The sequence below is a fragment of the Nymphalis io genome, chromosome 16, assembly GCF_905147045.1.
Source record: "Nymphalis io chromosome 16, ilAglIoxx1.1, whole genome shotgun sequence".
Lineage (NCBI taxonomy): Eukaryota > Metazoa > Arthropoda > Insecta > Lepidoptera > Nymphalidae > Nymphalis > Nymphalis io.
In genome coordinates this window covers 7,283,997-7,752,001 of record NC_065903.1, presented here as the reverse complement: position 1 = coordinate 7,752,001, position 468,005 = coordinate 7,283,997, and the positions used below count along the sequence as shown (strand labels likewise).

Sequence of the window (468,005 nt, the reverse complement as noted above, 5' to 3'; positions counted from 1 at the left end):
AATAATTATTTAGACTTTAATAGTACATGCAAATTTGATAAAAAAATATAATTTTATATGTTAATGAACTAAATATTCAATTTTATTTTATTTTGTTACAATTTCTCTACCTTGCAGTCATTTTGAAATATATGCGATAAAGCCTAATTTGAGTTTAAGTTGGAGGTGATTTTGTCGTCAAATCAAATTTGGTATTTGGGATCGAGAATGTAAATGAGCTGCCCGTGAGCTGCAGACGCAGCATGTGGAAATAACGTGTTCAAACGAATGTGAACGACACGTAAGGATCGATATTTATGACGGTACGTCGACACTGATAATGACATAAATGGTATTTACTGCAATATCAATGAAGGAATTCCTCAGTAAAGGTATACCGGTGGAGCAACATTGTAAGGTTGGCTTAGAGCAGCTTGTTGATCGCGGGGCGGGCGGAGGCCGAAGAGGCGCGTGCGCGTGGCAGGTGCGCCCGCGCAGCCGGCCACCTTGTTATCGTCGCAAGAATTCCCCGCCACTTGAAATTGCTGCTTATGTAGGGTTGTGCGGGTGTTGCTCTGAATACATGCTGTAATTTCTCTCAAACCGATGGCTCGATTACATTAATTTTATTCCATTTTGAAGTAATTACTGATTCTGGGCATAAATTGTGAAGACAGGTGCGGTGTTTCGAACTAATCATGGTTGCTTAAAAAAGTTCAAAATATACACATTCAGTGACTTCTTTATTTTAATGACGTATTTATTTTTAATTGTTCGTTTAATTTGTTATACGTAAGGTATTACGGTACCAATATTCTACATGTTGGACTTTATATCGAAGGTATTTATTGACCACATGTAACTAAAACAGTATTGTTGTTGGTACTTGTAGGTATTTTAAATTAAATATATTTGTCTATTCGCTTCCGCAATACAAAATTTGTCTCAAATAGTTTTTTATTTTTATTTATTGTCTATCACAGCCAAGGTAATTCTGAAAAAGCATGTTATTTGTTTAGCGAACCATCATACTTTAATAATATGTTTAGTTGTATTGCATTTGAAAATTAATAAAAGGCTGTATTGCTCGAAGTAGAGTTAAATTGTTTGTTGACTTGTATTAATATCTAATACCTACAATTTTACATTTCTATGTAATGTAATAATGAACTAAGATATAAAATCTTATTTTTATATATAAAATACCTTCTCTACTTTAAAATAATATGAGAAAAGTAAGAAATACGCTAAAAGTGACAAAAATCCCCATAGATATATTTCTATAACTAATACAGTAAAGAGTGCAGAAAATACTTTATTTTTGGCAACCAAACAGTAAATGACTTCAAACAACTCATCATCCATCATATTTATTTAAAATCGGCGCAATGTTTAAAGGTTTGTTCAAGGAAAAGGTCTGGCAAACTTTGACGGCGGTATCTTGTCTGAAGATGTACTGACCTCCTTAGGAATATAAAGAAAAGTAATCCCACAGCTGAGTAAAGACCTCCACACTACGCAAGGAGAAGATTTAGAGCTAATTTCACTACACTGCGATTGGTTGATACACGTGTGGTAGAATGTTATCGAAATTCCAGTAACAGCCTGGAGTCTAGAAGTTGAAAGTGTGTACACTCCCGTGCCTCGCCAAGCACGTAAGGCCGTTGGTCCTGAGCTTGAACTCATTCCGGTCATGTCGGATTGCCGTCCCATCGGATTATGAGAGTTAGGGAATCGAGAGTACACCTGCGTTTGTGCACACACTTGTGCACTATAATATGTCCTGCGCAGTTGGCTAATCTCTCTTGAGATTGGCCGCCGTGGCCGAAATCGGTCAGGAAGTTATTATTATTGTTAGTTGTTACATATTTTTCTTAGATATACATAATGAATCCTTTAACTTTAGTTTTTATTATATCTTTCAAATCTTAAGGAATATTAATATTATAAGCAACCAATATTTTTATGACGTTAAATACAAATAAAAAAACGAAAAAAAAATCAGAACAGCGCCAAGAAAATCATAAAATCTTTAAATCCCATTGGATTATTCGCAGATTTGATTACCAATAAGTGAGTGTAATGCTTCTATGTTGAATAAAGTATTTTGATTTGATTTCATCTTGTAGGTACTATTGGTGATGTCGGCCAATGTTTGGTAATGTAATAGTGGGCCAAAACATGTATTTTTCTGCCATTCCTTTCGGTCACTCGTCATCTTAGTAGTTACAACTTTCATACACATATCCTTTCTTATGCAACCCATCCACACTTTCTTCGGCTCCCGTCTCCTATGTCCATCAACATTCATATATAAGTATATAGAAGTCGTACGTTAGATATTTATTGGTGGAAAGAAGCAAAGTCCATGTTTTTTTTAAAAATATTTGCTGTAGTCTTACCGATGATTGATGAACCGTGTCAAACTCCTACATGAAAATGAAGTTGTTCCATTAGAAACAAATTTGACATTCATTCTCGCCCAACGGTCCTAGGTAATGTTATATTACAATTGACGTGAAATTGTGTGAAAATCTTACAAATATTGAATACGTCACGTAATTTATTATTAACCGTTGGAGAATGAAATATACAAGTTTATTTAGTTTAGCGAATAAGTTCGTCGAGTCTGTTTTTAAGGCTATTTCGATTACGTTACAAAATTCTGACCATAATTTAACATCATATCTAAAAATATCATTTTGACGGTCGACTTTATTGTGTTTTATTTGTTTGTCTGCCTTGTCGTTTAATTTAATGTATTTTGTATAACCCCTGTTTGTCCATTTTTGATAAACGATTTGGTGATACGTTTTTTACGCCTAGTGATACATTTTTTGGTGCGTGCTCATAGGCAATATAATATTTGCAGTTATTACGCAAATGTCGCATATCAATTTTCTGAAATACCACGATCGATTTATACGTTGACTTTCTAATTTTTTCTTTCAGAATAAACTGTTATATGCAATATAGCTTACAGAGAATTAAAGCTTACAGAGCCTAAAGAGTTGAATATTATATGATTGACAAATAATATTTTTGCATATATATAAAAAACAATGAGTAAAATATATATAAAAAATTAAAAACACTGTTTTATTTATCTTAAAAAATCTATTTAATTTAAAGTTAGGTTAGGTTAGATCGTCACGGTAACATGCGAAAGCGATCCCGTGGCGCTGGTTTTTTAGTGGTTATTCCGATATTCGGGGCGCACTCGGCGCCTTGAACACCGGCGAGCCCCACATACCCCCCTTCTGTTCCCGTGGGGGAAACACGTAACGGGTTTTTTTAGCGAAAAAAAAGCTTAAGTTAGATAAAAATATGTGTAAACTTACCTTAAAGCGTAAACGCCAGTTACCGTACATTTGAAAATGTCTTTATACATTTAGGGTTCCGTGGTCGTGGTCTTTATTATTTCCTTTCATAAACGAACGTTGAGATGGAGATTTCTATAATTACAAAGTATTTTCTTTTTCGACTTCAAGTTTTTGTTGTGTCATAGAAGCCTAAGATAATTTATAGAACTATTTGTTATTTAATAGTATCTTATACATACTTTTTCAATTTGAATATTAAATGAGAACGCGTAATCAGAATTATTTTGATAAATTTTATCAATAAGTTTGTTAAACCATAAATTCATTTGAACAGGTTTGCCAATTTAAATTGTTATGCAGTTCTAAGTATTGAGTATAGGTATATAGGTTATAGGAATATAAGTTTTAGCCTAATGTGGAATGTTCAATAAACAAACGGCTTACGAAATTATTCGGCCTATCCCTATGCGATCGCATCAATAACTTTGTTTCTGACCATTTTGACTACGAAATCATCCACCACCCCAAGTAAGAATCAATAGGAGTATTCTAATGATGAAAGTTCAATCACTTTTTCACCCTATTAATTTATTAATTATTTATAATATTTTGTTGTATTTATTGTTTAAATATTTTAAATAATAATGTACGCTGTTAACTACCTGTAAGTAAAATGCAATAAGCTTAATTATTATAAATGTAATATATTAATTAATAAATGAAGTTCTATTAGCAATTAAATTCTAAATTCTAATAATTTAATTGCTAATAGAACATTGAACTTAAGCCACAGGATGTAAAAGTCCAGATGATGATGAGATTAAAACTATTACTATAGGAAATGTAATAGATAAATGAGATTCCGACATACACGTATTAAATTATAAATAAAATTATAGGCCACTTAAAGTATGCTATGATATGCTAAAATTAAAATAATTCAAATGATGATTTATTATCTACAGGAACGTACAATATTTGTTTTAACTTTTAATTTTGGTTGTAACTGCATATAGGTATATTTTGATTCTATTTATAGTTTTATATTTATTTAACTTCCAAATAAACAAAATTAGTATATAGTTGTAATTATTCAATGTTCATTCAGCGAATGAACATTGAATAATTACAACTATACGCATACTGAACGCAGGATATCCAATCAATAATTGCCATGCGAAATCTTTACAAATGAACTGTCACACATACAAGTACATCTTTATCGGAACTTTAAAAATATTTTGATAAAGATCTATTCATAGGTAGTTAGTTATATGATTAGCTGCTCTTGTAGTTTAACGTCTGAAATAACGATTTAACTATTAATTTAAATTTAATGGATTAATTGAATAGGTAATTGGTTATTTGAATAATACGAGCATGTAATAAAAAGGCGAGTGGTAATTTCTAATGAGAGCAGTATTAACCTTTTATTAGGATTCAATATTTATAAATACAATGATATTCACGCTTCTCAGTTACTCTCTGCTCGAGCTTTAATATTTTAAAAATTTAAAATCTAGACAACCATGGATGTGACGCACTCTTGACAAGGCAACCTAATACTGTTGAATAATTAAATAACCGATGAGGATGTATTAACTACGCCTGTTGACCTGTTTGTACCTTTCAACTTCATAGTTGTGCTAAAGAGTAAATAGACAACCTATATTTTTACAATTTCTTGCGTAAAATTCTCTTGACCGTTGTTCGATTTTCATCAATAACAAATCGGGGAAGTTGATAAAAAAAGTGAATTAAAGTTTATATTAAATAACAGTGTTGGCCTGTGATTTAGCAAGACCCATACGTTTGCGATTTATTAATGTACATACATACTATCTAATATATCTCATAAGCTTTGTTATCATCAAATAACAGTAGAGGGTATATATTTCTAATAACGTTTCTGACACTAAAACCATCGAACTATTTAATGCCTTAAGACTTTTTTGACTTATGTCTACGAAACGACGTTATCATCTTTAAAAGTATGTATGTATTCGTATAAGTTGACGTTTTCTGATATAATTAGGGTAGGGCGGAAACTTACGTCTTAATTAAATGAATATTTAGTTTTTTAATAGATAAGACAATTCTTATAATAAATATTTTATATCTAGTTCATATTCTCACATTAAACAGTTAGATAATATATGAACGGATAAATTTTGTCTGAATTTGACATGTTTGACTACGAAGTAAACTCTTATCTTCATTCGAATTTTTAATTTCCAACCATTTGACCGAAAAAAACAATATCAGGCGTTTTTGTTTGTTTTGCCATTAATATGACATTTCATATTTAGTTTGTGGTTTTAATGGAATGTAATACAAGACAAAATCTAAGATAAATCTTTTAGTACAACAACGATGCGTTATTACAGAGTAAATAAGCCTATCGTCATATGATATATTATTTACATTGTTAATACATCGTGTATATGCAGTGCTGGTCGAGTTGTTTAAATGTGTGTTATGAATGAAGGATTGCAGGATTGGATCTGCGTGATATATTTAATAAATTGGAAGTTTTAGCTCTCGAGGTGTGATACAAGGTTGCGGTAGAAGTACTTACTGTCATACTCGTGTACAAGTGTGTTCGAGTATTTGGTGTGTTCGAGAAAAATAGTTAAAATAACGATAATAAAACAAAAACAAGTAATTGCATAATTTACGCTTAAAGATTGAATTCAATATATTTGGTGGAATTATTTTGTCATGATAGGACGATCAATACGGAGGGTACAAATTGAGAATTGAATGAATATCAATTGATAAAACTAAGTCGGTTTGGACGAAACGAAAGTGGAACAGGGTTTGTCAACAGGGACTGTCAGCTGGCCCCGGCGATAGCGCTTATCGCCTGCGGGACATAGTCCGCTCATTCACAAGCCGCTCCATTCATGCTCCCGCTCCTATAGAGGCAAGTTTGCTAACATCGTCTTTAAGAGGTTGAACACAAGGTTCAGATTACAACACCGGCTCGTAGTTTACTTGTAGCGGGGGCAGGAGGGCGGGGGTAATGTAGATCGAGGATATCGCGGGGTCAGCGCGGATTGCAGGCGCCCGATAAACGGCGATGGCGTTCGAACAAACGACCCACCAATAAGTAATACACAATTGAAATAGACGTGTACTATTAACTTTACTCCCTTTCGGCCGAATCTTCAACGTCCAAACAAAACGACTCTCCTATTTCCTATCTTTCTTGGTTCATTGTACTTTCATGAAACTATTAACAAAGAGTTGTGTGAACCCATGTCCCATTCACTTATTGCGTGCTGGTAGTAAACATGATAAGAACTTGTACATGTTGAAAGAAACTACTGATATTATATCATTTTTATTTATTAATTTCTGATCGTTAATGTGTTTATGCATTGATATAAAGGTCCGTATTGACCGTTTGATACGTCAATCTATAATTATTCGTACTCTCTAACTAGTTTGTTGACGAACTACGAAGTTACACTTTTTTGCTTTCTCGACATTTTGAAATAATGGCTCAACGTATAAAAACGGTTAATCAGCAGCTCAATATTTTCTTAAAGTCTTCAAATTAATCATTATATTGATATATTAACATGTATTTTATATTCTCAGATTAATGTACGTACATATTTATCACAGTTAGTTAGTCATCCCGTTAATTTATTTGTTACAGATAAATTGAATCATCGTTGTGAAATCATGACACATGTGGCGATTTCCGGGTCCACTTTTTAAGTTCACGGGTTTCGTCCTTGAGGATCTCACAGCGCCATGAGCTATGTCCGCCATGCGGTCGTTAATACCTTCAGGGGCATGGCTTCCGAGAAATCAATAAATATCAATAAGATGAGTAATTTCTCATTTTAGGTAAATTTTTAGTGCAGAATTGTCTCACTTATTGAATATTACTATTACTAGCATTAGCTACTCATAGCATCAGTGCAATAGATTCTACCGGCAGAATCGGCCGCGTGTGAGGGGCGAGGGGTGAATAGTCAAGTACCTAATGTCTTTTTCTCCCCCATATCTCTGCAACGTTTATGCAAAGTTTCATGATTATCGGTTGAGAAGTTAAGACGTGAAAGCGTAAACAAATGGATAAACTCACTTTCACATTTATAATATTATTAAATAGGATGTATGATTCAAAGAAATAAATACGTAAGATCTTAATCTTATTCATCGTTTTAACGTTTGTCAAGAGTTTACATTCCTACATCCATATTTCATTCATATACATTGTTTTGCCGTGATGGCCCAGTGATAAGAACGCGTGAATCTTAACCGATGATCCTGGGTTCAAACCCGGGCAAGCACCACTGAATATTCATGTGCTTAATTTGTGTTTATAATTCATCTCGTGCTTAACGGTGAAGGAAAACATCGCGAGGAAACCTGCATGTGTCTAATTTCATTGAAATTTTGCCACATGTGTATTCTACCAACCCGCGTTGGAGCAGCGTGGTGGAATAAGCTCCAAACCTTCTCCTCAAAAGGGAGAGGAGGCCTTAGCCCAGCAGTGGGACATTAACAGGCTGTTACTGTTACTGTACATTGTTTTGACCGATGCGCATAAGCTTTCCTATGTGCGTAATTCTATTATCTAATCGAATGGGTTTAAAGCGCAAATTCAAGGATCAGATTTCCACCTGAACGGACCAGGACAAAAACACATGTGATTCGGCGTTTTTATTCCTAAAAAGCGTTCGTTTAAACGCGTTTCTAGGGTGGGCTTATCTAGAAGTTAAACAAGACACCAATAGCGTGCAGGACGTCATAGGCGCCATCATCGCAGAAATGGAGTTATCATTATAAACGATTTGATTACACAGTTTACCGTAATCTTATCCGGTGACCTCTTTTAGAGTCTCCCGTTTCGAAATGGTATCGTAAGCGCCTGCCAATGACGCCAGCAACTGCGCGCTTAAGCCGCGACACTCGTTGGTAGCGGTAGCGATAATGGGGTTCCCGAAACATTGTCCTAATTTTAGGATTGATACCGAGAATCGTTAAATAGACGCTTTATTTTTAACGTTTACTTCGGTTCACTGAGCTAATTACGATATCCTGTAGTTTAGGTTGTTAGTTTAAAATTACAAATATTAATTTGTTACCATGAATTGCATCGATTAACAATTCACTAATTCGTTCTAAGTTTTTTTTTATTTTAATTCCGTTAAATTAAACTTTAAATGATTGTAAGTTATATAGAGCAAATGAACGAAAGGAAACCAGTTCGCTAACAAATATATACATAAAAATACAAAAAAAAAAAAATGATATCAGAATTTAATTCAGCGGTAAGATTGAAATGTTGTGGTGTGCAGGCTTCTTATCGGTGTCCTTATTACAAGACGGCGGAAGCGACTCCGACCCGTTCATTCATGTTGTACGTATTTGTTTAACTCAACTAACTACACGCGCAGATAATACTGTTCTAGGGATCCGTACGATATTGACACTTACCTAAATCTTCAAAATTAGCAATTTAAATTTAATTTTTGAATCAATTAAATCGAATAAGCAGAATAAAAATCTTTAAATATATGGGAGTTTACGAATGACTAACTAAGCGTCGTTTAGGAATGATCTCATGGGTGGGTCTATAGGTATGGGTGGATGTTCGACAAACGTACAGCTAAAGATAAGGTGTTTGTAGTGTAACCGTCGATGTTTGCTTCCAACCGTCTTAAGTCGAAGAACGGAAGTGGCGGACGGGTGGAAGGGTGTCTAATTGCCGGGTTTCGGGAGGTCGCCCGATAACCCGTGCCGGAAGCCGATAGCACTTTGATATGGTGATGGCGTCCTACTCCCTATGCTGTGTGCGCCCTCACCTCTACAAACGACGCCTTATTGCTTACAAAATAAGAGCGTTTTTGCGATAGAACATATCGATACGTTAGCTCGCCGTACTTAACGGTGCGTCAGAGCTCTTGATGCTTGTTTTATTACCCAGTCGATGGAATTTTTTTTCGATATTTGAATCTCTTGAATTCAAACTACGAAAATATTTTTAAGATAAATGCTAGTTCATTCAAGTTGCGAAATAAACGGTATTTGGAATTTTAGAACAGAATTTAAAATGATCACAAACGCTGTTGTTTCTAGAAATTAGATTTTATTTAATAAATAGAGTCATGTGATAACGATCAAGAAAAAATAATAAATGCACGCAGGATTTGCATCTGTTATTGTTATTAGGTTAGGTACGGACGCGTAGTAATTTTTCACATGATTTTATGTCAAGAGACCTAATCAAATGTATATATGTATAATATGTACATATATTTATACAAAATAAAAATAATAATATAAAAAATAAGTATCTATATATAAAAAATGTAGTCATATATGTTGTACAGCAATGCCTTAGTATGAGCATTAATCATGAAAATATATAATGGACCATTGCTCTGATAGTCTAAAACTTAGATTAAGTAAAGTCGCGGGCGCCTGTTGTATCTACACTATCGCATATACAGGATGTAAATATATATTTTCCGTAATAAGTACAAGAATATATAATCATGGGAAAAAACCTGTCAATGGCAATACCTAACGAAATACATAATTAAAACGGAAAATTTGCTACTTTAAAATTAATTAAGTTTTAAACGTCACATCGATTACTGGATCGGTTTTTGGAAATGACAACGAACTAATTTAAATAGTACTAGGTAATGAGTACTCCTTCTTTGATAAAGCATCTTCTTATTTGCAAAGGTTTTTTTAAAATATAGAATAGGTAGGCAGACGAGCATATGGGCCACATGCTGGTAAGTGGTCACCACATCCATAAACATAGGCATTGTAAGAAATGTTAACAATCGTTTACATCGCCAATGCACCACAAACCTCGGAACTAAGACGTTATGTCCCTTGTGCCTATAATTACACTGGCTCACTCACTCACCCTTTAAACCGGAACACAACAATACCAAGTACTGCTGTTTTCGGTAGAATATCTGATGAGTGGGTGATACCTATCCAAACGAGCTTGCATAAAGCCCTACCCACTAGTAGGAAAGGTGAAGATCAGTTGTTAGAACAAGTAAATTTTAACTGAATGCCGCGGTTCAAGTCCAGGCTGGACTAAGGTAAGCATATTAAAGAAACCTGCATGTATCAAAAGAAATTCTGAGATTTGTATTTCATTTTGCAGTTAAGTTTCCACGGGAGGAGACCTTAACCTGGCTATATGATATTTACGGACATTGTAGGCTAGCCTACTCTTTTAAATTTAGAACCAATAACACTTTTGATTTGAATGGGGTTGTGTACAGCTTACTATAACATACAGAGTACTCACAAACGACTAAACAGTTTAACACTGTTCATTGAAAATCATCAAATGTTTTCGTTTAAATCCTACAATTTTACGAATACTTAATACTTACTTTGAAGGATAATTGCATACAGTTTTTACAATGCATTTCGCTTGTTACACAACCAATAAAGATATATATAAAAGGAAGGCAGACAAGCAATTGGACCACCTGATACAAATTGGTCACCTCCGCTGATACACATTGGCGCTGTAAAAATGGCCTCTCATGTTATATTAGTGGTGGTTGATAATACACAGGATTGCTATTAAGCTGTAGAATAACTAATAAGTGGGTAGTATATTGTGGTGGTTTGTGCAAAACCGTTTCGTTTTTCACGCAGTGGAAACGGTACCCAGCTCCCATGCGGTTATGTGGGATTCTTACCCGCCAAAACCACTGCGATGGCCGTCATCGGCACGGATCGGAGAGGCTAAGGGCTCGTGTTTATATAACGCATCCGCGGCCTCTCTCGTGCTGTGCCCCGCTCTTGTGGTTCGGCTGAGCTCTCCTCAGGGGGCGAAGGTAATTTCGCTCCCCCGCACTTCTCGCTAGTTTGTGCAAAGTCCTACAACGAATGGACACTACTAATCTAAAAAATCTGTAAAAAAACTGCCGTGTTGCATAAATAAATAAATCTAAATAGTTTCGATGCTCATATTTTGTTATATAAATCGTAGGGATCTGAATGGTGTTTTTATAAACATTGCCTACCCTTGTAGAAACCCCGTAGGATCAATATTGTATATAATGTAAATTAACTTCAATACTATGTACTTTTTCCGTTAATGATCTAGCTTTAAAGTTAAATTAGTTATTTACTTTGCATTCGGTGCTAGTGTGTTTCATTTAGTTTTAGCGTTGTTTGTCATAATGATGTCCAAATCGAATGTTTGGTAATTTCATCAATGGATTTCTAGTTAATAGAACAATACGGTATTTAAACATTAAATCAATTAATTTTAACAATCGATATAATTATCTTCATATTCCAAAGCATTTCTAAAGTAAACAGAAAATAAGAAGGCCACATATTATAAAAAACAAAGGAGATTATTATTAGTGGCGTCATAAATCCGCTGGAATTCGAGAGGCGATTAAAAATTGAGTTCATCTCTCTATTTACCCAGTATTGACGTTATTCAGCAGATAAGTGAATGAATTGATTGCTTTGTCGCAAATAAAAAAAAATCAATTTGTGTCAACGAAAGTCAGGGGGACAAAGGTTGAACGTTTTGTTATCGGGGCCCGTTACAGTTTTGTTTTATTACTCAGCACCTCAATAAATTCGCTCTCAAACATCCGGCGGCCAGTCGGGACACCGATAGGGATAGGGAACTTGGTCACGTACATTACACCATGCTTATACGATTATACGTTTCACTTGTTTCATACATGGTTCTCTTAATTACTGCTTACTCATGTATATTATTTTATATATATATTATGATTTCATTATTGAGTAATTTGTCTGTAAACTGTTTATTCATAACTAGTTCGTTAATTATTATCGACCTTAATATCATAAATACTGGCTGGATCAGAATGCATTATGCAGTAGTATGCAGATATTACAGAAAACAATCGTTGATTCTTATGCGGTGCTAAACTATTTATTCGATTGTGATGAGAATTTGGCAAGTTGTACTTCGTACGCCCGCGAAGGTTTCTGGTCCACAAGAAATGAGATATTTTCTTTATATGTTTGTCCTTCAGTATAACTTAGGTACACATAATAGGTATAAGTTTGAAGTTATTTTTTTAATTTAATTTTATAGAATTATGGGTGATTAGTAACTTATAATGCGTTAATGTAAAGTTAATCTCAGGAACTACTGGGGATTTTCAAAAATCTATTAAATCATTTTAATAGATTGTTTTGTGTGATAAATTCAATTCTATAGGTTTGACGCACATGTCTATCTATTTAGTGCTATACGGATACTAGTGTACTGTACCCAATCAATCATTGTTATTGTTGGCCATCTGTTACTTATATATTGAAAATTACATAACTGTCATTGGTGTTTATATATGTATGCATATATGTATAATATTTTTTGTTATTCGTGTAGTGGACTTTATATATATATAGCGAACGTACTAATTTTTTTTTTATTTGATGTCATCTTGAAAATTCCTGTGACCGAAACTTAAACATAACTGACCATGATTTTTATTTGTGGTCAATACTTTTTAAATAAATAAAAATAGTAAAATAATTTAAAATAATGTCTTTCTTAATATTATGCAACAACTGAGCTAAAAACGTCAGGAAGCCGGACAATCAGTGACGTCATTGAGTCAGTATTGTTTTTATGACTAAGTGACGATAATAAATGAACCAATTTAGAATGAAATAATTATTAAAATATTTCAATAAAAAAATAAGTCGTTTCATAGTAATTAAAGTACTTACCTATTTAGTACGTAATTATTTTAAGCTATTATAGCTATATATAAATACATGTTGTTATTATATTTAATATGATATTATAACCGATTTAACAATAACAATTTGCCTTTTCTAAGAGATTCAAGCAAAATATACGATAATTGAATAAAATATGCATGAGTGCTAGAAACATGATGCTAACGCCTAGCTTATGTACTTACATGAGACAAAGAAACAACATATATAGATTATATTACACTTAATGCGTATTCTTGTATATATATATATATATAAGTATTATTTGTCACTGGCGTTTATTAAATAATATATCATGAATTTTACATATTATAAGCCGAGATGGCCCAGTGGTAAGAATGCGTGAATCTTAACCGATGATCGTGGGTTCAAACCCGGGCATGCACCACTGAATTTTCATGTGCTTAATTTGTGATTATAATTCATCTCGTGCTTTACGGTGAAGGAAAACATCGTGAGGAAACCTGCATGTGTCTAATTTCAATTTAATGTAAATATATTATAACTAGCTACCCGTTTTGGCTTCGCACGGGTAGAATAAAGTTCTGTATATACGTTTATATGGTAATTTATATAACTTTATTGGCTTATGCAAAGAACGCTAGTGATACTCCCTGTCGGCATATTTTTTTCCGAAATCTTCGATAATCATCTTCATATTTCAGCCGATTTACCCAAAAGCTTCATGAATTATACACCTAAACCTTCCTCATGAATTACACCTTCCATTGGTGAAAATCGTATCAGAATCCGTTCAATAGTTTTTGAGTTTATCTCGTTCAAACAGACACTTTGTTTTATAATATGCAGTGATGTATGAATTATTTATACGCCCTCCAATTACATTTACTTCAACACTATCATGTATGTCTTGTCAAATATATATATTTTTTAAATTTGATATTCGTGTCCAAGATTTTGATGCAATTATTTAACAAATAAATAAACATTTTTTTAAATAATAAATATATATAGTGTGATGTTTTAACATCAATACAATAATAATGCACTGACAACTTCTGGTCACCTATGTGATTACTTCGTGAGGGTAACATATGCGCCGAACAATTTTTAATACTACATGGCGACCACAACCGCTCTGACAAGAGTGTCACGACGAAGAAGAAGAATGTGATCACCAATGTTAGTTAGTTTTACTTGGTAGTTATTTGTACAAGCCCGACTAAATAGGTTCCTTCCACTCATCAAATACGGTCATATATAGCGGTAATCTACCGCAAAACAGCAAAACTTAGTATTTTTGTATCCCGGTTTGAAAGCTTCAGTCGGTATATGCACAAGGGACATATCACAAAGGTCATCTTAGTTCCGAAGGTTTTCCGCGCATTGTCGATGTAAAGAATGGTTAATATTTCTTACAACATAAATATTTACGGGTGGTGGTGGCAACTTACCATCAGGTGGTTTATTTGCTAGTTCAACTAGGTGCCTATTTTATGTAAAAAAAGTTACGAATGCGTAAGAAAGGTGTGGAAATTTCACTATATAATATATACGGAGTTCAGTAGAATACTTTTTAACTGTATATTCATCTCTAACATATATTGAATTAAAACTATTTTGAATGGAAAACACAATATACTCAACAACATCGTCTACCTTGTTGGTCTAGTGGCTTGATGTAAGCTCGCAGAAGAGGACCTCCGGGAGGTCCTGGGTTCAATTCCCAGGTCGGGCCAGTAAAAAGTTATTGGGTTTTTCTGTCAGAAAATTCTCAGTAGCAGCTCGGAGTCTGGAAGTTGGAAGTATGTACACTCCCGTGCCTCGGAAAGCACATAAAGCCTGAACTCTTTCCGGTCGTATCGGATTGCCGTCCCATCGAATTATGAGAGTTAGGGAATAGAGAGTGCACCTGTGTTTGCGCACACACTTGTGCACTATAATATCTTCTGCGTAGTTGGCTAACTCTCTCGAGATTGGCCGCCGTGGCCGAAATCGGTCTGGAACACATTATTATTATTATACTCAACAACAATAAAATTTCAGATCATTCACAGAAATAAAGTCAACAGAATATTTTTTTTATGGACAAAGTTTGTTGTTTTAAGTGCAGGTATGTATGACGATTAGGGACGGCGATTGTTATTTACCCAAAACAATCCTCATCTTTAATTTTTAATACTGTTTTATTTATTTTCTAAAAAACTATTGTGATGTTCGGTTTAGTAACAAACAAATTAATGAACACTATGGCATTTATAATATTAGTGACGATATTGTAAGCATATATGATTACAACAAGCTAATTAAACTTTAAATTACATTTAGTTTGTAAAACAACGAAATTAGAAAGTTTATAAATTAGGTTAAGTGGATGTAGCATTGATAACGCCGATATATGTCATAATTGCTCATTAATAACCCTTATATTTGGGTGTGTAATAATTGCTTGGTTATTCAAATAATTTCGAATTTAAATGAACTAATATTTTAATGTTTTATGTGAATCCCTTACAAGAGTTAGTACTTTTGAATATACTTCTTCAAAAATATAAAATAGTAGACGTTAGTTTTAAGACTGCGGTACTAAGTTTCTATAAAACATGGCAATAACTTGTTAATATTTCTAACGCCACACATTAAAAAGGGTTACACCTAAATACATTTTTAGTCCTGTCAATTTACCACTGGCTCTCATAAGCTGATAAAACATTAATATTAATAAAAATAACGCCAATAAACAAACTATTAAGTGAACTGCACCGCGCGGTTTTACCCGCTTTAAGCGTTCCTGCTCCGCCTACGTGGATCATAGCACGATATTTAACAGCCCATATCTTGTTCAAGAATTGAGATATCAAATGTAAAAAGATTTCTTCAAATCCGACATGTGGTTCCAGAGATTAGCGCGATCAAACAAAAAATACTCTTGAGCATTGGTCCAGGCATATAAATCACTCCTTTACCTAATATATATTAACTAATACAAAAGTAAGGCAAACAAATCTCAGTTCATATCTATTGAGCAAGATGAATATAATATACGTATTAGCTATTTCCCGTGGTTTTACCTGCGTTAAACGTAAAACCGAGCTCCTGTAGATCATAGCCTGATATTATGCAGTCTAACCTTTCTCAATATTATAAATATTTTCAAACCGCAATGAGCAAAGCGTGATCAAACAAACATACAAGATCATATGCTTTATATAACAGTATAGATTTGAAACGAATTGCTTTCAAAGGACATAATTTTTTTTTACACTGTATCAAGTTTCGGCGATCACATAAAGCGAGCTAAGAAGTGGTTGCTTCAAGTGGTTCTAGTAATGTTCTTTTGTGTAGTTTTCATTGTCCGCTCTCTCCCTATATCTCCTCTCGTGTATACCCTAATAAAATAATTTCCTATGACGTTTAAAACCACAACATTTTATTAAAGCGAGAATAAGCGAAATAATATTATCGTCTGGAGAATATCAAAGTATTGTTTATTAGGATAATAATAAATAAAAAAATAAATAACGTAGATTTATTAGAATAATAAATTGCATTTAATAATTCAATTTAACAAAAAAAATCGCCTATTCTATGTGGGTCGCTTAGAATATTATTATTATTTATTTAATATCCATCGAGTTACATGTAGGCAAGAGTGAGAGAAATATTTTGTTTGAACTTTATATATACATACTAATGTTCGCACGTAGCTTTGTTTGGCAGGTGTTAGGTGTAAAAAAATAGCCTTTATCCTCCCTTGAAGTTCAAGCTTATTTTATAAACATCGGTCCAGTGGTTTTGCCTTGAAAGTGAAACAGACAGACAGTTACTTTCGCATTAAAAATAATAGTATAAATATTTTAATACATTTCACACGAATTTAGATATTAAACATTCTTCATATCACAGTTTTTGTTCAGCTCAGATTTTGAGCAAACAGTTTTTATATTATAGAATTAGGTAACTTTTTTTTACATTTTTTTTAATTAAATGATATCAAAAATAATTTATAAATGTTCCTATGTTGACTTTTTGGACTTGACGGATATCTGAACATATACAGTACAGATAATATAAAAAAAAGGGTTTATTTGATCTCTGTCCTAGTTGTCATGATGATTTGCAATTAATTGATTACAATAATTGGATAACGTGATGACGTAGGGACAGCTGCGCAAGCGCCGTCCTTTGTATATACGCAGGTGTTCTGCGCTGTTCGTCAAAATCAAAAGAACACAACGCGTGCGCGGGAAACACAATTTGCAAAAATATTGATATTTATCACCTGCAATTTAAATTATGATTTCGATTTTTAATTTATGGATTAAATTATAAGCTCCATAATAAAATAATTATTCATCTGTATATAGCCGATAAGAAAGTTAGTAGTTGACATTAAATTAAGCAATACAACCTGAAGGTAAAAAATTCATAAATTATTACAATGCGTAATAATTTATGAATTTTTTTAAAGCTCATAAATATATATATATATATATACTTATATATTATATATATTATAGTGTTTATTTACTAATTAAATCAGATAGGAAATGATAAATAAAACGTGTTTTTAATATTTATCAGTTGTCGCCGACCAGAATCACAGAATTACAATTTTTATGACAATAAAAAGGACCGTGGTGAATATAAATATATACATTTAGTGCATAGTTAGCTGGTTAGTATACTTTGCATTTACAAACATTGTAATCTATATACATAAAAGGATAACTAAGGAATAATTATTGAAAATTTAACATCTAAGGTGATAAATGAGAAGAAAGAGCTGTGGAAATTATATTTATAGTATATTTAGCAATTCTGAATTAGAGCGGTAGTATATAATATACAAACAATAGAAAAAAATTAAAAAAATTGAAGTATGTTTAATAAGGGCACAGGCGCTTAGTCTGTGAAGATAAAATTAAAACTAAGAGAGGTGAATTTCGCCTCAAGCAGAAGTCCTTAAGGGAATGTTTGTTTGACGATAAAAGTTTAATATATTGTAAACTAATTTGTTCTTGTAAATCGGCTTAGATAATTTTAATAAGTAGAGCTACATCAATGTTAAATTTCGGAAATAACATATTGTGAAATTCCCCTTATCTTGGATGTAAGCTTATGTAAAATGGCTACTAGAGTTTCTCTGCGAATTTCTTTAAACTTCTTCAAACGAATTGAATGTATCGTTGTATCTTTTTGCTTTTGGCCGTTCAAGTGTTCAACAATAAAAGATGTCGTGACATTTAAGAGACATTTCGTTTTCTTTTTAAAAAAAATTATAGTCCATATTTAATAACTTATCAAACATTAAACATATTGCTTAATTCATAGTAAGAAAATCAGTTGTTTAGTTACGTCACCTTAAATAAGAGCCCGCTCAGATTCTGGAGAATCTTACTATGTTTACAAGAACACTAAACGTTTCGTATGACACCGCATGTGCCTGAAGTGAGTATTCAGATACTGCAGATAAAGTTTGTCCAGATTGCTTTTAAAGATTGGTAGAGTTGGTTCAGTCGTTGTAGGGACTGCTGCTACCTCATCCGGGTACCAACGACTAATTAGTTATCCTACCGCAAACAACAATACAATGTATTGTTGTGTTCCGGTTTGAAGTGATTTGTGGCGCAAGAGACATGACGACTTAGTTCCCGTGGGTGGTGGCGCATTTTGGCGTATTAAAAAGTTAATTTTCTTACTTCGTATGTATAAATATAAAAATAGTATACTACTTACTTTTGACGCTAACAGTCAAAATATCATAATAAATACTGATTATTCATGTGATTATTTTAATACTAACTTATAAGTTGTTGAAGCGCTTTCCTAAAATAATTGCTTATCTACAAATCTTGCCAAAGCTTGCCCTCGTGAAAGGGGTGGGATTCGACACCTGCTTTACGCTCCACTGAACCAAATGTACGTTTTTCCGTCCTACAGATACCTAGTTCTATTTCAACTACCGAACATTATAAACGGTATAAGAATAAAAATACACGTCAAAATAATGTGTGACAAATATAAAGAGAGATCAAAGGAACATGATTTATGAAAATAAACAAAGGAAGAACTCGTCTTGTATGTAAGTGTTTATGATATTACTTGACCAATTTAAGAATGTTTTAATTATAACGTTTTGGTTTTAATTGCATTGATTTATAAAAGTTTCTATTTAACTTCGTCTGTTGTTCAAGTCTTCGCTTGCAACTGAGTTTTAAACGTACAACCTTAATGCACAAACTTTCGGTGCTATATAAACTAGTACACACATACCTGCATATATATTCATAGACAATTTTAATATTAAATAGAAATAGAATAGAATTGTTAATTTATGCGGTTGAGAGACAATAGAGTTATCTACATATTCACGTGGTGTAAATGCAAAAAGGTGCTTCTAGATAATTTTGATTAAAATAAAATCTTAGAATATTTAATGTGGCTGTTAAATAAATAATCTTTATTAAAATTAGGGAAATTACATATTTAAAATTTTATAATTTTTATTTTTTATTATTTTTTACTGTAAAAAAAATTGCTCTACGTACCTAGTACTTACACTCAGTTAGTTTCTGTCAGAGAGGTTAGGCCTTTTGTAAGCAATTACGAGACTTACCATATTTTTAACATGCTGTTTTTAATTCCGCATTATGTACATCATTAATAAATATAAAACGAATTAGTAAATAAAGAACTGAAAGAAATAAATATAATAACAAGCTTATTTAGTGGATAAAGCTGATGTTATTGCTTCATAGCTTTAAGAAAAGAGTGATCTCTGATATAGGTAGAATGCCTAGGTCCTTTTTTACATACACCCTTAGGTCCGCGATACTTTTTTATGAAAGCAGCGGTAGAAATGATTACATGAAATATATAAGTGCGCTTTTAATTATTTTACGTTCAAGAAATATTATTACTTTGTCTACTTATTAGAAAAATGTAATACTTATGTGTGGTATATGGGTATAGGTACATGCATGCCAGAGGACAAAATAGTTTGCTTTGTATATGTTGATTACATATAATAAAATACATAATGCTACAAGTAGATACCTAAACTGTCTTCAGTAATATGTATAGAATAGCGTCAGATTTAAGGGTAAATAATATAGGTATAACTGTACCTAAAAAATAGGCAGTTTAGGTACCTAGGTAGTAGTTTTAATAACTAGATATATTAACATATGTAACAAAATCATAACTAGAAATGTCTTAAGAATAATAATAAAAATTAGCTGTTTCAGTAAAGAAAATATTTTAAATTAGCTTTCAAAATCAATTAATTACTATTCAATAAATTTAATCTTATTAGCTAGGTACCTACATATTTAATAAAAAAATTTATTTTACCTGGTAGGCTGCCGTGCTAGCATCTTAAACTAGGCAGGTAGGAAGGCAGGTACCATTATCCATTTATTAAAATTAATTTAGTTATTTTTACGTTTTTTTTTTTTTGCTAATTTTAATATGCATATTTTTTTTAAATAAAACAAAAATTTAAAAAAAATAAAAAAATTAAAAAGTAATTTTATATTTTCCTTTCGGTTACCTTTTGCAAAAACATATTTGATATATTTACGAAAACTTATAAACTAGATAGTAATAAGTGTCGAAGTGATAAGCGAAGGTAAGGTCTGCGGGGCGCGGCGGGCGCGGCTCGAACGCCGGCCAATGGGCGCGCTCCGCCCGCGCCGCGCCGCGCGCTCAGCCGCGGTACACATGCGTCCCTGCGACCAAGCACGAGCTTTCTGTGCAAATTTAGGGTGCGAGCGCCCCCGCGCATGACTCCAGCCCTCGCCTAAACCAAAGCGCAGCGCCTTGGGTACTCCGAACTACTCCGAAAAAATTGTTGAAACTGCACGTCCGCCATGACGCCCTCCAATCTTTGACCAATTTTCCCGACGTTGTCATTAAAAAAAAAAGATCTAATTACCCCTATTCGTTATCTACTCGATAGGCGCAATCCGATCGAGTCTTTGCCGGCGACGGGGTTATTATAAAATACTCGAGGGTCACCTTTAAATTTAGGGACACAATGCCTTCTATGGCGCCTAACTTCAAATAAAAATTTGACTTTTTATGATTTGTTTTTATAGATTTCCTTTTTGTAAATATAATATGAAAGAAAAAGTTGCAATAAATTTATCTTTTGTAGGTATAAGAGGCTCCGCGCGGGGCCCGCCCAGGCGGCGCGGTCGGGCGCGGGTGCGGCGGCTTCGAAGCGCCCCTCGCTCGACTGTACTAAGTAAAAAAAAAAATCTCGCACCCTAAATATTTTACTTCCATCGGCGAGGCGCAAGCATGGGCATCATGTTGATAGTTCAAAAACTATAAAATATTGGTCGATAAGCAAAGGAAAATTGTTAAAAATTTTCCGACCGCGCTGCAACTCTGACGTCAAGAGAGTAGCTCCGGCGGCAGCTGAGTGCACATACGCTGGATGAAATTATTACAGAAAATTGTCGCTTCCTTCCCCATATCATATTTTAATGGAAAGGGCGACGTTTATAGTAAAAAAATATTTTTTTCGTAGAGCGATAGAGGCGGCGGCCGCGCCCCGGGGTAGGTAGAGATCTTCCGAGAATGATGCCTTTATTCGGAGAATTGTTAAAATCGACACTCCAAATGCATTTCGTAGATAACGTTTGAACGGTAAAAATACGTAAATTCGTGCGGGACTGCACGCGTCCCGCGATGGTGCCGCGTCGGTACGAATCCTAATGAATAATTGAATGTATTGACACATCTACTGCATTAAAATCATACTCGACAGGTATACGTTTTTTATAGGAAAAAGCGAATTAAGAAGATATAATAGATTGCTATTAAATTGGCTTTAAAACTAAGATCACTCTCATAAGTAATAATTATTAATCATTGAAATAAAAAATATTGCAACTAATTTTCATCAATCAATTCTTGATTTATTTTTATTGATAATATTAATAATTCCAAGACAAGGTTCGACAAATAATTAGGTAATGGTAATCTAATCGTATCATTATTACATTTGTTTTAATAATTGAAAAAAATATTATTTGTTAAAAAAAGTCTTTTGTTTTTTTTTTTTTAAATTTAACAGTAATAAGTCGTTCAGGCAAGGCAATTGCACATTTTATTATGATCATGATATCTTAATTAACTAAATAATTATAATTATATGTAGGAATCAAATTATGAAATGTATAAAAATAGGGATTTGCTTTGATTCTTTTATCTGAAATTTTATTTTATTTTTTTGTTTATTTATGCAAGAGTACTTATATTAAACTTTTATCATAATTTAATTACAAAATTATATCTAAAAGTAATATAAATCTACGTTTGTTAATTTTTTTATATAACACAACTAAATAATTGTAAAAAATTATTTGATATGTATATCGTTATAAATACATTTATATGTAATAAAGGAGTATCACTTTTGATACAATATCTGCTTATATGTAACCAATTATATTTAAAACCGACATATATTCAATAGTTTTGGGAAAGTAGCACTTGCATCTATTAGGACGAAAATTAAATAATCAGCTTAGTATCGATGATGAAAGAAATCTTTTAGAATTAATATTTTATAATAATTTTGTTCATACGTAGGCTGACAGGTAGTCACAAAGGCTGAAATGAAAAAAAAATGTTTTCATCGTTAGGTACTAAGTTCGTTAATTACAAATATGGTAATTAAGTAAGAGTTTTATTACTGTCCTTGGCTTCCCCTAGGGAAGCGAAGGGCGGAAATAGAGTGAGCCACACGTGTGCCGCATGCGCCGATAACGATGGTACTCCACCAGCGTCGACGTTTGACACCACGCGGGCGAACCCTCGACTCTATCACCGACGCATAGGAAATATATTCCGCAAGCAAGCGCTTCCTTGACAATTAGAGCGCAAGTCGGCATAGTTTAGTGGCATAGGAAAAATATAAATTCGTTGTAACCGGGTAAGTACAGGAAAATGACACCGTTAGTTGCACGTGGAAGGGAGTTCCGAGTACCGCGCGTAGTACTCGCCCGCTCGCTATCGCTTGAAATATTACCCACTTAGTTAACAATACTAAACTGGATCATATTTTCCTCCTTACTTATTAATTTTATGTGGCAAATAATGTCATATTTATGCGCACTTTCGAACGAATCGATAGCCATATTTATTTTGATTTTAATTAACAATACTAGGTAAATCTTATCATGTACGTATTACCAATTAGAGTGTTTTCCTTAAAGAAATATAGTTTTTGTGTCCCTTTACGCGTGTATTGTCCGTGTACAATATACTATTAGCTAGTATAGTATTAAACTTTTACATATCCGAGAATTAATTTATTTTATCATCTTCTCTGTGATGATGTTAATACATTACATTGAGCCCTAGCTAATATTATTCAGAAGCGTTTAAACAAACAAAATTCGATTTATTATGTCCAATGACATTTGTCGTATTTACTATTTGTCTATTCTTTAATTATCACTTACAATATATTTTTTTTATTTTCTGGCGTGTATCTACGCTATTTGAGCGCAAAATAATCTGCCAATGTCACGTATAAAATAGATGACACATATTGCATGAGATTATTCGGTTTCAAATTTTGAATCGTTTAATGATGATGAGTGAAAACTATGTTATTCTACAGTAGATATTTAGAAAATTATTAAAATAAAATAATTATTTAAACACAACAAATAATATGTTGGCAATGCCAATGTCTATGGGCGTTGGTGGTCACTTACCATCAGGTGGCCCATTTGCTTGTCCGCCTACCTATTCTATAAAACAAAAGTTAATTACTTGTATTCGTACGTTCATGCATTTATATACATGTTATATGATACCTATACGTCACACGTTTGTCATGTACTTGTGGTTAGGCTTTGTGCCTGTCCGGCCACCAGCGTGTAATGGTTACCATGCACTTACCAATAACTGTCCAAACAGCAATATTTTGAACAGTTGTTTTCTGGTTTGAATGGTAACTGAGCTAATGTAATTACAGGCGCAAGGAACATCACTTAGGTCTGGTTGTTCGCGACGTATTGCCGGTGCCTTCACAAAATGAATTAAAAAAAATACAAATATATACATAAAAAAAAAATTCAAACAATTGCAGATTTTGTATGTTTGCTAACTTTACAAGATTTCCAACGATCAGATCCATTACAGTAATGTGTTTTTTGAGTTTATATATTGATAAGTATTTAAAATTCATAAGTGTATAATCCGTTTTTATCGATTACTAAATAATATAAGCATAGCAACGAATATTTGCGATATTAAAATTTAAATATTTTAATGGTATACTTACTTATCATGTTGTAATTATAAATACTTAAAATCAAAAGTGAAATTAACTTGTTTAATCATCTATGGTAATCTATCTCTAAGTATGTAATCTTTGTTGGTAGTTCTATAAAAGCCTATACTAATAATAAATATTATTCTTACACATACACGTACATAGGTATATAAACAACATATTAAAGAAAACTATGTGTATTTAATAAATGGCAGAACTAGACATGGTCGGTGAACGATCATGTTCATTGAAAAAATCAAATAAAACGTTAATATATTTTTATTTACATTTTATTTAATTAATAAACATCATCTCATGCGTATTTCATTTTCAAACGAGTGTGGATAATGTCGGCCGGTTTTATGGAAGTGTCTATTTTATATTAATTCGTCCACATTCCTTACAAACTACTCGAGATTACGAATAGTTTATTTTTAATGATAACACTTAACTTTTGTATGCCTACTGCCTACTTGGGAGTTTCGAAATATTACATCTTTATTGGACTCAAATTCCTTAGACATTGGACTATAATAGTAACTTAATGAATGGCGTTTGTAAGGACGAGACACAACTACGGTTCATTGAAAAATGAATCTGTGATTGAGAAATAAGTAAATATAGAGATTGAGATGTAATAAATGCCTTATTTCATTGGATTTTCGATTCATTAATTTCTAAATATCGTTTAGTAAAAAATAATTTTATAAATAGTATATGAATGAACGTGTGCCGTTTAGTCGTACAAAAGGGTATAAAAAGTGTTTCTTAAGAAGTTCCAGTGAATTACATTGTCCTACCCATTTCGCGCCGGTTCTGGCGCCGACAAGAAAGGTGGCGCTAACTTACAAACCACTAAGAAAAAATGCAGTTTGGGTGTTAAGAATAGAATAGCGAGGTAAGACTAATTTTTTGTCACGTGTTTTTAATCCAGTTCACAAAAAGAACTATCCCTACTTCCCTATACGTATGTATGTTTGATTGTTTTACATTTATTAAGTAACAAACTTATCTTTACTTTATTCTATACAAAAATGGGAATTGCTATGCACGGACTTATAGATATAAGAATGTGTTAATTAATTGATGAAGTCGATTATTATTTTTTTATAAAAAGAACGTATTTTTACTATGGTCACTCATCAGATATTCTACCGCAAAACAGCAGTGCTTTATTGTTGTGTTCCGGTTTGAAGGGTGAGTGAGCCAGTGTAATAAGAGGCACAAGGGACATAAAATCTTAGGTCCCAAGGTTGGTGGCGCATTGGCGATGTAAGCGATGGTCAACATTTCTAACAATGCCAATGTCTATGGGCGTTGGTGACCACTTACCATCAGGTGGCCCATATGCTCGTCCGCCCTCCTATTCTATAATAAAAAAAAGTCTTACGTCTTAATGTAAGTAACTAAGACATGTCTCTCTGTGAGGCAAAGGAATCACTTAAACTTCTCAAGCTGAAACTTTATATACATTGTTTATGTAGATAAATTTATTCTGTAAATGAATCATTATTTGATTCTTATATATACAATGGCACCCAAAATCTCGGGCAGGTAGGCAGGTATCTCCGGTTCAGTTAACTTTTGTAGTTTATTCCACCATAAAACCATAGCATTATATTTAAATTAAACATTTTCATGTTTATCGTAATGAAGTGAAGCGAGTAAGTTCTATTACAAATACTAAGTAATCATCAAGTTTCTGTGAATGATTGCTTAAACTACATCTAATGTATTTACTATTATTCTAATTAATGAGAATGATTTAATTAAATAAATTATGTTTTATCAAATCTATCTTCCTTACCATGCATGAGAGAAAAAAAAACTATATGCAAGTAGACTTATCAGTACTTTCAAGTCGTCATCGTCGAAGAGTCATTTAACAAGATTCAATTAAATGTTGGGACACCGGTTCGTTACATTACTAAGAAGAACCGGCAACAAACTCAGTAGTTACTCTTTTACTGATCAAATTGTATATTTACATATAACAATTACATACAATTAAGTCATACTTTTTATTATTTCACGTGTTTTATATGTTATAATATCGTTACTCTTATTGCATGTTCTGAATAAATAAATAAGTAAATATATCATGCATGAAATTCTACATGTACTTTTTTATAATAATTAATAATTGACTATTCATGTTTTCTTTTTAATTTTAATAAAATATATATCATTGGTCAAACGTTAACGTATCTGTGGGGTTTTTAAAACTTACTAGAAGATCATTATAACAAAATGGTAAGAGAAAATTTAATTCGCTAAAAACAGCATAATACATTAACACTGAAAAAATGTCGCATATCTTTTTTCCATTTCTTTTAAAAGTAGAAGAACGGTACTTAAATAAATTATTTGAAAGCACATATATGTACCTATGTGTATATGTCGAAAGATGTCCGAATTCCACACCACGCCATACCCTTGATTATTATTATTGTAACACAATGGTATAATAATTATTTATATAGTGAAAATTAAATTCGCTACGTTTTTATTTATCAATTGATAAAAATTACAATACCTACAAACGTTATCGAATTATGTAGTTTTTAGGTAGCTACATTAAATCTCTATATCGCCGTATCTATGCTATAAATGTTCCGACTGGATATGATAAAAGATACCAATCATGTCTAAGAAAATAGATTCGAAAAAAAGTACTCCGATATTGCTAGTTGCCGCCTACTAAAATAAGATAAAATAGAAAACCGATTTAAACCCAATCCAAATACATATATCTACGTATCTAGAATATTGTTTAAGATTTTATAGATTTTTTTTAAATTTATTTAATGCTCAACGCATCGCATCAACGATCACTTTGTTCTTGTTCGTAAAACCAAATTTATTTTATAATAATTCACGCTGAAAATGTTTTAAACGATGTGCAGCATTCATTAAATATATATTTTAATTCATAATATTTTAAGAGAATCCATTCTAAATTATCTTTTTTTCAAGCGTTCGCGAAGAAAATTGTAAGATAATGTCGGGTTATGTGTATAATTACGAATTTAAAGAATACTTTTTGTTCAATATGAAGTTATACCGTCTTTATAAATAAGTAGGTATAAGCGTTTATAAGATTTTTTAATTTTATTAGTGTTAATTTAGTTCTATTTTTCTTTATAGTTTATGTTTTCCAGCGTTTTTATTGTCAATAGTAATAAAGACTAGATGACATTCCTAGCGGTTTTATAAATTATTTGGGCCAAATTCACAGGTACATTGAACAGTTAGTTTTTTCTAATCGTTTGGCAATTGGTACAAAAGCACGCGCACGCCGACTGCCTACTTGGGGCCGCTGGGGTACAACGTAACCGACGGACACGCCTCCGCCGACCGACGCGTCCTTAGCCACCTTTTACAAACACATCATTATAAACTTCCACAATCATATTATTATATTAACATGCAACTTTTAAACATACTCCCAATTTAAAGCAGAAATTCGTCTTTCCTTCATAACCTCACGCACACAGGAGCGCCGGTTTCGCGCGTTGCACACATGCAAAATCGTGTTGCGTGTGATGGATATAATAATGGATGGCCAGGAATATACATTGCGTTGTGAGAAACGAAACTGTGGGTTAACGTACCGAGCAGTGGATTCGAGAATGTAGATAATGGCGTATCGCACGCCGATGGTGTGCGGTGCTTGCGCATGTGCGCGTTTGGTTCGCCTGTGTGTATGAGTGCTCATAAGTGTGTGTAACTGTGTACAGTGCCAGCGAGGTGTGCGTGCGGCCCACCAACGAGGTTATCAATCTTTAATGAGACGCTTATTATTACTATTTTAAAAAATACACGTTTGCCCACCTCGTTCATGAATTTATAGTGATTAGGTAAATTGTAGAATGAAGTTACTGTACACTAGCACACCGGTAATATAATTATTCCATTACATATCCCCCCCCGCTTCTAGCGAGTATCTAAAGTTAGTCGGCACGGCACTACGTTCATTATTCTCGTAATCACTTGAAGTTTATTCGTATTAATTAGCAAGTATATTTAATTGTATGTAAGTGGTTAACATTTATAAAATGACTTCTCGTATTAAAAATGAACACGGCACGGAGTTGATTTGTTACGGTTGCTTTACTTGAACTAAATAACGGCAGTTGGAACAGTCACGTGGATACGGGCTCGGGGACCGATAGCTCCGTTAATAGCCGTTTGGTTAATATTGTACAGGAGCGAACGTACGCTTCGACATTGCCTTTATTCGTATAAAAACCTATTGTAATCGAAACTTCTTGACATGTGAACTGACGGCGACGGACCAATATGATGCAATGCTTTACTAAATTGCGAATATTCTAATGAGAAATGTCATACTTTTATATTTGATATTTAATGACAAAATATACTGTGTATTCGTTTTGTATATTTGAAATACTTGCAGTCAAACATCTCGAATATACAACTAGCGGTTGTTCGAAATATTCTCATTAACCTCAGCAGAATAGTCTCTAGGTAATAAAATCTATCAGTTCAAGTTCAATTACATCTGTCCCGTGTTACATTCCATTCCATTTCACTCAGTGGAAGCGGACATATAGTCAGATCCTACTAAGTAAGCGTTCCCATATTTGTTAGAGATCAACTTATACTGGTCTTTTAAACGTTTAACTATATTCGTTTTTTAGACAACGTTTTTGGAATTTTGTTTTCTATTTGAAAAAGGTGAATGAATTTATGGATGAAATAATAAAAAAAAATAACTTCTTACTTTCGATGAAATTATTAAAAAAAAACATAATTTAAAAACGATCTTTAACTTAATAGGTTAATATAGCCGTGCTCCTAACTTGAATTAACATTCGTCTATCAGATTAATACATACTCGAGCAAGTTGGATGACAATGCTGCGTTATATTGTTCGGCGCAGCGCGCTCAGTGCGCTGCCGGGAGCGTAGAGCGGTGCGGCGCGGTACGGTGCGGTGCGGAGCGGTGGCAGGGCTCGGCGGCCGGCGGAGGAATGCAACAGGTAACCGATTCCAGGAAGGCCGCGGCCCGTTACCGTGCCGAATATCTCCAGCAGTCAAACGCGCCGACAAGTGCGGCGGCCACTTGCGACAACACCGTGCGATGCACCGGACCCCCCGCGCCCCGCCCTCACCGCCGCTGCATTCCAAACGACATTGAGTTAGAAACCAGTCGAGCGATCCCGCCGCATTCTATCTGCACCATCCGGACCTTCTTCACCTAAAATTCATCGCTTGTACATTCGATATGAATTCCACGAAGGCGTCTACAACGATTTTTTGGGTTCACAATTTTGGTAACTCATGACCGGCGACGTAGAAGCATGCAGTTTGCAATATGAAAACCGAATCATGTTCTTATCTCAGAAATGCGCATTGAAGGAGATAATGGAAGGCTTAGCGACCGAGAGATATTTATTCTATTTGCAGAGACACTTGAAACTACCCCCTTTAAAACAACAACAAATTGTGATCATAGCAGCCCTTTTTTATGCTATTTTAATCATATTGTTAAATTCTGTGCCCCTATGTCGACGTTGACAGCACAATTGCTAGATTCTCATGTGAAGTTAACTGTTTAAGTATGGGGCACACCCTCACCCTCAACTGCGCACGCGCACGCCACTGCGTCTATAAATAAATAGCTTCATTCAAGCGCTATGATATTATGCATCTGGAGTGCAACTTATCTTTCTACTATTTCCTGTAATGTTGTATCCTTACAATGCATATCTATCTATTGAAAGAAGATATTTTTCATTTTCAATCCATAAGCCGAAGAACCTAACAGGTTAGGTAAACGATAAAATTATGTAATAGTTATCATTTTAGATTTCTGAACATTTTCTCATATATCTTGGATTGATAGTTGCGTTTAGTTTTGTTAGTATTTTTGTAATACTTTTCATAAGAAGTCATGCATGACTTCAAACAATATGACTTTATTATGTTCTACGGTTCTAAAAGGGTATTTTATTCTAATACACCTTCCGTGTTAACTTAAAATAATCATTTACCCATTTATAAAAAGTATGAAACAAAAGTATAATCATTCATAGCGAACGACGGAACGGGTTCATTCATAAATAGGTCCTCATTGGTTCGAAGGGGCAAAAAATCGAGTCAGGCTTGGACTCAAATGTGTCTCCTAATAGTCGTGAGTGGGAGTCGATAGAAACACGCACTGACAGATGAGTCCGCTAAGTTCCGACTTGCCAGATGTGGATGTACGGACAGAAAAACAAACAGTATTATTCAATTAAGAGGGCGCATCCGTTTCTATAACGATATAATTATTTTAAGATACCTAGATACCATTATTGAAGTCTACCCGTATTATTGAAACTTTTAATTTACTTTCTATTCTTAACACTACTTGTCGAAATGAATCTTATTATCTTAAAATTTCATAGTATCATTTTTTTTTCGTTTTCATTCAATTAATCTCGATTGTAGGTTTCGACCGTTGTGATAAAAACTCCTTGTTTTAAAACCCCTTACACACTTTTTACTCACTCTGTATAAATAAAGATAATATGTTTGTATTTTTAATTAATATTTAGCAATTAAAAACAAGTATATTAAAATTAAAATCCGTCAACATAGAGAAGGATCAGAATATTTTATATTCTAGATGATTGTCAAATTCGCTATGAATTTTTGCCGACAGTACACAGCAATCGTGTGATAGGGTTGTCTCCGGGCGTCTCTAGGCCAGTGGTTTTACACATGGTTAGCTGTTTACAGGAAACAGTATTTTTTGAATATTTTTTTAGTCTGTGTCTTTTATTTAGTTGTTCAAATCACATTTGTGTAAACATTATTTTGTCGTTTGCTGTAATAATATAGTTTTGTACTTGTTCGAACAATGGTTGTTAAACAACCATTTACACGCAAAAGCATATTCATAACTTTAAAAGAAAGCAACAACATAACAAAATCCATTTACAAGATAAAGCTTTAGCTTTTTTTAAAAGTAGCTCTGAAAAACAAAACATGTCGATATGCATACCCCATCGTGCTCACATCTGCGTCACGTGACAGCGGATGTCACCTCTCCGGAAATATCGCGGCGATATATTTCAGTCGAGCGCCCCCTGCGACGCATCTCAATCATCCTCTAATAAGCAGGAAAGTAATCTAGACAAAAGTTTAAAATTAGACGGCTAGGAATAGATCGAAAGGTGAGCTTGGAGCGCGGCGGCCTCACGAGTTAAAAATACGTGCGTGGCGTCGTCACCCGCCCGCCGCCGGGCAGCGCGCCCGCACCCAAACATCGGTCTGTAATCCCCAAGCCGACACAATCCCTTATTTTAGATGCATTACAATATTGTACCGCCTTTAGTCTAGTCTAGTAGTCTAGTAGATTATAATGCAAGGGGATGTTACTAACTGTCATGTTACTGATAATATCTTACAGTCACTCCTACCGGAGCTCAGTGTGAAGATTCTAGGTTCTACCAAACCACCAAACTACCACACAACAATGTCATGTATTGTCCTTCGATAAGGTAACTGATCTATTGTGCTTAGAGTTTTTCTCCGGGCTTATTGCGAGAAATCGTAAAATTCCCTGACGTATTGTCAGTAAAGTAAAGTTCCATATACTTTAGTATTGTCAGGTATCATAAGATTTATAGAATGTATAGAATAATAATTCATACTTACGCCTCATGCCTTATTTTCATGTCAGATTTATGTATAACAGAATTGAGTTTATGTAAAAGGCAAGCATAGACTATTTATTGAAGATTTGATGTTATTCACGCCACAAATGATTGTGGTTGAAAATGTTAATGTTTTTATTTTTATGAAACCCTTCTTACACATTTCAGGCAAGAAGTGACGTATTAGCAGTTATATAGAAAATTAACAATAATGCGATTCACATCTAAACGGGCAAATCCAATGGTATTATTCAACAGTGTTTTCTAGGTAAGCTGTCTTAGAGGATAACCAGATATAATAAAGACGTTTAAGGCGTAAAACGTTTTAGTTTGCTAAAAGTTTACGACAAAATCAATGCGTTTTAATCAAAGTTTCATTCATATATAGAGTACATATTATTATATAGATTGTATAGAGTACATATTTATCATATAGAAACTCAATATGGTTATAGTTTATGCCTGGATATGGTACATGATTACTGGTGGTAGGGCTTTGTGCAAGCTCGTCTGGGTAGGTACCACCCACTCATCAGATATTCTACCGCAAAACAGCAATACTTGATATTGTTGTGTTCCGGTTTGAAGGGTGAGTGAGCCAGTGTAATTACAGGCACAAGGGACATAAAATCTTAGTTCCCAAGGTTGGTGGCGCATTGGATATGTAAGCGATGGTTGACATTTCTTACAATGCTAATGTCTAAGAGCGTTGGTGACCACTTACCATCAGGTGGCCCATATGCTCGTCCGCCTTCCTATTCTATAAAAAAAAAAATGATATTTTTTTAATCATGGAAATAAATATTTCATAGAGATGAATTTGGAGTTCAATTTATTTTAGACTTCAGAATTCAGAAATTATTATTAGTTACGGTAGAGCCAACCACTACAGAATGTAGAGAAAATGGATAAATTGCACTTCGAAAAGTGGAAGATTATGTTCTTAGAACTAAAGGGAACCAGTTCAATGTAATAAAGTGTTATGGATATTTGAAGTGATAAATTCACCGTTGGCTGTCGATGTCCTATTCGGAGACAGCCTGATATGTACAGAATAGTATAGTAATAGTAATAAAAATAAAGCGCTTGTAGCGCTTTTAGGACCGGATCTCTGGTTTCATATATAAGGAAAAAAAAGTTGTCGATATATTTGATATTTATTTGATGTTAGTGATAAGACCCAACAAAGATAATTATATCGATGCAGAATTGATTAAGTGAATCTTATACATATAGTGCTAAGAAGGGCGCAGGGGATTCCGATTTCCTCCGAAATTCAAGGCTTGTCTAACAATTCACATTAGTAACCTAGGTTGGACCCTGTCAGGGTTACCTAGATTCGGAATTGTAACACTTGGAAAGAATATATTTTATTGGTTGTATGCCCAATCTTTCTTCGGTCGTATCAGATTGTCCACCGATCGGAAGAAATTATCGCTCCTAAATGCCCTAAATATAACTATTCCTTTTAGTTTTCTCATTATAATTCTATGTTTGAAAACTCGAAGAATAAAATGAAACATTATTAGAATAGCAGTTGTATTGACTTAATCATGCATTAATTACTTCTCAGACGAAAACGTTTTATGTTTTACATCAAAACAATAAATATAGATGGTTCTCATAAAAACGAGATAAAATAAAACTACATCGGTGAATCAAACAGATTTTATACAAAAATAATAAAACCTCATTGTAATTCAGCTTTCCCAAAGAGACGAATTTTGAATAACTTTATGTTTGGAAAACTCATGAATTATTTATTTCAATTGAACAAATATAACGTACCGTTCATTTAATAAAGGCATGTTTTTCGATCATTAGGCGGACGTCCGGTTCCGACGTCAGATTACAGATACGCGTGTTTGTTTGCGGATTTCCATCGGATATCCATGCGTCGTGCGTAACGCAAGACTTTCAATACTTTCTTGCATTTAGAACGATTTCATGGAAACCATTAATATCTAGAATAAACATGAATAAGGAATCGCAGGATACTATTGACGCTATCTGATTGGAAGGATGTACTCGTTGGACGATTTGCAATAAAGAACGAATAAAATATTTTTTTATTTACAGAATATAGGAAAGAATATATTCATTGGAGTTTCTTTTAAAATTTTAAAACAGAGCTGGATCAAAATGCGTTTTACTATAAATATAATGTTTCCAATTTTCCAAATGAATGAATGACAAACAAAAAAGTTACTTAAAAAAAATAACGATAGGCAGTAACAGTACACAGTAACAGCCTGTTAATGTCCCACTGCTGGGCTAAGGCCTCCTCTCCCTTTTGAGGAGAAGGTTTGGAGCTTATTCCACCACGCTGCTCCAATGCGGGTTGGTAGAATACACATGTGGCAGAATTTCAATGAAATTAGACACATGCAGGTTTCCTCACGATGTTTTCCTTCACCGTTAAGCACGAGATGAATTATAAACACAAATTAAGCACATGAAAATTCAGTGGTGCTTGCCCGGGTTTGAACCCACGATCATCGGTTAAGATTCACGCGTTCTTACCACTAGGCCATCTCGGCTTTAACGATAGGCAACCGAGTTTATTTCATTAAAGTAATAATTAAGTGAAGCAGAACCCTGTACTTTTACTTTTAGTTTTGCTTTAAATTATATTTTATATATATGTTCGTAATACATTTTTAGCAACAATTCATTTGCTTTTTTATATGCGAAAGGCAGACTTTACTTGATAAAAAAATGCAAGGAACATTGAACGACTTATAATCTAGGAAAGATGTGAGTGCGGTGGTTCAATAAAAAATCTTACTATTAATCGGAATGTATTCGGGGATGCCCCTGAAAGTAAATCCGAATTACCGTTTGGACATGACTGCGGACCTGAACTGTTTAACAAAATTCTTCCCGTATGTACGCTTGCCGAATATTTTTTTCTGTATGTAGCTTTTTAACGATTATTAATGTTTCCTTTATGTGTTATATCTTAAGAAAGTAAAAGCTTGTAAATGGCCCACGGAGGGAAAAGGCTCAATTCTCATTCTAATGAGTCCATTACACAGTAAAAGTCCAATTCCAGCAGTCCAATGCAGGTTTGTGGATACACATGTGACAGAATTTCATTTGACAAATGCAAGTTTCTTTACAATGTTTTTCTTCAACGCCGAGCACGAGATATAAAATTAAATGGAAAAAGGACACGAACGCTTAATCTACATTAACATGCGAAAGTAACTCTGTATATCTGTCTGTCAGTCAGCCATGAAAGCGTAATAAGCATTACGCTTTCATGGCTGAACTACGGAAGTGATTTTGATAAAATTTGGTATGAAACAAGTTTGAAACCCAAGAAAGGACATAAGCTTCCATTTACAACTAACTAACCTAACCTAACCATTTCCCCTCTCCGCTAACACGTGGGCAAAGCCGCGAGCGGAAACTAGTACTCTATAAAGAAGAACTTTTATTTAGTGTTGCCATAAAATGTTAAAAGACAACGTTTCTCGTTTGAGTATAAGAAATGGTAAGTTACGACAAGGCATAAAAGTAGATTGATAGACAATTAATTATCAAATATCACTTATTATATATATTAAAGCCAAAAATAAATACAAATATAAATTAAAAATAGTTACTGTACAAATCGCGATCGCATGGAATGGTGGTAAGAATGCTAGTAGCATTTCCTCTTTGAATCGAAATTCCGATTCTCAGGGCGAAAAATTAACCAGCCCTCCTGTCACCAGTAGAGGCTTATAATGTTATAACAGAATCCAACATAACGAATCAAAGATCTAACTATCTTCAAACCCTATTTTCATTTGCTCGATCGTTATCAAAGCTCTGGAAAAAACGCAGGTACAACTAATGTTATTTAATTATAAACAAAGTTCTATCTAAAACATCAAGTATTTATTCATATCGAATAAGACAACATCACTTCTGCCGTTTTCGCAAAAGTCACTATATTTTCATAGATATTCATGAAATTGTTTCGTTCAGCATAAACATAAGCTTCAGAGAGCAAAGGCCTCGAAATTCCTCCCGAGAATTGGTCTTCGCTAACCTGTTCCTGCTAGTTGTCGAGTCAAGATGTTTTAGAATGTCTTTTCAATGTGCAACGTTTCCCACGATTTATTCCCACACCGTAGAAGGAAATAATTGAAAAGCTTACGGATCCCTGTATGGTACTTGCGACATCTTTAAAGTTTTGCCATCATGATATGGTATATTTATTCTTGTATTATTATCTGAATTTATAAAGGGTAATTTAGATCGGAATTGTTTACCTATTGTTAAAGAGACTACATTTTTGACATCATTTTCCTGATTGTATGCTTGCTTGTACAAATGCTAGTTCTAAAAGTATGCTTTTAATTGATTTACTTATGGAATTCAATGCATTTGGTAAAGATATTATTTGAATATAACTCAAGGGATGCAAATTACAATAATAGATTTTGATCATCCCAATAACTATATTCCTGTAAGTTAAATATTATAATTCAAGAGGTCCAGATTGCCCGGAAAAATGAATTTAGTAGCTTTGTCAACATTCCAATAATATATTTAATACTCGCGATTCATCGGTGGAGAGTGAGCGAACTAGACAAATTGCAACGCCATGCAACTCAGGGTCCGGGTGTCGCGTGTCGAGTCATTTCGCAGAAGTGTCGGTGTCGCCTTCTAACGATCGTGTCTTTTTTTAATATACGACATGTAACCACACAAATTAACTCATCCAATAAACTTAATAAAATTATAAGTTAATTTATTTTATTTGCAACTAACAATAACTTATGAAGTCATGCTAAAATAAACTTTAAATACAATATAATACTTGCACTTCGAAGTTTAAAAGGTTATAAATGTGTATCGGGCAGAAATATATCTTATACTGTTTAAAATAGAGAACATTTTCACACGGGTGGCATAGTTTAGTCAGTAAAGCGTGCAGACGGAGTGTGACCATATTTATATTTTTACGTAACAAAGTCTGTCTCGAGCTAAGTTGATTAGTGCTTGCAATTTATAGAGGTGGTTTTTGGATTTCTTGTTACAGTTTATTTTATAAATCTGTCTCTACCGTTAAAGTAAAACATGCCATAGTTAATTTAGAACTTTCGCAACAATGAAACTATCCGATTCCCGTTCTTTTAGCGAAAAATAGAAAAAATAGGATTTATAAATTGTAGCAAATTAAAAAAAAAAAAAAACAGAATAATGAGTTAAAAAAACGCTGCGTAAGTTTAATTATTGCATTTAAATTTAGCGTAAAACAGTTATTCTTTGTTCTAGTGGCAATATTAATCTATTCCGAGTGGCGCATGAAATTTAAACTATTCAGTTCTCACGGAAACCGATTCCCGCACAAAAGGTACGATGTTGGAAATGTAAGTCAAGGATGAATTGTGTGGATGTCTGCTCTATACCGTGGGAGTCCTCCTTGGCACCGTGTGACGCGACATGAATGGTTCTGAAATAGAAAAATGTTCGCCCACTGAAGTGAACAATATCGTAAAGACGTGATTAATGGCTTAAAGAAAGAGTTCAGTGATCACAGGGGCCGCGGATGGCGCCGCCGACCGTTCGCCGATAGCCCGGATGAAACGGAATTTATTATCACACACTATACATTTCCATTCATCTCCGCTGCATCTATGACATTCATATTGTTAAGCTGACTACAACTTGTGTTACTTTTTTTTTGTTTGATTATTATTATTAAAATTTTTTGCACATTTGATATAAAAATTAAGTTATGTAGTTTATATGTAGCATTTCAATTTTTAAAATCGATAAATCTGTGTGATATAATGAGTCTATACTTATATTTTATTTGACAAAGATTTTGAACCATATTCAATTATGATGAGCATGAGGGTAAGGAAGGACAGCGGCGCGGATGTAAACATTCTTAGTGAGGTTCATTCAATTATAGGGATAGTCGGAGTGGGAGTCAGGGGACGTCATTGAAGGGCCGATAGTAGCGCAGCACAAGGCGGCGGAGGGGGTGCGCGGTGCGGGCAGCGGGGCGAGGGTCGCGGGGAACAGCCGGGAGCAGGAATATTCAAAGCGTGAGAACGCCGCGCGACCCGCATGCCGCGACTCCACATATCTCACGCGCAACCTCTATTGTGTTTGCACTACGAAACTCGATTCTAGCTGTTGGACATAGAGCCGATTTTAGCTCCTGGCGTCGTTCTGGTTATCGCTCAGAACATTCGAGGACAATACTTTTCTAGTTTAGGTACGACTGGCATTGGCCCGGATACTATCGATGAACGCGCACGTCCACTCGCTACATACACACATGACAATTTACAGTCGTATATTACTCATCTAGGTACAGGAATGTATTTAAAGGCATTCTTTATCGCGGATAAGCGATCTGAGCCCCCCTCTATTCTTTTTATTTAAAATACGCCTGTAGTTACTCATTGCGTGTGATAATATTTATAGTAATAATTTACGAAATAAATGTAATAATAATTATGTTAATTAGTTAAAAGTATGGAAATTCTTATGTCAAGCTATTAAAGTTTCTCGGTGCCTGATCTACCGCAAATATCAAATTCAGAGATCATGTGAACGTGGGTGAAGATCGACGTCAAAAACGGAGTCGACATTAATGGTCCTTTTATTGCCGGGCCGAACGAAGTTTGTACGATCACGTTGTGGGCGTGTCGTAAAATATTTTCTTTCTGGGCTGTATAACTACGACCTGATCTTATTTTTGCGGCATACTCAGAGTTCTCAGAAATACATTTATGTTGGAGGACGGGAGCGATTAGCCCACGGGGTTGAATTGTGTTTGTGCCGTTGCATCCACGGTACGATCGCCTTACCTTGAGCGTCGGGCGACGCATCCTAAATATAGACATCGGATTACGTTCTCGAGGTGACAATGCCACACCGATTACGGAACAGGCGATAAGACTAGTCTTGGTCGTTTTCTCAGCGTGCCGGTAAAATTGGGGAAAATTTCGTAGAGGGGTCAGGGGTAGGGTGAGTGCGCGGGGGCCGGGGTCGGTTTCGGCGGGGCCCCGGCGGGCGTCGACCTCGTGAAAGGCGCGCGGCGGCGGCGGCGGATCCGCGCCCGCGCCGGCCGCTCGCCTTTTTACGCGCTCTTTCCCGCGCCGCCGCCAACCCCGCGGGCCCCCGGCGGTCGCCGCCCGCAGATAGCAAGCCAGCTGCTACCAACCAACGCTACGTCTGCGCCGTAACATATTATTTACATTTATTTTTTTGTGTAATTCCAAACGATTTAAGTTTTTATTTTAAGTACATTCATCTATGTAGATTATTTTATGTATATACATAGTATTTAATAGTAAGGGTTTTTTCTGTTGAATTTTATTTAACGTGATACGTGTTAACGGTGGTAGGTAGCCTTTTATAGTATTTTAAGAGCCTTTAATATTCGTAGTATGTAGAACGATACGTTTAAAAAATAAACGAACTCGTGTGATGTATCTATGCGAGTATTTTTTAATGTACACAAGAGTTTTACATTTACTTCTTAGAGGAAAAGCGGACCGTGGGTTGACGTCCCCTGGCCGCCGCTCCGCCGCCGCTTCGCCCTAATTAAACAATAATCGAAAAACTACAATGAACGGGCGCGCGGCTCCGTCCTCGGTGTCCCGCGCCCCTCCCCCTCCCGCGGGCCGCACCGCCCGCTAGCCTCACCCCCGCGCCCACCCGCGCGCCTCCTGACGTCACCATTGCACTCCTCATTATCGCCTCTCGACTGCTAGAGCGCTCTCACACTGCGCTACAATTATACCAGACATGTGGCACACTTAAATTCTTTAAACATACATATATGGCGCGCGGAGTTAGCACCGTCATCACTAATCCTTATGTACTGAGAATTCATTGGTAGCGGGCGGATAATGGATCAGCCGAAACAAAGAGCTAATGGAACTATGCGAAATATTCGCACAGTTCAGCGTCAGAACCACGCTCGTTGGTACCGTCTCCCTATATTCTCTTGCGACTAATATGTCGACGGGTCTAAGAATCAAGGGGTCTCTGATTTGTGATTCGACCCAGACTCGGTTAAATTTGTTTTATATGCATCCATTGACGTTTGCTATTCGATTTATCACAATTAAGAAACACGATAAATTTAATACCCTTAATGGAGAGGCATATGTATTGTTAGTCAATTTAAATTTAAACTACGAGGGTAAATGACTGTGTGTTCTGTTACAGTACCTAATATTAGTTTAAAATGTATACACAACTTTAATACCTCCTATAATTCATAATATATATATATATATTATGAATTTGCGTATATTTAAACGTGCAAAAATGGAACGAGCGAGTTTTTTTATTGTAAAATGGTTGTAGGTTTTAAAGGACAAAAGACGGTGAAAGATTTAGTAAGTGGCTGGGTCGAGTTACCGTGACGCGAGCGCCGTCAGCGTCGCGTCACTGAAGCACCTGTGTCGACGTCACTGACGGTACTACTCACCGGCTATTTTTGACCGTTCTAATTAGACATAGGTCACGAGCTTTTTGATACGTTAAGGCGGTTTCAACACGAAGGTACTTTAAATCTAGCTCCACAGTGTTACTCAAAACTGATACGCTTTGTCATATGAAAACTTGTAATTTTAAAACATATTTGTTACTTACTATTATATATACATTTATTAAAACTAGACTTTAATACTCTTAATACGTACAACCGATATCAATCAAAGATGTAGGTACCAAGGTAATATTCATATTTTTTAAGGACTTATGCACAACTTTATTAATACACACAAATTTTTGACAGTTTGTAAATAAATAAAATAATGTTAATTTTAGTTTAATGTATGCGTATATATTACGAATTGATTAGGGTAGTGGGCGTATTTTTTGTAAAATGATCCTGGCCACTATATTTTGGTCTTTAATAATTATGGAAGCGCATATGAATGAGGTGTCAATTGAAATATTTTTTGTTTTCTGTAGAAAGGAAAATACTCATTTTATATTATAATAAAATATAATTATATAAAAGAACTTTTAGTTAGCACTATTAAGCGAAGGAATAACTGTCGGAATTTTAAAAATAATTTGTGACAAATTATTTTATAAAAATTGTGGTATTATTTTTAAAACTATTCGGTGTTTGACGCAACATTTTCCACATTGGATTTGCTTTGAACTCGTCTAAGAATGTTAGGCTACCTCGTTTTGATACGATAGATCTGGCGCATACGCTTTTACTGAGACAGCAATATAGGCAATGCACACATAACATTAAACTTTATTACAATTCAAATATGGTTGATTCTCTATTGTATTCGAATGTATAAAGACGAACATACCTTCAACTGTCTTGGGGTCTGGCTTAAATTGAACTAATTGGGTAGGAGAATAGTGATAAAAATTAAATAAAAATTTATAAAAAAAAGGTTTTCATATTTCTTCATCATTTTGTGTATTGCAAATTAAAGAATCGTTGTAAAAAATTTTGATGTGTAAAAAACCATATAAAGCGCTTTCCACACTGATATCACGAACGTCTAGAAAAATTATAGACAGATAATGGGAATTTGTAAGATAACTTATCCTTTTCAACTTAAAAGGAGTTTTATTATTTTGACTCAAACGGACGTTAACATTGATATACTGTAACGAATACGTTCAATTCTTATGCGAAATATCACAATTATTTAAATCTACAAAACCTTAATTAATTGAAAATTCTCTTCCATCTACGAAAGTTAATTTACCAACAGTACACACTCATAATTTTTGCTTATGTTTGCTTACAAAATACATATACTAGTCAGAATTGTTGTGTTTCGGTGGTATTATCAAGTGTTTCTATCAAGGAGTTCTAAGAGGTAACCCGGAGTTAGGAATCTTACAGTGTTACACTACCGTGCCTCAAAAAACTCTCTCCGCTTGTGTAGGATTGCCACCCCATTGTACTTTGTGTTAAAAAAGGGAACGTCTTTGTGTTTTCGCACAAACTGGTGCACTATAAACTCTTCTGCGCAGATAGAGATTTTCCGCCGTGACCGGAATTCAGTCAAGAGTATAGAGGCGTTACGCTTGCTCATTGATTGTCAACAAACAAATCAATTACAAGTACAAATATATGCGTCTATAATGAAATAAACATGTCTCATATATAAATTAGCTTATCTTTGTAGCACAGCTTATTAAACTTTAAATTATAACATAGGGACAACGTTTTTAAACCTATTTTTTTTCAAGTATCTTCTTAATTACTGAAGAAAGCATAATGCTAAAATACATATAGATTTGTTTGACATTTCATACAATTAAATTGAAACAACTGCGCAACAAGTTGAGCTTAAGGATCATTCATGTCTAGTTAGTTATCTTAAAGAGAAAGTCACTTTGGTCAATACATAATTTTGTAAATATTAAGTGAAAATGTAATGTATGACGTTTTTGTGATATCTTCTTGGCCGATTTTGGCAGTCAATCTCTGCCAAGGCCAACTGTAAAGCCACATATATTATAGTGCATAAGTGCGCAAACATAGATGCATTTTCTATTCCCTCATACTCATAATCCGATGAGACGGCAATCCGACACGACTGAAGAGAGTTCGGGCGCAAGATCTTTACATGTATTCCGAGTCACGGTACACACTTCTACCTTTCGGACTGGTGGGCTGCTAGTCAGAATCTTCGACAGACAAAACCCAATAACTTTTTATTGGCTCGATCTGTGGTTTATATCTAAAGCCACGGTAACTGCGGTCTTATATACTACTAGATCAACGAGCCAGTCAAAAAAAAGAAGTAGGTGCATTTAAATATTATTTAACTAAACATGACCCTACCAAGAAGCCTTTAAAAATTAATAATCTTTTGTTTAGCAGTACAATACCTGTATTCAAAATACTGTAGGTATAAATTATTATAAAGTATATATTAATTGATGTTGGTGGATATATGAGATTAATAGACTATTGAAGTCTAAGAAGCTCTTTGACTGATTATTATGAAAGATGACACATATTTTTTCAAGATATTAATACTTTGTTGTTACTCGCCACTCGGTACCACGGCAGCAAATTAACTTCTATACCATGAACGCCATAACAATACGTATACACAGGTTGCTTTGCGAGTTTGCGTTTGAGAACAGATTCGCTAGTACTATTCCGTAACAGCCTGTGAATGTCCCACTGCTGGGCTAAAGGCCTCCGCACCTCTTTTTGAGGAGAAGGTTTGGAGCTTATTCCACCACGCTGCTCCAATGCGGGTTGGTGGAATACACATGTGGCAGAATTTCAGTGAAATTAGACACATGCAGGTTTCCTCACGATGTTTTCCTTCACCGTCAAGCACGAGATGAATTATAATCACAAATTAAGCACATGAAAATTCAGTGGTGCTTGCCCGGGTTTGAACCCACGATCATCGGTTAAGATTCACGCGTTCAGACCACTAGGCCATCTCGGCTAGTACTATACATTGTCAGTTTTGATGTACGCAATCTAAAGTTTGTTGTTCACGTAAACAAGAAGAAGCTTTGAAGAAATCATTCAAAAATGTTTGCTTTGTTTACTAGAGGAATGTAAGTAACTATTTCGCATTGTCTACGTAATAATGTGTTGCTTGGACTTGGCAACATGAATAGTCTTAAATCGCTAGATTATGGTTTCAATATAAGATCCCTAGCAATGTAATTTATAGAAAGCGCTATTTTTTCTAAGAAGTTACAATATTTCGTTGACATTTTACCGCCAACCGCCAATCATTGTCTCGAATTTCTGTTCTGATGGTCAATGCGACGAAAAGCTTTAGTGATACTAGTTGGGGTCCCAAGAAATGGCAGAATTTTCACAATGACAGGAGAGGTGGGTGATTTAACGGGGAAATTAAACCCACCATTCCACGAGGTCATTATTTGTGATAATAGCTACTATTTTTAAGTTTAATTTGTATATACTTAAGGTGTTAATGGAGATTATACTTATGTAAATAATTAAAAAAAAAGAATACAAGGCATGAATACATTTTAAATATTGCTACAAAGGTGATCTCGTAATCAAATCAATTGGTCGCATTGCACATGTGATTCACCTGTTTTACCTACATACATATTCATTAAAAGTTGTTTAGCAATAACAAATATCACCTTTAAATTATAAAAATATTTATAACAATTTTTCTCAGGCTACAACGGTGACTAGCCAATTGAACAAGGTACGTTTGCACAAACACAGATGCACTCTATATTACCTAACTTTCATTATCCAACGAGTCAGCAATGCGAGATGACAATATATAGTTCAGACGTAGAGCCAAAGGTTTACCTGTGTTTCGAAACACGGTTTGTAAACACAACCAACAAGAAAACTGTGGGCTACTACTATAAATTTATTGTCAGAAAAAAAAACAAATGATTTATTTGGTTTATTGGCATAACCCGGATTGCAACTTAAACCTCAGGACCAACCATGTAAGTTACTGGAACAACGAGACAGTCAAAATGATAAAGTGTACTTAAGGAAATAATGGAATGACACGACTTGGCCCAATGGAAATCACACGAAGTTTTTATCCGAGAAGAAGAAGAAGAATGCACTGAGTTTTTCATCTTATTTTCAGGGCCAAAAAAAATCATAATGTATCCTGCCAGTGATGAATGAATGAAATTAAAACGCATGTGTACCTATTTAGTAAGTTGTTTAACAAAAGCTAAAGTAAAATAGTATAAGTTGTTTCCCTTCAGGCACCTTTTAGATATAATAAGATATAAACAGAGGTTTGGAGATGTATCTGTATACATACGTGTTGTTATCGAAACAAAAATTACTTATTAGTTACTTGGTATATTGTTTTTAAGCTCATTTTGTAAAAAATAGCCAAACTTAATTGACTAATATTATATATGTTTTACTCTTTTGTTAATTGTGCACAACTATTGACGAAAAAAAGTAAAAATGAACGTAAATTGCAAGTAGTGACTATAAGTACAAATATTGGATTTAATATAATAATAATATCCTGGGATATTGTTTACACACGTCCATCTGATCCCAAGCTAAGCAGAGGTAGTACTAAGAAAACCAGACAACTGATATACTACATATATTACTTTTCTTTTGTAAATACACACTCATATAGATAATTACACCCAGACTCAGGACAAACAGACAAGTTCATGCACACAAATGTCTGTCCTGGGTGGGAATCGAAGCCACAACCTTCGGCGTGAAAGGCAAATATCTACCGACTACGCCAATCGGCCCGTCAAACTAACTTTACCTTACTTAACATATTGATTACTGAACACATAGCTCTGTGGACAATAATCCTTAAGTTGATACGAAATATAAACTTTTTTTTCTATTGATATAAAGTTCTAAATAGTAAAATTTACTTACTAAAGTTTAAATTTGTATTATTTTGTAATTCATCTCAAGTACAGATGGTCGATGTCTGTGTTGAAATCGACATTTTTCGGAAAAATACTAGGATACTTACCGCTAAACATTTACATTTTAAATTACGGTGGAAAGAAAAAAAAACAGTAGTGAAAGTTATAGTCAATTTATTTGAACTCTCATAAAAATACGGATTGATTTCGCATCAATTAAACGTTATATTTTAAAAATATAATAACCATATAAAATAATCGTATTGTAATAGTAAAATCGTAAGAACAATTATATTATTATATATAACTGGGTATCTGTTTTTATATACTTAAAACAGGGAACGGACGAATTGCGTAGTTGTAAATCCACGTCTCGCAAGGATCCTTATTGGTTACTAACGTCAGTAAAGTGACATCGGGTCGACAGGAATGTATTACCATACCTACATATTCTTTTGCGCGCCTTATTATCACCTTCGAGAGTTTTTAGCGCGGACCCCGCTCGGGCCCCGGTCGTCGCTTAGCTACTCGTATTTGACGTCAAGACGCAGACGCTTCAAAAATTACATGATGTCTCTGGTTTTTCCTCGATATTCATTTATTCACAATCAGAAAACTTTTGAATTCATAAAGCAAGGCGATTTGTTTGACAACGTTAGATTCATTTTCTGGTGGATGAATGAAGTTAAATAAAATGTTAGATGAAATATTTTGAAATACATTTGTTTGGAAATAGAGTTTGTAGTAAACAATGATGCTACTTATAGTTAGTTTGTTTGATCGTTCCGTCTGAGAGACATCTAGGCGGAGTGTGCTTGCTTTCATAATGTTTACATAACATTGTCTGGCTTGCATTCGCGAGCAGTTTCGCGACTTTTTTAGGTATTTAGACAACTTAATATGGTTGTAGAGAACCGTATAATTTTGAATCCAATATTAACATAGCATATGATGTTTGTCTTTAGCTCGAATAAAAGTATGATTGCATAATTTTATATTTTTCTTACCAAAATCACTTACACAACATTTAATACGTAACATGTAGATAATCAAATTACCACAAAATCGTTGCAATATATTATCATTGTAGTTTGTTTGGTAAATACCCACAAATATAAATGCTTCTTATTCAATCGTGTAATAGCTGAACGGATTTGAATAAAAAATTGATGTTAGATTTTCTTAGAATGGAATCACTTAGAGTAGGCGCCTTTCATAGTCTAGTGTTCATTTATTACAAAAAAAAAAATCTTATTTCATTACAATCTATTTATATTATATTTTGAATAATGTCATTTTTGTCACTGTTGAATTCCCTTTTCTTGAATGGGTGCTACGTACGTAGCCTAATTGGTAGATGATCGTGCCAGTTCAAAAATTTGCATTGCAATATTTTTGTTCCATTATTATGAATTAATAAAATAAGTTTCGTTTATATTTTTCCTAAAAATTTACTGTCAACGATACAAACGTGAACTGGCAATTTAATTGTCTTTGTTTAATAATAAACGAAAATAACTCCACAGTGATTGAATTTTGCTAAAAAGTATGTATGTATAAAATTAATCACGGTAAAACTGATAATTTCTATTTTAAGGACAAGAAGTACTTATAAGGATATAAGGAATATACAGAAATACTGTAGCAACCGAGATGATATGATCGTTCAAGCATCAGCTCACCATCATCATCCGTTATGCTTGCCAGCGCAGCGTTCTCTTCTACCTGACCAAAAAGATATATCTTTCTGAAATTTCACGACTATGTTTTGCGATGACTTTTGGGTTAGTTCTTACAGATTAGATTTCTTTCTTTTCGTTCTATATGAATGCTTTCTTATAAATTTGTGAATATTCGAGTGGAATAATATTAGCTCTGCGTATTAAATCTATCGCGAGTGAGGCAAGAGCATCTGCAATAACTATTGCGGAGAGCGGCGCGCATTTCTTCACTCTTTACTAATATCATCTATTGCGCAAACTTTGTTTCTGATGTTTATTTGTTTTATAGATATGTTACGTACCAAGTGCTAAATAGGTCGTTGTTTTGAATTCGTGGCTTTTAATAAATCGTTCCATTCATACTGAGTACTAAATAATTTTGGTTTATTTCAGTAAGTAGGTAAGGTATATGAAGTAGTTGTTAGGCTGGTTTTGTTGATTTATCAATATCATTTGTCAGCGTTTTATTCATTTTTAGGACACAAAAATAATAAAATATATATATGTATATTATAATATTTTTTTATATAAAAAGACCGAAATGCCTAGAATGCTAGAATAGGCTGTATTAACGTTACAATATATATTTTATTTTACAGAATCTTCGAAATTCAAATGCATAAATGATATTTTCGACATCTTTTATTCAAGTTTTATGGGTTAATAGTTTAAAGATCTTTATAACGTAATTATAGATAATTTATTTATATCTTTTTGAAGCAATAGTATAATTATTACATAAAATCTTATATATTAATTTATATGCTTCTAAATTGTATATAGTTTTTTATTAAAATTTTATAGCTCAATTCGTAAACAAACGGAGTATAAAAATATATTAATAACAAATTAAGTGGTTTAAAGCTCCAATAAATAATTTATACATTTTTTGTTAATTCCTATGTGGATGAAATATTTCTCCCTATATAAACAATAAATTATCAGGAGACAATTGGCGTTTTATTGACATAATTCGTACCTCATTCCATTGGTATAGTATGCGCCGTCTACCACCACATGGTGGACGGTGAATAAAATGATTGAGATGATACTTACTAATTCTTTTTTACTAATTTTTAATTTTTTACTTAAATTTAATTACTTAGGGAAGTATTTTTTATTCTTGTTCCTTGTGAATAAGTTATGCGATGGGTAAATATTTAAAAAACTCGTAACAGGTGACGATAAAAGCTCATACGTTAATTTCTATTATGATACTCTTTAAACTATAAGATTAATCTGTGGGGAAATTCATATTGTATTGTTACATAAATTGTTATCGACAATCTCCGATCGTGCAAGTGTGGAATAATATTTAATAATAGGGGCCAATTGTAATAAAAACTTAATTTGATTATGAAATGTTCTAGCGTTGATGTCTGTCTTACTCCGTTACATATGAAATAATAATACTTTTTATTTAAATAACAAAGCAATAATTTTGTATTAACTGATCCCATTAAAAATATCTTTGAAATATAAATATTAAAACATAGCGAAATGAAATTGAATGCGAGTGGCGAGCGCGCCGTGACGGGCAGGTGTGCGCGGCCCTGCCGGCCGTTGCGCTCCCACTTCCGACCGCGTCTGGACACCACAAATTGCAATTCACTCCAATTATTACGATACAGGACAATAACAACTCTCTATCTTTGACACAAAGCTCAAAGTTTTTCAATTACGAAATATGCATTATCCCCTACTCCGCATACGATTCCATATTTTGCGACAAAACGAATTCCACGCACGGATTGACGTTATTGATTATATTATAGTAAATGTAAAGGTTTGTTTGTCGTTTTATTAATTCCTTTGATATTCACTGTGAAGTTCGAATGAGATATTATACAATCGATGTCACGAACAGATCGCGGGGTGAGGAAAATAAACAAAGATGTTGCATATGAAATCGGGCGCATTGTGAAATGCATACAGGACATGCATAACTTACTGGTATGCGCAGGCGGTGGCGTCGTAAACAAAGATGCAATTGGTCCATCCACGTTGTGATAGTGACAGATGGTGGTGTGCACGTGTGCGGTGGTGGGTGCGGGTGCGGCACGAGGGCGCGCAGCGGTGCAGCGTGCAGCGTGCGCGGGGCGCGGGCGCACGCGGCTGACTGCAGCCGAGAGGGGCACCCCGCCGCGCCCTCTGACCGCGCCACCGCCCGATAGATTGTCAACAAACACCGAATGAATGGAAATGAGGCCGACGGTGCTTCACATTACTCGGTACACCATCTATCGAATGCATCGCCGCGGTCTCGATACTAATTGACGATACATCGCCTCTGTCAATCACTATTAATTTCGTACGTTGTTCAAATTCTTTTTATTTATTCAAGAGACTTAACATCTATGGTACTAGGAACTTATTACAGATTCGTTATTTATAATGTTTGATGATTTTACTTTTTTTTTCAAATTAATGAGATAAAAAGTTTAAGCGAGGTACACGGAAATTTTAAAAATATTCTTTAATCTAGTCTATATAATATATTTAAGATAGGACATTAAAAGAGTACGAGGTACAACGCCGGTACGGGCGGCAGACGTTCCGGAGATGCCATTGAGAGGGTTTTATCGCACGTCGAACGAGCGTACAACTGCGTACGTCTAAAAATTCGTGTGTTTGGGTGCGCGGGCGCAGCGCCCTCGGGGTCAATGGCCGCATAGCGCCGCGCGCCCTTCCTTATACTTTTCTAGTGCAATTCCCTGTCGTTTGTCACGTCATCCGCTGCATTATATAATCGCTCTGGCTTCGAAGGGGACGCCAGATTGTCAATAGAGGTACGGGCTGGCATAAAATTACAGTTGCGGTTGTGCTACACAGCTCGTATTAAACTTTTAGATTTATGATTTTTAATGTCTTCTTAACGGAATTCGTGATGGAAATCCTTGTGTAATTTATCTTTATAATACAAAACATTTTTTACTTTACTTCATATTCAATTTTAAAGTTACAATAAAATGTTTTAAACAAATATTAATTACTAAGAATTTAAAAAGTAAACAAAGTTATTCCATCTAGTGATAAGATTTGAAGAAGGTGGATGTGATATACGAAACCATAATCACAGGCTTAAGTTTCAAACGAATACTCCTTAGAATTGTTAGAAGATAGACTGAAGACGCCGAAATCCTTTAGGCTAGGTCTTTACTACATTATTTATCACATTTATATTAAACAAAACTAATTACATTCGATCGTACAACACTTTTTTTCCTTCAATATAAAGTCAATGAGAAAATATAAATCAAAAAGTTTTTTAAAATACATAAGGTCTGTATGTTACTTATATGTATGCGGATCTCTTTAGTCTGAAATAAATTGATTATTATTCTAATATCATAAACTATTTTCATAGTATGCATTGTGCCGTTGGCTTCCTAATAAAAATAAGGCTTTTTTTGTTTAAATAAAACTGCAATAATTTTATTATAATACATTGTATTTAATTACAAAATTAAGTAATTCGTATTATTTATTTAATTTACATTTAAGCCGAATCGTAGGCGTCATTCATAGTAATATCAACATCTTTTTACATATTTCATTAAAAACAATAACATTTTGAATTAATAATTGTTTGAATCAATGCTGGCTTTGTAAAAGCATATTCCGTTTTAGGGTCAATAAACAGGACAGGATAATGTTTCGTAATACTATATTAGTTAAAAACAATAATTGATATTTTTTTTTTATAATAATTGACTTACAAAATATATTATGTTCATTACTTATAATCTAGTCAACTCAAATATTGTATTTTAATAATTTACTAAATAAAATTACTTCAATGTGTTATAAGTTTTAAATGATTCCACTGTAAAAAAATATTAATGTATGCTAATATTGAATCAATTATTTGAGCATGAATTTGGAATTTCCTCTTATAATATTTTTTTCTTAATCGAACTAAATAGAATACATTAGACAATTCATATATAATAATTTGTAACTATGAAAGTATAATACTTTATGTTAAACTAATATTAAATATAAATTATAATATTTACTTAATATGTTTTAAATTATTTTAATAAAATAAAATTACACTATTGCTACCACTTTGCAGAGCCAGAGTCGGATTTGTTCAAATCATTTTGCCTTCGAATCAAATTCACTCACAGAAACATCAAACTCTTTGTGCAAGATACTTTGCTTAAGACTTGAGCTACGTATCCTCGGCTAATGTCTATCTTTACAGTCATATTTACAGGTTGACATAATTAGAGTAATTCCTATTTAATTTACGGTTCAAAGCGAATTCGTACAAACATCTGCTAAAGGTAATCTTACTACACATTGGAGGTTATAATTTTTGATCAAAATACTGCAACATCACCGTATAAATAATTATTTAAAGCATCCATTAAGGCATAATGATTCTTACCTTGTGCGATGCTTCAGCCAGCAAAATCGATGAAAAAATTACCTGAAGCAGTTGTTCGAACATACATGGTGTGCGGAAATGTTCAAAGCATTAATATTTAGAACGGTGTTGCATAAATTTGGCAATTTTCTACACTATAATTTTGGTCGATGCGACAGGGAACTAAATGATAGTAGGTGCACAAGTAATATGAAGGCACGATGCGGGAACGGGTCGCGGTTACCCGAGTCCTACGTCCAGGCACATCATGACCATGAAGCCGATGATGCAGCCCCACGTCGCCAGCTTTCCGTTTCCACTGCACACATAAATTAATGTTAGGTTCAATTTAGTCCTCTGGTGACGTAAAGACGAGTTAGTAATGGCAGGTAGTAAGGACTAGACCGTTTGCTATACAATAGGAATACGAATGACATTCGTATTTGTTGGTCACAATCGAACATGCAGAAAATAACTGGAATCATAATGCTATATATCAAGACCACCTATGGAAATGAATGTGAATTTATCGGCTGAATTGCAACTGCTTATTTTCAAAAAAGATTATCATTGAATAACGCTACTGCAATAATGCAACGACATCATTTATTTACTGCAGTTATAAGTAGATAATTACTCAATTATTTGAATTACAGTTGTAAACGCGGCACAAAGACAATGTATTCCAAATTTCTTATTCAATCCGTATAACGAAAAATAAAAACAGAACACGTAACACTAAATTTATTAATCGTGCAAGCAAATATCCTAGGCAGATTTAATGCTTCCGCGATTAAAGTGATATATGTACGGTGGTACTCAATAGGACAGGGCGTGCACGTTGTAAAGTTATTGTAAACGCCGTGATAGTATAGGCAATCTCGCTAGTAAATTTACAATTGCCCGGAATATCGAGGATAGGTTCAGTCACATTATAAATGATCCAAGGTAAATGATCACTAGCAACACTAGCATGCGTTGGGAAGCCACGTGAATTTTTTTCGGTCGATTCTTTGACAGTGACAGCTTGTTCTGTAATTTCAATGTAGTGCTATTTTTTTATTTTTTCTGTAATATCTTTAGATTGTCAAAATACATTAATTCATTATATAAAATAAAATTAGTCGTGATATTTTGACAAAATCCAATTTGTCTTTGATGATAACCCCGCGATATACTATATCGTCCAATAGTTCGAAGCGATACATCGTGGTAATTGTCGAGATCGGTCCGTTATAATACGCCGTCGTCATACGATGTGAGCCATTGAGGAGTAACGAGCGGACGATATTTGAATATCAAGAAGGTAGCAAAATTACGATATCGGAAAGGCCGACGACGATGACGCTTGCGACTCACGCACTCGGATTTAGAGAAACAATAGTCATTGACGACCGGACGGGATTCGCTAACTGGAATTATATAATAAAACAATTCCCCGTACTTACTTGCATATCGCTCGATTATGAATCGGGTTCTATTGTCGAACTAAACGACCATTATACGGCTACACGCAATTTATAGCATATTTGAACTCATTATTGTTATTGACGCGAATGATTGGTGATTTATGTATAGTACGAGTACATCGGAGATTTTAATTCATTACATACAATTGTTTGATATTAACGGCAAGTCGTTCGTATTCTTCAATAATATCAAAAGTTATTTAGAATACTATCGAGTATAGTACAGTCAATGTCTGTGTCATTACAATTTGATGTTTGTAAATAAGATTATTGTTATTAAAATAATATGTTATCGGAATCGATACAATTAAAATATGTCAGAAAACAAAAATGTCAGAATATTAAAAATAATTAATTAATGTAAAATTGTATCACTACTTAAAGAAAATTGTTGTTTAGTTTTAATATCGAGTATAAATACAACTAGAATGAACTCGGATGAGGAATCAGATGTATAGTATATATGTGTATTCTGTTCTTGGTGTTAGTAGTCTTTATAAAACTATAAATGACAACATTATTCCACCGAAACCCAGAAATATTCCACGCGAACAAATTCAGTATATAAAACTTGTAAGCATTCTTGTTACTTTGCTACATAAAAGAATATACGGTCTGAGCAATCAAAATACAATCATCATGAATATAATAAAATTAATCTAATCTCTTTTGTTAATAAAAAATACTTATTTCTTTAAAAAAATCCTAATGATATACTACCATTGCATTTAATCCTATTATTTATCAATATAGATAAAACACAGATAAACGTATTAAAGATATTACATTTTTTTTTTTTTATATTCGCCGGGAGGGCAAATGACTCTACTCCACCTGATGGTAAGTGGTAGTAGAGTCCAAACGCGACGACGGCCAGTACAGACGTTCTGCACTAGCCGCCTTCGCCTTGCCGGCCCGCAAGATGCCTCTTCACGCCTCGTTTGAAGGAACCCGGGTTGTAAGAGGAGGGGAACACGTGAGCTGGTAAGGAATTCCATATATTCCATTATATAAATATTAATTTATATAAGGAGATTAATCTGTTGTGATAGTATTTCATACATATTATTTAGTCAGATTACATTGTTTAGTCGGTTAAAGTCTCCCAATAAAAAATATAAGGAAATTAGGAACCCATTATTAATATTTCAAATCTCTATTAGATATTCTAAAACATTTATACTTATTGCCGAGATATATATTAAAGCCGAGATGGCCTAGTGGTAAGAACGCGTGAATCTTAACCGATGATCGTGGGTTCAAACCCGGGCAAGCACCACTGAATTTTCATGTGCTTAATTTGTGTTTATAATTCATCTCGTGCTTGACGGTGAAGGAAAACACCGTGAGGAAACCTGCATGTGTCTAATTTCATTGAAATTCTGTCACATGTGTTTTCTACCAACCCGCATTGGAGCAGCGTGGTGGAATAAGCTCCAAACCTTCTCCTCAAAAGGGAGAGGAGGCCTTAGCCCAGCAGTGGGACATTAACAGGCTGTTACTGTATTTATACTTATTTGTTGAATTCCGTAGCCAACGTATATTATACACACAAAATTATGAAACAATAACATTTATTATAAAAAAATAAACAGCTACTGTATGTAATATTCAAATAAAAACTTACCAATGTCTAATAAAAATGAAATTGAGATGAGACAATCTTGGGGCTAAACTGAGTCCGTGCATAGAAGAATCAAAGGTTCATAAACATAAAAAATAAATAAAAACACATAAAATTACATATAAAAAGACGATAGAAATACAGCTCAACATTCTATTTTTTGAAATCGGTTAAATTGCGAATATGTGTTTCGAATAACCTAATATATTTGATTTATTGTGTCCTAAAATAGTTAACCTGTTTCATAATCAAGGTATTACTATGGAACACAAAACAACCGTTTGGAATTTCACCGAGAACAGTAATGGTTTTAACTACAACATTATTTAAAAATGTAGTCTGAACAAATTAACAAAGCCGAGATGGCCCAATGGTTAGAACGCGTGAATCTTAACCGATGCTCGTGGGTTCAAACCCAGGCAAGCACCACTGAGTTTTCATGTGTGTTAGTACGAGATAAATTTTAACACAAATTAATTTGTGCTTGGCGGTAAGAAAAACATCGTGAGGAAACCAGCATGTGTTTAATTTCACTAAAATTCTGCCACATGGGAATCTACCTACCGGCATTGGAGCAGCATGGTGAAGTAAGCTCCAAACCTTCTTCACAAAAAAGGAGAGGCCTTAGCCCAGCAGTGGGTCATTCACAAGCTGTTACCGTACTATACTATAGTGTAGGCTGAACGAGTGTAAGAATCAACCACAGGAATCCAATTAAATTCAACTACAAGTAGAAAATCAGATTGAAGCACACACTCTCTACTGGTAAATCAAAATGACACTGAGGTACGTTTTTATAGGCAATTATCAAAATTTTGCTGTGATGAAAAGTAAGTTGGTAGGTAGGTTCTATAAAAACGATTAGCAGTAAATAATATTTTTGTGTTGTGCCGTGCCGTACTCTGCCGACAATATTAGGTCCTTACATATGAAATTAGCGTTTTGTCGTACTGACCACTTTGATCTGAAATATCTCCTCTTTGGTTAAGAATTCCAAATTCAAATTTATAAATTCATTGAGCTGGTACATTTGAGTTTTGAAAACAGTCATTCATTTGTTTTTTCCTCATTATTTTTTTCTTTGGCGTCGCTTATTAACGCACAATGGAAAACATGAAATATCGGTATATTTACGAGTACGAGTTCTACCGTGGCACCAGTGCTGCAGAAACAGCTCGAAGGATTTATGATGTGTACGGCGCTGGTGTTGCAAAAGAAAGCACGGTACGTTTTTGGTTTCAACGTTTTCGTTCTGGAAATTTCGACCTTCAGGACCAATCCCGTGGACGGCCGGAGACCAAAGTGGGAAATGAAGAATTAAAGGCTATTGTGGATCCGGATCCATCACAAAGCACTTCAGAGATAGCTGCAGGCTTCAGGGTAAGTGATAAAACTATATTAATCCACTTGAAGCAAATCGGGAAAGTAAAAAAAACTTGAACAATGGGTACCTCATGAATTGAGTGAATCGAACTTGCAAACACGCGACTGTTGTGTTACTTTGCTCAACCGACACAGTAATGAAGGGATTTTAAATCGTTACTTGTTATGAAAAGTGGATACTGTACGATAATCGGAAGCGCTCGTCGCAATAGCTGAACCTTGGAGACCCAGTCAAATCCTGCCCTAAACGAAAATTGACTCAGAAAAAGTTACTTGTGAGTGTTTGGTGGACTAGCGCCGGTGTCGTTCACTACAGCTTTCTAAAATCTGGCCAAACGATTACGGCAGATAACAATTGTCAGCAACTCCAAACCATGAAGGAAGAACTAGCTGCTAAACAACCGAGATTGGTCAATCGTTCTAGGCCACTGCTGCTTCAAGACAACGCAACCACACACTGCACAACAAACAACCACTAAGTTAGATGAGCTACAATTGGAATGTCTGCGACATCCACCGTACTCCCCGGACCCTGGTCCAACAGATTACCATTTTTTTCGGAATTTGGAGAACTTCTTACAAGGAAAAAAATTCAACTCCGATGCGGACGTCCAAACCGCCTTCAAAGAGTTTATTGATTCTCGCCCCCATGGTTTTTTTAGTAAAGGAATCAATGAACTACCTATGATATGGCAAAAGTGCAGTGATTAATTAAATATATTTTACAAAAAAAAAATGACTTTATATTCCTCCTGTTCAAAAAGGAAATCATATGTAAGAACCTAATAGTTGCAGTCCAGCTATTGGTTGGTAACGTAACGGATACCTTATATTTATATTATTTGAATATATAATATAAATATAATGTACTAAAATACTTAGTATTAATATTTTATTGTACTTGTATTTAGGTACAAAAAGTTTATGCAGTTTTTATATAATATAATAAAAACCTATTAAAAGGCAATTAAAAATTTAATAGTGATGGGTTCGTTATGTATATAAAATTTAGTCAATAAAAGTTTAATAGTAAGTTCCGATTAAATTTTCAAACAATAATTTACTCTTTAGAATTTTAACCCCTGCAGCGTGGCGTGACGCTTGGAATGAAAAGAAACAAATAAACACGTTAAGAACATACTCAACCCCATTTTACGATGGCCACGAACAGGGGGACACATTTATCAGTTGGAATTTTTATAACATATCAAATTCATCATTTTAAAACAGACATGATGATTAAAGCTGTAAAGTTCATATAGCGTAAGAAATAACTAATATTATACCAAGTTAAGGAGAATTTGTATATTATTTTGTATGTGTGTCAGATCATTACACCTAAACGGCTGGATTATATTGAAATTTACGATTGAGGTGGATTATGTCATAGAATAAAACATTAAAAGAAACACATTTAAGATTTATTCTCAGCGAAGCCGGCATGATAAATAATAATAGCTTATGTTAAAACTTTATATTGTATTTGCATGTGGTCCGGTGCAGACATGGTAACGAGTAGGACATTCGACAGTTTCTTGGTTTAACCAATTTACGTACCACACGTGGTACACAAAACGAGCCCTAAGTATTTAGTAGCCCATTAGCATAATTTCCAAGTTTTAAGTTCCTCTTTTTCCTTGTGGCGCTCCCCATTTAGCCTCGGAGAACACGTTAAGCTGTCGGTCCGATTGTTGTCACGACCACTTGATGATAATCTTTAGTTCTTAGTAGTAAAATCGTTTTAATTCAATGTGTTCCTATTTCGTCCGAAAGGTTTGCCAAGGTCAGATGACAGAGGTTTTCAAAGTATTGTCCAATCACTATGTTAAAAATTATACATATATCATATACATCTTGCGACTCCTATAAATTTTGTCAGAGAACTGAATTGGAGGCAAATTTTGTCAAGTGTCACATCTATTTGGAGTTAATGACGTAGTCTTTGACGATATATTTCATGCGAATCACGTATACGATGGGGAACACCAACTAAACACACGACACGCAACTAAATTTCAACTGACATCATCATTAATTTTAAGGAATATTATTGATAAAGTGTGATAACAATACAAACGTTTTAATTCTAATTGATGATAAATCATAATTGTTACCACACGTGAGCTAAAGTTTCTTCAAGTTTTCAGTTTTCAAAGCAGACGGTGCGTTCGAGGAAGTACTTGTAGGTAAATTTAGTGCGTACTCCTGATGCGTATTGCGATTTCTGGAGGTAGGTCAGGGAGTGTCGGCCAGCGCGCCGAATTCCCAGACAGTGACGTCAACATTTAGACAAACTAGAGCGGTGTCACCGACTTTGCTCTGATAACAAATGCGTTATTTCGCGTTATTTATTATTATTGACAGTGGCGAGACGGTGACAAACCCACGCACGCACCGAATTTACTTGTTAAAGCGACACCGTGAGTGCGCGCCGCCCGCCCTCCGCGCCACTGCAAATAGACGCGCCGCATCCGCACGCGCGAACTCCAACGAGAAATGCCCGAATAATGTAAGAACTATTTACCAGCCAATATAAAAGTAAACGTCGAAATTCAGTTATAAATCTTACTGTTTTGTTAGACGCAAATTTAATTGTAAGGCACAGGTAGAGCGAGCCCAAAAGTGGCGTTTTTGTATTAAATAAAGTAAGATAAGTCGAATTTAGAGCTGTGGAATAAAATGCTATTATAAATAGGCACGTGAGCACGACATCGTCTGGTGCCAAGTCATCGCTTTTATTCGTTTTGTCGTTCACTGCGTAATGATGAAATGCAATGTCTCTCTAATGGTTTTCTCAGTTAAGATTATGCATTAAGACATTTGCTGTAACTTGATTTTTTTACCACTACATTCTAACTGCCTTGTCTTTTATTTTAATTTTCAAGGATTTTTTTCCGATAACAAGGTATAATAAACCATTATTAAGCATCTTCTAATTCTATTATCCATATATCTCATGTCAATGCTTACGATACTTGTACAAAGTTCAATTTCTAAATAACGAAAAGAAAGGTAACAGAATCGTACAGTACAGTACATAGAAAAAAGAAGATTTCGGTTTTAAATTCCGTGATTTAGATATAGAGGTAACCTTTATTGCCAAACAGACCTACATATCTGACCAGGTCTGTCTACTGGTTTATGTAATCTTAGTAATATTTAAAATAGGTAAGTTGTAAAAATAGCATCCACATTATTTACGAAATCAACCTTTAAGACCAAGAACACATGGCAAATTCTGAATATCGTATGGAACCTTAAACAAACGAACTCGGAAAGCAATCGAAACTTTTTAATTGGTAGAATGAATTTAAATAAACTAGCTAATACATTGGGTGGAATTAGACATTGCAGAGAGGGCAGTATATAGTGATCGGGTCCGGGGTGTCAGACGGCGCACCGCTATTTCTGGCCAAGTATTTGCGTCGCGACACGTCGTCTCCCTGCGCCCACACTACATGTGCCGCTTGCACTATGAAAACATAAAATTTCTTTTGACATTTGAAAAGGGTGAGTCTGCATCTACTATGGGTGTGTTAATTGATCACATCGCCGTGCAAAACATTGCAATGCAGCAATCATAAGTGATACCGACCAGTACTCGTGCCGTAAATAATCTGATTCCTCTCGATGCGACCACGTGGAATGTCCGTTCTGGTATTTTTTACGTATAAATTTCGATACGCAGCAATAAACGCGATCCGGACTATTCAATTATAATAGTTTACACCGACATGAGTGAATCCGTTACATAATAAAAACGTAATGTTATACGTACTTCTGAACGAATTTTAACACCAACTTTCAGTATTATGTAACGGCTATAACTAACGAGTGAAACCGTGGGAAAATATGCGAGAAATGCCAATGAGATCAATAAATCGACAATATGGACAAAACGAACCGCTCCAACAATAACTTAAAAATTCTATTTAATATCCATAAATGGATTTATACTAAGATGAACAATTTGACAAATTACATTTCCGAAGGACAAGTCTGTTTGAAACGGAACCAGGACCGGTTTTAGACAATATCAGAGATGAGCAAAGGTAATGTCGCTAAGGGGAAATGTCTGTACATTACAATAGACTTCGGCACCCTAAAGAGATCCCCGGATATTTGTGTCACTAACAAGCGAATTTCAAATCTCAGTACTCGTTGGGCCAATATGAATTGGAATAATCAAACTACATTTGGACCCTCGTCACTCCAATTATGACAGAAGCTTGTATTTTGTGCTTCGAGATTCACGCCGTAGATAACCGTTCCGAAATGAGTTTTACCACTTATTTATTGAAGAAGGAAGTTTCGATATGTATCTAAGAGAACACATTATCATATATTCATTACGAGCGTTTGAAATGAATATGGCTCTGGTTTTATGACCGGAATAAAGCATGTTATCTGGTCTGTATTGACATTGAAAGCCGACTCGAGGGCCTCGTCTCGCAAGGGTCAGAACAAAGACCCGCGCTTCGCGTATTTTTAGGTCAATCTCAAGGTCAGCTCAAGTTGATCTTTTATTATGCAAAAAGAAAAATGAGATTTAAAAAAAACTCGTAAACATTACAAGGACCCTTATTTACAAAATGTTATCATCGTAAATTGTACTTACTAATATACGTATTTATAATGGCTATAAATATTTCACAATTGAGTATGTCTTTCACATTTTACTTTGTCAAAGCATTAAATTCCCTTTAAGATTTGTTGATTTATTATAATTATGACTTACGATGCGTTTGCCTCCGGAATTATGTCATCGGCGACGACATAGATCATAGCGCCAGCCGCGAAGGCCAGAGCGTACGGCAGTGCGGGTTGAGCGGCTGCTACAGCTACCGCGCCCAGCACACCGAAAACGGGCTCTACCATGCCCGATAGTTGTCCATACCTAAATAAAAAAGCTTTTTAATTATTTTAATATTATTATGATATTTCAATTGACAAGGTTCAATTAAAAATTAAGACACTAGGAACTTATCGATGATAAAATTAGAACAAAATCAACCATGAATGGTATCGTAAAGATAGAAAAGATACAAATATAACTTTTAAAAATAAGTTTTTATTTAACTAATGGAGAAAATTCTTTCGTAGCATTTTGTACCCTCAATAAAGGTAGTATAAGCAGAAAACTAGGAATTGAAATGAAATAAAACTATTTTTAAATTTAATTTCAAAATTATATATTATAATAGTTTCAATTTCGTAAAACGACATTTGTATCTATTACCGTAACAGCCTATGAATGTCCCACTGCTGGGCTAAAGGCCACCTCTCCTCTTTTTGAGGAGAAGGTTTGGAGCTTTTCCACCACGCTGCTCCAATGCGGGTTGGTAGAATTCACATGTGGCAGAACTTCAGTGAAATTAGACACATGCAGGTTTCCTCACGATGTTTTCCTTCACCGTAAAGCACGAGATGAATTATAACCACAAATTAAGCACATGAAAATTCAGTGGTGCTTGCCCGGGTTTGAACCCACGATCATCGGTTAAGATTCACGCGTTCTTACCACAGGGCCATCTCGGCTTTTTATCTATTGTGACCGATGAAAATATTATTATAAAGGTATGTTCCAAATTTTCACTATAAACAAAGTAGTTATCGGATTTATAACTTATATTTACCAATTTAAAAACAATTTATACATATTTAGTAGTATTAAAATATAGCATACAATTTCTATATATTTAAAAAAAAGAATGTACATAAGAGAGGACCGTTCAGTTCCCCAATGACTGGGCTCAATTGCGGCTACGCTAGAGCATAGTGATGTGATTTAATCGAGCACACCTTTAGGCCTTATCACACTTTAAATTGTTATCAAACCACAAGTTTTTTTGGGCGATTTATAAATTGGGAGTTTACATACATACAAAACATTACAAATGTTACAGAAAAGCAAAAAAAAAATATTTTTATTATTATTTTTACAATGCGGATTATAGGCTAATCACTGCGCCTATCTGACTGCGACGCTGGACGACGAGTTTGACTTAATCCAACAAGTAAATTATGCAGTAATTCTTAATAAAATTTATCTTATCGGTATACATTATTTGATCAATATCAAACATTTCTCAGACAAAGTGAAACTCAACAGTTAAAAAAATGCCCGTTTACAATAGTCTTTTTAGATGTGATTGATTAGTTTCGTTTTGATTTTTAGCTCGAACAGCTTATAATAAAGCAATATCATATTTTGGTTGATATCAATTTTAGCTAAACTTGTTCGTAACTTACATAATAATAATTAATAAGTAATTAAATCAATTTATTAAAAGTTATATGGGTAATGAGTATAGGGTAATGAGTGTGGGAATGATTTTAATTAAATGAAGAAAATTCTATCAAGCGCGATAGTGTAAGAATATTACAAACTAAACGAGTAGGAATAACGTTAGCGCTTTCCGATTTTACATTTATCGTGTATTTTCATTTAACCGCAACCAAAAAGTTATTTTCGTAAAAATAAATTATTTTATATTAATTATTTTACAGCCAGACCGAAAGACCTAAGAAACTATTTGATTATTGTATATACTCATGATTTTACTACGATCACTTTACAGATTTAGATACTGTTAGATAAACTATACTAGTACATATATATAACCAACTTCGAAGACTAGTTAAGTGTTAGGTATAAATAAGACTATGTTCTTCCTTGAGGTTGCACCTTTTGCTTCTTTCTTCTGCTTGTTTCATACTAAATTTCATCAAAATCTGTTCAGTGGTTTAGCTGTGAAAGCAACAAACAAACAATCAGACAGAGTTACTTTCGAATTTATAATATTGGTATTTGTTGATAGCCGGTCAATTATAAGGTTGAGAAAAGCGAATTTGTATAATGAAAGCATCCAATTAGGAAATCTTCAAACAATATAGTGTTTATGAATTAACAATAGTAGTGAACTGTCGAGGTTTCCTATCAAAAAATTAGAAGGCACTCTGAGGAGCTAACGTAGCTTACGTTGACAATACTGTAAGAAATAGATACTGAATCGTATGTCTTGAACACAATACTGTAACGTCTGCGCAAGCTTGTACATACCTATATTTGATTTAAAGGTTAAGGCAAACATAGTAACCAAACGAAATAGACTAAAGTTATTATAAGACATAATACTTACAGTAAATGCTGGCAATGTACGTTTCATTGTAACTTCTTTAGTCATTATTTTATTATGGCATAAACCTTTTTTCTTTAACTATTTTATATATACATGTATAAACTTAGGATATAGATGCTGATGATAATTAATTTTCTTTGTTTATTAATTAGAATGCTTTTTTTTTTTTAATTTTTACAGTTTATAAAAGGCGTATACTTAAACTTTTGTTTTGTTTTATTTATATTTCCTTTTTTAATTCGATTTACAGCACTATGTACATAATAATCTTTAAAGCATTGTGAGCATGTGTACCTTGTTAATGTAACTGTATCAAAAACTCGAAACCGGATACGGGTAGCGACACTTCCGATGTACCAGAGGGTATGTATTTACAGAATGTTGACTAAAATGCATACATGTATACTTAATAAATAAATATTTTAAAAATTAATGTAATTATTAAAAGTAGTGTTTGTAAAGAGGTAAAAGTCAATCACAGTAAATCCTAATTATTATTAAAAATTTAAGCAAACATGTGACTTTGCTTGTTGCGAATATTAGTTTTTCTACTCTTATTTCCATTTTTTTTTATTGATACACTAAAGCTCGGCAAAGGCTACCAAACAAAAAAAATAAAAGAGAGTCAGTAGACAAACATAGGAAAAAAGGTTGTCTGTTTTGTTTATGTCTATTTATATGAGATATAGGCGCGAAAAATTTTTTATCGGATATAGTTCCACTATTTAATGAGGTTGTTCAATTTTTTGAATAAAATAATAATAATAAACATCTTGTAAAAAATAATTTCAAAACATTTCTGATAAAGTCCTAAATTAATTGCGTACGAGGAAGTAGAAAAATAAAATATGTATCAAATTGAGAGCTTTCGAAAGGGAGTTGGAATGACTATACCAAGTATTCCAGAGCTGTAAATATGCGAATGCAAAGTTACCTATTCTGATCACAATGATCACGCTCGTTGGTCAGACGAGCGGTGGCAGTGGGACATTACCAAGGCTTAGTTTCGATATACAAAAAAACAGTGCCGCTGTCATACCTACCTTACGTAGGCAGGTTACTATGTAATATGTCCCTACTTTCATGATTTATACGATATGATGATGAAGGATTATAATTAGTATGTACGAAACAACTAATGGCAAATCTGCTAAAGGTATAGACAAGCATTACGGAAGACTTTACCGTAGATATAAATGCAATTGTAATGGATACATCGCCTCGCTTGATATAAATGTTGATATTTTGTAACTTTCCTTATGTTGACTGTTAATTTCAATTACTTTATATTAGTTATCTACACGTTAATGGAACTAAACGTGGATTGTAAGAAATGATAAAGCCCGTGATATCCGGTGCGACCGTGTGTAGTTAATAATGATATTGTTGGCTGTATATCAGGCACCTATCGTATCAACATGGCGAGTATGTAGATCATATCGTCGGCATTTGTAAAATATAGATATTGGAAAGTGCTGTATGCTGTTAATTTTCACGTGTTTGGGTAGAGAGGTTGGTTAGTGCGGGTGGTGCGGGGTGGCGCGGCACGCGGTGCGGTGGCGAAAGAGGCCGCTAACGAATTGTTTTGGTGAAAGTGCGGGCCGGTGCCGCGACCACATTCCGACGAACTGGTCGACGAGTCGGCGTTGTGGGAAACGCCGCCATCACCGAGCCATGCCAATCCCAGCCCATTCCGACTACTGCTGACAGCTCATCATCAACCAAAAACATTAAGAGTTCTCGCTTGCGGTTCATACTTTGATGGAGCTGTTACACTAATCGTATGTGGCAGGACTGATCGAGATCGCAATCGTACGGAGTGGACTTGATAAGGACCGAGCGAATTGGAAAGTTTCGGCGATATTGTATAAGGGTAATATGATAACGAGCACTTAGACCAGTTACAACTTTCGTTAGTGACTATTAAATCCGCGAGCTAGGCGGAATGTCGGGTAAACGGGTTTAGAGGCAAGCGTCGAGCGAGGCGGGCGACGTCGCGGGCTCGAGGCGGGTGCGCGACGTGATGTTATGTTATCGCATGCATTATTCAGCGGGTGGCGAAAGCGGCAATTTGCGACAATATCCACTGATTCGCAGAATCGTCTGACTGTTGAGTCGCCGACAACCCATAAAACAGGATGCCCGTCACTCAATAACTATGTTGAATTTAAATAAAACTCGTAAGTTGTTTGTTTATTAAGTTTCGAATAATATAACGTTCTCCAGATACCTTAGTCTTTTATTATATTTATGATTGAGTATAATCATTAATTACGATTTTTTTTTTATTATTGCTGTAACTGAGATTTTAAGATAATTAATTATGCATGTTATCGTAATTATGAAATTTATTTAAAATAAACATGACAAATAACATCAACAAAAAGGTTGCTTATAAGTACAAAAATAAATATATTTTTATATCGGAAATAAATTTATGTCGCAAGCTCCAATTGAATTACAAATACTCACGTAGAAAGTATGTACTGCGACAGATGGTCTCAGTATCAAGCGATCATAAATAAAATGAATTACGTTTTCAAACATATGACAGCGATACTAAGAAATATATTTTTTATTAATACGTATACATGGACTATTTGTATAATAACTAAAGTTATGCTATTATTAATTAAGTTATCATAGACAAACATTTTTTTAACATACGAAACCTGATATAGTACATTGTATTAGTTTTTTATAATTAAACGTTTCGTAGTCAGAAAATTGGTAATAAGTTATGTTTAACTGCGATACAGCTATTTCCCACGCAATAAGGAGGTTGTTTGAACGTCATCGATCAAAAAACAAGGCAATCGAGCAGTCTAGAACGACATTCGAGAAGATTAGGCGCGGCTACAACGCAATATGCGCACCAAAAACCGGCCGTGATTGCGCAGATCAGCGCCATCAAGGCTGGTAAAGCCTTCCGCAACCGCGTCTTCGGGGCCCACTGGCAAAACACGGGCCGTAGCGAGCTCGGCGGCCGCTGCGGTCGCCGCGTCGCTCTCTCGATTTAATTACTTAACTTTGAAGGCCGATCGCCCGAGGCGGGCAGCGGGCGGTGCGCTGCGACTGGTCCGACGGGTGCGGTCCGGAAGAACGCGCAGACAGCGCGCCGCCGCATGCTTGCCGCACTGCGCCAGACTCGGAGGCACCTCAGCGACACATCGCACAGCAGACTCACGCAACACTCAAATGTCGACATAGATAACTTCCGAAACTGCCTGATTAGATGAGAACGACCTATCCACAGCTGCAGTGCGCTCACCGACTTCTTTACAACACCACGACATCGACAATGCTCTAAAACTCATAAGGATTAATCTCAATTTTTGCAACACGCTCCAGGAAAACGGGATATTTACTTGAAAAATGTTATACAAATATTAAGTTATAGAAAGAGCTGGGATGGCATGAATCGGAAAGTTGCCTTATATGGTGCGTAAGCGTGACGTTTCTATGTCACTGTGAGTCATGCGCCTGCGGTGAGAAACTTTGACTAGACGCATTGTCTACAACAATGGATCACCGCACAGCTTAATTTGATTATGTCATAATCAAATGAAAAATCAACTGAGTTATGCACTACTAAAATAACATTCGACTTATTGGCACTGCCACCTACAGCAATAATAAAAAAAACACTTAACACTTGTCGACTTTTTTGTTGCCTTTGCATTTGGTTAGCTTGAATGCAAAAAAATAAATTAAACATCGCACATTATCATATACAGGTATAAACGTCGAGTTACATTGTCTGTGCGTTGAAAACAGTGACACGGAGATTTATATAATGTACATACACTCGATAGATCTGCATGTAACAAACAATTATATAACTGATACAATTTGTTTTCATTGATTGATCTTTATCTTATTAAACATTTTTTCCATCTAAGTTTGAGATGACACTCGCTCAGTTCAATGACTAAGTCTTATTAGTGTTGTATATATTTGAAAATACATTAAGAATTCTCCGTACTGTATCTTCGTAATATTTTATAAGGACATACGTGAAATAATTTTGTAAAGCAAAGTCGCAGAAACAGTTTAGTTAAGCAAAATTAAGCTAATCTACACCAAGAGTTCAGTGGAAGTTAAAAACTAATTTAATATAGGATTGTATGAAGAAAAACTGGTTCGCACCAACTATGATCAATATCTTGCATAATTGAATTCCAAATTGTCGATTTTATAAATAAAATATTTTATTAAGATAAAACTGAGTTAAAAAAGTTTTATTAAAAACATGTACGATTACAAAAACGAACAAACTCTAGTTGATCCGGTTCGATTGAATTTTCCTCAATGATTAATTTGATATATTTATCAAACTACACAAACGTTTATTTCAGAATTCTCCATTAATTAAATCTATATATTGATTTAAAATCGGTCAGAATATTGTTCGTATTATTATTTGTAATAAATTAAGTAAATATTTATAGTTTAGGTATCATAAATAAGCCAATAGTAAGTAATTATTACAAATAATAAATAAAAGATTAAATAATATAACATACATATACCAAATGTGTTAGACCCCAACTCGCACAATATTGTTAAACTTAAACTTATAAGCGCAATATTTCTGCTTAAATCTTAGTATGAAGTCAGTGCTCTCGTACCTCGCAGATCGCCAGGTATTGGGTTTTTCTGACGAAGAATCTCAGTATCAGCCCGAAATCTGGCAGTTGGAAGTGTTCACTCTCGTGCCTCAGAAAGCAAGTAAAGCCATCCTTGAGTCTGAGCTCGGAGTTTCGTCCCATCGGATTATGAGTGTGAGTGAACAAACTGCGCACACATTTATGCAAAATAAAATCGTCTGCGTTTGCTTGCTAGTTCGCTTGGTTTCTGTGGAAATTAATCAAGGTGACCGAAATAATAATTAATAGCGAATTAGAAATTAATAGTAATTGCCTATAAGATATTATACGAAAATATGCAATCTGTGAAGAAGTGCCCGGGTAAACATACTAGCCTCAAGCCCTGTATTCGTAATGACTTAGGACTTTCAGGAAGTGCAACACTTGTGCTCAGTGTTAAAGATGTAAATTGCCGTACTTAACAATAACAGATATTGTAATGGAGAGTGTCTCTTGGTATTTGATTATGTGGCATGATAGCCATATTTTTATATGAATTGGAATATTCACTCAATAGAATCTTGTGAAATATCGCTATATCTACTTGATTTATAAGTGTCATAGACAGTTACAATTATGAAACATTTTAAAGATTGTAGAATAAATAAATTCACGTATTATTTTGCGCAAATATACGCTCCATTCAAGGCAATAAACTACACCCTGGCCCTTATATTTAAAACTCTCCATTACTACTAGTATTATAATAGCCTTGGGCTATATAGTGGAGATATCGAAAACTACGTAGCTAGTAGTGTAGGTATTAAGACAACTATTAGTCCTTTATTTATTTGTTAACTATGCTATCTATTTTGAAAGCTGAATTTACTGGTGGCAGAGCTTTGTGCAAGCTCGTCTGGGTAGGTAGCACCCACTCATCAGATATTCTACCGCAAAACAGCAGTGCTTGGTATTGTTGTGTTCACCGGAACACAACCGTTGAAGGGTGAGTGAGCCACTACAGGCACAAAGGGACATAACATCTTAGTTCCCAAGGTTGGTGGCGCATTGGTGATGTAAGCGATGGTTAACATTTCTTACAATGTCAATGTCTATGGGCGTTGGTGACCACTTACCATCAGGTGGCCCATATGCTCGTCCGCCTTCCTATTCTATAAAAAAAAATTGCTCCTTAATCTGATTTGTTGAGTCAAAACAGATAGACAGCTAATACAATAAGCTGTCGTCGATGGCAAATTTGTTCTTCGAAACCTACATACATAGACCAGTAGGCTTACAAGTACCAGGTGGGAAATTTGAATAAAAAAACACAATTATTGAACAATTAAGAGCATAATCTGTTACCTTGGGTAATCACCACTAACGCTATTAGAAAAAAACATTACTATTGAGCTGACTTTTACCTTTGCTAATATAAATACAGATGCAATTTTCATTCATCAAATGAATTTATACGATTAAAAAAACATTTAACCCGTGTGTGGTAAAATTGCAAAGGGGAAGGATTTCGGAATTTTTTTCATCCATTATGAGAACAGGGTTTTAAGATTTATTGTTTATAAAAAAGAGATATTTTTATGTTATATAGTAGAACACAGGTAACAAAAAAGTATCAAATAGAGTTTGGGGTTTGGCAGGGCTTTGATGATATTGGCAGCATAAAGGGTCAAGTAAACTAATGGACAAAGTTTGGTAGTGTTGTAATCAAATCGCCAAAGCGACGAGTACAACAATAAGGGAAACCCACACTTAATGAGGTACCTGAGACACCAAAAAAAATTAATTGTGTTGACGTTAGCCGCCCTGGATCTGTTAGGGTTCTGAGTGAAATTAAGTTTCAAAGGAAATCCAATGCTGCTTGATGATGATGGTTAAGGAATAGCCATATATATACTGTGTACTTGAGCTACTCAAATTTAACTGGTGGTTGTAAAAAGGAGAACAATGGAACGATCTATTTTCTTGTGATACGATTTATTTTGTGGAGATACTTGAAAGTGTAAGGTACTAATAATATGTCCTTACACATAAAAGGTGATCCTACACTATTACGAACCCACCCAATTATTACACACAAGATTTCATTTCTAGTAGAGTTTAACAGGAAAATGCTTTTTCCTGTTAAATTATAATAAAGAATTACATAAGGCGCTATTCAATAAGATTACTTTTATATATATTATCATTAAAAGATTAATTACATTATTTTTTAATAGAATGTTAGTACTTATTGTTACATATTCATTGTTATATGAAAAAAACGATCACCTTAAGTTACGCTAGTAAATTAACATTATAAAATTGTCGTAACAAATTGGTCTTTTGTTATTTAATAACAATAAAAGTGTTCTATTTAAGGGTATAATGGGGCGCGTCGAAGCAATTAATAGTAATAAAAATGGGATTTCATGTGGGGTAAGGTAATGTGGTGAGGTCATCGCTCGAACTTCCTATCTCAAGCGGGATTCCTTCTTACGCTTACCTGTCGCAATAGCAATGGTATGTATCAAACATCTATCTTAAGAAAAACCTTACCCTACAAAAATACATACAAATTTTATGCATTTATGTTATTGAACGATATCCCCGCATACATGTTATATAACGCCACTGTGTGATATATAAGTGTATGTGTGCGATGGCGCTGCACACTATTTAACTTTTAATAGATATTATAATATACATACACGATTATACAAAATGTATATATGTAAAAACTATAATGTAAGAACAAATGAAACAGGAAAAATATTAAAATTCTTACGATAATAGTGTATTTTTGCATGGAATCCCCCATAGCAGACGACACAGTTATTGCAATATTAAAACATTTTAGGTATGGAATTTAATTAAATTCGATTCAAATTCATAATTCAAATTCAATGTATTATAGCTAAAATATACATACACGGAGTACTTACGATTTCAACGAAAAAAGAATAAAAATAATAAAAAGTAGCGACATTTGTAAAAATAGATACGACTTGTACCGTATCCAGTTCCGAAGGATCGCTTTGTAGGTTCGTTCCCTCGCACCGGTCGTTTACCAGGCGGCGCCAGCGCTTCCGAGAAAACGTCGGAATGCGACTATTTACAACTTTTACCTATTTGGTAACATTCACAATGCGTGCACGTAGCACATACGCTGGCAGATGTAACCTTTTGCTCCGACAATTTGAATATTATTTCTTAGAGTTACGTTTTTACTTCGAACAGGCGGACTGGACGTTGAATTTTAATGAAACGGATTAAATCAAGACATGTCAAAAATGCCAAAAAAGCCGTGATGGTCTAGTCGTTAGATCACCTGCTTTTTAACCGAAGATTGTGGGTTCAACGCGGGCAAGAACCACTAAATTTTCATGTTTTTAATTTATCCCGTGCTCAGCGGTGAAGGAAAACATCGTGAAGAAACCTGCATGTGTTGGATGAAAATCTGTCACATGTGTATCAACTTGGTCTGCAGAGGAGGCCTTAGCCCAGTCAAAAATATTTTATTTATTTTCTTAAATAAATAATTTTGTACAAATTTAAGATTAAGGGAAAATGCTTTTATATAAAGTATGGTAATAACTATGCAGTGTCAAGCTAATGTACCTATTTTATAAAAGCTATATAGATATCTACGTAATATAATCAAATTGACGGTAATGAAACATATAATAAAGAAGATTAGCAGTGCAGGACAGCATTTTAGCTCGCTAAATGATTTAGCCTGAGCAGGAATGGGGTCGGCCAGTCTGGCTGTGTTGGCATCCGGCCTAACGACGCGGGCACATTCTCTGTCACTCTACATCTAGCGACTAAGCGATTCGCGCTAAGCTCATCCGATGTAACCAATGTACGGAAACGTACATATATCAAGTATAATTAATCGCTAGTTAAATATATTAGTTATATATTTGAAAATAGGATTTAAGCAACATTAACTAAAAATACTAAGATAATAAATAACAACCATTTGAGTATATTTGCATGTTACAGGAATAAATACTTGTATATTTGTTTCCGAAAACATTTAAACATTACTTACATTTAGTGTCTTAATTTAATGTTATTCAATATGTATATTTGATATTGTTCTAAATTTGAATTAATCAATAAATTTGATGGTGGTCAGAATAACTTACCAGAAGGCTCTCCAGACGGAAAAGCCAGCAGACTGCAACGGCAAGCTGACAGCGAGGCCCTCAGGGAAGTTCTGAATGCCAATACCAAGCGCCAAATTTCTGCACAAAAGAAATATTTTTAGGTAATCGAGGTTCTAGTATAATCGATGCTATAAATATAGTTTTCAGAACACGTGTGTGTATTTTTCGCTGAATATTATGAAAATGTTGTTTTTAAATGTTATCTCATGTTAAATCATGAATATATTTAATAAAAAGTATTTAAATTTTAAGTTCTAAATTGTAATATCGTATATTGATTTACAATAAAATTTTAGTTCAGATGAATACATTTTTAAGTTTACTAGATTATTCCATTGCAAAGTCTGACTACAAAAAACTGCATTTATTAATTAAAGGCAATTTTTTGTAGTCAGACTTTGCACTCAATAGTCACAGTCAACAGTATCAGGTTAACTTCATGGTTAGTGGCAGATTGGCACTATACCAAAGTAATAGTTTATGTTTCTTAATTATAAAATCTACACATAGATGTGGTAGATGATGATGTACATATTTATTAACAAAGGGAACAAGCATCAACTTTGTTTTAGTTTAATAGTGTAATACGTTTTTACAAGAGAATTTAAGGAAACGTTAAAAAAATTCAATTGTAAATGTTTATGCGCTTAAGATTATATCTATACTTATCACTAAACTAACGACTTTTCAAATGATAATATCTTGGAAATGCGACGATTGCCATTCAAGGCATTTCAACAAATACAACTATAATGATATGAATTCTATTGTTAACCTTAAAATAATCAGCTAAATTTCTTATACCGGTGCTTCGTTCTTCAAGCTTCAATAGTGCAATGGTTTGCGGGCTGCCTAGCGATGTAAAAGTCGCAAGTTCGATCCTAACCCCTTGGGCTATTGATGTCCTTACTCCTAACACAAATTGTACGCTTAATCGGAGAGTTAAATAAGAATATCAGTAATTCCTTAAAAAAGGGCATTACAATTCTTTTTTTTTTCTCTTGTCTCGTGGTGTTTATCAGTTAATCAGTGGTGGATTTTTAACAATTAATAAGCTAGTGTAAAGCCACTTACCGTTAGGTAAGTTTCCATTTGCTTATCCGTCTTCCTACAATGAACAATAAATAAACAAAATGGTGATAGTAATAATAAATGCGGATAACCCTACAAGTCACAAAAAACACAAACTATTTTTTTGTTGTTGTCATATAACTTTATAAGGCATTGCGAAAACAAATCCACTTCCATTTGTTTGTATTATTATAAAACACAATCATAACCCATTATGCTATTGACATTTAAGATTACAATGTAACTAACATACATACATACATATATAAGAGATTTCACCCACGCAGGAACGAAGCTCACTTATGGCATTTGCGACACCATCTCATATTTTTGATACGAGTGCTCGATAATATCTGCCTAGGTAATTGAATTGAATCACACGATGACTAAGTCGAACGCAATGCCTTGGTTCATTTTGCATATTGTTCGTCGTTTAATATCATAGAACAACTTCTCATGTTTAGTTCATTGATGTGCCGCGTTTTATAAATTTACTAAACAAGATTGTTTATCGCCGCATTCATCGTCATTCAAAACAAGTGATCGACGGAGGTTTTGCTACGAGGTTGCTTAGTGATTAAGTGGGAGGAAGATACCAACATTCCAGCGGAGGACGTTTCCCTCCCCGCTGCACCTGCCATCCCCGGTCGACTCTAGGAATGCGGCTAACTGTACAGCCTCCGTCACCGTTAAACTCAACTGTTCCTACAGCTAAAGGTCATCGCCAGTACAATTACGTAATGCCATAGTAGAGTACATTATTTGCATAATTCAATGTTTCTCTTTTATTTTCGACCAAAATTATTTTAGGTTTTTAGTTTTTCGTTATATACCTTTTTTATCTCTATAGTTTTCCATAATTAATAGTTATTTATTAAAACTATAACTATATTACGATTGATACACAGCCACATATTATTGATATGTCAAATCGGACAAGACGTGACAATGACGACAGCGAAGATGACAACGGAAAACATGAATGTAAGTGGGCAATAATAGCGACATAAACGAAAACCTCAGGAATTCCTGTTAAAAGGGTTAACTTAATAAACATGTGCGTCGGTGCGGAGCCTTTGAGCATGGTGAAAGCTGTACGCTACGGGTGGCACATGCGCACCGCTACCGATCAACGCTGAAGGTACTCGCGCACAACTGGCATTCCTTATATTTAGTTCATAAAAAAGTACAATTCAACCGTAGTACGCTAGAGAATGTTCTGATGTTAAATAGGAGTCTGATAACGTTACTTTATAATTTATGTCTTGAAGTTGGACGTTACATGAGATACCATTTTTTTACGATTATCTGTATACTATTGTTTTCCAGAATAAAATTATAGCCTATCAATGTTTGTAAACAAACAATGTTAATACATTATTAGGGTATAGTAATCCTTTAAAAGGAAATTTTATCTTAAATATTAGGTTACTTCTATTATAATATTGCGTTGGCTCTTCTGTCATTCGACTTCAGAGAGAAAACGATTTTCATTCAACATATATAAATAATGACCTAAACGTATTATCTCAAAGGATATTATCATTCTTTTGAAGATTTCTATTATATGCTAATGTTTTATCAGACAAATCGTCTGCGTGGATACAATAGTTGAAACATATCTAGACATAAAATTACTGATAATCTAAAAGTACTATGTTGTTAATTCGAGCAAAAAACGAGTAAATTCCTCAATCGAGTCAATGACACATTTGTAATAGTCAGTTACGAATTCCGATAGTTTTTATAGCATCTTCACGGTTTTATTAAAAATATGCATAAAAGTATTTTCAATGGACCATTAAATTTATTTTGCACCGATGGTCATCGAGCGCGAGATCTTTTATACAATTTACCGTTTAACAGAATCGACAGAGCGCTATTATCTCAACAGTTTCATATAGAAATTTTATAAGTGAACGGAGTAATGCTGACTCCGGATACATCCGAATTCCAATTACATCACAGACGTGACCATTTCACTTTCCGACCTACCCGGAAGTGAATTCCTAAGCACGATCATACGGCGCGGCCGATATTTCAGTTGTATACGAAACACAACCTTATTTAGTGAATGATAGAGCTCTTCTTGCCGTTTGGCTCGGAAAGCGTCGGAGGTGATCACAAAACACTAAAGCGGATGTGAATGTTCCGTTGCGTTTCTCAAAAAGTAACTTAATTTTCATGGGTTAGAGTATACATTGTAGTAAAAGAGTGGAGTGCGAACGTCGAAAGTAGTGGCAACTTTCACGACACGTTAGGATGGGGGCGCTTGAGGCGGCGGCGCGGGGCCTCGTCGACGCGACGGCCCATTGACGACACCGTGACCTACATACCGCAGATCCATTCATGCCGCGGCCTCGCGCGCCGCTGCAGCACGCGCAGGACTCGCGAGCCCGCTAAGCGAACACTTGACGCTAATGCTGCGCCACTGGAATTTCCATCGAATGCTTGCATGGCCTCGTGGCAGCCGTTGTCGCAATCGAACTCAAGAACAGCGGGCCGAGGTCGCGTCACCATCACTACACTTGTTCAATGAGAGCCTTCTAATAATATGCGCATTTGACTAAAATAGATATATTTCATGTCATTTGTTAAATTTATAATCTTAAAACTTAAAGCTTAAGTTTTGCCATAAATAATCTTGGATTTGCTATATAAAAAGCAATTCGAATAGCTTCGGTAGTAGTAGGCGTCTCTTTAAAGAACCTTTAATAGTTCCTTATTTTGAACTGACATTTATAATATAAATACAACGTACTTAGGTACATTAATTACGTACACATTTTTTGAATTTTATCTTTGAAACGTAAATAAGACACAAACAGGATATTGTTGGAATTTTTACGATATTTTCACATACAACACGTTTTATACTTATTAATTTAGCAAAAGAAATCTTCTATTAATTAACATTTAGCCATAGCAGATATACATAACAGCTGTTCGTACGAAAGTATACTTTAAATTTATATGTACTTGTTTCCTAAGCCAAAACGTAAATAATACGTACTATAAAACATTGAACGGATGACATAAATTGAAAACATATACAAGTAAAAGTGAATCACAGATAGTAAAATCAATTAGAAAAATTAGTAGACCCAATTAGAATACTGTAAGATTTAGAATAATATTTCGATTGACAACTAAAAAACGTGTATACAAGGTTACATAGCTTCAAAAGAAAAATCTGAAGAATCAGGAGGTCGATCAAAATTACAATCAATGTTTAGTGGAAACAATATAATATCGTTTTATTGTTCTTTAAATATGTATATAGAGATGAGATTTTCTTTATTTATTTTTTTTACTTTAAGGTACTTGGCTTCTGTCATTTTTTTTTTTTTTTTATAGAATAGGAAGGTGGACGAGCATATGGGCCACCTGATGGTAAGTGGTCACCAAACGCCCTTAGACATTGGCATTGTAAGAAATGTCAACCATTGCTTATAGCTAATGCGCCACCAACCTTGGGAACTAAGATTTTATGTCCCTTGTGCCTGTAATTACACTGGTTCACTCACCCTTCAAACCGGAACACAACAATATCAAGTATTGCTGTTTTGCGGTAGAATATCTGATGAGTGGGTGGTACCTACCCAGACGGGCTTGCACAAAGCCCTACCACCAGTGATTGATCGACAATAATCAATTGAGACGCTTAGTAACATCTAGATAGACACCTATGTATACATAGTACAAGTACAATGACTGCTAGTTTTAATGTATAACTTTAAGCGTCGATAAATAGATCATATGATGAAGTCTTTAATATACACAATTATTACACTTTTAATCCATTCGCCAGTTAACATTCAGCTGATTGTTCGTTATTGTAATTTAAAAAAAACAATTATGTTTTAGCAAATAAACAATACATAAAACAATTTCAATCTTAAAATATCAAAATTATGTATTAATGAGTCTTTTCTATTTCTGACTTTATTTCAGAATAGATAATATACTTAGATAAGAATCAAGTCGTTACATTAAATTGATCTTGCATACATATGTACGTAAATAGCTCATTGCTTGCTTCTCATAGAGAACATTAATTATTTGTAATCTAATTATTTCTCAGTATTACAAATCAAGCGATCCATTATATATTGAATCAATATGAGATAGTGCCAATTTTTAATTCGAGGTAATTGCGCTAGGTATAAGCGGGGAGTGCAAGCGGCTAGCGATCGGAGCGGACTGAGGGAGGGGAGAGGGGGGAGCCGGCTGCCAGACAGCGGGGCTCCGCATGGGAGGCTAACAGCAGCCTCTTGCCACTTGCAATGCCGTGATAGCTCGATCCCCGCGAAAGCTGCTCTACTTTGATCAAAACTGTACATTGACTCGAGTTATACCAATAATTTACACATAAATATCTTCACCGAGCGTTGTCTCCCACACGTTTACTGGTCAAAGTTTGAGAAGTCTCTTTAAATGTATTCGATGACAAATGTTTTTTTTTTTTATTATTTAGCAAGATTTTGGCAAGATAAATAAATGCAAATGAACGAGGAACACATTCTTTGAAACTTTTATTATTTCTATCTAGGGACGGACAAATATCCATGTTTAGAAATGAGGTCGACACGATCTGGGATTTTACAATTCTATATTTTTATACAAAATATATAAGACAAATAAAAAGAAATAGAGCTCACATTAAATCGAGCAAGATGTGAGAGACAAGAGACCGTTACTTGTGCAAATGATGTTTGAGGCACGGCGGCGGCTCCAATCGCGGTATATGTAATTAATAGTAGCGTTTAATACATGCGCGTCTCTCGCAGACGGAACGGGGCGAGGACGGGAGGGGGTACATTAAATCTCAGTCTTTAAGTCCGCAACAAGTGGCATACAATTCGTGATACATTTTACTGTCAATACGACAAATTATAGCTAAAACTAAAGCATTAACTCCAGCCTGTATAATAAATACGTCATAATATTTGCGGCATAGGAGATGTGTTGCAATAAAATTTTCGCCAAACTATTTATACTATGCGTATGCATGAGCCAATATAGCCCAGTGGTTGCAACATGTGAATCTTAGCCGAACATTGTGGGTTTAAAACCGCGAACCACCTCTGAATTTTCACGTGTTTAATTTGTGTTTATAAAACATCACGTGCTCAGCGGTGAAGGAAAACACAAACAAAACCTGCATGTCTCGGATGAAAATCTGTCACATGTGTATCCAGCACCGCAACAATGGAGCAGCTTGGTCGAATAAGCTCCGAGTCCATACACTTCATTCCGAGGTTGTCGTATATCACATCTTCCCAGAATTGAATTCTTATTGATGACAACACCTAAACATACACTTATGTAACACAGGTTGTGTTTTTATACAAATCTAATGTTACTGGTTTAGTTGACATAAAAATCAGCCGCAAGACTTTTCTGATCATATTTCGATCTCGCCCACTAGAAGCATTCATCCTGTGTAGCTAGACGCGATAGTACATATAATAGCTTTTTAGAGAACATCATCATATTAGATTAGTATGTATGATACTTTTGAATTATTATTGTAGAACTTTGTACAACTTTAGTAATATTATTAGTAAAAAAAAAAAAAAAAACTTTATTAACAAATGTACAATGTCTCGTCCATTAAAATTAAACATAACTGTACTTACTTACTTTATAAGATTGCGTATTATAAAGTATTGTAAGTATAATACAATAATATACTACTAAGTAACTATATATAATAATGTCCTCCAGACCGATTTCGGCCACGGCGGCCAATCTCAAGAGAGATTAGCCAACTACGCAGGAGATATTATAGTGCACAAGTGTGTGCGCAAACACAGGTGCACTCTCTATTCCCTAATTCTCATAATCCGATGGGACGGCAATCCGACACGACCGGAAAGAGTTCAGGCACAGGACCAACGGCTTTACGTGCTTTCCGAGGCACGGGAGTGTACACACTTCCAACTTCCAGACTCCGAGCTGCTACTGAGAATTTTCTGACAGAAAAACCCAATAACTTTTTTATTGGCCCGACCTGGGAATTTAACCCAGGACCTCCGGGTCTGCGGCCTTATATCAAGCCACTAGACCAACGAGGCAGTCATAGTTAGTCATATATATATATATATATATATATATGACTAACTATATATATATATATATATAAAGATATCTGAAATTAAAATTAGGATGACTATCCTTGTTCTAACTTCTAATATTTAACATTCTCATTTAATTTTTCATCGCTTACACTACAACTAGACAATTGACTAGTTGTAGTAAAGAATTTTATTATGATAATAACAGAAATATTTACTCCACAATATGAGAATATCTGGTGTGTTAACGAAGGTTCGCGAGATGGTTTTAGGGCGATAATACTTAAGCTAGTTATTGCAATAGTCTCATATAGAGTATGCACCAGCATTTATAGCTCGAACATGAACGATGGGATTGAACTGTCCTTGTATGATGGTATTATATCATTTAATGATAAGCGAAGTAAGATATAGATGGAATTGAAAAAATAGTCTGTAAATAATATTTCATATGATGTACTGGTGGTAGAGCTTTGTGCAAACTCGTCTGGGTAGGTACCACCCACTCCTCAGATATTCTACCGCAAAACAGCAGTACTTGGTATTGTTGTGTTCCGGTTTCAATGGTGAGTGAGCCAGTGTAACTACAGGAACAAGGGACATAACATCTTAGTTCCCAAGGTTGGTGGCCCATTGGTGATGTAAGCGATGGTTAACATTTATTACAATGCCTATGTCTATTGGCGTTGGTGACCACTTACCATCAGGTAATATATGTTCGTCCGCTTTCCTATTCTATAAAAAAAAATCATATATGTACGTATTATTATGATTAATGAGCAATTCATTTTTTTATTTGTAAAAGGTAAGTTTAATACAGCCACATTGGCGCTTTAAGGAATATAACCATTTGTTGTATCACTCATGCGCCACCAACCGTGAGAACTAAGAAGTTATGTCATTCAGCAATAGCGGAACACAACAATACTAAGTAGTGCTGATTGACAGTAGAATTAGTGATAATCAGACGAATTTGGATAGAGCCTCACCACCAACAAAAAATTGAAATATTAACGTCGATTAGATATAGTAGAGTAAAATTTTTGGGGAGCAGATCACTATAACAATAAAAGTATCTCCCACTTGGATACGGTAAGCAGAAAATATGAGTCAATAAAAAATAGGTGCACAACAAATTATTACGTCTTTATTAAGAATAAACTGGTTTGCTTCTACGGGATGCAAGCCACTGATTAATGTACCTACCTACTGGCACTACGTCGCGGCTTCGCTTGTGACAATTTAAGATTGTGTATTTTAAAAGTATCACGTTAATAAAATTCCCGAAGCGAATATATATAGGTATTTGTTTTGTTTCTAAAAAATGTATCTTTAAATGAGTCAATAAAATGATGCTGTTAACCCCTTCCAGGTTGGGGATTAGTAGCTTTTAGATCTCGATCGATCTGATGCAATCATTCTGAGGTAATGCATGTAAGTAGGTATAACTGTGACATTTTAAGTGACAATATTTTATTGCACTTTATATATAAGGTATATAAAATAGTAAATATTTATTTTTTACTAATAATAATTGTTTCCAATAAGCCCTATAAGATTACAAGAAGAAGGGAACGTTGCAAAATTTATAAATATTTATACATTGGATGCAAATTTGATTGAAAATAGAATGTTGATTATATTAAAACGGTAACAATTTTTATAAGCAAAATCATCTATTAATAACTCCTCAATGAAAAAATAAATAAATGACCAGAAGAATTTACTTTCTGTTTCTTTATTAAAAACTTTAGTATGGATTGATGACATAAACTTTTTATTGAAAACAATTTTTAAAGGTATGTTTAGGTATTCAGTTTCGAAACATGTTAACACGATTCTACAAATATTATGAATGCTTTTGATGTGATTCAGAGTCAATTCTTAAACGTTTTAGGTAGTAGGAATTAAATACTGCCTGTTTGTATTTTGAATGACCATAAATTGTCAAAGTAATTTATTATTAGAACCTTCACAAAGGTAAAACTAGCCTATGTTAAAGTGCATCGAGATCGGCGTCGGCGCCGCACACGTCACGCGACCGCATTCCATGGCGCCTCCATTCATGTTGCGCGAGTGAGAGGTCGCCATAAGGCCTTTGGTAGGAACGAGAAAGGAAAACGAGCGCCGTTACCCTGTATGGGAATGCAATTCGTAAGCGCAAGCGCACGGATTTGATACCGGACTTTCTGCGTTCCATCTCACGTCCGTCACTCGACATACGGGCGTCCTGCTCTCTCGCGATGAAGCGTTCCTTTCGGCACTAGCGAAGCATATCTGCCGATACGTATGTATGTTTGCATACTGGCTATGTGATTTGATCGATCGCCGGTTTCCTGTGAGAAACGCAGGTTGTTTGTCGAGTCAGTCACCTGACTTGGTGCATTACCGTTAACTCTTTGTACATCCGGACCGCACGCACTATCGCTATCCTTATTAACAATTTTTTAATTAAACAATTGCCCCTCGGCTAAAAACAAAAATACCTACTTTGTGTTGTAACGAACTATTGGAATCGAAAGAAATATTACGAAATGCAAGAAACTACCAACAGAGCGTAAATCATTAATTAATTTTATAATATTTGAAATTTTGAACGTGTTATTCTATAAGCAATTAAATTTGAAACAAGAACAACAACCGTCAATAAACAAAGCACACCGCTTCATCAGCTAAATACAAAGTTCTGTTACAAACTGAGCGGAATGTGGTTAGGTACGACGCCCGACTCATGGCTAGCTTTAAACAGGTTAATATTATTCAACCTCTTGCTTAAGTACTAACGATAATACATCAGCGTCGTTAACATATTTTGTACATAAATGTCCCTACTCACAAGCCTCTACTAAAAATTGTTATTTAGACATTTACTCAAGATGTAATTCTACTTTGGCGAACTAGAATGTTCCATTGTCGTCGATTCCTATACCTTCACGCCTTGTCATCAATCCCCTGTGACCATATAGACACCGACAATAAAACTAATGATAAGTTAAGCGAACAATAAACTTTCACCGAATGCTACAGTCAGTTATATCTCAATTAGTTTGAATGTCCTAAAGATTCGCGTGACATCTATTTCAATATATTTTGTGTTCGTATTGTCTATGTATCAGACACTCATCTTATAATTTCCCAATATACTTACATCTTAACTTCGATGTTACAATAAGTACAAATGTGATTTTATTGAAACAAAAGATGACAAATTGATGTCATAAGATATTTTTAATGTATTTTTTTACACTTTCAAGTAAGATAATATCTCACGATGATATTTAACTAATTTGACTTAACAACGACAATTAATTTGTTAACATATGACGCGAGACTTAAAATATTTATTACAATGTAATATTGATAGCGCCAGTCAAAAGTAAATATTTTAAATTGTCAGTCACACTGCAACCACAAAATTATATGATGGGCTATTTTCTAAATGTCACAATCTGGAGTCTAGCCAAAAATGTCACAATAAAGAGAAAGATGTAAACACGGCCGCATTCTAATTAAAAAAATAAGGTCGAATCTTTAAGGTCGTCTCGTCTGCTCGCAAGATGTCTCGCCAAAAAATGAGTCATTAGATAGTCTGCGACTTTATATTTGTGAAAATTAAGTGTGAAACACAATTTCAGCTCAGAATTTTCGATCTACGACGAGAATTGTAAACGAGCACTTTGGCCGACCGTGTGCAAAAACAAAACTAAAGGATAAAATAATGACAAGCAAAAATCCTTACTGAAGTAAGGAATTACCTAAAAGTAATCGGAACGATAATTTGTGAAACGACTACTTGGGAAATCTTAAGTACTAGCCTAGCTTTTTCTGTACTGAGTAATAGCAAGAGAAAAAAAGATGCACACAATCAAATTCTGAGAAAATCACCCGAACTCTCTTCGCTTTTTAAGATAGTATAATTTACGAAGGAGGAAAAATAACGTCTATATATTTGTCCAAAGAGTAATAGTAATTGCTTCATCCTATATAGAACTGAATTATTTTTCAAATTCTAAAGTTCAAATAAAAATGGTTAACAAATAACACGTGACCCATAGATTAAAATACGTGTATGAAGCGGCTCCGACATTGCTCGGAGCTTAACACAAAGTTGTCAATAATATTACAAATGTAAATGAGAATGATATCATATCTGGTCAAAGTACAGTTTCTGAGTAAGGCATACACAACGCATTCTAGGCGCCATGGCGGATTTCCTTCGACAAATGCAACATTCCTTGCGGTCCGTAGCGATTACTCAGCCTTCGCATCGATTATCACACTAAGGTACCTGTCTTACAATGAAAAGGTACGTGCTTTGAATGGGTCACATTACGCCCACGTGTTACTAAAATTACTCACTGAACACATAATATTGACAGCCTTAGTTATTTCGTTGCGCGAGGATGAATGTGAAAAAAAAACATAAAAGACCAGAACTGTTCAAAACGTTTAAATAGGTTTTTATAACAAAACAGAAACCATAATAAAATGAAATATTGAAGGTAATATCCTTTTAAAGTTAGTCGCCTTGTGCAATTATAAATTATAATCATAATAATGCAAGAACACTAAACAAACGCTTGTCACGTCAATAATCTAAATTTAAAGCGGATGAAGCTGCGAAGCGCAGCTACTTATATAATAATGTTACATCCTAAACGGTTCTCCGAAACGCACTACACCTTGTGATATGAGTCTTATATATGTAGGTTAAATCGTTTTTTGAGTGAGCCATTACAAAAAAAAACGTCTCCTCATCTAGTAATAAAGATACAGATACATTTACTTGTGACCTTGTCCGACAATACATAACACTACCACATTACGTTGACAAAATAAAGCATAGTTATCCAATTATATAACGAATACGTAACTATGATTTTCCCACAAGAAGCTTAGGTCACCTGTAAGTCTCATACAATATGCAAGTCTCAATTGCCTTCATGTAATTCACTTGGCATTACTCACCCATTCGAATAACTACTAAACATGTCAAGGGCGGTACCGACATCTAGCAGTTGAGATTACACCGACTCACCATCATTGAATATTCATACAATTTACTCATTCAATACTCGGAAAGACTCTGCATATTACAAGAACTAGTTCGAATTAACCGTAATGACTCATAAGCTCAGGCAATATTACGAATTTTCTTGTTATCGCCAATACTACGAAATGTAATCCATAAAACAAACTTTAATTTCCGTTTCGAGGTTGTTATACTGTTTAAACTTTAGACGGATAAAAATATTGTTGCCAAAATGTATGTACCTAACTACACATTGAATACAAACAGAATCCTTAATTCGAATCACCTGACGAAAAGTTTTTTCTTATAACTAATGTAATATAGTGAATATATAACATATATTATATGTAGATGTTACTGTATATCTGGAAATGCCTTAAACAATATGCACTAAGTTCTCATTAATTTGTTAACGGGCGACGCTCGAGACTGCTTTGAGTCCGTTTTTGACTTTTTAATTATATTTCGTAATTAAACCATGCTATAAAATTAAAGCCAAGGTGACCAGACAGGTGTTACACAGTGGCCCCATGGCAACATAGACTTGTCGTATTGCAGGCCTCGCTTAGCAGGCAATACAAATGCTGGGAAACGAAATATTAAAGCTGGTCAGTAAACACTGTTAAAGACAGACACAACACAGGGTCTAGACAAGCTAAATATCGATTGACGAATTACTTTGTAGGAAACACTAAAATTGAATATAATTCAGGTGTCTTAAATTTAAAGTGACGATAGAAATCACTTCTACTCGAATCGAATGCATTTGTCTATACCACCTTTTTATATATTTATGTATACCATTTAATTTTTTTGTTACTGAGATGAGAAATCACTTGGTTTTGGTCAACCGATAATCATTAAAAATCAGTAGTAATTTTATGTGTTATTTATTGTGATTAGTATTAAGATGAATTGTTTTATTTGTAAGAATATATTTTTTACTTAATATGATAATTATATATAAGATTTCCTATTAATTGTTTGAATTTATTTTGTGGTAAGGCTTTGTACAAGCCCGTTTCGATAGGTACCAATCATCATTTATTATACAACTAAATAAAAAGTAGTGTTATGTTCCGGTATAAAGGGTAAGTTAAACAGTATAATTTTAACTACAAGAGACATATTTTCTTAGTTCCCAAATTAGTTCCCAAATTGGTAGTAATGGTTCATGTTTCTTACAGCATCAATATCTATTGGCGATGGTGAACACTTACCAGTTCGTGTATCTATTAATTAAAAAAATGCTTCCGTTTCCAGGAAAAATGCGTACTACTATGGAAGTAACCTTATTAACTAAAGTTCGCAACAATGTATACTATGAAGCGATTTCCGCAATTATTTCTGTAGCTTGCGCTCATAGCGCCAGAGATCCAATAGATTTAGTGACGAGATCTTATTGTCTGCGTATATGATTTTTTTTTTTTTTTTTATATGCCCCGGGATGGCAAATGACTCTACTCCACCTGATGGTAAGTGGTAGTAGAGTCCAAACGCGACGACGGCCAGTACAGTCGGGAAGAATGTTCTGTACTAGCCATCACCGCCCTGCCGGCCCGCAAGATGCCTCTTCACGCCTCGTTTGAAGGAACCCGGGTTGTAAGAGGAGGGGAACACGTGAGCTGGTAAGGAATTCCATTTTTTGGTAGTGCGACAAAGAAAGGAGTTGCCAAATTTCTTTGTGCGCGATGGAATTGATGTCACAGTTAGGCGGTGACATCGAGAACCAGCTCGCGTGGACTTAAGAAGGAAGAGGGAAGCAGGAATTAGAGAGAATAATTCCTCAGAGCACTCGCCGTGATACAGACGATAGAAAGCGCTCAGTGCTGCTATCTCGCGACGCAATTGTAAAGGTTCAAGGGTGTTTGTGACCTTTACGTCGCCAATAATGCGTACTGCACGTCGCTGCAACCGGTCCAAGGCCTCCATTAGGTACTTAGCGGAGCCATCCCAAAGGTGCGAGCAATATTCAACGCAAGACCGTACCTGTGTTTTGTATAACAGGCACAGTTGTTGTGGCGTGAAAAAACGCCGCACCTTGTTCAGAACTCCGAGTTTTCGTGAAGCTGTTTTTATAATAGCCTCGATGTAATCCCTTGGACTAAGGTCGCAGCGAACGTCCATCCCCAGCATGGCGATTTTGCTTTGTATCATCAGCGGTGTGCCACAGAGGGAGGGATGAGGGTAAAATGGTGACTTTTTCGCTGTGAGAGCGCACACCTGTGTTTTTTTGGCATTAAACTCAACAAGATTATCAGAACCCCATTTGGCGATGAGCTCTAATGTCCTATCGAGTTCAATAACAAGATTCTCCCGCCTCTCCTCAGTTTCCGCCCGCCCAGCCACTGCGCGTCCGTGGTATCCACCATGCACTGTACTATCATCTGCATAGCAATGTATGTTCCCAAGAGAGAGCATATCATTGATATGCAAAAGAAAGAGTGTGGGAGATAGCACAGATCCCTGGGGGACGCCAGCATTCACTACAAAGAATTGTGAAGCGCAACCATCTACTAAAACACGAAGGCTACGCTTGTGTAGGAAGCTGGCAATCCAGGTGCATAGCTGAGCAGGCAGACCATATGCCGGTAGCTTGGAGAGAAGACTTCTGTGCCAGACCCTGTCGAAAGCCTTGGAGATATCGAGGCTGACAGCCAACGATTCTCCATGCTTGTCGATAGCTTCACCCCAGAGGTGCGTTACGTACGCTAGAAGATCACCTGTGGACCGTTTTGGTCGAAACCCGTACTGACGATCATTAATTAGACAGTAATCTTCTAGGTAATGGATCAGTTGGTTGTTTAGAATCCGTTCCATCACCTTACAAAGTACTGAGGTGATAGCTATTGGCCGATAATTTGCCGGGTCAGACCGATCCCCTTTTTGGGAACCGCTTGCACATTAGCTCTTCTCCAAGCCTCCGGCACACATCCCGAAGAGAGAGAAAGTTGGAACAGGTGCGTTAACACAGGAGACAGCTCCGCCGCGCACTTCTTCAGCACAATGGCTGGTATTCCATCGGGACCGCTAGCTTTCCGTATATCATCGGGACCGCTAGCTTTCCGTATATCAATGAATGATTGCATTATTCAGTTAATTATTTAATTTGGGAATGTTAAAAGGTTCGAAGCGTTGTTAGTTGTAAGTAGTTTAAATGTATCGTCGTTTGAGGTATAGAACTTTCTATGCATAAACGTCAGAAGCATTTTTTATCATCTAGTTTATCATGATCTAAATATGCTTTGAAGTATATCGTATATGATATTATATAGTTAAAATATTAAGTTAAGCTAAGTTCCATGTTTTTCCTATCAATAAAGTAAAGCTGAATATATTACTAGCCATTAAGTTTACGCAATCTATCATTTATCCTTAAACGATAAGATTCAACAGTTATTGCACGTGTAATAGCCAATTAGTAAATGACGCAGGAGTTGACGTTCAAACAGGCACCACTGACGTATAATGCTTTGATTATAAGTTACAAATAGTTTTCTAAATACTAATTGTTAACAACATATATGACAACCTAAATTATTGAGTATTGATCGATTATGTTAAATAAAATACTTTGTCAAATTATCGCATTGAATACAATCGGATATAATGTGAACGTAATTCGTAACTTTCTATAAAGTTTTGTCTAATAAAGAAAGGATAGTTTTCATATTCATGTAACAAAACCATAAATATTTTTTTATGAAAAACAAATGAACCCAAAAAAAGACATCACGTCAAAGGTTGTTTCATGAAGGGAATAACTAAAAAACCAAAACCTTTTCGTATTAAGTCATTTTTCACAAAGTCAAAATCTTTATTCAATATAAAAGCATAACACTTATTGTCATAAATTAACAGAATTTATTATTTATTTCAGAAAGCAATACTTTAGCCTAAGAAAAACCGGCAAAAGAAACTCAGCATTTGTACAAATATCGCAAAAATAATTGGCAAAATTTGATTGCTTCTATTATTTGATGACAGTGGCTTTGACACTAATCGTTGATTCTATCGCCAAAACAGCAATATTTAATATTGTTGTGTTCCGGTTACATAGTAACCCCGTTAGGTTACTAACCCTGTACGCGAGTATAACTACAGGCAAAGGGACATAACATCTTAGTCTTCAAGTTTGGTGGTAGTGTTTGTGAGGAATGGATAATATTTATAAGTGCCAATACCCATAAACGGTGGTGACCACCTCCACCATCGGGTGGCCTATTTGCCAGTCTGGCAACCTTTTATCAATAAATAAATAATCATCTTTTTATTCTAAAATCAAATTCATATAAAACAGTGACTCAAAACTATCTCAAGAAATCTTACGTATACATACAGTCAGTGGATGATGCATAGGGGGAAATATTGAGTGAAAATAATCAGACAGCAATGAGTCATTAGTGGACGAGTGTCCGGCGTGCGCCGGCGCACAGGAAATCGTAAAAGCGCATCTAGAGCGCGCATCTTCCGGTACGCTTTCCGGCACCGTGCCTGGCTTTCGCCAAATATCCTTTGCTTTATGAGTTCTAGTTTACTGAACCCTCTATTTCGGGAGTCGAAGAAGCGCGTCAAGTAAGCCTATAGACATGAGAGAGGCATGACTCTGTCTTCACAGACAATGCGTTTTTGGTACAATTGATATATATTTATATATCATTTTAAAATAAAATAAGCATAATAATTACTAGAGTTTTAGACATAATAAATTATAAAAAAAAATATGATATGATCATAGTATATATTATGCATAAAACTGAACGGCTTTATAAAATAAAGATATCGCAAGTGAGAAAAGTACAATCGTTACAAAATAAAAAATGTCAATACACGAGCCAGATTAGAAAGTACGGGCATAAAGAATTCGTTATGAAATAGCATGAAAAGGTATTGTTTGTGGTGGAAGGAGGGAAAAAATGAAAAAGTAAACAGTTGCGCATTCCATCGGCTAGTGCACGTGGTACATTCCATTGGGGTCATGCACCACACGGTGCGCGCGTGCGTAAAAACAAGTGCAACGCTCGTGAATCCGGCCCGTGGCCCGCCACCCGCGCCCTCCCTGTTTAGTAGCGTTTAGCTTACATGTACATACATGCAGTTATTTATTTTTTGCGACAAGCGAAACATCTGCTAAATATTCCGTAAATGTTAATTGGGGCTAAGGAAAATACGATTGCGTGAAGCGTTCGGTGAACGCGCGCCCTTTCCAATAATAATAACTACGTACGATAAGCAGCTATAGTCAATTAATACTTATAAGAGAAAACTTATTCGGTTTCAACTACATACTTACCAGAAAGGTAATAATTGTTTCAAGCTACTGAAAGTTCCTTTTTAGACTTATTTAGAATCGAATCGAATCGAATCAAATATATATTCAATTGGAAAATAATCTTTAATTTTTTAAGCATTTTTTTATTTATGTCAAATATTAAGATTTAAGTTAACTAAACTATACTGTACTACTACTTAAACTATACTTTAAAATATTTTTTTAAATATAGTAAGTTATCTTTTCCAAATTCAAATATTTAACAATGATATATATATATATATATATATATATATATATAGATATTGTGTTATTTTTACAATATCTATATAACATATAAAATAACAGTTTCTTTTTAATAAGTATAACAATTAGTAATTTAGTAGTTCTAACAATTCGTTTTAAAAAATAACTCATAGGTACTATTTATCGAAACAAAAATTTAACTTTAAATTTCGAGTTGCATTGAGTCCTTAGAAATATTCTACAAAAAAAAAAGAAAAAACAAAATCTAATATATGTGTTTGTTGTAAGTCATACGTATGTAATTATGCAAAGAAATTATATCATTGGTATAAGCAACTGCTAATCACTGCTATCTTCACTACATTAGTTATGCTTTTGTTAGAAGTCAGGCTCGCGGCGCAAGTTAATTGGGACTACAATTTTAACAGCCGAGCGATAATATAACTTATATACAATGATATGAGGACTCTTTTCGAATAAGTGATTTAAAATTAATACAAGTACACACACATTGTACCCTTAGTATAATTAAGAATTATACAATTGATTTCTGGCTTCTAATTCTTAGATTAGAATAAATATACTTAGTATTCATTTCGAATATATATCAAATATTTTTTCTTTTAATTAAATTTGTAAGGTTATATTTAAAGCTTTTTTTTTTGTAATTCCGAAATAAACAGAAATAGTCTATCGTATATAAATAAAATTATTCTAGAATATACAACAATAAAAACATAATTTACATTTATCTACATCGCACATAAAACAAAAGCTGTAGATAATTTAAATGTTAGAAATGTATGTGTAACATTAGGCAGGCTGGCATTCCATCCTGGGAAAGCGGCAGAAAGTTCGGCATGCGAGGGTCGGAGGCTTCGGAGGAATGCGGCCGGACCTCCTCTCCCCTCCGCCACTACTCCCAACCATTTATTTCACTTTGCTGCTTAACTCATGTCTAAATGTGCGCGGAATTTCAGACGCCATGCTTTATTAAGCTTTCAAACAATTGGTTCTATAGTTTCTGTCTCACCCTGCATATACGTTATATTATAAAAATATAGTCAATTATAAATGATTTAGTGACGGTCATATTATTTATTATGCTTCCGTGGCGATTTAAATAATTAACTTAACAGATCAGTTGTAGTTCACTATAATCGCATGCCAAGTAAGTAATTGTTTCTGTCTTAAATAAACAATAGTATTAAAAAAACTATTTACTTTTTATTATATATTATTAATATGTAATACTAGACGAAAAAATTGATAAAACTCGACGATAACAAATATACGTAGGTTGGGTTATTTTTCTGAAAACGTGATTGTAGCTGTACGTTTCGAGATTCAACGTGAACATTAGGCGACGAACAAAACGAAATAAACTAATTACACCCCGAAATCTTCAACAGCCGTCTCGGGCAGGAGGCGTAATATAAAATGGACAAAACGGCTCCAAATTCCGTAGAAGGAGCGAACGCCGACACATTCCCGAGGCTCGAATCGTAAATTACAACAGCGCGATCGGCGCCGGCGCCGGGAGGAGCGCTCGTTACGATATTTGAACAAATTCCCGGCGGTGTTAATCTGCATAATAACAGCGACGGACACAAAGCGGTTGCCGACTCCCATTATACTCGGGCGCCACCCTCCGCTCCTCAGGGCCATCCGACCACCTCGGGCTCGCCGGTACACCGCTAGCTCGCCACTTATCTACATGAGTACGAGACACGGTTAACTGCTAACAGTTACTGGTTCCTACATCGGTCTTCTTGGAATATGACAAATAAATTGCTGCAGTGAGTGTTCTTGTGATCGTTTGAGAACATCACTCGTGTATTAACATATTTTTATCTTCTATACTCATTCATAAATTAAGAAAAGGTAAACATTTTTGTATATTTTATCGTCAAAGAACTTCCCATGTTAATTTGTTTATTAATTCTATAGTTAAAAATACAAGCAACTAATAGCAATAATAGATTGAGATGTTAGTTTTCATTAATACTTCTTTGTGGTAAAGGTACCAGATATAGTGAGAATTATCCGTAGAGTGAGATATAGGTCGATTTGCATAATAAGCAGGAAACAACGAAATTGTTAACAGTAGTATAGTTATCTCATTTCCCGCCATCATCCAGAGCAAACGATCAGCTTTTTGTACCCAGACCTGAATTACCACTGTCTGATAATATTTTGTAACTCATATCTGGATGATATATTATTGTTGTTCTTCGCAAAATGAAGTTTATACATTCGTAATTACGTATACTTTAGAAAAGTTCGTATGAAGAGAAGATTCTTGGAAAAAAAAAACCAATTTATTATAGTTTTGGAATGACATACAGTCTATTATAGAATTCCAAGGGAAAACCACGGGGGTCTTTTAGGCATCTCCAGCCCAAGTTCCAGGAAAACGTTGTTCGACGACGAGGTGTTTTATTGTCTACATTTTATTTAAATTGCAATTAAAATAAAACGAGAATGATTAAAGTAGACGAACAGTTTATTTGGTTCTTTTTTTACACGAATAACTAAATATTTTAAATAGCATTACCGTCATAAGCTTACATAACTAGATGGATGAGATATTTATGAGAATATCTAAAAAAAATTAAAGGCAAAACGTAGGGCTCTTTTTATAGAATAGGCGGACGAGCATATGGGGCACCTGATTGTAAGTGGTCACCAAAGCCCATAGACATTGGCATTGTATGGAATGTTAACCATCGCTTAGATCACCAATGCACCACCAACCTTCGGAACTAAGATGTTATGTCCGCTGTGCCTGTAATTACACTGTCTCACTCACCCTTCAAACCGGAACACAACAATACCAAGTACTGCTATTTTGTGATAGAATATATGACGAGCTTGCACATAGTTTAACTGATATGAAAATTTTCCATATACATACGTATTGCTCTTGAGGTAGACAACTGTTTGCATCTCTATTTAACAACAGTAATCTCAAACATACGGAATGTACTCTCGTAAAAATAGCTCTTAATGAATAATTGATATATTTTATATTACTTTGATAACAAGTTATTGTGTGTTATGGTTTTTAGTCAAAAGTTAATAATTTTTGTTTTTAATCTTGCCCGGTGCAACGCTTGATGTCAACAATTAATGCGTAGTGTTAAAATAGATAGGGAAATCATGTTCACTCTAGTATTCTTATTTACTTATTTTTTTTTTGTTCTCGGCAAAATCTAGTTATTGTTTAACTCAAGTTGTAAGTGTTAGTTCAAAGAGCAACCGCCTATTTTTTTTTTTTTTTTTATAGAATAGGAAGGCGGACGAGCATATGGGCCACCTGATGGTAAGTGGTCACCAACGCTCTTAGACATTGGCATTGTAAGAAATGTCAACCATCGCTTACATATCCAATGCGCGACCAACCTTGGGAACTAAGATTTTATGTCCCTTGTGCCTGTAATTACACTGGCTCACTCACCCTTCAAACCGGAACACAACAATATCAAGTATTGCTGTTTTGCGGTAGAATATCTGATGAGTGGGTGGTACCTACCCAGACGAGCTTGCACAAAGCCCTACCACCAGTGAATGTGAGTGTATTTACAAATATAATACCACTTTAATAGCGGGAATAATTTTAAGTGCTTATAGTCAACGATAAATATATATGTGATATTAAAATAAGACCGGCCGAAGGATTCAGGGCGCAATTGATACCTCTAGTGGGGCTTAGTTGTTAAATTTAAAATATTTTTTCAAGAGTAGCTTTTTTTGAAACACTAAAATATACACTAACTAACTTATGCATTCACTAAATAACCATCAGTAATATATAAATAAGATATGTCACTTGTGTCTGTATACTGGCTCACTCAGTCTCATTCTTCGAACCGAAACACTTGTTGTGTGCTTTGTTGTTGATCATTATACAAAGTGTAACAAATAACACATTGTAACGGTTCATAAAAATGAGCATGAATACGAAATACCATTTTCCTGTACCTCTTATACAATAACAAAAAATTTAAAAAATTGCGACAGAATAAAATTTCGTAACTTTCAACGGCTTTAATTACTTTAAACATAGTTTCATTCGCTTTCTTAAGGTATAATATAGTAATTGTGAAAACAATGCCCGTATACACTTTTATAATAATTTTTTCCTTGTTGGATACTTATCGATGCGGTGAATACGCGAAATTTGTAATTATATTTGATTCAAGATGTCGGAAGTGGTGCACTTTTTTTATAAAGTTTTTTTAATGTATTCTAGCAGTTCTGTGGTCGCTTCGATTTAACTTTCATCTTGATATAAATGTATATTAAGGAAAAAAACAAAACTTACATCAAAATTTTAAAATTATGCTTTGATATTTTTAGTTAATTTGTGTGTGTGTGTGTGTGTGTGTGTGTGTGTGTGTGTGTGTGTGTATGTGTGTGTGTGTGTGTGTGTATGTGTGTGTGTGCGTGTGTGAATTCATTGTTAAGTTACAATCGTAGACAGTTAATTTAAATTACATTAAAACAAAAATTTAAGGTAAAATATAACACACGTTTTAATAAGCGGTTAAGTTTCTGCACTGTTTTAGTGGGTACCATCTACTCAGGATATATTCTACTGGTTACTGTTTACCTTACTTTATGTTCTGAAGGATGAATAGCTACGTCAGTGTAGTTACAGGCACAATAGATAAATAGATATGGCTGTGCATAGTGTAGAAGTGGTTTATTCTAAGGGTACTAGTGTGCGAAGGTTTTTATTTGTCAAACGGGTAAATCATTGCCTTCCTTTATTACTTGTAAGTAATTATTAGCAACGTGTTCTTAAAAACTTGTAATTTTAAATTAAAAGGCTGAATCCGACTTGGTTAACTTAATTGCGCCTAAGCCGTTTACAAGAGCAAAGTCGCGCGCTAAAGTTGGTGCCACAAATGATATCCTCATAAATTTTGTGTACTTTTGTGAAGTACATTTGTTCCATGGTTGGTATTTTTTTTACAATAAATATAATAACTGAGTAGGCTGCTTAAAATTACTAGTTTTCGTCCAGTGGTCGAAATTCGACCATAATCATTATTAAAATTTGAGGTAAGCATATATGAATTTGAAAGTTCGAAAATTGTTTTGCCTTCTCTTATTTCCAATAGCAACTAAATAAAAACTACTGAGCTGTATTCTATGCCTATTTATATATATACTCTGTTAAGAATGTTTCACGCCATACAAATATCAAGTAAATTGCATAAAGCAGTTATGTATGCGTTCATCGACTATGCATTTAGATAGTAACTAAGTAACGAGTTTGTATTGGACTACAACTGAATTTTTGATAATAGTTGATAATTATTATTTAATTTATACACCTTCTGTTATGCATACATAGGCTACAATGAAATAGAACATTTTATTTATTTAGAATTTTAGAAGAATATCGTTCTAAAGATATAAAAAATCAATTTAATTCAATCACATTTTAATAATACAACGACGTTTAAGTCATATTATTTATAAGTAAATATTTTGTCAATCTCAAAAACAGGCCTTTTTGAAATTGTATAAGCCCTTGATGCTAGTTACAGATAACTTTGTTTTTCTTAATTAATATATTTAAAAAGATAACATATCCACCTATTTTTAATCAAGCCACAGAGTTATACTTGCAGTTGTGACATATAGCTTCTAAAAATAACAATCAGTTACAAATAGTGACACACGGACGGCTTGCGGATCTCTTTTCGTATGTAACAGAAATAGATGCATTGTCTTGAGGGAATGCCAATTATACTGATCATAATTATAAATGAACAAGATAAGTCAGAATCAGAATTTACTCTGAAATTGATTTTATAACCTTTTTATAGCCTTTTTTTTTAAATATCTTTGAGGCTGAAAGAGGTGAATTGGCAATATTTAACGGTTATGAATAGGTGCTCCGGGGGCACCCACGCGGCGGTATAGACGACGCGACAAATTGTCAAGGTTGACTTCAATGATACGATGTGCCGGCGGATTTTTCAGTGAAATAGTTTCACCAAACGGCGTCGGCGGCGGTGACGGCAACGTCTGCGCCGGCGCGGGTCGATGCCCTCGCCCGCCACGCGAATTGGCTCCACTCGCCGCATCTACAAATGAACCGTCTTCGCCAATTCTAGTACCGCATCTCCTCTCATTATCATCAAACGAAAACATATAATCTTATTTAGTACAGACGAATCTCGATAACATGGTTTTAAAAAAGAAATATCAGTGTCATACATGCACTAAGAAAGATTTTCTATTTATTTAATATAAATATAAGCACTAAATGAGACTACGTACTATATTTTTTCAGAAAGCATTTAATTTACATTCTAGTAAATAAATGTTTCAAAAGTGCGTTATTTTTTTTCAGATAATATAATTTATCACTACTAATAAAAAGTTAATATCGCTCCCAAAAATTGGTGAAGCAGCAGTTCATCGCTTCCCTAAACATTGAATTGTCACATTCGACGATCCACCAGTAATATACGTCAGCTTTAATCAGCACTGAAACAGCGCGTTAAACGTTTCATAATAACTTATTGACAAAATTAACTCTAGCAGTAGGCGTCGCCATCACCATGCAAACACAGTAAGTAGGCGTCTGACGGCTCCTCCATGCCAAACGATCGATGAGACGAGACGATACAATTTCCCAGTTTTTTTCTTTGACAAAATATAGATTATTTATAGCTTACGAAATGGTCCGAACCGTGACAGTTATGACCGTTCGTCTACATTATAAAAGTGAAATCTACAAAAACGCGATGATATTACAATTTGACAACGTTCCGATAGTATTTCAAAACAGTAACTTGTTTAGTCACACAGACTATGTTATTTTACATTTCTATTGACAAAAATAATTATGTTAATTAACATTAAGCTATTGAAAACAACATTTAATTGATTTCAAAGTACTTACACCGTGTAACCTCTTATCAGTGCAAATAGAACTATTTAGATACTACGAACATGAAGGTTTATGTGGCAAAAATTTTTATGATATTTTGTAACCAGGAGAAGCGCTAGAAACATTTTCTTTTAATACTGGTTATCTACCTACTAAGGATATAAAATACGTGACGCTTTGGAATTCGTTCATGAAAATAAATAAAATATAGAGCCTAATCTAATTGGAATATAGTCAGTGATGAGTTCATAGCACAACTAGTTTTATTCTGCTCACGCTAAGTTATCAATGAAATTCCTGCAACGGCGCCCTCCGGTGCCTCGCGTTCCTTCTGACGTAACAAAATGGCGACGCATTATACGTCGAATCATGCGCACAATAGACTTTACCATAATTGGTAATTATTGAAAAACCTTTTTCATTTAAATAATATTTAGTTCATTTATTGTTATTGTAATACAGTTTCTTTTCGTTATGTTTCTTATGTTTATTCTTACATGAAAACACCCATTTCTATAACAATCATGTACCCATTATTACCGATTATAATAGAATAAAAATTAAATACTAATATGGTTAATTGTTTTTAAAAATTTATTGTCGAAGTATAGGAAAAACTACTTTGTTGCATAACAAGTAGCGCCATCTATTTTATGAAACAAGGGACTTACGTTCGAAATTACGAAACTTAGCAACTAAAACAAATGCAAAGCTTTTACGTTCAACCGTTAGATGGCAGTATTAGTGCGCTGTTGTAGTATTAGTGACAGAAAAGAGATTGCGCTGTTCGTTCGTATAAAGTTTAATTTTCAAATTAATGGCGTTTTGCCGACAATCCAAAGTACTTTTTTATCGGTGGTTTATCTTTTTATTGACGTTATCGTTTCTATTACAATAATAAAATTGAAAATGGGTTTTCAAACAACTTAATGTGTACTGTTTATTATTTCTATAACTTAACATGACATTTCTTTTTGTGCCAAACTTTGTTAACTTTGTTAGGTGAAACACGTATACGTGTCATTTGTTAAGATTTTCAGTAAATCAACAATGAAAATTAAATAATTAACGCATCTTATCTTATGGGAGTTTGTCGTCTGAATCGAACCATTGAAATTTCTTTTTGTAAAAACCATGAAATCCTTCGGAATCCAAAATCCGGAAAACGCATAAGGGATTAAACTTTAGCTGTCGCTTTGATACAAATACTTTAATATAAAATATAATTCTACAAAACGATATCAATACATTTTATTCTATTTTTAATTATTTTAATTAATGAAAAGTAGAAGAAAGAAATATTCATACATAGTACCGTAACCGTAACAGCCTGTGAATGTCCCACTGCTGGGCTAAAGGCCTCCTCTCCTCTTTTTGAGGAGAAGGTTTGGAGCTTATTCCACCACGCTGCTCCAATGCGGGTTGGTGGAATACACATGTGGCAGAATTTCAGTGAAATTAGACACATGCAGGTTTCCTCACGATGTTTTCCTTCACCGTAAAGCACGAGATGAATTATAATCACAAATTAAGCACATGAAAATTCAGTGGTGCTTGCCCGGGTTTGAACCCACGATCATCGGTTAAGATTCACGCGTTCTTACCACAGGGCCATCTCGGCTAGTTATTCATACATAGTAGCCTACATACAAACTATAGTTTAAATAATTACGTATTTAAATTTAAAACTTAAATTATTGTAGGCCATTTATTTAGTTCCGGTACACATATTATGAATTATTAAAACAAACTAAACTAGCATTTAGAAGGAACGAAAATGATCAGTACAGTACAGTAACAGCCTGTGAATGTCCCACTGCTGGGCTAAGGCCTCTTCTCCCTTTTTGAGGAGAAGATTTAGCGCTTATTCCACCACGCTGCTCCAATGCGGTTTGGTGGAATACACATGTGGCAGAATTTCAGTGAAATTCGACACACTTAAGTGATCAATCTAATTTAAACTTTTGTTTTTCAACGAGACCAATTTTCTGACACATAGTTGAATTAGCTGGAGGCTATATAGTATACCTGAATGCCTTTTATTTGAACGACTTTATGGAATCAATAGTGATACTTAAACAATAAATAGTGGTAGTATACCTATGTGCACCATTTTTTTCTAGGCGCCATTGAAGTCAAGTCTTTATGTATTTTTTTAAAATAAGCATAATATTGACCTAAACATTTTATTAATAAGAAATAAAAAAATCAATTTAATTATATATATTATGATTGATATACAAAACAATTAATCATTGTTTCATAGGTCATAATTTTTCCAAAAAAACAATTTACATCAAATTTTGAATTTTATTTTTAATATTATATTTTATGTGTATTTAAAAAAATGGTTTAGGAATAAAGTGTATTTTACACATATAACCACATTATTATTGATTTCATTAATAAATTTTGTTAAATCTTTATTTTGAATGTAGTAATAGTAGATGAAACTTGCCTAAAAGTTTCATCTGATTTTATTGTAAACAATATTTATGTATACCTACCCAGACGGAATTTTCCAATAGGCTACCAACAACTAACATTAAATTAAATGGTATTTATGGAACAATAATACATTTTGTGATAAAGTAAAACAGTATACAATATATTGAACTCATTAGCTAATTGCATAATGATTGCTAATATCGCGTCAATCAATTGATTATCCATACATTTCAAACACAGAAAGACACGGTTCTATTGAAAACCTCTTAATAAATGCCTTGGAAAGACGATTGTTGTTTAAAAAAACAAAGCCCGCGCTACAATGAAGTGTGGTTGTACGTTTATAACTCTTACATTAATACGTAAGTAACAGTAACAGCCCGTGAATGTTCCACTGCGGGGCTAAGGCCTCCTTTCCCTTTTTGAGGAGGTTTTGGAGCTTTGTAAATTCAGTGGTGTTTGCCTGGGTTTAAACCCACGATCATCAGTTAAGATTCACGCACTCTTACAACTGGGCCATCTCGGCTTTTTTTAATACGTGCAAAATTAATTTAAAAATCATAAAACGTGACCTCGGTGTCATTGTTAACGACGATTGAAAAGACATAAAACGTGACATTGGTGTCATTGTTAACGACGTCAACGAATCGGTTTTTTTTGTATCTATAATGTTTATAGTTCATTGAATCTACAACCTGTGGTTTAAACACCACTGTACTACTATTCCTATAATGTTTTAATGGTAAATGTGGCAGCTCATGTTATTTTGCCCGTCCTAATCGTATTTTTTATAGTCAAAAATCTTAGTCTAAAATCTTTATTCAATATAGAAGCGTTGCACTTACTTATTGATTGTCATAAATCTACCACCGATTCGGAAATAAATACCTCAGACCTGAGAAGAACCGGCGAAAGAAACTCAGCGGGATTTTTTTTTCTATCTCATTCATTACAATTACATGTAATATACAACAATAGCAGAATAATATACCTATAACCTGGAGGTGATCGTTTCATTCCCAAGGTGTGCAATCATTTAAAAAGTCATTGGTTGTGTAATATCCTTTAGCACACAAGCGTTCCTTATCGATTCTTTTAAATTTCACAATTGAATATTTTTGATATTATTATTATAAATACAGCATATATAGTTTAATAAGATTATATTATAGTTTAACACTGACCTGGCGCTTTGGAAAGAGGCTTGAGAGGAAGAAGCTGCAGCGCCGAAGCCGACGCCCACCGCCAGTCCCTCGGGTATATTGTGGACGGTGATGGCGACTACGAGAAGCATTATTCTCTTCCACTGCGACTGACGCGCTTCTAAGGCACGCGCCACACTGTCGCGACGGTCACCTTCACCTCCGTCTGTTTTCTGAAAATTTACCAAATTGTTTTATAAATAATTGTTGCTGACAAATTTAAATAATATGTATATAATAAGTTTTATTTTTAAGGTGATTCGAGGTGGCTCCTCCCTGGAGATGACCACATCGTTACATATATCATAAATTAAGATCGTTGCTTTGATCTAATCTAAGTTTTCGTGCTGCCGGTGAACAATTCGGATAACAAAGTTAGGAAAACCTCTAAATCTTCTTAAGAACACAGCAGACTTTTGCCTAACAGTGAGGTATTTACCATTAGATGTAATAAATCATTTGCCATTAGATGTAATAAATCGTAGATCAAAAAGGAAAAGGTATTTTCGTGGATGGTGGTGGATTACAATATACGAACCAATGAATTCTGTGAGTGATGGTGACCACGCCGCCTTTGAGCTGTGTGCTGATTCGTTATACAGTCCGCGAACTCTGCCGGCTGTGTCTCCATAGTCACCAGTGTAGGGTTCGATGACCGCCTATTTAGAGCTGTCATCATTTCCAGATCTTCGACCTTCTCTTTTGAATCCTTGGTTTTTGTTATCGCTGAGAATTGAATAATTGTTCCATGAGAGTTTGAATGTTGAAATGGATTTTGTCCGATATGGTGTAAAATAAACTCTGAGATAAATATTAAAAAAAATATTATATTGTTTTTATGTATTATTATAAAATAGTTTATGCCCGCGGCCTAGCCCGGGTATTAGGGGGAGGCAAGACTTCGATATAAAACTACCCTATGTTCATTTCTTTTCATTATTCATTCATCAAATTTGGTTCAGAGGTTCAGACGTGAAAATATACCAGACAGACAAAGTTAATTTCTCATTAATAATATTAGAACATATAGATGCATTTTACAGTCTACATTTTCTCAAAATTATCTGTAACTTTATAAATAAATTAACCTCGTGATAGTGTTACATTAAAACATTATTAGAAAACCTAACTGCCAGTTTCGATGAATAAAACCTTCATAGTTTAAAAAATTGGATAGACGCCATGTATGTTGCATGTTTCATTTGCCCGCATAGAAATCAAAATGAAATATCTGCATATTAATGCATTCATTAAAAAATTAAGATTTAAGCAAACTGTTTAACAAAAGCTACTTAGATTATTTTTGGTTTATATATTATTCCAGAATTAAAAGAGAAATAAAAAGAGAAAACACATTAGATGCAGATTATACTGATATTAAATTCAAATGAATATTTAATCATTTAGAATAATGAAATCACTATAATAAATAAGTTTAAATATGTATAAATGGTAAGTAATATAAATGTAAAGATGTCGAAGGCTGATATACACACAGCCGACCAAAGAAAAAACTATGTACAGGGAACGATTTTAACGGGAAATATCCGTACGCAGTTATTTTTTAGCAAATGCTGATTTTTATTTAGATGACATTCCAAAACATGTTTGCATATTGATTTATATTTGACAAAAATCAAAATCGATGTAATTAAAAAAAATATATGTTAAAGATTTATTTTATAAGAGTAATTAAACTGAAACCAAGGATACACAGGAGTAATAAAACGCCAGATTATTATATACGCATATATACGTACGATAACGTTATACGTATTTCATCTACACATATTACAACTATAGTATAAAGAGCTATTCATTGTCAATAAAAGATAACATGGTCTTGAATAAACCAGCAGTCAGGAGCACGTGTTACAAGCTCCTCTCTTCCCTGATAAGATAGAAGAAATCTTAACGTGCATAAATCTCGTTATTATTTAAACTAATTGTCCGCGTACAGTTGTACATTGATCAAAAATTTATTTTACTTCATAATAAAATACTCCTTTATACATCAATTTAACTTTACATAACATTTTATTATCATTTAATTGTTCCATTAATCTAATAAAATTAATTACACATTAAAAACATTACTGTGAAAATTAATTATTAAAGGGAGAATGGCTTTTCTGTATATTAGGATTTCGGTGGCTACAATAAATTGATTTGATTTGATTTAAAAATTGCTATAACAGCACCAGTTAGCAGACAGGAATACACCAAACCATTTTTTTTATTTTGTCAATGTTTTTTTTTATAGAATAGGAAGGCGGACGAGCGAGATACCAATGGGCACCTGTTGGTAAGTGGTCACAAACGACCATAGACATTGGCATTGTAAGAAATGTTAACCATCGCTTACATCGCCAATGCGCCATCAACATTGGGAACTAAGATATTATGTTCCTTATGCCTGTAATTACACTGGTTCACTCACATCCTTCAAACCGGAACACAACAATACCGAGTATTGTTGTTTTGTGGTAGAATATCTGTTGAGTAGTTGGTACCTACCCAGACGAGCTTGCACAAAGCCCTACCAGTAAATGTTTTGCATATCATTCAAAAAGTTTGCAGCGGTGTTTTTGCCGAATAAATTTTATACACGAAATTAAAAAGTTTGCGGTAATCATTAAAGATTAAAACCATTTAAAAACAAGTAAAGTAAGTAGTAGGTATTACATGGGATAAGAATCGTAGCTTGAGTCTATTGACAGAGTTATCGCAGTAATACGAATTATTATGTTATATTAAATTTTCGAGTAAGGCACAAAATATAATATATTTTCGCTAATAATCCTTAAAAATCTGTATACTTATTTTATTTGAAGACCTTGCTTTTTAAATATAACGAATTGGAACATTACTCAATTTTAAGCAAATTTTAGCATAATTATGAAAGCCGATGATTGGTCAGACTTAACTTAATAAATTATGAGATTAACTAACGAACAGAATTTTGACGGATTCTACATTTTACTGACGAACCGTAAATGAAGACAAATATCGTTGCTTAATTAAATACGACGATAACATCCTCATTTACGAAGTATGAAAACACAAATAATTATTAATCACTCACATAATATTAAACAATTAACTGACAAATCTATATACCGGAGGTAAAATTTAAAGGAAACCAAGTCTATTACTAATGGAGATTTATTTTATTCAGAAAAATAATAAAAACGCTTCAGAGACTGGATGTGTTTATACTAAAATGGGCGCATTTAAAATTGTTTCGCCTATGAATACAGAACATGTTTCTCCCTAGAAACCAACAATGAAAAATATATGTTTAATGTTGCTCATGCATTATTGTATTCTACTTTTATAGACCGTGCCTCGCTATATACCTTGATTCTGCGCCTGAACTCTTTTCGCCCGTGTTGTGTGCTTGTGAAACATTGCAGTCCCATCAGATTATGAGAAAAGTAAATAGAGAGTGCACTTGTATTATGCACTTATGCACTGTACTATTATACCACTAATAATATCACCATATCTGGTTAAATTAATATCAAATGTAAATAATATTAATTGAAAAACTGTATAACCTTAAAGCAAATTAATGAAATCTTAAATCACAATTAAGTAATCTTAAAGTAATCAGAGCAAAGTTTTGATGATATGTTAAATAATTTGTATATCATAAAAAAGGTGATAACAAAAGGATTACATTTATATGTAGGATTGCTTGTAAAACTTCAAACTCTCCATTTCAACATTTGACATTTAAAGTTAATACTGCAAACTATTTTATCCTAATTTTACTAACTGAATTATGAAATTACAGTTTTATAATAATACAGAATAAAAATGTCTTTTTATTAAAATGTGAATGTAAACAAATTTGTTGTCAATGTTGAAAATTTTATAAAGATATATTATAAAAGGAAGGGAAAAATTGGACAAATTTCGACTGCATCAATACTTATATTATTTGCCTTAACTATCAAATCAAACTGATGAATTTAAATAACAAAAAATTACCAAGCTCATTTTTTTGTGATATTAGAAAGCTTAAGAGCAAAACTTTACCTAAATACAAAATTTGAGCTACATTGTTAAGGATTTCAAAATAAATTTACACATTTACAAGAATTGCTCACTTAACTCACCACAATATGCTCAGACAAACTTAAATAGACGATAATAGCAATTCTTGAATAAAAGATTTATGAAAATTATACCTAACCACATAATGATTACACAAAATTATTATTGTACTAATAATGCTATCTGGTTAGCTTCTTGTAGCAAATTAATACTCTAGTTGTAAAACAAAATAAATAACCGGTTATTTTTAGACAAAGCCTATTTTTGTCCCATAAATTTATTGTTTATTTTAATGATGTGTCAGTAAAATCAAAACTTGAATTGATGACATTATCATATATTTATTATCCTAGTACTGTTATTGAGGTGTTATAATCTATTAAGAAATAAAAAATATGTATAATATTTATATTATTAATTATAATATTTTGGAATGTAAATTTGAAGCAGGAAATAATTTGAAAAAAATGTAATGTGTACTATAAGGTCTTCAAGGCAATTTATATATTAATGTACTGTATAATTTGAAGGAATTAATTATTCATATATTTAACAGTTTTTTATGTGTTTATAAGTATATAATATATTTGAAGGTTTCTTGATGTTCATGGTCATGGTTCAAGATATTAAATGAAAGTTTGAAATGATCACCTTTTTTTCAAAATGAAAATATGATTTTATCCCAGGATTAAAGATATATAAAAGTCCACTTACTCATCATCATATTAGTTGAATTGATTCCCAAATAATCTAAAAATTTGTCAGTTCCATATACAAATACAGCTCCAAATAGAAATCCCACTGCTACCGGGGCAAATGCGTATTGCCCCTTATCTCCATATAAGCCAGATGCTTCGCACATTTCAATAGCTGGCTCTAACAACGACCAATATGAAGCAGCTGTCATAACACCAGCCGCAAAACCCAGTGACACATCAAGGAGTTTTCTCTAAAATCAAAAAGTCAAGTTAGAAAAATTGAAGATAACAATAAATAAACTATAGTTAAAAAGAGTACGTACGTGTTTTCCACGTATAAAAAACACACAACCGGCTCCTGCAGCAGTAAGTCCCCACGTGAAAAGTGTTCCTAGGAGAGCCTGCGTCACTGCACCATAACCCGGAATCATTTTTGTATAATTATTTAAGTAACCAATTTCCAAATTAAGTACTATTTATAACACATATTTCAAGTTATATGTTCAATGTAAGTCAATGTTATCTTTCACGATCTTTTTATACCTACACTCCACATGTTTACCGTCCTGACACGACTGACACATCCATATTATGACATTAGTGACGTTACAAATGTCTAATTCCGTAGACAGAGAAACAAGTTAGTTTCTCTGTCAACGTCTAATTCAGAGTTGCAGCTTATTATCAATTAGGAAGATGTAAATTTAAAAATTTGTCTTTTTTTTAACTTACGCCCCAAATACGTTCTTTCACTTATAATAATATTAGAACGATTATTAACATATTATTTTATACTAAAATAAGAGCATTTGCGGATTCTTTCACTAATCAAAATGCAAAATATATTAGTGAGCTTATTATTCTTGTTTATTTTAATTTTTTAATGCAGATTGTTCATAACTGTGATCGACAATAAGTACGTACCCTTTATGTAGAGATACTAGTGCTTTCCGCTTTCGATAGAAGGTAATATCGATATAGAATATAATATACATTTCCTATATTTTAATTTTACGTACACCATTCGGGGCGCCATAGTTACGGTACAGAGTCACGGCATATTATCGTAAATTTTTTTGTGATGAAAGTGCAAATAAAATTAACAATCTCGAATGTGAGGAGCCTACTTGTAATGAAATAAACTGTTACTTTTTTATGTAAAAGGGGGGCAAACAAGCAGGAGGCTCACCTGATGGAAAGTGATTACCACTGTCCAAGGACACCTACAACACCGGAGTGTTTGCAGGTGCATTTTCGGCCTTTAAGAAATGAGTAGGCTTAGGCTTTTCTTGAAGGTTTCTATGTCATAATGGTTCGGAAAAGTCGCCGGATAATATGGTTTCACAGAGTGGTTGTGGCGAGTCAGGCAATGCTTTAAAAATAGCGTTGTACTAGTGGATTTTAAGATATCGACATGGTATGGATGGAATTTAGAATTTAGACGTGATGTCCGGTGGTGATATTCAGCGCCTGGGATTAATGTAAACAGTTGGTCAGAACATAAAAGATGCGATAGAAGATGCAAAGTGCTATCTCTCCCGCCCAGAGAAGAAAGTAGTATCCCATGTGGGGCTGAGTTTTTGCCTTGTAGAATTTTAGGCAAGGAGCTGATGTGAAGTACTGTCTTACCCTCTTGAGCCTTAGAGAACAAAACTTCTAGAGGCTAATTTGGCTTCACCTTCCAATAGACCGCGGAACCTAACGTCCCGATACTGGATTTGGCAGTGAGGTGGTATTCATAAAATATGACATTTTAGAAGTCATAGCGTACACTTGTATCGTATTGGGGTTGAGTTGTAGCAAATTTGGTTGGCCCCTATCTCAGACTTTGGTTAATAAGCACTTGTGATTTCAGACACAAGTTTATACTCATCGACGTGTTCCCGACAAATATTAACGCAGCGGGTGTATAAGAGGTCTACAGAGCTGTCGTCTGCCAACATTGAATATTGCTAATTTGCACATGTCATTAATATGCAGAAGAAGCAGAGTAGATGATAACACACAGCCTTGTGGAACACAAGAATTGATGAATTTTATGTAAGAACATGCACCGTCAACAATTATCTTGTTGGTCCGATCTGGCAAAATTGGTAATTCATTTGCATTATTCCCTGGAAGGCCCAATCAAAGGCTTTTTCTATATCCAGACTAACTGCTAATTTTATTGTTCTTCTGCTGAACTGAACTGCTTCAGCCCATCAGGTCAGGTAAACTAGAAGATTACTGGTGGAAGCTTTACATTTAATTTAATACTGTAACATGGTTATTCAAAAGTGCCCGTATAAGCCTATTTGAATAAATAATTATTTGATTTCATTTGTATCATACGTACTATATTAGACTACATACTATATTAGACTACATATTTGACTTTCAAAGAAAGATTATATGGTAAAAATCTATTTCAATAGGTAACAGTCATTAAGGATTTTTTTCAACGTATACCATTGGCGATACGGCGTTGTTCCTAAATTATCTTCAAGATTAACAATAAACTTAAGATGAACGTTGAATTGCGTTTTTCATCGATACAAACTATTAAGACAACACTATCGGTATTCAACGTATCAAGGCCGTATTACGAACATTCAAATTATGTTTATATTAAACGAATACCTATTACTAGCCTGTAAAAATTAATTGTTTGATCCTTAAACTAAAAATTTATAAATACGACAAATTCTACTACTAAACTTGTTTTTGTTGATAATATATATGTATATGGAAAAAGTATTTTTCCCGAGTTCTATTTGTTGAATTAGAATGATTTGGTTTTCTATAATAAATGTATAAAAGTTTTTTTTATACTAACCGAAATATAAATAAAATCAAGAATAACACGAAAATACAGAAGAAATTGTGTGGGCGAGTAAGCGACGTTGGGCGATGTGACGTCACGCGTCGATCGGTCGCTCCAGAAAAAAATTAAGAACTCGTACCTTAAAAAAATTGTAAAAAAAAACATTTATGCAGATATCGTAAAAATTCTTTCACCAGTATATCATAGTTATAACATATTGTTATGCATCAATAAATATTTACAACGCTATTTAGATGAATACAATAAATAAAAAAACGTGAAAAAAGGGTGAAGTTAACAAAAAAAAAAAACTTATGCTTAGCATTAAGTAACGTAAACGTAACTAGGCTCGGACGCTCTTTACTCTCCAGGATATTATTATATATTTATTTTCTCAGGCTCTTTACTTTTTGTTATTACGAAACATAATGTTTTGTTGCATTACTTCGAACTGCAAGGCTGTAACATTATTTAACCAAAACAGGAATGCACATTCACTAGGGATAAAATGATGAATGAAGATATATTTATGTATCATTTACAATTTCATATGAAAATAATATATGTAATTTCAATTGCAGAATATTTTATCAATTGTCATGTTCTTTTGTTTCCTGTGTTTATGTGAGTGTGACCTTTTTTAATTTTAATTGTTGTGATTAATATTTTTTAAAAATTGTTTGTTTTGCACTGAGTGCACTAATTATTATCATTATTATATTATGATCACTAATTATTAGCGATCGAAGCTATATGGTCTGGTAAAAGGATGGAATGATACCATAATTTTCAGCAAGATTTCCATTCGATGATTTCGAAATTATATTACTACTACTAATTGTTATGTTTTCAAATGTAAGAAATAGACCACAATTTATTTGTAGGAAACAATAAAAATACAAGGAGACAAAAAGATATTATAAAAATCATGGCTCTCATCACTAAGATTAAGGTAACAATTACTAGTAACATAATAAATATATAACGACTCCTTAAGTCGTCCATAATTCTCACGTAAAAAAATAAGCCAACCACTTGTTTTCCAATTTAGATTTGCATACATGAGTTTCGAGGTAATCACACACCACTTTTTATTAAATTCCCCGTCTGTTTTTGCCCTCCTATGATAAAAGAATAAAAACAGATTTATTGTTTTCAGATAACAGATAATTGTTATTGTCTTCCTAATTTAATTAACTTTATTAATAAACACTGAATGTTACAAGGTTCAAGGATAACCACCACTAAACCAGTCAGATTTGTATTAATGTTTTTAATAAGTATTTTTAAAATAATTTAAATGGATATCGATATATTATAACAAAAATATGCTAACATCATTATTTCATTTTCTATGTTGGTAATCTTGACACTTGACTTTCTTGCGGTTGGAAATGAATTGTTAGCTCTGTTTTGACTTATGTTTTACTCATTGGCGTTTATGTTCGTCCGTAGACAGAGAAACAAAGTTATACAAACAAAGTTTAGTTTCTCTGTCTACGTGTTCGTACCTTTTCTTAAAACAATAATATAGTGGTTCTCTCGCTCTAAAGTCTAGACACTTTTGACTGCAGCTCTGGGTATTCTCAGACTGATTTCATAACCAAGTCTGTCACCGCTGTAAGCTTCCATTAACTTTTCTTTACTCCCTATGAAATTCATACTTTTTGTCGTCGCGTAATGTACATACATATATATTTATAACATTAGAAGGAAAAACAATATTTGAAGTGATGCTTAAATTTTAAATATTAAATTAGAATGATCGACGACATGTCCACTAAATTATTGGTAACTTGATTTAATTTTTATGACATTCTATAAAATAAACTAGCTCAAATACATAAAATATTGTTGAGTTGCTTATTTATATTTGCTTTACATTAAACGTTCGGTCCAAATTTGTCTTCAAAAAGCCGTACCGAGCAGACCTTTCAGATCAGATTCAACTAAATGTTTAGTCATATAATTTCTTAGCTTAAATCATTAAAATCTAACGTACTTATCTGATCATTAGTCAGTAATTTAAAATAAATGACTGGCAATACTGGTACTAGAATTATTATAATATAATTTATAAACGGTAACAGAAATACTTTATACATACCAAACAATTTGTTTATCAATATTTTAGGTACCCATGTAAGAAGGCTCTTATATTTCGTATTTAATGCTCTATATTTATATAGTCTATTAAATACGAAATTATAAGTTTCATTTCCATGCAGGTCGCTAACAGGACGTATGTAAATAAATACGGGGCGTCGATTTGAACATATGTACTTATAAATAAGGTTTAGATTCGAAACTTTTAAATACCTATATGTAAATCGAATTACAATACAAAATTTTTGTTCTATTTAGCAGATTTGATGACGGAACCGTGAAATGTGGTGGATAGATAGGAAACAGTCCCACTCTTAAATGACAATAAACGTTTTAAGCTTAGACCCGGGTTCCTTCAAACGAGGCGTGAAGAGGTATCTTGCGGGCCGGCAAGGCGTAGGCGGCTAGTGCAGAACATTCTTCCCGACTGTACTGGCCGTCGTCGCGTTTGGACTCTATTACCACTTACCAGCAGGTGGAGTAGAGTCAGTCCTCCCGGCGCATATAAAAAAAAGACACATTTGGTACATTTTGATGAGTTACTTGCGCTGAAAATTAAATAGTTTTTCGTTTTTTTTTTACGTTTTGCATTCCAAATGAATTATTATTTTATTCAAATAATAAGATAAAAAACAATAAGAAAAAAAATCAAGACTAATTATGTACGTAATTTCGATAAACTTTGATTCAAAATTATTTTTTTAATTGTCATTAATTAAAATAAGATTGAAGAAAATTTGCTACTTAATAATATATTGTAATTTTTATCGATTCTTCTTTACTATTATTTCGTATCTAACCAAATGTTATCGTTTTAAACATATTATTTTATCGTGAAAAGAACATATCCTTGTAGTCCTTTTTCTTGTGCGTGAGCCTTACGTACGTAATCGACTGTGTACGTAGATGACGTATCGATTGTGTTCTGCTTTTCACCGACACTCAATATCAGTATCGTACACTACCTACACATTTTCATTTTTTCTTTTATGTAAAATAAAACTAAATAACGTTATCTTAATAAGGTTAATTCATGTAATTAATTTAAGTACTTCGCGCAATTTACATGTATAATAAAAACGGTATTTATAATAAACACTTAACTCAGTAGCATAATGACTACGTGACTGATATCTTACAGAGATAAAACAGTTTGTCTTACTTATAGAGACGGTAGTGGTATTTTAGAAACACCTATATTTGAGGTTTGACTTATATTTACAAGGCCACAGGCGGCTTCTACTGTAGCCAAATAATTAAACATATGAAAAATTTAAATGGCGGTCAAATGACGAACGAGGATAAGGCATTTTTTTTGAGGGGAAGGCTTGGAGCGTTTTCCACAACACTCCCTCCAATGAGCACGAGATGAATTATATTTAAACAATTATTCTTTACATAAATTTCACCCTCAATCTTCTGTTAAGATTAATGTGTTGTAACCACTGAGCCACCTTGGCTACAGATTAAATGTAAAATTGATTACGTACATATTATTCATTCTTCTAATTAATCAAAATCTCATCAAATTTAATTTAGTTTCTAGTACGATAACAAAATATTTATGTCGGTCAAACTGGAGTTGTTGAATGATGTGGATTCAAGTCTGTGTTAAGGCTTTCTAGCGTGACTAGAGTTATACGATGGAAAGGCGATTATGTCCGATAAAAGAAAATATACAAATCAAATCATATCCAAATGTAAATTAACGAAACCTTTAGGTACTTCAAATAATAACTCTTATTATATCTATCGATAACTTATCCGACTAACTAGCTTATTGTTAATGAAACAAAAAGTCACTACAAATGAAATAAGTTTTAAAATAAAGCAAACGTTATCTGCTTTAATCATAATCATGTAATATGTTTACGATTTAAGTGTATTATATTTCGTAAATATAAGTATTTAATACACCAAAAAAGTATTCGACTACGAAACCTTAATAAGTATGTATGAGTGATATCTTTGCAAAAGATGATGATGACAGATGAGAAGTATATGAATAGCTCGAAAGTACTTAAATATATAATTAAACAGCTTTTATTTCTTTAATAATAACTAAATGTTCAAATAATAGAGCGATTTTCAACTCCCTACTGGTGGTAGGGCTTTGTGCAAGCTCGTCTGGGTAGGTACCACCCACTCATCAGATATTCTACCGCAAAACAGCAATACTTGGTATTGTTGTGTTCCGGTTTGAAGGGTGAGTGAGCCAGTGTAATTACAGGCACAAGGGACATAAAATCTTAGTTCCCAAGGTTGGTGGCGCATTGGATATGTAAGCGATGGTTGACATTTCTTACAATGCTAATGTCTAAGAGCGTTGGTGACCACTTACCATCAGGTGGCCCATATGCTCGTCCGCCTTCCTATTCTATAAAAAAAAAAAAAAATATTAACAAGCGGCGGAAATTTTTATCGACACTATAATTATTATTGTATTCGAATCTTACTAAAATGTAACCATTTAATTGTGACCTCTTTCGTTTCTTTGTACTACAAAAATAGCAAAAGTGTATTACCGTTATGTATATTTTACGTTAAAAATAAGCGATACCGTAAGTTACGAAATTATTTAATAGGCGCAATTCATTATATTTTATTTATTTATTTTTGGAAGGCAGAAGAGTAGATCGGCCACCTTATGGCTTGTAGTCACCATTGTCATTGACACTAGCACAGTAAGAAATATACACACCTTATTATACCATTAATGTAACGTTACAGTGGAAGCTAATGTTTCCTTGAAATATTGTTAAGGACAGCAGCTTTTAAAGTTTATATAAGTAACGTTAGATCTGCCAATGATATTATATTTTAATCATTCTATTGTTTTCACCAGACTCCTGTCAACAATTTCTGTAGTATGTAGGTGATGACTGTGTAGTGGGCGTCAGGAAACTAGCCATAGTTATTACGTTAACTACCGAGTCAGTCGTTAAGAGTTAGACATTAGATCCCGCATGCTCCACTTGCAACACAATCAGCGGACTTGGCATTTGTGACAAATAGTGCAAAGATGTTATGAGTATCGCTATCTTACTTATTATTGTAAAATATATGTATTAACAATTTTGTTAAAGGCCTTATAGGAACTCGAAGCCACGCTACTTTGTATTTAAGTATAAGTATAGGTCGTAGCCGTACTATTTAATCGTAAAATTATAAACTTGTTGTGGTGGCGAACAGAACACAAAAAGGGCCGAATTTTAAATGAACAAACGAACATTGCCACTTGCCTCTTAAGTTTTACTTATACATAATTATATGTAATATTGTTATTGTTGCCTTTTTAAAACCATGTTAGCACTTTATATAATAATCATACAAATATATTCTAGTAGATCAACCGAATAAAGTTTGTGAAACTTGTTTTCGCTTCGCCTTTATCACCGCTGGACGACAAGAATGGAGTAAAAATTTTCACATTAAGTAAATCATCTCTTGTTATTTTAAGCTGGATCGTTATTTAAGATATGTTTCACGCAACTGTCACTAGTTTTTCTCATAGCCGACGTCAGTGGAGACGCAGCCACCGTATCGTTAAAAGAACAAAATCCGCTAGATCGTCATTATTTAAATTTTCGCTGTACTAGTTTGTTCCGGTCTCCGCTTTTTGTCCCATTTCCATGTAGTTTGAAATTACGATTAGTTCGGTCAAAATTAGAGGCGTTCGTCCGTAGTGAATAACCGTGTGAACAGCCCGTTAAATAAACAGATCGAAACAAGCGGTGTCCAGGCGAGCAAATATAATTATTTTAAATCGAAAATTATCTAGTACAATGAAAGAAAACCTTATTTAAATTTAAGCGCAATTTAATCTCAATCATTTTGTATTATTTAATAACAATAAGCCCTACATATTTTATTTAGGCGTTGATTAGTTAATTTTAAACTTATTTTTTCGAATAAATTAGGAACTACTTAATAAACAAAAACAAAAAAATATTGTCTATGGGATTTTATTAGTATCTAAAATAAAATGGTGCAATTATAGATTCAAATTTACTCAATTGGGCATCTCATACATCACGTATAAGAACGTTTAAACTTTCAGCTAGGAGCAAACTACTTGATATGGTATTCTTACATAATAAAGGGAACGATGGACAACTGAGAACTATTGAGCTAAGAACTACAGAGAATTCACAAATAAAAATAAATCGATGTGTTCGCTGATAAATTAGAAATATTTAAAAATAAATTAATAAAAACGCTTGACTCTTCGTGTGCTGTCAGGGGGTAAGTATGATGTCATTTGGTTTTGATTGTTTAATTATAGTTTTGTATTAGTTAAGTATCTGTTGTATAAGATAAACGTGAGGTTACTTTAATTTTTTATTTTTTTCTTTCAATTTGAATTTAAGTATGTGAGTCATATTTTATAATCATATGATTAAGCTACATTGTACGATTTTGCATTAAATGCATGCTGTCTGTCAAACTGCCTTTAAATTGTATTGTATATGAATTATCACCGATATGTAACATAATTGTGCATCATAATACATATCAATCTGTTGGTAGTCAATAAAATAAAAATTAAATAAATAGCTAAGTACGGCTTTCTGTGAATAGGATCTATGCAAAATGCCCTTATAATCTATATATATACATATATAAAGAAAATGTAACTGATCGCTGTCTGTACATAGAAGATATTTGAGTAAAACTATTATCGGGGGTCTTTATCAACGCAATGAAACCCGAAACAAATATTGTTAGAATTTTTGTCTGTTTATCATTTTGTCTCTGTGTTTGTGCACGCTAATCTTAGAAACGGCTTACCTAATGGAATTCATTGTGGTTAACTTTACTTAAAATTTAATGTTTGTTTTATTTCAATCGGTTGATATATAATAAAGTTATGTCAATTTAAAGAATCACGTCGAAAATTTCGATGGCAGCAAAGTAGATATGGAAAAAAATACAGATTGTATTTTTGTGAAAATGTTTTTTTACGAAAATAAGCTTATATTTTAACCTTATCTACAAGTCTGTATTAAAGTTTTTTAATTTTTCTAAGTAATTACAATTTTCTGGTACGTAAATGAATATATCTACAGTCGAATTTTAAAAAACGCCGCAGTAGAAACGAACATTTGAATTTGTCCGCCTTTACTTCGGAGTATCCACAGATGATTGGACCGAAACCAAAGACATCAGTCACTTATCACACTCTTGCGCATACGGGGTTACGCAGGTACGCGATTAATTTATCGCACTTTTTGTTAAAATTATATTGTATATAGCACTCTACATTTATGTATCCTTAAAGTATTAGTTTCTATCAAGATACCTACTATGATTTTTACAAAAATATGTTTACACAAAAATATGTACTTTTTTTTTTTCTCTCTACCCTCTCGAGAAGAAACAGTGTTGAAAATCGCGTCCAATATTTTGTCTTGTATAAAATATAAATCATACGAAAAGTGACCTATACTTAGTTCTAACGTGTCTATTTAATATAAATACAAGTACCTAAATAATAAACATCGCTAAAAAACCACGATAGTGAAGTGCAGTGAAAGTCAAAATACCATAACGGTTTTTCGTGTCGGATTTGATACCCCGTGTTATAAAATTCAGCAAAATGAAGTGCTTTCAATGTGAAAATGATCACACGGATGAAAATGCGGTGCAGTGTGATGGTTGCAAAAGAAACATATGCTTACAATGCAGTAATTTAACGAGCAGTGAGGCGCGCGTAATGGGATTAAAAGGCAAACGTACACTCCTATATTTGTGCCCGCCGTGCCGTGAAGCTTTGTTCCAGGTGCCAAAACTTATCAAATCCTATGATGGACTGCGGGATGAAGTGAACGACATAAAGAAACAGCTATCTGAGTCGAAAACAGCACCATCATCCGCGCCGGTACCGTCGATTACTTCGCTTCCTGATACCAACGCATTGCTCGAGGAACTAGCAGAACGTGAACGAAGAGCTAACAACGTCATTATGGTTGGCATTAAGGAGAGTGAATCTGACAATAACAGTGATAGAATTTCATATGATGAGTTATGTGTAAAGAAAATCCTATCTGATATTAATACGGAAAGTGACCATTCTCTAAGTGTAGTGAGGGTGCTGCGCCTGGGTCGCCGCGAGCCTGGCTGTGGAAAGCCTCGTCCAATCAAGGTGGTGTTCGGATCCCGCCAAGATTCTCTTTGGGTGCTTAAGAACAAAAGTAAGCTCAAAAAGGAGGTAAGAGTATATGATGATAAAACACCTAAACAGCGTGAGGAATTGAACAAACTCCGTGAGAATCTGAAAGTTAGGATCGAAAAAGGAGAAAAGGACCTTACTATAAAATATATAAGAGGCACCCCTAAGATTATTCACCAAAAAAACTAGCAAACGAACATAAGAATCCTTATTCGAATCTCACTTTCATGTACACTAATTTATTTTCTCTACCCCCAAAATTTGATCTTTTCCTACTTTATGTGAACATAAACAATCCTTGTATTGTGATTCTTACAGAAACATGGCTTAATTACAAGGACCGCAATAGTACTTACAACATACCGGGCTATACTTTGTTCAGAGCTGACCGAAAGCATAAAAAGAAAAAGTCTGAAGGTAAAACTAGAGGAGGCGGTGTGGCAATGTATGTGAAAGACTGTGTGAATGGTGTGCCAATTGTGGCCAGACTGAACAACAAATATATGAGTGACGATATAGAAGCACTCTTTATTGACATTCAGTGTGACACACACCATTTTCTCGTTGTAGGTGCATACAGACCAGATGATAAAGATGAAAATATATGGAGGCCTCGGGATATAAAACTGCTCTCCAGAATTTCTGAAGCCTCTGAAAATAACACAGTAATTGTGGCTGGTGACTTCAATTACCCATCTTTAAAATGGCCTTTACATACCGATCAATGTCTATCAGGACCAGAGGAGCTCTTTGTCAACATGTATTTAAATAGTAACCTCGTCCAATTGGTTCACAGCCCTACAAGGTTTCGACAATGTCAGGAGTCATCTCTACTCGACCGAATATTGGTCAACGAGGATACACTCATAAATGAAATAAATCATAAACCTCCGATTGGGAAAAGCGATCACTGTGTACTGGAATTTAATCTACAACTTCTACTTAAAAAAAAGGATATAAACCCAAAAATAACACGATACTACCAATTTGTTGAGTTTGAAAAATACAATTCCGACTTGGAGAAATATCTTAAGGAAATAAATTTCTCAGCTGATACTGCACAACTGTGGTTGAGTATTTCAGATGCTATCAATAAAGCCTCTAACATACACGCCCCGGAGAAGAAAGTAAAAAATAAAACCAAAAATAAACCATGGATAAATAAGGATATATTAAAACTAGTTACGGAAAAGAAGACACAATGGGACATATACAAACTTAATAGGACTAATGAAAACTACATGAAGTATAGAGAGGTTAATAACAATTGTGTATCCCTATCAAGGAAGCAAAGAAACATCTACGAAGAAAAAATACTTGAGCTTGGAGACAAAAGTTTTTACTCATATATCCGTCGATGTGCCACCGATAAAGTGACTATTCCACCAGCATTGCGTAATCACCAAGGTGACTTGGTAACAGAACCAAGTGATATTGCTGATGTCTTTGCGGAAGAATTCCAGAAAGCCTACTGTAAGGAGCCAGACACGAACCAATGTACTGATATTACTACAATAAATAAGGTAAAAAATAGCTTATGTGACATAACATTTTCAGTTGATGATGTGGAAAAAACCATCCGAAATCTAAACACCCAATCCTCACCTGGACCTGATCAAATACCGAGTTGTATTCTTAAACCATGTGTCAAAACGATAGCTCCAGCTTTGACTATTCTTATGAATACATCTTTTCAGAGTGAATATCTTCCACAAGACTGGAAACACGCAATAGTAACACCTATATACAAAAAAGGTGATAAAACTCAACCTGAGAATTTCCGACCCATCAGCCTCACTAGTATTATCATAAAGATCATGGAAAAAATTATTAGCAATCAACTGATGCAGTTCTTAAGCCGTGAATGTATTATATCACCTAGGCAGCATGGATTTGTGCAGAAAAGATCAACCATAACCAATCTTCTTTCATGTGTTCACCCATGGACAAAAGACCTTGATAAAAATATACCGGTTGACGTTGTTTACCTGGACTTCGAACGTGCCTTTGACAGAGTTCCCCACAAACGGCTTCTAAAGAAACTGGAACATATTGGTGTGAGGGGTGCGCTACTAAATTGGATAGAAAACTATCTTTCAGATAGAACATTCCAAGTACGGGTTGGTAACTCCTTATCACAACGGAAACAAGTGCTTAGCGGCGTCCCCCAGGGATCAGTACTCTCTGCCTATCTATTTGGCATTTACATAACAGACTTGGTAGAACTTATAAAATCTCAAGCAGCATTCTTTGCTGACGATGGAAAATTCTTTGCTAACCCTCTAATAAGCTCAGGGCAACTACAAGATGACCTTAACAGAATCCAGGAGTGGACCAAGGATTGGATCATTAGTCTCAACACATCCAAATGCAGTGTTCTTCATCTTGGCCGAACTAACCCTAAAATGGTGTACAGTTTGAAGGAGAAGATCATTGAATCTGTTAATGTCCAGAGAGACCTTGGTGTACTTATAACATCTGATTTGAAGTGGGAAAAGCACATAATTACAATAGTTAAGAAAGCAAACTCATTTATTTATGTAATTAGGAGGTCCTTTCAAATGATGACAATTGGAGTATTTCTAAAAATTTATAAAACGTACATAAGACCATTATTGGAATATGCCTTTCAAATTTGGAATCCCTACTACCAAAAAGACATAAATTTACTGGAAAATGTACAAAGAAAAGCTACCAAGATACCACATGTTCTACGCCGTAAATCATACCAAGAGAGACTCCATGCTTTACAATTTACAACCCTTGAAGAAAGACGCCTACGCGGTGACCTAATCGAAACATACAAAATCCTTAACCACCACTATGACTTACCAGATATACAGAATATCTACAACCCTAAAAACAACGATAGAACATATAGAGGGCACCAAACAAAGTTAAACAGAACTCCAACCTGTAAACAAACTGCACATAACTTCCTAAGTAACAGAGTGGTTTCTAATTGGAACAAGTTACCCGAAGAAATTGTTTTGGCCACTTCAGTTAATGCTTTCAAAAACCGACTTGATACCTGGTTAAAGTCGCAGAAGCTGTCACTTCTGCAAAAATGATTTTTCAACACAATTTACATAGACATATCAGCTTATCAGCTGCTCGTCTATAACTAAATAATAATAATAATAATTTAGGAGTCATCTCTACTCGACCTAATATTGGTCAACGAGGATACACTCATAAATGAAATAAATCATAAACCTCCGATTGGGAAAAGCGATCACTGTGTACTGGAATTTAATCTACAACTTCTACTTAAAAAAAAGGATATAAGCCCAAAAATAAAACGATACTACCAATTTGTTGATTTTGAAAAATACAATTCCGACTTGGAGAAATATCTTAAGGAAATAAATTTCTCAGCTGATACTGCACAACTGTGGTTGAGTATTTCAGATGCTATCAATAAAGCCTCTAACATACACGCCCCGGAGAAGAAAGTAAGAAATAAAACCAAAAATAAACCATGGATAAATAAGGATATATTAAAACTAGTTACGGAAAAGAAGACACAATGGGACATATACAAACTTAATAGGACTAATGAAAACTACATGAAGTATAGAGAGGTTAATAACAATTGTGTATCCCTATCCAGGAAGCAAAGAAACATCTACGAAGAAAAAATACTTGAGCTTGGAGACAAAAGTTTTTACTCATATATCCGTCGATGTGCCACCGATAAAGTCACTATTCCACCAGCATTGCGTAATCACCAAGGTGACTTGGTAACAGAACCAAGTGATATTGCCGATGTCTTTGCGGAAGAATTCCAGAAAGCCTACTGTAAGGAGCCAGACACGAACCAATGTACTGATATTACTACAATAAATAAGGTAAAAAATAGCTTATGTGACATAACATTTTCAGTTGATGATGTGGAAAAAACCATCCGAAATCTAAACACCCAATCCTCACCTGGACCTGATCAAATACCGAGTTGTATTCTTAAACCATGTGTCAAAACGATAGCTCCAGCTTTGACTATTCTTATGAATACATCTTTTCAGAGTGAATATCTTCCACAAGACTGGAAACACGCAATAGTAACACCTATATACAAAAAAGGTGATAAAACTCAACCTGAGAATTTCCGACCCATCAGCCTCACTAGTATTATCATAAAGATCATGGAAAAAATTATTAGCAATCAACTGATGCAGTTCTTAAGCCGTGAATGTATTATATCACCTAGACAGCATGGATTTGTGCAGAAAAGATCAACCATAACCAATCTTCTTTCATGTGTTCACCCATGGACAAAAGACCTTGATAAAAATATACCGGTTGACGTTGTTTACCTGGACTTCGAACGTGCCTTTGACAGAGTTCCCCACAAACGGCTTCTAAAGAAACTGGAACATATTGGTGTGAGGGGTGCGCTACTAAATTGGATAGAAAACTATCTTTCAGATAGAACATTCCAAGTACGGGTTGGTAACTCCTTATCACAACGGAAACAAGTGCTTAGCGGCGTCCCCCAGGGATCAGTACTCTCTGCCTATCTATTTGGCATTTACATAACAGACTTGGTAGAACTTATAAAATCTCAAGCAGCATTCTTTGCTGACGATGGAAAATTCTTTACTAACCCTCTAATAAGCTCAGGGCAACTACAAGATGACCTTAACAGAATCCAGGAGTGGACCAAGGATTGGATCATTAGTCTCAACACATCCAAATGCAGTGTTCTTCATCTTGGCCGAACTAACCCTAAAATGGTGTACAGTTTGAAGGAGAAGATCATTGAATCTGTTAATGTCCAGAGAGACCTTGGTGTACTTATAACATCTGATTTGAAGTGGGAAAAGCACATAATTACAATAGTTAAGAAAGCAAACTCATTTATTTATGTAATTAGGAGGTCCTTTCAAATGATGACAATTAGAGTATTTCTAAAAATTTATAAAACGTACATAAGACCATTATTGGAATATGCCTTTCAAATTTGGAATCCCTACTACCAAAAAGACATAAATTTACTGGAAAATGTACAAAGAAAAGCTACCAAGATACCACATGTTCTACGCCGTAAATCATACCAAGAGAGACTCCATGCTTTACAACTTACAACCCTTGAAGAAAGACGCCTACGCGGTGACCTAATCGAAACATACAAAATCCTTAACCACCACTATGACTTACCAGATATACAGAATATCTACAACCCTAAAAACAACGATAGAACATATAGAGGGCACCAAACAAAGTTAAACAGAACTCCTGCCTGTAAACAAGCTGCACATAACTTCCTAAGTAACAGAGTGGTTTCTAATTGGAACAAGTTACCCGAAGAAATTGTTTTGGCCACTTCAGTTAATGCTTTCAAAAACCGACTTGATACCTGGTTAAAGTCACAGAAGCTGTCACTTCTGCAAAAATGATTTTTCAACACAATTTACATAGACATATCAGCTTATCAGCTGCTCGTCTATAAACAAATAATAATAATAATAAAATATCAAACACAGTAGCGTATTAGTATCAACAGCAGTTGAAGACGCAGAATTTAAATAATAACTTAGTTTATTCGCACCTCATCGTTACCGTTTTGATCTTTTTTTTTTCATTAGAAGTACTTTTAAAGTGATAATAATTGTTCAGCTATAAGATTTTTTTTTATTTTATCCTCGGTCACTAATCTTATCTAATATTATAAAGCTAAAGAGTTTGTTTGGTTGAACGCGCTAACCTCAAAAAATACCGATTCAAATTGAAAATTATGTTAGTGTTCCCCTTTATCAAAGGCTATTATTATATTTAACATCAAGCTACAACCAATAGGAGCTAAGCATCAATAAAAAATATTGCAGAAACTGGGAAAATATATTCTTTTCGAGAGCTTCCGTTGCGTGCGCTGCCTAAACGGTTAAAGTTAAGCAACAATCACGTATGCCGGAATTGTTTTTTTTAAAAGATAAAAAACAGCATCCACGATATCATATGTGTATCATTTAAGGATGACTTACTATAACCTTTTTTTATGGTAATTAAATTAGTTCTGAAATAATCCATTATTTGCGTAGTTTTTCTTCTCATTGTTTTGTTAAATTTATAATTACTCGTTTTTTTAATAGTTAGTTAATCATTAGTACTTATTTTTTACATACAGATTTACCTTTCAGTTATAAAAGGATACAATTTCTTATGAAGGTATCGTTTGCAGTCATAATAAATAAAGCACAGAGACGGACATTAAAATATATCGGAATAGATTTAATGGAATTCAGTTTTTCTCATGGCCATTTGTATGTCGCCTATCTAGATGTATATGCGGCGAAAACCAATAAATACTAATATCCCAATAAAAATGAAACTAAAAATGTTGTTATTACTGAAAGTCGATAAGTCTGCTTTTAGTGATTTCTTTAAATTATACACGGGTGGAACCGCGGCACAGCTCGTTACCAATAAAACACTTAACTGAGTGATTAAAAATAGCCTGATCCTATATGTTAGCATTATACTTTATTTATATTAATTAATAAAAAAATATTTTCTTTATACTTAATCTAAAGTATAATTTACTTAAAAATAGTTTTGATTTTTTGTCCATAAACAAAAATATATAAATATTATGAATAAATAATACAGTATTATTGCATTTGCATTATTATTAAAACAAAATATTTGTGTGGTTTAGGAAATTAAATGAGTTTAACTAAGAGGCGTAGATGAAGTTATGTGAAATGTTATATGCAAAGTAAATGAAGACATCTGCAAAATTTTAGTCTAAAAATGTTAAATACTGTTTTTATGTCGCTTAGATTTCTTTAAATATCCTTAAAAATATTTCTGGATGTTGTTACCTTAATTTATTAAATATTTTAATTAGAACTCTATTTTGATTACAACGAATAAACGGATATCAGGCAGATGTCTTCTTTTACGTTGAGGCTTTTACAAAGTACAATAATATATCTACATTATTTCAGAAAAACAACGAAATAGCGATAAAACTTATTATACAATAAATAAAAAATGTTATTTTAAATCATCATGGAAATTTTTAAGTTAATTGATACATAGATGCCGAAATGGTAACTATTTTTTACTTAATGTGCTCTCCTGTAAAATTGCTATTATGTACTTTGCTGCCATCGATTTATTCCATAAAAATGCTATAAAATAACTATTCATTTGAATTGGCTGAAACTTTAGCTACCTATAAATGATAGTCTGTAAAATGATGATGATTGAAAGTTTATAGAAACAAAATAAAGTTAAAAAATGGACAAATTCAGAGATTTACTATTTTCCAATGTAAGTTGAGCTCAGGTCTATATGATTAATCAAATTAAATAGGGTTCAGCTTAAGCTGGTACATTTCGGTTAACGCGTCCACGCGTTAGATATATGTCTGTCTGTCTTTTAAGTTTGACTCACTATAACGTTTTGTATCGTAATCAAATTTGTTTTAAAATAATTCATTTTTTTCAAAGTATTTATTTAAAAATGGCATTAATTTTTATAAAAGATATCGAGATAAGATTATAGACAGTTTTTAGTACTTTTTATAGTTTTGACATATTCCAACAGGTAGTTAAGTAAGTTGTTTGAAATTACTCATACATACATAAGTATTTGTTTTCGGTTTTTAAATAACTTTGTAAGTTAAACTTTATAGGTTATGTAGGTATTTCGTTACGTCGCCGCATATCTTTTTTTCGCATGGTTTTCTAAATTTTACTTACTTACTTTGTAAATTTATTTAATAATAAGTTATTACTTGAAAAAAAAAACAGATTTACGTTTTAGTTTTAAAAGAACACAATTTCCTGTGAAGGTATCATTTACAGTCACAATAAATAAAGCACAGGGAAAGACATTCAAGTATGTCGGAATGGATTTAAGGGAGTGATGTTTTTCTCATGGCCAATTGTATGTTGCCCCATGTAGATCCGGGTGCGGCTAAAACGTATAAATACGAATATCCTACGAAAATAAAACTAAAAATGTTGTATATTCTAAAATATTATAACTCTGCTTTTAGTAATTTATTTAAGGTAAACGCGGGTGAAACTTTCAAACAAGCTGTGCACGCAGTTTGTTTGAAATACGTATGTAACGAAACTAGAAGCTTACGGCTTTATTTATGAATGTTGTTTCAGCATTGATTAGATAAATAACGCTGTTTTTTTTTCTTTTAAATGTCAAATACATGTCAAAAAGCAAAACTTAAACTAAACATTTGCTTAACGACATTTATAAGTAAGGTTGTTAGTGTTGAAATATTACACTACAGTGTCAGAAAGAGATAATTATTTAATTAAACGCCTGATAAATAAGGTTTATAAGTACCTAAGGCCGAATGTCTCTACGTTTTTCCTTTAATTAAAGATGAATACTCAACTCGATATTAATACGACGAGCGATCGGAATAAGTAACTCATATGAGTGATGCATGTGCCGTATCGAAGAATGATTTTATATAGACGATTGTGTAACGGGCTCTCGACATTACTGTTTGTATCGATTTCGGTGGCCACGTCCAGTCGCGTCACGACAGCACGCGGAAGATTTTATATCATCAATCATAGGATTCGATTCGCGCGCCGTCGTAATGGCGACAAAAACCCGTCGACGGCACGCGCTAGTCGAACGTTTCCCTAATGCTTTCAATGTTGCTCGTAAGCGAAGAATGCTCAATAAATTGATCATTTTCTCTATTCCGGTATGCTATGACAAGCGGTATTGTGCATATCGTTTAATGGAAACTTGAACTAAAGATTACATTTTTTAATAAAACACAGCGAGCGAATTTTTAGCAATGCTGTTGAGTTCAACTCTGGTCAGCTTCCAGTGAGTGATTATGTGCTTAATTTGTGTTTAATAATTATTGGCGGTGAAGAAAAACATAGCAATGTTACCGCCGTTTATATTCATGTACTGGAGAACAGTGGAATAGGCTCCGAAGCTTCGTAAATGGAACAGATGACGCCCAGCAAATGCATTTGTTGTTGTATGTGAGTACAACAGTCATACATTGGTTCGATTGGATGTTTTTCAGCAACAAGTCGTTTTATGTGATAGAATTGTTTTATTAAGTCTGCAATCTGTAAGCATATCTAAAGCTTAAAAATAATAAATATTATTAGTACGTATGTATTAGTACCTAAAATAAAAGTTTGTAAGGTAATGTTATTTTTTGCATATGTTGTTCTTAATCAATATTATATAGATATATAATTTATTAAATAAATGAATGTAAAATAGGCTGATAATTACGGATTATGTGGTTTTTTATGTGAGTTATCCAAGAAAAATATTTGGTCGGAAAAAAAAGTATTTATATATTTGGTATATAATAAAAATCATTCTGTCAATACCAGTAATCAGTCAATAACAGTATATATTAGAAGTATTTAACTGGTGGTAGAGCTTTGTGCAAACTCGTCTGGGTAGGTAGCACCCACTCATCAGATATTCTACCGCAAAACAGCAGTACTTGGTATTGTTCTGTTCCGGTTTGAAGGGTGAGTGAGCCAGTATAATTACAGGCACAAGGGAAATAACATCTCCCCAAGGTTGGTGGCGCATTGTTAACAAATGTAAGCGATGGTTAACATTTCTTACAATGCCAATGCTATGGGCGTTGGTGACCTCTTACCATCAGCTCGTCATATGCTCGTCCGCCTTCCTATTTTATAAAAAAAAAACCAATCGTATTTACCAACCAATTTATTTCAAATCGCAAAAGCAATTGACGCAAACAAGTCCTTCTTCTAATTTCTGTCGCAACGGGCTTTTTTTTAACTGAGACAATTCAATAGCGAAGTAGTCATCACAGTGGACAAACGAGTGCATTCTCTCTTTCATCGCTCATAATCCGATACAAACGTTAAGAGTTTAGCCGCAGGAGCAGCAGGTTATACTTGCTTTCCATGTCGCGGGAATTAAGCACTGTATATAAAATTTGAAACCTTGATCTGCTACTAAGAATCGACCGAAAAATTCAATTACTTTGTTTTATGTTCCTAAACTTTTCTTTATAATAATAGTATTATAAAAGCTATTTGTATCAATCACATTATGGAGCAGCGTGGTGGAATAAGCTCCAAACCTTCTCCTCAAAAAGGAGAGGAGGCCTTAGCCCAGCAGTGGGACATTAACAGGCTGTTACTGTACTGTACTGTACATTACGTTCGTTAAATATTTTTTGTCATAGTTAAAAACATTTTGCTCGATTCAAGATCAATTGTGCGGCCCGTAAATGGTATTTGATATAGAAAGTTGTATTTTATATCGAATCTAATGTGTTTTTGTTTCCAGTTTCTGTAGTACCTACAACGAAACCTAGTTTGCGGTGAAAGCTCTAACGTCGAATATTTCTAGTAAGTAGGTAGTGATCCTTAAACATCGATAGTTTACCCATTGATCGATAATATAAATAACTAACTAGTTGTAGGTGTAAATAAATTTAATAAAATGTGTAAGATTATATGTGCGCGTACATGCATCTACTGACAACATTTGTGCCATTTAAAAAAAAATATAGGTACATATATTCTACTTATAAAAAGACACGTTCTTCTTCATAATTCAAATTATTTATTGCACTTGATAATCATAATTATGTCTTAAATAATAAAAGCTATTTATATTATATTCTTGTTTCATTACATTGTTTCTTAATACTTAATGTGCATATGTTGTGTCTTAATTGTAATGTGCATGATTGATTTCTTAGAACGTTTATGATTATTTTCTATTCTTGTAAAAGTCATATAATTAATTAAATCTAATAAAAAGGTGTCTATGTGTTTGAAACGCTTATATTATACACAACGCATATATATATACATCTGTCTAAATATATATTGATCATGTTTGAGTAACTATTGAGATTCTTACTGTTTTTCTAGATATAATCGATATTCCATGGTAGTTTTACATTTAATTGACCTTGCAAAATAACAAGACAAAAATGTGTGTAATTTTATATTTTACTTCCTACTCTATGAGAGCCAGCAGACCAAGTCAAAATAATTATAAACTCTTGCATAAGCTTTTACAGAGCCTTAATAGTTTGTAAAGTAAAGAAAGGGCGTGACAGAAGCGGTCACCGCCATGGATCGCCGCTCTCAGCTACCGACCACTTGAGAAAAAAGACTTAACATCTTGATTACCACTCATTAAATAAAGCTGTTACTGACCTGAATAGCTAAAATGTTTTTTTACTGCTGAAAATGCGTTTCATTTCCTTTTATTATAAAACGTTTATTCTCCTAGTAACTCATATAGAAATATTTCGCACAGGGCTTTGCCCGCGTCTGAAAAGTAGCTTGCTTGCATCTTAATAGCTATTTTTTTATATATCCAATATAAAAAATAGGCTACGTCCTTGAGTTCAAACTTGCTTTAGACCAAATTTAATCGAAATAGATCCATTGGTTTAGCCGTGAAAGCGTAACAGACCGATAGACAGAGCTAATTTTAAAATAGAATAGATGTCGCAAATATGTAAAATGTTGTTTGTTTGAATTGAATAAAGCTGAACAATCATTTATGCTGTAAAGTACTTGTACTGGCAATAATGATGTTAGCAACATAGATGTATTACTTTTATAAATTCGACTGAACAAGCTTAAACATGAAAAAAACTTACAAATAAAATGTGGATACCTCTCGAAATATATGTACCTACCTAGTATATAGGTTAATAAATCAAAAGCTTATCTGAGTTCATCTCTAGGAATGATTGACTTTCTATAGAGATTATAATTACAAATCAAATCGATAGTCTCCGTGAGTTCAGACAAATAGCATATTTAGTTATCTTATCGAGTGATCAGCGGCCAGCGATGGGCAGATTGCGCGCCGAACATAGCTTCCGCGACCCGTGGCCACTGTCACTCAATCAGCGATGGCGCGATTTCTCCACGCAAATGCCATGCTAACGAATTAGCGGTTAACTACAAACCCTAATTCCTTATAATCCGAGCCCAATCAGCTATGTAGACCACTAGATTGTCGAATTTCAAGATTGTGTCGTGAGAACAGTAGAGTACGGGACAGGTGGCGGCGCCCTCCCCGGGCTCGACGAAGGCTAACTGTTTGTCGAGCGAGCCGGGCGTAAGACGGCACAGTCCCGTGTCGAGACGTCGCAGGCGCACCACGCAACCTGCAGCCGCAGCACAAATATCTTTACAGTCGTCAGCTGCGCGGGAAAGCTTTAAACGATTGCGTGTTATTCTTCTTAGTCGCATCAAATACAAACTGTGCCAGTGATTTATTTTAAATCAAGTGATTTTTTCGTAGTAGTCCTAAATATCTAAGTTAGTTGAGGTTGTTTTTTTTTGTGGTAGCATTAGGAAGGTAATCGGGGCAGAGAGCATTAACGGTTGGTTCCGCGCTCGAGTGTGGCAGACCGCAAGCATGACGAGCGCCAGCAACTGCGCTCTTGTGCTGCTCCTCCTGGTATGTTTTGTTGATAACTGCATTTTTATGTGTTCACTTTAAATACCGAAAATGTGAATATAAATTTTAAAATTGATTTATTTTTTAACGAGATAATCTTTCTAGAATTCTAAGCGTTCTGGACATCCTAATTCCGTGTAAAGATGTAGAGTTATTTAACTTTATTTTATTGTACTATATTGCTTTATTGTATTATATTCTGCAAATGTTCCTAATAACATATATAGATTATAATATGTTTCAAGATGTTTTTAATTAAAAACTCGATAAGCTTTGAACTTGAGTGCTCAAGTAATAATCATTTATCCTAGGTATCATAGAAAGAGATAAAATAAATCTTCTCGCTCTAATTACACTTAATTTTATATGAAAAGGTTTGATCGAGCATTGTTAAGACGTGATCGAAACCGTTCACAATATTAAATTTCACGCTTCGCAGATTTGCGTTAAGCGCACAAAAAGCTCTCCGAGAAGATAATTTGAAAATGTAAATCAAAATAATGACCATGAAAATGTTAGGACCAAAAATTTAAATCACCATTCTTTCAAATATGTTAAACTTAACATGAGATAAGCCGATACAATATCGTATTAATATTACTTAATCTATTTATTACCTTATTTTGTTCTATAATAAAAAAATATGCAAATAATACATTAAAGTTTTAGGTACATATATAGCATTAAATTTAAAGATATATATTTTGCCTAGTATATGTTTTTTTCTTATTTCCATAACTAACCTGACGGTAATGATGCGCATTTACTGATGCATGGATCTATGGAGCACGTGCGATGCGTTGCACTTGATTCATTTTATCTATACAGACTAGAAGTTCGTTAGAAGATGCATCTGTGCACATTAAACGTGCCTAATAAAACTGTGATTGTTTAAATGTTATATACATTCAAAATCAAAACTCACTCCTTGTCTGTCTCAATGGTATTATTTTGTAAAACCTTACAATAATTAATTATTATTATAATATAAATATAATATGATCTTTTATGTTAATCAATTTATTTCTCAAAAAATTATAAAAATGACAGAATAGACAGTTTATTTTTTTGTTTTGAAAATCTTACGTATCTTATTATATTATATTACAGTTACAGTTATATTTAACTCATGAGTCTCATAACAGAGCCCTGTGTATTAAGTATGTTCTTAATATCAAAAGTACCCAAGTTAAGTCATACTTAATACCAAGCGCCTGTTTTTTGACCGTCGATTATTAAAATTAAAATCTCAGAATATTATAAGCATTTTAGTACTACTTAAATGTAGCAATTCCATTTAAACTCTATTCTTTATATTCAAATGAGTAGATAACTAAAGCGTCAATGATCCATCAGCTTACAGCGTGCGCGATGAAGCGTCATTCTATATAAGTACCTACATAGAAATATATATAGTACCATTATCTCAAAATCCGTTATTTTTGCTTTTATAATAGAGCCGTCCCGATGTCAATGAAAATTAAGATATCCCGAGTTATTTTCAAAAGATTTAAACAAACATTTTAATATCAGGATTGAGCTGAGCGAATAATAATAAATTTCCATCCTAAGTGCAGAAAACGCTTAAAATGAATATTTTATTTATTTTGATAACGAGAAATACGGTGCGGTAAATGAATTGAAGTGGTGTTATCGTTAATTTTTTCCATTTTTATGACATAAGCAAAAATTGTTATTGTGACTTTTTTTTTAAAAGATAGATTTATATCACAAATTGGCTGACATTTTAGAATTATTTTATGATTCATCAATGGTTTTGGCTTAAACAGCCTGGACACCGGCTGATCCGACAATTTTCTTCTCGACTACATTGTCATAATAAACTATAGCTCAAAAAATATAAATAATATACATTTTATTTGTTATATATTATATAGGAAGGCGGACGAGTATATGGGCCACATGATGGTAAGTGGTCACCAACGCCCATAGACATTGGCATTGTAAGAAATGTTAACCATCGCTTACATCGCCAATGCGCCACCAACCTTGGGAACTAAGATGTTGTGTCCCTTGTGCCTGTAATTACACTGGCTCACTCACCCTTCAAACCGGAACACAACAATACCAAGTACTGTTGTTTCGCGGTAAAATATCTGATGAGTTTATTATACTAAAATACTATTACCATATACGTAATTTCTGGAACACTATAAAATACGTATATTTTCTCTTGAAACCAAAATGTACTTCAATAAAATGAATTGACATTTTAAGGTTTTAAAATGGCTTAGGATAATATACAAAAACCGTTATCTTCACTGTAAACTACCAACTCAGATGCGAAAAAGCGGTTAATTTAGTGTAATATAATTTGCATACCAATTCTTCGGCACTTAACCCAGATTCATCGAATATTCAAAATAATATTGTATTGAAACCAGTTCATACATCAAATATTTCACAAGATTATGTAATCATTTCAAGTTTAATATGAAATTATTTTGAAGATTTATTATAAATATTTTTTATCCGCATCTTCGCCCGGTTGGATGTTTCTTTGTGACAAAAAGTTTAAGCTACGCTTTCATAGCGTAGGACGTTATTTTAAAACTCTCGGTAAGTCTATACTGATAATGACTATTTTACTTATTATTATTATTTTACACATATTATTTATACAACGGATATATTTATTTTGTGTCAATTAACAACAATGCTGAATGCCAAATATTTCATGTAGTATTAAAAAAAATACTAAATACTTAATCATATAATTTAAGACATTATTTTTTTAGGATAAATTGATACAACTTTCTAATTGTGTATATACATACCTGTGACTGAAAGCGTCTATTGGAAAATACTTTTAGTTAGACTGAAACACTTTGATTACTTGTGTATTATCTATTGCTTAAATGAATCATAGATAATAACATTTTAAAATGAATGGGTATTCCAATTAAAAAACTGTATATTTACATTCATATAATTTTATGTATATAATTACAAATATTACGGTAAGAGCGTTAGAGTTCATAATAAATTAAATGAAAACAGTTAAATCTATAGGAATGGACTCACATTCTCAAGTTGAAAACTTAAAATTCCTCAAGATCCATTACACCGTGCGATATTAAGTGCGTGAAACTTAGATTATCTTAAAAGCATTTACGGCTGTCTTACTTTATTTATTAGACTTGCAACGCTATGATATTCAAATTTAGAGACAATTTAAATTCATGATTATGAGAATGAATTGAAACGTAAATACTTGTTTATTATGCAGGGTTGGGAGGTAAGTACTTATAAGTAAATTACATATTTTGTGTTCAATGTATTATAATTTATATAATATTACAATTATTAATATAATAAATAAAATACCTGTAATTGCTTTTTACTTTGTACTAATTTTATATACTCATTGACAAAATGTATTTCTTATAATCATATACGTTATTTTAATAATAACGTTAAAACCTAAAAATGTAATAAAAAAAGTAAAATGTCCTGTAATCAGCAAATTGTCACGAATGGATTTTAGTAAATCAACTTCAAAATACTTTCGACCAAATTGAAGCAACATACATCGAATCAATAAATATTTCAACTTTGGTTCATTTCTAAATTGTATTTTTTTTTGTTGTTCAATTAAAATATAATTGTATGAACCTGCTTTACAATAAATTTCAACTAAATGCAACAATGAAATTTTGTTTATTTAAAAATTAATTAATCAATGATAGAAATACATCTAACCTACTGTTAAATATTACATACATACACTCCTATACTAACCCTGTGATATATATCAGTAGTTGTTTCTAAGTGGGCTGTGGGCTTTAAAAACAATAGCTCAGTGAGTGCACGCGCCATAAATTCTAAGGTTTATAGACGATTTACCAGCAACGCTAATTAATATTCAAGACCAACATTGATTACATTAGTATATCTTGTTGAGTTTATGAACTGTTAAAAGCCTAAAAAAGATGTAAAAGCATTTAAGTACCATTCAACCAGGTAAGTTTAATATAAATAAACTTTTTTAATATTCATAAATTTGTTTGAAAAAAGTTTGTAGGATCGGTTTTAAATTAAATTAATTCAATTATTACAATAATTAAGCGTGTGTTAATTTTATTGCTGCCAATTATTAATTAGTAACTTTGTTAAAATGTAGTTCTTTCTGTGTCGGTAATGTAAAATTTGAAGATTTTTTCTCGCTAACAAGTTTTAGCTAAACATATTTTTAATATATTTAAGATGATTAATAATAGTTCATTAGTAACTTAAACATTGTATAATTTGGAGTAATATATAACTATTAAAACTTAATTCAAAGTAATCCTTAATTTATTACCAACTCTTCTTCTTACTCAATTAACTATTCGGACGTAAACTTTCACGTTAAAGCAAACGTTCAGTGGAATAAAACATTAACGAAAACCGTAATTACATTTAAATATCATATTATTTCTATACATATTAAAATATGCTTTTCACTGGTATTAGATATTGCTTACAATATAAGAGGCAATTTATAATCATATTTGTTATAAAAGTTCCACAAAAATTGGATAAAGACTATGACTTATTGTGTTTCTACATGATTTTTTATTTTGCTTAATGTGATAAACAATAATTAATAATTCTTTATAATACTTTATTTAGTATATAATATTAAACTATTTATTTACCATGTTGTTTTATCTAATTAAAAACTACAATGTTTCAATTGCATTTTCAAAGCGAAGCGGCGTAGTAATGCTGTTCAATAGACTCATTTTTAATTATTATTACTAGTAATAATAATAATTATTATTGTTATTATTGTACTATGTAAATAGTACAATATAATAACAAGAGGACATTTTAATAGACCAATTCTTATATAGTAACGTCATGTTATTTTTTTATATAAATGTATATTTTATGTTTCTGTGCAAGAAATGTTTACAAAATTCAATTCCAGCTACGCCGTTTGATGACGCCAAATCGTCTGAGAAAGCGATAAGACATCGTGAGACAGTTAAACAAAGCCGAGGAAGTAAATGTAACTTAATTATTGTGCTTAATTGTACTTAATTGAGACATTTTGTCGTGCGCTAAGATCGTATCAGAGCTGTGATATCTGAAAACGCTACGCTATTCACGTGAATGCTTAGTATTTTAAGCATTGTTTGGTTGTATTCTAATATGTAAGTACAGTAAGTCAAAGTCAAGAGTACTTTTACATCGTCATTTTACAATATCAATATAAAGCTACCGCCGGTGCGGAATGTGGACTCTACCGAGAAACACTGGAAAAAATTCAGTAGTTACTCTTTTCCACTTTTTCAAAATCATCGATATCATGTATAAACATGATATTGTGACGCTACCGTAATTATCCCAACTTCAACGAAAACATCTTAAAGGAAGATCACAAATAGTCCGTAGTCATTTTAGAACAGTGAATTGCGTTTTTGTAGACTCCATATGCGTTACATCAAAATAGTATACCAGTCATTCAAATTGATTTATTCAATAATATAATTAGTATTACGCGTAGTTGTTGGTAGTTAAAGTAAAAACGGTAAAGAAAATACCCAGACGACAAAAGCGGTGAAAGGAATTCACCGTTTTTTTTTAATTATATTTATTCGATAGAAATAATATAATTTTTTATTTAACAGTTTCTGGACTTTTCCCGGGATTGATATAAAACAGTATTCATTACCCTACAAAAGAATAAGGTACTGACTATATATATAGTCGAATAACTTATCATACCTAATAAGTTTTTTTATTATATATATATATATATACAACATAAATAATATCTTGGGACATTATTCACACAAGGCCATCTGATCCTAAACTAAACAGAGCTCGTACTATAAGCATAGAGAAACAGAAAGTTATAAAAGATTGCGATCTAAAGTTTAAAGTTTAAAGTTCAGCAAATATTTAAAAAAAAAAGTATATGATTACTTTTAATCAATTCTTATTTAAGCTTTTAAGCGATGTCGATGATGTTATTAAACGGCCAAATATTTATTCGAGTAAAAATGTACTCGTATACATAATAACGTGTGTATTTTTTTCTAAATTTGATGTTTCTCATAGTTTTTTTTTCTAAAGCTTATTGCTTGTCTAATTTAAATTTAATGTCGAAAATGACTAATTTGTACAAAGTAACACTTCTTTAAAGATTCCAAGCAGCTCGTGCCAACAAACAGTATGTAATTAGACATTACTTAAAGAGATATTTTATTACACCAACAGTTAAACATTTTTAACTGTGAAGTAGAAAGTGCATACATTAAAATTCATATTTTTATACGATTAGATATAGTAAATATTAATTTAATTAATTAATTTAATGGGTAGTAGTAGCGTAGAAGTTATACTGCGCGAACGCCATTTTATCGTCAGTTGAAGGGTTCTGAGGCCAGAGTTGCCAACTGCAGATAATATAAAAATGTATGAAACATTATTTTTTCACAATATAACAGCTTTCCTTCAAAATGTAATGATTTGAATCCAGGATTTTGATCCATCGACACTGAATCTCGGTTTTTTAACACAAAACCATAAAAAAACCATGAGAAAATTTGAAAACTAGTCAGTTATTAATAGTATCTATGTGGGATACTTTTAAAAGAAAAATTAAATAAGATTTTCGAGTTGTTTCGGTCATTACCCAAACTAAATACGAATTTGATAATAAATCGAATCGATTTTGTTTGGTGGGTTTAAATTAAGTTATGGTTGACTTTAACCGTAATACTGAAACTGTACCATACCGCACTTGAAGCGTAACGAGCAAGTATGGCCTAATAATAGTGCGGAAAATGGTGGCTTATGTTATGTATTATATAGTTAATTACAAATACATAATGTACTTAATTTCAATTGAAAAAGTTTAAAATTAGTAATTTAAGTAATAAATATTAACATAAAATGTAGTAAATATATTTCCAGAAATCGCTTAATTGTTAGATATAGGTACATATTATTTATATTTATTTCATTTTTTTAATTATTTTAATTACTTTTACTATCAGATATTTCATTTCTATAAATTAATTGCGTTATTTACTTAATAATATTTATATTCCGTTTATTTGTAATATTTATAATTTAAGGTTTAAATGTTTACTGGTAAAGAACATCCGTCCGCAGTCCGTTTCAACTACACAATTTTGTTTCATAAAGATTATTTAATAAATGCAATTAAATAATGATCCACTTCCGTAAAAACATTTATAATATCATTGTTTACTATATATTATAAAAAGAGAAAGGGGACGTACTGATTATATTATAATAAAACGTCATATTATACGGATAAAATATAGGTAGATGTTTACAATTACAATACAATACAATTACAATGTTTCGGTCGGAATTGCTAATAAAAATACTATAAAACCACTGCAGGGTCGCTGAACGAAACAATATGTAGAAAATCAATTAATAATACCTCGTCTTGAACTCTTCACGCTCAATAATCAGAGCGGAACAGTTTTAGGAAAAAACCGTTTACTAGTCTGGCTGTTAATTTGCATACAAGCATTTAGTGATTGCGATCGATATTGTTACGTTTTTTAAACAGCGGAAAGCTATTAGCTGAAGTTTAACTGTAAAATGTCTTAGTAGGAAAGGATCACAAAGGTTTAATTAACTCTTTCTTATTCGAATGAGATTTATAACAGCGGGATGTATTTATTAAATTGTTTAAAAATGTCAATGTTGATAATTGCCATCGTTCTGTCTTTTCTATTTCATATTACTAATGATATAGTATTGTGACAAAGATGAATTATGTTTATACATGTGAAACTCATGTTATGAAATAAACGTGGTTAAATAACAATTTTATAGACACGAAAGACACATACCTACAATAGCAGTAGGACCTTGTGCAAGCTATTCGTCTTAATATAATATACCACTCAGTTATCATTTAGTTTGCTACTAATTGATAATTTGATGATAGTTTTATACCTTATCGACAAGGAAAACTGATTTGGTGTGTCTGACTACAACATCATAGTTCCCATAAATGTATTTGCATTGATGGCGTAAGAAATATCTCTTACCATCAGATAGACAATTTGTTTATGTGCCTTCCTTATAAATAAAATCGTATATATAAATGTGTTCATACACATATCTATAATTCGCGGCTTGTACTTAGTGGTAATCACAATCTTCTTAGAAACAATGAACGGTGTTTTCGTATCTAATATCCATGAAAATAAGCCATGCGAAACGCATTTTTGTTATTTATTATAAACGTACAGTTAATACGTTCAATGTTTTTAAAATAATTAAGTATTAATATAAAAACAAACATTTAATGTTGAATCATTCTGATATTAATCTAATCTCAATTCATAAGTATAGTGTTAACGGAAGATGATGATAAATGAACGCATAAAACAAATTACAGTTTTATCCTATAAGAAATAATCATTCCTAATTATTAAAAAGTACAAAACGAAATAATATAGATACCTACTTGTTTTTTATTTTGTTAACATATTTAAATTTAAGAGATATTTTAAAATGTTTAACAATTCATCAGTAGGTACATAAAAAATATATACAGTAACACCCTGTAAATGTCCCACTGCTGGGCTAAGGCCTCCTCTCCCTTTTGAGGAGAAGGTTGTGGAGCTTATTCCACCACACTGCTCCAATGCGGGTTGGTAGAATACACATGTGGCAGAATTTCAATGAAATTAGACACATGCAGGTTTCCTCACGATGTTTTCCTTCACCGTTAAGCACGAGATGAATTATAATCACAAATATATAGTATATTTTTATTGCTTTAGCTTTTGAAATATCATTTTTATAAGATAAATTAATGTAATTCGAGTTTAAGGAAAACTGATTAAAACGACATAGTTAACTAAGTGTAATTTCTAAGTCGAGTCTATTTCGATTATGTACCTTTCATAATAAAAAGCTTGTTATTTATTGATGTTACGGTCGTCGGTCAACACGTAATTACTAATATTAAATTTTGCGGTTTCCATCGATCACGATTTATATAAACTTTAAATGGACATTATTATTTTAATGCTCGAATTTAAGATAAAACAAATTACATTAAATTAACATTACGAAAACCACAATGGAAAGTTGACTTGTTCGTATGATTGACCACATACTTTAACTAATATTTTATGCACGCGAAATATGATCATAATAAACAAAACAAACATCAAATGCAAGTGTCTTAATATCTACCTATCTGTATATGATAAATAAACAGGAACGCATGCAGAACATATGTGTTCGCTTTACATTTGGATTTCATAAATATGATCATGTATCCGACCTATCCAAGCATCCTAAAACGTTTAAAAGTGCTTACCAATACGGTATTGTGTAAAAATATGCATGTCGTTTCAAACACCGACTTACCTTTTTTTTATCTTTTATTTTTAAGGGGTCTTTATAGGCAGCCTATATGTCGGCCCTAAAAATAGGCTCAAAAACTAATACTAATTCAGTTTAAGAGAATCACTGACAAATTCATATTCTTTAATTGCCGAAATAGTCGAAGGTTTACTAAGAATAGAATTAAAAACACGAATATTCATAAAATTTTAAATTTAATTCATATTTTAGTGTTTCTTTCAAATTGTGGTTACGAACATATGCCAATAACAAGTGTGAAACATAATCTCATACACCACATACTTGAAAACAGGGAGTGTCACTTTTCCTCATTAGATGTTTAAACTTACCTAGTGGCATGTGTCCGGATCTAAGTCTAAATGCTATAACTAACTTACTTCTATTAATGTTACTAGTTACAAACCAGGGTATCCGAGGAGGCTCGAATTCCATCGTTCTATACCATATCCCCTTATAGCCTTCTCGGCTCTCATACTCCTCTAAATTTGCGCTCTGAAATAATAAATTCCTGATTGCTCAATTTTACAGGAATCTCTTTACCTTTAAAGATGTTAAATTATTGAATTCTCTGTTTCGTAAAATTCAACAAGCTGAATCCATACATATTGATTGATTTATACCGCCTATTGACCGTACATAATCATTACAAATTATATTAGACTACAGCTGATGAATAGCGATATAGCAATACATTCTATTATATTTTATTAAAACGTATTAGGTGATTTCAATTTATTTTTACAAGAAACTGAAAGAAGGATAAATCTACAATAAGGTCACAATTGTTTATTTTATGTACAATGATCGTATTATAAATTACTAATATTATAAAGTGGTAACTTGTTGTTTATTTATCGGCAGAAACAAGAACCAATCCAATAGATACGGTATATTTATATAATAGCATATAAAACGGATTAAGACTATATATGTTTCCATGGTAATTATGTTTTTATATTTAGTTTTTATGTCAACGTAGTCGAAGTGAGAACTGTCAGCCCGGATGCTTTGTCACCTTCTAAAATATGCAAAGCCCTTATTGACATATAGAGAAAATATATCTACATATATTAAAGCACAGTGCTGGCGGGCGAATTGACTGTTTGGCTCAAACTGTTTGTATTATATTTGTTCCTATTTCAATATATAAGAATAAATTTGATAAAAACATAATTTTACGACAATCGTAATATAAACGTTATAAACAATCTTGCTATTTACTTTATATTGTTGTAATTTGTTTAACATTATAATAAAAATGCAGAGATGCTAATTGTTTCCTTATAAAATAAATCGGTACTTTAAAATGACCGATTGTAATAAAGATGACTACTTAACTGGTATCGTAAACTAATTTAAAGTTCAAGATTTAAATGATCACCTTAACAATAAGTGAAACAATGTATTTAACGGTTCCCGCCTCAATCGTTTGAATGCTCATTGTTTCAGGTTCCGGCTGTGCTCTCTCAAGACTACGATGGTGAGTGGTACAATTGAAACCTACTTACACCATTCTTGTTTTTAGCACAACTATTCCTTCTCTTTTAAACATTGTCAGGCACCTTATTCCAATTTTAATATGGAACTTATAATTTGAAATATTCTGTATATATAATATTTAATATAAATATCATTATGTCTTTACATATGACCTCTGTTTTCCAGTAACAGACATACAGTGCACGTTCGCCAGCGGCGGCTCAGGTATCCGAGACTCCGTGTCAGCTCTCCTGAGAAAGCCGGAAGGCTTCCGCGGCGCTCCTCTATTCGCCGACGATCGGACCACTGACCCCATTGCGGATCCCATCTGTCAAATACGTCCAGAGTCTGAAGATCCGACTGGATTGTTATACAGATTAAGGATAAACGATTTCACAAAATGTGGAGTTTTAAAAAGAAATGTACGTATTAATTTACTGTATAATATAATAGTGATTGTCAAAACAATAGATAATGCTTTTTTCATTACACCTTGCGGAAACAATTGAATGATGTGAGTTTTTTATACAAAGATTCGTTTTGTTATCGAGTATTCTTCGTGTAACATTGACATATAATGAATACACCGTTACAATAACAGTATGCAGTGCTTAGTGGGCTATATACAACGAGGCATTGCTCTACTCCGCTGATACACTAATAGTATACTGGCCGAAGACCGGTAACATGAGGGAAACTAAGAGACATGTAAACCTCTATAGTTTAATGATAGAGACAGTAATAAGTAACTTGTCAAACAAAAACATGTACTGACGGTAATACGTATGCAAAAACACAGATTTAGTATAGATGTATTGGTAGACCCGTTCTGTGCGCAAATTGTTATTGAAAGCAACTGTCTTGTTTCTTATCTCAGCAGCGGCCTCTTTTATAATATAAGAGGATAATACCAATTGATTAAACTACCACCACAAAAAATAGTATCAAAATGTTCCTAAACTCTGTATATATACATATTAATTCATAATAAGCACTATATTATATTTTAGAAGAACATGTTCATATCAATAAATTTTTCTAAAGCTTTTTTACATTCGTATTTAGACATATCTCGATACATTCCTTACCTCTTAGGGCTTCGTGCACGTCCGCATCTGGTTCCCGCAGTTCCCGGGCGTGGTCATGCAGTCCGATCAAGAGCTAATTATCATGTGCAAGCCGCCAGAACCCACCATCATCGAAAACAAGGCCGCAGGTTTTGCCGGTAGCTTGTGAGTATTGTATTAGAGACAAAAGTCCTCAGGCCTTACATTTCAGTTTTCAAACAAAAAAGCCTTTGTTAAATATAACTCATATTAACGATAAGAGTAGTTGCTTATATTAATTGGGATGAATAACTTCTATGATTTGTTTATTAAAGTGTTCAATTGTACATTAATGTATAATTGTTGGTTTAAGTGATTTTTTGAAGCAATCCTGACACGCATAATTAAAAAGCGACGACTAGGACTATGGATACCGCTGATTATTTATTTATAATTTTTGTATTTAAATAAGAACCATTTACAGTCCGCATGGTGCTCGAGTCTCAGGAGTGGTCGAAGAAACACCGGGTCGTCTTGAGTACGAAGTAGCTTTGTACAAAGAAGCACCACCATTATCTCGACATTCCAATCACTCCGTAGACATGCCTGTCGACCAGGTAAATACTGTACGTGACATTTGCACCATATCTTAGTTAAAAGATATAAGAGCTATAACCACCGGGGCTTCAGTGAACTAACTATGCTTTTTATAAATATTTACAGTGATTTCCCGTTAATTCGGAACCCGATTGACCGATTCATTTTCACTGGATTATAAAATACATTATTAAAATTCAGTAAACTTTCAAAAGTATTTTGGCAAGGCTTCTCAGTTTGTAAATTGAAAATTACATTACGAAGCATTAAAATCAAAATTTATTCGAAGTAAAGATATATTTATAAAATTCTATCATAAAAAGCTAGAATATGTATCGTTTTATACAATAATTCTTCGAATTTGATTTTTCATTGATCCAGATGGGTCCAGACTCATCAGTCCGGATTAACGGGATTTAACTCTACTTTCAATATTTTATTTTTATTTATTAAAATATAACCAATTGAAACATATAAAATAATTATAAATATTTAATTTTATAATATATCAAGAATTCATCCAAATCAAACCCAAAGATACGGGTAGGTAATTCTAAAAGATGAGTTTTTTTTTAAACATAAATTTAAACTTTAAATACTCCATTTATTTCTCTCCTCATTTGAATTAACTTAAATATTGTGACTTGAAACGCTTACATTTGCTAACATAAGTTGTCTTTTTTTCTAAGGAGTTTTTAACATTTTATGTCTAAAACCAGATGGTTTACAGTACTAAACGTGATAACTACTTTTGAATCGTTTTAGGCTGTTCCAATTGGAACAAAACTTCAGCTTCGTGCACGAATAAACCCTGACTCTGCTTGGCGACACATTAAACTATTAGAAGTAGCTGTCTCGCCTGACCCAGATCGTCCCCATGCGCCAGGTGCTGTTTTGCTGGTCAAAGACGGGTTTGTACCATTTAAAATATATCTATGTTAACAGTTAGCGTCAAATATTTTAATTCAAATTAAAATAACTTTATTTCTCATACTGTATAGGAAATTGCAATTAAATTTTCCTAATTATATCATCATATTATATAATATAAATTATGATTTTTATGCATTATTATTTTGTACAAAGATACATGACAACACGCACACAAGTTTAATGCAAAGATTTCTCACAGATACCTCGTTCTAAAAATAAGTATACATTTTTATAGATGCCGAAACAGAGACTTCGCTTCTATTATCCCGCACCAACCAGCTCGTTACCGGGAGCGTCACAACGAAGTTTTCTTGGACTTTGAAGCTTTCCTTCTAGCCTCTATGAAGGAACGTTCCACACTCTGGATACATTCACAGATTAAAGCATGCATGGATGCTGCAGATTGTCAACCAGACTATTGCCTTGACTTGTATGAGCCTTCAGGTAAGCTCCATTACACACATAGAACACGTTTGATTATTTTAGTAATTATATTTCAATAAGTCTTTAAATAAACAATTATTTGATTATAAACGTATTGTTTAATATATTCGTTAATCTTAACAATCACTTAGACAATGCACAAAGTAATTGCTGATAACACAATTCCAGGCCATGGACGTCGGAAGAGATCGTTACCTGAACCGAGCCACTCTCACAATATAACAAGTTCATCGCTCGTCGCGGACAATGGTTCAACGCCCTTCACGAGATTCAAAGAGAATCTCGAGTATACAGTGGTGATGCCTGGAGAGCTCTTCCATAGAACGTCATTAGAGGCAACTTGCGCGACGTCAATGATGGTCGCAGTGGCGCTCGGTGCTTTATTGTTTATGTCAGCTTTGTTGGTGAGCTAATTAATTTTTTAATATAATAAATCAATTTCTGCTTTTCAACAAGATTATAAATTGATATTTGCCAAACATAATGGATAAGCCGCGCTACAAAACACACAACATTACCTAAACATAAGTTTTTTTTACAGATGTGCTATCTTGCAACTAAACTAAATTCAACGATGCTAAAGAATAGTAATTTTCAAGCACCCCCTGGTAAAGGATTTGAACAGATATTACGGGAGTTGGCACAGCATTCTCATTCTGACACCGGCTACACAGGTCGTCCCACCGTGCAATGATTATAAAGAGAGAAATATGTACAATAAATAATAAAAATAGGTAGATATCCCTGAAAAGACACCAGAAAGTTTTAAGCGCTTGTACTGATCAACAGGACATATTAGCCATGACAATAAGCCCCACGCAGATGTGTTGTGTAGGTAATTTAATATGCATTATAATGCGTTTGTCCTACTCCAACTAGAATGATTTTATATAAACGATAGTCTCAAAATTGGGACTGAAAAAGGTACAATGTAAAAAAATTATTAGATGTTGGTCAAAAAATTCGGTATACTCATATTTTTTAAATCGACAGCATAAAATATTCTTTCTTTTTAACTTCCGCAACATAACTTCGAACAAATCGAAATAAAACTATGTTTTGAGATCACCAAATTAATGTCCTAAGTAGCTACATCTTACAGCTTATATATATGATCGTATATTTCCATTTTTTTGTTTTGCACAAACTCCTCTACAACATTTATATTTGATTGATTTTTTTTAATCATCAAGTAATAGTTTTTTGACTAATTAAAATCATCAAAAGTTTTTTTGTAATTTAAAACAGCATTTAATTAAATTATTATGTTATTTATAATTTAGTATAATTGACACAATTAATTTAATTAACAAATGTTTGTTTGTATTTGATCTTATGACTGAAAAATTAAAAAAGTTATTTAATAAACATTAACTCTAAACTTTTTCAGCCATGACTGTCAGTTGAAATTATTTTAAATATGTAATTTATGCAATTAAGTATAGAAGTAAGACTATGATTTGTAAGTTTAAAGTATTATTTTATAATTGTGAAATTAGATAGACATATTGATAAGATTATTTTTGTGATTGCAATTAAATAAAAAATAATTTAATTTTGTTTTACTAATACGCATTATTGGATCCTATTCAAAATTATGTGTAAATAAATGTTTGCACTAAATATCCATTTATATTTTATATAAGAAAGCAAAGAACCTTTAACGTAGACCGCGTCTGACAGGTTGTCAAATGTCAACTATGACAGTTTAACACATTGGTCGCTGGTCTGTAATTACCTACCTACTACCCTATACTACCAAACTTTAAATAACTATGTGCCAAGTGATAAAGCCTCAAGCCTAACTGTCCTAAAAAATAAATTTATATCTTATACTTACGGATTTAGAATATAATTTAGTAAAAGCACTTCACTCTTCCTTCTAAGCCCCATTACGTCAAGTTGATGGATTTGTGATTTATTTTAGTGTCAATAATGGAGTTTGAATCGCAAGATTAACATACAATAAATCAAATTTAACAATATTAGGCAATTAAAATGAGTAAACGAGCAATGGAAAATGTAGAAGAAAGCTTTAAAAAGCAAACAAACAAACGCAATAAGCATTGGTCATTAGGTTTAGTAGAATCAATGAAAGATCCTGATGCGATTTACAAAGAAACAAAAAATATTGTTGTAATAAAAGATAAATACCCAAAAGCTAAGATTCACTATCTTGTTTTACCATATGAAGAAATCAGTAGCATTTATAAATTAAATAAAACTCATTTGAATCTTCTCAATGAATTTGGTTCTATGTTTAATTTAATTAAAGAAGAACATGACTCTGAGCTTCAAGCTGGTTTTCATGCAGTTCCTAGTATGCAAAGACTACATATGCATGTAATTAGTACTGATATGATTTCACCAAGTCTTAAAACTAAAATTCACTGGAACAGCTTCACAACTAGCTTTTTCATACCTTATGAAGGTATGTAATAGTATTAATCAATAATATTAATCTTCACATGATGTTAGAAATTGACATATCTTAAAAGTTTAATTATATAAACTTTTCATCCTCTTTTCAAATACATTGTTTATCAAAACAGTTTAACAAATCTTAGCAACTAGTAAATAAGTTTTATTTGCATTTTTTATTACAGATTTAATGCGAAAACTGAACGAAAATGGCTTTATTCAAAAAATATCAAATGAAACTCACAAATTACTTATGTCATCACCACTGAAATGCAATCAGTGTAGTTTTGAACCAAAGAATATGCCTCAATTGAAACAACATTTACTAACACATATAAAATGAATTGAAACTAGGCCAAACAAAAACAAATAAAACTCCACAATTATAGAAGTAACATGATTTTCACTGGTTTTATTTTGTACATAAAAGGGGAGAACAAATAGGTTGTCTATATTAAACTAAAATAAAAGCTACAGTTTAAAGAAATATTTTTAAATATAAATTGTGAATTAAAAACAATCTTGCATATTATGAAAAGCTTTTTGTAATAATATCAAAAGTGTTAAAAAAATGTATATATACACTACCATACATATATTGTTTTTATAAGTATGCCATGCCTATAGAATCATAAAATCCAATAAAAATTATCACTAAGATAGCTTAAGTGTGTTTGGTACTATCATTATCAGAAATTGCACTCAATAAATTGCAAAAGTTCTAAAAGAAATTAATTTCTATTATCTACTTAATGATACATTTATAAGATCAGAGTAGAATTTATGGTATAAAAATATTATTGCTTTTATTAAGAGTAAAATCTCACAACCATGGATTGACCATCGTTGGAAGATTAATCCTCATTAAAATGAAGAAACCTTGCATATATAAACTTATTTTAATCCTATTTAAAGTTAAATCATAAATTACTTTTTAGAATTTTAAGTATGACAATTTTTTATGTCACTTATCTAAAACTTATAAATTTCCAGTTATATTACATTAAAATTTTCAGTAAAAAATAATATAGTAATTCCATTATCTTTATTTTTAATATTTTATTTCTTATGTTAAATTGATCTAAGTTTAAAATTGAATACTAATTGATTTATTCTTATAATTCATTATATCTACATGGAAGTTTACTTGATGGTGGGCTACCTGAATCTATAGGTGATTTTGATGTATCACTAACTTGTTCATTTTCTTCAGGAGTGTAAATGGCTAAGTTACGTCTTTTGAAAATCTTTTTTGTAGCACTAGGGGGAGTTATACAATCTGATGTATTATTGCCACTTTCGGATAGAAAACTGTTTTCAGGTGTAAAAACAGAATTGTCTTGTGATATTTCTAGACTATTATTCTCACATGGAGTTACAGGTGCTGGTAAAGAAAGCTTTGCACATTTGATTGGAGTAGCGTCTATTTGAACATGATCGCTATCTGCAGCTATTGTTTTCATGGATCTTCCAGATCTAGCCATTACTACTTGAATGGGGTCATCTATACCTAGATTTTCACAAAGATATTTTGTTTGTGGATTATCTATAGGCTCAGTAGGTATACATTTTGGTCTATCAGGATTATAAATTGGTGCTGTTTTTACGAACATATCGTTACAGATTGTTAATTTTTCAAATGTTTTTTCGATGGCTTGTTTTTCATCAAGGGTTGGCGTGAAATCATATCTATAAAAAAGAAAACATATTGTGGGTAAATCTTTGTAAGATCATATTAAATGACAGTTCTATTTTTTGAAAAAAAAACATAACAAATTTTGCAAAAAACTTTTGTCATAATTATGGTTCCTATTTTCTTTCCTGGTTCTATTAATAATTTATTTGACAAATAATTAACAGATTTTCATTCAATAAAATATTATTAAATAAATAACAGTTAACTAATACTGTTATTTATTTATGTAATAAAAATAATTATATGGGTCTAGGGTTGTAGATGTAAAATTGTTAGGTTAAATTTAAAATTCTAAAGGCAAATAAAAATAAGAATTGGTAGAGATAGAAAAATAGAAATTAAACAAACCTCAAAAAAATAGTGCTCCGGAAGTCAGAAAAAATAACCATATTATTACAATATAGATTTAACAAATGGATAGTAAATCTATTTTCTAAATTATTAATTCCAAAATGCAAAATGCTCGGGCGCCAGAATGATTATATTCGTTTAAAATTAATATAATTAAGTTTCATCTAATAATTTCTTTTTTTTAATTCTTAACAAGTGCCAAAGTAAAATTTTACAAAATAAGTTTAACAAAACAATAAGTTGTTATCTAAATGAATACAAAATAAATGTTATAAATATTACCAAAATTTAATTTTCTTATCTAAATACAAAATTTCAATAGTTCCAGTTTATATAAATTACACGCGGTTCCACTGCAGCGGCGAAAATAATATGTAGAAATTACATACCAAAGTCAAGTTCTTTAAGTTTTTTATAGTTTATTAAAGTTTAAACCTCCTTAAAGTCTTTTCAAAGAAATAGCATGAAGACCTCTTGAAATATATCTTCCAAGAGTTAGGTTTCTTAAGAATCCAATTCGAATTTAACCACGAGGTGTACCATGATAATAGCACATCCACTATTATTTAAACAATCCATCAATGATTTTAATAAATTTCATCAAAATGTGGAATATTGTTCATGAAAACAGTACTTTTGAACAATATTAAGAGTTTACACAAAATAAAATTTACTAAATCTTCAAAAACTAATTTAGGTCACCATTACGACCCAATGACCGGAAGGAAAGTGAAAACTTAAACAAATGTCAAAGAGCATCTCAAAGATAATAAATTAAAATAAGTTCGAAAATGCATAATGGATAAAAATTTGTATTATGACCATACATTAAATTTAGCGGTATTTTTCAAATATTGTATAAACATAATCTTAGCAGTCATTGGCCGTTTTTAAAAGTATGGTTAAGGACTTTTACTAGTCGCATTATTAATACTAAGCAGTCGTTGTCGTTGTTAATTTTTTGTTTTGTTATATCTCTTATTTTTATTATATATATATTATGTATTTATTTGTGTATGTATTTATTATAGTATATATATATATGTATATTTATATTATATATAATAGTAGTGTAGTATATATGTATGTAGTAGTGTATGTAGTATATAGGTAAACTGGCTTGTACCCTTCCCATTTATAAATATTATGATCCTCTGCTCAAAGGTTGCCTGGAAGAGATCGCTGCTTAGCGATAAGGCCGCCTGTTGCACCTCACCTTTGTTTTGTTTGTTTAAAAATTGTAATTTTTAGTTTTAAGTTTGGGTGCAATAAAGTGTCAATAAATAAATAAAATAAATCTTAGTTCCACCTGTCAAAGTCAATTGACACATGACAACTAATGTTTTAGGGTATAAATTTTATAAATTTGTTGTATTAATTTAAAATAATGCATGTAACGTACGCCAAAATTAAGTTACATTTAATAATCACAATGGTCACAACATTTATTCTTTAATAGATAAATATGTCTAGCACATTTGCAATTTAAATCAATAGGGAATTGAGTATTTGTTACCTAAATAATCTCTAGAAGGTTTTTCTTAAATTAGTCATGTGTTTTCAAACATCAGTGAACCTATTATATTTAATGTAGTTTATGAAGGAATTTTTGATTTACCTTTCATTCCCACCTGGTCCTGGCATGTGACAATTAATATTTTTCACAGATAGTAGATGGTTTGTGTTTTTTAATACAGCTAACCACTCCACATCATATTTGAGTAATTTGTCACCATCATAATCTGATGGCAAATCCAATATTTGCAAATGTCTCCGCTTTGGCAAACATTTATCTAGAGCCAAAAACTTTGTTTCTTCATCATTTTCATGTTTCACAAGAGCTGCGAATTGGCAATGTAAATGTGCAGCAAACCAGTATTGAGGCTTTAATTTATGAAGAAGTTGCTCTGCTGGTGGACTACCTAATTGATTAGACTGAATATCTTCTCTAAAACAAAAAAAATGAAGCAAATTTGGTAATTACATCTATGTTTCATTTGTTGAAATTGACTTAAGATCAAAAAAGAATCCAATTATATCATTAAGTAAAAAAAGGAATTCAAAAATCACCACAATATACTTACCGCAGAAAGGGTTTTCTTTTTAGAAGATTATCTTTATCTCCATAATTAGTTATACCTCTTGGCCAATCATGTGACAACATTATATGGACTTTTTCACCGACTTGGCTTAATCTATAAACATCAAGAGCCCGTATATGATAAACTGATCTCAGAGAACTTTGTGTATAAGGGGGACATTCCCAAAGCCCTTGCAAATAATTATGTCCTTTGTAAATTCCTGATAACCCTGAAATAGATAAATATTCTAGTCAGAATATTTTATTATGTAATAAACATAGGTAAAAGACATGTTGCTGACCACCAATTCTTAAATTTCCGAATCTGACAACTCCTGCCCTGCCCAAATAGTAAATATTTGGTGCTACCCAGCCTCCATAAGGAAGTTCTTGCAAATAATTTGACGCTTCATGGTTTCCTCCAATAAATATTGTTAATACAGGTGCCACTTTCTCACCGCTATAATATCTAGATAAAAATATACAATCAACATAAATACTTAAATCCAAAATTTACAAGCTTTCACTAAACTCAAAAACATACGGCGAAACTTACTTATAGAAAGTACAAATATGCTGATATTTTTCAGGTACCGCCATAGCTCGGAGGTCATCATTATTTCGTACTGATTGAAAATCTCCACAACAAATTAACAAATCAATTTTTATATTTTCTCTTACTTGCAAAGTTTCAACACATTCATAAATTTTGTCTAGTTCGCCATGTGCACAGCCTTCTACAGCTATCTTCATTTTATTTAATAGTGACTAGAAAGTAAATAACAAAACTTAATTCATTTGCTTTATTTGAATCAGTTTCTAATATACGTACTGGTTAATTGTTTTAAATTACAAGTTATACACATTAACTTCAAACTTCAAAGCGACGCGAATGGCTTAAGCGTCAATGTCAAATTGACAAACCTATGATAGATTTTTTTAGTCACAAAATTCTCTGAGCAAAGATGTTAATTCGTTCCATTGTAAAAGGCCAACGTTTTTTCTGTACAACCTAGGCAGAGCACTACCTGAACTATATTTTCGTCTACATTAGTAAAATAAATAATATATTTGATAAAGTTAAAGACCAGGTTTTTTTTGTCAAAGATAAGTATTTTTTTCATCTAAATAATTTTAAAAACAAACATTCATCTTTATGTAGATATTTTGATCTATAACATCTGCATTTAAAAAACAAATATATTTAATAAAAACAAGCTGTACCATCATAAATTATATACAAGCTTATAATATTTCATTCGGTCTGACTTTATTTTTCGTATTACCTACAGGCATGTTATTGTTGTCTCTTGCTTACGCAAAAACACTTCTTTACGCAAAAAATAAATTCTAAAAAGTTGAATATACGTAAAATAAATATAAATGGTGTAAGTGAATACGAATTACTGCATTATTTTTAAATGATGATCTATATATATATATATATATATATATATATATATATATAGTTTAAAAAGAAAAAGGTTTCTCTGCATGAAAAAACCATATTTACAACAAGTAACACTAGCTACCTGTTTTGCTTTTTCGACCACGACCATTTTAGCTTACCACTTTAACTTAGGATTCATTTGTGTATTTACCTGTGAAAAGGTAGCCATCATTCATACGATTTACATTGAACGAACTTAATGTCTTGACTAGCAAACGCTACTCAGTTTTCGTATACCGTATTTGTGTAACCTCATGTGTCTGATATAAATCTGCCACATGTATATCCAATTATTCACCAATGTGTTGTGCTAATAACCTTCGCCTTAAGTGGAAAACATACTTTTACCGAACATTAGAGGAACACTCAAGGACTGTAATTTGGTGGTAGAGTTTTGTGCAAGCCCATCTGGCTAGATACCACCACTCATCAAATATTCTATCGCAACACAGCAATACTTAGTACTGTCGAGTTCTGGCTTAAAGGGTGAGTGAACCAGTGTGATTAGAGCCACAAGGGACATAACATCTTAGCTCGCAAGATTTGTGGCGCACTGGCAATGTAAGGATGGTTACTATTTGTTACAGTGTCAATGTTTATGGGCGTTGTTGACCACTTATCATCAGGTGGCCCACATGCTCGTCCACCTTCCACCATATAACTACAAAATAATTAATTTGGCCAAAAATAAAGTGACATATTGGAAAAAAGACGTATTATACAAATTGACTGTGTTAATTTTATTGAAATAACAGCACAGCGGGCTTGAACAAAAAAAAATTGACTTATCAAGACTGATAATAAGACTATAGAAAATCTGTATTTTTATCAATCGAATCAGTTTTTCTTGCTTAAAAAAACAATATCACATGTTTTGCAAACCCTTATATATATATATATATATATATATATATATATAAGTACCACCACCGCCACCATTGTACGAATGCCAATGTCATGCCATTCCTTACATCGCCAATACGCGACCATCCTTGGGTACTAAGATGTTAGGTATGACCCTTATACCTGCAGTTACGCTGGCTTAATCACCCTTCAAACCAGAATACCAAAATACTAAGTATTGTTATGTGCAGTAGAATATCTGATGAGTGGATGATACCTACCCAGACGGGCTTGCCCAAAGCCGGTGACACATATTTACCACTAAGTAATGAGTATAGTAACAATGTGTTGACCAATTAACATCAGGAGGCGTACTTATACCACATACGAACCTACCATTAGGAAATACTATATTTTTAAAAACAAGTCCCTAAAATTGTTTCAACTTAATCTTTGGGTAGTTATAATTAAGTAGGTATCTACTTTAGTATAAAATATTTTCCAAGGTTTCATAACATACTTAATACACTAATATACTTTCTATTATTAGCAATTCACTTTGTGATAGTTAAATGCCTAAACTTCTTCCTCACAATGTACTTCACATTAATTGGACTTCTTAAGTTCTGAAAACAAAATCGCCGACATTCAAAACGTCATTGTTTCACGAATTAAAATTAAATAATATCGTAGATCATTCAAGATCTCGATCAGTCATATCGAGTCAATTTAATATCAAAGTAGTTTATTTGTTTTAATTTCTGTAATTGAAATAGGCTGTTAGTTATGAGTGGGTACTTAGATCTATATCTATGTATTTATGTAGATCAGGAAGCCCGTGAATTGAATGACCTCTCAGAGGCATCTCTAGCCCATATAGCGCCCGTGTGCAATAATTACCCTAGCACCCTCTAGTAAGCGCGCGGTCAAAATTGAATAGGTACAAATGTTAACAAGTCTTTATAAATGTTACGTCAATGTTAAAAAATGGAAATTGTAAGAAAAATATACTTTCATACTAATTCGGTTAACTGATCGGTCATTTTGTAAGGAGAGTTATTTTTTTTACATTTCATCCATTTTTAACATTTATATAGACATGTTATCATGGAAACGTTTCGGCTTGATAGACTAGTGTTATCAAACACCTTCAATTTACTACATGAACGGATCCGGATGCAAATGGTGCAATTTTAAATGATGTCGGGTAACAATAAAGTTTCAAACATCTGTCCAATTTCTTCATTCTAATTTCGACCTCATATAAAACAAACATATATCAATATCAATTGGGATACATTTGACAGATTCGGAAGGCTTGATGATAGGCCATTGTACATGGGTAACAACATAATTAAACATATTTGAGCTCTTTTTACGCAGGGTAGAGTTATAACGCCCAGCGTCATAACACGGGCGCAGGTTCATTGAAAGTGCCGAGGCCGGCTGCCGGCGCCCCTAACACCGCTGCGCCTGTGTGCACTGCACTATAGGTAAAGACGCCTCTGTGACCTCTGCTTACGAAATACTTACAATGTATAATTTATAAACCATTGTTAGCTTACTGTTAATGCCTGTTACTAAAGGACACGCCCAAGGCAAAAAGCCGAGATAACCCAGTGGTAAGAACGCGTGAATCTTAACCAATGATCGTGGTTTCAAACCCGGGCAAGCACCACTGAATTTACATGTGCTTAATTTGTAATTATAATTCATCTCGTGCTTGATCTTTACAGGAAAATTTACAGGGTGTTACTGTACTGTACTGTAAAAGACATGCGGCAATAGGTAGTCTATTTAAAATGTGGATATACCTAAATCGTACACAACATGTATATAGTTCCTACTGTATAAATGTAGGTACATGTCTTCTATTTAGACCTATAGGTACTTAATAGATAATTAACTTCTTTATATTAATTAATTTATAATAATACTTATTATTTCCATATATAAGCCGAGATGGCCCTGTGGTAAGAACGCGTGAATCTTAACCGATGATCGTGGGTTCAAACCCGGGCAAGCACCACTGAATTTTCATGTGCTTAATTTGTGATTATAATTCATCTCGTGCTTGACGGTGAAGGAAAACATCGTGAGGAAACCTGCATGTGTCTAATTTCATTGAAATTCTGCCACATGTGAATTCTACCAACCCACATTGGAGCAGCGTGGTGGAATAAGCTCCAAATTTTCTCCTCAAAAAGAGGAGAGGAGGCCTTTAGCCCAGCAGTGGGACATTCACAGGCTGTTACGGATAAATTTCCATCTACTACAAATATACCTATAATTCTTTTGGAAAATAAGTAAATGAACGATATTAAATGTGACTGTTATCACTATATTGTCTTTCGTGAAGGCAGTTGGTACAGTGTACCTTGACAGCTTCATTAGCGGTTTCTTGCGTGAATTGGGCACAAAATTAGATCGTGCTAATTGACCAACTCGAGGGTTTAATAAAAAGCAGCTAATTTGTAAATTTCATGTAAGTACTTAGTTACTTCAAAATATTTCTATGTAAAAATTCTTACTTACCTTATATTTCGTTCGTTTTGCACGCATACGTATTAATAAAAGAATAGTAGTTAAATATGACTCATTTTTGGGTAGCTATTTACGTATTTTATAATTCTTAATTTTTCATCCAATAATAATATACTGTTACTATCTCGTTACTGGCCAACCACTAACATTATCAACACAAATGTTTTATTTGTTATATAGGTACACTACTGTATCTACATTATTCTCATAATGCCCGTTGCAATCTCTCTGTAGGCACAAAGATAAAGTCGCACGCGCATTGACGTCAGAGCGGCCGGTCCAATGGCGATGCGAGGCGGCGCTACCTCCCCAGTACCGCCCACTCGTCATTTACGACTCGGAAAACCTCGGAAAACTGATAAGTCGAATGGTGTAAAAATAATAACATAAACAAAAATATATTGTATATTGAAATGATGACCACATTAATGTATATTTGTAAAGGCCTTGGTATAAATAGGTGCCTCGGTAGATATCTTCTACAAATATATTTTAATAGATACATTCATTTATTTACTAACTAAAACCATTAAAATATAACTGTTAAAATGATAATAATATAATCAGGTAAAGCTTGTGTTTTTATTATTTACAATATAAGCCGTTTATAAACATTTAAAATTCTGCTAGAATTATAAAAAACACTTAATTTTCGATAAATAAGAGGAATAAATAACTGAATCATAAAATTCATTAAATCGCGAAGTAAACAAAATAAGTGAACTTGCGTATCGGCGCGCGCTATAACACATTTATACCTATGCGCCGAGCATAAGGAACTCTTTATAGTCCGTGCGCGCGAGTCGAACGCACGCGCATGTCCCGCAACATCAGCTTTGTGTAACACAATAACTTCAATTTATGGTGACCACGATGAGCTGGGATCAAGATCACAAGCCGACAGAAAAATTAGAGATCAATGAAGCGGTTGGGAAGCTTCTGCTATCATTTAACTATGATACCATTTTGCCACAACCGACCAAGTAAGTGGTCATAATTTTATAAGTTATCGCAAATTTACACAATCAGCTTTGTAGAGCTTTCGTAGCGCTACGGTAATGAATATGAAAAAAAAAAGCGTTTCACTTGACCACAAACAGAAAATTAATGTGTTCAAAATAATGGATAAAATTAATTTATTTTAATTTTTCAGAGTGAGATAATAATATGATTGTGAAACTTGTAAAACAGTTTCATTTATCCATTAAAATAATTTTATCACAGTATTGATATTAAATAAACTATTTACAGATATTTTACATTTGAAATGTTCAAAATAAGCAAAAAATATAGCTATTCTTGTATGAAAACACTTGAAACTCAAGTGCGCAGTATCCGTCTGTAGGTATGCATGGCTATATCGCCGACGGTTCAGATTTACTCATGCCTTTCTCCTTCTCATTATTATAATTAACGGGCTATAGCATCACTACAGCTTTAGTATGCTTAAAAATTGTAGGAAAACGACGCATCATATATTATGTATCAAAATCTGTGTACAAAATCTATTTTCATATCATATTTCTATATGAAAACAGATTTTGATTTCCTTTTCAAACTTTTAATTTCCTTTTAAAAAGTCACTTTAAAATAAAACATAATATTCTTCGGAAAGCCAAAAAAATGTAGAAGGTATACTTCTATATTTTCAATAATACAGGCACAAGAGACATAACATCTTAGTTCCCAAGGTTGGTGGCACATTGGTGATGTAAGCGATGGCTATCATTTCTTACAATGCCAATGTCTATGGGCGTTGGTGACCACTTACCATTAGGTGGCCCATATGCTCGTCCGCTTTCCTATTCTATAAAAAAAAAACTTTTTAAATAATTTATTTCCATTATTATGTATTTTATTAATATACCGGTACCGGTAATAGAAAGGAAAAAATCTTACAGTAAGATATGCTTATCACATTTACATAGACAAAAGACATCTCTATATATTTTTTTGTATGAAAAGGCTTTCCAAGTAAAAAAAGGTCCATGGACTTTTAATATATATATTGAATTTTAATAATATAACAGATAACTGTTTTTTTTAAATATACATATTTACATACACAGTATATGAAAAAAATAAACATTTTCTATACTGTTGTAATATTTTGACTTTAGTTATCAGAATTGTAGTTTTAGATGTTAGTACAAAGCCCACTTTTTTAAACTCGCTGTAAAACACATTCATGCTAAACCCCGACGTGAAATGGGGGTACGTGGAACTCGGCTCTCCGTCTTTGGGAGGCGACACGGGAACGCTTACGCATGCTTCCGTGACGCCCCGACATTCGGCCCGCCTATATCTAGTTGGGTTTCTCGGGCAAGATAGGCTGAAAACCCACAACATGTACCCACGTAACGTAATCTTACACAGTTTTTTTCTATTAAGACATTATTAAAGAACAACCCGTATCATTACTAAGCTTGCAGGCATATGATCAACTGCGGACCAAAAGCCTACTTCCTTGTTAAGGAGAAGACTAAGAGCTTATTCCACCACGATGCTCCCTATCGGGTTGGTGAATAAACATATATATGTACATGCCGAATTTCATCAGACATGTGCAGGTTTGGCTATGATGTCAAAATTAATTATAAACATAAATTAATCGCGTGAAAATTAAGGGGTGCGTGGATTTCAAACAGCAAACTTTAGTTAATTACACGTAAACTAAATTTCTATAATTAATTCCGTGTTTCTTTGATCTCCAAATATGTATTACAACTAAATAACATAGAGAGAATAATAAAATATCATTCAATTTAGGTATGCCTGAAAATTAACAAATATTAATCCACGCTTTTTTCATCTATAGAATATTGTTTGAAGTAATTAATGATTTTTGAACATCATCATCAATATTTTACTCTTTTAAATTTATTATAACTCTGTGAGATTTTATTAATACTTTGCCCCAGGAAGGATTTATTGACTTTGCGGAGTCGGAAACATAGTGTTATAAGTTTATCTTTACTTCTCGTGTTTATACAATGATTGTGTCAGTGATTCTATCAAAATTGCCAATATTATTGTGAATATACATAAAAACCCAATGTTATTAATATATTCTGATACGATTGGAAGAATTTTTATTGTTAAAAATATCCCCAAGGGAGTATCGAGCTCCGAGTTTATAAATCAACCAGACAGCTCTTTTTTGCAGACTAAAAATGTTAACAATATATAGTTGTAATAACACAAAGTAATATGCCGTAACATAATACTAAAAAAACTAATTATACCTACTAACCGAGCACTTTCTTATTCCACCATCACCACCGTTAACTAAAAACTAAAAACAGACAAAATCACTCTTATCTAAATTCTCAAGATTTTAAACCGAAAACTTAATCTAGATATGCAATAAAGTATGCAATAATCATAAAAATATTTTATAATTTAAGATTAGTTTTTAAAATTATTGAGACAAATATAAACCAATAGGAAGATACAACAAAGGCACAGACGACACATCTGTGGAAACTACAAGACTGGTTATTGACTTCAGTTGTAGTTTTTTAGTTACGAAATTGTTTTTTTTTTTGCAGTGGTACTCAGTGAAAAAAACACTTCCGAAAACGAATTCATTCATTGGTGATAATACTACCGATGATATTAATAAAACATATTTTATTATTGAAAATTACAATTTAAAGGAATAAATTTTGATAATTTAGTTAGATCAGTACCTATTTGTGTGATGATTATCACTTTAAAATATTTTTTTCAATAAAATCACGCCCTTATTTATATTTACAACATTAAACCTCGAGGTACCTTCTAGTATTTAAAGAATATATTAACAGGATTTAAAATAATGCATTTAAATTCTGACAAATGGAATGGGATGGCAAGACTAAACAGTAGATAAATGAATTATGCAGTATAACATAAATTAGTAATGGATTTGACCTCGAATACTGAGAAATTATTCCGTAATTAGTTCATATCTTACAATTACAGTTTAAGATAGTACAGTCGACCCGAGGTCGACAAAGCGTCTTCATAAAACCGACACTTAATGTACAGCCTTATTGAATACGTTTATCGCTTATCAGCTCCTTGTTTATTAATCTTCTACCGACTGTCGACTGTCGGCTTTTTATATTATATATTGAATCTTTCGGCTACCATATTAGTTTCTAATCCAATAAAAAATTTTAAAATTTAATGATTAACGTTACATAATTATTTATAATAAGTACAGTATTTTGCATTTTCCTCAATACCTTTATTATTCTTTTAACAAGTCGCACCTATAAATTGATATATCTATTTTTTTTATAGTATCGGTAGGCGGGCGAGCATATGAGCCACCTGATGATAAGTCACCAACACCCATAGACATTGGCAGTGTAAGAAATGTTAACCATCGCTTACATCGCCAATGCGCCACCAACCTTGGGAACTAAGATGTTATGTCCCTTGTGCCTGTAATTAAACTGGCTCACTCACCCTTCAAACCGGAACACAACAATACCAAGTACTGCTGTTTTGCGGTAGAATATCTGATGAGTGAGTTGTACCTACCCAAGCGAGCTTGCACAAAGCCTTAATACCTGTTAAATACTTCTAATATATACTTTACGAACTATGAAATATTAAGCTATGCCATAAAAATAAAGATTACTTGACTTCGCAGTACCAAATACGGAAGAGCGTCAATTTGTTAGGGTGCCCTGACTTAGTTCGTGTGACAATTTTTATCATCTTCCTATTTTACCGATTTATTTCCGCGTGTAGCGATAATGCGCCTGAGCAAACATTCCCTTTGTGGGGTGCCGTTATCTTACCGCCTGGAGGGAGATCCCGACAAACGTTCATCCCGTTTAGAAGATTATAATTAACGCACCGTAACGTAAAATATATCATCAATGATAAAAACTTATGCTTGAATAAATTTCTTTTAATAAAAAATTAAATCGATAACGATATAATACTAAAAATACGAGCAAACAATATTTTTATTTTAAAAAACATCAAAACGTGCAACCTACCGTTAATTGCCGTTCGAAGTATGAATCATTAATATGAAGCCTCTATGGTAGATTAAGATTTCCTCACCTAAACAGTGCCGGTGGAAGCAAACATTGCGTTTCTATTCTAGCCTGCCTTTTAAGTGGGGATGCAAACACGTTCACAGGTGCCGCTTCCACGCCTAGCACCCTGTTTACATAGGCCACTCCGGCAACATACGACATTTGAACTTACACTTTACATTATTTGTTGACGCTCCTATTCAAACTGAAATATTTTTATTTGCATTAATTTGCTTTTATACTTTTGCTAATGATTTTTAATTTTATTAATTTTGAATACCCGTTAAATTATAATAATATTCGTCCACGCAAAAATACACATTATAAATATACTCAATAAAACATTAAATAAAACGGTAATTCTATGATATGATATGTAAAAATATCACAATAATCTTATACTTATAAAATTACATAAAATATTTCCTATGGAAGTTTCTAAGATAAAGAGTCGAAATTGTGAGATAATTGATCGCGTCGATATCGTAGGCAAGCTTCAAAGCAAATAAAACTTTTATTGAGTGTAACATTAAACCTCCAGTTGGTTTTACATTTAAAATAAAAATTTACATGCTCATCTGAGTTATTCCATAGATGGTAGCTCTAACTCTAATTTCCCTTTCGAAGTCCGAACATATCAAATATTGACGGAGTGTAATCTGGCCAGTGTTGTAGTGTGTTATGGTGTGATGCGGCGGCGTGTGTGTTAGCAGGCGAGCGGTAATGCGTGCGGTTAACACCAGACGTTCTTCATTACCGCATATGTACTTATTTGAAATGCTACCACTTGCTAAACATTATTCGCGATCATTTACCACGTTAGCTTTACCTACATACGATATATATCTCACGGTTATTTTAATATTTTGTACCTACGAGTATTTACAGCGGTTTTAACTTAAGAACTAAATCTAGTTCTAGTTCATTTTAATAAACATTACAACTTTTCTTAACAACTTTCCTAGTATTATATATTTGATACGTTTTCAATATAAAACAGCCGTTATGTTATATTAAAATAATTTATTTTTATTATCTTACCACAATTATAAATTCTAAATTTGTGTGGACGTCTATTGCTCAATTTAGTTCGTTTGGCCGCATAAAACAATTTAATCTAATAAAATCTTTTAAAGAAGTCGCGAAAACGTCATGGCATTTACATTATTGACTAACAATGTAAAATATTAATTATTTATGAATAATGTCGTAAGTGATTTTTTTTACGTTTATAGCGTGTAAAAAAATAACTAGATATCGAATATACTTGGTGTAGATTACCGATGGAAACACATTTTTAGTGACTATCACGTCCACAATATGGTATGGAGCGACATGCACGTGTGGAAATAAAGGAATAGATTTCAATGAAACTCTACAAGATTATATATATATAGATTATCACCTAGAACAAAATATATCCTTATGGTTTGTATAATAAAATATATGTAATTAAAGCTCTCAAACTTTCATATAAAAAGTTATAGTTAAGGTTATTGTTTATTCGTAAGTATTTATATTCATCTCTAACTGCTTCGTTGATTCAGGGTTGAAATCATAAAGCGGGTCAACAAAAGTTATTGCATTTTTTGTCAAGAAGTTCTCAGTAATAGCCCGGAGTTTAAAGTTAACAGTTTTTAAATTCCCGTGCCTCGAAGCATGCCATACATGCGTTGGCCTGAACTCTGTAGGGTCGGAATTAAGTCTTATTGGATTATGAGAGAGAAGCAATAGAAAGAATATCTATGTCCTGCGCAGTTGCCCTTCTTCAAGGATGAGCGAGGACATCATTCATCTTAAATAATTTTTATTTTTAACATAGAACCAATAAATAAAAAGGCTCGTGTCATACCTTTTCTGATCCTTAATGCTAACACTTTATATAATAGAAAAGAAATATTTAACCAACAAGCTACACCCAATAGAATATTTGTTACAAAAATGAAGGCGTGTGTCACATTTGTACTTTATTTGCGTTGATAAAATATCTTCTACGAATGCTGAGCGATTGGCGATCCCGCTCCGGAAGGGCATATAAAATATACGTACATGCTATACAACCATCATTAATATATGTTATAGATTTTTTTTTCATTATTCTTCGACGTATTAGTCAGTAACACTAGGTACTTTTAATTCAGTGATTTAATATAATTTGAACAACATTTTCTTTTGAATATTAAAATAAAAGTTTTAGTTTTTTAATAATTGTAATAGGCACAGACTATGCACAAAGTCGTTATTAAAATTGATATGTTTTATGTAAACGCTTACAATTTTAAATATCATAATAATATAAAATATGTAGTGATCAGAACGAATATGACGCGAAATAAACGAGAAAGGACAGAGGCTGGGGACGATTGTAAATAGCTTGCTGCACTGAAATACTCAAATGACAAGTAAATGGAAGATATGAATGTAATATTGATCTCACTTGGTGGTAGGGCTTTATGCGAGCCCGACTGAGTAGGCACTATCCATGCACCACATATTCTACCGTCAAATAACAATAGCATTTATATTATTGTGTTTCGGTTTCCTTTAAACCAGTGAGTGAGCCAGTATAACTACAAGCACAAGGGATTTTGTATCTTAAATCCCCAAGGTTGTAACTTGACCAAAGAATGGTTCAAAGAAACATTAGCACACAGCTCCAATATGTATATCGGCGGGCGTGACCACTTACCATTAGGTGGCCCATCCGCTTAAATATTTTATAAAAAGAACGCAAGACGATTTTTTTTTATTATTAGTTATGTTACGCAAAGGCAGTGTAAAAATTAAATAAATATAATAAAGTAAAAAGTGAAAATAATTTGTTCTAAATATTTTCTAGTTATGTCTAAGGGTGTATGCATGGGAAAACATCTGTGTCCACAACAACTGATAACGTCCAGTCCACTCAACCATATCAGAGTAAATACGATAGTCCAGTCCTTGATTGATTTCATTAGGAATTTCCATTGGCCAGACGATAAAAGGATATTTATATAAATGAAAAAACATACAGCTATGTATCTAAGGTAACAATATATGGCTTCAAAATATTCAAATTGAATTATTTCAATCAGAAAAACATAGAAATCAATGCTTTTAAATATAAAATATAAAAACAGATTTAATATGTTATCGCTACATCTAACATTTCATTTATAGTAAATGTAAGATATTGCTTTAAATTTAATTTAAGAAAATACTTTTTGTATATTTCCTTTTTTGAAAGAAATGCTTAAAAATGTTTTATTATGGTCTAAATAACGCATGTCTATATGTCATAATCGTTTATTAACGATTACAGATATGCTACACTACGAGTATGTATATTGACGTAGGTACTGTTTATTTGCTTATCAAATATTGAAAAGGGGTAGAATATTTTTAATTTAGTTATTTAAACGCACGAACATCGAATTCCTTAACAAGATAACATAAAGTATTAAAAGGGAGATTAATTCCGTTCTAATAAATTTTCCCAGGGTAAAGCACTTGAACCAGGTGTTCACTGCTCATACACCTATACAAAATACGTTAGGATAAAATAATGTCGAGTGCCACAGTAATGATAGCAGAGGCATCAGCTACCGTCATGTTTTACAACGCCATTAATTGTTTTATGGTGGTTGTTAAATCGTCTGTAAAGATAACTGCGGTTCTGGGGGATGTTAAGGAGATTTTTGTAGTGGCGACAGAAGACTTTAATACCGTCATAATATAACTTACTCACGTATGGAAGTAGTAAAATATATAGTCATATTACCTAAGTCTAATAGCATTTTATCGCAAGATTATTAATAATTTTAAATTTTTAATATTTTACAATAAAATATGATACATATGTGAAGTAGAACAAATATATTGTACAGTTTACTCTTTTATGTATATACAAAATGATTATTTTGTTAGTTTGGCTCAGTACAAAAGACTTGAAAATGATTGTTGACTTATCTTACCCGGTGATTTACTTCACGTTCAGCATCCTTTGCAATTTATATTGATTTTGTATGATAATAAAGTTAAGAGAGCAGTGTCGGCGCTGGTAGATCGTTGGATGCAGAAATAGCGTGGGCGGGCTCGTCACAGATGACAGCTATCTGCATTCTGCAGTGTTTATGACTTCCTCAGCCAATGGCCTCCACAATCGTGAACTTAGTTTCAAATGGTCCCAACTTCAAGAATATTTAACATAATGATACGGCATTTATATTGAAAACAGAAAAATGGTAAACTTCTAAACAACAAAACTTAAATTATTGTTACGACGTTCTAACTTAAAACAATAAATCAATATACTTTGATTATAATTTACAAATCATAACAAAACCACTGTTTTACGATCAGTCCATCGACAAGCTTTGCAAAACAATGGCTCAAATTGTATATACTCTAGCACTATTAATTTTATTTCTGCGTCTGTATAAGCGATACACGTGTAAGAAATTTTGGTCACAATTTAACCTTGTACGTTATTATACATATTACACAATGGCTGTTTTGAAATGTATTTATTTCAAACTAAATAATATTTAGTATAAATTGAATTGATTAATAACAAAAAGTTTAAGCTAAAAAAACAACTAGTTTAAAAAAAAAACAATCTACAATATTTTACCAAATAATACTATTTAAAGAATGTATTAAAATATAAAATAAGGTGAATTTTGGTTTTAAAATAACATAAAAATACAAACAGAATAATTTAATACCTTTTTCTCCTCTGTTTTTCATAAGATTTTCTTGTTTGGTAGCTATTGACGATTTAGTTTTAACAATTTTGGATATAAGAGGAGAAATAAAAATGTTCGAAACTCGTATAAATACATATGTTTTTCTAAATTTTTCAATAATATTTGTATTTACTTAACTGAATTTCGGCCATTGTCGGTTTATTTTTAAATTATTATGAATAGTGAGATTCAAGTGAATTCAATTTATGACCGTTATCTCATTTGTATTTTTAAACAGTTTACTAATGAAATAAAACAAAACTGGTGTGTTAAAACTATTAAATGAAAAAAGCTGATAAATATTGACATGTAAAATGTTTAATTTAATCATTAAACACTAGTATTTTCCTCCTCTCTACAACAAAATATGTAAAAATTACATTAATATGGCTCTGAACGCTTAAGTTGACATCTAGCAGAGCAACATTTGAAAGTTTCGAAAAGTTGGTTGAATCAATTTCCTACGTGATTAAATTCTTGAGTTATATACCTTTTGTTTTAATTATTTTCTTATTATTTCGGAAATTTTATTATAATAGTTTTAGTGAATGTTGTACGATTTTATTAGGAAAATATTTTTTGTCTTTGTGTGAAATTATTCGTACGCAATAACCACGTGCCTTTGATTGCCTATTCTGTCGTATGTTAAAGCAAAATATGTTCATGTTGTATTCATTGTAAACACAGATGTATGCGTAGACGACTATGAAATCTGGTGTAGTAAATCACTGTGTACAGCTATAAAACTTTTTGTCAAGACGCGGACACGTTCGGTAATTAATTTAAGCCTTCTAAACGAACTCACAATTGTTATATAATAATAAAAATATTGTTTTTAATTTATTGTTAATTTTATTATATTAGTCCGTATGACTATATGCAATTAACATACCCTAAGCTATGTACATAAATTGTTTTATTTTTATAATTGTGTTAATTTGTAGATATACATTATATTCAATCTCATCAAATCTTATTCCGTTTTCAATATTTCCGAACATTACTAAAAATACGTAAAATATATATTAAAAAATAAAACACATTATAAGCAATAGAAGAGTAGGCCACAAGTATCTGTGATTGTCAGAAGATGTTACTAACCAGATGGCGACGCGCGGTAGGTCTTCTACGTCCCTACAAAAAGTAATCGAATGCTTTGAAATGATTGTCTGGAAGGCGGTCTACATTCGTGATATTAATATTTTTATACAATAGCAACTTCACGGTATTTAAAATAATTGTAAGGCGTTTCTGACTTTCATGTAAAGGCAATAAAGTTTACCTACTTAAGTTATTCCGTTGCCAGAACTCATTCTAACTAATAAACAAGGAAACCGCTAGTAGTTCTCCGAAGTAGTAAGTAATTATTTCGTTTAATATTGGTTCCCGAGAGTGATCCGTTAGAAATCGATCGACTTTTAGTGGCGTGTCAGTGTTTGAAAAAGTATAATTTATTGTCAGCATTGAGATCGCGAGGAAACCCGAACGCGGCATTAGAAAATAAAAAAGTAATAAAATAAGAGATGTTTACGAGCGTAAAATGACGTGAGGGTCGGCCACTTGGGTCGTTTAGAAGTTTACTTGCGCCGGCGCGCCACTGTACGACCTATGAAATAAACAAAAACGAACATGAAGGGTTTTTCATAATAATTTATTTTCTTCGTCGCTTTATGTTCAGTCGCCTAGTAATTATCGGTCGCGCGCCGAAAGTTGCAACTCTTAAGTGGATGTACTCGAGTACCTATTTTATATTGGTAACGTCAACATTAACTTTGCTTTGTTAAGCGTTTGGGCAAGATATTATGAAAGTAGGTTCGTACGTGCTTTCCGAATCGAGGATTGAAAAATATTAAACACGATATAAATAACCTACCATATTGGTAGGTAATTTTTAAGTACTCTAAATATAATATAGGTATATTATACTTATTTTTATCTTTATATGTAAAATAGGTCATCTGATGCGAATTGGTCATCACCGCTCATAGACATTGCCACTTTAAGAAATATTAACAATCGACGCGCTAACAACCTTCCTAAGGTTCCTAAACCTAGTGCCTATAATTACACTATTTCACTCACCTTTTAAGCCGAAACAGTACTTACTGTTGTACTTAGTATTGCTGCTGGTTTATAATATGTGAACAGTAAATGGTTACATAATTGTCTCCATCTTAGAAATGTACGAAAGATTAGAAAGATCTTAGATGATGTTCATGATCTCTCTTGGGTTCACTGAAAGATTTTGTTCTAAAGACAAGCTACCCAAATGAAGGAATATAGTTTATTATATATTATAATTTTCTTGTCATCCAGAGGTGGAGGGTGTATGCGGCGCGCGCACGTGAAGCGCCCAATGAACGCGTTTATGGTATTCGCACAGGCGATGCGCAGGCGCCTCTCGGAAGAACGACCATCGCTACACAATGCGGAGCTTAGCAAATCACTCGGCTCTATGTGGAAGTGAGTATAATTAATATCAGATCAGACTAACATTAAACGTATCGTATCTCAAAAATGCATTTGTATTTTAATTTTTATTATTGCTTCTCCGGAAACAGTTAACACGGTGATATATTATTCAAAAAATAATTGTAAATAATATGAACATTATAATGTAGATGATACACTGAAAAATATACGTACGTTTTTCGAAGCCTTAGATATATTGTTGTCATTGTTTTTACTCAAATAAATGACATTTACAATGTACGGTGACGGTTACGAAAGATGTTAAGAGCGTTTACAAAATTACCAACAAAAACATATCCTATTGTACTATAAAAACCCATTTTAGAATATAATTATAATAATTTTGGTTACCATATAGATTTCGTAGTATGGAAGACGATCGAAATAGCATTGCAATTTTAACGTCAACCCATTCTCCGGTTATCTTAATGAGCACATCGTGGCCGATGAGATGAGTAATGTCAAGTACTGCGTGGAGGGATGAGAAAGTGGGCAAGGGGGGAATAAAAAAGTGAGACCCAATATGAAACCTTCGCTCATTGATATAAGAGCTATTTTGCTTTAAAAATCACTACTTTAATCTGTATACCGCAAGTGGAGTGCGGAGCGCGTGCGGCGCCCAACCGAGCGGCGTGCATCGATTGTTTACTCATTAAAATGCTATCGCCGCTAAGTGATACGATAACATCTCTAACTGTCTCGAGCCTTCCACTGCAGAGCTTTGGCAGTATTAAAAAATATTTAGGTACTTGGCAAAATGTTTCTACATTCCATTGTTTTTTTTTTTAATCGGTCCGTGTACATTTTTATTTATAATCTTAACATTTAAACCTTTTTTAATTTTTATTGATAAATAAAACCAACCTTAAAAACTTGGAATAAATGTGTTTTTAATCGCAATTAGTTTAATTAGAGCCTGCGTAAGTATTTTTCGTGTACCATTTTCGTATAGTTTTTACGGAATAACTTTAGTTATCTTTGACCACCCGCGAAGTACTGTTATGACATAAGAATGACATGCCTATTCGGAGCAAGCTCTCGAATCATCAAAGAAAACAGTCGGTGAAATGATACTGATTGCTTTGTTGTTAAAGGTGCACTCTAGACATGTAATGGCGAATGCCTAGATTAATAAGAATTAAGAAACATTATATATGTGTAACATGTGAGTTTTAATAAACCAATAAACTTATATTTTAATATAAAACATTTAATTTTATCAATAATTAGCATTATTAAGATTTTTCTGTGCTTGTCAGTTTTTCATTGGCTAACATTTTTTTTTGTGTATTTCAAAATTTTCTTTTTCTTGTTACAAAATACGAACAAACAAATTTTGTTTTTTTTTATCTTAGTTTGCAAAAATATCAAATCAATACAGCGTCTTTGAATCATCCGTATTTTAACTCTAACCTTTCGGAAAACAAAGCATCCTCTAGCGAAAAGAAACGTTAATAAAACGTTAATAAAAATAGCTGCTTGTAATTTGATTATATTTTTCGGTGTTTTATTATATATATTCATCTGTTATTATCAAAAAATGGTAAGTCAGTCGTCAATACACCTAATTCTTGAATAAAATTTACTGGTGGTAGAGCTTCGTGCAAGCTCGTCTGGATAGGTACCATCCACTCATCAGATATTCTACCGCAAAACAGCAGTACTTGGTATTGTTGTGTTCCGGTTTGAAGGGTGAGTGAGCCAGTGTAATTACAGGCACAAGGGACATAACATCTTAGTTCCCAAGATTGGTGGTGCATTGGTGATGTAAGCGATGGTTAACATTTCTTACAATGCCAATGTCTATGGGCGTTGGTGACCACTTACCATCAGGTGACCCATATGCTCGTCCGCCTTTCTAATCTGTAAAAAAAAAAACACATAATGGTGTCCTAGAGCTAAGATTATAAGAAGTTCGGAAGGCACAAATCTGCAGAATAAATAAAACTTCAATGTTGCGGCATTACCCCATTACAACATTCCATATGAAAACTGGTAAAAAAATTAGCAGTACTTATGTATGTTTGTCAATTGTTGAATTACTTTGCGCATAAATTGCTGTCAGCTTTCCCGCTTGAACAGAATTTTGGTCACCTTACTGAAGCTTGGAGTTAAGAAACCCACATAGAAAAACAGACTCAACAAACTTTAGCTTTTCATTATTTAAGATATAAGTATTCAACTTAACATTTGGCAGCGAAAAATATATATATCTATTTAGTTTTTTTTTTCAACAGTGAAGGTCCCAAAATTGAATCCTGATTTCATTTGTTTCATAATCAAATTAGAAATAGGTATTATACTGAGTTGCTTATTGTTTCTTCTCGATAGAATCTACATTCTGGAGCAGATTTACATTTAATTTCTCTTGTAAAATAACAATGGTGCTTCTAGGAGCTACTTGAACAACAATTTTGATTTTGAATACGATGACAATTGTTTATTGATATTTAAAATATTATCGTTTAACATTAATAAAAAGGTTATTCATAAAGGCTTCATAAAGAAATATAAATAAAAGTATATTTTAATTAATTTTATTGTAACAATCACAAAAACCACTGCCACTTTCGATTTATGAATTTCAAATAAAATAACATTATCGAGACTTCCTTATTTCCTCATCGTTTTTTACTGCTCACGTGTTTTTGAACTTGGTATGACTCATTGTAATGTTACAATATTTTTTATAGAATAATATTACTAAGTAATTTTTTTAGCATAATTTCGTACGTGATCATTACTACTGGTGCTTATAATCAATTTCGTACATGTTAATTACGGGTTCTTATACTATACCTATTAGGTATATGTCTAATTCTAAAGACCTCAATAAATGAACCTAATAACTAAAGCTTGTAACATATTTTTATTAAGGTAACTTATTGTAAGAATATAATAATTTTAATAATATGCTCTTTTCACAGAAGCCTCAGTGAAGACGAAAAGCTTCCTTTTGTGAAGGAAGCAGAGAAATTACGAACTCAGCACAAGCGGGAGCATCCTGACTACAAGTACCAGCCACGACGACGCAAGCCACCGCCGGCTTCGACAGCCAGACTAAAGCAGGAACCTACTCCGGAACGCTACGCTCCTCAAATCGACTTCTCACGAATTGAAGTAGATGGGGCTCTACTCGCAGATGGGCCGCCTGACGGAGCTGAGCTAGATCAGTATCTGAAGCCAGCTCCAATACCAGACTACCACGAAATGCAACCACGTTACTCACATACTTTGACACACCACCCTCCAGGACTGTACACACCTGTTCCCTCTCATTTACATCCGCCCTGTGGAGACTGGCAACACTACCCGGGTCATCCCTAATATTCTGTAAAGTAACTTGAAATCCTCAAACGTTGATGGTTCTTTTAATCTTTATCACTACTCGAATATAAAATTAAAATTAGGTCAATATATACTACTGTAGATATAGCACAGGAATATATAGGAATATCACATTACCACATGTATTCGGATCATATCGTTTCACGCACACGTGCATTTGATCATCGCAAAGTAAACATTTATTAGGAAAACATGATATCTAAGATCTACATATCTTTCCGGGTGTGATAAAGTGAGCTAAGTATAAATATAATTAATGTAACTAATAATATTTCAAAAAATATAGGGTATTTGTTCCTCAAATTATAATTTCGAGAGCTAGTGTAATCATCGTTTCATAATTGATATGAAAATCTCAAAATGGAATTCTACAAATATTAATTAGAAATACTAAATATAAACTAGATTATATGAATATTTTTTTTACTAAAATATAATGATGTAATTATAAAAATGTACGTCAAAAGCCTCAGGTTCCAAAGCTTAAATTAAATTTCTTAATAGAATTTAAATAGGTAGGTATATAGGATACGTTTAAGTAACTTATAACGTTACTTATAAATGACGCATAGCAACTGTTAAGTTAAACACTAATTTCGCTCTTTCTCTCATTATTGATTTGATATTCTATAAAAGACCCGACATTGTTTAACTAATCGCTCGCTAAACAACATTTATAAGTAAGGCTGTTAGTTATTAAATTAATATTATGCTTTATGAACCTTTAAGTTATTATTGTGATTAATTAGAAATATAATGTTAATGTTATTTTTTTAAAATAAAAGTTTTTTAATAAATTTACCATACAGTTATTTTAAATATCCATAATACATAATACTTACTTCTTATAATACTGATTAGTTTTCAAACAAAGATCTTAGTATCTAAATAAGCTACATAAATAGCTGCGAATATATATTATGTGCATAATACATGAGTATTCTTTGTACATTTTCTTATAATTAATTAATGTGTTAAATATTTTATAGCATATAGGTATATCAATTTATAATCGCTGTCTCAATTCTGAGAAGCGATGAAGGGTACATGAAACGATGTCGAGCGATACGAGCGACCCCTAACCGTCCCGCTTCCGGCCGGGTCGCGCCCGACCGACACAAAGCCTCCTTGTTCCTACACATATCTTATCACTCTCACATTTTCGCGACCGATTAATGAGAATTATAATATCGATGAATTACATAATAAGAATTAATTAAAATAATTTATGTCAAATACATCTGAATAAGAGCTTTAAGGTTACATAATTATTAGCAAAAAAAAAAAACAATTTTGTGAAAAAAGCTTTTATATTCAAAATTTCGATGCCATGATGTTCACCGCTGAAGAGTTCCTTCATCTGGAGTCAATCCTGGTTACAGAATCAGGTAATGCATTTTCATTGTCAATATAGAAATACATTGTCATCGGAACCGACGTATGAATGAAAAACTTCAACTCCGTAGGAGCAGATATTCTAATTTAGCAAGATTTGACTTTGACAAACTAACAGATATGACAACTTAAATAAAAGCTTGTAGTACGACAATATAAATCACGTTATTGTTTCAAAATGCACTTGTGTATTATATTATAGTCACAAGGCTGAAATGTCTGATGTCACGAGCTGTAATTAAAAAAAGCAAAAACAAATGCGACTTCAATATAAAGGAAAATTTTCTGCCCCATCAATAGAAATAATTGTGAGACGAAAAAAATAGAATTAGAAAATTACTTGTAGTTACTACTTCGATAAAAAGGTTAAATGATAATATTAGAAGTTATAACGTAATTTATAATTGCAACACTTGATTAATTAATCTCCAGAGTATTTAAAATAAATATGGCATACAATATATGACGACAAAACTGATCTAAATCTAACATGACTAGTAAATTTATAATGTGATAATTTAAACCGATTTACGATTGTGGAGCATACACACACATAATATATATATTAATTACAAACAACATAATACACTTTCTAATAATTAAACATCATAACATAATAAATAAAAATAAAAAAATGTATTAAAAATAATTAATTAATGTGTGTACATGATATATGCTAAATATGTAAGAGAATAAAGTCTCACTCGCCAAACCTAACCCTAACCGAATTATCTACTTCACAAATGACTCTATTATCATCCTCCTAATAATTGAAAGTAACATCCCGTAAGTAAATGCTCCACGGCCGGGATAAGACCTTCTCTTCTATTTGATGAGAAGGTTTGTAGCTTATTCCACCGTGCTGCTCGATTGCGAGTTGGTAGATAAGTACACGGTGTTTCCTCACAATATTTCCTTTCAACGCTAAGCGAGAGATAAATTATAAACACGAATTAAGCACATGACATATGTGTATGTCCACTGAATTCCATGTGCATAAAATATTCATTATGTAAATGCTATACGAACCCTTATAAAATAGCTGAAGTTGCTCTCATGTCAATTATTTCTATAGAACTATAGAGGATTGTGCCCAACATACATACCCGCCATCACTTCTTAACATTTTCAGATATTAAAAGATAATTTTTAAGTAAATATTTAGCTTTTTTTTTTAAATGTGTTTCCTTTGTAACCATTAACCTTACAAAATGCCATGTAAAAGATGATTATCATGTGATAGCAAAAATATTCAACTAATTAACTTCATTATAATTCTCGAAATTAGACCCTTCGAAACAAAAAAACAAAAACAAGAGATACTGTTATGTATAACTAATGGTGCATCTTAGAATATTAAGATTGAGTGCAAATGAGCCGGGAGTTAGAGGCGCGTGCGGCGGCGGCTCGCGTTACACAGACATACACATGCCGAAAGACATCCTATCCCACCGAGTTAACCAAGGTACTTTTTGCATCACAACACATGAGATATTAATTAAATGGGCGGCGGTTGCACGCTCAATTTTACGCTTTAGTATCTGGTCTTTTTAACTTGTCTAAGCGATGTCTTACTTAACATCAAGGGTACCACTTAGAAGCAATATTCTTATTAAAATTATTCTTTAAAAAATACCTAATATATTACCTAACAAAAAATGCAAATCAAACGAGTTTTGTTCATTGAAAGGAATTACAATTAAGTTATTTTTTTTACACATTAGATGAGTTGATATTCATGAAGTGATTGTTTAAGAAATATATGTATATGATCCACATCGGAAATGATGGCTTTCGCTCGTCGCTGACGGCTGACCGTAAGTTCAAGTGGTTCATTCAACGACAGTTCGTGTGAAATTGGTCTCCAGATACCAGATACAAGTGTAAGACGATACCTCGGCGTCTGGTGAACATCGCTTAGAAATCAAATCCAACAATGTAAAAGTACCGAGCCAAGTGCCAACATGTGTACAATGCGACTGAATCATTACGCACAGTTACATCAGAAATGCTTCGAGTTCATTGAACAACATACAACATAATTATATTAGGTATTTCGATAGTGTTGCTCATAGAACAATGCATGAAATTTTAGGTTTTGGTTATTTAAAATTTTAAAATCTGTGCGGTATAATAAACTAAATAGTTAAGTATTATATGATTTATTTATTTCACTTAATTTGCAAATAATCTAAATAAAAGAATAACTATTCATTAAGTCGGTACCTAATTCATTGAGTATTTGATTATTATCAGTACCTATTTGTAAAAATAGAGGCCATTAGATTTGATTAGATTAAATTGCAAACATACAAATTGATTGATATTTATTATTCAAATCTCAGGGCTCAGATTCAAACGAATTTCAAATCAAATTAAGCGACAGTGAAAATTACGCATGTCTAAATTTAAAGTGGGTGAAACTGCGAAGCGCTGCTACTTACCTATATATTAAAACCTTCTCTTTTGAGAAGGTACCAGAAGATGTAAGCATCTTGTAATCTGTAAGTTTTATATATATTGATTATATATATAGATTGTGTATAAAACTTGAAATTAGTGTCTAATAATTGTATTGCGTGTAAATATACGAAAACGTGATAATGATATAGGTATGTACATAATATGATGATGTATTTCTGACTGATTTCGGCCAACCATTCTTAAGATTGGTACTGTCTATCGCAAGACATAGTTTAGTGCCCAAGTTAAACAAAGACACGGGGGTGTAAACACAGCTTACTCCCAAGTCTGGGTTGCTACTGTGAATCTGCATTAGTGATGCAAATGTTTGTTTCAGTCTCTAGACTTAGGGTAAGTATTTGAATTTTTTATAGAATAAGAAGGCAGACGAGCATATGGGCCACCTGATGGTAAATTTCAACCATCGCTTACATAGCCAATGCGCCACCAACCTTGGGTACTAAGGTTTTATGTTCCTTGTGCCTGTAATTACACTGGCTCACTCACCATTCAAACCGGAACACAACAATATCAAGTACTGCTGGTTTTCGGTAGAATATCTGATGAGTGGGTGGTACCTAGGTGAACTTGCATAAAGCCCTACCACCAATAAAAGAAGATTTAAGATTTTGATGTGATGTGAGAAATGATAAGAAATTCTCAAACAACACAGTTATTTACAAACATCAGATAGAAACCGTTATTGTAATTTCAAGTTATTGAGTATATATAATGTCAAAATAGTTTTAAAAAACATCTTGTACCTGAAACAAAAATATTATACTTACTCAATAATTGTAACATATGTAATCCAAAAATATTTAAAAAAAAATCTGGCTTTGAGATTGACAGTAGATGTTATTTTTTTATATTATAGGCAGGCGGACGAGCGAATGAGAGCCATCTGATGGTAAGTGGTCACCAAAGCACATAGACATTGGCGTTGTAAGAAATAATAACGCCTATAAATAAAATCAAATCACCACTATGCTGCCAACCTTGGGAACTAAGATGTCTGTAGTCCTTGTGTCTGTAGTTTTTTACTTGTGTCTGCTAGAGCTAGTGTAACTCTGGTTTGAAAACCAGAACACAACAATACTAAGTATTAACGTTTAGCGGCAAAAAACTTGAGATGAGTGGGCCTACTACAGGTAAAATATTATTGTTACTATTACTCTCTATTATATTTTTTATAGATAATTAGCTTCCAAACTACAATACAATTTACATGAACTGCCACTAAACAAACTAGGTTATTATTAAATATAATCTTATTAACTAGGTGTTTTAGAGCCCTCAGAGCATATACTCTATATCGGAATATATTATTTGACAATAAGAGATTGGGTGAATGTTAAACATCGTAGAGGAATTAATTATTCGGATTAATTTATTACAAATTTGTTTTTTTTTTTGACTTCGCTGATTTGTCACGTCACCTCAAAACTATCGATAGTAAAGCGTTGCTTAGGCATATGCGCTAGGATGGGGGATATGCTATTGGAATATTCTGTGATCTTTATATATCATTTGATTGCGTGGCACACGTATGTAACCTTTAAGCTAGCTCTGGTGTTGAAGAGAAAGTTTTAGATCTCATTGCTGCGTACCTGCTTCTATAAATGGGATAAATAAAGGCTGATCCAAAAATGGGTATTCCATAGGGATCAGTTTAAGGTCCCTTCCTGTTTTTGGTATATATAAAAAAATATCTTCTCCATGATAAATAGTGTTATTTATGACATTGTTTTGTTTTCTAATAATGCACAATACAACTTTTTTTTAATATAGGTAGGGCAATTAGGCCACCTGATTGTAAAAGGTCACCACCGCCCATAGAAACATTGACGCTGTAATAAATATGAACTATTCCTTACATCGTCAATGGGCCAACAATCTTGGAAGCTAAGATGTTATGTCCCTTGTGCGTCTAATTTCACTGGGTCACTCACTCTTCCAGACAGGCTTTCACAAAGCCCTATCACCAGGTAATTATAAATTTAAAGGAAACATTACAAAGTTGACAGGAAAAAAAACTATTAATAAAATAAAGCAATATCACTTATACTGAATTAGCTTACAACTTTTTGATTTTACCCAATATAAACAATAAGCATATTTTTGCTCGAGATTTTGCTGAGTATATACCATTATATATACTTATCAAAATCTCGAGTAAATTGGGTTCAAATGCGTACACAGCCGTTCATTGTTGTTATAGGCCGCATGGTTTGGAGAGGCATAGCTGTTTTGGAACACAAATATTAATGATAGACAGGCTATTGAGACAATCTATTAGTTTAATTGGACCTAGTTATACAAAAAGCAGCCAACTGGAGAAAATTTTACATGAATTGTAAGTAAGATTTCATTACATTGCCATGTCGTGTGAGAGAGATGGTGTATTTAAATTAGTACGGAAAAAAAGATCACTCGTATTTGTCACTTGTGCTTATTAACCAAAATAAGTGTTTTAAGCGGTAGGTACATTTTAATTTCAATATAATTTTATATTTATCATTACGATATTTAGTTCCGCGATTCAATGAGTTGAATAACGAGTGAATCAAGCGATTACCGAACTAAAAGTGCGAAATTGTCCTACTTACTCATCAGTAGTTTGTTGATTGTTTAATTTGTCAAATCTAGAAAAACAATTCCACGTACTTGTAGTTATCGAATTGAGATGTTTTCTTAAAGTATCTTAAACTATTAAGGTAAATAAGAAAAAAATTATGGTTTTCAATTATAATGTTTTTTTTTTCATAGAACGATAGAAAAAAGGCAGTCAAGTGTGGTGGAAGGTATTATACACAAAAATAAATTAAAACATATTTATTTTGTATTAATTTTCTCTTCTTACAGGCTATGATGTTACATATACTCCTTATAAATTATAATCTAAGTTTCGATACATCACTCAGAACAAAACATTCGTAAATAGAAACACATGACTAATTGTCGGTATTATATACATGTGATATGAGATGCCTTGTGTTTTATTTATTTTAGAGTCATAATTATTGGTACTCTTTCTGTAGGTGCTCACACTATGGCATTTTCGTTTTTATTGTTGTTGTTATTGTGAAGAGTAAAACCTTAAATTACGTCCGAATTGAGACATTTATCAATTTTCAAAATCGAGCGTGCAAGAAATAATATCAGCTACTTTTTACATGTTTAATTTGCTTTTAATCAGCATGTGCTTGCTGTCTTTTATATTTAAAAACCTTTTTATCTTTTATTTTAATGTTAATAATTAAATATAAATGATTGATATTTGCTACAAATATACGTCTTGGCAACATTAGAATAACTGTCGTTTTTATTATCATTATAATGTCATTTTGTTATTTGGTTGTCAAACTTGAAATAATATATTGTGAATTTGATATCACAGAATTTTCAGTGATTCATATCATAAGTTTACGGAAAACGATACGATTTTGAAATGATAACAAGATTAACATCGATGAGTATTTAGATGTCATTATTAATGGCCAGCTTGCCGAATGGCTGGATTTAGCTGGTAAGTAATTATTTCTATTTAAAGCAAACGATAGAACTCCCAATTGATTCAATTTAATTAATCTATTAATTTTCTTCCTTAGTTATTAATTGAAAGAATCGTTTCTCCAGTTGAACTTATTTAACAAATCAATTTATTCGAACTTATTTTAGTAATCATGAATGAATGAATAATCTAAATTGTATAATATTACTCCTATAAAACAGATATAAATACATCGCATATCGAACATTAAAACCAAAATATACATAAATGCAACTTCAAATAAATTATAGGTATCTGTCTGAAGGCTTCCAAGTAATAATTGAGAAGTCAAAAGAAGCAAAATGTTCTCTGAAAGATGTACAGTTGCGTTTCTTGTGCCCTGATGATTTGGAGGAGGTACTGTTATTTCCGACCTTTTTTTTAAATGTATATATATATATATATAATACTTAATTATATTTACAATATTTGTTGACTTAAACTAAAATATCGTATCTAATATAAACATATCTAATAAATTGACTGACCTGAATAAAAAATATATTATTGGCCACAAATGTCAGAGTACAATTTTAAATTGTGCACATTCAGTTAGCCTTTAAGTATGTATAGGTGCTAATAAAAACTTAATTTATTATCTGCATAACATCTATATGTAATATCTAAAGAATCTAAATTACATATATAAGTTACTATTTTATTGTATATAATTTCCAGGTAAGATCTTTGTGCAGAGACTGGTTTCCAATAGAGTATCCACAATCATGGTATGAGGACATAACATCTTCTGAGAGATTCTTTGCCTTAGCTGCAATATATAAAAGTCAAATAATTGGTCTCATAGTTGCCGAGATTAAGCCTTATCTCAAACTCAATGCAGAAGACCGAGGAATACTATCTAGATGGTTTGCCTCAAAAGATACACTGGTTGCATATATATTATCCTTAGGTAAGGATTATGTAAACTAAATATTTCTTAAAAAACTTTTATTTTAATGTCATTTCAAAGAATATTTATGCGGTAAATACCATTAAAGTCAAAAATAATTTGTTTACTCTTGTCTTTAGTTGACTTCAAAGGTAATCTACTATCATAAATCTACTATCATACATGCAAAAGTAACTCAAACTTGTCTGCTACCAATCACTACTAACCATTGTACCAATTTTGATGTTTTTTTTTATGAAGTAAGCTGAGCCCCAAGAAATAATTAAGAACATCTTAAGTATACATAAAAAGTTGACTAATTATTATGTTAAAAATTTTTAGGTGTGGTACGTTCGTACCGTCGATCGGGGGTAGCGACAATGCTACTGGATGTACTAATCAACCACTTATCTGGACCAGTGCCTCAGCTACCTCATGAACATCGTGTTAAAGCAATATTTCTTCATGTACTAACAACAAACAATGAAGCCATTTTGTTTTATGAAAAAAAAAGGTTACTATAATATTATACATTATTTTAATTTTGTTATTGTACTCTATTATTTATTGAAGTTATTAATGAATACTATGTAGTATTGCTACTAAACAGGTGTTTTATACATTGGTTAATATAGAAACAGCAGAGAGGAAAACAAATCATATTTTTTATGCTTTGCTGTATGACCTTTTGCACCAATAGTAAAGAAGACTAGGTGAATCAATTGTTAGGAAATAGAGTATTGTTTTTGGTTTTCAAAAAATTAAAAATAATATATTAGCTATATTTCAAATAAAAGCTATATTTAAAATTTATTACTTCTATCACATTTTTATTAAAAACTAGCTTCCGCCCACGGCTTCGCCCGCATTTAAAGGGAGAAGGGCAGTAACTCCTGCCATCGGAGTCGCCAGTCGGAGTATAAGTTCTATTTCCATTTTAAATTTCATCCAAATTAGTTCTGCAGTTTTTGCGTGAAACAATTACAAAGATAGATTCATCATCACAAACTTTATATGATTTTAAACATCCAACTCATATTGGTGTACTATAAAATGTTAGAATACTAAGTATATTTAAAAAAAAAACATCATTAATTTCTGGATAAATTAAATTGTTCTGGGTGCCTTAAGTTATCCTTTTCAAGTTTAAATTTGTACTTGTTTGATGAGGAATTATCCTGAGAGTTAGACAAACACATACCGCCTCCGTTATAAACGGTGTTTAGTGTGTGATCAGTTAAACAACTCTGCCTTCTTCTTTTTAATGTCAGATCAATAATAAATAGAAGTTTATAAAAAAGAGCTTTACTTTTTTAATAAATAGTAGGTCAACCAACAACCCATGTCTCAACAGCAAAGGAACACATAACATATCATATGTGAAGCATAAATTCACGTCCATAGGCATTTAACTTTACTTTGTCTAAGATTAATTTGAATTGGCTTATAGTTAACTATATGAAAAGTTTTACTTTATACTAAGTAATGGAATAACTCTTGTTTTAATAGATTGAATGCAAATTACATAAATATTGTTTTTTATTTATTTTCAGATTCAGACTGCACTCTTTCCTACCATATTACTATTCAATAAAAGGCCGGTGCAAAGATGGATTTACATATGTATACTATGTTAATGGTGGCCATGCACCATGGGGGTTGTATGATTATGTGAAGTATGTAGCTCGAGTGGCGTGGCGTGGAGGCGGCCTTTACCCCTGGCTGTGGGGCAAGCTGCGGACTGCTCTCACCATCGCTTGGCATAGGTAGTGTACATATAAAATCACTTTTTATTAGCTGACGCAGTAGTATTAAATACTCGCTAGCTACTGGGTAATAGAAAATCGGTGGGCTAAGGATACCCATGTCCAGTGCTTCGCTTATCGATAAATATCGATTGTTTTTCAAATTCTCTAATGTAATTCGTATGTAAGTTTCATTAATGAGGGACAAACAAATTTTAGTGAGATATAATATAAGCTTTCATGTATTTTTTTATCAGCCGTTTTGAATTTATGGAATCATTTGTCATTTTTATTTCTTTTCTTTTTATCGCAAGAAGCGCCACTATGATAGCGTCATGCAGCGTCCTTAGCTACCATTTAATTACCCAGCGGGCAACGAGTCTTATAACTACTATAAAAACTGTTAAATTAAGAACTTGTTGGTTCCGTATATGACAATAGGTATGGTCATTGAACTTTGCCTAGATCAAATAAAAGTGGAACAATGTCTGCTACACAGCTTCAGCAATAAGACTGAGTGCAATTTTACCTGCACATGTTACTTTTATAATTAAAAAAAAAAAAAACTTTTCATCCAAAACTAAACTTGGGTTGCTGACATTGTTTTAAACAATATGGGTTTTTTTACAAAAAAAAAAATGTTGGTGTAAGGCATAAAAATACTGTTAGATAATAATATACAAATGTAACATTGTTCATAGGCATTTCATTTCATATTATGTCACTGTTACGACGTTTTTACAATGCAATCTTATTAAATATTTGTTGTATTTAAATGTTTCGAAATCATCGCAATATACACGTATTTTAATTGACATATATACATTTTTAAATAAAATAATCTCATTTTTTTTTTCTAATATTAAAATTAAATCAAATAAGTTACAATTAAAACAAATATGTAGGTACGTACGAATTAACATATTCTAAGATAAATACGACATATAAGGGTTTCAAATATATAATCGGGAATTGAGTAAATTATTACATTCTAATATAATAATATATATAACTTATGTGCGGTTCATTGAATCAGAAGTCCATTAAACAGTTTCGAATTTAATATGACAATTATACATCTACATATAAAATAGATACATGTTCTATGTAATAATAATATTTAAGATAAATTTAACGCTTATTTGCGATATCTACATAGATGCAAGGGTAAGACGATACATCTGAACGGAAAAGGAAAAGGTCTTCCATTGACCGAGCTAATTTTTTTCATTAGTCTTCGTATTTTTTTTTTATCTGCTATTTATGTATGTATTTAAAAATAGAATATATTTATTATTTAATTATTATATATCTCTTTTATTTGGGATGATATTATAAAGCTTAGGTTCCTACGTATGTGAAATTAATACGCTTTACTTTTCACATGCGTTTTTAAAATAAAAGATAACATAGGATTGATGTGATGTAAAAATATTGATTTGAATGAAAAGTAAAAAAGCTTGAATTATTAAATTGCAAAATTCAAAGAAATACAACGTTTTGTTATTCGAGATAGCGTTATGTTATTGCAGATAACTAGAGTTTGTTATCTCGTTATTTTTCTGTAACCTATTTACTTTATATATATATAGTTTTTTTTTTAATAGAAATATAATTCACGTACGAATTGGCGTCAGTGCAAGTTTTATCTCTCGATGAAGATGTAACGTATAAATAATTGAATTACCTTTTATACCAATACCAAAATAAAATTTACCGTAATTGGTCGAATTACTATCATCCATTATTTTTATATAACGGAAATTATTCATGCAAATTAAAAAAAATATATAGTTTTTTTTTGTTATAGTGATAAAGCTTTGAATTATAAAACCCGCTTAAGTTTCTATTTATTAAAAAAAAAATCGTCAATTATATTTTATTTAACATCAACATTTCACCAAATCGCTTTAAAATTAATTGAATTTATTGTATCAGTTCTGTGTTTTCAAATCTCATACCATGACATTATCTAATATTTTAAAATTTAATCACAGTACCTAATTGTTAATATATATTATAATTGATTTTAAATCTAAAATAAAATCTAAGTGTTAAATGTTTCGTCTGCCTCCTTGTCATGTACCATAAAGTTCGGATAGGTGGTAATTACCACCATTTATAGTATATTTTCGTTAATAAAATAATGCCCGAGGTAAAGAAAATTAAATGCGTGTTAGACGATGATACGGAACGATAAAGATATACGTTATATGATTAATTAATTATGATTAACATTTCTTCAAAGTTATTCTTAAACTACATCAAAGAGATTCTTAAAAAAACAAATTCGAAATGTATTAGTTCGTTAAATACAAAACCCACACATACGTAAACCACATAAATACGATATATTTATGCTCACGCTTGTGTGTCGTCATTAAATTAAGCGTCGGGTGTCGAATTTGTTTCGCAGTGAACAAATAGCCTTGGGGAGTATTCAATTTGTTTAGTTTGTTATGTATCGGTAAACGAACTCACTAACGACAACCGGAACAACCCGCTCGGTTTTAACATCTGAGAAATTGGTTTTATACTGTCAGTATTAGTTTCAGTATGAGTTCTTACAAATATTTATAAATTCACGCAAAGCAAAAATTAAATGGACGAAGATTCCCTCGTGTACAATTTCTAAATGAAACTAATTTTACAATATAATAAAAGGAATGCGTTTTCATTTTCTGGTATACGTGTGTTTTTTATTATAAATGTATTGTTCGGTCACAGACTTTTGTGTTCTTGCTTTATTTTTATCGTTTCGTTTATTGCATTATATTATGATTTTTATGATTCTTACATTCGATTTTAATTACATGAAAAAATATATCTATTTGCTATCTCAATCATTAATATACGTTTCGTTACTATTGATGCAAAACGTCGTATGTTCACTTTACATCACAGCGTAAAAACGAATTATTTGTACTAGTAATCGTTAGACATATTAATATTTTCTCTCATTTTTGTCTATGGTAACTAATTTACAGCGTATTGCGTGTGAAAAAAAATAAATAACAAAGTACTATTTGAATTTAACTTTTACTTGCGACCTTATACACTGATAGTAACGATTCGCGTCTTTTTTAATTGTATTAGAATCGCTAAGTATGAGTCACGAAAAACATAAGTCAAATCAATTTAATTAGCTGTTGCAAAAGTACAAACTGCCAGACTTACCGGACGTGATGGGCATTATTGTTCCGAATATTTTCATAATAAAGGAAAAACATAATCAATAACATTGTAATGCATATTTTAATGCACTAAGCTTACCACCACCGTCACCTAAAACACAGCTGATATATCACAGGGAATTAAATTCTATGACTATATACCAACATGCGTAACACCATATACACAATTTTAGTGACATAAAAAAACCATTCGTTTTTGTGATATTTTTTGGTATTTAAAGCTTTAAAATTTGCTTCATCAAAACTATTTATAATTTCGATAATTTCTAAATTAAACACAATTATATCATATTGAAATTATATTATAGGAGGAAAAAACTAAAGGCATCGAGTGATATTAAGTATGCAGTATAGTGCCATGATTTTATGCCAAGACATTTGAAGTAAGGTGCCTGTGTGTTCACTTGAAAGAAGTAATTTATAATTAACATAGAAAATAATTATATCATAAAAAATATTGTTATAAATATTAAACGCATTAATACAAATAATTTTACATGGTAACACTGTGCTTATGTAAGGTTTTCTTCACGCTAGCGTAATTCATCGCTTACCAATTTTTTCTGTACGCTAATTTTTACTGTTAAGGTGTTTTTATCTTACTAAATCATACAATTATTATAACATTTAACAACTTGTAACCATCATTTTCTGAGTTATCTAATAGCCATTGTTTAGAGATTACATGACTAAAAGTGTTAACCAGTTTTCAATATGCTTAGTTTTATAATACTTCACTAAATATGAAATTAACTGTAATAATTAAATATGAGATACGTCTTAATAAAACATACCAGTTATATTTTTTATTAAATATATTGAAATATAACATTAATTTTAGTAGATTTTCTTATGTCGTGTAGTGTGTGCACGGCCGTACTATAAATCATATGAAAGACGCTAGTGTGAAAAGAATCTGTTATTATATTTTTAACTCATCAAGAACCAAAGTAATTTTATTATCTTAATATATTTTAGTGCTTAAAAGTATTAAAGAAATTATTTTTAGCGTTATGAAAAGGGGTATTTTTATTTCTCGGTCCGTCTCTTTTTTTTTAAATTTTTTTGTCTATGATATTTCAAAATTGTTTTATTTATTATTCCAAATTTATTATTATTATTATTTTTCTAATCGATATATATTTTTTATAACGTTCGTTCACGTTCACATTGGTCGACGTTTATGTTATATTTGTATTATGTTTAATTTAAAATTATAATTTAGCTTCCAAATAAATATCGTTGTTGACTACTACTGCATCTTTTATTTAAAAAAAAGTTCCCAGATAAATAAAAAAATACAATAGACATTTATAGAATATGATTTCTGAAGGTTTCTCGCGATACATGTTTTTATGGCTTATTTACGAACGGTCGACAACCACGGACGGCCACGCACCGCACCGATGCTCTTCCGGCGTCTGGTCTGCGTCCGTCCGTAACGACACGAACCGTGGGAAGCAACCTTAAGACACAAAACATGTATACTGCCTAAATAAATGTACAATTATGGCGACCTTATCGCTACATAGCGGTCTCTTCCAGGCAACCAACGGTGTAAGTAATTACAGATAGGATATGAGGTAGGTGGTATGAATAAAATAATATTAATATTTAATTAAAACAAAACCAATAAACAAATGTAAATATAAAATACACATATTATATATCAATATATATATATACATATAATATATTTGCTTTTTGTTTAAAAAAAAATTAAGTAAAAAAAAAAATCACGTATTAATACACAAAGTAAAAGCATTGTTTATATTTATGATTTATATTTGTTAATGTTTGAAACAAGACAATCGTCGATATATCGAATAAATAAACAAGAAAGAATATTTACCTACTGGGTATTTGTAAATAAGACGATCAGTAACAATTTCAGAAAATCTTTAATTTTAATAATTGCTTTCTTTTTTTTTCTTCAACTATGCTGTACAAACTATATTCGCTTAAATTAGAATTAGCAATTAATAATTGCACGTAAAAAAACTTAACAAATAGGTACTTTCAACTTTTCGATTGGAATGAACGATTATTATTACATTACGTAATATAATATTTTTTTTTTTACAATATGTATCTTACAACTCTACAAAATGAAAATAATCTATCAACAAGCAGTCACAATCGCTCAATGATATGTTAAAATTATTTTTGTGTATTTTTTATTATTGCGTTTTAGGTAGTAAATTTATGAAAGTATATTTTATTGAGTACGCAGCTACATCTACGGGCGTGGCGCGACTGCTACGTTATCAGCGGCTCGCGAGGCGTCAGTGGGCGGCGTGCGGACTACAATTACGATACTAGGTTGCTCCTGTCCGTTACACCTTTATGGTTCTGGCCCTTAAAGTCTTTGAGACGAATAGGCGAAGACTCACTGCCCGAGTCACCCTGAAATTATTATCATATAATATTATTAGTGAGGAAAACTATTAATAGTCTACAATTCTATAACAGCTATTAGATTAAGCAGCATAATGAAAATAATTAAAATATATAAGTACATACGTTGGCACCAAGGGAAGTGGTCTCTTGTAGGAGGAGTTCGCTGTCGGTACCCCGAGACTCTTTGTTTTTAAGGATGGAACGTGACCGCGAGTCACTCTCTAGAGGCCATCCGCCGGATCCGCGCTTGTTACCGTTCTTACCTGTATGTAAAAATACTCAAATAAGTGTAAAGTGAAGTAGTTATAGAGAAGGCATACGTACTCATGAATACATGTATCGTGTGTTTGAGCTTTTTAAAGATTTCATATAAATTCATCTTAGTGGTTGGCTTGTTTTAATCGAAATTATGTTTCATAATATATAAACTTCAATTGCTCCTCCGCGATTAGTTTGAGATTACTAAGTTTTCAAGACATCAATTCTATGTATAAAGTTCATTTATAGCTACCATTTAGGAAAATAAATTATTTTTATTTTAGATAACAAAAAAACAGAACATTTAAAAAAATTAAATCTCATATTGTTTAATTAATCTTAAAATTGAAGGAATTCATTTCATACGATATTTCAAAGAAATAAAGACTTGCCGAACAAAATATGGTGATTAATAATCCTTGTTGCTATTCCTCTCGGTGGCTTCTTCTCCTCGTCCGACCACTCCTGTATAACATTTATTATATAACATGTTTAATACAACATACATCAATGAATAACTACAACAACAAATACTAGCAACAATTTACGACCAATATACAAAGGTCCGTGCACAAGGTTACATTCGGTTAAAGCTCTATGGGGAGTTATCATGCAGGTAATGGTGTAGAAGTAAGTTTTAAAAAAGTTATCTTGATTTTTTTTAATATGAAAGTCGCGCTTGCAAAGGTTTTCTCTTCAGACAAGAGATGCATAATGCCCAGACTGACCTGTTGAAAGCGCGCTTTTCTGTGTTTGGGCTTTGCATCGTCGACGGCGACGAGCGAATCGTCTACCGGCTGCGGCAAACTCGTACGAGAGCCATCAAGCGGCCTGCCTGGCTCAGCACTAGCACACGCAGAAGCGCCCGCCCCGACACCCGACAAGCTGCCCCGAGAACCTCGCGGCGAAACTTCGTCCTGCGAACCTTTCGCACACAAAACGCTTCCGTCTCCCGAGGCGCTTTTTCGCACACCGTTAAATTCCGCTGACACCCCGCCCCCGCCCTCACCCGTGCCGCCACCGCCGCTACCGTCCAACGGATTCACATACAAGTTTGACGAGTCGTTCTCGCACGTGATGTCGCCCTCTGAAGGAAAAGGGTGCGTAAGGCATGATGCAAATGTATCTGCAACGTAAGACAGAGGCATATGGAGCCACGCACGCGTAGGTCGCTCGAACGGAACAGAAATAACTCAGGTGCTAAAAGTTACTTGTGAAAACATTCGGTCAACCAATATAAAGAAATGTACAAGAACAACATTAATGGCATTTTTGTAAACATTAGGAATTGTTATTATATAGAAAAGGGAGTAAATTTATAAAGACAATCGACAATTCGTGTCACAGTGAGCAGTTAGGTGGAGGTAATATAGATTATTTTTTGACATATTCATACATAGAGGTCGAGTTGTACGGAATTGTAGGGATAAAATGCACAATAGGAGAGGAAGATTAAATAAAGCACGTACCGGGGCTGTCGAGACTGTTAGGCGTCGCCTCGGGCAGCGCGCGAGGCGCCGGGTGCCGCTGCAGGCACGCCAGCTCCACACACACCGGTTGTCGCAGGTCCGACGTCGGCATTGGCATCAGTTGTTCGGCGTCTATGAATTCTTTGTAACCCTACATGAAAATACACCATTAAAACAAGGTAAAAACGTGTTGGTAATGAGCCTAGATTTTCAAACAAATTTTATAATTTTAAATTTGTACCGCTAAATAATAGTCTAATATACATTAAAAAAATAGTTTAACACAGTTTAAATAGTTATGGCTAACAAAAGATTAAAATTAAGTATGTATAAAATTACACTTCCTTTAATAAATATTGAAACAATGAAAGCATTTTAACAATACTTCTCAATGTAAAAATCAAATACTGAAAATTAAAAATATAAAGCCTGTACTTACTGGTAATGCTGATGGAAAAAATTAAATATGATTAAAAAAAGATTGTTAGCACCTGCTCGTCAAAGACAAAGAAATAATACTCGAGTTATTTTGCAAACACGCATACAAAATGTCATGTGTTAATGTTTAGTACCTTGAACGTGCAAAAACAACATTCAAATTCAGATGGCAGTTGATCCAAGTCAAGCTGTTTTTCAGCCATCTTCTTTTCCTAGAAAAGAGAATATTTTAGTAGTAAACATACATACACCATAAAACGAAGATACATTTTGGTTAACGGCTAATGAAATAATTATTTATTAATGGCCCAATGACGGTGTTTACGTAAACCTCGTCCGAACTGCCTAGCGAAGTAGCATCTTCAACGGTCAGTTTAATTTTCTAAATTAAATATAAACATTATAATTAAAAATGTTAAAACTAAGCAATAATTCTAAAAAGCCTAAAATTAATAAGCGCTACTAGCCAACGTGATTCGATGAAATGTCTTACTGGTGTCGGGTCAGGATTAATGAGCAAGCATTTCTCCGGCGTGCCCAAGCCTTCGCTTGAGAAGCGACGTTCCTTTTTAGGACTGCTCTGAAACTACATACTGGTGTTTTAATTACAAGCCTTATATGGCGTACAAATTTACATGATGACGTATATATATAAGATATAGTATATTATGCTGCCAACAGTGCTTAATTTTGTTTGAAAGTGACTGATATTTTTTCATTAAAAGCTTTGTCAATATCTAAAAAAGCATTTTAAGCTTTTAATCATATAATTGCTTATTTATATGCTTGTATGACATGTAACGCAATTAGATCCAATTTTTCTTGCTCTTACCTGAACATTATCAGTAGTCTGCGGTATCTTATTGCCAAGAGCGTGTTCATATTGTTTGTAGCAGCCAGTGATGGCCGGCGCTTCGCCCTCCAGACTAGTCGCGTCCGCTTGTGACAGGTTGTGTCCTGGAGGCACACACCATCTTAAGTAGCAACGCTTGCTATGTCAGCTTCCCATTTATTTCCATTAAGCGTTCACATTACCTATTTTTATATTTATATAATAATTTGATACGAATAAAACGACATTTAGAATAATTAATGAAGCGGCGTGAACTACAAAACACACATTCCACACGAACAGTCTAAAAATCCAGCGTTCTCCGGATACACACAACGTATAGTCCACAGAAGAAATGAGTGTTAGTTTTATGAAGCGTTAGGCTTACGCTGACAATGTAATCGACCTTAGATAAAGTGTCTTCGTCGCACATCGCAAGCTACACGCGACGCGAACCCGACCCCGAGCTACGAACATAATAATAAGGGGTCGAGTATGACGACTGTGCGATAGTAGCAAGTAGCTCATCGGGCGTCGTCTCTCGCCTCAATGAGGACGCATTTGTCACCTGAAGACAAGGAATAAAACACTCTGATACACCTCTTTGGAACCAACGAGTGAATATAGCTGTAGCTGCGATGTAACGTGATCTGTTTGATTTTGAGTATGCCTGCGAGTCCGGAGAGCTAAACGATGCGACGTGCACTCAACCAGCATCCTTCGCATTCATTAACACCGATACAAAATCGAGCACTGAACACATAAAGCATGCATGCGACGGTGAAAGTTACGATAAACGATACGAGCAAAGGACACATGACATGAACAAGCGAAAGGCATTACAACATAATGTTTTTCTGACCTGTGTCCACAATGACGTCGATGAGATCCATGCTTTTGGCGAACGCGTCCCGCAAGTTAATGTGGTGGAAGGAGACAATGGAGCCCTCCCGCTTAGCGCGCTCGAGCGCCTCACGTCGCTTGAGGGCCTTTTCACGCCGCATCTGATTCTTGTAAAACTCGGCGAAATTGTTGACAATAATGGGGATGGGTAACGCAATTACCAGCACGCCGCAAATACAGCAAACTGAGCCGATGACCTTGCCCAACGGGGTCGTGGGGTAAATGTCACCGTATCCGACTGTGGTCATGGTGATGCCGGCCCACCAGAACGTTTCCGGAATAGAAATAAATTTAGTCCCCGGCTCTTCTTTTTCGGCAAAGTATGCCAGCGAAGAAAATATAAGCACTCCCATCGCAAGAAACAACATGAGCAATCCTAGCTCTTTGTAAGAATTTCTGAGCGTAAAACCGAGCGATTGTAACCCGGTCGAGTGTCGAGCTAGTTTTAGAATGCGCAATATTCGCATGATACGAAAGATTTGAACTACACGACGCACATCTTGAAACTGGTCTGTCGCGTTTTTATTAGTTTCAAGTAGAAAGAGAGACACGAAATAAGGCAATATAGCCAACAAATCGATAACGTTCAGTCCACCTTTGAAGAACTTCCATTTGTCCGGCGAAGCACTAAATCGCAGCACGTACTCAAGCGTAAACCACGTGATGCACACGGCTTCGACCATGGCCAGCTGTGGGTTGTCCATGAGTGTGCCCTTCTCGTCGTAAACTTGCATTTGAGGAATGGTGTTGAGAGTGAGCCCTATTGTGGACAGCACGATGAAGAGGATCGAAATAACTGCGATCACCTGCAAGCATCCAATGATTGAGCGAAAGTCGCTCCCCACCACCGTACTGTCACACTTCAAAATCTAATTACGTAAGTTTTGGTTTGATATTGGTGGTAGTAATAGTATAGTATTAGCTGTAGTACAATTTGTGTTAAATAATGCAAGTGTTTATACAGAAATAACAATATTTTTGTACATTGATATATCATAACAGTGAAAGTATGTAGTAGGTAATAGGTAAGAATAAATATGTAGGCATACATGTATTTACAGTTTTTAGCATAATTGGATTAATACCAATGTCTGTAACATTATTGTCCTTAAGAATACGCGATTTGGTGTTTAAATAACATCTATTGGTGTCTTTGTTAGTAGTGTTGTGTGGTCGAGGTGTAGTCAAAAAATTTACATGTACGGTAATGGACGGACATGCGTTTAGTCAACTCAGATGACAGAGATCAAAAGGTTAGTTACGATAACCCACGTTCGTCCATTATTCGCGTCGATTAGTCAGATCAGTACGACGAAGCGGAAGCGCTGGTGGGTTTGAGGAACACGGGGTATAAAATATGGGAGCGCAAGGAATGGAGAGGGTGCGAGACGCCGGCGGACGACACTCAGCCGTGGTGGGAGGCGGCGCGGGCTCGGTGCGCGCACTACGGACACCGGTCCGCAGGGCGCCACGTGCCGTCCCGTGCGACCCCGCACGCGGGCCGCGGAGCGTCGCCGGCAGCGGCTGGTCACATCGCGTAAGCCCATCCCATATTTGCAACTTTTACGACAACAATTAAGCTTTGTTTTATTAAAAGTGCTCTCTTTTGGAGAACTATCCACGCGGCTGTGAACATTAAAAATATATGTAACAAGAAGTTGTATATGGCACAAAGGTGCCATGATCAAAAGGCATAATTACGAATATTGAGAAAAGAAAATAAATAAATAAATAAAAACTTAATATTATTAAGCATACACAATAAATAAAGTAGCTTTGATTGGGAAAATGTAAAAATTCTAAGAATTTCTAAGACATATCTATCAAAACCACTTTGTCTCATATTTGAATACCATTTGAACTTATTGAAATAACGCAAAGCAATTCTACGATAACGCAAAATAATTTAATAAAAAATATATAAAAATTATAAATCTTCTCCGTGTGAGGGAAAATTATCTAGTTTTTCTTTGCATCATGGAGAAAGAGCTAACAATTAAAAATCCAAAAAATATATTGGAAGTTATATCATACGAGAAATTAATTTGTAATTATGTTATCTTCATAAAAGTATTATAAAAGTTGTACACAAATATATACATTTAATCTTTAACTTGGTAGGACACCTATGTAATCATGTTGCTAACAAAAAATGAAACGAACTCCGGTCGGTATGAGTCCAATACCTATATATTTTAATTTTATCTGCGTCACAACATAGGTATTACGAAAAATTATCTAAAGACATTAAAAAAATGAAAACGGACATAGCCCAAAGAAAACAAAAGCCAACGAAAAAAGAATGGACGAAGTATACTACGACGTAGTGAAATACTCATAAAACACGTGATATTTTTTAGAACCAGTAGATGAAACAGTCATACTTACATAGGTAGGCCTCTATACGTCGCTGTTGTCGAAAATCTTAAAGTATGCAAACATTGTGACTTGCTTGTAAGTGGAAGATATTTGATCAAGGATGTTAGGTAAATTTCGACAAAAGCGATCAGGTCACGATACAACATCGGAACACAACACCACATTCCATTACACAACAACAGTATACTCGGAAGGTAAGTGTGATAGATGTTATTCATGCACCACAAGTACAACATTGACAGCTCACATAACAATCCATGCTTATATCATTACCTACTTATTTGTCGGGACTCGGGAGACATTGGTGTATACAGAAAACATACATTAGTGAACATAATAAAGTTACCAACAAGTACAAGTATATACAATAAACTGTGCAACATTCATTTTGAGTATTATTACTAATTCAGTCTTTTACAAATCATCGTGCACTTTCTTATCAGGTAAATTCAATTTCTTATTCTGTGCAAGGCTGTGTATTGTGTACCTGCTCATGTGAAGATCAATATCATGTAATATTATTACATTATTTGAATCATAAAACTGTGCAAAAGTGTATTATAGTAAATCTTAGCCCACAATATACACAAGCATCTATTTCTACGTAAATTTGAAATATAATAGAAAAACAGTTTTTCAATTTATAAGAAATACAGTCCTTAATACCTGTAACTTATAAAAGTAAATCCTGCGCAGCTTGCTGAAGTAGTGACATTAACTTGGATAATTAAACAATATTATTAAGAGAAGCATCAGTCAATACGTTACCCTAGCGGCGATGCTCGTAGTGGGTTTCTCGAGCAAATCCCACAGCCATTTCTGATACTGGGCACATGTACCTTGCCCAAACTCTTCTTCTTCTCGCTGTCGTAAGCTTTCAGCTTCTTTTCTCATTTCTTCATGGACGTGCTCTTTTCGCTGGTGATATTTATGTTGACAACAAGATTCCAGGTATAATTCGTCTACACCCCAATACTCTAAATCATCACTAAATGCCAACACGCACATCTCATCTACCAAGTGTAACTTGCCAGTCCGATAGAAGTTTAAAATAGAACTAAAACTTTTCGGATGCCTGTAATCAGAAATTAAAATATTATTAACAATATATAATATTGTAAAAATACATGAAAATATACTTAATAATATTATATATAACTATTAAGCATATTTTCAAGTAATAGGCACTTGTTGTGTTGGTTTTACAATATTTTATGCATAAAAGCAAAAACTACCCTTCTTCTTTTATTTCAATATTTATAAGATTGATAAAATAAAATGAATACATAAGTAATCACCTGTCAAAAAAATATTCATTATCCTGTAACGAGTAATCGTCGCATAGTTCTGTGATAGCTTCATGCGTGTTGCAATCTCGCAGTCGGCCAAGTCGTGTGTGTGGCAGTCGCTCTAGTGTTCGCCATAGCACTTCATGGCGAACTCCACCAACGTTGATTATAACGCGCTTGCTTAGAGCTTTCGCTCGAAGCATCATAAAGGGCTCCGGTGGTAAAGATGACATCGACCTATAAGGAAACAACATTGACCATTTTTAACATTTGTTAAAGGAAATGAAATGTTTAAAAAAAACATTATGATTAAAACGATACCTGGAGTGCGCCCGCTGCAGAGCAGCTGCAGCGGCCGCGGCGGACTGCTGCGCGGGCGCTGGCGCCGGCGCGAGACCGCGGTCGAGCTGCGCATCGTGCGCGGGCGCCGCGAAGCCCATGGGCGCACGCGGGGGCGAGTCGCCCACGTGCCAGCGCGCGGCGCCGCGGCCCGCCCCCTCGCCCCCCATGCCGCTAGCTCATCGTGTCACACACTGCCGCCCCTTTCGACGCGAAAACGCTAGTTGTTAACTACTTTAATCTGAAATTAAACAAATAACTATAAATTATTCATTTTTTTCGTAACAGCCTGTGAATGCAGCCCATACCCAGCAGTGGGTCATCCCACAGCTGGGCTAAGGCCTCCTCCCCCTTTTTGATGAGAAGGTTTGGAGCTTATTTCACCACGCTGCTCCAATGCGCCTTTTTGGAAAGTGATTCCACCAAATTACTTATTAGTATTAGTTGTTTAGATATTAATTGTCGACAAAAAAAAAACACAATTGATTAAAAATTTACAAATTTATCGACTGCACCTAACAAATGTAACTCTTTTATTTATTCACGCGCCCCCTTCGTGGCCTACTAACACATTAACCCATCCGTGCCGCTATAACGACTATCATAAACTGATAACTATATAAAAGGTACTTTATTAAAAAATAATAATTTTGTATTGTTATATGTTATTCTTGATCAATTGGATCTGCAAATATGTTTCGGTGAAATGTTAGTAGAGCTACATTTATAGATTCTCATTACCAAATTACCAATATTATACTAACAGTATTTTATCCAATGTAAAAGAAAAACTACTAAGCAAATACAGTGACAGAATATTTTGTTGGGACAAGATCGAGAGCGGTGGGCGGACGCAATCGATTACCAGATCGCGTGGCGCGCCCTGCCAGTATCAAGCCTTCGGATCGACCCTAATCTAATAATAGCATTCACTGCATTCGCCCAACTTAAACAACTACTGTTTCAACCCAGTTTAAACCCACGTAAGTGCCTTTAACATACAAAATCAAATTTATGTTTGGATTTAATTAAAGGACTTTTCGAACTTATAGGTATTCGAGCTACATCGTTGTATCATGTTCTTCTTAAAAAGTTAAAGGCTCTTTTTACTCCCCAAATAAGCTTTAGGTTTTTGGGTTTTGGTGGTTTTTTTTAATGCTTTTATCGCTATTAGAGGCTAGCCGTTATCCCCTAATTTTTAGAAGAATTTATGTTAGCCGTTAAGGTTTCTACATCTTTTATTCGAAATGCGCATGATTTTTATCACATTGTTCGGTACAAGCTACCAATGTTTGGAATTTCATTAATTTTTATATAATTGGGACATTGGGAGGCTTGATTCTGTTTTAATTGATATATTTGTACTTAATTTAGTAAGAAATTAATTGGTGTTTTAGTATTTTTTGCCTTTGATTTAAGTCATTTTTCATTTTATATTGTATACCTACTGCTTGAGGCTTAATAATAAAAAAATAATTATGATTTATTAAATATTTTGAATGACATCTTACGATAACCATGACAAAAAGAGTAAATTTTTTATTATTTTTTTTTAATTTAGAGATGTGAAACTATAACCTTTTCACTCGAAAAGTCGCTACAAGAAAAAGAACTCTGAGGTTCTTAAGATCTTGTTTAAAAGTCGTCTGGACTAGTCAAGAGACTCTTGATCCACTGTTTAAAGTAGCACTCAAGCGGTAATTCAAGCTTAAAATGTTTTCTAACTATGAACTATCATTTTGAGTTTATCAACTTAGCAGTAAATATTCATATTAATTTTAAAACAATCGATGAAAAGTGAAATGGCCATTTAAATATACTCTTAGAAAGCAGTAAAACATTAAACTAAGTGACACTATGAAACAAAGAACAAACATCAGACAATAACTTCAACAACAGTTCAAGTAAGAAATAGATTTTATAAAATATTATACAATAAGTATTGTATTTTATATATATCTATTGACATGTTAGTAAAAATATAGAAAATTATATTAAATTAATTACTTAGCTACGCGTCTAATGCCGACTACCCGATTTGATAATGTATGCTGCATGGCATTATTTTATTTGTAAACGTAACATACATAGTAAAGAAAGAGGAAGGAAGAAGCGTTTACTGTAGAGAGGCTAGAATTGGGAGGAGACAGCCTCCGTATTGATCTCGAGCTGTGAACGGGACAGGCGTGGAGGCGCCGCCGGTAGTAAATAATCTGATAGCAGCCTCCCAACTCAGTCAACTGCCAAACCGACTTATTCAAATACCACAATATAACCAGACAGTGTTACGTAAAAATTGGCCTTTAAATATCATGTTGAAAATATCTCTCAATACTATTTTAAATGTCATTTAAATAGGTTTTAGAAACTGCTATAAAGGTATCTGAAATATATTGTATAATTAAAAATAAGGTTTTTCAAAAATATCCCTTGTTTTGATAAATAAAATAGAAATTATCATAGATAAGTTACAAATTGCCGTTCGCTATCAGCACTCCTCTTTAGTTAAGTTGATTACAGTTTAACAATGCATGGCTGTTATCTCTTGCCACTCGAGCGATACTGCGACGTTTGAGATCTATTGAAATAAGCAATCTATACATATTTTCAGCTGTTTCGAATATACTTTACTTTATTATATGAACCCTTTATAATTATTTATTTATAAAAAACATTATCGTGCCATAGATACATAACAACAACAACCTTTCTGAAGGCTTCCACAAAAAAAAGTACAACAGGCGTAACTACAATATAGAAATGTTAAATAACTTGTGGGTTTCATTTTAACTGATAATGTAAAATATTAATTTTAAGCCACTTGATCATTATAACAAGTTTAAAATTCTCTTATCTTCTTATTAGATCTCACCAGACGTGGGGCACAAAAGGCCGAGAGGTCTCAAAAGGTCGCAAGCGCCATTATACGTCATAGACATGAAAATTACATCGTGCTGACTCGGGTTAGGATATTATTTTAAATGTGAAAGTGCATATGGATAACAGTTTAACCTTTATGTTTTGCCAATAAAAAAAGATATACCTCTTTCTGTCTACCCTTATAGCAAACGTGAACGTCATCTTTAAGAGGTATTTATGAGAGTTTTAATTTGAAAATTGTCTTGTACCATAATATTAAGCTTACTATTATAAGTCTTAACTTAATAGAATATGCAGCTATTACTTTTAAAGGCTTTATAATCTATCTGTCCATAGATCATCATTTCAGCATCATTACGCATGCAGTGATCGTAGTTACCCAAGACTTAAGTATCGAAAATTAAAAATTTATGTAAATAATATATGATAATAATATAAACATATATTTCATAACAAAAAAGGAACCAAAATATTAAAAACAAGATTACTAAATTAGAAATATTTTTGAAATCATATATCAATCAACAACCTATACTTATTTAACATTTTGTCGGCCGTCTCAATAGACAGCGTGACGTCTCAGATCCGTTGAACCGAGCTAATCTATAGATCTTGACTATATACGAGGCGACTTAAGAATCCTTGACCTTACGACCTAAATACATAGGCGCCAGTCCTGATTTAAATAATATAAATTGGCAGATAGAGTATCTGATTATATCATTATATTTTATCATCGCCCCGCTAGTCTAGGAACTAAAAATAAAGCACTAGATCTAGAAGTCCACGTCCATTGTCTATGAACTGACAAAAAATCTCAAGAGAAGCTTGGAGCTAGGAAGTTGTTACGTACCTCGAAAGGCACATGAAGGCGTTAGTCCGCTTGTCGTTTTTGTTTTGAGGTCCCATCGGATTATAAGCGATTAATAAAGTAAAGCACTTGTTTTTAAACACTCATGAACTATAATATGTCCTACACAGTTTGTTAGTCTTCTTAGATAATGTTGCCGAAATAAACCATCAATTCATAAATTCATCATCATCATAACTACACTTTTTAAGAAACAATCTGTAATTATATTTAAATTTAATCTATAAATTAAATACTATTTTTATTGATCACTATGGCTATAATAAATTGATTAAAAACTACCAACACAATATTTGGTGAAAAAATAATTAAATGCTGTTATTTAAGGTACAAGAAACTAAATCCTAATATAAGTAATTTTTATTTTACATAAGTTCACGCACTAGCCTTGCGATGAAATTTATCAATCATCTCGATTGATTACTGGCATCACGCCATGCTTTAATCCAAACTTAATGTTTCCATGATGAGAAATTTGCTTGATGAAAGTTGTGAGCCATATAAGTATTACATATACTTCATTTAAATATTTTAATACTTATAATAAGAATTGAATTAAACGTACTTACTGCAGTTTTGATATATGTGAAGAATATTAACAGAGGCGAGAAAAAGTCAGAGAAAAAGTTTGAACTTCAAGATGCCAAAATACGTATAGGTAGAACCTTAGCGGTATTTATAAAATATTACAGGCTTCTTGAGAGCCTTCATATAGTTTATGAATTGACGTATATTATGAAGCCGACTGATTTCAATCATAAAAATTTTGGCTTAACAAACTTGAAAAATTTGAAATAAAACATTTGATTTACAATTTTCTTTACCTTTATTGTTTATTTTTCACTGTAATAAAAACATTTCTTTGAAATACCTTCTCAAGCAATTTCGAAATTCAAAACTCTAGCATGGCAGTAGGTTCTACGATCCGTAGAGGTCTCGTAGCCGCCATCTACGACGCTATCTCTGACCTTTCAGCGTTCTAGTTAATGTAACCTATTCAACTCATGGTAATTGAATTCACCGTGTGTGTATGAATAATCTATGTTACTAGCAATGATTCAATGGAACCAAGCGAAGTCAATTTACCTTTGGACCAATGCGCTGACTCATAATTATTACTTACTGACTCAGCGTTACGCACTTAAGACGGTCTTTGTATAGAAATCCTGCGTGACTGAAAGTTTAACTCATTGAATGAGTTAGTATTGTAATCATAATAGTATCAAATTAGTAGTTATTTATTTATTTATTTTATTTATTTTTTATTTATGTAGTAGTATACAGAAAATTATATAAATGAAAAATGTGTACAAAGTTTTTAGTATTTTTTTACACAAATATTTTTATTTTTTATGTTCTAAACATGAAAATATCAAAAAATTATAATGATAAAACAACTGTAATATTGAATACATAACAACTGAAACTAATGTCACATAATTCATAGAACGAACTCGACGAAACGTTATGACGAAATTCAACCATTTTTTGGTCGTACTTGAATTTTTTATTCAATTAATGTATGTCGAATGATAAGAGTTGTTCCTCTTATTTTGTAATAAATAATTACTGGAAAATGTATGTGTATGTGTATATAGACAAGAAATGTTATATTTATTTTTCCGTTTCCGAAATTTCACAAAGACTACTCCAACAGACAAACATAAATTACATCAATCCACAAAATAGTATTAGTAAGGCTAGTACAGCCGATTGCCGTATTAGATTTGACATCGGCAATATCTCAGGAAATATTCATCTTTTTTCAAATTATTTTTGGGTAACCTGTTTTTCCTAGACTTTATTATCCTTTAATTGAGGCGTGTTATAAGAGCCGCGAAAGTGAATGAATATTAAAATCACCACGGAACGAACATGTCTTAAATAAAAAAAAAACTGACCCACTTTCTGAAGAAATTTTCAACTTTCAAATTTATAACATAAACTTCTTTTAAGTTTTATCCCACGCTTAAACTATTTCAGAGATGGATTTTTAATCATTCTTACTTTCGGCTAAATGTGGAGGGTAAAAGCCCCATTAGTTTTATTTAGTAGTAGATTTCATTATGTCAATGCTATCGGATATAAAATCTGACATTTCGTGCACTGTTGTGACTGGGAAAACTAAAGTAAATGTACTCAAACAAAGTGTGGAAAATTTTATGGATCTAAAACTCATCTACAACAATTTTCAAAACGAAATAAATAACATAGTAATTGAAAACATTTTTAATGAAACTACTCCACCAATAACTTTCCGTGATATTTAAAGATAATAAACCAAAAACCTTAAAAACAAAAAAGTTTTAATTATTTGATCATTTGTTGACGACCAATTGTTCTCAAACTAATCATGTACCATTATAAAAACGAATATAAAAATTTACAGTTTGCAATTAAATATATAAAAGTAATTGCGCAAAGTAGTTATTTTAATAAAACATTGTGACACGTTTAATGAGATGATATCGAACGCCGATTACTACGCCATATTTCAGCTGATAAATTCAGCCGTCATTTAAAGAGCTGGTCCCTTGTGAGTCTGCACACATACAATTTAACCCTTAATTATTTTCGTACATGCGCTTCTATACCATACTACTATTATATAATACTACTCTTCTTTGCTTATCACTGTGGTATCTTGTATATATATATTATATAAATGTGAGAAAATGTTACATTATTTATCATATTTTGCATATGCTTTATGTTATCTTTCTATATCAAGCAAAAGTAAAACACAATTACGCCGGATATACTAAACGCATTATAACGCATTGCTTAGTAATGATAGTGCTTACTATTGGTCTTTTTCCTTATTTATTTAACTATACACTATTTACGTGTTAGTTGCCACTGAGTTAATTGACATAGACCTTACACGTCGCCTTGTGTCGGACTGTCAATACTATTTCCTATCAAAGACATTTAGGATGAGATAATAGACAATGTAGTACTTTTTAATGATATGACACATTCCTAACAGTAATTTTAATTAATTTAAACCTAAACTCCTTCCACCTCGCACGCGATTGAAGCCGTGGGCGGAAACTATTATTTATTTTTTTTTTTATACCGCCGGGAGGGCAAATGACTCTACTCCACCTGATGGTAAGTGGTAGTAGAGTCCAAACGCGACGACGGCCAGTACAGACGGGAAAAACGTTCTGCACTAGCCGCCTTCGCCTTGCCGGCCCGCAAGATGCCTCTTCACGCCTCGTTTGAAGGAACCCGGGTTGTAAGAGGAGGGGAATACGTGAGCTGGTAAGGAATTCCATTTTTTGGAAGTGCGACAAAGAAAGGAGAATACTAAACAGGTATTAACTAAATATGGTAATTTTTTATGGCAATAATTATGAGGGTTTTATTTACTTATTAAAATTTCTTAACAATATTTTTATAATTTTAATGAGCATAATACAACATTTCTATTACTATATCGACGTCATATACTGCAGACAACTATACGTAGTAAAGACAAAGAAAATATAATTTTCCGTTTCCTAACATTTTCATAAACATGAAATTCGTTCATCCTCATTATTAGCCTAATGAATTTTTAACTGACACAATATAAATGAAAATAGAATAAATTGTCTATACCATTAAACATTAAGGAAATATTAGCAAGTGGTTCGCGACTAACGACAGCAATCATGGTGTTGTTTATCTGCGTCTTTACGACGCTATTGACATGAAATAAATTTTGATATAATTTACAGGTCGATACGTACCAATAATAATATTATCATCTTTCACTTGTCTGTCCGTCTGAAAATATGTAAACTTATGACAAAACAAATTTTCGTATTTACAAGCTGTTCAAACTAAAATTAAGAACTGAAAGAAGACATAAAATGTTTTATGTGGTTGTTGATCAGTTTATTTGGTTTTAGCTCAGCAAAAAAAGAGGTCAGCCGTTTCCTTGTCATTGCATCTTGTTTGTTTTGTTAAATACAGAACGTAAACAGCTATTTATATTGAGTTATTCATTTGATTTTTTCACATAAGCCTTGTTATAATTATTTTCTAATATTTGTTTTTACTTCAAAGTAACAAATATTCACGATCATTATGTGTCAATCGATTGATTAATCAATTAAAATTCTAGTCTATTTGTCATCGCAATTACATGTTGCATTTCATAAATGCCGTTAATGACTGACATACGAGAACAATGACACATAAATATGGCAGCAATTAGAATAGTGCGGGGGCAGAATCGTGGTGGTACCTCTTGCTTCGACACACATTGCTTCGTGACAGATCGCGAGTACGTGACGTGTCCGTCCGCTTTTAGCCTGACAAGTGTTCTTGGCATGCCTCCCGGGCTCTTCCCGTTTTCTTTCACGCTACAAATCCCCAATTTTCATCGACATTGTTCAATTTTGGGACGGTCATTTCCTTGAGCGATATTTGTTATACTGAATAATAAATAATTATGACTACTTAATTTAATTTTGATGTCCGATTATGGAAATAGTAATGTTACAACAATAAAAATTATTTTTAATAAATATAAAAATTCAATGTCACAAAAGTAATAACGTTTGAGTGGTGCAACGAACATCATCCCTTGAGATGTAATGAAATGTTGACGGTATTGTTGTTGATAACAGAATGTAATAGCTTTTAACACTGGCATTCCGCGGTGTATTTTTGACGCGCGTGTAGCATTTATAGTAACGACCGCGTTATATCATTTTCATGGAGTTTCAAAAACTAATTTACAAATAACAGTAATGTATTTTATTCGATTATATAAAATAACATTATTTCAATTGCCTTCAAAATACTAATATTTATTCTATTCACAAATTATACGTGTAAGTTTTAAAAATATAATTTTAAAAGGATGTGCTTGTACTAGAGAAACACCTCCTTTTAAATAGGTACTAGAACACCTGGAACTCTTTTTAAGAAATTTTGCTAATAGCTATAATCTGTACTCAAACCGTTCTTTATCATTATATATTTATTCAATCATACAACACTAATCCACTTACATCATATCATCATATTTGCCACGATAAATTTTGCATGTGTACAATTAATATTAAGAATCAAGATTTAAAAGAAAAATAAAAGCAAATATTATAAAACAATGAGTACCACTCCTACGAAGTTCAGTGCCTTTTATTTTTTATCGCATTGCCCACGAATTAACGATAACGTAGTATTAATACTGTGTTACAAATTAATAGAATATTAACTTTTTGTTGATTATTATTTTAACAAGAAAGTGCTACTGGAACTGATGTGACCAGTCGCTTCTTCGGTGTTTAATCCGACTACGTTAAGATTATAAAATATTAAAAACAGAAACGTGCTATAGACATTTTATATTATGATAAAATTCTAAGATTTCTAGAATTACTAGACTTAACACAAAAACTCTTTTGTGCGTAAAACCGAAAAATGTATCCTAATATCATATATATTTGAGGAATATAGAGAGTTTCTTGAAATAGCTAACTGAAATTTTCTAATTACTATTTACTCGCTTAATAACAGTAGTTTTTCCACGATTTCATTTTCGTAATGTGATATAGCGATAACAATTAAATAATTCAACGCAATTTGAAGAAATGTTTCAACCAAGCAGGCAAAAAAATCCATGAATGAAGTAGTTAGAGTATTCTATCGCATATAATATACAATGTATATTTTTATTTATTGTCTTTATAACTTAGTATGATTAAATAGTCATTCAACATAATAATTCCATCTATTTTTACAATTAAATATATAACCCCATTTTTTTGTCATATCATTATCGTTCAATGTGTTTACACAAGAATCTCAATTAAGGGCAGCTTTCATACGCAGCGCAGTATTAATTAAACCCATCGTACCGTCCCGTAATCTCGTAATAAAGTATGTGAGGCACGTGTGCACCAACCTCTATTTATGTAAAGTAAGGCCTTACGCGAGTTGCCTTATAGATATTTATAAGTTTTATTTGCTGAAGGTTAAGTTAAATAAGTGATCATTATAAAAACGTGAAGTAATTTTGCTCATGAAATATGATAAAAAATACTTTCAATAATAATTTAAGCATGTTGTATCTTTTCTTTTACTCAATATTCATTTACAGAAACTCTTAAAACTGCAGAATTAAAATATTCTCACAGACTCAATATAATCTCTAATAAATCTATATATATAAAACTATCCGTTCAGCGTATATAATTATGATTGATATGGTATGAAAAACACTTTCGCAATGACTTACAAATTAAATTATTGGAAGATGTTGAGATGTAAAAAATATTTCCAGAAGGCATATAGCGTTAATGGATCTAAATATAACTAGGTATGATGAAGCTCTTAGAGGCCAACGACATGGCTAAAACATTTATTCGGATTAACGGTGACACGGAAGCGACTGTTCGGTATCTCTAAAATGATATGAAACGTCGACGTAGGTCAAGACGAGTATTTTTGTCTTCTCCTTGATACAGGGCTACCGCATATCATATGCGATAGTTTAATATTAACTCTTCCGTCAGGCGCCGCGAATGTCGATTCCGCTCACAGTGATCTAACAGCTACAGCGAAATAGAAATACGTGACTAACAAGATATGACTTTTATTAACATCTGTTGTCCATAGACAAGTGTTCGTTTAGGTTAGTAAGTTTTGACTTTAATGTACAAAATTATACCTAAAGTTCATTCCAAGCGAAGGATCAATATTTGCGCACAGTTTGTTCACCTACACTACGCTCGTTACGTGTCAAACTACGATTAAAAGCTTAATTTTTTTTTTAACAAGGTTGCTTCTTATTATTTGAAATATATTAAATTTACCCTTTCTATTATTATTACAAATCAAAATAATAAACGTAATGATTTCATATGATAAAATATTATTAATAATAAAACATATTTTTAGTTTCAATTTTGAACATTGTCAAAAATGACACCTAATCATTTTGACGTCACGAGGTTTATAAGAGTAATAAAAGATCGGAACGCGCTCAATCTAGTCCAAGACATTGACCTATCTAGTTGTCCGCCGGTTTTAGAAGCCCACAACATACTGCGCTTCGAATTGGAGTACGCAAATATATGCTGAGTGTAGGTATTTTTGCCGACGCAGTTGCAGATCATGTACGCAGAGGGGTCACGGCCTAATTGCACCTGTTATTATCTAATATATTACGCGATTACATAATAACAATTTAAGACGACATTCTAACTTTATCTTACTTTTTTTATTTTTGAACAACGCTATAGTTGTAGTAAGGATTTAGCTAGGACTAATATTGTCGGTGAAGATTTAAGCAATTAAGGCTTAATAATAATTATTATTTATACAAAGAACATTACAAAAATCTTAAACCATATCATTTAATATAGGGTAAATTATTTGTTTGACTGCTTGGCATGGTAAAATAATAAAGTTATATTTGTTATTATAATAAATATATTGAAACGTGTAAAGAGCTAAATTTGTTTTATGTCATCCGGTAATAAATGGTTATTTAAGCTCGATGCTACCACAAATTGACTTCTTTAGGAACTGATCATTAATAATAATTTGTCTAAAATATTCTTATTTATTATGATATCCGTGTATGAGAAGTAGACATATTGAGACAACAATTTAAAACAAATATAGGTAAAGCTGTAAGTGTAAAACTGACAAATGAGCAGTATTATAACTAACTACAAAATATTCATCATTCTCTTGCCCTTATGAATTTGAGGTCGGCGCAATGTGTTAAAGCAAGAAAATGGATTTGGCAACCTTTTACGCCCGGCCGCCTGCTTGACGGTATCCCTCCTTGGCAATACCTTTGCTGATTTGAAATACTTTTGAAATTGGTTTTCAGCGACTATACTGTCGATTTGTTGAAGAATCACTAGTGATTATGGTAATCGTCGACGCGCTTAATAAAAAAAAAATCCTTCGTCCTGATATCTACGCCAGCAACAGGTAATAATATGGTGACTCCACTCTACTAGTAGAGCCACGTGATGGTTAAAATGATTGACGGATTAAAATAATAATTAATTATTTACATATTTGTACGATTTTAGGGGTGATTTTGGGGGATTAAGGGGTATATTTCTATCGCCGCACATATTAAAAAATTAAATTTAATCTAATATAAATTAATGTCACATGACAAATGTACCTATTCAAACAAAACAACATAATAAATACCACGTTAAATTTCCATTGGACAAGTAGGTTTTTTAATAATATAAATGTCATCCCTAATGATGTCAGATATGAAGCCGATAGTGTGCGCTGATCGAATCGCACCTACACAATATTTGAGACATGTCATTTAAAAAATAATAATAATTAGAATGTTGACCTCAGAGGTGTAAAGGGTTACATGACATGCCAGACACCGCTTTTAGGACGCGCGACCTATAAAGTGTCTAATTTAATGGCTATCAATAATGGTCCAATTTACGAGCCATTCTACTATTTTACGATACATTGGCAAGCAGCCGACCCTGCATCGACGAGCATGAGACTGTACAAATCTGCATGATGCGGAAAGTGAACGTTTCTTTTATGAATAATTCAGTTTAATTAATAGAATGCTATTGCAGATCGAGAGGGTTCGAACATATACCAATAAATTTTACCATTTTTTTATTGATGGCAATGATATCTGGAAGATATTTGAAGCGAAAATATACGCTTCAAATATCTTCCAGATACACACTACATATAGTACACTGATCTAAACATAAACCGATTACCAATAAATACATTTGATTCTTATTGACAAATGCACTAAATTCACTGAATATAAAATTTCAAACTAATTATATATTATTATTAATAGTCAAATAACATGAACTTTACATTAATTTTGTCCATACAAATTTATTTTTTAGCCGACAATATGTTCTTCATTTCTTTCATCCTTCTCATTTAATATCACACAAAAAAGTATTTAAAGTTTATCACGATGTTTCAAACAAAAAAAAATCAGCTCCTGTGTATGTTTAATAATACGAAAAACCAAGATATCCCAGTGGCTAGAACGCATCAATCTTAAACAAAGATCTTGAAAAGTTTAAAGTTGAAATTATTTATTTATATTATTTAATAAAATATATATAACAATGATAATACATGAAAAAATACTTGTGATTAAAACACCATATAAATATTTTAAAATACATTAATAATATTCAAAACACCGCAACTTAATATATATACCTATATAAATTAATCGAACATATCCGATGCTGTGGTGTGAAGTCTCTTTGCTGTTTTAGAACTGTAAGCAAACAAATCTACCTGAAAATCGCTAATTCAGTACCGGGATGTAGCAATTGTAAATATACGCAGACTTCACGTGGGGCTAATCTTAATATTGTTCGCTTCGGAGAACACTAGTTCTATTGAGTTATTCTCCTTTCCGCTCACTCGTAAAACAAACGTAACGCCGGTATGATTTACTTCGTGCTTCGGTCTGACAGAAATGTTCTTAATAAATTACAAACATGTACTAATAACGTTTTTTTTCTACAACACAATCTACTCCACAAACTTTTAATTTATTATGTTTTAATATATATACAATGTACACCTTTATAATATTTAAAAATGTTGTTTTTGATATTATATCAATGCATACAACATAAATTACACTTTATGCTAAAAAGTTTACTGTAATTATTATGATTTAGCTCCACAACCAGGCAAAGGCGTCACATTCCTCTTTGGATACAGCGTGATCTGCGGCTTTGGTGGCCCAATAATCCAGTCATTCCATCGGAAAATAATAGCATATTATAAATACTTGTGAGCCGAGAAGACTTAGAAAACCAAAACTTCAAATAGACGATCACGATTTCTTATGAGATTTCCTTACAAAATATATTCTAAAATCTGCCTTCTCGGTTCACATACTTACGTGCGAGTCTACTTCGTCACGACACTTTCGTCTAGATCGACCTCTTTGTCTTTGGTCTCCTAGAGTACTGCTCTTCATCTTATTGCACTGTCGTATGCATGGATCAGCTTATGGGTTAAATGTTCTATCATATATGTAAAATATGTGATAGCATTTGTCCCAATCTATCATTATTGAAAAGGGTAAATATATAGAATAGATTTCTAATAAAATTACGTCAACGCAGTTTACTTTCTATCTTTACTTTTAAATAGTCCTATTTAAATGCCTGCATAAACAATTTTAAAGATATTAATTAATAAAATGATAAATAAAATATTTAAATATTTTTTTCTGCATATCGAAAAACCATTCTAAAAGTAGATATGAAGGTAACCCATTAACCCAAGGAAAGGGAACTTGCATCGCATTGTTAACCGGCTCTTATGTCATTAGGACTGTAATCAAGAACCATCATAATAAATCCATTTAAATCTTTAAAAATACCTATATCATTCGATGTTTAGTTATGTAGGATTTCGCATTTTTTCATTATTGTTTATTGTTATGAAATAATCACTCCATTAATATATACGCCTGCGAGGGAACCGAACGATCTGACGGACGTGAGTCGTTAATGAGAATTTATCGCCGTAACCACAACAGCAACACTAGTAACTCAAATTAGCAACATTTATCGTTATAGATATCGTAGCTGTTTCGTATTCTCAAAACAAATACTCTGTTTTATATTTAAAATTATTATTTCAATTACTTCAATTTTAAGAAACTCAAAAAGATAAAAGAATAATTTTATAAAAAAATAAAAAATAAAAGAAAAATATAATTTTATATCATATGACTGTCAAAGCATTTATTTAAAACTTAAACAGAACGCGTTGTGACTTCCCACATGGAAATTTTAAATAAATGTAACTGGTTGAGGAGGTGTAACCTTAAAACAAAATTTCGTTTCGTTTATTTGTTGATGTTAATAAATAAATAAAGATTAAATCGAACTCTGTTTATTAATATAACATATTTCATACTACTAGACTTACATAAAACTAGTCCTTAGACATTGATATATATAGTTAGGAAAAACACTAGATACTTTTCTTAATGATCTAATCTAATTGAGTTTAAGAATATATTCATATTTATAACTAAAAAAATTAGTAGATGCGGGTTTTTAGATTTCTGTGACTGTGCCAAATTTCACACCGACAGCAATAGGGTTAACTAAGATATTATCTTCAATCGTGACACTCGAATTAATAGATAGAAAAACAGTACAATAGTCTAAACGTAGGTAATGCTTGAATTTTTGAAATAATATATTTTTGATTCATAAACTTTCGTGTACCGGATATAAATAAATACGAATAGATAAAACATAACATTTTAAATACTACGTCAACAATTTTCTTCTGTAAACTATATCTAATTTTATCGTGAATGCGAACGATTCAGAATGCGAATTTCACAAGCAATAAATCGAAGAGCGACCACTAGCCTCTAAAGAAATGCGTATAGAATGATGAGTGTAAATATAGAAATGAGAAAACACTTGTAAACATTAAGGCTAACACAAATTTTAACGCATGTTTTCAATTACACGTCATTTTAAATAAACGTCTTCTAAACGTAATGCAACATAATTTTGATAAAAATAACATTACTTATTAAATATATTATCATAATAAGATAAGACACTTTTAAAATACTTTTTGGATTAATATGCTTTCAGTGGAGGAATAAAAATATAAACGAATTTATAAGAAGTTGCCATAGTCATAAAATTAATACAAAGATAAAAATTAATACAAAGATCATAGTTATACAAACTAATAACTCCTGTTACTTAAAAGCATAGAGTTAGTAAGTCTTTTGGCGGGCGATAGCTTACGATTTTACAACTGTCCGGACCGGCCTCTGATGCCAAATTAAAGAAAAAATCGTAAAGGGACATATTTGTGACTAAGGTCATTTAAAGGTCATACAATCAGTAAGTTCAATCATAAATAGGACATCCTGATATTAGTCATCTCCAAAAAATGTATCCGGTTCTTGTCAGTTATGGGTAAGTTTTTTTCCAAATCGGTGATAGTTTTTACTTTGACTGATCAAAAATTAAGTTGCATTCGAACCTAAATTTGAATTTGCTTTTTAAGAGACTTGATTGAGTAAAATTAAACTTTTATTTATGTATTTATTTAGACACAAGTTTTGTTTACAATTCCTATACAAGCTCTGAATTCTAAACTAGCTTATCCCTGTGTTTTAGAAGTCAGCTCCTTCCCAGGTTTTTGTTACAATAATTGTTCCTTATGATAAACAAAATAGAAGCCAATTTTTTATAATTACTAATGTAAAACGTATAGTTATTTTTTACAGCTTTTTGACAGTTTTGCATAGAGATATAAAAAGTGTACTACAATTTAGTTTGTAGGTACTGCTATCATTTTAGTTAAAGGTAATTTACAAGTAAACCTGTGCTGAATTTAAAAATAAAACAATGTTTATCAATTTTTGTTACCAACATATTTTAATGAAAATTTGAAAAGTGAACATAAGTCTTATTTACAGTTTAAGTGTATGTAAATTGTGTTAAGAGCGGGCCTTAAGCAAGACAAATTTCAGATTTCACTCACGCATCCTTTATACGCCCCTCTCAGTGCCTAATTTTTAATATTATTAACACAAAGCGCTGTCAATATTTTTTCCGTAGTCCTCTCGTCTCATCGGAGCCGCAGCGACTGATTTAAGAAACAAATACAACATGTTATTTCTTAAGTATGAAATATGGGTGACATGCGACATGGAGATGTTTTTTTTTGTGGAAAGAATATGTAGCAAGTGCCTAAATACTTTAGGCGTCTTAATACTAATTATAGTATTAAGAGATGTAAAGATTAAGGGACACTTCGTGATTTTTTTTCTATGGTTAACTTTTTTCTGTCCTTAAAATATAATGTAGTTAAGTATATATGTTTTAACTTTGAAATTGAGTCCTATACAAAATCAAATAGATTAGTAATTTTGCTTGATACATTAATAAAATCCTATTCTATCGTTATATCATTAAATACTATAATGTGATAATAATAGTATCCTTCATAATTGTATACATAACTATATTTAGTATTAAGGGAGAAGGAGAAACAAAAGCAACAAAACAGTTCGTGTTTACAAAAGTAAATTGTTTCGAGAGAGCATTTCCGAGTACTTAATTATTCCTTGATACCAAAAGTAAATATGACCAAATTCACAAAAAGATATATCACAAAGTCTTGCTAAAATAATATGTTATGTACATTTGCGAAGACCCGATTCCTTTGTTATACATCAAACAAAATATTTTGTTTCGTTTTGTGTAAAGCGGTTTTGAAGGTTCTTTGTATAATGTTTAAAAGCTAAGTGACTTATTTTTAAAATAAATGTAATATTAAAGCTATACATAAATTAAATTTAATCAATGATCGAAAAATTTAATTACTATTATAAATAATTTAAATATAACGTACGTAATTGAACGGTCCAAAAATAGTATTTATCAGAGCTACTATAAATAGTCGCTCGTAATTTATATGACAGAACACGCTTAGACGACTCGGATCAAGCTAAATATATCTTACGAACTTCCGAGTACTCACTAGAAAGTTTAATTAGCGCTATGACAGTCATTAGTATTGCAACATAACGCGCAGAGAGCCAAGTGTACGCATCTGCATCACCGTTATAGCACGGAGCAGGTGACGCCACAGAAATATACAGGGGGCACGGACGTGGGCGCCTGGGGGGCTGCCAGACCCACATGCCAAATGGGTGAACAGGCATATACACGACACTATAATTTTAAATACCAACTTTATATGAAAAGGACTTTTATATTTATTTTATTATGCAAGTACAAATAATAAGAAGACGATCTACAATTATAAGTATTTATATTGATTGAATACATTTTTTATTTTATTTCTTAATGTGTACAATATTTATTTTTATATGGGTTCTATTCAGATTATAAAAATAACATTATCCAAGTTCACTTATATTAAATTAAGCTATATTTAAAACGAATTACCATTTAAATCGAGTTAAAAAGGGTACTACTCATACTTTAAAATTAAAGTGTTTAAATGCGTTATATATAAATTAAATAACAACCGTTTTTTATTAAAAAGTCATCGTGTGAGACTTTATACTTTATAACAGTTAGATCTTATTATATAGAAATAAGAATTATATTGTATGTAGTTCATATAACATTCATGTTAAAAAGAGCAGGTTACAGCAACACTGAAATTTGTTAGTAGTAGGCAGGTAGGTTATCCTGCCTTAGGCGTCTAAAGAGAACATTTCTATCTAATGTATACGGGCGACCCGACCTTGCTCCACGATGTTATTTTGAGCTCTCAGCAATATTTTATTCATTACCCTAGCTTTCGCTGGCGAGCAACGTCTGTTTCACTCTGACTTCTAGACATTGCCGCTTTCTAATCTCTTCTCAATGTAAAAGAAAAAGGACTAAATTCAACAATACAAATTTAGTCCTTCACCATTCACCAATTGAGTAATAAAAAAACCATAAAATTAGTTTTAACCAAGCTTAAGCACTAAAAGAAAAAAGTGAATTGAAAACTGCAAAGTATTTTGAACACAAAATCAATCAAATTGTTAGTTTCACAACTACATGAAACTCCATAGAAGTTTAAAGCCGTAGTCGTAAAATGATATCAAGAACAAAATAACAAACTTACATTGAAAATCTCCTTTTAGAAAAATTGGCATGACTTATATGAAAGCCAATAAATTATACTTTGGGTTCTGGCCATATTTGAGACGGAACAACCCTTTTGAAATAGGTCATGGCTGGCACATGAGAAGTAACATATACAGAGGAATTGCCAATATTGCGACCCTGATAAATCGTAGTAAATGAACTTTATATATTTTCTGTATTGTCAAAGAAAATCGTTCCGCATCATTTACTTACTAAGAGCGTATAGTATCGCTATATAGAGCGTATATAAACAAAGTGTATTCGACAATGATGTCCAAGCGATTTTGAACAACACTTTCGTCAAAATTACATTTTTGTATTATATTTATATATATATACCATCTGTCAATTAGTCAAAAGATAATGTCTTAGAGATTGATCGATTAAAAAATATAAATGTCAAAATTATTTTTCAATCATACTTGATAAATCGAATACTTATATAATTTCCGTACATTTTGATTTTTTCTACAGACGAAATGGACAAAGGCAATAATATTTTGTCTAGGTTCGCGGACTTAATTTAGGTACCCCAAACGTATATGCACGTTCGTGTAAAATATAATAAATATAATTGTATATATAATTTAAAATAAACTCAATAATAACAAATATAAACGTTGTCTGTTATAATTGAGTTTGTAGAGAGTTTTTAAACACAAGCAAAGCTTGACTTGTCATCGGGAACCGCGGCGTTCGAAATTCCAACAGTAACATGCATCGGTGGCATGTGATTGTACAATAACAATGAAATATTTATCTTCATATGTTCATACCTATGTAGGTTCTATTTTGAAATCAATAAAATATTACAAATGTTTATAGGAAGGTAAAATCGATTAACAGTAGAACATTAAACCTTACACTGAGATTGTTCTTTTATCTGTTTTAATAGCCCGATAACTACTGATAGCTCATATATATTTTTACATTTGCTATGTTATCAACAACACATTTTATGTGAAGCACATCATATCTACTTTACAACGTTAGTCACTAAATATAAATAAACACATTAGAGAGACCATAATTTAACTTCCTAAAAATACAGCTCAAGATGAACACTATTTTAATAAGTTATGTTTTATACCTTATTATATTTATAATTTAATAACCAACCCTAATTAACTATATTACTTTATAAATAGCAAAATACATCTGGATGTTTGTATTAAATAAACAAATGAATTAGCTTTATGGGAAGGATGTCTTTCAACAAACGCAAATATTTACAACAACCGCTATGAAATGTTATGATTTGTAATGAGGACTGAAAATAACCGCAACTAATAGCCCTTTTCTGTACATGCGCGTTACTGTAAATAATATTATTACATTTACATTAAGCAATTATTTATTATTTCTATTAGCAAAGATATAATTTTTCCAAATTACGTTCGCAGATGAAACAATTTTGGACCCCACGGTACAAGATTTTTGTTGCACTATTACTCCACAGTAAATCTAAAAGATATATGCCTTGTCTTATTGTGGCGTCAGAAGATCTAATTTATTTTTCGCCTAGAAGATGGAAATTGCGATTTAACGGGGAATAACTTCATTTTTATTTTTAATTCTTATGAATATAAGATTTTTTTAAGGCCTTCGCCCAAAAATAACGGAAATGTTTTTTCGCGGGGCTTAAATAAAAATCTAACCCTCATAATAAGCGCGATGTAGTAAATGACGCTGACTTGGCAAGCCGTCTCCATGTGGAATGCTAACGAGATTGGTCCATTCTGCGCCCGCAACCCGCATCTGCGCTCATTCGCCAGTTTGATGAAGGCATTTACAACTATAATTATGACGCGCTTCAACGCATTTTACTGTATTACTGCTAGAGGGGAAGGATTAACCGTCATTCTATTCTTGTCTACAGTTAAATAAAGTTTTTAAAAATAATCATTTGATGGCAAAATTATCATGTTAAATTAAGAAATCATTTTAAACACAAGTTTTTTTTTTTAATTCTTGTAAAGAGGAGAATAAAATTTAGTATAGAGTTAAAAGATTGCTAAATTTTAAATCGATTTTAAATCATGTTAAGTAGAACCTGTTTGAAATTCAGTTGCAATATTTGACACACATACTCTAACAGGTAATAGTTTAATACTGCTTTCATAAATCATCTTATATGTCGTATTTTTTTTTTATTGATTGCAGGAAAGCTGACGAGCAAATTGGCTACAGGATCGGCGCACTCACCCTTTGAACAGGGATATGGAACATACAACCAAAGTATTACTACTTGAGCATAAAATAATGGGTGACCGGGTGGTACCTACCAAGACGCCAACCTTTAAAACCGGCAAAATAGTTCCATATCAAAACGAAAAATATAATAAAGTAATTACATAACTGTTACGATCATTAGTATTTACATCTATCATTCCCTCATTCACCCATTACATTCATTCAATATTCGATGACATGACAGTTGACCGTCAGCCATTCGGGAATCATCCTTTTGGTTAAAAAGGACGTATGCTCATTGGAGCTTAAAAGATATAATAAATATAATTAGTGTATAATTTTTAGTGTTATTTCTAAATTACTTCTGAAAATTTATCATTAATTATTTTATAATTGTTATAAAAACTTATAACCAACAAGAAATTATAAGAGAAGAGTGAAGGTGCGGATAGTCAAAGTAGAAAAAGTCAATAAAATGTTACAAAAGTAAAAATTAATGTACCAATACTAGCTATACAAACTTCGTATAGGTAACCTCCAAGTAAACTATAACAACGAACTGCACAGAGTAATTGTACAGTACAATTAACGATGTAAAAAGTAACTTTTATGATAGTTTCATGCCTCATTGTATCGTAATAAAGTATTAGAAAAATACACAGACATCGAATTGTGTAAACATTGCGTTACGCGAGGGACGCCTGACGCAAAGAAAGTTTACATGTTCAAAGAAAGACACCCTCGACCAAACAAAATTGCCTCACCCTGTTTACTTTATATCACACATTATTGGTTATTTCATACATTTCTTACAATGCCAATGTCTAAGGGCGTTTGGTGACCACTTACCATCAGGTGGCGCATATGCTCGTCCACCTTCCTATTCTATAAAAAAAAAATTACTTCTTTACTCTTTAAATTTAATGTACTTTAGCTTACCAATGCTAATAATTACTGTAACAGCCTGTGAATGTCCCACTGCTGGACTGGAGGCCTCCTCTCTCTTTTTGAGGAAAGGGTTTGGAGCTTATTCCACCACGCTGCTCCAGTGCGAGTTGGTGGAATACACATGTGGCAGAATTTCACTGAAATTAGACACATGCAGGGTTCCTCACGGTGGTTTCCTTCACCGTAAAGCACGAGATAAATTATAATCACAAATTAAGCACATGAAAATTCAGTGGTGCTTGCCCGGGTTCGACCCCACGATCATCGGTTAAGATTCACGCGTTCTTACCACTGGGCCTTTTGCTAATAATTGCCATCGCTAATTTATAAATTTCTAGTTTATGAAATTATTTATTTAAATAAATTTATTAGTATTCGTTTGTAATAAAGTACATTTTATAATAATGTATTCATATTATGTGCTTCGATGATAAGAAGGAATTTATTAAAATTCTGAAAATTTCATAAATAAATACAGTTTTATAAATCGAGAAATATTTGTGCGGTAAATGAGAATATATTATGGTAATAATACTTATAACATTTCATTATTTTTTATAATATAACAAACAACAAGCAAGTGTTAAGCCTGTATTGAATGTACACAATTGTGAGTTTAAAAACAAGAGGTGATGCTATAATGGGAAGTAAGTAAAAACATGATTTTTTTCACTCGAAATCTTTTCGACATTAAAAAATAATTTTACCGCTCTTTAATTTATTAGTAAAAAACTGTTTTCTTTTATAATTTTTCATAGCAAACGGTAAAACTATATGATGGTATAGATCAAATAATATGTAAAATGATATTTCAACTGTTACCCTTTAAATATTCGAATTCCAATGAAGATGTAACGCGATAACGTATGTATACGCAAAGTAAAAATGTTGCACGATAATAGGGAATCAGCGCTGGGTAATAGAGATGGATATAAGCTAAAAGATTGCTTGGCGCGGGATTGCTACAATTTTATGTAACATATTTCGTAAAGCGTATACATATTTTTATTATTGCTTATCTTACATACAGTAAATTTGAAATTATGTTATATAAACTTTTAATATATCATTTCATATATGAGTAAATACTCGATTTACCAATCTCTATGAAAAATTGTTTATAATGAGCTTTATGTACGTTCAAAGGTTTCTCTGAAACGGCATATAAAACCTTTTGATGAAAAGCTTATTAATGTTACTTTTTAATGCATTTTATGCTGTTTTTTAAGATGATTTCATTTTTTTTACGTTTTTTTTTCTTAAGCACACAACTCTTAAGAACTCCTAAGAGAAAAGGGTATTTGTATTTCGAAAACAATATGTCTTTTGCTCGGAACTCCTCTACGCCTACACAGAAGCACTACTACATGTACGTATAAGTATATCTTGGCAATTTGTGCATCGGTACGTCAAAGTATTCGTACCATATAAAAGTAACAAGCAATGGTACCAATTAAAAAGAATATTTTTATTTGTACTGTAAGACAGGTAAAAAAAATAGAATAAAATATTTAAAAAACATGCTTTGGTACGTAGTTTATTGTAGCGACTAGTTCTTATGATTTCTCCTAGTATTTCTGAAATCTCATTTAAAATAATTGTACACAAAATTATAAATACCTACCCATGCATTCTTGTAGGTACATAAATGAATAGCCACCATGAATTTCGATTTATTAAATGGATTATAATCAAACATACTGGCACTTGAACATCGCTTGAAAGTTATTGACTTCATTAACGGAGCACTTTTATAAAACTCACTATATGACCTGTTACGTTAAACCTGTTGCCTGAACCGCTGTATAGCCAGTAGCAGTAGGCACAGGAAAAGCGCTCCCTTTGTTCTCGTCGACGCACGATCAATATCCGCTTTACGAACACCTTATCCACGCTGACGCTTATCATTGAAAAATTGTTATACTTAAACTAATCCTTTACTTATACGTCGTTTTACGTGAACCATTATTTGATACAATCGAGACATGAAGTATATGAAACGGGAATATAAAATAATAACGAATATATAACAACAAGATTATGTTTCATTGCACCATTAGTATGATGAAATTAGTTACGGGATCAAATCAATATTAAATTGGGTAAGGATTTTTAATTTTACTCTTTATTTATAACTAAAAAATACGAAAATCAGAAAGAAATACTACATATTTTTAATATTTGGGCTTTTTGTTATATTACTTATTTTATACATTACATAACAAAGAGTTGCGATAGCCCTCAGATCCGAGATGTGCTTTCGATTAAAAGACATGTGTCTAAACGAAAACTACATGATATATATATATATGTGTGCCAAATAAATTAAATTATAATATATATATATATAATTTAATTTATTTGGCACACATAACTAATTACAGCCAGTAAAAGCAATACATTATTATACAAAAGTAAAGCTGTTAAACTATATTGTTAAGTATTTAGTTAAACTAATGAAAGATTGCTTCAATGTCTTTCTTAAACTATATTATATATTTATTTATTACCATTCCTTGTAAATGCAGGTTTTGTAAAGTACTTATTTTAAGCTTTATTTGGAATATTTTACGTTTTAAAATGATTTTTTATTTAACATAAACTCACAAAATGCAACGTTTTTGCTACGGTTAAACATAAAGATATTGTAATTGCACTTTTGGAAAACCCGTCATACATTTCAGGTTAAATTAACATAAAATTTGCTTTATAGAAATAAAAATTATTAATTTTAACTGTTGTCAAGACATAAATAAAATAATAGAAAAAAAAATTATGTTAGATAGTACTTAGAAGTATACACAAAAAATCGTGCAGTATTCAAATCAATATCGTTAATATTTATTACAAGCATGTACTGGTGTGGGAGCAGACAAGACGTCCGATCAATATTTGAACTAGTTATGCACCTTTTATGAGTTACACGAAATAGATAATTACGAGTATTAGCTTTAAATACTAAGTCGTCGATACTTTGTTAGTAACAAAAATATCGCAAGCAATTCTTTAATCCTTTCCATGTTTTAATTATTAATTATTTTAAACATCAGCTTCGTTAAATTTTATAATATAATAATAACACATCAAATATTTGAGAAATGCAAATCGAATTCAACTCTCCAATAATTGTGTTTATTTATCATACCGAGCTTCATCCCCCTAGACTTACTGTCTTCCTGTGTTGATGATATTTAATTAATTTTGCTGTATCGGTTAATAATGTTGTGATTGCAATATCTATGAAGTGTACAAGTGTACTATTATTAAATATTGTAATTAATCAATTGAGTTTCTTATTTAAGAACACTTAAATTAGTACTATGGTACAACCAAAAAGAGTTAGTGGTTGCAACATATATAAGAAATTTTAGAACCAGAACAGTACTTGCAAATTATTTTCTTTTATCAGCAGTTACATTTTTGCATGCTCTTCTGCGGTGCTTTATCTACCACTTATAAGCTGTTTTTCTTTTATTTTGATATTATTTTTAGCAGATTTTGAATAAATACTTGTGATACCGTAGATAAGAAACAGCAAAAACGTGACAAAACAGCAACAGTATGGGGCTGGTGATTCATCACATACGGGTTCAATTAAGCCCTGGACATATTATTTTAACCAACTATTACTTTAATTAGGAAACGTGAAATAGGTTTAATAGGGCTTATCATTTATTAAAAATATTTGGGATTACAATAGAAAAATATATTCAAATAACTTGGAAAATACATATGATTTGCAATATTGGCCATTTTTTTTAAGTAAAGTATGTTTTCTTTAGTAAAATGATTAATAAAATGTTGGATAACATTAAGTACATTCGGCCTTAATTATGAAAGTTATTCAGCGAGTGCTTAGTTAAACAATGCCGTGATTAGTTAAATAATGATGTATTACTAAATTGTTATATTTATACAAAATAACGCATAACATCAAGTTCGACTTAAATGAAATCCACAAACATACTTAACGGGTTTTTAAGCAAAAAAAAAATCTCTTATTTGTTGCGAACAGTACGGCTAATTTGTAAGAATAAACTCGAAACTCACAGAAGAAGATGGTCGTAAATTTTTTAAAACATTCGACATTCTTAGCCTTACGTTATAAATGCGAAAATGAGTTTGTTAATTTATTTATTTGTTACACTTTTACATTTACATTTGTCAGGGGTAAAGAAAAGGACATAGGCATAACCTAAGAAAACCCTCCGTCTCCACACGCGGACGAAGCCGCAAACGGAAACTAGTTGACTTTAATTATAATTATTAAATTTTTAGGATCTTATTTCATTCTACGCATCAAAACAGCATATAACCTTAAGTCAATTTACAACATTTTATTCTGGTAAATATGAGTGATTCCTTCAGAATAACGAGTACAGTGCACAATCAACTACTACGAATTTATTTTTTCATGCAATGAATAAAATTATTCTCAATAGACAAAAGCCTATAAATAGATAGATACATACCTAAGTATCCACCCATCCGCTCACAAATGTGAGCGAAGCAGCGGGGGGAAACTAGTCTCATAATATTTCTAAAATGATTGGTTCGAATTGCAAAGTAATAGGTAGGCAATATTTGTCTACATCAAGCCTTTAAAATGAATATCATATTTATTATGTAATAGGGAATTAATTTTGTGAAAATAACTTTATTTTTTCCTTTTTTTACCAATAATAATAATTACAGTAAGTTATCTATAAACAAAAGATATATGCTTACACTAACACTTTATTTAGATTTTTTATGAGGAACAATTCGTACATACATTATTTTCGTGCAACTTTAACCATTCGCAGCGCACGCCGTGGAAGCTTTCAAGATGCACGTTTTTTTCCGACTAAGTTAACATATTATAAGGTATCATCGTTACTAGCTAATTTATTTATATATCATATATAATAACGCGCCTTTCATATGGTGCAAGAATTTTTCAAATGGCCCCCATTTGAAAAATTAATGTACAGTAGATCATTTTCCTCATATACACAAACTCTCAAAATTCATATTTAATACGTATATACGTATATAATGAATAGACACGATTTTAGAAAGATAACTATATATTATTACGTATGAAAATATAATATAACCATACTTATATTATTTCATAATTAATTTAATCATTAATAAAATAGAAAACATAAATTAACACATCTTTTGCATTAATAATTATATTGTTTTACATAAAACTAACAAAAGAACCTATGTCATGCATATTTACTGTATTGTTCTTTAAAAATAGCGTGTTTGTCGCATTTTAAACTAAGCATAACATTTAAAAGCCTTGGTGGTTAACAAACCTTAATCACATTTATGAGTATCTATAAATGACTCGACTAGCCAATTAATAAATTTAAACAGTTCTATAAAAAACCTAAAAAAAATGCATATTTCTAAACACAAGACAAATAAACAAAAGCGTTGTGTAAGTTTTATTGACTTTTACATAAGATATAATATCAATGTAATGATATTAACGAACATATTATGTGATTTAAATGGTCGAAAAGAAAAAAAGACTGACTTTCTTGCCGGTTCTTTTCGGTAGAATCTACATTACGAACCGGCGGCGACGGCGGTACGCTTATATCTAATATAATCCTGTAAAATGAAGATTCAAAGGTGCTTGTAAAAGCTTATTTGAACTAAGTATATTGTGATTTGATTCTCGATATTATACGTTAATTATACGTATATCTATAAATTTCGCATGTTCAGTTTAAAAGAAAACTTGCGCATGATATCCGGCACTTTGATACAGAAATTCTATTCAATTTCATAACTGCTTGCTTGACTGTCAAAAAGAGTTTTAGGTAAACCTGACCTATTTTGCTTTTTTCATTAGTGTAAATAATTACACACATAAATATTAGTTATATATTATATTAGTTATTTAGTAAAAATAGACTATCATTAAATTACAAAACCGTTCAATTGTATGAACTTAAATATTAAACAAAAGGAAATTCAACCGTAGGTACCTTTATGATAATGCTAACTTAAACGACAAAAGTTACATCTAATTGACCTAAAAAAATAACAACTAAATACATTATCGATGAAAAGAATGTACTAATGTTCCGAATTATTTTCGTAATCTTTGTGATACATTATACTTTACTTTTCTTAAAATATATGCAAGCAGACTATACTAGCCAAATTGGTTACACATATCTATTGCCAAACGTTGAGTTTTCGAGTGTCTTAGCTGAGAAATGGGTCACAAACTGTCATGCACTTAACCAATCGATGTATATCCACAGTGCCCAGATACAATGTTATGTATTATAATATTCTATAAAGATTCCTAAAAATATGAGCTTTTACCAACAAAAATGGAATAGCCCATTTTTTCATCATTTTTATATAAATGAAATAAATTACTTATTTAAAGAGTACATGTTATAATGTTTACCTCTTCTGATGACTTTGGAACAGAACTTCGAATGAGGAATTAATTTGAATGAGTATTCCTATGTGTTCCACGTGTTCTTTGTCGAAAGCCAGGAAACTAGTTGGACGATTGGACGATTTTCATCATGGATTACGGTTGCACTACACGATCACTATAAACGAGTCACACGGTAGATAAATGAGCAAATTATGTTGTTGAATGGATTGCAAGCTTTAAGCTTATAAAGCTTGAGTTCTCCCGCGATCAACAATTCACGTAGGGTACGCGGCACACGACCGGTTATGCGCTAGAAAGCGCCGATAGCGCGCGGTTGTGAACTCTCCGATAGCTGGCCGACTGCGCGCTGTCGCTATTTACGCCCGCTTACCGCCCGCCCCGCACGCAGCCGCCCAGAGCTTTCTCTGCGCAACGCAACAACAAAACATTTTTTTCTTTAAAAACGCTTTATCACCGAAGTCATTTTTTATCAAATGTTTAACTTCTGTGAATTTAATTAAATGTTTTTAATGTAAGTATTTGAAGGTATCTCCTTCACACATAGGTGTATAAAATCAAAGTAGTTATTATAAATGAACTGACTAGCCTCACCAACCAGGGTTACCTCCAATTTGACTCTCTATCTAAAAGAAAAATATTTACTCATCACGAATTCTTCGGAAACAGGCTTGAATTTTACCAGGTATATTCCCCTCTAGTTTTGTCAGTCTCGTGTGTGTGTGTGTAAAAGAAGAATTAGACCAGACTAGCTTAACAACTAACTTTCTTCAAGGTCATTAAGATGGAGCAGGAGATGGAAAATGTGAACCTGGAACAGAACTTTTGCTAATATAATTGCCGAGAAAACAATATTGGTGTAATATATGGTTATAATAAATCCTCTGGTTCTTGGTGTTTGAGAAAAACATCTTTAAGAAACTTGAATGCATAAGTCGGATGAAATTCTGCCAATTTTATCTACTTACCTTAGAGTAGCACGGTGGATCAACCTCAAAGTCTTTCGGAAATATATTTTAAAGCTAAACCTATCCATTTTATAATACAAGGTGTAAAATAAATCACACAATACAAAGACCCTATAGGTATAGAAAGTTAGATTAACAAGCAATATGTTGACAATTTGTATTAGGAGTAAGTAGTATATATTAACATAATGATCAGAAGTTTTAGAAAGTCAAAAATTCTACGCAATTAATATTTTTTCATTATTTTCCACTTGAAGACAATAATCACAGTTATAATCGGATTTTAATTAATTATGTAGCGGTTTTATTTAACTATGCAAGCAAGCATCAGAGCATCTATTTGAACCGAGAATAACAAGCATTAAAAGTCACATTTAGTTACAATGATTAGATTAAAAAAAAACATTAAAATAAGAACATTATTTTAGTAGTTACTACAAAAATATACACATCATACACATATAAACAATTGTAATGAGCGAGGATCGAATTTTCGGCCAGTTTGGGTTTAAGGAACTTTATTCTCGACATGCGATGCGACAAAGTAATTTACAACAGGATTTATAGTCGTAGCTGCAATAATAATATAGCAGTTGTTCAGCAAACCATTTGGGATTTTCAAGGAAATTAAAATATTAGTTATTTTAACAAAGAGTCCTCAAGAAGAACATGCTTATATAAACAGTATATTGTCTTATCTATTATTTTACGTATAAGTATAGTTTAGTAGAGCAACTGGTTTATATTCCTTAGCTTAGTTTGCTTGTAAAATATTCTGATATTAAAATTAAGATTAGGTAAATACTATTGTTTTTATTTTTTTGTAAAATAGGTACGCGGACGAGCAAATGGGTCACCTGATGGTAAGTGGTCACCACCGCCCATAAACATTGGCATTGAAAGAAATGTTAACAATCGCTTACATCGCTAATGCGCCACCAACCTTGGGAACTAAGATGTTGTGTCCCTTGTGCCTGTTATTACACAGGATCGCTCACCCTTCAAATCGGAACACAACAATACCAAGTACTGCTGTTTTGCGGTAAAATATCTGATGACTGGGGGTACCTACCCAGACGAGCTTGTACATAGTCCTACCACCAGCTAAATAAGAAACTAATATGAAATATTTTACTGTATCATTATTTCAAAATAATATTTTAACTTTATATCAGAACAACGGTTTGTCCTCGTCTTCGCCTGCGTTAAAATCGAAAATCCAGTTAAACGTGATAAAAATATATATTAGCAGTTGTATTGATGATGTTAGTGCGATAAACATTTAAAAAATTTAAGTCATTTTTAAATTTAATACTTTCTACTCCATTATTCCTTCTCGAAAAGGATGACTATTAATCAGATGTTTCTAAATCAAACATGTAGGGTGGTCTATATCGACTCCCAAGGGTCGATGAAAACTTACAAGTTATCTAGATAAAAAATAATAATAATTGGGGGTTCATGAAATGTACATAAACGGTGTCGTAAATCTACTTCATTGTTTAAGAAAATAATAAAAACTCGTTCGTTATCCGTACCTTTTCTGTAATTGGCTCTAATGATTTTATAATGAGTGAAAACAAGTAGCGCCCTCACTTGAAAGATTAAGCCAACTAGAAAGAAGATAGATGTCGCCAAGTCGTCGTAGAATAATTAAATTCTGTCTGTCTATAATTATCTTTATTTCGTTACTAGATGTCCATCCTAACATCTTACAGCTAAAATTCATACGATGTTATCCCTCTCATTTTAGTCTATCATTAATTTCTTATACAGTTATTACATGTTTTGTTCGATTCAATTTCATAAGCAATCTAATAGCGGTAACGTCAATAGTCGCTTTAAGTACAACGTTATAATTGTATAAAAAACCAAGCTACATTGTTAAATCATTTATAGAAGTAATAAGGGAACATTACAGTATTTATAAAAACCACCTTTAAAGGTGTATCTCTATAAGAGACCACCAATTTATTGCGACTTTGGAATAAAGATTTGTAAAAATATTCAGCTTCTTATTTTCCAATCCGAAGCTCAACTCTATAATTGACTAGACTAGTAGTGTAGTCCTTTATTTTTAAACCATAATACTCAGTGTGTTAATGATTAAAAGAATAGTATTCTATATTTAAGTATTTGTTATTACATCATAATTAAAGTTAAATTCTGAACGAAACCAGTAAATGACAATGTCAGCTGTAAATGACAAACAGTCTCACTGACAGTTAATTTTCAAAAGTTGTGTTAAAAAGAGCGGTTTCTATGCATAAAAGGTTCAGATTGTATATAAATGCATAACATAAAGAAAACAGTTGCCACAGTTAGAATATAATATGAATTATAAAATGTATTGTTAAATTGTGGACTAGGGATTTTTACATAGTTGCATACTCTAAAATATAGTTATGGCTAAGTGGAAGTTGTGTCGTCAAAAATTCGGAGACGAGGAATTTGAATTTACTGAAGGTGATGAAATTAGGATTGGCAGAGGCTTGGATAACACTATTACACTTTCAAGTATAGTAATATCAAGAAATCACTGCTTAATTAATGTCAAAAGAGATGAAGTTACTATTACTGATCTTAAGGTTAAATATCTTTGATAATGTTTTTTATTTTATTTATTTTTACCATTCAAATAAAATAGCGCGCACCACTTTCTTAAAAATATTGAATATGTTAACAGGAGTAGAGACCTGTTAACATATATAACACTTACTTATACTAAAATCCAAATAATTCCTGAATAAACATGTTCACTAGTCTAAGGCAGAGTAGGTATCAATGATTTTAAAATAGAAAAATTTAATTAATAACGGGGGGTAAGTCCCCTTTTACCCCTCCCTCTTAATTCAATACTATTTTAGTCTAAAATGATAGGAAATAATAGTTCGGAGCCGACTTATCCTCAAAACTTTAATCATGAATATCTCGGTAAAAATGGGTTTTTGCAGGGCAAAGTGGTACAGGACGGTTGTACACCTCCCTCCTGTACCCCTCCACCTCATTTTCCACCCAAAATCGAGATGCTAATTTCTAAAGCCAACCCAATCTTTTTTTTAAGACTGACGAAACTAAAACATTAAATTGTATAATTTTAATACTTCCAGAGTTCTAATGGCATATATGTTGGACTTAAAAAGATACCTCCAAATATTCCATATACATTAATTGAAGATGATTTAATAGGGTTTGGATGGACAATTGGGGCTCCATTGGTAAAAATCATGGATTCAGAAAAATTTGTTTTCAAGTTGATTAAGACTGTAGCTTCTATTATTAGTCGTATTCATTTTCAAAGTAACAGCGAAGAAGACATAGAGTTTGATAGAGTCTCTGATACAAAAGAACATAAGCCTGTCGTAAAAAATGAGTATTCACCAAATAGCAAACCCATTTTACAGTTAAAACGCAAATTAAATGATGATGGTAAATGTCGTAAGAAAGAACCAGATGATAAAAATGAAGACAATGTAATTAACATTATATCTGACAGTGAGAATGAACCAAAAGGACAAGATTGTTTTAGTAAAAAAATTAAACTTGATCCTATAATAGAGGACTTAACTAAAGATGATATAAAAAATGAAAATGAAGACTTGCAGTATGAAGCATTTAATGTTAAACAAGAATACTTGGGGTATGACGATGAACCAATACAAATTGATAGTGATAGTGACAGTGAATCTGAACAGTGGTATTTGAGATTATCACAGAGTTCACCTGGAAAAGCATTTTCAAAAATTGAGCTAAATAGAACAGATAAATTAGATACAAGCATTGAAGATAGTTCTTATAGTCAATTAGATGATATTATATTCAATAACATTGAAAAAGAAAATGAAGAAGAAGACTTTATTGATGATATAATTACAATCCCACCTCAACCTCCTGAAATACAACCTATAACTGAAATAAAAGAAGTAGAAAAAGAGTTACCTTCACCAATTCCTTTAGAAGCAGAAGAAATCCCTGAAATAGATCTAATCGATGGAGTAGCCATTGAAGATCATACTGACCTAGAAGATGCTGTTGTTCCCATTGCTTCTATGCAACAAGGTCCTCATACCACAATAAAAAAGGCTCAAATGATAGAACCTCTGGTTAAACCAAGCAGAAGAAAATCTCATTATCGTTCTACGGAAAGTAAGTTTTTTTACTAATTTTAAAATTTAAATGTCATATTTTGTTTTCACGTTTGAATATAAAACTGATAATACTATTCTTAAAGATAGTTTCTTTGTATATTATTCTTTTCCATTAAGATATAAATGTCCCAAATATATGTATTTTCATAAAATACACTGTAATAAGAGCAAACTAAGTTTTCCTAACTAAAGTATATATCTCATTCTCCAAGTTAGCATTGATAATTTTTACAAGTTTAAACTACTACTGAACTAGATAGTTAAGTAATAACTTTAGACTTTAAAATACTCTAATAGATTAACTCTTGTTGAACTTCCTCATTGCCTTCATTTATTTAATAAAACAAAATTTTATGCTTATGATCGTTTTATAGGTAAAGCAAAGAGCAGATCAAATGATAAGAAACAAACAAAAAAACATTCATCATCTTCATCATCATCTTCGAAAAAAGTCATATCTAACTCGCAAAAAGAAGAACGAAAAAGGAAACTTAAAGAAATTGCTGACAAAGATAAAGAGAGTGAAGATAATAACAAAAAAATAACAAATAATACAAATAAGACAGTGAGTAATGTTAAAGTTACTACTTCTAACCGGGGCGCGTTTTTAACTGATGTTATTAAAGCCACAGTAAAACCCATGAAAAGAAGAAATAGCCAAGAAAAAGAGAAGATTAAGTCACCAGCACATGAATCAGCAATAAATGAACCTTTGAATTCTCAAAAATCTGTAGAAAAACACAAAGGGGATGAAAAATCGATATCAGATCCAAATTTATCAACATCATCCACTAAAAAAACCACAACTAAGAAAATTCAACCTAAAGAAAGTAGGAAGAGTAAATCACAGTCTAGCACTAAAACTTCTCCAAAAAGAAGTGAATCAGAGTACAGGATTCCCATTAGAAGCTTAAAACCTTTAAATGATAGTAAAGAACTGCAATCTGGAAAGCCAGTATCTAAAGTAGAACCTCTTCCTCCAAAGAAGCCAGCAAAACGTGTTCGTTTTTCGGATGCTGAACCTGTGGTACACCTCTTTCAAATTGAACCTGGAAATAAAATGAATAAAACAAATTTGGTAAAAACGAGATTATTAGATATTAGGCAGAAGCCTATATTCTCTTTAGAAAAAATAACTCTAATGAAAATCCTTCGATGGAATCCTCAGTGGTTGAATGAACAAATAAACACTCCAGACCCACCACCGATTTTGGGTCATAATAATCCTCCTATGGCCATATTTCACTCTTTTAACAGCCACAGACAATACATTGGGTATGTTATATTTATAAAAAATATTTTAAAACAATATTTAACAAACCTGTATAATGTAATATTTTAATTTTACAGACTTGTCGGAGATTTACTTCTGATGGAAATTTGGGAATGCATAACACAAGCATATATGAGAATACTAAATCAAAACAATGGACTAACTTTAAGAATTGAGTCATTGCCACCCGTACCTCCCCAAGAAAGATACTTTGATTTATTTAATTTAAGCGTAAACAGTGTGTTTGAGTTTTTACATATGATTATGTTATTTGAATTGATTATTAAACATTTTGTTATGTTGATTAATTGTTAAATTTTCAGTTACGTTGCCGAATTCAGAAATGAAACATTTACCTAGAGTAGGTGAAATCATGATGGTCGAATTTGGACCAGAAAATGCAAAAATTTGCAGATTTTTCTTCGTTCATAATGTTCGATGCCTCCCGTCTCCGAAAAGTAATACATATTACTTATATAGTAATAGTATAGTATATATTTACTTATTATTAATCACATTGTTATATTCAATTGTTACATAATAACTATTTCATTTCAGATAACAAAACTTTCAGCTTATCTCTTTATGCAACATTTACTGATAAAATGATGTACTTGAAACCCGGTGAACTTGTGATAGGGCGAAGTCTAGCGTATATTAATAATGAATTAACGCTATTTGAAGCTATGGAATATTTGGCTGGCTCACCCCTTAGCCAAGCAATTCTAAGACCCCAGACCTGTCATTACCCAACAAATGACATTGCAATGAATATGAACACACAGGTATTTTTTATTAATATTTTCTTTATATTTTTAATCTATACTCATTTAATTGTCTGTTCTGATTTTCAATCAATGCACAGTCACAACTATAGAGTCTAGAAAGATGAAGCTTCGAGCGAAAGCATCCACTAAGAGAAGATTTTAGAAAAGCTCAATTTGAAGGGGAATTAGAGGAATAACTTTGTATAAACGTCTGTTCTTTGAAGCTACAAAAAAGTCTAAAAAAGTCCCAAACAGTATAATATTTTGTATATTTGGTCGGCGTATAGGCGGTAGTATATATTTACATTCGGCGAACTTCCTCCTTCGGTCCCCCGAGATCAGACAGCAGTCTCTTCATGGCACCCACTACCTTCTCTCGTTCGAAGTGCTCTTCGAAGCTCCAGCGACCGTCCAGGATGAGGCCCAGGTATTTCATATACCTGGCCACCTGGACGTTTGAGGCACTAACGCGGATGTGCGTGTTGGACGGTTCCCTGCTCCTTAGCAGTTTATGGAACATACCGCCTCCGTCTTATGGGACGCTATCCTGAGGCCCAACTCGCAAATCTTATCGACAACTTCAGATGCCCGACTCTAACACCAACAATATGTACTTAGATATACCCTTAAATTTATTTTATACGAAATTATGTGTTTGGTATATTATCAATAGCCGAGATGGCCTAGTGGTAAGAACGCATGAATCTTAACCGATGATCGTGGGTTCAAACCCGGGCAAGCACCACTGAATTTTCATGTGCTTAATTTGTGTTTATAATTCATCTCGTGCTTAACGGTGAAGGAAAACATCGTGAGGAAACCTGCATGTGTCTAATTTCATTGAAATTCTGCCACATGTGTATTCTACCAACCCGCATTGGAGCAGCGTGGTGGAATAAGCTCCAAACCTTCTCCTCAAAAGGGAGACGAGGCCTTAGCCCAGCAGTGGGACATTAACAGGCTGTTACTGTTACTGTATATTATCAAAAGTTTGTTAATTATGAAATCCAATTACACGATCTTAGAGAAACGAAGCCGATCTAAATTATAGCATTTCTTACAAATTTCTAAGTGGTGCGTTATTCATTAATACAGAAGTTTTTAGGTTTGATTATATACCATAAAATAGTGAGATATGACAGCAATATTAAAGTTCGAAATTATAAATAACAACGGCCTCCTAATGGAAAGTACTACACAAGTTTACTAATGTATTTTTTGGATAATATAAGTAGGCGGACGGACAAATGAACCTGATAGTAATTGGTCACCACAGCATATTGGCAATCGCCAATGCGACACCAACCTCGGAAACTAAGATGTTAGGTCCCTTGTGCCTAAAGATTCACCAGCTCATTCCCTCTTTTAAACGGAAAACAACAAAACTGAGTATAGCAAGTGGACATTACCCAGGCGGGCTTTCACAAAACCCGACCGGTTGGTTTACTGAAAAAAAATATAATAATGATGACGAGCCGGTTGGCGTGGTTGGTAGAACACTTGCCTTTCACGCCGAAGGTTGTGGGTTCGATTCCCACCCAGGACAGACATTTGTGTGCATGAACATGTCTGTTTGTCCTGAGTCTGGGTGTAATTATCTATATAAGTATGTATTTAAAAAAAAGAAAAGTAGTATATGTAGTATATCAGTGTTGGTTTCCATAGCACAAGCTTTATACAAGCTTAATTTGGGATCAGAGGGCCGTGTGTGAAAAATGTCCCAGGATATTATTATTATTATAGATACATTTTTAAAAGTGACCGCGGCGCTAGAAACATCTACGACGAATGACAAATATTTTCAGCTATATTTGAATACTGTCGTTTTTTTAATGTTTTTGTTGTATTGTTTTTTTTTTTATTATTTAATATTTATTATTCCAGTGGACAATGACTTTAAACCCAAGTCAAAAATTAGCAGTTAGTCGTTCTGTATCTGCAGCACTCGGTGATGAACCCAGCATACAAATGGTACAAGGACCACCAGGAACAGGTTCATTCTTTTTTTTTATAGAATAGGAAGGCGGACGAGCATATGGGCCACCTGATGGTAAGTGGTCACCAACGCCCATAGACATTGGCATTGTAAGAAATGTTAACCATCACCAATGCGCCACCAACCTTGGAAACTAAGATGTTATATCCCTTGTGCCTGTAATTACACTGGCTCACACACCCTTCAAACCGGAATACAACAATACCAAGTACTGCTGTTTTGCTGTAGAATATCTGATGAGTTTATTATACTAAAATTACGATCATTATAGTAATAGTAAATTATATATACACTTTTGCAGTATGAAAAATATGAAATTATTACACAAAAGAAAAATTTATACATTAATTATTATTAAGAAATTTAATTGTGTAAAATTTATTTTGTCAATAGGTAATCAGATTAAAAAAATATAAAATGAGTATCTAACAAGGAAACTATTGTATATCTAAAATAACTAGATAGTAAATAGTTGATAATCTTTTAAGTGTTTTTCGTTGTAGTCGAAGATTAGAATTTTAAAGCTTTGTTTTCTTTGTTTGAATATGCAATAAAGATATTTATTATTATTACTTTTTATAAATGTGACGTCACGCAGCTTAGTACTCGTGCCCCATTGTCACACGATGTTATACTTTGTTAACCTCCCCCGTTATCGTGTGTCGAAATTCATAAATAGTATATTAAATTTTAATTTTTATATAAATTACAGGGAAATCAAGTGTTATATGTGCCATTGTTATGACTTACTTCTACAACGCCATGAGCAAAAGACATCAGGACCGCGGCAAAATATTAATCTGTGCAACGAGTAACGCCGCAGTAGACGAACTAGTAATCAGGTTGCTCAACATCAGGCAAAGTTTACCTAAAGGTATTTTTAACGATTAACTTTTAATATTTACAACTACGTCGTAAGCCTAGTGGCTAACTTAGAATCCTGAGGTTCAAACCCCAATATAGAGTTTTGGGTTTACGATAGTGAACTATTTATTTATTTAGGATCACCAACATGGCATACAGTAATAATAACAAATTAAAAGTTTACAAACTAATAGGTCTATGGGTAAAAGTTGCCACACTTATAGGTAACCACGACATGCAAAAATGACACTAAAGCATGCATATAATGCGCATGTCCTGCGCAGCTGGCTAGTCTCTCTGGAGAATAACGGTCATCGGGTGGGCATCGACGTTTACAAAGCGAAACGTTATTACTAATGATCAATAATAAATTTGCCTGCAGTCTGTCGTCGTCCTTGCATGTAGTAACAGACGGACACTTTGACATAAAATATATTCTTGAAAGAGTAAAAACATAAATTAAAAAAAATGCTCTCATGTCAAACGTACTAATGAACGGGTCTGCGCGGCAGAGGAGCGGTTCCGCATGGTGCGCGTGGGGCGGCTGGAGTCCATGCACGCGCGCGCGCGGGAGGTCAGCTCGCAGCAGCTCGCGGCGCGGGACGCCTCGCGCGCGCGCGACGCCGCCGCGCCGCCCGGCCGCGACGAGGAGGTGCGCGCGTTCACTCACGCCCATTACATTCACAATTCCTGCTACCCTATGTCCCACTTTTCGATATCTTTGAATCATTATTAGCGTATTTATTACTGGACAGCAATTTATTTAAAAAATAGAAATAAATTAATATATATTTTTTGCTTTTAATCTCGTAATACGTTCTCACTACAATAAATAGATGAATTCTGTAACAAATCATACTTTACTATAATAACGTATTCAATGTAATCTAACAAATGTTTAAACGTTTTACGACTAGATTTCACACCTAGAAGCCAAGATAAATATGTGGAAAACGCAAGCCCGCGACGCAAAGGACCCCGTGCGAGTAGCCTACTGCGAGGGAAAAGTGGCAAATCTCGTCGATAGGATAAAATTGGTATGTCACCACTGTTTATCGTCAAATAAAAGGAAGCGTCCTTTCTCTGATTTTCTCGCATTATTTAGTAATTTCAGGTTGGTTATTGGTGACTTTGTCTCCGAAACTTGTTTCATCATATTATTGACACAGCTGCGCGGGGGCGGCGGCGGTGGCGGGAGCGGGAGCGGGGAGGAGCTGCGGCCGGAGCGTCTGCTGCACGCCGAGCGACGCATCATAGACTGCGCTCACATCATCGTCACCACGCTCGCCAGCACGCACAACTACAAGATGAAAGGGTATCGCCGCTATATTACTATTTAAGATGCGTCATTAATACTTGTAATCGAGGGTTTGTTGATTTCTTTACTGCTAGAATAAAATATAATTTAATTGTTATGCCAGTTCTCTTATTTAACATAACGTTCTGGTATGGCTCTTGATAGATAAGTGCCTTCGAGTGTCAAGTGACCAGATTTTGTAACTAGTAGTAGGAACTGGTTTGCCATCAACGTGGTGTGCGGTTCCGTACTTATCAAAATACGGCCAAATGTATTTTTAAATGATTTTCTCTTTTCTTTATGTTTCACTGTTTTCGTCTCTGTTTAGTAATATTTATATCTGTTGTATTTGGGGTTAAGCCGAGATGGCCTAGTGGTAAGAACGCGTGAATCTTAACCCATGATCGTGGGTTCAAACCCGGGCAAGCACCACTGAATTTTCATGTGCTTAATTTGTGTTCATCTCGTGCTTAACGGTGAAGGAAAACATCGTGAGGAAACCTGCATGTGTCTAATTTCATTGAAATTCTGCCACATGTCTATTCTACCAACCCGCATTGGAGCAGCGTGGTGGAATAAGCTACAAACCATCTCCTCAAAAGGGAGAGGAGGCCTTAGCCCAGCAGTGGAACATCAACAGGCTGTTACTGTACTGTACTTAGGGTTATGCTTCTCTAGAGTTGATATAATTTAGCGAAAGAAAGAAAAGAGGATATTCACAAAACAAAATTTATTATTTTTAAAATGATTTGGCAAATGGCAAAATGTAGTTGACGTATCTTACACAAAAATTTACTTTGATCCTTATCGCACCAGGCCAAAAAAAATTATGTTATATTTGGTAGATATATGTATGTGTACGATAACGTACACAGATTATATAAATAAATCTTTATCGATTTCGGTATATTTCAGTTTAAAAGGTCGCATAGCCCTGTGCATAGTGGATGAAGCGGGACAAGCGATCGAACCGGAAACGCTCATCCCGCTAACGCTGGACGTAACGCGACTCACTCTTATCGGAGACCCGCAGCAGTTGCCCGGTTTCATCTGCTCACAGGTAAGAATCTTCTCATTATAATATAACAAGTCACTAATAACTCTATGACTTCAGTCCTAAAAAGTTACCACCGGTCGTATACACGGCTCATTTATAGTAATATAACTGAGCCGTGTATATTTGACGGTAACGTCAAATAAAATTTGTACTGCTGTATTACTGTTTAGAGAATGAGATAGAGTACGTTTTTCCCCTCCGTATGATAACCGTTCCGTGTTCCCGTTCGCCAGCGAGCCAAGCAGCACGGGCTGGGCGAGAGCCTGTTCTCGCGCCTGACGGCGGGCGGGCCGGCGGCGCCCGTGGTGCTGCTGGACCAGCAGTACCGCATGCACCCCGCCATCGCCGACTACCCCAACCGCGCCTTCTACGGCGGCCGCGTGCGCAGCGTGGCGCCGCCCGCCGCGCGCCTGTCGCTGGCGCCCTACGCCATCCTCGCCATCGCCAGCGGGGACAAGGGCCAGGGTCCGTCTGACGCATATCGCACTTATATTATTTGCTTTTGCAAATACACGCTAAGTCTACTAAAGCTGTCTTTATGAACTATGTATATTATCTTAGATTAAAATTTTAGGTCGGACATAGTTACATGGAGTATGTTTATAATATGTTGCATATTTTTTGAGATAGAGATAGATATATATTAGGTCACCGTAGTCGGAACACAAATTGTTTTCACTTATCAATCTTGGCTATATAATTAATAAAAGTTACAAGTGACCTAACAATATTAAGAAATAATATAAAAAATTAGCAATAACGTTAGTTCAATTTACTTATAATTATAACACATGATTATAACTCATGGAATATTTCATCGATATATAATAATGTCCTCCAGACCGATTTACTAATTACGAACTACGCAGGAGAAGGAGAAAGAGATATCCCAACTGCGCAGGACATATTATAGTGCACAAGTATGTGAACAAACACAAGTGCACTCTCTATTCCCTAACTCTCATTATCCTATGGGACGGCAATCCGACATGACCGGCAAGAGTTCAGGCGCAAGACCAACGGCTTTACGTGCTTTCCGAGGCACGGGAGTGTACACACTTTCAGACTCCGGGCTGCTACTGAGAATTTTCTGACAGAAAAACCCAAACCCAATTACATTTTATTCCTAGGTCGGGAATTGAATCCAGGACCGTCGGATCTGCGGCCTTAGCCACTAGACCAACGAGGCAGATATATAATGTGATACTCACTCATCGATATTTGAAAAAAAACATATAAATACGATTCTAATTATATTTAAATAATAGCTTACATCTCATTATTCACAAATTCGTAACGGCTCAATCATAATTTTAAATATACGAAGCCTGGCCGGACAGCTAGATTTGTTATTGAAGTTGAATGAATTGGTTGGTATACTCAAACTGGAAGATTAAAATTGAGCACTTCACAAGTATTAGTAGGATCTGTCACTATAAAATATCACCGATTCGAGTCTCATTAATATACATCCAGCATATGCAACTTTTCAAAGAGTTTTGTCTATACGTAACACAATGAACGCCTCTGCTCTCTTCCACAGTTCAGTCGGGCGCGAATGAGATGGAGGCGTGGGGCGTGGCGCGAGTGGCGGCGGCGCTGGCGGGCGTCGTGCGCGCGCTCAAGCTGTCGCTCGCAGTCATCACCCCCTACAGCGCGCATCGCGACCTGCTGCGCTCTTGCCTGCGCGCGCTGCAGGACCCGTACGTGCCGCCGCCCGCTCCCACGAGACTCAACGGAGCCTAATATCGAATAATGCAAACGACTTATCTCGCGACAGGTCGGAGAGCCCTGTGGAGGTGAACACGGTGGACAGCTTCCAGGGCCAGGAGCGCGACGTGGTGGTGGTGTCGCTGGCGCGCAGCCACGGCGTGGGGTTCCTCACCGACACGGGCCGCATGAACGTGATGCTGACGCGCGCGAGACACGCGCTCCTCGTGTGCCTCAACCCACTCGCCATCGTGGTACACATTACACTCTATACGCAAAGCGACTATTACTATTATTATTGGATATAACAATCCGATGTGCGGTGGCTCAAACTGGAAATATACATCAATTCCACGTCGTTAGTTTATACTCATTTCATTTCAGTGTAAACGTCGTCGTGTGAGTTTTACTGTCGACCCACTTGCCACGTTAATGCATTGAATTGAGATTATTGTCGATACAAACAAGTTATCATAAATCAAATAATAAAGCTACGGCCTGTCATTGAAATTGTTTTTTTTTATGTTACGAATTTATTTATTGTGGTGTTTTTCCTTTTTCAGAAAAATAATCAATGGCAGACGTTAGTTGACGACGCGCGAAACAGAAGAGTTTACAGAACACTTCCAAACAAATTATGCCTGCACGCGTCGGTGCGGTCCATTTCTAGTGCAGAAGTTCTGAGTTATGTTACAAACTCATGAATGAGTGATGTATCTCTGCCAAAAAATGTGATTTCTAATCAATTAAAAGTAGTTTTATGGCATTATCTTTTACATCATGCCATCTTAGCTTTACATTTATTTTTTCTACTTGTCAGTAATTGTAACATAATAATTAATAATTATTTTTCAATAATTCATTTTATGTAAGTTACAATGTAATATTTGATCGCCTCTTCATACTACATTTGTTACAAAAAAATCCATAGGAAGAATTGATATTATAAATTAAATTTGTTAATTTAATTCTATTTGTAATATTTCTATAAAAAAAAAACGAATCAGTCCTGCCTCAGGCACGTGTGTAAAGTTAATCATCTCAAACACATCAGTAATATAAATGAGTACAAACTAATTTTAATAATATTGGCTTATCTTAAAAAGAGTAAAGGTGTCATTCTCTATTCATGTAGCCCATTCCAATCCAAGAAGTAAGGATGAACACACCTTCAATTTACATATTCATTAATAGCTGTTCTTAATTATGTACTACAGTAAGTTCTTGATTAATATTTATAATACAAGACTTCCACTTAACTATTTATGAAAGGGTCTTGGTGGACGTTAAATGAAAACTGAATTGGACTGTATTTTCAAGGCTGGTTTGGTCCCATCAGAGAGAGAGCTGGCCGTTCGCGGTGCCGGCCAGCGATGGGTTATCAGGCGTCGCAACAACTTATATCTACTTCAATTTTACTTCCAAAGTTCCGATAACAATTTCGCCAACATTCAAAACTCAATTTTTTAAATGTCGTATGATGATTCCATATTTAATACATAGATTATTAATTAATTATTTAACGACCAATGATATCACGTCAATTTATTGTGTAACATACATTTGTCTTTACTCCCCTGGTTGGAATAAACTGTATATATTGTTTTGAAAGTGCACGTGAGTACAAGCTGGTCAATGATACACACATAGCTTTTAACGATTGCATTATTTTTAATTGTTAAACATATATATAGTATGGTTTAAGGATTAACTAGTAACCATTGATTGGTGTAGAAACTACAATTTTAGTGTAACGAGACAAAAAGTACATTTACATATAGTAATGTTACACGGATTCCCAAAAAGTTTCTATTACGAATAAGAGTTCATTTTATATTTTTATACTAATTAAATAATTAATGGGTTAGTTTAAAAAAAGTTGGAATTCTTAAGAAATAAATTGTAATACCATTTAATATAAGCTAATATCTATGAAGTATTTTTGTAATGTATATATGTATAACGTTCAATGTTAGATTGTGTCTAACGTTATCCTTTAATAAAATATGATCAAAATATGCTTAAATTTCATTTAACTTTAATTGCTCGAAGGAAGGCTCAAATTTCTAAGTGCCTAAGGCCTTGGATATCGTAAGTCCGGGCCTGCAAGTATAATGTTCTTAAAATATCCTGTTAAAGTTTAATTGGGGCTTGATAGGTAAATTAACATTATTTTACGATGCTACAAAATTCCAATATTTGTAATGAAATCTCTGCAATCAATATTTATTTATTTTTTCAAATGTTAAAATGAATATAATATCAAAGCATGACACCACGTTTCCTACGTGTATCATTGATCCTTAAAAAAATAATGGAGAAACAAATCAGCAGCATAATCGAATGCTGCTTAGATTATGTTAACCTAAGATCTGAGAAAATTATGAGAACGCAGAGCAAGGTCATTTGGGGAATGCGAAGTGATAATGAAATTCAAAAATATCATACCCTTGTACATAACGCCCTTAAAGATGTGCATCTTCCAAGTGAACTTGCCCCGTGTTCAAATACAAAATACTGTAACGACCTATCGCATAAGAAAATAATAGACGACATGTACAGTGATATTGTTGCCCTCTTGTCCAGTGCTGCTGTGAATAGCTATGTAACTCGTAAAACGTCACAGAGTGGAAGGAAATTGATTGGTTGGAATAAGCATGTACGAGACGCACACAGGGAAGCGAGGCTTAATTTTCAAACCTGGCTCCTATATAACAAGCCGAAAGCTGGCAGTATATACGAGTCTATGAATACCAGCCGTAGGATCTTTAAGTCCAAGCTGAAGTGGTGTCAAAATAATCAAGATCAAATCCGAATGGATATTATTGCTATGCATCGTGCTACGAAAAATTTTAAGAAGTTTTGGAATTCGACAAACAAACTAAATATTAAACCTAGTTTTCCTGTGTGTGTCGATGGTTGTTCAGATCCCTCATCCATAGCCAATTTGTTTATGGAGCAATTTCGAACGAGCTCTCCATTAGGTCCATCACAGCGTTCTCTTGACATTAAGAACGATAACTATAAATCTGGTGATTTTATTACATTCACATCGAAACAAATCGTCTCCGTTATCAAAAATATGAAAAGAGGTAAGTCACCGGGATACGACGGTCTAAGTGTCGAGCACTTGAAGAATGCTGGTGTACATTTGCCGCGAGTATTGTCTTTGTTATTTTCGGTATGTTTGATCCACGCACACTTGCCCTCAGATCTGATGAAAACAGTTGTCGTTCCTATACTAAAAAATAAAACAGGTGACGCATCTGATAAAAATAATTACCGCCCTATATCTCTGGCCACAGTCATAGCAAAGGTACACAGGCCACAGTCATAGGTAAGGTGTAAGGTAGGTAGGTAGGATAGCTTAATTAATAACGACCTGGATAAGTACCTTCATATAAATGATACCCAATTCGGTTTTAGACCAGGTCTGTCAACGGAGGCTGCTATAATGTGCCTAAAACATACGGTGCGATATTATACGGATAGGCAGACACCAGTTTATGCCTGCTTTCTCGATCTTTCCAAAGCCTTTGATTTGGTCTGTTATGATAAGCTATGGGGAAAGTTAGAGAGAGCTGGTGTACCTGGTAATATAATTAGTATATTTCGATACTGGTATGCTAATCAGCCTAATTTAGTTCGTTGGGGACAGGCATACTCTAAGGAATATATCCTTGAGTGTGGTGTTAGGCAGGGTGGGTTGTCACCTCCAAAGTTGTTCAATATATATATAAATGACTTAATTGTTGAACTAGGCAACAAATACCTTGGCTGTTATATAGATGGCACCGCCGTGAACAACATCAGTTACGCAGATGATATGGTGTTACTAACGCCATCTGTTAGTGCCCTTAGAAAACTGTTATCTGTATGTGAAACATATGCGCTTGAACACGGTTTAATATATAATGTTAAAAAAAGCCAATACATGATCTTTAAGGTTCCTGGTAAATGTACCGAAAACACACCCCCAATCAACCTGAATGGTAAAAATCTGTGTTCTGTAACAAAATTTAAATACTTAGGTCATTATATAACAGACGACCTCACGGATCATGTAGACATAGAACGCGAGCGAGGAGCGTTGGCGATTAGATGTAATATGTTGGCTAGAAGATTTGCACGCTGTAGTGAACTCGCCAAAATTACGCTATTTAAGGCGTACTGCCAAACTTTCTATTCATGCAGTCTGTGGACATCTTACACTAAAAAATCGCTCAACGCTCTTCGTGTTCAATATAATAATGGGTTTAGGATACTGTTGGGTCTGCCTCGATTCTGTAGTGCTTCAGAAATGTTTGCACAAGCACGCACAGATGATTTCTATGCGATCATAAGAAAAAGATCTGCATCTCTGATACGTAGAATCAGAGACAGTACCAACACTATCCTAATGATGATTGCAAATGACGTTAATGGCTATATGATGAGGCGGATGATCCAGAAGTCATTGTAATCATCTGGTTTATGCGCCTCGTACATAAACAATTATTTTTACTTAATTTCTAGTCGTATATATATATAAAATTGTATTTGTTATGTGTTCCTGATATGATATGAACCTTCGCGTGAGCTAGTTGTGTGCATTTTATTATTTAAAATAATCGTCATCGGGCCTATTGTGTATTTGTTTACTTCGTATTAGCAACGACCGCTACGAGCCTTAGCGCCGAACCGGTTTTGCGATAAGCGAAGTCCGTTCAACAATAATGCGATTTGTTTACATTAACTATGGACGACACTAATGAAGTATTAAACAATAATGATGACTGTGACAAATTAAGTTTATCGGATAGAAGTATGAATGAAGAAAATATGGAGAATACAAACATCGCGGAACAAGAACATTTATTAAAGAGACGGGAAGAATGCGAGCCAATAAGAGCGAGTAAGCGCGACAGGGAAGAGAGTAGGAAAAACGAAGATGAAGGATGTGAGTGGGGATGAGTGGATAACAGTTAGTAAAAGAAAAGAAAAAAAATGAAGGATGAGAAGATGGAAATATATATCTCGTGTAACGATTAATTACCTAAACAATTCGAATTAGCGCGTACACTCAAAATTCTTAAAATCACAGAAATTAATAAAATAAAATACTTATCTCCATACAAGATTAAAGTAAAATGTAAAACTGGGATATGCATTTTAAAATTAATCTACTCAAATCAAATCAACAGTCAATCATTGTCCACTGCTGAATATAGGCCTCTCCCAAGGTGCGCCAAAGCTCCCTGTCCTCCGCCTTCCGCATCCAGTTGGTGCCCGCCACCTTTTTAAGGTCATCGGTCCACCTGGCTGGAGGGCGCCCTACGCTGCGCTTGCCGATTCGCGGTCTCCACTCTAGGACTCGTCTGCTCGGTCCTACGACATACGTGACCAGCCCCCTGCCACTTCAGCCTGCTAATTTTGCAAGCTGTCGGTGACTCCGGTTCTTTTCCGGATAATCTCATTTCTGATCTTATCCTTCAAAGATACTCCGAGCATAGCTCGCTCCATAGCACGCTGAGCGACTTTGAATTTGTTGACTAGTCCCGCAGTTAGTGTCCACGTTTCGGCACCGTATGTCATGGCAGGTAAGACGCATTGGTTGAAGATTTTCGTCTTCAAACATTGCGGTATAGACGACTTGAGGACTTGTAGGTATATTCACTAACAACTTCGAGAGGTTTCCCCTCGACGTATATCGGTCCCGGCACGACATGCCTATTGAACATGACCTTGGTCTTGTCCAAGTTCATACCGAGACCGACACACCGGGAAGACTCGCCTAGGCTACGCAGCATTTCGGTGAGTTGTTCCAGCGATTCTGCTATGATGACGATATCGTCGGCAAATCGAAGGTGTGAGATGTACTCGCAGTTTACATTGACTTCTTACCCAGTCCAATCCAGCGTCTTGAAAACGTCTTCCAACGCGTTGGTGAACAGTTTCGGGGATATTACATCCCCCTGTCTGCGCAGTTGGATCGCCTTCGTCTTACAGTCCTGGATGTGGACAGTCATTGTAGCGGCGTTGTACAGACATCTCAGTACCTCGATATATCTCCAGTCGATATGACATCTCTGCAATGAGTCGAGCACTGCCCAGGTTTCGATGGAGTCGAAGGCTTTCTCGTAGTCCACAAATGCCATACACAGCGGCTGATTGTACTCTTCGGTCTTCTGCACAACCTGCCGAACAGTATGGATGTGGTCAACGGTGCTGTAGCCTGATCGAAAGCCGGCTTGCTGTGGGGGCTGGAACGCGTCAACTCGTCTGGCGAGACGGTTGGTGACGACTCTTGAAAACAGCTTATACACGTGACTTAAGAGGGAGATTGGTCTGTAGTTTTTCAAGAGGGTTTTATCACCTTTCTTGAAAAACAGTACCACCTCACTCCCGCTCCACGTTTCCTGGGTCTTGCCATGTTGGATAACGGAATTAAAGAGGCTTGCTAGCTCTTTCAGGACCGGAGTCCCGCCTGCCTTAAGCAACTCTGTTGTGATTCCGTCATCTCCCGGAGCTTTGTTGTTTTTAAGCTGTTCTAGAGCCGCCCTAATCGCCCTTCTCGCCTTGGTCAACGACGGGAGCTCCTCGGAGTAATGGCGCGTAAGAGGGGCGCGCAGGAACTAATAGAAAAAGGATGGAAGTTCCAGAAAACATTCGAAGTAAACTTTTCTTATGGGGTTATTAAAAATGTAGACGGTGACTTATCGGAGCAGGAGATTATAAGCAACATTGTTTGTCCCGATCCTGCAATTCTGTCATCTGTACGTCGACTTTCACGTCTTAACGAAGATGGAAAATGGGTTTCGAGTGAAACAGTGCGCTTGTGCTTTAAAAACTCTTATTTGCCACCTTTTGTGTCAGTATATGCCTGAAGAATTAAAGTAGAACCGTTTGTATTTCCGGTTTCACAATGTTCTAAGTGCTGGAAATTTGGATATATCTTTGGATATATGGAATACATCAAAAAGATGTCCTACTGATAAAGTAATATGCCTTGAATGTTGTGAGAATCACGAAAATTGCACTACGACTTGCTTTAAATGTGTGAAGTGTGGGGGTGATCATATGGCGTTAAACAAAACTTGTCCTATTTTTATAAAAGAAAAAAAATCCGTCATATTATGTCTAATTTTAATGTTACCTATAGAAAAGCTCGTACTATGTACGTTGCGGACCCAGCACCACAAGAAAAAACAAATGACTGATGATAATACTGATAATAATGTTTTCAATAAACCAAGTGAATTCTTTAAAAGAGATATCCTCGAAGCAGAACAACCAATGAATTTAAATTCCTGGCCTTCCTTTGAAGAATCTTCTGACGTGCCTTCTTATTCGAGCGTGTTAAAAAAAAATAAAGCAACACATCCAACAATTAGATCAGCTTCACTTAAGAACAATAAGGTTAAAATGTCAGCTAGAGAAAATAATGAAGATTATTTGTCGGATCCGAACATTGATACTTCTGAGGTCTGAGGGTAGAAAGGAGAAGAAACTTAAAAGGCAACTAGAAAGGTCACTTTCATGAAGCTTTTAATGAGTTTAAAAGAAATAATATTTTTGAATCAAAGATCCTTGATCCTTAAAGTCAAAGGTTCAGAATATTATGAAATGTTGTGTTGAATGGGTGATGTTGATTTTAGTAGAAAATATTGTTGAATGGCCAGTTCTAACGACGATTTTAAAATTCTTAAATTTAAATATATATAATGAGTAAAAACTCAAAAATTAATTTAAACATTGTTCAATGTAATGCACAAAGTCTGAGGCCAAAGTTGTTAACGTTCGATAATTTATTAATACAAGAGAAAGTCCACATTGCTTCTATTAGTGAAACTTGGTTAGAACCCGATATTTATTTAAAGGTTAAAGATTATACAATATTCCGTTGTGACCGAGACGATTCCTTTGGCGGAGTTGCAGTTCTAATTCATAAATCAGTGAAAGGTAAAAAGATAAGGGTCGAACTCAACAATACGAACACACAAATTGTAGATATTGAAATATACAAATTCGGAGTAATAAAAAATCTAAGATCGGTATATTGCCCTCCGTCAGTCACTACACGAGTTCAAGATTGGAAACAAATATTTGGTTTATTTCGTAAAAACACACTTTTTGTTGGTGATTTTAACGCCCCCCACACAAATTGGTCTAGGAAAACTGATACAAGGGGGTCTCAACTGTTTGATGCATTAACTAATACGCAATTTGTTTCATTAAACGAGTGTACACCGACACGTATTAAATTAGTTGAAGGCGTGGTTTACCAGTATTCTCCGGACATTGTATTTGCATCTGCGGATATTGCGCCTAAATTTGAATATAAAGTCTTAAAAGAGACTTTAGGAAGTGATCATTGTATCATTAAATTGTATAAGTAGTTATATCGAAGCTATCCAAATCCCCATAATGAAATGAAATTACAAGAAAGCTGACTGGGATTCATATACAAAACTGACTTAGACTAGACTCTATATAGACTTATAATTAGACTCTAATTTTTGTTTACCCGACGATCTTCAGAGGGCATACGACATATTTACTGACTATTTCAGCAGATTTATACATTCCATATATTAAAATAAATCAGAATAATTCCTCAAAGTTCACTCCTAGGCCCTTTTGGAATATTATAATTATGTCAAGTTGTCGCTGAACGCCGTTTGGCTCTTTCAATTTTTAGACGAAATCCCACACCTTTAAACTTTAATAATTTAAAAGAAAGACTAGGTCTTGCACAAACTCTCTTTCGAAATTCTAAAGATATAAGTTGGCATGATTTTTGTTCATCTTTATCACATTCGACATTGATAAGCGATACACATCGCAAAATGCCTTGGATAAAAGGTATTAAGTCTCCATCCACATATATTGATAAAGATACTGCTCATAAATTATTACGCAGCCTATGCCCTGATTTCGTTAAATGGAATAAACCCATATTTAAGTCTAATAACTCACATTTAGATTCCGACATAACACTATCTGAGTTAATGTTTAGTATGCGGTGAAAGAATTCGACTCCAGGCCATGATAGTATTTCCTACATTATGTTACAAAACTTACCAATTAATGGTAAGGTAATTTTACTGGATCTTTTAAACAAATTATACCAGTCAGGTTCTGTCCCCTTTCAGTGGAAAGAAGTAAAAGTAGCCAATTCTAAACCTGGTAGGGATCCTAACAGCTTATCATCGCTTAGACCCATATCAGTGATGTCTTGTATCTGTAAAATATTTCACATAATTTTGGGTAATAGATTAGAATGGTTTTGTGAGAAAATCATTTCTTTTCAAATAACACTACTGGTTTTAGAAAAGCACACGCCACGTACAACAACTTGGGAAATTTAGTGAACAACATTTTAATTGGATTTTCTAAAAAACGGTGTACTCTTGCGTGTTTTGTTGACATTGACAATGCCTATAACAATTTAGATATCACAACATTGCTTTGCATAATGGATCGGATGGGGGTGGGCTTTAAGTTATGTTCGTACCTATGGAATGTTTTAAAGAACAGAAAATTACTAATGCAAATGGGCGATATATGTATTTCTAGATATACGAGTTGTGGCTTAGCTCAAGGAGATCCACTGTCACCTCTTATATTTAGCAACAGCCAATATTTGTAAAACTATTGTAGAAGTTAGTATTAGTCAGTATGCCGATGACTTTGTACAGTATACAACTGATGACGACGTATCTATTGCTAAGCTTAAATAACAAAATTCTATAAACAAATTTAATTATATGGTGGCTCTATTGGGGCTTAAGGTTTCTACAGCTAAATCTAAAATTTGTATATTAAAAGATATCATAAAAACGAATTGATTGAAATAAAACTAAACAATATCCTTTTGCAAGTAGTTAACAATATACAATATCTAGTATGGTTAGACAAGACTCTCAAATGGACTAGACACATGAAAGAAGTTAATGAAAAAACAATAACACATACTAACATGTTTAAAATCTTAGTTGGACCAGGTTTGGGAGTTCAATCCCTCAATTGAGACGTTTATATATTTCACTCATACGAAGTCGATTGGATTATGCACGCCTTTTGTACGATAATTGTAGTAACACTCAATTAAAAAACTTAGATAAAACTCAAAACTTGTGTTTGCGTCTGATTGGTGGCTTTATAAAATCAACTCCTATCCACGTAACGCAAAGCGAACTTAATTTACCACCCTTATTTGTTCGAAGACGTTATTTAGCTGAAAAGTTTTGGTTAAAATGTAAATCATTTAAAAACAACAAAACTATAAATCTCTTAACTGAATTACTTGCATTATGTCAGAATAATAATTATTGGCGAAATAAAAAACTACCCCTTCTTGTACATGTTCACGGTCACCTCGAGGATGTTCCAATTTATAGAAGTAAAGTATTAGAAACATTTTCTTTTGAAACATGGGTAAGCAATATGGATTTATCTCAGCACGTTAAAGTTAGCATAGATGGTGTGGATAGAGCTAAACGAAATTGTCATCAGTCAGATCTACTAGAAAAGTGAAAATTTTTGTGTAGAAATTATTCGGCCTTTTATAAAATTTATACAGATGGATCTAAAGATTTGCATGGGGCAGGTGCGGCATATTTTGATTATCAGACAAAAAATAGCATCCAATTAAAAATTAACTGTAAGGTTATGTCTATTACTGCACTTAGAACTGATAGCCACTTTGGAGTCCTTATCTTATATTAATTCTGTTAACTTAAATAATTTCGTAATTTTGTCCGATTCTAAAAGCGCCTTACAGCATTTGACTCGATGCACCTCGACTTATCGAGGTACACCGATAGCCTTTGCTGTAATGAATTCTATTATTAAATTGAAAAATAATAGTAAGAAAATAATCTTGCAATGGATACCTGCTCATATTGGTCTACCTGGAAATGAAATTGTTGACGCATTAGCCAAACAAGCACAATTGAAGGAATTTTAGCTGATTATAACTCTCTTTTTACAGACATTCTATTTGAAACTAAACTTCGATGCAAACATCTATGGAAAGAGTTTTTTGACGAGCGTTCTCTGACTAAAAGCATCTGGTATAAAACAATCCAACCAGAACCTTTAGGGTATACTTGGATAGATGGATCCAAAATGAGCAAGTGTGATATTATAACAGCCTTTCGACTTCGGTCGGAACACATCCCGTTAAATAAGTTTGCATATATGATGGGTAAGACAACATCACCAAATTGCGATGTATGCGGTATAGTTGAAGATGCTGTACATGTAATCATGGAGTGTGTTCGGAACGAAGCCGAAAGGTTAGAATTTTTGCATAAGTTTAATTTTACGTATGAAGTAGGTTTTTATAATAGTGTACTTTCAGCTCCGACTTCGGACGAATATGAAGCATTACTTAAAATAGTAACTAAATGTATTAAATTTAGATAACAAAATCATATTCATAGGCATATAATAATAGTTATTATAATTATTTTTTAAATTGTATAACACTAACAGCCTCTTAATGTCCCACTGCTGGGCTAAGGCCTCCTCTCCCTTTTTTTGAGGAGAAGGTTTGGAGCTTATTCCACCACGCTGCGCCAATGCGGGTTGGTGGAATACACATGTGGCAGAATCTCAGTGAAATTAGACACATGCAGGTTTCCTCACGATGTTTTCCTTCACCGTCAATCACGAGATGAATTATAAACACAAATTAAGCACATGAAAATTCAGTGGTTAAGATTCACGCGTTCTAAACACTAGACCATCTCGGCTAAATTGAAAATTGTTTAAATTGTATAGCAAAAGAAAAATGTGTAGAACTATGAGGGTGACATTTTCTTGTTAGAAAAAAACCCTCTTTAAAATTAAAAACAGAATAAAAAAAATCACTATCAAGAGATACACGATTACTGTCGCTTTTTTCACATTCGACTTGTAAATAATATAATTAGGAACATGATATATAATATAGCACACCTTTATTAGTACGACAGAGAAAACAATATATCGTCTTCCCACATGTTGGAATCGACCTGTGTCTGCTGCTTCAAACATACAGGGTGTCTGGTTGAATACTATCGATACTTAAGGACGTGATTTTTGACGATCATATATGATTAAAAAAAATATTAATAATCTTCTAAGTAAAGTTAACCAAGAGTTATGTAATTAATTACGCGTCGTGTGGACATCCTAGCTGCGCTGTCGACACAAAACAGGTAGGTAGGTACGTTTAGTTATCGCGCGGTAGTATACCTACATCCAAACGCCGCCACGTGTTAACAGGGTAGCAGGCTACCTTTGATAAACAAGCATGATCCGATCCCCCTTCATACTTTAATCCTGGCTTAGGACAGGCAAAAATACCAAGATATTTCACTCGTTTAAGCAACAAATTTGTTGACTAGGTAAATGATGTGAACTTGGGACAAAAATTAATATGAACTGTTTACCTATCTTGGTATTTCCAGCGTATTTAAAAATGGAACCATACTTATTTACAACGATTGTCAATCATGAAACTAACAATTTACCTACATAACTACACTAACTTTATTCGTGGCTCGTTCACCGCGTCGCATGCGGCGACGGCGCCGGGCCGGCGCCGCCGGCTTGTGTCCACACTTCATTTATTTAAATTTAATTTTTTGTAAATTTGGTCAAAAATTAAGTACCTATTTTTTACATAATTCGAATGAGAATCATGTACCGAGTATCCTCCTAAAATATTGATAGTATTCAACCAGTCACCTGTATATTTATAATAATAATGTAAACAACATACATAAATTTCAACTTTGCTGAAATAACGTAAATTATTATAAATTTTTTGAAATTTTATAAAACAAACCAGGAACCGGAAAAATTGTCTGCCATTTAATTTTATAATTAAAAAATGTACACTTTAACAGAAGTCAAAAAACATATTAAAACGAGATGACTAAAGTTTTAATATGTTTTTTGACTTCTGGACACGCCCAAAAGAACCATCGATGGGAATAGTGAATCCATTTTACCTTCGGCAGGTGAAATAGTATACCTAGCATAAGTATGGAGTTTGCTAATATATAAGTCACCGGCCCTTAGGCTAAAACTGTATTGTTCAATTTAAATGAGATCCAGTGATGACTGTTTCATACGTATATCCATCTCTTCAGCATCGGAACTATCACAAACATCCCCAGTCCGGCCGCAACTTTTTCTTTATTTTAAAATATCTGCCATATCACTAATTAGTATTCCTCATTGAAATATGACAGAAACAGTGTTATCTTGGGGATGTTGCAATGCACGTATAGGCGATGATGAATACGTTCAATGCTTAAAATGTAACGTCTCATATCATTGTGGTTGTTTGGGTATTGAATTTAATACAAGAACTCGTCATAATTGGAATTGTCCGAAATGTTGCGGAACAAAACCAAAAGGCGTTAGAAGTGATGAGACACCAGTACGGTCAAGTAATCATCGCAGTAATGCCCCTATAAATGAAACCAATGTCACAAAAAGATCACACAAAAGACAGGCACTTAGTTCTCCAACGTCACCAAACGAAACAGCATCAATCACTCAAGAGCAGGTTCGCATTATTATTAGTGAAGTAATTGAAAAAGAAATATCTTCTCTAATTGATAACATTAAAAAAACCATCACCTCCTCCATCAGTACTCATTTAAAAAACTTAGAAAATAAGATTGAAGATCTACAACAATCAGTATCATTTATGAGTAATCAATATGATGATATGAAGAAACAATTAGACTCATACTCCGAAATAACTCTAATACTGCAACATGAGAACCAGTCACTACAGTCCGCTGTCTTGGATCTTTCTTACAAAGTTAATCAAATGGAACAAAGAGCGCGAGCAAATAACATTGAAATTCAGTGTGTGCCCGAGTCAAAAAATGAGAACTTAATAAGTATCGTAAAACAATTATCCAATACTGTTGGCTTTAATATTGAAGATTGCAACATACAAAAATGTACGCGAACTGCAAAAATGAATCGTAATTCAACGCGACCGCGATCTATTATCTTACAACTAAATTCGCCATCTGTTCGTGATCAACTATTGGCAGCAGTTATAAAATTTAACAAGAAATATCCAACTGAAAAATTAAATAGTTCTCATCTAGGTATTGGAGGAAATACTGTGCCAGTATATGTATACGAACATTTATCTGCAGCCAATAAATTACTACATGCAGCTACGAGGCGCAAGGCAAAGGAGTTGAAGTACAGACACGTATGGGTACGAAATGGGCGTATATTTGTGAGAAAAACCGATAATTCTGATTACAAAATTATATATAACATGGACTGTCTTGATAAGTTAAATTAGTCATACTACTTTTTGCATGTTAACTTGATTTCAGTTGTGTAAAATTCAATCGATTAAATATTTATTATCAAAATGTTCAAGGTTTACGAACAAAAACTAATGATCTATATAGAAATATTTGTTGTTGTACGTATGATTTAATAATACTCACAGAAACCTGGTTATGTGACAGCATTCTTAATTGTGAAATGTTTGGCTCCAATTATAATGTTTATAGAAGGGATAGAGACATGTATAACTCTAAAAAAAAACATGGGGGAGGAGTGCTGGTTGCCGTGTCCAATAGACTTATTTCTTGAAGAATGGTTCACTGGGATAGTTCTTGTGAGGATTTGTGGATCGTTCTAGAAACAAAACCATCTATAAAAATTGCTATTTGCGCAACCTACATTCCTCCACCAGTTAATAAAAAAGTCTTGGAAACATTTATGGACAATTTTAATCGTGTTTCAGAACAAACGAAATATAACACACTAATAATTGGCGATTTTAACTTAAGTTGCATTGATTGGAACTTGGCTGATGGTCCCCATGATAGTTACCATACAACTACTTTAGCTCAATCTTTAATAGACTTTTCCCATACTAATTGTCTTCGTCAAATGAATCGCATTAAGAATGTAAAAAATAAAGTACTCGATCTAGTGTTTTTTAATGGTGAATCGTTAACGGTTACAGTAGATAATGCCCCTAAAGAATTAACTCGCATTGATCCACTACACCCACCCCTTAATATTGATATTGTCGTAACACACAATTTGCAGGAAAACTTGAGGATTAATCAAGATATCAAAAAATATAATTTCGCTAAGGCCAATTTTGTAGCTATAAATGAATTTCTTAAAAGTATAGACTGGAGTGAAAAATTTGCAGAGCTTCATGATATTAACACAATGGTTGATTACCTATATACGAAGATATATAATTCTATAGAACTTTACACGCCGAATTTCAAAAGAACAAAATCATTAAAATATCCACCTTGGTTCAACAAAACTCTAATAAAGAGAATAAGAGAAAAGGAAAAACTAAGATTGAAATTTAAAAAATACAAAAATGCTATGGATGGTTTGTCACTTACGCTCTTAGAAAAACGATGCGATAGACTATCTATTGAGTGTTATAATTCTTATCTTAACTTTGCAGAAGAAAAGATTACATCCAACAGTAAATTTTTCTGGTCATATATGAAAAGCAAACGCGATAAAAATGTTAACACCTATCCAACATTAATGAAAAATGATGAAACTGTAGCATCTGATGGCTTAGCAATTTGTAACCTATTTGCGTCACAGTTCTCTTCGCTATATGAAGAAAACGAGAGCAAGTACGATATTGACAAAATACTGCGAACCATGGATGCTACAGTCAGTTGCAATAATAGCCTACCTTTGATCCAGCTTGATGAATCCGAAGTCATTAATAAATTAAAGAATTTAGATATAAATAGGGGTGCTGGATCTGACAATATTCCGCCTAATTTTATTATAAACTGTGCCCAAAGTCTTGCTGTACCACTAACAATTATTTTTAACAAAGCATTAGTCACCGGAATATTTCCTTCTAAGTGGAAAACTGCGAAAGTAGTCCCTATTTTCAAAAGTGGAGAAAAAAATTATGTAAAAAACTATAGGCCTATTTCAATCCTTTCTATCTTTGGTAAGGTGTTGGAGTCTCTAATATATCCATATATTTACAGTCATGTTAAATGTTTTCTTAGTACCCACCAGCATGGCTTCATAGCCGGTAGATCTACATGCACAAATCTAGTAAATTACTCCGAAATCTTATTTGAATCTGTTGATAGGAACAAGAGAGTGGATGTTATCTACACAGACTTAAGTAAAGCATTTGACCTGGTTCCATGTTCAGTACTAGTCTTGAAGTTGTCCAATTATGGTATTGTCGGATCTTTACTGAGATTTCTAGCATCATATCTTACAGAAAGACATTTTTATGTTGTTGCAGGCGGTTATGAATCGGTTGAATGCGATGTAAGGCCTCTGCCTCGAATTTTGCGGGCAGCGGGGCGGCGGCGGCGGCGGCGCGGCAGCGGAGCGGGCAACGCATACCTGTTCTCCAAACTAGCGGGCAGATCGCGCGGCACTATAGCGGTGTAGTGTTGTGTTCGTGGTTGTGTTGTCGAGATATTTGTTTTTATTCGCGAACGAAATGTCTGAAAAACGGCGACATCTTTTTGATTCAAATTTATTCCTAACGCTCGATTTATTGTGGGCAAAAGAAGAAGTGGATCCCTACTATAGGGCAAGGAAAATAAATGGCGAGTTTTATCGAAATTATGAAGAACAGAGACAAAATCCCGACAAATTCTACGACTAATAATTGGTTAATTATTCTTCTATTTTTATGGTTCACATCTTTGCTGTTCCATATGGGTGTCCTCTCAAAGATTGCCGAAATAATTAGCTCTTGCACGTCCGAAGACATTTTGATACGTCACAAAAAAAATGTACAACACTATACCTACAATGCAGACGCGCAACGCGGGCGGTCACCGCTTGACTGGAGTGCACCGCTCGTTGCCCGCCCCCGCGCCGCTCCTGCACCGCTGTATTCGAGGGTCGGTCCATTTGATTATACGCGTAAGATCCTGCCGCTCCCGCGCCGCCGCCGCCGCCGCCCCGCTGCCCGCGAGATTCGAGGCAGAGGCCTAAAATCTGGAGTCCCACAAGGGTCACACCTGGGTCCGCTGCTCTTCAATATATTCATAAACGATCTGCCTAATTGTTTTAAATATTCTACACCATTTCTGTATGCTGACGATGTCAAACTTCTTAAAATGATTGAAGAACCAAATGACACTATTCTTTTACAAGATGATCTGACAAGATTATACCATTGGTGTAATGATAACGGCATGAGACTTAATTCAGTAAAATGTTCATGGATATCATTCACCAGGAGTTTAAAAGAATTTCAAACGAATTATTACATAGCTGGTGCCCCTATTAAATCTGTGGACAGAATTTCAGACCTGGGAGTAATCTTCGACAAAAATCTAACTTTCATACCTCATATTGTTGGTGTAATTAGCCGTGCCTCGAAAATGTTGGGTTTTGTAATAAGAAATGGAAGATTATTTCGAAATCCTAGAACAAAAATTATTTTATTTAATAGCTTAGTCAGGAGTATACTGGAATACGGAAGCGTTGTTTGGAGGCCACATTATGCAACACACTGCCTAAGACTTGAGAGGATACAGAAACGTTTTCTTAATCATCTTACTTTCTCGTTAGGTAAAGGGAAAATACTTCCTTCTTACAAAAAAAGATTGGAATTTTTCAAAATTCTTTCACTAAGTGATCGGAGGGAATTTGTTGGATTTAAAATTTCTTTATAAAACACTTAACAACAACTATGATAACTCGTTTTTGATATCAAAAATTAAATTGAATGTTCCCATTAGATATCCACGTAAACCAATAACACAATTAGTAAGACCTTTCCGCAAAACTGTTTTAGGAAGCAATTCACCTGTATCTCGCTTATGTGGGATTTTGAATGAGCACAGTGCTGTTTTAGACCCTTTTGAAGACTCATCAAACAAGTTTCACAAAAAAATATTGTCAAAATTGTCAGCTAAATAATTTTTTTTTTTTTTTATATTTGTATTTTATTATTTTACTATTATTGTTAATTCTTGTCATTTTTAACCTTGATTTACTAACAATTAATTATTTATAAGTTTGTCATCTCCAACTTTATCTTTGCAAGTGGTATTCACCTTAATAGGTAATGCATTTAGTTTTAAGTTGTATTAAAATTGTATACCTTTGTACGTGTTGATGTATTTACCACTGGTGAATCTTAAATAAATAAATAAATAAACATTAGTGTGACTAGAAAATAGATTACTTTTTTCGCTTTTGTAACGTCATGCCACATAACGCCACGCTACATGCAGCGAAGAGACGAGACAAGCCAAGCAAAACCATGCCACGACAGTTAAAGCCACATTCGAGTGACAATAAAACTAAATACCCGATCGGCTCCTTTCGAAATGTCATTCGTTTTTGTACAAAAATGTTGCTATGGCAACCAAAAATAACGGATGAGATGATGCGACCGTGACAACGGAAAATAACAGTTGTGAATTGTAAAAGCATTAAGATATAAATATACAATTGATTATTGATACATTGTTATCATTATTACCTTCCCGTTTCACTTTCAATATTTATAAAAAAAAATCTAGATCTTTTTGTTTTCTTGAATTTCATTTCTTTGAGAAAAGTTAACTCGGGCAGAAATAGTAATTTTACCTACCTACATTTCCGGCCCCTACATAAATACTATTATTCATGCTGCCTTGCACAATTTATGTTTTAAGCAGACAAAACGGAAATTTTCAGATGTCGATACCTATTGTCTCTTAACCTTTTCAGACTAAGCTATCAAGAAGCAATTCAAGGTTTATAAATAAAACAAAATATTACAGCAGGGTCTTTTTTAGCAAAAATCCATTGCAGAAAATTATTTTCAACCACTTATAAATGTCAAATTACAATATTACACATTGGATGTCCATTCATCTACGGCGGACACTTTGTATTAACAAAATTAACATTAGCTAAGGTAACAAACTAAGGTCTACGTAAGTTAAATTTAATCCTAAATAAGTTCTTAAGCAGAGTATCGACTACGTTCGACAACAAAGTTTTAAAGAATACAAAAATAAATGCTAGATAATTAAATAAACGTAACGGTTATCACGATTTGTGTTTCTGTGAGATAACAATTTATATTGATTGAGGAATCTTGCTAAATATCTATAAAAAGGAACAATAAAAAAGCTTATTCCATATATAAAAAACTTGTAACAGTACATATGGATATTAAATTTTCTTAAAATGGCTGTAGAAAGGTCACTTATATCATATTTTTTAATTGTCCTGTTTTGTTACAATTTTGATTAAAAACATAACATGCATACACAACAAAAAACTAAATGGTCGGTACAAGCAGTTTAAGCTGCATTTTATTCTGCTTACAAAGGACTTGAGTTTAAATTTTGTTAGTATCTAATAAAATTTACTTTTACTATTAGACTCCTTATTATATTCCGATGTAGTTATTACTGGACTGTTAATCTAATACTTTGCTACTACATTTTTTTAAATTAATTTAATAAACGTTAAAGTTACATCGAAGTTCACAAGTTCACGTAGATTTATTTTACAAAAATATAAGCCCATGTCGATATTTACATAATATTTCAAACTTACTATATTTACAAAAAAGATTAATTGCCAAAAAATTACTATATATTTAAAAGTAGTAAATAAAAGGTGAAATCATAACTATGTGCTATGGACATCTTGTTATATTTAATATTCTATCTATTAGATAAATATTTATCATAAATTTACCATAGTTTCTTCTGAAGTACATAACCTACTACTATATCGTAACTTTAATAATACAAGTTAAGATTTTCTGTGCATAAACATTATTTTTTTTTTATTAAAATAAATTAATATGAACACAAGTTAATATGCATATTAAAAATTTTACAAATATTCAGTAACTATTTACTAATTATATTTGAATTTTACTCAAATTGTAATTTATTTTTAAAGTAATTTTTTGCATAAGTTGTCATCCCAACGATTATTTGAAATACTTATTTTGTTTCGCACTAAAACGGCTTATTAGTGTCAGTAGCACAGTGTAGTTTTAAAGTCGTTTTTAAATTATAAAGTGTTTTTCTAACATTTTTACTTAAATGCAACAGCAAATTCATATTATTTTGTTTTCGTTAAAAAAAAAAACTTTAATTTGTTATCTAATATATATAAGATAATAAATTAACGTTTTTTTTACAATATATATAATAACTTTCCGACCTTTTACACAGAGAAACTTTCAATCATTCATACTCATTTTAAACAACTATTTACTTTATGATATCAATTATATCGATTGCTAACTAAAGTAGTTTAAGTTTATGTAGCTCTACTTAAAAATATAGAAATAATTATAACATCTAATTAAAAATGTTACGATAATATGTTTCATAAATAAAAAATTCTGTAACATGTAAAAACTGGAGTGTGTCATAACTATGGGCAACTAGAATTAAAAATGGTATCAATTTTATATTTAGTTGTTAATAACAAATTTAGTTTTTTAAGTTGTCAATATTGATTTCATTGTTTTTAGTTATACTGAATTTAAGTTATCAAATACCTCCGTAATTTTCTAAAACATATATCATAATGTCTGCCTGAGACACAATTTTATATTATAATGTATGGTTAAAAAAATTATCATAATTATGTAAGAGTGAATAAATAAGTGTTAAAGTAGTGCTGTGTAATATTTATAAAATTAACGATCTGCTTTGCCCTTGTTTCTTTTTGTTATCTATAACTTGGATATTTATGGAACTTTAAATAATACTTTTTTTACATTTAAGTTAGCAATCGATATTTTTTGTGAATAATTTGTAATCACATTAAATATAATATTTGCAGTCTATACTTAAAGTAAGTCAATTTATGAGTTTTTAATTTACACAGCAATTGGCAGAGATGTGAGTTATTTGATACAAGTATTTGGAATACTGATATAAAATACGAATTTTCATCTTGTATATGTAATTTTTTTATAAATTTTTATTTTGTATCTAGTATTTAGATACTTTTGTTGGTATCTTTGTACTTTGGAAATACTAAGTACTATATACGCATTTCTAGATTACGTCAGGACATGCTTAAGGAAACAATTTCATGTTTTTTGTTTGTTTCAAAAAAATATTTAAAAATATGTTATATCTGACATTATCTCTAAGTATCTTATATTTTGTATTCCAAATCTTTTATGAGGTATCTTGTACATCTCTGGCAATTGAATAATAAATTTTAGTGTTGATTAATACAACCACAACATTTTCACTTCGCTACATTTGGCTATAACAATTTTCGGGCTTTATGGCGGTAGGGAATAAATACGTCACTATTATAATTAGCTTACCTATAATTCACTTATATTTTATTTAACTATTAATTTATGTCCATTCATCTATGCACACCAAAATAGTGGCAACGACCGGCCAGGGTCAATGGTGCCTTGGATAGTGATGCCCATTACTGTACCTATAAACATACATTACATTAAAAAAATAAAATTAATCACAATGATACACTTAGTTAATATAATTTAATAATTTTTACAGGCACAAGAGACATAACATCTTAGTTCCCAAGGTTGGTGGTGCATTGGCAAAGTAAGTGAAAGTTAACTTTTCTTACAATGCCTATGTCTATGGGCGTTGGTGACCACTTACCATCAGGTGGCCTATATGCTCGTCCGCCTACCTATATCATAAAATAAAAAAAACATAAAGCATCTTACCTGTTGAATCGCTTGTACTTGTTACTTTGTTGTTTATTGAAATGATGTCCAGGGCGTCGCTCACTTCGGTATTTAAAATTATTGCCCCAATGAAGTTTGTTTTGTTTGTCCTGAATTTTAAAGATAAAATCAATTTACTAATTTAACTTACACATAAAAATATTTTAAATATTTAATGAATGGCCAAATACAAAAAAAGAAGTAGCGAAAAACTTCATAAATCTCGGTTGAATTATGTTTAATTTATTATTTGAATTCTATTTTCTTAGCCCTCCTTCATCAAAGTCATATATTTTGAAATAAAGACAAAGCTTGTTCTTATTGCATCTATCGATAGTTGCAAATTATAAGGTTCAAATTCTGAGGACTAATGTTCAAGAGCAAACAAAATATTGTGCATTTTTACAAAAAAACACAATTTCAAACTATCATATGTGATTGTTGAATGATGCTTAATTTTCTACACAATACTCTTGTCAAAAAGCAATCAACATTATGTAACATTAAATGAGTGTTATAAAAATGTATATATCAATTTACCTGGAAAGGATTATATGTATTCCTGTTGTTGTTAAAACGGTTATAATGGTGAAACTTCTTTATTTTCTTCGTGCGACCACGATCCATTTCGTCAGTCGCTTCGTGAACGCGCTTACGCTCATCTCGTCTCTCTTCGAAAACCTGGGAATATAAACTTTCGTATATAACAGCACGACATGAATCGTAATGTCTGCCTCCGATTATCTCCGGGTATACAGCTATAATAAGACATTAGAATATGTAACCTGTCGTGACATAGCGCTGTGCGTGCCGTTCCAGGAGGAGACGGGCGCGCCGTAGCCGCGTAGCGACGAGCTCTGCAGATGTCGCGCCGTATCCAGCGCGGCGGGCGCGGCGAGCGCGGAGGACGCGGGCGCGGGCGGCGCGGGCGGCGCGGGCGGCGCGGGCTCGCTGCGGTCGCTCAGTGGGGACATGCTGCTCACGCTCGTTTGAGGACTCTCCTCCTTTTCCTTGGCCCTGGATTAACATTGATGGGTTGATTAGGGTGTCATTATATTGACTGTATTTTTAATCTATATATTAGTAATAAACCAGTGCATTGCCAACCGCATTTGTTTCGCTCATATTAACAAGTATCGCTTTCAAATGAATGTATATAATTAACAAAATTAAATATTATCTTTTACTCACTTGTTAATAGTGTCACCGTTGAGACTGGGGCTTAACAGAGGGCCACTTTTCTCCTTTGACACCGTCCATGCATGATGCATTGCTTTGGTGGTGACTATGAGACCCTGTGGTGAGTCACATCTACTTGGTTTTGTTTTACGAATCTGCTCCTTTGGTTCTTCTTTCTTTGCTTTATCGTCACTCACTCTGTCACAGCGCTCATCACTGCTAGACTCCGAATCATATGGTACCAACTTAGAGGATGAGTTTCCATTTCTTTGAATAGGACTCAATGTGTTGCTCTTATTCATTTGTTCTTCTAATTTTTCTAAGGGCGATTTTAACGGTTTGACTAACTTACTCATGGATGACGATTTTTCGAGTGGCTTAATTGCTATATTAACACTAGATCTAATGTCCGAATCACTTTTTGAAATTATAGGTTTGTTATGGCACTCTTCGCCTTGTTTTTTTATTATAAAACTAATCTTTTTGTCTTCTTCTGTTTTGTGAGAAGAATTTTCAATACTATTTAATATTTTTGGACCTATAGAAACTTTTTCTACTTCACCATTTTGCTTTACCACCCATGGTTCACTAATAGAATTACTTGACTCTAGTGACTTACTTAATGTTGAATTTAATATAATAGGTTTAACTTCGGGTTTAAGTGCTTCAGTGCTAGTACTGCTGTTAAGAACACTAGATTTTTTTTCATCATTTCTATAAAATGTTAATTTAAGTGGACTTTTTTCTCTGTTAAGTATATTATCTGATAGCTGTGGTCCATAGACAACATTTGAGGTAGAAGCACTGGGAACAGTTGAATCTTCTATAGTATTATCTTTTTCAAAAAACATTATATAAGCATTGGTCCCCAAAACAGCTGACAGAGGCAATGGCCGCACGCTGCTATCGTCAAACTGATAATAGTTACCGTTAGGAGCTTGACCTATAGCAGTATAATGTCCACAATTTTGTGTTGGGCCCAAATGAGTCACCAAACTTACCAACTTATAAGACTGAAAAGGATAATACCATTATAATTATTTACAAATAAAAATGAAATAAATAATGAAAAATGTTTTCGTTAATCATTTATGGTACTTACCAACTGTTGTGGATTATTCTTATTGTACATATATTTGTTCAGATTAATTTTTTTTCTAAATTGAACATGTTTCGAAAGCTTCCCACCAGCCAGGGAAAATCTCTTTAATGCAATACATATCACCATTGGAGCTCGCTCTATAAAGAACTGTTTAGTTGCTGATACCTGCAAGTAAAAAAAATATATAATGAATAATCAAAACTTATTTTAAATAAACTATTTTAGTAATAACTAAGAGTAATCCAACTACTTGAAATTTTCACAAACTTTAAAGACGTACCTTTTTGTTACAAGCTTCACATTTATAACCAAGATCTTCTAATCTTTCTCTAGAAAAAAATGAGTCCAAGGCTTCATCTAAAGTTGAGTGTTTTCTGATATCTAATAAAAGATCCTGAAACAATGTTAACAGGCAATCTTATCAATAATAGGTTTAAAAAAATTTTAACACTTTATAAAAAGACTTATTAAAATATCAATTTTGTTTAAAAAAAAAAGAATATATCATTTAGAGTTAAAATTTTTATTTGATTATATTATTTAATAGCCAATTTCAGTCAAAGCAGCTAATCTCAAGGATTAGATTAGCACAGGTGATATTATGGTGTGCATAAATAATAAGCATTTTAATCTCAATCTAAGAAAAAATCTGACATAACCAGAATGTTCAATGTAACACCCAATGCTGGCATGCTTTTCAAAGCATGCAAGACTAAAATTGTCAATTTCCTTATTATTAACTTCTAATTTAATCTAATTTCTGAACAGAAATAGCCCTCTATGATTCCCTCCCTCCATTTCATAATGAGAAATCTGACTCAGACAATAATAACCATACAGATGAAAGCAATATGTATATATATATATATATCATAGACACAGATTAATATTTTAAATTACCTCAAAATGCTGGTATGTAGTAGACAAATGATGACAGGCAAGACATCGGACTGTAGATCTCAAATAACCTCCTAAAATCTGGTTCAAAGGAGTAGTTTCTTTGCTGTACTGATCAAGTTTATCTGAATTTATAAAACGGGCCAGATAACATTTTTCCATTGCTTCTACAAGGTATCTGTAAATTCAAAAACCTGCTTAACAGTGCAATGTCTTTATTTATATATATATAATAATTGCAGTTAGTTAAAAAAAAAATAATTAATTTTATCACTAAGTCCCTATTAAAATATCATGTGATATGTATATAACAAAAACAAATGAAATTGCAGCTAAATTAAACATATAAAATGAATATATGAATAGTTTTTATCAAATCAAAAATCCTCAATAGTTTAGATTTCTAATTATTTGATACAATTTATTAATAAATGCTTCAAAAGTCTCACTTTACCTTAGGAACTCATGAGCATCTTCTTGTCGTCCTAGAGTTAAATGTCTGCAAATAAGACGTAACTTAGAGTAAACTTGCCATGGCTTTATCGGTACACCACCACTCTTCTGAGTTGCCAATAATGTTGCACGCATTCCACAAATAACACATGCTTCTGAAAGATAAGAACAAAAAAATTAATTACATTTATAAAAGATTTAGATTAATAATACTTATCTAATCACTTACTAGTTATGACAGTATACATTTATACTAACATTTTGAAATGCTTAAAATCTAATTTAAATAAAATTAAACTTAAGTTAATACTTAGCAACCCTAATTGATTATTATAAATTAGCACTAATATTAAAATAACATATGTCAGTCATGTCAGTAAAGTACCTTTACCTTGTATCATCAATAATTAGCACATTATGTTATTTTAATTATCATTAACATATTATAAAGTGAATATTACTAATTACTATAATAAGTTAAAAGTTTTGTATGATTAATGAAGCTAAAAGTAGTGAATTCTGACCTTGTTGATTACATTTTTCTGCATGAGCTGCTTCCGAAGCAAGCCAGTTAGCAAATGCAGGAACATGAAAAAGAGCTTGTAATGAAGAATTAAGATAACAAGTGTTCCCAACATTCTGAATTCCAGATCCAGCAGCCCATCCAGTCTGCCACCCCAATTGAACCTTCTCAACAGGAAAAAAAACCCTCTTAGGATTTGGTAAGCCTTCTTCAACATTTTTAGTGCCTTCTGAAAAACAAACCATAACCATTTTTATTTAAGTTACACTTAGTTTTTTTGAGGTAAAATGCCATTTACTATAATTATTTCTCAGATCGTTATTAATATCTTTGATTTTTATTGAAAGTCTTTCAGATTAAAGTAATTCTTTGTAAATTTACAATTTCGATAATGAGCTATTCTTATGTCAAACATGAAGAAAAATTTACTTAGCAAATTATTTAGGTTCATTTATAAACAATTTTGTATTTTAGTAAGAAAGACATTTTCCACGGAAGTAAATATTGACATCGTGAAAAGATAACCTCTTGTCCACTTTGTCAGAAAAAAAAACAAAAATCTGGAAATTAAGCAAATTAAATGCAATAATAACTTACCTATACATTGACTGCCTGAATTCACTTCTTTTTTAAGCAGTTTGGTGTCGAGTACAGGTTTTTTAGGTCTAATAACCACGTACTTAGATTTTAAACCATCGAGAACATTGCTCTGATAATCTCCAGATTCTTCGAATTCAATTTTAGACAACAAAACACTTTTAGCTGATGAATAAAGCCTACTATCTAACAATGATGAACTTTGAGATTCTTCAGGCGTTAATGATAAACGCAATGCGCTTGATACTGGGTCACAAATTGAAGCGGGCATTTTACCTCCAAAATTGCACTATCACGTCACAATATTTATCAAATTAAAAAATAATACATGATACTTCTTACAAATATATACACATATAACATGCAAATGAAAATTGTTGTTTGATTTTTTTTAAAAGCATGTGTATATCTCAAAATAATGAGCTCACAACTTCACAGTACGGAAAAGAGAAAACGCACACAATCCAACCATACGCGGTGATGAAACCATAAATTATAGACTTTTTAGCCAATATTGTCGACTGTGTTGCCAACTTTGGCAAAACAAAAAACAGCAAATCTAACTTAAAAAAACCAGCAGAAAACAGTAAAATGGTAACAACTAAAAATGTTTCATAGAATAATCGAATTATTTAGTAAATGCAATTATTTACTGTTTGATTTAACATAAATTGTTTACAGCTAAATAATTTTTAGATTATTAAGAAAAATCAAAAACTAGAATTATTTATAATAATTATAAAGACCCCCCTTAGACCAACGCAAGCGTGGCCGAGGCAGGTCCGGCATCGCGCGGTCAGTTGTTCGAAGAGACTTCTTCGACAACTCGACTGTGCCTGTCACCCTCACCCCCGCCGTCGCCCCGCGTATACGCATCGTACATGCAGAGACCGTAGGAGAGGACGTTCACCGGGCTGCTGAAGCAGACTTCGCTGCCACTGTAGCTGAGTCTACAGCAGGCGCGGAAGGAGCCAAGCGCCCGAGACCGGACTCTTCTCCGGAGTCATTGGAAGGGGAGGACAAGCGCCCCAAGACCGACGTCTCCCCCGCATCACCGCCGAATGGATCGCCGCAGGACTCAGCGTCTTCATCGCGCGCGGCATCGCCTACAGCGGGCGAAGCAAGCGAAGAAGGACGGTCAAGGGAATTACCACCGCCGCGATCCCCCTCCCCGATGGAGGGGGGGTCGCAAGACACCTGGCCGCGTGACTCGACGAGCTACGCGGAACTGCCATCGACGGTCGAGGAGAGGACTGCCTCCCGTCCCACCGACATCACCGCAACCGGGGCCGTCAGGGGTCTCCTATGCGGCGGCCGCTGCCGCTCCAGCGTCGCCCAGGAGTCGGGCCCCCGCACCGGTACCTGCTCCAAGAACGACGCCTCGTTCAAGCTACCCGCCGATTACGGCGGAACGCTTGCCGAACTGGACGAGGCACTTCGAGGTGCTGAAAAGCAAGCTAGGACACGCCCCGAACGCACGCCCTCTGGGAAAGGGAGTGCGCTTTCTGCCCGGATCCGCGGAGGAGTTCCGGGTGATTCAGCGCCATTTAACTGAGGCTATGAACCAGGACAAGACAATATCCTGGTTCTGCTATAGCCCAGCCGCGGAACTGCCAACCAAGGTGGCCATTAGGGGGCTGCCACTTGATACACCCCCGGAAGAGGTGATCGCCGCCCTGCGCAGTCCAGAGTTCCCTGCACAGAGCGCTAAGGTGATCCCAGAGAATCCACGGAGGAGCGAGCTAAGCTCGCGACCCTAGCAACTCTGGCGCCACCAGCCAACCAGCCGACGGCCAGGGAACAACCTCTAAGGAAGCCTAGCAAGAAGAGCAGAAAGAAGAAGAGGGCAGCTAGGCTAGCCAGGACTGATCCTGCGGCGGCATCGACGCAGCAGCCCAGGAAGGCAGCGACAGTCCGCTCCGGCTGCCGCCACGCGGCCGGTGGAGAGGCAAGAAGCGCCTCCCCCTGTGCAGATGACAACCTCGGCCAGTGCGAAAGGCCCGGACACCACCATCATCGTCCGGGTCTTCATGGAGGCACTGACAGCGATCCTGGTCGCCTATACACAAGGCCAGGACATTATTCCTGCCATCTCAGCTGGAATAGCCGCTCTTGCAAAACTTAATTCCAGCTGAGAATCTTATATTGGAACCCAGGCGGCATACGAGGTCATGTCCGGGAGCTGACCCTACTCGCCCAGTCGCAGGATGTAATCCTCCTTGGCGAGACGAAGCTCTCGGCCGAAATCGAGCTTCGAATCCCGAACTTCTTCGTGTATCGGCGAGATGAAGTCTCTCCCCGGGGCTGTCCATTCAGAGGAACTGCAGCCCTGGTGAGGAGGGACATCATACACGAAGAACTTGCACATGCACCGTTTGTGAGCCTACGTACGCAGGGGGTGCGTGTGCATGCTGGTGAGACTTGGAGCTTCTGCTGTATGCCGCCTACAAACCACCCGGACAGACTTTTTCAGCACCGATGTCGTCAATCGCTTATCGACTCGCCGCTGCCTACACTGATCGTGGGTGATCTGAACGCGAAGCACCACGCTTGGGGCTCGCGCGTCATCACCCAGGCGGGTAGGCACCAGCTCGAGGATAGCGAACGACAGGGTTACGGTGTGTTGGGTCCAGGAGCGCCGACCCAGATACCGACTAACCCTACGTACCAGCCGGATGTCCTGGACATCGTGCTGCATCACGGACTAGACGCACCCATTGATGTTGAGGTTAATTACGACCTCAACACGCAACACCTGCCAATAGTGGTCACAATCGCCCTCCAGCGCGACTTCATAGTGTCCCGCTCCCCACGTTTGCGGGTTGACTGGGGGCGCTACTCCTCAGAGCTCTTGGAGTTTGAGCTGACGGTCCCGATCGCGACGACTCAAGATGTAGAAGGAGCTGCTCCTAAAATTTCTGAGGCGATCCAGAAAGCCAAAGAAGCAGCCACCTCTCAAGGAAGCACGCCGAGAAGTCGTCAGGACCAGCTGCCGAGCTCGCTCTAAGCGAAACTGAGGAAGAAACGAGATCTTCGCCGGCTATGGGCGCGAACGCGCTGCCCGAGGGTGAAGCGTGACCTCAACAGGATTGCAGAGGAAGTGTCGTGTGCACTCGTGGCTCTCGAGGATGACTACTGCGAGGCCACCATCGATCGAGCATCCGAGCATGACACGACGCTGTACCACCTCTGCAAACAACTCACCAGACATGACTCGCCTGTCTATCCGCTCCTAGATCGAGCGGGTAACAGAAGATATTCCGCCAGCGACAGAGCAGAGATCCTGGCGGAATATTTGGAGGGACAATTCACCCCCAACCCACCGGACTTGTGGAGGAGTTCGTCCGCAAGCTCGCTCGCTCGCTATTCGCAAAGGCGGATAGCAGTGCGAGCGTACACCTCCACGGTATAGCACCGCTTCATGCCAGACCACCTGAGGGGCGTCCGTTACCTTGTGAGCTCCTACTGTCGCCGACCATCTGCTCCGATGCGGGCATCTGTGAAGAGGACGACGACGATCTGGAGACACGGTAGGACGAAAACACCCGTGAACAACATCAAACCACACAGGAAAAACAGCCACTGGGTCACAACGACCCTGGCCCTCTGGGCTAAAACATAACGACACGACGGATGAACCGTCGGGGAGGAGCAGCCCGGGTAGGGGAGGCAACCCCGAGGCCCGTACTCAGACTGGCCTAGGCCAGTCAGGAGGACCCCCATGTACAAGCCGCCAAATTTCTCATTGTTGCGTCGTCTTTCCACAAGAACAGTCGTTAAAAGCTTAAAAAAATATATCTTTTAATTATTATAATCAATTTTCGAGATTTAAAGTAGAAAGTTGATTTTAAAAAAGTGTTGCCTGTCTTCCGTTTCTTGAAACCTCAAACGCTCAACAATAATATAAGAGGTTATCGCGCCTAATGCTTTAAGTGTGGATAGTTCGAGTTTTTCGGATATTTCATCTGATACGTCGGAAAACAAATACGCGTGTCAAATATAACAAACAATAATGTCGCGAGATCTGGTTAAAAGGTTTGACTTATTGTTACAACAATTGGTTAGTCATGTTAATAATATTTCAACTTCGAATCATGCTATTACTGGTGTATGACTGGCGATACCGCTTTCACACTTACAACCAACAACTTATTATAATAATGTGTCTAATCTAGGTTTATTTACCATTCAGAGGCTGACAACGACTGACGAACAGTTTTTACGTTCACCTATAATAGCAGCGGGTAGTTTTGTAGATTTGAGCGTTACTGTAAAAGAACCCACTATACCTACACCAATTCAAGCACGTGTTGACAAAATTAAAAATATGCAAAGATTTGACACTTCGGATTGGAACGCGGTCCGCTATACAGATGTTCAGAAAAAATATGCATCGTTTCCGGCTCTTACTGAATTAAGAGTCAATGACGAGCTTCGACATCTAGAGGGCCCCTTTAGTCTATTACGTTGGTTCCAGATGGAACGTAGTTTTGCTGCGTTATCTAATGCCTTTTTGGCACAGAACGATTTCATTAATACTTCCTTACAAAGCCTTGTTAACTGGTCAAATTCATCGGATGTTCAGCTTAATACTTCCTCTTTAAAACAGCTATTTAGTAAAGATTCTGGCTATAAAGACGGTTTCTCACGAAATCCTTCAAATAATTTGCCGTAAGCAAGTCTAGGTTTTAGAATTACGCCGTAGGGACCTCTTAAAGAAATTAGAGGATAAATATATCAGAATTAATCCCGGTTAAATTAACTGCATATATACAAAAAAATGGTGGTATAGATAAATTACAAAATTGGGTACCATCTGCTACTCGCACTTAGCCTGAACCGTCTACTTCTACTGCCAATGCAAAGCCATTTCGAGCAAAGCCAAATTCCAATAAAACTAAATAGGCCAAAAACTGATTCTAAGCGATTCTATTCTAACAACTCCTCAGCAATGAAAATGGGCGGAGGGGGACGCAAGTACAAAATGGGAAGAAAGTCAGGAAATAAAAATATATCCTGTAGGAAAATGACTCGACAGGATTTTCAGGCAGGTGTCTAAGATTCTATCGAAACACCTGGACTCGTATGGAACACCAAATCCAACACTAAGTCCCTATCCTTGCACAAAATACAGTAAAATTCGTCAGAATTTACTCGTGCGACTTGCGACCGGCAGTTGGGATCTAAAGCAGGCACAAAGCCTCTAAGGACACCTCGACTTTGCGACTTTCATCACCCACCGGGGAAGGATTTGATCCGTGCAGTGACGGAGAAGGAATACATTTTACTGCCCCTCTCTTTCCCATGGGTGTCGTAAGAGGTGACTAAGGGATATCTGAGTGACCATCTGCTCATCTGGTGGTAGGATGCTAACATCCGCCTGGCTTGTTACCACCGTACGCATGGTGAAAAACTCGTGAAGAGGCTTGACCGCGTTTCGAGGTCAGCCAGCGTACAGCCAGTGCCCGAGCGAGTATTGCCGCGATGGGTGTTGGTCCAGTGAAGACGGCTGTTGAACCAATGCCGGGGGAAACTGTATTGACCTGCCGGACAAGGAGACCTGAAGAACCGGCTGTTTCGCTGGCCGCCCGTGGCATAGTACAGTGGCCCGAGCGTGCAAACCAGCTCGCGAGGCTGCCCCACCAGCCCATCTCGGGGTGGACCGTCGTGCCGGTTGGTGACCGGAAGGTGGGGTGCCGGTGGCCACTTCCAGGGGGGTTCGAGGGGAAACAGGCCTCCATATATTGCCCATCCCTATCGTAGCAATACGTCGCTCGCTTCACGTCTCTTTTCCTTATTTTTTCAAATGGTAGCGCAACTAAGAAATAACGGTCGTTCAGCGGTGCACATCCCCACCATACCCACGCTGTTTGAGGTCGAGTTCTCTAACATCCGAGGACTCCACGCTAACCTCAACGCTGTCCACCACCATCTCGAGACAGCACGGCCAGCAATGTTGTTTCTCACGGAGACGCAAGTACTCCGCCCTGCCGACACCAGCTACCTTAACTATCCCGGCTACATGCTTGAAGAATCTTTTAAAGCGAAAGCCGGAGTATGCTTGTTCGTCAGGTCGGATGTTTGTTGTCACCGATTGCGCTGCTTGGAGGACCCCTCCTTCTCCATGTTGGTGGTACGTGTGGACCTGGTTCGTCAGAGTCGAGTCTACGTGTGCCTCTACAGATCCCACAATGGTGACTTGGAGACAAGCCGATTATTTAACCATCTTAGTCGGGTGGCAGATGCTGCGCAAGAGCAGTTTCCTAACGCGGAATTGGTGTTTTTGGGGGATTTTAATGCTCACCATGAATCATGGTTGAAATCCCTCAAAACTGACCATGCTGGAAGAACTGCTCATGCTTTTGCTCTCACACACGACTTGACCCAACTGGTTGATCAGCCCACCAGGATCCCAGACATTTATCGCCACTCTACTGGATAAAGGACAAGCGCCTTCTCTACTGGATCTTCTGCTGACTTCTCACCCGGTGGAATATCAGGTTGTGGTTCAAGCTCCACTTGGTTCTTCGGATCACGGCCTTATATCTACCAAAGTGCCACAGGCCATGCTGCCGCCATCAGCGGTATGCAAACGTCGCGTTTGGCACTATAAGTCGACAGATTGGGACGGTATGCGCGATTACTATGCATCGGTCCCTTGGAAGGAACGTTGCTTCAGTGGGAATGACCCGACAGCTAGTGCCACTGCTGTTGCTGATGAGATCATGTTAGGAATGGAATACTACATTCTTAGCTCAGATCTCATCAATAGGGGTACGCGTAACCGTTGGTTCACTCGTGAATGTGCCGACGCTGTAACATCTAAGCAGGCGGCATATCGCGCGTGGATCAATGGCTGCATTAGCGGGGCATCTAACATTGACTCACTGAAAGCAAACTACAATAAAAATTCCAAGTCCTGTAGAAAGGCATACACGAGAGCGGATGCACAGCGAATTGTACAGATTGGTCATGACCTTGTTTCGCATCCTAGGGGCTCCCTAGCTTCTGGCGTCTGACCAAGTCTGTGCAAAACAATTTCTGCCAACCTTCGCTGCCACCGCTCAGAAATCCGAACGGATCGCTAGCTCACAGTCCACAGGAGAAAGCCGATCTCCTGGCTAAACTCTTTGCCGATAACTCCGTGATCGATGATTGTAGTGCACTGCCACTAACAATACCTTTATGTGGCCACACGATACCTGACATCAAAATCAGGCAACGTGATGTGCGTGCGGAGCTGGAATCACTTGATATACGGAAAGCTAGTGGTCCCGATGGAATACCAGCCATAGTGCTGAAGAAGTGCGCGGCGGAGCTGTCTCCTGTGTTAACGCGCCTGATCCAACTTTCTCTCTCTTCGGGATGTGTGCCGGAGGCTTGGAGAAGAGCTAATGTGCAAGCGGTTCCCAAAAAAGGGGATCGGTCTGACCCGGCAAATTATCGGCCAATAGCTATCACCTCAGTACTTTGTAAGGTGATGGAACGAATTTTAAACAACCAACTGATCCATTACCTAGAAGATTACTGTCTAATTAATGATCGTCAGTACGGGTTTCAACTAAAACGGTCCACAGGAGGTCTTCTAGCGTACGTAACACACCTCTGGGGTGAAGCTATCGACAAGCATGGAGAATCGTCGGCTGTCAGCCTCGATATCTCCAAGGCTTTCGACAGGGTCTGGCACAGAAGTCTTCTCTCCAAGCTGCCGGCATATGGTCTGCCTGCTCAGCTATGCACCTGGATTTCCAGCTTCCTACACAAGCGTAGCCTTCGTGTTTTAGTTGATGGTTGCGCTTCACAATTCTATGTAGTGAATGCTGGGGTCCCCCAGGGATCTGTGCTATCTCCCACACTCTTTCTTTTGCATATCAATGATATGCTCTCTCTTGGGAACATACATTGCTATGCAGACGATAGTACAGTGCATGGTGGATACCACGGACACGCAGTGGCTGGGCGAGCGGAAATTGAGGAGAGGCGGAAGGATCTTGTAATTGAACTCGATAGGACGTTAGAGCTCATCGCCAAATGGGGCTCTGATAATCTTGTTGAGTTTAATGCCAAGAAAACACAGGTATGCGCTCTCACGGCGAAAAAGTCAACATTTTCCCCTTTTCCCTCCCTCTGTGGTACTCCGCTGGTGATGCAAAGCAAAATCGCCATGCTGGGGATTGACGTTCGCTGCGACCTTAGTCCAAGGGATTACATCGAGGCTGATATAAAAACAGCTTCACGGAAACTCGGAATTCTGAAGAAGGTGCGGCGTTTTTTCACGCCTCAACAACTGTGCCTGCTGTACAAAACACAGGTACGGTCTTGCGTGGAATATTGCTCGCACCTTTAGGATGGCTCCGCTAAGTACCTACTGGAGGCCTTGGACCGGTTGCAGCGACGTGCCGTACGCATTATTGGCGACGTAAAGGTCACAAGCACCCTTGAACCTTTACAATTGCGTCGTGAGATAGCAGCACTAAGCGCTTTCTATCGCCTGTATCACGGCGACTGCTCTGAGGAATTATTCTCTCTAATTCCTACTTCCCCCTTCCTTCTTAAGTCCACGCGGGCTGGTTCTCGATGTCACCGCCTAACTGTGACATCAATTCCATCGCGAACAAAGAAATTTGGCAACTCCTTTCTTTGTTGCACTTCCAAAAAATGGAATTCCTTACCAGCTCACGTGTTCCCCTCCTCTTACAACCCGGGTTCCTTCAAACGAGGCGTGAAGAGACATCTTGCGGGCCGGCAAGGCGAAGGCGGCTAGTGCAGAACGTTTTTCCCGTCTGTACTGGCCATCGTCGCGTTTGGACTCTACTACCACTTACCATCAGGTGGAGTAGAGTCATTTGCCCTCCCGGCGAATATAAAAAAAAAAAATATTTTTTTTCACGATGTTTTCCTTTACCGTCAAGCACGAGATGAATTATAAACACAAATAAAATTAAGAACATGAAAATTCAGTGGTGCTTGCCCGGGTTTGAACCCACGATCATCGGTTAAGATTCACGCGTTCTAACCACTAGGCCATCGCGGCTCATTATATGCTTACATTCAATTAATTTAAATTATGTACTTAATGCCTCGTTTAAATTAAATATAATGAATCACATTGTTGCATTTTAAATAAATATTATTTTATTACAAAAACTCTCGTAACGGACTTCGGACGTCAACCGGAACAAATAATATAAAAATTTTACCTTCCAATAAAATTTGTATTATGTTTCCTAAGACGCCCGAAGTCCAGATAATGTCGTCCTGGAGCAATATCCTTCATTATGAGCCGAACAATGACAAATTTGGCGGCTTGTCAATTCAGTTCCAGAAAGAAACTGGCGCTAGGGGGCGGTGTAGGCGCGAGTTAGGAAACGGAAGTAGAAAAATTTAGCGACCTACAGTGGAAATCAGACGATGTACTCTCATAACGAACTTCAGATGTCTTAGGAAACGTAATACAAATTTTATTGGAAGATAAAAAAATTATTTTTATTTTATTATTACAAATATTCATACAAAAAATCACTCATCATTATTCAAATATCTTTTCCCCATAAAATATACAAAATTACACCAAACACTTTGTGCGGCATTGAAATCAAACAAGAAATGGTTGAGAGCCGTGTTCTCTTTTACTTTCCCAACAGAAATAGCAGATAGCCTCCTATATAATGTCACGGGGTTCTCGTGTGTACGGGGTTCGATCCACCAATACCGTTACATTAATGAAACTCGTCATAAAGATTATAAAATTTTAATTATAAAATTTACAACATAAAAAATCATGGGCCGTTGACAATATCTGGTCAATTAAGTTAACATTAAAACAATAAAATATTATGAGTGAGTTAGCTGTAGGTGAGTTGGCATCGGTTAAAATTAAGTGATAGATTTGAATAGATAAGCAGGATAGTGCAAACCCTGGACGCAATGTCACAATGAGTAAACAAATAAATAAAAGCAGTGCGAAGCAGATAAAAGCACCAGCAGCAATAGCAGGCCACTGGAAATACAGCCTCTCCTTCATAAAACAGCAGAGCCTCCAACAGCTCCAAATTAGCAACAATTCTTCGGTTGAGTCCACCGAACAATATTATATTACTTTGTAATGCAATATACATAGTATATATAAAATTAAAGAAAAATTAACACTCCGGTTTGGTAACCCGAACTTCTCAAATAAGTTTTACAAAGTGGATGACGTAGGTAACCCTCCGTTAGTATAATTTTCTATATTATAAAAAGGAATATATTTATTCGTTTAAAACTGACAGGTGTCGGTAAGCGAACGGCGCCTGCTCAACGATCCAAAAAACGACCCAACATCGTAGTGCTGTCATCTCTCAAACCGCACAGATAATAAATGTCGAAACAATGAATGCCGATTCGATAACCGTAATTTATTTTATAAACCGATTAGATTAGGTAAAATAAATACAATATTTTAATAAAAATTAAAATATTGAAAAATTAAAATTTATATAGGGTTACATTATCCGCTCATTCCACCACGGAAACAACTGAAAAGAAAACCACAACATCTACAAATAAAACTCCGACCATCAACATCATCCACTCACAACAAATACAAAAGACTTTCTTAACAACCTACATTACTATAAATTAATCACACCAAAACAAATGATATTACTAGATGACAATGAACCTAATTCTAATCCAACAATAACTGAAAACAATAATCATGTTTGCAGTCTAATAGCGAAACAACAAAAGATATGACTTTGATACTTTGAACAAGTCCAATACATGTAAACAGTTCAAAAGTAATAGTTTACATTACAAACAACTTAACTAAAACAGGTGAAAAGATGCTAGACTGTTTGAGTACAGCACATTTAAAATCCTTCACATGCCACTTTCCAATGTACTTGCGTTTCTCGTCTTCCAGTTTATAAACTAAAGGAGATAATTTACGAATAACTTTATAGGTGAGTGCGTGAAGTAATTGTCAAATTAGGTTGAATAATAGTCGCACATAAAGTCCACATAAATCTTTATATTATACACACGCGTATGTACATAAAATATAAGAAGGAATACAGTATTACGAGCGAAAAAGCACAAAGTACGAAAAACAATATAAACATTTCGTTAAACATTTAATTAAATAAATATTTCGTAATGCCTAGGCGGATAGCAGAGAGCGAAAACAGACATGGATTTCGCCTCGGTGTCGGATCTCAACTAGCGATGAATGCGCTCCCGCAGGCAGGCCAGCCGGTTGACCCGGCAACAACATAAGACAAAGGACGACGCCACAACGGAGATAAGGAATGCTTTTGTTTATTCCACTATATGGCGATCGCCCGTTGCGTCGCCTATCCGATATCTTATGTTGAGTAAAATGTGTCCGTGTATATTTGTCTGTATATATGCACGTATGTTCGCATGTTTGTATTATATATGTATGTACGTATGTATGCATCTGCGCATGTATGTGTTTGTATATGTGGTGGACGCCACAACTTTACAACGCTCATATTTAGGAGCTAACTAAGCTAAAAATAATTGGGAGCAGAACTTTGTTTGTATGTTCGCTTCCAAACAAAATCACCAACTTTACAACTAATATCCCTACGTCGCTTATTATAATACTTAACGTTTTTATCATGAGCCTTCTTCAATTCATTCTTAACACTAACAAAAACATCTTTTAAAGTACTTAACTTATCAACATACTCACTACGAATTTTTACCTCATAAACTAGCTTATCCTTATGTAACAAATTAAACAGCAGGCCACTGGACAAGCAGCCTCTCCTTCATAAAACAGCAGAGCCTCCAACAGCTCCAAATCAGCAACAATTCCTCGGTTGAGTCCACCAAACAATATTATATTACTTTGTAATGCAATATACAAAGTATATATAAAATTAAGAAAAATAAACACTTCGGCTTGGTAACCTCTCAAATAAGTTTTACAAAATGGATGACGTAGGTAACCCTTCGTTAGTATAATTTTCTATATTATAAAAAGGAATATATTTATTCGTTTAAAACTGACAGGTGTCGGTAAGCGAACGGCGCCTGCTCAACGATCCAAAAAACGACCCAACATCGTAGTGCTGCCATCTCTCAAACCGCACAGATAATAAATGTCGAAACAATTAATGCCGATTCGATAACCGTAATTTATTTTATAAACCGATTAGATTAGGTAAAATAAATACAATATTTTAATAAAAATTAAAATTTATAGGGTTACATTAACCTATCCTTGTTACATGTATGAACTGTGAATTTACCTATTCTTTTTTACTATCTGCCAATGGCACTGCATAAATGAATGGGAAAACCTCTGAGCGCGCAGTTCCATAATCTGAGGAAATTTGAAGTAAACGCGCGACACAAGCTAAAACCTTCTTCGTTGCGTTGAGTTCAGAATTATTTTGGTTTAACATATTGTGTATTACTTATTGCGTTTTAAACTTAGATTTAATTCCGATGGAACCCCAAAAACAGTAGACATTTGTACTAAAATAGAAAACAGAAACGTCTTAATTCTTATTGAAAACAGTAAACCTACTGTTAAAACAGTGAAGTTGGCAGCACAGATTATCGATGAATAAGAGGTACAAACAGGAAAGAGCTAAAAAAGTAGTGTAATGCTATCAATAAACAACTTAATATAATAAAAATTATTAAAAATAGTTAGGCTGAAAGCCATTATATCTATCTCATTGAAAATTCTATTTATCTCTAAATTTCTTAACAACTATAGTAATTGATTTTAAAAAATATAGTACATTTTTATTTTAAATTATAAATTTAAGTTAAAAATGAGCATAACCAATAATTTGATTATACACTTTACAATACATTTGAAATATTCAAATCTGTTTGGGATTAATTATCAATATTACACACTAAAAGTATTTCGGTTGTAAGATTTTTTTAATGATAATTTGGAGCAGATTCATTTTTAACTCCAAGAATAACATGAAACTAATAGTCAACATACAAAAATAATTTAGCGAAATATATCACACAATTTAAAGATTATTTAGTAAATAAATAATCTTTAGGGTTTAAGGGTTTAAGGTTTTTATTGCTTAAATCCAATGCTTACAGGTAAATAAAATATAATGTGAATAATCAAAAACCAGAAACTGGAAATGGTCTAAGTGACATTTGTCAAAGTCAGCATAAAATTCGCTAACCTGCTCTTTGAGCAGTTTGAGTGAAGATTTTTTTAAAGAATAAATGAAAATATATTGCATCGCTAGATATACATATAAATAATTCAAATATCTCATGAAATATATTTACATTTCGACTGTATATTAAAGATCGGAATAAGTAAATTTGTGGGTAGGTAGTGAGCACCGGTGAAATTGTGATCATGGCGAACCCGTCATCAGGCGTTGGTAAGATCTTTATTTTACATTAATGATGTTTATTTTTATTGTAAATTAAATCATTTATTATGAATTTTGGTTTTCTTTAACTTCTAAGCGTACAATTGCTTTTGTTATTGCAGTGGTTCCTAGAAATTTTCGTCTTCTAGAAGAACTTGAGCAAGGTCAGAAGGGAGTGGGCGACGGCACAATTTCTTGGGGTCTCGAAAGTGATGATGACATGACCCTAACTCACTGGACTGGCATGATAATTGGTCCTCCAAGGGTAATGCCTTTTGTCTGTATTCATTTAAATTATATTTTACTGCTGTGTGTGTATGGTAACAGAGGAGGTAAATGATTACTTTTTTCGATTCACTTACTTAAAATTCGTTGTTATAATTTGTCTCATTGTACATTATAGTACTGAGCTAACAATTGTCATAAGTAAATTAGATTATGTTCAGAACATATCATTATTGATCTTTTTGTTAGGCATCTGTAAAAGTGCCTAGTTCAATATCATAATGTCATAAAAAAGTACTTTTAACTTTTTATTTTTTCTAGACTCCTTATGAAAATAGGATGTATTCTCTAAAAATTGAATGTGGTACGCGTTACCCAGACGAACCTCCTACAGCACGGTTCATTTCTAGAATCAACATGAACTGTGTCAACAGCCAGACTGGGCTTGTAAGTACAATAGTTTTCTATTAACAATTATTTTTTCTTTTATTTCAGTTTTGTATAGCTTACTTATATAGGTACTTTTCATAATAACTGTATAAATTGTATCAATAATGTCTAAACATATATTGATTAAAATTGTTTATTTAGGTGGATAACAGGCAAGTTCCAATTCTTGCAAGATGGCAACGTGACTACACTATCAAGACAGTTCTTCAAGAACTGAGACGTCTCATGACTCTTAAGGAAAATATGAAGCTTTCTCAGCCCCCAGAAGGAAGCGCTTTTTAGTTATTCGTATAATAAACATGTTTTAAATAACCCAATCTGCTCCTACTTTGCTAAATTTTAGGGTATTTTATTACATTCATTTTTATAAGTCCAATAATATTATAGTTATTAATGTGGCATAGTTTTCAGTAATGATAAATATGCTAGTATGTGTAACATTTTTCTTCATGCATTTATTGTATTTTTTTTTTTATTTTAAATATATCATACAGCAACTTGTTTGCTTTTAAGTCTATTGTACTTGCAGTGGGTTGGGTGAAAAGTTTCTTGTATTCACATATAAATAGCTTTCAATTACTCATATAGAGGGCAATTCCTGTTTATTTAACTCTACCTAAATTATTGTGGCCTTTTTAAAAGTTAAACTTGCTTTGTATGATTAAGACTAGATTTACTGATATTTTGATTTTGGTAAATGACTTTGATGGCTGTACTGAACAAATGAATATTCTAAATGTTTTTTTTTGAATTTCATTGTTTATAAATAGAGCCGTAAACCTATAAAGACTAATACACCTACACCTTAAATAATTCAAGTTATGTTTATCAAAGTATAATCTCACAATATTAATAAAAAAAAAAATATATTTTTTCTTAGTTAACATGAAGTGTAAAATATTTTAGGAAGTTTCTTAGAAGCATAAGATGAAGTACTACTGTTTCACTATAAGGCTTTTCATTATATGGGTGTACCACAAAACAACCGCAATAAGTAACAGAGTCAAATAATCATCCAAACAGCTTGGCAAATTATCAATATAGTTGCATGATTTTATTGTTACAAATCAAAAGGCTAAGTCAAATTGTTTCATAGCATTAATATTTTTACCAATGTAAAACTAGCAAAGGTAAATAAAATCAAATGATACTGTAATTGGATCTATTTTTTTTCTTTTTTATAAACTTGCTCTAATTGATCTTAATGTTTAAAATGGAGCTCCTATTCAGATCAGTAGGAGCTCCATTTGTAAACATTAATTTAAAAAAAAAACGTGGGTAGATTTCACATTTATTAAGACGAAGACAATAATTATTATTGATAAAACATTTGAACTATATAAGTGATAAATCAATACTACAGTTAAAACAACATAGAATAAATATTATTCAAAAAAACCGAGAATAATAATTAACATTTTATTGACAAGATATCTGTTAATGGTAAAAAAAAGTAGCTTTAATTCATCTAATGATCATAATTCTATTATATATGCATTCTAGTATTTAATCCACTACTAAATTTATGGACAGTTCAAAGAAGCATATTTTAGCCAAATATATATGGCTACCAGGTACACATTAATTAGTACATCAATTTTGCAATTAATGCTACAGATTTAATAATAGAATAATTAAGTATAAAATTAGACCTATCTATATTAAAAATAAGAGGTTTACCAATGCCTGATATAATATTTATAGGTGTATCTTTTCATTCTTAGTATACTTTTAATAATCAAAAATAATTAATCAAAATTTTAACCTAAATTTATGAACCTAAATTTATAACCTAAAATATAAAAATTAACCTAAATTAAATGAAATATTTATCACAGCTGACTGCTAAAATGTCAAAATGGATACAGTAGCGGAAATATTATTGATTCTAATATAGGACAGTCCTGATATCAATTAAAATACAAGTTATTTTAACATTTATTACTTAATATGGCCTTACATCACAAGTTATAATAACTGTACATAGTATGAAAATATACAAAAATATTAAATAAGCTGCATTTAATTATTAACACAAGTTATTTTATAGGATGGAAGAGATAAGTATATAAACATCTCATTGTATTTATTTTTTAATATATAATTATTGAGTACAACAAAATGGTTGTGCTCATTTATTTAGAGGCTTACCCTCTTTTGTTTAACAAAATAAAACGATAGACTAAAAATAATAATTATTTAATATAGAAGTCTGAACTTTTCGAGACGTTACTATTCAATGGGTTAATTGAACATAATGGAAGCTATTGGAGCTAAAATTTTCTATCCTATCATTTTGTTTATATACGTATTCTACTATGGCGGAGGTAAAGGAGTATGCTTGGAATCTCTTGACGAAGGTAGGGGCTCGTTTATTTCTGAAGTCGAATTTTATATTCATAGAATCAGATGCTATAAATCAAAGATAAACTTTAAATTTACAAAAAATGTTCTTAATTTTTTTGGTTACCTAAAAAAATGTACAAAGAAAATAAAGTTAAACCAATATTGCTTCACTCTTGAAATAAAATCTTACTTATTGTCATAAAAATCAGTAACAAATAACATATATTAATTAATTAAGGGTGATTTCGAAGTCATTATTTGTTACATGTTATAGAACTGTGGTTCAATATGTTCTTCTTGGACTTTTCTGTTTTGAAAATACATATAAACAAAAACTATAGATGAAAGGTTAAATAAATATTGTGATCAGACTAAATATAATTTCTATGAAGAAGAAATAATTTGGTCGCTATAGTCAGGTATAAATTATTAATGATAAAGTAATTGTGAAGTACATCAGATGGATGCTGTACATCAGGAAGGATTAAAGGTCTACATTTAGCGGAACTGCACTACAGGTGAGGCGACGGTCGTAGCGTCGTACTCAACTGACCATGTCATTGCGCGACTGTCATAATTATGATATGAAAACTATCCACACTTCCAAAACAAAACATAACAAAAATAGTAATAGAAAGACAATTGCTTTTAAAATGACAAGCCATTCGAACCCCAACGAAATAGGACAAATAATAACTACGTAGGTTTACTAAATAGAACCACGCCGTTCCGCTGCAGTGCAGGTCTAGACGTATATTTCCTTTAATAAGATGCTGTTCTCTAGGACACAAAAAGAACATCACCTACCAAAATAAATAATCGTTAAGGCTCATATAAATATTTATGAGTGATATCGAAAATAAAATTTCCTATAAATATGGAAGCTAAGTATAACCGTGAAATTTCTACTTATTCAAAATAATTAAACCAGTAGAAAAATAGTGACTAATTTTAAATACAGGGCTCTAAAGTGTTACGTCACACTTCTTAATACGAAGCCAATAATATTAATTAAAACGTTATATAAGTGTTTATTAATACACCTTAACCAAATTTTTTAATTTTAACCAAAATTTCCAATCCAAAATTTTTTGAATGATATTATAGATCAAAACTCATCAGGGACGGATATGTGAATATATATATATATAATATTTATAGTCAAAATAAAATCATTTACATATTCTCCAGTGACACGTTAAATAAGTTCCAAAAGAAACTGATTATTCTCTTTAAGTAATCACCAATTATATTTCAAAACTGAATCCCAGATGAATAGGACATTTTTTAATTTTTTTTTTTTTTTATATTTATAAAAGGAGCACCTCTTTGTTTAACACTGTTGTGTATAAAATTGTAGGTGTTTCTTATACATATTGGCACATTTATAAAAAATCTGCATTACAATTTTCTAATCTTTGGTACTTATAAAATTTTACCATAGTCAGATTATTTAATATTTTAATTAAAAAGATGTATGAAACACAGCATAAAGTTGTAAAATCAACTTAATATAAGGAGATAAAATTGAAGATAAACTATTTATTTACAGCAATTTAAATAGGTATGTACATATATATTTTAATACGCAACATTTAACAATTTATAACAATAAGTTTTCGTGTATTTACTACACAAATTATAATATATATAAAAATAAGAGTTATATAAATAAAGGGCTTATGTGTTTGGAGTGATAACCACTATGAAATTTACATGCTTCTAATGTTATGTAAAGCGCTCTATTAATTGCGATTACAATATAACCATATAAAGTAATTTTAAGAATTCATAAATTCATTCATTCATTGAAAGCATTCATAAATAAAATCGTCACTGATGAGATTTGATTATTGTTGTAATTGCATTTACATACATAATATACTTCGGCTATGATTCTATTTTGTACAGTTTTTTAACTAAACGCTTTTCTAATTTGACATTAATCTCGGTGATCATTGGTGGCAGCATTTAAACAAATGGGCCGCCGATAAGCGTTCAATATTTAGTCACAATTTTAGGAAATCTGTTCTTTACCGATGATATCAGAAACAGGCTTGGTCTCGCTTTATTGCATAGATGAGAAAGTGATAGCAATCTTTTTAGCTCTGTCAATGACATTTGGTATAGGTAGAGATTATGTACAACAGAATTAGCCTTCATATACATGATTTATACTTAAACTAATTAATTAATTACTAATATTTTATTATTCAGTATTATATTTGTATTGTAATAATCGTAGTGGTCATCACTCACTGGCTTACAGCATACGATACAACAAAATTACATTCAGATAAAACTTAAACTAGCTAAAGATTAAAGCACATACATAATTATTTTTACAAACTTCGAGCGTTACGGCTGTTTTGCTGTTTTCATGATACACACAATGTAACTACACTTTCATTCAAACACGATATACACCGGTAAACTAACGGCTACTTGACTAGTTACAATGCGGTTATATTAAGACGAATAACATTGATATTATAATTACATATACTATTACGTAAATATTGCAAGTTTTCTAATGCAATAAAAACTAAGAAATAAATTATGTAATAGCAATAGCACCAAAACAGCACAACAATTATTTTACGAGCTGAATGCAAAAAGAGAAATTATATGGAACTTTATGAAATTGAACGGAACGCTACAAACATCAATTAGAAGGCGAACGGAAAAGCTTTAAGAGTTAGTTGACTGGTTATTCACTATTTGTTTTGTTAGAAATATATTAAAAATTTAAAGCTGTTAATAAATAATGTGAATGTATTTAGGTGAAAAAATATTTTGTATTAGTAAATGAATTTTCAAAAAAACCCTCTCAATGGGTGACACCATTTAAAATGTTATAGTTTAATTCTGTTCAAATATAGTTGTGCCCGTAAATTTCTTTGCGTTTGCTTTTCTAGATTAAGACATTTCTGAGTGAGCAACGTATGAAAGCTGTAATACGACGACGGTCATCATGTTTTAATTTAATTAGTAAATTTATAAAAAAAAACCTTACGCTTTCTTCTACTATTAAAAGTTTGTTTTTTTTTTTCCTATAAGTACCTACATCATTGTGTATAGGATACGGTTTTACACACAACCATTTAGATGACCAATCTGTTCTCTGGGAAACCTTTCATTTATTGGACTTAAAATATTCTATATGATGAACTAAAAGGTCATCTCTCATGATATCCTTGTGTTAAAACCCATTCAATAATTAAATATCTATGTAAGTCTCTCTAGACTGACAATATTATCCGAAAGCCACTCGTGAACCTAAAAATGATTTATAAAATTTCATATTTTGCGTCAAAAGTTAAAAAATGTTTGTTTACTTATACATAGTTCAAAACTTAAGATTAATTAATATTAGTTTTCTGTTACATGTACCATTACACGTCATATATCGAACATAAAATGAATGAATGAATGAAATATTACTAAGCGATTGATAAAATAACTAAGGTAGAAAACATTACTGTTAATTTTGTTAAGAGACATATTTTCCCCTCATTCATTCAAATATCTAAATTCCGTTACACGCTGATAACAACTAAAATTTTAGTTTTTAACGCATATGAATCATTGCAATTTGCAATTGAACAATACAACACGGTATATGTAGACCTATACATATAGATGATTAACATTTACTTGATATTATTCCAATGAAGTATTTATTCTATTTTATATTACAGAAAAAATATACATTAAGTTAATCCCAATAGCCTCTCAAATCTACGCAATCAAAACACTTAACTCCGCGCATCGCCTGCTTAGTCTGCGATCTAGCACGAGAAATTCGTTGCATGCACATACTATTGGGAACATGGGATTTATCTAATCGGTAAGAGATTTGCATATAAACACCGGCCAAGTTTTGATATTTATGTTTGTCTATCCTATTAATCGGAAGTTTGAACTAAGGATAAATCTTCCTATTATAAATAATTTGTAAAAGATAAATAAAACAGAACCGTTATTTTTTAAATTGTACATGATTTAAGAAACTACTGACGTAAAACAAAAACTTTCTAAGTATAGCCTTTTGGCAACTAAATTATTAATTAGAACGCTTACTACTAACTAACACTTACTAAGATAAATAAGTCTAATAACAAAGAAATTTTCTCAATACGTAATTATTTTTGCCGTTATATTAGATTTTCTTTTTTTTACCTAATATCGATCGATCGTTCGTAAGCGGTTTCTTAAAGACTAACGACGATGGTTGCTCACAGCTAAATCGGTTTGGAGACGTTTTTGCGTTTTTAGTAAACACCGTCAGCATATAAATAAACAAAACAAATACTTTTATATTTTATTGGAACTTACATAATATTATACTATTGGTATTTAATTTAAATCATGAATTTCTTTACTTTCATATATTTCATAATAATCCTCATCATCATTCTTTCTGATGTTATAGTTATTCTATTGTCATTATAGCATTTATATTTATTTTTTTGCGACTTAATTCTTAACTTTCAACCATATATTTTATTATGGATGAATTAGTAGCCGAAGAATAATAAAGTGTCACTTCTACTTCTCTATTCTCGCTACTATTGCGAGTGTGAGGCACGTGCTTTATGTTTTATACTACTAGTTACTACACACGCAAAAACGTTCCAAAGCTGATTTATCGGTACCGTGCGCGATGCGCGGTGTGCATCCAGTCTATATTCGCGTCATTTAAGTAATACTCGCAGTATAATATATTAATTGTATATATATTTTTTTCTGTTATTACATTTTATAATGTATTCAAAATTTTACCCTGTTTACTTTCAAGATGAAAAAAATACTAGCATTGTTCTTTTATATAAAAGAAAATATTTTTATATATTTCCTTTAATTTTTATTACCTATACACTATTCTATTACATATACGACATATAACAATAAACACATATTTTTAAATTTTGACGTAGTTGAGCAATGACACCGCACTTTTATACGTAAAAATAATAGAAAAAAAAAACTTTATTTATATTTTACTAATTATTTTATAATTTTAAACAAAATTTTCGATATACAATCGTTTTATAAAACAAAAATATTTTGAAGTAATAATTTATAACACAAGTACCGTAGTACACCTATTGTAGATATTTAAAAAAAAAATACTTTTTCTATACTTTTTTATAATTCCTAAAATAAAATATAATCTTTAAACAATTAGTAATGACATAAATTTAACGTTACAAACTTCCTTCTGAAGTTTGTTATAAAAATAATTATTATTTTTAAATGATGTCTAGACAAATACAAAAGTGAATAAACATTTTTTATTAAATGATAAAACGGACAATTTAGCGTCACCCCCATCTTCGTACAAATATAATTAAGGTTTCATATTTAAAATTTATTTTAAATTGATACTTTTAAATATATCTGAACAACATATCCATTACTGCTTCGAACATACACACTCCACTTGGAAACTACTGCCTATTTTTTATAATGGAAAATGACAAAAAATATTTCGCCATGACAAGAGGGAGGAACTACTAAATGCTTTACGTCTCATTGCTATATATGCTTAAATATTTTTATTATAACTCGAAAATTTAAAATCAAATAAACAATAACTATTAATAATTTTTTATAAATATAAAAACAGACACCTTGAAATAAAACCGAGATTATATTGCATGATATGCTAACGGTACTTGACCTGTCAAGTGATATGTTTACATTTATTTCATCCTGAAAGTGAATAAGGTAAGCCTTTGTCTTGTTTGTTTTCTAATTCAGTAAAATAATTAACAAATATTAATTATCAATAAATTTTATAATATAACGGAGGAGAGAAGAAAAACAAAACACCTAAGTGTTATTAATCTATATAAAATGTTACAAGGTTAGTAATTTACAATTTGATTTAAGTTGTAGGAAGGATAGTAGTCACATACCACTTTACATGCCCTCGTCAATTTATTTCAAACATATTAAGGAGTTTTCTGATGAGGCAGTTAGTGGCAACCGTGTGAACCAAAAAGTGGCAACTTGCATTTAAACATAGTCAGCGAGGAAAACATAAAACAATTATGACAGTATACTAAATAATCAATTAGTATTATAGTACTAACGGCCTATAAATCCCACTGTTGGGATGGGCTCAGACCTCCTTGCCTTTTTTGATTTGAACAATCAATAATATACATTCTTCACTAGTTTAATTAAAGTCGTATAAGCAACTAAATGTAATTAATAGTCTGTGAAAATTATGAATTTAGCTTGAATTGATAAAAAATGCGAAAATCACGACATCGATTCATAGTTTAAACATACGGTTGTTTTAAGAAATCTCTTATAGGACAATAATTTTGTATGAAAATTTAGCGCGAGTGAAATATTTTAAGAAAGCATTGAAGGATAATCATTGTTGGCAAAAAGTTTTCAAATCAGAAATAAAATTTAGTCAGATTAAATACAACTTAACTTTACATAAGCATTGATACAAAAACTACATCTGCCACAAAATAAAGCTAAAAGGAGTTGGCCACACGCGTACTACCGGAAGCTTAGATTAAGGCACAGCGTAGATAATGTCTGTAAAATAGCGCTCAACCCTATGACAAATTACAAAGTCAATGTTAGAGGTCGTCTTACGATAATGATTCAAGTTATGTATTATATAAAGATAGATTTACACTACGCGAAATAAGTTGCATTTGAGTTATATATATTGATTAATATTACTGGTAGAGCTTGAGTTTTTTTTTTTGTTGATGTTAGTTTTACTTAGATCATTTAGTTTGGTGAAAAATGTGTTATAAAATTCAGTTCTTCATAACTTCGTCGTATTAATTTTTTTATCGTCATTAATAAAATTAGTAAACACCCATGAACTGAATTGTAGAAACCCTGTTGACCTAATATTTTCATATACATGTTACAAATGCCTTTTATTGCTTGTATTAAAACATATCCAAGATATAATGGCCCCGTGCGATATAATTTTACGAAGATTCAGAATTTGTTTACAGTTTATTGACGTAAAAAAAAATTTCTTAAAAAAGGATCAGTACAATTATTTGGCGTTTTGAGGGGCAATTACTTTTCAAGGATTAGTCGAGAGAAGTCAGTATATAAAAGACATTCTCTAAAAATATATTTTAGAAAAATATACCAAATGCGACCTTTTGTTACAAAACACAAGACTCGATGAATACAAAACGATAGAAAGACGTAGTATGGAACGAGGAAACTACCTTAACAAAGTTTGGATTCACCTTTGAGTTCTGTTGCAGAGTATAACGGCATCGAAGAATCGAATAATACTCATCGTCAGTCTACTTTCTTACATTTAAAGTGTGCACACTAAGTGGACACTCCTCGCCTGTTAGCTTTAAATATACCGCATACTAGGACTCAAACGACCGCAAGAACCGTAGCGACAGCACAAAATATATCAGTGAATCTCTTTAAATACATTTTATATAAAAAAACACTCTAAAATATCACGCATACTAAACGGTGAAGAATAATTTAAAAAGAACTTATCGATTACGCAATCGAGCACGCTTCGTATCTTCACAGAGATAATTTTCGTAATAAATAAATGAATGTAGGATCGCGCCGGATCCGCGGAGAGCGGGGGCGGGCGGGCGCCGCGAGCTCAGCACAGGCCGTGCAGGCGGCGCGCGGCGGGCGCGGGGCGCGCGGCGGCCAGCAGGCGCAGCAGCGGCCGCCCGCACAGCGCCACCAGCCCGCCCGCGCCCGCCCAGCGCGCCGCGCTCGCCTCCTCCACCTGCGGCCACGACACGCTCGTTACGCTGCACACCCTATGCCACCTTCTGCCGCCGACTCTCCTAGTATTATTTAGCGAGTCGGTTCCCCACCACTATACTGGTCATTCGGATGGTATGGACGTCGATGGTAGATGCGTTTAGCGAGTAGTCGAGGTGTCCGCTCTTAACCTGTAGGTGTCCGGTGTTTCCCACGTTGAAATGTTCTAGCTCTATACTACGCCGAAGCCTCGCAGCGTGTATTTTAGACTTTCCAAAAAATAAGATATACTGATCTTTTTAAACCCCTATATTTCAATAGGCTTAAAATGCAGTTCAATGATAATCGATTACCGATTCCATGTGAATTGTTTTTGTATAGTGGTAGAGCTAATGGTAGTAAGTATTATAAAGATAAACTTTTGATCATAATGTGTTTGGATTTCTAGTAAGAGCATATACATGCAACATGATCATTGAGATTTTTATATGTACAAGAAGATAAAAATGAGACCGTTTGTCTATTTACATAAAATAAATCCAATCATACTCATTAGATATAGATAATCTCAGTGGTATATTGCGAATTTGACTGATATTCTATCAAAATCCCAATTCATTTTGATAGAATGCATTTAAGCGAAATGCTCACTTACGGTTAGATTACATTTAGTTTCAATACTACCTCAGCAATACGATTGAGCGAACGCGACTCCCGCAGCCGACTCTCCTTGCGCGCGGCGCGCCTCCGCCGCCCCCCCGCACTGCCCCCTCGCGCGTCCCCCGCCGCGCCAGCCCCGCCGCCACCACCGCCCGCTCCACCGCCACCACCAGCACTGCCACCACTGGATGAACTTCCGCCTGAATTGTATCGACCAACTTATGTTTAGTAGGGTTATGACCTTTACGTCTATAAGTAAGTCACAAGAGAGCGGCCAGTATCGTATAACACAGAACCACATAACACCTACATCAGATTCAATAAAATCAATCACAATCACTCACAGCGGCGGTCACTATTCTGAAGCTAAAATATTCGGACACGTAGGACAGTACCGTGCGCGGGCGCGGCGGGCGGCGGGCGCGGCGCGGGCCGGCGCGCGGCGCCGCGCTCCTGGCTGTCGCTGGAGTCGTCGTGCGAGTCGCGGCGCGCGCGCTCACCAGGCGCCGCCACCTGCTCGCCCGCGCGCTTCTTCTTCTCCGAGTCGTCGTCCGACAGATCGGACGAGGAGCACGAGCCTGCGCGCGCGCGTCGTCGGCGACACTCGAGCCGCTGACGGCGCGCGGGCGCGGGCGGAGGCGGCGCGCGGCGCGTGCTCTCCGCGGGGGGCGTCGCGCACGCACCTTCGTCGAGATTCACCTGTCGTAGCGACGGCGAATACAAAATACACGAGTGCGAACATTTTATCTAACTTTAATATTCTGAATGAGATTATTAGTTGACAATAGTCGGAGGCGTGGGCGTACCAACGCCACGTAAAAATTAACTTGTTTTAATATTAAATCTACTCGTTAAATATTTTTTGGGCTAAAATTTCCTCACACACATGGGTTAATTACGTTAGGGTTTTTTAATCGCAAACGATCTTACCGTCTCATCGCGCAGGTTGCAGTGCCCCATACCTTGATGAGATTGTCCGCGAGCTGCGCGGGCCGCGCGAGATGCAGCCGGCCCTCGGAGCGCGAGCCGCGCCGCGCGTCGCCCGCCCGCCCCGCGCTGGCCGCGCCCGCGCCCTCCTCGTCGTCCTCCTCCTCGCGAACTATGCTGCACTTGCGCGACCTCTGTTCGGTGATGGATAGTATTGTCTTCATGTCATTCCAATTTATAATTGACTAGATTATTTAAATTATAAATACCGGAGGTACGTCTTGTGGAGTGCGAGGGGCGGTAGACAGCTGTGGAGGAGCCAACATTCCCCTCGAAGTCCGCGACACACCAAGCACTTCTGGTCTTCGAGCACTCTGCCGCGCCTCCTGCCTGGAAAACGGAAATAATCTTTGTAGTTAAAATTACATATTCATAAAAATTATTTAAAAAAAAAATCCACAATTATTATTCGCCCACTTCGAAAGTTATATAGATTTAATGCAACTAGCCTTTACCTCCATAGAGAAATATGAGACCATATTTACCAGTTAAAATTTATTTCAATTTTTTTTTAAACAAAAGCAAATACCGTCTTGTAACTCCTATGTTGTATTTAAGTCTATAAATACATATAAATGTAAACATATGAAATTATGTCACAGTAACATAGGCAAGCGATTCCCTGACCCCCTATGAGAGATGGTGTGAAAACCGCTGGTTTTTTAGCGGGCATTACGGTGCTTTCAATGCTGTAATGTCCCATATACCCCCACCTCATGTGTGGAAAATGCGTAAATGTGATACCAGCATAAAAAACTTATAAAATTATATAAAAGACAATTAACTTGAGCCATAACATCGTGAGGAAACCTGCATGTGGCTAATTTCACTGAAATTCTGCCACATGTGTTTTCCACCAACCTGCATTGGAGCAGAGTGGTGGAATAAGCTCCAAACCTTCTCCTCAAAAGCGAGAGGAGGCCTTAGCCCAGCAATGGGACATTAACAGGCTGTTATTGTTGTTGTAAATAAATTCACTTTAAAATTCATATAAGTTAGAATGTATATAAAATAAATATTCAAGTAAGTCAATATTTGAGTATCCAATTAATATTTACATAGTATTTAAAGTCAAATATTACCTTTTAGATCTTAATTTTCTCTCTGCTAATAAGTAATATGTAGCAGTAATATGATTATATTCATTCTTTTCTAATTCTTCCAGAATGTGTTCCTTGGTACCAATAGCACCATTCACCATCCTTTGTAAGATAGCAGCACGATCATCTTCTGATAAATCTTGTTTGGCTACTAATGGAGTATCAAAATCTTCTACAGTTACACCTTCACCAGCAGCGACCCAAGGATCTGTTGCTATTTCTGATAATGTTGCACGCTTTTCTGGTTCTCTTACTAACATTCTTCCAATAAGCCTGGTGAAAAATTTAACAATCAAAACAATGATATTAAGTATGAATCAAATTCATGAAAAAGAAGATTTATTTAATACCTTTTACATGAATTTGAAACATGGGTTGGCATTGTGTATTTACAGTCCATTATCATAGTTAAAGTTTCACTGTCATTCGCTTCTTGAAAAGGAGCTTGTCCACACACTAACATATACAAAATAACACCAAGAGACCATACATCCACTGCAGGTGCATCATAGGAATCACCTAACAAAATCTCAGGCGCTGAGTATGCTAAAGATCCACATGACGTTTCAAGTTTTTGTCCCGGACAGAATTTATTGCTAAAACCGAAATCAGTCAATTTCACTACTCCTAATTTTTCAAAAAACACCACATTCTCAGGTTTCAAATCTCGATGAACAACATGTAACCTAAAACAATAAGAAAAATATTAAGATTTTGTTTATTTGGTAATGAGCACCAGATCTAAAATTAATACTTTACCTGTGACAGTATGAAATAGCACGAACTATTTGACGAAAGTAATCACGAGCTAGAGATTCTGAGAGACCCGATTCATGTCTCATAATATAATCATACAAATCACCTCCATCACCTAATTCTAGTATCAAATATAATTTAGTCTGTGTATCAATAACTTCATATAGTCGAACAACATTAGGATGTTGAACTAGTTTCATGCATCGTACCTGAAAGAATATTTACAAGATATAATTATGACCTTTAAAATGAATTATTAACAGATTTCTATAATTGCTACTTAAATACTTCAATAAGTATTTTGGCTTTGAAAGTCAATACTTTCATAGCCAAAATATTCAATGCACAAACCTACGAATTAATATTATCTTATAGATAAGTTAAAATAAAATGACAACTTACTTCTTGGAATAAATGTGATTTTGACACTTCATCTAATTTACTTTTATCAATAACTTTTACTGCAACTTTTTCACCCGTAAAGACATGTCTTGCCAATTTAACAACAGCAAAATGTCCTGACCCCAGTGTATCAAGCAAATCATATAGGCCTGCTATTTTAGCATCATAAGCTCCTCCTCCGGTTCCTACACCACCACCAACACCACAATTATTCATGTTTTTGTTACCTAAAAAAATCTTTATATTACAAAAATGCTGTGATATGGACCATTATAAGAAGACTTTTAATATTTTACTTTAATACAAAAAGCAATAATTTGACAAAGATAATTTACCTTTTTAGAAATATTAATAATAATGAATATACAAATAGTGCACTGTGATGACCTATATGATAATTCTGAATTAACTTTGATTTATAATGTATATAAATAATATCACAAAGCTTTCCAAACAAATAATGAGTTCATTTCATGCCAATATATGCATATACTTATATACTTACGAGGAAAAATTAGTAAATTCGAAATTGTACATGGAGTCCCAACAGTGATTTCTAATACAGTAAACTGGTGTCATTGATATAAAAACAACAAAGCAAAGTTTTTAAAAGTAACTGTTATCTTTATATAATACAAATAGACTGTCAATTTTGCATTATTTGGTTTAAATTATTAGCATCGAACACAAAATACATGTATCAACTATCAAGATCTTCAATTTCGCCATTTCTTATACGTTTTTTCGTTTAGAAATTTACATTTTCTTCATTGGGTTGGTATTTTTATAACCCTGATAAAATCAGCGATATATTGTATAAGATAATTAAAATAAATTAAGATTTCAAATCTATGTTAAAAACAATAATAATGCACAAGACATTATTTTATTACTTTAAGCTGAATATTTCTAAACATAAGTACCAATGTCAACCCTATCGAAAAAGGAGTAAGTATATAGATAGGTAGGTTTTAAAAAAAATTGCAGTTTTTGGAGTAGGTATGCTAAAAATTACTTAAATTAATTCGTCTTAAAACTAAACTTATCACTTATGTAATAACCTTTTTTCAACATTTAGGATTCCAACAAGATAAATATCAATTCAAGTATAGTTGGATGAGTTGGATATGTATATTTTGGATATGATGCTAGTTATCACCCGTCACTCGTGCTTATGTTGGGGTGGGGCAGGCGTTAGGTATAAAAACTAGCCTATATCCTTCCTTGGGTTCAAGGTTGCTTCATACCAAATTTCATCAAAATCGGTTCAGTGATTCAATAGGGCAAACGTAACAGACAGACATACGGATAGACAGTTTTTGCATTTATAATATTAGTATAGATTTGCTTATTTTATTATGTAATTATTACTTTCTTGATACATTTTTATTATATTTATAACATAAGATCAATGCCGGGAGTCTCTAAATTATTGAATCGACTATCATAAAATAATTTGATATAATATAATAACTTGAACGTGAAGAACGAGCCACAAATCTATATTGACATTATCCGAGACATGTACCATAATTTGAAATCCGCCGTTGGCGACATACACCCTTTCCCGATCACAGTTGGTGTCCACCAAGGCTCGGCCCTGAGTCCTTTTCTATTCAGTGTAGTGCTTGACGTTGTCACAGCGAAAGAGCCGATCCCTGGCTCATGATGTATGCTGATGACATTGCACTGGTAGAAAAGGACAAGCAGGTATTGGAGCAAAAGGTAAACCAGTGGAAAGGCGTGCTAAAGAGGGGCGGTCTGATGCTAAATGTTGCGAAGACCGAGTATATGGCCTGTAGCAATACGGACCCCGAACCATAAAGATAGGCGGAGAAACCGTTATCAAGACGGAAAAGTTTAAATACCTCGGGTCCGTATTGCACGAATCGGATACAATCGTCCACGACGTCAGAGCTCGAATAAACGCAGCCTAGGCCAAATGACGGGAAGTCACCGGTGTAATCTGTGATCGCAGGAAACCGGCGAAATTAAAGGGCCTTGTTACAAGTGCATCATCCGACCAGTCTTATTGTACGGCAGCGAGACGTGGCCAGCTCTCGCGAGACACGTTCAGCAACTCCACGTCGCGGAAATGAAAATGCTGCGGTGGATGTTTGGCGTTACGCGACTAGATCGCATTCGTAACGAGCACATCCGTGGTAGCCTTCGTGTTTGCGATGTTGCGGATAAGTTGCAGGAAAGCCGTCTGTGTTGGTTTGGCCACATTAGCCGCAGACCGCCAGACTATGTCGGAAACCAATGCCTGGACTTTGTTGTCGAAAGCCCTAGATCCCGCGACAGGCCCAAGAAACGCTGGCTCGATGTTGTGAGGGACAATAAGAGAGAGCACGATCTCACTAAGGAGGACGCTTTAGATCGGGCAAATTGGAGGCAAAGATGCAGGAAAGCGGCGTTACTAGGCCGGGAAAACGCTAGGCAGAAGAAAAAGAAGATAATAACTATAAGAACCCAAAAATTTACACTCTACCTAGGCTATCATGAAAGATGCTCATGAATTTCGTATTATTTTATTTCATAAATGTTCTAAAAGATATTTTAGTTTAAGCATAATATTAAATAACAATAGTATTGCGTTGATTCCATTGTTAAGTAGTAATATCGATTATATATTAATTAAATTATATATAATAGATATAATTATGTAACAAAGGTAAAATATAGTTAGTTCAATCTATGAAGACGCGCACCACTATTTTGCACTAGGGGAAACTTGATTGAATTGTGAGAGAGCCAGTTTAGTATCTATTCACTAGTTGATTTTGATTTAAATATTGAATTAAACTTAAAGGTTAAGCTATAATTTGCATTCTTGACTTGTAATGTCACCTCGCTTGTGTATGTTAAAAAATGCAAAAGCTTTAAAATTCTGTTTCTTTTGTGGTACTAAAATGTGTAAGCAGCTCAACAAGAAAGCTTAATTTATAATTTTGGGTAAGTATCCATTTATAGGTAATAATTAATAACAAAAATCTAAATCCTCGTCCGCCGCATCGTCATTGAATGGAGGAAAATGTACCAGCAGTCTGGTAAATCTTCCTTGATGGGGTCTTCCTCAGAATGTTCAATTATTATTAAAATTCAAATGATTGGAATATCTATATATATACTTATATAAAAGCGAAATACCACTCATCACGAGATATCCTAATCTACCCGCCCGATTGACTGGAAAATTGTCACAGTTACTCCTTCCCCGACGTAGACGCTCATCAAGAACGGATTATACACAAATACTATCCAAAATACATTTTTCTTCTTATCTACCCGTGCGAAGCCGGGACGACTAGCTAGTATGTAATATAAAGTGTTCAGTTTTTCATGTAACATGTTTATATCTGTGACATGACAGTTGTCAGTTATGTCACTTGTGACTAGTGGTTTTGACAAAATTGAATAAACACCGGCAACGATGTTATTTCGAATTTCTATACTCTAATTAATTACAGTATCAAGATTCGCAATAGTCTGCTTTATTAAATGAAATTTGGCAAAATAAGAGAAAATGGTGTTAGCACATAATATTTCTAATAGTAAGAGGACAACTGACGTGCAAATATATCAAGATGTAACATTCGACACCATGCTTCTCTGTAATAATACTTTAAATGGGCTAAAAGAAGCAGGTTTTTTCAAACCTTCTCCAATACAATTACATGGTATTCCTTTAGGAAAGTGTGGATTTGGTATGTAAACATCATAAAATATTTTATTGAATTGCTTACGATTTTACAAACGAAAACTAGGATTTAAGAATACCTGTTTTTTATGAACGGAGAAAAAAATTGTACTTACAACATTTTATTCCATTTATCTATACATGTACTTTTATTAAAATTGTGTACTATTTTTTTAGATTTGATGCTAGAAGCTAAGTCAGGAACTGGCAAAACTGCCGTCTTTACCATAATTGCGTTAGAGAAATTAGACCTTAACAAGGGCATACAGGTTATTATTCTTGCACCAACACGTGAAATAGCTTCTCAAATTTGTGATGTTTTGAAACAAATAGGGTGCAAATATGATGGTAAGTTATTTTCGTTAGTGGGATTCTTATATAAAATATTGTGCAATCTTTGTAATAAAGTCAAATAATATTGTTTTATAAATAAAGAAGCAATTAATGTTCTAAACTTATTAAATAAAATAATAAGTGTTATAATATTTGTGTATTTAAAACAGTAAATCACTAATAAGACAATATAATTTCAAATATTCATGTGCTAAAATATTATTTTTAATTTTTTAGGCTTATGTGTAGAAGTTGTAATGGGAGGTCTACCAATACAAGATGATATAAATAAATTTAAAGAAAAAAATGCACACATTGTTGTTGGTAGTCCAGGACGGCTCAAACATCTTATTCAAGACAAACATATTAATACAAATTCAGTTAGATTATTAATTCTTGATGAAGCTGACAAATTAATGGAAAAGAGCTTCTTGGCAGACATAAAGTTCATACATTCTTTTCTACCTAACCAAAAACAGGTAATATTAAGTAGTGCTACATATCCGGAAAACTCGAAAGAGCTCATTAATCAATTTGTTTATGATGCACAACACATCTGCCCAAACAGTAATTGTGTCCTATTAGGAGTGTCCCAGAAAATTACATATGTTAAATATAATAACAACATTGTAAAACAAACAGAGTTCAGATTCAAAGAATTATTAAAAATTTTAACAAAAATACAATTTAAGCAATGTTTAATATTCTGTAATTATCAAACTAGAGTAGGAGATTTACATAAAATGTTGACTAGAGAAAAGTGGCCGGCAGAACAGCTTTATGGTAAACAAGAGCAAACTGAACGCTTAGATGCTATTAAAACTTTACAAGAATATAAATGTAGGCTTCTTATATCTACAGATTTAGCAGCTCGTGGTATTGATGCATCAAATGTAGATCTAGTCATCAATTTCGAACCTCCCTTTGAATGGCAAACTTATTTGCACAGAATAGGAAGAGCTGGAAGGTATGGATCTTATGGCATGGCTGTCACTATACTTAGTGAAGGTGTGGAAGAAAAAAAATTTTTCAATTTACTAGAAGCTTTTAAAATATCTGATAACTTAACACCTCTTTGGAATGGGGATAATACAAATAAGGATGTTGATATACCACCAACCATTGAACCTTTAATGTCTGAAAATACATCAATGTCTAAAATTACAGAAGATAATATTTATATGGACTTTTGGGAAATTCTATGTGAAAATAAAGAAAAACTAGAAGTAAACAAAAGTGTAGAAAGCTTTGGGGAGTTATTTAATTCATTTGAGAAACTAGAAGTTGACAATATTAAATCATTTTTTGATTTGCTTATGTCTTTTAACAACAATAATTTACCAGACCCTAATGAAAATTGCATTTGTCAGTATAAATGTATTGATACACCAAATATACCAGTTAAAGATTACCTTAAAAGATTAAATATTGTAAAAGAGAGTATTCTCAATTCCTCCAAAAAAAAATCTACTGAGTTAAGTATCGAAGATCAAAAAAAACTAGATGATAGTCATGATAAAAATCTTACAATTACTGAAATAGATATAGAAAACGATAAACATACTTCAGGCACACCAATGACTGCTTATAATAATGATAACAAGAACTTTCTACTCAATAATAGCAGATATATTGAAAATAAAAATAAAGGACTAAATAACGAAGCAAACAAATGTAGTGACATTCTAGATTTAGGACTTCCAGATGCTTTTAGTAGCTCAAAAAATAAACCAAGATTTCTTAAAGATTCTAAAGCAACAGTAATGAAAGGTACTGAAGATAAAAAGAAATACAGTTCTAATGAATATCTAAGAAATAGAAAAGAATATGTTTTAAAAAGTTCAGATTCTGAATTTAATGTAACTAAAATGTCCAAACAAAAGTTTATGTGTAATAGAAGAAAAAGTTCCAATAGATCTAATTATAATTGCAAATCTGAAGATTCATCTTCTGATCTTAGTAGTGAAGATTATCATGAATGTAGTCAAAAAAATACTGAAACAAATTCGTATACAAACTGGTATAATCAACTAAAATTTAATGTTAAACAGATTGAAATAGTGACTTACATTGATGAACTTAGTAAACTTTAGATTAAAAATATATGTATATTATAAAAAAAGTTTTTTTTTTTTATAGAATAAGAAGGCGGAGGAGCATATGAGCCACCTAATGGTAAGTGGTCATTGGCATTGTAAGAAATGTTAACCGTCGCTTACATCACCAATGCGCCACCAACCTTGTGAACTAAGATGTTACGTCCTTGTGTCTGTAGTTACACTGGCTTACTCACCCGTCAAACCGAAACGCAACAACACTAAGTATTGCGGTAAAATATCTGATGAGTCATAACCCAGACGGGCAGTGGCGTAACTATAACTAAGGCCCGTTGCAAAATCATTGCATGGAACCCCTCAGGGGCGTTGTTACCAAAGATAAGGGCCCCCCAACCTGAGTAAGCTCGTAAAATCGCCGCAGTTAAGGGCCCCACACACGATCACCTCACATTAATATTTACGCATTTTTTAAATTTTAACGAAAATTTGATAAACATATTAAGACACTTGTGAGCTCACCCTCTCATACTGGGCGTTGCTCTCCGTCTTTACTTTCGCATTTATAATAATAGTACAGATTGCCATTAACTCATTCATATAAGTATGTAAGATACATCATTATTTTTATTTTGGTGCAAGCATTTGGTGGATACGTTAATAATTTCTGAACACAGTTAAATCGTGTAACGTCCGATAAATGTGACGTTGCCGGTAGTTTAATCAGAACTCAATATGTTGTATAGGTGCTATTGTAGCACATATACCATATTTAATATTCGCACTGCAAAACTGGAATACTTTGCCTGAGTCTGTATTTCCAGATGCGTTAAACGTTGGTGTCTAAATCCAGTCAGAGTAAATTAACAGTTTTCTAGGCAAGCATAGTATATCCGCCGTATCCCAAATCCGTAGTCCGTGTCGATGCTTTACACCAGACAAGTCCTATATGGATTAAAATTATAGATATATTAGGTCCTTACATATGAAATTAGCGTTTTGTACAGGAGGAATATAAAGTCAATTTTTTTATGCACAGTTGTTATCTATGCACTTTGGCCATCTCAAAGGTAGTTCATTGAACCCTTTACTAAAAAAACCATGGGAGCAAGAATCAATAAACTCTTTGAAGGCGGTTTGGACTGCCGCATCGGAGTTGAATTTTTTTCCTTGTAAGAAGTTGTCCAAATTCAGTAAAAAATGGCCGCCAATTTCATATGTAAGAACCTAATATACGCATGACAGTTAAGACAAATTAATCGGGACCAGAATAATATTAAATCCAACCTATAGCATTAGGTTGTATTGAATATTGCCAGCTTTAAAGAATAAAAATAAAAGTCATATTTACAAAAACGTATTTAATACACTTACATTAATAATGGATTCATTAAATTATTCAAAGGACTAGAATTCGCCTAACAATATACATAAATTATTATTATTTTGATTACAGTAGACTATCTGGAATAAATGCTTTTAAGTGTTCCAGATCTGGTATTTGAAAATAGAAATTACTCCACCCAAGTAAGTACTTATACCATCCAATCGGAGTAGGAGTAAAAGTAAACAAATAATTGATTTACTAATTGTTCTGCTGTATTACGCACTATAAACAGTTCTTGATTAATTTACCGTTATTTATAATACAACACTATTCCACTTAACTAGTTATAAGCACATCTACTTTCGAAGTTCCGATTACAACTTCGCGGACATTAAAAACGCCATTGTTTCGCGAACCCATAACCCATAGTCATAGATTATTCAAGATCTCGACCAATGATATCGCGTCAATTGATATCAGTGACCATGATATCGGTGTCAAAGTTGTTTATTTCGGTTTACTCCTCTTGCTGTTGGATTAGGCTATACACCTATTTGTTTTTTTCTCATTTTGCCTTAATAATTGAAAATCGACAATAAGGTTCTTATTTAACAAAATTGTTATTGTTTTAGATGTATTTTCTTACTTGTTTTGTAGGGTACCCTACAAAACAAGTAAGTTTCGAGGTCGGAGTAATAAGTCAAGTTTTTCTATCAAGCTTTCAAAGAAAGAAAAGAAATTATTAATTAAATAAAATATTTTTGCTTTAAAAAATATTGAGATACCGTTCCCTTAATAAAAGTACAAGTGATATTGAAAGTGCATGACATTTTGTGGTGATCGACAAAATCTAAAACATCCTATTGAATGACAGAAGAGGATAAGTGCATTAACACCTTCTTATGGGATTACCGGCGATTTCAATATACAATTTAAATTAAAAATAGGTTTCCATCCCGCTTACGTAATTGCCATTACCCAATTCCAACTACCTTCTCATAAATACAGTTTAACCCCCTGTAACCTTTTTTGTTGACGAATAATATTTTATGAAATAGTTCCGTGGGAAAAGTTTAAAAGAGATGAAGCACGAAAGAAATGCCTGATAACAAGGGTTGTTCAAATCATTTTAAAAAAGTATACTGATATATAGGGAGAGACTATGTGGAAAAATATATATTATCGACTTATTTATATCACTTTACCCGAAAGTCGTGTTTCGTAATCCAAGTAAGTAAAATCTTTTTTTTTTTCAATACATTTTGATGGTTGATATTTATAGCATTATCATATGGTAAGATTTTCATCCTGACACAAAATGAACGTACATTAAATATATAAAAACATTTACACTTATATAATAACATGATGATGATAGACGATGAAAGTGCAAACAACAACAAAACAAATGCAATTGTAATTAAACCCTAGCTCATTTTTTACAAGACGAACTGAACATTAACTTTATAAAACTAATAAATACTTGTTAATTATTACATCGGTACGACTTTAGATTACCTGCCGTCGAATTGAGGGTCGGGAAGGGTGGTCATAGGTACAACTCCCCCCCTTAAAAGGAAAAGTGGCGGAGCACCGCCCCCCCCTTTTCGAGTTTTTTTAATTTTTAGTTTTGAGTAAATTTTCCTGATTTTATAGATTAAAATTAATAATAAGTGCAAAAAACTGGAGGGGGGTCCCCTTAAAGGGCCCCTTTAATCAGAAAAAAATAGGGGGACTGATTCAGAGGGGTTTCTTTTTCTATTTTGAGACTGCAACGACTCCGGCTCTATAAAAACACTAGAAGTAAGACAGACTGGTACCAGATGGAGTCGGAGTCATTTAATTCGATTCTTTGACATAAGTTGAACCTAACCTTGTTACCTGTCCTAATAGGTACTGTTAAAATGGAGTCAGTTTTGCGTTTTGTTCCACAAGCCAGCAAAAGACGGTAAACACTACACATTTTAATATCTCGTAATGCTAAATAATGCTGTAATTTACTATATATTAACTGTTAAATATATGTGTGCATGATAACTATTGAAATGAGTAAAAATATAAGTATTTACTTAAATTTATTTAAAATAAAATGTTTCTGAAAGTTTTTCTCAACCGTAGGTAAAACGAAACGTTATAATCTGTCAATGTTACTACCGGATTGACATAAAATTGCAAAAATAATTGATTTTCAATAATTTTTTCCTTAAAAACTACGAGTCTCCGCAAGTTGAAACTTTGCGTGTGTGCTTATAATAATGTAACCTTACTGTAAAAAAAATATCAACCCCCAACTCGACGGCAGGTAATCGAAAGCTTAGCCATTACATCTTCGACTGCCGCAGAAGAACTTTATTATATACTTACAGTAATAAATTAATTTTACTTTTGATAAATTATAAGATTTTCTTTTTAAATGTCAGTTACAGGTACGTAAATAATTGAATTTAAAACACTTGATACTTATATTACAACTTATTAAATTAATAATTCTGGAATAAAACTCTGCTTATAAATCGGGATATGCTAGTATCTCACCAAGATTCTTTTGCAAATGCAAATATTGTTGCTGTTATCTGTACCAAAATTAATTTTAAAATTGAATTAATATTACTTTCATTATATATATAACCAAGAGATACTTTTTTATGACTTACTAGTTATTAATGATGATACTTAAGAGTTTATAGCTTGTATAATAGTTATTATTTAATTATATTTTATCTTATTCCTGCTATTGGTTAGCATGTTGTTTATTTGATTTTCTACAATAAATACTGTTTTGTAATATAATAAAACTGGAACATCATTTCATCTTATATAGCTACTAATTTTAGCTATGGCTATCAGATGATAGCCATGAAGTATATGAAGTAGATACTTCAATCCTTTTTCTCATGGGTTTCTGAAACAAATATTAATATTGTTTTATTATTTTATATGTATTAAATATACACATTTTATGCAATTACTAAAAAATACTATATAATCTGTAAGTTTTAACATAAATATTAAAAAACAACTGTTCCAAACAAATTTCTTTTAAGATTGTAAATAAGCCTTTAAAAATCAAAACGAATTGCTTTAGTCAAATTTAATTAAAAATGACTTTTTTACTTGTATGAGAAAGTATAGCAATACAAATTAAATACCAAGTTTTTATGGTAAACCGTAAAGCTACAACTGTTAAAACGGATTTCTCGAAGGTAGGAATAATTCATAATGTTTATTAAGTGCTCCTTAATGAAATAAATGTTATTTGAAATAATCCTGTTCATCATTTTTAGTTTTAAGTGACGTTATTGTTTTACGTTTAACAAAGATACAATTTGCTAAATCATGTTACACTTAAAGAGACAGATATCAGTACATCAAGATGTGATAAAAATGAAATTGATTTAAATCGAACCTTCGATTTACTACAGAATTAATGAAGGTTTAACAGTAGTAGTAGTAGGCAGATTAATAACATTGTACGGTGTGATCGAAATTTGCCCATTTTTGGACTAAAGTTGATCACTTTGGTTATGTCTATGTCTAAGTACTGAAACTAATGTTAGTTTTATTTAACATATTTTACTTCAAAACAACTTTCGAAGTTAAAATATTAATTGAAGACAAAAACTAAATCATTACCTGTAGTTTCTTCCTCATCAGCATCAAGTATGTCAGCGCAACATATGGAATAACAAATGAGGGAAAGGAAACCCAGGGGCAGTCCAAACACAAGAGCCGTTAGTACAGGATTGCCTTGCCACATGTTTATGAGAGTCGTCCTAGCTTCGAAGAATCCTCTATACATACGAACTAACCAACTATTGCCTCCATATGTCTGAAATAAAACAAAATGTCACGATTGATTATTTGTCCAACGTAATAAAAATGTAGTTATATATACAAATCACTACTCACAGGTGCCATTTGATTATGTATTAAATCAAGAAAAATCGAAACCGCTTCTGGGGTCATGAGCACTGGGTCATCATCTGGTATATGGTGATGACTAGTAGTTGAGTTAAGTACAATCAAATGGGGAACCGTCAATTCTGACATAGCTATGGAGTTAGCCAGTTCAGGATTCCCCATCCAGCCAAACTGAAATCGATGATGAAGTTCATGTTTCCTATTTCTGCAATACAAATGGTTTGAAATAACAAAATATTTTTTTCTTGATTTATTGAAGGCCAATTGATTCATTATTTTAAATTAATATTATTCAGTAAAACTATTAAATATTGTGCTTTGTCAATACTTCAGTTGACGTTTTCGCGTATTTGCTGAAATTGTTACAAAAATGATATTCAGAAAATTTTACCTATTTTATTATATAGCAAACATTTATTTAAAAAAATATGATAAACACATGTTTTCTCTGTCCCATTTATTTTGCGTTGACTGTCCACACTTAATGCCCTGTATTATATTGCGTATTGTATGTTATAACAAATGTTATTTAAATTATCTATACAAGAACATAGCCAAGTATATAGCCAATATGATTCCAAACCAAAAAAAATAAGATTCAAGCAAATATTGTGTAAAAGCAAAAAAATGAGAGATTAATATGAAACCAAGAGTATAAATTACATGACTCAAAATAACTTGACTGAATATTTTTTTCAATTATGCCTTTAAATACATTTAATGATGTTACATATTTTTTTTTTTTTTTTTTTTATAGAAAAGGAAGGCGGACGAGCATATGGGCCACCTGATGGTAAGTGGTCACCAACGCTCTTAGACATTGGCATTGTAAGAAATGTCAACCATCGCTTACATATCCAATGCGCCACCAACCTTGGGAACTAAGATTTTATGTCCCTTGTGCCTGTAATTACACTGGCTCACTCATCCTTCAAACCGGAACACAACAATATCAAGTATTGCTGTTTTGCGGTAGAATATCTGATGAGTGGGTGGTACCTACCCAGACGAGCTTGCACAAAGCCCTACCACCAGTAAATATGTACATATTCACAAGTGACTATTGGTAGTAAATTACCTACAATGTAGAGTAAATACATACCGTATTATGTTTTCAATCATATCCTTAAAATCACGTTCAGTCTGAGATATTTCTTTTAATTTATTTTCTGATACAACAGCAATAACAATAAATTTTTCAGTATCCATTAAATCATTAATATTTGATCTCGTTATTTTTGGAAAGAAACCAAATCTCTCTGAATTAACCCACTTATTTAAAGTAACATTTAAGGTATCCCTGTCTTGCAGCAAATCAGGATTAGCTAAAATCAATATAAATACATATATTATTTTTAAAATACAAAATTACATAATTTTGTTTTCATTGATTAATTATTAATAGCTACTAAAAACTTACTGAAATAAAATTTTATATATAAATGATGAAAAGATACTAACGTTTAAAGTAATAAATTTCTTCTTCCTTATACACAAACACAGCAGTCTCATTTGGAGGTTTTAAATCATTTTTAGCTATTTCATAAGACAATGCATAAAACCAACTGTGTGCTTGATATTTTTCAGCATGAACAGAAAACATTTCCTAAAAAGAAATATTAATTATGAGTTTAGTAAGGTCATATCAGCCAACTATTTCACAATTTTTTTTTAATTCGGAAAATTACTTTATTTATTTTTATTTATTAACAGCCTGTTAATGTCCCACTGCTGGGCTAAGGCCTCCTCTCCCTTTTTGAGGAGAAGGTTTGGAGCTTATTCCACCACGCTGCTCCAGTGCGGGTTGGTGGAATACACGTGGCAGAATTTCGATGAAATTAGACACATGCAGGTTTCCTCACGATGTTTTCCTTCACCGAAAAGCACGAGATGAATTATAAACAGAAATTAAGCACATGTAAATTCAGAGGTGCTTGCCCGGGTTTGAACCCGCGTTCATCGGTTATTTTTTTTTTTTTTTTATATGCGCCGGGATTGGCAAATGACTACTCCATCTGATGGTAAGTGGTAGTAGAGTCCAAACGCGACGACGGCCAGTACAGTCGGGAAGAATGTTCTGTACTAGCCGTCCCCGCCTTGCCGGCCCGCAAGATGCCTCTTCACGCCTCGTTTGAAGGAACCCGGGTTGTAAGAGGAGGGGAACACGTGAGCTGGTAAGGAATTCCATTTTTTGGTAGTGCGACAAAGAAAGAAGTTGCCAAATTTCTTTGTTTTTTCATCGAGAACCGAGAAAAAGAGAGAAGAAGTTAAGATTCACGTGTTCTTACCACTGGGCCATCTCGACTTTTGAAATTACTTAGAATTATTAAAATTTGAGGAATTATAATTTTATTTATGGAAATAATAATATATCAATTCTAAATAAAAGTAATTGAAAAGTTACACAGAAATTTCAAAACACAAAGGTCTATTATGATCTTCATGTTATACTGGAAAAGTAAATGAAAATCCACCATAGATTACTATGTAAATATTATTGCAGACTAACATGACTTACATAAGAATCATTATATAAAGAAATTGTAAGGGTTTATGTTTCATTATCAACACATAATAATAGTGTTTAAATGAAGTTAAAGTGAACCAACTGAAACTTTTTTCATTCAATATTCATAATATTTAAATGGTAATGTGTTCATTTTTTATTTTAATTGTAACAAGAAGTGGAAAGAGCTAATTGGCCACCCGATAGTAACTTTTCACAACGGTCCATAGACATTGGTGATGACGGGAACATCAACCATGGAAATGAAAGGAAGATGTTATGTCCCAAAAACAACCCAATATAAGCTTTTTATTAGCTATTTAGTGTTCGAATAACTGATGAGTAGACAAGGTCTCTTTAGGCAACAATTTTATTAGTTTATCTATTAACCAAAAAAATATTCAATACCCATAATGGTCCATGTTCTTTCCCAATATAACCAAAAAATACATTGTGTGTTTCCTTCAAATATCCCAAACTGTCAGCATGAGATACTTTCTGCACAGCCGGTTGTGCCATTCTCATTGCATAATTTACCATTTCGTCCTCAATTCTCTCGCCTGAATACTCATGCCTGAATTCACCTTTTATACTAAAAGCAAACTTACTTCATAAATTATTTGTTTTTAACATATCATTTATTTAATTATCAATAATTAATTTATACAATTGCAATTATATTTAAAATATCAACAGTGCTAAAATTAAATTTAATATTTTATATTAAAATACAATTATATAGAATGGAACTTACAACATGATGGTTGGGTATGCTCTTACTTTAAAATGAGTGGCTACTGCTGTAAATCTTGTGCAGTCTACTTTTGCTACTTTAATTGGAGTGTTGTACAAAGACTGTGCCACATGTGCCCAAATAGGTTCCATCCTTCGACAATGAGCACACCAGGGAGCATAAAATTTGACGAACCATACTCCATCGTTGCTTATATCAATAAATTTGTCACTTAACTCTAGTACTCTAGATGATGAGATGCCATTTAAACCTACAAATATAAAAAAATATAAGTAAATATTTAATTTTAACAATGAAATTTACACACGTTTTAAATTTTAATTAAAGTAATAAGGGAAAAACTGTTCAAATTAGCTACAATATTTGGTTACTTATTATCATAATAACAAAATAGGTACAGAAAATAAATTAAAAACATTTACATACGTAATAGAAAAATGAAAATAGCTCCCACAACAAAATTCATGGTTTCATACAAAATACGGCAGTTTATTGGTTATTCGACTGCAATTGAATAAACCTAATTATATTTAATTGTTTTTTTTGGAAGATTAATAGGATTGTAAAAAACAAAAAGAAACACTTAAATATTAATATAAACTAGAAATACATTGTATTGTAATGATTTAAATAAGTATTCGAGGCAAATGTCAATAATCCAATTTAGATTTTAGACTTTAGTAGTGTTGTAAGGATATATCGGTCTTCCTATAATACCGATAACGACAAAACGAAAATATCGATAGCGGTACGGATAATTATTTCATATATTTATCTTTAGCAATATGCTATCGTTGATATTTTAGCAGCATAATTGAATCTTAAAGTGTTTAAACTTAAACTTTAAACTTTAGCATTTGAAATACATTTTTGAATGGATATTAACGAGGAGTTAATTAATTTAAGCTTTTGCTTTTACCTCGTGTAATTTACTCACTATTGAGAATCTTAGGCATTATTGATATCAGTCTGATAGTTTAATATGTGTCTGTTGATATTAAAATTTCTATCTCTAGAATTTAAAGTTACTGAGTGAGACGTGAGTTAGCGTATGCCTTAAGCAATAGAGGAATAGGGCACTTATTACGCCCGCTCTGTATTCGATACACGAAAGCTTCGCGGGCTTTGCCATGAAATGAAAGTTTAAATGGTTTCGCAGTTTAATGTTCGCGGCCCTCGAAGAAGAAGAAGTGTCAAGCAGATACTGTAATTTGCGCTTCAAACATAGTGGTCACAAAAACAAAAGTATATGCATGATGCCTGGATGAGCGAAAGTTCCATCATGGATATTCCTATGGCAGATTATTTTTTATATACATGTATAGTGTGAAAATAACCGTGTATTGTAAAACCGTGAACGTTGCAAGTGTAGAGGGCCATACTTTTTGCGCAGAGGCCACGCGTTTTTTGCAGCTAAAATCGAGGCCGATGTTCATGAGCGTGAGCCGGCTTTGGGCAAAATGTGCACGCGAATTTTATAATTTATGGATCTTGTACCAAAGATTTCTATAAATATGGTTAATCATCGTATAATAAACTTATTTATTTTAAGAACACATATAAAAATAAGCAAAACTATATAACGAGTTTATATGCCTGTTATTATATCTATATATTACTATTATATAATTGATGACAATAAACTCCGCTAAGTGATTACGGCAGAGCCACCTTTTTTCAAATAATAATTAATGATGTATTTAAAATTTTTCTCCAAGGAAATTACATCGGGCTGAGGACTTATGAGATAGGGGCCTTGCGTGTCCTCCTTTGGGTAAAGAGCAGCCAGGTCATTGAGACAAGTCTCTTCCCTCATCTGAAAAGATTTCTGCCAAAGACGTGCAAACCATGCAGAGGTCCATACATCCGAGCGGTTTTAGACAGTAAGAATCTCATAAAACCTGGATTCCTCTTTAGAGAGCCGGGTACATTAAAATGTTTCTCTTGCATAATTCACTGGTGGTAGAGCTTTGTGCAAGCTCGTCTGGGTAGGTACCACCCACTCATCAGATATTCTACCGCAAAACAGCAGTACTTGGTATTGTTGTGTTCCGGTTTGAATGGTGAGTGAGCCAGTGTAATTACAGGCACAAGGGACATAACATCTTAGTTCCCAAGGTTGGTGGCGCATTGGTGATGTAAGCGATGGTTAACATTTCTTACAATGCCAATGTCTAAGGGCGTTTGGTGACCACTTAGCATCAGGTGGCCCATATGCTCGTCCGCCTTCCTATTCTATAAAAAAAAAAAAAAAATAATAATTAAAAAAGTGCCATACATAGGTGGTATTGTAGGGATGAGGCACGTATGAGAAAGACTATCGTTACCTTAAGGCTTATTTCTTTTTTAACTTCGAGGTATCAACTTTCAACTATAACGTTGAATCGTAGATGTCAGTACTAGTTTTATCTGTTCAGTTTACAATTTAGATGTCTAAAAGTTACTATATTTGCGTCACTGTATTAATAAGCCCTTTTATATTCTTCGGAAAACAAAACCATATTCTGTACTATATAAGTAACAAACAGTTTAGTTTCATCAAAAAAAAATCAGAAAATATGCTGTTTTTTTACAGCCGTAGCTTGGACTAGGTCTAATATAAATTCTAACAATTGCGTGGCTTTTATTATAATACACATTTTAATTATATTTCCGTGTAATGTTGTTAGCCAGTTTAAAGTTATCAACAAATATTGTATCTGTCATAAATATAATAAGCAAGAGTAAATTACGCTATTATAAGTTTATGGTTTCTATTTGTATACATTAAACACAGATAAATTATAATACATCATGGCCATGTGTATGATAGTAAATGTGAATCGAGAAACATCAAAATCGAGCCTAACCTTACTATTTTGTGAAAACTGTATCTGGCGTTACAAAGTTCTAACATAAATATAGATGGAATAACTTTCACTGATAACGTCATTTAATCACGTTCCATGACGCTGCAACTGCTACGTGGTGTGCATAATTCATTTGCATTTCGTTTTCAAAATTATAGTAGTCATCGTAATCTAAGCCGCCATTGCAACTTATTACGTAGCCAATACCGTTATACAGAGTGGGGAGGGGGACACGGACGTGCGAGGGGAGTTCGTATCAACGGTGCGGGTGCGGTTGGAGGCGTTGTAGCACGAGTTTACTCTGTCAGTCGGTCATTACGGTATTTCTCTGTAGCGCGTCCCACATTCACGATTTTGAAAGAAAAAGTGACAATGCCAGAAAATAAACCGTTTCAACGTCTTCCTAAAAATGTTGTGCCTAAACATTATGAACTACATTTGGTACCAAATCTTGAGAAATTTACATTTACAGGAAAGACTAGGGTGAAAGTATCGGTAAGTGGAAATTTCATCACACTACATTCTGTCGTTATTGCAAACATCTTATTTCCGTGTATATAATATTTTGCTTTAACGATGCGTGTATTTTCAGATTGTAAGTTCTACCAAAGAAATAGTGCTAAACAGTTTAGATTTGGTATTAACGAATGTCAAACTGCAATACGATGAAGGTGATTCAATTACAACTCTGAATCCGGTAGAAGTACGATTAGAATCGGCTGACGAAACCGCAGTTATAATATTTGAAAAAAATCTACCTGTCGGCGACGCTATATTGTACTGCGAATTTACTGGTGAAATTAACGATAAAATGAAAGGTCTTTATCGTAGCAAGTATCTGACTCCAGGTGGTGAAGAGCGCTATGCTGCCGTCACACAATTTGAGGCGACTGACGCTCGTCGATGTTTTCCGTGTTGGGATGAACCTGCTATTAAAGCTACTTTCGATATAACATTAGAAGTTCCGGCCGACCGGGTCGCTCTATCAAATATGCCTGTGAAGGACGAAATAATTAAGGAGAATAAAAAAATTATGGAGTTTGATACCACACCCGTAATGTCAACATATCTTGTAGCCGTTGTTGTTGGTGAATATGACTATGTAGAAAAGACTTCCCGTGATGGAGTTTTAGTGCGTGTTTATACACCAGTAGGAAAAAGCAAGCAAGGCTTATTTGCTTTGGAAGTTGCAGCAAAGGTATTGCCTTATTACAAGGAATATTTTGATATAGCATATCCTTTGCCCAAAATAGACTTAATAGCAATAGCGGACTTCTCTGCCGGTGCTATGGAGAATTGGGGACTTGTTACGTACAGAGAAACATGTCTCCTGGTTGACGAGGAACATACATCTGCTGTTAGAAGGCAGTGGATAGCGTTAGTTGTGGGACATGAACTAGCTCACCAATGGTTTGGCAATCTGGTCACTATGGAGTGGTGGACTCACCTGTGGCTCAATGAGGGCTATGCATCATTTGTTGAATTCCTCTGTGTTAATCATTTATTCCCAGAATATGATATTTGGACACAATTTGTAACAGAAACATACATAAGGTAATGACATTTATTTAATTATTCATGATTATTTCAATTAAGTTAATGCTTATCACAAAATGTTTTATTAGTTCCAGTATTACTAACAGCAATATATGCTTAATTCTTATCATACTATTTATTTTACAATGTAGAGTGTTTTCTGTTGAAATGTGCTAAATGTTAGGTATGAAATAATTAAAATTCTTTATTTATTGTATGCATTGTGAATTTGCCATGTCATGTAAAAAAACAAATAAACTGTAAAGTGGAACACTGCCAAAAGCCAGTAACCTAAGGGTCAATTACCTCAATATATTTGGCAATTATTCAATTATAAAGTATGATTGCAATGACAAATTCAAAACACAAAGGAATAAATAAAGTTGTTTTTTTTTTATTGTTACAGAGCATTAGAATTAGATTGTTTAAAAAATTCACATCCTATTGAGGTGCCAGTGGGACATCCCTCGGAAATCGATGAAATATTTGATGACATTTCATACAATAAAGGTGCTTCTGTCATACGCATGCTGCATAAGTACATTGGTGATGATGATTTCCGTAGAGGAATGAACATTTATCTCACAAGACATCAGGTAAATAATATGGAAACACAAGCTGGATGTGTTATTGTACACAAATAGTAATCAAGTTTTTCTTTTAGTATAAAAATACTTTCACTGAAGATTTATGGGCAGCTTTAGAGGAAGCTTCTAAAAAACCAGTAGGAGCAGTTATGTCTACATGGACTAAGCAAATGGGCTTCCCGATGGTTGAGGTATTATTTCAAGTCATTACAATTATTTTCACCTTGCTTATTATCTAATAATGTTTTGCATTGTAATATTACAAGATATGAAAATTCTTATAAAACAAAAGAATTGTATTACTCATAACATTATCAGAGAAAACAAATGCCCTTGGTATATGATTCTACATGTCAAATGTTAATCAGTCATTGTTATCAAAGCATGAAAGTTTTTGTTGAAGGCTAAATGTATATAATCGTGAATTGACAACAGCATAATATATACTAATTATCTATTGAATTATTTTAAATAAGTAATAATATATTCTTAGTATCCATTATTAGAGATATTATTATATTCTTTGGTTTAAGTCTTTAATTAATTACTAAACCTACTGACCAACTAACTTGAATGTTTGAAGTTGTATACTTTATCGTATACACATTAGAATGTTCAACATTTCTATTGAGTTTAATGGTAGTATGCCTTGAAACAAGCTGTATAAAGCTTGGATTGTAGTAGAATAGATTATTTGAGTCAGGGTCATGTGTATTGAAACAGTACTACATATAATTTACAAAGCATGATTCATAAATTAATAATAAGTAAATTGTTTTAATAATAAGTTTTATAAGTAATCGTTTTAATAAGTTATTATTACTTAAATATTTATTTTGCAATTATAAAAAAAAATCTTATTTCAAGAATTATAGTGCATGTAAATATATTGTATATATGCCATTGTGTCACCATTCATAAAATAAACTTAAATTAAAAAATAGGAGTCAAGAATTAACATAAATTACAGTATGCATGAATGTGTTTCCTTAACTAATTGTTTTAATCAAATATTCTTTTAGGTCAGTTCAGAACAGAAAGGTGTAGATCGTGTTTTAAAATTGAGTCAACAGAAGTTTTGTGCTGATGGTAGTCAAGGAAATGATATATTATGGATGATACCAATTACAATCTCAACACAGGAACAACCTTCAAAGGTGATTTATATTTTATCAATATCAATAATATTATTGTGATTGCTATTTTCATGCTCAAAACAAAATAATTCATATCTCATCTGATATAGTAACATTGACACACTTTCTCTCTGATTTCCTGTTATGATAAGAGATTGTAGATATGATTGTTATAATATTGTATTTGATAAGTAGTACAATTTAAAAATAAACCTTTCTAGATTAAAAACAAAGATTCATATTTAAAAAGTACTAAGTGTAATAGAATTAGATTTACCTAAAATTCTTTAACTTTACTAGGTAGCATTATCTACAGTTTTGGAGAAGCAATCACAAGAAGTAATATTAAAAAATGTCGCCGAAGATTCATGGGTGAAACTCAACCCTGGAACAGTAAGTTATTTTACTGAAATCAATGCTTCCTACCATTTTTAATGATAAAAGAATTGATAACATTTTGTTAATTTAAATAATGACAGGTGGGGTATTATCGCACGCGCTACCCGGCCGCCATGTTGGAGCAACTTGTTCGCGCCGTGCGCGACGGGTCTCTGCCGCCGCTCGACCGCCTCGGTCTGCTGGACGACTGCTTCGCGCTCGTGCAGGCCGGACACACCAACACCGCCGAGGTAACCGATCTAACTTCTGCTGTAGCACGTTTAAACTGATGTGCCGACGAATATGCTCGAACAATAACATGAAAACACAATTACTTTTTCTTGCAGTCTCTTAAACTTATGGAAGCATTTACGAACGAAAATAACTTTACCGTTTGGTCCTCAATATCAAATTGCCTGTCAAAGCTAAGTGCTCTGTTTTCACACACGGCCCTAGACAAACCTCTGAAAAACTATGGACGAAAGTTATTCTGTAATGTTACCAAACGATTGGGATGGGATGCTGAAGAAAAAGAAAGTCACCTGGATACACTGCTTCGGAGTTTAGTTTTAAACAAAATGATAAGCTTTGAGGATCCTGATACCATAAAAGAAGCCAAGAGTCGGTTAGTAAAACAAGATTTTTGACAAACAAAATTCATTTTCAAATGTAAATTTGAATCTATAAAAGATTAAAAATAAGTGATATCGATCTTATAATATATTTATTTAGCATTAGAAAAGCGAATGGAATTTTAATCTTGAATATTTGGAGTTTGTGTAAATTGTTAATTTTAAAAGTGTTTTATATATAAAATTGGTTATTTATGTAATGATTATTTTATTCCTATTTGTGCACTACTTTGGTAAATATACATATCGTCACAGTTTCGAGAGACACTCATCGGGCGAGTGCGCACTACCGGCGGACCTGCGCTCGGCGTGCTACCGCGCGGTGCTGGCGGAGGCCAACGAGGCCACTTTCCAGCGTTTTCTGCAGCTATACCGCGCCGCTGACTTGCACGAAGAGAAGGACCGCATCAGCCGCGCTCTCGGCGCCGTCAAGGACCCCGCGCTGCTTAAGCGCGTCCTTGAATTTGCTGTTTCGGTAATTCTCTTTTGACATTACACCTAGGCCTAAGCAATACAGAACATCTGAATGTGACTGATTGTTTCATGACAGTTTCTTATTTAAATAAGCAATAAATAGCATAGTTTTTTTGAACCATTATAGGCAGGCGGATGAGCATATGAGCTACCTGATGGTAAATGGTCACCAATGCCCATAGATATTGGCATTGTAAGAAATGTTAACCATCTCTTGCATGGCCAATTCGCCACCAATCTTGGGAACTAAGATGTTATGCTCCTTGTGCCTGTAATTACACTGGCTCATTCTTTCTTCAAACCAGAACACAACAATACCAAATTTTGCTGATTTGCAGTAGAATATCTATCTGATGTGTGGGTGGTACCTACTCAGACGAGCTTGCACAAAGCACTACCACATGTATAACAAATAGTGGATCAGACCAAGAGTTTAAATTCGTCACTGATTTAAAAGTTTAGTTAGGTTTGTCTAGTCTTCATAAATAAATACTGACAGAAAAGTTCAATGACTTTATTTTATTGCCTGCAGGATGAAGTCAGGGCGCAAGATACAGTTTTTGTTATTGTGTCGGTGGCTGTTAGCAGGAATGGACGTGACTTGGCCTGGCAATTTTTCAAAGAACATTGGCAGGAGTTCATGGATCGCTATCAGGTATTCTAGTCAAATCATGATGTAAAAATCATATAAAAATTAACCATTGATATAAGAAATACTTATTACCACTTCTGATTGGAATTTTTATGAGCTTAATAGTATTTACAAATCTTCATATCGTTTATATGTTGTAATGTACAAAAAATATAGGTTATATTTATTGCAAGATTGATATTATAACGATATTTAATTTTTATAGGGAGGCTTTCTCTTGGCTCGTTTAGTGAAATCAACAACAGAAAATTTTGCCTCGGAGGCGTGCGCACAGGAGATTGAAGAGTTCTTCCGCACGCACCAATCCCCTGGCACTGAGCGTTCCGTACAACAAGCACTGGAGACCGTGCGCCTCAACGCTGCCTGGCTGCGGCGCGACCTCGCCTCCGCCACCGCCTATTTGCAGCCGTACCATTGAGACCGTCAGTGTTCCGTGTTTTTAATTCGCTAAAAGTGAATAATTTTAAAGGAATATTGGCGTGATGAATTAATATTTAAGTTTTACTTTTTTTTTTTACAGGACCAAATAAGAAAAGACTGAAATTTCAACGAAAATCGCAAGTTTATTTCATTCAAGTAAAATATATCTAACTAGGGAGGAAACTTAGCTTATTAATTTAATTCTTGACTTAATAATGTTATCACTTACAAAAGTATTACAAAATAACTCAAGTTAAGTTTTATATCAATTAATTATCTTAACATTCAAATCTTATTGAAAATTCTGGGTTAGTAATAAAAAATAATAGTTTTGGTGTAACAGTATCGTCGGAATATTTATATTTCTTTTTACTGTGTATAGCATTTGTTATTGTTATTATATTTGCTATATTCTATAATTGTATGTAGTTATAAAAATATTTTGCATATAACATTATTAAAAATAAGAGAATAAGCTTAGTCTCTTGATTGACGTTTGTAAGGCCATACCAAATAGGCATATTGTGTAAATGTGTAAAAAATAATGTTAATGTATAATTATTTTAGTTTCTTTGGTGCTCAGTGCATTTCTAAGTTTGTTTCACTAAAAATGATAATATATGCATACATAGAACATTGGAATATGTCATAGATTGCTCTTTTGAAATTGTTATTATGATTTTTTTTTAACTTTCATTGTTCTTTGAAAGGGTTATTCTGTCACATTATAATAGAATGTCCTTAAATTGTGTGCTGTATGAAAGAATTGTGTTGAAAGTTACCATCATTTAGTTTCTCGCTTGTTGTCATGATTTTTTGTAAAGCTTATGTTATTGCAATAAATCGTACAAAAGTACCTGCACTTCACTTTTTTATTTTATAAAATAGATTTTATTTTATATTTCACATTACATCAGACATGCTTAACACAAAATACGTTTAAAAATATAAAACATTATTATTTATATAAAATATTGTAAGTATGCCATTCTTCTTTTTAGATATATTACAGTGCGTTTATTGATATAGTTACCAAATCATGACACACGAGTTATAAACAATCTAGTTCTGATTTTCAAACTAAAATTATGATTCTAAATGATTTATATTACATTTAATAATAAAAAAGAAACCCTTATCCTCACTCAATCGTTATCTGTATTTCAAAATCTTCTGAACCCTCAAAAAGTTTTCAAATAGGTTGGGCATCAATGGTAGCCAGTCTATCCATGCAAACCTTAGTAGAAATAAAACGATTCTTAAAACAGTACATCTATATTGCACTATAACATCTCACTTAGCATTGTACAAATAAGGTGTTCTTATGAAATTTGATCGAAAACATTAAATACCTACTATACACAAACATCACACAACAATACTAATACTATAAAGTGCAATTTTTTAACAAAAAGTCAAATAAATACTCTTAAAAAGAAAAATGACAAAAGGTTCTAATATTTTCTACAAAAAAAATACAGTATCTTAACCAATTATATGTTTTCAATCACACTTTATATTTATAAAAATATAATTATCTAAACACGCACAAAGTTTGAAATATACTGTTCCGAAAGCATTTTTTAAACATAATATACAATGAAATTATAATTCAAACGATAGTTTAAATAATTATAATCATTCGAGAATAAAATTTTATTGCTTTATTGTTTTCATTACAACCATCAAGAAGGTATAAGTCACATCTTTTTAACAACTTTATATCTATTATTTATTACAATATTAGACTAATTACATTTTTCAGTATATAATTGTATATATACATAAAGTGCTATCAGTTTTTTCTTTTAGTAAACAAAACGGGTATTTTAAATGTTGCAGCAACTTAAATAATATAAATATTACAAGTTAGGTAAGACTATTATATAATTACTACCAATACTCAAATCTTGAGATGCTATTTTCTAGCTAGCCTGTGAGGATACAGCTAGTAAACTAGATGAGTCGCTGGCTGTCTTTCGAATATTAATCAGGTTACATAAACTTTCTATTATTAAATGTGCTTTCTATAGTTATGACTAGGTAATCTTTTAAATACTACTCGTTAAAAGGTCTATTCTAGCTATTTCAAGTTTAAGTTATCGAGATTATTTAATATTCCGCGTCCCGTAAAAACTAAATTGAATTCGCATTTATCTGTATTTTTATGCACCTGTTTAAATGATTCACATTTCTGGGAATGATTTTGTCTAAGTAAAATTCAAAATTTATTTATAAGACCAATTTTAGGAAAGCAAGAGCTATGTAAAGACGTAATGAGCATCAAATGTTATTTTTTTTATAAAAAAGTACATTCAAATTGCTTAATACATTGTAAATTATCTATAAAAATCTTTTTTTGAATTAAAGTTAAAAAAGCCACCATAGGGTATTAATAGTTAATTGTGGATTATTTTTATCTTCATGTATTACAATAGATCCTAAAAATTGGCAAGAAAAGTGTGAATCATTTTCATTTATATTATTTGACCATTACATAATATATTATGCACTATAATCATAAAGCTAAAACTAAACACAATAAATATCGAATAGATATATAGAAAGTTTTTGCGGGAAGCCAATTCACATAAATAATTTTTATTCTACATTAGTTATATCTGTATCGTCTATACTAGAAATGCGATGGTTTTTGTGCTTCTTTTCTAGCTACGCCTATACTCTACATCTTCAGAAATTATTCACCATACACAGTCATTATATTTAACACAAGCTCTTATAAAATTTGTTAAATTAAATATCAAAGGAAAAGCTTAATCTAGAATATATGAATATACATTTAAAACACACGCACGGACATGCAGAAAATTTTCGGACGGTATAGTAATTATAACACTTCAAAGGTTACAGATCTGGTACATACTATAATTGTGATACGAAAATGTACAGAAACATTATTCATATTCGTATTAACGTAAATACACTTAGGTAGGAAGTATATATTATTATATATATTATATTTTCCGTAAGCGTGTAAGCCGTACTGAGCTATTACTTTACTGAAGATATTCATGAATAAATTTAAGTAAATATATTTTATTAAAATTTATCAGAATTTGACTATAATTAATACTTACAAAATAATAAGCGATGAAACTTGCTAAGGCAGAGTTGTTATAAATAAACAAAATTACCTATCTATGTCAAATGTCGTACAGATTAGATTAAAGCCAGCTTATTAGGATTACATGTTTCAAATGCAGCCTCGAGGACTTTTATATTACGATGGGATATCAAATTTACACAAGTTTGACTAGAAAGGAGTAGTCTTATTTTAGTTATTTTAGTCTTTTGGATTTTGTACGAATAAATAAATATATAATATATAACACATAAAAAACATTCGTTATACGTATTATGTATAACGTATAAGGTTAATAGCCGAAATATTAAGGTGAATAGCCGAGATGGCCCTGTGGTAAGAACGCGTGAATCTTAACCGATGATCGTGGGTTCAAACCCGGGCAAGCACCACTGAATTTTCATGTGCTTAATTTGTGATTATAATTCATCTCGTGCTTTACGGTGAAGGAAAACATCGTGAGGAAACCTGCATGTGTCTAATTTCACTGAAATTCTGCCACGTGAATTCTACCAACCCGCATTGGAGCAGCGTGGTGGAATAAGCTCCAAACCTTCTCCTCAAAAAGAGGAGAGGAGGCCTTTAGCCCAGCAGTGGGACATTCACAGGCTGTTACGGTACGGTACGGTATAAGGTTGAAATTTAAGATAAGCCAACAAGACTAGCTACTCTAAGGCCCTGTCCATGAAATTTGAAGATAGTTTGATTTGTATTTACAGATTTTAAGGTCAATTTAAGGTCAACATCGAAATATCTTCAATATCTATGGACGGTCACGTAAGACGGTTTAGCGGTACCTATGACCGTTAACGCCTTGACCTCAAATTTCGACCTTATAAGCAAAACTCTAAAAAAAAAATGCAAATTATTAAAATGTGGCCTTCTTGATATCAATCCATTTAAAAGTAAAAAAAGGGAATTTATGAAGGGGTCCATAAATTGGATGCATTCTCTGATCTTCTTGCATCTTGCAATCTTTGATTGAATCTTCCTCTTATATTGTTTAACTAATTGTTATTTTTTTGTAACATCGAATTTCAATTACATAAAGTACAGTTTAAGTCTTCTCTTTAAAATGAATTTACTTAATATTATGCGTTTATTCAAATTACTTTTTATAACAATTAGATAGAGATTATTTTTTTAGTTAAGGAAGAAATTGAGCAATTATAGGGTCTTTAATTATTATGTTTGTAAGAGTATATTCAATATAATCTTACAAACAGTAATAATTAACTGCAAAACATTTAAATTTCTTATGCTTACATCGTTTAAAGATCTTTTTGGCATGTCTAAATTATATATATACATATATATATAAAAAAAAATGTATTGATATCATCATTTGAAAAAATATGACTTAAATAGCCGAAAATTTGTTTGTCGGAATTTTTACACTGTAGGTAGTGAGATTAATTTTATTAATATCTGGTTATACAAATGACGACGGTGTACTGTCGCGTGCATCATATACAACCGTTATCCACGAAAGGAGATTGTGACCGTGTTAGTCTCCTCACCGCCGAGAGTGACAATATATTATTATTAGTAGTATTAGTTAGTGTAGTTGGTTATGATACAACTCTCCTCCCATTTCCACTTTGGCGGATACTTGTCCATAATATAACTAAATATTTAAAAGCCGGTAAATTGACTGAGATTTTCTTAGTATATTATGTACAAACGGGCCTTTATATACATAACGACTTGTCCGTCCGCCCTCACTCGACGATGAGACACCGCGGCAGATGCTCGTGCAAGTAGTCGAACAGCTCCGGAGACGCTCCCGGGCAGTTGGTGAGCTCCAGCTCGCGCAGCTGGCGCAACTGGATGAGGCTCGACAGCCCGCCCGACGTCAGCAGCGGGCACCCTACACACGACGACAACGCCTCATTATTGGGGTTTAAATATTTACTGCATATAATAATTTTTGATGCCTACACATTAATAGTAGATAATAATTATATATTATTATTTTCTTCTTCTGCCTAGCGTTTTCCCGGCCTAGTAACGCCAGGGTCCGCTTATATTATTATTTTCATTTATTTGTTTTTATGTGAAGATTTATTAACGCTAAAAAAATAGGTTGATTTATAATTTTTACATCCAAGAACGGAAATTTTGTAATAAGTTATATATTTTGTAGAAGAATGGAAACCACTGACCAGCCAGAGACAAAAGCTGCAAAGACCTCATGCCGCAGAGGTGCTGTACGCCGAAGTCGCGCACCTGTGAGCACCAGCGCAGGAAAAGCGCCACCAGCGACTGCATGGTACTGATATATCCCACACCGATGTCCGTTATGTGCACGCATCTGAAACGACGGGATAATATAATTTTAGTAGGTCATGATTCTGAAAGTTGAATCCGATAAGGTTTCGTTTAGTCACCTGTCCAGCGTGAGCTCTTCGAGGTGGTTGAGGTCGCAGGCGATGTACTCGAGCGCGTTGTCGGTAACGCGCGGACACCAGCTGAGGTCGAGACTGCGCAGGCGCGGCAAGTTCTCCGCCAGCAGCTCCACGCCCTCGTCCGTCACCTTGCTGCAGCCGCTCAGCGACAGCACCGTCAGGTTGGGCAGCGAGTGCACTGGGGGGGGGCGGGGTCGGTAAGGAGCCTTACACTTACGTCTCGCCAAAAATCGAACAATTCGTTTTCGTGAGGACTTAGCGTCTAAGATCACGTCCGTAGCCTTGAATGTTATTATTTAACAAAGCTGGTCTTTGACGTATGTATGTCATTATTGAATCGATTGATTTGAGTTTTTATTTATGTTCAATGAAATAAAATAAGTTAAAGTTACAAAAAAGTTTTCTTGATTAAATTTCTATAAAGCGACAGGTTATTACCGATGTTAACGACACCATGGTTAGTAAGTTCCCAGCAGCTGTGTAATCTCAATATACTGAGCGAAGCACTTTGCTTCGGCGAAAAATAGCCGAGCGCTGCATCCGTCACATGATACGCTTGTAATGAAAACTCGTACAGAGACGGTAAAAGCTGAGCCACTGCACCGACCTGCAGTTGTTAATAAATAAGTGTAGTTATAATTAATGTTAAGTGATATATTACAGAATTAAACGAAACCATATTTTAAACGAAATACACTTACAGCCTCGTCAGCAATGTTAATGCAATCAGTAAGCGTAAGTGAAACAATCCTTGGAGTTAGACATGCCCATAAGCCAGCCTCTGTTATCTCATTGCAGCCCGTTAGTTCAAGTTCAAAGAGAACCTAAAAGTAATGTTTTGTTTAATAGATTTCTTAATTTATGTAAGCATTATTTATAAGACATCTAACTCACCTGTAAATGGTCCAAAATAGCTTCCAATCCTCTATCTGTTATTGTGCATCCTTTTAGTCCAATAGCGTGCAAGTGATGTGCCGACAAAGGAAACTGCTTAATAAGCTCATTTATATCATCATCGGTAGCAGATATCATAATAACACCTCGAATACCTCTTCTAACCACTGAATTATAAAACCTTTGCATACAACAGCCGGATTCGGAGCGCAGTTCACGGCAGTCTAATACGGCAGCCAGTCCGGACCACCATCGCGGGGACGAATAGAGCATGTCGCGCCATTTCGTACACACTTGGGCTAACGTTTTCCTTTCGTTAGCAGTGAAATAAAGAAAAAACTTTTCTAGAAATCTTTCCTCTAATATGAACTGACTCCAAACGAGAGGTCGAGGACATGGTCGACGCCGGCGGGGTATTCTAGGCGCTGCAGTGGAAGCGGGGCCGCACAGCGCATTCGCCATACGTTCCACTACTCCGGGAGACCGCTTCCGGCCGCGGAGCCCCAAGCCGGTAATACGGCGCGACAGCTCGGCGGACGCGCGCTCGACGACGCCCTGCGCCGATACCGACGACATCTTCACCTTGACTCGGCGAATGGTGTCGGCGGGCCGCCCGCCGCCCGAGCTTGCCCCGCCCGCTCCGTGCTCGCAACCCGCCACTGTGCTGTTTCAAATGAACATCAATACAAAAATATACCTTAATAGTTCTACTAGTACTAGCGATGCAAATCGAACTCCCCATACAAGCAATGTTTATACAGAAGTATATTTCTAAAAATCTTATGACAAATACAAATATTATAATACAATCTCTGAATTGCCAAACAGTTGATTTAGCCATTCAACCCTGGCAATTAATGTTCAAACTCATTTAATCGCAATTTGATTTATATTTTGTCAAAATATATTTCATAACTCTAGAATTGCTTAAAAGAACTATTGATTTGATTATTTTACTTTATCATACTTACATAATACCAGAATATTTATTAAAAACATTACTTGATTGATGATACTCTAATGCTTTATAAAATTTTATAAATCATTTATGAGTCTTAAACATTGCAACTATGATGTCAAGCTTATGGTGATCTACAAACTAAAATGTGGTAGTCATTTTAATGAAATGATTTAATAGAAGTTTTATTTTCTAGAACAAAGAATATTCAATATATTATTATCCTTTGTTTCATCAAAACTTGTCCAAATGTATTAACATAATGTGTCAACTATTATATGGATCGTAAAGTATGGCTATTTTGGTTTTAATTGCATACATTTAGTATTTAGCTTACTTCAAATATTTATTATTACTTTATATGGCTCTTTTAATAAAAAACATAGGTAGCAACAAACTGCCAAAACAATAAGATCTAACTATAAGCATTTCAAGTTAAATATATAAATAAAAGACATATCAACATTAAAAAATTGTTATCACTAAATTTCTCATTTATATTTTAAGCTTTTGATAATATTAAAATACTAAATGTATTAAAAATATGCCTTCTAACTTTTAAAAAGTACTACTACTAAACACATTTTTTTATTACATTTGGCACACTTTAATTCTGTAAACTATATAATTAATCATTTTTTAAATATTTTTGACGACGAAAATTTTCAATTATTTTTATATCGATGTACAGAAACAAAACTTACGTAAAACCTGGCACTTATTGAGACAAAACGTAGTCAACATAGTTTTTAACCAAAATTTAAATAACATGTATTATTAATCATAACTATTTAAACTTCTATAATATTTAAAAATAAATGTACTTTGAAAGCATGAAATAAATACAAAAATCGATGGCTTTACAAACCTATAAATTTGTGACTGGGGTTAAAATCACCATGTTATTAGTTAGTTGAAAACTATTTAGTTATTTGTTACCGTATTTAAATCCATATACAAAATTATATTTTACTTTTACTTAGAAACTAAAAAATTAAATCACGAACAAAATTAAGAAAACTGAAGGAAATGACGCTGTCATTTGTGCACTATTACTGTCTCTTTCTTTTAGTGCCCTAGCTATAGTATTATTCGTGACGTCAAAGCTATAGTTTTAAACATAGATTTATACTGTATAAAGTTAGGTACCCCAATTACTTAGTTATTATTATTATTATTATCATCTCATTGTCAATAACTAATATTATATAATAATAATAATATTAATAAAATAATTAATAATAAGTAATTATTGTTTTTTCTTTAAATTTGTAATGTGTATTTTCTTTTTATTTTTATTTTGTATTTTATAAAATTGTCTGTACATAAAGCTATTATTTAAAGATTTATACTCTTCTTGAACCACTAATATTATTATATTTGTATTGATATTCAGCTTATAAAATAAAACATATACAGATAATTAATAGATCACAAGTTTTCAAAAGTAAAAAATTAATAATAATAATGATAATAAGAAAAATCATAACTAGGAACATATTTCTGTTATTTATGTGTGATATTTTAATGCAATATATATCTTATGTAGTAGCGTGGCCGCTTGAAGGTGTACATAACACACGACATATTTTGTCGTCGCGATTAAATTATTTTTAATTTAATGTAAAATTGAAAAAAAAATTAAGAATAATATTAGTAAATATTGTAAATTTATTTATGTTTTGTACTTCTAATATTAATAAATTTAAGTTAAAATTAAATATACAGTACTTGATATCTTGCTTACAACACTGAAAATAGTGTCAACTGATAAAGAGTTTAAAAAAGTTACAATAGTCAGTCAATGTCAAATCGTCAATGTGCGCGCTTTAAATAAATCTGATTTTACAAAGTACATATATAAAACTTTACATTAAACGATTATGTTATAATACATCAACGAAATTTAATTTGACGTAAAGCATTAAAGATATTATTAAGTTTAACGCTGTATTTAGTTTTATTTGACAATTTCTTGGCACATTTAGTTCATTGTTTATCATTTTATTATGGAGTTTGTGGAAACCATACCGGTAACTTTTAAAGAAATCACACCAAATTATAACATACCTGAAAAGTGGAAAGAAATAGTTCTAAATACAGGTATGTAGTATGAGTTAAGTATGACTTTTTATTAATTTTCAATATAATTACAATATTTGTGTTTTTTTAACAGGGGGCACACACAGTACCTTACAAGATATTAAACTACCTCATAAAGCCGGTGGTTATTGGTACAGAGACTCTAAAAAGGCAAATACAAGAAATCGATTTATATATTGGTAACAAAGCAATGAATATTTTATGTTTTAAAATTAACAACATTAATACATATTTCATTCGGTTCAACTGATTGTCATTCTAGTAATTAAAGAAAATTATATCTGTGAAATGGTTAAGTAACAATAACATCAACATCATTTATATTTTAGGCAGACAACATCAGATGCTATAGAATTATCAGAGGCTTCATTGGATGTTAACTTATCGTTATGTAATTTGAGATGCAAAGTTGCAGCAGGAACACCACCTCTAAACAATTTAGTGTTTTACGAAAGAACCTCAACACAACAATTGATTATATTAGCTGCTACAGTATCTTCAGTACATAGATTAGTATTTCCTCACCCTGACATCTTAGATCGAAAAGTAAGAACTCTTTCTATAAAATTAAATATTAATTAATATTTTTGAATAATTCACTTATTGAATTCATGTTTGTTCTATTTATTACTTTACAGTCTACTTTTGGGTCAATTGGCAGTGTCTCTCCTTCAATATTTCATGACACAAATGCTATTAATAATCCAAATAACTACTACATTCTTAATCAGTATTCAAATACAAGTAAGTAGAAATAAGTCTATAAAATAATACAAAATTTTCAAAAAATATTTAGTATATATCTAATTTTATTTGTTGTAACAGATACTGGAGTAGCTCATACCTGTGCTTCTCTACTGCGTGATAATGGTGAAGCCGTATTTGCTCTGGCATTTGGATATGGAGGTGATGGAGGATTACTGTTGGTTAAGTTACCTGTCACTGGTTCTGCAGTTACCACAATACTTAAAAGAGAATCCACTGTACCTAGATTCCTATCTGGCATTACTGGAGCATTGAGGTATATTTTATTGCCTTAAATTTTCCACAAATATTATTGTAATAAATTGTATAACAAAGTTAATTTTAAATAATTTTGTACACATTTTAGAGGCAAAAGTGGTGATGGGGTTGATACTTATGGAGTAGTGCTAATAAATGGTTTAGCTGTAGCTGTTTGTGGAGATACATGCCTGCGAGCTTGGCTCATAGATGAAGGTGGTGCTCCCACAGCAGTTTCAGCTCCTTTGTCACAGACCCTAGTCAGACCTAAGCCTCCTCGTAAGTGCATTTTATTTTGTATGAAACTTTTAAAATTTTTTAAACCTGTGTTAGATATTTTAAAAATTCATTATTATATCTAATTATTACTATTATAAATTATACTTTGGGAAATTCATATTTTAAAGTTAATACTAGATGAATACGAAATATCTGGATTTAGTTTATTGAAACAGTAGCAATTTCCTTTTTAAAATGTATGTCAGGTAACCTTACATAAAATGTAAATAGTGTAGAATATTTGTTTTTATATACTACTTACTAATATTACAAATACACCTAGAGATGTAAAAAGTTGCAGGTTCGATACTGACCCCTTGGGCTATTTTTGTCGTTCCCATTTCTTAAATCCAATGCTTAATTGCAAGGGTAAATAGGAATATTAGTAATTCCTAAAAAATAGGCATTGTTGTTAGTATATATGCAAATTTGAGTTTATTTGTTTGTTATGCCTTCACATATTTAACTACTCAATCGATCATAATAAAATTTTTCATACATATTGTCAAGGGTGCAGAAAAAGACATAGGCTAGATAACACCTTTTTACTCATACACAGGTAAAGCCACGGAAGTAGCTTAAATATACTCTTTTGTTTTTTAAACCCTATTTATCTTGTTTATATTTTATCTCATAACAAGCTTATATTGATCCACTAGAATGGTCCTCATTTAAGATCTACATTCTACAGCTCATGGACACATGCTGCAGGATACAACTGGGTCTGATGGAAGTAACATCCTAGTGGCTTATTTATCATTTCCAAATGAATGTGAATTTGTTGTAATGAAAATGCATGATGGAGGAGCTGGTGCAGTGAAATTTTCACAGATATGTCAAATTTTTGGTCCACAGGTATGTTTTGTTGTTATTTGAAAATTGTATTTGTAGTATGATTTGATGCATATAAAGCTGTTAATCCGACACCCAATCTCACTCAGCTAATGTCGATTAAATATTGCCATATCAAACTTTGAAAGTTATGGAATAGAGTTCACCTGTGATTTTGCTCACACTGTACATTATATGTACTGTTCTAGAAATGTCTTTGAAATTGGCCATTGTGCCCGCAATTATGTCCAGAGGACATTTATAATTTTTGTAGAAGGCGAAGTACTGTTTTGTTAAGTATATGAGTGGAATGTTGTGAGTTATGTAAAATAAATTTACTTTTATAAATGGCTGACTAGTCTGTAACAAAGAAGTAAATTATTATTTTATTTATTACTCAATTAATATAAATTTTTCTTAAATTTTAGTTAGACCTTCTTGATTACAAAATTGGGTATGGCGATGGTAACCATGTCATTTGGGCTCTCTGGACTCAACCCGATGGAGACGCCGTTGTAACAAGTGAGTTATACAAAGGAAACTTATTTGCTTGTTCAATTTAGGTTAGTTAGTCTTGAGCAATATGTTTATAGTATCAGTGTAGGTAGAGGTAGAGTATTGTGCACATATTGCAACAGCCCTGTGTCGGCAGGCAGCGCGCTGGGCGCGGAGGTGAGCTGGCGCGCGGTGGCTGCGCGCGAGCCGCCGCCTGCGCTTCCGCAACTGTCGTCGCATCTCCACTACCGTGACCGTCTGCTGGCGCCGGGCCTCTTTCCCTCCGCCGTTGTCATGAAGGCCCTCGTGGTTGGTTACTTGAAAAGTTAATAAATTATAAATGTTTTTACATTTTTTTATTGATTCCAATATTATTCACTTACGTTTAAGCAAATTAAGTTTTTCCATCCTTATAAGTAACAATAACAATTGTCATTAAAGAAAAGTTTTTTTGACGAACTCTCTACATAGGTGTTCTTCTCTAAAACTTTGATTGCAAATTGAAGCAATTTTATTACTGATTATGAAATACGACTATTAAATTTACAGATCTATCGCCGAACTTGGGGAGGCAGTGAAGCGGGCGCAGAGACAGACTTGAGCGAGTCGTGCATGAGCGCGGTGCAGGCGCGCATGCGCGGGCTCACTGCGCGCGCCGCGTCGCAGGATCACTCGCATCTTATGCATAAGTAGGGATTTGTTTGTTATTTTATATAATTTTTTTTATTCATTGGGCTCTGTGTTTTACTTGCGATTCGCTTAGACTCATTTGGTTACAATTATTTATTAAATTTGATAACCAATGCCATTTTTGTATCCTTAAATAATATAATAATGTAATAAATCTTAAATTTGTTGCACTGGACTCTTTACATACGTTTTAGTAAGAGCTAAATAAATGATGTCCAACTATGCGTCACAGGTGCTGGTCAGACCTGTATAGTTGGTGTATGCAATACATGGAGGGACTACAAAAACCGCTCGGCCTCATGGTATCGAAACATGTAAGTAACCGTTATTAAATCAATGAGTAAAAGTGAAAACGTGATTTGAGCGAGTGTTCCGGTGCGCAGAGCGGCGAGGCGGAGGGCGGCTGGTGCGGCTGGTGGTGCGCGCTCGTGCGCCGCTGCGGCGTGTCGCTCGTGCGCCAGCTCGAGCCGCTCGAGCGCATCATGCTGTCGCCCGAGGACACGCTACCCGACGTCTTCATGGGTGAGTGACGATACATCATCTGTACTAATATTATATAGATAAGATTTAATTTTTTTATGTTTGTTTATAATGGATAAACTTAGTAATTCCTAAACCGACATTTGAATTTCTTTAACCTAAAGACAGCTTCATTATAAGCGAGTAATAGGTTTTATTTTATTAAAAAATAAAAAATTGAAATCCCTAAGAAAATGCAATAATGTAACCTAAAATCTAAAAGTCAAAAAATAATATTTTTGTACTTTTTAAATCGCACGTTCTCGAACTTTTGTAGTCCGTATCATTTACATCTTATGACATAATTAATTAAATAGTTTATGAGAAGAAATAATTTTGTTTAATTTATAGATTAATAAATTTCAAACAAGGTTAGCTTTTAAACATAGGTTCCACCCACTTATCACATATTCTACCGCCAAACTTTGAAGTATTGTTGTGGTCCAGTTTGAAGGGTGAGTGAGCCAGTGAAACATCAAGCACAAGGGACATAACATTTTAGTTCCCAAGGTTTGTGGCGCATTGGCAATACAATGAATCGTTAATATTTCGGGGCCAAGGTCTATGGGTGTCGGTGACCACTTATCGTTTGCACGTCCGCCTACCTATATTATGAATAAAAAGCCAACTGTGGCGCTCGGTCGTCGCAGGCGGCGAGGCGGGCGAGCTGTCGCCGGACGCGGTGCGCGTGGTGGTGGCGGGCGCGCGCTGGGAGCGGGCGGCCAGCGCGGGCGGCGCGGCCGACCTGGAGCGCCGCCTGTTCGCGTGCGCCGCGCCGCAGCACCGCCTGCTGCCGCGCCTGCTGCACCTACTGCTGGCCGCCGCGCCGCAGGACCACCCCGCGCCGGTGACCTTACTTTACATTCATAATGCATCTGCGACGTTTCTTTTTATGTTTTGTTATATTTGCGCATAAGTTCGCATGCGTTACTGTCTGCGATATTTTCGTGGCATAATTCGACCTTCCTTTGTGACCATACGATAATATGTATGTGTATTTATGTCTTAGGTCCTGACATCAGAGCAGATCGATGAGATAACGTCGATCTTGGAGCCCATCAAAGATTTACAAAATGCTGTACTTGAATTGAACGACGCGTTGAGATTAGACGTACCAGAGATTGATACCTGTAAGAGTAAGTTTTTGTTGTAATTATTTGTATTATATTCTTCATGTTTATGTTCTTAGATATTAGGAAAGGTACAATATTGATTAATATGTATGGTACTCAGATAGAATTTTATTAAATAATATGATAAAAATATGTAATATTATTTAACGACTTGTTAATTAAATAAATATTTAAATAAAATTAAGGAAGAACTTTCCTGTGTTCACACAACTATAATTTATCATAATCTCTTTCACATGATATATATACTCAGTAGCGAATCTAGACAACGCGATTTAGGAATGTGATAAATTAAATCAACGCCATTTTTCGCTACCGAGTATTAATGTACTCCATTATACACTATTATTTTACACACTTTGAAATCTCTATGAAATTGACATAAGCTAATCCCTCAGGCGACGACGAAGAAACGAGCGAGTACGATAACCTCTTCGCTAGCGACTTAGGTGTCGCCGTAGTCACGGAAGCCATACGACAAATGGCCGAAATGAGGTAAACAGAAGTGAAGTTTATATATATATATAATAGGAAGGCGGCCGAGCATATGGGCCACCTGAGGGCAAGTGGTCACCAACGCCTATAGACATTGGCATTGTAAGAAATGTTAACCATCGCTTACATCACCAATGCGCCACCAACCTTGGGAACTAAGATGTTATGCCCCTTGTGCCTGTAATTGGCCCACTGGCCCACTCACCCTTCAAACCGGAACACAACAATACCAAGTACTGCTGTTTTGCGGTAGAATATCTGATGAGTGGGTGGTACCCACCCAGACGAGCTTTACAAAGCTCTACCACCAGTATATTTCATTGTCATTCTGGCAAACGCCAAGGTGGAGTAGTCGAGTGACGTCCGTCCCGTTGCAGGGCGCGCGTGGTGCGCGGCGCGCTGGCGGCGCTGGGCGCGGCGCGCGGCGCGGGCGGCGTGCCGGGCGCGGGCCACTGCGCCGTGCACTGGCAGGCCTACCGCGCGCTGCTGTGGCTGCGCGCCGCCACGCCGCAGCGCCCGTCAGTACTGATCCACCCGCACGATCATCTGAGGCTCTTCCAGCTTCAACGTCGAACAAATAATAATAATTCTGGAACATTATTCACACACGGTTATCTGATCTTAAACTAAGCAGAGCTTGTGCTATGGAAACCAGACAACTTATATACTACATATACTACTTTTCTTTTGTAAATACATACTTATATAGGTAATTACATTGGACTCCGGACAAACGGACATGTTCATGCACACAAATGTCTGCCCTGGGTGGGAATCGAACCCACAACCTTCGGCGTGAAAGGGAAGTATCTACCAACCACGCCAACCGGTCAGTCATTCATTACATTCATATCATTACATTTAACTCCATCTACTACTTTTCTTGATGTAAGTCCGAGTGATTAGAGTATTATAGTACGAGACTCCTACTAGCGGTCAATCATATTACTTCATTTTTGCACAGCCGGACCTGGAGTAAAATTAGTAACTATAAGACGACACTCTGAGCAACTGGATGAAATATAAATAGCCGATTATGATTCTTCTGACATTCTGGTTAAAGTTCGCAGCCGCGATTCGTGGGCGAGGATAGAACTGGCTCAAAAGTTCCTTTTCGTTCATCTTTGGTCCGTCGTTTTTATGTAATACGATAGAGGACGACAAAGTCGGTAGTTAAGACGAACAAGGCGGGGACGGCTAGTACAGACCATTCTTCCCGACTGTACTGGCCGTCGTCGCGTTTGGACTCTACTACCACTTACCATCAGGTGGAGTAGATGAGTATTTGCCATCCCGGGGCATATAAAAAAAAAAAAAACGTAACAGGGCGGCGGGGTCGTCGGAGGCGTTCCGGCTGAAGCTGACGGCGCTGGGCGGCGAGAGCGCGGAGGGCGCGGCGGGCGGCGCGGGCGCGGCGGGCGCCTACGTGGCGGCGGCGGGCGGCGCGCGCGCACGCGCACACCTCGCCGCCGCGCGCGCGCCCACGCACTGGCACCAGGCGCTGCCGCTCGTGGCCTACCACCTGGCGCACCAGCTGTATCCTTTACTGACGCACACGCTCTCCTCGTAAGGGGACGATAGGATTGCTCATTATATTCATAAGTCGATACATACGCACATTTTAAAATCTCATCAGTAAAACATGATTTAGTATTTCTTGAATTGAAAGGGCATTGAAGTATCCGAAAACGATAAAAGTTCCTAAACAAAAACAGTTGGGCGGTGAGTGGTGGATTTGAGTTCGGTTGGTGGCTGGCTTCGATCAACCAGCCGCGTCTGGTGCAGAAGTACGTCGCGCTCCTGGAGCCCTGGTGCGAGTGGAACGCTTGCTCGCGTGAGTACAACATTTACATTGTGCTTGTAACATACGACTTTTTAATGTCTAATTCCATCGCAATCCGTAAGTGATTTTCTGATACATCTATTAGAATTAATAGTATAAAGCTTAAAAGGTGATGATTTCTAATATTCTTTTGATACTTCGAAAAACCTTCCTTCTTAGGCAACTTCTTAACTATTACCTATTAATCACATTAAGGCTTGTTTACTTATTTATTTAGCTTTTTATTTAAATTCGTATAAGTTAAATGTCATGTCATATGTACATATTTAAAAAAAAAAATTTATTTATTTGACATAGTGATTATGCACCGTAACAATTAAATGGGCTTTTTAAATTTGTCATCTACAGGTCAGTTTATCTTGGGACTAGCGCTGCTGGACTTGGAAGACGCGGAGAGCGCGTACACGGCGTTCTGCCGCGCTGCCAAGGGCGTCAGCACCGAGCCCTTCCTGCGACACCTTGTGGCCGCGCCCGACGCGCGCCTCACTCAGCACCAGGCGCTCGTTCTGTACTACATGAAGGTGACGCGCACAGTCGCACATCTCCCACGCTCACTAACTGTATTCGACTTTGATTTTGACATATAATTTTATTGTACAATTTTTTTAGGTTATCAAGCTATTCGAAATACACGACGCGGGTGCATGCGTGGTGCGACTAGCCGAAACTGCCATAAGTATTGCCGATAAAGACGACCCCAATCTCGTAAGTAAAGTAGCCCATTGCTATGTACATGTCACTGCCGAGCTATGTACTGACGCGCGCGTGGTGGCGCAGGCGATGTTCCAGTGGGTGGTGTTCAAGTGGCACCTGTCGGGCGGGCGGGTGTCGCGCGCGCTGTCGGCCGCCGCCGCCAACCCCGCGCCGCACGCGCGCGCCGCCGCCGCCGCCGCGCTGCTCTCCGCACTCGGTACGTTATGTCGCCTCACCTAACCTGCACATCCAACTGGTCGTGTTTTAATTATACCGATACGTTTTCGTTCTAAAGATTGGTGTAGAGCGCCTCTACATCCCAGTGTGATGTTTTAAAATAGACTATGATAACGGGAGAAAGGGGGATTTAAATTATTAAATATCGTGTAGCGGAGCGGAAGCAGCTCGGTGCGCTGGTGTCGTGCGGCGCGCTGGCGACAGAGGCGGAGCGTGCGGCCGCTGCGCGAGCCAAGCTGCACGACCCGCACCCGCACAACCCCTACTACGACTTCCTCTATGCCCTGCACGTCTCTCGTCATCACTACAGGAAAGGTAATTTAAAATAGTCGTTTGACTTAAAACCTTTAGCTTGTTAGAAGCTAACGTGCCCGCCCTGCGCAGCGGCGGCCGTGATGTACGAGCGCGCGGCGCGCTGCGTGGCGGAGCGCGGCGCGGCGCGGCGGCGCTGGCTGGCGGCGGCGCTCACGTGCCTGCGCCTGGCGCGCCCCGAGCACGCCTTCCTCGCGCGCCCCGCGCCGCCCTCGCCCGCCGCCGCCGACGCGCTGCAGGTACGCTCCACGTGGTAATCCATTACACAGGCTGAGGTTGTGTTCATGTGGCATTCGTATGTTTTTAATGAATCCGACTGTAAGTGTAGTGTGAATTTCTTATTTGGGACATAGATTATGTAATTTATACATGTATGTAGGTATAACTTGCCAAGTAATACCTACTCTTATTATTATTCAAAAATATACGGAAGCATATCCGACGAAAAATCAAAGGGTTACCTAATAAAAATTGAATTTGTGGCAATAAATTACTTTTTACGTTACATTTGAATTGTTATTATGTTTTTTATTATTGTGGCAGAGAGAAAAAAATAAATGCATCGTAGACATTATCACTAAGAATGATTAATCATAACATTGCCTATTCTAATCACAGGAGAAGTAAGGACAAATAAAAAACTGACATTTGACATGATATTTTAAACCCCGGGGAAATGAGTAATGGGTCCCGGTTTTTGTCAATTCGCCGCTCCATCGAGGTGGAGCCACCTTCACGTGTCTAGCTACGCCTCTGACACCAGCAAGTATTATTTTATTAGGGTCAAACAGTAAAACACAATTATTATAACTACAACAGGTGATTGGCCCTGATGATTTGGCAGCAGAGTTGCGTGAAGAAGTTCCGGAATCGTTAGATCCAGTACAGCAGGCATTACTCCGTAAGTACGACAGATTTTAGTGGCCGAATTTTTTTAAATATGATTTGCAACGTGATTAAAACTAGCGTTCAATTCGTTTAGCGTAAAGCAATAATATACTTCAATAAACAAGACAAAAGCTCTACCTACAACTTTTTATATATTTATTTGCTTTATTTAATTATGTTGAAATTTTAATAATGTCATTGTTTGCTTAAGCATAATTCTCTTGTATATTGATAAACAATATGTAATGATAAATAATTATTATTAGCTTCCATTCATTTTAAAATTAAAATGTTCTATGTAGAATACTATTAAAACTTAATCAATTGTTTTAGGAAATGAAAATATAAATTTCGAGGTTTTGTATCCGAATTTAAAAACGGCCGATGCGGAGACTTTACTTGCTGTAACAAAAAGAGCTATCAGTACCGGTCAATTCTTGCCTCGTTGGTTTCTACAAAGGTTTATGGTAATTATACAGAATAATATTTCATGCATTACATTATGAATGGATAAACTAAAGCTACCAATTATTATTTCAGTATTATACGAATATGTATATTGTATGTACACACGATATAAAAGATAGACATTCGGACATTAGAGTCGGTCATTTTTTATTGAATCTTTTTCTTAAAACTACAAGAGTACCTGTTTCAAAACAGTAATACATTAGCGCTATACACTGTAAACTGTATAAATATATTATATTCTCCTTCTGTTTCGAAGAAGACAGAATAATAATCAAATGTTAATTGACATTACGTGTAGGTCAACGCCAAATAAGAATCAATGAATCAAGTGATACAAAAATAAAAACGCATCGCTGAAACGAAATATCTCTAGTTATATATAAGGCTACTTATTAAATACACTCAAAGAACTTTTTCAGTTGACTAAGGCGTTAACTAAAATGAGACATTTTGAAGTTTTGTTTAACATCTGATTGCGTACAAATTTTTGCAGCGATTGTACAAGATATAAATGAAAGATGAATTTGGGTTTTAAACACTTTTTCAATTACGGAATGTGGACATAAAGCGAGTGTGCGCAATACCAGGAGCTGGAGTGCGACACGTGCGTGCGCGCCCTGCTGCGCGGCGGGAGGGCGCTGGAGGCGGCGGAGTTGTGCTGCGAGGCGCTGCGGCGCGCCGCGCTGGCGCTGCAGCCCGCCGCGCCCACGCCGCGCGCCGCGCCGCTCGCGCTCGCCGACTTGCTGCTGCTGGAGCTGGCGCAGCAGCCGCGACACGCGCACAACACGCACGCCGCGCAGGTACCACTCGCCCAGCACCGTGCTGCTCATTTTATCTTCACCATTTAGAGTACCGCTTGACTACCGCTCTAAATCATTCTAAGTTGGTTTTCTACATTAATTCAGTTCAACATTTTGTTGACACTTTCCAGTAAGGTTTCGTTTAACTTCGGCTTATCAGTTCCATAAATTTATTTGACGTATCATTTTGCCACAAACTTAATTTGTATATATTTTCAGTAATTTAACAGTAAAAAAACAAATATAAAAATGACTTAAAATACTAGCTAATATTAGGATAACGAATATGAGCATCATATACAGTCGTGGCCAACTAATTAAGGACAATAGCCCTATGTGATTAAATATTTTCTATCTATCAATAGCAAGGATAAAATAGTAAAGAAATGGAACGGTAAAATTTGCAAATCGGTAATCACAGTACTTAAAGATGTACCACAGATAAGTTTTTTAAGTATTTTCGAAAAAATGTTTATCTAAAATAATTAGACTATATATTCTTATTTTATATTGTTTTTCTAGTTAATCATAAAATCTTCAAATCCTGAATTCTCGTATATATGTAATATCGTTAATTTGGTTATTGTATGTGAACAATTTATTCCTTTTTTGTTTAAATTTTGTCTAGAGTAAAACTAAAGTATATTTAAATTCCGACCTTCGCACTTACAAGGTTAAGTTCGCATCAAGCATCAAGTTCGATGTATTTAATATCATAACATAATACTTTAAGCCAGAACATGTTTGTTTTTTATGTAAATAACAAATTATACTAATTTTACCATTGACCCACCCCATGAAGGCTATGATAACATGATTATTATCCTGCTATATTTACATGGTCATATCACTTTTCCTGTTATTACTTCTAACTAATATGCTTTAATATTTTGTACTAGATATTGATTGTTACAATTACAATATATTATATAATTATTTTATTAAAAACAAATACCAATTGAAATTTAATGAAAAATTAGTAACTATAATCAAATACATATATGTCAATTAGCCGGATTATGTATTTAATTATTTTAATTTTTATCTACATATCTTATCACCAATAAAATATTATAAAAAGATAATTAGCATTTATAGATTCGGCAAGGCAATATGAAGACTATAATCACATGAGGGTCTTCATTCTAAAGATGGGAAAACCTAATAAAAGACAGTTACAATGACATGACCAAAGTAACAGGACTCCTCTTATAATTATGTAAAGTTATGTAAAAAGTCGAGATGGCCCAATGGTAATTACTAATGAAAAAACAATCTTAAGATCTATGCAAGACAGTAAAAAAAAAATATTCGTTAAAATAAAGTTTTTTTATTACTTATATAATCATTGCATAAACCTTTAAATTTACTGATTTGGCTTTGTGCAAGTTCGTCTTTGTATGTTGTACTCCACTGCAAAACAACAGTACTTGGTATTGTTGTGTTCTGGTTTGAAGGGTGGGTGAGCCAGTGTAATTACAGGCACAAAGAACTTCTTAGTTCTCAAGGTTGGTAACGCAATGGCGATGTAAACGATGGTTTACATTTCTTACAATGCCAATGTCTATGGGCATTGGTGACCACTTACCCTCAGGTGGCCCATATGGATGTCCGCCTATCTATTCTATAAAAAAAAAATCAAAAGACTAGCCAACTAGCTATTTTATCGGAGTTTCTATTTTTAAACCATTGCTTAAGACCTTTATTTTATATACATATTCTTAAACATTTTCTCGTTTCAGATTTATAACGAATTGAAATCAGTAATAGAAGAATACACCAAAGTAATAATTCGTACATCAGAAGACATGAAACTAGCTCAAATAAAGTATCCAGTTATGAATCAATAAAATTAAAAACATTTTGTTATCCATCATTTATTCAAATAAAAGAAAACAATTCATTATTTAATAACTTAATATTCAACCCCCTTCCTTATCTCCATTTAACCCATAGAATATTATAACATTATATTATCAAAAGAAATTGTCATTTTAAGGAAAAATATTTGGTTTTAATCACAGATACTTCAATTTGTAATAATTTATCAACTAAAATAAATGCATACCTATACATAATTATACATATTTTATGGTTTCCTTATTTTACAACTTCCTTATTTTTATTAACATTGTAAATCCAAGAGGATTTACTGTGTCAAGAACATTTGCATTATAATTGTGTACATTATGTAATTTTAAACAAGCAGTATATGCTTAGAATAATACACGTGTATATATTCATAATTTATGGAATAGATTTTCACGTTAAACATTTCCTTGCATATTTTATTAATTAAAAAAATTAGGTACACTTAGTTATTTTGTCTTAGCAATATAACTTCGAAGCTCATTACCATAAAACCACAGAATTATATTATTAAATGATTTAAAATCCAAAAAGTAAAATATTACAACCAGCCACCAATGTATGTCAATTAATGTTATATATAAATATAACATGTCTTTTTTTGGTATTATTTATTACTGAAAAGAGATTAAAATTTACAAATATATATTGGTAGATTTATAATTAATGTTTTGTTAGTTTCACTCTCATTATAGTTAAAACTAAACGAACAACTTTCTCATAAATTAAAAACATCAAAGCTGCAGTCATAACAGTTTGCAATAACTTTGCTTCCAAACCACGGAACATTGTCAGGGGTTTTGATTTCATATTTTTGAGCAAAGGTTTCACACTAGTACCAGCTCTAAGTCTTGATTGTATGAGCTGCAAGGGATATGTTAGAGTTGTTGCAATTGCTTTAGCTATGGCACCAAATAAAAATGCAGTATAAGAATCAAAATATCCTTTAGATACTAACTTTCTTTTCAAAGATTCATATACCATAAACTGAATAGCTGGATTTGAAACTAATAACAGAGATGGAACAGTACCTGACCATAAACCCTTAAAACCTTCTTCCTTAAAAACAATGTAAAGACCGTTAAGAAGATTTGAATAAGAGTTTTTTCCAAGCTTCATCCTGGTGTTTACGACCCAAAGAGGAGAGGTAAGAAGAACATTGACACTACCAGCTAACATTCCAAACATTAAATCTCTTAGTGCTGAAGTATTATTCGTGGCAGCTCGTCTTAATGCATGGAATGTATAAAAGTAAACAAAATTTGATACAGACAGAGATTGTAATACAGGATATAATCCACGATACAAAGAAATAATACCCTCTTTATGAGCTAATTTAATCAAAAGCTCTAGCGATGAGCCATGTAGTTTAATAGAATCGTCAACTGTAAAGAAAAATACCTTTTAAAATTAATTAATAATCTTAGTAATTTGTAATCTCATTCAGTAACCAAGAAACATTGTATTGTAAATATTGTTCACAAAAAATATATTTATTAATATTTATTAATCTTTTGCAATTAGTTATAATATAATATTTCAAAACCTTATAGAAAAAGCAGGAAAATTAATTGTACCTTGTATCCTTGATCTCAATGTATCTAAAGGGTAAAATGCAGCCATTCCAACAACACTGCCCTGAAATTTTAAATGACTTGCTGAATTTAAGTTTTAATATTTAAATGAATATTAAATATAATTAAAAAAATACTAACCGTAGCTCCAGCCACCGCGTGAACAAGCGTCTCATAACTTAATAATGACGACATAGTTGTAAAAAGATATATTTTCTCACATTAAATAATAAATTTTGCTTTATTATTTTTTAAATGAGTGTATATAAGTATACAAGCTTAAAAAAGCAAGTTACATTATGAAAACAAACTTATACGTATAATTACTTTGTCTGATTGTCACATTATTTCACATTAAAATTAAATTGAAAATTCTAAATTACTTTTCAATCGGTCAATCCACACTCATTCACAGTCAAGTAGTCATTGAACTTGTCTGAATTCTGATGTCTCAGTGAAATAATTTCATTTATATATGCGATTATATATGCTCATAGCGATTTTCACAGTGTTGTCGCTATAGAAAATATAGTCATTAGTCATTCTTGTAAACAATGGTTTTAAATAGTAGGTATAGTGATGTGTACCTTTAAAACAAACTGAAAATAAAATTTTTTATTACATATGTTTACGTATGTCACAAGTAACAAAAAGTATTTTGTCTTATATTGAAATACGTGATATGAGATATCTTATGTTTTATTTATTTTGGCGTCAGAAATAGTACACTTCCTGCATTCACACTATTTCGTTATATTTCGGTAAACACCTATTGTTGGTGGTTTAACCTATAAAGTTTGGATATCATTTATAACCAAGCTAATGTCAAATATTTTAATTTTTGTGACAATGACAACACTAATTAACAATGATTTGGTCATTAAAATATAATCAAAAGATATTCCGTGCAAAGATTACCTATGTATAATTCCTCTGATTAAATTATTATAAGAATATAGGATAGAGAAAATTCAAATAAAGACCCACGCCAGAAGCAAAGTTATTAATTAGGACATAGTAAAATCGGCACTGTCTTAGACCCTATATTTCAAATTAATTATTAATAAGTTTTAAGTTTAATTTATAAATAAAGCTAAATGTAATTAATTTGTTATTTATTGTAAAAAAGAATCCGTTAAAGTTATAATATTCAATATATTTGGATGTTATTTATTAAGTACCATAATTGATGTTGTTATTTGTCAGTCAGAAGTCAAGAATAAAATGAGAGCATTTTTGGCAGAAGATAATATTTGTGCCCAAAATTTACTCAAATTAGTGTCTCACGGAAATGCTATTTTAGCTGAAATATTAAGACTTAAAGATCACATACCAAAGGTTTTTCTGTGAGTAATCATGATAATGGATTTTCTTAAAAATACATGCCTAAGTACTGACTTCGTTGTGATATTAATTTTTTGAATTTATACGAATAATTATTATTTTCATAGATGTCATATTAAAACAGTCCATATCTTTTCTTTTGTTATAATTTCTTATTATTATATATACCTGGATAAATGAGTAGTCAGATTTTAGATATAGCTTATATTCATTGATAATACAAATATAAATTGTAGTAGGTGGTATTGATGTTTTTATTGCGTTTTTTAAATAATATTTACAGATTTGACACTAAGGAAATTCAGCAGCAATATCAGGATGTCATCATGGACTTCAGTTACTTTAAGATCTCTGAAGCACAGGAAAAAAAAATTAATGTTAATAATGTAAGTGAACAAGGAAATAATTGCTCATAATATGTACCATACATTATTTCAACGATATGTTGTTTTTTTGTCATTTTAGAAACTACAAGACTTGGATGATGATCTTAAAGAAAAATATTTAGAATTAATCACTCGCTTTTATCTACTTTTCGATAATATCTACCAGTACATTATTGATCTTAATACTTTTGTAGAACAATTACATGATGGAGCTTTTATTCAACAAACCATTGAGACAGTAATGAGAGACATAGAAGGAAAACAACTTTTGGTATGTAAAACCTTTAAAATATTTCAGAATATTAAGCTAACAGTTAAATAATTTTTTTAATTACTTTCATGTCAATATTTATATTTTTATATTATAGTTATAATATGCAATTTTTCAGTGCGAGTCCTTATATCTGTATGGAGCTATGCTCCTTTTATGTGACCTATATATTAATGGATGTGTGCGGGAAAGGTTATTAGTTGCATTTTATCGCTACAGTACAAATCAATCACAATCTAATATTGATGATGTTTGTAAATTATTGAGGGAAACTGGCTATAATCAAAATCAGTCCCGAAGACCATCTGACTATCCAGTTGAATATTTTAGGTAGTATACTTTAAGTAAATTTAGTAGATAGTATAATTAAAAAGCCGAGATGGCCTAGTGGTTAGTTGGTATAATTTTTACTGGTGGTAGGGCTTTGTGTAAGCTCGTCTGAGTAGGTACCACCCACTCATCAGATATTCTACTGCAAAATAGCAGTACTTGGTATTGTTGTGTTCTGGTTTGAAGGCTGAGTGAGCCAGTGTAATTACAGGCATAAGGGACATAACGTCTTAGTTCCCATGGTTTGTGACGCATTGGCGGTGTAAGAAAGTGATGGTTAATATTTCTTACAATGCTAAAGTCTATGAGCATCAGTGACCACTTACCATCAGGTGGCCCATTTGCTCATCTGCAAAAAATTTAATTAGTTTCCATAAAAAAAATACTCATTAAGATGCAATTTACTGCAAATATGCAAATTATTTCATTATCTCAGCTTCTCAACCCATATTAAAAAAATATAAGTGAATATAAAAAAAATTTGATTTCCACAGCCGTGTTCCAATTAATCATGATTTTATTGAGAAAGTTGTTGGTAAATTAAGATCTGAAGATATATATAACCAGCTTGCTGTGTATACTATTCCGGAGCATCAATCTTCCGCTCTTGCCACACAAGCCAGTATGCTTGTAGTATGCTTATTTTTCACACCACATTATTTACACAATGATACTACGAAGATGAGAGAAATTGTTGATAAATTTTTCCCCTGCAATTGGATCACGCCAATTTATATGGGTGTCACCATGAACATAATTGATTATTGGGAAAACTTTAAGGCAGCCAAGAATTCACTAAATAATACCTGTAATGCAAAAATTGTTAAAGAAATATATTCGAAAAGAGGTGATGCAGTCCACTTGCTTATTAATAAAACTCATCTTTTATTAAAAGAGGGTACATTAAGTGATGATTTTGTTCTAGACAATATAGGTAAAATTATTAATGTTATTTTAAATTGTAATCACGTCTTGCGCTGGTTGCTACTACATAATAGCGATGTTATATATTTTGATAATAATAAAAAGAGCAAATTGCTAAAAGATGTGGTTATAAAGGAATCAAATTATGATCCATTGAAACTACTGGAATTACTTATAAGTACAGCAGAGCTGGAATTAAAGATTAGAGAGGCTCTGAAAAATGTACTAGCATCGAGAAGTGAAAATTGGAACAAAAATAAAAGTCTGGCTTTAGAAGCGATAACTAATTTATCGCAGTTATTTTCTGGAGCTAATCCTTATACAAAAGTTACTGAAAATGAACAACTGAAAATTTGGTTCGAAAAAATTGCAAAACAGATTTCATCTTTAAATGAACCCATCACATCCAAAACTGTGAAAAGTGTAACCCAACTCATACAAGTTCTAGATAATGTTGAAGAATTTCACGGTATAAAGAGCACTTCGACTGTTGTTCAATTTCTTTCTGAAAGCAAAGAAGCGTTAAAAAATGTCTTAAGAGCAGCCTCTTTGAAAGAAGATGCTCTAGTTACATTGGAAACTGTAGCAGATTTTAGTTATGCTTGGTGTACAATTGACTTATATACGAAATATATGCAAGACAGCATCAAAGAGAATCCCTCAGTTACGAGTCGACTTCGAGCGCTATTCCTTAAATTGGCAAGTGCTATGGAAATACCATTATTGCGAATAAATCAAGCACAAAGCGACGACTTAATATCCGTATCACAATATTACAGCAGTGAGCTAATAAAATATATCCAAAAAGTGTTACAAATCATTCCTGAAATGGTTTTCAACATTGTCGAGAAAATAATTGATTTGCAAACTTGGACAATTAAGGAAGTGCCGACAAGAATAGAAAAGGAAAAATTAAGGGAATATGCACAATTAGACCACAGAATGGAGGTCGCTAAACTAACTCATTCAGCATCAACATTCACAACCGGTTCGTTTATCATTTCTGTACAATTAATAATACTTGTTACTTTGTGCAAATAATTAATTATTATTTACGAGGCAAATTGTTTAATTATAGGAATTCTAGATATGAGATCCACGTTAGTTGGCGTTATAAGAGTAGATCCAGCACAGTTATTAGAAGAAGGATTGTTGAAAGAATTAGATGGGCACATCACCAAAAAAATCTTTGAATTTGTCGAGCCACAAGTAAAAAAAAGTAATAACTTAGTTTCTAGACTTCAAAAGTTAGAAGAAAGCATGGACGGTTACAAGAGATCCCTTGAGTATATTCAAGATTACATTAATATTCATGGTCTGAGAATTTGGCAAAAACAGGTAAATTCGTTTAATTTATTACTCTATACATTTCAAATGTATTTCATTTGAAATGAATAGAGTAATTAATAAACGTTCATTTAATTATATTTCCTTATAGTTAATACTTAAACTAGTAAAAAACTACAGACGCGCTGCTTACCTCATTTTTAAGCGTTGGATGACTATACATTTTTATTGGACTGAGAAGAAATTCTCTATTTATATATAATAAAAACATTTAATACTTTTTTATAAATTGCAGGTGTCCGCTATTATAAATCAAAGTGTAGGAAAGGAAATAAGCATTCGAAAAGGAGTTACACTATATGGACCATCAGCTGGCTTCATGGGAAGCCTCGCCCGTCAAATAGCACAATTAGCAGATGCAAGGCACAGTTAACAATATAACTTATATGATTGTGCTTGAATTGATCTATTTAATACATTATTCTAATATGTTTGTACTTCCTAATGTAAATAATATTTGCAGAGTTTGCGTTTATATAAATATTTGCGCCGCCTGGTTCGACGTCAAGAACCATAGCGAGGTGATAAACACGAAAACCTTCACACAACTAAATAATGCTATTGGAGTAGTTGGATTGCATGGATTAGATATTTTATACGGATATATGATTAAGAATCAGTTACAAAATGTTCAAAGTATATTCAGGAGTTCTAATGACAAACTTTCAATGAGCAACTTTGATATGAAGGACCTGGATCAAATGATCACAAAGGGACATAAAATATATCAGCAGCTGTCTGATATCATAATTCTCATAGGAACACTACAGCTGCTCAGGAAACACATCGCTTTTCAGTTAAACACCAGCTGTAAATTTGACTCTGCACATTTGGAAGCCTCCTTGCGGACTATAAATGAGTGCGTATGGAAATTGTTCATTCATAAAATCTACTTGACAAACTTTTATAAACTTGTGTTTCTATATAAGTTACACCCTTTTAAGGAAAATGTTTGTAGCTTAGTCCACCACATTGCTTAATGTGGGTTGATGTACATACATGTGGCAGAGTATCACTTAAACATGCTGGTTTACCCACGATGTTTTCCTTCATCTTTCAGCATGACATTTGAAACGGGTGTATTCGAAATATCAATTTTTACAGGTCACTGTTAAATGAGATCAAAAATAATAGTAAAATCGATTCGCAAACAATGCCAGTAGCGCTTATGCGAAATGTAGAACAATATTTAATTCGGTGTGGGATAAACGAGCCTTTTGAGAAAATATACGTGAAAAATGCTCACGAGCTCGTTAACTCGGACATGGGGCGTATAATGGCGATTGTTTTGATTGCACAATTGCATAAATTACAATTATGTTTAAACACAGGTATGTAAATTTTTAAATAAATATTTTGGAAGTTTTAAATAAAGATTTAGATTAAGTTTTAAAGGAAGATTTAATTAGCCATATTAATTTCTTTATTATATTTTATTTATTTTGAAAGAAAAAAGTATGAACACATGGTCATTCATAATAAAATATTGATTTTCAATTTTGTAAATTCTACATTTATTGGGCCTTTACTATAATCAAATTGATTTTTTTTCTAATAATTACTTTAATTGAACTTTCTAATTTATAATATGACACCAATCTACCTTTCTTTCAGGAGATTTAATCACAAAAAAATCTGGAGAAAATATAGACGGTTATCCACTTTTGGTGGGAATTTATACTTTATTACGCCAATCCAAGACAGAAAATGTTGAAATTTTTATTGATTTCCTGTGTAAAACAGCTAAGACTACGACTATTTTAAAGTTAGTATAAAAATTCAAAACATTTAGTATTGACGAACTGTAATTGTGCTATCATTATAGCTTTATAGCTACTTTCAATACTTGAGATATTAAAAACTCCATAGATTAAGAAAACTGGTGGCAGCTGGATGCCGCGTAGGAAGCGTTATGTAGTATTTGTATTGTGTAGTACTGTAGTTCAAGTCTACTGCAGTATCATGTATCAATTAAATAGTACGAATAAAGTTCGTGTATATTTATTTGTATGTAAGAGACAAAATTGTTATAGAATTGTAGAATTTATCTATCAAAAAGATTAAATTTGTCAATAAAATTAGTTTGTAAAAAAATCTATAGCAAGTTCCTAAAATCCACATATAAAACCTTATTAATAAAATTAAAATTAGGTAAACTTCTTAAGAAGGGCTTCTTACAACAATCGGTGTTAAAAAAAAGGAGCGCACTACTCACAAAACTTATATTAGCTTACAGATCTTTCTTGTAGTGAGTCTTTAATTTTACTGTAATAAAAATAACTAATATTAACTTATTTTTGCAGGTTGAAATCTGGGGAACCTATAACGGATGGATTTCTTATTGTAAGAATATTACAATTATTTTGCGAAACATTTAATTACTCCTTTGATAAATTGGAAGATAAGCTACCAATGGTTTTGTTGACTCACGCCCCACCAAAATGAAGGATGAATGAAAACCGAACTTGGAACAATTGTTGATTATTCAAATTAAAGATGTATATATTTGTTTTATTGGTTATACAGAGATATGATGAAATAAAAATAATATATAAATAAAATACAATTTATAGTACATTAAGATTTTCATTTCTATTTAAGAAAGCAATATTTTATTACTCATTTTCCTATTTTTTCTTCAGAATTGATATATAATCTTTGCAGATTAAAACTCATTTCAGTGAAGATATAAATAACTGTTATTTCATCAATACCTCACATTATTGTAATACATATATGATTAAGAAGTATATTCTTAAATTAATACATCTTTACTAGATTTATCCATCATGACCATTATAGAGGATGTGTTAGGATAAGAAATCACAAATATCAAGTGTTAAATACTGGTGCAGTTTTGATTTTATTGATCAGGTTCTTATTACATACCGTACCGTAACAGCCTGTGAATGTCCCACTGCTGGGCTAAAGGCCTCCTCTCCTCTTTTTGAGGAGAAGGTTTGGAGCTTATTCCACCACGCTGCTCCAATGCGGGTTGGTAGAATTCACATGTGGCGGAACTTCAGTGAAATTAGACACATGCAGGTTTCCTCACGATGTTTTCCTTCACCGTAAAGCACGAGATGAATTATAATCACAAATTAAGCACATGAAAATTCAGTGGTGCTTGCCCGGGTTTGAACCCACGATCATCGGTTAAGATTCACGCGTTCTTACCACAGGGCCATCTCGGCTTTTTTCTTATTACATGTATTTACGAAAATAATTTGTTTTATACTTGATATAATATTAATTTCCTAAAATTGACAAGATCAGCAAGACATTTGATTCTTCTTTTATTGATAATTTTGTCTAGCGATTTCTGGATTAAATTGTGAATTATATTTAGGTTTTATTTTTGGGATTTTCTCATCTTTCTCTTTTTCTGGGGCAGTGCCATTGAGCTTGGATAAAAACATTTCCGTTCTATATTTCTCTTGCTGTTCGCGCTTTAGCCTTGCTTCTCGTAATTTTTGTAATTTCTTTTTTAAATCGTCTTTATTCTTATGCTTTGATTTTTGATTTTTCTTTTTATTATCTAACTTTTTTTTAAATATATCCTTATTTTTTGAATTATGACAGAATGACTTGAATGAATTCATAGGATCTAACTGTTGTTTTGCACTCCATGCTATTTCTCCATCTTTTTCATCTTTTAACTTTTCTTTGATTTTACCATCTTTATCTTTTAGCATTAGTTTTTCATATGTATCTTTTATGTCACTAGATCGTGAAAATCGTGTTGATTCTGGGATCACATTGTACCAATTCTTCTTGCCTAAAGCTTCATTTGTATCTTGTCCTAAATATGTTAAATACCCAATTTTCTTTTCATATTCTTCATTTTTCTCCTTAATTTCCTTATCATGTTCTTTGTTGGTTGTTTGAATAGCATGCTCAAGGTCTGCAAATAAATTGATGTGTTCTTGGGTGGCGGGGACCTGTTCAACAGTTTGAGGTTGAATATCAAATTCTAATAACTTTTGTTTACTTTTATTTTTTAATACATTAAGTCGAGCTTCACGGTTTGCATTCTCAATCCTTAACTGTTCTTGTCTTTCTTTTTCTGCAGCTTCTGCTTCATCTTTTCTGACTCGAGCAATATTTTCCTTTGTCCTTACGTGCCATCTGCAATAAAAAATAAAATACTAAATTTCATAAATAATTTCGTATAAAACTTTTATAATTCTCTATATGTGAATGCACACTTTACCTTTTCTTAGGGAGAATGTTCATTTTTTAATTTTTATTATTTGGTAAATATTATAATAAAGTATTCGGCCTCCAGGTTTTAATCCCAATCCAAATCCTACGTATATATTTCTTTTTCTTATGTCAAATATTCGATATGTCAGGCAATATAAATACTTTGAAGTCAGAATTGTCAGATGTTAATTTCTTAATGAATCAATCTATCAAGAGTATGAGTTAGAGGAACAGAGTACATAACCACATGACTAGAGTAGTACTACCTCTACACTCCATAAGCTCAACTTAATTATTATATTTTAATTTTAATTATATATTTATAATAATTTGATTAAAGACTGAGCTAAAGCAAAACTGCAAGTAAAAAAATGCACCATTACTGCCGTGTTTTCAGATTTTGAATACAATTATTTTGTTAAACATTTACGGCCTTAGTCATAAAATATAATTATAATTAGCGGGTGATTGTTTAAGCAATGTTGTGTTTTCTTAAATATCCGATAAGTACCGTATAAAAGTAAGACCGTGTGAGGTAGATAATATTAATAATAGTCACTGTTTTGAGAAAAGTCTAAAGATACAATACAATCTCTAGATAGTTTCTAAACACTGCTATATGTACGTATATAAATTCCTACGAATGTTTCGCTATTCAAGTAGCGAAACAAACTTAATAGTTGGTGCGTTCATTGTGTTAATTGTTCAAATTTTGCTTATTTTTATGTTAGAAAACGATTATAATCCAGTGAAAAGACCGAGAAACAATCCTTATATCGGAAGTTATATAATGGTGCATTATCGTATTATTTCATGTTAAAGCGATAGCAAGAAGAAAATTGCCGGTGTGTGTTTTCACGTGTAAGTACGACGGTTTTGTCCGTAAATATAATTTCTCAGTGATATTTATTTATGCCATAACATGACGGAACCTTATATTGCATTAAAATCCTAAAGATAATAGGATTTTTCAGTTTTTTATCATTCATAACCTATAATTATTTATCATGGAAGTGCTGCCAGCGTCAGCTAAAAAAATGTACCGGTTTTCGATATAAAATATCGACTCGTCGACAATGTAAGCAAATAAATACAGAGTCCTATAATAGCCTAAAGTGCTTCGTTATATATAAATATGTTATTTTAATTTATTCGTTCTCCTATTTATATTACTTAACGACAACATTATTTAACATTCTTCATGAATTTATAATATTAATAGATTCCGAGGCAAGAGGTTAACGTAGAAATATATGCGGCAATCATTCTTTATTAATAATTTAATTGAGTGTTTTAGATTTCAACATCTGAGGAGAATACTAATCCAGTACCATATAAAGATGCTGGTACTATTGATAACGGAAGCAAAATCAAATAATGCAACGGTTTTTGGGTGTAGTTGAAAATCAAAATAATATTTTAATTAAAAACTTTAAGCCGAGATGGCCCAGTGAAGCCGAGATGGCCCAGTGGTAAGAACATGTGAATCTTAACCGATGATCGTGGGTTCAAACCCGGGCAAGCGCCACTGAATTTTCATGTGCTTAATTTGTGATTGTTATTCATCTCGTGCTTTACGGTGAAGGAAAACATCGTGAGGAAACCTGCATGTGTCTAATTTCACTGAAATTCTGCCACATGTGTATTCCACCAACCCGCATTGGAGCAGCGTGGTGGAATAAACTCCAAACCTTCTCCTCAAAAAGAGGAGAGGAGGCCTTTAGCCCAGCAGTGGGACATTCACAGGCTGTTACGGTTACGGTAAAAAAATTATAATAAATATTAAAAAGTAAAATTTAATTACAATAGAACAATAAACACAACGAACGCAATAACTGTCAAGTTTGTTTCGCTACTTGAGTTACGAAACAAACACCAAAACTGGTTACACGATAAGGGACAAAAGATTTGATAATTCTATCTCTGTCTATGGTCTACGGTCTACGATGTAGACCAATGAACAGATATGAATAGAATAATAATTATTATAGATAAAATATATATTATTTTATCAAACAGCGAATAACAGCATACGACGAATTTTGATAAACAGTTATTAAGAAAATCACAATAGTAATTATGGTATTTTATTTATGGTAGTCTATATCTAGTGTATAAAAAGAAAATTCAATTAAATACTAAAAGAGCTAAAATATAAACAACTTATCTTGCGTAAAGTGCTCATATTATTTCAATGGAACCAATCAAAATAAAATGAAAAGGCAATATTTGCTGTGGTCTCGTCCCGCTTAGTACCGCAGACAGAGTAATAAAGTTGTTTCTACCACAGACTAAATTGACACAGCTACCAATGTGTAACCAATAGCTTAAAATAATGTTATAAAAATAATTATACAAATAAATGTTCTATATTTATTAAAAATTTTATTGCTATAAATTTCGGTTTTCTAACGTTAGCATGTTTTTTCAATTATATATAATTATTATAACCAAACTATAGTTTTCATTGGCTATGTAAAATACTATATAACTATCCTTCATTAATCCACGTATATATGGCGACCCTTTTGCTGGGGCATTAGTTAGACCGACGCTTGATAAATAGAAAATTGAAAAATCTAATGAGATTTTTAAATCCATCGATACTGTGTATTGCATTTCTTTAATGATATTAGAAGTGGTTTATATTGTGCTATATTGTTAACTACGTATTTATATATTATAATGTAAGCATAAATATCTCAGTGCAATTGCGTTTATTTGATTTATTTATCAACACATTAGGTTATACGAAAATTTTGTGTTGCGAAATACACTATCTTTAAAATGGAAACTATAGAAGAGCGTCCAGTTATTAGCTCAGCGGTTGAAATTATAAAAACGACTATTGTGGAGGAAAATAATGTCGATGTTGAAGAAAATAATGTGTGTCACAAATCGAATGGTGTCGATAGCGACAAAAAAAATGACGATGGACTTCCAGAAGTAACTATTGATGTTACGGAGACCGAAACAGTTGCAGACATTAGCCACGACAAACATGAAAATATTGATGGCTCACCTGCACCTAATGTTGTTGGGTGTACCCAAGAAACTGATGGTTCTTTGAATTCTGATGTGACAGAAGTTATAGAAACTACAACAGAAAACGAAAAGATTGTAGAGGTTGAACCTGCTGAAGTAGTAGAAATTGCTGCTGAAAATGTAATTGAAAATGTAGAAAAGGAGCCCTGCAATGATAATGAAATAATAACTGAAACTATAGTTGAAATGAATAATATAGAATCAGTGATGAATGAACAAGTACAGTTCGAAACTGAAATATTAGTTGAGAAAAATGATAATGACTTGAATGAAAATTTACTGGTTGATAACCCAGAAAATGATCCCACAAATAATATCCTGAGTGAGTTAGGCCCAAATATAGAATTAAGTGAAGTACTTCGTTCATCAGATATTTCTGAAAACAACAATAGTACAGTTAGACAAGAAGTATTTAATAAAGAAGAACTGCTAGATATTTTGGAAGGCAATGATATTGAACAGACTGTAGAAAAAGTTGTTGAGATTTCTCAAATTAATCAAAATAAAATGTCAGAAGCTCAAATTGCTTTGCAACAATTATCTAGGCTTAAAAATGTAAAGAAAAGGAAACCTTATACAACTAAAGGAAAAAAAGGGGAGAAAAAAAACATCAGCATAGACTTATCAAAAGATGAGTCACAAACTATTTCTGATAATACACAACCATCGGTTGATGTTAAGTCTGAGAGTGCAGTTGAGAATAAGATTCCACAAACAGAAAATATTGTCAATGTGCTGGTCATGGATTGGCAAGATGATGAGCCCATCGAGAGTAATTCTAATAACGTTCTAAATGAGAGTGAACATTTATTAAAAGATTCCGAACAAATTAAAGAAAACCAAGACCAAATTATTTCATCAGAAGGGTTAGCAGAACGAACTTCTATAGATTCTACAGTGAGTGAGGATCAACTACAGAAATCCAGCAAAAGTGGAGATGAAAGCGCTCCACGCAGATTAAGTAGAGTAATAAAGAAGAAAGTTATATTTGACCCAGATAATCCAGACACTTTCACAAAAGGCAAATCTACAACCAAGATCAAAGAGATCCAAGTTATAAAAGACCAAATTCCAGCTAAGAAATTGAAAATAGATCAAACATCTCACAGGTCAAAATCAAAATCTCCATTATCTAAGTTACAATGGAAAAAACCATCTCCCAGGAACAGCAAACAATGTAAAAGACTATCAGAAGTTGATAAGCTATTAATGGATGAGGGAGCAGTCAATATGATATATCAACTTACTCCTGAAGCGCCTAAAGGTAGGAAGAATATGAAAACCAAAGCTGAGTTTATTAAGAAGCTTCAAAGTTCTACTCCAGACAGTAAGGAAATGAAGTTTAGAGAAAGGAAAAAGGAATCTCTAAAGTATGAGGATGGGGAAGCAAAAAAAATTCTAGGTGGAAAGCATCGAATTTCTTTAAATAGTTCAGTAAAATCACCTTCAGTTAGTGAAGATTTTGAAACTCATAGTGCAGATGATTCAATCATTTACAGGCGCCATTCTTCCAGCTCATATTCTAGTAGTTGCATGAGTCCGCGTCGTTTAAGTGATGTAGACACTGGTAGCGCACAAAGTGTTCATCGGTCATCTAATCAATTAACTTCTTCGGACAATCAAAGTCAGACGAAGCCAAATTCAAATGTTGAAGTTGAAGAAAAAGGTAGAGAGGTCTTTAAGGCTGAAGCAGGGAATATATCTAATAGTGAAATAATAAATAAGGATGATTGTATGTCTATTAAAGAGAAATTGAATTCAAAGTTGTCACTTGCTTTAAATAAAAGAAAACGGGAAACAATTAAATTTGAAAAGCCAGCAAAACAAAAAAAAGCTTCTAAAGTTGGGGATAACGTAGCTTTAATACATATTGACCGATTTAAATTTATATCTGTGAATATTGATCAAAGACTAGCTGTAATAAGTATACAAAAAACTCACCTTAAAATTTGTGTAGAGGTTTGTATTGAGATTTCTCAAGCATGCATATTATGTTTTATTTGTATTGCATTACTTAAAAAATTTTAATTACAGGTGCTGAAAGAGTTAGATGAAGCTCTTAATTACGTGGACAGCCGACAGGACATATCAATTACCCTACTGGTGTCTCAATGTGGAACACTCTGTTCAAGTCTCGATTTAAGTCTTCTGTTGGATGAAAATAAAGAAATAAGAGCCAACCACGCTTTCGAACTCGCCGAGTCTGTAAGGTAAACTCTTAAACATTCATTAAAATAGGTTATATTTATAGTACTCGCTTGTAACTATAGAGTGAGGAATAAACAAGGCTATGTGTGTGCTGCAGATCTCTACTGAGCTCGCTGGTGCGCCACAGCAAGCTGGTGTGCTGCGGTGTGTGGGGCGCATGCGCGGGCGTGGCGCTGGCGCTGGTGGCGCTGAGCGACGTGGCGCTGTCGTCGGAGCGCGCCAGCTTCTCGCTCAGCGCCGCCGCGCCCGTGCAGCCCGGCGCCGCCGCGCTCACTGCGCGCTGCCCGGCCCTCCCGCAGGCGATGGTGAGTTTGTTGAGTGTTCTTACTATTTTGCCTCATTAGAGGTGCTACTTTTTCTTATATCAACTAAATTAGTCTTTAACTAAACATTTTAATTAGGTAATGGTTAAAATAAATATGAAAATTGTCTTGTTTTGTTCAATATTTATTTGTATTTTACTTGTTACATAAATTCAAGCTACAAAAGATTTTGCTCAATAACATTTTTATTTAAGGTAAACGACTTGGTGATATTTGGGCAACGACTCTCTGCGTCGGAAGCACTGCAAGGTGGTCTCATAAGTCGCGTCCTGTGGCCGGACCGATTCGACGAGCAAGTGTACAATATCGCCAAAGACATCGCTGCACAGCCGACGCAAGTATGTCTATCAATATTCGTCGTAGTCGTAGTCGTCGCTTATAGGTTGACAGTAGGCTCTCCAACCCTTGCCCCGATATAACAATTCGGATACTTGCAAGTGAGTGGTGCCACCGTTATGAACGCATATATGATTCCTTGGACACAGACAAGATTGATACAGCGAAAGCAAGTCGTAGTCGACATTTCCACAAAAATCGCCCGACTTGCACGGCGGCAACGAGGCGCACTGGTAGTACATGGTATCGTTCTCTTCCCTGTTAAATTTCCAATAGGTCGGATAGCGACACCGGCATTTCAGCATAATTTTGGGCGGCGTCAGTCGCACGCCTCGATGATGCAGCCGCTCCAGCTCGTCCGGATCCATCCGCTCGGACGACGTCCGGAGGGACAGCGGGGTCTCGTCGATGGCACATTCCGGCCAGTCGCCCACCGGATTACAGAACTGAAAAAATTAGACAGTAAATGTTAGGAAACGAATCGCGTCCGTCGTCGTCGCTCGTGGTCGCGCGCGGGCGTGGAGAGTGTGGCGCGACCTGCAGGTGCACGCGGTCGTTGACCTGCAGGCGGCGCGCGGGCGGCAGCGCGGCGTCGCAGCGCAGGCGGCGCGCGCAGCGACACAGGCGCAGCAGCGCGCCCGCGCGCCAGTAGCGCCGCAGCAGCGCCGAGCACGCCTGCCGCGCCGCGCACGCCGGCAGGCCGCGCTCGCTGGACTCCTGGCGTTAAACACATTCGTGTGTTAGCTTTGTCGTTAGTATCTTGCGTGTCTTTGCACACTCGTCGATTTCGGGCCGGCCACGAGTCTAATAGTTTGTTAATTTTGTTCACTTTGAAATTCCGTTTCAGGGCAATCTGAAGTCTAGTCACGATAATGGTATACTTACTAGACCATAGTAATACAGAATTGGCTCTTCGTTTTCGATGTCTGTTTGTACATACGTTAATAAAACTAGTGGAAATAAGAAGTAACCTAAGTCCATTGATACGTTTTAATATATTATTTGATGATTATTCAAAGGCAGACTTCGTGGGTCATAACCTACATTTGTCGATAAGATAATATTACGTTAACAGTGTGGACGGTGGATACAACAAGTTCTGATAAATATGTATATAAGATAAATATATATTATAATTTTGACTTTACGAGGATAAACTAGAGATATGATGGGACGTCTCTACAAATAAAGACATTTGTAGAGACGTCGCACTGGCCTATTGTTTCAATGAGGAAGATGGAAGATGAAAAAAAAAAAATTTTTTTTAACTACTTAAATAATCTTTAAATGATTATAATAACATACATGAAAAATTATGATTCTATCATGTAAACTTTTACTTTATCAATAAATCAATATAGGCGCTCTCGTATAATTCTTGTTCCGTCAGAGTTACGACTGTGACGTCACAATGCCTGTTCGTTATTGCGGGCGACTTTTTTTGTTATACGCGTGTTGATAACTTTTTATTTATTTTATCCCTTTTTATTATTTTATGATGAACATACGTTTTTTTACTTATATTAGAACGATTATTATTATTTTAATTTATGCTAAAATAGGAGCAGTATTTTCACGTGGACAAACAAAAGATCTACCGAAAATCGAATTTATGATTGACGGATATTTTCACAAATCACGCGATATATATTAGTGGGCTTATTATTATTGTTTATTTTAATCTTTTATAAATGCTGATTAATCATAACTGTAATCGGCGATAAGTCCGTTACTCTTCATATAGAAACTTGTGCTTTCCTCTTTCACGAGAAGATAATATCGTTATATATTATAATATATTTCCTACAATTTAATTTTACATACACATGGGGATGCTATAGTTTTAGTGATAACGCTGTAGGATACGTTCAGGTGAAAAGAGAATTGTATACTGTATATCGTAAAAGCAAGGGTTACAATACAGAGCCGCGGCATATCATTGCACATTTGCTTGTGATGGAAGTGCAAATAAAATTGGCAAGCCCAAATATCTGCGGCAAGCAAAGGAGGATGCAAACGTACTAAGTTTGGTCACATAGCGAAGTGAGGAGCCTGCTTATACTGAAATAACTTGTTACTGGAAGAAACCTTTTTTTTATCTATTTGTTGTATTAAATTGTAAGAAATTTGAGATAAAAAAATTAAACTCATATTCCTAATTGTATGTTCATACAAATATAAAAAATCCAATCAGCCGTAGTTCCTAATAATCTTATTTTAAATACTTATTGATACTACCCACTCATCGGAGATTCTACTGCCAAACATCAACACTTTATTTATTCTTCATGGTATGCTTTTGTGAAAGTCATATGCCGATACTTGTGATGTATTAAAACATATAATTATTATACAGACATGTAGAATTAACCTTAAGGGAAATTAGCAAGGTATTTTGTTTATAAACATGCAATAATACCGTTTTTTTTTATTATTACAGACTGTATTGCTAAAGAAGAAGCTTCTTAGTTTGAGAAGGAACAGCGAAGCCGAACTTACATTCCTTTCGTGTCTTGAAGCAGAACGAGATCTTCTCGTAGAGTATTGGACTTCAGTAGAAGGTCAAGAACTGCTTCGAGCCACACTGGACGTCGCATGATTCGCTAAATAAGTAGTCTAAAATACCATTTTTACACCTTTATTATTCTCATTTTCTTCCTTTCACCTATACTGTTACAACTTTTATAAATATCTGTGTCATTTTTGTTGAATCACAACGTCTGTTAATAAATTTTAGTATAATGTAAATAATGAAATTTTACAGCAAATGAAGATAACGAATGTTAGATATTGACTAAATAATTTAAAAAGAGTGCTACGTAAGTAGCGATATACTAAAGGTGATAAAGGTTTGGTATAATATTTGGTAATAATTTAATTAGTCGTATGGCATTTGATCGACTGTTAGCTAAGTTCGTGTAAAGTTATTTTTGTCGAGGAGAATAATTGTATGCAATATAATTATTATATTAAACTGTCTTATTGTTAGAGGTATTTAGTACGGATTGAATGTTACGTGATGCCTTCTGTCCTATATATTAATCTCACTTTAATGGGAATATATTAAAAACATGGCTGGCTAAAATATTCGTAATATCGTACTGACTAATGAAATATAACTAAATTATATACATATGTATGTATGTATGGTATTTTTAATATGCAATTAATACTATTTAAAGAAATGTCTATTTACAAGATTGCGATTAATGAAAAGTAGTTTTGTATAACAACTGGTTAAATTAAAATCATTGACTATAAAGTTATGTTTAGTGTTAAATTGTTTATGTCTTTGTTTTAGATGTTTGAGTTTATCTATATTAGGTAGATTATATACTTTATATTTTAAGCCAAAGTTCAACACTGAATTTAAAATTGAATTTCTAATAAATGTGAGCACTTATTTCACATTAATATAATTATTTATGTTTTGGTAGGTACAATTTTCATTCCTTTTACGTACAAAATTTTGTATTACTTTAAATAATGTATTGAACTTTACTTTTCGAATTGGACTAGAGTTTATTTAGTGTTTAATTAAAATAGGTTATATACATATAAGTGTAGCAATAAATTATTGTCTGTTTCTTGAAAAAAAAAAATAAAGTGCCTTTCATAGTAAGTTTTGTTTTTATAATTTATCTCTAGCATTAAAATTCAGTTAAAAACTACAAAAAAGATTATTTAGAAATGTTTAAATATCAATCTCATAACTAGCTAGTTACAACGACTAAGCATTGAATGTGAACTGCACACATTCTATTATGTTAGTCTTACTTTGTTAATATATAACAGGTACAGAATCAGGTTCACGCACCGGCGTGGAGGGTTGTTAGGGTATAAGAATTCTGGAATGTCAGGGAAAAGTCGGGTAACCTCAAGGTGGTCTGGGAAAAGCAGTTAAATCGAGGTGCCACCTGGATAGTCAGGGATAATTAGGATTGTAGACTTTGTATCACAAACTTTCCCAATTTTTTATCCTAAATATCGAAATTTTTCAAGTTTGTGACTACATTATGACAACCTTTATTGGTCATGATTAGATCATTCCTTTTTATGAAGTGAACCATGTCATGACGTAGTTTTTATCACGATTGTTTACTCTTATTTAGTTTTTATAATGTCGAGTAAGCTTTGTTGAGTTTTTTGTCATAGCTAGATTACTCCTTTTAATTCGTTTCATTTTGTGTAAAATTGCAAAAAATTAAATAAAACTTAGTTCTATTTCAAAAAATATATATTAGATTTAATAAATATATATACTAGAATATTGGTAACATAGTAACGACGTTGTTTTTTGTCTAACTTTTTAATTCGAAATACTACAACACAAAATATAAATATTCGGAGCGAGCTCTTGTAAATGAGCCTTTACTTTTTTATTATGTACTTTTGTACCTCCTTGTTGTACATTACCTTGAATGTACGTACATATTATATTTCTCGTGGCATTTTACAAGTTACGTTATATTTTACGACTTATGTAACGTAACGTATTATAAAATACTTAACCAAAGTTAATATAATTCGATTAAAAAGAAACAAATGATAATAATTAATACATTTTATTTAACAATCACACTCTTTCACTAACATTAGAAATTATAGGTTTTGGTCTTGATTTAAACAAAAGTTTCTTCTTAACAATGGCCTTTACTCTGTAGGAGACTTTGTCTTCTTCGTTTATTTTTTCCATGACAGCCATCGGCTGTTCCAGTTTAACCTCTTTGCCGTTGAGAACATGATGGCCGAGCACGAGCACCGGGTGACGGTTCCTACTGAAGTAATGCAAGTCGCCGACTACAGTAGAACCATTTCGTTTCTCTTCTTTCATTTGAATAAGACCCTGCAGCTCGACTAATGCCCATTCCGGTACGCCTCCCTCAGATTCGCTGGAATCGTTAAAATAACTCTATAGGCTTACTCGATCCATCCACGAGTCTGGCGACGGTCGAGCGGAGGTAACTCCGAATAAAACAAAATAAGGCGATAAATTTTTATATTCATATACATATGGAACTAGTCAATATTTCGATCTGCAAAAGAAAACGTCCGAACGATACAACGACCGACTGGGACGCGCTCAGTATCGGAACTTCTTGAAGAGCGGGTGCTTGTTGTGCTGCGCGGCGCGGCGGTGCTCGAGGTAGAGCGCGTCGTCGGCGCCGGCCAGCGACGCCAGCGAGCCGCCCGCGCGCCGCGCGCCGCCCGCGCCCGCCGCGCCCTCGCGCTCCTCCTCGCAGTCCGTCTCCGACGCCGCCAGCACCTGCAGCGGTCAGGGTGAGTCCCGAGGGGAGCGCCGATGGCCGACGGGCAGGTATTTGAGTAGTCAAATGTTTTTTTTTTTATAGAATAGGAAGGCGGACGAGCATATGGGTCACCTGACGGTAAGTGGTCCCCAACGCCCATAGACATTGGCATTGTAAGAAATGTTAACCATCGCTTACATTACCGATGCGCAACCAACCTTGGGAACTAAGATGTTATGTCCCTTGTGCCTGTAATTACACTGGCCCACCCACCCTTCAAACCGGAACACAACAATACCAAGTACAGCTGTTTTGCGGTATAATATCTGATGTGTGGGTGGTACCTACCCAGACGAGTTTGCACAAAGCTCTACCACCAGTTTCGTTAACTAATTACAATACCCTTACATTAGCAATTTTTATAAATTTTTATAAAAAATTATAATGTAAACGTTTAAAAAAGGAATTGAACCTTAATATCTTCAAATGTTATCCAAAATCAGCACCCCCGCAAATATAAGCCGTTTTAAACGTAAAAATAAAGTACTGGAGACATCCGAAATCTTGACTTTACTCACTTGCTGTAGTAGCATGCCTTGCTCTTCTCTAGTACCGTAAAATAAGTCTGGCTCTTGATCCATCCCTTTTAATTCAGTAATAACCTGTGAGACAGTCAAATTTTATTATTTGTCATCATAGATATCAAATGAAAAGTATCGAAGTAATATAAATAGAATATACCTTGTAACTGTAACCTTGATTAACTAGAAACCGTTGTCTTTTACGACTGTACGCCATCTCCAAGGTATCCTGCGATACTAATGTGTAGAAAAACGCATTGTACTCTTCTGCTAGTGCTCCTTTTTTTGCTCTCAAAATTCGACCTGTAATCAATAAATGACACATAGACAGCCGTATACACAAATGCGACAACATGTAAAAGGGTCAACTCTTTATTATGTACCCGTAACCGTAACAGCCTGTGAATGTCCCACTGCTGGGCTAAAGGCCTCCTCTCCTCTTTTTGAGGAGAAGGTTTGGAGCTTATTCCACCACGCTGCTCCAATGCGGGTTGGTAGAATTCACATGTGGCAGAATTTCAGTGAAATTAGACACATGCAGGTTTCCTCACGATGTTTTCCTTCACCGTAAAGCACGAGATGAATTATAATCACAAATTAAGCACATGAAAATTCAGTGGTGCTTGCCCGGGTTTGAACCCACGATCATCGGTTAAGATTCACGCGTTCTTACCACAGGGCCATCTCGGCTATATTATGTACATAATTTTTATATTTCTATTGCAATGGCATTTCGATTAAATTAGTACTATAGTTTTTCAAATCTCATCGAGAATCAAAATATATTCGACGATCTAGTTAACGAATGTTACGCAGATTGCTGCTTTTCCATAACGTTGTTCGTAGTATCAATGCTTCAGAGGTCTAATCAGCTGACGCATAGCCAGAAAGACAATTGCAGTTTATCTCTTACATTCACACTAGAGCTTAAATTGGATACTATATATATATTAGTAGTATTTAGTATAGAATAGGAAGGCGGACGAACATATGGGCCACCTGATGGTTAGTCGTCACCAACTTCCATAGACATTGTAAGAAATGTTAACCATCGCTTACATCGCCAATGCACCACCGACCTTGGGAACTAAGATTTTATGTCCCTTGTGCCTGAAATTACACTGGCTCACTCTTCAAACCGGAACACAACAATACCAAGTACTGCTGTTTTGCGTTAGAATATCTGATGAGTGTGGCAGCTGTGGCCAATATAAACGCTCGCTTATGTTGGACTAATTAAACATAAAAACAAACAGTTCAACTGCTACTAAAAGACAATCGAACTTTGATCATTTCACAGCTAACCTAAGCGCTGCGCCTCTTGCCTTCTCGAACCTCCGTGCGAAGATATCTGTATCAAGACGTTAGCTTCCGGTAGATCGAAGCTGGTATCGGCGACTTTGCTCACAAATATTGTATTCACTTTTGGATTGAACTTGAAGTTCTGCAATATCTGTATCCTTTCGCTCTGCGACGTCGGCCCGTAGATGTACGGCTTGTTCATTTTGACGGCGTAGTGTCGCAGTGCAAACACGTTGTCCGAGAACACTATGGTCTTGTCCCCCCGTCGCTCGTGGTAGCGGACCAGGAACTGGCACGCGCGGAACTTCGAAGGGTTCATCACGTACAGCAACATCTTTTTGTTAATCCTGAAAGTGCAGAGCGTGTTAACGGAGAACGAGTGTCCTGACGCGGCACGGGTGTGGGAAGGCGGCTCACTTCTGCACGAGGTACTCGCGGTAGAACTCGGGCGTCATGGGGCACCACACCTCTGCGCACTGCACGCGCGCGATGTACCCGTGCGCCTGCAGCTCCAGCCAGTTGGCCTCGTACAGCTTCGGCCCGATCAGGAAGTTCAAGTCGGCGATCTTGTCATCCTCACGCAGCAACGTCGCCGTCAGACCTGTGCATGTCGACGGGTATTTGACAACGAAATTATTGTATTAATATTATGAATGGAATTGCTAAATAAGATTTAAATAAAATTATACGATGACATTGTATCCTCACTGAAAGTATTTTTTTTTTATTTAATGTATACTATAGAAAGCAATGTAATGTAAGTACATTGCTTTCCATACGGTGGTGTAGATGTGTCCGTGGTACTGACCGAGCTTGGCGTGCGAGTGCACGATGGTGAGCACGCGTCGGAACATCTTGGCGGGAATGGTGTGCACCTCGTCCAGCACCACCAGCCCCCACTCCTGCGCTTGCAGCCACTTCATGGTCTGCTCGGCCTCCCACGAGCGTCGCTGTCCGTGCGTGATCATGGAGTACGTCGTGATCAGGATGCCGGCGCCCATCGGCTTGTCCTTCGCCTCCGACGTGAATCTGTTATATATTACATTTAAAACTTTCGACAGAATCGGTCGAGTTTGTTTTTTAACAAATTAGAGTTATCGAAATTATATATTTAAGAATAATTAAGATTCCATCACAATTTTCCATTTTTATATTAGCAATGCCTCGATTGCACGTAGGCTGCAGTGTGTGCGAGGTTAGTGTCAGTGGGTTAGTGGTTCAAACAAATAAATCTGAGATAACGTTTTCACAATAGTCGGAATCGATAGTTAGACACTCGTACGCACCGGCAGATCATGCTGTCGTCGGCCGTGGACCAGCACTTGAACTGCTGCTTCCACTGCTCCACCGACACGCCCGAGTTGCACAGCACGAGCGCGCGCTTGCGCACCGTGCACACGGCCGTCACGCCCACCAGCGACTTGCCGGCGCCGCACGGCAGCACGATCACGCCCGACCTGCGCCGCAATACCAATTCAGATGGGTAGGCGAGCGAGCGAGTGGGCCACCGCCGCCCGTAGGGCCAGACTGAGATTGTGAGAAATATTATCCATCGCTTACATCGCCAATGCAATACTAATATTGGGAACTAAAATGTTGTTTCCCTTGTGCGTATAACTGGCCGATCCCTTATCCATCTTACACCCCCGCCAGGTTTAGCAGTAGTACCAATAGTTAAATTCGGATTTGATTTTAATTTTGATCATTGACTACAACATTATGATAACATTACGCATTCCGTTTGTATATCATTATCGTGTATAATTGCATATATAAATTAAAAATGTAAAGTAGAAATCGTTTTCAGATTCATATTTTAATAATAAATATAAAGGCTTAAAGACCTCGCTCGTCCATTTCCGAACATTTTCCGAAGACTCTTCTCTTGGTACGGACGAAGCACGGCGGTCGGTTTCAAGTCTATATTTATATCAGGATTCACTGTGTCGTTGCGGAAATCGTATTCAGCTAGAAGCGGATACTCCAGTTCGATGCATCGTTTTTGTATAACCTAAAGTGAAATCAAAATCACATACATACATGGGGTTCACAACGCGCAAACTAAACTGGCCGGACTGCAATTGGTTCGTCGAGACATTCGCACATATTATAAACGAATCAATTACGTCGTCGATATGGAATAGAGATGTGCAACTTTATATTCGCTCCGAACATTAGGTAAAAAAATCGATTTTGTCTATATCGACCATAAAAAACGAACTAAGCCGACCTTATGAAATATCTACACAACAATGTCTGAAATCGGTACGAAGTTTAATAATTATATTCACATTACATAAGCATTATTGATTAATAACGGAATATAATTTATAACGAACTTAGAAAATTTGTTATTGAACAATCATGAGCGAGTGGAAACGAATTCTAGATTATTTTAATGAAATGTAGAATCCAAATCATACATTCACTGAGTCAAAAAAATAAACCGCATTTATGCACCAATCAATGCAATGAAAATTCCAGCCTAAGCTACGGTCAACTTAGATTGCGTATGCTACACGGATGGTCGTCAGGTGTTTTGTCTTTTATCTGAGACTCAGCTAAAGTAGATATAGAATGTCACAAGTATGAGTAAAAATAGGTACCTCGATCTTGTCAGGGTCCACTTCGAAAGCTACCGCGGTGTTCTTTGCCGTAATGTCGGTGGTCTCGTCGTCATCATCGTCTTTGTCCAGCTGCTGGTAGAACTGGCTAATATCTTCAGGAACGGCTCCATTGGAGGCCGGCTTTTCTTCACCTAACAATTTGTAATCATTACTTATTGTCACGATATCAATGGTATACGAGGTTCGTTCGTGTTCGGCGAAGAAGGGTAATATCGTGAGGAAACATGCACGTGTCGGGTGACATTTGCCAAGCAATGGGACATTTACTTGTTAATATTTTTACATGGTATATTTTGTATAAAATCATATGACATTCGTCTCGTATATTCGATTGCGGACGTTTTTTTCATAGTACCAGAAAATCAATCCCCCAACATTTAAAAAAAAAGGTTGGAGTCAGAGTGTGGCAGGCCTTTAGTCTGCCGAATCAATTGGTACAGGGCGAACGTCGATGAATCGCATAAGCGCACCGGGCTTGGCGGCGAGCGCGGGCGGCGCGGCGGGCGCCGTCGTCATGATCTCGTGCTCGCCGTCGCGCCGCAGGCGGCACTGCTGCACCAAGGGGTCCCGCAGCAGCTTCTGCAGCACGTCCACGTGCTTGCTCTCCACCAGGTATCTGCCGGTCGGGGCACGTTACACTCGCAAATACTCGATGGATGGATGGATCTTGTCTAAATTGTCTGTCTGGGTATGTCCCGCCCCTCATCACATATTCAACCATCAAAAAGCATTAGTATTGTTGTGTTCCGTTTTGAAAGATGAGTGAGCCAGTGTAACTACAGGCACAAAGAATCATTACATCTTATTTCCCGAGGTAAGTCATGCATGGAAAATGTAAAGAATGGTTAATATTTCTATCAGCACCAATGTCCGGCACCATTGCCGGTTTGCCATACAAATTTATAAAAAAATGATCTTTGAAAAAAGAGACCAAATAAATTTGATTAAAGGTATTGTTGAGAAATCATTATATTGAATGTTTTCAAATTAACTTTTAACTTACCTATTATGTTTTAGAACAAGTTTCACTTTGCCGTAAGACAAAGTACAGAGTTGAATAAACTCTATAATGCCGGCAGGCACAGTGCATTTGCTGAGCCTCTGCAAGTATTCCACAATGTCATTTGTTTGCAGCCCTACCGACACAGCTGCATATAAACTGTATGCTGTTAATTTGTACTCATGAATATGTTGAGGTCTAAAACAAATAATTATCATTACTTCTTACAAACATTTTCTCACCAAGATTTGCACATTAATTTTTTTATTTTAAGGTGGCTTCTTATGCTTAGACACAACCTGCACGAGGACTCTGCTTTTTATTTTAAGTTATAAATAAAATATGTATGTAATTTTATAATTATTCACTATTTATATCCTCACTTAAAATTAAGCAATATTTGCTATAAAAAAAAAACAAAATAAATATAGTAAGTAACATACCTAGAGACAGGTTCAGCAATAGCTATGAGGAAATCATGAGCATGTTTATAAACAGGTGAAAATGCTTCAAGAAATATGTGGCCATTGGGTGCTACCCACAGAGGGCGACTTGCATTGTCTGGTTTAAGTTCCATTTGGCTTCTGTTAAGAGAGATATTAACTTTGATTATTATCATTTCATTGAATCATGCTTAAAAAATAAAATTAAGTTAGTAGTTATAATTTTACAATCAATTCCTAAAACAAACCTGTAATCCTTAGCACCAAATTCATCTTCAGGTACTTGATCATTTTTCTCTGCATCTTGCATAGCTGCACCAGGTACACCTGCATTTTCTGGATTATCATCATCTACGAGATCTATTGTAACATCTTCTTCGACTTTCTTTTTCTTGCCTACAACATAATACAGTTTGAAACTTTTGAAAATACAACTGAGTTATTTAGCCAACAAATAATACTTATATAATTTGTCGGCCATTTCTGTATAATAATATAAGGATAATATATACATTATTATATAAAATGTGAAGATTTTAAATGTTTTGTTTTATCAATCAAACAATATACTCTCATCACAAATAGAGTAAAGCAAAATATTTATACAGTGACTTACCTGATCTGTCACTTCCACTTTTGGAGTCATATTTTTTAATTTTTTTAGGTGGTCCCATAGTTGTTCAATCAATATACGATTAGCTGAAATTGAATTTTACAAATGTGATTGTAAAACATAATAGTTCAATGAAATTAAATTTGTTAAGTATATATAAATTAAATTGTATGTATAAAATACTAATAAAATGGTACTTACGTCGAAGTCTCAAACTTGTTAAGCACAATTGAAATGTGCAATAAAAGTTCGTCAATGAATCATATTCAAGTTTTACAATTTAATATTTTTTAATGATAAATAAAATAACACAAAAATATGCAATTTGTAACTGAGTAAGCAACTTAGTTAATTATTATTAATTTTATATTATATATATATATATTAATCCTTGCTTGATGTTTACTTTATATAAGATATGATAATTCAATATATATATTAATTTTATAGTAGATTTTACAAATAACTATAACGAAGGAAATCAGTAGATAGGTAATCAAAATATTTTTTGTTGAACTGTCACTTCTCACTTTCTCAGTGTCACTTGTTATGTTTGGCAGATACTTCAGTGTTGCTGTTGTCTAATCATTGATGAAATGTAATAGTTATTTATTATCAATAAATATTAATCAACAAACTTACAAGTATCGAATTTACTTTTGGCGAATACATTTTTATTATTGGTTATCTAAAAACCACCCTAATTAACCGAAACCGTTAATTCTATTCAACCATAGGAACTTTGACTCTTCGAATTAAGTACAATCCAATCTTTCTCATAACAAAACATACCAAGGAATAAGTAGTACACTTCAAAATGGCGTAGCAAATTATTCCCAAAGATAGAAAATATATATCATAGCTTAGAAGTTCTTTTGAAAAAAATATTTTTCATTTAATCCAGCATTACCCTATCATACTTTATCAATAAGCGAAATATAGGTTTTTTTAGTACTTATTTGTTTTAAGTTTGTACTAATAAGTAGATTATGAGGCAAGCTTAGGTGCTTCATTTATTTATTTTATATATCAGTCTTGGGGAAAAGCTTTATTGTGTTATCATATATGTTGACTAAAATAGTTGGTGTAACATATGATTAATAAAAATACGATAAAATAGTTTGCTACCACATTCATAAATAATCTATATTTAAAATGTTTAAATTTATGTTATTGTAAGAATTGTTTATTATAAAGTTATCTTTCACACAGGTGCCGACAAACCACTGGTGGTAGAGATTTTTGCAAGTTCATCTCGGTAGGTACCAACCACACATTAGATATTCTACTGCAAAACAGTAGTTTTGGTATTGTTGTGTTCTGGTTTGAAGGGTGAGTGAGCCAGTGTAATTACAGGCATAAGAGGTATAACATTTTAGTTGGTGTCTCAAGGTTGGTGGCGCTTTGGCAATGTATGAGATGGTTAACATTTCTTACAATGCCAATGTCTATGTCATTGTTGACCACTTACCATCATGTGACCCATAAGCTAGTCTGTCTACCTATACTACAAAAAAAATATTTGCCTATTAAGCTATGTTTTTTAACCTAGTAGTCGAACATTTACAGGCTGTTGTTTATATATTAAACAGATGAATGTAAATGTTTTGAGATAGGTAAATTGTATTCTATTGTAAACATAATTGTTTTATACAAAACTTGTACTTTAAATATATTAATAGACTTTAGAAAACCAAACAAAACTATGTTACATTTCAATAAATCTTAAGTAGTCATATGTACCTACTGTAAGCAATTATAAAGAACCTAAATATTTGTTTAATAAACAAGATTATCATGTTTAATTCAGGCCTGCATCATTAACATGATTGTGGTCTTTGCTTAAAAATGTCAAGATAAAAAAATAAAATATATTAAAACCTGTAAACTATTCTGTTATAAAGTAATAATGATTACTAGTTAAATGCTCTTTAGTGCTATTAACTTTAAACTCATGTCTCATATAAAAAAAACTGCGTCGAAAAAGGTGTCGTTTGAAAGGGGCAACCAACCCCTATTAAAAACAACCCTTATCAATCCCAAATTCGCGATGCGAATAGCTAATGCAATCTCTTTTATATTTCTTTATTATTTTAATAGTGAAATAAATATAGTCATAAATATGATTAGTATTTATAATACCCATTACTTATATAAAATTATTTAAAGCAAAAGAAACGTACCTACCACTTTACGAATATCTGCATCTCCTTGGTTAAATTTAAACTTAAAAAAATATCTTTTAACTTAACTTTAACATAAATTATTTTATATTATTATTGATACTATATATTACAGTATACATTTAACATTCAAATTAAATTTAAGCCGATTAAATAAGGTGATCTTTCTATTATTTTTTTATTTTAAGATAAATAACAGTTGTCATTTGACAGCATATGTCATTGTATTTAATAACAAAAGAAATCAAACAAACAAAATTAAAGTTTTATTTAATTAAACTAGTTTTTTTTATTCAATAGTAAAAATCAATAATGGATATCAATTAAAGAGTCAATAAAGTAACAGCCTGTAAATCTCCTAATGCTTGGCTAAAGCCTCCTCTTCTCTCCTTTTTCAGCTAAGAAAGTGGCAACAATCGAATCGATAATCAAAATATTACGTTCCTGCCAGTGCTACCAGATGCATTGTAATTACATTAGATCTACATCTTTTTTCCACGATCTACTGTACACTGTATTAATAAAAATGGTAGGTAATGAATACTTGTTTAGTTTTAGGTAGTAAACTACAGTTTTTATTTTTTAAACTAAAGTTTTTATTTTTATTTTGCTAAGGCCTAAAAATATAACTATGTTTTGTACTGTTTGCAGAAATTAATGATATAAAAAACTAAAAAACGCAATTGTCTCGTAACAAGTACAATTAAAGGAAACATGTTACTGATAATGTGTTAAAAAAAAACTTAATTCCGAGATATATATGAAGGAGACGGCTATTGACATAGCCCTAGATGACGGTGATAGCGACTAAAATCTACCTAAATACTGATAAAATTAATTTATTTCAAGTTTCGCTGTATTTTTTCATAAACACTATTATAGAAGTAATAATACTCATGTCATGAAATTACGACCATCTGGTAGCACTGGTTCTCGCCTTCCCGATTCTGCACTCTTTATTTTATAGGTACCCTTGTAGGCTCGCCCAACTGGTTATTCACTTTTTGACAATTGCTTAGAAGGTTCTGTCTCAAAATGCTTAAAAATCTTATTTATATGCGTATCATGTCGTTATAAATATAGGTAATTTCATTCTATGGCACTTGTGACGGGTTTAATGTATTCGCTCCAAATGAATATTATTAATGTAGGTATTCGTTACGAAGTTTATATTTACAACTATGATTTTGAATACAACCCCAAGAGGGATAAATAGTGGAAGAAAATTTGTTTGTATGATTGTTTTTGAAGCTTGATATTTGTGTTCAGGCTTATTTTTGTAAACGAATGTTATCTGTTTCAGTATTTTTGGAAAATCATCACTTAAATAAGTTATGTAAGCTTGAATGCAAGTTCGTCATTTTGTAGTTTGTACGTGGTGGTTGCGTGATTTTATATTTATTGTTAGTTTTCTTGCAATTAATTTATTTCCGCCACCAAAGTCTAAAAAAGAAAAACATACCCAGAGTAAGTTATTCAAAAACTCAACTATTTGAGAAAAGTCGCATGGCGGTTAAGAGGTTGCCGATGGCAAATCCCTTCGAGCGCAAGCCTAGTCAATTATAAAAACATGACTAGCAAATTTGAATCGGCACATTGCAAATCCGCTATTAACGTTTCGATATGGGGGTTTTACCGAGAAAAGAACAATGCGGGTTGGTGGCATAACATGTGCCAAAATTTCAGTAAAATTAGACACATGCAGGTTTCATCACGATGTTTTCCTTCACCGTGACGCACGAGATGAATTATAAAAACAAATTAAGCACATGACAATTCAGTGGCGTTTGCCCGGGTTTAAACCCACGTTCATCAGTTAAGATTCACACGTTCTAACCACTAGACCATCTCGGCTCTTGCAATAAGCACTATATATAAATTATTATCTAATAAAAATAATCACTGCTTTCTCATCGTCGTCATTTACGAATATCTCTTATGTTTAGGATTTAAAAAAGCTTGAGGCAGTGAAGTCACCGTGAAATCGCAAATGTTAATATGAGAGTGTACATTATATTTGCCTATTACGTGGAAGCTATTAGGTTATAATAAGTTAGAACGAACGAAAGAACGTCACCGAAGAATAGGTATCGACCTATAGTTTAGAAAAAATATTTGCAAACTGCCTCAGATTACCGTTTCATTCTCCAGTTGATCACCACTTATTTTTTGCCTCTAGAACAGAAATCAGCTTGGGCTTATTATCCAAGAAATACTTCAAGGTCTTTTTTGAAGAGGAAAACTCATCCTCATTTGTGGCTTTGAATAACACCCAGAAGTCATACCCACCCATACTAGCGTCGGAATGGAAGCTATTCCAAGTGAAACTTTAGGATGTTGAGCTTGAGGATAGTTATATTTCTAATAGTCCCTATTTTTTTTATAGTTATGTTATCGCTCTAACAGCCTATTGCTGTGACGCTAATGTATTATCTATGCCCAAATATTTGTATGATATAGATATTTTAAGATGAGATTTAACACATTCGCATCCTCCACACTGTTAGTTAACCCGCTAGCGGGGTCCTCGGCAATACATATTATAATAACCTTGATCTCACGTCGTGGATTGTTGGTATACGGTAAGAACTCGTGATAAAAACGCTAGACTGTAGTTATTAATTTGGATATTTTTCGGGTCGTTTTGCTATAAACAGTATCTTTAGAGGCGTTCGCGTAAGTTAACAAAAATTTATTTCACTCGCTCAGATCCTGCAACAGTGACCATTGTTTCAACCTTTTTTGTAGTTTTCATACTGTTTGCTAATAATAATTGATTCATTGAACATTGTGTTAAAATACATTTTACAGTATTTTACGATTATATTTTTGTTTTGCACCTCCTAATAAAATTCGCCATGTAAAGGCGAATGATAATAAATAATTTATTATAATTTCGAAGCAATTACATAAATTTTAGTCTTTAATTTTTCTTGTTTAATTTGTAATGGTGTGCCTTTTCTATTTAAATTTAATGTTCCTGTGCTGTATAATATCTGTAGATTTAACAATTCTGCAAACCTAATAATTATATATATATAATTATTATTAATCGCTCCGGGTCCCACTTGGCACAAAGGTTGTCCATTGCCATACAGCGCGGAAATGCGGCCTGCATTATGGGCAGCTTTGCGTCGGGTGGGAATCGGGAGCGACTATTTTAAAATTTGACTAACATAATAAAATTTAATAATGTAAATTTAAATCAAATCCTATGTAATGATCATGATTACATAGGATTATTTTTATATGATTATTATTATATGTACATATTATTTGTAATTACAAAAATGACATTTCACTAATGAAATATTAATACAACATTGTGACTGTAGTAGAGGTGTTATATGTGAAACTGTTTATAAAACCCAGTATGGCGCAAAATGTACTCGGAGGTAGGTGTTTCGGAAATAAAATTGCATTTTAATTATTGGTAGGTCATAATTTAATGTATTTTTTTTATTAAAAATTTGCTTTTGCTTTTACTTATTAATATGACAAATGGAATATTGTTTGATATCTAGATTAAATATCTATTCTGTGACACTATTTTAAACAACTTTTATATTTTACCAGCATTTTGTACAAGGACAGCTTTACTACCACCTCTAAAAATTTAAAACTATTAAGATAGTAAGGTACAATAAATTGGAGACACACATTAAAAAAATAGTTTACAATCATAATTATAATCACGACAATTTTAGCTATTTCCTTCCTGACAAAAATCTGTTCATTATTTTTTAAGAATTAAAACAATAAATTTTTTTTTACATCGAATAATTAATCTTCATTAAGCCTTGCATAATAAGTCGTATGAAAGAATCTAAAACAACATTTAACATCATGTTTCTAATAATATAAAAATTATTTCAATTCTAAAAAGATAACAAATTTTACAACAATTTTTGTTACTTAACTAATGAATAAATAACAAATTAAATGTCTCATTGCCATTTGTATAGCAGGAATTAGTACATTTTTTTAATATTCATAAAATTAATGCTGTCTCTGGTTTAATTTGGATCTATTATAATTATTAAAAAATAATAAAAGACACTTTTCAAATCCTTTATTTTCGCAATTATTCTTGAAAATAATTAAAATTTTTGTTTGGTTTTCAATTTCAGGCTAAGGTCTGACAAAAGTCAAGAAATTAAAATCTATTAGATATATAGATATGTTTATATATCTATTTACTTATACATTGAAAATTATGTTTAGTATTGCATTTTATTAACAAATATTTTTTATGTTTCTTTGTATAATAGTATATTTGTCAGACAATCGAATACATGGATACAATTTTAAATTTTACAAACTGTGACTTATGTCAAATTAATACATATTTATCATAGATATGACCGTTTAAAAATTTGTAAGCTTTACTGGTTATTATTATTGGTTAATTACTTTTATGACATTATCATCATTAAGTTATTTTAAGTATTCGTAAAAATTAAATAGGAGACTATAATAAATGGTAATAGGTAAAAAGTATTACTTTAAAAGAAATAAAGCAAATTCACAATTTAAATTTATATTTTCATTAAGCACCAGAATTTTTCGAGATACAGGCCAATTACTATTATCTAGCTATGCTTACATGTTTTTATAATTTATGGACTAAATTACAGGCCCCTAGCAGAAATATGCGAGTAATTTAACAAATTTTAGCTATATCACGTTTTTAGATGACTACAGTGGGAAGTTTGAATAATTTATAATAGGAATACAATTATATGTTATCTCAAAATATATTGAGCCCGCAAGCAGACCTCTAATACCTGACCTTATGATATAATTAATAAATACATATTTAATTTAAAACTAATTCAACCAATTTTTTTAATTAATGACTATTCTCTAAAGAGATTTATCTGCACTGAAAAAATTACTCACTATTTAATTATTGTCAGCATGACAGATTTTTAGTGTAACGGTAAAGACCAAGATGACAAACTATTTAATCAGTTTAGTGGGTTGTCGGTTGTCGGCAGATAAGCAAGAATTGAAAATATTTCAACATAAATATGGAATGTAATAAACACTCAATGAAAACGACCTTCATATTTTGACATTCGGCCATTGCATAATCTAACATTAAATTAGAGACAATATTTACAATAAAATAGTAACTATGCTTTGTAAATTAATATTCCTTGTGATTACTGTACTGATATGCATTATTTTATACATTATATTTAAATAAATATAAAAGTTGTTTAAACACAGATTTTAGCTGCTGGATAGAAATTAAACTTTAAAATAGGTTACTTAAACATGAACTGTACATTGCAAGACATTAATAGCATACTATTGACTGACCTTTTTCATAATATACAATATCATTGAAGGTTACAATCGAAAGATTCATTAAATATTTTAATTGTTTCTATTTGAATTAATTTTACCTAAGACAACATATTCAATGTAAACTTTAAAGTGTTATCTTTTTTATTTATTTCAGTCTTAGTTTTCAAAAACTCAAAGACAGTGCGAGGAACACAGACGCACACTCAATGCAATGCCATACACACCTATAACACGAATAGCGGGCAGTGAAACCTCGTCTAGTTTCATAAAATTTCAATAGAAACAATTACCTCTACGTCTAAACCGATTAAAGTATCAAGACTAGTTACGCTCGCAGCAGCGGCGGCGGCGGCGGCTGCGGCGGCGGCGGCGGCGGTCGCCCCGCCTCACTCCGTACGGTCTGCACTGTCACTACACGACCCTGTCGCACATATCACAAAGCACGCGTACGCGCTCCGCTGCCCGGTCGGGCGGGCGCGAGTCCCAAATAAATAAATTATCAAGTCTATAATACTCCGGGACGCGCGTGCACTCCGACGAGTCTGATCGTCCCGATAATGGAATGTAAGCGTGATATGATAGAGAGGTGCGGAGATGCGGCGACGTCACGCGTCGGGCGGCGGCGAGGGCGCAGCCCGGCGTGGCACCATCACGCAGGGCGGCGGCGCGCTGGCCGGCAGGAACGTGGGCGGCGGCCGCGCACCCATACGCACCCACCATCGAGTCGCCTTTTGCAGAAGGCCATCTTTCTTGCCACCGCCCCCGCCGCCCGGACCTCGACGCCCCGGCGGCGCGTCCGTCGTGCCCGCCCACTCGGGAACGTCGCTCACGCACTTGTTCGGTGGAGGTTGAAAACTGCTTCTCGTCAGCTCGGCTTGCTGGAAATTAATAGCACATATAATCATTTTGCTACCATCCATATTCGATCGGCGTCTCTAGTCATTACTAGTTCTCAACAAACGATTTGCGGTAAAGATTGGGTTATTCTAGAACTGCCTGATTATAGCCTTTAGGCAAAGTATATAGGGAAACTATAATTATTTCTAATTTTCTTTTATTTATAAAAAAAGACAAAATCAAAACGCAAATAGAGAGTTTAGATTGCTTTTGGAACTTTAAATGAAAATATATTATTATAACGAACAACATATATTTTATATGAATCGACTCACATTGTATTTCTCAAAAGAATAATTATGTTAAAAATATTGAGAAACGGCTTTTTATATTAAAGAAAATTAAAAAAAAAAAGTGAATACTTACGGACCTGATAAGGGACTCGTAACTGTAGATGCGCGTCTTGACCGTACTCGCCGTCGGGAAGCTGTATGCTGGGCGGTAAGCCGAGTCGTTCTGCGGCGGCGGCAGACCGCGCGCGCGTTTCCTGCTCCACCATCTCTTGCAAGCGACCAACCATCGCTTGTAACCTCTGTTGTTTCTCCCATTCCCTGAAACAGAAATATAAATATTGAATATGTGAAGTGTAAGTAGTGAACATTTTAATGTAACGTTGATACTTATTTCTGCATTAGTACTATTTACTATAACTACTATTTATTCGTTTATTATTTTATTTAAACATATGTATACAGAGAATTAAGCAATTAGCTCTATTTTCTTACTACATACATCCTAAGTTAAAGACGACCATTTAAACATATTCAATAACATACAAATAAAGAACAAAGTTATTGATATATTTTATATTATGCACGTCGTTGACTACCTCGTTGGTCTAGTGGCTTCATGTAAGGCCGCAGACCCAGAGGTCCTAGGTTCGATTCCCAGGTCGGGCCAATAAAAAGTTATTGGGTTTTTCTGTCGGAAAATTCTCAGTAGCAGCCCGGAGTCTGGAAGTTGGAAGTGTGTTCACTCCCGTGCCTCGGAAAGCACGTAAAGCCGTTGGTCCTGCGCCTGTACTCTTTCCGGTCGTGTCGGATTGCCGTCCCATCGGATTATGAGAGTTACATAGATAGTTACATACATAGTTACATAGAGAGTGCACCTGTGTTTGCGCACACACTTGTTCACTATATATTATAGTTGCGTACTCCTGCGTAGTTGGCTAATCTCTCTTAAAATTAGCCGCTGTGGCCGAAATCGGTCTGGAGGACATTATTAATATTATGCACGTCATATACATCCTTTCAGAATATTTTAACGGAAATATAATCGAACTTAGAAGACTTTGTTAAACTTTTCATGACACGCCTCGGTGAACACGTTAAAGCCGTTAAATTTTCAACTTATTTTGGTCGTCTGTGATTTGCCGTTACATTGGTTTATGGGAGTAAAGGAATAGAGTGCACACACTATATCACCAACGCATTTGTCTAATCCCTTAAGAATAGTCAATGACCGAAATCGATTATATGTATATATATATATATATATATATATATATATATATATATATATATATATCAAAAGTTGAATATTTATTAAATCCTCCACTTTAACAGTACCTATTAATACAGTAGACAAAGGTAGAAAGTAAAATAGTTTTTTATGCATACTATTTAACATAAAATACCTTACAATAACCTATTTATTTTTAACTAATACATTAAACTGGTACATTATTGCATTTTTAGTATTTGTCTATTGTTAATTGCGATTATAATTATAAGATATTACGAATAAAAAATACGACATATTGACATATCTTTGCACCAGCCAATAGTATCGCTATGAATAAGATTCAAATTCAAGAAACTTCATATTTTCGATATCCGAACCGTAATTATTCTGGTTATTCGACATTTTACTAATTAATTTTAAAACACATCTGGGTATAATCAACAAAAAATTGGATTTCTTATAAACAGTGGAAGTGATATAGCGTCAATAAATGTTTTTTTATTCGACACTTCGTAACTAGTATGGTTTAATTTTCTTTGTGAGCTTTGAAACTCTACTATTGATAGAGCATTCATAGAACGATCCTATGTCAGATAAAGTGATTATATGATATTGAGAACATAACAATAATGAAAACTGTTTTTTTTTTCTATTTTATTATTATCATTATTGATATTTTTGAGATTCAAGTATTTTATAGTTTCAGGTAAAACTTCTAGAAATTAAATAGTATGCTGACCTCGTTGAACAAAATATTGTGCGTCCTCGTGATTTTTCTTGGCATTATCGAGCAACAGGTATCTTTAAAAAAACAAACGTCTATATTTATGTGTGTGGTGTGTCTTTATAAATAACTTTACATATTACAGATAAACGGTACATGTCTGTATTTATTATTTGTTTTAATAAAAGTAGTGCAGTCGAAATTCGGTCACAATCATTGTTTTAAATTTTTTTTTACTCAGAACTTAGAAAACCGGGGCTGTTGTTTTTTACTTTTTAAATATAGTTTTAGTTGAACAAAATGTTAGATACTTTATGGTGCTATATTTTTTAATTAATAGACTGATAGCTCACTTTCTTCACAAACAATAACAATTACCAATGCTTGTACCACCTTCATAACATTCTGGACATCAAAATGATTATTATTCTAACTAATGTAAATGATTGTAACCAGATGTTTCTGATAACAACCGGGATCAATCGAGGCGCGTTAGCGAAGCCAGCAAAGATCACACATACCAAAACAAATCAACATATGGCTAAAGCATATAAATATAGCCTATGTTAATTATGAAAATGTCCTTTTGGTTTATTGTGGCCACAGCGGTCTTTGTCTAAATAGTCTAAATAATATCGCGGGACACATAGTGGTGTATAAACATGTGCGCAAATCCAAGTACATTCTCAATTATTATTATTTTAATAATAATATTTTATTTATTTCTTCAAAATTCTATTTCATTTATCACAATTTCTACTCTATCACTCTCATGATGAGATTCGAACACCAACACGACCTACCCATTTCGATCTCTTTCTTTTAAACATAATTGTGGTTGCAAGATACGAACGAGAAACAGTCTAACAGAGTAGATTATTCCTAGCACCTCGATAAATCGAGTTCTTACAACCCTACTTTTTAAAAAAAAATTGATTTACATGCCTATGCGTCAAACCCGCCCTGATTCTTCTGCCCTGACTCGCTGACTCTGCGTAAAGTTTTGTAACAATTCAGGATTTCAGACACTACCATCAACATGTTATTCTTATTAATGAATAAGAATGTAATTATTTGTTGATTTATAAGCGCCGAATTTATTGAAAAAAGAGATTATTTTCCAAATAAAAATAACGGGTTAAATTTGCAGTGACGTGTTACTCACAATGTGGAATGGTGGTGTCTGTGGTCGTGCCGCAGGCGCGGTCCCCCCGGCGCGCCCAGCCGCTCCATGCCCGCGCACCCCGGCACTTGTACCGAGAGCATCTGTAAATCACAACACACTGCTCTCACTTATGTGGCCCTCCTCACAGTGAACACTACATTCAATAAGCAGTTCAGTAGCACTCTCAATATCACTATGAAGATATTAAGTAAAAAAGTTCATAGGATTGTCCTTTTGGGCAGAATATATACAGAAAATCTTTTAGCTTGAGCCATGTTCATAATCTTTAATAGTTAGTGTAATTGTATTTAGATCGATATAAACAGTTTTGTTATTGTGTAGCCAAAGCTATAATACTATTTATCAAACTGAAAACAAAGACAAATTTAATGTTCATCACCATTGCACAATGCACATTACCGTATATATTTTTATATATGGTTGTTTTATTATGAAGGTATTGCAACGCAGACCGTTACTATTAGCCTAGTTCTTACTTTATAATTATATAAGTGTACGCCTATTATGGTCGTGGGACAGAATTTGTCTGCAATAATAGTGCTTTACATGACAAATAATTTTGGTCTATTTTTTTTAAATCTAATTCTTTATGCGAAACCCATCTCATACAGGTTCATCTACTTTGTTTAATTTATTAAACGTATAATGAAAATCCGTGCTTTATAATTATAAAGAGTTCTTAAGATACATACTTTCCTTTCGTTATGGCAATATACCTAACCAAACTATCAAAGCTCGTTAAGCGCTGATGAATTTCATCATTATTTTATTCGTCATTGTCGCGTAAGATGTAGAAAACAAATATATTCGCTTAAGATATTGACTATAAGACTTAGCTCGATGGTAAATTGTATGTAGAGATATATTCACATTACCAAAAAAAACTTGACGATGGCTAGTCAGTCAGCAAAAGGTTTTACTTTTGTTTTTTTTTGCACCACATTACAAGTTTTAACTTATTAGTGCATATGAATAAAAAAGAATAGAATAACTATTGTGTACATTGATCATAATCAATATTAATAATACTCGGCGAATGCATGTTGGAACATTATGCGCCATTGTGGAGTATTGAAAGGATAGGACCTGTAATATTACCATGAATTTTCATTATTCCCATTATCAGTATAATGCATAAATAAATAAGTCTTAGGTGAAGAGCAGTGTTATCAAAATAATAACGTTACAATATGGAAATGCCAATTATTTAACCCAAATATCTTTTGAAGATTAATCATTACTGTCTTTCGGTGTCAACGTTTAAGGATAATAAAAAAATGTATTTAAATATCGTTCTAATAAATGTAGATTTAGTGGTCCGGTTTTTACGCCTTCGCGGTTCAATCTTCCTCATGAAATTTAGGACATTGACAGTTTAAAAAAGCTGAATGAATAGCGATTTTTATTTTTCTTGCGATGATAGATTATTCTTGATATGATTACCCTACCCTACCCTACCTACGCTACGAGTTTAAGGTGTGCAGTACAGAGGTTCAAAGGGGAACGTTCTAAAACGATCAAATAAGTAACAATTTTAAAGTGAGAAAAATAATTTGACATAAATATTACCCATACTTGAGATCATTTATAAATAAATAAAATTTAAGGTCTGTTTATGGCGTTGGTTTCCTCTGATTAAGGATTCACAAAATGTAAATAAGAATGAAACACCTTACTTTTAAAATTAAACTTCAACACTACAGTTTCTGAATGATGATTAAAGGCAGAATAACAAATTTGGAAGAAATTTTTATTGGTCGATAACAACCGAGAATGCAATGGTTGGTAGTGATCAATTATAAATGTTCAGATATTTTTATATTTACATATGTGCAAGGTGTTATATCTTGTTTTGTCATAAATGAAATAATAATGTATTTTTACTGAACATTTTGTAATGTGTTAAGTTAAGATGTTTGTTTGTATTTACGGTGGATGGTGATCATTTAAAAGTTAGTAATAAATATATATCAAAAAAATAAATTGTAAATGTTAAATTAATTTTCGTACAGGTGAAAATTCTGTTCCATTAAATGAACTTGCGAATGCTAGATAGATTTAAAAAAAACAGCTATGGCTTTACTTATAATCATTGATTACTTAAACAATGCTGTGTCAAATTAATGATGACAGAAAGAGAGAAATCAGTGTTTGACTAAAAACCCATTACTTTGTTTATTAAGTAAGGCATGTATCATTCACTAGTGTCGATTGAATTGCATTGTAAAAGTGACATTCCAATGTTATGTTCAATTTGTATATTATGGGAAATTGCAGTCACTGCCATTTGCTTAAAAGACAGCCAATTGAGAAAGTCTACTTAAAGAATTATGGGCAAAAAAGTTACGATATGTTATAGAATACTAATTAATGTTGTTTATCAAATATTATAATTAAGCAATTATTTTCACTGATTGCCTACAAACTTAAGTGGTATAATAAATATTTTTATATATGTTTGAAAAATTATATTATCCTAAATATACCTAATATTATATATAATACTTTTATATTACAAACTAAATTATAACAATATCAGGATGCGATTCATGGTTAACAAAAAAATCTAACATTTTCAATAAATTATGCATTTAATTTTTAGGTATATGGACATAGATACATATATATTAGTATATAACATTTGCCAATATGTAAAGATTTTAAGACACTTTGTACTAACAAGATTTTCATCTTTAATTTTTTGCTTTATTTCTTACAACATAACAAAGTATGGTTTATTGTTTGTTTCAAATGTCTTAAATTAATTAAAATCAGAAGGAAATTTAGGATGACCTTAAAATTTATGTTTGATTATTATTTTAATTTGTTCAGTTTACAAAATTTGTGTTTTAATTTCTATTTCTGAATATAACACGTAAATCATATCGTAAGTATTTCTTCATAAATCCTTCATTCAATCCTTGTTATTAAAATTTAATATAATATAAATATAATAAAATTTAAATAGTTCATTATGTAAATATTTTGTTCTTACAATAGATACATAATACATATGCCAGGTACAACTTTGGTCAGGTGGGTGATTATTTATCTTTAAATAATTATTATTTAAAGTTGGAGCATAAATAAAACTGTATTTTTATTAAAATTAATGTTTTCATTTCTTTTGAAGCTATTTTATGTTTCCATTTTTTTTGGGTAGGGGTTAGGGGTAGGGTAATGGTTTTAGTTTGAACTTGTAAGATTGCATACTTTTTTAATGTAAAGATTTTTTAATTGTAATTAAAACATTAGATTGTAGAATAATTGATATTATATGTCCTATTTTGTTTCTTGGACATATTACAATATAACAAACTATTTTAATAGAAGTATAATTATGGTAATGAATGGTAATTATGTGGATGTTGATAAGTAAAAAAGGAACAATCCTAATTTTTAGCAATAAGATATTTTTGAAAATTAAGTACATTCAATTGAGTATAAGAAAGCAAAATGTTATCGAGTTGGCATGTCACGACTATCGCGAGAGGTGATTACGGAACTGTCTGTCATGAAAATTTATTTAAATTCACACAAACAACGTCTGGGCGTGACGTCGCTATCGGCGCGGCTCTTATCACTTGGCACGCTCCCGCCGTCTCGCGGCCGTCCGAGTCTCAGCCGCTTTGACTCGCGTCTCGCAATCGGTAATAATGCAAACATTTTACTCAACCTCAATAAAAATTATCGTATTACAATATATTTGTTTTGACTAAAATCATTACCAATCATGAACGTAGATAAAGTAGCAGATACACGTATTAATATAGTGTTGTCAATATACTTAAATGAAAACACCAGTTTCATATGGTGATGTTAGAGAGGTAAACAAGGAGTTGTATGCTTAAAACTTACTATTTGAATTAGTGTTGGCCACAATTGTGTACGTTTCCAGTACTCAGGATTGTTTCTATCAACTCCGATGACACGCCGTTGGTTTCACTCGTAGATTAATCGATCACACTACCATGGTTAGAACGAGCTTGTTTTTTATTACACTGCCACTCATTTTTGCAAATTTGTTTAAAAAGATTAAAATATTTTAAACAAAACAATCACAGGGCAATACACGGAGATTACAACACCCGTAAAACGCTTTTACAATAATTAACTATCATTCACTAATAAATAAAAATATGGTTTTCAATGTAATAACACTATAAAAATAAATATTTTATAAAACAAAGATAACATATAAATTCCACTATCGCGAATTTTGTAACAGAGTTACTTAGCACTCTTTTTTTCATATTGGCAGGAAGACGCCTGCCATCGAGCGAGTCTTGTTGTTCAATGACGCGGACGCGGCCGCGCCGCGCCGCGGTGTTCGCAGTCGCGTAGCGGGGAGATCGGGCGGGTGACGGTGCACCGGCTGCCCCGTGTCGGCGCACACAAAGCAATAGCGTGTAGTGTTAATTTCGCACACATTCAAAGAATCTGTCTAGTTGCATTCGTGTGCTCATTCGAAGGCCCGATGATATGATGATGTAAGAATGTGTGAGTTGTACTAACGATAGTGAGTGTAGCACATGTGTACATAAAGGAGAGCACACATGTATAAAAGACTCGATTGCTGCCAGTGCCACCGCCTCGTTTATGTATGCGCACCTATAATTGTAAGCGATGACGCGTTTTGTCGGCTCGTGAGACGAGACGGTTGGTATTGCTCAATGATTGAGCTGTACTCGGGAGTCGTACGTAACAACTAACAAACACTAACATAACAGAAAAAAATTAACATTGCTCTCACATTGAACTGTAGTGTGTAAAATGAGTGAAAAGATTTAAAAGATTGTTTAGAATGCGACACTACTCTTCTTAGCATTTTCTCGGCATATTGCCAGGGTTTTGCTTATTACTCTAATCCAAATGTAGCATAACATGTCAATAGTGTTTTTATTAAAACAATTGTTATCTGTCCTACGAAATCCTTTTATGAACCCCCCATTGAGAATATATAATTGTTTTTTTATAGAATAGTGGTTTAAGCTTTTAATTTAGACGAGGTGTTTTTAAGATAATAAAATATATTTAAAATAATTTTAAAAAGGCCTAGGTCGGTAAGGCCTTATGAAAAATTATCATTATTTATGTTATCTACTGTTGGAATGTAGACGGATGAAATAGGAGTGGGATTTCGCTTGCCGGTTAAATAAATATAATATTTTCATTAGTACACTGCATTCGCAGATCTTGTTTTATGCATCAACTATTGAATAGTAAAATATTGATTTTTAATAGTATTCGATATAATTTGAATAACCAATATATTTTTTTAAATCAATTATAAATACAAATCAATTAATGTTTTTAAAATGAAATATACAGCAATAACTAGCGATTTTTTTGTATAAATAAATGAAAATAAGAATATTGTATTACTTACGGGGTCGGCAGCAGCGGCTGCGGTGGCGGTGCGGCGGCGCAGGTGCGGGCGGACCAGCGCGCCCGCGGCGCACAGCAGTGCGGCACCGCCCACGCATGCGCCTGCCCACCACCACCCTGAAACGGTAAACCAAGACAAATCTTTAATACCACGTATGATCTTTGCTATCTATCAAAACAATGATCATATCATGCATCTTATTTACCATATTTTTAAAAAATATGACCAGATTTCTCTTTTTTTCAACATGTCAACATTAGGATAGTAATAAATTAAGTGCCTAATAGGCATTAGAGTAAATGAGCAATCTGGTGCATCTGATAGTTTTGTAATTACAACAGAAGATTTTGTGCCCGTAGCATTTTATGTGATTCGAAGAAATGCTTGAATAAGCTACTCGCTCTGGCTTCGCACGGACAGAATAATGGTCTTATAACTGTAATGGTTTATGCGGCACATGTCACGTAAAGCTACCAGTCGCCTTGTTTTTCCGACATCTTTCAATATGTATCGTTATATTTCAGTAATTTTCACAAAACCTATTACTAAATTATACACCTATACCATACTCATGAATCACTTCGTCCATTGGTGAAAACCGTATGAACATCCGTAGGTAAACGTAGCGGCATTTTGTTTTATAGTATGTTGTGATAGTGATATTGTGATATTTGTAGTGTTTCTGTAAGAACTATAACTAAGGCGGTGATTTCAGCATTTAAGCGATGCGGTACATTTGAAAATCTTTTCTATCTCAAAAATAAAAATGATTTTATCAAGTCCTTCTGTAGGAATTATGCATTATCATATTACATCTTATATCTTTTATTTAACTAGAATTTGTCATGCATTTGTTATATAAAGAAAACTTTATCTTTATTAAAATATTTTCTTCTTAGGTAATCCCGTAAATTATAATATATGCCTGACAGTATATATATGTCAAATTTTAATGGTTTAATGGTGATGAGGTAACAAACAGACTTGCAATGTTACTTCAGCATTTATAGTCTGATTATCTGAGGACAGTAGACAGTCAAAACAAATATCTGTAAGACCAAAACAAATAAGAATGGAGTTGAACACGCCACTCGGCTTTTAAATACAAGTCCGTTGCCACATCGCCAGACGTCGCTTATGTTGTAATGTAGTATTTATGAGCGTTTGTATTTATTGTTAATTTACTGAGCATACTCTTATTTAAAAAAAGATGGATTATTTATTAATATACTTTGTGTAGTTTAAGCAATAGGGATGATTTATTTTAATTGCGAACTCTAAGTAATTTTGTTATTATAAATATTTCATTAATGAAATGTCTATTTTATAACAATGTTTGTTTATCAAGTTTGTTGTTTCAGTACACGGGACAATGCCAACATATTTTCAAAAATACATACATGTATAATTATAATAAATTAGCTAGTTTATTCCAGATAGGTACTTTAATATATTATATAATTTATATAACAACCATTCCTTAATAATTTACACGTAGTTTTTAAAGTGATTATTTTCTGCAAATAATATTAATTCGTTTAAGCTTAAAACTGTAAAGTATTGGTAACTGGTACTATTGATACTTGACAATGTCGGCATGAATTGTATATTCATCTATATAATATTTATTAGTTTTATCCAGATTAAATCAATTTTAGTTTAATATATTTTTGTCATTCACAACATATTCATAAATTAAATAGTAATTTTAAGTATTTTTTTATCCGGCTACGGGTAGTCGTAATTGGCACTAATACGTCGTGAAGAGATTGCTTGCAACGATTATATGAATACGTACAATTTGCTTACATATCACTATTAAAAAAAATTACAACCATTACAACGATAAAAGTCTGTCAAATCAATTTTCACGGAATGTGATAAGACGCTCTGCAACGACCTCGAATATATGTGATAAGGCCAAGATGGTACCATAATGGTAAAGTATGGTCCGTAAGTTGATTTTCTCTAAGAATGAATTTTACGAAAATCAATTCACACTCACTTAACTGTTGAATAACTGATACATATCGAGGACGAGGAGAATGGCTTACATAACGGTTACCGTGGCCTAATTATATTGTAGTAATTGCGTATGTTTACATGAATAATTTTAAAATAATAATTTTATATATAAGTTAGCTAATATTTATTTAAATATTTGTTTTTAATTTCTATATTTTATTACATGATTATAATAAAAATAGAGGAGTAACGGAGCGGTATTGTACTTTTTTTTTGTGTGAAATATCTTTGTCGATAACGTATAAGCCGATAATACAGGTTTTAAAAATATGGTCAATCAATCTGTTTGGACACGCATCGCGCGAAGGCCACGGGTCGGAAAAAAAAATCCTACTATTGTGATAGTTTTAACAAAGATAAAGAAAAGGGTCCTTAGATCATAGCATTGTATTTTCATATTCATCCATAGTTACGATCTAAGATGAGCGAATGCATGAATAACTTGAGAAAGTTGTTGAAATTTATTTATTTTTAATTGTTGTAAAAGATTCGTTTGTTATCCTGACATGAGCGATTCGGTTTCAATTCTCAACGGAGAATAGCGCACTACGCAGGACACATCATAGTGCAAAAATGTGTATGCAGACATAGGTGCACTCTCTATTCCCTTAATCATCAGTAAATTATAACCCTATGGGACGGCAATCAGTTACAACAGGTATTTTATTTAAAAATGTGTATTTTATTATTATCTTACCGGCGATTAATGAAATTTATCGGCCCTAAAACTAATAAACTTCAAATTATTAACAAAATAATTTTATTAAGTAAAAATAACACTAATTTTAGTTATTATATATATAAAACAAGTAGCTTTTTCCGATTAGAAAAATTAAAAATTCGAATTTGCGATATATTCACCTGAAGTGCAAAGTTAACTTATTCAGTATCTGAATGCTATAGTTTAAGCAAGTGTATTCACCTTCAATTGTATTTTTATTTAGATGAGATGCATACTTCATGTTAAACGGGATTTGAGGAAAAATAGCACTACACGTGCCTGTGTCATTCAACTTTAGGTACATATTTTCAACACCGAAGAACAAAAAAACTTTTGTATTCTAAATCTGTTTTGAAATCTTTTAAAATATTTATAGGCATAACAATAAGAGATCTGATATTTTTCTAATATAAGTATTTTTGTATATCATAGCTAAGTTTTTTATATTTAAGCCTGTTAATTCTTCACAACCATTAGGCGCCAGCTGGGTAGCTTTATGTACTGTTTTATGGTCTGGCCTAACTAAAATACTTTTAAAATCACAACCACTTGCAATTGCTACTTATTAAAACTTTCCGATGTAAAGCATATATATAAGATAGAAAATAAAATGTAGTTAGGTGTAGATTTGGAATATAGATATTTATTTTAAAATGGTCCTGTTTTTTCTGTACTAACTCTTTTCACTAATAACCCCTACACGATGCATGTGTAGGATAAAATACTTATAAATTAAATGACATCAAAATCTACATCACTATTGAATGAGCAACATACCTATAACTAAAACTGAATGAAATTTGAGTTAAAAATATATGGATGTTTGATGAATTAGAATCAGAACATGTACACAAGTTCACTGCTTTTTGAATCAAGGTAACTGCGGAACAATTGAACATTTTAGACAGATCGTTTGCTTAAAGCTTTTTTTTTTACTAATAATAATATTATTAATAATTACTCGTCAATTACACGACACTTTATTTTTTCGTTATGTTATAATTTTACACTTGACGTAATAATGACGGCGGCGATAATTTAATTTAGTTCCAATGAGCTATTTTTTATTTTATTTCTATCAACACCGATTTATTTACTCCTTTTAATTATGTCGTTTCTCTACCAACCAGCCGGTCCGTGAGCCATAATAAAACATAACCAAACCAACTATACAATCAATATTTTCATTTGTCGATCCAATTACACACACCACATACATCGTTTCTTGGTCGGTTTGAAGTGAGACAGTTTAATAAAAGGCACAAGAGATATAATAACATTTTATTTCCTAAGGCTGGTGGCGTATTGGCGATGTAAGGGATGATTAATATTTCTTACAATGCCAAAGTCTACAGGCCGTGATGACCACTTAACATCAGGTGGGCCACTCGCCAGTCCACTCACTACAATAAAAATATAATTTTTTTTAAACAATGATTATATGCTAAATTCAGAGTCGACCCTATTCCTCCCTGAGCAGCAGCCAGAGGCAGGTGTCCACTGCAAATGTGACAGTCCCGAGCCTCGTAAAACAAAGTAGCTACTTTTCCGTTTCATTGCTCTCTGGTCGTGTCGAAATGCAGCATCAAATCGCATCGGAATATGGAAGAGAGGGAATAGAGCACACCTGTGTTTGCGCACACACTATAATGTCCCATACTGAGCGGACCGAAATTCGGTCAGGTCCAAGCTTTTCGACTTCAATAGTAAAAATAAGCGGTAACAAACATAGATTATTTGAGGCACACATATTAAATTTTTGTCTTTGTTATCGTTGTTATAAAACTGAGTAGATTTACATTATAAAATCTGAATTCTAATGAGTTTCCATAAAAATGTTTCAACCAGAAGGTGATATAAGCTATTTTTGTGTCTGAATTTTAATAACAAATTTTAACGTAAATTATTAACGTCAAAGCCAGTATAAAGATGATGAAAATATATGGAGTCTTCTTACTGTGACCGCAACGGGTTCGTTTTCTAAAAGTGCGTTTATTTCGATTAGCCGTTATGTATAATATGTGACACGTCTTGCAACATCGGCGAAAACAAGATCCACGTGAACCGGATGTTAAATGAGATCACAGTAGCTACAGTCCCGCGGTCGAAGGTTGCGGCCAGTCTCTTACTCCAAAACAAACGGCATGAGGACGCGCGTACTCGACAAAAATTCGACATCGTTCGCCCAAGAATGCACAGTGCGGCTATTTTTAGAGGTTGGAAGAGCGCGGGGGCGGCGGCGACGTCTGGTGTCGGTCTGCCGGGGCCTGCCAGCGATCACCAAAATAGCTTCTCCAGCTGGCAATACCTGGCCACGTGGCAAGCTCACGGTGTTGCTTAGGTACCTGCTTCTGTGCGGTTCAGCTACCATGTATCTTAAGTGCAAGATCAAATATACCAAATATTTGGTCTTGCACTTTGCATAGACAATTGCTTATTGATGTCTGGTCTAAACTTAAATAATTCGATTGATCTACCGATTTGATCTTGAGCTGAATGCACTGTACACTAGTAATATTAGCTTTGTTTAATTAAAAATTACACTTCTACTAAGGTTCTACAATTGTACAGCTGTAATAGCCAATGATTATTTATCAAACTGTACCGATTCAGCTTAGTCTGTTAAAATGTATGTATTTTACAAATTTACAATTAAGATAAAATGATAATCAATGTAATATGTAACCCTTTTCTACCACAAGAACTAAGAATGAAATCCGATTCATAGTATCCTAGTAGTTTATTAATACGTCAGACGTTGTTGGATTGAGAGACAGGGAGAGATAACTTTGCAGATTTACTATTCCATATTTCTTACTATATTAAGAAATATAGATTTATCATTAATAAAAACATCGGTTTATTATATTTTTGATGATTTTGATACCAATATCACTATGAGGAAATGTAAATTATGTCTGTTGTATACTCGTTGTTTTAGTTGCATATGCAACAATACAAACAAAAGAATGAATGTGCCAATTGGAATTTAGCCTGTGATTCTGACCTAGAGACATATGTTCTATTAGAGCGACAAAATAATGTCCCCTATGTTATATGCTTAAATGGACCGAGATACGAAATAAATAAATAAATTTGTTTTGCAAAAGCAGGTTGAAACGATGGTATTACAAGACGATAAAATAAGTAAGATATTTTCAATGCATTCCAAAACAACACTGATTTTTAATATCTGATTTATCAATTTTACAATAATTATTTTAAAATGTACTTTAGTAAATAGTATCTGTAAGTAGTAAGTATATTTTGTATTTTATCACTGAAATATAATGTCATTAAAATAGAAAAGCCTGTTTTACCATTACTTCTCACAGTACTGAAATCATGAAATGTATTTGTGTGTATGTGAGTACTTTCTAGTGGTATTTAAATAAAATAGAAAAGCCTGTTTTACCATTACTTCTCACAGTACTGAAATCATGAAATGTATTTGTGTGTATGTGAGTACTTTCTTGTGGTATTTAATAAACTCGGGCTGCTTAAAATATATCATTATAAAAATAAATTCAACCAATGTTCATTAGATTAAATTGTAGTGTGGTATTGGAGTCATTACGGATAATATTAGTAACTTTATTTGTAACATTTTTGTGATTAGATAATTACAACTAATGGACCAACAATATGAATGTACTTATCGACTATCTTACATGCACGTGGCAATTCGTTTATTAAATGATATGGGGTGGTCAGAGGGGAAAGAGGTGTCAGGCGGGACGCTGCGACGTCTGTCTAGACGGAGTGTAATTAGGAAGGTGAGCGTAGGCAGCGGCGGCCGGCTAAGCGCCTCACTTGCGTCATATATTCTAATTAATTGTATAACAGGTAAATTGTTCATACTTCATCGAATGCAATGCATGACCAGTTACTGCACAAAAGAAAAGAGTTGCTCAGTTTTCTAGTTATATGTAAAAGTGTCTATTACCACGACAATTTGTTAAACAATATTTAATCAGCTGTTTAAAAAAAAGAAGTGAAGTACGGTATTTAATCGTACAATACTATATTCTTCTTTATTTTAATAGTTCAATGAAATTCCCATCAGATATTTATATGTAAAATTTATAAATTATAATTAGTTTTAAAATAAATAAATACTCTAGTTTAAGAAAAGATTGAAATAAAGTGAGTTCTTCTTTTGATGGATAATAATAATTCGGGTGATTTTAAGACTAACGATAAGTTTAAGTTGTACAATTAGTAATCATTCAGTGATGGGCGTGTCTCAAGCGCGCAGCAAGAGTGGTGGAAGTTTGTGTTAAACTTAGGGTTGTTTGTCAACGTCGAGTAGTGCTGATGTACGCTGTTACTCGCTTTCTATAAATAAGTAACATGCAGCCGTGCGCTGCGTCAGCTCGCTTGCCGCAGCTGCGCCGCGAACAATTGTTTACGATCAATGCTCCGCTACTTACTAAGTCTCTATTCAATGATATCAATACGTTTATTGATTGATATGTATCAAATACATTTCTTCTCAATACTAAAAAATCGTTATTGTCGTTACAAAAGTTTGATTCATTGGAATGAAGCACCATTATAATAATTTAGGTAATTCTTTTGTTACTTAAATAACGTGATATAGGTAAAATATTATTGTAAATAAAGTACGAATATACGAAATTTAAAATTACGGTATTTGATATACTGAATATTTATCATTTTTAGTAACAAGTTTTGTACTCGTTTTAAAGACTCGGAAATAGTTTTAAGAAGTAATTCTGTAATAACATGTTACGATGCATGCAACGACCACAAATCTTCCACACCTAACTCCTATTGCATGTTTTGGTTGCGGTATGTAGGGAAATACGAAGCTTGTTTTTACAAACGAATACGATGACGATACGATACCTAATTTTTTAAGAGGAGATACATGCCAATACTTTATACTTAAATAAATGCATATATTTATGTATATATCTCCCCTTAAATTCCATTGCACTTAGCACGCAGAATAGCGTTTTAATCTGGGAAGTCTGTAACCAAAGTTATTTCTATCAAATGCGCTCAGTCAACAATATATCCTTCGTATACGATAACATTGTTCTTAGCTACAGAACTCCATAAGCTAATACGAATGAAATAAATTAGTAAATAAAAATAAAATTGAAGCTTCTAGTAATTACATTCCTACATAAAAATTGTCAATTTAAAATTGTTTCCCAAAAAACTTTCTTTAATTATTAGATTAATATAAAATTTAAACCTTTTTTGTGTGCACGATTTGTATTTATTTCTTTATACTTGAAGGCTAGTAAATGGGCCACCTGAATTGTCCCTCTGATAGACATTATCCTTTTTGTTAACTATTTCTTATCCCGTTAATGCGCCGCTAACCATGAAAAGTAAGATGTTATGTCCCTTGCGTCTCTAATTTCTCTGGCTCGGCCATCTTACAAACCGACACGAAACATAACATGTTAAAGGGTAGAAAGAGCTGAAAAGTAGGTGTTACCGACCCTGACGGGTGTTCACATAGCCCATCGGTGCCCGTTAAATAATTCTTCGTTTCTGTTATAACTACATGTTATTTAAATAATTTGAAAGGTTATTTAAGTAAATTTGACATTAGAGTGGTGTGAAATATTCACATTACAATAAATTATTGTTTAAGAAGTGACACTCCTACTAAACGTAGGAGAAAAAATTGTCGTCTCAGGTGTTTTCCACGCGAATGTTGTCTAATTTATTTCGCATAATCATAACTTTCGTTTAATTTATAATTATATTCGAATGCTTAAAAAAAGAGAACGAATTTCAACACTAATTTATTATTACTAATAAATATGAATATTGTGATATGTCATAGTTAATTGTATGTTAAAGGCCGGATAAAGTACAATGCTAACTTTTAAACAGATATCAAGATAATAAAGTTATGTTTTCTATACATAATTCATAGTCTACCTGTGCTTTACATTTTCACGAACGTTACGTATACATTCAGGGTTAAGGCTTAAAAAATAGATATGTATTATTTTATGTCAGGTCTGCAATTTTAAGCCATATCGATTTAAATAAAGTTTACACAAAACAAATTAATTCATGTGGCTACGTATAGTATACATATATTTATTTTTAAAATTTTGCTGATAATAATCGAAATAATTATGATACAAAGTTTTTATCAAATTCTTGTGTTTCGTTGTATTTAAATATTAAAACACAATAAAGCAGTAGTCTAAACAAAAGAACAATAACCATACACTGAATTGAGTTGTTACTATAAAAAACAAAAAAAAAATTCGAATGAGATAATATTTTAACACTGAAGATGGTAAGTATAAAATGTGGTGCTTAATAATAATGAAACACTAAAAATATATATAAACACTATAAATATATATAGTTTATTACAAAAAAAAAACAGTACCATGACAGCATTCTGGTAAGATTATAACAACAAGTATTGCATTGAGTAGCCAGTCAAAAGGATAGAAATATTACTTAATAATGTTTATTTATATTACAATTATTGTTTGTCGGGGAACATTTTGATTTTTGTAATTACCGTGGTATGTGATTACCGCGATAAAAATGTAGTTTACAAGTCTATAAACTTTAATGTAGCTCGTGATCTATTTTAAAGAATGCTTTACTTAGACTACCATGAGGCGAGCATACCAGACATTCATTGAATGAATACATGTTTACGTACTGTTTACGGTAACTACCTACGTATTTATGTGCATGTGTTATACTTATGTAGGCTACAAATATCCACGATAAAATAATTTTACACGAATACTTATATTTTGATGGGACAGCGAGGTTAGATACAGCAAAATGGTTTGAAACTCGAGATTTTGACAAAATAGTACAATCGGCAAGCAAAACGACACTTTCTACTTATCTTTACTAAAGCAATAAGAGTATTAGAAATTACAAAATACTTTAGCTAATTATTTTACTACAAAATAAAAAATAAAAACAATCGGAAGGATCAGTTTAAGTTGCATCTTTTGAGGTATCCAGTGCGACGTCCGAGCATTTAATGTTATATTATTTTTTTTAAATACCTATTCAGAAAAATAGCATTGTCTTCATTAAAAAAAAGTTTAAATTTGTAATTTTCCTATATAGAATGATTAATTTCATTAATTTATATACAAATAATTTAATAATTATATATTAATAATAATAATTTATTCTTTTATTTGAATGATACTGATGATTTAAATAGCGTGTCATGAATTAAAGGTTTTCCAAAGCTTGATACTAGTTAATATAAAATACGAAGAAAACAAACCAGTTCGTATATGTTGCTTAGAGCAGTTAATGTCATGTAAAGGACTTGGCTGGTCTTGCTTTTAATTAACAAGACTAAAAAAAAAAAAATATTTAAAGTAGCTTCATTCTTAGATGGTGAATTATCTAATTCAAATAACTATACTCTCCTAGTTTAATTAACGTAAGCCTGCTAAACACTGAGAACCTATTGGTATTGCTCGTACTAAAATACCTTGCGTTCAACAGCTTGTAAGATACATTAATAGCCCTCACGATGTCGCTAGAGAGTATAAATAAGAAATTGTAAACAAATATTAATGAAGCATTATATAAAGTACTCGTAAATCATGTAGCATTATTATTCTGCCATATTTAAAATTGACCAGCTGAACTACTGCTATGCGACATTAAATCGATGAGTTATAATAGGTTACATTATATAGTTATTGCTTTTAAAACCGAACTTCCGTAGATCCTGCACATTGTTCCTGGTCGGTACTTCAGACGTTGAAGTAGCTTTCTATCCGTGCATATTTCCCTGTCATTTTTGCGTTCTCGTGAGGGCGCAAGCGCGGTCTCAATTGTTTTCGTCGTGTTTCGCGGGTTATTTCGGGCGCGTGCGGCGGCGCAGCGGTGCAGGCCATTCGTATGTCCCACTGTCCACTACAAAACGTTACCACTACACCTTGATATTCGATCATCACTGCTATTGACATATCACCATAGAATTACCGCATTATTACACTAAAACTGTAATATTACTAAACGATATTTCAAATTTGATTTAAAAGAGGACCTGTTGTATGCTTGAAAATCACAATTTTTAAAAAACTCTTTAAAATAATATTGTCTATTGCTGTCGAAGCATAATCTCTAAGTTAGTTGTGATTCGCTGATGCCGTCTCAGTGACGACAAAAAAGCAAATATATATTATTACTTACGTATTGTCGTCTATTTAGCATGATATACATTTATTAAGAATCTTTTATTTGAACTCTAATCTCAGTATATTTCGGAAGTAAATGATACAGAACTTCGAGGCTAACATCAATTTTTCGGTGTGTTGATGAATGTTGTTGAAGATTTTGAAAAAAAGTTGTTTATGGAAGCAAAAAGTTTACAGATTTACGGTTTAAAACGTTGTTGTGATACTATTGATAAAAATAAATATAGAGATAAGAGATGGTTAGTAAGGATAATGTTGTTTTTGAAAATTGCCATTTACCTTAGTGTTCATTGTAGATTAAAGGTGTTGACATTAATCACCATTTATTTTAGTCGCTAGTACAAATAAAAAAAATACTACACTACTGCAACTGCATGTGTTTATCTTTTTTTGTCCCAAGTATAACTGGAACAGTCCAAAATACATCAGGTCTGTTTTACCTTAGACAGTTTTCCCTTTTTTTCTGTATTCGTTATAAAGTTAAAAAGCTGCTATTTCCATATTCACCTATTTTTCAACTTATAAGTAAATATTATATTATACGTTATTTTTATATGCATATGTACGTACTATCATACGCATAAATCGATTTTAATCAAAAGGTAATGATAGCATGCCCTTTATATTATATATGATAGTAGTATGCCTCTATTCCTTAACTCTCATAATCCGATGGGAAGGCAATCCGAGACGATCGGAAAGAGTTCAGGCGCAGGACCCACGGCTTTATGTGTTTTTTCAGTATTTTTTACTGGCCCGACCCAGGCCCTTTGGATCTGTGGTCTTATATGCAGCCACTAGACCAACGAAGCAGTCAAGTTATAGCTTTTAATACGTATATGAATAGCATAAGACTACTATCTATAATAAATAAATACTTGGTCATTGTTCTTTTCTTATATTATAACTTGATGTTTTTAAGTTTAGGATAACGTTTCTGTCGCTAACTTTAGCTATACTCACGTTAAGAAATAGATTACTAGCCTTATTCTAAGTTCATAGAAATAGAATCAATCATTCTTTCGGTCGTGTCTGCTTGGTATCCCATAGGATTGTAAGAGGTGTGAGCGAAGATGTCAGGGTTTGCACAAACACACTTGACTGATATCTTTCTCTCTCTTTCGTAATTGGCTAACCGTAGGCGATATTCCATCAAAAGGTTTTCCCTCGGAGATTTTTCTAATTCTTATACTTGCCCTAAATTGTCAAGCATGTGCTTTAAAATTTTATGTTAGATATTTATTTGTATAAATAATATATATAAAATTTATTTAGCAAATCATGCATATTTGTTTTATTCTTTGAACGCCCAGCAATTAGCTTATTACATCCGTAAATGTTAAGGGGTTAATAACTTTTTTTTACCCGACTTCATTAGAAGAAAGGTTACATTTTTTAAATTATGTTTATGTTTTTCACCTAAGATGTATGTATGTATTTATGTGTGTCACTTTAAAACACTCTAACTCGAATTGATTATGAGAGTGACAAGAGACTTTATGGCGGTTCACCGCCATATTGGCTATTGTTTCAACGGAACAAAAAATATTGAGTAAGGTATCAAAATGCATGTAATGCATCTCTGCATTAAAAATATAATAATATATATTCAATTTATAAGAAACATCAACTGGCGTAAAGACGAAAACTCTTTGGCTGATTTAAAGGATTGCGGCTACACTAATTGTAAATGGAAATGATTATAAAAACCTGACTGCGAAGAAAATTGGAGAGATGCAAGTTAACTGTAGATTCTTTGTAAAAATTTAAGTAGCACTCAGAGGCTTGAGGATAGCTCTCCGCGTTCCAGGTGATTCTGTCGAAGTAGAAATTAAACGCATCATGTTTTCGACTACTTGTTTAATTTCTATTTACATTTCAAGAATCTGAAGCTTGTTTTCTCTTTCCAGTTTTGTACACAATTTTGTTTTTTATAATAATATATTTTTATTTATGGTATCAGAGCAAATTGGCCACTTAACGAGTTAGTGGTCATCTTCGCCATAAATATTGACTACGAATGTCATCGCAAACAGTGTGATAAGATGTTGTACTTTTTGTGTTTATGATTTGCCTATCATTGGTATCAGCTCTTCAAATATGCACGCAGTTATAACACGTATTTATGTTTTGCGGTAGAACAGCTTAAGGTTGATATATATCCGAGGTAAAATAAGAGCTAAAAAAGCTAAATTGACTCTGGCTTGAAAAAAGAGTTATTAGCGTAAAATAAAAACGAATGATGTTCATCATTTTGATACTTCTATTTATTTATAGTTCCAGGGATATTAGTAGCTTATTTAGTTGTTGATGAAATTGGATGAAGGCTCAACATATTGGCATATAATTGGTAATTGAATAATAAGCAATAGATATATTGCGAAAAAAAAATGCTATGTTACTATAGGTACTTTATAAATTTTGTTATTAATAATCATTTAATGGCATGAAACATGTTATTATTGCGTAATATATGTATGAATAAACATTTATGTGTATATTCTCGAGAATCTTACCCGAAGTATACGCAGAGGTTACGTTTTTATACTCATAGGTATAAGACTGTGTGACGATTTTCGAACATAGCGCGGAATTGGCGCAGGGGTAGCGAAGCGGTTCAGTCGGCTGGCGGTAAGGCCGAGCTCGGGCGATGGCCTCGCGACCTATTTCCCCCGCCCCCTCACTGCTAGGCCTGCCCTCCCTCATCCTTTATCAGCCTGATAATAACAAGTCTCCGTACCTCGACGCACGGTCGATACCACTTTCTTGTATTACTTCCATATCATTTTATTATTCATATGATCAGACAAATGTAAAAATTCCTTAATATCAAATAACATATCAAGAATAAACTTTTTAGGTATAATGGTGATAACAATTAAGCGTCGTAATGAAATTCAAATGTTCCAAACAATTTCGCGAAGAATTTGTTTAGCATGACGTCAAATTGAATAGTGCATTGTTGCGATGACCCCGATGTTTTGTTTATGAGTCTGACTATTTATGAGAAAGGACACACTTGTATTTTGAGTGATGTAAGAATGTAATCAATGCAAAAATAACTATTTGACCCTTGACAGAGTGCAAATAATCAAAATAAACGTGTAAGACCACCTTAGAAGTTATCTATCTATGATTGCATACAATGAATCGAGTAGACCATCGCCATTATAGTAAGATTTTAACACGTTATATATATTTCTCGTATTAAGCTGGAATGGGAGATTGGGATAAAGGCTATGGTTTCGCGGGTCTATCGTCCCTTGGGCGTCGCGCGTCAGGCGGCGGCTGCGTCTGCCGGCGGCAGCGGCGCGCCGCGTTCGACGACCTGCCGTCTCAAGGCCGCTCTTACACGTGCCACCGGCCGCTTCCTGCCGCCGCCATAACAAACCTCTCCCCTCTCTACCACCCCGTTTTATTTAATGCCGAGACACTAAAATGTACCTAATCCCTGATTCTAGAAATCCGCTTTCTAAGGATTCGAAAAAGTTAATTTGCGTGAAATAGGTAGCTTTTAGCAATATTTCATTTTGTTTTTGTCATTGAGCGTAGGATTAAACATTTTATTCTCGACTATTTATTGAAAATTAAATTTTTAAATAACAAAAATAAATACCACTTTACATATTCTTCTGTACGTGTGTGTGACACTGAACTTCTAATAAGCTGTGCCGCTTCTGACGAAATTTGTTTGTTTGAAAAAAGTGTGCTTCGAATGGATGATGTTGATTAGACCCGGTAGATGACGCTGCGATCGGGAAGTAAATAACATTCTTACATCATCCATACGACGTTTAGACGTGTAGTTCTTTATAAAATTTGTTTTTATTTTGGTGTCAATTGAAATCACTTAGTTTTGAATTGCTAATTAGATACCAAATAGTGAATTTGGAACCAAATTTTTTCAATTTTTTTTTATAAAATCATAAATGTTGCAACTCGATTTGTGGAGACTTATTAACGTTAATTTTATTTATTTCAGTTGATGTAATTTAGGGTACTAGGTATCTATAAAATATGTATCTACTTATACCTATCGTAGATTTAGTAATAGAAGTAATATGTACAATTTTATAATTGAATCTAAGCTTACATAGGTTTAGATTAAGTTATTAAGATGTAATTTGAAAGCGAATCACCTTCAATATTACTCAGATAAGATAAGATAAGATATGATTATAAAAAAAATCAATAGTACCGCTAATAAGGATCAAATATTATTAATTCATCCATTTAATTTCGAATTTGTATTTATCTCCGTGCTTACATACGATAATAAAAACAAACAAAAATATAATTTAATTAAAGCAATTGAAGAGATATGTCACAAATCATTTAATTTTTATTAGACTTCTCGGCGATTGCTACTGTTTGGTTACTGTTTCGTATCTTCGTAAATGTAAACGTAATAGGTATTTGAAACTCGAACTCTGTGATAAGACGATTAATTTCAATAATGGTGAACGTTTTGTTCTAATGGAGGAATCGAAAAAAAAATCGCTTGTGAAAGGTCAAGCTGCCCATGCTGCAAAGCGACTCGCAGTATAAACGACGTGTATAGAATACCAATCGCAGATGAAAGCTCTGTACTTTTTCAGGTTTGATTGCTTCCGTTCAGGAAACGACCTCAACAATAAACCTCGTGAATGGTTGAATTTAATGTGAACGTAGAAGCCGACTCAAGTGCGGTTATTAAAGACCTAATATACAGCAGCCCTGGCGTTTTGCCGTAAGTTTTGGCATTACACTTATTTATGTACGTCTATTTTTTATGTGGTAAATGTAGACTGAAAATGGTCTGAAAAAGTCACAGTATTATGATAAATATTTAATCATTGATATATATTGTCAAATTAAATCAATATATTGATTTGACCCAAGTCTCTTGACTTTACTCAAGTCTGCTTTAACAGGCACTTGAATTTTCTTTTTAAATAATTATATTAATGTACTCGTAAAGCTACCACCGGTTCGGAATGTAGATTCTACCGAGATCAGCAGTAGTTACCATTTTCATAATATGAATACAAAGTTATGCCAATCAGTTACAATTCATTTTAATATGCGAACTTATATCTAAAAGATATAAATTTTAAATAATTAAAAATTAAAAAAAATTTGAATGGGTGTGAACATAACTTTATAGTAAAATGTTTTATATAGGACTTTTTAACGAGTAAATTCTATCTGTCTTTTGACCACGTCCACGGTAAGGATTTTCAAACGTTCAGTCGCTCAATTCTAATAAGACTTAGTTTATCTGTTAAGTATTTTTTAATGAATGAATTAGATTCTTCATTAATTTGTCCTTAAATCATAAATGTTAAGCTTTAAGTTAAGCAAGACACAATGTTTTTATATTTATTACTTCAGTCCCGCGATCTTTTAATGTTTGACACGTTATTAATTTAATTGATATAGTGTAACTTTATACTCTCGGTTAGCCAACTGAAAATAAATAGGACGCTATCAATTCGACTTAATAATTTTATTGAGAAATATATGCGAAACAATTATATATTTATACACTATAATTGATATTTTTAATGACAATTTGAATCAGTTTCGTAAAAAAATATCTTTTTTTTTCCTCAATAATAATGTATAAATTTTTGTTTTTAACATCTTTTTCTTTATGTATAAATGTACCTCTTACTATTGTTTGCTTTTAATCAAATAATTAATATTCAAAAAATTTAAATGTTCTCAGATATTTATATTTTATTCATTTTATACCAATCAAGTGATAATTTTATATTAATTTAATTGTTAACGTCTTTTCTATTTGTTATAAATATTTTGATTTTTAAGATATATTTTGCAACACCTATAATTTAGAAGAAACTTGATTTGTATAACGTCATTTTTAAAGACTCAATTGTATTTATTAGTGTACTTCTTGTTGATGTTGATATTATAATAAATAAATAAATAATACTATTTTTTATTAAATAATTAAAAGGCAATTGTTATTTATTTTAAGAAATGGGTAATATCATGGTGAATAGCTGGGGAATTAGTTACTTGTTTTTAAACAACGTTCTTTTAATTGAGCGCTTTAAGTTTACTCAAGCCTACATATATAATGTAACTATTAACCTAATTTATTTATAACTATCACTTAAAAATTAACAAAAATACTGACCCTGAATTTGTCGTTTTTCAATCAAACAGTTAAGCAAGACAAATCTATTTACAATTAAGACATGGAATGCATCATGTTTTTTCTTTAGCCAGTAAAAACAAAAGGTGTGACTCTAGTTTGTTAATAAAATATATCTTCATAACTTATGTGGGGCTACTTTACTTGGTTGGACTTGCGAATCGTAAGTCCAACCAAATTAATAAGCGAGTAATTCTATTTATTTCCACCTGGAACATCTATACGTATTATCTATACCTATTCAGACTGCGTGAGCATAATAAGACGAAGAAAACCTTTCAACAATTACATTTACTATCTCAACTTTGATTTTAGTCCGGGATTTTAGGATATACAGCCGTCGTTATAAGCTAGACACTAGACCAATGAAAAGTTAGTTTTCTCTCTTACATACAGCAAAACCTGTAGTAGCCCGAGTTGTTTTAAACCTAGGGCGGAAAATTGAGGGGCAGTTAATTTAGGGACCAAGTGTTTTAATTATGTTACAACTGATACATAAATGTTTACTGGTGGTAGGGCTTTGTGCAAGCTCGTCTGGGTAGGTACCACCCACTCATCAGATATTCTACCGCAAAACAGCAATACTTAATATTGTTGTGTTCCGGTTTGAAGGGTGAGTGAGCCAGTGTAATTACAGGCACAATGGACATAAAATCTTAGTTCCCAAGGTTGGTGGCGCATTGGCTGTAAGCGATGGTTGACATTTCTTACAATGCCAATGTCTAAGGGCGTTTGGTGACCACTTACCATCAGGTGGCCCATATGCTCGTCCACCTTCCTATTCTATAAAAAAAAAAACTAAGGCAGCTAACTGATCATAAAAAAAATCTTAAGACCTTATCTATGATTTTTCCTCATAGTTTTCACTGTACATGTGACCTATAATCTATTTTATGCGGAATCTAAATAAAAGGTCCAAAACTCAATAGCCTGTACGTAGAAAATATGTAAATCCGCTACTGACTATATTCTATGTATACATACATAAATATATACTAGATTATGTTAAAATTGGAACTAAAGAAATAAAATATTATGATAGTTCAATGACAGTTTGCAGTTTTTCACGAATGAAAAACCGCACGTCACGATAAACTAATTTCAGCTTATTTACTTAATTTTTTTTGGCCAAAATGAAGAGCTATTTTGGTTTTATTAATGAAATTTAGATTTAACTTCAAGTCATATATTTTTTTAATTTAATATGCATCTTATAGGCTACAAGCAAACAGGGGTTAGCTATTCCTGGCATCGATTTACACGTTAACGTAAACAGCACGTGAACACCAAAGTAATTAAAAGATTAAGTCAAGATATGTGAAGCAAGGCTTTGTTACCAACACATAACCTTGCTTTTCAATCTGTAAAATCATCATACATATACTTGAACCGCGTTGATAAATGAATAAACATTTATCAACGTGGTTCACCATTTTTTACAACGCATATAATTAGTTTATTTTTTGCAATTCAGTATATATTTACGTATATCGTATATACGATATACGTAAATATATATCGTAACGTATATGTTGGTGGACAGAAAGGTAAAGTCATTAATTCATTAATGGCGCGACGTGTGATTCGTTGAATGTGTTCAATTGTGTTATTTGGATTTTTAAAAGTATTTTACATCTATTGGTATGATTTGGTGTTCTATTTTTATAAAGATCTATTCGAGGTTTTTATTTAACGAAACAATTCCGTACCTTTTTCTCCTTTGTTCGTCAAACGATTTTCTTTATTTTTACTGTTGGCAATAAAAACGTTTTGGAAATGAGAGTAGAAAACAAATATTTCGTAACATGCAAGTTCTTATGAATACATATGTTTTCCTCAATTTCCCGCAATTTCAATAACAATTATGATCGAATCGCGACCATTGAGCGAGAACTAGTGTTAATAATTGCAAAATTAATGTTCGTAAGACCTTAATATACATTTACATTGTTCCCGCTTATCACAGCAGTTGAATGGTTATCGCAGCCGCTTAATTGTCACTGTGACCTGTCTACGCGATAATATAACAAGTATTGAATTCCAAGAAGCATTACGCAGCAATATTGTAAGTCTAGATATCAAAATGAGCTCCGAGCTCTTGTGCTGAGGACCTCGTTATCTGCGCAATGTGAAGTCAAGACTTATATGAGGGAAGAGGGAGGCAGGCTTCTTAGGGCGAGGGGTGTTTGCATGCGACGGAACCTTCGCTCTGATAACCCACATTGGCGAATCCTTTGCGAAAATACTACCTGCTTTTTTCATACTATATTTACTACACCTTTAAGATTACCTACCCATCTTATCGCACAATGTTGTTTTGTCTACGAGCAGTCGTTATCTACGAGTATGTATAGTTTTATTAGGTGTTGTGTCAGTCTTGATAAAGTCAACCGACGTGTGGGCGGTGACTGAGGTTCGTATTGATTTTTTTTGCAGTAGGGCGCGAGCGTACTGGAAGCTCCTCTGGTTATAAATATGTATAGCCAACGTAAGCTTTTATATTATATTTCTTTAATAACAAATAACTTTCTTTTATATATATAAGGTTTTTAGCTACGGTATTTTTTGTTAACAAACGATCTAAAGAGCTACTCAAGATTAATTAAGCAGGTAGTTGGTGAATGTTAGAATGCTATATACTTTTGCTATATACGTTTGTAGGTTCGCCATCTATGCGTTGCTAAACAATTCATTTGATTGAGGTAGAAACTTTAGTTAGTTGTTCTGCATACGCCCGCGAAGGTTCCTGTCCAGAGATTTTTTATTTTGTTTGTTTGTCCTTAAATATAAAATTTATACCTTATTCTACCCGTCCGAAGCAGGGATGGGTAGCTAATACTGACCATCCCGCTAATAATTATTGATATGGAAGTTCTTTTTTCACTACTTAAGTATACACATTATATAATATTGAGATATAAATTCACATGATGTTTCTACTTATGAAATAGTAATATATTAATTCTTTGGATATCGTTTCTTACGTAAAGTTTTGCACAATCTCTCATTGAAATATTTCATGTAATTTAAAAAGTGTTGAATGTGACTACATGTGGAGGTACAGTTCATTTATGAATATTAATGACATGGTATGAGTATAGCCAGCTCGAGCGGACAGAATTACTGACCGGTGTGTGAGAGCGGATCGACCGCAGGCGTCGGCGTCGGCGGCGTCGATTCGGTAGCGTTGGAGGACGCACCTGCGCAGGCCGCGCAAGCCGGCGCCGAGGGCGCATCTTCCGCGGCGCGGGCGGGGGAAGGCGGCGGCGGCGCGCCGACGCCGGACGAGCCGGGGGGAGGCGCGCAGAGCGCGACCAGCCGCAGCAGCGCCACGCACCACCACCAGAGCACGGCGGCCAGCGCGCGGGCAGCGCGCCCGACGCGGCCCGGGGCCTCCTCGCGACCGAAATACGCGCACCGTGGAGCCGTGCAGTACGTTCGTGCCCTCGCTCCGTCGGGCGGGCGTGCGTGCGGTGACGCAGATGGCGGTTAGGACGCGACGCGGGTGCGCGCGCGCTGCCACAAGGCGACTGGGGCGCCGCTTCCGACGGTGCACGACCGCGCCCGAACACTATTTCGGGAGCGACGCTCCGCGCCGCCGCTGCCCGCCCGCCGCGCGCTGCCAATTTTACGTGAAATTGCGGGCGGGCGGTGATGCGATATGTAGCGCGGCCGCACGTATCGACGACTTAACTGCGGACGTCGATGTCCTCATACGGGATGATTATTTTTTCATTAAGAGGGCTTGACCAACGTCCAAACATTCGAAGGACCTGCGACGCGATTTACCGCGCGACATGTGCGCCGTTTCTCCACTTAAAATAGTCGTCGGCCAACGTGGTTCGGTCCGTGTCAATAGATACAATGTCGCAGCAATTGGCAAGGAAACAGAGACTCGCACTATCTCACTGTCTCGCGCACTGTGTTGTGAATTCTTATGCATGGTTTATATTTAGACGTAAAATTATTTCTGATATAGATAGGTGTTTGACATTACGTTGAACTCTCATACGTCGGGAACTTCCACCTGTATAATTATTATTCTTTTGAATTTACCTTCAGTCTTATTATTTGTAAAAATTAATAAATATGATGTAGGTAATAATTGTTTAAGGTATCCATAGTAAAGGAAACTCGACATCTAATATCTATATGTAACAAGTATTACCGACAAGAATATCAATCGATCAAAAACATTGTGGTGTCTATTATTTTTCTATAAGATAAGCGTAGATAGTAAAATAATCAGTAATTGTTTATTCACTCATATTATTGGTTAATACTTTCAAAGAGGTTGAAATACGAGTGCATTATCTATCGCACTTCAATTACTAACATTTATAACGATGTTATACGAGTTGATAAATTGTTAACTTTACGTTACAAACAATATAAAAAAATGGCAAGAGATTTGGCTTGCTAACACTTTCGCCTTCATATTTAATATATATCAACAAGTTATATTATCTATTATATCAATCGTATAAGATGGAATAGAAAGTGTTCCTGTGTTTGCGAACATACTTGTAAGTACGATGCACAGGTGTGCAATATAATATACCCGAGCTACTTGGTTGGTCTTTATATGAAATTGACTTACGTGGCTATACCAGAAAGATCTCATTTTTAAGTCGAGATGGTCTAATGAAGGCACAGGTTAAAATCTGAGAAAGTACAAACTGGACAAGTACCACTGATGAAGTCCTGCTGCATGGGCATCCATCAACTTGCAATGGGGCAGCGTGGCGGAGAATACTTCAAAATCTCTTATTTTGAGGAAAGGAGAAGAGGATTCTACCTAGCACTATTATATTTATGGATTTATACTTATACTATTTCATATAATAGGATGAAGTATATTCAATAGACTGAACGCATGTGGCGCAGATCCAGGGTATATAAAAATCGTATTAAAGTCATTGAACTAACTGTGATTTCAAAAACTTGTATGTGTTGACGACCATAAGTATATATATTAATTAAAATTTGAAATAGCTACTGTACACAATACTACCTCATGGAATGAATGAAAAAATGATGCAAGAATACTAGCAGCATTTCCCCAATGATTTATTTGAGTTTTTACATTATTACTCAAGGGGTTCAACTAATTTCAGTTATGTTGTTTAAAAAATACTGCAAATTGCAGTTTTGAACATTTATCTATTTGTAGTCTTGGAGACTGCGGTGAGGAGGTGACTAAATGACAATGTAAGCACGAGACACACAAAACTTTGTATTTTCACGATGTATTATATGTAAAGGTACTGTTGCATTCATACTCCTAATGGTTAATTAATCATTTCAATACATTGCCCAGCTTAAATTGACTATAATGATACAATTAAGAATATAACTCTTAGCTTAAGAGGTAATTGCTAATAATTTATGACTGCATAATCCCGCCATGAAACTTATGTACAACGGAATATTGACTAAATAAATGACGAAAATCGTAAGAAAATGGCTTACGTTAGCTGCTGTGACTAATAATAAATCCTAGTTAACAGAATAAAAACTAGCCGATGATCCGTAAGCATAAGCTACGAGAAGCATTTTAATTAAAATGAGATACCAACGCTAAGCTTGTTTTTGTTAGATAAACTAGAAAGCAAGGTTTTTTTAGCTGCTATTAGAAATAAAAAAATCGTATTATGCTCTGAACATGGTCACGTCATTGGCAAAAGGCATTGCTCTGATTTTGAGAAAATGAAAACAAAATTATATGTAAAATGGGTACCAAACACTAATAAACATAATATGTAGTAATGTTAAACGAACACGACAGTGTAAGAAATGTAATTAATGAGTTTCAATAGTTGTTGTGTTATTTAATCCAATATCCTATGTGTCCATCCTATGTCGCTCCTAAAATATAATATTAATTTAAATCTTTTACATCTATAATTCAAAGAGGCGTATGTACGTTTAAATGACAGATTTTGAAGGATTTTCGTTACAAACTGAATTCGAAGCTGATAATACAAATATTATGTGTAATATATTCAAAGTTATAAAATACAATATACATATACTATACTAGGTTATACTGAAAATTTGTCTCTTACATTTAGACAAATCTTAGAATAGTATGATTTAAGATTTTACATATTGCCAACAAAAATATGTCGAATTCGATTTTAGTTAATTAATAAAACTATTTATTTGAAAACGTTTGTTTTTAATGTCGAATAATGAAATATTATATAAAAATATTTTTATAGACATTATAGAAATTTATAGTTATTTAAAAATATTTCTTTGATTGCTCTATTCAGAAGAAAAGTAATGATACAAAAGTAAAGGGTTTTTCTAAGCTATTCATTGCTATCATGGGAATCTGGAGCATTATGTAGGTTAGTAACACCATACCCTGTATATGAAATTTGTTTTATATAGCTGACCACGTTATTACGAGTATATTTTAATATTTTATAGTTTCTAATTAATTAAAAATAAGATTTAATTTTAATTTCACCATAAAGATGAAAATATATATTATATCTGAAAATATACTAAATATATAACTTACGTTAGTTACATATTAAGCATTATGCTATATAGATGTTTTGTTCATGTACATATTTGTACATGTGGGCTTGTGACATAGGCTACAAGCTGCACTAGGGTCAGTGCACCGAGGTCGCGATGCACCGGAGCATGTGGCCACTGCCCCCGCCCTCTCGCCACCGCACACCCTTTCACGATGTTTGATGCAATACATAAGCGATACGTAATTTTCATTAAAATAATATACCGGCAATAAGAATATTGTCTGAAAGGACTTACATTTATTACGAAATCGTAGTAAAGTTAAATTAAAGTGAATATTTTTTGATAAATTGATAAAAAGATAATTTAAAAAAAAACATTGTGTAAGCGTAACATTTATAATTATGGGTTATACAATTATACTTTTATTTCGAAATTGCTTTTTCTTTACATTTAGAACCTTTAATATAGAACCTTTTCCTTCACAAAGGAGGGGATGTCTTTGTCTGTCAGTGGGACATTTAGCGGCTCTTTTGTATTATACATAATATAATATATAACTAATTAATTTATTTTTAATTTGTAGCTTATAACTTGGGTAACAATGAGTGCCCGCACCGGTTACTTTAAATTTTCATTAGCACGGGTGCTCGGCGCGCCGCCGCCGCTCGCCGCCAGCGCCTGCAATTACATTTTGCAATTTACGAATTGTCTTTTTATTTACGACGCTTTTACGGGCACTTGCATTATCAATGTGATATGTGAGCCCTATATCTGTAATTAATTTACAATAATATTAATATATTTATGCAATTATTAAATACTATTATTTAACCCCGCTTTGTTTTTTTTACTTTTACCCTTAATATATATATCAGATATATCTGATAGAAAGTGATATTATATATGATAAGTAATATAATTTTAATATAATAGCATTTATTTATATTAATTGACTGAAATACCCCCATTTCTATAAATAATAATGTTTAAACTTGTATCTATCGATTTTTTCGAAAGGTTCTATTATGTTTCCTTAGAATGCCTAAAATTTTAACCCTTTATATGTCAACTCGTTGATGTCTTTTATACGACACATTACTATAAAGCTAACATGTGTGCAAATCTAATAAAACTGAATAAATATTTAAAGAAGCAAGAAGAAAACGAGAATTTTCGTTACGCTACAGCTATTGGAAGATCACAAAGAACGACGAATACATTTTTTATAACTAATAAAATACGAGATCGGTTTCATTATTAGATTCTGGTGACATAAATTTAAGTAACTTCAGTTAACCTGTTGAAATAGTCAATAATCTAAGATTTATAATATATAATAATACATACATATATATTAATATATAATATTGATTGGATACCTTATACCTACTTGTAAATACGCATGCGCAACCATATGATGATATATGTGATGATGATATACTTAGAGTCTTTTAAGCACCTAGTATAATTATCAATTGTAGAATATAATAAAAAAAAATACTTTTTATTTTTTAAGTGAACAGATATTTTTTTACTGGTTAAGAAACTTATAATTACTGTTGCATCCAATAGATGAGAAATACAATGGCGATATTAACATATATATTATTCTATTTTGTATGTAAGGAGGCAAACGAGCAGAAGGCTTACCTGATGGAAAGTGACTACCACCACCCATGGCCACCTACAATACCCGAAGGCATGCAGGTGCCTTTAAGGAATGTGTATGCAGATTTCTTAAAGGTTTCTATGTCATGTCGGTTCCGAAAAGTCACCGGCGAAAGCTGGTTTCTCAGAGTGGTTGTGCGAGGCAGGAAATGCCTTAAAATCGCGCTGTTGTAGATTTTCAGGCATCGAAGTGATGAGGGCCGAAATTAAAGTTCTGGCGCGATGTCCGGTCGTAAAATTCGGCGGCTGTGACTAATCCAAACAATTCATCAAAACATTCCCCGTGATATATGCGATAGAGGATGCAGAGTGATCCGACATCTCTACGCAGATCCAAAGGATCAAGTCGGTCGGTAAGGATGGTCTTGATCGTTGACAATTCCAAATGCTCTACCTTAAAGTATTGATTAAATAAATGCATTTTTTAATGAAGCAATGAAATCAAATGATATGTAACTATGCCGTAGCTCTGCGTAACTCCATGCTACGGTATGAGGAGAAGTTTTAAGGTCATGCTGTTTAAAATAAATATATATAAATAAGTCAATTACTATACAAATACAGCAATATACATCAAAGTACAAGCAGATTGTCTGACTAATATTCATCTATTAACGGATACGCTACGAAAATGCTACGCTACATAAATTAAAGGTACAATAAAGAATCTAAATAGTATTATAATTTAAATAAACTAAACTTTAAATCATATGTAGTTCGCTGATATATTTAATTTATTTAAAATAATTATTATTTTGCTGTTTATTTTATTGTATCTATTACAGAGCTTACACCAATGTTAAAAAATACAGCGTTAAAAGGATCATTGTACAAAAAATAATGCCTTAAAAGTATATTTTTAAAATGACGTAATATTACAATAGAAATTGTCCACGTCAATTGTTTTTATCGAAGTCGTAGGCTATGAACAAGACGTACAATTTTTTTTTGCGGTATATTTCGTTTTCACGGTCTATGACGCAAAAAAAGGCTTATTACGTGCACCTAAGCCGCAACATGCAAGTTTTGTTCGAGACTAAAGGTACCATTAAACTTTATGTAATATTTTGTATTATAAATTATATATATAAAATTGTAACAGGCCGATGTCTGTATATTGTTGGAGAAAAATGAATATCTTTATTAAAGCAACATAAGCTAAAACAACAGTTTTTAGATTTTTTGTCTGTTTGTCTATCTGTTTGTTTGTACCCGCATCGCGAAAAAATTACTGCATGGAATTGAATCTTGTTCTCACCGATGTTTTGTTAAAGGTCTAACTTAAAATATAGGCTTACTCAAAAAAAACATTGATGGCGCTGTTTATATTTTAAATTTTGTCTCAACTGATTTCAACCGATTACGACTAATTTCATACAATAGTAACAAAAGCAAAACAATATTTACCTCTGTTTCATCGAAAGCAGAAGTCGAAAAAAAATCTAGCCATAGAATCGAATAGAATATATAAATAGCACACATAAAATTAAATAAAAATTACAAATAAGAACAGGCCGACCCTATTGCTAGTAGCCGATTTTCCTATAGCAAAATATAATTATTTATCTATACTAATATTATCAAAAGGTGAAATTAGATTTTTTTGGATGTTTGTTTGTAATGGATAAACTCAAAAACTACTAAACTAATTTTAAAAATTATTTTCTAAAGAAAGCTACACCACTGGCTTCTCTTCTCTCGAAAAGAAGATTATAAGGAGCTTATTTCACCACGTTATTCCATTGCATTGCGGGTTGGTGAATACATGTAAGAGAATTATATCTGACACATACGGTTTCTATATATGTATTCTTAATTTATGTCGTGCTTGGTGAGGTCTTCCTCATAAATTAAAAGCCATGTAAACTTGGTTCCCTGGGCTAGAACCCGCAACCATTTGTTAAGATTCACGTATTAACCACCGAAGGACCATTTCGGCTCTGCGTCTCTTTATTCAAGGATTTATTTTCAAATAAAAGTGTTTAAGCTAGCACACTAAAAAAACTATCCATTCTCTTTCACGAATATAAGCCCGTATTTAAAAAGCAATTGTTCAAGCGGAGAGGCTACTTAGAGCCGAATAAAAATAAATAAATAAAAACTATGTGTTTGTATGTCTATCATTCTCACCGCTTTAACATTGTAATACATACGAATAAAACTCACCAATTATTCAGCAATTATTATTTATTTATTCGTAACAGGTATCACAACACGCCTTATTTTTTGCTTTGACAAAATATATGTGCAATAAAAGGTTAGAAATTACACAATGCATAATAATAACTATAAAGGCGTTCATAAATAATTTATTGGCTTAATGGATCCATGAATAATTCAGATAGTGCATAAAAATGAAGAAAAATATTATTGATATACAAAAAGTACCACAATTTCATGTTTTAGACTTTACCTGAAAAAGTAATGAGCTAAAATTGTTAGAACAATAATTATGTCCTAAGCTTATATAATGTACTTCGTATGGGTAAAATAAGTATTTTATTCTGTGCTATTTTTTTAATCACGATATACATATATTTTTATATAAAAAATTGCCTACTACTTTTAGAAGATAGAGTTTTTTCTATATCTTGTTTGATAATAAATTGTCTTACGGAAAAAATCTAATATTTACCAGTGGTAGGCGTTAGTGCAGTCCCCTATACCGCGAAACAATAATACTTTGTTTCACTGTTTTCAAGTCAGGGTGAGTAAGCTTCATCCCGTGGCGCTCCTCGTCAAGACGGAAAGGGTACCGCTGGTTTTTAAGTGGGTATTCCGATGTTCGGGGCGCACTCGGCGCCTTGGACACCGGCGAGCCCCACATACCACTATTTCCGTGGGAGAAACGCGTAACACGTTTTTTCAGCAAAAAAAAAAGAAAGGGGTGAGTAAGCTTGATTAAATAACAGGCACATGGGACATAACGTTTAAAATCCAGCATTTAGCGGCGAATTGTGAGATTTGGTTTATACTTCAAAGTAACCGCATGTTCGTACCATTACTGGGTTAAGGCTTCCTCCCCTTTTGCAGGTTTTGGGCTCATTCCACCGCGCTGTTCCAATGCTGGTTGTTAAAATAAAAAAATAAACATGAACTTATAAATATTGTTTAGGGGATGACAATTTAAACAGTGCTGTGTCTTTCGAATGTCTAATCAATAATGGCAGAAAGAGAGAAATAAACGATTGACCAAACATCCGCTTAAAACTTTTGTACATACTCGTATGTATGTAAGGTCGTATGCTATCAATGTGAATAATTTCCCTGTGATAGGTTATTATTACCTATTGTCAATAATTACGTCACTGACAATGTTTTTATAATAATAATTGTTCACATACAAAGCCCATACATACAAAACTCCTATAGATGTTACAAAACTGTCTGTCTGTACACGCATGATGAAACAAAATGGTTGGATTCATTAAAACTCGTCATCGTGAGTAGTATTTGTATCCTGCAAAATAAAAGTTTCCAGAGTATAGTGAAAAAAATGGTTTCTAGTTTACAAAGTGACCACGGATAGAGGTACATAATGCCGGCAACATGATTCACAAACTCATAAAAATTCACAAGAATAATATTTATAAAAAAGATTGATTTAAATCAGAAGAAGAAATAACAATTTTATCTAACCGTATATAAATATGTAAAAAGAATTGAACCAAAAACTCTTAATAATGTATACTTTAAATAGTTTTGAGATGGCCCAGTGGTAAGAACGCATGAATCTTAAGCGATGCTCGCGGGTCAAACCCGGGCACCACTGAATTTTCATGTGCTTAATTTTTGTTATAATTCATCTCTTGCTTGACGGTGAAGGAAAACATCGTGAGCAGCAGTGGGACATTAACAAGCTGTTACTGTTAAATAGTATTTAAAGCATACATTATTAAGAGTGAATATAATTTTAGATCTTTTATTTTAATCCCATATTCTATCATGCCTTTTCACTAGGTCCCATCCCATCTCCGTCATGCGTATTTTTAAAAATAAATCTCCGGAATTACATTGTGAGTTGGTAGCGTTAATCAATCCACATTATCTTTGTGGCGAGCATCGACCCGTTCGTCGCCGGTCTGTGTTGCAACCATGGCATTATCGAGTAGCTTTCTGTTGTTGTCTACCCATAATACTGGCGTTGAATGATAAATTTTATAATAATATTTTTTAGGGTTTTGGGTTAAAACAACGGGTCACTTTTAATATAATATATATTCTAAAATTATAAAAAAAATACAATGAAGTATTTCAATTAATTTATAAGCAATTTATACAATTATTAATTAAATATTTATATATTTTTAACTATTTAAGTGCAAACATTGAATGTGCATTTTAAAATAGTTAACCTTAAACTAAACTAAAAGTAAAAGAGTTCTGTTACACTATTTTATATATACACTAACGAGATTATGTTCAGGTTGCATCGCATCCAAATGCAAGCCTATACCTGCCGGAGCAATAATGAAAAAAGTATAACCAACCAGACTTCCTGTTCAGATTCCAATTCAGTCCCGACTTCACAATGCGATACATCCAGTTACGTATCAAAATCTATAGATCTCTTTTAATTTGTGATAAAGCATACGAATTGTTATTTTCTAATTGTATTTATTTTAATTAATTATTTGAAATTGCTAGATTAGTATAATTACAAGTTGTTTTATTTAAAAATGGAAAGTCAGTATTGAGAATGTTTTGCCTAATAGTACTACCTACAATAGGTACTATTTATTAGTAATTCAAGGTTTTATTTATAAAATGTATATACCTTTGACTCTTATAATTAATATTATACCTATGTATAACAACGAATCATCTTTATGCTATAAATTTTCGTAATTAAAGATTAATAAAATAATTTTTGAAGTATTATACATAAATACATTTTAATTATCTACTTACGGTGTTGTTTTTTAAATACATATGAACGTAATTTAAATGTGTAAATTTCAATATAATTTTTAGTCATTATTAAATCGTCTATACATATCTAAAATTCAATTCGTGATATTTTTGTTTGAAAATATATGAATATAACAGCCTTACTTATACACGTTATTTAGCGGTGTTTGCTAAAATAATGCTGTGTTTCCTTTTGAATGTCTATAGAAAGAGAGCAGTCCTTGTTGAATTAAACACATGCAAAGCACAGTTTATAAGTAAGGGCATAAGTGATTTAATCAATTGAGGAATATTTACAAACATTTTTTTAATCTTTCATTATATTATTGCTTGTATTTGTTTTGATCAACATAAATATAATTAGCTTTATTTTTAATGTAAAAATAGTACAGTTTATATAGTAACGTTTGTACAATGAGTAAAAGTAATATTATAGAACTAATAGAATATTCGGTTGTTTTGTCTTCGTTGAATATTTTGAAATGCTGCTAGCATTCCAGCCACCATTCCACGCGGTCACGACTTATACAGTCACCATTTTTAATTTTTATTTGTATTTAGATGAGACTTTAATGTAAATAAATGTTATATTATTTTTTGTCGAATATATCTCCCTCCATCCAATAAGTCCATGCTTTTCTTACGTATGCAAGCATGTTTAGGTATCTCTATTTTATAATTAATTCTGTTTAGTTCTAGAGATACATCTTTAGATTCAAGTGGTTGCTCATATTTGGAAAAGAGTTTGGTCATTACTGCATCTGAAAATTATACCATTAACCATCCATTTCAATTTAATTTTAATTTACTTGTCCCATAAACGTAGCTAAACACAAATGTAAATATGTAAGATTATATTTACGGTAAATATATACATATTTTATTCGACTTATCATTTTGGTTTTTTAAAACTAAAAACTAATAAATCTTAATATACCATCACTAATACACTTTATTAAATAATAAAATGTTTAAAAATAAAAATGTGCATTCCAAACATTATATATTATTAATCGATTCTAGATGCATTGTACTTTGAGTGGTAGAGGTCACTGCAACGTTGTTGTGTGCCACTGTGCAATGTAACCGAGCGATGCAACGTGTGAGTGTGTGCGTCAGAGCCGGGCGCGGCGCAGCCTCCGTGCGTCTGCGGCCTGTCTAGACGACTCCCTTCCCGCGCTGCACCGCTTCGTTCCCCGCATACTAACCTCACCTTCCCCGCCGCGAACCCCTCACTCCCCACGGCCGCTCCTTTCACTGCACCGACCACCTGCTGTTATTGCTGTCCGGCGATGCTGCTTCAATGCCAGATGAGCATATTATGCAAAAAACATTTGAATTGTCAATGATATATATTTTTTAATGCATTCAATACTGTTTTCACATCTTTTGAATATAATTAAACGATCACCGAAGTATTTTGTTATATTCTCGTGGTAGTATATTTCTTATGTCATAAATGATTTAATTTTCAATTAAAACTTTGAATGTCAAAAGTTAAATTGGTCATAACAGTCATTAATACTTTATTGGCTATAATGTATATATAATATCTAAATAATTTTATCAAGATTAAATTGCTTTCAGCTAGAACAATTGACGATCGCTTCGAGTACGGCAGACGGACAAAAAAGTAAACTGCAGAAATTATAAAATACGAGACGGCTCTGACGAGTTGTACGACCACACTGCGCTAGCACAAGTAGCGTAATAAATAAAGCAAGCCAAAGCACCACGATATTGTATGTGTGGTAAGGCTATAAATAAGTGGCATATTAGTACAGGAGTGGAAACAGCCACCTGCCGAAGGCATTCGGCGACTAGACTGCAACCAGGCGATCATGAATACACATGGATAAAGCTCTATAATATATATAATATAGGTATTAAGTAATATATATTTCAAAATTCAAAATGTAATGACTGTGCTACTAATTCATCGATGTGTGGAAAACACTGGACCTAAAAAACTGAAAATTTGACTTCGTTTACCTATTTATAATGAGAAAGTTAACCACTGCGAAGTTTGTTTATTACTCCACTTCTTTTGAAGGTTTTTTGATCATTCTCATCAGACATTATAAAACTTATTTAAATTTGTTTCTACTTTAGACAAAAAAAAAACAAATTTAACTGAAGTAGTGGGGTGGTATAAAAATATTCTTTTTTGTTTTTTGAACACAAGTGCATGCTTAGTCTGTTCTATTTTATCCAAGAATTACTTCAATCGAGTCTGCTACACACGTTTCTCTGATTCCAAGAAAATGCAGTCGCTTTACGTCACTCCATGCGTCATATTTCTTTCTACATATAATGACATAGTACACAGTTTTATTTAGGGCAAAGTAAACATCGCACATTGTTTCATAATTACGTCATGATTAATTAGGTCGTAAATCGAATTATTTGGCTTAATACGTGAAAGCGGCTGGCCCATGACCTCCAGGAACAGACGTCTAGACACATAGTCATAGTCTAGAAACGCGGTTGGTAAATAGCTGGGCTTTCCCCCGCCGCCGTCCATAAAAAGCCGATCCACGTATGACCTAGCGCACATAGTCATATCATGAAAACAGTCTGATTAGCGGTCTGGTGGTGTGGCTATTGTCAACCACTAGAATATTTTACGTTGATATAAATATTAAATTGATCGTGTTTGTAACATTTATTTTCCTTAAAATAGAAAGTTTATTGGTGAATTAATGTTAATGTTAAACGTATCGAAGTTAATGCCTCGTGTTGACGTATGTACGTACTAAACATGTTGATGTTTCTTTTATCTTGAATATCTTAAGATCAAACGGTAATATTGAGTTTAAGCCAATTTCATCGAACGTAATCAATTAATAAACGAATCATTAGATTATAATGAACTGAACATATGATTCGGTTTTTATTATGGATTTAAAATGAATATAACAGTTTTTGTATTATAATATTGCCTCTTAACTAAGTCACGTTTTATATAATCCCAATACAATATTAATAAATTAGTATTCTTCCTCCTCTCTATAAATCCTCTACATTAATTCTCTAGGAACCCTTTACATTAAATTTCCCTTTGCTTAAGGTGCCTTGCGTGTCATGAAGAATGCATGCCAAAAGGGTATAATGTATGGAGATTTGCGTACATAATCCGCGTTTGGATAATATTTAAAAAAATGGCCATATTGATTCGTCTAGTGGTGTATTTGAAAGAATGACTTGTCAATCCGTGGTATCAAGGAGAGTTGGAAAATGTCAAGGTAAAAGTACGAAACACCTTTGCATTACAGAACGAAAATAGATAGATAGAGATTTTACTGGTGGTAGGGCTTTGTGCAAGCTCGTCTGGGTAGGTACCACCCACTCATCAGATATTCTACCGCAAAACAGCAGTACTTGATATTGTTGTGTTCCGGTTTGAAGGGTGAGTGAGCCAGTGTAATTACAGGCATAAGGGACATAAAATCTTAGTTCCCAAGGTTGGTGGCGCATTGGCTATAAGCGATGGTTGACATTTCTTACAATGCCAATGTCTAAGGGCGTTTGATGACCACTTACCATCAGGTGGCCCATATGCTCGTCCACCTTCCTATTCTATAAAAAAAAAAGATAATTCAAGTCACTATGCCATGTCAGTTTGAGGTTTGTATCAATAATGTAATCCCTGTAATTTATCATTCTTATTTTTTAATGAAAGTTTTAAATGAATGACATAATATATAATGTAACAAGCTTGGCAACTACTTACTTAACATGACTTTTAACATTGTACTAGCATTTTTTTAAATATCTTAATGACATAAATTTTTAAGGTATTTATGACATGTTTCAACGACTTGTCCTTCATGTTATTTATGTTTTAGTTGAAAAAAGTAATTCAAATTCTAAAAAATAATGTTGTGGTAAGATACATAATATAGATCATGTTTTATTAGAATGTAATAACCATAGAGGTCATAGGGACGCATTTATAAATAGATTTATGCTATAATAAAATAAAAAGGCGAAAGATTTGTTCGTTTTCATCTCATGCTTGACGGTGAAGGAAAACATCGTGAGGAAACCTGCATGTGGCTAATTTCATTGAAATTATGCCACATGTGTATTCTACCAACCCGCATTGGAGCAGCGTGGTGGAATAAGCTCCAAACCTTCTTCTCAAAAGGGAGGGGAGGCCTTAGCCCAGCAGTGGGACATTAACAGGCTGTTACTATTAAACTATACTATAATAAAATAGATAAAAAATAGTTCTAAAGAAGCTTAATATTAATAATACGAGTGTAACATCGTCAACCACCTTAACCAGTGTATTTTATATAATTGTTAAGCTGTGATAATTTTTAAGTGCAAGCATGAAATATTTTTAATCACTTTTTAGTATAAGAATTTTATGGCAGAATAATAAGTTAGCGATGTCACTTTAATTTAAGAATATTTTTAGATAAATAATAATAAACCCGTATTTATTGCTGTATTTATCAATTATTTATAATTAGATTTCTTGCTATGTACGTTAGTCATCACATTAGATATGCTAATGTACATAGTTTGAAGTTCAATCAGCACGGATAATGTGCATGGTTTTGTGTGACCCAGTCACCGCTGAATAATATTTATTAACTTTAGTTATTATTTTATATAAATTTGTTTTAGCGGCATTAGTTCAATTCATGATAGTAACGTGAAGTCGATATTTGATTTATATGGTAAACACGTGTTTTTATATTACAATAACTGCTCAAAACTACGCGTATATGACTAGGTAGACTTTTCAATTGATGATTTTTTGTTTCAGTTTTATTTCCGGTAAGTACAATTAAGTGTCAAATAAATTAGCTATACCAGAACAGCTATGCCAAAGAAGTTCTGAAAAGTTTGTAATGGATAGTCTGGCAGGAGTCCCATAAACCCTTACGGTATAGCTGGTTCCAGCAGCCGATCTAATGTGTAAATAGGTTGGGTTGTATAACATTCGAGTTATATATTTCCCGGGAACACCTTTCTCTTTCAGGGCTCATCAATGATATTACGAAGCACTCGGTCATACGCCACTTCGAGGTCAACGAACACCTATTAAGCTCGTTTGTATTTATTATACCATTTTCGAATAGTTGAAAATGGTTATCTAGTTAGCCACTTACATCCGTCCTCTTTTAACAACTTACTACATGCATGCAACATACTACTGCTGGAATTTAAACGGAATCCATCCAAGGTTTTTCTATTTTTCATGCTCGGCACAGCAAATTTTACTCCCCTCATTTTTTTATCATTATTTCATCTCATTTTTATATCATTTTAAAATTCACCAGTGGATTTATAGTAACATTCCACGATCTGCGAGCCTATTCTTCTTTCCTTACCTTAATGGTAAGAAAAGAAGTAATCCTCAATTTTACCATCCAAAATAATCATTTCAACGTTTTTACGTATTAATATTCCCTTTCCGTTTTCATCTTTTCCTAGTTTTTGCTATCAAGTAGAGTTTATTTTTAGTTTTGTGAGTCTATCAGCGCTAGTAAACATAATACATCATATATAATTATATTTTACTCTACTAAAGTAACAATATTACGTTCCGATCAAATCATATTTTAGCAGTAAAGATAAATTTTACCTAAAAATGTTATTATGGGATGGCGATAGTGAGTGATAGTGATAGTCTTCGCATACAATTTACGTCTTCACACCTTTGTATTCATAGTTATATGGAAATGTACCTACTGCGTAGTTATTTAAAATTCATGGCAAACAATTATTGTTATTGGTGTTAATTAAAACTGTTTTACATTTAGTAAATTTTTATAGCCAACTTTTTAATTTCGCAGACTGCAGATAAAAGGTGCTAGTTCAGACAGTGTGTTATTTACACATATTATATGCTTTGCGCATTTTATCGCTTTAAACGTTAACGATATTGTAATGGGCATTATAAACACATTGTTTTTATATTCAGTGACTAGACACGTATGTATTACGCAGTTACCTAGATGGGGACCGCGGTCGAGTCCGTATTAAAAATTCGTCTGCAGTCTGTCTAGACGCGCTCCGCTTACATTGTGACGTGACACCTTGAATACTTAGAACATATCTACTTATAGCTCACTAAATCGTGACAAACCAAAATCATTATTTCTTGATATTTCCTGTAGGTACTAATCCTTTTATTGCGATCGAACACATTACTGTTTAAATTATATTTTTGACTGCAATATTAAAAAAATGTATACATATATGATTGTTACATTTGTTACTTATAAACAATATATATTATATATCTTATAATCATCATAGATAATTCTAAAAATACAACAATTGTATAATTATGTTGAGAATTGTGTTAATTATGACGCATAATTTCTGATATATTTTGAAGATAAATTAGTTAAAATAAATTAGTATATTCAAAAACTGCAGAATACAAATTTAATGTAATTTTCTTGTCGGTGCTGTTTCTAGATGTGGCAGGTAATTTAAACTCTCTAGACGTCGCAGAAACGCAGCAGTCGCTCTCTCCGGACAGCTGTAGGTTTCAATTGGATGTCTTTGCATATTTACTCATTAGAATTTTATAAACTAATTATACACTCACGAAGAAACCGTAAAAAAACTTGAATTTTGTTTTAATATTAAATAGCAATTTATTTTTAAATAAAACAGACCAGCGTGTTTTCACCTTTCTTATCTTAAAAGGGTTCAGCGTACTTTTCGTATCAGTGATTCAATTGTTTGAAATTATATTTACATTGTATATTAAATGCTTTCATACGGACTTATAAAACTATTATTTATTACTTATATATAATAGCCATATTTTGAATAGGCGTATATACTCCGTATAAAAAAACATGTTTATAATAACTAATTATTTCCGCTATATATATATATGTAAAGCTCATTTATTCATATGAAAGTAAAGTAAAATTGAAATTGACATGACTTGAAAAAAATGTGTCATTAACTTTTATTATTCAGACTACAATCTGTTTGGTTTTCAATGTTCGTAAACAAACACAGGTATGTTTTCGTGACGAGCTTCGTCTGTATCGCAATCATGATATTTACCTGAATTTTAGTTATGCAAACATTTTTTAAGGATAGATAATATAGATAGATAAGGATTAGAATAACTTTTTCGACTTTCACTTTAATGTTTTCGGATCGTTGTTATATTCTATTTTCAAAATATGTTTATTAAATAAAATACATTTCATTCGTCTCTGTTGATTGTAAATAAATGACTTTTCGAGTATAGACGTTAGAGAAAATACACACAATTTCATATTGTGTAGAGTAATTTTTATTCAGGCTGTTTCATGTTCGTGTAGCAAGTCGGCATTCATATGTTATACTCACAAAGTGTCTGGCAGGTGGTAGGTATATAGGGTTAGCGGCTGCGGGCGCTGCACCTTGTGGTGGAACTGGTCGCGAGGGTTGGCGAGGGGCGCGGGGGGCAACTCAGGGCTCATCGACCTCTCAGCGGCGCTCGCGCATATATCGGCACCCGCTCAGCAAAAAGCGCCTAACCTAAATTTCGGTAGCTGTCTGGCGCAATCTCCCCCATCACAGGTCGCAGGCGCATTCTTTTATATGTAATCGGCACGCGCGTGCACATTCGACACCGCTAATTAAGCGAAGGACTCAGCGTTCGCATTTTATTTTTCACCCATCTGAAGCCCTATATCAATTAATAGAGGTTATTTATGTTAATTTGTTTGTGTGAAATGTGCTCGCGACTGATGCGGAGGCTGTGCACATGTAAATAAAATATGATTTTTAGCTCCATATATTAATAAATTTTTAAAACAATATTATATGCATAAAAATACATATTTTATAATTTTATGGTGTTAATTTTTTGATCCATCGAGAAATAGTTTATGTAGTTAATATAGTTGATACTAATATGACTTTTAGAGCTTAATAATAAGAATGTCAAAAATAATATAACATACTAAAATTCTATTTATTAAAATTTAAATAAAGACTTAATAAGAACGAAATGAAGTAAGAAGTTAGTAATAATTTTAATTATATTATTGGTTACTTTGGTGTTTGTATACTATTTTTGATGTATATTATGTGTACTATTTTTCATATTTGTTAAATAACCTTAAAACCTCCTCTCTTGATTTCGAAATGAAATTATAAAGTTGAAAAATATTAAAATATATTAAGTAAGTTTCATTAATCGACTTCTTTTAAAACAATCCTTGACATTATAAAATGTCAAAATAGCTAATTCGTTCCAAGTCACATTACATTACGAAGACGTAACGAATGGTCATTATCTTAAAATGAGACGGTTATCATATTTAACCTTGAACCTGTATTGAACCGACGAAGTTTGCTTTTGAACCTCCGATTACCGTAGGTATAATTTAGCATTGTCCATTGTGCTTGACGCTAGACGGGCGCGTCTGCCTAGACTCCTCGCAAATGGCCTTCGTATTTGGTTTAATTAGGTGACATCCATCTAAGTAATAAATGAATACTAATGTAAACGCCTTCTAAGGAGTTGAATTTAAATAAACAATAATATTTGGAGAATTTAAGGAAAACGCACTAGCAAATCTTGATATAGATATATGTATACTATGTATACTATGTATCTAGACTATACATTTAGGTATATAGGAACACCGATTCATTCCATTTGTAAACTTTAAATAAATCGAATAATATATAATATAATATGTAACAATATAATTATAAAGTATTTCCTATACAGATAAAAGAAAATGACTTAGATTAGCTATCCATTAGACCCGTTAGTGACGAGTAAGCCAAAGAATACAGGTTCAAACCCGAACAAGCACTATTTAATTTTCATATGCTTAATTTGTGCTTAATATTCATCTCATGCACAGCGGTGAAGGAAAACATTGTGAGGCAATCTGCATGTGCACTTACCTGTATTTTATAAGTAACTGTTAAATGTATGTGACAAAACTAAGGACTTACTCATGGACGTTGTTTAGCGGCTGTTAAGTTAAATACTGATTTATTTCTTTCTGCCATTATTGATTTGACACTTGAAAGAAAATACTTTGTTTAACTTTTTTTCAAGTATAATGTTATAAGTAGGGCCATTAAAATTATATCAAAAACGAAATCTAAAGTAAAGTAATTTTATTGTAAGCATGATCTGATTCAACATCTAGGTTTGGCTCCAGACAAAGGAACTCCTCAACGGTATAGTGTATACATACAAACATTTGTTTAAATATTTAACTTTGATAGCTCGTTCTAATTTTTACGTACATGACGTAGCTACTACACTCAGGGTTGGCTATGTAATTAATATACAAGCGACCGTTCAATAATGATGCATAATAAATAAATGTATATAGGTATATATTTTGTAAAAAAAAATTTACATTTAGTACAGTACAGTAACAGCCTGTGAATGTGCCACTGCTGGGCTAAGGCCTCCTCTCCCTTTTTGAGGAGAAGGTTAGGAGCTTATTCTACCACGCTGCTCCAATGCGGGTTGGTGGAATACACATGTGGCAGAATTTCAGTGAAATTAGACACATGCAGGTTTCCTCACGATGTTTTCCTTCACCGTCAAGCACGAGATGAATTATTATCACAAATTAAGCACATGAACATTCAGTGGTGCTTGCCCGGGTTTGAACCCACGTTCATCGGCTAAGATTCACGCGTTCATACCACTGGGCCATGTCGACTTTAAAAAAAATATATAATACAGGAAAATTTCACGACATGCTTTTACATTATATGAAATGACATGATGTAACAAAATTCATTTAATTTTCGTTTCATTTTTTTGAGAGTTTTTTTCTTATTTTCAGAACATTTAAATAAAAAATATTTTTTTTACTATTAATTTAATTTGGAAGCATTTCTATTTGACATAAATGGCACTAAACTGGCCAGCGTTTTAATCATTATAAGTGTATCTAGTGTAAAATAATTTAAAAATGTATTCGAACGAGGATAGTTTAATTGTCTAGCACACAATTATGGCCCAGACAGACGTGATAACTGACTGTCTAGGTCATTTGTTTCTGCCTCATATTATGAGCGAGAATTAATGTTGATGTTCCCCATTGCGCGATCTCGTTGCAATAAGGAGGTGGCCTAACTTATTACCTACTTTAATTATATTTGTGACTCTTATCTCTTTAAACCAGTGTCCAATACAAAAAAATTGCATTAAAAATCACGGTTTGATAAACGATAAGCATTAAGTTGTGTTTGTATTCGCCATTCATTTCTGTCAGGAGTATAAATTAACGTTTTAAGCCTTATTAAATCCAATTAGGATATCTTAAATAGACAGAAATTCTAATGATTCAAGTAGTCTATATACTTAATGACGCGATCCAAACTAGATTGAGTTAAGACGTTGATATATGATGACTATTACAGAGAGCGCAATTTGTTAGTCTCTATCATCTCAAATCTTATTATCATTTTTATTGCTCGTAGTTTCATAAACTATAATTAAGCTGAATAAATAAAATAAATTTATTTCAAATTTATGTCTATTAGAATGAATATTCTAATAGACAACATTTTTGTTGCGGTGACAGTTCAAAAAAAGTATCGCTTCCTTTTTTTGAACTGCCAATATTATTTTGCAACTGATAATAACAATATTTTTTTTGTGAAAAACATATTTAGTAATTTTTAATTTACATTTTGGTCAATATTTTGACAAATATATCGAATTTGGTCTCATAATCTTTTTATGCATATTTATATGGTTAGCCACATTCGTCAATAACATATTGTCACTATTGACAAATAAGACGACCTCCTTACATGGTAATTACAAGGCTCACTCACTCTTTAAACCGGAACACAGCAATACTAAGTTGATGTTTGATGGTAGAATAATTGGGTTGATTGGGTTGTACTGATGATGATGAATATCTTTTTTTAATATAAACTCCTTGCCATTTTATATGTATATAAAATGGCAAGGAGTTTATATTAAAAAAAAGATAGCAAGAAGGGTATACTTACTACATATAATCGATTTCAGTACTACATCATTACGATATACGATCGCTATCGCGGTTTTAGTATTTCAATACATCCGCCAGTCACCCGATTGTCCCGGAAATCGCTCCGCCGTCTGCCCCAGATAAAATATTAGCAGCATATTTAAATATGCTTTAATTATAATTTGAATTGTATTAATACCTATAACGAACGAAAATACTTGTATTATTAATTCTGTCTAAGCCATATATAGCAAAATGTTATAATGTGTTAGTTCAAGTTAGGTTAGGTGTAAGGAATGATTAATATCACTTGCAGCGCAATTGTCTCTGGGCTGTGTGACCGCTATTCTATTATAAATTTAAAACACTGTCAATATTATTATCTTATTTAATAATATAATAATATATCTTATATAATAATATTCTAAAATTTGAACCACCCTTCTACATGTCCTGTTTTACAGTTGATTATTATTATAATTGTGCTGTTGTGCATAAACTGCAATTGATGCGAATACTTTTAGTATGCAATAAAGGCAGATATTGTAGCACTAACTTATTACTATTTCTACGCGAACTAAATGTTACTTTAACCTATCAGGGACTGCCAGGCCTAATAAAACTCTATAATGTAATAAACAATAACATTTAATATATAAAAAGTCATGATTAACATAAGAATTTTAGTTAGCAATACAATGTATCGCTTTCGTGTTAGATGAAATGTATCGGCCTCGGAGTGGCTAATTCGTGTCTAGGCCGATCGGTGATGCATCAGAGGCTTTATGTTGCAGCATTACCGTTTGGAAAGATAAACCGGTGCTCGAGTGAGTGCATGGCGGCGGGCAGCGGGCCGCGGGGGCGAGGGCGGTCGCCGTCTAGACGCTACGTCACGCGGCCTCGCGATACCGCGTCTGTAAACAACAGTGTGCACTGACCGAATATGGCACCCGGCATCCGCCACGACCGCCCGCGCCGATCACCCTGCGACCTGCACGGTGCACGCCCACTAACTGTTCACTGTTCACCATCAGTTTGCCCTTTAACCTGCACCCGAACAAGCAGTAAAAACTGGACACTTTCAGGCAACAGCAAAGGCGACCAAAATAATACCTATTATCTACGCATATGTACAATCATTTGCTTATATTCTTTCTATTCGATAATTTAATTTTATTATGAATTACAAACATTTTGGTCAAAATGATGATTATGTCAATAAAATAACTGTACTCCGACGATCTTTTATGAAGATTATAGTATATAGTAATGGTAACAGCCTGTAAATGTCCCACTGCTGGGCTAAGGCCTCCTCTCCCTATTTGAGGAGAAGGTTTGGAGCTTATTCCACCACGCTGCTCCAATGCGGGTTGGTGGAATACACATGTGGCAGAATTTCGATGAAATTAGACACATGCAGGTTTTCTCACGATGTTTTCCTTCACCGAAAAGCACGAGATGAATTATAAACAGAAATTAAGCACATGAAAATTCAGAGGTGCTTGCCCGGGTTTGAACCCACGTTCATCGGTTAAGATTCACGCGTTCTTACCACTGGGCCTTATGAAGATTAAAGATTTTTTAATAACAGATTTTTTTAGTCACAAATAGTTGTCAATCATATATTTATTATAAACATAGTTAAAAACTATATAAACACATATATTGGTATACATATTTAATAATAAATAAATTAAGTAGCTTAATTTTATTCTTGGAATACGCATCAAGGCATTTCACAGGCTTGGCAATGAAATTATTCGCGCACGTGCGAAAACAATCATTTCGTATTCTTAAATGCGGTGTGGTCTCCACTCCAGAACATGTCTACTCCAACGGTTGTCGGTTCTGCGACATGTGTGACCAGCCCACTGCCACTTCAGCTTACTAATCCTTTGGACTATGTCGATAACTTGGGTAATTGTATTATACAGAATAGTTATTTACATTAAAATTATTTTTATATAATTATTGGTAATGTAACATTAAACAACAGTGAAACAGGAAAAGATTAGTGATTTTTTAAGGTGACGGTGAACATGAAAATTTGTGTGTTATAATTTACATTTATTTTAATTAAAAATTATCAAAAACATTACACAAAGATAAAGATAATATAATCGCGACGAAATTATTATATGATATTTATGATTGATTTTATCTATTAAATTATATTTGGGCACTTAATATTTAAATATTTGTCCTTGTTCCATTGACGAGATAATAAAGGTCAAAATTTAATAATTTAACAATGTTTTTTGTTTTGGTATTTGTTATTATTAATGAAGATATTAATAAAAAAAACGATTATAATACTAAAATGTATTGGAACTCAGGGTATTATGTAAACAAATTTTCATATAACATAAATAAAGCTATCATTCATTAACAATTTTTAACTTATTACATATGTTTATTGTGAAAAACAAAATATTAATTTCAGATGATGACTGAGATGATTTTTTAAACGTTGTATTTCTACTTCCGCTATAAACATGTTAAAATACTTTCTACACAAATGTTTTTGTAACTGTAAATTGTAGACAATTTATCATTATCGCGTTAATTAGGGGTGGTATATTTGTTTATTTTATAAATGAACATTATGTATCCATATATGTTATGAATTTGAACGTCATAGAGGAGAATTTACATTTCGAATGTTCGATTTCTCTGAATGAACGCATTTTCTACGGTTCGATGAGCATGATCACGTAACTCACTTCCGACGTAGGTTTATTGAACATGGCACTTGTAGTCGTTGGACTGGATGCGATATGTATGCAATGAAGTGCACGCGCTGTCTAAACATATCTTATTATGATTATCTCAACAATTAACGTGTTCATGCAACCTAATCTTGTATTCTTGGTTGATCAGTTGACAAAAAATATTGTTGATAAATACCTGAATAATTGTTTTATGAGTATATTTCAAATTAACTATACCTTAACCTTTTATAGAGATTATTTTATATTAAAATAGAAATATTTCCCCGATTACTTCTATTTACAAATGAATAGTAAGTTATCTAAACATTTAGTTTTTCCTATAGACAAATATTATTAAGTAAGTACAAGTTCATAACGATGTTTTAAAATAATTTAGAAATATTTTGTTGAAATGTTTAGAAGCAGTGCAGTCAGATGTGACTTGACCGTACTACCTACAATTGAAATTTTACCTTGTAATATTTGAGGACAAAAAAAAAATTTCTTGAGACCTATAACCAGCAAGTAATTATATCACTACAAAATTTTTAAAGCGACAAATGACACATTAATTACAAAAAGACTTATTTTATATTAAGCTTAATTCAGTTAAGCTATCAGGTTTATTTCTAAGTATTCAATGGGATTATTGTACGATTTAGTAAAACGAAAATCAATAAAAGTAAAAATGTTTTCAGTGAGCTACATGACAAGCTATGCTGTATGCTGTAGTGTTAATCTATTTTTAATATAAAAAACCTATTTTGAAGTTGATGATACGATATGATTGTTTCAAAAAAATATTACATGCAGAAGCACTTTTATTTTAGTTTTTTAAGAGCCCGTGATTGTCACTCTGCTATTCAAAGGCCTCCTCGGCTTAAAGAGAAGATCTAAAAAAGCTTGTTTAACCACGTTTTTTCACTGCAAGTTGGTGGTTTTTCCTGGGTGAAAAACCTATGTCGGCTTAATTAAAAAATTCCAGCAGTAGTATGGAGCTTATAAGTTGCAGTAAGCAGCTATTGATTTCAACTGAAATCTGTCCATTGAAATATACAAGTTCTAAGACTAGCCTCCGTTGAGAGTAGTCGCCGTAGCCGTAAGACGGTCAGGACGACATCGTTATCATGAATTTTATTATTATAGTCTTACATTTACTCACAGATCACTCTCTGGTAAAATGTATTATGTGATCAATATGCAATCCATAGCATGGCATAGAATAGCCACAAATGACTGTTTCTACCTGAGAACAATGTGATAAATGCACGCATTTTCTTTATCATTATCACATTAAATAAATATTAATTAATGACTGTTATAGAATATATATAAAGATAAATATATATAAATATATATAAAGATAATGTTTTGCGTTAATTAGTTAATTTATTAACATATTTTTTAATATGAACCTAAAATAAAAACAATTATTATGATTAGTGGTAGTATGTATATAATTAAAATTACAATCAGTTTTATTTAAACATTTTTTTTTAATTAAACATAGTCAGACAAACTCAATAAGTATGACACCGAGGCTGTAGCCTGTGCCTTAGCGATGTGCTTTCTATTACGGTATTAGCAATTATTAAGCAAATACAATTTGTACTGTATTTTAATAGGCCTTTAATAAATTTACGCCTACTTCGTCTAAAATATAATATTATTGAAATATTTTAGTTTATGTTTTTACAAAGCGATTTGTACTGTTCGTTACGCTTATTTACTCCGGCTCAGAGTAAATAACGTGTGCAGGGAACTAACGAGCTGAACACCGCATTAGTATCTCGCAGTCAATTTAACATTCACATTATATTTAAGTATATTACAAGATATGATTTAGAATAGCAACACTTTATGTAATAATAAATTTAAGTAAATTGATTTATAGAAAAAGCGGTACTTAGTAAAAAAAATAGACGTACGGTTCTAATATTTTTTATCACTTGTTCGTAAGTAAATTTGGATACAGTTTGACTGATTAATGAGAAAGTTGACTTACATAAAAAAATTTATTTAGAAGGTTATTTATACCATATAATTCGTTGTAACACGCCACAAGGGCGCTGCAGCACTTCAACTTCTGTATCGTTCATCCGATCACCATGACAATTGGTATATACATAGGCAGGACAATTTGCCTGCTATTCATTGTTAGCATGTATGTAAACAATACATATGTATATATATTTAATTTTATTAGTAGGCATATATATGTATAGGCATATATAGGTATCCGATACAACACGTGTATATATATATATATACACGTGTATATATATATATATATATATATATATATATATACACGTGTATATATATACACGTGTATGTATATATATATAATATATATATATATATATATATATACACGTGTTGTATCGGATACCTAATTAATTTAAAAAAAAATATTGGGATTAAATATTTTTATATCAAATATTTTTAAAGCGATATAATAAAACGCATAAATATCCTAACAAACATTCCGTTGTTTTTCTTTAACTTTTTTAATATAGGTCATAAGGCTACACGCTTTTAAGGAAATCAGGCATGAGGAGCGTGATTTTGTCTGAAATTATTAATGGTGCAGGTTTTATATATGTAATCTATCTATCTATTTTCAAATGTATATAACGGTAAGTGTATATTCTCACTGTAGATATTCGTATAAATTCATGTCATTTCCATTCACGTTCCGTGGCTAGACGATACGCTTCGGCGCCTGGGAAAAATAAGCCTAGCTGGCTTAGATAATCAATAGAATAATAGTAGAACTATGCAAAAGACCGCGTTTCGTCTGTCAAGAGGTCGTTCACTAGTATTGTTGTGTTGAAAAAATAGTGTGTGAGACATACTGAATCACATTAAAAGAGCTTAATTGTTGTTCTATGTTATATATATTTATATACTAATTAAAACTTCATAAAACTTATTATATATCCACTTTATACTAAATCCAATTTACATTTAATTAAATTATTTTTTAGTTGAAAGTTTAGATTGAACAATATAATCGTGTAAGAGCCAAATTACACTATTGTAGTTCAAATAATGTACACTATACAAAATTAAGTTTCCTATTTACGAAATTATTTATATTTCTAAAAAAGTTACTGTTTTTGTTGTGGTAAATCTTTTGATGGCACACAAATGATCATACAACATTAAACTTAACTAAACCATATAAGAAAATTGTAAGTGTACTTTTGAGTGTGTATAGGTCGTATTATCCCAGAAGATTTTTGAGTTATTGAGAAGAGAATAAATCAAGAATAAAAAAGTACAGATGATTTTTGTATGAATAATTAGTTAGTTCTTGTGATATTCACGAGGCAACTGTATTTATTTTATAATTTATCATTTATCGTAACCACTTAAATATTTAATAAATTACAAAAAGCAATTTAATTTTTAACCTGAATCCCAGGTCCTAGCACAGTTAATGTTACATGTACATAACTGTCTCAGAACACAAAATATGTAGTCTATCAAGTACATTTTTAAATTTACGATAATAATAGTTTAATTTAGTAGCTTATCTTATTGTAAAAATTGAAGGACACATAATTATCAATAAAATTACGTGATACATTAGTGACGTACTACCATTATTGTATATTAAAAGTAGTAGAAAAACAATATTCATTTTCTAAATTGGCATTTTGATAATCGCTGCATTATCAAGAAGGTTAATGAATTAGTTGTTTCAAGGGTAAGTGCATAATATTTGTTCAAATACGCAATAGGTATTCTTCATATGCTCAAAGTATCACGATATCATATCAAGACATTTAATTATCTTTTATCGTAGTTTTCTTTCGATAAGATAGATTCTTAGAACACTTAAACACGAATGTAATGTGATATCACATTTTTTGTACAAGATTTATATTCTAAATTATAGAAACTGTTTCATTCAACGTAACTGTCTACGATTATCCATTATATATCATTTAAATCGGATATAGCAGTTTTATTAGAATGGGTCCAATCAGCGCTTAATCAATTATAATTTAATGTTTTAAATATATATTTCGACTGTAATTAGTTAGTTCTTGGGTGAAATAGTCTATCTTAGTTGTGTGTGTAGTAACATCTCACATTTCAGATTTTAACGACATAGAATTGATTATTGATATAAAAAATATCGGGGCTCTTAGGTTTGTTTATATATTTTTTTAACCAAAACCGTTTTGATTTTATTTGTTGTAAATATTATTTATGGTTCAAATATATATATATATATTCGAATATATAGAATATATAGATTCGAACAATAAATAAATATATATATATACGTACTACATATATATATATACGTGGCTACTTTTTACACGATGTTTTGCCGTAACATGTTTCACAGGTTCTTTTAAAAAAAACATCAAATATTTTATATTTGACAAAGAACTTAATTATAAGTCTTAATGACAATAAAGTATCTTCGTTTCTTTGATTTAATCACATAGTAATATGTCATCTATTATTGTTGGTATAATAATACAAAATCAGTTTATATATCACGTATAAAAACCTATCACATAATAAATTAAAAAACTTATTACCACATAAATTTCGAAAATAAATATTAGAAAACATGTTTTTATCTCTGTTGTGAATTTATGTAATTATGGTAACCAATACCTACAATTTTTTTGTTATTATTTAATTATGTAAAAATATGGACTACGTATAAAACTAAATAAGTTATAATATGGACATATTTTATTTCATACTCGGTAATTATTCGAATGAATGTGCTGTGTGCGATGTGTGCGATGTGCGCGACATATGGTAGGCGCCAGACGTCTAGACGTTGGCTCCGGCTCGTCACCTGAAGGCTCTTCAGGCAGCTAGCACCCAGCCACAGACGCGACGAATAACCAGTCCCACTTTCTAAGTGTTATAATTTCGACAGTTAATGATTCGTCTAAATTAAAACTAACTGTTGTATTATAATAGTATTTACATAATATTGTATGAAATAAAAAGTATATTTTTGTAGTTAACTTATTTATTTTTATTTTATAATACTAGAGTTAGATTTTTAGATAAGAAATGAAAAACTGGACTTACTATTACAATGTAAACATTTAAAAGGATATTTGATTATGATGTTTTATTTCCTATGTAGATAAAATATTAAAAAAACGAATATTTTTAAATAAGCATAATTATAGTGTTCATTTTTAAATATCAATAGGAAGACAGTTTGGTAAATAAATACTTACTTTATTCAAGTCATTTAAAAAATAAATTAAACGAACGAACGTACTTAGAGATGGGATTTTTTTGTGAATAATGAAGTATATTGACAAAACTATATTGACAGCGCGTGTATAAGTTATACAAATGTTATCTCTCGTTTTAATTATTGTTGCCGTTGAATCCATAATTTATTATAATATTTTGAATTTGTTCACTAGAACCACTACACACACAGTAATACTTTTTAAAATTAATTATATACACACATACACATATTGTTGTGAATACGATATTTTATTCTAAAAGCAAAGTAAAGGTGTATAATATTATAGGTATTTACTGCATCTTAGTGCTCGTCTTAATTTTATGGACCTGCAATGTATCAAGAAAGTTACCTTATATTTTGCCATAAGATTGAATACTTTCGTAAATGTAGGAGGATCGTTTTAAAAAGCAGAAGTTTTAAATTTTAGATATGTATCAGGGCAATGACCTTAATTGAAGCTATTAATTATAACAGCTGTTATAGGAATATAAATTTATTTAACGCTTAAATGATTTAAGGTAATTCTTGAACTCAATGAGAGGCATGTATGACCAATTTATTTATTACACTTAAGCAACTAGATTTAGTACATATTGAGGATATTCAGTTTTGCTTTCGACTAGTATAATATAAGAGTAGTCCATGCTGATCCATAATGGATAAAAATTAAATAGAATATATTCAAAAGATAGCAGGTTTGCTCACAATGTTTTTTTTACCCGCCGAGAACACAGATAACAACTCCAATCAAATAAGAGACATGTATTACTTGTCCGGATTTGTACTCGCAAACTTCAGTTACGAGTCACGTACCCAATTCACTGCACCTTCAATTGGCGTACATAATTTAAATTGTTGTCAGGTACATTTTACCCAAAAACCAAAGAGAAAGCAACATTCAAATCTGGATCTAATAGGATCGTGTCTAAAGTAACTTTCGAGAATAGATATAAAATAATAAGTTCTGGTCTTCTGGAGATTCGTACCTGGTTTGTTTCGAAGATTACAAAGTCGTAGGATGCAGTACAAATAGGTCTATGTGCGTATTATTAACGTTTTACGGATAAAACAACTGAAGCTGGTCATCTTCTTACTTTACTTCGGCCAAACATTGCAATCGTTCTTTGCTCTTGCATTTAAAAAAAAAGAATAGAAGAAAATTTCGTAGTTACCTATAGGAATTTTATCTTAAGCTATTTATTTTTTCACAATACGATTTTAAAAAGCTAAATTATGTATTAATGGCTTATTTGGAACACGTGAGCTGGTAAGGAATTCCATTTTTTGGAAGTGCGACAAAGAAAGGAGTTGCCAAATTTCTTTGTGCGCGATGGAATTGAGGTCACAGTTAGGCGGTGACATCGAGAGCCAGCACGCGTAGACTTATGAAGGAAGGGGGAAGCAGGAATTAGAGAGAATAATTCCTCAAACACTCGCCGTGATACAGTCGATAGAAAGCACTCAGCGCTGCTATCTCTCGACGCACTTGTAATGGCTCGAGGGTGTTTGTGACCTTTACGTCGCCAATAATGCGCGGACCGGTCGTCGCTGTAACCGATCCAAGGCCTCCAGTAGGTACTTAGCGGAGCCATCCCAAAGGTGCGAGCAAAATACAACGCAAGACCGTACCTGTGTTTTGTACAACAGGCACAGTTGTTGTGGCGTGAAAAAACGCCGCACCTTGTTCAGAACTCCGAGTTTCCGTGAAACTGCTTTTAAAACAGCCTCGATGTAATCCCTTGGACTAAGGTCGCAGCGAACGTCAATCCCCAGCATCGCGATTTGCTTTGTATCACTAGCGGAGTACCACAGAGGGAGGGAAAAGGGGAAAATGGTGACTTTTTCGCTGTGACAGCGCATACCTGTGTTTACAGGTTTGTACAACAAAGGTTCAACAAGATTATCAGAGCCCCATTTGGCGATGAACTCTAACGTCCTATCGAGTTCAATGATAAGATCCTTCCGCGTCTCCTCAATTTCCGCTCGCTCAGCCACTGCGCATCTGTGGTATCCACCATGCACTGTACTGTCGTATGCATAGCAATTTATGTTCCTAAGAGCGAGCATATCATTGATATGCAAAAGAAAGAGTGTGGGAGGTAGCACAGATCCCTGGGGGACCCCAGCATTCACTACATAGAATTGTGAAGGGCAACCATCAACTAAAACATGAAGGCTACGCTTGTGTAGGAAGCTGGCAATCCAGGTGAAAAGCTGAGCAGGCAAACCATATGCCGGCAGCTTGGAAAGAAGTCTGCTGGTTACGTTACGACTTAGCAAATAATAATTAAAAAGAACAACATTTATGTTACGCACTAATTATGTTATTATCATCTTCAATCACGTAAACTGGGGAACAAGGAAACGCTGAACACTGATGGTTAAATTCTAAAATAGATTGAATAATAATGTCATTTCGATAAAACTAAAACAGGAAACGCACATTAATGCTAAGGCTTTATCAAAATGAACTAGTTTTTCAAACTGTCACTGCTTTATATTGATTGAGATTGAATTGTATATATCTGTAATATATCGTTCCTAATATTAGAATATATTCGAAACACAGTGATTTGAAGGTAATTGTAGTGTAAAGATTAAGGACAGAGAGTAGGTATTACAGATAGAGGTGTCAGCCAATCTTATAAGTACCTATATCTTTGATAGCCCAAACCCCTAATACGTTTAGGTGTCGCATGTATAATCTAACAACGTTCAAATAATAATAATAATAATTTATTTATTCAAGTAACAAGACTCATATACAAAATTACAAAAAAATAAAATAAACACTACTATTGTTTAAGTAGTAGTACTTAAACAATTTACTGGTCCAGCTGAAACTTTACAACAGCGGTTTATAAACATAAAAAATAATGTTTAGAATTTTGTTGGAGCTGGCCCGCACCCTGTGAACCAAGGATGCACACTTTTTTAGCATTAATGCGTAAAAACAGCCTATATTCGCATCAGCAAACATCCCTAAAACACTGCAGAAGCGAGGCAACGCCATCAGCAATCTAAAGGCGTTATTGTACGGGACACGAAGAGCATTGTATGATTTTAATGTATAATTAGCCCAATAACTACATGTATAAAAAGAGGTACAGTGAGCGCGGAATAATGTTTTTTCAAATAATATTTATAAATTAAATGTCATTTCATTAAATGTCAAAAGAGAATAGAATTACTAATCCTAGAAATTGCCATTGCAAAAAGCATATACTTACATTAACCAGACCTAGGTGGCCACCTGAATGTCCGTGGTTATATGAGGATAACTAGAACAATCGAACTTTGCAAATATACGCTATTGAAAATATATTGTACCTAGTAATTAATGAATATTTGTTTTTATATGAAATTATCTCAGTACATTTTATTATTCTTATTTCGTGTTCATAATGTCGTCACGTTTTTATTCGGTGAAGCAATCCATAGGCCCCAGCGATCCTCAACGAGATCATTTACTCACACAAGGAGATAGAAGCGCCATTCATCTCTCACTGACAAGTTTTGGTCACCAGGCTATGGCCACTGAGGAAGGCTTGTGACACACTACACCAGTTGTGATGCTTCGTGTCCACTCATCTCTGGTGGATGAACTTTAATCCTTCTACAAAAAGCTTCATCTTCCATAGTTCAGGCCCAGGTACTTTATATGAGTGGGTATCTTTTAAAGCCGCCCAGGGAATCAGCTATGCACTATTTTAGGAAACTATTTTGTGAGACTCACATATGACCCTTTCGATACGTTGATGTTAAATATTATCATACGGCAATACGCTATTTTGTTGGATGTATCCTTAAAATATGAAATTATTGTTGTCAGTAGTGCTTCACTCTCCATCTCCGTCGAAAGTTTAATCTTACGTAAATTCGACATTTCGAATTTGAAACAAGTTATTAATATAAAACGCATCTTTGTCACCTAATACTATACATTTATTAAATTCGATATTTATTACAATGACTTGAAAACGTTGTTTAAATCATTATTTCAAAATATACATTGTGTTAATTTTTTAAAAGGCACAGCTCAACTTTATTATCATTTATTTGTATCTATTATCATCGCACATACTAAATACATGCTAAAGTACTTTCTAAATGTGTGTTTACGTATTATGATGTCAAAAGAATAATAGTATTTTAAAAATATTTGTGTTATAACATCAAGCATTGTTCCTTTACTATATGTGTATAATATATCTATAAAAATGTATACGCAAGTATGTAAAAAGTAAACATAATAAAAAAAAACTGTTTATTTTCGCAAAGGAAAGGCATTCATTCAATAATTGTTTCCGCCATGCATCCTGGCAGATGTAGACAGGTTTACCTCGGGGAAGGTTCATTGTTTCTTCGCTGTAAAAGAAGTTCAGTGGGGAGTATAATTATTTATTTAATTAGGAGCAACATGTCATGCGGGTGCGGGCGTCATAAAGTCGGACGGATCACAGTGAATTGTAAAGAGTAATTGGAAAGAAACCCCGCTGAGCTCCGGCGGCTCTTTATTCTCGGGGACGTATTCATATTTGCATGCTAATGCATATATGCATAGGGACTAAAATATATAGTTACTGTAATTGATTATTACTTGCGCATTTCTAGTCTAAAGCTTTATCAGTTTGTTGTATGGTAATGATTATTTTTGTTAATTGACCAGCATTAAAATCGTTTAATAACTATATAGCATGATCCTCAACGTGCCGTTGTTTTATTAAAAAATAACAATTATGTAACCGACTTAATAACTTATACATAGTGTTATTATTAATATGTATGTTTAATGTAATACTTGTAATATACCTAATTTTTTGATTTAGAAGGAAGTAATATTCGATAAAGAAATAATTTTTCCATGTCTAAGCCGATGCATCTTTATTTTTATAAAGTATTGTATATAATAAAGTCAGTTTAGTAGTAGTGTAGTTTTTTAGAAATATTTATCATTTAAATAAATCAATCAATCAATCAACAGCCAATCGTTGTCCACTGCTGAACATAGGCCTCTCCCAAGGTGCGCCAAAGCTCCCTGTCCTCCGCCTTCCGCATCCAGTTGGTGCCCGCCACCTTCTTAAGGTCGTCGGCCACCTAGCTGGAGGGCGCCCTACGTTGCGCTTGGGCTTGTCTGCTCCAACGGCCATCGGTCCTACGACATACGTGACCAGCCCACTGCCACTTCAGCCTGCTAATTTTGCAAGCTATGTCGGTGACTCCGGTTCTTTTCTGGATAATCTCATTTCTGATCTAATCCTTCAAAGATACTCCAAGCATAGCTCGCTCCATAGCACGCTGAGCGACTTTGAATTTGTGGACTAATCCCGCAGTTAGTGTCCACGTTTCGGCACCGTATGTCATGGCAGGTAAGACGCATTGGTTGAAGACTTTCGTCTTCAAACATTGCGGTATAGACGACTTGAGGACTTGACGAAGGTTGCCAAATGCTGCCCATCCCAAGCGAATTTTTCGATCAGCTTCCCTCTCGAAGTTGTTCCTACCGACTTGTATTATCTGTCCTAGGTAGGTATATTCACTAACAACTTCGAGAGGTTTCCCCTCGACGTATATCGGTCCCGGTACGACATGCTTATTGAACATGACCTTGGTCTTGTCCAAGTTTATACCGAGACCGACACACCGGGAAGACTCGCCTAGGCTACGCAGCATTTCGGTGAATAAATTCTTTAAATATATATATGTGTGTAACATAGGATAAAACCCCTTATTTATTAACCAAGTAATTTAAAAGTACATTAATTCATTAAGTTGTGGAACGAAATATGTATAATAATTTATTCTATAAATAAATATGAATAGAAATATAAGTAGGTTATATCTATACTTTTTAATAAATAGATAACCTCATAGCAGGTGAAGTTGACCTTATTAGACAGACATAACTATGCTAACATTTACCCAGACAAGCTAGAGTTGTCTGCAAACGAGTCGTATGGCCTTATCAAGTGTTATCACTTTTGATAAAGTGATATTGACGCTAAAGATAACATCTATCGAGACATACTGAGTACTCGCTATAATCTACATGCCTACGGACTACGGTATGACTTCAATCACTTGTTGAAACCATTTGATTGCACTTCAAAATTTGCGTGACGCATGAATCCGCTTTTATAAAAATAATAATAATAACGGGCCGGTCACGGCGGCCAATCTCAATCAAAGAAAGATTAGCCAACTATGCAAAAGATATTATAGTGCAGAAGCATGTGCACAAACACAGGTGACCTCTGTATTCCCTAACTCTCATAATCCCATGGGATTGCAATTCGACACGACCGAAAAGAGTTCAGGTGCAGGACCAATGGCTTTACGTGCTTTCTGAGGCACGGGAATGTATACATTTCCAGACACCGGGCTGCTACTGAGATTTTTTAAGAGAAAAACCTAATAACTTTTTACTGGCCCAGCCTGGGATTTGAACCCGTCTTGGGTTCTGCTGTGCGGGTTTGCGGACTTATATATATCTAGCCACTAGGCGAGGCAGTCAAATAATTTCCACAACAAGCACATTTGTGTACTTTCATTTCAATAAAAAAAAATTCAAATTATTATAAATATTATATCAATAATATAATATATATATATATATATATATATATATATATATATATATATATATATATATATATATATATATATATATTATATTGTAAAAGCTAACTTACATAAAAATAAAACTTCAAAGGGATATGTTTTCATAAAAAAATTCTTAGGGCACTTTAACTTAATTTAAATATTTTGACTTTATTTACAAGAATTAAATGCCTATTCCTTAATTTATATAATCTCGAACAGAAGAAAAGTGTAATGTGTAAATAATGATATAAAGTAACGACTAAAGCCGGTAGATCTCATACTGCTGGGCAAAGGTTTCCTCTTCACCACATACTGCTCCAGACTGACGCAGGTGCTCAGCGAGTGCGGTTGCTTCCGTGGGTAATTAAGCGGGTAGTAAGGTGACACACCCCTGTCACTCCTGTATAGGTGCATAACATGATGGAATATGCTGTATGGGGGTCTCAGCGGACTGTCAAGTGGTCATCATTAGATCATTAATTACCCGATCCGCTCATTTCATTCGCAAGTTTATTACGGAGCGACTGCCCATGGCAATCTGAATAAGAGAAAACAGGGAGTGTCGTGCTTAGCAACAAAATAACATAAAGGAGCGTGAAAAATTATAAATAAAGAATGTACTAGTTGTTATTGTCTCCGGTTTCACATAAGATAATTCATTAGTGCTTGTCCGGGTTCGAACCCATAATTTCAGTTAAGATTAATGTTTTTAATCATAGAGCTGGGCCATAGGTTAGCTCTTTTATAAAATATTATATTTATAATAAAAAATGTGAACGTGCATTTTAATAAGTGACAAAGAGTACTACATAAGTACTATGCGTCACGTTGGTTCTTCGCTGTATAATCTACATTCCGAGCCAATTTTGACTTTATATTTCCTATGATGTCAAGCTAAATGATTATACTTATATATTGTACTAGCTTATGCATTCGGCTTTGTCTGTATAGATATTTTCTTACCACTGAGTCCTCATGCCTTATTCATCAGGATCTTTCATTAAACAATTATTTAGCATTTTTTAAATATTTCTCTATTTCAATATTGGAGATCGTTAAACAGGTCTAGGTATAGTGTATCTATATTATATAATATAATATCTACACTTCTTTCCATCTACATTTTTACAAATAAAAATATCTATTATAGTTTATTGGGCTATAGCTTACATCAGCTATGGGGTTGCGAATGGCGTGGTATGGAAAGGATATTAAGAACTCATCATTTTAAAAAGTCCACTAAGCCACTTGCATAGCCACTTGCATAGCTATATAAGCGGTTGCGTAGACATGGTCATGTCCACCCATCTTTCCATTCAAGTACCTATCTACCCATCCAACCTTACACCAAGCTTCCGCTTTATAAATTATCCCCTCCGCCGGTCTACTATTCAACTCATCGGCATATTCGTATATTAGGCTATCTACCTATCTATCTGACAAATCCATTGATATCTGATATTAATGAAATGTGATAGTAATATGACGAATCGCCAACGAACGTATTTTATTTATCGCTAACTGATTTATTATTTGCAGTAACTTTATTTATATTTATTATTTTTATATTTATTATCTACTCGAGAAAGACAAACAGTCGCTTTTTATTATTAATTTATCAAGATATATATAATAAGAAAAAACTACTCGGAAACTAAACAAGTAGTCAAAAGTCACAAGTAAAAACAACAGACGATATTATACATAATCAACTGTCATAAAAAATTAATATTAATAAATGCTCAAGAAAATATGTTTTTTATTACAATGAATTACCGCTTAAAATTTTTTAAAGTTTCCTGTAGTGACACTTCCAACTGTAACATAAAAAACACAACAATACCAAGCATACAATATGTGATCACTGGGCGGTACCCAGTAGTCACATCGATATTATATAATATCCTTCAATATAGATTATAACAAAACCAAGCATACGGCTTTACCTACTGTAGAATCAATATTATTGTCAAATATATTTTTATTACTATTATTATTATTTCATCTCCACAGAGGTGCTATCCATGTCTGTGTTCTAACTTCTCTATAAATTTATTTAAGTTATTTTAATGCCTGCATGTTTTGTTGCCAGGTAGCATCATATTCTTAATTTTATATACAGCTATTATGCTTATTCATATGCTCATGTTAAAGTTTACACTGAACTCTACGGCGACAAATGAGTGCTTGGTGTTATTGGTTTTCGCGGGATTCTAGATTCGTCGAGTAGTCTGGATAAATTTCGGCCAGTCTTTCCAGAACCGGGTTATCTCTATTAAGGTCTCAAATAATTACTTATGGTAAGCTCGTACATTCTACTTACTACTTCTCTTTATTTTATTTATAAATAAGATAAAGAGAAAAGGGCCGAGATGAAAAGCTTCGGACGTCGGAAGTTGATTGCAAAATGAGGAACGAAAGCCTTTGTTAGGGACTGTTTAACTATGTTCACGAAGATATTAAATTATGCACCAGCGTGTAGTAGCTTCCATAGATCTACAAATAATAATTAGCATCTTAGCAATGACGCTTATCATATATATATTATTATTATTTTTTATATTATAGGTAGGTGGACGGGCAAATGGGCTACCTGATGTTAAGTGGTTACCGCCGCCCATAGACATTGGCGATGTAAGAAATATTAACCACTTTACATCGCCAATGCGTCACCAACTTTGACAATTTAGATGTTATGCTCTTTTTGTCTGTAATTACACTGGCTCACTCACCTTTCAAACTGTAACCCATTAATACTAAGTATTGCTGTTTAACGGTAGCTTAACGGTAATATTAGATGAATTTGATGTACCTACCCAGACGATCGTGCATAAAGCCCTGCCACCTAGTAAATTTTAATTTTCTATATGTTTTATATTGCCTGTGTTAAGCACTGGAATCACAAAACGAACACTTCCATAGTTCTTTTAAAAAGTTTTCAAATAAGTAGACAAATGGTAAAGGCAAAGCGTCTGTATTTAAAAAAAAACTGTGAAAACAAGGTCATGACAAATACCTTTCCTTATATAAAGTTGTTCTTAATTTTCGAATGAAAAGAAACAAAATTACGTCACTCAGTTTTTTATGTAAGGCATTAAGCCATTCAAAATTTACCGTTTATTATATGTAGAGAGGGTGATACCAATTTATTAACGTTTACGGTATCCGCCTAATCGGATTATTGTCACGGCGACCCATCTATTAAAATATTATAATAATAATCACTTTTTTGTGCATTTATATTTGCGCACATAATTGTGCACGTAGCAGAAGTGAAATGGGTTAACTGATGATAAGCGGTCACCTTCGCCCACCGCCATTGACAATTGCCATGTAAGAAATATAAGCCGCTTCTAACGACACAGTAACAGTAGCAGCCTCTGAATGTGCCACTTCCGGGCTAAGGCTTCTTCTTTTTTTGAGGAGAAGGTTTTGGAGCTTATACCACCACGCTGCTCCACTGCTGGTTGGTAGAATACACAAGTGAAGAATTTCAGTAAATATATATATATATATATATATATATATATATACACATGAAGGTTTCCTCACGATGTTTTCCTTTGACGTCAAACACGAGATGAATTTTAAACACAAATTAAAGATACAAAAATTCAGTGGTGCTTGCCCGGTTTTGAATCCACGATCATCGGTTAAGATTCACGCGTTCTAACCACTTTGCCATCTCGGCTTACTTCATACGAAGTCAAGTATTTTTTATAATTTAATTTATTAAGTGACAAAAGTAAAAGTGTCTCCATATTATATTATACAAACGAAGAGGTTGCTCTACGAAAGATATATTGACTTTTCAGATGTATAGAATTTTATTATAAGGCAGAATTTCACACGACATATGCCGGTGTTTTCAGTGATATCTATTTGCCCGGATTAAACTAATAATCATAATCTTCTGTTAAGATTTACCTATTGGACCATTTTGTCTCACTCATTGCACAAACTACTATTACCCATTACTCCGGAGATATTAAAGTGCACAAGTATATGCACTTTATCGGTGATCGCTGAGAAATCTTAGAGTGCTAACGGTTGCACAGGAGTGTAAACAAATTTCGGCTTGCGCCCTCCGGGCTACTAAGAAATTATTTACAGAAAAACCCAATAACTAATTATCCTGGTCCAGTAACCGAAGCCGATACCTTATAATCCGCATCCGTGGAAGCTAGCATCTAAGCAATGAAGCGATTAAAAATAACTAGTTAAATATGAAACTACTACACAAATACTATACTTTCCTTATATCGAACAATAGTGGCGTGTCATATATGTTGCTAAATAATAATTAGGTAATAAAGGTAAAGTTCTGTGAACGCGAATCACGTATACGATTTTACGATACGATTGCGATGTAAGTCTCATGACCTCAATTTAAAACCTTTTTGCAGTCAACAATCACTTTGTTTCCCTTATAACTACATAGGCTATTTAAATTTTATTAAAATTAAAAGGGAACAATCCGATATCTAATTACCAATGCATTTACATAAATTACTGAATTTAAATAATAGATATAAATTTGTTTTCTTGAAAGCCTAAACTTATTACATAAGTTGTATTTTATAATTTTATGTTTGCGTATTGGTAACTCAGACACATAGTTAAATGTGGCCCATAGCATGTAGAGCGGTGCAGCGCGGTGCAGCGAGACGCGCACTCGTTGACTCACGTTTGTCTGCCATTGTTTGTCGATGCCAGCACCGCGCCACTGAATGTACACGGACTATTCACATTGTTTGCTTCAGAAACTAGAGGTAAAACAGATAACTATACTAAAAATTCAATAAATGTATATATTGTCGTCGTAAGGAAAAATGTATCTTACTTTGACCATTATACATTAGGTAGGTATTAAAACATAACAAGAGAGCAACAATTATACAGGGATCATATTATGAAAATGTAATATATTTAATTTATAACTGAATATAATCAGTAATATTTGTAAGGAAAGTCTGTAAATTACTTATGTAGGTATACAATTTCTTACGCGCAGCGTAATTATATCGAACGGTCAATGTGAAAGAGGCGGCGCGGCGCGGCGGCGTGATGTGCTACGCGAACTAGGCCCGCGCCCTCCCGCCGACCTTGTCTCGACACGGATTCATTCGTGCGTCACCCTAGGCCGTAAAGTGTACACTGTTACTGATTACACTTCGAAGTTCGAGTTGCGTGCGAGTTTGCACGGATGATATTTAATAGAACGAATTTTAAATATGACGTGTAATTATTACGGATCGTTAACAAACATTTCGTTACAAAATTTCATCGAATCGTAAAAAAAATACGAATGACTATTTATTCGCCAAAAGAATTTTACTAAACACACAGCGGCTGTGTGAATTGCAATTTGAAAAAAACTATCTCAAAATCATACTAAATGCTATAAAGCTGAAGTTTTATTTTCATTTTTAAATGTAATTTTCATCAACTGTACATTTAATAAAAACCATTTACATATGGAATTTTTATGTCATAAAGTACAATACAAGAAAACAAAACTGCTCGACAAAGTCGTGGAAATGACATGAATTTTATAATAGGTCTTACAACACATGGTAGCTGCCAGACGTCTAGACATTCCGTCGCGTCAGCCTGAAGGCTCTTCAGGAAGGCCGCCGAAAAACCGCCTCAACCCCCGATATTCTCCTTTCTCGTCCAGGCCACTCCCCTACTACGATTACGCAATATCGGCGCGCTCCACGTTCTAAATTTAGGGTAGAAAGTTTTATGAACGAAACAAGTCTCAGATAGAATTAATTTACGAATAACGAACGAAGTATTTTGTTAAAGTAAAGTTTTATTTTATTTGTTATTAGGCTCTGCTACTTTTTTACATACTTTATTGAATCAACTTCAATCGTTTATCTAATGTATTTATTGACGTTGTTTCATTGTTTATAATATTTTCTGTAATGTTTTAAGTTTCGAATCATTTCTGTATTTGACGCAAGCTACTTTCGTGAGGGAGACTGGCATATATCTTAATATTAATATTTAGTATAAATAATAATGTAATAAACGAACATTGCCTATCGTTTTTTGATTTTATATGTTTTATATTTATGTCTTTCATTTGTTTTATTTTTATAACGAGAAAAAGAACGTTTGGGTTTTACCACATTTTCTTTCTATGGAAAACCATGCTGTTGCATGTCATCCATTTTTCAAAAATATATTTTATTCTTAAATCAGTTGCTGCCGCGCTGTTGAGATAGGAGGACTAAGGAAAAAATTTGACAACGGTCTGTATTAATTTATACAAATATTATTACAATTAAAATAACTATATCATATTCTTCAAAATTATTTGTAAAACACGTGCAACATTAATAAAAAAATATTAAATTATTAAATTTGCCGGTCATTGTAGATAGAAAAAACATTGAAGTGAGATCGCGCGCCGAGAGGGGCTTGTAAGCGACGAGCGGATAAAATCTGAAATTTTGCTGGCTCTCGCTCGCGTCTAACGCTCTCTTAACATTCATTTACTAACTAAATTCAAGTTTCTGTTTTGTGGAATCCAGACCACTCCCCATTGAAAGCAAACAGACTTAGACACATCTGAAGCGCTAACAACAATTCTATATAATAAATTACTTAAATAAAATTTTAGGAATATTTCTTAATTTTTAATTTTATTGAGTAAAAAAAACAGCTTATGCTTACTAAAGATATCATATATAGAGAAAAGTTATAAAATAAATAAAAATAATAACGGTTCTTTGCCCGTATAAGCGCATGTTGCAAATGAGAGTTGTCGGTGTTGGTGACGGCACCCAACGCGATTTTCTACATTCGCAACGTCAATGTACGGATTATTCGAGAATCCTGAATTGATGTATGGGTATTTTTATCTTTCGTTTATTTATTTTTTCACTATTAATATTATCTTATTGATTAATAAATGCTTATATAATTGAAAATAATTGAAAATAATAATTAATTATTATTTATTTTCACGAATTAAAATAACAACAATTTAACAGTAACTTAGATATTTCTAAGGACGATGAATACAAGCCCACAGTGATACAGTCTATACCACGATTATTTTAAATGTAATAGCTGAAAATGTACCTGTTTGTAATATTTAATAATTTATTTTTCTAAATGTAATGTAATCTGTTCATATATAATGACTTGCAATATATAAAAAAAGAAATAAACATATCTGTCTCTTAGAGCTAAGATTCCGTTGTAATCACTTTTATTTTATTTTCTTTTCAGTTTCTTTTAAATGATTATTATTAAAAAAAAATTGTACATCTACACTAATGAAGTAGATCAATGGTTTAATTTAAAAATGCAAATGTCTATATTATTAGTGTTCATTTTAATGAAGGATATATATACATAATAAATAATATATAACAAAATTATTAGATAGTAAGGTAAAAACGGTTTTTTTTATTTTTTCATCATGTAAAGATGTGTACTTTGTGTCAAAATCTGTAAGTTACAAAAGGTAAATGGATTAACGATGTATGTGGGTGAGAGGGTGGAGGGAGGAAGGGGGGTATCGGTGCATTCGTTGCACCGTGTGCAATGCACCGATCGCCTCCACTGGCCATTGCCACCGATTTCGTTAACATATACAAAATTTTATCTACATAACCAAGCGGCACAATAAAGTGAATGTTCTACACAATTCCATTTTTATTCATTAAAACCACGATCAGATTCTGCATTTTAACTAATAGTTGTTAATATAAAGAAATCATACGCAAAAAAAAGCATTATAAATTTTCAGTACATGACAATAACATTACTCTATTTTTTTGGGCCATCAATATAAATAAACCGTATTGAAATAATTAATGAACCTTTTTATTATATTAGTACTAGCCGGCTAAGTCCCCGCCGTTTGGCTGTTTTTTGGGTTAGGAACCCTCCCAACCGCATAGAAGGACACCAAATTTTCATCACAAGCGGTTTAATGTTTATGGAAAGCATAGAGTACCAACACAGTGTCTGTTAGTTTTTCCCAAGTGTCAGTTACCTGTTCTACTGACGACCGCTTCAGCTAAAATTTTACGGCATATTATTATTTGAACTATGTAAAAAATTGTATCTTGTAATTTTAAAAGTTCAAATTAAAAAAGTACAAAAGCAGTTATACGGCCTGTGTAACCATAAAAAATCATAAGGAAGTCCGTTTGTGGAGCGGTAAGATCGAAGTCCTGTTTGGGCAGTGTCGCGTGAAAATGTGGTGAGAGGCCGGATGGCGGCTAAAACCCGAGTTGTGTTAATCACTATGCCTACCTTGTATTACTCTTATGTTGCACAAGACAGAGGTTAAAAAGTAAAAAATGTGGTGTAAATGAGCGTGTTGGGCTTATGTCACCCTATAATCTATTTTAATTAGTGTTCAATAGACGAAAAGTATAGCCACATTCATTCGATTGATTTTTTCTATCTTTTTATCTGACACATACAGGTTTCCTCACGAAGTTTTCCACTTTTACCGACGAACACGAGATCATTTACAAATGAAATTAAAAACATGAAATCTTAATTGTGCTTGCCTTTGAACCCGTAACCTTCGGTAACGTTTCACGTGTTCTAGCCGCTGGGCCATCTCGCCCAATTAAACTTTTATTAAATATGATAACAGATCAAACAAAGGTGACGGATGAAAGGTGTTCAGCCAAGAGGAGAATGTGCTGGTACACTTAGCTGGTAAGAAATTCCCGTGACAGCAATAGACTTGTCAGAAAACAGATTATCATGAATGAATGTCATAATAAAAGAAGAATGTAAGGTTTAACTATAAGGCAAGAAAAATGTATAGTATGAGGATATCCATATGTATATACACCTATACAAGGATGACCCAATTAACTTGGGTTATGCTAAAGAATACATACGACTGAATACACTCGTATGAATGATGACGGTGATGATGCATCTTATATCTATCTCCTAACCCAAACGAACATTCTATTTTATTTCTACAGGAACAACTGATTCCATTTTTCTACAAAAGTTATTTATTTTAGAAAAAACTTCTTGAAATAAATACATTTCATCATACTTTGGCTCCCAAGTCCGTTAATAACATTTTTTCGACTACCGAATATCAACTATATTCGATTTAATTGTTTGTCGACCAACTGTTGTGTAGCGAGATAAAATTGCCGGTATCGTGGTTATTTTGTTCTGCTTTGAAACGTGACGTCACGGGGTACAAGCCCGGGTCAGGCTATAAAAAAATATTGGTCTGATCGTATTGAATTACTTTCCCACTGTACTATTATATCTTGCGCAGTTAGCCATAGTTGACAATGGCAACCTTGGTGGAAGTCGATGAGGAGGATATCATACGGCGAACAGCGCCCTTAAATTTAACTTGTATATTAAACTTTTGATATATTTTGATGTTCATATTGATTTACTTCGTTTCATTAAAAGCCTCAATTTCATAAGATACATGAAATATTTATTTATGTATTATTTTATGTTTACTCTCAGAAATTTTTGTATGATAAAATCATATAGATAAGACGCGCGATTTATACCCTTAGTTACAATACCCGGGTTATTTAGAATACCTCAACGTATGACTTGTATGTGAAATCTTGGCAGTGACTCCAGTCCGATATTTTATATCTTTGGTATCGGTTGGTTCCTCTTAGAGAGTTGGCCAATTATGCAACATTTAGTGATACGCATTCTCGCATTCTTAACGCAATTCATGTTGCTTGTTCCTTAAAAACGCCTCATTACATTTACTGCCCTGGCGCTATCGTAGTGGATGAATCAACTTCATACAAGTAATATTTTTTAAACTATGGCCAGACTAGGGATCGTTTTAGATACGTTAACTTTTACGCGATCTATTCAAATGCTTACATATTAAATTTTATGATATTTTCATTAATATCGTAATACGCATACGTGATGTTCAACCTTAATATATTAAAAAAAAGTTAAGTTATTTAAAATTATTTGCACTATAAATACAATACATATATGTATATAAACAATATTCGTATTTAAAGTTATTTTAAGAGATTCAATTTTATACCTGACAAAACTTACCGAAACATTTGTCTCAGCGTAATTTAACATTAAAATTACTTATTATTATAATTTGGGGCTGAGCATTATTTAGGTAAAGTCCAAAAAAGTAAAAAGTGTAATCGTACAGAAAATCTCTAAGCAACAAAAAAGGACAAGGTTGCATTATAACCGAACGTTAATATGATGCGATTGCAATGCGGTCGTCGCCGGTGATCTGATGACCTTGTTGTGACACCGGTACAGTCACTAACACGTATCATTAAATACAATAAAACAAATCAGGAATCAACAATAATATATTCAAAACCCCGTAAAAACAAACTATGTAAAACGCTCTACACTATGAACTGGTGTAGAATAATTTTTACGTTTTATAATAAAATAACCTAGTACAAATATGTCTCATATTTTTAATTTAAAAAACTTTCATTGAATATATAAAATAATATACTTTTAGGTACAATCATTATTAAGATACTGAAATAGGTAATAAACAAATATATATTTGCAAATTCTGTTGTATTCCGTTTTTTATATTAGCTTATAATATTTTTATCATTCATTAATATTTTATTTTTATATTATTGATATTTATTTGATATATTGATAATTTTTACGAAACAAATTACAGCTTAGTCAATTAATTTAACTTATTTTTTACATTATATTCACGTTTATGTATGAGTCTATTAATTCTCTTAACGGTAATGTTTTCACAATTGCAAGTTATTCAAGTACTAGTCCACTTCGAATCTAGATGTCCAAATCCACGCAGTCTCAGGTCGCGGCCCAGAGGTCGCACGGGCGTGGCGGACGGCGCAAGGGCGCTGCAGGCGCCCCCGTGCCCTTGCCGCCTTGCTGCCAGACGGTGCATGCACTCTGCACTGACTTACCCGCAGTGTTACCGCATTTTATAACTGTTTGTTATGGAATTGAAACACTTAATTTTGGAGTCTATCATATTTTTTCAGTTTTTTTTGTTTTATCTGTACTTTCCCATCGATCCTAAGACCATGTATTAAAGAGTATGGAGGCAATTAAAGATCAAACATGAAAACCAACAAAATCGATAAAATAATATGTTATTGCTTCGGTTCGATTTCACTATTTATTTTAAAATATGTAATAAATTTGTTAAAAAAATGACTTATGTCACTATTGAATATCTGTTTAAATTTGAATATTTGTTTGTTTGAAGTATTTAATAATCTATAAATTTCTTCGAGTGCAATGTAACTTCATGCAACGATTGTCTGAATAACGAATGCCACTTTACTTTAAGCCTTCATAAAAGTTCAATTTCCAATTCATGTCTGGCAGACCGGATAAATTTATCGTTTTGTACATTTTGGCCGAGTGCGGTTCGTCATGTGTTATTTAAAGTTTGAATGACCAAGTTGAGAAACACTGAATTATTTTCATTATTATATCAGATACTTATTCTATTTTTTCAACAACTCCAATAATTTTATCATCGTATTTTGAAATAATTGTTATTTTTTTATTTAATAAACTAATGCGTAATATCTTTCTACAGGTTTTTTTAATAAGTTATTAGTTTTTGTCATTTTATTTATAAGTAGTTTAACAATAAATCAATATTTGTGCTCACTGACTGAATTATTTAAAAACATTATTTATCAAGTATAACAATTAGCCCATTAATAAAAAATCAACCTTCAAAAATGGTTGAAAAATAAGTTTTTTAATATATCGGAAATGCTAGTGTTATGGATCCTTATTTTAAAATATATTTGAAGAAGCTACCCTTAGAACCTACCCTTTCCGAACTATTAATTAGATTTTTTTAAAATTTTAAATTTAAAGAAAATTAAAAAAGATTTCGTATGTTGGGCATGTTGAAAATGTTTTGTTGTTGTCAAATAGGTTTTGTTGTTTGGGGTGCTTCAATATTCACGATAGCAACAATATGCGCGAGCGATCCCGTGGCGCTCCTCGTTAAGACAGAAAGGGTACCGCTGGTTTTTTAATAGGTATTCCGATGTTCGGGGTGCACTCGGCGCCTTGGACACCGGCGCTCCACATTATTCGTTATTCCAGCGTTAAAAAGAAGGGGTACTTCAATATACGTTATATAAAAAAAATCTTCGTGTTAGATTAAATAGCGATTTAAATTCTAGTTTATACGCCATCACATATTATAATGTAAATACATATGATAATCAATACAAAAACGAATATAATTTATAATATATAAAAAACATGTACATGTTTTCGATACCTTTACATTTGGCTAAAACATTTTGCTGTATGATACTCATATATCAAACATATCACGTTCAACAAATTGATGTCAACGGCACCTTGAACCTCTATTTCACAAATTTAATTCACAATAAGCAGTAACACTTTTGTATGCGCTCGCGCACAATACCTATTCAGATTTATTGAGGAGCGCTGAATCGGTAATCGGCTATGCGCTCGGTCGCTCACCCTAAATTATAAGGATACTTCGAAGAGGACAAGTGATTTGGAAACTTTATTGTTAAAACATTACACATGTAGTTCTAAAAAAAAAGGCAAATACATTTTATACAATTTATTCGGAAATTTAATAATTTTTTTAACATTTAGAACCTAAGCATCATTTGCAAGAATATTAGTATAAGAAGAATATTACTATACTATAACGAGTATTTGTTAATAAGAGCCTCAATGGAAATAATAGATTCATCAATAGTTTTAAGTAGAAGCTTCGATTGATTTACTAAATCCAATACGTTTTTTATCGTTGATCTGGGAGCGATACTTTTCAGTTTTTGTAATTTTTGTCTTTCTTCATTTATAATCTTCACAACGTCTTCTTGAATGGGTTTTAAATGAGCTAAATTGATATCCTCTTTTTCAACTTCATGTATTAATGTATTCAAGTCTTTGAATATTTCATACCAATCATTTCTAATATCAATAGCAGTTTCATTGAACTTTACATTAATCAGGCTATCTACGATATCCTCAGAAGACTGTTCATCAATTTCTTCGAAATGTGCGTTTGTTCCTCTTGTATTTCGTATGAGAATATCTGGAAAATTATACAGATTTTAAAAAAATACGTAGTTAATACATTATAAGGATGTTAATGGAAAATATATTCTTTTTATAAATAGTAAATCGCTTACATAGTGTATAAATTTAAAACCAATATAGGAATATTTGTAAAAAACTTGCCTGTCTGTTTTTATATAACCACATAAAAATCTACGCAAAATTATTTTATAATGAGAGCAAATTTTCAATTTGCTTTTTTTTTAACTTATATTTTGAATGTTTATTGTTTTTTTTTGTCTGTTGTATGAGACAGTTTACTTACGTTCGCCACAACCTCGACAATGTTGTCCGTAATTTTCAACAACTTTATACATTTGTAATAATTTCTCATCTATTTGTATGCTTAATTCTTGTGTGGAAAATACCTCTGTTTCTAAGTTAGTTATATTTAAATCTTCTACAAAATGATGATATTCATCTTGTAAAATCAAAATATCGTACATGGTGCGCCCAAACTTTTGTAATGCTTTATCCTTTAGATTGTTTTTAATTTTATCAATAGATTCTTTATAATTTTCATTATAAATCGAGAGGTGATTAACCATGCCAGTTTTCATTTGTTCAATAATTTCTTGAAATTTTTGTACAATTCTATTATTAAGTTCAGCTAATGAACTACAATAATAATCATTTTTTATTTCTCTTTTGACACGATGATCTGAAATGAAATAAAAAATCTTACAAGCATATATAACCCACACTGGAGTAATAATAATTGAAAAGTAAGAAAAACATCGCCCAGTGGTGCGATATTTATGATTCTTTTTTATTTTTAAAAGGCAAGCGGAAAGTTATTGGTAAGTGGTATTGTTTCACCACCACCCATAGGCATTACCAGTAGGGTTCCTAATTTAGTATTTTTTCTATTTTATAGTTTATCATTACCTTCCATTCCCCCGCAATTGAAACTGAACATAGTCTGATATCTCTTTTGTCTATTGAGCAGTTTACGCAATTTAACATTTTTTTCGTTAAATGCGCTTGCCATTTGAGGATAATTGTGCAATAATTTAGCAATTTTGTTGACATTCGGTTCTATAAGCTTTATCCTTACTTGAGCTAAGCCTTCCAAAACATGTTTTAGATGTTCAGGCTGATGTTGAAACCACTCAATAAAATGCTTAATATCTTGAATATATTGATCTCGCACTCCTAGAGCTTGCGATTTATAAGCTTCAGACAACTGTTCATCTATAGATAACTGCTTGTATATGTAGTCTATCAAAACTTTAATATCATTTTTGCTATGCAAACTCTCATTAGAAGGACATTGCGTTTCTGAAACAAATAAATATGTGCTGGTTATAAACGTTTAATTTTAGAGACAAAAAATGTATGTAAATTAAATTGTGTAAATAAAAAAGAAAAATAAATGTATATTTATGTACCAAGCACTATATCGTTTGGAGAAATCTTTAATGTTGTACTTTCACCGACAGAATTATTTTCGTATGAATAATGTTTTTGAATAATTTGCCCGCAAACATAACTTTCAATCAAGTAATAGCAAAACACTACCTTCAACGACAACATTTTTTTCATTTCTAACTCATGATTTTAATTTCATTTTTATATTATATTCTGGAATTTGAAATTTTCAAAGACATTTATTACGATCGTTAAATGGAATAATATTTCATTTATGTTCAATCGTAAAATCATATTTTTTTTTAATTATTCGTTTATTTGCGTACATTCTCTAATAACTTATAACAATATTTTAAATACATAAAATACGTCTATAAAAAAAATATCGATTTTTTTTTTTGGTGTGGCCATAGTTATTAATTAATATACATATATTGTATTCAAAACGCGTATCCAAGCGCGTTTTATTTTATGAGTATTATTTTAAATATGAAAATCAAAGACTAGGTACTTAAAAACATATCAATTTATGATCAAAGTGAGCAATCTCGATATAACAAGTACGAACGATAGCATAATGTATAAGTGCTGGACAAGAGATTCCTCTCTTGTGACAGAGTTTTGAAACTAATTTCACCACGCAAAAATTCATTTTTATTTTATTTTATAGAATAGCTAGTTCGACTAGCATATGGGCCACTTGATGGTAAGTACTGCTGTTTTGCTATAGAATATCTGATGAGTGGGTAGTATCTACCCAGACGAGCTTGCACAAAGCCCTACCACCAGTAAATCCCAACAGTCATCCGACACATTTAAGTTTCATTTCGATGTTTTTCTTCACTATCCATTATTACATGATATTTCCGTAGTGCTAGATTTGAACCCGCCATGCCAGCTTGGGTAAATATTATTAAAAGTAAATTATTTTACTTAAAACTAGTGAAAACACCTTATTGGTTGCTACACTACTTGTTGGAAAATGTATCTGACTGTCCTTTCAAAACATTAAAGTTAATTAAAGTTCTTTCTCAATTGAAGTTCACTCTAAAATGTCTGGAGTACGTGCATCAGGAATCGGGGGCTTTAGTGTTTTTTATACACCTCAATCTCAATCTCGCCTTATTAACTGTGAGCCTTTTAATATTTTTCAGACCCGTAAATTTTTCACCGAAACGAAAAAATGAAACAAACTTTTCGTAGTATATTATCAAATAAAGAGCCGAGTTGGAAAAATGCTTAAAATGCGTAAATCTTAACTGATGGTTGTGAGTTCAAACTCAGGCAAGCCCCACTGAATTTTAATGTGCCTAATTTGTGTTTATAATTCAAACCGTGCTCAGTGGGGAAACAAAACATTATGAGGAAAACTGCACGTGTCCGATTTTACTGGAATTCTGTCACAGGTATATCCACTAACCCAGTAATACGGGCAGCGAGGTTATATGCTCTCATCTTTGTCCTCAAAGGAAGAGGAGACCTTAGCCCAGCAGTGGGACCCTAGTACAACCACTGGGCCACTTCGACCTACAATATAAATAAAGGTTATGAATATGATAATCTTATAACAACCAGATATGATAAGATATAATAAAATTTATGTAAATACAATGCAAATAGGTATACAATTTTCACGGCTATAATAAAAAATGAAGATTGATTAATATATTTATATTATGTAATATCGCTTGTATTTGACATTATAACACTGTTCATTTATGGGTGTAAGGTATTGGGTGGTTGGTGGTAGGAGGCGGGTGGCAGGGTGGCTGGGACGCTGGGGTCAGACGGCGGCGTTCAAGGTGAAGGCCAACCTGCCCGCCGCCTCGCATATAATACACCTAACTATATAATGCACCTGATATTTATCTAACTTTTACGACTTTCACAGATTAGCTTTATTTTTGGTTAGCTATATGTATATTTTTTATTACGATAGCAATATTATTATGAATTAACTGTTCTTATATTGTTTTGAAAAGACCAGGAAGCCACACAACTCTTATGTTTCTTGTGCGATTTTTATAAAGTTAGTTAATTGCTATTGCTGATAATTGTTTCAGTAAATAAATATACCCATACAAATTCTTCTACAATTTTTTATACATACAGCATTCAACAAGCTTAATATACATATATTTACAGCATTCAACAAGTTGAAATTAATAATAAAAAATAATTGTACATGTCGTAAGGTTACTGTTTTTTTATCAGAAATCGCAATAAAAAGTAATAGCAGTAAATTGTTTCACGCCTATTTATCATATTCCACAATCATCTAAATACATTCGACCGAAATTATGGTCGTGACGGTCATTCGAAGAAGCAATCGAACAAACTGAGCGTGAAGGGCGCTAGTGACAAGCACGATGTTTACCAATCGTTACAGGACTCATGTCTACAAATACATAGTAAATTTAATACAAATTTAGTCTTATGGATCTCAAATATTATGCAATATGGTCTATATTCCCAAGGTCAATACATATTACGAACCAAAATATATTACCATAAATGTATATGATATATATAATGATAATAATAAAAAAATATATTTCATTTTTTACATAAAATAATTATAAATAATAATAATATTTTTAATCATATAATAATATTCATTATTTTTTATAGTTTTTAATTGACCTAAGTTGGTAATTTTAAGGCAGGTTATAATATTGTTATGCTGTTGGCAATTTATGAGATAAAATAATTGTATTATTATCTCAATAATTCTCTAATCTCAATTATGTATTGATTACCTACTGTATATATACCCTCTTACGTCCTGTCGAATAAATACTAAGATAATCCCTTAAATAATTATTACGCTTATTATTTATTTCGACATACTCCTAACAATATTGTCTATGACTAAATGTCATTATTTAATTAATGTATTTGTTTTTAATATCTTATAAGCCAATAAATACTATTGTAAAAACTTGAATAGCCTAATCTTATATACGAGCATATCACAAGTTTAATCTAAGTGTGCCTCCTAGGATTTCTCTCAAAATGTCCACTTTGATTTGCATTTGACTTTGACTGAAGTGTCTGCTACTGTCTCTTACATAGCTCATGTTTACAATAGGTACCTATAAAATGTATGTCATCTTGTTTTATTAGCTGATGTAAAAGTCACTTTGAGGGCAAATTGATAATTACTTAATAACTATTTGGTAATAAATAATGGCTCCAAGTTATAGCGTCATTATTAAAAACGTTTTGTGACGTTAGAGATGCATGCAGGCGTGTCGAGCGAAGCGGGCAGACTGTTCGACGCGCTCAGACAAGAAGCTATTAGGTATAAATGTATAGAGTGTACGTCACAGGCGACATTGTATGGGTCATGACTAGGGCTGGCAATCATCCTGGTTTCCCATTTTCGTTCTAATTCAAAGGTATGCTGAAAATTATTTTCAATTTTAAAATGGTTTCTCTCATACATTTTTGTCCTTAGTAATTTTAATATGATTTTATGCTTATATTTAGTACTAGCGCTTGGCCCGCGGCTTCACCCGCGCCATAATCAAAATTCCAGTTAAACGCGATTAACAGGCCAAAATATGTTTATTATGTTATATTTTAGCTGGTATAAAGCGTGAAGAAATACTAATATTCACAACACACAGAACCTTTCGTATTTATGATATTAGTGCGATTATTATTATTCTAGTAATGAGCTCAGAATGTATATGGTTGAAACTTCGATATTCATTCAGGATTTGTCGCATGTTACAAACACATTATAATTTAAATTTTAAATTCTTGAGATTGTAAAGCATTTGACAACCCTAGTCTAAAGGGACGCAATAGTAGAGCGTTTACCATTAGTTATGTAAGTGCGTACACAATCACAATTATTTGATGCTCCCATTCAGCCTTACTGTGATTGTTTCAATATTATTCAACAGTTATGTCAAACAGACCACATACATTTCCAATAAAATAATTTTGTAACAAGATTTTTGATGTAATGTTTTATTTAGGTTTTAATAAAATTAGAAATTAATATTTATTTATTAATTTCTAATTTTATTAATATAATAATAAATATTTTTTACTTTAATAAGTAGAATACATTAAAATAATATTGAATTCTGACTAGAACGTAGCTACGTAATTAATATATTCTTACGTTATTTAAAGTCATGAGTATAGCCGTTTTTGCCATTTCAGTTCCTTTAAACGCGCTTCGTATGAAAGCGTCATGCTCATGGGGAATGCCGGGACGTGTATTGCGCGTTCTTTTCCACCGTCCCGGGCGACGTGAGTCAGACGTGAGCTGCCACGACGGAAATGAGTCCTTCCTCCGCGCTATCGGCCGGCACTTTTGTTAAATTAAAATGGATGAGGTTTAAAGTGGAGCGGCCGTAACTAACGGTTGCCGCATCGTCAGTTCGCGATTACGACAATCTGCTCCACGGCAAAAAATAGGACGTTGAGCGACGCGTGGGGTCGAGCTCCCTACTTGATCGTCCTCACTGCGACCTATTAAAGAATGACCTAAATTGTCGACACCAACAAAGCCACGAATTATTTTTTTGAAAACGTTAAAAATAATATTGTGTACCTTAACCACGCCACACGATTGTAAAATGTATATAACGTACTACATTAAAATACGTATTCATTGATACTTACATTTTTTTATAAATAAAATATGCAGCCGTCACGAGATGCTCGGCAAAGTTGAAACATAAAAAAATAGGAAGTTATTAAAACAGACAACAGAAATTTATGGTCATTGAATTAATTTATAATCAAACAAAATCAATACTTATATTAGTATTATATGTACTGAGCAATATAGTAGTAAATGTGGGGTAAAATTAATTAATTCATAGTTTCCTTAATATAATGATTATATGCTTCTTATTACTTACTTTATATTTTATTGTAAACCACAAAGATAAAAAAAAAATACAAAACATGGATACAACCTAAATATGAGTAGCATACAACTTTGGCGCCCTTATAGCGTTATAGCGCATAGCGATCTCTTCCAGGCAACCAACGGCGCAATAAATTTTATTGTCAATACTTATACTTATTATAATAATATATAGCAACTAGGTATTTAGTATTTAATAATTTAAACGCGCCACAAGAGAAGAGATCGTCACAGCATTCGAATCGGTCTAACAAAAAAGGCGCGCCCATATTTTGCGTACAGTGCGTGCAGTACAAATATTAGCAGCACGGAATAAAATTCTAATATTATAGTTATTTTAAAACAAATAGCACAGATATTTTTACTACCTTAATCGTAAAATGATGAACCATTCATGGAATGCATGATCACGATGCGGAATTGTGACTATTAAATTATTAAAACAGTCATAAACTTTCTATATGTGAAATGAAATTTTTAAAATACCCGTTACTGATAAAATAGCAATGTACTGCACAATAATTCTAACTTTCAATTCGAATTTACTAATACGCAGAATAAAAATACAATATTTAAGAAATAAAAGTCATAATATTTTGTACATTGGTTACTACTTGTGTAAATCGTCTAGGTATATAAATTTTCATAATGCAATTCGTCTAGACTGAACAAAGTGCTCGCTCGCGCGCCTAGAAAAGGCACCGTCTGGAGGTGAACCGAATAATACTTGCAGTGCGCTGCACTTTTTACTTTACTTTATTTAAAATGGAGTTGTGTCTCTGTTTAACCTATCCAAAAAACTTATGCATGTCACGGCCCAAGCGTCATCGATATAGTGTTAGGAATATGTGTAAATGTATTATGATAAGATAGTTTCTTTATAATTGATAGTATGCCGGATGACTGTAGGTTAGTGGGTACTATCGATGCGGACGCCCTTACAATGCTTAAAATACTTACGGAAATAATACATAATCAAAACCAGAGGCATAGTGTGATAATTATACATATAGAACTTTAGTTAATTGTCATAGAGCTACACTTATAAATATTAACTTAAAAAACAAAATTTGAGCCAAATCGTTTTTAAGGTTGTGTTGTATTTACGTAATTTTATTATATCCTTAAAATTAAACCTGCAATTCTAATATCTCTATTTGTTATTGAAATAAAGTGTCACCTTAAGGTATTACTAAAAGTTATAATAAGTTAAACTTTAAGGTTATAAAATTCAATTGCATATCTCCCGATTATGAAGCTGATGTAAAGAAACTCAATGTTCTTTGTGTGCCTAGTCTGTCTAGACTAGACTTTACATGCCGGAGGACAACAAACGAGCCGTGCAAGGCGTCTGGAGGTGAGACGAAGGCCTCGGTCTTGCGTTGTAAATGCATCATAATTTTGTTTGCATGAAGTTACCGTATGAACTTACATTACACAGCTAGATATTCAAAATAAATTACAATATCTTAAAAAATTATTCATATTTTATCGTTATTGAAATTTTGCGAAATTTTTGTGTGTTTATATTTAATAATTTGCAATGAAATTAGCTTCGAAACCACCAGAATCCTTACCTACATTTGAAATATATAGAGGCTTTTTTAAAATAAAGTTTTGGCTTAAGGAAATAAAATAATAGCTTGCTCATAAGACTGCAGATCGCGAGATTCTGGTTTTAATTCTTGAGTCGGGCCACTAACTGCCTCGAACAGCATGTAAATCCCTTGGTTCTGCACCTGAACTCCTCGCCAGTTGGATTTGCCGTCCCATCTGATTTTGTGGGTGCACTTTTCGAATATTCAAAGTTATTATGTCGAAATCAGCCCGAATGATTATCATTATTCTTAGCAACAGCAATATTTTTTTTAAATAAGTATTACATTTACATTAATTTAATAATTTATTCTCAAAAGATCAAATTTTAATTTACTGTAAAAACCGTTAGTCGTTAAGCATAAACAATTCCACGATAAACTAAAAACCTATTTTATATAAAGTTATACGTACAAATATATTACTACGTAATACGTAGGTATGTACGAGAAACGTGACCTAATTCTGTAAAAGTCTGCGTTGAAGCGAAAAGGTCGTGAAATTCTTGGTGCGTACTGCGTACCCACAGAGCATTGTAACCTTTTCCGCACGCCCCCGCGTCTAGACTAGAACGTTTATATTACACACCCTGTCAATGTAGACAGAATCGCAATCAGTATAATTACCAACGTGATCTAGAACAAAGGTACGAAGTATTTTCATGCTTAATAAAATAAAACACCACTAACATATTTACATACATAATATAAAACAGTATGTTTAAAAAAATATAATACTTTTTTATTTGATTGAATTGTGTAATTATATTAAATACAAGTTTTTAGTTAAGTTCGGGACCTTAATAATTTCATTATGTTCGTTTGTAAAAAACAAATACATCGTATTGACAAATCTATAAACCGCATGAGCTACCATGTCTCAAAATTAAAATTATATTATTAATGTAGAAGATAGATATATTCTATTGCTCGTAGAAGATAGATATGGTTATATAATATAGACAAAATATATATGGAATATAGTATAGACGAGCTATACTTGTCCCGGCTTCGCAAGAGATGAATAAAAGTCAAGATAAAAAATTCAAGATTCACATTGTCTAAGGAACGGAACATCACGACTCTTCTATAAAAAAAAGTTAAATTAACATAATTAAATACAAAGAAAAAATAACGCATTATAAGGTAAGATAAAATTATAACAGTATAAACACATATTATTTTATGTCTACGTCTAGACGTGCGCAATTATGGACCGTGTAGAGCCGTGGTAATGATAGTTGATGAACGTTTTGCGCTATAATAATTGCAGGAGAATTATTAAAATAAGACCCTTTTTTACACTTTGGTTTCTATGACTTTATAATAGCTGAGCTATTCCCGTTTTATATTTACCTACATCTTTATGAAGATGAAATCTAACGCAATTAATTTATTGTTACAACAAAGTTTCAAACAGCTTTACAAAAGTAAATAATGGTTAAAATTACTCTCTTGATAGCTTTATTATTACACTTATAGGTTTCTTTACTGACGTATTCGCGGGTTCTCCGTTCTAACTTTTTTGGTAGATAATAATTAGATTACGGCGCGAATTAAAATAATATACAAATTATCGCAACTATTTTCACGGACGCAAATTATATATTTATAATTCTTCCATCAAGAATCCTACGAAGTTTTTCCAATATATTAAATATATATATTTAATTATGACGTAATTTGTCTAAGTGAGACTTGGTTACTTCCTAATATCGTTGATGAAGAACTCTTCGATTCACGCTATAACGTGTACCGAAATGATCGTGACTATGAACTTCTAGGTTTAAGTAAGGGTGGTGGAACACTTATAGCAGTACGTCGTGGCATCTATGTCGACATGCAACACTCGAGGACACCATTGTCTCTTCCAGGTACTGATATAACTTTTGTTATTATAGTGGTCGGACATGGTTCATGTAAACAAAAAGTACGGCTTTTGTGTTGTTATTTCCCTCAAAATCATCACCAGTACGATTCTGAAGCCACATTTTTTGAGTTCTTATCAGATTTAAATTTAAATAACGCTTTCGATAAATATATTGTTGTAGGAGACTTCAACATAGAAGATATTGTATGGTCACATAACTCTGAAAATACACTAGCTATCCAAAACCCATTCGAAAATAATTTAGTTATGCAACTATTTGCTTTTATTTGCTTCTCTGGCTGGTGTCAGTATAATGGGATTTTTAATGGTAATAATAGACTATTGGATCTCGTTCTATCTAACTGTAGTTGTTTGGTCGAAAGAGCTACACCATTATCTTTGCCTGAAGACGCTCATCATCCGACTTTTTCTGTGTTGATGGATATTATGTTGAATGATTCTAATTTACGTTATGCTCCTCGAATTGTTCATCGCTTTCATGTTGCTAACTACAACGCAATTAACAATGAGTTAAATAATATTGATTGGGTGGAACAATTCGAAACATGTGATATAATTAACGCAGTAGATAAGTTTTATTAAATAGTTAATAATATTGTAGATCGCTTTGTACCAGCTAAAACAGTATACGATATCAATAAATATCCTGTATGGTTTAATAAGTGTTTAATTAAATTGATTAAAAAGAAATTACAAGTACATAAACGATGGAAAATTTATGGTCATATTAGTGACTATGACAAATTTGCTGACCTTCGACACAGAACTAAATTAATGGAAAGAAAGTGTTATGATGTCTTTATTGCTAGGGCTGAAGATAATATTCATCACAGTTCCCGGAAATTTTGGTCTTTTATAAAATCAAAGAAAGGTAGTAATAACATACCTGACACCATGTTTCATGAGAATACTGTTGGCTCCGACGGTCCTTCCATCTCTAATCTATTTAGCAACTTCTTTAAATCAGTTTTTGAAATGTTGTGAATCAACCCGATATTGATACTTTAAACAAGCATGGTATTCAGTCCTTAATTAGTACTATTAATGTATCACGCCGTACCGTTGAAAGATATCTCTCAAAACTCGACTCATCTAAAGGCAGTGGCCTGATGGATTACCAACTATGTTTTTAAAACGATGCAGTAAACCTTTATCAATTCCTTTACATCTACTTTTTAACAAATCCATATATTCGGGCATAATACCACCTGTTTGGAAAAAATCCCTTATTGCTCCCATTTTTAAAAATGGAGATAAGCATAATGTCAAAAATTATCGTGGAATTTCAATGTTGTCAATCATACCTAAATTATTTGAGAAGATTATTTACGATACTTTTTTTCCTTTAATAAAACCTCTGCTCATTACCCAACAAAATGGATTCGTGAATAAAAGATCAGTTGAGTCTAATCTTGTTGAGTTTCTCGATGTTGTTCTTTTAGCTATGGAGAGAGGGCATCAAGTTGACGCTGTGTATACTGATTACTCAAAAGCATTTGATAAAATTCCACATTTGTTATTAATTAAAAAACTTGAATATATTGGTATACACGGTGATTTGATAAGATGGATAACATCATATCTCCGTGACAGAACTCAAGCAGTTGCTGTCAAAAGACACATATCTAGTTTTGTCCCAATAACATCTGGGGTTCCACAGGACTCTCACCTCGATCCCCTATTGTTTAACATTTTCATTAATGATATGCTGAAAAATTTTCATAATCCTAACATACTTCTATATGCCGATGATACAAAACTATTTAAAATCATAAAAAAAGTGATGACTGCTCAAATTTGCAATATGATTTAGATATTTTAGTGCAATATTTTTCATCTAATGGCCTACATCTTAATTTTGATAAGTGTTATATAATAACATTTTCTAGAAAAAAAAATCCAATTTTATTTGATTACACAATTTCCAACCATTTAGTTAAGAGGGTAACCGAGGTTAGGGACCTAGGAGTGCTTCTAGATTCTAATTTATTATTTGACAGACATGTGAATAAAATTATCACAAAAGCTTACAGTATGTTGGGTTTCATATTTCGCCAGGGAAGAGACTTTAAAAATATCAATACATTTAATGTGCTGTGTAATTCGTATGTAAGATCTAATTTGGAATTCGCTTTAACGGTTTGGAATCCACAATACTCTAAGTATATTATGGCTATCGAAAATGTACAGGATAAATTTATTAGAAGATTAACGCGTAAATTTGGGTCCAATTCTATTAATAAGCTTAATATTTTGTCGCTTGAGAAACGCAGGAATACAAAGATCAGGTTTTTCTTTATAAAATTGTAAATAATTTTGTCGATTCAATGTACCTAGTCAACAATATTTATTTCAAGTGTTCACATTCCATTGCCCGTTCAAAACATACCTTTTATATCCCAATGTGTAGAACGAACTATGCTAAAAATCGCTTTTTGGTAAGAGCATGTGACAATTATAATAAACGCTACTCTAATATAGATATCTTTAAGGAAAATTTATTTAAGTTCTTAGAAGCCTTAAAAAACTGTAATTGTGATTAATATTCCTATATTTTTATTTGTTCTGCTTTTTAAATTACATTTTAAATGCTTTTCATATATTTTAATTAATTGTTAAATAACTTGTTATTGTTAGGTTCACTCCATGTTTGAATGTAAAAGTGGAAACTTTGTTGGCTTATGTGAGACTTATTTTGTTACCAAATGTTTATATATTATATTGTGCTGTATGTTTCCCAAATAAATAAATAAATAAAATATTAAAAACGTAATAGTAAAATGAAAAGTCATGAAGTAATTTGCATATCATTTTAATTCGCGCTCGTGATCTAATTACTATTAAATACTCGCGAATTTATGTATTGCCAAAACTAGGGATTATTACTCACGTAATATTTTCATTTACTTCGAAGCTACTTAGATTAAATTGTTGAGATTAAAATCGTTGTATTTATAGTGAGTAATGCAAGTCAAAAAATGATTGATGTATATAGGCATAGACAGGGCCGGATTTAGGGGAGGGTATCTGGATTACTGTCTCGTGACCTCCACTATGGAAATATCTAAAACAAAAAATATCCCAATTTTGAGGATTAAATGTATTTAATATATTAAGAAAAGATAGTAAAATGCAAGTATAATCCTTATATTATAATACATCTCCATATGTTTGTTAAAATAATTTGATTTGTTCTGCAATAAATTATAGGTGTCAATAATGAATGAGTTGAATTTAATGAAAGAAATTGTTCAGTTTATCTGGAAAATAGTTAGGGACCTCAACTCCTTTGTTTCTCATGCTCAACATCTAGCTCTAGCTAAGGGCATATTCGTTCAATAGGCTTACTAACAACTATTTCATTTGTTTTCTTCCGAACTCAGCCCACGATAGTTTGTTTCTGTATCCATAGCCATCATTACGGCAACGAAACTGTTTGATCAATTGTACTCGTAGCTAGGAAAATCAAGTCAAATCAGTCTTTTTACAAATAAAATAAAGAATTCAATTTTAATCATTTTAATTGTATGTAACCTACAAACTCAAATGGAAAATACAACACAAGCTGCAGGTGTTGGCATTCGTCGAGAACCTTCTACTGATCCAGTAAAAGCACAGGGAATTCTGTAAGATTTTAATTATTTATTAATATTATCTTCTATAGCTGAGTAATGCTTGTCGCTTACGATAAAATAAACTGTTTCAAACTTTATAAGAATCATATTTATTATAATTATACTTATACCATAAAATTTAATTCTGCAAACGTTGCTGTGGTTACATCAAATAATTACTTACCATTAAGCTATTAATTCTTATTCCAAATAATTATATGCATAAATTGTGCGTTCGTTTTATAGTACATCAGTTAGTAAAAAAGAGAAACACGCTGCGCGCCTCTGGCAGCAAAGATGGGGCTTCCACAAACGCGTTCGAGAAATGCAAGAGGAAGAAGCACTTAAAATAGGTTTGTAAACAAAAAATATATTTTATTACATTTATTTTATTTATACTTTATTATTTACAATTTTTATAATTTATTAATTTTACAATTTTTTATTTGAATTTATAGGAATGTCCCTTGATGAATACCGAGCAGCAGTTCGTTCAGTTAGCTGCAAGCCTGAGAAAGAGCTTTCCGTCAATATTGACCCGTCTCCTACACCACTACCAATTACAAGCTCTGGTAAACTAAGTTATCATAAAGTATTTTTTTTTCTGTAGGCAGGCAAACGAGTAAACCTACTTTCTGATAGTAATCACCACCACGGATTTGGCACCACAAGACGAATATATCACTCTTTACACCATCGCGATGTCAACCAAGAGTTATTAGATTTCCCAACTATGCCTGTCACATTGGCTGTTTCACAGTTGGTAATATGTTAATATGTATGAATGTTTAATGTTTGGCGATAAAATAATTGAATAGAAAGACCTACAACTATGTCTAATTTAATTAATGCGATATAATTAAAGTTATTTTAATATTTATGTATGTCATTGATATAAAATAATTTAGAGATTAAGATAAAGATGAGAAACCATCAGTACAAACCGTACGTAAACGTAAGCAAAGATCACATATTTAATTCTTAAAAATTATTTATGTCGTGTTTAACATGAATGTGACATTTGCCGAGCTGTGTGGTATTTATCTGATGCTGCTTTACTTTTACTAGGTGTTATTGGTCGACGCGCGCGATGCTCATTGGAGAAGTTCGGACCAGTAGTGAAAACATCCCGCGACTATCCTATCCATCCTCCCCTACCGCCAGGACAATTATACAATCCATTCAAACAGACGGTCATGTTCTTGGGGTCAGTATGAAATTTTAAATAAGTTTAACAGTCTTAGCTTTTCAACATTTTGACAAAATGCATCTCATTATTATTAAGACATATTATATAACTTACAGAATCATATAATAGGATATATACAACGTTATCTATAAATGAATAATTCTAAATAATTTCAAGACCTGCGAAATTACTTTTAGTACTTAATGATCAACAAAAGTGCAGTAAACATACGACACATTCTCTAAGCATTTTGAATATCTTATTTGTATCCTATATGATAATATTGACAAAAAGTTGTTATATACACTATATAAAGTTGTTATATACACGTTGCGTACTATATTAACAATTGTAATGATACCATTTACTATATTAACATTTACTGGCAAGATTTAAACTTTAATTTTATATTATGACTTCTGACTGGAAAATAAAACAAAATTGAATTTAAATATATTTTATTCATGAAAACTCATACAAGCACATTGAATTCCTGTTTTCAAAGTATGAGTAAAGTGAAGCCGACAGATTCGGAATGTGTGTTTCCACTGAAGATCGGGAACTAATTAAGCAACTATTTTTTAATATTACAACACGCATTAATGAGGGCTATCGTTTCTAGTCGCTCAACAGTTGGCGACACTAGCGCATAAGGACCTGTCGCTGACTTATTATGCCGCTGTATTATTTTTTTTATATAGAATAGGAAGGCGGACGAGCATTTGGGCCACCTGATGGTAAGTGGTCACCAACGCCCATAGACATTAGCATTGTAAGAATTGTTAACCATCGCTTACATCACCAATGCGCCACCAACCTTGGGAGCTAAGATGTTATGTCCCTTGTGCCTTTTTGTCACTGCCTCACTCGCCCTTCAAATTGGAACACAAAAATACCAAGTACTGCTGTTTTGCGGTAGAATATAAATATATTAGTTAGTACGACAGGACCAATGAATTTGGTATTATTTTAAATTAGAAATATTGATTATTCCTTAAGTGTTACGCTTGTTACTTTTGTTCCGAAGAGGAGAGCATACATGTTCGAAAAACATAACTCGTCTAAGCTGTCTGTCAGCCATAATTAAACAAGAATGGCTTAATCTTTACAATAATCATTAGAGAGTAGAATATCCGCGATAAAAAGCTCGCAAACAGTAAACGTTCAGTGACATTTGAAATTTCTAGAGAATCGCTTACTATAAACTAGCGCCGCTCACTGCGAATCAAGCGCGATAGTCCTCATATTTACATTTAATTAAAGTTACATGTTATATTTATGTATTATTTGTAATTTATTGATACTATAAGATTATAAACAATGACTTCAGGAGTGTGGATGGTGACCCAATATCCTACAAGTTGCCGCCAGCGAGGTGTGACGTCACAGATAAAATTTGGGGATACCCACAACAACAAGATGTAACAATATTCGATTTTGATTCGTTGAAGTTATAAACATTCTACTGTTGGCCTCCCCGCTTTTGTAGCGGCTCAGGGATGTTTACGGCGGCGCAGCTATCTACTTTCATTCTGTTTGGGATCCCTGGACGTACACTGCGGACTCCTCCAGAGTCAAATGAATTTCAAGTATGGACTGCATAACCCATTGTTGTGCTATTTCCAGAGAATAGTGCAGTGAGTGACGTCATCCCATTAATTATAACATTAGTGCTAACATAGATAGTAAGTATGTACTACTAGAATTTGTTTCATAGTTACTTGAAATATAAGTTAAGGTATTATTTTTTTAACCTAACCATGCATTTCCTTATACTTACACGCTTATATCTAACATAAGCTGCTATATATGGGTTAAACCCTGCAACTGAATTGTAAACCAGGTCCATTCAAACAAGTAAAGCTAAAGTTTTGCACAGTGACAATACAATCTACTAAAATCTCATAGCTGAGAGAATGCGTTCCTGAAGTTTGACAGTGGAACCCATCACTCGAGTTCTTTTTTGCAACTTACCAGCATGGTGGCGAATTTGCTTTTCGTCAGATGATCTAGATACCGTTGCTAACTCGGCCACCAATGTGGTACTTCAGGGCTTGGAACTAATTACGGAATAAAGTTCCGTACTCGGCGGTTCCCATTTGCGACAAATCCAGCCTTGGTTATTGCGACCAGGCCTGGGCTGTAGCGACGAATACAACTCTATCTCTTGGTCCTTCAAAAACGTTATTAATAAGGCGAAGTCGGAGCACATTGTTAGAATTAGCGCGTCTTCCATTGGAAAGTCTCTTGTTAAAGATGTCTTAAAGAATTTCTGTCAGCTCTCATTTCGAGTCAAAATTTCGAGCGTTGTTTAGTTCCGCAGTCAATTGGAAGGGCAAGCCAAATTGAAAGTTTGGTGTGCTCAACAAGGTGAAACAGTACTTAACGTCGACTCAATGCCTAAAACTCTACAAGGTGCAAATTCGGCCTCACATAGAGTACTGCTGTCATCTCCAGGCGGGTGCTCCCCAATACCAGCGTCTTCCATTTGATCGCAATCAACGTAGAACGGCTCGAATTATCGAAGAGCAAGCTCTTTTCGAGCGACTTAACCCTTGGATTTGCGCAGCGATATTGCATCTTTCACTGGGAATGCTCCGAGGAATTGTTTGAATTAATTCTGGCCACTTAATTTCACTGCCCGACATCGTGTTAAATTCCCTACATACCACCTTATGAAAATCCTCAACAGTGGGATTTTTAAGACATTTCCTGCCTCGCACAACTACACAACTGGTTCCAGAAGAACCAACTTTTGCCGGGGGTTTTTCAGACCGATATGACTTAAGAACTTTCAAAAAAAGAACCTACTCATTCTTTAAAGGCCGGCAATGCACCTGCATGCCCGTGTTCCAGATGTCCATAGGTGGTTGTAGTCACTTTGCATCAGGTAAACCTGACCGTATACCACCTCTAACATAAAAAACGGACCTCAGGACGGCATTCTCCCAGCGGCCTTATATTATGTGTATATTTTATTACATGCATTTAATAAAATCTTATTCTTAAAAAGGTTGTCTAATTTGATAACTTATTTTTAAGTTTAATTATATCAATAAAAATTGGTATTTTATCATATACTACACACAGACTAGAGATAAATAAACATTGAATCAAACACGTTTAGCAGTACAATAAACACTTATATATTAAATATATTAAACACCGCTTAAACATTGTGCCTCTTCGTGGCTATCACGGGAGGCAGCTGGGATATAATATTTTCGGGTAAAATTTCTATCGTCACAGCTTCGTCGTCTCCAAGCCAGTGGAAATCAGCCAAGTACTGTAACAATGAAGTTAAAAAATACTTATTATAAAAAAAAAAAACTATCATTAAAATATAAATATATCTCGTGTAGAAATCTAGTAATCTTTTAGTTAATTCTTTAAGTGTAATGTCTGACTAATGCAACATAAATATAAGATTTATAAATTAAATAGAGCTGCTAATATTTGAAATATTTGGAAATATCATTTTGATTATTGTTACCTTCAAAGGAATGACTCTAATTTGGGAGTGAGGATGTATCGGATTCTTTTTTTTTGTCATTTTCTTTGGTGTCGGTCCTTCGGTATCAACCTGAAATTAAAATATTAATTTAAATTAATAAATACATATTTGAAATCTTTCGTTTAATTATTGACGGCAGTGAAAGTGCTAATATTATAAATGCGAATGTAACTATCAATTTTAATTATTTCATTTTATTTACTTTACTTTATACTATATTGTACACCACAAAGACAAAAATACAAAACATGTATACTGCCTAAATAAAAGTACAATTATGGCGACCTTATCGCTACATAGCGGTCTCTTCCAGGCAAACAACGGTGTAAGTAATAACTGATAGGATATGAGGTAGGTGTTGGTATACATTTTTTTATTGATTTTATGTATGTTTGTATGAAGTAACATTTTTAGATGTAAAACTTGGGGACAAGTTTCACACGTAACACGTGAGCGAAAGTAACTAATCATATAAATGTAATTAAGACCCTCTATACCATGTCTTATATAAAACTAAATATACATATATTTATGTGTGATAATAAAGGACCATACTTATATTAATTAATCATTTATTATTAAGTCGCTTCGTATAGCTGACGCTAAAGAAATGCATATCTCGATAGATGATGTCCACAGTGACTTTTTCTGGAGTTTTTATTTACGAGTACGCTTGGTACTAATATCATACATAATGTGATCAGACTTTTTAGAATTCATTTATTTCGCGGAGACATGACTTGTAATGCTCGCTATAAATTATAAATACTTCCCTCGATACATTAACAATTCTTTAGATACAACATCGTGATACATAATAAAAGCTTCGACGTTCCTATATATAAGTTTACTCAGTGGTAAGGCTTTCTGCAAGGCCGTCTAGGTCCCACATGAGGGGACCACCCACTCATCAGATATTCTACCGCAAAACAGCAGTACTTGTTATTGTTGTCTCCGGTTTGAAGGGTGAGTGAGCCAGTGTAATTACAGGTACAAGGGACATAGCATCTTAGTTCCTAAGGTCGGTGGCGCATTGGCGATGTAAGCGATGGTTAACATTTCTTACAATGCCAATGTCTATGGGCGTTGGTGGCCACTTACCATCAGGTGGCCATACGCTCGTCCAGCAACCTATACTATAAAAAAAAACTCGGTGCGCCAGCAGTGCCCGAGGTGGCAGTAAGCGGCGCTACCTCGGCGGTGTCGGTGCGCAGCAGCCACAGCGAGCTGTCGTCGCGCGCGAGCAGCGCGGGGTGCGCGGGGCGCGCG

The 468,005-nt window shown here is 33.4% G+C and overlaps 27 protein-coding genes across 47 annotated transcripts in view; 12 read left to right on the top strand and 15 right to left on the bottom strand.

The window, feature by feature from the left end:
* Positions 1-51,620: 51,620 nt before the first annotated feature.
* LOC126774219 (zinc transporter ZIP11) lies at positions 51,621-105,420 on the bottom strand. The gene is made up of 7 exons (XM_050495638.1): positions 105,160-105,420; positions 104,853-105,087; positions 100,615-100,802; positions 100,059-100,249; positions 71,789-71,887; positions 60,645-60,803; positions 51,621-51,749 (listed from the first exon to the last, which is right to left on the bottom strand). The coding sequence occupies exons 1-7, from the start codon at positions 105,265-105,267 to the stop codon at positions 51,671-51,673; spliced, it is 1,059 nt and encodes a 352-aa protein (XP_050351595.1). The 5' UTR covers positions 105,268-105,420; the 3' UTR covers positions 51,621-51,670.
* Positions 105,421-128,310: 22,890 nt separating this feature from the next.
* Positions 128,311-142,935, top strand: LOC126774214 (uncharacterized). Its single transcript, XM_050495630.1, has 9 exons — positions 128,311-128,352; positions 139,186-139,216; positions 139,402-139,637; positions 140,311-140,447; positions 140,746-140,878; positions 141,624-141,769; positions 142,027-142,235; positions 142,404-142,639; positions 142,777-142,935. Exons 1-9 carry the CDS (start codon positions 128,311-128,313, stop codon positions 142,927-142,929), a joined length of 1,323 nt encoding a protein of 440 aa, XP_050351587.1. The 3' UTR covers positions 142,930-142,935.
* Positions 142,936-143,964: 1,029 nt separating this feature from the next.
* Positions 143,965-145,057, top strand: LOC126774250 (aprataxin). Its single transcript, XM_050495675.1, has 2 exons — positions 143,965-144,666; positions 144,842-145,057. Exons 1-2 carry the CDS (start codon positions 144,234-144,236, stop codon positions 144,997-144,999), a joined length of 591 nt encoding a protein of 196 aa, XP_050351632.1. The 5' UTR covers positions 143,965-144,233; the 3' UTR covers positions 145,000-145,057.
* Positions 145,058-145,686: 629 nt separating this feature from the next.
* LOC126774203 (lariat debranching enzyme) lies at positions 145,687-149,669 on the bottom strand. 4 transcript variants are annotated; one of them, XM_050495613.1, is made up of 6 exons: positions 149,646-149,669; positions 149,340-149,551; positions 149,086-149,252; positions 148,788-149,013; positions 148,322-148,651; positions 145,687-146,345 (listed from the first exon to the last, which is right to left on the bottom strand). In XM_050495613.1, exons 2-6 carry the CDS (start codon positions 149,534-149,536, stop codon positions 145,772-145,774), a joined length of 1,494 nt encoding a protein of 497 aa, XP_050351570.1. In that variant the 5' UTR covers positions 149,537-149,551; positions 149,646-149,669; the 3' UTR covers positions 145,687-145,771. The 4 variants fall into 4 exon arrangements, with proteins under 4 accessions (XP_050351570.1, XP_050351569.1, XP_050351568.1 ...); XM_050495612.1 differs by having other exon boundaries at positions 149,637-149,653; XM_050495611.1 differs by lacking the exon at positions 149,646-149,669 and adding an exon at positions 149,616-149,632.
* Positions 149,670-154,417: 4,748 nt separating this feature from the next.
* On the top strand, positions 154,418-169,981 carry LOC126774246 (sex-determining region Y protein-like). Its single transcript, XM_050495671.1, has 3 exons — positions 154,418-154,603; positions 165,706-165,852; positions 168,789-169,981. Exons 1-3 carry the CDS (start codon positions 154,482-154,484, stop codon positions 169,186-169,188), a joined length of 669 nt encoding a protein of 222 aa, XP_050351628.1. The 5' UTR covers positions 154,418-154,481; the 3' UTR covers positions 169,189-169,981.
* Positions 169,982-176,426: 6,445 nt separating this feature from the next.
* On the top strand, positions 176,427-183,697 carry LOC126774239 (N-alpha-acetyltransferase 60). Of its 2 annotated transcripts, none has more exons than XM_050495661.1 (6): positions 176,427-176,596; positions 176,872-176,977; positions 177,299-177,530; positions 177,852-178,023; positions 179,063-179,275; positions 182,757-183,697. In XM_050495661.1, exons 1-6 carry the CDS (start codon positions 176,580-176,582, stop codon positions 182,800-182,802), a joined length of 786 nt encoding a protein of 261 aa, XP_050351618.1. In that variant the 5' UTR covers positions 176,427-176,579; the 3' UTR covers positions 182,803-183,697. The 2 variants fall into 2 exon arrangements, with proteins under 2 accessions (XP_050351618.1, XP_050351617.1); XM_050495660.1 differs by having other exon boundaries at positions 176,541-176,596; positions 176,803-176,977.
* A 158-nt stretch (positions 183,698-183,855) lies between these two features.
* LOC126774179 (probable ATP-dependent RNA helicase DDX20) lies at positions 183,856-295,422 on the top strand. Of its 2 annotated transcripts, XM_050495577.1 has the most exons (4): positions 183,856-183,867; positions 292,695-293,002; positions 293,173-293,343; positions 293,566-295,422. In XM_050495577.1, exons 2-4 carry the CDS (start codon positions 292,822-292,824, stop codon positions 295,419-295,421), a joined length of 2,208 nt encoding a protein of 735 aa, XP_050351534.1. In that variant the 5' UTR covers positions 183,856-183,867; positions 292,695-292,821; the 3' UTR covers position 295,422. The 2 variants fall into 2 exon arrangements, with proteins under 2 accessions (XP_050351534.1, XP_050351533.1); XM_050495576.1 differs by lacking the exon at positions 183,856-183,867 and having other exon boundaries at positions 292,670-293,002.
* Positions 184,331-221,086, bottom strand: LOC126774172 (potassium voltage-gated channel protein Shab). Of its 9 annotated transcripts, none has more exons than XM_050495561.1 (13): positions 220,735-221,086; positions 192,738-192,996; positions 192,426-192,653; positions 191,896-192,202; positions 188,708-189,554; positions 187,846-187,970; positions 187,507-187,599; positions 187,148-187,225; positions 186,576-186,726; positions 185,835-186,232; positions 185,499-185,571; positions 184,972-185,111; positions 184,331-184,854 (listed from the first exon to the last, which is right to left on the bottom strand). In XM_050495561.1, the coding sequence occupies exons 2-13, from the start codon at positions 192,923-192,925 to the stop codon at positions 184,759-184,761; spliced, it is 2,724 nt and encodes a 907-aa protein (XP_050351518.1). In that variant the 5' UTR covers positions 192,926-192,996; positions 220,735-221,086; the 3' UTR covers positions 184,331-184,758. The 9 variants fall into 9 exon arrangements, with proteins under 9 accessions (XP_050351518.1, XP_050351520.1, XP_050351519.1 ...); XM_050495563.1 differs by having other exon boundaries at positions 185,835-186,193; XM_050495562.1 differs by lacking the exon at positions 220,735-221,086 and adding an exon at positions 193,271-193,290.
* On the top strand, positions 223,956-236,657 carry LOC126774158 (uncharacterized). The gene is made up of 16 exons (XM_050495521.1): positions 223,956-224,284; positions 224,807-225,842; positions 226,219-227,119; positions 227,195-227,355; positions 227,441-227,575; positions 227,676-227,902; positions 229,769-229,877; positions 230,593-230,754; positions 231,257-231,396; positions 231,662-231,781; positions 231,914-232,059; positions 232,957-233,101; positions 233,332-233,563; positions 234,642-234,801; positions 234,879-235,062; positions 235,372-236,657. The coding sequence occupies exons 1-16, from the start codon at positions 224,102-224,104 to the stop codon at positions 235,510-235,512; spliced, it is 4,182 nt and encodes a 1,393-aa protein (XP_050351478.1). The 5' UTR covers positions 223,956-224,101; the 3' UTR covers positions 235,513-236,657.
* On the bottom strand, positions 253,576-261,723 carry LOC126774173 (ubiquitin carboxyl-terminal hydrolase 36). The gene is made up of 11 exons (XM_050495571.1): positions 261,251-261,723; positions 260,655-260,882; positions 260,132-260,285; positions 259,681-259,855; positions 259,061-259,174; positions 258,781-258,945; positions 257,691-258,691; positions 257,285-257,516; positions 257,040-257,180; positions 256,500-256,609; positions 253,576-256,240 (listed from the first exon to the last, which is right to left on the bottom strand). Exons 1-11 carry the CDS (start codon positions 261,519-261,521, stop codon positions 256,204-256,206), a joined length of 2,628 nt encoding a protein of 875 aa, XP_050351528.1. The 5' UTR covers positions 261,522-261,723; the 3' UTR covers positions 253,576-256,203.
* Positions 274,384-276,457, top strand: LOC126774261 (ubiquitin-conjugating enzyme E2 variant 2). The gene is made up of 4 exons (XM_050495697.1): positions 274,384-274,635; positions 274,749-274,891; positions 275,173-275,298; positions 275,443-276,457. The coding sequence occupies exons 1-4, from the start codon at positions 274,611-274,613 to the stop codon at positions 275,581-275,583; spliced, it is 435 nt and encodes a 144-aa protein (XP_050351654.1). The 5' UTR covers positions 274,384-274,610; the 3' UTR covers positions 275,584-276,457.
* Positions 282,755-290,002, bottom strand: LOC126774183 (SNF-related serine/threonine-protein kinase). The gene is made up of 10 exons (XM_050495582.1): positions 289,801-290,002; positions 289,296-289,522; positions 288,897-289,102; positions 288,488-288,823; positions 288,120-288,410; positions 287,247-287,367; positions 287,013-287,171; positions 286,446-286,749; positions 286,075-286,250; positions 282,755-285,412 (listed from the first exon to the last, which is right to left on the bottom strand). Exons 2-10 carry the CDS (start codon positions 289,509-289,511, stop codon positions 285,281-285,283), a joined length of 1,941 nt encoding a protein of 646 aa, XP_050351539.1. The 5' UTR covers positions 289,512-289,522; positions 289,801-290,002; the 3' UTR covers positions 282,755-285,280.
* A 3,345-nt stretch (positions 295,423-298,767) lies between the features above and the next one.
* Positions 298,768-304,520, bottom strand: LOC126774212 (protein disulfide-isomerase TMX3-like). Of its 2 annotated transcripts, XR_007669793.1 has the most exons (9): positions 304,317-304,520; positions 303,891-304,140; positions 303,545-303,728; positions 302,092-302,236; positions 301,733-301,955; positions 300,619-300,835; positions 300,343-300,538; positions 299,364-299,611; positions 298,768-299,282 (listed from the first exon to the last, which is right to left on the bottom strand). XR_007669793.1 is itself a non-coding variant. In XM_050495627.1 (8 exons), the coding sequence occupies exons 1-8, from the start codon at positions 304,354-304,356 to the stop codon at positions 299,589-299,591; spliced, it is 1,278 nt and encodes a 425-aa protein (XP_050351584.1). In that variant the 5' UTR covers positions 304,357-304,520; the 3' UTR covers positions 298,768-299,588. The 2 variants fall into 2 exon arrangements, 1 of the variants encoding a protein (XP_050351584.1); XM_050495627.1 differs by having other exon boundaries at positions 298,768-299,611.
* A 2,188-nt stretch (positions 304,521-306,708) lies between these two features.
* Positions 306,709-313,416, top strand: LOC126774167 (puromycin-sensitive aminopeptidase). 2 transcript variants are annotated; one of them, XM_050495545.1, is made up of 12 exons: positions 306,709-307,234; positions 307,332-308,293; positions 308,682-308,871; positions 308,940-309,053; positions 309,885-310,019; positions 310,299-310,391; positions 310,478-310,627; positions 310,724-311,001; positions 311,264-311,483; positions 312,015-312,137; positions 312,340-312,562; positions 312,666-313,416. In XM_050495545.1, exons 1-11 carry the CDS (start codon positions 306,836-306,838, stop codon positions 312,550-312,552), a joined length of 2,877 nt encoding a protein of 958 aa, XP_050351502.1. In that variant the 5' UTR covers positions 306,709-306,835; the 3' UTR covers positions 312,553-312,562; positions 312,666-313,416. The 2 variants fall into 2 exon arrangements, with proteins under 2 accessions (XP_050351502.1, XP_050351501.1); XM_050495544.1 differs by having other exon boundaries at positions 306,710-307,234; positions 312,340-312,556; positions 312,655-313,416.
* Positions 313,417-317,018: 3,602 nt separating this feature from the next.
* Positions 317,019-320,916, bottom strand: LOC126774207 (F-box/LRR-repeat protein 16). 2 transcript variants are annotated; one of them, XM_050495620.1, is made up of 7 exons: positions 320,786-320,916; positions 318,960-319,623; positions 318,767-318,889; positions 318,504-318,672; positions 318,048-318,243; positions 317,823-317,971; positions 317,019-317,527 (listed from the first exon to the last, which is right to left on the bottom strand). In XM_050495620.1, exons 2-7 carry the CDS (start codon positions 319,533-319,535, stop codon positions 317,379-317,381), a joined length of 1,362 nt encoding a protein of 453 aa, XP_050351577.1. In that variant the 5' UTR covers positions 319,536-319,623; positions 320,786-320,916; the 3' UTR covers positions 317,019-317,378. The 2 variants fall into 2 exon arrangements, with proteins under 2 accessions (XP_050351577.1, XP_050351578.1); XM_050495621.1 differs by having other exon boundaries at positions 318,960-319,618; positions 320,786-320,907.
* Positions 320,917-321,729: 813 nt separating this feature from the next.
* LOC126774159 (nuclear pore complex protein Nup160 homolog) lies at positions 321,730-334,631 on the top strand. Its single transcript, XM_050495522.1, has 27 exons — positions 321,730-322,020; positions 322,094-322,199; positions 322,350-322,566; positions 322,659-322,764; positions 322,846-323,041; positions 323,132-323,301; positions 323,993-324,156; positions 324,561-324,654; positions 324,785-324,936; positions 325,177-325,316; positions 325,550-325,631; positions 325,701-325,839; positions 326,487-326,683; positions 326,846-326,972; positions 327,368-327,464; positions 327,842-327,982; positions 328,791-329,000; positions 329,180-329,298; positions 329,656-329,828; positions 329,917-330,012; positions 330,085-330,217; positions 330,391-330,552; positions 330,622-330,788; positions 331,369-331,450; positions 331,771-331,904; positions 332,496-332,708; positions 334,451-334,631. Exons 1-27 carry the CDS (start codon positions 321,927-321,929, stop codon positions 334,556-334,558), a joined length of 3,819 nt encoding a protein of 1,272 aa, XP_050351479.1. The 5' UTR covers positions 321,730-321,926; the 3' UTR covers positions 334,559-334,631.
* A 32-nt stretch (positions 334,632-334,663) lies between these two features.
* LOC126774235 (peroxisomal membrane protein PMP34) lies at positions 334,664-336,600 on the bottom strand. The gene is made up of 3 exons (XM_050495657.1): positions 336,293-336,600; positions 336,155-336,215; positions 334,664-335,962 (listed from the first exon to the last, which is right to left on the bottom strand). The coding sequence occupies exons 1-3, from the start codon at positions 336,344-336,346 to the stop codon at positions 335,241-335,243; spliced, it is 837 nt and encodes a 278-aa protein (XP_050351614.1). The 5' UTR covers positions 336,347-336,600; the 3' UTR covers positions 334,664-335,240.
* A 183-nt stretch (positions 336,601-336,783) lies between these two features.
* On the top strand, positions 336,784-343,328 carry LOC126774161 (WASH complex subunit 5). Of its 4 annotated transcripts, none has more exons than XM_050495529.1 (12): positions 336,784-336,804; positions 337,358-337,497; positions 337,779-337,881; positions 337,961-338,152; positions 338,271-338,482; positions 338,977-340,394; positions 340,485-340,744; positions 340,989-341,116; positions 341,217-341,612; positions 341,858-342,084; positions 342,368-342,518; positions 343,057-343,328. In XM_050495529.1, the coding sequence occupies exons 2-12, from the start codon at positions 337,376-337,378 to the stop codon at positions 343,196-343,198; spliced, it is 3,351 nt and encodes a 1,116-aa protein (XP_050351486.1). In that variant the 5' UTR covers positions 336,784-336,804; positions 337,358-337,375; the 3' UTR covers positions 343,199-343,328. The 4 variants fall into 4 exon arrangements, with proteins under 4 accessions (XP_050351486.1, XP_050351482.1, XP_050351485.1 ...); XM_050495525.1 differs by lacking the exon at positions 336,784-336,804 and adding an exon at positions 337,014-337,073; XM_050495528.1 differs by lacking the exon at positions 336,784-336,804 and adding an exon at positions 337,018-337,250 and having other exon boundaries at positions 337,362-337,497.
* Positions 343,329-343,592: 264 nt separating this feature from the next.
* Positions 343,593-345,121, bottom strand: LOC126774232 (leukocyte receptor cluster member 1 homolog). The gene is made up of 2 exons (XM_050495654.1): positions 344,967-345,121; positions 343,593-344,881 (listed from the first exon to the last, which is right to left on the bottom strand). Exons 1-2 carry the CDS (start codon positions 344,987-344,989, stop codon positions 344,050-344,052), a joined length of 855 nt encoding a protein of 284 aa, XP_050351611.1. The 5' UTR covers positions 344,990-345,121; the 3' UTR covers positions 343,593-344,049.
* Positions 345,122-347,478: 2,357 nt separating this feature from the next.
* Positions 347,479-354,480, top strand: LOC126774166 (uncharacterized). Its single transcript, XM_050495543.1, has 5 exons — positions 347,479-349,963; positions 350,039-350,214; positions 350,310-350,517; positions 350,730-350,873; positions 353,312-354,480. Exons 1-5 carry the CDS (start codon positions 347,747-347,749, stop codon positions 353,468-353,470), a joined length of 2,904 nt encoding a protein of 967 aa, XP_050351500.1. The 5' UTR covers positions 347,479-347,746; the 3' UTR covers positions 353,471-354,480.
* Positions 350,867-351,906, bottom strand: LOC126774244 (uncharacterized). Of its 2 annotated transcripts, none has more exons than XM_050495668.1 (3): positions 351,757-351,906; positions 351,433-351,588; positions 350,867-351,317 (listed from the first exon to the last, which is right to left on the bottom strand). In XM_050495668.1, exons 1-3 carry the CDS (start codon positions 351,850-351,852, stop codon positions 350,883-350,885), a joined length of 687 nt encoding a protein of 228 aa, XP_050351625.1. In that variant the 5' UTR covers positions 351,853-351,906; the 3' UTR covers positions 350,867-350,882. The 2 variants fall into 2 exon arrangements, with proteins under 2 accessions (XP_050351625.1, XP_050351624.1); XM_050495667.1 differs by having other exon boundaries at positions 351,409-351,588; positions 351,757-351,905.
* A 940-nt stretch (positions 354,481-355,420) lies between the features above and the next one.
* LOC126774265 (chromosome transmission fidelity protein 8 homolog) lies at positions 355,421-365,033 on the bottom strand. The gene is made up of 2 exons (XM_050495702.1): positions 364,874-365,033; positions 355,421-355,763 (listed from the first exon to the last, which is right to left on the bottom strand). Exons 1-2 carry the CDS (start codon positions 364,891-364,893, stop codon positions 355,448-355,450), a joined length of 336 nt encoding a protein of 111 aa, XP_050351659.1. The 5' UTR covers positions 364,894-365,033; the 3' UTR covers positions 355,421-355,447.
* Positions 355,928-362,992, bottom strand: LOC126774176 (general transcription and DNA repair factor IIH helicase subunit XPB). The gene is made up of 15 exons (XM_050495574.1): positions 362,888-362,992; positions 362,690-362,772; positions 362,322-362,469; positions 362,074-362,214; positions 361,634-361,828; positions 361,101-361,246; positions 360,610-360,761; positions 359,848-360,014; positions 359,290-359,460; positions 358,812-359,032; positions 358,421-358,604; positions 358,007-358,350; positions 356,862-357,004; positions 356,699-356,782; positions 355,928-356,137 (listed from the first exon to the last, which is right to left on the bottom strand). The coding sequence occupies exons 2-15, from the start codon at positions 362,745-362,747 to the stop codon at positions 355,955-355,957; spliced, it is 2,337 nt and encodes a 778-aa protein (XP_050351531.1). The 5' UTR covers positions 362,748-362,772; positions 362,888-362,992; the 3' UTR covers positions 355,928-355,954.
* Positions 365,034-368,290: 3,257 nt separating the features above from the next.
* LOC126774529 (uncharacterized) lies at positions 368,291-400,895 on the bottom strand. Its single transcript, XM_050496094.1, has 7 exons — positions 400,742-400,895; positions 400,081-400,640; positions 379,846-379,961; positions 374,436-374,536; positions 373,286-373,347; positions 371,453-371,633; positions 368,291-371,063 (listed from the first exon to the last, which is right to left on the bottom strand). Exons 1-7 carry the CDS (start codon positions 400,893-400,895, stop codon positions 370,597-370,599), a joined length of 1,641 nt encoding a protein of 546 aa, XP_050352051.1. The 3' UTR covers positions 368,291-370,596.
* A 47,252-nt stretch (positions 400,896-448,147) lies between these two features.
* LOC126774113 (centromere-associated protein E-like) lies at positions 448,148-450,236 on the bottom strand. Its single transcript, XM_050495444.1, has 4 exons — positions 450,060-450,236; positions 449,557-449,949; positions 448,934-449,329; positions 448,148-448,645 (listed from the first exon to the last, which is right to left on the bottom strand). The coding sequence occupies exons 1-4, from the start codon at positions 450,211-450,213 to the stop codon at positions 448,248-448,250; spliced, it is 1,341 nt and encodes a 446-aa protein (XP_050351401.1). The 5' UTR covers positions 450,214-450,236; the 3' UTR covers positions 448,148-448,247.
* An 11,635-nt stretch (positions 450,237-461,871) lies between these two features.
* LOC126774121 (uncharacterized) lies at positions 461,872-464,877 on the top strand. Its single transcript, XM_050495455.1, has 5 exons — positions 461,872-462,045; positions 462,280-462,386; positions 462,492-462,605; positions 463,102-463,240; positions 464,553-464,877. The coding sequence occupies exons 1-5, from the start codon at positions 461,966-461,968 to the stop codon at positions 464,677-464,679; spliced, it is 567 nt and encodes a 188-aa protein (XP_050351412.1). The 5' UTR covers positions 461,872-461,965; the 3' UTR covers positions 464,680-464,877.
* Positions 464,857-468,005, bottom strand: part of LOC126774111 (U3 small nucleolar RNA-associated protein 4 homolog) — a 7,619-nt gene continuing 4,470 nt past the window's right edge. Inside the window, exons 9-11 of the mRNA XM_050495441.1 lie at positions 467,930-468,005; positions 466,716-466,805; positions 464,857-466,508 (exon numbers count right to left, since the gene is read on the bottom strand). The exon at positions 467,930-468,005 is cut by the window's right edge and continues 107 nt beyond it. Of these exons, the coding sequence (XP_050351398.1) occupies positions 466,392-466,508; positions 466,716-466,805; positions 467,930-468,005 (283 nt within the window). The 3' untranslated portion in view covers positions 464,857-466,391. The remainder of the gene's footprint in view (positions 466,509-466,715; positions 466,806-467,929) is intronic.

Bases quoted from the DNA above. Each gene is read 5' to 3' on its own strand.
- LOC126774232 (XM_050495654.1), bottom strand. From the start codon at position 344,989: ATGAACATTCTCCCTAAGAAAAG. The intron at 344,882-344,966 runs GTAAAGTGTGCA...TTTTTATTGCAG, and splicing joins AACATTCTCCCTAAGAAAAG to ATGGCACGTAAGGACAAAGG.
- LOC126774158 (XM_050495521.1), top strand. From the start codon at position 224,102: ATGGCTAAGTGGAAGTTGTGTCGTCAAAAATTCGGAGACGAGGAATTT. The intron at 229,878-230,592 runs GTTCATTCTTTT...TATAAATTACAG, and splicing joins ACAAGGACCACCAGGAACAG to GGAAATCAAGTGTTATATGT. The intron at 231,397-231,661 runs GTGCGCGCGTTC...TTTTACGACTAG, and splicing joins CGCCCGGCCGCGACGAGGAG to ATTTCACACCTAGAAGCCAA.
- LOC126774161 (XM_050495525.1), top strand. From the start codon at position 337,020: ATGATTTGGTCATTAAAATATAATCAAAAGATATTCCGTGCAAAGATT. The intron at 340,395-340,484 runs GTTCGTTTATCA...GTTTAATTATAG, and splicing joins AGCATCAACATTCACAACCG to GAATTCTAGATATGAGATCC. The intron at 340,745-340,988 runs GTAAATTCGTTT...TATAAATTGCAG, and splicing joins TGAGAATTTGGCAAAAACAG to GTGTCCGCTATTATAAATCA.
- LOC126774244 (XM_050495667.1), bottom strand. From the start codon at position 351,852: ATGGACTTAGGTTACTTCTTATTTCCACTAGTTTTATTAACGTATGTA. The intron at 351,589-351,756 runs GTAAGTATACCA...GTTTAACGCCAG, and splicing joins TTCTGTATTACTATGGTCTA to GAGTCCAGCGAGCGCGGCCT. The intron at 351,318-351,408 runs GTCGCGCCACAC...TAATTTTTTCAG, and splicing joins ACGACCGCGTGCACCTGCAG to TTCTGTAATCCGGTGGGCGA.
- LOC126774246 (XM_050495671.1), top strand. From the start codon at position 154,482: ATGGTGACCACGATGAGCTGGGATCAAGATCACAAGCCGACAGAAAAA. The intron at 154,604-165,705 runs GTAAGTGGTCAT...CTTGTCATCCAG, and splicing joins ATTTTGCCACAACCGACCAA to AGGTGGAGGGTGTATGCGGC. The intron at 165,853-168,788 runs GTGAGTATAATT...CTCTTTTCACAG, and splicing joins TCACTCGGCTCTATGTGGAA to AAGCCTCAGTGAAGACGAAA.
- LOC126774261 (XM_050495697.1), top strand. From the start codon at position 274,611: ATGGCGAACCCGTCATCAGGCGTTG. The intron at 274,892-275,172 runs GTAATGCCTTTT...TATTTTTTCTAG, and splicing joins TGATAATTGGTCCTCCAAGG to ACTCCTTATGAAAATAGGAT. The intron at 275,299-275,442 runs GTAAGTACAATA...TTGTTTATTTAG, and splicing joins TCAACAGCCAGACTGGGCTT to GTGGATAACAGGCAAGTTCC.
- LOC126774235 (XM_050495657.1), bottom strand. From the start codon at position 336,346: ATGTCGTCATTATTAAGTTATGAGACGCTTGTTCACGCGGTGGCTGGA. The intron at 336,216-336,292 runs GTTAGTATTTTT...TTAAAATTTCAG, and splicing joins ACGCGGTGGCTGGAGCTACG to GGCAGTGTTGTTGGAATGGC. The intron at 335,963-336,154 runs GTACAATTAATT...TTTTCTTTACAG, and splicing joins ATTGAGATCAAGGATACAAG to TTGACGATTCTATTAAACTA.
- LOC126774207 (XM_050495620.1), bottom strand. From the start codon at position 319,535: ATGTCGTCGGTATCGGCGCAGGGCGTCGTCGAGCGCGCGTCCGCCGAG. The intron at 318,244-318,503 runs GTAATAACCTGT...GCCCCCCCCCAG, and splicing joins CCATGGTGTCGTTAACATCG to TGCACTCGCTGCCCAACCTG. The intron at 317,972-318,047 runs GTGACTAAACGA...CCGTCGTTTCAG, and splicing joins GAAGAGCTCACGCTGGACAG to ATGCGTGCACATAACGGACA.
- LOC126774265 (XM_050495702.1), bottom strand. From the start codon at position 364,893: ATGCAGATATTCGTAAAGTG. The intron at 355,764-364,873 runs GTAGGTACGTTT...TAACGATTCCAG, and splicing joins ATGCAGATATTCGTAAAGTG to CGAATCTGAGGGAGGCGTAC.
- LOC126774113 (XM_050495444.1), bottom strand. From the start codon at position 450,213: ATGAAAAAAATGTTGTCGTTGAAGGTAGTGTTTTGCTATTACTTGATT. The intron at 449,330-449,556 runs GTAATGATAAAC...ATTTCATTTCAG, and splicing joins CAATTGCGGGGGAATGGAAG to ATCATCGTGTCAAAAGAGAA. The intron at 448,646-448,933 runs GTAAGTAAACTG...ATAATTTTCCAG, and splicing joins TTGTCGAGGTTGTGGCGAAC to ATATTCTCATACGAAATACA.
- LOC126774239 (XM_050495660.1), top strand. From the start codon at position 176,849: ATGCAACTTCAAATAAATTATAGGTATCTGTCTGAAGGCTTCCAAGTA. The intron at 178,024-179,062 runs GTTACTATAATA...ATTTATTTTCAG, and splicing joins TTGTTTTATGAAAAAAAAAG to ATTCAGACTGCACTCTTTCC. The intron at 179,276-182,756 runs GTAGTGTACATA...ATTATATTATAG, and splicing joins CTCACCATCGCTTGGCATAG to GAGGAAAAAACTAAAGGCAT.
- LOC126774172 (XM_050495561.1), bottom strand. From the start codon at position 192,925: ATGGGGGGCGAGGGGGCGGGCCGCGGCGCCGCGCGCTGGCACGTGGGC. The intron at 186,233-186,575 runs GTACGTGCTTTA...CTTACGTTGCAG, and splicing joins TAACAGTCTCGACAGCCCCG to ATACATTTGCATCATGCCTT. The intron at 185,112-185,498 runs GCAAGTCTTTAT...TTTTACATACAG, and splicing joins TAATCACCATATTTTGTTCG to GTAAGAACGGTAACAAGCGC.
- LOC126774212 (XM_050495627.1), bottom strand. From the start codon at position 304,356: ATGAATTTTGTTGTGGGAGCTATTTTCATTTTTCTATTAC. The intron at 303,729-303,890 runs GTAAGTTCCATT...GTTTGCTTTTAG, and splicing joins GCATACCCAACCATCATGTT to TATAAAAGGTGAATTCAGGC. The intron at 299,612-300,342 runs GTAATGATTTAG...TATTTGTTTCAG, and splicing joins TGATGAGGAAGAAACTACAG to AAACCCATGAGAAAAAGGAT.
- LOC126774214 (XM_050495630.1), top strand. From the start codon at position 128,311: ATGACGAGCGCCAGCAACTGCGCTCTTGTGCTGCTCCTCCTG. The intron at 140,879-141,623 runs GTAAATACTGTA...GAATCGTTTTAG, and splicing joins TAGACATGCCTGTCGACCAG to GCTGTTCCAATTGGAACAAA. The intron at 142,236-142,403 runs GTAAGCTCCATT...ACACAATTCCAG, and splicing joins TGACTTGTATGAGCCTTCAG to GCCATGGACGTCGGAAGAGA.
- LOC126774529 (XM_050496094.1), bottom strand. From the start codon at position 400,895: ATGCATAAGAATTCACAACACAGTGCGCGAGACAGTGAGATAGTGCGA. The intron at 371,634-373,285 runs GTCAGCATACTA...TTTCTGTTTCAG, and splicing joins ACAATATTTTGTTCAACGAG to GGAATGGGAGAAACAACAGA. The intron at 371,064-371,452 runs GTCCGTAAGTAT...ATTAATTTCCAG, and splicing joins AGTTACGAGTCCCTTATCAG to CAAGCCGAGCTGACGAGAAG.
- LOC126774183 (XM_050495582.1), bottom strand. From the start codon at position 289,511: ATGAATAATTGTGGTGTTGGTGGTGGTGTAGGAACCGGAGGAGGAGCT. The intron at 287,368-288,119 runs GTAATATTTGAC...TCCGTTTTCCAG, and splicing joins AGAAAATTAAGATCTAAAAG to GCAGGAGGCGCGGCAGAGTG. The intron at 285,413-286,074 runs GTAGTATTGAAA...TCGTGGCCGCAG, and splicing joins CGCTCAATCGTATTGCTGAG to GTGGAGGAGGCGAGCGCGGC.
- LOC126774179 (XM_050495577.1), top strand. From the start codon at position 292,822: ATGGTGTTAGCACATAATATTTCTAATAGTAAGAGGACAACTGACGTG. The intron at 293,003-293,172 runs GTATGTAAACAT...CTATTTTTTTAG, and splicing joins TTTAGGAAAGTGTGGATTTG to ATTTGATGCTAGAAGCTAAG. The intron at 293,344-293,565 runs GTAAGTTATTTT...TTAATTTTTTAG, and splicing joins AATAGGGTGCAAATATGATG to GCTTATGTGTAGAAGTTGTA.
- LOC126774159 (XM_050495522.1), top strand. From the start codon at position 321,927: ATGGAGTTTGTGGAAACCATACCGGTAACTTTTAAAGAAATCACACCA. The intron at 330,218-330,390 runs GTACGTTATGTC...AATATCGTGTAG, and splicing joins CGCGCTGCTCTCCGCACTCG to CGGAGCGGAAGCAGCTCGGT. The intron at 331,451-331,770 runs GTAAGTACGACA...CAATTGTTTTAG, and splicing joins AGTACAGCAGGCATTACTCC to GAAATGAAAATATAAATTTC.
- LOC126774250 (XM_050495675.1), top strand. From the start codon at position 144,234: ATGAGTAAACGAGCAATGGAAAATGTAGAAGAAAGCTTTAAAAAGCAA. The intron at 144,667-144,841 runs GTATGTAATAGT...TTTTTATTACAG, and splicing joins CTTTTTCATACCTTATGAAG to ATTTAATGCGAAAACTGAAC.
- LOC126774167 (XM_050495545.1), top strand. From the start codon at position 306,836: ATGACGCTGCAACTGCTACGTGGTGTGCATAATTCATTTGCATTTCGT. The intron at 310,392-310,477 runs GTAAGTTATTTT...AAATAATGACAG, and splicing joins TGAAACTCAACCCTGGAACA to GTGGGGTATTATCGCACGCG. The intron at 312,138-312,339 runs GTATTCTAGTCA...TAATTTTTATAG, and splicing joins AGTTCATGGATCGCTATCAG to GGAGGCTTTCTCTTGGCTCG.
- LOC126774203 (XM_050495613.1), bottom strand. From the start codon at position 149,536: ATGAAGATAGCTGTAGAAGGCTGTGCACATGGCGAACTAGACAAAATT. The intron at 149,014-149,085 runs GTCAGCAACATG...TATCTATTTCAG, and splicing joins CGGAAATTTAAGAATTGGTG to GGTTATCAGGAATTTACAAA. The intron at 146,346-148,321 runs GTAAATCAAAAA...TCTTTTTTATAG, and splicing joins GGACCAGGTGGGAATGAAAG to ATATGATTTCACGCCAACCC.
- LOC126774176 (XM_050495574.1), bottom strand. From the start codon at position 362,747: ATGGGACCACCTAAAAAAATTAAAAAATATGACTCCAAAAGTGGAAGT. The intron at 362,215-362,321 runs GTTTGTTTTAGG...CTCTCTTAACAG, and splicing joins TTTGGTGCTAAGGATTACAG to AAGCCAAATGGAACTTAAAC. The intron at 357,005-358,006 runs GTTAGCTGTGAA...TATTGATTACAG, and splicing joins GCAAGAGGCGCAGCGCTTAG to GTCGAATTTTGAGAGCAAAA.
- LOC126774166 (XM_050495543.1), top strand. From the start codon at position 347,747: ATGGAAACTATAGAAGAGCGTCCAGTTATTAGCTCAGCGGTTGAAATT. The intron at 349,964-350,038 runs GTTTGTATTGAG...TTTTAATTACAG, and splicing joins ACCTTAAAATTTGTGTAGAG to GTGCTGAAAGAGTTAGATGA. The intron at 350,518-350,729 runs GTGAGTTTGTTG...TTTTTATTTAAG, and splicing joins CGGCCCTCCCGCAGGCGATG to GTAAACGACTTGGTGATATT.
- LOC126774219 (XM_050495638.1), bottom strand. From the start codon at position 105,267: ATGATTCCGGGTTATGGTGCAGTGACGCAGGCTCTCCTAGGAACACTT. The intron at 105,088-105,159 runs GTACGTACTCTT...TTTTGATTTTAG, and splicing joins TTTTTATACGTGGAAAACAC to AGAAAACTCCTTGATGTGTC. The intron at 71,888-100,058 runs GTCAGTGTTAAA...TCTTTTGTGCAG, and splicing joins GCCTCTTTCCAAAGCGCCAG to AAATTTGGCGCTTGGTATTG.
- LOC126774173 (XM_050495571.1), bottom strand. From the start codon at position 261,521: ATGCCCGCTTCAATTTGTGACCCAGTATCAAGCGCATTGCGTTTATCA. The intron at 260,286-260,654 runs GTCAGAATTCAC...CTTATCTTTCAG, and splicing joins AGAAAAATGTAATCAACAAG to AAGCATGTGTTATTTGTGGA. The intron at 257,181-257,284 runs GTTACATATTCT...TTATATTCCCAG, and splicing joins ACAGCGCTATGTCACGACAG to GTTTTCGAAGAGAGACGAGA.
- LOC126774121 (XM_050495455.1), top strand. From the start codon at position 461,966: ATGGAAAATACAACACAAGCTGCAGGTGTTGGCATTCGTCGAGAACCT. The intron at 462,046-462,279 runs GTAAGATTTTAA...TTCGTTTTATAG, and splicing joins GTAAAAGCACAGGGAATTCT to TACATCAGTTAGTAAAAAAG. The intron at 462,606-463,101 runs GTAAACTAAGTT...TACTTTTACTAG, and splicing joins ACTACCAATTACAAGCTCTG to GTGTTATTGGTCGACGCGCG.